The sequence below is a fragment of the Corythoichthys intestinalis genome, chromosome 20, assembly GCF_030265065.1.
Source record: "Corythoichthys intestinalis isolate RoL2023-P3 chromosome 20, ASM3026506v1, whole genome shotgun sequence".
Lineage (NCBI taxonomy): Eukaryota > Metazoa > Chordata > Actinopteri > Syngnathiformes > Syngnathidae > Corythoichthys > Corythoichthys intestinalis.
In genome coordinates, this window is record NC_080414.1 from 36,696,658 (window position 1) to 37,204,754 (window position 508,097).

Sequence of the window (508,097 nt, forward strand, 5' to 3'; positions counted from 1 at the left end):
GAAAAACAGCCCCAAAGCATGATGTTTCCACCCTCATGCTTCACAGTCTGTATGGTGTTCTTCGGATGCAATTCAGTATTCTTTTTCCTCCTAACACGAGAACCTGTGTTTCTACCAAAAAGTTCTATTTTGGTTTCATCTGACCATAACACATTCTCCCAGTCCTCTTCTGGATCATCCAAATGCTCTCTAGCGAACCACAGACGGGCCTGGACGTGTACCTTCTTCAGCAGGGGGCCACGTCTGGCAGCGCAGGATTTGAGTCCCTGGCGGCGCATTGTGTTACTGAAGGTACCCTTTGTTACTGTGGTCCCAGCTCTCTGTAGGTCATTCACTAGGTCCCCCCGTGTGGTTCTGGGACTTTTGCTCACCGTTCTTGTTATATCAACGCCACAGGGTGAGATCTTGCATGGAGCCCCAGATCGAGGGAGATTATCAGTGGTCTTGTATGTCTTCCATTTTCTAATAATTGCTCCCACAGTTGATTTCTTTACAACAAGCGTTTTACCTATTGCAGATTCAGTCTTCCCAGCGTGGTGCAGGTCTACAATTTTGTCTCTGGTATCCTCCGACAGCTCTTTGGTCTTGGCCATAGTGGAGTTTGGAGTGTGACTGACTGAGGTTGTGGACAGGTGTCTTTTATACCGATAATGAGTTAATACAGCTAACGAGTGGAGCCTCGTTAGACCTCGTTAGAAGAAGTTCGACCTCTTTGACAGCCAGAAATTTAACTTATTGTAGGTGATCAAATACTTATTTTCCACTCTAATTTGTAAATAAATTCTTTAAAAATCAAACAATGTGATTTTCTGTTTTTTTTCCCCCACATTGTCTCTCATGGTTGAGGTTTACCCGTGTTGACAATTACAGGCCTCTCTAATCTTTTCAAGTAGGAGAACTTGCACAATTGGTAGTTGACTAAATACTTATTTGCCCCACCGTATAAGGCACATCGGATTATAAAGCCCACTGTCGGCTTTTGAGAAAATTGACGGATTTCAGGTGAATTTTGTAGTGCGGAAAATACAGTTATCATGAAGGCTTATTATGTATATGTATGTGTAGCCAGCTTAGTCATTTTGATAGTAGGCTAATATATTGTAGGTACATACAGCATGTGTTGCCTTCATTTAAGGGCTTATATAAGTTTTTTTTTTGTGGTGGCTCCAGTTTTGTTGCCCCAATATAGCTCTTTCAACATTTTGGGTTGCCGACCCCTGCCTTCGTGTTGGCATCATATCGATGTTTTCGCCGCTGTCTAACGGCTGTCGACACAAACGCATCATGGACCGAGATAAACAAACCGTGCTGCTTTCGAGATTTGCCCTTTTGACAATGGGCAACCAGCAACTACTAAAATGGCCGTTTATCTTCTCTGTTACTGCAAACCAACCGCCACACATCCCTTCACCATTTTGATTAATCAATGTGAACGATTGTCAGGAAGGTTTTTGGGTTCTTTTACGAGGCGGTGATTCCTTAGACAAGCAGAAAAACACGCAGTAATAGGAGGACTATACGTAGCGGTAATATGTAAACACGATGAGCTGACGGACAATATGGCGACACCAGTCAGGGGGGCGGAGTTGTGACGTCACGTGATTGGGGTCTTGCCAAGAGTAGCGCTACTAATTTCACCAATGAGACGTCGCCACAATAATCGCATGACTTCATTACACCAATCAGACGCATGCTTGCCGTTCTATGATGACGCAAGCCTGTTCAATCACGCGTCTTTAAAGCACCGTAACAAACTTAGCCAAATTCCACCCTCAACTTCTTATGTCATGGTCAATGATAAACACAATTTTTCACCACATAGATATTACATTTGGAACAACCAAGATATACAGTATCGAAATAGATCTTTGTATATTGAAAGATGGGTCAAAAATAACATATTCTTAGTTCGTCAATTATTGAACGAAGATGGTCAACTTTTCACTTATCAAGAATTTTGTTTTATCTTATAGTATGGTTGTTACGCCTCGTGAATATTCTGTTGTGTTTGATGCAATACCAGAGGGCTCTCGAAAATTATTACAAAATTCTCCTAAAGGTAGAAATTGTAACGTGCCAGTCTTTGATCCAAAGTCTCTTGTTTATTGGTTATAAATGTGCACTATTAAGCTCTGAAGCCTCCAACCATTGTTTAGAGGACTAATTCAAAAGGAGATAATTTCCAAACCTGCAGCAATTTCTTATTGGAATAATTTGTACGAAAATTTTGAATGGAAACATACTTGGCTTTTGGCTAGAAAATATTTATTAAGAAATAAAGTAAAAGAAATCACACTCAAATTACTTCACAGGTGTTATCCTGTAAAAACGACAATGGTTAAATTTAAAATTGATATTGAGACATTATGTTCTTTTTGTGCAAATGCAGAGGAAACTATTTCCCATTTGTTTTGGGAATGTATTTACTCCCACATGTTTTGGGTTGACCTGAACAATTATATTAATTCCAAAGTTGTGCCATCATTGAAAATTGTTTTTAGACATATTTTCTTTGGCCTATCCAACATTGAAGAACCAGAAATAGATAAAAGATTTGTTGTAAATCTTATTTTAATAATGGCAAGATTTCACATTCACTGTGTAAAATATGTTAATCAAAGACCAAATTTTCATGTTTTTGGGAAAATGTTTTCTTTATATTTGGACGATTTAAGTTCCTCTTTGAATCCCAAAGGACTTTGCAAACAGTACGGCTTGTGTTAAAAAAGACCCCGACCATTATATATATCATTTTGTTGTTGTTGTAAATCTGTTGTTTGTGAATTGTTCGTCCATTATGTGTATTTGCTTTTGTGTAAGTAAAGTTTGTTTAAAAAAAAAAAAAGCACCGTAACAAATGAAGTATTTGACATAGCGCGCTGCCCTCAATATGGATCGAAGGCGCGGATTTAAAACTCCCAGTTTTCATTTGGCCCCGATCAGGGCCGGCCCAGGCCATTTGGGGGCCCTAAGCAAAATAATGCAAAGGGGCCCATATTTTTGGCCCACCATTTCGTCACAGTGTACTGTGAAACCCATACATGCAATCCAACCCATACGTCCATATTTTGTATATTAATCAGATTTTGTTGCACTGCATACTTCAAACTTCTCACCCCAAATGATTGTCAGTACTTACAGTAGATAGTGCCAAACCTTTTTCTAAAAGAGGAAAGAAAGAAGTTAAGGAAGAACTTTTATTTTTTTAAGCTTGTAATCAAGTCTCAAAATTCACATAAGTCAAATAAAGCAAACTGTAGTAAACAAAATAGAACACAAATTAAACAATTGCCAGATTGGGGCCTCCCTGGTGGTCAGGGGCCCTCAGCAGCTGCATAGTCTGCGTATAGGCTGGGCCGGCCCTGGCCCCGATTAACCACGGAAAACCGGAGATATGATCCTTTAAATTTCATAATAGAGAAACTATTTTCTCCACTAGAGGGCAGGGCACTCATGCTCTTTGGACGAGTAATGCTTCATTAGTTTTCCCCCTTAATGTAGTTATATAATGGGTTATTGTACAGTTTCATTATAACAAGTTCATATAGATAAGTTTGTGCTGAGAGGGAAAAAAATACCATTGATTTAAAAAAAAAAGTATCAAACAAAAATAAGCAGCTACACAAAATTTTACTCATTACTTGAGTATTCTTTTCAGTGGATACTTTTTTTTTTTTTTACTTGAGTGCATTTTTGGATGACTACTTTTAATCTTGAGTAATAGTTTGAAGTAACGCTACTCTGGAGTAAAATTAGTAAAATAAATAAATAAACATCTGGATATTGACCAATAAAAACCGCCTAAAAACCGCCACACTCGTTCTGTTCTTTGAATGTGGACTCACGATCTCTGTACGTGTGTATACCGTTTTTGTATATGGCGGAAAACACAGACAAGACTGAAAAAGCAGTTTCTGCTCTTGCACTCCTCTTTAGAATAAACTGCTGTATTTTAAGCCAAAAGACCTGTTGTGTTTGATAGAACAATATGTCTATATGCTGCCATAGGAGATTCAAGGCGCATTAAGCCCCCGAACTATTTTTAATTTGTCCCTCTTACCCTGGAAACCCCCATTTACAGACTTCGCGCAACCGCTTGTTTCAACCCAGCCATAAAAAGGTAATTTATTAATCAAAATGTCATTTTTAACATAGAAACATTAATTGAAGTCTAATATTTTGTTTAAAAAAAAAAAAAGGACTTAAAAAAATGATTCACTCGCATATTTTAAACTTTAAACAAATTACGTCACAATGAAAAAAATGGCGTTTGTAAAACAGTCACTGATGTCAACCTCATAACTATCGATTATATTTTTTTGTTAGTCGCATTTTCCCCAATGTTAGATGATAATTGATCCAAACAAAGACAAATGGGGGGGTTTGAATATATGAAAAAGAACACCTCGACCACTCCTTGATGTCTGCGATTTCTGCATCATGACCCTTGTTATATTACCACATCTCACCCATAAAATCCTCCAAAAATCTGGCTGTGGCCATTCACATCTGTGTCTTGACACTCGATGATACATGCTACACGGAGTTTTTGGATTGAAACGAGGTAAGTACGCGATGTCTTGTTAAAATCGTGGCGTCTTTAATTCTGCTCTCGCTTGTTGTCGCCTCCAGTTAGGGTTTTACTGTTTAAATTTTGTTTTAAACGCCCTCCTGTTCAATGTTTATCTTCCCCCAGAAAATAGATTTTAAGCTTTCTAATGATGTATCACACATGCATATAGGACAATTTTGAAATTTGGGGGGGTCTCAGAGCAGAACTTCAAGTCACCTGAGTGTTTTCCGCCATATATTAGTACAGGCCAAAAGTTTGGACACCCCTCATTCAATACGACACAAATGAAGGTCCCAACTACATTGATAAAGCAATAAATTCCACTAAGCCTGAAAAGGCATACCTGTGAAGTCAAAAAATATTTATGTGACTCCCTCTGGAAGCTCATCAAGAGAATGGCAGGAGTGCAAAAAAGTAATCAGAGCAAAGGGTGGCTACTTTGAAGATATTAGAATATTACACATACTTTTACACTACTGGCCAAAAGTATTGGCAACCCCGCAATTCTGTCAGATAATGCTCAATTTCTCCTAGAAAATGAATTACAAATGCTTTGGTAGTAATATCTTCACTTATTTTGCTTGCAATGAAAAAAGACAAAATGAACAAAAAAAAAACCAAAAAAAAATCATTTTACACAATACTCCAATAATGGGCCAGACCAAAGTATTGGCACCCTCAGCCTAACACTTGGTAGCACAACCTTTAGACAAAATAAACATTTTTCTTTTTTAAAAAGACAACGTATAACATTTTTCCAAAATGTTTTTGGCTTTCTCAGGCAAGTTTTTCACAAAGTCCAGCCTGGCTTTTTTTATCTGGGTTCTTCCTGAGTATCCTACCATTGTCCCTTTTCATTCAGACGCCGATGGATAGTACGGGTTGACACTGTTGTACCCTCGGACGGCAGGACAGCTTGAACTAGTTCGGATGTTAGTCAAGGTTCTTTATCCACCATCCGCAGTCTTTCGTTAACATCTCTCATCAATTTTCCTTTCCGTTCACATATATGGAGTTAAACCACAGTGCCATGGGCTTTACACTTATTGATAATACTGCGCACGGTAGACACAGGAACATTCAGGTCTTTGGAGATGGACTTGTAGCCTTGAGATTGCGCATGCTTCCTCACAATTTTGCTTCTCAAGTCCTCATACAGTTCTTTGGTCTTTCTTTCCTCCATGCTCAATGTGGCACATACAAGGACACAGGTTGAGTCAACTTTAATCCATTTTAACTGGCTGCAAGTGTGATTTAGTGATTGCCACCACCTGTTATGTGCCACAGGTAAGTAACAGGTTCTGTTAATTACACAAATTAGAGAGGAATCACATGATTTTTCAAAGGGTTCCAATACTTTTGTCCGGAATATGACAATGATTCAATTTTTCATTATTTTTGTGTTTTTTTTTTCATTGCAAGCAAAATAAATGAAGATATTACTACAAAGCATTTCTAATTGCAATCATTTTCTGATAGAAACTGAGCATTATCTAACCGAATTGCAGGGGCACCAACACTTTTGGCCAGCAGTTATTTCACCTTTTTTTGTTAAGTACATAATTCCACACATGTTCAGTTTTATTACCTTCAGTGAAAATGTACGCTGTAAATAGTCATGAAAATAAAGAAAACAAATGTAAAGGTGTGTCCACACATTTGGCCTGTACTGTGTGTATACTGCATTTTATGATTTTGAGAGAACTTTTCCTTGAATATTTTTTCTTGTTATAAAAAAAAAAAAAGTACTTCATCTACCACTAATATGCAAAGAGGAAAAATGTAACAACTAGTGTAGCCCAAAGTAGCAGACTACAAGTAGCATTTCTTCTTCATATCTTATAAGTATTTTTCCTCAGAAAGTTACTCAAGTCAATGTAACAGAGTAAATGTAACGTGTTATTACCCACTTCTTCTGGAACTGAAACACTTAAAAAAAAAAAAAAAACATTTTTAGTTTGCCATTGTGATAGTTTCAAAGTAATTCAATTCACTGACACATCAACTTTTTACACAACATCTTTATTTTTTTTGTAATTACAGAACCATGGGTTAAAAAAAAGCTAAAAAAAATAATAATTTTTTTCCAACCCCCATATCCCTCTTTTTTGTTTTCCTCCCCAAGAAAAAAAAAAGTTGCAAACAAGCTCCTTCGCCCACTCCATTTGTTAAATCAAACAACGCCACGAGCTGGTCAGCCTCCCTCTGACGAGCCGTGACTGCACTGCGCATCATCAGAATGTGACGGGGGGCAAACTATAACACTACCCCCGCACGTGCGCACTCACACAAAAAACACCTTGCTGAGGTCTTCCTCGCTCCTGGAAAAAAAAAAAAACTGCCTGCCTCTCAACTAGGTTGGCGATGTGTAAAAAAAAAAAAAAAATCACGTGTAGGGCTGGCGGCATGTTTAGTGGCATCTGTACTGCGAATGTGCTGTCGTGCGAATTAAATGTGTGAATGTAAGTTTTGAAGTTGTGAAAGGAAAAAAAAAAAAAAGGACTAAAAGCATCATCAGCGTTTGCTGTTATAGTAAATTCCCCCCGTGGCCGGCCTGTGGTCACCCTGGCCCCCTCCCCCCCACACGGATAGAATGGGGTGAGTGTGCATAGCGGGAGCAGAGAGAGAAAGAGATGCTGCAGAGACAGTGGGGGGCGGCGGCGCCACCTGGGGAGGGGTCGTCAGCCTCCACTGGTCCTGAAACCTGAAACGACAAGAAGTGGTCTAATATACAGAGAGAGGAGGGGGCGAGAGGAAGGAAGAAAGAAGACACGGATATGGACATGGAGGAGGTCGCGTCAAATCAAAACGTGGATGTCTGCCAGCGGAATAAAACGATGCTCGTCTTACAGGAGAACGGGCAGATGGCCTTCCGCAACAATGAACACAAATACGCATGTCTCGTTTTCCATTGCGATCGGGTTAGTGGCTGTCCAGATAGTAGTGTAATGAAGAAAAAAAATGAAAAGAAACGGAAAGAGGGAAAGGGGGGTGGGGGTGATACAGCAAACAGACTTAAAACACATCAAGAACCTGGCTACTTTTAACATTTGAACAACACAGAATAGATATAAAATAAAAAAAAAACAGTATCTTTTCATGTCACTCAGCCCCTGCCCGCCCCTTTTTTTATGGTGGTGGTGGTGGTGGGTGAATGGGTGGGCTGTGGATGGTGTGGAAGCAGGATGTCACAGCCAGACCAAAGGAGACACCTGCAGCCTGAGATACCATCATCATCACCCAAAGCAACAACAATACCAAAATAAAAACTTGCCACCATACTTCTTGCACCAAAAGCCCAGCGCATACCTTACCAGGGGGGGCCGCACCAACGTCCGCACACGCACGCTCACATACAAATGCACACTGCAGCCAGTCAGTCTCTCTGTCCAGAAGTTTTTTTTTTTTTCCTTTTTTTTTGGCTTTTTTTTTTCTCTTTTTTCTTCTGGAACTCTTCTTTTTTGTTGGGGGAAAAGGAAGGGCTTTTTTGACGTGTATGTGTGTATGTTGGTGCGCATATGTTTGTGTTTGGGAACAGAGAAGGGAGAGGGTTGATAGTAAAAAGGAGGGGAGGTGTTGGAGTGTTTAGTAAGGGCAATACCACGATGTTCGCCCTCGGCCCCTGGAAGAGAGAGAGAAAAAGAGGGTGAGTTTCTTTCTGGTTGGCTCGAGAAGATGGACACCAATTGCCTGGTGTGATATTCAAATTAGTGTATGTGTATGTGGTGCTTTAGGGGGAAAAAATGTGTGTTGGAGACAGCTGGGACAGTGTTCAAAACGATTAAGTTTGGCGAAATCAACTAGAATCAAGTATTAAGGACCAGTGTTTCATTTCAACAGCTAAGTGAGTGTGTGGAAGAGGGCACACTCTCCCTCTTTTTCTCTCTCTAGCTTTTTTTTTAATATTCAAGAGAAAAGACCTTTGGGATAAAGTTTTTTTTTTTTTTTTTTACCTAAAAAGAAAAACAAGCAGACCTGACACAGCTCACACACATTCACTTACTCAAGAACAAATTCAAGCCAAACACAATGACAGCTCTACACACATAAGCTCCTCAAACAAGACAACATTGGACTGATGCTGAGATCAGGCTGCAGTAATGAATCTTGGTCTCTGGGAGTGCGCACATTAACAGGACATACGAAAACGGTGTGGAGGTTACAGATTCGGAAAACTTAAGGCATGAAGTGGCTCCAGTTAACAGTTTACAGCAATTTTAAAACCATGGCAAATTTCCTGAATTCGGATTTACTGAAGGGGAAGATGTCAAACAACGAGGGCTGCAGCTATTGATTATTTTTGTAGTCGATTAATCGATTAACTAGTTAGTTCAAATAATCGGATAAGGAGCATAAAAAATTTAAAATACCTGAGCTGAGCCTCAAACGGTATAAAAACAAAACTGAATGACGAGCTAAGTACAACAACAGAACAATTGGCTAACTTGCATAGCAAATGTCCGCTAGCTTAAATGATATAAAATGCTTTTTTTTTGTTTTTGTTTAAACACATATTCCCACAAAAAAACGACTAAATAAACCTATAAAGTAAATTATGAATGCATTCTAAAACATTAGCTCAAACTTAGCCTATGTTGATCTTAACAGGGAGCAGATGGAATCATCCATGTGAAATGAGTTAAGTCATATTCACTATTGCCACTAGAAGGCAGTGTATCCACCAAAATCAATAAAATTAAATGCAAACACTTTCAAAACAGTTACGCCATTTTAATTAAACACTTGATGCAGCAAAATTTAATTCAAATGTTTTTTCCCATCAAATTACTCGAGTAATCGTTGCAGCACTACAAAGAACATCAAGTGGTTGACAATGAATCCCGCAGGAGTTCAACGCAGTATACGCCCAACAGATTTATTACTATGCTGAAAACTCTAGAAGGCAGTACAAATGACAGAAGCTGAAGACTTGACAGAAGCAAACCCCCAAGTGGACATGTGCCGATTACCGGTTTTTAAGGTATGCCGTGGTATGAAAACGTCAAGGTTTCAAAACCTCAAAAAATTTCCGTCATACCGTCCAAGGTATTAGCTATTTTTTATGTCCCAAATATCCATCCTTCGCTTTCACCTGTAAGGCTCAACCCTCCCCCACTAGTTGTTGCTCAGCGTCAGTAAGTCAGCTGTGCTACAGGATGGCTGGAAGAGGTGAAAATCCTGAACTTTTCCCCCATCGAAGAAAACAAAATAGCTGGTATGGGAATACTTTGGCTAGAAAAAAGTTACAGACAGCTGCAGCTCAGAGGAGGGCCAACCGACATGTAAAACACGTTTCCGGAGGGTGGCTGCCGAGGAGGCAATACCTCCAACATGATTTTGCATTTATACAAAATTAAAGGTTGATAAAGACCGTCATGAACATTTCCCACCAGCTATGAGAGGTACCTCTAGATTACGATTCAGAGGTTACGATTATTATAAATCGATTATTGTTTTTTATCTTGTACTTTAGTTCCGCTTTACCTGGTATAATAATCGGAATTTGGATGTTTGTGAATCTTCGATCGCGAATAATCTAAGAATTGGAAATTTCGGACGCCTCTAGTGTTTTGTTTTTTTTTTCTCTCTGGCAACTGTGTTTGGAAAGAGTTTATAATGTAAACATGATACGAGTCATACAAACATGCTTTTTATGGAAAATAATTCAATTATTTTTGTTCTGATTCTAATAATGTTGAGCTGTGGCTGTGTATTTAGTCCCACCTAAAGGACTGCATTTATTGTATTTAGAATATTGTTATTTTTTTATGTTCCAATTTGCTAATATACTTTGAAAAATAAAAATTCTGTTCAATACAGAATTTTTTTTTTTAAAACCCAGATGCCTCAAAGTAACACTTTTTAGAGCTGTAATTGCAATACCGTGATACTGTGCAACCGTAATATTTTGGCTTAAGGTTATACCGGCACATACCTACCCCCAAGCATTGTCCTTTTCGTCAACAATGGCAATAGTAAAAATATTTCGTTGACTAACAATTTTTTTCATGATGATGATGTGACGAGCTAAAAAGGAACTAAAACTAGAGAGAAGACCGATAATCAGTGCCGATATTTGTACATTTGATCAGTATCTGCCTCTCTTTTTTAATCCTACCGGCCAATATGAAAAATCAATTCAAAACTTATTATTTCGGCTCAGACACAGCCCCGCACTTCTCTCCTGCCTGCTGTCACCCTTTCCTCTGATTGGTTAAATGGTAATGGTAAATTAAGGTTGTTGTTTTTTTCTTTTCATTTTTTACACTTTTACTGCAAATGAATATTGGCTACAAAAATCAGCGGCCCCTCTAAATACTAATAATCGGTATCGGTCCTGAAAAACCCATATCAGTAGATCACTAAAACTAATCAAAGTAACTAAAACAAAATGAGACAAATGACAGTTTTCATCGAACGGTGAGACGACAAGACCAAAAAGGTTTCTGTCATATTGTAATACAGCCTGTATTGTATCAGTTTTTTGCATTGTGTCACTCATATGACATGTGCTGCCCTTCTACCACACTTCCCTCACTACTGTTGAGAGGATGTCCTTCAAGCTAGGCTGCTCTCCAGGCTTGTTTTGAAGGCCACTGTAAGATTTGTTTTCTTATCTTGGCAAGAGAGAATATGCAATGTTGCTTTAGCATTTAAAAGGTCTGCGCTTAGTGATCATCACACACTAAATGCAACTTGAAATGTTAGCATAGCATTCGCGTTAACATTAGCATTAACAGTGTAGCGAGCGTCCTCTTAAACGCTTATTGTGTTGTTTCAGTTGTGGCGGCATTGGCTACGATTTACAGTAGTAGTGTTTCTTGCTTCCAGTTGCAAACACAATGGTACCTCTACTTATGAACATCTCTACATATAGAATTTTCTGGTTAAGAAACGCCTCAACAAGAAAATATTGCTTCTTGTCAAGAAAGAAATTTCAGGATACGAAAGGCAAAAATACAATATGGCTGGTACTCGCAGCTAACTAACCCTAACCCTAACCGTAACCCTAACCCCCTCGTGTTTTAACAGCTTTACATGCGTATTAACCCTTATTCTTTACTCTATTTTTGTTTTTATACATACACAACTATGATTTTATGTTTATTGTCCAATAATCAAATTGTAACATTTATTTGTTACATGTTTTGATGCATTATTATGCATTATAAAACATTTATGTTTGAATTTTGGGGGGCTTGGAACAGATTAGGGCATTTACATGGAAAACAAGTCTACTTACAGAACTCCTACACTGGCGACGTAACCCAAATTTCCTCCTAAGTCAGAATTAAACCTTTAAGCACCACTACAAAAGAACTATCTAAAAAGTCCAAATGTATAGCATTTTGTTTAATGATGGAAGATACACTGCCCTCTGGTGGCAGCGATGGGTCTGGCCGGACTGTCGCCTTGTATGACAGACGTCTGACATTGACAAAAGATAGCTGCACTCTGGTTTGGCCCATATCAGGCTGTAAGTTGTTTCAGCTAATATACGTTTGTGTATGCATTTGTAATTAAGTTTAGAGCTACAGTTTATGGTGTTGCGTGTGAGTGATTTTCTATGGGAATAGTAAATACGTTAGTATTCGTAGCATTTAAGCTAGCGGACTTTTGTTAGGCAAATTAGGCTAATTTAATCTACTACATCTTCATATTGATCGAACTAGATGGATGTTTGAACATCAATTGTTTTGTGTAAAGGGTTTTATCGTTAAAATGCGTGTCATTCTGAACATAAGTGTATATATAAGTGTTACAGCTTTACAAATTGTCAAAAGTGAAAAGTAGAAAGCTTCAAAAACCACAATTGCCTTGTTTGCCGTCTGTAAAGCTGAACAACTTCACGTTTAGTTAAGCCAGAATAATATTAATGAATTAAGGTAAAAAATACAATACTGTGAGGTACAATAAGGTACTGTTTATGATACTCTGGCGTCGTAAAGTTGAAATCGCCTAAGTCGAGTACGCCGTAACCCGAGGACTACTTGTATTCACGCTTTTAAAAAAAAGACTGCACAAATGACATTTCCATACGCAAACTAAAACAAAATTCTTTTAATGTCAACTTATCTTGTGTTGCACCAAAATTTAAACGTAAAAGATCAATCCCTCAATGTTATATTTGTGGCTTGCAGAGTCCTAAAATTGAACATGACCTTTGAGCAGAGCTACCAGTAACAACTAGATAAAATACGAGGACGACTTTAATGTGTGAAGACTGATCAAGGTTAGCCTGTACAGACTACGTACAACTAAGTTGTTGTACCACTTCCAATCTAGATGTCACAAATCTAACGTGATTAGGTACGAGTTGTTCTGAAGCATTTATCTGACAAAGAGTTCTGATAAGAGTCTCATCAAGACTCCAGAGTCACCTACTTGGCAACAGCGACCCTTTCGCTATGTTGGAGTATAGAAATGCTCGTGTTTCTGTCAAAATTCCACAAGTAAGCAATAGCCATTTACAAAAAGTTAACTGATGAACTAGAGTCATCAACACATGGCTACTGGCGGGCATGAACATGCTGACTGGTTCCAAACTGTTCAAAGAATTACTATTCAGTAGCTCATCGCAAGTACCCATGGCTTTGACCCAAATATAGTAATTTAAGCCGATAGGAAGACAGTAGTGCGCAAAAGTTCTTTACATGCCATGCAATGAATTTCACAGATGAGACATGGCATTTCCAAAATGTGACAATGAGTAGACATGTTGCCCCGCTGGTGATTAAGTAGGCAAGTAAATTAAGGCTGCAACTATCGATCATTTTGGTAATCGAATAATCTATCAATAAATTCTTTCAAATAATCGGATTAAGAACATTTAAATCGGTGCAGAATACATTTTAGGAGATGAAAAACAAAGGCTTGCTAAGCTTGCATTTTCAAAAGAGCATTAAATGTGAATACAATATAAAATTCCAGTATTTTCAGACTATGCAGGATTGCACTTTCATTTCACGAGAGCTATAAATGCATTTAAAAACAAAACACCTGGTTTAGCCTCAAACTCAAACAAAACAATAGGCTAACTTGCATAGTAAAAGTCCGCTAGCTTAAATTCTATAAAATGCCAGCTTTTTCCTTTCACAATGCACTTAACTCTTCAAACACACATTCCCACAAAAATTATATACATTTTAAATTTCAAATGGATAAACAATCAAATTAGCTCAAACAAAAACTTACCACTTCATGTTTATATGTAAAATTAAATGCAAACGCTTTCAAAACAAACCATTATCTTAAATGCAGTAAACTAGCTTCCGTCCATTTTTTATTAAATTTAAACTTCACTCTCTCTGCATATTCACACTTACCTCTACAACCTCGAAGATTATTATCATATTGAAAAACAAAACAAAAACTAATAGAAAAAAAATAGGATTGGAAAGACATTTTCAAATGTTCCCCAAAAGTATTTGCGTGCTAAGCCACTAACCGTAAGCTTTACACTCTAACAAAAAAAAAAAAAAAAAAAAAAAAAAAAAAAAAAAAAAAAGTACTTTATTTTGCACACGCATATGGTGTTTGTTGTATCCTTTTAACTTTTTTTTGCATGGTTTGCAAATGCTGTAAACCAGTGAGTGTTTATGTTTGACGTGCCACCTTTTAAATGCGAAGATTGCATTTTGGAGAAGACAGACATTGATTAAAAGCAGGCTAAAGTGACATTGTCTTTTTCCATTAGCCTGTACGTGTATGTACGTTTTCTCATTTTGTATATCAGAACTTCATTTTACGGTGTGTTGATGACTAATAAAAATCTGAAAGGAACTGAAATCTCATTTGCAATCAATAGGCAAAGTTAACGCACACGCACGCGGCGACTCATTGCAGCCGAGAAAATTACAGACCCAATTTTATTTACCGTGCAAATCATTGACTTATTGTACATCACGACTGGCCTACCCCCGTGCGCGCTTTGTGCTCATCTTAAGGGAGAATGGAATAAGCCATCATTAAAAAACAAGGACTAAATATTCATGAGGTTCCTGAAAAGTTAAATGCTCTACGTATCCTTGAGTTGAGTGGATTAAAGCCAATCTTCAAACTTGATTTCATTAGCCATCTCAACAATCTTTCAACTTGATTTACTGATCTTAAGAAAAGCCACAGAGGTGTTGTGATGCATGATTAAAATTTAACGCCATGCGGGATGTGAGAAAATGTATGGCTGCTCACAGAGGGGATAGCTCAACCGTTTTATGAGTGTAACAGGTGAAGATGATATTCATGCAGATAAAGTGTCCTCCCATAGCGTCCACTGACCTGAAGGCCCGTCCTCTACCTCTGGTTGGTGTATAGCCGCTGTAGTAGCGAGCGCGCGATGAGAAGTTTCCCCCCCGTGATCGGAATCGGGCCCGGGAAAAGCCGCGATCTGTGGTGCTGATGCCAGGTCTGTTTGTTCTCTTGGCTCCAACCTAAAAATCCACAAGAATTATCAATCAATACCAACCTTTAGTGGCAGAGTCAATTCCTACCTTTATCTGTCTTCCTCTAAAAAGGGACTCATCCAAAGCCATTGCCGTCCTTACAGACTCTTTATCTGCAAACTCAATATAAGCAAACCTATGACATAAAAGCATAATCAAGTTGTAGCAAGAATTCCACCGTAAAAGACGTAGAACAACAGTGTTAAAGGTGCTGTGAAATACAACAGCAAGTGACTAAAATGATAGACTATATTTTAGACAGTAATCCATCCAAAACTTTGACAGAAAGAGCTCAATGAAATGAGATCCTAATCACTTTTTTCGCTTCGAAAGGCGAGAAAAAGATTTGGAAAGGCCGCTCAGTTCGGGTTAGCATGTCAGCTAGCTGTCACGCCTCCTGGTTTACGCTGTCCGAAGCCGGGGGCAGGGAAATGACAAAAGCCGGACTAACTCCGGTGGCATATAGTATCGTTTAGGAGGTGCAAGAAGTCGACAGTTTTGACCATTATGGAGTAATTTTGCCATGTCGTACTGGATAAATGCATTTTTAATATTTCATATTCCATTTAGCCTAAACTGTTATTCGAAATGACTATACCATTTATTTAGCAATTGGGGAAAATACTTAGATAAAAAGAATATACTGTAAAAATATTGGCATAGAGAGATTGAAACAATGACATTTTGCTGCTCTCTTCATCGCATTCTCGTTCTGAATAATTCCGCCTCAATGGGGTGCATTCTAAATCTGATGAAATCGTGACCCCACCGACGTTATCCCCCAGCTGGGGACGCTAGAGCGCTATAATGACAGGCAGGGGGTAAACGGCAGATTAAAAGACTAATTTTTCGTCATCTGCGCTTTGCCAAATTATTGCATATAGTCGTATCGTCTCAAAATATGATTCCAATTCACATAACAATGCCATTTAAGATTTTTTTTTATGCTGTCACAGTAACTTTAAGCTAGCGGACTTTTGCTATGTTAGCCAATTGTTCTTTTGCGTCTGTGTGGTTGGAAAAGCGCTCTAGAAATAAAATGTATTATTATTATTATTTTGCTGTACTTAGAACCGCATGTTATTTCTTCATACCGTTTGAGGCTAAGATCAGTTATTTTAAATCATTTTTAGATGAAAGTGCAATCTTGCAGTTTTAAGAAACACTTAGGAGTCTAATTTTGTATTCACTTTATGTGCCCTTCTGAAAGTGCAATCTTAGCAAGCCTTTAAGATCTCCTGAAATTTATTCTGCAACACATTCAATTTTCCTAATCTGATTACTCGATTATTTGAACTAACTAGTTGCTAGATTAATCAATTACTAAAATAATCGAGAGCTGCAGCCCTAGTTCTGTCATTGTTTCAACACATACTGGCTAGCGCAGCGCTAAAAAGCTGGACATGATCAATTCTGGTTGCTGGGAGGGAAATCGGGGGCGTTCCCTGAAACATCATTTTTGGGGTGGAATATCCATAAAAAGCTTTTCAGGAAGCCCAGATTTGAGTGCCAAATTTGTTTTCATAGCACCTTTAATGTAAATCTAATCTTTAATTTATACGTTACCCTTTGGGATGCCCTGTGTATTTGTCACAGAGAATGGTGACTCTATTTACAGAACCACAGCCATGGAAGTGCGCCTCAAGTTCCTCCGCAGTCGCGCCATAATCCACCTTAAATCAAAATGAATGGAGTCATTTTCCAATTAAAATGCAAGCAAATTTCCTCACATATAATGAAACGATACATCAGAATTTTCATACTAAGCGTTGCGATACTACAGTCTGTTGTAATCAAACTGTCTGACGGAAGCAGCCTGCTATGAGATAGTTGAACGTATCTTTATGACCAACGATAGTCACAACTAGCTATGTACGATCTGACTATATATATCCTCAAATCGATGTAAAATCACATCGTTATGCTGATCTTATATCGCCAATATCTTTATACGTCGGGCAGAAAGTAAAAGCTTGCAGTCCTTGTGAACTTCCGGGTCACTGTTCAGCACATCAGCTATTCTTAAAGTGACTTCTAGTTGTCTCTAACCAAGGATGCTTTGTAGAGGTGCAATAATAAAGCACTTTGAATCAGTCGTCGTTCTGTGTTGTATAAGATCCAAGTACATCATACTGTGACGACATTGGCTGTTCATAACAAATTGCAGTTACATTGTGCATGCAAATGCATACGCTTCTATCTCAACATGAACTTTTACCATTACATTTGTAGCACCGTAATGCATGCTGGGAGGCATGAAGCACAAAGCTACAATGCATTGGCCTAAAACACGGGGGAAATCAACAACATTCTTCACCCAAAATATTATTTAAAAGCCTTGAAGTATTGATGGCCAAGTAAAACTTCTTGAAGCAATTTGGAGCCAATTAATTTGCACATGGCTCAAACCTTCATGGTGCTTCGTTGGCTCTATTACACCATGAAGTGGTCTTGAAGGAGGAGGATGATTTTTATTTAGAAATATTACTCTTCTCAAAGTGTTTGGCTTTAAACTTCTTGGGAGGGGTGTGATATTTCACTAGCTTTAGATAATGTTTATCGTGACACAAAATAGCCCATAGTAACAGAGGATTTTCCCTCTTTCACACAATACACACAACGCACAAAAAAACTTACATTTCCAACATATATAGATCTGCCATCTGCCTCCATTTTTTCTTCAAACGACATGATGACTGGGCCGACTGCAAAAGACCATGTGCATACCAACAAATTATGAGCCAGCAATGAAAATGTTCAAATATTTCTAAATGAAGCACTGTAGTTCCATTTTCAATCTGTTGAAAATTTGGGAAATGATCAAAATCTTTGTGATCATTTCCACCCTTTTTTAGTAAAATTTTGGCCCATACACTGCTGGCCAAAAGTATGGACACCCCTGCAATTCTGTCAGAGAAAGCTCAATTTCTCCCAGAAAATGGTTGCAATTACAAATGCATTGGTAGTAATATCTTCATTTATTTTGCTCGCGATGAAAAAACACAAAAGAGGACGGGAAAAAAAATAAATCATTATCATTTGACACAAAACTCCAAAATTGGGCCCAACAAAAGTATTGGCACCCTTAGAAAAATCATGTGATGCTTCTGTAATTTGTATAAATAAGAGCACCTGTTACTTACCTGTTACACATAACAGGTGGTGGCAATCACAAAATCACACCTGTAGCCAGTTAAAATTGCTTAAAGTTGACTCAGCCTCTGTTCTGTGTCCGTGTGTGCATCACATTGAGCATGGAGAAAAGAAAGACCAAAGAACTGTCTGAGGACTTCAGAAGCAAAATTGTGAGGAAGCATGGGCAATCTCAAGGCTACAAGTCCATTTCCAAAGATCTGAATGTTCCTGTGTCTACCGTGTGCAGTGTCATCAATAAGTGTAAAGCCCATGGCACTGTGGCAAACCTCCCTAAATGTGGACGGAAAAGAAAAATTGACAAGAGATTTCAACGAAAGATTGTGCGGATGGTGGATAAAGAACCTTGATTAACATCCAAACAAGTTCAAGCTGTCCTACAGTCTGAGGGTACAACAGTGTCAACCCGTACTATCAGTCGGCATCGGAATGAAAAGGGACTCTATGGTAGGATAGCCAGGAAGACCCCACTTCTGACCCACAGACAAAAAAAAAAGCCAGGCTGGAGTTTGCCAAAACTTACCTGAGAAAGGCAAAAACGTTTTGAAACAATGTTCTCTGGTCAGATGAGTCAAACGCAGAGCTTTTTGGGAAAAAGTATCAACATAGTTTACAGGGAAAAAAAACGAGGCCTTCAAAGTAAAGAACACTGTCCCCACAGGCAAACGTGGCAAAGGTTCCGTGATGTTTTGGGGTTTCTTTGCTGCCTCTGGCACTGGACTGTTTGACCGTGTCCATGGCATTATGAAGTCTGAAGACAACCAACAAACTTTGCAGCATAATGTAGGGCCCGGTGTGAAAAAGCTGGGTCTCCCTCAGAGGTCATGGGTCTTCCAGCAGGACCCAAAACACACTTCCAAAAGCACTAGTAGGAAATGGTTTGAGAGAAAGCAATGGAGACTTCTAAAGTGGCCAGCAATGAGTCCAGACCTGAATCCCAAGAACACCTGTGGAGAGATCTGAGAATGGCACCCTTCAAATCTCAGAGACCTGGAGCGGTTGGCCAAAGAAGAATGGTCTAAAATTCCAGCAGAGCATTGTAAGAATCTCATTGATGGATACCGGAAGCGCTTGTTCGCAGCTATTTTTTCGGAAGGTAGTGCTACCAAGTATTAGACTGAGGGTGCCAATACTTTCGTCCGGCCCATTTTTTGAGTTTTGTATGAAATGATAATTTATTGCTAGCAAAATAAATGAAGATATTTTTACCAAAGCATTTGTAATTGCAATCCTCTTATGAGAGAAATTGAGCATTATCTGACAGAATTGTAGGGGTGCTAATACTTTTGGCCAGCAGTGTATGTGTATGTGTGTATCCCGGCGTCCACTTAATTCGCTCCTAGTGTCACAACAACTTTACACGACTATATCAACTTTGATCCTTTACTCAAATTCTTAGTTGGTTTTTACATGAAGCAGATCAGATTAGGGCATTTACATGAAAAACGCATGTCTACTTACAGAATTGTCAAGTTACGAAACTACTTCCAGAACCAATTAATTTCGCAAGTAGAGTTACACTACCACTGTAGATTATTTCACTGAGAATAAATGGAAAATATACCTGGCGGGGGGCTTAGATTCATTTGTTTCTCCACTTCATTCTGCAGTTCCTTCAGTTTCTCTGCCTCTTCCTCCATCTCTCTCACCCGGGCTTTGATAGCTTCCAGCTCCTGAAGCACATACACAAATGTTAGCATAGCCTATTCATGTACATAGTAATAACAATTAAGAAAAGGTCACCAACGGTTGTTCTCCAAGACGTGTTGAAATCCAATTACGGCTGGAAAAAATATGTCAAACTGCGTGCTCTGTATTTGCAACTCAACTAACCCATTTGATCCAAGTTTGCCCTCTCGAAACTCATTTAGAAACCAATTTACTTGCCTATAAACGCAATGAGCCTAAAATGGCATAACCTCTAATAAATATCTAAATTAGTGCTGCAATGATTAAACTCGAATAATTCACAAAGAAAAAACTTGAATCAAATTTTGCTGCGTCGAGGATTCGTTCATTAGAGTGGCGTTGCAATGATTTGTTTTTAAAGTGCATTTAGTTTTATTCATTTGGACGGATGCTCTGCCCTCTCGTGGCAACACTGAATATGACATTACTCATCTAACACGGTTGGATCCAGCTGCACCCTGTAAAGACCAACAAAAGATTCTAAGTTTTGTTTGAGCTAATATGATTGTTTATGCATTTCTAATTTAGTTTGAATTTTATAGTATATAAGTTCGCGGACGTGTGCTTGGCAAGCTAGCCAATTGTTCTTTTGTTGTACTTTGATCCTCATTTATTAATTTTCTAATACCGTTTGACGCTTACGTTCAAGTATTTTAATTTAATAACATGAAAGTGAAATTCTGCAGTTTGAAAAAAACACTAGGGAATTTTATTTTGCGTTTGCATTTAATGCTCATTTCAAAGTGCAATCTTAGTGAACCTTTGTTTTACATCTCCTAAAATTCATTCCGCAACGCACTAAATGTTCCAAATCTGATTATTCGATTATTCGAACTGATAGATTAATCGATTAAATAAATCTATACCTGCAGCCCAAATCTAAATCTTAGTATGACTTGTTACTTCCAAATATAAGCTTTTCTACTGAGCATGCTAACATTTCTTTATTGTAATTATTAGGTCTAAGTTGCACAAAAATGATTCCAGCCTAAAATACAGTAGTCACTCGTCTCATTGCTGCAACCAGTCTGTCTTTCCACCATGTTAAGTGACATATTTGTCACAAATGAGGCCTCTCTTTTAAACAAGGAAACTTTTGTAGGTCTTTAATTATTTTTGGGTAAAAGATTAAAGAAAAAATTATCAACTTAAAGCCAGGCACTACAACTCCCGGTCAACAGTGGTAAAAATGAAAGTGGTGGTGGTGGGGTCATTAGATGGAATAATCAATAGGAATATCGATCCAAAAAAGATTTGTTAGTGACAGCCCTATATCCATTTGCCTCTTTACAAACTGTAGTACCACATACCTACTAAAACATTGAAAGGGTTGGGAACGTATGGCCTGTGAAAACATTTGACCCGACCCTCCATGTAGTTTTAGAAACAAAACCATCTGCAAAAAATTTAACATCTTTGGGGTCAACCGTCTTAATCATCATTTGACTATAGTCCCTAAATAACAGCTATGTATTTGATTTTTTTTTCTGTTCACTAAATACAGTAGTCACAGGATGCATTTCTGTGACATTTACATGTTGAGATCACACTGACAATGAAAAGACTTGACTGTGAAAGAAACTAAATATCAACAATGGTCATCGTTTTTTTGCTCCTTGAACACTGTTGTGTTGGGGAACTAGTGGCCCATGAACAAAGGTGGGCAGAGTAGCCAAAAAATTACTAAGATTAATCAAAAATTTACTCAAGTAAAAAGTAGAACAATCCCTACTAGTTGACACTGTCAATGACGTAAATTCGTCGATGAGCAAAATATCTCGTCGACAGTTAAAGGCGAATTAACAGGAAAGTTGAGAATGGCGGACACTCGGGATGCAAGCGGGCAGAGCGACACAAAGCCCAAAAAGCAGACCAGAGTGGTCAAAGCATGGACGGATTTTAACAAAAAGGAGTGTGTCATTGGTGTGTGCAGTCTCTGCAATGCCGAGCTTGCATACCACAGCAGCACGTCGGCCATGAATGAATGAATACCTGAAGCGCCGTCACCCAGGTATAATTTTGGAAGATGACAGGAGACAACAAGCTGCCGGATCGTATCGACATTTGTTGAAGATGCCTTTATGTGTGTCGTACAACGAAGTATTAGGGGCTAGAGTAGCTGAAAAGGCTGCTACATACTTCACGTAGCGTGTTGCCGCCGCCGTTATAATCAGCGATATTGAAAGCATCTTGCATCTTGTTTTGGAATCTGTTTTAAGGAAATCCTTATTTTGCTTCATGTGCATCAAATTATTATCAACAGAAGACTTTATACTAATGCTTTGTCGTAGCTCCCAGCTTAAATACATGTATGTAAAGTGCGTACCCTAGTAGCAATACTAGGACTTTAATCTTGCAGTCCTTTTTTTTTATTTATTTATTCGGCCCTAATGACATTTATGTATCTACTCTGCTGATGCTCACTCTAATGGTGAGAACAATACAGACATACCACAAAAAGAGAATTGTTTCAAATCCTGTTAAAAAAGTTACGTCACAATGTTCTGAATCTGTTTACGTTCCATTCTTTTGCACTAGTTAGTGCCATCAGCATTTGATCTCATTGTTCATTTCTGATTTATTATTGTTAGTTATATGTCTATTTGTACTTAAAGAATTTAAGTGTTCCAAAATGTTTTTGTGAATTAATAATAGTCAACAAAATTAGGTAAAAAAAAAAAAAAAAAATTCGACCAGTCGACTAATCGTTAAGTCTGCAGACTAATCGGGAGAAAAATAATCATTTGGGACATCCCTAAAAAAGTATTTGGTAAAAAGAATACTCAAGGCATGGGTAACATTGTGAATAACTGCTCACAATGCCTGATAATTTTTTAAATAATTGTATTTTTTTCCTCAGTCTGTAAATTTAGAGGTGCACGATAATTATTGGTCCGATAATAGGAATTCTGACGTCATCCCATAATATATTTTTGGCACGGTGCCGGTGGATTGGGATGTGTGCGTTTGAGTTGTTTCATGGACCAAGACCACAAAAGTCTCCTCTCTTGCACCAAATGTTTTATCTGCAGACAAAGCACAATACCTGTTAGGTTTATGTTTGTTTTAGTTCAGTGCTTATTGTTCAGGGGAACACATCGTCAATGATATTGACTGATTGTGATTGGCTCAAATTTTTTCTAAAAAATACTTATGGGCCCTTTATTGGAAGTCAAAACTGTTGTCTTTGTTTTGTTTATTAAATAATCTTCATGCCATCATGAAAATTCTGGTTAGGTCAAAGGCAAGTCTATGCTGAATCCACTACTAGTATTTTTGGCCTACACATGTTCAAAAACCCATGTGAATATACATTTTAAAATTATGTATATATTATCGGTTATCATATCGGTGTCGGCCTTGAGGACCAGGAAGTTATCGATGTCGGGTTTAAAAAAATGGATATTGTGCACTCCTACCTGTCATCTATATCAGAGATCCCCAACCGTCAGGTCGGAGACCAGCACCGGTTTGTGGCGCATTGGCTACAGGGTCGCAGAAAAATAATTCAAATAATTTGTTAACAACCGCAATCTGACCTGTGCCTCTTGACATATGACCAACCAGAGAAGAGATTTGTGTACGCCGCTCTTTAGTAGCTGGTTGCCATTACTGGGGTGTTTGCACACCTATAGCAGCCCAGCATCAATGTAAAGAGTAACATTAGCTGCTGCAGGCTGTGTGACGCACACCTAAGCAATGGCGGAAGGAGTACTTCCGGTCGTTTTGCACGGATTAGTCAATATACTCATTGGAAGCAAGCCAATCAAAATGAATTGCACTGTTGTTATATTCACTAGAGGCCAACCACTTCTTAAATAAACCATCTTCCATCCATTTTGATTAACTTAACACTTCCCGATCTCTGCATATTCCCGCTACTCTACAAATGCGAATAACCAGGAAATGGTGTCATGTCGACAACTCAAGTCGCTAAGGGGGTAGGTTTGGTCTCAACAGTGGTAAGGACCATATAACAGCATAACCTGCATGTACAAATTTTGTTGGGGACGGGACATTGATAAGACCAAACAGATTGGGTGAACGGGGGGTTAGGGCTACATTTCTCATGAATATTAACCTAATTAATTGATGGGCTAAAAGATCAATGCAAAAATAAATCTGTATTGACTTAAACTTTCACATGTATGCTTGTGTATATGATGGCACTGTTATTTTTGCTTATTAGCAACAACAAAAAAAATAATAATAATAATCAGTTGTATTTTCTGTTTCAGAGCATTAAATGTATTGAATTGCATTGAAAATCGTACCGAACCGTGACTTAACTGTAGCGTTGCATCTGTTATACGCACACACATATGTATATATATATGTTTTTTTTTGTGGTTTTTTTTTTTTGCAAACAGAGTGGTATCGGAATGGTATCGGTATCGGCAGATACTGCACAGCCAGGTATCTGTATCGGTATCGGGCCCAAAAAATGGTATCGGTGCAACACTAATTAAAACCTTTGTTTTCAAAAACTAATAAACATTTTGAAAACTTCCAGAATAAATATCTGGATTTTATTAGCAAATTTCAATAGCAATATTTGAACATGACTTAAATTATATAAAACACTTTTTTATAATCTCTTAACTATCTAGAAATGCTAAAAAAAAAATATTCGCCACTCAACATTGTCTGTCTAAATAAAAAAAATATATAAATGAAAAAATGTCTTAGTCAGGGAATAACAAAAATGTTAAAAATGGAGCCTTCCTTCAGGTAAAACACTACTGCTTTTGTCCACCAGCACAGCCAAACCCATCAAAAATAATGAAAGCTACAGTGGTTGCTGCTGGCCGAAAAAAAAAAAAACTTCTAATATTCCTCCACTTTGAAGGGGATGGAGGTTGCGGCATGTTATCGACATGTCGTATTTCTGTCGGGACTGTGAGTCAATGTGTGAGCATGTGGAGGGGGAGGGGGGGCAGGTCATCAGCCAATCAAACGTGTGGTTGAGGGGAGAAAATGGGACTGTCACATTCAGCAAGTGAAAAGGGATAAATGTAAGTCCGAACATAATGAAAATAATTCACTTAATAATCTATCCTTACAACATACGGGAAGACTATCTCCTATATAACAGAAGTCATATAATGTAAATAAGGTTGCTTAAGAGTTTGGTTTTCCCAAAAAGTTACTTGTGTTATTTCCCTACCATCCCTATGCAAACCTACGCCCCTGCCGCTGATGTACGCACAGGTTGCGGACAACATACTGTAAAATATATACCAATTCCAAACTCTCGTATTTAGCACAAAGCCATTAGTTTACCAGCGTACTACAGTGATTTCCCTGGCATAAACGCATTGTCTGGAAATTTTCCATGAAGTTCAAGACAATTTAAGACCTTGATTATCCAGATTTTGAATTGAACACTCTTTTAGAGCGCCGTGGGAACCCTGCACCACCACCACAGCTTCAAAAAAAATCCTCGGGGAAACCCTGTTATGGGTGTGTATCAAGCCCTGACATCTGTATAATCGTAAATATACAGTTCACGCTGCGAAGACACAGATGGTGAAGTCCCCCGCGTGAGCGTGGACCATCCTGAATGGTGCAATGCAGTGGGAGTCATTCCAATTCCATTCATGGCAATTCTTCCACAGACACTGAAACCAACACATTAACCAGATGCAATAACACACAACAAATAGTAATGGAAAACGCGTGTGTAAACAACTTGTGGTATGTTATCGCTCGTCTTACTAGAAATTCTAGTAATGGCAGGTGAATTGAACCATCCTCAACCTCTGACTGTAACGAGTGCATTGAGAGGGTGCAGACAGACACGCCTTAAAGACCGACGCGGCGCTCGTATCGGGATCCACGTGATTAAAACAAAAAAAGAAGAAAATGTACATTTTTGTAGCCCAAACGAAACCCGACGAGTCGCTAGAAGACATCCGCCACGCCGCTCGTCTTCCATTTCCAATCAAGCCATCTCGTAGAGTCGATGCGTGGCCAGAAACAATGTAGTTTATGATATATCAATCCGTGTCCTACGTTTAGTCTCAACAAGGCGCGTTTTATCTAGTCAGCGACGCCCGAGACCGGTTCTGATTCTAGCACGAGTACTGTAATGTAAGCTAGCTTTAGCCGCTTCTCAATAGGTCATTTTCACGTCCCGACACGGGTGCTTGACATGCCGCAGCGAGAAAGCTTTGGAGTGGAAAGGGAGCACAAAACGTGCCATTACCGTCAAATAAGGCGGTTCAGCAAGCAAGATGACTGGCGCGGCGGTGTACAGAGGCTGCCGTGTCCTAACCCTCGCCCCCGACTAGCTCATAAAGCCCCGAGTTGCATCTTTGCGGCGATTTGTATTCAGAGGTTCGGTGTCGCTGGCTGGCGCAGAAACTAGCGCCCCTCTTGCGCCAAGATGGCTGCCGATATCGCGCATGTCACCACCCAATTCTACTGCACTGCGCGAACCGTAATGGCGGTTAATACCAAGCTGGCTGGCTGTGATAGCTGTGCGCAGGGACATGTGACACAAACCTTTGTGAGGAGTAGATAGAATTTACTTGTCGACTTAAACGTAATCATAGAGCGCTCCACAATGGCTAGGATATCGCCATTCGTGGTCACGTTGATATACGCCACTGAAACAATGCCCTTCACTTACGGGGTCTTCAATTGCAGCTTCCCCCTCTTCTAAGCCCGGCTCCTCGTCGCCCACGCCCGTGTCTTCCAGCTCTGCGTGCCCAGGGTCGGAATCTAGTAGCGATTCGTCCGCCAGCCCGTTGCCGAACTCCGCCATCGCCTCGTAGCAAATATAACGATGAGCCTCGTGGCCAAACCAAACTAGCAGGCCCCTACTCACACACAAGGGGGGAGTGAGTGGGGCGGCCAAGAGTGGGAGAAAAAAGGCGGAAAACACCGCTTAATAAAGTTAAAAGGTGAAATAAAAATGGTTATGGCTCGATTCCCGTTTCAGTAGCGTAGAGCAAGCAACGGCGTTTGAACCCCGACCTCCAGATTATCACCCAAATTCCAGTCAGAGAGTCGAGTTCAATGAATTAACTCAGTTTAAAAAAACGGTCGAAGACTTGAGATCGGCGGCGTCCCCTCTGTTCAGAAATGGAGGCCGGAGGCGGAGCAAATGCCACTGCAGACGTATGAAACAACCCCATTTGCTATTGGACGAATCGGGTCGGCCTCTTTATTTCTAAACATATTTCTATTGGATGCTTGAGAAGCTTTTTCCGGGTGCCAAATCAAATGCTTGATTTTAATTGGATCAAAGATATGCATGTCAAATTACAAGACAGTCGTAAACGCCAACGTACAATAAAAATGGGGGTGGGGATTGCCTTATACGTATACTTTCATACGTATGTATATATATATATATATATATATATATATATATATATATATATATATATATATATATATATATATATATATATATATATACACCCCTCTTTAAAATAAACTGCTGTATTTTAAGCCAAAACAACTGTTGTGTTTGATAGAGCAATATGTCTATATGCTGCCGCAGCAGACTCTTGACACAATAAGCCCCCAAACTATTTTTAATTTGTCCGTTTTACCCTGGAAACCCCCGTTTACAGACATCACGCAACCGCTTTTGTTTCAACCTAGCCATAAGAAGGTAATTAATTATATTTATGATTCAAAATGTCTGTCACTTTTAGCTTATGATCATTAATTGATGTCTAATATTTTTTTTTTTTTTTTTTTTTAAATAATGGGTCAAAATTATTTTTCGAACAGATGGTGTGACTAGCACCTTAGATGGTCATTTTTTTTTTTTTTTGCCCCCCATATTTTTATTATTTTTCAAAAAAAAAAAAAAGGACAAGAACTGAGAATTCAAAACAAGATGACCACGAGTAGGTCATATATTACAACCCAATTAAATAAATAAAAATAAAATAAAGAGAAAAATAATACACATTCACACACACATTCACACAGCTTGCAAAGACAAAATGAAAAATATATCTGTATATAGAAGACGTAATTACATTCTAAGATCTCAGACTGTTAATACAATGTACATGTATATGTCCCATAGTTTTTCAAATTCTTTTTGTTTTCCTTGAGCGATGTAGGTCAGTCTTTCCATTCCTATGTTTTCCGAAAGTTCCTTAATCCATTGTTTTAGCGAGGGAGGTTCCATGTTCTTCCAGTTTAGGGCAACCACTCTTCGTGCATGCAGTAACCCAAAGTCTAACAATTTTCTCAGGTTTTGGGTTATTAATACATCCGTTGGATAAATCCCCAAAACACAAAGTTTGGCCGAAGTAGGTACATTACATTTAAATACAACTGATAAACACTTAGTGATATCTTTCCAAAAGTTCTGAATTTTAGAACATTCCCACACACAGTGTAAGAGCGTACCTTTACAGTCGTTACATTTAGAGCATGTATCGGGAATGTTACCAGACATGTGGTGTAGTATTACAGGAGTTATGTACATTCTTGTTAACCATTTGTATTGAATCAGTTTTAACCTAGTATTTATTGTATTTTTTTGAGCTCTCAAACAGGCTTCATTCCAATCACTCTCAGCAATATTTTCTTTCAGGTCATTTCTCCAAGCATTCAATTTGTCAACTGATGACTCTTTACAGTTAATAATAAGTAAATTATAGATCTTTGACAATAGACCATTTTTTGGTTGCTTGTGTGTTATTTCCTCGATCGGTGATAGATTGGGAGAATGTGTGGCATCTCCGAAGTTTGTGTAAATGAAATTTCTTACTTGCAAATATTTGAAAAAATGTCTTGAGGGGATTTGATATTTTTCACATAGAGAACTAAATGTAAGCAATATTCCATTTTCATATAAGTCTCCAACTGTTTCAATACCCTTAATTTTCCATAATTTAAAGCCTCCATCCATTCTCCCGGGTGGAAAATTATCATTATTCTGCAAAGGAGAGAAACAAGATATTGTTATAGGGCTATCAACGAGATTGTGCGCCTTGTGCCAGTTAACTATCGTATTATTTAGAAAGGGATTTTTTGTGTCTTTTTTTAGTTTTTTCAGGTTTGCAGAATAAAGATAACTGTGGATTGGTATGTTTGTTGATATTGATTGCTGTTCAATCTTTACCCATGAGGGGGGAGAGTCTGTGTTAAAGTAGTGGGTAGCTGATGTTAATTGAGCAGCCATATAGTACCATCTAAGGTTTGGGAGTTGCAGGCCTCCTCTTTCATAAGGTAAGTAAAGTAATTTGAGTCGAAGTCTTGCTTTTCTCTTATCCCAGATAAAATTTCTAAATATCTTATTCATATTGTCGAAGAAGCTCTGTGGTAATGACAAAGGAATTGTTTGGAAATAATATAAAAATTTGGGTAGTATTGACATCTTTATTGTATTAATCCGTCCCACCATAGAGATGGGTAAAGTTGACCAGCGATTTAACATTTCGGTAGTTTCATCCACCAGAGGGTGATAATTTGACTCGATAAGTTTGTTCAAGTTTGGAGTAATCCTAATACCCAGATATTTAAAGCCATTTGTTGCAATTGTAAATTGGGTATTTATTGGGGGGTTTCTTTGGTCTTCTTCGTTCAGGAACATGAGCATTGATTTATTATTATTGATTCTGTATCCTGTAAAGGTACCAAAGTCCTCCAATAAATTAACCAGGGTTGGGATAGTATTTTTCAATTCAGACAGAAAAAATATTATGTCATCTGCGAATAGAGATATTACATGATTTATTCCTCCTAGAGCGATACCTGATATTCCAGGATGTGTTCTTACTGCCATAGCCAATGGTTCCATCGCCAGAATAAACAAAATAGGGGACAGAGGGCAGCCTTGTCTAGTTGAACGTTGCAAAATGAATGGTTTCGATATATTGGTGTTAGTTAGGACTTGAGCAGCAGGGTTTGTATATAGTAACTTGATCCATTTTACGATTTTTCCCCCTAGTCCGTATCTTGGAAGAAGTTTTAGAAGATAATTCCACTCTATCCTATCAAATGCTTGACATGCATCCACTGCTAACATTGCTGTATCCTTAGCGTTTTGTTTCTCATGCATTATGTTCAGCACTCGCCTAATATTATGATAGCTTTGTCGTTTTTGAACAAAGCCTTGTTGGTCATCCAATATCAATTTTGGAATATATTTTTTTAATCTTCTAGCAAATACTTTACATAATATCTTCATATCACATCCCATTAAACTAATTCCTCTATATGAGGCACATTCCATTTGTGGCTTGTTTGGTTTTAAAATCAATGTAATTGTGGCTAATCTCAATGTATCTGGAAGAGTCCCTGTTCTGAATGATTCGTTGTACATGTCCAGCAGTGGCTGGGTCAACTTATTTTTAAATGTTTTATAGAACTCTATCGGTATTCCGTCTGGCCCTGGTGTTCTCCCACTGTTCAGATTACCAATAGCTTCCAAAATTTCATTTCTTGACAGTGGGCTGTCAAGTATTTTTTTGTCATCCTCCGATAATGGTTGAAATTTTAATTTATCAAGGAATGTATTTTGAAGACCATCATTTGCCATGCATTCTGATGTATATAGTTTCTTGAGGAATTCTCTAAATTTTTCGTTTATTTCAAGGGGATCATTTGTAATGTGGTTGTTTTCTGATTTTATACTTAGTATGGCTCTATCAGCTTGTTGTTTTTTAATTCTCCAGGCTAACAGTTTGCCTGCTTTTTCACCTTGATCATAAAATGCTTGTTTTGTCCACATTAGTTGTTTTGCCACTTTATCTGTTGAGATTTTGTCATATTTGGCTCTTAAAATAGTTAAACTGTGTAATTTAGTGCGGTCATTACTTTTGTATAGTTCAGTTTCCAATGTCTTTATTTCGTTTTCTAAAGATCTCATCTGTTGGTTTATTTTTTTATTAAGAGAGCTCGTATAGCTAATGATCTCCCCTCTAATGTATGCTTTAAAAGCTTCCCATCTAATATTAGCAGAAGTTTCTTCTTTATTATGTTCAAAGTAGGTTTCAATGGATTTTTCAATATTCTTGATAAACGATTTATCTTTTAATAAATAGGTTTGAAATCTCCACCTATTTGACTTTGTGTCGGTATTGCCCAGTTGTATTTTTATTGATACAGGTGCATGATCACTTATCACAATACTATTATACCAACATTCTTCCACATTTTTTTGTAGTGTATTAGATATTAAAAAATAATCGATACGCGAATGACTTTTAAAGCTACTTGAAAAACATGAATATTGTCTGATAGTTGTGTTTTTAGCCCTCCATATGTCTTGTAATGCAAGGTCATGCATATAATTTTGTAATAACTTTCTAGATTTTATATGTGTGTGATCATTTTCAGTGGACCGGTCTAGTACTGGGTTGAGAGTGCAGTTAAAATCTCCCCCCACAATATATTTTCCATCAAGAGCAGAAACTGTCAGAAAAAGCTTATCAAAGAAAGATGGGGAATCTTCATTAGGGCCATATAGATTGACAAGATTTATTTTTTGTGAATTGATTGTCCCTTGAACAATAATGTATCTTCCCCCTGGATCAACAATAAGTTTAGATTTTTGAAATGGTATTGATTTATGAATCAAGGTGATTACCCCTCTAGCTTGACTAGTAAAGGGAGCATGAAACACCTGACCTGGCCATCTTTTTGTTAACATTTGAATATCTGATGTTGTTAAATGAGACTCTTGTATAAAAACCATTTTTGATTTAATGTCTTTTATTCTGTTCAATATTTTCTTTAATTTTGTTAATTTTCTTATGCCCCTGACATTCCAACTAGTTATTATTACATTGAAATTATTTTCTTGGCTTATTCTGTCCATAAAATGTTTAATTTACATAGAAGAAGAAATAATATAGGGATTTTTTTTTTTTTTTTTTTTTGCAAGTTTACACATTCATCCACACTCTCACACCAACTTAACATATAACAAAAAAGAAACAATCCCTTGCCCAACCCCTGCATTCCATCCAGTGGAATACAAAGCCCACCCAAAGTGAGATAATAAAGTATAGGGATGCTGATCCACAAAACTGGGGAGCAGCTAATCAACGTGGCCCTCTCCAGGTTACAACAAAATGGCTTCCGTACAGCCTCCTAATTTTTATGCATTTCAACCCTTGTTGGTAAAGAAAATAGAAAAATCTCTCAAACATAACTGCTTAGAAGAAGAAAAGAGAAAGGTGTATACAGAGCAAGTCTATACTGCCAAATTTAGAGTCACCTGTTATGTGCATTCATTTGAATGCGTTGGTTTTGTTTTGTTTTTTTAAAAAAAAACAACTTTAGAAAATTATTCACTCGCATATTTTAAACTTAAACAAATGACGTCACAATGAAAAAAATGGTGTCTGTAAAAAGTCACAGATATCTACCTCATAACAATTGCTTAACTGTATTTTTTTGTTACTGTCGCATTTTCTCCGATATCTTAGATGATAAATGATTGATCCGAACAAAGAAAAATAAAATAATAAATAAAAAGTTAAAAGGGTAAATATATGAAAAAGAAAATCTTGACAACTCCTTTATGTTTGTGATTTCTGCATCACGACCCTTGTTATATTACAGTGTTTCACCCATAAAATCCCCCAAAAATCCAGCTGTCGCCATTCACAGCTGTGTCTTGACGCTGTGATACATGCTACGTGGAGTTTTTGAATCGAAACAAGGTAAGTCCGCAATAATATCTCATTAAAGTCATGGCGTCTGTAATTCTGCTCTCGCGTGCTCTCACCTTCAGATAGGGTTTTGCTGTTTAAAAAACATTCTTTTTTAAAATAAAAAAAAAACCCTCCTGTTCAAAAATTTTCTTCCCCCAGAATTGATTGAGATTTTAAGCTTTCCAATGATGTATATATTATACATATTATACATACATGCATTATACATATATATATGTATAATGCATATTGGACAATTTTGAAATTTGGCCAAATTAGGGGTCTCAGAGCGGAACTTGAAGTCACCTGAGTGTTTTCCGCCATACATATATATACATATATATATATAGTACAGGCCAAAGGTTTGGACACACCTTCTCAGTCGTGCTTTTTCTTCATTTTCATGACTATTTACATTGTAAATTCTCACTGAAGGTAATTGAATGAACAAGTGTGGGATTACGTACTCTGCAACAAAAAAAAAAAGGTGAAATAACTAAAAACATGTTTAATATTCTAGTATCTTCAAAGTAGCCAGCCTTTGCTCTGATTACTTTTTTGCACACTCTTGCCATTCTCTTGATGAGCTTCAAGAGGGAAAATGGGTTTTGACTTCACAGGTCTGCCTTTTCAGGGTTAATTAGTGAAATTTATTGCTTTATCAGTGGGGTTGGGACCTTAATTTGTGTTGCATTAAATGAGGTGTGTCCAAACTTTTGGTCTTTACTGTTATATGGAGATATACACTCACCGGCCACTTTATTAGGTAAACCATGCTAGTAACAGGTTGGACCCCCTTTTGCCTTCAGAACTGCCTTAATTCTTTGTGGCATAGATTCAACAAGGTGCTGGAAGCACTCCTCAGAGAGTTTGGTCCATATTGGCATGTTCCATCAGAAATGGGTACATTGTGGTCATAAAGGGATGGACATGGTCAGCAACAATACTCAGGTAGGCATTGGCATTCCAACGACATTTGGTACCAAGGGGTCCAAAGAGTGCCAAGAAAATATTCCCTACACCATTACCACCACCACCACCACCAGCCTGAACCGTTGATACAAGGCAGGATGGATCCATGGTTTCATGTTGTTGACGCCAAATTCTGACCCTACCATCCGAATGTCGCAGCAGAAATCGAGACTCATCAGACCAGGCAACGTTTTTTCAATCTTCTATTGTCCAATTTCAATGAGCTTGTGCAAATTGTTGCCTCAGTTTCCTGTTCGTAGCTGAAAGGAGTGGCACCCGGTGTGGTCTTCTGCTGCTGTAGCCCATCTGCCTCAAAGTTCGACGTACTGTGCGTTCAGAGATACTCTTCTGCCTACCTTGGTTGTAACGGGTGGTTATTTGAGTCTCGGTTGCCTTTCTATCAGCTCGAACCAGTCTGGCCATTCTCCTCTGACCTCTGGCATCAACAAGGCATTTCCGCCCACATAACTGCCGCTCACTGGATATTTTTTTCTTTTTCGGACCATTCTCTGTAAACCCTAGAGATGGTTGTGCGTGAAAATCCCAGTAGATCAGCAGTTTCTGAAATACTCAGACCAGCCCTTCTGGCACCAACAACCATGCCACGTTCAAAAAAAGTCACTCAAATCACCTTTCTTCCCCATACTGATGCTCGGTTTGAACTGCAGGAGATTGTCTTGAACAATGTCTACATGCCTAAATGCACTGAGTTGCTGCAATGTGATTGGCTGATTAGAAATTAAGTGTTAATGAGCAGTTGGACAGGTGTACCTAATAAAGTGGCCGGTGAATGTATATACACAGCGGTATGAAAAATTATCTAAACCTTTTGGAATTTCTCACATTTCTGCATAGAAAAACAATCAAATGTGATCTGATCTTCTGATCTGACAAAATCACACAGATGAAAACAAAACTGTCTGCTTGAACTAAAACCACCCAAACATGTATAAGTCAGGTGTGTACCCAATCACTGACAAGTTGTTTAAAGCTGCCATACCCACTATAAAACACACACCTGGTATGAATTGTCTTGATGAGAAGCATTGTCTGATGTGCATCATGGCTCAGTCAAAAGAGATGTCTGAAGACCTGTGATCAAAGATTGTTCGTTTGTATAAAGCTGGGAAAAAATACAAAACCATCTCTAAAAGTATGGATGTTCATCAATCGACAGTCAGAGAAGAAGTCTACTTGTACAAATGGAGAGAGTTTGGAACTTTTGCTTCTCTCCCAAGGAGTGGCCATCCACCAGAGATGACACCAAGAGTTCAGCGCAGAATACTCAGAGAGGTCAAAAAGAACCCTAGAGTGTCTGCTAAAGACTTACAGAAATCACTGGCACACTCCATTATCTCTTTGCACACATCAACTATATGTAAAACTATGGCCAAGAATGCTGTTCATGGGAGGACTCCATGGAGAAAGCCACTGCTGTCTAAAAAAAACATTGTTGCTCGTTTAATGTTCACAAAAAGGCACTTGGACACTCCCCAGATGTTTTTGCATAATATTTTGTGAACTGATGAAACCCAAAGTTGAATTGTTTGGGAGTAACACACAACATCGTGTGTGGAGGATAAATGGAACAGCTCAACATCAACACCTCATCCCACCGTGAAGCATGGTGGAGGGGGCATCATGATTTGGGGCTGATTGCTGCCTCAGGGCCTGGACAACTTGCAATCATTGATGAAAAAATGAATTCAAAAGTTTATCAGGATGTTTTGCAGGAAAACATGAGGCCGTCTGTCGGACATTTGAAGCTAATGCTGCAACAAGACAATGATCCAAAACAAATCAACTTCATAATGGTTTCAGAAGAACAAAATACACGTTCTGGAGTGGCCAAGTCAAAGTCCAGACTTGAACCCCATTGAGATGCTGTCGCTTGACTTAAAGACAGCGATTCATGCCAGACATCACAGGAATCTGACTGAACTCCAGCAGTTTTGTAGAGGAGAATTGGCCAAGATTAGTCCTGATCGATGTGCCAGACTGATCTGCAGCGACAGGAAGCGTCTGGTTGAAGTTATTGCTGCCAAAGGGGGGGGGGGCAAAAATTAAATTGAATGTGATGGTTTACTTACCTGTACTTATCTTTCCCCTTTCTGTCATTGTTTGCATGCTATTCTCATCAAAATATGTTAACCTACAAATGTTTGGGTGGTTTTAGTTAAAGCAGTTTATTTCATTTGTGTGATTTTTACAAAGATCAGATCACATCCAATGGTGATTTTAAGCAGAAATGTGAGAAATTCCAAAAGGTTCAGATACTTTTTCATACCACTGTTTATACTGTATACCATATAGATCCAGCTGAAATTTTGCATGGGGCATTAGTTCCCAACTAGTAACCAAAATAAGACGTGAGAGTGACGTAACTATCTACTTTTTATTTTTTTGGACCACACTAATATATATATTATGGCTGGGACAGTCCGCTTTTGTCACGATCCGATCCGTATCCCAATACCTGCATGGAAATCCAATACGTATTGCAATACTTCAACTATGGCAAAGTATTACCTTTTAAAATTTATAAAAACACAGAGACATTTATCTCAGTTTAAACCAGATGCCACTTTCTTATTTTTACATTACAAAGTGCATTAACTGTTGCAGCAACTGTTCCTGTGCAAAATAGGACAAAAACTATTTAAAACACTTCACATTTTACACCGAGTCCCGATCTGATGCCAGAAAAAAAATTGTAAAAAAAAAAAAAAAAAAAAAAAAAAAAAAAAAAGTTTTAACCATGTTACTGTCCCGTTGAATTATTTTTAATCAGGAATAATGAAGAAAACGTAGAAAAATACTTGTCTTTATTAAATGCTTCATTGAGTCAGTCAACTCAAATCCGCTCACGCTGCTGAGAACACTTTCTAGTACACACACACAATCAGTTGCCACAGTACACTACCGCTGTTGTTTAACAAGCGCAACGATTATTAATACATGCGGCGTCTTTCAAGGTAACGCTCCCAGGCTTCTCAGGCAAGATCAAAACTCGCAGCCCTTGTGATTTTGCAAGTTCACCAACTTAGAAAATAGGTGGAAGTCCGAAATTTCAATCATAGATACATTTCCACTTATAGAGACATATTTTAGAAAAAAAATCCGGAACTCACATTGTATAATTTTTCAATCATTTATTTGTAATTTACTGGGGTTCATAAGTACCGTATTGGCCCGAATATAAGACGGCCCTGATTATAAGACGACCCCCTCTTTTTCAAGACTCAAGTTTGAAAAAGGACTTTTTGAACACCAAATTAATTTTTATACAGAAAATAATTACAGTACATCTGAAACAAATGATTATAACAATATATTTGAGAGAAAAAGCATGTTATTTTGCCTCATTCAAATCTTAATATCTGAACATTTAAATATGTAAACTAAAGTGCAATCACATTCGTGAATGAATAGCTGCTGGTTTTTTAAATGTAAATAAACCAATCTATTGTGATAAAACAACAAAATTGCAATAACTGCATTAACCATCAAAGTGAAGTCTAAATGTAACTGTAGTCTTGAAACAAATCTGAATTTTTTTATTTAATTATTTTGCTTGCGATGAAAAAACACAAACGAGAATGGAAAACAAATTAAATCATGATCATTCTACACGAAACTCGGCCGGACAAAAGTATTGGCACCCTTAGCCTAATACTTGGTAGTACAAGCTTGAGACAAAATAACTGCGAACAACCGCTTCCGATATCCATCAATGAGTTTCTTAAAATGCTCTGCTGGAATTTTAGAGCATTCTTCTTTGGCCAACTGCTCCAGGTCTCTGAGATTTGAAGGGTGACTTCTCCAAACTGCCATTTTCAGATCTCTCCACAGTTGTTCTATGGGATTCAGTTCTGGACTCATTTTTGGCCACTTTAGAAGTCTACAGTGCTTTCTCTAAAACCATTTTTTCGTGCTTTTTGAAGTGTGTTTTGGGTCATTATCCTGCTGGAAGACCTCTGAGGGAAACCCAGATTTCTCACACTGGGCCCTACATTATGCTGCAAAATTTGTTGGTAGTCGTCAGACTTCATAATGCCATGCATATGGTCCAGTGCCAGAGGCAGCAAAGCAATCCCAAAACATCAGAGAACCTCCGCCGTGTTTGACTGTGGGGACCGTGTTCTGTTCTTTAAAGGCCTCGTTTTAATTCCTGTAAAATTAATGTTGATGCCTTTTCCCAAAAAGCTCTACTTTTCTCTCATCTGACCAGAGAACATTCTTCCAAAAACATTTTTGGCTTTCTCAGGTAAGTTTTGGCAAACTCCAGCCTGGCTTTTTTTTTTTAATGTCTCTGAGTCAGAAGTAGGGTCTTCCTGGGTATTCCTCCATAGAGTCCCTTTTCATTCAGACGCTGACGGATAGTACGGGTTGACACTGTTGTACCCTTGGATTGTAGGACAGCTTGAACTTGTTTGGATGTTAGTCAAGGTTCTTTATCCACCGTCCGCACAATCTTTCGTTGAATCTCGTCAATTTTTTTTTTCCGTCCACATCTAGGGCGGTTAGTCACAGTGCCATGGGCTTTACACTTATTGATGACCCTGCGCACGGTTGACACAGGAACATTCAGGTCTTTGGAGATGGACTTGTAGCCTTGAGATTGCCCGTGCTTCCTCACAATTTTGCTTCTCAAGTCATCAGACAGTTCTTTGGTCTTCTTTCTTTACTCCATGCTCAATGTGGTACACACAAAGACACAGGACAGAGGTTGAATAGACTTTAATCCGTTTTAACTGGCTGCAAGTGTGATTTAGTTATTGCCACCACCTGCTTTGTGCCACAGGTATGTAACAGGTGCTGTTAATTACACAAATTAGAGAAGCATCACATGATTTTTCAAAGGGTGTCAATACTTTTGTCTGGCCCATTTTTGGAGTTTTGTGTAAAATGATAATGATTTAGGTTTTTTTTCATTTTCTTTTGTGTTTTTTCATTGGAGGCAAAATAAATGAAGATATTACTACCAAAGCATTTGTAATTGCAATCATTTTCTGGGAGAAATTGAGCATTATCTGACAGAATTGCAGGGGTGCCAATACTTTTGGCCAGCATTGTGAACCCCGGTAAATTATAAATGAATTATTGAAAAATCATACAATGCCAGCGAATACTTCCGCTCCCACCTGTATATCTTAATACTTCATCTCCACATGTTCCTTGTTACCATCATCTTAAACTGATGACCCCCCCTGTAATTTTACCAGCAAATGAAAAGTATACGTGTCTGGGAGAGGAGACAAAAATACGCATTGGCCAACCGTACATATGATATATATTTATTTACATTAGCAAAATGCAAGTTTATACCACATTAAATCATGTTTGCAAAAGCCAGTCAATACTAAAGTATCTTTTCAGCACTGAAAATAGTGATTTTGGCGTTGGTTTAGAAATGACAGAAATTAACCGCTAACCATGCCAGGCAGAAAAGTAGCACCAGAAAAGACAAAAGAGCAGACAGAATGAGCCACTTATATGAACATGGTGCCCTCAAGGTTTGTTCTTCATCTGTCCTTCTCATCAACTTAAAGTCTGTTCTCCCCTTTGACCTTTTTGACTGGGGTAGCAGTGATTGTCAGGATGATGATTCTTTTCTGGACAACCTCAATTTCTTGAGCTTTTCCTGCTTCGCTGTCTCGCCCTCCAAGCTCGACAACTCCGATATCCGATGAAGAAAGGAGCGGGAAGCCCCCATCAACGGGTCTGGGTAAGACTGGCCTACGCAAGGAGGCCCAATAGGAGAATGTAGAGGGGAAAATGTGTTAAAGTGACCTCCATTCTGGCAATCTATAATGAAGATACAGTATATGTGTTACATGTGCTTCAAGTACCTTCAAGTACATTTTATATTAGGATAGGATATTCAATTCATTTTTCTAAATAGTGGCACAGTAAAAATGCATAGTTGTGAGTTTGTAGTAGTCAGAGAAGTCCACTACTAATATTTACCAACCTTGGCCAGAATATATTCAGATTTTTGGATTTACAGTGCCACAAAAATGAGAACTGTAACCTACCATCAACTAAAACGACCCGTTGCTCAGTGGAATCACATCATATTGTATTGACGTGACAGCGCACATAACGCATATGTAGATAGAGCGGATTTAAGATCAGCCGACTTTATTTCCTTTATTAAATGATGACAATGGTAGCGTTATATATTTTCACACTGACGTCAGCTGCCTTGCCGCTCGGTCGGAATGCATTGACCGCAAGGGCGTAGGTTTGCATTGAGACGGTAGGGACATAACACTACCAACTTTTCAGGATGCTCAGATTGTCCCCATCAACTTTTAAGCAACCTTATTTGCATTAGAGTACAAAAATAATTTAAGTTATATTGGTTATTTTGTCTTCCCATATGTTACCCTACCATTATTAAGTGAATTATTTTCATTATATTCAGACTTACATTTATCCTTTTTCACTTGCTGAATTTGCCGGTTCATTTTTCTCCTCACTCTTGACACACACACATACTCACACAGCCCCAACAAATTCATGTCGACAACATGCCGCCTCCTTTGCCCCCTTTGGAGAGGAGGGATATTAGAAGTTTTTTTTTCGGCCAGCAGCAGCCACTGTAAGTCATGTCAAAAGACGTCAATGTTGTGGAAGTGGGGGAAAACTCCACTAATTTGGCAACTGAAAGCACAGGCGGAGTTTGACGTTTGGGGAAGGAATGGCACAAAATGTTGATGACCCCGAAATGCAGAGTAAAGAATAAATTTAACTTACAAGAATATTTATAATAATAAGTTGAAAATGAGCGTTTTTTTTTTGTTTCCCATCATTCTTGAGGGGAATTCCAAATCAGGCTGCTTAGGCTATACTTTTCCCCAAGATCGTCATACATTGAATATGGTACGCCCGCCGGTGTCGTGCCAATGCAGTTACTCCTGTCAAAAATTGTATCCCATGGGTGGAGTTACTGCGCTGCACTGATTTGCTTGATTTCCGTGTTTTGGTGATGTAGTTATCTACGAGGTTTTAAAACATGGCACATCCATGAAAAAAAAAAAAAAAAAAAAAAAAAAAAAAAAAACATTTTTTTCCTGTTGTATAACAGAACATACATAGTGAACATAAAAAAGGCCATGTTTCACAGTTTTACCCATAGGATGACCTATAACTGTTATTCCTGTAATTCAAGTCCTGTATGAAGTTTCTCCAGTTTAATAAATGTCGATTTCCAAAATATATCACTGTGGTTCTTTTCTGGCTTCAATTAATTGTTTAAGTCAACATAACTCATAATTAATGTGTGTGTGTGTGTGTGTGTGTGTGTGTGTGTGTGTGTGTGTGTGTGTGTGTGTGTGTGTGTGTGTGTGCGCTCCCGCGGGCAGTGGACACAATTTTTGATGGGGGTAACTACATTGGCAAGACACCGACAAATTGAAACTCCGCTCACCATTTTGTCGGTGGTCTCTAGCGTTTCATGGTCTACATTTTCAATCCTTGGTTCTTGCTCAGTAGTTGTTGTCACTTTTTAAAGCTTAGGTTTGAAAAAAATTACGTAAATCCATCTTGCCTCTTCGGTCCTTGGGTGGTTTTGGTTAAGCAAAGCAAATGACCGTCTAAGGTGCTAGTCACATGATCTGTTCGAAAAATAATTTTGACCCATTATAAAAAGGGTTAGGGTAAGGGTTATCTTTTTTTGTTCATTTCATTCATTTTTCAATATTTTACGTGGAAATTTTTAATTTTAAAATCATATACTGTATTGCGAAGTCAATTACATGCAATGACACTTGTTGGCTACCAAGGGGGGCCTGGCCCCCCTGAAAATCCACATATGACTGCAAGTACAACCTGCATCAGAGTTAACATACCATTAAACTTGCTAACCTGCAAAACTACTGCGCTCAGGTCAGCCTCCAAAAGGAAAAATGAAGTCAAGCTAGCCATCCCTTATTTGGATCATTGTTTGCAGTGGCGCCTCCAGAAATTTTTCATAGGGGTGGCCAGATGGGGCCACTTAAAATCTTGGGGTGGCCAAAACTAAAAGCCATAATTTCAGGTTTTCATTATATTATTGCAGTAAAAAGGTCAGGGGAAAACTATCAGAAAGACTTAAGGACATGGCTACTGATATACTTTGGTGTATTGTCTAATATTTGATGTTACTAATGATTTAATGTGCATAGTCCGTAACTGTTCAGTCAACATTTTGAGTTCCACAACAATTCTGTTTTATTGTTTTATGTATTTATTAGGCATAAGGTGTACATTTAACTAGGGCTGTCAAACGATTAAATTGTTTAATCGAGTTAATCACAGTTTAAAAATTAATTAACCGTAATTAATCGCAATTCAAACCATCTCTAAAATATGCCATATTTTTCTGTAAATTATTGTTGGAATGGAAAGATAAGACACAAGACAGATATATACATTCAACATACGTTGCATAAGTACTGTATTTGTTTATTATAGCAATAAATCCACAAGATGGCATTAACATTTACATTCTTTCTGTGAAAGGGATCCAAGGATAGAAAGACTTGTAATTCTTAAAGGATAAATGTGAGTTTGTATATTGTGACTAAATATTGCCATCTAGTGTATTTGTTGAGCTTTCAGTAAATGATACTGTCACGACTTAACTGTTCTGCCCAAATGCATGATGGGAAGTGGTGCAACCATGACTGTGTGTGGTGGCTGCAAATGCTATATCTTCTTTGCGTTGGATACACTACAGGGTGTTAAGAAAAAGATCAACTCCTGTCATTCTTCCCCACGTCGCTTCCCACAATATTTATAGTTGCTGTGGGAGAGATGACAAAGCTTTTGCCAATTAAAAGCACGGTCCCAATGAATGCTTTTATCTACTCCACTCACTTGACACTGCCTCTTATCTCTGTATAGAAGTAAAAAGGCGCCATTGTAGGCTGTTTGCGGCAATGCGTGAATGAGTCGTACTGCAAATGCGTTAATTGTGATAAATATTTTCACGTAATTAAAAAAAAAAAAAAAAAGTCCCCCCTTTAATGCGATAAATTTGACAGCCCTACATTTAACAAAACAAAATAAATGCATTCATTTGGGATGAAATGCATAACTGATGCTACAACAATCTAACAATATACTGGCATGCGGGGTGGCCAGTGGGGTGGCCAACCAATTTATAGGGGTGGCGCCACTGATTGTTTGCACTATGTGCATTACGGTAGTATGAGACCAAACCTACGCCCTAAATTGGCTATAATGCTTGGATTACGCGGGTGCGCTAAATGTAGGGTCCGCTCATTTGACCACGGGAACACGAAGTCCGCTGGCTTGACCGGAGTCACCAATTCCAACTTATTTTTCACCCACGTGTAATATTTGTAGGGTTGCATTTCATGCATGTACAGTGACAACCCTACTTATTTTAGGAATTACGACCCTACTTATATCCCCCGACATCAGCCCACTGGGGAAATGGTATCCCCATTTGCCAGTCCGCCCCTGATGCACGCACTCGATCACACAAAGCACAAATCTACTGTTTTACGGCGCCAACATCAAAATAAAAGCATGTGATTTTTTATGTACAGTATGAATGAACTACAGAATAACCCCTGGCAGGCCACTTCCTGCCCACGGGCCATGCATTTGACACCCCAGCTCTACATAATCTTCATTTCTCAATTCATTTAGGTGTTCTAATACCTTTGAGTCCCAATCGGACATGCTTACTCACTGTTCAGATTGTCTTTAAGAGTCAGTAGATTGTAGGCTGCATAAGTCACGTTGGCCCTGCAGATGTAGAACAGAGTGTCACGAGAGTACTGAATGTACAGAAAACTATTAATTAGTCTAATGAGTTTTAAAACACAACCAGGACCCCCAAATACCCGCTGGTCTTGCAGTTCTGCACCGGGAAAGTGCTCAAGCCTCGAAGAAATAATGTGGAAGGTAACGAGGTGGTTGAACTTAGTTTGGGTTTGTACCTCCCAGAGTAGCTGTGGGGAATACCCAAACAAGTGGGAGAATGTGATAAGATCTGTGGAGATTTATTATTGCAAAAAAGACAAATAATGATAGGAATACATGGTTTAAGTATTTTCTCAGCTGGAAAAAAAGGATGTGAATAAGTTAAAAGTAAGGTTAAAGCCACAGTAATAATCACAGTCAACATATTCTTTTAAAAATGAATATTTTTACACTGTCAAATGTAAACAAATTCCAAGTGAGAGGATTGTTTACCTATGCAATATACGAACATATATTAAGCTGAGATATTCTTACCTCAAGGTGAAGGGCCTTCTCCACACATGGCCGGCTGAAAGCATGCTGGATAAGCCATCCCTATGTTGGTGCACGTGGCCATATCTCAGTTGAGGGATGGCATCTTTCTTCTCTACTGCGCCACCTAAAAAAAAACGTTCTTTAAAATAGTGCCCTGCACATCAGTTTTTCCTCCTTTACCACAGTACTCATTTATATCTCCCGCTCCGTCCTGTGCACGTGCATGCTGGGCAGGCCCGGAGTGGCTAATCGGGAGGACCGGGACAAATCCCGGTGGGCCGGCCGGATGTGTGGGCCATCAGGGCCGGTTGTAATATACATTTTTAATGAAGCTGTCAGTTAAACTCTTCAACGCAACCCCCATTATGTTTAAGTCTGTCTGGCAGAGCCACGTTGCTCCTAGACTGTCCAGGAGCTCACTGATGCCCTGGTCCAGATCTGGGAGGAAATCCCTATAGGACAACCTCCATCGTCACATTAGGAGCATGCCCAGGCGTTGTAAGGAGGTCATACAGGCATGCGGACGCCACAAACACTACTGAGCTGCATTTGGACTTGTTTAAAGGATATTACATCAAAGTTTGATCAGCCTGTAGTGTTTTTCCACTTTGCATTTTGAGCATAATTCCAAATTGAGACCGCCATGTGTTGATACATTTGATTTTCAATCATTTTTGGGGGATTTGTCAGCACATTCGACTATGGAAAGAACAATTTAATACTTATATTTCATTCATATCTACAAAGTTTTGAGTATTCCCTTCACTTTTTTGAGCAGTGTATATATAACATATACGTATTACATTTTTACTTGTAAATGTTAAAAGCAAGGACTTTTGTGTAAATGTGTTCTTAGTACTTAAGTAATTTCGGCACCTGTATCTGTACTTTTACTTAAGTGAAAAATAAAAAGTATTTCATTCACCACTGCTGAAATGTATGTTTCTTGTGCGGGCCAAATTCAATATTTTCATCATTGGATGTGCTGGATGAGGTGTGGATTGGATGATTGGTACATTTGATTTTCAATGACAATTTTTGTGTGATTTGTCAGCACATTAAACTATGGAAAGAAAGTATATATTTCATTCATTCATATCAACAATGTGTTACTTTAGTGTTCTTTACTTTTTTTTAGCAGTGTACATGGCGGAAAACACTCGAGTGACTTGAATTTCCACTCTGTGACCGCCAATTTGGCCACATTTCAAAACTGTCCGACATGCATGTATGATACATCATTGGAAAAGCTTAACATCTCAATTTCCTGGGGAAAAAAAAATTTTGATCGGGAGGGCATTTAGAAAAAAAAATAAACCCCCTAAACCCTAACTCGTGGTGAGAGCATGAGAGAGCAGAATTAAAGACGCCATGAATTTAACGAGATATTATCGCGTACTTACTTTGCTTCTATCCAAAAACTTCATGTAGCATGTATCACTGAGTTTAAAGACAAAGCTGTGAATGGCCACAGCTGGATTTTTGGGGGATTTTATGGGTGAAACATGGTAATATAACAAGGGTCCCGATGCAGAAATTGCAGACATCAAGAGATTTTCTTTTTCAAATATTTACCCTTTATATGTATGTTTTTTTTTTTCAATTTTTCTGTTTGGATGGATTATTTATCATCTAAAATATCAGGGAAAATGTGACAGTAACAAAAAAATACAATTAAAGGGGAAATGTGAACTAAGGTTGGCCAACCATGTTTTTGAATAATATCAATGGCTAAACAATTATAAGCATATTTTCATTATTTTTTTAACGCAACCCTTCCAGATTCTTTGTTTAAACCATAGCAACGCCCTTGACAACGAAAATGCTTTTCTTCGGCAATCTTCGGAAATTATGTCACACCGGGAAGTGCGAGGGAAGTCCGCCGTAGAACAGTATTGTTTGTTGCATTGCTTCTCGGTAAGATGCCACGGCAGTGTGTGGCGATGTTTTGTTCCCACTCAAACGAAAAGTTGTATGAGTGGCCAAAGGATATTAGGGCACGTAAATGGATATCTTTCGTTCGCACGAAGCGAATGAATTTCACGCCATCATCGAGTAGTGTTCTCTGCTGCAAACACTTCGAAGATGCCTGCTTCCTTAACCGGTCTGCTTATGATCAAGGATTTGCCAAAAAGTAAGTGTGATTTTTGGATAGATGACTGATGACTTTGTCAAAGCAGAGCTGCCAACTGTTGTGGAATGAACAGTATAAGCTAGCGATGTTAGCCTAAAGTTAACTCGTGGCAATCCCCGATAATAGTTGTTGTTGCGTTTTCTAGGTTAAGCGTGTTTAAATTGTGCATCTTCTACGATCTTGTCCGAAAGGGTTTATCCACTGTCAATCGGGAAAGGGGTGTGGTAATTCACGGTCACGTTGCAGTAAGAGACACACTCCGCCGGTGAGTTTGTGCACATTTATTTGTATTTGTATTATGTAGTTCCACCTTCATGCTTCAAGCATTGCATTGCATTTGTACGGTTCGGCATTTCTTTCACGGTGATCGCTTGATAGCCTTCTAGTTTGTTGTTTCTAGTTCGAGAGCCGCTGACAGGGGACAATTAAGGCATTGAGTCAATCTCGCAGCGAATCAGGGAGCGCGCAGGTCACGCAGTGAATCATGGGAAATGTAGTCTCAGGACAACACTGAAGTGGTGCTTTGTAATCTGTTCGCTTGTGTGAAAAAACTACATTTCCTCATGCCATTAGATGCCACTTCCTGCTGAGAGCTGTGCCGAGCTGTGTTCTAACTTTTCCATAAGAACTGCTCCATGTGTTAATAAAGAGACAAGGTTGTCAGCACGCTGCGTGTTCGATACATTTGTAAACAAAAAGCTCATAACAAGACACTATGCACGATCCGTTTAAGAGACGCTGGAGTAGGAGGCGAGGAGGAGATCGGCGAGAAACAAAACTTCGCGGTCGAATGTGGCGGCAGTCTGCTATTATTTTGTTTTCTTATTGTTGCCACAATAAAGTGGAGAAAGCCATCGACGACTCATCTCCTTCTTTCCCCCCAACGTTTTTATATTATTATTTTATATGCACGAGAGCTGCCGGATCTGCCAAAAATGAACATGAAGTCTGATTTTTTTTTTAACAATGTCATCAGATAGACAAAAACATAAAATTATGTGCAAATGCCTGCATCTTCAAATCATGAAAATAATAACAGCCTATATCTTACCAATGTTGTAATCTCGATGGGTCTTGTATCCATTCCATGTCAGGTAGTCTAGGCACATTGTTTGCATCCTGATTAGCATCTGGCTTATACATGTTAGGTCCAACATAAAATTCCAAGCTCCTCTTATTCCTCCACCTCTTCAAAAACTTGGATCTCCTCCCTTGCGCTCTATCTATCGTTTATATCGCTGTTTGAATCATTGTTTGAAGGACTTTGTATGGCGGCTATATGTATGGAGCTGCCAACGCTGTTCCCGGTGTGACGTATCACTTCTGGGTTCGTCCCCTTTCAGGCTCGAACTTCGGAAACGCGATTATTTTGTCAAATATACAACATATAAATTATTTTTTCATGCTTTATTTGTTAGACAATGTTTAATTACTTTACTTGTGACCCTATTTGGCATGTGAAGAAATTAGTTCACATTACTGCTTTAAGTGATAGATATAAGGTAGCTATCTGTGACTTATTTACAGACACTATTTTTTTTATTGTGACATAATTTTATAAGTTTAAAATATGCAAGTGAATATTTTTATAAAGTCGTTTTTTAAACTTTTTTTTTAAACTAAATATTCTAAGCTAAAAATGATATTTCGAATAATATAATTACCTTCATTTATGGCTGGGTTGAAACAAAAGCAGTTGCGCTGTGACTGTAAACAGGGGACTCCAGGGTAAAACAGACAAATGAAAAATAGTTTGGGGGCTTACTGAGCCATGAAACTGGTATGGCAGCATACAGACATTGTTCTAGAGCTGAAACGAGTACTCGAGCAACTCGAGTAACTCGAGTTTAAAAACTGATCCGAGTAATTTTATTCACCTCGGGTAATCGTTTATTTTGACAGCTCTAAGCATCACGTTTTGCTAGGACTACTTTTAATGCGGGACAGCGCGCTGTCACGTGCGGAGAGGAAGAGGAAGGAAAAAAAAAAAAAACTTACCGCAGCCGACCGCCGCCACAAACGACGCCGACGTTGCTAAATACTAGCCCGCACAATGCTACATTGGTAACAGGCAGCATCTGGTGCGTCTCATAGAGATCACATGTATGTTGAACTAGATGCGCATTGACAGACTCGGTCGTGTCTGGGCAGCGTTTGTAAACAGCCGCCATCTTAAAGCAGTACAGCGCTAAGCGCTAATAAATAAGATTAACGTTACTGTCGCTACTAGCTCACGGAACGTTAGCCCTGCGGAGGGCTAGGTTTCAATTAATTAAGACCACTGTCGATGCGTGGCTAACGTGTCTTACATACAGGCTTTAACATAACATAGCATTGTGGAGTGATGAGGGTGTAAAATAAAAACTTAATCATGCTAACTATCAATTTTAGCTCAGTAGTCATTGCTGGATAAAACACCAAGTAGCACTGGTCCTTAATGTGCTCCAATACAGCCTGTATCATACATTTATTTTGAACACAGCAAAAACTCAAAATCATATCAGGACTTACAGTTTAGACTAACTTAAAACTTAACTAGAACTTAAAAATGGCTTGACACAAAGAGAAATTCAATTGAAACACGTGGGAAACAAATCCTAACTTTTAAGTGATGTGTGTTATCAAGCGTAATGGCATTTTTAGGTAAGATATATATATATATATTAATAAGATCTAAAAGTTTTTTGAGTGAAAGCAGTGAATTAGTCTTTTTTTTTTAATTCTAGTTACATCTGAGATGCAATTGTTGGCTGTTTTCAACAATATACATCGAAAATAAAGACATTGATTGACTGAAAATGGTTCAAGATTACATGAAATGTCTTGTTTTCTCATGTATATGTATAATTGCTCTTCACCCAAAAATATATTTGTTTTATCCGATTACTCGATTAATCGATAGAATTTTCAGTTGATTACTCGATTACTAAAATATTCGATAGCTGCAGCCCTACATTGTTCTATGAAACAAGAGTTCTTTTGGCTTAAAATAAAGAAGTTTATTCTAAAGAGCGGTGCAAGAGCAGAGACTGCTTTTTCAGCCTTGTCTGCGTTTTCTTCCATATCGAAACAGTGGTTCCCAAACCGGTCCTCAAGGACCCCCATGGGTCCTGGTTTTTGTTCCTACCGATCGAGCACAGACAGTTGAACCAATGAGGTTTCTGCTAAAACAAGCAGCACCTGACTACAAGCAACTGATTACACTTGTAAAACACCAGATTGGTACACGTGTCCTCTTTTGTTGGAAAGAAATCCAGCACCCACAGCGGCCCGATGTGGAATAGTTTGGGAACCCCTCATATAGAACATATAAGTATTACATTTTTGCATCGGGAGAAAATACCTTTAACATGTAAATGTAAAAATCAAGTATTTTTGAGTAAATTTGTTCTTAGTACTTTTTTTGCACCTGTATCTGCACTTTGACTGCAGTAAAAAGTACTTCCTCCATCACTGCTGAAATCTATTTGTGTGGGCCATATTATAGGGAATGGGACGTACTACGTCACTGTTTGGACGCGCCTCCATGCTGGTAATATGATTCACTTCCGGTCCGGCAGACTCAATGCGGATTGTAACGTGTGGTAGTGCTAAGCTAATTCCTTCGGTGTATTAGAAAGAAATTATGAGTGTGTATTGTTGTGTTACCGGGTGCAACAGCTTCTCCTACGACAAAAAAAAAAAAGGGCGAGGAAAACTGGACTCACTTTTCACCGTTTTCCTGCATAGAGGACCAAATATCAGATCACGAAGGCACGACGGATGGCTGGGGCGCAGCGGTTCATCGGAAAAGCATTTCTCTTGATCATATTTCTGCTGGAATGAGAGTGTGTTCCCGTCATCTCTACTCTTGTAAGTTGAACGATTTATCCGTTTTTTTTTTTTTTACCATTGTGTAAATCTGCCTCGGTAGCAATGCTAACCTACTCCTCCTCCTTACCTACCTGTTGTGTTCCTAGGAAAACCTACATATGAAATGCTGACAACACATCCCGATTGGTCACCATATCTCTTCTTGGGTTATTCTGAGGTCAAGCGCACCACATCGGAGTGTTATGAGAGGTTGGAAAGGCGACGAGTGCACGCTGAAACTTCTGTTTGCTGTGCTCTTACAAACACGAGCCCAAGTGTTGTTGTGAAAAGTCAATAAAATATGAATACCAAAACATGCCTCGAACAACTTCTTGACAAACTGTAACTGCTTGTTGTTTACTTCAGGTCTTCATAATAAACAGGTGTAATAATTACAAAGTCAGGTGACTTAATTTTGTTATTCTATTTGGAATATGCATTGACAATTTTGTACAGTGTTGTAGACAAGAATTGGGATTGATAAATTGCAATAGATTTATTTCAAGTAATGCAATTTCTCCAATACGATATTTGAATTGACAGTTTAAAATCTTTAAATTAGTGCAAACAAGGCCCACCCTCTGACGGGGGCAGCAAATATTATATAATAAATTATAAGTAATACACAAATACAAGATTACAATAAACGTGTCTTTGTCAAAGCAGTTTAAAACACTATTTACTGGCCTTGGGTAAATTGCCAGACAGAATAAATATGTCCTTTAAAGTTCTTGCATTTCTATTTTAAGTATTGCAAGTACTAGTCTCCAACACAGTATTTGAACTGACAATTTAAAATCCTTTTAGTACAAAATGGCCCACACTCTGGCAGGGGGCAGCAAATATTATAATACATTAATACATTATAAAAAGCTATATACTATATAAATACAAGATCACAACAAAACCTGTATTTTTCAAAGCAGTTAAAAAACATCCAGTGGCCTTAGGTAAATAATGGTGTATAAATATGTACTTTACAGTTCTTGCATTTCTATTTTAGATATTGCAACTTTTCCAACACTATTTGAATTGACAGTCTAAAGTCTACATTTGTGCAAATAAGAATATTATAAATTAAAAATAATAATATAATATATAAATTCAACATAACAATGAAACGTGTATTTGTCAAAGTGGTTAAAAAAACAAAACAAAACAAAAAAAAAAACACTTCACTGGCCTTAGTTAAATAGCCAGGCAGAATATGTGCATTAAAGTTCTTGCATTTTCACAAGTTAAAAGCCCGCAGATTTTCGACAAGAAGGGCAGACCCAGATGGCGTCTGCTGCAAGGGCTTGTTTGAGTCCGACACAGGACAAATGGAACCACTCCATTGAACAAATTTTCTTTGTCAAATGATCCAAGAAGAGATATGGTGACCAATAGGGATGTGTTGTCAGCAGGTTTACCTAGGAACACAACAGGTAGGTGAGTCGTAGTAGGCCAGCATCGAGGCAGGTTTACACAACGGTGTAAAAAAACAAAAACGTATTGAAACCAAAAGTGGATAAATCGTTCAATTTACAAGAGTAGAGATGACAGGAACACACTCTCATTCCAGCAGAAATATGATCATAAGAAATGCTTTTCCGACGAACCGCTGCAATCCAGCTATCCGTCATACCTTCGTGAGCTGATATTTGGTCTTCCATCCAGGAAAACGGTGAAAAGTGAGTCCATTTTTCCTAACCCCTTTTTTTGTCGTAGGAGACGCTGTTGCACCCGGTAACGCAACAATAAGCACCCATATTTTCTTTCTAAAACACCGAAGGAGTTAGCTTAGCACTACCACACGTTACAATCCGCAGTCTGCCGGACCGGAAGTGAATCATTACCAGCATGGAGGCGCGTCCAAACAATGACGTAGTACGTCCCATTCCCTATATTTTCATCATTTTCTGTGTCAATAAAAACCAAGCCGCAGTTTCGACACCCCTACTTTACGCGGAATAGACCCTACCCACGTGACGTCACAACTCCGCTCTCCTGAATGGTGCCGCCCACTTGTCCGTCAAAACATAGTGTTAACCTGTTACGGCTAGTACATTTCTCCTATTTACGGCGTGTTTTTCTGCTCCTTAACATTAATAATCAAAATGGTGAAGGCGTGTGTGGCTGTTGGTTGCACTAACAGAGAAGATGGAAGGAGAGACTTGAAGTTTTACCGTATTCCGAGGGATCCAAAGAGAGCGAAATGGACGGCTGCAATTCGACGTGAAAACTGGGCACCAAAAAATCACCACAGACTATGTAGTAGTCATTTTATATCCGGTAAGATGCATTTAAGATATACTTAGAGGGTTTTGGGCTGACAAATAACCACAATTAAGATCATTGCTAGGCTAATCGCCGACAACATACACGTATGTATGTAGTGAGAGTGCTATCGCTAAACCATATAAACATTAAAAGCCTTAACTCCATTGACAAACAACATGAAATACATTAGACTTGACAGTGGATGTTAGCAATAACACAAGATTTTGAATTGAAAATTTCGTAACTCACCTTTCCAAGCACAAGATAAGATTCCTGCTGAATTTTCGTGAACGAGGACCTGTTTCACCCAACCAGCAACGAAGTATTTATAAGCCTCCAAGCTCTTGAAGTTTTTCAAATTTTCGTGAGAATAGGCTGATTTTGTGTGGACAAGATAATTGTAAATATCAGCGTAGCAGATGTCAGGCAGACAGGGCGAAGACAGTGGGTCGAAAAACCGATTTGGGCATCAAATATGGATCTGGCGACTGTATAGAACGAAGCTCTTCCACATAACGCCTTTTATGCAACACATCCTGTGAGTTTACGGCATCAGAAAGCACCGGGTCTTCCATGAAATGCATTTTAAATTCCTCGATCAATTGAAAACAATGCTAATAGAGACAAAATGACGGACAAGTGGGCGGAACCACACAGCGAGCACGTGGTTTTGTGACGTCGGTGGTTAGGGTATATACATCCAGCGCATTCTGTAACAATGAGCGCCACTGCCATCGTCTGTATTGAATGAGCAATTGCATGTTTTAATTCTGCTACGGCAAAAATCTAAACGGCATGGTAAATACAAAAGCCTACCGTATCATTTGACAAGGGTGCTCTACACGGATACAGTATGACCCAATTCAATATAAACACAGCACTAGTGGTGCAGGTAGCCCTCGTCAATTTGTTATGAGTGCAGTTTGTACTCGAAAGTGGAAAATTAAGTCATTTTTAAACAAGTCGGGCTGCTTAAGAGACCATAGATGATTGGCTGTCATTGAGCCACTGGACGCGACCTACGAGTTCAAGTACACGTTTGTTCTAGTTTGGTGCCCAAGACGTCATGTTACGTCGACAACGACGTAGGCAAAACCGCCACTCGCTTCTTCAACAAACGATGCCATCTTCAAATACACCGTACGCAGCGCAGCTGTTCACTTACCGTTCAAATACTGAATCGATGCTAACGTCCGTGCTGGTCTAAAAGGTGCTCCCCTCGAAGGGGCTCCCATTTGTAAACGTCCGCAAGTCTGAGAAGGACGACCGCCTATTCCGGTGTCACGATGGTCGCAATTTGTGAGTCCTTTCACGAGGAAAGTTTCCGGGGTCGGCAGCGTAAGTGACTCTTTAAAGTGCAATGTCATATTGTACACAGAGTACTGAATAGCAAGCAAAGGAACTTGTGGACACGCGGTTGCGTATACTGTGACAACGCAACGCACTACACTACGTTACTATGGCAGCATAACCTGTTAAATGTTGAAGCCTGTCTTCGTTGCTCAATTTGAATTTACATGGCAACACGCGGCAACAATGGCTCATTAACAATAAAAAAACCCGACTTGACAACATAATTTTACAGTACTTCTTAATTATCTTGAAGAGTTTTAAAATTTCTGGTTGGCTACCGACATTTACAACCAAGTGAGGAATAAAACAGTCAAACAGTATTTTTTCCCAACTTTTTATTGTATATTTTGAATTCTTGTACAAACCTGTAAAGGGGAAAAAAACAATTATTTAGCAAGTAGTGTACATAAACAAATTCAGTGTCTTCAGATGTTTGTGGTTTCAGACAAAGTTGGCTTATATTTTAGCTAGTGGTCACCACAGTCGATAAGACGGGGAAAAAAATAGTGCATCCTTAACCACAAGAGACACCTTGAAGTAACCCTGGGCAATAAAATGCTAAAAATGATCGTTATATAATTTTTGTCAACAGAAAAACTTTCGATAAATTACACACCCGGAACGGGGGTGGGGGGGTTCCGGTGCACTGTGAATGCTAGCTCTAAGTGGGTATTCAGTACAGGACTGAAGGTGACCTGTCACAGAGCAGCATTAAAGCTTGATGCTGTGGCTAATTAATTTTCTGGCCTGTAACCTTTACAGCAATGGCTGTCTTGTTAATTTGTCACATTTTGGAAGCTGAACATTTTCTTTTGTCTATTTTGTTGACATTGTCAGACATCTTAAGACCATGCACAAGATGCACAGGCTTTAACATATTGCCGAGTGTAATTATGTTGTCCATTTATGGTTATTAAATTTTTGGTATGGCATATCTACCTCAGATTTTGTGCATTTTGATGACCTCATGTGCAATGATCTGCATATTAGAGAAATGCTGTGTAGTTGTTTGTCACCATGCATGCATCTTTGTTCTGACATTAAAGATTGGATCAAGCAGTATCTGGTTTTGTCAGCTTCCAATGGCAAAAATCAGACTTCAAATTTGAAAGAAAATAAGTGTGATAATTATCGATATCGACTGATGAAAATTTTTTTTATCGGGATAATTTTTGTCATACCGCCCAGGGTTACCTTGAAGCTCACCGGGCATAACTTACGATTGAACTAGTTCATCCTTCGGATCATTCTGTTGATCTGATCCTCCCTGTTGCCAGCGTCACCTCCCTCCACAAAGTGAGTAGTCTTCTTGTTCATGCCACCCCGAGGTGACGAGAGCTTGAAGGGCCAGAGGAAGTTGTTGGCGGCCTTGAAGTTCTTGCCGACGGTGTAAACCTCATGGATGAGGTCCTCCATGCAGATAATACCGTATTTGCCTGCAGGTGAACATTTAACCGTGTCAAACCACACAAGACTTGCTAGTTTGAAATGTACAAAAATGACAAAGTTGTGGCTTGAAAAATAACATTTTGCAAGGGCACGCTTGATGTGGTTTCAGACACAACTGGCTTAGTTATAATGTTCTCTCACCATTGTCGATAAGACGGGGAAAAAAGTGTACATCATTAACCACCATTGTTGGACCCCAGACAAAATGAACTTTTCTAGTAGTTGTAAATGTATTTGAGCAGGCAAGTGTGAGCATTACCGAGGGTTCGCTTCACCAAAGCGTTGTCTGTGAGGGCAATACGCTGCTTCCTGATCTTGCCATGACCACGCTTGTAGATGAGCTCACGCACAGATTTCAGGTTGGGATATCTGTCAGATTTCAATATGTAAAGTTAGGAAGTGAGGGAAAAAACTGCTAAGCATTTCACCGTTAAGCTTTGTACATGTTAATGTGGGTTCAGACAAAACTGGCTTTGTTTCTGTTAGTTTTCACCACGGTCGATAAGACGGGGAAAAAAGTTCTGCATCATGACCACATTTTAATAGTGTTATTATACTTGAGATGACTTTAACCCTCTGATGCATGAATTATAAAATCCCTCATCAAGATTTTTTTCTGATCTGGTTTTAGGACATGAAAATACTCAGTGTACCCTTATCCCCATCCACCAGCATTGATGGGAAGTACAGTATTTTTTATTTTATTAAAATGATGTATAATACAGTGGTACCTCGACATACGATCGTTTTGACAATATTTTCGACATTGATGTAAAATTTGTCTCGACATTTGTTTCTAAATCCGACGACATACTTTAATACGACGATCTATGACAGCACGGCAGTTTCTTTGCTTTCCCACAAGACGGAAGCATGGCAGATTTTCTTGTGAGAGAAAAACATGGGAAAAGGTATATGAACAAAGTCCTGCTGAAGCTAACCTATACTTAAAGCTCAAGTGTGGTGTCTAAATGGTACTTGTATACCTGCGTGTATTGTGCAGTTGTGTTGAATGCATGCATGTTTCCTTACTAGTTTCACAAACAAATTCATCTAAAAACAAAAGACACAGCCTTGTGTTTTATTGGAGGGCAGACAATGTTAGCTGGCTGTCCGGCAATGCACAAGGAAACAGTTTTGGTCAGTACACTTATACATTTCATTTTTTATTTGATAAGAGTTAAAAAGTATTACCCAGAAATACAATAGCATTGCCAAAAGAAAAATATATACGTTTTATGGTCCGCAACACTCTCGGAAAGAGGAAGGACTGTAAACAGTACTGTAATAGGTTTGAAACTTTTGTTTCAAATTTTTAAAAATACCGGTATCTGATCGGGACTAGCAGCAGAGCCTTAAAATCAGGTTACTGACTAGGGTGCATAAAATATGTGATCAGGACATCCCTAATCATCACCACTGAAATTGGATTTCCTGGGCTCAAATGCCTTATTTGCTGCTTTTGAAGTCTACAAAATAAGATGAAATGAATACAGTAATGCAAACTACAGCTAATCTACACAAAATTTTATATTATCAATGAACTGTTTATGAAAATAGTAACTACACACCAACTCATAACAAAAAAAAAAAAGTGATAAAAATGGACAATTATGAAACGTGTTCAAAAAATACTTCGTTGGACATGTGGTTAATTGTAATTTCTATATCTTACACACAAATATTTCATATTCCAATCAAATATCTTTCCCTCGATCTTCCTGTATTTCTTTTTTTTTTTTTTTTTTTTTTTTTTTACCACTGTAGCTCTTCGGGCATAGAAATATTGACAGGATAGGCCAGTTGTAGTCGACACGGGTGGCAGGTTGGCGGCTATATTGGATTATGAGGATATTTACTTGGTTACATCAACTGACCACTGAATTGACCTCAAAAGAGTACGGCAGCTGAGAGCACTCGAGGTTGCTATGCGTTAAACCAGGGGTCAGCAACCCAAAATGTTGAATCATATTAGACTAAAAAAAAAACAAATGTCTGGAGCCACAAAAAATTAAAAGCCTTTTAATGAAGGCAACACATGTTGTATGTAACAATATCAGCCTACTATCAAAAAGACTAAATTGGCTACAAAATTTACAAATACATAATAAGGCCTCATGATTACCGTATTTTCCACTCTATAAGACTCACCTAAAAGCCTTCAATTTTCTCAAAGGCCAAATGTGCGCCTCATAATCCAACGCGCCCTAAAGTATATGGATCAATCATGGCATGACATTCTCCTAAGTGTAGCTCCATCAAGTGGATGCGTAACGCAACCCCAACCACTAGTATTACTAATAATACTGCGCCTTATACAGCTCTGTGCCCTATATACAGTATGCAGTAGTTTTAGAATGGGCCATTCATTGAAGATACACCTTATTCTCTGATGCGCCTTATTGTGTGGAAAATACAGTAAATGTTTATTTTCCTTGCAGTGCATCAATGGAGAATGGCGCATTACGTGACTACTCTGTTGTACAGTGCCGCTTCGAGCTTAACTTCATTAAAATATCAATGAATTAGAAGAATTGTATGTTTGTCCTCCTACAGAAAACATTTTAAACACTATATATTTTCCCCTGCCCCATTTTTTCCCACTTGCAAATATTTTTGAAAAAAGCTCCAGGGAGCCACTAGTGCAGCGCAAAAGCGCCGCATGGGGCTTTAGAGCCACGGGTTGCTGACCCCCGCATTAAACCATAGGAACAAATGCATTACAGAGAAAGGTAGGTTTCAGTAGCTGTCCATTGTAGTGACCAATATGCACCAGAGGGTTAAGAGTACTTATACCACAAGTACATGTATATTGGTGGTAAAAAAAAAAAAAAAAAATACTACTAAAGGGTAGCCAATTAACACCAATTTCAATTCTGTTGAACTCTACTCACCCCCATGCAATGTAGGGTTCTGCAATCCTGAGCATGTTAATGGAAGCCTTGTTAAGCTTCACGAACACTCCGTTGAAGATCTGACGAAGACGCATCAGCTGCAGAACTTTGCGGACTTTTGGGCTGACTCCATTGATACTGCAAGGAATGATACATTTCTTTAGCAAATACACCAGTAAGGCAAAACAAGATTCATATTGTTGTTTTGTGTGGTTTCAGAACAATTTGGCTTATATACAAAATGTATCGGCATAGTCGATAAGTCGGGGAAAGAGCTTGCATCATTAACCACAAAGGACCAGTATCATAACATCTGTGTCAAAATAGCAACTAATACAGTTTACATGATGCTCATACTTAACCTACCCTCTGATCCGGATAACAAACGCCAATTTGGGCTCAGCTGGCACGTAGTAGTTTCCCACTTTGCGAGCCATTCGTGAAAGGCGGATCTCACGCCGGTACATCTGTCTGTACTCCTTGTGGTACTGTTCAGCCCTCTTGTAGATGAGCTTCCTCTCCGCTTTGCGGGCCTACGGACAGAAAATGATGTGTTTAGCATTATTATTAAATCAAATTGATAGTTTAACACTTCCATTAGAAATAACTGGTGGAATTATGTGCCATTTACCTTTTTAATTGCAACCAATCGCTTAACGCGACGGGCCTTCCTGGCGGCGAAGGCCTTTCGCTTTTTCAGAAGGCTCTCTGGGATCGACGGAAGCTTTTTTTCCGCATCTTTTTTTGCCGGACCTTTTTTCTTCTCCGGCGTCTTTTTCTCCGGAGCTTTTTCCGGAACCTTTTTGTTCCTATAAATAATTGACATTTTAGAATTGGTACGCATGTTAACGAAGACGTGTGCACTTGAAGAAACAACGTCGACTCGCGTACATGCCAACATGCTAGCCGGCTTCATTACGGAAAAAAAACTAAGTTACTACGACTACAAGTTGGCTAACATAATTTTTAACAACTTGAAGTGGTTACGGGAGGAACCTTTAGATGAAATACGTCAATAATTTGACCCTGGCATAGGTGAGGACTTTAGCCACATTTCATATTATATAGGAACGACAGCCATGTTGTACTATGCTACACGGCTAATCAAAGCTTGACCAAATAGCAAAGTAATAAATCTATCATCAACAATACAAACAAGGCAACATTCCACATAGACTAAAATGTACATTCAAAGATTAAAATATGTTACTAAACGTATTTTAACAAAGGATGCATTCAGATTTGACTCGGATGTGGACACTCACTCTGCGTCCGCCATTGCGTCCACGGGGAAAGAGAATTTTCAAGGTGCGCATGCGCAGCTTGTAGAGTCGTGGACCTCACCAAGCTGTCCTCCGAGTTGCCTTATCATATTCCAATACTAGTAATAAGTGCTTGAACAGCACCATTAAAGTTTAAAGGTAACACGTTTTAAAAGTGATGTTTGTAAACCAAATTATCATCTTAGGAGACACAACTAGTTAATATGGGACTTAACTCATTTTTCTTCAGGCTTTCAATCATATACCTACTAGAAAACATGCACATAATGCTTTATTAATATTCTAGTACATTGTATGAAATTTAATAATAATGACATGAATAAAGATATTCGTTTTTCAAAATAGTCGGTGAGAAACCGAGCGCTGTGGCAGCTTCCATTAGTTTACCGGTAGAGGACGCGCTTTCTATATTTTAAATTCGTATACTGTACTGGAAAGAGTGTTTTAGAAGCGTATTCAATGTTATCGTATATTGCAAAGTGAAAAAACAGTTATAGAGTTTTTGTTTTAATTTGCACAATTGACCAACATTTGAGTTGATTATTTTCATATGAATTGAATCAATTCGTATACAGTACGACGTATCAAGCCCTTGAATCATTGCATTTGGTTTACAAATGACTGTTTTAAGGAATAAAACTGTTGTTTGACAAGCCTAACATACGCACAAGACAAGCACGTGCTGGATTACGTTACACAATTTAAAGAGGTATTCGCACTTTGAACACACTTCAGGTAGGCTATTTATCTAGTGGTACAGGTGACTTTGTTTAGCCCAGTGTTGAAATAATAATGATCTAAATGACACAACACAAACAGTTGGGATAATAAATGCATATGAGGTACCAACGACATCCTATCAGTAAAAATGATGGATGAAAATGTTTACATTACTGTAAACTCTAAATTTAACATTTTAGGCCTCCTATGAAACGAATGAAAATGAGCGAGGGAGACAGACAGATAAATTGACGGATAGTCATTCTTCAGCAAATCAGCCAGATGAATAGAATAGAATAGAATAGAATAGAATAAGTACCAGTAGTGGATGAAGTATTCACTATTTCTTTACTTATGTAAAAGTATATGTATGTGAAAGTCCAAGTATCTAAGAAAAAAATTACGTAAAAGTACAAAAGTACTTGCTTTAAAATGCACTTTACAAGTAAAAAGTAAAATTAAAAGTAAAATTATTTTCTCCCACTGCAAATATGTAATTTACGTATATGGTGGTGTACATAATTTACCCATGGAACTAATGTAGGGTATGTAGTGTTCCGGAGGGGAACTCTTGGTCGCGCACGTTTCTGGCAGAGAGACAAGAAACACGAGCGGCCGAACACGAGACACGAACTTAACTCAACGAGTGACGGACGGATGAGTGGTTAGCCCCACCTGCCTCGCTAGGTCTCCGAGGCATTTTAGTAACATTAAATGACATGGCGGACCCTAGCTTTCTCGAGCTAGCGATGTTTAGTGAGTCTTCTGCAGCCGCATGGTTTGCATGCACTGAGGCGCAGTTCGCCCGCTGTGGTATTTCAGATGATACCATGCGCTTCTACCACGTGGTAGCTGCGCTCGGGTACTCGACGGCGGTCAAAGCTCAGTGCTTCATGATCTTTCCACCGAAGGAGGACAAGTGTACGGGGCTCAATGCACAACTTCGCCGGCTCTTTGAACCATGGTGCGAATTAACGACTTCAAAGGTGCCTGAGGTGCCCGTCACGAGAGCCCTACTGCCTCGGTGCTTCCGCCCCGGTTCCTCGCAGTTGTACTTCTGTCGCAGCGCCCACGCAGCCACAACTCCTTCCTGCTCTGGCATTTCCCGATGCCGACGTTCCCGTCTTGCCTCCAGCGCCACTCTCGCTCGCCTCCGGCACTGCTCTACGTTGCCGCGCCCTTCTCTTGGCTTCTCGATGACGCCCCGTCCATTCCTGGCCTTCTCAACGGCATCCCGTCCATTCTTGGCTTTCTCGTCGACGCAGTGTCTGCTCTTGGTCTTCCTGCTGATGGTCAATCCTGTGCCTGCATCTTTGGCCAATGCTGACATTGCTCCATCACCTGCGCCTCCGGAAGTCCCCGAGGTTGCTCCTCTGCCAGCGCAGCTGGGCGCCGCCGCTGGCCTCACTGCTGTGCCAGCGCCTCTGAAGGTCTCCGAGGTCACTCCTCTGCCAGCACCACTGGACGTCGCCGCTAACCTTGCTGCTGTCCCAGCACCTCCGGAAGTCTCCGAGGTCGCTCCTCTGCCAGCACCTGCGAACGCCACTGCCGCCGTCTCTCATGTATCGCCGATTCTAGACGACAAGGACATTGCTTCGACTCCAGTTTCGGTGCTTCCCTCGCTCCTGCTACGGCCAATCAGCTTGGTTTCTTTCGCCAGTTGCACTTGTCCACGGCCATTGCTAGGCAACCCCGACTGCCGCGTGCCCTTGTCTCCGGACTCGACTGGGTGGCACTGCACGTCGCGCATCTCACCCTCGTCCCCGGCCTAGGTTGGGCAACATGTACCGCCTCTCTGGTCACCCGCTTCACGACATGCTCCTCATCCCGGATGTCCTCCCGATCGTTCCATTCGGTCGTCCAACACCTGGCATCCTGGACGTCCTCCTGATTGTCCCATTTGGCCATCTTCCACCTTGCGCCCTGGGCGTTCGCCCGATCCTTCCGTTCACTCGGGTTACACCTGGCCTCCTGTGTGTGTGAATTCTGGGGGGGCCTGTGTTGTGACCCTACATTCTATGTACAAAATTAACCCATGGAACGAATGTGGGGTATTTCGTGTTCCTGAGGGGAACTATTTGTCACTCACGTTTCCGGCAGAGAGGCAAGAGACACGAGCGGCCGAACACAAGACATGAACTTAACTCAACGAGCGATGAGACTCACACCAACATCATCCGTAACTATATATATATATATATATATATATATATATATATATATATATATATATATATATTATGGCTGTCAAAATTTGCACGTTAACGGGCAGTAATTAATTTTTAAAATTAATCACGTTAAAACATTTGACGCAATTAAAGCATATGCCCCGCTCAAACAGATTAAAATGACAGCAAAGTGTCATTTCCACTTGTTACTTGTGTTTTTTGGTGTTTTGTCGCCCTCTGCTGGCGCTTGGGTGCGACTGATTTTAAGGGTTTCAGCACCATGAGCATTGTGTAATTATTAACATCAACAATGGCGAGCTACTAGTTTATTTTTTGATTGGAAATTTTGCAAACTTTATTAAAACGAAAACATTAAGAGGGGTTTTAATATAAAATGTCTATAACTTGTACTAACATTTATCTTTTAAGAACTACAAGTCTTTCTATCCATGGATCGCTTTAACAGAATGTTAATAATGTTAATGTCATCTTGTTGATTTATTGTTATAAAAAACAAATACAGTACTTATGTACAGTATGTTGAATGCATATCTCCATCTTGTGTCTTATCTTTCCATTCCAACAATAATTTACAGAAAAATATGGCATATTTTATAGATGGTTTGAATTGCGATTAATTACGATTAATTAATTTTTAAGCTGTGACTAACTCGATTAAAAATTTTAATTGTTTTACAGCCCTAGTATATATATATATATCTATATCTGTCCGTCCGTCCGTCCGTCCGTCCGTCCGTCTATCTATCTATCTATCTATCTATCTATCTATCTATCTATCTATCTATCTATCTATCTTGTATACACAGAGATCTGAGTCAATATACAAGAACCGGAAAATTCATTGACTGCTGTTTTATTTAAAACTGCAGAATGGGAAAAACAAGCAATAAAATTGACTGCACTGTAAACAGAAGCTTAAAACACCCAAAACTTAGCTTGATGGCGGATTGCAAGCATCTATCAGGTGCATACTGCCACCTTCTGTACAAAAGTGTGGTGGTTTTTATTGTTCAGTATCTTCACCTGCCTAATCTTGCTTGTACTTGTGTGCTCAGTTGTGGTATAGATGCACGGGGCTTATCGATTGCGCCGGAGGCATGAAACAAATCGATTAACAATGAGAAGAAGAAGAAAAAAACAAAAGTAACATGTAACGCTGGTGAAATTTGAAAAGTAGTGGAGTAAAAAGTATAGATACCTGTCGTAAAATCTAATGAAGTAAATTAAAAAGTACCACCTCATATTTGTACAGATACACAAAAATGTACTTAAGTACTGTAACAAAGTATTTACTTCGTTAAATTCCACCACTGCAGAGTCCAACAAAATACATACATGGATGGAGGATAGCTGAACTGATTTTCAGACGGATTGATAAAGAGATGAACGGTTTCATGGACACAGTCCGAGATATATAGATGAACTAATTTACTGTCAGACAGACAGATCGGGCAATCGATAGGAAAATGAACAGATTGATGGGAAGACAGCCAGAGAGAGAGATGAACTGATTGACAATCACCTAGACAGACGTATAGTTTAAAAAAAAAAAAAAAAAAGGAAAAGTAAAAGTGATTCATGATTCCTCAATTTCTTATCGAAATTGAAGATAGGAAAAAGTCATGTTATGAGTTGAGTCAAAGCTTTGCGTTTGCACCCCTAGTGAGTGAGTGCATTGTGTAAACCTGACGCTTCATTGTGACTGGCGCTAAAAGGCTCAGTCCGATTGGGTCCGGTGTTGATGGGAGGACTGAATAAATATCGAGCCCAGATGCGCTTCGGGATGAGACAGAGCCGATAAGTCGAGCGGGAAGCCACGAAGTGTGCCGCTTGTACACACAACGTGTGCTCTCACCGTAACTTTTAACTCAACTTGTAGGCTGCTCTCCGCTTGTTGGCACTTTCCACGGCTGGCGATTGTGGTTTCCTATCCTCGCCGAGGTCCGTGAAGTAGCCGCAGTCTTCTCGGCTCCAGGTTGCGTAAAGAGTGGTCAACCTCGCGCCCGCTTCCTCGTTTATTTTTTTGTTTTGTTTTCTTTTATTAACTTCATTGTCCAACATGATGATCATCATCGCGGAGTTCTTCGTGGTCATCCTGAAGGTGCTGTGGGCTTTCGTAACAGCCGGTGCTAAGTGGGTGGTGCAGCCCAAGGAGAAGAGCGTGGCCGGACAGGTGTGCGTGATCACCGGGGCTGGAAGTGGCCTCGGGCGGCTCTTCGCCAAAGAGTTCGCCCGGCGGAGAGCCATCCTCGTGCTGTGGGACATTAACAGCCAAAGCAACGAGGAGACGGCAGAGATGGTGCGGCAGATTTATCACGAAGTGGACACGCCGACCTCCAAAGATGGTGTGTAGTGTTATATCATTATTTCAAACATAACACACCTTTTATTTTTCTTTATGCACGAGCAAGCGTTTAGACCCCTTCTTGCGTTCTCCCTGGGAAACGTGTATTTCATTCATCGCTCACAGAAATGTACACTCGTTATGTAATCTAACCCTGCTGATATTTATGTATACTTTGATGCTACAGTCTGTGACTTGCAAGCGTTATTTACGTTTCAACCAGCGGATTCAAGTTCAATGCAAACTGTGCCCAGGCCAAGCAATCTTGAATTCTTCACTTTCACACTAGATGGCATGCCCCCCTCTTGTGTCGATTAGTCATTAAGGGGACATCATCCCCCCCCCCAGCTCATTAAACACTATAAATTTGGTCACATAAAGGCTGTACTGTGTTCCACAATTAAACTGTTGTGTGTCACATGAGTTTAAAAATTGGTAATAGTTTGTGTTTATTCACTGGGAAATTAAAAGTGGTAGGGCTGCAGCTATCAAATATTTAGGTATTCCATGATCTATTGCTTGGTTCGCTCGAATAATCGAGTCATCAGATGACAAACATTTTAATGCTTTGTGCAATGGCATAGGTTTGGTCTCAACATTGGTAGGGACGTTATAACAGCATAACCTGCATGTACACTTTTTGTTGGGTACGGGACATTAATAAGACAAAATATATTGTTGAACGGGGGTCAGAGCTAAAATTTTTATGAATATGAACATAATTGACAGGCTAAATAATCAATGCAAAATAATCATGTGTATTGATTTAGGCGATATAACATTCAAATACTACTAAAGAAACATTTTTAAAGTGCAATTAATGAAAAAAAAATCTGAGATATCCAAGGACCGTTCTATATCTGAGGCATGCTAGACTACCCCAAGACCGAAACAAAGTAGTCTCATGAAATTCACAGATTTTTTTCATGTCAGAATCCCCCTGAAGTAGACTCATTCTAGGATAGCTCCCCGTTTTTTTGTTTTTGTTTTGTTTTTTTAATAATGAGACTTGCTCGCAGAAGCCATTGCATTGCATTACCGTAATGCACATAATGCAAACAATGATTCAAATGAGGGACGGCTAGCTCGACTTTGTAGTTCGTTGTAGAGGGTGGCCCAACTGCAGTAGTTTTGCAAGTTAGCAAGTTCACACAGTTTAATGTCATGCTCTTATGCAGGTCGGACTTTCAGGACCAAAATTAGTGGTGTTTCCCCCCACCTTCACAACATTAACGTCTTTTTACATCACTTATGGTGGCTGCTGCTGGCGAAAATACTTCTAATATCCCTACTCTTCGAAGGGGACTGAAAAGTTAGCATGTTTACATGGTTGTGTAAGTGTGTGTGTGTGTGTGTGGGGGGGGGGGGTCTAGTCATCAGCCAATCAAGCGTGCGTTTAAGGGGAAAATGACATTCGTCAAGTGAAAAAGGATATTTGTAAGTAATGAATATCACTTAATAATGGTAGCGTGTATTTTATCCTTACAACATATGGGAAGATAGTCTAAATTACCTATATAACTGAAGTCCTTATATAATGCAAATAAAGTTGGTAGGGACAATTTGAACATCCTGAAAAGTTAGTAGTGTAATGTCCCCACCATCCCTATGCAAACCTACGGCCTTGGCTTCGTAGAATACATTTTAGGAGATGTAAAACAAAGGGAACGTGTTTGTGCTTGCAATAACGTTTATTTTGACATGCCGAGATTGCACTTTCAAACAGCATTAAATATAAATACAAAATAAAATACCTGAGTCTTTCTTCAAATAATGTAGAATTGCACTTTCATTTCACAAGAGCAATACATGCATTTGAAAATAAATTAAAATGCCCGAGCCAGCTCATATAACGTTATAAAAACAATAATTAAATGCGGTTCTAAGTACAACAAAAGAAGAATTGGCTGACTTGCACAGCAAAAGTCCCCTAGCTTAAATGCTATAAAATGCTAACTTGTTGTTTCTTCAAACTATGAAAAATGTCACTGTCATTTTACAATAGCAATAAATGCATTTAAAAAATAACTAAAAATACCTGAGATTAGCCTCAAACGATATAAAAAATAAATAAATGAGGACCTAAGTAAAACAAAAGAACAATTGGCTAGCTTGCAAAGCAAAAGTCCGCTAGTTTGAATGCTATAAAATGATAACTTTTTTTTTTTTTACATACTCTTAACAAATCGTTCAAAACATTCCCACAAAAAAACTGCTAAATATACTTCTAAACTAAATAAGAAATGCATGAACAAACATATTACCTCGGAAAAAAACTTATCTTATGTTGGTTTTAACAGGGAGCAGCTGGATTCAGCCGTGTTCGAGAATTATGTCATATTCACTGTTGCCACAATAGGGCAGTATATCCGCCCAAATCAATAAAACTAAATGTGAACACTATCAAAACAAACCATTACAACGCCACTGTAATTAAACAAATCCTCGAAGCACCAACATTTGATTTGCTTTTTTCTAATCAAATTACTGGAGTTAATCGATTAATCGTTGCAGTGCTAAGGAGAGTACAATTAAACAATTGTGGATCTACACCAACAGGGAAATGTTTTTTCATTAGCCCTGACAAAGACTTGTGGAAATACTTTTGTTCAGTACCAATGAACAACCACACTGAGCAAAACTCCTCACGAGAAGAAACCAATTAAAACCATCTCGTCTAGTCACTATTTAATCGATCCATTTTGACTCCCCCAGGTGGCGTTGAAGAGGTCTCCCCATTCCAGCCCCAGGTGTACACGTATGTGTGCGACGTAGGCAAACGCGAGAGCGTGTACTCCACAGCTGAAAAGGTGCGTCGAGAGGTGGGCGAGGTGGACATACTCATCAATAACGCTGGCGTGGTGTCGGGCCACCACCTCCTGGAGTGCCCCGATGAGCTGATTGAGCGTACCATGGTGGTCAACTGCCATGCACATTTCTGGGTAAGATGATACACCAAGTTGACAGAACAGAAAACACACACAAACAACGATTCTATCAAAATACTCAAGATTCCAAGCGGGCTTCTCAGTATTGTTTCCACATGACATGCATGCCTACAATTAATCTCATCCCAACCTGGAAAATCAGATTTGTGTTGGTGCTTGTATTATCCAGCTGGAAGTGTGTGTGTGGAGGATAAGAATCTATCTCAAATGGTTTTTCTCACATTTTTAGAATGCCACGAGAGGAAAATCACTGGCCTGTTCTAGTTTCTGGCCGTTGTAGTCAGAGATGTTGTCTGGCTACTTTCACCATGTGTGTCCTGTGCAGTGCCATGACAGATCCTTACTTGAAGTGTGGGAAAATTTTTTATTTCACCGAATTGAATTTGAATTTAAAATTATGTACGGTATTTATGAAGTCTTAGTTCTGTAAACGTTATTTTGTCCAATTAGACTTTGGAACAAGACACAAAATTAGAGGTCGATATATGGCACGATATACTGACTTTTTTCCAACATCGGCCATCAGGGGCGCTGGAAGTCACTCACCGCAGGAGGTGCTGAGGATCTTATTTTGATTTCCCATCCAAAAAACAGCCGGTCCAAATTTGCCATGCTCGTGCTTTTTCTCCATACCAGGCATGCACAATGGCAGGACACACGCATGCTGGATAGTTTACGTCCTACTACTGGGCTACTACAAAGACAGCGTTCTATTTCCCCTACAATGTGTACAGCGCCCGTGTATTATATAGCAAATCCCCGCCGGAAGACGGTGCAATGACACACAAACACATTTGAAAACTAACAGGTCCAATAAGCCTCTGTTTGGCAACCACTTTTAACAACATTCAAATAAATTGCACAAGAATATCCAGCGGTGCTCTGCACGGTGACAGCTCAACAGCAACAACAAACAATAATAAGGCTACAATGCAAACTATTTGAAGTTGTCCACCGTCTAAATCTACAACTGACTTTCCTAACTGGGCACTATTATAAACTGTCATAATCATCTTCATTTTCGACCTCGGATTTTAGAAAATTTCGCTGTTTTTGTCAATGCAAAATCGCTAATTCATTTTTGTGCCATGTTAACGCCTCCGCTGTCTACAGTGACTTGGTAGCAAGCAAGGTGTCAAAAAAAAAAAAAAAAAAAAATTCATATAGTATATATTTAATCCCCAAAGATAAATATGCTATTGTTTCAATGTTTTATTTGTTGATTTATTTTTAACAACAAAAAAAAAAAAAATCTACCAAACACCAGGGGGTGCTGCAGCACCCTCAGCACCCCACTTCCCGCGCCACTGTCGGCCATTGGCTGATTAACAAAAAAAATAGAAGATAAAAAAAGGAGTTAGATCAGGCATCTGTGTGGGCAACTTTGGCCGCCACTGACTGACGGTAGGACCCCGGAAGGACCCTGCCATAGGAAGCTTCAGGCTTGCCTATTTTGTAAATATTGTCAGCTTTTTAAAAAAATATTGCATGAGCAAATATGCAATGTTACTTTAGCCTTTTAAGGTGTTTACTGAGTCATTCTTACACTCTAAATGTAACTCGTAGCATTAGCGTAGCATTCGCTTTAGCATAGAAGGCATTCTCTCAGGCCACGTCTACCCGTAGCAGGGTATTTGGCAAAAAAAAAAGAACTTTTTCTATGGTTTGTCCTATCATCCACACACACACACACACACACATACACACACGCCCCCCCCCCCCACGCACATTTTGGACATTGAAAACAACGGTTTTCAAAAAACACCGTCCAACGTGAAGATGTACGAATTTTAAAACAAGGGTTTTTAAAAACACCATCCAAAGTGAAGATGTACAAATTCGAGTTTGTAGCGCCATCATGTGGACACTGATAACCGAAGATTTAGTTGTGAAAACGTTACTGACTGCAATAAACTTTGTTCCTTCGTCACACGAGACCAATGTTTACATTTGGAATAAACATAGTTACTTTGCAGTGGGTTTAGATCTAATAATTACACAGGTGCTTTTTGTTTCCTTTTATTTGCAAACTCTTGCAGTGCTTCATACCGAAGAACACATGCGAAGGATGGGGGTATTCTGGACAATTATTTTTCGTGTATTATTATGAATGCCATTGGCTGTGGAAGCTTTTAGGCTTTTAGCTTTGTGGAAGCTATTAGGGCAGAATACTTGGTTTAGGAAAAACCCTGCTATGTGTAGACATGGCCTTAAACTCTTACTTGTTTACATCTTGTCGTGACGTCCTGGTGGGTCTAATTATTTAAAAATCATGTACTGTTCTTGCTGAGTGTGTATAATCATAAATAGAAGTTCTGTTTTCGTCGATTTGGTAGCAGTAGACCGGATTAATCCTTTAAGTCTCAGGTCATCATTTTAAATTTGAAGCTGTTGAAGCATTTTTAAAAAAATGCCTTTTATAATCTATCGGCTTTGGATATTGGCAGTCGGCTGAAAATTGTTTTAGATATCGGTATCAGCATTTGAAAATCCCATATCGGTCAACCTCTACACAAAATCCACCCTGGATTGCTCACCAGTCAATCACGAGGCTCTAATGAGCATTTTTCTTGAATGACATGAATCTGTGAGCAATGTGATCTCGAGTACGATTACAATTACACAAAAGAGGGTGTGTGTTTTGCTTTGTTTCGAAAGAAAGTCTTAATGAATGGAGGCTGCCAGAAGTAGGGGATGTGGTTCATTAAAACACAAGCTGGAGCTCTGAGTAACCACAATTCTTTCATATATCAACACACTATGGCAACCTGCTGCATGCAAATGTATTTTGAATAGCTTATATTAAACATGACTCCCGTCCCCAGTAGGAATTCATTATGGGTAGCGGAGCCTTCTTTAAATTGCCAAAACTCCAAGGTTAGAGTGCACACAATCCATTTGGCATGTGTGCAAAGCCCCATTCGTCTCTAAATGCATGGCAAGGGGTCCCACAAAAACATGACAGCAGGTTTACAACTTGGTCGTCACCTAAAAGGCACCCCTGGGTGAAAGAGTAGCCAACCGGGTCCTGATTTAGGACACAGGAAATTTCATTTTACGAGCAAAGTCGTCATGCAAAGATGCTGATATTAACCCTTTTTGTCCCTCGGGGCAGAACTAAGATTTGTATCTATACATGTCAGGGAAGAAGGATTTGGAAATGGATGTTTATAGAGTGTATTTGTAGAGGGCAAGGGTTGGGGGCTCCAGTTCAGACCATTACCTATCCATGTGTTGCAATGGCTGCTCGCAGCCTGAAAGAGGCAGTGAGTCCAGCTGCAAGGGAATCATGGAGGCAAGCTTTGAATTCGTCTGAGGCATTGTTGTCTACGTGAACTGTGACTATAGAATTCATAACCTATTGACATGACACTGGAAACAGGGCCGATTCGTAGGGGGCCTATTTTCAAAAACTTCAAATTCAAATATTTACAAAACCAAAGCTGCTATCGACCTAAAACCAAAACAGGCACCTACCTTAGCCATATATGAGTCTCCATGAGCAGCGGCATCAAAACATTCAAAGTCGTTCCTTTATAAAATCCCGATTAATTATTCTATATATAAGTATAACATAACTTAAAATGGCTATAAAAGTCTCAGATTTTAAACTAAATGCACAAAAATCACCAAATGCAGAGATAATCACTTATATTTTCAGGATCAATACCAATATTTAACATATATAAGTTTTTGACCACAATAGCAACTTTTTTTTTTTTTTTTTTAACTCCAAGTTTTCAACAGCGAATAAATCACTCAATTTAACATCATAAACTTAATACTTGAGGAAAACATGCAGAGTCAATTATAAATAATATGTAAATAGATTATTAATAAATTCTATACACTATCACAATTTATTATAGAGTAGAATAGCCCTTTATTATCCTTATACACTATATACTATATACGAATGAGGCTAGCGGCCGCCTGGCATAAAAGGAGCTTTTCTGGCGAAAGTTTTTGTGAATAAACGCTTAAATCCTCAAATTCTTCATAGATATGGACGTAAAACTGTCTCGATTCTTGGTTAAAAACGAAGAAACCGTGCAGTTAGCGTTTATTTCACGTTTATTGACGAAGTACAATGCTACTATGGTGGCGACTGAGTTTAGCGGCCGCCTGGCGTAAACAGAGCTTTTGTTGCGAAAATTCTTGCGAATAAATGCTTAAATCCCTGAATTCTTTATAGATATGGACGTAAAACTGTCTCGATTCTTGGTTAAAAGCAAAGAAACCGTGCAGTTAGCGTTTATTTTACGTTTATTGACGAAGCACAATGCTACTATGGTAGCGACTGAACCCAGCAGCCACCTGGCGTAAACAGAGCTTTTGTGGCGAAAATTCTTGCGAACAAATGCTTAAATCCCTGAATTCTTTATAGATATGGACGTAAAACAGTCACGATTCTTGGTTAAAAGTAAACTATGAGGCTAGTCAGTTAGGGAAATTAGCTGCCTCCATGTGTAAACAAAGAAAAAAATTCCTATGAATAAATGCTTCAATCACGTATGCATGGTACGAAAAAATTTAATATTTACCTTGAATCCTTGAACAAATCACTCCTGAGACAATCCTTCCTGTTTGTATGCGGTACAGCTTTCGTACTTCTTCAAAAATCCAAGCTTTAATCAGACATGAGCGTGTCCCGGCTATTACTAAATGAAGCTCGGCCCCCTCGGATAAGGCGTCGCGCAAAGAATGACGAAGTGACTCGTCAATAGTAATGATGTCTATGCTGTGACTATGACGAAGGCATTTCGTTGATGAACATATTTTTCGTGATGATAAAAATGTATTTGGATACTACAACCAGGAGCGGACTCGGAGGTGGATTGGCCCGGGAGTCATTGAAAAACTCCCGGGCCCACTTCATGGACTGTGTTGGAAGCTATCCAGCCGCCAACACAAGTACCTGTACCGTGATGGAAAAAACCAGCATTTTATTTTGTTTGGCAAAAAAATCATATACAGTGATCCCTCATTCATTGCAGCTAATGGGGACCAGATGTGATAAATGAAAAACCGTGAAGTAGCAAAAAATTGTTTTGTTTTGTTCAATATATTTATTCAGATCTATCATTGGACAGGGATACATATGACATATTTTTGGTACCATTTTACCCAAAGTATAATTAAAAAAAAAAAAAAACTTTAACGTATATATATATATATATATATATATATATATATATATATTTTTTTTTAGGAAATATTTTTTAAGCACTTTAAGTTTTAAACATGTTGCGTCCCACAGAATTATTTTTAAACAAGAAAAAAAGTAGACGCCCAATCCATTTAAAAAAAACTAAAAAAAAAATGTTTGTCTTTATTAAATGCTTCATTGCGTGTCCACTCAAATCCGCTCCAGCTGCTCAGTTACACACGATGACACAGCAACTGTTTAACAAGTGAAACGATGATTGACCCATGAGGTGCTTTGAAGGTCGAGTCTCTGCCAAGATCAAAGCTTAACTGTCTGTCAATCATCATTTACTTTAACCCTTTAAGGTCTGGGCCCATTTTGTCTGATTTTGCATGCCTTTGAAGTTGCCTTTATATTTCAAAGAAAGAATTGTTTACGATGGCCTGGTTTGGTCCCTTTTTTTGTGACACCTTGAACTTCATGTCCAAACTGTTGTTTCCTTCACTGACCCATTATAAATCATCATTTTGGGCCCAAAAAGACCAAAAATTCCAAAATCGTTTTGTCAAAATTTTTAATATTGATGTCCAATAGACAACCAAACATGCGTAACGAACCGTTTTGAAACTTTGTAATATTTATTCAACATGTTAGGATGAACATTCAACAAAATTTTTTTAGAATAAATTGTCTTATATTTGACAATTCAACATAAACAACAAGTATAGCCATAGGCGTTTTTTGCCTTTATACATGCTCTAGTCAAAACAGGTTATATATAGCAGACCGAACAGTGAAAAAATATATACCATCTAACACAAAAAGTGTTTGGAGGCCATCTCCTTATGAGTTTAGGTATTGCGGCCCATCACCTGATGAAAACTATGTACACACAATCAAGCTTCTTGAACACACATTTATATACACAAATTGAGAAGACTGATTGTGGGGAAAAATATATATATATAACATTGGGAAAAAAAAGTATTTTCAAAAATATTTACAATAAACAAGTTAAAAAAAAAAATTCAGGCATGCCACTCCGAAAAGCAGTTTCGTCCTGGAATTAGACACAGGGCGACATCACACAGCCCACACTTCCATGGGGTGTCGGTCCTCTTTCCACCCTTCCACCCTTCCATTTTCATTTCACTTTACTTTCATTGTCACTATAAATGTACATGAAAAAAAGTCAGTATTTATGAAAATAATAAAGTGTAAAATAAAAATATATACAGCAATCAGTAATAATGGAAATCTATATGTATGACAATAGAAAGAATACTTAGCTGAATATGTGCTACATCCCTAATCTTCATATAGAAAGAAGAACACCACAAATGATAAATTCCTGCCTTGGATACACACAGTGCACGTACGACTTTGATCTGATATGCACATTTTATTATTATATACACAAACACACACTTATATTGCATCAAAATTAACTTTGTCTTGCAATATCAAAAGAAACTTTCAAAAGAAACTGTTTCAGCATAAAAAAAAAAAAAAGTGAGTTTGCTTACCTCTGCTCGTCGATGGCGTCACCCACGTGTTCAAATACGTCACTATCTTCACTCGAGGACTCTTCCGAAGAAGACGATGATGACGAATTTGGACCATCCTCTTCCTCAAGTTGATCAAAAAGCACTATTGCTTGCGCTAAATTTAGTTTTCCGTTCATTCTCAAAGTCACACAAAGTCGCTGCACGATCCAAACGGCCGTCGCTCGCCACCTCGCTGCTTCAGAACACTCCTCCCTCTCGTTCGGTGGAACCTCGCACGGCAATTATATTTATTTTAAAAAACGCATTTTGTGCTTCCACTGTGACTTCGAAAGGGTTCGTTTGAGTTGTGTTTTTTTCATGGAGCTTCCGTTTTGAAAAAGGACAAGAAATGATGGAAATATAGACATAAACAAATGATCCATGCAGCGTTTTAATGTTTTTTTGAGAGGACAATAAAACTATAAAACTTAAATGACAATATCTCACGTTTTAGTTGGTCGATTGACTTCAAATAATAACGAGAGTAAACCGCAACTTCCGCACTTTAAAACGAGACCAACCAACGGCATGTGGGTGACGTAATTAAAACGTGAGGACGCTTCAAAGACGACGTGCGCTGAGGACGCGCCGGCGCGTCCTTCGACTCTCAAGGGTAATAAGCAACTCCAGTTCACTTTCTGACAAAGAGCAGGGAGAGGAATTGAGGGATGGAGGGTGCGAGCGTGCGACAGCGCAATCGGCTCAGGACAGCTCATCTGTATTTATTTATTTATGTTTATTTGGAAAAATAGGACTGAGGGCACGAAGTTTGAAGCGCGAAATAGCGAGGGATCGCTGTAGTAAAGAATAACCTGAGCCCTTAATTAGCTTAGAATAAAATAATTACAACTAAAAGCATGTAGTGATTTTAATGCAAACAGGTAATTGATACAATAAACTATCACATGAGTAAACCATTAGAGAACTGTAACCTACACATATACATGAAGGACATTTAATTCATTTTTCTAAATATTGGTCCAGTAAAAATGCAGTTTTGAGTATGTGAGCGGTCAGAAAGGTCCACTACTAAAATTCACCAACCTTGGCCAGAACATATTCAAAATTGTGGCTTTACAGTACCACAAAAATGAGAACTGTAACTTACCATTTACTAAAACGACCCGTTGCTAAGTTGAATCACATCAAGTAGATGGAGTGGCTTTAGGCAACTTTTATCCTTATTTAAATGATGACAATGGTGGCGTTATATATCTTGGAGTGTTTTTAAGAGTTGGGAACAGCACGAACCCACGGGAGTCGGATTGCATTTACTGTAATGCTTGGATTAAGCGGGTGCGCTATATTTAGGGTCCGCTCATTTGACTACGGGAACACTAACGCCTGCTGGCTTGACCACAGTCACCAATTCCCATTTATTTTTCACCAAATACTTTTTCCCGTGTTCGTGTAAAATATGTTGGCTCGCAGTTCACGCATGTGTACTGACACCAAACATGACTTATTTTAGGAATTAAGACACAACTTTTTTCTCCCGACAGCAGCCCACTGGCCCCCGGTATCCAACTTCGGCCCTCGAGAGCGCCTATCCAGCTTGCTTTCCATGTCTCCCTCCTCCAACACACCGGACTCGAATAATTCGGATCGTTATCAGGCTCTGCAAAGCTTGCTGATGAGCTGATCAATTGATTCAGGTGTGTGCAGGAGGGAGACATGGAAAACAAGCTGGATAGGGGCTTTCGAGGACCGGAGTTGGATACCTCTGCAGTATGCCATTCCGCCCTTGACTGCAACATGACGAGAAGATTGCCAGTTTTTTTCTGATGAGAACGAGACATAGTTACTGTCATATTCATTCACAATGCTTGCTTATTGTATGTGTACTCACTACACACACGACCCTACTCACCGGTGTCCGTCAAGCTAGGCTTCACTCCAGGCTTGCTTGTTTTGAAACACAGTGTAAGATATGCTTTCTCATCTTGGTAAGAGAGATTATGCAATTTTGCTTTAGCCTTTATAATGTATGTTTGTGCTGAGTGATTATCACACACTAAATGTAACCCGGAGTGTTGGCATAGCATTCATGATCGCATTAGCTCTAAACAGTCTGTGGTGTCCACGTTGGAATAGTTAATTGAAAATAATGTACTGTTTTCCTGCTCAGTGTGTATTATCATAGGAAGTGCTGCATACAGTGGTTTGGACATAACTAACAGTAGGCCAATATTAATCCTAAATCAAATTTTTAATAATTGTAGCAGTTTAAACAGACACGCTCCTCATTTTGTGCTAGTATGAACCTGGTTTTGATTATAGTAGTTTGCATACATTTTTCAAAACGAATGCTGTGCAATAGCGGTGTGCCAATACATTGATTAATAGATTCAAAGAGATTAAACACATGACAATTCGATTATGATTCATAAATGTTCAAAAACGATGATTTTCCCTAATAACTCAATGACAGCCGTTGCTAGCAGAACAAATTTCAAGACCCGTCTCCCGCTCGGACACCTTAAGGCAGGGGTCCCCAGCCTTTTTTGCACCACGGACCGGTGTGATTTTGGTCTTTTTTTTTTTTTTTTTTTGTACACGGACCGGCAATGTGCAACAGAAAAATACAGCAAATATAGAATAACACGACGGGGCTAAAAACAAATATTAAGTGCAGGGAAAATACAACTCGCCCGCTGAAACAGTGGGAGGCCTGAGCTTGTTTCGTTGAGACGATGGTCCCATCTAGGTGTGATGGGAGACATTGAGACACGTAGTGTGTTCCTTATGTCCAGCTGCTCTGTAACTTTGTCTTGGTTGCCGTCATTGCAGAGAAGCCCGCTTCACAAAGATATGATGTTGGAAATTGTTGCGAGGTGTCCGGTGTTCTGGTAGCAATGTCTGGATATTTCGGAATGTCTTTAATGCAGAACCTCGGTAGAGTTGTTGCCTCAAATGTACGTTTAAGGTTGCCGTCATTTGCGATCTCTACAAGCTGATCCTCTTGTTGCACAGACATGCACGAATCGCTCGGTTTATTCACAAACAGGTCACAAATCCACTCCTTCGCTTGCCTGGTACACCAGACTCACCGCTGTTCCAGCTATTGAGTCTGGCCACCATTCACGCGAATACAATTTCCAGGGCGGAACATGCCACAGCAAACAGACAGCGGAGTGGACCAATCAGCGACGGGCAGACGTGACGTTAGTAAAATGACGAGGGAAGGACGAGGGACTTGCGCGTGGAAGTAAACATACGAAGAGAGCGGAGTTTATTCAACATGGCTAGCGCGAGACACTGTTGTCAATGACTCGTGTCGATGTGTTTTTGGTAATTTAAAACTGATTTTACCGTGGATTGGAACATATTCTCGGCTCTCCTGTTCACCATCTGTGTTGCTGTGGAGACGACTTTCGACGCGCAAGAGTGACGTTGCTTGTTAAGAACATGTCATGCAAATAAACGAATCTGATTTGTCGATTGATTTTGTACCTGCTCGAGAGGCCGTTAATGGGCTGGTTCAAGGGCTAAACTCTCAGTGTTTGAAAAATACAGGGAGAACAGTCTGGCAGAGCCAGGCAACTCCTTCGCAGTTGGTGGGCCTCATATTATGCAGAGCGGACTTGCCGCCTGACGGTCACCTGTTGCAACAATCCCATATTTTAGGTAGGATTCTTGGTATTGTCTATTAATAGAAGATTTTGTTTTCTTCAAGGTTGTAGGCTCATCTTCTGGCTCGTCATGTGCCCTTTTCCCCGTCTGTTTTTCAGTCATCTTCGCTAGTGTGGGAGCTAATTATTTCTGGGAACAAATGTGATGCGCCCGCACTATGTCATATGTTATTATCGAGGACAAGTACACATAGATGTACAAAACAAAATGTACTGCTATCAGTCCAATCAATGGATTTCTATGACGACACGCTTTCCTGTGGTATTATATCTAGAGTAGACATGGATATTGGTTTGTTAAGGGGCACAGGCCAAAGTTAATTCGGCCAGAATGCAGTCGTTAATAAATTATTTATTATTTCTGTGCGGCCTGGTACCAAATGTGCCAAGTACCGGTCCGCAGCCCGGCGGTTGGGGACCCGTGCCTTAAGGGACACACAAAGTGAGGATGGCTGCAGCGGAAGTTACTGAGCAAGAGTTTTACTCCTGTACAAAAGACTCTATAATAAATTTGTGAATGAGACAGGCAAGTACCGGGCGGTCGCGCTTTAGGTCCTCTTCTGTGCGCAAGTCATTTCTTAGAGCGAGAGGGGAAGAGAGATAGTTCGCTGCTCCTTGCCTTTCAGTTGTCCAGCAGTAGGTTCAAGTGTTAATTGGAAAATGTCCCTAGTGTGTTGCTAAGTTCTGTGTATGTCTATCAGAGGTGAGTACATGACCCCTCATGTACTGTTTAACCTTTATTGTTGTTGTTTTTGAGAAGATCGTGAAGATCGTTCGATAATCGAATCGTAGCACCCTGACTGCAATATTACTAATAAACAGTGTTGATTTTTTTTGCAGACGAAACACCTTGAATATTAGTCGACGGAAACTAGACCTGACTTCCCCATTTTGAAATGACTAAAATAAAACTAAGTATTTTCATCCAATGAAGGAAATTTAGACAAAGACTTAAAGACGGAAATGAAAAGAGCTGCCAAAAACGACGCCAGTCTGTCGATGCTTTCATCATTTGTGAGGATCTACCGATTCGCTAACTTTCTGACAAGACCTCAACGTCAGCCGAGTTCTCAGTTGCGCACTGTGGACCAACTTGGACGTCAGCATCTCGAAGATGTTTTTTTCGAACGATATGCAGCAAGTGTGGCGGGAAAAGAACAGGGCAAAGGAGGCGACACCGAGCCGCGGGGCGGGTGAGATGAGAGGGTAATGGTAAGCTGCTATTGACCCACTTTATCTGACAATTGGTTTCTTGTCTGCGGATCCGCTTGACGAGATGCCAGGCGACAGGAGCCAAGTTCCGCAGGCTGCATTCCTGCTGTAGCCAGAGAATGGAGGCAGCCAGGCAGAAGGGTCCTACTTGACCGGTTTTATATGGGCCCCCCTTCCTCGGGCCCCGTGCACCTGTACGCCTCTGTAAAGCCAGACGTGACAACTCTACTGGATACCTGCTGATGTCCAATGGATTGAAAAGAGCAAAGTTGTTTGAAAGAGAATAACTTTCCACAAAAAATGTTTTTATTACTACTGGGGGGGGGGGGTACTCAGTTTATGAGAAGGTTCCGTTCCGGAACGCGGCAATTGTAACGTCTGTATGAAAAACAGTCGTTGGCAATGAATACAAAACCGATCAAATGCCAAAGAGGAAATGCGGCGGTAACAGACGGTGCCTTCTGATGCTGTGTAAAGACAAAGATTCCGTCCCTTCAACACGTACTTTGTTTTATGCCATTTGTGACCTCAAAATGTGTTATGATGGCGCTGTTGTAAAAACTGAGCCCCCCCACTTCACGTCTAGTGGTTTTCTACCAAGCGGTACTGTTTGTTACATTTTTGGGCATTTAAGGTGGTTAAGGGTCCAACACAATTGATCTGTGAAACATGGGCCTCACCAGACATATTTCACAGGAGCAGGTGCCCCTGTAGTGATCTGCAGTGTCCTAGTATAAATTTCAACGGTAAAAAAAAAAATACTTTAAAGTGCCTGTGACACGAAAAAGCATGTTTATTTCATAATACACGCGGTATTTTATGCCCCTGAATGATATGGGCCGCTTGGATGTGTGTGGAAGCGATCGCTATTTTTATTTAGTTTTTTGAATCCCGCGCCATGAAAATGAGTGACTTCCGGCTTCGGTCTTGCATTGAGGAGGAGGGCGCTGTGACGTGTACGGTAGAAGACGTCCTCTTCACGCTACAGTGTACTGTTGTGTATGAGGACGAAGGATTCAGCTGATTTTGCGGATTAATACGTTTATTTTTCGCATCACGCCAGCCAAACGGCTGCAGAAAAATCATTCTGTATGAGGGAGAGGCGTATGCGCCTTTTTGGAGTTTCAAAAGGTTCCCATTCACCGTGGATATTTACTGTGGGACCATTGGACTTATGAGGAAGTGAGTAAACATCTTGTTTTGTATTATGTCAAAAACGAATACAGCGATTACAAAGTAAACACTACAAACTTCCTTTAAATGAAGGACTACTTACGTTTGATCATTGATAGGCATGTAAAAAGCTCTCCTAATGGTCATTAGCAGCACCACGTTAGCTGCACAACAAATCCAGCCACCCTCCTCCGGGGAACGAACTGTAAATTGCTCTCCGCCGGGCGGTTTGCCGATCCACTAAGACAATTGACAACCGGGTCGTCATGTCAAATAATCCAGGATAGTTATGTGTGATTTTCCACTTCGAAGACTTTGAAACATCACTCGGTTTGGGTTACCATGTCGGCTAGCTGTCACGGCTTCTGGTTTGTTTACATTCTCCGAAGCCGGGGAAGGGAAATGACATATGTCCGATTTAGGTGTCATAAAATATCGTTCGGGAGGTGCGACAGTAAAGGTGAAGTCGACATTTTTGACCATTATGGAGTAATTTTGCCATGTCGTCCTGAATAAATGCATTTTTATTATTTCATATTCCATTCAGCACAATACTGTTATTTGTCATGAACATGTTATTTATTTAGCAATTGGGGAAAATACTTGGATAAAAAGAATATCCTGTAAAAATATTGAAGTAAAGAGACAGAAACAATGACATTTTGCCGCTCTCTTCGTCGCGTTTTCCTCGTTGTGAATAGTTCTCCCTCGACGGGCTGACTGGTCCTTCTCAAGCCATTTATATAGTTATTGGGGAAAAATACTTGGATAAAAAGAATATCCTGTAAAAATATTGGAGTAGAGAGACTGAAACAATGATATTTTGCGGCTCTCTTCGTCGCGTTTTCCTCGTTCTGAATAATTCCCCCTCAATGGGCTGAATAGTAAAACCGATGAGCCCAGTCTACCGCTGACGTCATCCACCTGTTGGGGACGCTAAAGCCCTATAATGGTAGGCGTGGCTAACCGGCAGATTAAAAGACTAATTTCTCGTCATCTGTGCTTTTCTAAATTGTTGTATATAGTCGAATCGTCTCAAAATACGATTCTAATTCACATAATAATGCCATTTAAGACTTTTTTTCTCGTGTCATATGCTCTTTAAAGTTTTAAGTCTACATAGCACAGGCTACAGAATGCGCCTATTTAATAGGGTCGTATTACTCTATTTACTCAATATACAGGTAGTCCCCAGGTTATGATGTACTTGCGCGATTTCGACTTTATGACACAGGAGTCTCCAGTGTTGTTGTTTTTTTTTTAAAGTATCTTATTTATATTGCTTTATTAATATGACATGTTCTGTCCTCACTAAACGCAAAAATGTTCAGTTTCACAGACGGCAAACAAGGCAATTGTGCTTTTTGAAGCTGTTTAGTTCCTTCACTTTTGACAATTTGTAAAGCTTTAACACATATTTGTACACTTATGCTCAAAACGACACGCATTTTAACAATAAAACGCTTGACACAATTGGAGTTGAAATGTCCATCTAGTCTCATCAGTATGTCAATTTAGTATTTTAAATTAGCCTAATTTGCCTAACAATAGTCCACTAGCTTCAATGTTACGAATGCTAATACATTTACAATTGTCATAGCAAATGGCTCACACGTAACTCCACAAGCTGTAGCTCTAAACTTCATTACAAATGCATATACAAACATATATTAGCTGAAACAACTTACTGCCTGATGTGGGCTGTCTTTTATCCATGTCAGACGTCTGAGTCTGCTCTTCAGTCATACAAGGCGATAGTCCGGTCAGACCTCAACGCTGCCACCAGAGGGCAGTGTATCCTGCATCATTAAACGAGATACTTTTGGACTTTTTGGACAGTTATTTTGAGATTTCGGGGTAATAAAGGGTTAATTAAGACTTACGCGAAAATTTGGGTTACGTCGCCAGCGTAGGAACAGAACTCGTTCGTAACCCGGGGACTGCCTGTACACAATTTGCACATGGCTCCTTAATATGGTAATTAATGCGCGTAATTTTGGCTGTGATAGGCATATGAGTTGGGAGATCAGAGTTCCCAAGTTGGAAAATCGGTCTCATGTGTTGTAAAGTCGTAATGTGGGATAAAAACATGGTTGCTACAAAAAAGAGTAGCCTATTTTAATGCTCCAACGATACATCACAAGTTGAGTGAATGTTTGGGACTTTTAATAAATGTAGTAGAGAATCATATTTCGATTTCTCCAACAACACGTTGGGTATTAGGTCTAGTGACGCCCTTGCTGTGAAGATGAAAAATTTAATTGGCACAGTTTGAGTCACTTACTTTATTTGTAATCCTGTAATCCTACGACAGCGGCCTACATTTGATTGGAAAACATCAGATTCCGTGTGAGTTGTTCTGTTCTGACTGTGAAAATAACTTATTCGAGCCATATAAAGCGGAAAAAATCAATTTTTTTGCCGCATTAAGCTGTGGGATGAATATAACTTACTAAACTACTAACTAACTAAAGGCTAATGTGACCCAAACTGGTTCCAAACTGGTTCTTTTTGGCTCCAACTTACATTAAGTAAGATTCTTTGAAGACTAACAGAACACGACAATTTGCGTGGAATCTGATATTATTCATTCTGTGTATGGCTGAATGATTAAAAAAAAAAAAATGACACTGACTTTTGGGGGGTTTGTGATTATATAGTTGAAAAACTGGCCCCATTATCACGTGAGCAACACTTCAAAGTAAGGATGTCCCAATGGCATGTTTTTGCATCCGAATCAGTCACCTGATATTGAGAATCTCCCGATAGCGAATCCCAATCCGATAGCAAAAAAAAGTTTTTTGCCATGTATATATGTGTGTGTGTGTGTGTGTGTGGGGGGGGGGGGGGGTCTACCCCCCCCTTATTTTCCACGCTATTAGGCGCACCTGAATGGCCTATTTTAAAAGTATTTTCATATACAGGGCGAACCGCATTATAAGGCGCAATAGTACTTGTACTCTCTGCCGCCACTGTAAATAGGCTATATATACTGTATATACAGTATATACAAATTTATCTAAAAAATTGTAAGCACACCTCTGCATAACATTGTCCTTGTTAACATAGTTAATTGTTAATATAGATCAAATTACAATAAAGTATAACTTTATTAAAAAAAAGTTTTGTAACAGAAATTACTTAAAGCACATTTAGTCACATCCAAATAAAACATTCACTCAAGGTACATTTTTTTGACCATCTTACACTGAAAAATAAAAGTTAATCAAATCAATGAATGATAATAAATTCAAATTGATTAGCAACAACAACTTGGAGCACAAGATGCCAAACAATTTGGCTGAAAAAAACAAAAAACAAACATTAATAGAACAAAGGTGACAGTATCCTTGGACAGAGGGAGTTTTTATTTTTGCCGCAGGCAGTATCAGCTCCTTTGCTATGGTGTGGGGTTATTTTGCACTGAGCAACTTGGTATGCTAACAGTGCTAGCTGGTTCACTGATTTAACACTCACAAAGCGGGTTGATTGTTAGCAATATTCGGCACGTTTTCGCTGAAAAAAAAAAAATCAATCGGCTTATTAATGTGATTGGGGTCTAATATCAGGGACGTCTTAATTGATTTGGCTGCATGCTATCCGCTGCCAACATTTTTAGAGACAGTAGACATATAGGTCTTTCCTCGTCTCCCACTGTATGAAAAGTGAAGCGAAACGCTACATACGCTTAATCATATTTCCTCGTCTTAGCTCTTCATATCTCCAGTGGTCTTTGCTGTGTAGTCTTGTCTAGTTAAAAAATACTGTGCACACTCTAAAAATGAGAGCGCCACTGCCACCCACTGAGTGGATGTGCAATTACACCAGTGCTTCTCAATTATTTTCTGTTACGCCCCCGCCAGGAAGACATAAACCTTTGCGCCCCCCCCCCCCCACCTCTCTGCCGCCACTGTGAATAGTATCATTTGTCTATAAAATTATTGTAAGTACACCTCTGCATAACGTTGTCCTTTTTAATATAAAAGAAAAACGTAATATCTCCATCTTTATATCTCCAGTTATCTTTGCTGTGTGCTCTTGTTTGGTTCAAAAATGCACACACTCCGGGAAACGAGAGCGCCACAGTCGCCCACTGAGTGGATGGGCAATTACACTTTATTCAAGCACGGCAAAAAAGTACGTTCCCTGAGGTCACATGCGCCACACCATGTCATGCGGCATCACTCTGCGCCACCCTGGTGGGGCCCGCCCCACTATTTGAGAAGTACTGAATTGCACTTTATTCTAGTGCCGCAATAATGTATGCCCCACTATTTGAGAAGGACTGCACTTGATGAAGCTGCGTTAAAGGGATTGTCACCCTATGATTAAGTAATATTGATCCATATTGAAGGATTATCAGGTGTACTATCAGCTTTTGAGAAAATTGAAGGCTTTCAGATGCTCCTTATGTGCGGAAAATATGGTATGTTTATATACATATTAGGGCTGTCAAACGATTAAAATTTTTAATCGAGTTAATTACAGCTTAAAAATTAATTAATCGTAATTAATCGCAATTAATCGCAGTTCAAACCATCTCTAAAATATGCCATATTTTTCTGTAAATTATTGTTGGAATGGAAAGATAAGACACACGACGGATCTATACATACAATATACTGTACATAAGTACTGTATTTGTTTATTGTAACAATAAATCCACAAATGGCATTAACATTCTTTCTGTTAAGTGATCCACGGGTAGAAAGACTTGTAGTTCTTAAACGATAAATGTTATAGTTACAAGTTATAGTAATTTTATATTAAAACCCCTCTTCATGTTTTCGTTTTAATAAAATTTGTAAAATTTTCAATCAAAAGTAGAGCTAATATAATAAGAAGAATAAAAATAATAAAAATAGAGTGACCAAAGTCTAAGTTTTACGTGTATTCTGCATAGCTATTTTGATATGGAATGCCAGTTCATTTTGCATTATTGTTTAACTGTGTGTCAGAATAGGGCCTCATTACTATAGACTGAAGTGCTTTTCTTTTTGTGAACATTATTTTTTTTGGGAGAGATAGGAATATTATTTTTGCTGTGCTTTCACTAAACGATACTTACAGTATCTGTACATATCTTACCCAAAATACAACAAGAGACACATAATTGCCACTAAAAGAAAGAAAACTTACCGAAATATGTGTGGAGCACAAATAGCAATTTGCATTGCATTGTGAATACAGCATAAACGTCTCACAACTACTAATTCTCCCACGTTTAGAAGAAATAACATGAGTATGGAACGGCGCTGCCCCCAAGCGGCCGGTGGCATTCTCTTCACTCTTAATGTCCATAAACGGCCTCATTGTAATAATCTGTTTGAGGCAATATGCGAGATGGTCATTCACCCAAGCGCCAGCAGAGGGCGGCAAAACTCCATAACAACAAGTGAGCGTTTCAGTGTACTGTCATTTAAATCTGTCTGAGCGGGATTATCTGCGTTAATTGCGTCAAATATTTTAACGTGATTAATTTAGAAAATTAATTAACGCCCGTTAACGCGATAATTTTGACAGCCCTAATACATATATCTTAATACATATACACACTGTCCTCATCGAATTTCTATGCTTTCCACAAAGCAAAATGCCCACTTTGCTCTTTGTCAGATGGTAAAATATTTCCACACAGCAGACACTACCACTCTAGCAGCTACCCATTAAGTTCCCGCATTAGCTTCCAGAACGTTCTCCTATTTGGGCTTTTTACAGTACTTTCCCTTCCACTCTTTAGTGTTGCAGAGTATAAAACGTATATATTTTTGTTTCTTTCGGCAATGCCATTGTATCTCTGAATTATATTGTTACTTTTTATATACAGTGGTAAAGAAAAACCTGATCCTCTGAAAAATGGCCAGATTTCCGATCACGTAATCAGATTTGGGGACATCCCTACTTCAAAGTATTGACTTAATTTTATGTTTAAAGTCATTCATTCCTTCCTTTTCCGAGCCGCTTATCTTCCCAAAGGTCGCGGGAGTCCTGGAGCCAAACCCAGATAACTATGGGCAGTAGGTGGGGTACACCCTGAATCCGTTGCCAGCCAATCACAGGCCACAAGGAGACGAACAACCGTTCGCACACAGACTCATACCTAGGGACAATTTAGTGTTTGATCAACCTACCAATACCATGCATGTTTTTGGGATGTGGGAGGAAACCAGAGTACCCGGAGAAAACCTACGCAAGCACGGCGATACATGCAAACTCCACACAGGAAGGCCAGAGCCCATGATTGAACTATTGATCTCAAAACTGTGAGGCGGACGTGCTAACCAGTCTGCCACAGTGGCGCCTATTTTTGAATTTTGAATTTTTTTATTTTTAAAGTCAATCCGATATATTACTCTGCAGCTAGATAGAACTTCCGCTCTTGCTGTGGTGTGGAGAGTTGATATGTTTTGCTTGCGACGTCATGCTCAAGTAGAAGTCCCGCGTGAGACTTGAGTCTGCTGCAACTACACATGTTGATTATAATGGTTACAAATTTAATCCATATGACGTTGGACGGGGGATCGGAGCCGTTTTGCAATTGAACCTTTAGTGTCTTCAATGAACCAAACAATGAGGTGAGTTTCTGTTAAAAAATCTTAAGCTGCTGCTTTGAATTCACCCGCAGATGAATTATCAAAAAGCAAAACCGGTGCAGAACTTTGATGTCGTGCTCAAGTCTCTGGTGATTCATGTCGGCGGTTCAAATTCCAAAGGTTTTAACAATTTTACAGGCTTTTATGTGGAATTGAGCAGTTGGCGATGGATGTTCCGTTTTCACAAAGTAGTATGTTTGAGACACAATTCGTTCTGAATTTCATGGAGATAGTAGCGGATCCGTACGAGTTGTAACTGCCTGCAGTTCAGTCAAATCCCCATGTCTGCCGTCAGATCATCAGTCTCCTGCTTCCTCTTGTTGTCCCAGGAGAAGTCAGCCTAATTAAGAGGCCATCTGGCCCGACACTGGTGGGGCCAATATTTTGTTCATATTCGTATCAGTGAGGCGCTAATGCAACCTGACATCCCAGGTGCAAGAAGCTTTTGTGCGGACCCCCAGCGCTTCCTCTGCTGCAATTAGGTGGAGCGGCGGGGTAGAGGCCACCCCACGTAGGCCTGTGTCAGCGGGTAATTTAGCGGAACAAGGGAACGCCGAGGCCCAATTACGGCCGACTCTGATGTAAGACACGAGCCCCCCGGTTGCCTTCACACATTTTGTGTCCGATAGGTCAGCAGGGGTCACGGCCGCACGCCGGGAGCTGCCATGAGAGGTGGGACGGCCGATATTTAGCGAGTGGAAGCGCCTCACTGCTATCATGTCAATTATGGTTCATCTGTTTGTCTATATGCTTGCAGATTTTAAAGATAGGGGGTTAAACAGCATAAAGGCAAGACAGATTTCATAGCTTCGTAAACGAGACTGTTAAACTAAGCTAAATCTCCACTGAGCAGAGAAAATACACTATAGGTCAGAGATGTAAAATGTAAGGCTTGTGGGCCAGAAGCAGCCCACCAGGGGGTCCGGTCCGGCCCGCGGGGTTGTTCTGCCTGACGGGCACGTTGTAGCTCATTCATATTGCACATACAAAATGGCATGTATTTTATTTTGATGTTGGCGCTGTGAAACTAGATTTGTGTGAACGATTGTGTGCACCATTGATGTTTGTGGCAGGCCTTTTAATTTTAATCTTGGTCTTTTGGACGAAAATACGTATTAGTCATAGTCATATTTTAGTAATTTCAAAATGTTTTCATCTTGGTCTAGTTTTAGTCGACAGAATCTCATACGATTTACGTCTAGTTTTAGTCGACAATGACTCAAAATGTTTATGTCTCAAAGTTTCAAATTCAAAGTTTTAGTCCAAGAATAATGGTTTCCAACAATTTCAAATGAACATAGCTGAGCACATATTGTAGCGTCGACAAGGACAATGCCAACTTGATGATGATAATACACACTCAGCAGGCAAAGCACTACATTCTTTTCAATTACACCTACCTAGAAGCCACGAACTGTTGTCCCCCCCCCCCCCCAAAAAAAAGGTAACACTTTACAATAAGGGTCCCTTGATTAACATTAGTTAATGCATTTTTAGACAATAACTAATGTTTAAGTTACATTACAATAATTATTATAATTTCTTATCTAACATTTATTAATATATTAATTAACATGAGTCAAAGCATTAGTTAATGCATTGGTTAATGTATTAGTTAATGCATAACCAGACTGTAACTAATGGTTTGGTAAAATTAAAAATATACAGTATACCGTATAAGCCTATATACTAGGGTTAGGGTTTGTTTACTTAAGCATTCATAATTTCTTGGTTAAGGGACACATGTGCTATACTTCACAATAAGGGTCCAAAAACATTCAGTAAAGGCTAATTAAGGTTAAGTAATACTTATGAGGTACGTTCACGTGAAATAATACCATACTTTAGGTTAGCAGCACCCAAGGACTCACAGAGCAATGTTGTTAAGTAATGTATTATATATATTATAACCTAATGTGAGGTGTTGATGTTGGTGAGCTGATTCATTTTTCCGCCACACATGATGTTGTGTGTTACTCTCAAACAATTCATTTTGGTTTCATCGGTCCACAAAATATTTTGCCAAAACTTCTGTGGAGTGTCCAAGTGCCTTTTTGCAAACATTAAATAAGCAACAATTTATTTTATTTTATTTTTTTAAAGATAGCAGTGGCTTTCTCCGTGTAGTCCTCCCATGAACACCATTCTTGGCCATAGTTTTACATATAGTTGATGTGTGCACAGATATTGGACTGTGCTAGTGATTTCTGTAAGTTTTTAGCAGGCACTCTAGGGTTCTTTTTTTTAACCTCTCTCAGTATTCTGCGCTGAGCTCTTGGCATCATCTTTGGTGGCTGGCCACAACTTGGGAGAAAAGCAACATTGCCAAACTCTCACCATTTGTAGACAACTTCTCTGACTGTCGATTGATGAACATCCAGACTTTTAGAGATGGTTTTGTATTCTTTCCCAGCTTTATACGAATCAACAATCCTTGGTCGCAGGTCTTCAGACAGCTATTTTGACAGAGCCATGAAACATATCAGACAGTGCTTCTCATCAAGACAATTCTTACCAGATGTGTGTTTTATAGTGGGCGGGACAGCTTTAAACCACTCATCAGTGATTGGGCACACACCTGACTTAAATTGTTTGGTAAAAATTATTTTCAGTTGCTCTTTGTCTCCTTAGACAGAGGGTTTGCTTACTTATTTTCCCCCTTCTTTCAATGTTTGCATGCTATCCTCATTCAAATATGAAAACCTATAAATGTTTGGGTGGTTTTAGTTAAATCAAACTGTTTTTTTCATCTGTGTGATTTTGACAAAGATCAGATCACATTTGTTGGTGATTTTATGCAGGAGTGGGAGAAACATCAAAAGGTTCAGCTACCTTTTCATACCACTGTACAATATGAAAATGTCACGCATTGTCGACATATGAGAGAAACGATGTCTAATTTTCGTCTTGTCAGACGAAAACTGGCATTCATCCCCTTATGTTCTAGTCTCCCAAGCCACCTTTTTAGCTCATCATCGTCATGAAAAATTGTTGATTGACGAAATATTTTTGTTATCATCGTTGACGAAAACAACACTGGTGTGCACTAATGCACTTGGCACTCTTTGGTTTCTGCAGTTACATTCGCTCATTTGCCCCCTCCTAGTCAAAATGGATTAGACGTCTAACACCATCAATGGAGCCAGTGATGTAACGCAAAACCGACAGGAAGCAACACCACACCAAATCAACACGAAGTACCCTGGAAATTCTCCAAAATCAGCAGGAAGCAGCCGGGAAATGCCTGAAAAATAATTATTTCACAGGATGTGGACCATGATTATCATAAAATTACAGGATGTGACGCAAAATGTACTCATTTTCTGCCATTTACAAAGAAGACGTCTAATCTTTGGTGATTGAACATACAATGTTAAATTCTCTTTTTAATGTAACAGTTTCACAGTAAACCGACAGTGAATAAAAGCCATGAGTAGCTACTTTAAAAATGTGTATTTGTCAGAGTGATAAAAGTCTACACCAAAGTATACTACATTTAAAATAAAAGTAAAACTATATTGCAGATTTCGACCATCTCTGGAACATATCATCTATGATAAAAGGGAGGTGCATTTGCAGAAAGTGTTCCGAGCATTGGCCAGAATCAGGCAACATCTTGCCAGAGCAATCCATTCTCTGCTTTCTAAACGTTTACAGTGGGAGTGGATAAGTTTGGCTCTATTCGCATCAGGACATATCTCAAGTTAATGCTTCATTTGCACGCAACATCCGCCACTTTTCTGCCTCGCTCGCACCACCGCCCCCTCAGTTTTTTGATAAGCATCTTATAATTTATAGCTTGGAGAAGTGCACTTGTCTGGAAGCGAGGCCAAAGCGGTACTACCTGAACCGTGCGTGCGCCATCCAAAACGGTGAAGTCTTCCTTTTTATCGCTTCCAAGTTTCATTACCTGGCAAAACGAGCCAAGACGTAAGCAGACGTGGCGTCTGGTCTGACGGGGCTTTAACAAGGCCTTCCCTCCCCCGCGCACGGATTCGCAAATGCGCTATCTGGTACCGTGCTCCCTCTGGTTCTGTTTAAAGAGAAGGTGCATTTCTCTGGCAAGACTCCCCTGCTGCTCCGTGCCATTAAACTGTAACCTTTTTTATATGAAGACAGACTTACTGGAACAGAAGTGGAATGCATTGAGATGAGAGGACTTACTTTTCAAAGTCCCACTGTCACAACAGGGGGTGCTTTACTGAATTTGATAGATTAGACTTCACTGAGCCACAACCGCTTGTCCATTTGTTGGTAAAATAAACTAAAAAAGCGTAAAACACAATTTTAATCTCATTTTGCTGTTGGCCAGGAAGCCAGCGTCAGTAACCAGAAGAGAGGTCATCAAAGGCAGGCTCGTTCGTTCGTTTCATTGTTGTGGCGGCCAGCATTTTGTTTTTCCAAGAAATGTAATCGTTTTTTTTTTTTTTTTTTTAAATCGGAAAAATGGTTCACATGTTGTGTACGGAATGCTCCAACATTAACACTGCCATTATAAGGGGCTGTTTACATTGTGACACTCTAAGAGTACGACAAATGTCATGTTTGCATTTACATGGTTCCATCTTGGTTCCATCTCTATTTCAACGATTGTCGCAATTGTAATATTCATGCCAGGCCCTCGGGGGCAGTGCAGTTTAACTAAGCGACAGACAATGATGCACTTCCTTGACAACAACCTCCTCAGCCAGGAAGACAAAATACTTAGAGCAATGGCGTTGATACAGGTTTTTCTTTTGCTTCAAAAGGCACAGAAACACTAACATAAAATATATTTAAATTAAAAACATCATAAAAACGGTAAGTTAAGGCCGACATTCCACTATGTTTATGAGAGGAGACCGCGCATGCCCAAAGTAGGGGTGTGACAAAATATCAAAATGATGATATACCGTGATACTTTCCATCCCAAAAGGCTATCGATACGCTCATGCTAAGAATCGAGATAGCATTTTAAAAAGTGGTCAATATTTAAAAAAAAGAATCAAATAAATAACTAAAGGAACCAACACGTTGCTACCAAAATTTCCCATCATAATAGTGTCTCAGTTAACTTTATGACTGCCATTGACTGTGCTCGACACCCAATCCATTAAGACCGGAAAGGGCGAATGAACGTACGTTCGTTTGTTCGAAACCAGAGCATTCACAGTCGCTCTTTCTGATTTTCGTGGCATTTACAGGTCACTTCCTGTTGAGTTTGAGTCACTGCCTATTTATTCCTGGGTCACTTCCTGTTTTGTTACACAATATCAACAGGAAGTGACCCATAAAATACCCCCAAATCAACAGGAAGTGACTGAAAATCAAGCGGTTATGACCTGAAATGGCCCAAAATTACGTCATTAGCTGGCATTGGCTGTCACTGATGGCCATAGAAGTGGGAGGGGTCCATTCGCTCCTAGTTCAAATTGATTGGACGTTTACTAGTGATAAATTTATACCATAAGGATGAGAGGTGTGCGAAATTCCCGATTCTGAGATTATTTGCGATTCGGCCGTGGAAGATTGGAGACTGATTCACAAACATCCAAATTCCGATTATTGGAATATGCCAAATAAAGCGGAACTGAAACACTATCTGCGCGATCTTCGGGACGTAATAAGACTCGCCAGCATTGGTAAACAGCCGCCAACTCAAAGCAGTAGACTTCCCTGGAAGGCCATTATAGCCAACCGTCTGAGCGAACTACCTACCGTATTTTTCGGACTAGAAGTCGCACCTGAGTATAAGTCGCACCAGCCGTAAAATGCTCAACAGAGAGGAAAAAATATGTATGTCGCATTGGAGTATAAGTCGCATTTTTGGGAGAAATTTACTTAATAAAATCAAACACATAGAACAAATATGTCATCTTAAAAGGCAATTTAAAATAAAAATACAATAGAAAACAACATGCTGAATAGGTGTACAGTATGATAATGTTACATGATGCATAAACAACGAAATTCGAACGTGGCCGGTTTGTTAACGTAACATAGCTATTAAGAGTTATTCAGGTAACTATAGCATAATGAAGATGCTAACAAGTTTACCAAACCATCAGTGTCACCCCAAAACACCAAAATAACATGTGAAATGATATAATAATGTGTTAGTAATTTCACACATAAGTCGCTTCTGAGTATAAGTCGCACCCACAGCCAAACTATGAAAAAAAACAAAAAAAAAAACAAACAAAAAACTGCGACTTATAGTCCGAAAAATACGGTAATTAACTTTTTACCTAAAATGCCCCTAAATCGACAAAATCTTGATTCAGATAATCTTTAAATGATAAAAGGGTTTTAAAACTTTCACATGTCAAAAGCAGACGGAAGGGAAATTATGGAATAATGGGAGCAATTTTAAATACTTTAACGGTTGATTCACAAGATTAAATGAATTGAAGGTAGTTTAAAGCTGCTGATACAAATGGGGACTTCAGTATTTTATTTACTGTTTTGAATTGTTAACTTGATAGTGAAATGCTAGTTTATATAAGCCTGAGAGGATTTTTGTACATTTTATGTAACTGATGTATGGAACATTAAGAGCAGCTAATAGGTGGGGCGTAGGGGGTGGGGGCGGTGTGCATCAATAATCGAATCGTAGCCTCTGAATCTAATCGAATCGTTAGGTGCCCCAAGATTCCCTCCTCTAATGAGGATGAAGATGGCTTGTTTTTCTGTTGTTTATGTTCCCTGCCAATCAAAAAATGTTTATTTGATCCAAAATGACTGTCATCTTGTCCAGCAAAATTCGCATGTTAGCAAACTTGAAGCCAAATTATTTATTGCCAATCAACATTTTCATAATGGATGTAATTTTAAAGCTATTATTAGTGGAGAATCTGGAGTATGTGAGATTAACTCCAGAAAAGCATTATTTAAATGTTGAACATGACGTGCTATTATTTTTTAAATGTTCACCCGAAGTACGTTCGATAAGCCGCTAACTGTAAGCTTTACGCTCAGTTAAAAAAAGTTTTTCCCGTATTGTTTGCAAATACTGTAAACCAGCGAGTTTTCATGTTTGAAGTGTTACCTTTTAAACGCGAGTGTGCGTTTTAGAGAAGACTGCCACTGTTTTATAGCAGGTTCAAATGGTTAGTACATTGTTTTTTTCCCCATTAGCATAAATTTAGCAATGTTAACATTTTACAATGTTTAATACAGATGTGTTTTCTTTATTTTGTATGTCTGAACTTTAATTCTATGGTCTTTTGATGACCAAAAAACATCTGTGACAGAAACTCATATGCAATCAACACGCACGTGTGCCGAGTGCATGCAGCATACGCGAACACACGCGGTAATAAATTGCAGCCAGAAAAATGACCGACCTCATTAATATATATAGTATAATACAATTAATATATAAATTTTATTAATCCATACATTGACTTATTGCTTATCACGACAGGCTTAGTTGTTTTATTCTTAGTTCATTTTACTGAAGACAGCTTTGACCAATTGACAAATGATGTGTTGCCAAGCTTCAGTCGTCATTGGTCCCGGCGTCTTCAGAAGTGCACCGGTAAAAAAGTGGTAGAAAGACTTTAAGAGTTAATTCTCTGCTTGCTAAGTGGTAAAGAGAAACTCATTCTATCACCATAAGAACTTTTGGTGATGTTTTTAGTCAGGAGAAACACAGGCAGGTTAGCTCACTTCTATTTGGGCACCCAGCAAAAGGCTTGCTGGTTGTTTTTTGGACCCCCTGCCAGGGGATTGATTGGTGAGTTCCTGTGATGGCCGTCACATGTCACACCTGCTGATTGGCTCCCGCTGGGGATCTCGGATTTAAGTCGGCCCGAGCCTTTGCCTAATCAAGCGCGTTGCAACAATGGTTACCATAGTATAGCACAGACATGGTCATTTGCATGCCAAAATATGGAAGATTGCACGAACATGTTTGGAAATGATTGGAGCACGTTCATTACAATGTTGGATTAGAAGATTGGAATCTGGTGAAAAAGATCGGGTTTTAAAAGTGTATTGATTTTAAACCATTAACTGAATGGCTGCAATTTACGGCATTGTTCAATCGCTGCCAGTTCAAATAGATTTAATGTCTATTGCTGTCTATAGCAGGAAATGAGTCAGAGGCATCACGATTTGGCATGTCCCCGATCCGATTACGTGGTCATTTTTAGAAGAGTGGAATTTACATAGCTATTTTTGTGTAGCGATCGCAAATGCTACTCACTGACAGCCAACGAACACTTTTAATTTTTTCCTTAATAACAAATCTTGATTCGATAATTTACACTTCCCCCTTGCTGGTGTTAAACTGGTCTTTTGGACATCCGCACAATTTGATCCATTGTTCACATTTTTTCACCTTTTCTGGCTTCTGGAAATGTATGAAGAAAACATCCTTCATATGTCGTAATGTCTAGTCATTCCTGGACCTCTTCTTGTTCCTTTACTCCAATGCATCTTTACAGACTGTAACTTCGCCTGCTAATTCCCGTTAGCAGTCCTGGTGCTTCCTGTCTATCCTTCCTGGGAGTCGATCTCCCAGGATCTCTCCTGACTGTGGTACTCCCCAAGGTTTCTCATTTTCTCCCAAAGACTCTGGAGTTTTTGGAGTTTTTCCTTGCTGACATGGATGGTCTAAGGATGGGGGATACCCAGGACTCGAACTTTATTTATTCATCTTTGTTTGCTTCATTTGCTGTTTCTGATTGTGTATCATATTGCCTCTGCAAAGCCCTTTGAGACAACCTTGTTGTGATTGAGGGCTATACAAATAAAATTGAATTGAATTTCTACAAGTTCCATAGCAGCAGTGTTTACTCGGCATGTTCTTTTTTGAAAGATTACCGGCAGAAAACAAGTAGTAATAACATGAGTTGTGTGCGAGGGCTAGACATGTGCCGGTTACCGGTTTCACGGTTTACCGTGGTGTGAAAACGTCACGGTTTCAAAACCACTAAAATTTTCCGTCATACCTTAGTACGGTATTCGCTATTTTTCATGTGCCAAAATGCAGCCGAAGTGGCTTGGTGCGGCACCGCTCACCCCTTCCCGTTTGTTGCCGTGAATGTCACTAAACAGCCAGCAAACCCAAAAACAAATCCTCCAAACACAAGGCGTACTTTTCTTCAATTTATTGAGCTCTCAAATCGTGGTGAAATATACAAATAAATACATTTAAAACGCTGTACAATTGTATTTTTCCACGTGTGATTAGGTTCAACAGGATAGCAGTAGCTCCATTAAAAAGTTTGCCAAAAACAAAACACACATTTTCCTTTCAAATTCAATATACAAACTAACTAAAATTTACAAAGACGAATGTTAGCCTAGGCTAAACTGGAAGAGCAGCTTCTTTTATGTCTCACAGCCGCTGAGTGAGAGAAAAGCTTGAATGCAGGGGGGAAAGGAAAAGAATCGCGTCAAAGATCGCTAATTGAGAGAGGGGGTCTCACTCCTCACTTTTTTTTAATTTTTTATTTTTAGATGAAACCTTTCCTCAACAATATTTACATTTTAACTAATTTATAAAACTAACTTATACATTTTTAACTAACTTATTAACTTATGAATTCTTTGTTCTTTTTAACACAAAGGCATGCCATCATGTAGACTAGAGTTGACACAGTGGCTGAAAATGGCGAAACTTCACTTGAGCTTCCCCCCTCAAAAAAAAGTCATACAGTATATATTTTTAATTTCATTTAGAAGTGTTTTTACTTTTTATAGCAATTATTTTGTTCTTACTCTAATATTGAGCAACTTGAGCTGTGGCTGTGGGTATAGTCTAGGTTCTATTTATTTTAATTTTATATAATATTTGTTATTTTTTGTTAATATATTTATTTTCACATTATATTCATGTTCCGATTTGCAAATATGCTTTGAAAAAATCCTGTTCAATGGATTTTTATTTTATTATTATTTTTTAAACCCATACATCTCAAAATTTGGAGCTATAATTGCAATACCGTGAAACCGCGGTATTTTTGCTCACGGTTATCGTACCGTGAAAATCTCATACCGACACATGCCTAGCGAGAGCGTGTCTATGTTGACCTACTTCCGGGTTACGATGGCGACATCATGGTCTAAAAATAGAATTTGTGCGGGACACTATAAAAGTTTAACTCCATTTACCATTTACCCAGTCAGAGGACTGGTGAATACTGATCTGATCACGTGATCAGAAATCGGGCCGATTACGCCATTTTTCATAGGCTCGGGATCGGGTTTTTAATTTAAAAGATACATTTGTGTGTTTCTGCTTCATGCTCGTACAGCGCCAGAGCCTCTCACCCACCCTCCTGCTCAGCAGTGCGGCCAAACTGTTATTCATGGTCACCAGTGCAGCTGGCGTTTGGTACTTAAAGTGCCTGTCACAGCATAAAAAATCTTAAATGACATTATCATGTGACTTATAATCATATTTTAAGACGATTCGACTATGTACAACAATTTGGCAAAGCTGAGATGACGAGAAATTAGTCTTTAAATCTGCCGTTTAGACCCGCCTGTCATTGTAGGCGCCCTGTTAAATTTCTCTACTCCAATATTTTTACAGGATATTCTTTTTATTCAAGTATTTTACCCTATTTGCTAAATAAATGGTATGGTCATGACATATCAGTCTTGTGCTAAATGGAATATGAAATATTAAAAATGCATTTATTCAGTAGGATAGGGCAAAATTACTGCATAATGGTCAAAACTGTTGACTTCTTCCTCTCCCGAATGGTATTTTATGCTGCCGTAGTTAGTCCGGCTTTTGTAATTTTCCTGTCCCGGCTTCGGAGACTGAGGAAAGAACGTAAACACGCGAATATGACCGAGCGGGCTGGATCGGCAAGCCAAACCGGCCGACGTCGGAGCAGGGGGCTGCTCGTGGCCAAGCTGAGGAAAGCACATTCTCGGCGGGCATGCGAATAGGACCGAGGGGGTGGAAGTGACCGTGGTGTACAAGCCGCCGGTCGTCGGCCGAGTGGCCTTCTCTGTGGACGAGGAGCATTTCCACCCACAAAATGCAAGCCACCTCCTTATTAAAACGCGTGCCAGTATTTGACATAATATAAAATGCATAGCTTACTCACCTCAAAATGTTCCCACAGTTCTCAGACTTGGTTTGGCCATTATCCGCGGTGAATGGGAACTTTTTGAAACTCAAAAAGGCTCACACGCCTCTCCCATGTGCAGCAACAAAAGCCTGCAGCACATTGGGCTGGCCTGATACGAAAAATAAAAAAAATAATCTGCAAAATCAGATGAATCTGCAGTCGTTCTGCATACTGTAGTATTGGCTGTATACTGAAGATTATTATTCCGCTGATGTCACATTCGCATTCTTTGTCAATCCAGGAAGTCACTCATTTTCATGGTGCGGGATTCAAAAATTGAATGAATGTATCGATCACTTCCACACACATCCAAGTGGTCCATTCCATTCAGGAGCATAAAATACCACGTGAAATATTAATTAAACATGCTTTTTGCTGTCATAGACACTTTAAAGTTAACGATGATTGACAGCTATGGTTGACATGTTTGTGGCTTTGATCTTTCCAGAGTAGCTTAGTAGCTCTACGATCAAAGGCAAAAATCTGTCAATCATCGTTAAACATGAATAAGTGTGCTGTGGCAACTCTGTGTGTAAGTGAGAGGCTGTTTTCAGCAGCATGAGCGTCAACGCGTGAGTGGACTTGAGTGGACTCACTCAATGAAGCATTTCATATGGACAAAAGCATTTTTCTATAATTCTTGTTTAAAAATAATTCACATTACAAAGGTGGGACAGTATTATGTTTGGAACTTTTGTACAAAAAACACTTTTCCGTATCGGATCGGGACTTGGCAGATTCTCAAAATCGGTTAACTCGGACTCGTGTGCAAAAATATGCGATCGGGAGTCGGGACATCCCTAGTTGTAAAAAAATATGGATACTTGCAGTCAGTCTATCAATTATTTATTGTGACAGAGAGCGCAACAATTTATTGCAATATCGACCGTCCCACCTCTTCTATTTAGTACAATATTTGTTCTGCCCAAAATTCCCCTCTGAAAATGCGAGTCACTCTTGTACAACTTGGTCCCAAAAATACTGTAACAAGAGTTGCAGAACTAAAAAAAGAGATTTATTTTTACTCTCTAGTGTTATTTGTCATCATCCATTGGTGAATGAGTGGATTGTGGCTACAGCATTTTGCCTGACGGCCACCGGGAGGCAGGAAAATTTTTACCCTGTTATCTTGGCACATATTTTTAAATTTTAAAATACATTTTTTTCCCCACCATCCTCCAGGGATTCAAGTTATGTAGGCGTGTATGGTGTGAGGTGTTGAGTTTTGTGATTGGCGTTATCACCAGCTCTTTAGTGCTCGCTTCAACAATGGCCATCAGATCCGTGTGGGAAAATAACACGTTGCTTTGGAACACACACATCACATCACATCAAATACCTGCTTGCCCAGTGAATACCTGAAGGGCGGAGGGGGTGGGCTGACACCTCACACTCTTTTCTTTTCACACCTGCCACAAAGAAACGGTCAACTTTTCCACATTCCACAGTTAATTTTCAATTCATTTTTATGCTTTTTATGAATTTAGACGCCTCTTTGTGCGTCGCCATGGAGAAGAAGGGGGTTGGGGGCGGGGGGCTGATCAAAGGGCTTTGGCACATATGAACTAACTTCATTTTCCACTGTCCTCTCAGACCACCAAGGCGTTTCTCCCCAAGATGTTGGAGCTGAACCATGGCCACATTGTGACAGTTGCCAGCTCCTTGGGTTTGTTCAGCACAGCTGGAGTGGAGGTTAGTATCACAACATGGCACATGAACATTCACGGTTCCCACCATCCCAAAAAAAAGCGAAACAAAACGCGGTGCCTTTTACATCAAATCCGAGAAGACATCGGGGCCCCCCGGCTCCTGCCACTCAGCACCCGTTAAATTAAGGGACACAGATGAGCATTAGGGAGCCTCTTATAGATTCTTCTATGTGCAGCCGTGGGGGTTTACGGGGGGGCTGAGGAGAGTTCCAGAATGAGCTGACAGCTCCACAAGCGACGGAGACATCTTCATCTCAGCTCACTCTGTATTCATGTCATTGCGGATTTTCACAGAAAAACTTTCATTCATTACTGAGCTTTTTTTCTCCCAGTATGATTTTAAAATACTTTGCTATTGAGTCAATGTGTGTGTATGTTAAAGGGATCCACCGATAGAAAGACTTGTAGTTCTTAAAAGATAAATGTTAGTCAGTACAGGTTATTACAATTTGATATTGAAACCCCTCTTGATGATTTCGTTTTTATACAATTTGTAAAATTTAATTTTAACTAGTAGGTCACCATTGTTGTTGACGTCACAGGGGCACGCTGCCAGAAGTCCACCTCTCACTCTTTTTTTTTTTTTTTTTTTAAAGTGTCACTCTTTGATTGTGTAAGGTAGTGATTTAAATATGCACAAGGTGTCAGTGGCGAGTTTTACATTAATTAGGGATCAAGCTAATGAGTGTGTTTTTTCTTTTGACTGACGCTGTAGTTTCTTTAATCCACAGCAGGAGAGAGAAAGGAGAGTGGACACAGGAATTCAGATTCGTAGCTCGGACCGCGCCGTTTATTGGCATAAGCTTCAGCAAATCTTTCACAACACACATCAGTATCATATAGTGAAAATACTACAAAACTAATACTCATATCTCTCAAAAATGTCACCAAGAAGAAAAGTGCTTCAATCCATATTACTGAGGCCCTATTTTCACACAGTTAACACAACAATGCAAAGAGAACTGGCATTAACAATCAAAATAGATGCGCAAAATACACATATACAAAAGTCTGCTAGCTTAAATGCTATAAAAATGCCAGTTTTCTTTTTTTTTTTTTTTTACAATGCTCTTAACAAATAGCTCAAACACACATTCCCACAAAATACGGCTAAATATACCTTTAAACTAAATTACAAATGCAATAAACAAACATTAGCTCGAACAAAAACTTAGCTTATGTTGGTCTTAACTGGGAGCAGCTGGATTCAGCCATGTGAAATGAGGCGGACTAGAGGGCAGTGTATCCACCCAAAAAAATAAAACTAAATGCACACTTACAAAACAAACCATTACAACGCCGCTTTAATGAAAGAAATACTCGAAGCAGCAAAATTTAATTTGAATTTATTTTTCCTAATCGAATACACGACTTAATCGATTAATCGTTGGAGCGCTAATCACAATAGACCCGGTCTAAAAAAAAACAAAAACAAAAAAAACAGGCAAGCTAAGACACCAGTAGAGGGACCAAACACACTCATTGGCTTGATGTCTTATTAATGTAAAACTTGCCATTGACACCTTGGTGTATTTAAATCACTACTTTACATAGTTAGAGTGACGGTGAAGTACGGCAGTGTGGCCCTGCGACGTCAACAACAATGGCGAGCTACTAGTTTATTTTTTTATTTCAAAATCTTACGAAATCTATTAAAATGAAAACATTAAGAGGGGTCTTAATATCAAATTATTATTACTCGTACTAACATTTATCTTTTAAGAACTACACGTCTTTCTATTCGTGGTTCCCTTTAAGGGTGCCATAAAATAATTATTTTGATAGTCAACTAATAACCAATTATTTTTGCGATTAGTGGACTCATCGGCTCATCTACAAGTCACAGTATTTACGGTTATATTAATGTGATATTTCAGTTTTTTGGTGCACTACAACCAAGGATGTAGGTTTGCATAGGGATGGTCGGGACATAACACGACCAACTTTTCAGAATGCTCAAATTGTCCCCACCAGCTTTTAAGCAACCATATTTGCCTAATATATTGACTTCACTTCTATCGGTAATTTAGATGGTCTTTCCATATATTGTAAGGACAGAACTGACCCTGCCATTATTAAGTGAATTGTTTTCATGATGTTCAGACTTACATTTACCCCTTTTCACTTACTGAATGTGCCAGTCCATTATTATCTCCTCAAATGCTCGTTTGATTGACTGATGACTAGACCGCCCCCCCCCCCCACCCCCACCCACACTCTCACAACCATGACAGAAATACATGTTAACATGCCACCTCCTCCGCCCCCTTCGAAGAAGAGTGATATTTTTTCTGAGCCAGAAGTCAATGTTGTGGAGGTGGGGAACACTCAGTTTTGCTACTGAAAGTCCGACTTGCATCAGAGTTAGCATAACATTAAACTGTGTGAATTTGCTAACCTGCAAAACTCCAGTCGGAAGCTGCTGAGAGAAGTGTCCTCCTGTATGTGTTTTCTGCTGTTAACTTTAATAAAACTGTGAGAAATGTAGTGAACCGAGTAGTGCTGCAACGACTTATCGATTAAATTGAGTAATTCGATTAGAAAAAATGATTCGAATTACATTTTGTTGCTTGGAGTACTCGTTTGATTAAAGTAGCGTTGTAATGGTTTGTTTTGAAATTGTTAGCATTTAGTTTTATTGTTTTGGGTGGATACACTGTCCTCTAGTGGCAACAGTGAATATTACATAACTCATTTCACATGGCTGAATCCACCTGCTCACTGTTCAGGCCAACATAAGCTAAGTTTTGGTTTGAGCTAATGTTTTTTTAATGCATTCGTAATTCAGTTAATAGGTATAATTAGCCGTTTTGGGAATATGTGTTTGAACCATTTAAGTTTGTTGTAAAAAAAACAAAACAAACAAAAACCTTAGCATTTAAGCTAGTGGACTTTTGCTATGTAAGTTAGCCAATTGTACTTACATCCTTATTTATTTTTTATACCATTTAAGGCTCAGTCAAGGTTTTTTTAAAATTTTTATGTTCCTTATCCGATTACTCGATTATTCAAACTAACTAGTTCATTGATTAATCGATTACTAAAATAATCGGTAGCTGCAGCCTTAGAACTGAGGTTTTACTTCCTTTTCCCCAATTTTCATTTTCATTTTATTTATGTGGTCTTAGAGCAGCTTTCATTTTGTTGTTGTTTGTCTGTGCTTGCAGACAAAAGCAGGAGTGTTTTAACTGAGGGAAGGCTCCCTTTTTATTTATTTTTGTTATTTGTTTTTTCAGTTTTATTGAATTCCTTCATTTACAGACAATGTTGAGTGGTCTAAAGACAAATGTATAATTTTTGTATTCCTGGATAGTTGAGAGATTATATAGAATATATATTGTATATATTATACAAGTTTGTATTCATTGTGAATGTTAATGTAATTTAGATTATGTTCAAATATTGCAATTTAAATCTGCTAATAAAATCAAAACATTTATTTTGAAAGTTTTCAAAATGATTCTTTAGTAGTTTTTGAAAACAAAGTTTGAATCAATGGTGAACCAATACATGCAGTTTTATGAAAAAGTACCTGAACCTTTTGGAATTTGTCACATTTCTGCATAAAATCACCATCAAATGTGATCTGATCGCTGTTAAAATCACACAGATGAAAAAAATGGTCTAACTAAAACCACCCAAACATTTATAGGCTTTCATATTTTAATGAGGATAGTATGCAAACAAAGACAGAAGGGTGGAAAAATAAGTAAGTGAACCAGCACATTTAATATTTTGTGGCCCCCTTTTTGGCAGCAATAACTTCAACCAGACTCTTCCTGTAGTCTTTAGTTCATGCCACAGCATCTCAATAGGGTTCAAGTCTGGACTTCGACTTGGCCACTCCAGAACATGTATTTTGTTCTTCTGAAACCATTCTGAAGTTGATTACATCTGTGTTTTGGATCATTGTCTTGTTGCAGCATCCATCCTCTTTTTAGCTTCAACTGTCAGACAGATGTCCTCAGGTTTTCCTGCAAAACATCCTGATAAACCTTTGAATTCATTCTTCCATTAATCATTGCAAGTTGTCCAGGCCCCGAGGCAGCACAACAGCCCCAAATCATGATGCTCCCACCATGCTTCACGGTGGGGATGAACTGTTGATGTTGGTGAGCTATTCCCATTTTTCCTCCACACATGACGTTGTGTGTTACTTCCCAAACAATTCAACTTTGGTTTCATCAGTCCACAAAATATTTTTCCATAACTTCTGTGGAGTGTCCAAGTGCCTTTCTGCGAACATTAAACAAGCAACAATGTTTTTTTTTTAGTCAGCAGTGGCTTCCTCCATGGAGTCCTCCCATTAACACCATTCTTGGCCATAGTTTTACATATTGTTGATGTGTGTGCAGAGATATTGGACTGCGCCAGTGATTTCTGTAAGTCTTTAGTAGACACTCTAGGGTTCTTTTTTTACCTCTCAGAGTATTCTGCGCTGAACTATTGGCATCATCTTTGGTGGGTGGCCACTTCTTGGGACAGAAGCAACAGTGCCAAACTCTCCATTTGTGAACAACTTCTCTTACCGTCGATTGATGAACATCTTTAATTTTAGAGATGGGTTTTGTATTCTTTCCCAGCTTTATACAAATCAACAGTCCTTGATTGCAGGTCTTCAGACAGCTCTTTTGACCGAGCCATGATGCACATCAGACAATGCTTCTCATCAAGACAATTCTTACCAGCTGTGTGTTTTATAGTGGGCAGCTTTAAATTAGTCGGTGATTAATCGGGCAGCCTTACATTAATCGGTGATTGGGCACACACCTGACTTAAAATGTTTGGTAAAAACTGGTTTCAATTGCTCTTTAAGTCTTTCTGTCATTGTTTGCATGCTATCCTCATTAAAATATGAAAACATATAAATGTTTGGGTGGTTTGAGTTAAAGCAGACACTGTTTCTACATCTGTGGGCTTTTGACAATGATCAGATCACATTTGGTGATTTTATGCAGAAATGTGAGAAATTCCAAAAGGTTCAGATACTTTTCCATACCACTGAATGAAAGTTAGATAAGTCAATACAGATTTATTTTGCATTGATCATTTAGCCTATCAATTAATTAGATCCATATTCATGAGTAATGTAGCCCAGACCCTCGTTTAATAATTTGTTTGGTCTTATTAATGTCCTGTCCCCCAGCAAAAAGTGTTTATCGCTCATGCTGAACCTCAGCAATCACTGCCATGCTGCCATGTTGGGAAGGAAGGAAGGTATAGCTTGACTCCAGAGCCATGTAGCTTGACTCGCTCAACTCAAACCCCACCTAGTTTACGAGTTTGATGAGCCATAACGGATAAATTAAATAATTAATATAAATCAAATAAACGGAGATGAATAAATACACATTAAAATTAAAATAGAAGCATTTTAATGATATATTTAATTAATTTTTGCCCCCCTGGTCCTCTACACTTTGTTTTTCGATTAATCGTCACTGTCGTAACGTTTGAAAAACGACTATCATATGGTGACAGGTCAACATTCACTAAATAACCTATTTAAAAAAACCACATTCTCTCCCACATCAAACTGTCTGATGCTCTGGCAGAGGCATGCTAATGAACCCCCCTGCTGGGTTAGTCTGTGCCTCTTCTCCGGGGTTAATTGACAGATTTTTTTGTTTTCTTCCCCCATTTACAGGATTACTGTGCCAGTAAATTTGGCGCTATCGGCTTCCACGAGTCCCTGAGCCACGAGCTGAAGGCTTCGGAGAAGGACGGCATCAACATGACCCTGGTGTGTCCTTACCTGGTGGACACGGGCATGTTCAAAGGCTGCAGGATAAGGCCAGTCTTTTTGTGTTTGTGGGGCTTTTGGGATCACCTGGCAAGAGTTTGAGCTCTCTGATTTTCACCCTATAAAAGCGTCTGACGAATAGCGTTTGATCTTCAAAGTAGCGGTCGGAGTCGCCTCTTTTGTTGGCAAAAAAGACGGCGACACTTTCCCAGGAGGGCCTTGCCAATAGGTGCACCTGGTCCGAGAAGCTCCTCCCGCCTTCTAGCCATCCACTTCCCCCCTCTCAATTCAGTGAGGCTTTGAAAAGACGTTTTGAATTTGATTCGATCTGTTCATGGTTTCATACCTTAAATTCATAACTTAAAAATTCCGTGGTAGAATTCTCAGGTTAAGACACACCTCTATGTGAAAATATTGCCTCTTGTTATGAAAAAAATTTCAGGATACGAAAGGCAAAAATACAGTATAGCTGGTACTCTCAGCTCCCGGAGTGTACTTAACGCAACATACTTATAGCTGCTCTGCCATTGGGTGTTCGTCTTCAAATGTTTTATCAGGTTCGAGGTATTGAAACTGGCCGATTTAACTCTCTCTCGAAACTTTCAGGCCGCAATCTTGCATGCAGCCATTGTACTCGATGAGTTTCTATGCTGAAATATTTCAAGACCGTCGATTTGGTTTGTTTTTCCTCCATTTGGAAAAAGCTGCCCTGGCATTGGTTAAGAGCGGCTATTGGCCCGCTCTCATTGGTCTGGATCAGGTGATAGCTGCTCGGCATGCAAAGTGATCACGTGTCAATCAGGAGAAAGAAGGCTGCGTTGTAGAAATACCTGTAAATGGTATCGGCGCCCTATTTGTTTGAACTCGCCAATACCGATACCACCATTTTAGTGCCATATGCAGAATTGCACTTTCATTTCACAAGAGCAATAAATGCTTTTAAAAATAAATTAAAATACTGTATCTTAGCTTTAAACAGGATAATAAAAAATGTAGTATCTAAGTACAACAAAAGAGTAATTGGCTAACATGCAACGCAAGTCTGCTAGCTTAAATGCTATAAAATGTTTTTTTGTTAAACAATGTTCTTGCTCTACAAATCGTTCAAAAACATATTCCCACAAAACTGCTAAATATACCTATATTTCCCTAAACCCTAAATTACAAATGCGTAACAAAAACATTAGTTCAAACAAAAACTTATGTTGGTCTTAACAGGGAGCAACTGGATTCAGCCATGTAAGTTGAGTTATGTCATATTCACAGTTCCCACTAGAGGGCAGTGTAACCATCCGAATCAATTGAAATAAATGTAACGCTTTCAAAACAAATCATGACAAAGCCGCTTCTAATTAAACGAATCATCGAAGCAGCAAAATTTAAGTCGAAGCTTTTTTCTAATCAAAATACTCAATTTAATCGATTAATCGTTGCAGCGCTATTCTGGATAACAACTTATAAGCACTATAACAAAAATATGCAACCAGTCTTGCTTTTTTACTGCGCTTTTTTATATTAACTTTGATACTAGAAGAGTTTAGTATTTTCTAAGTGTGTGTTTGAATACATTTCTTGTACTCTTTAGAATAACTGGTACTTTTTGTGTACAGTGACCACGCCCAAAAAGTCGTGTTTTTTTGTGTATGTGTTTTAGTTTTAACTACAGACAAGGATAATCATTTATAAGATGGCCTCAAGTGTGCCAAACGACTAATGACATTCAAAGCTTTCCAATGTTATCCCATTGACAATCATTGTTATGTAACGAGCTATGTTATTTCTGAGAGGAAATTAGGTGATTTAAAGGTGACAACATGCGTGTGGGGCGAGGGGTGCATTTACATAAATTTGTAAGTACAGTAGAGACGAGTTTTCCATGTAAATGCCCTTATCCGTTCCAAGCCCCCCAAAATTCAGACATGAATCTTTCACATTGCATAAAAATGCGTCAAAACATGTCACAAATACATTGTACAATTTGATTTTGTGTTTATTGTGCAGTAATCTGAGTTGTACATAATGTAAAAAACCAAGAAGAGAATTAAAAATCGAAGTTGATACTCATGTAAAGCTGTCGGAACACAAGGGGCAAATGAAGAGGACCCTGGGTTACACACATACACATACAGTAGAGGTCCCTTTTAGCCAATTGGATGTCAGGAATGCTAGGTAACACCCAATGGCAGGGCAGCAATGTTCAATCGCGCACTGCTTGCATATCAGCGCACGAAATAAAATTAAACAGAAACGTATTGTACCGTCAATAGGACTACCGTCTGTCTGCCGCAATGATGTCAGCGTGACGCTCCTATTAGTGCATTCGATGTGGCAATGCGATGCTCCTATTTGTGCGTTCAATACGATACAGCAATGCGATGCTCCCATTGGTGGATCCCGAGTGCTGATTTACTGAAGCAACATTCCTCTGCCAATTTTTGCAAGTGCTACAGTATTAACTATTATCTGTTATGTATAATTATCTCTTTACACTGAAAACAAGGGAATTTAACTAGTTTTAAGGGGGTGTTTTTGCAGTGTAGCTGCTTAGACACAGAGAATAGGAATCTTGAGTGTCTTCAATGTCTGAACAGTTTTAATGTAGGAGTTTGATATACTGTACTCCCATTGTGGTCGTTCATTGTTTTATTTATTAACTTAACAATGCTTTCCCTCATCCTGGCCAAAGCAGGACTCTTCCTATGGTTAAAGCAGGACTCTCACAGACAACATAGTACACATGTCATTAACAACGAGATTTTGGTCTTTTTCATTTTAAGTGGGCCAAATCAATTAAATCGATCAAAAGTAAACTAATGAAAAATGCTGCTGTAATGTCATTCTTTAAATAAGCAATATAATTTGCTCTGATCCAAGGTTTTGAACAGGTGTGTGGCCACCCTGTACACATCTGATGTTGCTCACCGTGGTCCGTAGTGTGCTCGAGGAGCTTGTGTTTCTGCTCATACTCATGAAAAATTAGAGGGAACATTGCAGGGCAGCTATAGTAACATATTTATAGCTTCAGTAAACTTTCGGAGCTGCGAGTACCAGCCATACTGTATTTTTGCCTTTCGTATCCTGAAATTTCTTTCGTAAGAAGAGGCAATATTTTAGTGCTGCAACGATTAATCGATAAACTTGAGTAATCAATTAGAAAAAAAGATTCAAATTAAATTTTGCTGCTTCGAGTATTCGTTTCATTAAAGTGGCGTTGTAATGGTTTATTTTGAAAGTGTTTGCATTTCGTTTTATTGATTTGAATGGATACACTGCCCTCTCGTCTGCCTGATTTCACATGGGTGAATGCAGCTGCTCCCTGTTAACTCATTCACTCCCAGCCATTTTCACCAGAGCAAGGCCCTTCGCTCCCGGCCGTTTTACTGGATTTTGACTGATTTTGCAAGGCCCACAGAAAATTCTGTTCTATTGCTATATAAACATGGAACCCACCAAAAGAAAGATCTGTTTCCATTCTTTAGAAATCAGCATTAGAAAATCATTTGGTTTGAGCAATTTACCAATTTCTGATGAAAAAACAGAGAAATTGAACTTTTTGTGAAATATAGTCAAAGTTATGTTTGAAAGGTATTAACACAGCTATTTTTTGCTTTACTTACATCTCAAACATCTGAATGTTTTCCTTTTACAAAATATAACGAACAAGACAAATAGAGCTTTTGATAGCAATGTAACAATTTATTTACACATAACTAACTGAGAGATGACGCTGTTGTCGCAGTGACAGCCGGGTAAATTTTCCCTCATCGCTGCCTGTCTCCTAAAGATGGATTTTTTTTAGTCTCTGCGGGGTCTGCTCGGCGAGCAGCACGGACTCAACGGCATCTTCCGCTGCACTGGTGGTCCCGGTCGTTCTACTCTGTCGTCCAGCGCCTTGCATCCCGGGCGTCCTCTTGGTTGTTCTGCTCGGTCGTCCGCCGCCTGGCATCCTTCCGCCGGCGCTCCGACCGTGCGGCCCGGTCGTTCGTTGACGTTGAGTCGGGTTGCACCAAATCCATTACTGCCCTCCAGTGGCTAGTTTTATTGCTTCAAAATGGATTTTCAGCTTTGTGCTTTGGAGCTCAGTTGAATCAGAACCCAGAAATGTCTTTTATGACAAAAAAAAAAATGTAAAAGACGTATAAATAGGTATTTGGGACACTGAAGCAATTAAAAATAGAACGTATTTATACGTTTTTGAGAGCAAATGAGTTAAGACCAACATTAGCTTTTGTTTGAGCTAATGTTTTTTTTTAATGCATTCGTAATTTAGTTCATAGGGATATTTAGCTGTTTTATGTGGGAATATGTGTCTGAACCATTGGTTAAGAGCATTGTTAAAAAAAAAAAAGTTAGCATTTAATAGCATTTAAGCTAGTAGACTTCTGCTATGCAAGTTAGCCAATTGTTCTTTTGTTGTACATAGATCCTCATTTCTTTACTTTTTTATAATGTTTGCGTCTGAGCTCAGGTATTTTAATTTTTCATTTTCCTTATCCGATTACTCGATTGTTCGAACTAATTGACTACTAAAATAATCGATAGCTGCAGCCCTACAATATATTCCCGATGAGGTGTGTATTTACCTGAAAATTATGTATGTAGAGACGTTCTTAAGTAGAGGTACCACTGTATTTTTAAGGTATGTTTGAAACCATGAACACATCAGATCCAATTCAAAATGTCTTCTCAAAGCCTGACTGAATTGAGAGGGGGAAGGTGGATGGATAGAAGGAAGTTACATTGCTGAGTAACTAATGACAATGAGGTAACTGAATTACTAACGGTTACCTGTGTTGTTATCCAGAAATGACAATCATTTTAGTATTTTGTGTTCAAATACTTTACAGTGCATTTCAATAAAGTGTGTGGTAGGGGTACAAATATTTAAAAAAAAAAAAAAAAGTTTTTAAAGTACCATAATTTTCGCACTATCAGGCGCACCTGACTATAAGTCGCCACCCACCAAATTTGACACAAAACCACATTTGTTCATAGATAACCCGCACTGGACTATAAGCCACAGCTGTCCTCACTGTATTATGGGATATTTACACCAAAAGATATCAACGGTACCACTTTATAAAGGTCATAAGATCAAATAAACCACCATGAAGCTTTGAACCAATTGGCTGAAAACCTTCATTGCTTTATTTGGTCATCAATGTTCATTTGGGGGAGACCGTAAACCTCTGCTGTCAACACTGTTGTCATTCAACATGCCTCCTAGCATGCATTGCAGCGCTACAGATGTAAATAACAAATCAAAATACATGTTCTGTGCTAATAATTTATTTGGTTACTGTTCTATTTGTTTAATTAATTGCTAGTTTTGGAATTCGGTAACACTTTATTTGACAGTGGCGCCATAAGACATCATAATTATGACATGACACTGCCATGAGCATTAATGAATGCTAATGATAGATGTCACTTGCTGTCATCTGGCAAATTATGTCCCTTTTGAATGAATGTAAAAGATCCGATCCGGATGACACTTAATGACATCTGTCTTAAGCATTCATTAATGGCCATGATAATGTCATATAGCAGTCTTAAGACGCCCCTGTCAAATAATGTGTTACCTATTAACCCAAATAAATCAACAAATAAGCCGCACTGGACTATAAACCAAAGAGTCAGAAAATTACGGTATACGGAAATGATTATGGGTAAACATTCTTCAAAAATGCTGAGAGTAACATTTGCACACAGGAAGGAGATCGAACCATTTCTGCCACCCTTGAAGCCCGAATTCTGCGTCAAGCAGGCCATGCGTGCCATTCTCACAGACCAACCCATGATCTGCACGCCTCGCATCGTCTATATGGTCAACTTCATGAAAAGGTAATGCACGGTCGGAGGCGCGCGGTGGTTACGAACGTCACCGCTAACTGAACGAACTCTCCTCGCAGCATCCTCCCCTTCGAGGCCATCGTGTGCATGTACCGCTTCCTTGGCGCCGACAAGTGCATGTACCCATTCCTGGCGCAGCGGAAGGAAGCCATGAACAACAACGAGGCCAAGAACGGGATCTAGGAGGATTCGACCACAACACGAACAGGGGAAAGGGGGGGGGGGGGCACATAATCCTACGAGCACGAGGAGATGACCACTGATGGGGTGTTGGGGGAAATGGCGGAAAGACTGAACCTGGGCTGGTGCACTTGCATTGAGCAAATGCAAAGGTTTACCATATTGTTCCTCTGGGACAAAGAAAGCTGTGTACTACACAATGGATTTATTTGTCGTTATTGTGTGTGTTTGTTTTTTAAAGAGACATCTATATACTGTATCACTAGTTTTGAAGCAGTATCCAATAATTAACTATTTAGTCAGCAGCCTTATGTAGTGTCATTGTGGAAATATACAGTATGTTACTGTACAGACAGTAAAACAACAAACCTTTCTTCACTTTATTTTGTAGACCTGCACTGTAATTTCTTAAGCTTTCTATACACTGCCAACTCTGAAATACACATTAAGTTACATATATTTTGAGGAAAAAAAAAAAGTTGCATCACCTCTCAAATGGAGAATGTATCTCTTCAAGATGGCGTCATCATATCTGTTACCAGTCGTAGGGAAATTGATTTTCTTTGTTCGCCCCCACCTCTAAAAATGAAGTAACACTGTGCCGTCAGTTTGTCCAGTTGAAAGTGTGTTGTAAATGTTGTGAGTAGCCCAATATCCCAAATGACTGTCTCCCTATACTGTGTATGGATATTTGCAATATGGGGAGGACACCGTTTTAAAAAGACATTCCAGTAGGTGTCAGTCACAGTGATGAGCCTCAATTCTCTACCTCTTTGTTATTTTGCCTTTTTATTTTTTGGAATTTTCTGAAGATTGCTCCACGGCAAAGCAAAGTGTGATTCTGATGTTTAGTGTCTCTACCTAACTTAAATTAATAAAGTGATTTAGATTATTATGACCTGGTGTTTCGCTACTTCTTTCACTTTATAAAATGTGTGCTTTGATTCACCCACATGGAAAATGTCTTCTCAGTTTCACTTTGTTGAGGTGTTCTCCAACAGTGTTGTTTTCGTCAACGAACGATATTTTTGTGACAATGAAGAGCTAAAAATATGTCTTGGGAGTCTAAAACATAAATCTGGACAAACAAGATGAACATTCACCATACTTTCTGTCATAAAATCAAGTTTCACAAACATATTCCCGTGTAAGGTAACACGGGATTTACTCGCGTCATTGCTTTCTTGCATGTAGAGCTGCAGTGCGAGCCAAAAATATTGGCACCCCTGCAATTCTGTCAGATAATGCTCAATTTCTCCCATAAAATGATTGCAATTACAAACGCTTCGGTAGTAATATTTCTTTTGCTTGCAATGGAAAAAAAAAACAAAACACAGAATGGGGGGGGGGGGGGGGGCTCCAAAAATGGGCTGGACAAAAGTATCGGCACCCTTAGAAAAATCATGTGATGCTTCTCTAATTTGTGTAATTAACAGCACCTGTTAGACATAAGTGGTGGCAATAACTAAATCACACTTGCAGCCAGTTAAAATGGATTAAAGTTGACTTACACACAAGGACACAGGACAGGTTATCACATAATATTATTTACTATATTGGAAACAGAAATGTCGTTCAGTCCAACTGCGGGCGACCAGGAGATCGGGATTTTACGACAGTGATGATTTCCTCATGGGAAATAAGTGTTCCTTAAGGGAAAACACTACCGCTATTTTCCACCTGTGTCGCTAAAATCGACCAAAACTGAAAGTTAGTACAGTGATACCTCAGCTCACGAACATAATTGGTTCCCAGAAAGTGTGTGTAAGGCGAAAAGTTCGTCTTCCGAACATTTATTTCCCATAAGAAACCATTAAAATGAGAATAATCCGTTCCCAGGTCCCTATAAAACATAATTTTCTACTAAATAAGCCTTAAAACTACACAAAAATATACCTTATTTTATGTATAATAAATGTGCTATTGTATTATAATTAAAGAAATAAACTGTACTGTATAATAAAGTTGTTTTATTTACCTTTGTGATGGTAGTTGATGGCTTGATGGAATGGAGTGGGAGGAGGAGGGAGGGAGGGAGTTACTGTTTGGAAGGAGAGTGTTACCGGCAAAGTGCGCAGTTAGCGTAGACTCCAGTGCTGTGCCCCCCACATGCTTTTGGTTGTTCATAAAAGTGCCCACAAAAAGCCATCCGACGCCTCTGGGTGTTTGTATGCACGCCGCCACCTTTCTGGAGAGGAAATCGGGCGAACCGAAGACAACCGACGACAACGAGCCAACGTGACTCGCCGGTCCACTTCTCACTACGGTGGGAAGCTGAAAGCACCGCCAATTACCAGTCGAGGGCGAATTGGTAACACGAGTCACCTTCCATAAGGACTGTAGGTAACTCTTTTTCGGTCCCATAATAGCAAAAGTACACTCAATATGGTCCAAAATGTCTATCAAACACAAACCACGTCCGCACTCAACGAAAGTGAGGGGACGAACTGGGACGCCGTGAGCGTGCGTCAGCTTCTCGTGGCGCTTTTCGACCGCGTGAATTGGTTCGTCCGCCGAAAACTAGTTCGTCAGCAGAGACTATATGCTCGCGACTTTAATGTTCTTGAGGCGAAAAGTTCGTGAGCTTAAGCGTTCGTGAGCTGAGGTATCACTGTATTACTATTCAACTCTTCGGCTAGGTGTCAGACTTTTGTGATTGCGTGGTTTTGCGATAGGTCCATTGCACATTGTGTATATCATACATGCTGGGTCATTGTTTTTTTTTTTTTTTTTTGAGAATCTAATGCAATTAGTAATTCCATACACCCACTGGTAACTTTTTGCTATGTAGCAATGACAAAATATACCAAAAAAATTCATCAGGTTAGTCACATTGGACTGCTATTATTTTGAACACTACTCTAGGTAAGCTAAACATTGCCCTGCGTGGAAGTAATGAATGAAAATGTCAAGACATATGCTTGACATATTATGGCAACATGTTCAGGCATTCTGCATGTAAAGATTTATGCAATGAACTAAAGCCTAAATGTCGTGGGGGTGAGACTATATTCAATACAGACCCATTATAATACATTTTAAGCAATTTGACATATGGCGGAAAACACTCAGGTGACTTGAAGTTCCGCTCTGAGACCCCCAATTTGGCCAAATTTCAAAATTGTCCTATATGCATGTGTGATACATCACTGGAAAGCTTAAAATCTCAATTCTCTGGGGGAAGAAAATTTTTGAACAAAGGGCATTTAGAAAAATTTTTTTAGCCAGCAAAACCCTATCTGGAGGTGAGCACGCGAGAGCAGAATTACAGACGCCACTACTTTAACGAGATATCATTGCATACTTATCTTGTTTCGATCCAAAAACTCCATGTAGCATGTATCAATAAGTGTCAAGACACAGCTGTGAATGGCCCCAGCTGGATTTTTTTATTTTATTTTATGGGTGAAACATGGTAAAATAACAAGGGTCGCGATGCATAAATCGCAGACATCAAGGAGTGGTCGAGATTTTAATTTTCATATATTTACCCTTTTAAACGTTTTTTTTCAATTATTTTTTGTTTGGATCGGTTATTTATCATCTAACATATCGGAGAAAATGCGACAGTAACAAAAAAATACAATTAAGGGATATTTATGAGGTATATATATATGTGACGTTTTTACAGACGCCATTTTTTTTATTGTCACATAATTTGTTTAAAATATGTGAGTGAATAATTTTTTTAAGTAGTTTTTTTTTTTTTAAAGGAAATATGAGACATCAGTTAATGATTCTAAGCTAAAAACGACAGACATTTTGAATGAATAATATAATTAATTACCTTCGTTTTATGGCTGGGTTGAAACAAAAGCGGTTGCGTGACGTCTGTAAACGGGGGTTTTCAGGGTAAAATGGCCAAATTCAAAATAGTTTGAGGGCTTAATGCACTATGAATCTGCTATGGCAGCATATAGACATGTTCTATCAAACACAACAGTTGTTTTGGCTTAAAATACAGCAGTTTTTAAAAAAAAATAGAAGTGCAATAGCAGAAACTGCTTTTTTAGTCTTGTCTGTTTTCCGCTTGCCTGGCACGGCCAGACTGTTCTCCCCGTATTTTTCAAACACTGTAAGAATAGTCTGGGACCCAAGCCATTACCGGCCTCTCAAGCAAGCACAAAAACAACCGTCCAATCAGATTCGTTTATTTGCGTGACATGTCCTTAACGAGTCACTCTTCCGCGTCGGAAGTCGTCTCCACAACAACACAGATGGCGAACAGCAGAGCCGAGAATATGTTCCAATCCATGGTGAAATCAGTTTTAAATTACCAAAAACACATCAACACAAATCATTGACAACAGTCTGTCGCGTGCTAGCCATGTTGAATAAACTCCGCTCTCCTCATATGTCTACTTCCGCGCGCAAGTCCCTCGTCGCTTTACTAACGTCACTTCCGCCTGTCGCTGATTGGTCCACACCGCTGTCTGTTTGCTGTGGCTTGCTCCACCCTGGAAATTTTATCCGCTGAATGATGGCCAGACTCAATAGCTGAAACAGCGTTGAGTCTGGTATAGACCCCACTCACCAACGTCACACAATGACGTGTCGCTGTGTCCGGCCACCATATTATCCGTCATCCGTTTTCTTAATGGTTTCAATTTGTCGTGCAATGTATAGGGCAATTCATGGAAGCCGCTGTAAACTCATCGGATGCGTTGCATAAAAGGCGTTATGTGGAAAAGCTTCAGTTTATCCATTCGCCAGATCCATATTTGATGCCTAAATCGATATTTTTCGACCCGCTGTCTTCGCCGTCTCTGCTTGACATCTGCTACCCTGATATCTAGTACTATCTTGTCCACAGAAACGCAGCCTATTCTCACGAAACTTTGAAAAACTTTAAGAGCAGCACTCTAAGCAACATTACCCCGTGTGACCCTTTACTTTCAATTTTCTAAAATGGCGACAATCAATAAAAAAAAAAAGTTGACTGCGATGGCCGACGCTTCAAGGATAGGTGGATATTGGACTATTTCTTCAATACAATACGCAACAACTGTGTCTGCCTCATTTGCAAAGAGACAGTCGCTGTTTTCAAAGACACGTTGACATGTACGACAACATCACAAGGAAGATACGCAGCGAGAAATTATAGCAACTTGAAGCTAGTTTAATTTCACAGCAGCAGTATTTCGCAAGAGCCCGAGTATCGAAAGAGAACGCCACAAAGGCGAGATTGTTGAAATTATGAATTAATGAAAAAATAATAATAAAGTAAATGTGACACACAGAAGGGCTTGCTAAAAATTGTTCAAATATATTGTTTTACGTAACTCAGCCAAAGTAGCCCCCCACATTTTTACCACACCAAATCTGGCCCCCTTTGCAAAAAGTTTGGACATCCCTGTTTAACTGATGATCCGTAGACGAGGCCAGCTTATTTCACTTGGTACCAACTAAATATTATTCAAAAAATAATGACGGCGGAAGAAATAAACATCTTGAATTTGAAACTGTATGTTGTCGGCGATTAGCCTCGCAATGATCTTAATTGTGGTTGTCAGCCCAAAACCCTCTAAATATATATTAAATGCATCTTAAAAGGTATAAAATGACTACTACATAGTCTGTGGTGATCGTTTGGTGCCCAGTTTTCTCGTCGAATTGCAGCAGTCCATCTCGCTCTCCTCTCCGGGTCTCTCGGAATACGGTAGAACTTCAAGTCTCTCTGTCTATCTTCTCTGTTACTGCAACCAACCGCCACACACGCCTTCACCATTTTGATTATTAATGTTAACGAGCAGAAAAACACACCATAATAGGAGGAATTTACGTTGCGGTAATGCATAAACACGACGAGCTGACGGACAATATGGCGTGGAGGCTTGGTTGTGACGTCATGTGAGTAGGGTCTATACCCAGCTAGTTTTCCGCCATATAATGTAGAACACATCAGAGAGCCTTTTTGCATGGATGTACCAATGCATCTGTAACTTGTTAAAATCAGAAACTGCTTTTTCATTGTGCACAAGTGACACAATGTCAAGAACATTGAACGAGTAGTTTTGAAAATATCAATTCTGATCTGAGAAATATACCAAAGCGACTGAGAAATACTAGTGCTAAGGGTGTTCTCGCCTTTTGTCCATAGTCAGCGAGCTCCCCAAAACCCAAAAGCGAGAGAGAAAATGGAAACATAAATTATTAATTAGCTATCACTTTTTCCATCCATGGACAATCTCCCAAATTACATAAGAGTAATCCATGCTGCAGGTTCTCTGAGCTCTGCATTGGAGATGAGGAAAGCATAGCTCCTTCATTATGACCAATCACCACGGCTCAAGAAGTTGCCTGGGTTCCAATAAGAAATCGGGACGATTATGAACAGCGGTTTATCACAGCTGTGATTGTTTCTTACAATAAATAAAGTTAAGAAATGAGTATTCCCCAAACGTGTTTGTGCGTTAAGTCGACAAACCTTGGAAGGATTCCTTCATCCTCCTGTTAAGGCCGGCACTAATTAAGAGGACTTCAAGAGGGTTAACGGCACATAATTCAGTCGGAAAAATCGATGCCTGGACCGGCTCTGCTGCCGCATTGATTTTCTTCTATTCCGGGCGTCGAGGTTCACTTCCCATATTGGCCGCTCCGAGCCGAGCAATTCATCCGAGGCCTTAACGTGGCCCCGAGCGGCTCTGCCGGTGCACGAACAAGCTTCTGGAATAGAGATGTGCCACTAATGTGTGTGAACAGCCTTGGCGCTACTCAATGGCGAGCAGATGTAGCTGCCAGCTGAGTCCATTAGTCAGTGCGGCAGAATTAAGAGTGCCCGCTCGCGAATTCATTTGGCTGATTAGGAGAGGCGGAGGTCGTGGCACGCTCCAAAACATAGGCGAGGGAACCGATGCTGCACGTGTCTAGGGATCGATAGAAAAAACACAAAGGAAACAGAAAACATCAGGTCTTGTATCAGCAGAACAGTCCACGAGTGGTTAGCTGCATACCCAACAATGGATGGGGATACTTTGAAATTGTTGGATTTGTCTATAGTTTTTCACTTCACGTTGTCGGCTATGGTCCCCATTAACAGCCATAAGTGAGGGATATTTGGTGTTATTTGTAATATTTGGTATTTTATATACACAGCTCAAAAATAAAGGTAACAATAAAGCAACACATTGTAGATATGAATGAATAAAATCTTTTTATTAAATACTTTGTTCTTTCCATAGTTGAATGTGCTGACAACAAAATAACACAACAATGATCAATGGAAATCGAATGTATCAACCCATGGAGGTCTGGATTTGGGGTAAAACTCAAAATGAAAGTGGAAAAACACTACAGGCTGATCCAAGTTTGATGTAATGTCCTTTAAACAAGTCAAAATGATTCTCAGTATTGTGTGTGGCCTCCGCGTGCCTGTATGACCTCCCTACAACGCCTGGGCATGCTGCTCCTAATGCAGGGTTACCCCAGGATTTTTCCATTGAAATTTAGGACTCTTTTAACCCTCCTGTTGTCCTCGGGTCAAAATGACCCGCTGCTGTGCTAAAAACAAACAAAAAATCCCCTAAACAATTTTTTTTAAACTTGAAATTTTATGACTTTTCCTAGATTGGCCCCAACAGCAGAAAAAGTAAAATGTTGCTTTTGTTCACATTTCCAACTAAGCTGTACAAAAAAATTTGCAAAGATGGTCTTCGGGTCAAAATGACCCGTGAGGCAAATAGAGTTGAAATCAAGGTCACAGAGTCATTTACACACCACAGAATGTTACAACTTTTTGTTGTGTCTCAGATCAATCAATAGCAGAAGTAAACAAGACATATCAGGTGGTGTTTTCGCAGACTTCTGTGCCTTTGGTCAGTCTCAGATCAATTAGTTGTAAATGTGAACAAGACAATATCACACGTAAACAACACAAGATAGGTGCCATTCTCGCAGACTGCAAATCTTTTTTTCTGTGGATTTCCAAAGGATATAAAGGTGCTGCAGATGGCAGGACCCCACATTCTCTCTGTGCTGAAGCCATGAGTGTGCATTATAATGTTGAGGATGCTCTAGAGCTGATTTTTTCAGATGTCCAGCAAGACAACTGTGATTCAGAAGAGGAAGTGGAGGATGTATCAGAAGAAGATGGGGAAGAATACAACCCAGAGCATGATAATTCATCTTCAGAAGAAGAAAAAAACCCTGAAGCTGAAAGACTTTCTTTTCAAAAAATGGCAAAATAATATGGGATCAAGTCATGGGTGGCTTGCGATGCCAAATCAAGCTATGCTTGGAAAATGCAAGTCTATACCGGGAAGCTGACCGGTGGATGCCCAGAGAAGAACCAGGGGATGCGAGTTGTGCTTGATGTGACAGAGGGACTGAGGGGTCACAATGTGACATGTGACAATTTCTTCACCTCTTATGAACTCGGACAGCAGCTCCTAAAGAGGAAGATCACCATGGTTGGTACGGTTCGAAAAAACAAGCCCGAGCTCCCACCTGCACTGCTTGCGTCAAAAGAGAGAGAGGTCTTCTCATCAAAGTTTGCCTTCACGCCCACAACCACTCTTGTTTCTTACCTCCCAAAGAAAAACAAGAATGTGGTTCTTCTGAGCACACTGCACACAGATGGTGACATGAGCGATCGTGAGGACAGGAAGCCAGTCATCATTCTAGACTACAACCGCAACAAAGGAGGTGTGGACAACCTAGATATGGTGATTGGAACGTACAGCTGTAGAAGGATGACTGCCCGCTGGCCCCTCGTCATCTTCCACAACATCATTGATGTTTCCTCCTACAATACCTTTGTAATTTGGAGAGAGATCAACCCAACCTGGATGTCTGGTAAGCACAACAAGAGGAGGGTGTTCCTGGAGCAGCTAGGAAAGGGCCTTGTAACTCCACTCATTGAAAGAAAGAAGCATGTTCCCCGCACAGAAGCCTCAGCAGCAGTTGTGAAAGCTGTTCAGAGTGCAGGAGCTCCTGATCAACCTGAGGCTCCAACTACCACAGCCACTTCCTCAGCTAAGGCAAGTAAGAGGAAGAGATGTCAGTTCTGCCCTCAAAAGAAGGACTTTAAAACACATACTGTGTGCTGCAGGTGTAAAAAATATTTCTGCAAAGGCTGTGCACTTGCATACTGCCCGATGTGTGTTAATTAGTTCAATGGGTTAATGTTATTTTTCGTATTTTGAAATGTTAATTAGTTGAATGGGTTAATGTTATTTTTCATATTTTTGTATTGTATATTGTCTAAAATTGTTCACTGGATAGGAAAAAAAAAAAGAAAAAACAGTCATTGGGTTGAATAAAAAATTATTCAAAACTCATTGTTGCCTATTTTCTTTTTCTTTTCTTAAGATATTGAGATACAAGTGAAGAGAGAAAACTCAGGTATTCACATATTTTGTGGTGATGACAAGTTGTTTCTTCAAGAAAAATAAAATTTGGTGTTTAAAATTCAATTAAGCTGCTTATATTGGGGGTTCAGTGAAGACGGGTCATTTTGACCCGGAGGACACGGGGTGTATACAGAAAATGAGGACAACAGGAGGGTTAAGACCTTTTCAAGACCACATCCAATGAAATTTAAGACCAATCTCACATCTGTTCTGGCATATATTTATGAAATAATGCAAAAGAATCTATCAGAATAACTAAGAATAACGGCATAAGACAGGGACAAGTAACAATCACTTCTTTAATAAAACAATACAGTGTGTACATGCGCATATCTGGTGCAAATGTATTACAAATACAGCCCTATAAAACTCTGCTGCAATCTCTCAACACTGTAAGAAACAAAACAACTGTGTGAGGATTGTGTGTGTCCAGCTACAGTGGGGCAAATAAATATTTAGTCAACCACCAATTGTGCAAGTTCTCCTACTTGAAAAGATTAGAGGCCTGTAATTGTCAACATAGGTAAACCTCAACCATGAGAGACAGAATGTGGAAAAACCCCCCCCATAAAATTACATTGCTTGATTTTTAAAGAATTTATTTCCAAATTAGAGTGGAAAATAAGTATTTGGTCACCTACAAACAAGCAAGATTTCTGGCTGTCAAAGAGGTCTAACTTCTTCTAACGAGGCCTAATGAGGCTCCACTCGTTAACTGTATTAATGGCACCTGTTTTAACTCATTATGGGTATAAAAGACACCTGTCCATAACCTCGGTCAGTCACACGCCAAACTCCACTATGGCCAAGACCAAAGAGCTGTCGAAGGACACCAGAGACAAAATTGTAGACCTGCACCAGGCTGGGAAGACTGAATCTGCAATAGGTAAAATGCTTGGTGTAAAGAAATCAACTGTGGGAGCAATTATCAGAAAATGTAAGACATACAAGACCACTGATAATCTCCCTCGATCTGGGGCTCCATGCAAGATCTCACCCCGTGGCGTCAAAATGATAAAAACGGTGAGCAAAAATCCCAGAACCACACTGGGGCCCCTAGTGAATGACCTACAGAGAGCTGGGACCACAGTAACAAAGGCTACTATCAGTAACACAATGCGCCGCCAGGGACTCAAATCCTGCACTGCCAGACGTGTCCCCCTGCTGAAGAATGTACACGTCCAGGCCCGTCTGCGGTTCCCTAGAGAGCATTTGGATGATCCAGAAGAGGACTGGGAAAATGTATTACGGTCAGATAAAACCAAAATAGAACTTTTTGGTAGAAACACAGGTTCTCGTGTTTGGAGGAGAAAGAATACTGAATTGCATTCGAAGAACACCATACCTACTGTGAAGCATTGGGGTGGAAACATCATGCTTTGGGGCTGTTTTTCTGCAAAGGGACCAGGAAGACTGATCTGTGTAAAGGAAAGAATGAATGGGGCCATGTATCGAGAGATTGAGTGAAAATGTTCTTCTATCAGCAAGGGCATTGAAGATGAGACGTGGCTGGGTCTTTCAGCAATGATCTCAAACCAGGGCAGGGCAACAAAGGAGTGGCTTCATAAGAAGCATTTCAAGGTCCTTGGGTGGCCTAGCCAGTCTCCAGATCTCAACCCCATAGAAAATCTGTGGAGAGAGTTGAAAGTCCGTGTTGCCCAACGACAGCCCCAAAACATCACTGCTCTAGAGGAGATCTGCATGGAGGAATGGGCCAAAATACTAGCAACAGTGTGTGAAAAGCTTGTGAAGAGTTACAGAAAACGTTTGGCCTCCGTTATTGCCAACAAAGGGTACATAACAAAGTATTGAGATGAACTTTTGGTATTGACCAAATACTTATTTTCCACCATGATTTGCAAATAAATTCTTTAAAAATCCAACAATATGATTTTCTATTTTTTTCCCCCACATTCTGTCTTTCATGGTTGAGGTTTACCCATGTTGAGAATTACAGGCCTCTCTAATATTTTCAAGTGGGAGAACTTGCACAATTAGTGGTTGACTAAATACTTATTTGCCCCACGCTACACAAAATAGCGTCTTAACATATTAGACAAAATCATATACAAAACAGAGTAACTGCAAGAAGTGTGTGCGTGTGAGTGAATGTCTGACAGAATGTCTATGTGCGTCCAATAGGCAGGAACAGTGTCAACACTGTATTAACAAGACATGCACATGCACCTATGTGTGGATGCATTACACAAAGTACCATGTTAGTTCAGTCAGTTAGTAGTTAGTTCTAATTGTTTCAACTCATTATCAATCACACATTGTAGAGTTGTTTTTGTTTGTGCTTAGAGGGATAAAAATAAAATACACATGATTATATGGAAGCTTGAATATATGACCGCAACACTGTTTTGCCCACTAATAGATTATTCATGAGATTACGACATTTTAGGTGATGAAGATCGGACAAACTGAAATGTTGTGATCCCAAAAGTAATTTTTTTCTGATCCCTTTTTTTCATTTATCTTTATTTCAGCCCTACGTAGAGTCGTAGACCCTCTGAGAACACATTAGGTAGTTGAGCAATATATTTTCTTAGGTTGTACCGATTTAATGAATATATAGCATTTTAAAATGATCGATGACAAGATATCACAATTAGCAGAAATACAAATCTATGCACTCTGGAGATCATGATCATATCTGAATAAGTAAACAATGTACATAAATCAAAACAGTTGTTAGGTATTAAGAAATGTTTTGTGAACTTCTATACATTTCAAAATCTTTTGGATCAATGGTTTGTGTTTTTGTTAATATAATGAAAAATCCTTTCGATATTTGTATTTTTTGCGGTCCCACTGCCCCAAACCGAGCTCCCCTATTTTGATGCAGCCAGAGTCCTCACAAATACAAGGAAACTGGACCACATTACACCGGTTTTAAAAATGGTTACACTGGCTTCCAATAAGTCAAAGGATAGACTATAGAATAATACTGCTCGTCTACAAAACACTTAATGGCCTTGGACCAAAATACATGCTTGATTTGTTGGATCCCGATGAAACATCTAGACCCCTAAGGTCGTCTGGAACCGGTCTCCTGTATATTCCAAGAACAAGAACTAAGCAGGGGGAGGTTGCATTTAGTTATTATGCTCCTCAACTCTGGAACAAGTTACCTGAAGTATGCTCAAACTGTTAGCTCCTTCAAATCAGGGCTAAAAACGCTTTTGTTTAGCACTGCATATCCATAACTGTCTACAGTATATATTTCAATCTATTTGCTTTCTCTTCCTCTGGTGCTTTATCTCCATTGCTGATCTCATTTATTATTATTAAATTCGTGATTAAATGCGATTTTTATGTATAAGAGTATTTCCTATTTCAATGGTCTTTGTTTTTACGTTCTATTGATTTTAATGTGATTTTTATGATCTTCATGTCATGTAAAGCACTTTGAATTGCCTCGTGTTGAATTGTGCTATATAAATAAATTTGCCTTGCCTTGCCTTACCCTCTCCACACAATCCCATCACAGTGCTGGGTAATGGCTGCCATTCAGAGTAATAGGGTGGTAGGTGGGTCCCACACTTTTTCTCTACGGCTTGGCTCCCGGGGCGTGGCCTCCCCTCTGCCTGGGCTTCCGGCCGCGGGAGTGTGGGGAGGTTGGCGCTCTGGTCTGGCGTCGCCCTGCAGCGGGTCCTCGGCGTTCTCCTGCTTAAGCCTTCCCCTCTCTTCTCTGCCTGGGTACCCGCACTGCGCTCCGGCGCAGGTCGTGTGCTGGATGCTGGTGTGTCGTCTGGGTGTCACTTGCTCCGGTAGGGGGGCCCTGCCCTGGGCTGGTCTTGGTGGGTCACTGGGGTCCCGCGATGTGCCGTGCCGGTTGGGAGGATGCGGCTGTGGCTCATGGGCCGGGCGGGCGGACGGGGGTGGGCGTTGGTGGTTTGTCCCCTCTTCCCATCCCTGAAAGCTGGTTGATGGGGGCGCAGGTGGCCCAGGGGATCGCCCTGGATCCTTGGGGGGTGACGATGGCCACTTTGCTGGGATGCGGGAGGAGGGATGGGCTGCGCTGGCTCGCCCTCCCGCCCTCTGGGTTGGCTGGGGGGGGGGGGGGGGGGGCGTGGCCCTGGGGTGCCCACGTGGAGTCTCCGCTCGTCTGCGTGGCTATCGCATTTTTGATGGAGAGCTGAGCTGGATGTGATTGAGCGCGCTCGGGTGGGGGACCTCGGTGCCGGGATTGGCGATGCAGCGGCGTAGGGTCGGTTGCCAATGACAATCACACTCACCGGCAATCGACACTCACAAGGGATTCACACGATTACTGGGTTCTAGATCACAGGGCTGATTTGTGTATACTCCACCCCTCCCAATCACTTATCTTTTAGACTCCCACCCCCTCTCTTTGCCTGGTTAACAGGCCCCCCACATGGTGTCAACCGGAAATACATCTAGCTGACGATAGCACCAACATATTCATAGTTAGTGTAGGCGTTCAATGTATTTCTTGTTGTTGTGTTTCTTCTGTCTCTCTCTCTCCTTCTTGTCTATATATTTCAATCTACCTGCTTTCTATTCCTCTTGTTTTTATCTCCATTGCTGATTTCAATTATTATTATTAGTAGTAGTTTTTGTTTTATTTTTATTTTATTTATTTATTTTTATTCTGTGATTAAATGCGATCTTTTGTCTTCGTTTCTACGTTGTGTTGATTTAAATGTGATTTTTATGATCTTCGTGTGATGTAAAGCACTTTGAATTGCCTTGTGTTGAATTGTGCTATATAAATAAATTTGCCTTGCCTTGCCTTGCCTTGCGTTCCCTACACTGGTTGACTCTTTCCAATAATCAAAATGCAGAAGGGGGAAAAAAAAAGACCATGAGACATCTTTTTCCACATGAACTGAGGTGTTTTTACTGCATTTCAACAACATAACGAATCAGCCTTTTACACAAACAGAACTCACGTCGTCCTGGACAAACGCAGGCAATAAAAGCACTCAGTTGATGCCGCGACGGGTCAAAACGACACACACAATGGGCGTAGATGTGATCGACGATACGGTGTGGCGGCTGGCAGAGAATCACTGCGGGTACTTCTATCCACATGACAATTATACTGGCACACATAAACGGCCTGTTCTGCCACTGTCAGGCATGTGATGCCGTGATGCCGCGCCAGGGCGGGGAAAAGTTACAACGGGACAGATGTACCGCCTCGGTAGGACAAAAGTCCAAACCATCTCGGTGGTCTCCCTTCGACTGCCTACGCCGCTTTTGTCCACGTGAAAAAAAAACTATTGTGTTAATCTTCGAAATATGATACTCTTTGCAAGTCATACACATCCATATAGATAGATGAACTCTTTTTTTTCTGCTCTTTTTTTTTTTTTTTTTTTTTTTTAAGTCAGCATACAAGGTAAGCTAGGTGACTATATATGAAGACAACGACTAGAACTTTCACAGCACTGGCATTGGTTAATTTTAAATACAGTACTCAAGCATTGTTAGATTAAGAAAAGAACAGAATAAATGAAATAGAAACATAATACCCCGAAACAAATAAGCTACAAGTTGGTTCCGCTCATCTAAAATGTTTCTTTTGTATTTCAATGGCAAGATGTACATATTTGCTTTAACCATACCAACAAACAGGAATCTTGTGGGAATTGTCAGTGTTGGATTCACCTTACCATGCATATCGCTTGAAATTGATTTTTTTTTCCTACCCAAACCAAGACTGAACTCATCATTCATGTGTGGAGATAGTGTTGTCTTCACATAGACTCAGGTAATGGGGCTCGCTTCTTGCTGCACCTCCACTCTATTGCATGTTGACAGGTGATGCAGGATACACTGGCTATCGTGGGGTAAAGCGGTAAAGGAAAAGGTAAGGTTGGATGGGTTTGTATGTGCGCGGTGCTTGATTAGTTACATTTCGGGCTCAGGCAGAGGGGTGGTTAGGGGCTGTGTGCCCGACAGAAAGGGGGGTGGGGTTGGGTGTCAGCTCCTGGACGACAGCCTTTGAATCCGTGCAGACCTGAGTGGTGGTGCCTGAGTTAGTCTGTTTAATGTCCGTCGTCCCTCCCGCAGGCTTCGGTGCTCTGAAACACAAAGCGAATGGTGTTCATGTCTGGCAGGCTCAAGACCCTAAAAAGTCCTTGAGCTTCAAAGGGAAATGACAACCAAAATGTCACATGTGGGTGCGGGGAATGACGCATGAAAAGGAGAAAAAGGTGGTAAGTAAAAGTAGAAAATAGAGTTGTTCCGATCATGTTTTTTTGCTCCCGATCCGATCGTTTTAGTTTGAGTATCTGCCGATCCCGATATTTCCCGATCCGATTGCTTTTTTTTTTTGCTCCCGATTCAATTCCAATCATTCCCGATAATTTTTCCCAATCATATACATTTTGGCAATGCATTAAGAAAAAAATGAATAAAACTCGGACGAATATATATGTATTCAACATACAGTACATAAGTACCGTATTTGTTTATTATGACAATAAATCCTCAAGATGGCATTTACATTATTAACATTCTTTCTGTGAGAGGGATCCATGGATAGAAAGACTTGTCATTCTTAAAGGCCAGACATGACTTTGTATATTGTGACTAAATATTGCCATCTAGTGGATTTTTATGAGCTTTCAGTAAATGATAATTAAGGCATTTAACTTCTGCCCAAATACATGATGGAAAGTGCACCCATGACTGTGCGTAGTGCTACCAATTGATACATCTTCTCTGCGTTGGGGACTTACTTAAGATGTTAAGACAAAAATCAAGTGCTATCTTGCTTCCCCACATTGCTTCGCATGATATTTCTAATCGTAGGGAGAGGGATGGTAAGGCTTTAGCCAATTAAAAAAAGGCTCCAAAGGCTGCCAAAATTCTCGTTATACGCTGCCTATTATCTCTTTACATAGGTAAAACAGCGCCATTACAAATTGAGCGCGACAATGCGAGAGTGGGTCGTGCAGCGCGTGCATTAATTGCATTAAATATATTAACGTGACACATTTTTTAAAAAATTAATTACCGCCGCTATCGGGATAAATTTGATAACCCTACCTTAAGCCTAAACTAATCGTTCAGATTTTGTCACCGTTTCGGCAACGAGACAATGTGCGTTGCTATGCGTTATTACGGTGGTTGAATGACGTGAGAAAGGTCAAACACGGAGAGAGAAGAGCAGGAGTCGGAAGGAGGAAAGTATTGTAACGCTGTTGTAAACACGATGCTAGGCTAGGTGGCTCCAATATTTCCTGACTGTAGCCGACAGCCTCCTACAATCTACGCCCACTTGAAGCTACACTAGATATCACATGCATATAGAAGTACACGTGAAATGAGACTCAGCAGTGTTAGTAAACAGCCACCATTTTAAAGCAGACTTCTCAGAAAGGCTCTGTTATAGTGCACCTTCTTAGCGAACCTAAATTTTTATCTAAAATACTCCTAAATCTGCAAAATCCTGACTTGAATCTAGCTTTAAATGATGAAACAGTTTTAAAACTTACACATGGCGAAAGTAGACAGAAGGGAACTAATGCAAAAACGGGAGCAATTTTAACAACATTTTATTCACAACATTAAATGACTTCCAAACATAGCAAAGGTTACGATGTTTTTTTTTTTTTTTTTTTTAATGAAAAAAAAAACATGAAAGGTAACACGTTACTTCGCCAAGTAACTAATTACTCTTACATTCAGGTAACTAACTTACTAACTCAATTACTTTTTGGGAGAAGTCATTTGTAATTGTAATTAATTACTTTTTGAAAGTAAGATTAACAACACATTGGTCATAAAGACGAAGTCTGCAGAATAAAAAGTGACGAAAGCGGAGATTTTATCCTGCCAATTTGTTGCCTAACTCAATTTGCCCGCAACTATTGCTGATCACTTCTCAGAATTAGCAAAAGAAATGTTCCCTGACTCAAAGATTGCAACGGTCAGTTTGTTTTATCAATTGACCTTTTTAATTTATAATTGAACACACTAACGAACTACCTTCAAGTCGAACTGAATTGCTAGCTGAAGTGCAGCCATCAAAAGACGTGATAGAAATTGCCAAAAGTGCTACATACAATTATAACAAAAGTCACTGTTAAATATGAGTAATCATGATGTAGCTGAAGACATTGTTCTTTGATTGCACCAGGTAATATGTGACAGTATTACCAATAAATACCTATTATTTTAAAAAATTGAGTTTTATTTTTGTTTCATAATGCACGCTATATACAACGTTGTAAGATTAGTCACCAATTTGTAAGGGCATACGTCACTATTTGTAAGATTGCCAACGGCCTCAGGTTGACGAGTATGTACAGTACATGCTCTCCAAATTTTCTCTTCAATTGTCTTACAACTATTTAAAAAGGTCACGGTTTTCTTGGACATTTTAGGCCAGTTTGGGCGTTGCTCTTTACGCAGTCATTTCTGTTCAGAATTGACCTTTATAATTTTTACAGTGGGGCAAATAAGTATTTAGTCAACCACTAATTGTGCAAGTTCTCCCACTTGAAAATATTAGAGAGGCCTGTAATTGTCAACATGGGTAAACCTCAACAATGAGAGACATAATGTGGAAAAAAACAGAAAATCACATTGTTTGATTTTTAAGAATTTATTTATAAAATCATGATGTAAAATAAGTATTTGGTCAATACCAAAAGTTCATCTCAATCAGTGTTGTTAATAACGGCGTTACAATATAACGGCGTTACTAACAGCGTTATTTTTTTCAGTAATGAGTAATCTAATTAATTACTTTTCTCATCTTGGCAACGCCGTTACCGTTACTGAGGCGGGAAAGGCGTGCGTTACTATGCGTTACTAAGTTGGTTGAATAAAAAAAAGTCTGAGAGAAACGGACTCACGGGGACGAGAGCAGAGCAGGAGTGGGGAAGACGCCGTTGCAACCGCGATGCTAGATGGCTCCAATAATACCTGACTGCAGCCATAGCCGACAAACTACGCCCACATGACACGGTAGATATCATATTATAGAACTAGATGCAGAAGTCAGACACTGCTGCATTGCCAACATGTTTTAAGGACTACATGCGTTTGTAAACAGCCGCCATCTTAAAGCAGTAGACCTCTCAGGAAGGCCCGGATGTAGAGATCCTTCCTAGCGAACCTAAGTAATTTTTTAAAATCTAAAATGCTCCTAAATCGGCAAAATCTTAACTTAAATCTATCTTTAAATGATGAAACAGTTTTAAAACTTACACATGTTTAAAGTAGACAGAAGGGAACTAATGCAATAACGGGAGAAATTTTAACAACTTTAACGATTGATTCACAACTTTAAATGACTTCCACACATAGCAAAGGTTACTAGCTAGTTATCGCAATACCCTTGTGTCTAGTTAAGTGGAGGGTAAAGAATTGGGCTTGGGCCAACTGTCCCCCAAACCCTTTAAGCTTCACATTGTGTGACCTGTTTTTTTTTTTTTTTTTTTTTTTTTTTTTGAGAAAAAAAAAAAAATCACTAGTTACTTTGCCAAGTAACTAATTACTCTTACATTCAGGTAACTGGGTTACTAACGCAATTACTTTTTGGGAGAAGTAATTTGTAACTGTAATTAATTACTTTTAAAAGTAAAATTAACAACACTGCATGGCACTAAATGCGTTAGTAGACAGCCGCCATCTTAAAGCAGTAGACTTTTTAGGACGGCTCTGTTGTAGAGAACCTTCCTAGCGAACCTAAGTAACTTTTTATCTAAAATACTTCTAAATGGGCAAAATCTTGACTTGAATCTATCTTTAAATGATGAAACAGTTTTAAAACTTTCATATGTCGAAAGTAGAGAGAAGGGAACAAATGCAATAATGGGAGCAATTTTAACAACTTTTAACAGTTGATTCAGGGTAAAGGGTAAATTAGGGTAAAGAATTGGGCTCGGGCCAATTGTACCAAAAACTTTCACAAAAAACTTCACATAGTGTGGCCAATGTTTTTTTTTTTTTTTAGGGAAAAAAAAAAAGTAATTATCACCAATTACTTTGCCAAGTAACTAATTACTCTTACATTCAGGTAATTGAGTTACTAACTCAATTACTTTTTGGGAGAAGTAATTTGTAACTATAATTAATTACTTTTTTTCAGTAAGATTAACAACACTGATCTCAATACTTTGTTATGTACCATTTGTTGGCAATAACGGAGACCAAACGTTTTCTGTAACTCTTCACAAGCTTTTCACATGCTGTTGCTGGTATTTTGGCTCATTCCTCCATGCAGATCTCCTCTACAGCAGTGATGTTTTGGGGCTGTCGTTAAGCAACATGGACTTTCAACTCCCTCCACAGATTTTCCATGGGGTTGAGATCTGGAGACTGGCTAGGCCACTCCAGGACCTTGAAATGCTTCTTACGAAGCCACTCCTTTGTTGCCCTGGCTGTGTGTTTGGGATCATTGTCATGCCGATATACACAGCCACGTCTCATCTTCAATGCCCTTGCTGATGGAAGGAGATTTTCACTCAAAATCGATACATGGCCCCATTCATTCTTTCCTTTACACCAGACGTGTCCAAAGTGCGGCCCGGGGGCCAAATGCGGCCTGTGGTGAAATTTCATCCGGCCCCCAGCCTCTGTCATACGATCAATAATGTCTGGCCCGCACACAGACTTAATAAATTGGTCAGCAGTACTGCTACCAGCATATGAAGTAGCTTACACACTAAATGCTGCCCTCATTTACCCACTAAAAGGCAGCAGCACTCTAAGCAACATGACCCCGTGTGACCCTTGACTTCAAATTTTCTAAAATGGCGACAATCAACAAAAAAAAAGTTGACTGCAACAGCTGACGCTTCAAGGATAGGTGGAAATTTGACTATTTCTTCACTAAAATACGCAACAACTGTGTCTGCCTCATTTGCAAAGCGACAGTAGCTGTTTTTAAAGAGTTCAATGTGAGGTGATATTACCAAACAAGATATGCTGACATGTACGACAAGATTACAGGGAAGATACGCAGCGAGAAATTTGAAGCAACTTGAAGCAAGTTTAATTTCACAGCAGCAGTATTTTGTAAGAGCCTGAGAGTCAAAAGAGAACGCCACAAAGGCTAGTTGCAAGATTGTTGAAATTATCAATTAAAAAAAAAAAATGAAGCAAATGTGACACACAGAATGGCTTGCTAAAATTTGCTTATATTGTTCTACGTAAAGGACGTCAGCCAAGGTTGGCCCCCCACATTTTTACCACACAAAATCTGGCCCCCTTTGCAAAAAGTTCGGACACCCCTGCTTTACACAATCGTCCTGGTCGCTTTGCAGAAAAACAGCCCCAAAACATGATGTTTCCACCCCCATGCTTCACAGTGGGTATGGTGTTCTTCGGATGCAATTCAGTATTCTTCGTCCTCCAAACACGAGAATCTGTGTTTCTACCAAAAAGTGCTATTTTGGTTTCATCTGACCATAACACATTCTCCCAGTCCTCTTCTGGATCCTCCAAATGCTCTCTAGCGAACCACAGACGGGCTTGGACGTGTACTTTCTTCAGCAGGGGGACACGTCTGGCAGTGCAGGATTTCAGTCCCTGGCGGCGCATTGTGTTACTGATAGTAGCCTTTGTTATTGCTGGTCGCAGCTCTCTGTAGGTCATTCACTAGGCCCCCCGTGTGGTTCTGGAATTTTTGCTCACCGTTCTTGTTATCGTTTTGACGCCACGGGGTGAGATCTTGCATGGCACCCTAGATCGAGGGAGATTATCAGTGGTCTAGTCAGAGGTTGCGCTAGACTTATTCGTTGTCTGTCATTTTGACTGACAGGGTCATAAAAATCCGGTCATAATCTATTTTTACCCGTCACTTAAATTTTTAAAATGATGATAATGACATTGTGGTGACCCTTTGTTTGGCATAATTCACCTTCCGTACTTGTGTGTCCATTTGGCCGAGCGCGTTAGCGGCTACGACACAGTCACGTGACAGAGACACTTAAGAGCCGCGCGCGTTCCGGCTTCAATAGAGAGTTCACAGAGAGCAGCAGAGCTACAGCGGCTGGACAAAACAATTCGAGCTAACAATACTCTTAACATTGCATACCGCTTCAACATATTTAATAGTATTTAGTTTTCATTCATTTTAAATTAATATTCTGTCCGAACAAGCTTAACAGAGAATCCACACCGTGCCATCACACATCAAGCAGATGAATATGTAACTTTTTCTCCGCAGTGACTAAAACAGCTGACTGTGGCCCCAGTAGTTAGGCTACGTATGGAACAATGAAATTAACAGTTCACCTGCTGTGGCCTGAACGGAGTCTTACACCTTCCTCCTGGTGCGCATGGACTTGAATTGCGTGCCCGCTTGTGCAGTCCCTGTTTTTTCACCTCTTTTATCAACACCATCGTCGTTTTGGGGCTTTTTGAAGAAACTTCGGACACTCAGTTGCCTTGACATTTTTCAGAGTAAGGCCAACGACATCATGCATCAAGAGAGACAATAGCTAATTAATATGCTCACTCGCCACCCTGTGGTCTGGGGTGTGAATTGCAACCTGTCAAAATGACAGATGGACTTCAGTTTTTTCCGTCACCGTTTTAAAAAATCGGTCAACGACGGAAAATATTCGGTTAACGCGACCCCTGGGTCTAGTATGTCTTCCATTTTTGAATAATTGCAGTTGAATTCTTTACGAGAAGTGTTTTACCTATTGCAGATTCAGTCTTTCCAGCCTGGTGCAGGTCTACAATTTTGTCTCTGGTGTCTTTCGACAGCTCTTTGGCAGTCAATAATGGAGTTTGGAGTGTGACTGACTGATGTTGTGGACATGTGTCTTTTATACCGATAATGAGTTAAAACAGGTGCCATTAATACAGGTAATGAGTGGAGCCTCGTTAGACCTTTGTTAGAAGACGTTAGACCTCTTTGACAGCCAGAAATCTTGCTTGCTTGTAGGTGACCAAATACTTATTTTCCACTCGAATTTGAAAATAAATTGTTTAAAAATCCAACAATGTGATTTTCGTTTTTTTCCCCCACATTCTGTCGCTCATGGTTGAGGTTTACACATGTTGACAATTACAGGCCGCTCTAATCTTTTCAAGTCTGAGAACTTGCACGATTGGTGGTTGACTAAATACTTATTTGCCCCACTGTATTTCAGAGATGGGAACATTTGCCTGACTACTTGTTTTTACCTTGAGAAGGTCCACTTCAGTTTTGTGACCATGAATGTGAACTAGGTCAGAACGACTTTCCAAAACGGTGAGAATTTGACGAGTCATCATGGCCGAATTTTAATATTTTTTTTCTACCGTGATTGCTGACGTAAATGAAGTCGTCTTTCCTCGCTTTCTCTTTGTTTCGGTCTTCTGCTGTTCGGTAGGAATAGCTAGGAAACAGCCCTGCCCAAACCTTTCTTTTTTTCCCAGGGCACACCTCAAAGGAAAACATCCCAGACATGATGGACAGGGATTTCCTCATCCTCTTTCCCTTCCTAACGAGCTCATCGCGGAGGGGTTTTGGGAGCGAGTTAAACGGAGAAAGCTTCTGGACTTGTGAGATGCCATTGTATAAAACAATAAATATGCGGCCCGCGGGCCAGAAGTGGCCAGAGGTGGGTAGTAACACGTTACATGTACTCCGTTACATTTACTTGGGTAACTTTTTGAGAAAAATGTACTTCTACACTGTTGGCCAAAAGTATTGGCACCCCTGCAATTCTGTCAGATAATGATTAATTTCTCCCAGAAAATGATTGCAATTACAAATGCTTTGGTAGTAATATCTTCATTTATTTTGCTTGCAATAAAAAACACACAATAGATTTTTTTTACAACCGCTTCCCGTATCCATCAATGAGTTTCTTACAATGCTCTGCTGGAATTTTAGACCATTCTTCTTTGGCCAACTGCTCCAGGTCTCTGACATTTGAAGGGTGCCTTCTCCAAACTGCCATTTCAGATCTCTCCACAGGTGTTCTATGGGATTCAAGTCTGGACTCATTGCTGGCCACTTTAGAAGTCTCCAGTGCTTTCTCTCAAACCATTTTCTAGTGCTTTTTAAAGTGTGTTTTGGGTCATTGTCCTGCTGGAAGACCCATGACCTATGAGGGAGACCCAGCTTTCTCACACTGGGCCCTACATTATGCTGCAAAATTTGTTGGTTGTCTTCAGACTTCATAATGCCATATACACGGTCAAGCAGTCCAGTGCCTGAGGCAGCAAAGCAACCCCAAAACATCAGGGAACCTCCACCATGTTTGACTGTTTCTGGGTCAGAAGTGGCATCTTCCTGGGTATCCTACCATAGAGTCCCTGTTCATTCAGACGCCAACGGATAGTACGGGTTGACACTGTTGTACCCTCGGACTGCAGGACAGCTTGAACTTGTTTGGATGTTAATCGAGGTTCTTTATTCAGCATCCGCACAATTTTTCATTGAAATCTCTCAGCAATTTTTTCTTTCTGTCCACATCTAGGGAGGTTAGCCACAGTGCTATGGGCTTTACAAATTTTTGATGACACTGCGCACGGTAGACACAGAAACATTCAGGTCTTGGCGATGGACTTGTAGGCTGGAGGTTGCCCATGTTTCCTCACAATTTTGCTTCTCAAGTTCTCAGACAGTTCTTTGGGTCTTCTTTCTTTTCTCCATGCTCAATGTGGTACACACATGACAGAGGCTGAATCAACTTTAATCCATATTAACTGGCTGCAAGTATGATTTAGTTATTGCCACCACCTGTTATGTGCCACAGGTAAGTAACAGGTGCTGTTAATGACACAAATTAAAGAAGCATCACATGATTTTTCAAAGGGTGCCAATACTTTTGTCCGGCCCATTTTTGGAGTTTTGTGTAAAATGATAATGATTACATTTTTTTTTCCCATTCTCTTTTGTGTTTTTTCATTGCAAGTAAAATCAATGAACATATTAGGCAATTGTAATTGCAATCATTTTCTGGGAGAAATTGAGCATTATCTGACAGAATTGCAGGAGTGCCAATACTTTTGGCCAGCAGTGTAGGTGATTATCTCCGCATCTGGTGATTTTTGTGTATCAAATAGTCAGGATTTTATTAGGGAACGACTTTGAATTTTTTGATGCCGCTGCTCATGGAGACTCATATACAGTATGCTTAAGATAGGTGCCTGTTTTGGTTTTGAAAATATTAAAATTTTAAGTTTTTGAAAATGGGCCCCCTACGGAGCAGCCCCGCTCCCCGTTTCCCGTCAACTGATAGTTAAGTCTAGTGCTGCAACGATTAATCGATTAACTCGAGTATTCGATTAGCAAAAAAGATTCTCATTAAGTTTTGCTGCTTCGAGTATTCGTTTAATTAAAGTGGCGCAATGGTTTATTTTGAAAGTGTTTGCATTTAGTTTTATTGATTTGGGTGGATACAGTGCCCTCTAGAGTCTGCCTCATTTCACATGGCTGCTCCATGTTCAGACCAACATAAGTCAAGTTTTTGTTTGAGCTTTTTTTTTCTTCTTTTTTTTTAATGCATTTGTAATTTATTCTATTTGTATATTGCGCCGTTTTTTTGTGGGAATATGTGTCTAAACCATTTGTTAAGAGCATTGTAAAAAAAAAAAAAAATTGTGTTAGAGTTTTATAGCATTTAAGCTAGAGGACTTTTGCTATGTAAGTTAGCCCTTGTTCTTTTGTTGTACATAGATCCTTTTTTATGTTTTAATACCGTTTGAGGCTCAACTCAGGTATTTTAGTTTTCCATGTTCCTTATTCGATTACTCGATTATTCAAACTAACTAGTTCATCGATTAATCAACTAAAAATAATAATCGATAGCTGCAGCCCTAGTGAAGTCTATGACGGAGGTTTGCCTGACAGGCACGTTGTAGCTCATTCATACCGTACATACAGAATCAAATGTTTTTATTTCGACTCTGGTATAAAGTATAGACGGAACATTCCTAAGTCTATATAGCCCCTTTCCTAAACCTAATCAACCATTAGTAATTATAGGCCAATATCAAATCTGACATTCCTGTGGAAAATTATCGAAAGGGTTGTTCTCGAACAGATCCAGGTTTTTATGATGCAAAACAATCTTTTTAACTCATTTCTGTCTGGATTTCAGCCACAACACAGCATTGAGACCGTGCTAATCAAAGTCCTAAATGATATTCGTCGGAATACCGATACAGAGAAATCATCTGTTCTGCTACTATTGGATCTCAGCGCCGCATTCGACACGGTTGATCACAACATACTACTCAGCAGATTGGAACAGTGGGTAGGGCTTACTGACACTGCTCTTCAGTGGTTCACATCTTTCTTATATGATAGGGATTTCTTTGTGTCAATCGGAAACCATCAGTCAGAACGAACCAAATTCACGCGTGGAGTCCCCCGAGGGTCAATTCTTGGACCACTGTTATTTAACATCTATATGCGTCCCCTAGCTCAGATTATGGAACAGTATGACATCTCCTATCACACCTATGCAGATGACACACAACTCTACATTTCTGTGTCCCCACATGATTATAGTCACTAGTCTCCCTGAGTTAATGCTTTCATCAAATCAATGAATGGATGTGCCAGAATTTTCATCAGTTAAATGTGGAGAAGACAGACGTGATCATTTTTGGGCCAAAAAAAGGAAAGGTCAAAGATAAAGCAGGTACCTTAAAGCTACAAATCAAGCCAGAAATATTGGCTTAATTATTGATTCAGACCTAAAATTTGATAGCATCTTAAGTCAGTCTCTAAATCTGCTTATTACGACCTAAAAAAATATAGCCAGAATTAAGAGGCTTCTGACACAACAAGACATGGAAAAACTTATGCATGCATTCATTTTTAGTAGATTGGACTACTGCAATAGTATATTTACAGGTCTTGATAAAAAAATCAGTGAGGAAGCTGCAGCTAGTACAGAATGCTGCAGCCAGAGTCCTCACAAATACAAGGAAACTGGACCACATTACACCGGTTTTAAAAATGGTTACACTGGCTTCCAGTGAGTCAAAAGATAGACTATAAAATACTACATAACACTTAATGGCCTTGGACCAAAATACATGCTTGATTTGTTAGATTCCTATGAAACATCTAGATCCCTAAGGTCGTCTGGAACCGATCTCCTGTATGTTCCAAGAACAAGAACCAAGCATATCCATAACTGTCTATACATTTCAAGCTATTTGCTTTCTATTCCTCTTGTGCTTCATCTCCATTGCTGATTTCAACTACTATTATTATTAGTAGTAGGATATATATATTTTAATTTATTAATTTTTTTATTCTTTTCGTGATTAAATGCGATTTTTACGAATGATTTTATTTCTTGTTTCGATCGTCTTTGTTTTTACCTTCTATGGGTTTATTGTGATTTTTATGATCTTCAAGTGATGTAAAGCACTTTGAAATGCCTTGTGTTGAATTGTGCTATATAAATAAATTTGAATGAATGATGACAGTAGGACAGGACAGACACCTTACAAGAGCAGCTTGAAAGTAAGGCGCCTTACCTTGACAGGGCCTTCCACCGGGTCCAGTCCCTGCTCAGACAGCTGTTTCAAGGCACTTAGAGCAGCCTGAGGAGAGAGGAAAGAACAGATGGTCGAGTGAATACACAGGGAGGAAGAGCGCCATTGAGTGGGAGGAGAGAGAGAGAGTGAGTGTCACCCTTCAGCTGCTTTTCAAATAACACTTAACTCTGGGAAAGACAATGCCAGCAGGACACTTTCCCTTCACTCACAGTTGTCTTTGGCTCCTCTGTTCCCCCTGTTTGTCTAGCGTTATGGGCTTAACATTTCCACTTTATGTTGTTGCTGCCAAGTCAGTATGAGCGAGTGACATCTGTATTCCTGACACTCACGCCTAGGTAAACAGCAGCAGCTCTAATGAGTGAGGTTGGATAGAATAATTAGTGATGAAATTAAAAAAGATATTAATTCAAATACTGCCACTTCATTTCAATGATCATCAACTTTGTCACTGTAAGCCAAACCAGAGTTTAACCAACCTGAATAGAATAAAAAGAGACATTGTTGTTGTTTTCGTCAATGATGATGATAATGAAAATATTTCCTCGATGAACGAAACGACGTGAACAGCTAAATACGTTGCTCGAGAGTTTTTGTCTGACGAGACAACGAGTCGAAAGTGCGCCATAGTTCCTGTCATATGTTCACAATGCATTACTTTTTGGTCTGTTAACAGCTAACATCATACAAAAATATTTACTGGATGACCATGTCTGAGTAAAAATGGTCACAAAAGGTCATACAGTGTCATTGTTTGCATGCTATCCTCATTAAAATATGAAAAACTATGAATATTTGGGCAGTATTAGTTAAAGGGGACACTGTTTTTTCATCTGTGTCATTTTGACAAAGATCAGATCACATTTGATGGTGATTTTATGCAGAACTGTGAGAAATTCCAAAAGGTTCAGATACTTTTTCATACAACTTTAACTAAGCTAGCAAGCTAATATTTAAGTGAATTCTCGGCGTAAAATGTGACAATTAAAAAAAAAAAAAAAAAAAATCATATGCACCGTGTACGCTGCCTGTGCGTCTGCAATACTTCTTCATATCAAGTGCAAGTCAACCTTCCGCTGAGCAAATCAGTTTCTCCTCCCATTGGACAGAGGGCTAGCAGTTAAAAGAACTGGAATAAAGCCTATAAATTGGGGGCAAAACCTTTAGGGAGCAAATGTAAATAGGGTCAATAATTTAATTTAAATTTTGCCGAAGCCCTATATGTTATTCTTTTTTTTTTTTTTTCCTCAATGGCGTTTCTTTGGCGCATCGCATAGCCCAAACCGTTCATTCCATCCCATCGACACCATTCAGGTACCGAAATGACCGGAATTCTCGTGTGACGCAGGGAATCCATTTTAAAAGACCCCCCCCCCCCCCCCAAAAAAAAAAAAAAACATTTGTGCCAAAACGCGGGTTTAAAAAAAAAAAAAAAAAAAAAATGTATATATTAATAAATTTAAAAATATATATACTTTTTTCCAAAATGTATCAAGTCCTACTATTTTTATCATCCAAAAGGTACGGGGGAATAAAAGTTGTATACACAATTTGCCCAAAAACTACGGGTCGCCCAAAATTTGCCCAAAACTGCCCCATTCGTTTCTAATGTGATGTCATTGCTATGTACGTCGTTCCATTCATTTCTAACGGCCAAAATTTCCCCCTCATTTTCAATGGCAGAAAAACATGGTTGGTTGAGATTTTTTACCAAAAATTGCATTACATTACAGCCAATTGACATTCAACTGGCGCCCAAGTAAGCCATGCACGTCGATGCTATTGACAGCCATGTACGCCAAATATCAGCAGGAAGTGACCATGAAATGTCCCCATATCAACAGCAAGTGACTTGATATCAACAGGGAGTGACCCGAAATCAGCAGGAAGTGACCCCAAGAGGTTTAACCTGCAAAAGCAAAGCTACCATAGCAATTTCTCCAGAAATTGCATTTTTTTAGTTGATAAAAAGATCCTTAACTCATTTCCTCCCAAAAATGTATAAATACATTCTGTTTTGTTTTAGTGTCCCAAAAATGTATTAAGACATCTTTTACGTTTTTTTTTCCCAAGAGACATCTCTAGGTTCTGATGCGAGTTTGCTCAACGCGAACGCTCAAATTCCATTTTAAAGCAATAAAACTGGCCACTGGAGGGCAGTAGTGCACTTGGTAAGAACTCATATCGGACCGTGAAAGGAAATGAATGAAGAGAAATAGGAAACGGAAGTTGGAATAAGTAAGAAGCGTGAGAAAAATGTGGAGAACGATGTAAACACAAGGCACATGCTCCACACAAGTTCCTTAGGTGAATTCTGTTATGAGGTAGTGGTCACTACAAAAGAAAGATTGAAAAAAATCTTGATGAGACAGACAGGTGGTGATGAGGGAAAAATTTACCCCGTCTGCCGATACAGTCGCGGCCACAACAGCGTCATCTCTCAGTTCAGTCGTTTAGTTATGTGTAAATAAATTGTTACTTTGCCATCAAAAGCTCTATTTGTCTTGTTGTTTATGTTATTTTGTAGAAGGAAACATTCAGATGTTTGGGATGTTACAAAAGCAAAAAAAAATTCTCTGTTTATTCATCAGAAATTGGAAAATTGCTCAATCTAAGCCATTTTCTAATGCTGATAGCTAAAGAATGGAAAAGATAAAAACTTACTTTTTATGCTGAAAGAAGAGAGTCTAATCTTTCTTTTGGTGGGTACCATGTTTAAATAGCAATGGAACAGAATTTTCTGTGGACCTTGCAAAATCAGTCAAAATCCAGTAAAACGGCCGGGAGCGAAAGGCCTTGCTCCGGTGAAAATGGCTGGGAGTGAATGAGTTAAAAGGTTAATTTAGCCAACTGTAGATGGAGCCTCTTAAATAATGCCATCTCAAATTAATTTTGAAATTATACTCCAGGCTGCACTTTGTTACAAATAACACTAAGCCTGACGGAAAACCTTGTTTTGATTGAATCTTGTTTGTTAACATCTCAATATCAAATAAAACTGCCAGCTGCAAAGTGAAACAATATCAACCTAATGAAGCTTAAAAAGTTGATGATTTGATTGATGTCCAGTTGTGTGCAGCCAGCAATCTTATCTGCGTTTCTATGATTTCACACTATGCAGCAGATAGTTGATTTCTTTATCAGGTTCTTGTCAGAAACTGCCATGACACCACTGACTTAATCTCTAACACCTCTAACACGTGCTGATGGATTCATTCATGATTTACAACATAATAATTTGGTGTGAACCAACTGTTGTCGTTCTTCAATGACAATCGTTTTGAAATTTTATTTTAAGTGTGTTTGAAAGCGTAGCTATTTGTTTATGATTCTGCCTGGGATTGTATGAGTACATCAGAGTCTAACACATTAGATCACAGTATTTCATAAGGTCCTTATTTATGTACTGTATATCCAAAAGAAAGGTATTAAAAAGACATTGTCTGTGTTATCACAAAACTAATTTTAAAAGGCTGTTGGGCACAAGGGGCGTCACTAGACGCAATACAATTCTGGGGCAGTGGCGATCAGGCAAAGTTTTTTTAGCACTTATTTTTTATAAAAGTCAGTAATAGCGCTTTGAACTGTATATATATTCAGACCAGAGTACAACTTTCTGTAAAAAAAAAAAAAAAAAAAAAAACGGATGGGTTTTTTTGCTTTATGAAAAAAATTGTCGTTGTTGATGAAAAACTCCTGCGGAATACGTAGCGAGGGGGGAAATATCTATATATTACCAGTTGTTTTCATCCCGGTCACAAGATGATAAAGTAGTGCCCAATATTGGCTCTGCTTGTTACAGTAAGAGGAGAAGACAGCTCTTTATAAGCGCTGTTGTCTCACGGTGGTTGGGATGTGAAGGGAATAGTATCTTTTCTCGTATTTACTGTTTGACTGTTTGTATTACTCCAACAGACCCAATACAAAATAAATAGCATTTATATCATTGTTTAAGAAAAACAAGCAGAATATATTTGATATTATGAACAGCTGGACTTGAAATGATTAGAATTTGAAGCGCCAGGACAATGGGCAGATAAGGGCAGAACAGATACAGGACACCTTCTGACCACGGAAGCCCAACACGTGTCATGCAGGTGACTGAGCTAGATTGAAACTCACAAGCAGGTGATAGGCAAGACATCTACAAGCCCACCTCTGCGCCACCAAATCCCGGAATCAACTCTTCTGGAGAGTCCAGAACAAATAGTGGGACATCTTGTCTTGCCACAAGGAACATCTGATACGGAGCAACCCGCGTTCGAGAAGTGAACATTCAGCACTTACGTAGCTTTGAGGATGGAAAAATCCGTAACTCTTGTTGCCCTGACAACAGTAAAGCCCGAATTCTCCCGTCCAACAGACAATAATCCTAAACAACGCCTAAACACACCCTTCTTCCATACCACAGCCCGCCTGACCAGAGCCTTTAAAAGACTGAATGTTTAATTAATCATTGTCATTTTTCTCGAGAATCTTTTGTTGACTTGTGATATGGTGACCCTGGATCCAGTTTGCCTCCTTGACTGGGTCTCTCTGTGCTGTATGAGTGCTGCCGATTTAAAATAAATTGCCAACTGATGCTGGAAAATGGCTTCGAAACTTTTAAAATTGAGTTAGTACAAGGGGTTAAGACTAAGGGGCAGTTTACATGGCGACTCTGCGACACCAAGACGCGATGACTGTGTTGCAGAATGGCCTCGCCTTTATATGGTGTCAGCGAAAATGGAAGGCGAAGGCACAAACCTTTGAATCCTGCCTTCAAAGTGGAAGGATTCGATTGCGGGGGCTTGCTCCGCATGCATATATCAATGGAAAGCTCCAGCGCCGATTACGTCAGCACTCGTACACGTGATATTGAGCGTTCACAGTGGTGCTATAAACATTAAAAACAGCAAATATGGCGGATCGTCGGATATGTTGAATGTTTCCATTTTTGTGCCATTTGGAGCAAAAAGTGAAGCCATTGCTTGGAGTGAGCGGGTATGTTGTCTTGCGGGCTGAGGAGGATGTTTTGGTCAAAGCGCATCATTGGCTGTCGCCTTGTAAATCTGCACTGCCCCCTAGGGCCTGGCATCAATACTACAACGCTTTCACGTGGGATTGCAACATTGTTCGAATTGAGACGGAACCATATAAACGCAAATTTGACATTTTTCGTATTCTCGGAGACTCACCATGTAAACGGCCTCCAAGGAGGACGCGTGGAGTTTGGCTTTTTGGCTGGGTCGTCGGTTTCCGCTGGCCCGTTTAAAAAAAAAATAAATTAAAAAAATTTTTTTTTTTTTTTATTAATGCCGTGGAAAGGTAACTTTCACACTGTGGAATCAACACGTTGATTCCTGGGGGGGGGACTAATTGAAAGTGCTCCTCACCGAGTTGAGCCACAAATGAAAACCACTTGAGGGCCACTTCTTGAAACAGGATCTTTAAGTGCCAAGATAAACGGGCCCATCTGATGTTATCCCTGTTCTGTCATGACACACATCCTTTCTCTATTCCAATGAAGAGGTCCAGATGAGCTCGTATATTCCCAGTTACCAGCTGAGGTGGTCCAGTTAGGGAATATATCTCCCTATTGATCTCAAACCACACGGATTGGGCATGGTGGAGCACATTTAGCATCTGTCCTTCTTGTACTTGCATACGGCACACATCAGTTGAGAAGAAGATGAAATGTACATTAACAGCATGCATTTCAGCACTCTTCATGTTTTCTGTGGATCACATTAAATAAGGCGTATTAAGCGGCTCTCGGGTATTTAAGTCCACAAAAAGTAGTAGTAAAGACACAGCTTGGAATCGCTTCTTACTGTAAGATCCGTATAGATAAAAGAATTTAGCAGCTCTGTTCAACAGATGGGTAACAAATGGATGAGCCAACAGTACAGACCACCTACAATAGTTGAAATATGATCAACTACTGTATGTAAGTTACTGTATGGTCCAAATCCAGAAAAAAATGGGTTTCTCCACATCCATGCCAACATTAACCAGTGGTGGTTGAAGTACACTTTTTTAAATTTTTTAAATTTTTTAAACTTAAGTACAGATACAGGTGCAAAAATTACTTTAAAAGCACAAGTATTTAAGAAAATAATTATTCAAGTACTAAAGTACTTGCGTTAAAATTTAAAAGTCAAAGTATTTTCTCCCAATGCAAAAATGTAATATACATAAACAGTGTGTATATTCAAAGAAAGAACCAGAAAAATTCTTTGACTGCTCATTTTATATAAAACTGCAGCATGGAACTGTAAAAGGACAATTAACAAGCTAAAAAATTTCAAAACGTAACTTAGCTTAAAGCGGAAGTTCGGAATTTTTGACATTTGACACTTAATCTTCGAGTTAGTGGAGGTTAAATTAGTCGGTGGACTTGATTTCAACAAATTTTTTCACAGTTTGTTGGTTATTTATTTATTTCAGAGGTCCAGAGTGGCTAAGCTAGCACAAGTCAATTGCCCTTACTAACAGATCTAACACAGTCAAATAAATTAAAAATGCAGATCGTTGTTCAAAATACCCAGGTGGCCAAAGCAATGTCACACCAAACTGTCGTAATTCATTTATTTCTGCGGGACTATTTTTTTTGGGATGCGTAATGCGACCACAATAGATAGGAGTGCTTCGGGCATTCGTGCTCATGCGCCATTCGAGGAAGGTGGAAAGTCGGACTTATCCCACTCGGGTGGTACCAGTTGCGACCTCAAAGCGTTCCAAGCGTTTTTTGCATTCTGGCTATCAAAAGACACGGTGACCTCCAGCAAACATGGCTTCTCGTGAGCGATCAAATAGTGGAGGAAAAATGACTGCTAAGGTAAATAGACCACAGTGTAAACTGCAGTCTTTAGTTTTACTATGATGGTTTGCTTTTCGACGGACAACGCATTTTGCCGAGTGACGACTGATTGAAGCAACTCCTGAAGTCGGGGTACTTATTTTTCCTGACTTGGCACCTAGGGCCCCCCAGTTCGAGTGGCGTTTCAATTATATTCATCCCGGTCGGAGGTTGGAAAACTCTGATTTCCCACCATCCAGCGGCAGTGTCAGTCTAAAGAGTCTTGACTGAAGAACGGCAACATAGGGAAACGTGGATTTAAATGCTTTGGAAACAGAAGAAATGGGCAAATGAGAGTTTCCACAAATTCCCTATGAAGAACAAGGAATGGTAAATGGTGTTATACTTGTATAGCGCTTTTCCACCTTTCAAGGTGCTCAAAGCGCTTTACACTACATTGCTATCTACCTACTGGTGACGCAGCACCAGGAGCAATGTGGGGTTCAGTATCTTGCTCAAGGCGAACCATACTTAGGCGAGTTCATCAGGGCAGAGAATCGAACCCACAACCTCTGGTTTGGTGGACAACTACTCTACCACTGAGCCACGCCATCCGCCAAGGAACAATACAAGCTGTGGATACTTGCTGCTGGCTACGACAAACACACCGGTGGAAAAAATATCACTCAGCTCTGCAGCCAAGGAAAACAAATGTTGCAGTTCATACTTCAGTTATTGACAAGCTTTAATAACTTCATCCTGAAAACAGAGCCAAAACTATTGATTGCATTGGTCATCGGTGATTTTCATGCGTGCATGTGTTGCTTTTTATTGGCATGCTAGGACGGGCTCATTGACTCGCTCTAGCTTAGCCACTCCGCAGCCCTAAAACTAATACCTGCAATAACAGATACCTGCTGTAAAATGTAGTGCTGTCAAATTTATCGCGTTAACGCGCGGTAATTCTTTTTTAAAATTAATCACGTTGAAATATTTGACGCATTTAACGCATGCGCGGAATGACCCGCTCATATATTGCCTCAAACAGATTACAATGACGCCGTTTTTTTGCATATTGAGAGAGGTAGAGAAAGGCAGTGGACACAGGCGTTCATTGGACCGAGCCGTTTATTGGCATAAGCTTCGGCAACTCCTTCACAACAAACATAAGTATCATTTAGTGAAAGCAAAACAAAAATAATCCCTCCAAAAAAATAATCTTCACAAAAAGAAAAGCTGGCATTCCCAATCAAAATAGCTATTTAAAATACACATTAAACTTACTCAGACTTTGGTCAAACTCTATTCAAAAATGTCGTTTGGCTCAACAAATACACTGGATGGCAATATTTACTCACAATATACAAACTATTAGTGCTTTCGTACATTGTGAGGCCAGCACTCAAATGAACGTGAATCACAATAGAACCAGTCTATTAATAAAAAAAATAAAATAAAAAAAAGCTATGGCGTCAGTCGAGGGACAAAACACACTCATTGGCTTGATTTTTAAGTAATTTAAAACTCGCCACTGACACCTTGTGGTGTATTTCAATCACTATCTTACGTAGTTAAAGACACTGTGGAAGAACGGCTGTCGGCAACGTCAACAATTGCAAGCTACTAGTTTATTTTTTGATTGAAAATTTTCCACATTTTATTAAGACGAAAACATTAAGAGGGGTTTTAATATAAAATTACTATAACTTTTACTAACATTTATTTTTTAAGAACTACAAGTCTTTCTATCCGTGGATCCCTTTAACAGAAAGAATGTTAATAATGTCAATGCCATCTCGGGATTTATTGTTATAATAAACAAATACAGTACTTATGTACAGTATGTTGAATGTATATATCTGTCTTGTGTCTTATCTTTCCATTCCATCAATAATTTACAGAAAAATATGGCATATTTTAGAGATGGTTTTAATTGTAATTAATTACGATTAATTAATTTTTAAGCTGTGATTAACTCGATAAAAATTTTAATCGTTTGACAGCCCTAGTAACATGTAAATGTAGTGAAGTAAAAAGTACCACTTCATATTTGTACTCAGGTAAAGTACAGATACACAAAAATGTACTTACGTATAGTAACGAAGTACTTTTACTTTTTTACATTCCATCACTGACATTATCACATACTCCTTTACTGAAAGACAATAATACTCTTATACATTCACATTTCACATGCAGTTCATTTGTATACGAGTGTAACTCCATGGAATGCAATGCAAGTAGGGAGTACAACACCAAATATCATCTATAAAGCCTGAGTTTAAAAAAAAAAGTGTTTAGCTACAGATTATGAGAAAGCTAAAGCAGGAAACATAATTTATGGCTGAATGGGGCAAAGGTCAAAATCTGGCTTTTATCCATCAAACTGACAAAACAAAATCTGTCATGCTCGCAAGATCTTTAACAACATCGTAAAACAGGTTTGAGGGATTGTATTTTTTGGAATTATTTTTTATTCGATGAAAATAAAATACTTTCAAAACATTTAGTTGGGAAACACAAGGATAGTCTCACGATTTTTAGTAGCTTGGGGATTCAATCATGTTCATGGATAATTGTGATATTCAATTAGCATTACCACAAGAAACGTACCGATTCATTATCGGCTCAGCAATAAACTGTCATAAAAACTAACGAGTTAACTTGTATTTATTTAATCGGGTTTTGGAGCCTTTTCTCCTTGTGTAAATAGTTGAAGCCCATCTGTTTTGCGGGTGGGTGGGTAGGTGGGGGTGTGAGGAGATAAACAACCATAAATCAGAGGCTTGACGGTGGCAGAGCTGCTGATATACGACAGGCAGGCATAAGGGCCAGGGAAGTCAGTCTACAGCCCAGAAGCACCACAGACACCACTACAAATACTGAGCCTATCTGTGGGAATGGAAGACAATAATTGTTCTGATGAGAGAAAGTGACCATCATCAGAAGCAGCCATTGGACTTCAGGTATTCAAATCAAGTCCAAAGTCTGTGGCTCAGATATATACACTACCAAGACCAAAATCAATACCTTATGATATAAAAATGACAGCAAACTATTGCTATTTTCGTCAACTATGACAGATTTTTTTTTCATGATGATGATAAGACAATAACTAGCTCAATACGTGTCTTGGGAGACCAAAATATAACAAGACGAATGCCAGTTTTCGTCTGATGAGATGAAAATGTGACATTTGCTTAATGTTGCGGTGTTGGAAAACCTTTACGAAGTTGGCGTTGTACTTGTAGACACTATAATTTGTGCTCGTCTGTCAATGTTCATTCAAAATTGTTGGAAAACTTCATTTATTTTTTTGACTAAAACGTTTGAATTTTTACAGACGAAAACTTATTGAGTACCATAATATTCGGACTATAAGCCACTACTTTTCCCCTTCATTTTGAATCCTGCGGCTTATAGTCCAGTGCGGCTTATTTGTTGATTTATTTGGGTTAATCGGTAACACTTTATTTACAGCAGCGTCATAAAACTGTCATAATTATGACGTGACGCTATCATGGGCATTAATGAATGCTTATGACAGATGTCATGAACTGTCATCTGGTAAATTATCACTCACTAACTATGTCACTAACTCCATTTATATAATAAGCACATAACATAAATTTTTGATTTTCTGTAGTGCTGCAATGCATGCTAGGAGGCATGTTGGACAACAACAGTGTTGACAACAGGTGGCAGCAGAGGTTGACTGTCTCCCCCAAGGGAGCAGCGATGGCCAAATGAAGCTTCTTGAAGCAATGGTGGGTTATTTGGTTTTATGACAGTCGTATGATGCCACTGTCAAATAAAGTGTTAGCGGTTAATATCTTTTGGTGTATATGTCCCATAATACAGTGAGGGCCGCTGCGGCTTATAGTCCAGTGCGGCTTATCTAGGAACAAATGCAGTTTTCGTGCTAAATTTGGTGGTGGCGCCATACAGTGCATAAATTACGGTATTTGTCAACGAAAACCAGAAAAAGACTTGCCCATTTAAAAATGACTAAAATATGACGAATAGGTATTTCATCCGAAAGATTAAGACGAAAATTAGAAGGCTGCCATAAATAACACTGCAACAAACACTGAAGGTATTTTTCAGGGTAAAGGTAGATAATGGAAGGTCATTTACAACAATAAATATCATAATAAAAAAAACCTTTGAGAAGAAATACTGTGCATGTCTACTAAGCAATTCATTAGCCCACAGGGTTTTTACCTTAAAATAGGAAAACTCAATCAAAATGTTTGCTCATCAAACCAAATTTGAGTCTACGCTGACTGAAATTTATGTTAATTTGTTGACTGCAGGTGTGACCACAATGCGACCACCGTCTCCAATCTTATATTAAGTTTTCTACAGGTCCCTCCCAGTCATTTGGGGAAAAAAATGTTTATAGTTCGTCTTTCCGTGATTTCAATGACATCTCCCGCTACGAGTCACCTGAGAAATGCTGTAATGCTCACTGACCCTGAGCAGTATAATGGTGATGAGAAATGAGTAGAACCATTTTTGCATTCAACTTAATTAACTGAACAAATAAAGTGGTACGTCTACATACCAATTTAATTCATTCCAGGACCTAGTTAGTGAGTCAAAGTGGTCGTATGTTGAGAGAGATTTTTTCCATAAGAATACATTATAATTCGATCAATTCATTCCAAAGCCAAAATACCTACGCTAAATCCTTCATAAATCCTGTGGTTTAATCACATATAGCAACTAGCCTTGCAAGCAGGACAGAGCGGGTCCTCGCAGTTTGGCGTAATTGGGATGGCACGCAGCTCAGTGTGGTGGCAGATCGTCTACCTCTCATTATCTCATGAGAAACTAACTCGAACCTTGCCCATTAGTTGTATGGACCCTCTTTTGTGTTGTGGGCATGGCTGACAGAGATGTTTTTGTATATCCCGAGATGAGAAATACATTAAAACACTAAGGTGAAAAAAACCCAATTGAAGAGGGTAGTACAAAAAAGGAAGCGCTACCGAGCTGTGCAGTTATGCCCTTAATCAAACTGATATGAATCTTCCAATTCGACCATGTGGCAAATTTCATGGCTCTGTAAGCTGGCGGTTATGTTTTGCATGCTGTTCCTGAATGCACCGTGTGACTGATGACAGAGTGAGAGAGTTGTGGAAGAGTTAATGGTTGTTGTTGGTGTCAGCTTTGGCGGACAATGGCCGTGTTGTGTTGCACAAGTTCCGAAAAAAATGATTAAAAACCTGACGAAGCTGGCAACTTTCTTGGTGATGTTAAGACAAAAATAATTGTCACCTTAACTTATAAAGACTGGCGAACGGAGGTCGGAGGAGGACCGTCGAGATCGTAGACATATTCCGGCCGAGTTGTCGAGCAAGTTCTCGGACACGCAAACCACGCTCATATTTTTCTATCATTTCTATGTTCATTTAGATGAACAGTTCTCCCGACAACGAACAAGGACAAAGACCAGCGCGCTTTGTTCTAAAATAAGTAGCGCCAGCCCGGATAACAAAGTTGATAGCAGGCGCTTGGGACGTCAAGACCAGCGTCGGTCGTTGTGGCAACCACGTCCCATCCATGCACGAACCTAAACCGCCCAAAGCCGGCCACAGAGGGAAGGTCCCAAAAGCAAGGCCCGGACACACCTTCGGCCCGGCCTCCTACACCACGGACTTAAAAAACACTGGACACTGAGATAGGACAGATTTTTGCTGCTCAGACACATTTTCTATGTAGCCTTGCTTTGGATTCAGCATTGGTCCCTCCGTCGTCTGTTTTTGCTTTGTTTTTGACCATTGTTGACGAATAAATTGTCAACCTGTTTTCGGTGAGTCTTCTTCAAACTTTTGAAACATGGAGTCAGTACAAAGGGTTAAAATAAGAAGAGAACGCGCTGAGTTTTGCTTTCTCCCGGTTTGGCACGCGGGGGCGGTAAACAGCGGAGCACCACTTACGTTCGGCTGCCGCCGTTCCATGCAGCTTTGGCCGGGGGGACTAAATTCCAACACTTTTTTCACAACCTGCACTAACCTTCTTGGGACACATGTTGATTTCTCCTACACGAAAATCCAGCGTGCGGGAAAACAATGAATGTCATAAATCGTCGTACTTCGAGCATATCATCATATGTCAAGACAAATGACAATTCAAATCTTACGTCGGATGTCAAAAGGATCGTATGTCGAGGTGCCACTATACAAAACGTTGCTCGATTACTGTGTGCTTTCAAATTAAACAGCACAGCAGCAAACTGAGGTTGAATTAGTTGGGCTAACTGGTGAACTAAAAAATGACCGCTCTGCTTCAAATCATTTGAATGACCATCCTTATTAAGCAAATATCACATTCTCAATGCTATTCCTCCTCCTTTTCTATGACCTGTGACATGAACACAATATTTTGAAACAAAAATAGCAGCCCACTCAGTTGGATGTCGTCGATTTGTCAACTTGCGCTCAAACCCCTTAAGCACTGAAGTCAGCCTCATTAGTCCCTCTTCACCTAGTCTCCTTCCACACCCCAACTTAGATAACAAACCGGCGCTCACCCTGTGCCCACCTCACACATTGGCTCATTCATCCATCTATTTAGCTTCTCCTAGTTCAAAGGCTCGGCCGACCAGCGGTCAAATGGGCCATTGCCGTCTGAGGACGGGCTGCAACCGTAGCGGAGTTCCTGACGCGGAGTGACAAGAGCGGCTCATTTTTCTGGGCCTGCTGCTCTGTTAATGGCTTCCCCAACAGAGGCTTTGATTCCATCAACGGCTTAACCAAACAAAAGGCCAGTCTCCCAGGAGTCCGATGCATCGGCCTGATGGATCTAATGGATTGTTAGATCACATTGACCCAGACAAATCGGACTCCTGTGTCAGTTCTCACTGCAGGGCTGCTGGGTTCTAGTGAAGCATACAGGACAGGCGAAGTTAGGTGACGGGAAGAACATGAGGAATATAAGGTAGGTACAGAAGTGAAACATTGTTTGCAAAGAGTTTTGAGAATAAAGAGAATGTTCAGTTTACAGAAAGAGTTACGAATCACTTTGGTTGGAAATGTAAGCCATTGGTATAGAAAAGTATCTGATTTTAATGAGGATAGCATGCAAGCAATGACAAAAGGGGGGGAAATAAGTGAATCCTCTGCATAAGGAGACTTAAAGAGCAAATGAAACTAATTTTTATCAAACAATTTAAGTCAGCTGTGTGCCCAATGACTGATGAGTGGTTTAAAGCTGCCCTGCCCACTATAAAACACACACCTGGTAACAATTGTCTTGTTGAGAAACATTGTTTGATGAAAATCATGGCTCGGTCAAAAGAGCTGTTCTGAAGACCTGCGATCAAGGATTGTTGATTTGTATAAAGCTGGGAAAGGATACAAAACAATCCCTAAAAGTCTGGATGTTCATCAATCGACAGTCAGAGAAGTTGTCTACAAATTGTTTGGGAGTAACACACAACATCACGTGTGGAGGAATGGAACAGCTCTCCAACATCAACACCTCATCTGCACCATGAAGCACGGTGGAGGGAGCAGCATTATTTGGGGCTGTTTTGCTTCCTCAGGGCCTGGACAACTTGCAATCATTAATGTAAGAATGATTTCAATGGTTCATCAGGATGCAAAATTAGAATTAACGAAGATCATCACCCAAACAGTGAACAAAATAGTTATTCTATTATATTAGCTCTATATAAGCTGATATCGGCCAATTTAAAAAAAAACGTCCAAATATCGCCTGAACGATATATCGGTCGACCAAAATCAAGTAAACAAGTTAAACTTTGTCTTCTGTTGACGGCCGAGTGACGGAGTAGACCCTATTGAGCATTCGATGTTCCGCATCAATGGAACGTGTTGCCCTGTAATTCATCGCCAAGCCACGAGAAGCAATAGTAATGGAAATGGAACGTGTGTATTTGCAGCCGTAGCTAATCAATATTGAACAACAAACGTTATTCATACAAATGTTGAAGCGTAGCCGACACAAGATGTTTGCAAATGTTTGAAAACGGTGGTGTTATTGTGCTGAGCGTTCTGAGCGGACCAATCACGATCGTTTGACGTCCACGTCATGACGCGTTGACATGACGCGTAGTCGGATTTTGTAGAGGCGCACGTCAGGCTATGGCGTACGGTCGTAAATTGGGTCTGCGTTAATGGCGTAGCGCTGCCATCACCGTAATAAAGAAGCATAAATCAGCCTTAAAGCTCGTGCATGGCGCGCATGCTTGTACGAGCATGAACATAAAGCGACAAGCGTCTGGCCCATCGAATCAACACCAGAAATTTAAAAACAGTAGCAAGTCTAAAGTGGGTCAGAAAAGTGTATATGGCAAGCGGAGATGATAAGGAGGCTCGGTGAGACAGTGCAGCCCCTCAGTCACGGCTGAGGGGTCCATTTCGCTGTAGTTGTTGGGACACTCCTCTGTTATCGAGAGAGCTGGTATTCTCCGTCAGCCGTGAGAGTTGGATACAGAGAAGCTGCGAGTGACATCGTGACTCAAAATTAATATCTCAATAGCTATACAACGACAGCGGCACAAACATTTTTTTACAGCACAAACAAAGCATAAATGAATGGCACCATTTTGGGTCCATTTTGCAATTAATAGAGGGCTAAGTCATCATTCGTTATTAGTTTTTCAATATCTCTAAAATGATTGCAGTAGAAACGAAAATTTTTACAGCACAAACGTAGCACGAACGTTTGACACAATTTTTAGCCATCTGTAATCAAAATGTGGGGCTGGTTGAACTAAGACTGACCATACACTTCATAATAATTGACGGGTCAGATTCCACCTTCATGGTGCAACGCTTTTAAGTTGAGGGCCGCCCTACAGTCTGCTTCAGTTATTCGCAGTCTGTCCAACACCAACGCCATCCAACGCCTAATTTGGGATTGAAAAAGTATGAAAGCTGTACCACATACAAACAAGAAGAATTGTCTCGGGAGTGATTTGTTTGAGGATTCAAGGTAATTATTATATTTTTAGTACCATGTGTGCATTTTGAAACGTTGTGAAAAAAATCAATGGTAGAAATTAACCGCTATGGACTAGCATCATTCCTCAACATATTTACGTAAAGTAAATGCAAACTGCCCTTTTTTTTTTTTTCTTTTAACCACAAATCGAGACTGTTTTACGTCCATATCTATAAAGAATTCAGGGATTTAAGCATTTTTTCACAAGAACTTTCACCGGAAAAGCTCTGTTTACATAAGGAGGCCACTAGCTACATTCACTAACAGACTAGCATTGTACTTCAACATATTTACGTGAAATAAATGCTAATTGCAGGGTTTTCGCTTTTAACCAAGAATCGTGACTGTTTTACGTCCATATCGAAAAAGAATTCAGGGATTTAAGCATTTTTTCACAAGAATTTTCACCGGAAGAGCTCTGTTTACATATGGAGGCCGCTAGCTACATTTACTAACAGACTAGCATTGTACCTCGACATATTTACGTAAAGTAAATGCAAACTGCCCTTTTTTTTTTTCTTTTTTTTTTCTCTTTTAACCAAGAATCGAGACCGTTTTACGTCCATATCTATAATGAATTTAAGGATTTAAGCATTTATTCACAAGAATTTTCACCAGAAAAGCTGTTTACATAAGGCGACCGCTAGCTACATTCACTAACAGACTAGCATTGTAATTTGACATAATTACGTCAAATAAATGCAAATTGCACGTTTTTTTTGCTTTTAACCAAGAATCCAGACTGTTTTACGTCCATATCGATAAAGAATTCAGGGATTTAAACATTTACCGTATTGGCCCGAATATAAGACGATGTTTTTTGCACTGAAATAAGATTGAAAAAGAGGAGGTCGTCTTATAACTGCGGCCTAAAAAAAAAAAAAAAAAAAAAAAAAAAACTGCGGCCTAGACATATACCCATTCACGACGCTTGATGGCGCCAGTCATCAATGAATCGAATGCTGAACGCGACTCGGGCGGCCAAAGCGAACCCCTGACACGAAGAAGAAAGTGGTAAGAAGGAAAAGAGAAGAAAATACCGGTAATAGAAGAGATAACCGAAAATGGAGAAACTTCGCGACAATTTGGAGAAAAGTGGGTCGAAGATTGGCCAGGTTAACCGGTGTTTGGCCATTCCTTACTACGCGGCGAAACGTCCTACACAATGCTCAGGGCGCTTGCATATGCATTCACACGCATGCGCACATCGGTTGGAAGCGGCGAGTACTCACTATTTTTGTTTTTATTTAGTTATTTAGAACCTTTTCACAGCCTCAAAGATACTTTTTGCATGTATTACCCTCTCATACTTTTAACCATTGTGTTTTTTTGTGTTAGCTTTGAAGCAGTTGACCACATTAGTCACGTAGCGTATTTAAACCGTCCTTATTTGACATAACTACATTTAAGTATTTTCTGCAGGCATTTCTTTAGTACGTTATTCCTGTATGCATCTAAACAAAACAAGTTTAGAGCACACGGTAGTAATTTAGGTGTCAAATTCGACTAATGTAGGACGTTTCGCCGATGTAGGACATTTTGGCAGAACACCGGCAGCTGAGGAGAAGTTATGACGCAAACTTCAAGTTGATGGTGATAAATGAGGCGGTGTCTTCAAACAACTGCAAAGCGGCTGTGAAATATGGTGTCACAGAGTGTAATGTACGGAGATGTAGAGCTCAAAAAGATCGCCTAAAAAATGCTCACAGTCAGAGAAAAGCTTTCCGTGGTCGTTTCTGTATAAAAATTAATTTGGTGTTCAAAAAGTCTTTTTTCAAACTTGAGTCTTGAAAAAGAGGGGGTCGTCTTATAATCGGGGTCGTCTTATATTCGGGCCAATACGGTATTCACAAGAATTTTCAACAAAAAAAGCTCTTTCACTGTGATTCCACTCGGTCAGCTTTGACTGCCTCGCAAACAATGCAGGCCCCCTATTTTTTGGCCCCGTGCCCTCTGTGTTCCGTCAATACATTATGAAGTCTATGGACTGACCTGTAAAAGAATTGTTAATATCTCAAAAACAATAGCAGCACAAACAAAAACCTTTTTTTCAGCAGAAACGAGCACAAACCTAGCACAAACAAATGACATCACTTTTCCATAACTTTGCCTCTGATGGGGGGCCAACTTCATCAACGTCATGCAGTGAGGTGTGTAAAGTTTAATAGTGTTATTTCCTACATCAACATGTAGAGATCATTCACTGCAGACTTTATTTGCAATGTTTAGCACAACACCACACTAGACTTGAAAAATGGGATAGCACAGTTACAATGGAAAGGAAAAACTGCAAAGCATCTAACTGGCCAGCACTGATTGGTGGAAACTTAGCTTACCATGATAGCATATTTTCTGTGCTATTCTGATTCTTCGGAGCAAGAAGGATAACAGTCGTGTCTGTAGTTCCCTTGTCTTCGAAGATCCAGTAAAATACTTTGCTATCTCCACTTTAATATAGTTGCAGACACTAATCTGAGGTTTAACCCAAAGACCCCGTCTTTGATAAAGGGCTATATTTCTAGCTTTACTAAAAAGCTCCAGATCCGCAAGAATTTGCTTTCATAAAACCAATACCTGAACTTAGATCCAGACCAAGATTGTCAGACAGGTTCTCATGTGAAAATTTCAGGCATTTTTAAAGGAAACAACTGAGGCTAAACAATGTGCAGCACATATAAAGTAAATCACTAAAAATGAAAACTAAAGCAGTTTAGAAAATCGATGTTTACAAATAATACTTTTACTGGCAAATACAACGAGATACAAATAATTATATTGAAGCTAAAACAATTTGATGACCAGCAGCTCCCTACCCCTCCCGTGTCTTTCACTCAAACTGTCACAATCCTTATGTTGGACACCTGCTGTTCCACCAGCGACTTGTTGGTGGTCTCTAGGTGTTATTAAGTTGTGGTCAGATGCTCCAGAGGAGGGTGAGATTACAGTGTTTTTATCCTCTCTACATGACACATTTGCAGACAGAAGCTCCATAGTAGGGATGTCCCGATCCAGATGATCAGATATAAGGCCGATCGCGCCATTTTTCAGAGGATCAGAATCGGGTGAAAAGGATCAGGTTTTTAATAAAAAAATAAACAGTTAGTCCCCAGTTTACGAACGAATTCCGTTCCTAAGATGGTGACGTAAGCCGAATTTCCAAGCAAGTCATAATTTACCCTTTAAGTACCCTTAATCTCAAAGAAACTATTGAAAAACATGTTATACGTCATATTATTAAAATAAAGTAAAAAATAATATATTTAATCACTCCCTTAACATTGATCACACCATAGTTCTTTTTACAACTGACATGTATTTGTTACCGTCAAACTATGAACACACATTTAGATACATGCATAAAATAATGTTATAAAGCACAGTGGTATGATAAAAGTGTCTGAACCTTTTGAAATTTCTCAAATTTCTGCATAAAAGCACCCTCAAATGTGATCTGATCTTTGCCAAATCACACAGATGTAAAAACACTGTCTGCTTTAACTAAAACCACCCAAACATTTAATAGGTTTTTATATTTTAATGAGGATAGCATGCAAAAAATGACAGAAGGGGGAAAAATAAGTAAGTCAACCCTCTGCCTAAGGAGACAAAGAGCAATTGAAACCAATTTTTACCAAACAATTTAAGTCAAGTGTGTGAATCACCGATGAGTGGTTGAAAGCCGCCCTGCCCACTATAAAACACGCACCGGGTAAGAATTGTCTTGATGATAAGCATTGTCTCATGTGCATCATGGCTCGGTCAAAAGATCTGCTTAAAGAACTGACTGATTGATTTGTATAATACTGGGAAAGGATACAAAACCATCTCCAAAAGTCTGGATGTTCATCAATCGACAATCAGAGAGGTTGTCTACAAATGGAGAGAGTTTGGCACTGTTGCTTCTCTCCCAAGGAGTGGCCGTCTACCAAAGATGACGCATAGAGTTCAGCGCAGAATACTCAAAGAGGTAAAAAAAATAGAACCCTAGAGTGTCTGCTAAAGACTTACAGAAATCACTGGTACAGTCCAATATCTCTGTGCACACATCCACTTTATGTAAAACTATGGCTAAGAATGGTGTTCTTGGGAGGACTCCACAGAAAAAAAACTTTGTTGCTCGTTTAATGATCGCAAAATGGCACTTGGACACTGCACAGAAGTTTTGGCAAAATATTTTGTGGACTGATGAGACCAAAATTGTTTGGGAGTAACACACAACGTCATGTGTGGAGGAAAAATGGAACCGCTCACCAACATCAAGACCTCATCCCCACCGTGAAGCATGGTGGAGGGAGCATCATGATTTGGGGCTATTTGCTGCCTCAGGGCCTGGACAACTTGCAATCATTAATGGAAGAAGGAATTCAAAAGTTTATCAGGATGTTTTGCTGGAAAAGCTTAAAAGTGGCAGACAATTAGATATAGAAGGAAAAAAAATGGCTGGTAACTCTTGACTGGCAGATAATAACGCGGATATTTAAAGAATGACTAAACCGATGCACATAATTTCAAGTAGATGCATTTATAATGTAAGCATGAATACACCTGTTAAGTAAAGGAAGTAGGCCTGAGCAGTGAAGTTCCATTTAATGACAGATGAGCATTTGTTATTGTTCATCTTAGATAGAAAAGTGATGATCATAAAAGACAAATTGTTGTCTTTTGCCACTCCAATTTAACGCAAATCTTCATGAGCTTCTAATCTCCGGAGTCCATAATATTACAGTTGTTGTTTAAGAGCCTTGCGGCAAAGTGGGAGGATCCTTCCACATAGAAAAAGCATCTAGTGAAGCTTCTGATGAGGAAGATCTAAGGGATGTCCGCTAGACTAAACAATGACCAGAGTGTCTTACAGACGGAAGACATGAGCTGGAAAGTTGTCAAATGCGGGGCTTTTTTTGTCAGATCATTCTAAAGACGGATATATTGTGATGTTTCCAAAATGGATACCTGGGAGGAGGGACAACTGCTGCCTTCACAAAACATTTTAATGCAGTGCTTGTCAGTTATTTTTTGTTTCGCCCCCGCAAGAAGACGAAAACGTTTCGCGCGCCCCCAACTCTCTCCCACCACTGTAAATAGTATCATTTATCTATAAAATTAGTATTAAAAGTACACCTCTGCATAACATTGTGTCCTTTTCAATATTAAAGGAATAAAAGTTATATACTTTATTAACATTGTTTTTGTTTGAAACGGAAAAGATCGCGCAAGTGCTTCTCGAATTAAAAAAATAAAAAAATAAAAAATATGAAAAAAATACACGCAAGGTACATTTTTTTGACCATTTGATACTGAAAAATAAAATTAAATAAAATCAACAAATTATAATAAATTGAAATTGATTTGCAACATTAAGTCATGAGGACAATATGCCAAACAATTTAACCCTAATAGCAAAAATTAATAGAACAAAAATGACAATGTCTTTGGACAGAGGGACAGTTTTTATTTTTGCTGCAGGTAGTATCAGCTCATTTGCTATGGTGTGGGGTTATTTTGCACTGAGCAACTTGGTATGCCACCTTACACTGCTGGCCAAAAGTACTGGCACCCCTGTAATTATGTCAGAAAATGATCAATTTCTCCCACGAAATAATTGCAATTACATATGCTTTGGTAGAAAATGTGTTTTGGTTTGATTATATATAGGGCGGAAAACACTCAGGTGACTTGAAGTTCCGCTCTGAGACCCCCAATTTGGCCAAATCTCAAAATTGTCCGATATGCATGTCTGATACATCGTTGGAAAGCTTAAAATCTCAATTTTCTGGGGGAAGAAAAATTTTGAACAGGAGGGCATTTTTAAAAAGAAAAAAAAATCAAACAGCAAAAACCCTATTTGGAGGCGAGAGCATAAAAGAGCAGAATTAAAGATGCCATGACTTTAACGAGATATTATTGCGTACTTACCTTGTTTCGATCCAAACACTGCATGTAGCATGTATCACTGAGTGTCAAACCACAGCTGTGAATGGCCACAGCCAAATTTCTGGGAGATTTTATGGGTGAAAATGGTAATATAACAAGGGTCGCGATGCAGAAATCGCAGACATCAAGGAGTGGTTGAGATTGTGTTTTTCATATATTTACCCTTTTAAACGTTTTTAATTTTTCTTTGTTTGGATCGATTATTTATCATCTAACATATCAGAGAAAATGCGACAGTAACAAAAAAACAACAACTAAACAATTAAGCAATAGTTATGAGGTAGATATCCGTGACTTTTTTACAGACACCATTTTTTTCATTGTGACGAAATTTGTTTGAAAGTTTAAAATGTGCAAAAAAATATTTTTTTAAAGTATTAGACATCAATTAATAATTCTAAGCTAAAAATGACAAACATTTAGAATAATGAATATAATTACCTTCGTTTTATGGCAGGGTTGCAACAAAAGCGGTTGCGCAAAGTCTAAACGGGGGTAAAACAGACAAATTAAAAATAGTTCAGGGACTTAATGCGCCACGAATCTGCTATGGCAGCATATAGGGCGGAAAACACAGACAAGAGTGAAAAAGCGGTTTCTGCTCTTGCACTCCGCTTTAAAAGAAACTGCTGTATTTTAAGCCAAAAGAACTGTTGTGTTTGATAGAACAATATGTCTTTTTTCTGCCATAGCAGATTCATGGCGCATTAAGCCCCTGAACTATTTTTAATTTGTCTGTTTTACCCAGAAAACCCCCGTTTACAGACGTAGCACAATCGCTTTTGCCATAAAATGAAGGTAATTATTTATATTTATTATTCAAAATGTCTGTCATTTTTAGCTTCGAATCATTAATTGATGTCTACTATTTCGTTTAGAAAGAAACAACTTTAAAAAATTATTCACTCGCATATTTTAACTTTTAAACAAATGACGTCACAATGAAAAAAATTAAGTCTGTAAAAAAGTCACGGATATCTACCTCATAACTATCACTTAACTGTATTTTTTTTGTTACTGTCGCATTTTCTCCGATATGTTAGATGATAAATAATTGATCCAAACAAAGAAAAATTGACAAAAAAGTTTAAAAGGGTAAATATATGAAAAAGAACATCTCGGCCACTCCTTGATGTCTGTGATTTCTGCATTGCGACCCTTGTTATATTACCATGTTTCACCCATACAATCCCCCAAAAATCCGGCTGTGGCCATTCAAATCTGTGTCTTGACGATGATACATGCTACATGGAGATTTTAGATCGAAACGAGGTAAGTACGCGATAATATCTCGTTAAAATTGTGGCGTCTTCAATTCTGCTCTCGCGTGCTCTCACCTCCAGTTAGGGTTTTGCTGTTTAAATTTTTTTTTTTTTTTTTAAAATTAAAAAAGCCCTCCAGTTCAAAATTTTTCTTCCCCCAGACAATTGAGATTTTAAGCTTTCCAATGATGTATCACACGTGCATGTTCGGCAATTTTGAAATTTGGCTTAATTGGGGGTCTCAGAGTGGAACTTTAAGTAACATGAGTGTTTTCCGCCATAGACATATTGTTCTATCAAACACAACAGTTCTTTTGGCTTAAAATACAGCAGTTTATTTTAAAGAGGAGTGTAAGAACAGAAACTGCTTTTTCAGTCGTCTGTGTTTTCCGCCATAGTTTAAAGCATTATTTCTTACTTTTTATGATAAATAATTGCTAATGTAACCCGAGTCTGTTCTGTGCCGCCCCGCGTTCCGCTCCCACCTCGGACTAGGCTGGGACGCGAACCCGTGCGCCGCGACAATTCTAGTCGGCAGGCAAGTTCGGTAACCACTGCACCAATAAACTCGAGCCAACGGCGCAGCCGTTAGCGTCCTTACATGAAGGAATCGGCGGGGAAGTTTCCACGTGCTACAACGGATACACTGTGGGTGTACCCGTTACACTCTCCCCCCGAAACCTTCGCTGCCGATCCCGGACGAGCCCCCATTTGTAACCCGAGTCTGTTCTGTGCCGCCCCGCGTTCCGCTCCCACCTCTGAGCAGGCTGGGACGCGAACCCGCGCGGCGATTCTCGTCGGCAGGCAAGTTTGGTAACCACTGCGCCAATAAACTCGAGCCAACGGCGCAGCCGTTAGCGTCCTTACATGAAGGAATCGGCGGGGAGGTTTCCACGTGCTACAACGGATACACTTTCTGTGTACCCATTACACTCTCCCCCCGAAACCTTCGCTGCCGATCCCGGACGAGCCCCCATTTGTAACCCGAGTCTGTTCTGTGCCGCCCCGCGTTCCGCTCCCACCTCGGACTAGGCTGGGACGCGAACCCGCGCGCCGCGACAATTCTAGTCGGCAGGCAAGTTCGGTAACCACTGCGCCAATAAGCTCGAGCCAACGGCACAGCCGTTAGCGTCCTTACATGAAGGAATCGGCGGGGAAGTTTCCACGTGCTACAACGGATACACTGTGGGTGTACCCGTTACACTAAAAGCTCATGAAATTTTTCACACACAAAATGCTGTTATCAAATCAACCTGGTCACATGGAACAGAATTGTATGTTTTTATTTGAATTTTTCTCACCACTAAGACAACTCTCTTATCACGAAGGCCGTCTTGGGATGTATCTGCGTATCATCTCAGATGCGCGGCTGACAAGGCTCAAGTGTGGTATGCGTTTCTGCCCTCGGCCTTCGCCCATATGTTCTGAATTACGCCCTAGGAGGTGCCATGCTCAGCGGCTCAATGATGGGAGGGGATAGAGCAGGCCTCTCCGGGCCAAATGACGCATGACACGGCGCTTCGCCCCAGGCCCTTATTTATGGCTTCCCATGTCAGTGAAGGCTCGCTCCCCCGGGGAGCCTCAAGGACCCACTGGCCAAGCGGGCCAGAAGCCCGCACGGAATTTGGGATTTCCTATCACTGTAATGTGGCGGCGTCCGCACATAACTGCAATGTATGCCGGAATCAAATACATTTCCTCAATGAGAAGTTTGCTCAGCTGTAGGAAAGCCGCGGGTAATCCTCGGCAGTACAAAAAAAAAAAAAGTGCGGCGGCACATGAGAAGGGCTTCAGAGGAATTAACGTCATGTCAGGCAGTGGCGCACACTGCCTCTTTTATCAATGCCTCTCATGTGGGAGAGGATGTGAAATCTGGAGCGAGAGTGAGGAAGCGATTTTGGTGAGAAGCTCTGAATACATTTTCTCTGTAGTTACTCAAGAGTCCATGTACATATTGCACCAAATTAACAAATGGATGCATACTCTGGCAGCACTTATGCACACACAGGTGTTCTCCATGAGTTGTCATGGACGTTCTCTGTGATCCTGGTCCAGAGACTAAATGTGGGTTGAAGCAAAGCAAAGGAATTTGGAGGAAATGAAAGCCAAGAGAAGAGAAGAAGCTGGACATTTATGACAAAAGGAAAATTCACTGAAGGTTTGTTAAGGAAATAATGAAGATTAGACCAGTACTTCTCAAATAGTGCGCAGAGCGATGCCGGGGGTGGCGCATGTGAACTCTCGGAACATACTTTTTGCTGTACTACAATAAAGTGTAATGGCACATCCACACAGTGGGTGGCAGTGGTGCTCTCATTTTCAGAGTGCGCAGTATTTTAGAACAAAACATAAGCACAAAGCAGAGCGCACCGGAGATATGAAGAGCTAAAACGAGGAAATATGACAAATCGTATGTAGCGTTTGGCTTCTGCCTTTGACTTTTAATACACTGAGAGACAAGGAATGATTGATCTGTTTACTGTGTCTAAAAATGTTTGCAGCGGACATCAGGAAGCCAAATCAATTAAGACATCAAGACATTAGACCCCAATCACATTAATAAGCCACTTGATTTTTTTTTTTTTTTTTTTTTTTGCGAACATTGCCAACAATCTTCCTGCTTTGTCAGTATATATTCTGTATAAAAGTGACAATCTATTTTCTTAGCCATCAATATTCAAAATCAAAGTGGGGACAACCCTTGTTGTCAATCCACCTCTAGACATGCTCATCAACTTCCATCTCACCTCTTTCTGCACTCTGGTGCTTTACTTTGACTGGATCGAAATGGGGAAAAATACATCACTGTATATGTTATGCAATTTAACAGTGTTTCTCAAGTGGTAGGTTGTGACCTAAGAGCGGTTTATGTTGCATCGGTGGGTTACCTATCTTACCTCTCTCATTCCTCCATGCTGATTTACTCTTGCTGTGAGCACATAACTTTCTAATATCCATTTGCAAGAGTAATGTTGTTTGAGTCAAATAGAAAACGAAAAAGAAAAAAAAAAAAAAAAAAAAAAAAAAAAAAAGATACATCTTGTTACAGATAAAATGTAACAAATAAAATGCTTGTTACCAGTGTAGAAACAAATGGGTAGTCAAATTTTACATCGGATGTCGAAAAGATCATGTTTCGAAGGGATTGTATGTCGAGGTAACACTGTATATCTTTTTCCATATGGCGGAAGACACTGACAAGACTGAAAAAGCAGTTTCTGCTCTTGCACTCGTCTTTAAAAGAAACTGCTGTATTTTAAGCCAAAAGAACTCTTGTGTTTGATAGAACAATATGTCTACATGCTTCCATAGCAGTTCCCTGGTGCATTAAGCCCCCGAACTATTTTTAATTTGTCCGTTTTACCCTGGAAACCCCCATTTACAGACGTCACGCAACCGCTTTTGTTTCAACCCAGCCATGAAACGAAGGTAATTAATTATATTTATTATTCAAAATGTCTGTCGTTTTTAGCTTAGAATCATTAATTGATGTCTAATGTTTCGTTTAAAACACTTTAAAAAATTATTCACTGGCATATTTTGAACTTTTAAACAAATTACGTCATAATGAAAAAAGTGGTGTGTAAAAAAGTCACGGATATCTACCGCATAACCATTGCTTAATTTTATTTTTTGGGTTCTGTCGCATTTTTGCCGATATGTTAGATCAGTGTTTTTCAACCGGTGTAGTGTGCTGCGAGAGATCGTCAGGTGTGCCGCGAGAAATTATCTAATGTCGCATTTATATATATAAAATATATAAATTTGTAATGTCCGTAACTGCTACGGGCCCTTGAAGGGGCCATCAGACTGCAGAGTGGTGACGTAGCGGGAAGCAAGCAAGGAGGGAGGGAGGGAGTCTCAGGGAGAACGGCGTGAGAGCTAAGTTTGCGGTCGCATGTTGCGGATGCCACTGTTATTTTGTTTATTATTTTCCATTGTTGCCACAATAAAGTTGGAAAGTCATCACTGACTCCTCTCCTTTCTATTTCCCCATTTGGGGCTATTACAATATTGTTTTTTTAGGTCGTCGGGCGGAGTTGGAGAAGGAAGGAAGGAAGGAGTTGGTAGAGAGTTCGAGAGTTCTCGGTCGTGTGCAGATGAGCGGAGTATCGCTTGTGTCACGTTCAAAAACTACTCTGATTTCTAGCCATCAACAACCTTGCTGTCCACGACAGTGAGGACCCCAGCACATCTACTGCACATCATTTGGTTAGACTCGTCATGTGTCTATGTATTCCAAAGTGTCCTTTCTATTATATCTATATGTGACGACCGTCAATCCTCCCCGTGTTTTATTCCAACACATTGTTGAGAACAGCAAGGTGGCTAATGGCTAAAAATCCGAGCAGTTCTTGAACGCGACACGAGCAGCAATCCGAAAACAGCACCATGGTGCCAAACAAGTTTAAACGTCATCTCCAAATGAAACCTGTCGATTCAAAACAAGTCCATGGACTATTTTGTTTGCCTTCGTAAAACACAGAGAAACAGGCAACTTTTTGATAAAAAATACAAAGGTAAATCAAAAATCCCTCAAAGCCATTTACCTTGTTGCTAAATCCAAAACGTCCCACACCGTGACAGAGACTTAATACTACCTGCCTGCAATGCCATTGTCTGCGAGATGCTCGGCCCTGATGTGGTTAAAAACATTGCTCAAGTCCCCCTTTCTGATAATTCTGAGCTTTTTCAAGCCTAACTGCTATAAAAAAATAAAAAAAAAATAAAAACAGACTGAGAGCAGTTGAAGAATAAGGATATCGACTCTGTGTTCATCTACAGTGCCTTGCAAAAGTATTCGGCCCCCTTGAATCTTGCAACCTTTCGCCACATTTCAGGCTTCAAACATAAAGATATGAAATTTAATTTTTTTGTCAAGAATCAACAACAAGTGGGACACAATCATGAAGTGGAACAACATTTATTACATTTATTGGATTATTTAAACTTTTTTAACAAATAAAAAACTGAAAAGTGGGGCGTGCAATATTATTTGGCCCCTTTACTTTCAGTGCAGCAAACTCACTCCAGAAGTTCAGTGAGGATCTCTGAATGATCCAATGTAGTTCTAAATGACCGATGATGATAAATAGAATCCACCTGTGTGTAATCAAGTCTCCGTATAAATGCACCTCCTCTGTGATAGTCTCAGGGTTCTGTTTAAAGTGCAGAGAGCATTATGAAAACCAAGGAACACACCAGGCAGGTCCGAGATACTGTTGTGGAGAAGTTTAAAGCCGGATTTGGATACAAAAAGATTTCCCAAGCTTTAAACATCTCAAGGAGCACTGTGCAAGCCATCATATTGAAATGGAAGGAGCATCAGACAACTGCAAATCTACCAAAACCCGGCCGTCCTTCAAACTTTCTTCTCAAACAAGGAGAAAACCGATCAGAGATGCAGCCAAGAGGCCCATGATCACTCTGGATGAACTGCAGAGATCTACAGCTGAGGTGGGAGAGTCTGTCCATAGGACAACAATCAGTCGTACACTGCACAAATCTGGCCTTTATGGAAGAGTGGCAAGAAGAAAGCCATTTCTCAATCCATAAAAAGTCTCGTTTAAAGTTTGCCACAAGCCACCTGGGAGACACACCAAACATGTGGAAGAAGGTGCTCTGGTCAGATGAAACCAAAATTGAACTTTTTGGCCACAATGCAAAACGATATGTTTGGCGTAAAAGCAACACAGCTCATCACCCTGAACACATCATCCCCACTGTCAAACATGGTGCTGGCAGCATCATGGTTTGGGCCTGCTTTTCTTCAGCAGGGACAGGGAAGATGGTTAAAATTAACGGGAAGATGGATGCAGCCAAATACAGGAACATTCTGGAAGAAAACCTGTTGGTATCTGCACAAGACCTGAGACTGGGACGGAGATTTATCTTCCAACAGGACAATGATCCAAAACATAAAGCCAAATCTACAATGGAATGGTTCAAAAATAAACGTATCCAGGTGTTAGAATGGCCAAGTCAAAGTCCAGACCTGAATCCAATCGAGAATCTGTGGAAAGAGCTGAAGACTGCTGTTCACAAACACTCTCGATCCAACCTCACTGAGCTCGAGCTGTTTTGCAAGGAAGAATGGGCAAGAATGTCAGTCTCTCGATGTGCAAAACTGATAGAAACATACCCCAAGCGACTTGCAGCTGTAATTGGAGCAAAAGGTGGCGCTACAAAGTATTAACGCAAGGGGATCCAATAAATTTTGTTCCACTTCACGATTGTGTCCCACTTGTTGTTGATTCTTGACAAAAAATTAAAATTTTATATCTTTATGTTTGAAGCCTGAAATGTGGCGAAAGTTTGCAAGGTTCAAGGGGGCCGAATACTTTTGCAAGGCACTGTAAACAGGCTCAAGTTTCACACTGAGTAAGTATACATATTGAGAAATTATTTCATAATTAAATATACTGTGCAAAAAATAATTTTGGAACATTTTTAGTTTGTGGTGTGCCGCAAGATTTTTTTTCCAACGTAAAAATGTGCCTTGAGTCAAAAAAGGTTGAAAAACACTGTGTTAGATGATAAATAATCGATCCAAACAAAGAAAAATTGAAAAAAAAACAAAAACAAAAAAAACAACAACGTTATATTACCATGTTTCATCCATAAAATCTCCAAAAAATCCAGCTGTGGCCATTCACAGCTGTGTCTTGACACCCAGTGATACATTCTATATGGAGTTTTTGGATCGAAACAAGGTTAGTACGCGATAAGATCTCGTTGAAGTTATGGCGTCTGTCATTCTGCTCTCTCGTGCTCTCACACCCAAATATGGTTTTTGCTGTTAGATTTTTTTCTTTTCTTTTTAAAAATGCCCTCCTGTTCAAATTTTTTCTTTCCCCAGAAAATTGAGATTTTAAGCTTTCCAATGATGTATCACACATGCATATTGGACAGTTTTGAAATTTGGCCAAATTGGGGTCTCAGAGCGGAACTTCAAGTCACCTGAGTGTTTTCCGCCATATATGTATGCCAGCAATGTGAAACAACAGACGGAACAATTAAATGCTTGTGAAAGAAGGCACAGTGAAACTCTCTCACCACCTGTTGCCATTCAGACAACACCAATAGTTATGGCGAGTTTATCAGCTATGAATTCAATTAAAACAGGCCCAGATGATACGCCAAGTAAACTTGTTAGGGGAGACTATCATTATCTCTTGTAAAATTGGTGCATTGGCTCAGTAAAATTTGGGAAACACTGATGTAATGCATTATTGAGAGGACATTTCGACTATCACGGGAGATTCAGCTTTATGACTGTGCTCTCTTTTTATTAAGTTTCCTTGGTGACTCAAAAGTAGTGTTAGATCACATCACATCCACCTGCAGAGATCCATGTGTGACGCATGCCAAAGGGAGAAGTTTCTATGTATAATCCTAGCCTATTAAGACTGAAATTGCCCTTGGGGAAAAACAAATCTGTGGGAAGAACGGCTGGCGTTCAGACACATTCTTTTATCAGCGGAGTGATACTGATCGGTCCCAAAGGGCGTCCTACTCCTCTATTGTCAGGCTGTTTTTGCCTCGACTCTCCTGCTTGTCCTTTGTTACACAGTCAGAAATGGTGTTGTGTTAGTTCACATGACAACGACAAGTTTGGGGAGGCTGAAAATAGAAACAGGTATCCAAAAGAAAATTTTTTGACGGATACACTTTCGCTACATTAAAACTCTAAAACCCATTGTTTGTCAAAAGTGTTCAGGTTGGTTACACATTATGTGTGATAGTCCAACTCAGAAGTGCAGAATAGCTTTTATACTAGTAATAGTTCTGCACCAAAATATATATATTTACATTATCATCACTACTGCTCAGTGCTTCTCAATTATTTTCTGTTACGCACCCCCCTCAGGAAGAAGTAAATGTTTCGTGCCCCCCCCCCCCAACTCTCTGCCGCCACTGTATATCGTATCTTTTGTCTATAAAATTATGATAAGTACACCTTTGCTTGAAGAAAAAAGTAATATAGATCAACTTACAATAAAGTATAACTTTATTAACATTGTTTTGTCAATTACCAATTTGCCTGAATTAAATAAAAGTCACATCCAAAGTGTAAATATACACTTGAGTCGAGGTACATTTTTTGGATCAACAAAATAATAAATTCAAATTGATTAGCAACATTATCTCAGAGTACAATATGCCAGACAATTTGACCGAAAAAACAAAATTTAATAGAGCAAAAATGACCGTCATTGGAAAGAGGGACTGTTTTATTTTTGCTGCAGGCAGGATCAGCTCCTTTGCTATGGCATGGGGTTATTTTGCTCTGATCAACTTGATATGCCACCTTTTATGATTCTAAAAGTGCTCACTGGTTTACTGATGTAACACTCACAAAGCGGGACGATTGCTGGCAATATTTGGCACGTTTACGCTGGGGAAAAAAAAAAAAAAAAATCAAGCGGCTTATCAATGTGATTGGGGTCTATTGTCTCTAAGTGACATCTTAATTGATTTGGCTTCCTGCTGTCCGCTGCAAACATTACACAGTAAACAGATTATTCTTTCCTCGTCTCCCACTGTATTTGAAGTCAAAGCCAAACGCTACATAGGCTTTGCCATATTTCCTCGTCTTAGCTCTTCATAACTCCAATGCCCTTTGCTGTGTGCTCCTGTTTGGTTCAAAAATGCTGCGCACACTCCGAAAATGACAGCACCACTGCCACCTACTGAGTGGACTTGCAATAGCGTACCACGCAATAGGTATTTTTACACCGTGAGGTCGCCATCGTAACACGGAAGTGGGTCATTGTAGACATGCCCTTGCATACAATCCATGTTATTTCTGCTTGTTTTTTCCGGTAATCTTTCAGAAAAGAACATGCCGAGTAAACACCGCTGCTATGGAACTTGTAGAAACGACTCTAGACATTACAACATATGAAGGATGTTTTCTTCATATGTTTCCCAAAATCAAAAACTCGGAGGAATGGATCAACTTGCGCGGACGTCCAGAAGACCAGTTTAATGCCAGCCAGGTGAAGCCATTCACATTTCATATGCAGTAAACATTTTGTCGGGGTTCATGGTCCTACAGAGGATGAAGAGGCAAGCCATTTTTATATTTTTACTTATTTATTAGCGTGGCATTTTGCCATGCGAATTCTGTCTGACAACGAATGACCTGAAAAAAATTAAAATGGTATCTGACTGCCACCGGTTACCTTTTCTGTTGTATAAAAAAACAACTTTAGTAAGGGGGAAGTGTAAATAAATTATAGAATCAAGATTTGTTATTAATGAAAAAAATGTTCATTGGCTGTCACCATGTAGCATTTGCGATCGCTACACAAAAATAGCAATGTAAATTGTTCCCAAGAACGGTCAGAGATGTAAGACAACCAGAGGATATGATATATAGGAAAGACAGGGCATACGGTGGTAAAGGATAGATTGTTGAAATACGAGAATGTCATTGTCAGTGGCGTAAGGCAATGCACACAATAAAAAGGTGTCGCTAAAAAAGCTACCGCTGGATCAGGTCAGCCCTTTTTCCCCGTCTTTTTCAGCCCTAGACACTCAAGCCATTGCTTTAACTGAACATTTTTATTTTCTTCCACATCTTCACCAGTGAATTTGGAACCAGGGACATCATTTCGGACAGAATTGGTAGGTTTAGCTCAGTAAACATCTCGTTCGTATACTATTTACATGCATCTAGCATGATGGACAAACGGGAGGTTGACCCGCCCAGAAACAATTGCTAACGTCATGAATATTAATGAGCAAAGGTTACGTGTTTCTTGCGGTACACAATTACACTATATTCTAGTACGGCAAAAAAGTATCTTCCCTGAGGTGAAGTATTGAGCTACAAGCAACCACCCACCAATTTCACACAAAAACAGCATTTGTTCATAGATAAGCCGTAACGGACTATAAGCCGCGACTGTCCTCACTGTATTATGGCATATTTACACCAACAGAAATTAAGTGGTAACACTTTATGTGACAGCGGCGTCATAAGACGGTCATATGACCGTCATAATTATGACATGGCACTGTCAAGAGCATTAATGAATGCTTATGACAGAGGCTTTTAAGTGTCATGTGGCAAATTATCTCACTTTGAATGTACGTAAAAGATCCAAGCTGGACGTAAATGGAGTTAGTGACAAAACTGACACTCAATGACATCTGTCATATGCATTCTTTAATGCCCATGACAGTGTCATGTCATAATTGTGACTGTCTTATGACAGTCTTAAGACGCCGCTGTAAAATAAAGTTTTACCTATTAACCCAAGTAAATGAACAAATAAGCCACACTGGACTAAAAGCCACAGGATGCAAAATGAGGGGGGAAAAGTGGCTAATAGTCCGAAAATTACGACTAAATATGCAAGAGGCAGAGTGGAACATTTTCAACTAAATTTGAAAATCAGCAGCAAAAACTGCTATCTCTTCAAAAATGACATTTATTTGATTATTGCTGGCTGAAAATTCTACTTCTAATTGGCTGAACCAAGTCATGAGATGCAGACTTCCATTTGTTTGGTGCAGGTCTTCAAAATCTTGAAGGGATTTAAACAAACAATACTCCATTTGCGTGAAATCCTCAGAGACTATTAAGACTGACAAAAATGGGTGATAGGATTTAATGGGAGGTGTGGAAAAAGAGCAACTTGGGAATGCTGTCTATGGAAGGTTAAGATAAAGGGTAAGGTGAGAGGAGTTAAGTGTTTTACTGCCATCTGCATGCAATAATCCCCAAACTCCCCATCAGAAATGCTGTATTTCCCATGTCAGGGACATCAGTGAGAGTGGATGTCTGCTAGACAAGGACATCCGGTAACAAGAGAGGACGAACAGCCAGTCAGCGTTTTACACTCTCTTCCTCTCATAGCTCCCTCCTTTCGGTGTTGACGTTTAATCGCCTCGTACACACAAGGGACACGCCTGTAAAACCTGTTGTGGTGTTTTATCATTTCCTATGGATTGTCAACAGACCCGAGAGCCATTTCTCATTACTGTGTGTGCTCAACGTATGCTTTACCTTGTATTGAATCTCTGTGAAATGCTTAGTAGGCCTGCTTATGTGTGACAGAGGTCAGTTGAGACCCCCATGAAATGTTCTGACAACCCTTGTATGTTTCTATAGCAACTAGCACTGTGCACTGTAGACACAGATTATAGATCAACCCTGTTTACTGAAAACAATAAATTCCATATCCCTTAAACCAAAGAGAATGCATTTCCAGGAATAACTAACTAAACTTTCTGGCAAATAGCTAAAAAATAAACTATGAAGAGGAGAGGAGAATAGGTAGGTACAGTTTAGTTATACTATATGTCAGTGTTTTACTCTTACTAAACTGTAGGTACAGTTCAGTAATCTGTGGGTACAGATGAGTAAACTCCATCCATCCATTTTCTCACGCTTGTCCGAGATCGTGTCGTAGGGGCAGCAGCTTCAGCAGGGAAGCCCAGACTTCCCTATCCTCAGCCATTTCATCCAGCTCTTCTTGGGGGATCTCAAGTCGTTCCTTGGCCAGCCGGGAGACAGTCTCCCTAGCGTGTCCTGTGTTGGCCCTGCAGCCTTCTCCCAGTGGGATGTGCCCAGAACACTTCACCAGGGAGGCGCTCTGGAGGCATCCTAATCAGATGCCTGAGCCACCTCATCGGCTCCTGTCACTGCGGATGAGCAGCGGCTCCACTCCGCGCCACACCCGAATGACCGAGCTTCTCACCTTATCTCTAAGGGACAGCCCCGGCACTCTAATGAGGAAACTTAATTTGGCTGCTTGTATCCGGGATCATGTTGTTTCGGTAACGACCCACAGCTCGTGACCATATGTGAGGGTAAGTAATGATAGGTAACGTAAATCGACGGACCAATGCATCACTGCGGCACTACGGCACCGATCCGCCTGTTGATCTCCCGTTCTATTTTTCCGTCACTTGTGAACAAGTCCCTGAGATACTTCTCCAAATGGGGAAAGACGTTATCCCTGCCCCGGAGAGGGCATTCCACCTTTTCCCGACTGAGGACCACGGTCTCAGATTGGGATTTGCTGATTCTCATCCCGACTTCTTCACACTCTGCTGCAAACTGTTCCAGTAAGAGTTGACGGTCACAGCACTACATATCATCTGCAAAAAGCAGAGATGCATCCATCCAAGCAAAGATGCACCCATCCATCCATGCAGAGATGCATCCATCCATCCATCCATGCAGAGATGCATCCATTTATCATCTTCCGCTTGCTCCGGGAACAGGTCACGGGGGCAGCAGCTTTAACAGGGAAGCCCAGACTTCCCTCTCCCCAGCCACTTCAGCCAGCTCCTCCGGCGGGATGCCAAGGCATTCCCAGGCCAGCCGAGAGACATAGTCTCTCCAGCGTGTACTGGTTCGTCCCTGGGGCCTCCCGCCGGTGGGACATGCCCGGTACATCTCTCTAGGGAGGTGTCCAGGAGGCATCCGAACCAGATGCCCGAGCCACCTCAGCTGGCTCCTCTCAACACGAAGGAGTAGCGGCTCGACACAGAGTCCCTCCCGGATGACCAAGCTGCTTAATCTCTAAGGGAGAGCCCGGACAGCCTGCGGAGGAAAATATTTTTGGCCACCTGTATCCAGGATCTTGTTCTTTTGGTCACAACCCACAGATCGTGACCATAGGTGAGGGTAGGAACGCAGATTGACTGGTAAATTGAGCTCCTTCTTCACCACTATGGACCGGTGCAGAGTCAGCATTACTGCAGACGCCGCACCGATCTGCCAGTTGATCTCCCGCTCCCTCCTAGCCTCTCTCATGGACAAGACCCCAAGATATTTGAACTCTTCCACTTGGGGCAGAATCTCATCCCCGACCCGGAGAGGGCACTCCAACCTTTTCCGACTGAGGACCATGGTCTCGGATTTGGAGGTGCTGATCTTCATTCCAACTGCAGAGATATAATACCACCAAAACGGACCCCCTCTACAACTTGGCTGCGCCTAGACATTCTGTCCATAAAAGTTATGAACAGAACCGGTGACATCGGGCAGCCTTGGCGGAGTCCGGCCCTCACTGGAAATGGATCCGACTTACAACTAGCTACACGGGCCAAACTCTGACACCGGTCAGACCCGCACGAAATGGTGGTATCGGTATTGGCGAGTACCAACAAACAGGGCACCGATACCATTAACCGGTCCAGTATTATAATACTTGACCGCAGCATTTTTTTTCTCCTAACGCTCACTACACTCTGTCTCTGTGTTGTGTAATGACATGTGATCACTTTGCATGCCAAGCAGCCATCGCTATTGGCCTGCTCCAGACCAATGAGAGCGGGCCAATAGCCGCTCTTAACCGACGCCGGGGCAGCTTTTTCATGAGAGGAAAAACAAACCAGGAGAAATGGCGGCAGTCTGGAAATATTTCAGCACAGAAATTCCATCCAGTACAATCAATGGCTGCATGCAAGATTTGCAGTCTGAACGTTTCAAGAGTGGAGTTAAATGGGCCAGTTTTAATACCTCAAACCTCATAAAACATTTGAAGATGAAGACGTGAACACAAAGACTGAGACCAACAATTTGGTCAAATTTCAAAATTGTCCTATATGCATGTGTGATACATCATCGGAAAGCTTAAAATTTAAATTTTCTGGGGGAAGAAAAATTTTGAACAGGAGGGGCATTAAAAAAAACACACAAAAAAACAGCAAAACCGTTACTGGAGGTGAGAGCACGCGAGAGCTTAATTAAAGATGCCATGATTTTAACGAGATATTATCGCGTACTTACCTCTTTTCGATCCAAAAACTCCATGTAGCATGTATCACCGAGTGTCAAGACACAGCTGTGAATGGCCACAGCCGGATTTTTGGGGGATTTTATGGGTGAAACATGGTAAAATAACAAGGGTCGCGATACAGAAATCGCAGACATCAAGGAGTGGTCGAGATTTTCCATTTTCATATATTTACTATTTTTAACGTTTTTTTTTTTTTCTTTTTTCAATTCTTCTTTGTTTGGATCGATTATTTATCATCTAAAATATTGAGGAAAATGCGAGAGTACTGAAAAAAATTAAATTAAGCGATAGTTATCAGGTGGATGTCTGTGACCTTTACAGACGCTCATTTTTTCATTGTGACGTAATTTGTTTTAAAAGTTTATAATATGCGAGTGAACAACTTTTTAAAGTTGTTTTTTATTTAAACAAAATATTAGACATCTATTAATGATTCTAAGCTAAAAATGACAGACATTTCAAATAATAAATCCGATTACTTCTTTTTAAAGCTAGGTTGAAACAAAAGCGGTTGCGCGACGTCTGTAAATGGGATTTTCCAGGGTAAAACGGACAAATTAAAAATAGTTTAGGAGCTTAATGCTCCATGAATCTGCTATGGCAGCATATAGACACATTGTTCTATCAAACAACAGTATTTTTGGTTTAAAATACAGCAGTTTATTTTAAAGAGGGGTGCAAGAGCAGAAACTGTTTTTTCCGCCTTATCTGTGTTTTCCGCCATATATTAGTATATATATTTATTAATTCATTTATTGTTCCAGCCGCTTGTCCTCACGAGGGTCACGGGGCAACTGGAGCCAATCCCAGCTAACTATGGGCAGTAGGCGGAGTACACCCTGAATTGGTTGCAAGCCAGTTATATACGTATCTGTATATATATAAATTTAAAACGAAGTGGTATCAGTATGGTATCAGTATCAGCCGATACTCCACAGCCAGGTATCAGGACCAAAAAAATGGTATTGGTGCAACACTAGTTTGAACTAGTATACCGAAAATTTACCGTTACCGAAATTCTTCACGATGACCGACGTAATTTTGACCGTGTTGTTTGGCTATGTTAATTCCCAATTAAGAAAGCAGTCAATGTGCTTACATATGAAGTCACGTGGTTATCAGGAACTCAAACAAACAGAAGCCCAGTAGGCTAACGCTACATGCAAACGTGATGGAGTCGGGCTTAAGGGAGCTACGCCAAACTTCCACCCGACATTAAGTAGACTCTTGGCGGCCTCCAGGGGGCTTTCACCCGCTTTCCTCCCTGGTTCTCACCATTTCAGGAGCGTGTGTTTTCAGTGCTTTCTACTGGTAGCCAGGCCACAGGCTAACACTAGCGGCTAACAGCAGCTACAAATGAACGTGACGGAGTCGGATAGCGGCTCTAATCTTGACGAAACGGCTGAACTTAATGAGTGGACTGTGCACGGACTGCATCTAGAATTTGTATGTCGAGTTATTTTGTATCTGTGCGTGTGTGTGATTTCTTTAATATCTTTTATGATGGTAAAGCATTCAGCATAAATTATAATCGAACAGTGACCGTTTAATGGCCACAGGTATTTTTCTGTATGCGCTTGTTTAATTCTGTGTCATTACTGCCATCATAAAATTTTGAATGTTTCATTGGCACAAGAGCGATATAGCTTTAATATGTGTGTGTCTGTGTGTGTGTGTGTGTGTGGGGGGGGTGCATGTATTAAAAAATGTTCTGTTAAAAAAAAACCTGAAACCTTGGAGTAAACACTTGTGTTGAGTAATTATGTCACACAAGCCATGAACAATAAGTTGTTTGAAGTGCACTGTTCAAGCTGTAAGGCATTTGTGTTAAGATGATATGTTTGCACAGTCGTCGTATTGATTTTTATAATGTTGTATATTGTTCAAGTCATACAAGCTGTTATAAAATGTTCATACTTGAATTTTTATTGTTTACGATAATTTTTTTATATACTTAATGTTTAGACTGTATGTACAATTGTTAATTATGTTAACTTGAAAGCTGGTAAAAAAATCAACGAGAAACAGTTCATTTGTATTTCATGCATTGATTCAGATTTTCAAATTATGTAACAGTCCGCTTGGGTGAATTTATGGTCATTTATCGTTATCGAGGTAAATCTGCTCAATTTACCATGATACGTACTTAAGGCCATATCGCCCAGCCCTAGTATGAACATGGTTTTGAGGATAATAGTTTAAAAAAAAAAAAAAAAAAACACATTGAATTTTTGGAGACGAAAATAAGTTGAGTATTCGTCGACTAACACTAGACGAAAATTGCTTCAGTATTCAGCGACGAAAACTAGATGAAGATTAACTCATTCTGAAATGATTAAAATATAAATATTAAGGATTTTTGTCCAAAGGACAGACGAAAATTAAGAGGGCTGACAAAAAAAACACCGGGTCCTACTTTAAAAACCAATAATATTCACGCATTAGATGGTCTGCAGAAGCAAGCACTCTTCTGTTTTTTTTTTCTTTGGGGGTGACTAAGTCTCCTAGAGGTAGGGAGTATTTAATCCTTTGTGGGCATGTTTTTATGAGACACCTCACACCTTTTTACAGCATTGCAAACAGACAGTAAACACCAGGAAGGTGCTGCACTTTAACACGTGATTAAGAGCCAACTAATTGGATTGCAGATGGTAAAACTGTAAGGAGGACCGTAAAAGAGAGAGGCCTGAGAGCGGGATCGGGACACCCCAGGGCTGCTGACAAATGATCGAGCTTGGGTTTCTCATTTCTTGAAAATGCAAATAGCAGACTTTCTACACTCCCCAAAAAAAGGAAAGAGTCTCCCCCCTAAGTCTACCATCCATCCCTCCATTCTTCTCCTCTCATGCGGTGGTTGGTCGCATGAAACAGAGGTCAGGGTACTAATGGAAGACCTCATAGCCTTGTGTGCTTCTAGAAACAACCCCCCCAGCCCAGTCTCTCTTATAAATCAAGGCAGCTTCATTGAGAATGTCAGAATCCTCTGATGTTCCAGCCATGTCTCATTTCAAAGTCCTCCTGAAGGCTCACACGGTTCCACATTTACTCTGTGGGCACAGGGGAGAAACGTGTGTTTTGTGTGCCTGCGTGAGAGGGTGAAAGAGAATCAAAGAGATTTAAATTGAGGATTTTTTTTTTGTTTTTTTGAAGAAAATGTCCCAAAGGAAAGGCAGACTCAAAGTTTATTAAGGAACTATGCCACAATAGGTATCACCTAGCTTTAACCATCACATCATTTCAGCAAGCCATTACAAAATCATCGTACAATAGCGATTGTACAGATTAAGTGCCATCTTATAAAGTGCACATTTCCCCAAGTTTGCGGTATAAAGGGGAAGGGAGTGTCAAGATAATGACGTTCTGTGGCTTCCCCTTGAATGTGCACTGAAAACAAAGCCAGATGATATTACATACACTGGGATGCATTCTTCACCAGCGGTTTGGCTTTTTTTACCAGCACCAAACAATCATGTGAATGACTTTGAGAGCACCTTATAAAGACCGACGTCACGGAAAATGAAAACAAAAGATTTGGGAAAAAGACAAATACCAGAAGGCTATGTACAGAGCCTTGAATACGGGCTGTTCCTAGAAAATTGACATTTCTTTGTCTATTGCAGTACTTCTCTCAAATAGTAGGGCGCACCGCCCCAGGGGGGTGCAAGGCGATGTCGGGGGTGGTGCATGTGACCTCAGGGAACATACTTATTTGCCGTACTAGAATAAAGTGAACCAAATTTTCTGCACTATAAGGTGCATCGGAGTATGAGGCACACCTTCAATGGATGGCCTATTTTAAAACTGTTTTCATATTGAGTGCTGGCCAAAAGTATTGGCACCCCTGCAATTCTGTCAGATAATGATAAATGATTGCAATTACAAATGCTTTGGTTGTATTATCTTCATTTATTTTGCTTGCAATGAAAAAACACAAAAGAGAATGGAAAAAGAAATTAAATCATTGTCATTTTACACTAAAATGGGCCGGACAAAAGTATTTGCACCCTTAGCCTAATACTTGGTAGCAAAACCTTAAGACAAAATAACTGCAAACAACCGCTTCCGGTATCCATCAATGAGTTTCTTACAATGGAATTTTAGACCATTCTTCTTTGGCCAACTGCTCCAGGTCTCTGAGATTTTGAGAAGGGTGGCTTCTCCAAACTGCCATTTCCAGATCTCTCCACAGGTGTTCTATTGGGCTCAGGTCTGGGCTCATTGCTGGCCACTTACTCCAGTGCTTTTCTCAAACCATTTTCTATTGCTTTTTTAATTGTGTTTTGGGTCATTGTCCTGCTGGAAGACCCATGACCTCTGAGGATGATCCAGCTTTCTCTCACTGGGTCCTTCATTATGCTGCAAAATTTGTTGCTAGTCTTCAGACTTCATAATGCCATGCACATGGTCAAGCAGTCCAGTGCCAGAGGCAGCAAAGCAACCCCAAAATATCAGGGACACGCCGCCATGTTTGACTGTGGGGACCGTGTTCTTTTCTTTGAGGGCCTTGTTTTTCCCCCATAAAGTCTATGTTCATGCCTTTTCCCAAAAAGCTCTACTTTTGTCTCATCTGACCAGAGAACATTCTTCCAAAACATTTTTGGCTTTCTCAGATAAGATTTGGCAAACTCCATCCTGTTGTTGTTGTTGTTTTTTTATGTCTCTGGGTCAGACGTCGGTATGACATCTTGAACTTGTTTGGATGTTAGTCGAGGTTCTTTAGCCACCATCCGCACAATCTTTTGTCGAACTCTCTCGTCAATTTTTCTTTTCCGTCCACATCGAGGGAGGTTAGCCACAGTGCCATGGGCAGTTATTGATGAAGCTGCAGATGGTAGACACTAGTGTTGCAACAATTACTCGATTAACTGGAGTATTCGATTAGAAAAAAAAGATTCAAATTAAATTTTACTGCTTCGAGTATTTGTTTAGTTAAAGTGGCGTTGTAATGGTTTGCTTTGAAAGTGTTTGCATTTAGTTTTATTGATTTGGGTGTATAGAATGCCCTCTAATCTCCTTCATTTCACGTGGCTGAATCTGGCTGCTCCCTGTTAAGACCAATATAAGCTAATTAAATTTTTGTTTGAGATAATGTTTGTTTTTTATGCATTCGTGATTCAGTTTATAGGTATATTTGATTTTTTTTTTGTTTTTTTGTGGGAATACGAGTCTGGACAATTTGTTAAGAGCATTGTTAAAAAAAAAACAAAAAAAAATTAGCATATTATAGCATTTAAGCTATCGGACTTTTGCCAACTGTTCCTTTTGTTGTACAACATAGTTCCTGATTTATTTATTTTTTTAAAACTGTTTGAGGCTGAGCTCAGGTATTTTAATTTTCTATGTTCTTTATCCGATTACTTGATTATTCGAACTACTTCATCGATTAATCGATTACTAAAATAATCGATAGCTGCAGCCCTAGTCACTGCGCACTGTAGACACAGATACATTCAGGTCTTTGGAGATGGACTTGTAGCCTTGAGATTTCCCATACTTCCTTACAGTTTTGCTTCTCAAGTCCTCAGACAGTTATTTGGTCTTCTTTCTTTTCTCCACACTCAATGTGGTACAAACAAGGACACGGGACAGAGGGTGAGTCAACTTTGATCCATTTTAACTGGCTGCAAGTGTGATTTACTTATTGCCACCACCTGTTATGTGCCACAGGTAAGTAACAGGTGCTGTTAATTACACAAATTAGAGAAGCATCACATGATTTTTCAAAGGGTGCCGATACTTTTGTCTGGCCCATTTTTGGAGTTTTGTGTAATATGATAATGATTGAATTAAAAAAAAATTTTTTTTTTTACATTCTCTTTTGTGTTTTTTCATTGCAAGCAAAATAAATGAAGATATTACGACCAAAGCATTCGTAACTGCAATCATTTTCTGGGAATAATTGAGCATTATCTGACAGAATTGGAGGGGTGCTAATACTTTTGGCCAGCAAATTAATTTGGGCTAGTTGTTAATGCACGCTATGGCACTGTGGATAAATACACACGTAAAATTATAAAAACAGCCAGGATTATACTGTCGTGGACAAAAGATTTGTGATAAGAGTGCTGTTATCATGTCATTTAGGTTGCGGAGTGGTGAAAAAGAAAAAAGTGTTTCAGCGAAATTTTCAATGCGTTTTTCCTAGCATCAACACATTAGCTGTGCTTGTAATAGGAATAATGGTGTTGACTATATTCGAGTCCAATATATATTCATTTTTTTATTTAACAAGCCCATTACTGGTCTGTGTATTGTATTTTTTTGCACTTTGAGTAACAACCCTGCACGTTACGTGCAGGCTGTTTGTTGGGGGGGATTGATTCACTCGAGGATCTGTGCGGCCTGGACTGAACCCCACCAACAAGATGCCACTAAAAAAATACATAGGAGAACACTAATGTTCCACAACTACCTATGTTCCTTGAGGGCGGTAGGACAAAAGCATTCATCAGCAGTTCCTTTTTTTCTCTCACTCTGAGATCTCAGATTTTCTTTTCTTTTTTTTTTGGGTCAGGCCTGACACCAGACTACGAAAGAAGCGATCACACTCTTATTTTGTTGTTGTTGTTGATTTTTCTTTTTTTTAATCAATGACTGTGTCACTATTTAGGTAAAAAAAAAAAAAAATCATTGCATTCACAGTTTATGCTTTATGTTTCAAAAATTTAAAATACAGTTGTGTTCCACAAATTTTTTTTTTGTCTGTCTGTCTTATTGGAATTGTTAAGTGCCGTTGCAAATCTCCTACAGAATCTAGATTAGTTGAACCCTAAAATTATATAATTTACAAACCAGTCACACTGGGAGAAGGATTACAGTAGCATTTGTGTTTGTGTTAGCGTTAGCTTCAGAATGGGGGGCTTCCTCTTAAAACACTGGCCAGTCTAAATCAAAGCCACTTGGCTTTTCTGGTCAGTAAGTCTAGAGCAGGGGTGTCCAAACTTTTTGCAAATGGGGCAAGATTTCATGTAGTAAAAATGTGAGTGTGTGTGTGTGTGTGGGGGGGGGGGTCACCTTGGCTGATGTCCTTTAAATTTTAGCAAGCCATTCTGTGTGTCACATTTGCTTTATTCTTTTTTTAAATTAATAATTTTAACAATCTCGCAATTAGCCGATAACACATTTTAGTGTGCGATAATTTATCTCATAAATTATTGCGATATGCGATATTATTGCGCCCCCCCATTTAAAAAAAAAACAATTTACAATAACACAGTGAGAATACTGTATATATTAATAGATCAAGTACAGCCATTTAAATGCGATAAATATTTACTCTTAAATTCAAAAATACTTTTTAAGAAATCACAACTAAAAACAATACATCATGCCTCTTAAGTAAAAGACAGCAATATTGATACGGCACAGAAACACAGAATAAATACAATGTGTTTAAAAAAAAAAAAAAAAAAAAAAGCACTTAATAACTTAAGCATATAGGCAAATGAAAACTTTTCCCGTCATAGCTTCTGCAATGGTGTTCCATAGGGATGCAACGATCCAGTTAAGTCACGGTTCGGTACGATTTTCGATACGGGGGACACGATTTTCGATCCGATTCAATACATTTAATGCTCTGGAAAAAAAAAAAAAAAAAAAAAATATATATATATATATATATATTTTGTTTCGGGTTGTTTTTTTTTGTTGTTGTTTTTTTTGCTACCGAGCACAAATTAAATTGCCATCAAATAAACATGCATTTTCGTGCTTAATATTTATGTGCTTACTTCTTACTGATCTGAAAAAAATTTGCATAAAAGTGCTGAGAACAATCTTTACCGTTTGTAAAGTGAGGCGGGGCACACTGTTGATTGCTACAGCTCTCTTAGCAGCTAGGTTTACTACATGAGCAAAACATCCTATTTGTGGTCCGAATCCATCTGTGTCACGTACTGAATTAACAATATTTGCAACATTATCTATAGTCACTGGTATGGATTGATTTGGCTTTCTTAATTTCCATTCAGTCATGACGGTTTAGAATTCATCGATGTAGTATATGGACTACGTGTCCCATAATCACTCTGGGCTCACGTAGCCAATGGCATGGGACGTAGCACATCTAGTTTGCTATTTCATGATATCTAGTGTGTGCGCGCATTATAAACGCCGCTGAAGTCACGTCTGCTCATTACTACACAACACCAGCATATGATAATCGACTTTCATAAACAGGACGAGTTTGAAGCACAGCGCTCTTAATTTGCCACTCAATGTTCATTCAGTTGTTCGTTCTCAAAGCGAGGTTGTTCGTAGCAGCCAAGTCTGTAACAATGTTTTGGTGGACTTCGTTGTAAATATCCGGCGTTGTGCCAAAAAATAGCCGCCCCGTGTGAAATGTCACTCCTGACGGGAGCGCCCACACGTCAACAACACCGGCGCGCCGGAGATGGTCCGCAGTCACTCCGGAGCACTGACGCAACCGGTATACGGTGAACAATAGGATATAATGGGAACGATTAGCTCCGGCGCTAGTTTTTGCCAGACCTGGAACGAAGATGCATTTTGCGCAGTTGGTAACAAGGAATCCGAACTTTTAACAGCACGTCTGCCGCACGCGCGCAGGCACGTGCACGCGAGGCGATAAGTCGCAGCGGAAAAATTACCGCCTTCATTTTTATTTATCCTGCAATAAATGGAATTATTGCATATTGCGACAGGCTTATTTGTGGCGTTCTCTTTCGACTCTCAGGCTCTTGCGAAATACTGCTGCTGTGAAATAAAACTAGCTTCAAGTTGCTTCAATTTCTCGCTGCGTATCTTTCCTCTAATCTTGTCGTACACGTCAGCGTGTCTTGTTTGGCAATAACGCCTCACAATAAACTCTTTAAAAACAGCGGCTGTCTCTTTGCAAATGAGGCAGACACAGTTGTGTATTTTAGTGAAGAAATCGTCCAATTACCACCTATCCTTGAAGTGTCGGCCGTCGCAGTCAACTTTTTATGTTGAATGTCGCCATTTTAGAAAATTGGAAGTAAAGGGTCACACGGGGTAATGTTGCTTAGATTGCTGCTGCCTTTTAGTGAGTAAATGAGGAGCAGCATTTAGTGTGTAAGCTACTTCATATGCTGGTAGCAGTACTGCTGACCAATTTATTAAGTCTGTGTGCGGGCCAAATGTTATTGATTTTATGACAGAGGCTGGGGGCCGGATGAAATTTGACCACTGGTTGCATTTGGCCCCCGGGCCGGACTTTGGACATGTCTGGTCTAGAGGATGTTAAACACTCAGACAACTTTTTTTTTTTTTTTTTTTTAAACATACATTTTGTAGCTTCTAGGCAAGTTTAATAGTAAATAATGTACGGATTTCCTGATGAGTGTGTATTATCATCAGAAAGTTGGCGTTTCCCTGGATACATCAATATGTGCTCATCTGTCCATGTTCTTTCAAAATTGTTGGAGACCTTTACCTATTTTTGGCCTAAAACGTTTGAATTTTACAAATGAAAACATTTCGAGTAACGGTCAACTAAAACTAGACGAAATTTGTTTGAGATTTCGTCGACTAAAACTAGAGATGACGAAAACATTTTGAAATGACTAAAATATGACTTAGGCTAGGTTCATGCACGAATCAGATTTTTTCGTGTTTTTCCGACTCGAGTGAGGCATTAACTTGACAGTCTGAACGGGACAAGTTGCATAGAAGTGGACCATTTCAAATCCGATCTGGGTCTCTTTCGTATGTGGTTTGAATCTGATATGGGCCACATTTTCCAGAATGTCGCAGCGTCTGAACTGTCAAGTCTCCCAAATCGGAACTCATGCAGCAATTACATCATCAAAGACCGAGAGAGACAGGGCGCTATGGTAGCGGTGCAGCAGCTTTTGGAGAAGTGTCGGGCTTGACAAAAGTCATAAAAAAATAAAATGGGTTGAGGATAAGCCTGAGAATGCTCGGTTTTGTCTCTGCTCCATATGAGAAATATTTCAAGATTGCTTACACGGCCAAGAGTTGGGGCAAACTGTCCGTATGTGTGTGTGTGTGTCATGCACTGACAGTGTGTGCATGCTATCGGTCCATATAAACTTTGAATATAACACTAAACGGGGATTATTTATGTCTGTTATTTGTGTCCTCTTTTTGGAAACCAAAATATGATCACCTTTGAATGACGCTGAGCCAGCATGTGTGGTCATTTGTTTTGATGCTCCTGTGCATGCAGGTCAGTTTCATCAGCGCATCTTGGACTGCGATACTTGAATGGACTCAATGGACAAAGGCAGTCTGAACGCGTAGGCCCAAAAAAAAAGATGACAAAAAAATCGGATTTGTGCATTAAGACCTGCGGTAGGAACCTAGCCTAAGAGTAATAAGTATTTTCGTCCAAAAGACTAAGCCAAAATTTAAAAGAGCTGCAAAAAAACAACACCGTTTGGACGTGAATATTTGCACAAAACGAATGAATACTATGCTTAAGTAATTTTCAGTAAAATCTGTTGAAAGAATAAGATAATTGTATCATTGCTAGTTTAGTGATGTTTTCAGTGTGTGGGGGGGGTGTTTGTTAAAAAATATGTTTGGACCCTTAACCACACTACATCTCCCTCGTCTGCTTACATTTGTTAGTGAATGAAGACAGAATAAAGGTTTAAATGACCCATTGCTATTAACACATTGCTTCGTTGTGATGCAATTGCACACGTCCAGACTCAAACCTCAACAAAGAAATTAAAAGCTAAAATGTAAAATGTCTTCAAAAAATCTCCCATCCCCACCTATCGAGAGATTTGCCAGACGATGTAGACGCTATTATGAGGCGGGCGGGCAGACACGCACGCACGCAGTGTTTACACAAATCGCAGGAGTGTGTGACACCTCCGTCGTAACTAGCGTTAACCCCCGATGTGGCTGTTGTTTTTGAGTGTTTCAAAATGTCTGCCGTTTGAGGCCTGAGAATGCGTTAACATCCAGATGAGAGGAAGGCGGCGGCGGCGGGGGAGCCGGGGAGGAAGAGGGGTGTCTCAGACAGACAGAAAAACATTCCCCAGTCGTTACGCTCATCTCCATAACTCAGTATGCTGCCACAAAGCAGCGCGGGACTGCCCCGCTATAAGGGCAGTTACCTGCTGCTGAACAGTGAGAGTCACTTTGGGCCTGATTCATGGCTCCAAATAGCATCCTTTAACTTATATTGAGTGGAAAGAATAAGATTTACACCTTTCTGGGTGGGAGGCAACTTACAAGGTTGTAAAATTTGAGGGATAGCCTTCAAATTCTCAGCTAAACCACAAAAAAAGGACACTACGAGGCCAGCGACCTCACTAGAATCCACATTTGTCCATAAAAAAAGACAGCCTGATAGTCACATGTCGGCTACTTCTACTCCCGCTGAAGGACAGGCAGACCGCAGGGAAAACAATGTCCTTGTGCTAGGAATAATGACAACCACCAAGAGTGTGTGACTGTTGTTCTAGCAGTTTTACATGCCTCTTTGCATTCATGTCTGTCATGTAAACTTGTAGAGCTGCAATTACTGTCGATGTTTGATTTAAATATGGAACGTGATGAATCCTTTGAACTATGAACGATAAGGAATGTGTTTAAATTCAGAAATTTCTCTTCACAGAGTCCATGACATTGAAGGCATTTGATGTCAGCACTGATTTGTGGTCCTCTGTTATATTCATGTTCTGGATGGGGACTCGAGTGCTGACACAGTTCATAGTATACTGCTCTCCAGCATCTTGGTTTTCGTCAGCGATGCCGATCACCAAAATATTATGTAAACGAACATTTTTTTCTTGACGATGACGAGCTAAAAGTGTGTCCTGGACGACTAAAATAATGAGACCGTTTCCAGTTTTTTTGTCTGATGAGACGACAACAAGATGAAAATGCGACCTAAGCTCCTTTCAGGCATACGCAGAAGTCTGGTTAGTAGCCTGTATGTCTGAAAGCAATTTCCCGGGTTGACTGACACGAAGATGACAGGGACATCAACCGGGTCGCGTCCGAGTATAATGTCCGGGATTTACCCGGGACGCGGCACATGTGAAAGCAGCTATTTTTTTCCCAGGTCACAGTGCTGATGACGTAATTATCATGGCGGACCAATTGTCATTTCCTTTTTTTTCGCAGTAAGACGAAAAGCGGTAAACAAACATTGCACTTGTCAACATTAGAGGTGGGAATCTTGGTGGCACCTTACGTTTCGATTAAGATTACGATTCAGAGGCTACAATTCGGTTATGAATCAATTATTGATGAACAACCCTCCCCCCTTTATACTAAAGCTTTAAATTACATTCAATTAATTTAATGTTGTGAATCAACCGTTAAACTTGTTAAAATTGCTACCGTTGTTCCATAATTTCCCTTCTGTCTACTTGACATGTTAAAAGTTTTAAAACGGTTTCATTATTTAAAGATAGATTCCAGTCAAGATTTAGCAAATTAAGGAGTATTTTACATAAAAAGATAATTAGGTTCGCTAGGAAGGTTTGCTACAACAGGAGCCTTTCTGAAACGTCTACTGCTTTAAGATGGCGGCTGTGACTAACGTCGGGAGGTCTTTTTGCATCCAGTTTTCTATACATGTGTTGCTAACGCTGCACAGAGTAAATTTGCGTCTAGTTCTTTATAAATGTGATATCTACCATAGCATTATGTGGACTAGTTTGTAGCGGCTGTCAACAGCAATCAGGCATGATTGTTTTATTATTATTATTATTTTTTAATCTAGCGGCATGAGTAGAGCCAGAGCCATGAGTTGAGCATAGTCATTACCCGGGTAATGACAAGCATGATGTTTACTCTCGGTCCGTTCCTCATTGCGTCCTGAAGACCCACACACACCTGACTTAAAATGTTTGGTAAAAATTGGTTTCAATTGCTCTTGAAGTCTCCTTAGGCAGAGGGTTCGCTTACTTATTTTTCCCCCTTCTGTCATTGTTTGCATACTATCCTCATTAAAATATGAAAACCTATAAATATCAGGTGGTTTTAGTTAAAGCAGACAGTTTTTTCATCTGTGTGATTTTGACAAAGATTAGATCACATTTGATGGTGATTTTATACAGAAATGTGAGAAATTCCAAAAGTTTCAGATACTTTTTCATACCACCGTAAAACTATTGGAAAAACGTCACGAAGTTGGCGGTGGCCTTGTAGATGCTGCAATGTGTGCTCGTCTGTCAATGTTAATTCCAAATTGTTGGAAATCTTTGAATTTTTACTGACAAAAACTGAGTATTCGTCAGCTAAAACTAGACGAAGACGAACACCTTTTGAAATGACTAAAATATGACCAAGACTAACAAGTATTGTCATCCAAAATACTAAGACGAAAATTAAAAGGGCTGCCAAAAACAAGACTGCTCTCCAGGTAGATTCTGTTCCAGTTTGTTTGTCTGCCACCTGACTTTTCAATCGAGGCTTTGCATGAGACTTTTACAGTGTTCCATGAGGTGCATCATAGACTTGATAATGGTATCGATGGGTTAGATCAGTCATGCACTGTGCCTCGCATTCTAGTAAGGGGCCACCCACATCAAGAGGTGCTATTGACAAACACACGCATGCAGCGGTCTAAGGCCGGATTTCTGTTGAAAAAGTACGAAAGCTGTACCGCATACAAACAGGAAGGATTGTCTCAGGAGTGATTTGTTCGAGGAAGTAATTATTATATTTTTCGTACCATGCATGCATTTTCAAACGTTGTGAAAAAAAAATCAATGGGAGAAATTAGCCGCTACTGTATTGACATCATAGTTTACAATATTTACATAAAATAAATGCTAACGGCATGGATTTTTGCTTATAACCAAGAAAGTTTTATGTCCATACCTATAAAGAATTCAGGGATTTAAGCATTTATTCACAAGAATTTTCACCGGAAAAAGCTCTGTATACATAAGGCGGCCACTAGCTACATTCAATAACAGACTAGCATTGTACTTCAACATATTTATGTAAAATAAATGCTAACTGAATTTTTTTTTTTTTTTTGCTTTGAACCAAGAATCAAGACTGTTTCATGTCCATATTATAAAGAATTCAGGGATTCAAGCATTTATTCACAAGAATTTTCACCAGTAAAGCTCTGTTTACATATGGCAGCTATCACATTGACTGACAGACTAGCATCATACTTCAACATATTTACGTAAAATAAATGCTAACTGCACTGTTTTTTGCTGTTAACCAAGAATCAAGACTGTTTTACGTTCATATCTATAAAGAATTTGGGGATTTAAGCATTTATTCACAAGAATTTTCACCGGAAAAAGCTCTGTTTACATAAGGCGGCCGCTAGCTACATTCACTAACAGACTAGCATTGTACTTCGACGTATTTACGTAAAATAAATACTAACTGCACGTTTTTATTTTATTTTATTTTTTTACTTTAAACCAAGAATCGAGACTGTTTTGCGTCGTTATCCATAAAGAATTTGAGATTTAAGCCATTATTCACAAGAATTTTCACCGGAAAAGCTCCGTTAACATATGGCGGCCGCTGGCTACATTCACTAACAGACTAGCATTGTACTTCGACGTATTTACGTAAAATAAATGCTAACTGCACGTTTTTATTTTGTTTTTACTTTTAACCAAGAATACAGACTGTTTTAAATCCATATCTATAAAGAATTCGGTGATTCAAGCATTTATTCATAAGAATTTTCACTGGAAAAGCTCTGTTTACATCAGGCGTCCGCGAGCTACATTTACTAACAGACTAGCATTGTACTTCGACGTATTTACATAAAATAAATGCTAAATGGACTGTTTTTTCTGTTTTTGCTTCTAACCAAGAATCAAGACTGTTTTACGTTCATATCGATAAAGAATTCAGGGATTTAAGCATTTATTCACAATAATTTTCAACGTTAAAAGCTCTTTGTGATTCCACTCTGTCAGCTTTGACAGCCTCGACAACAATGCAGCCCCCCTATTTATCGGCCCCACGCCCCATGTCCCTTCAATACATTATGAAGTCTATGTGCAAATATTCCCTTGTTCCTTTCAGAAGGGATCCCTTTACATTCCTGCTGCAATCACAGCACAGCTGCCGTCTTTCAATTACGTATGTCATTTTGTAGCACAACGTCATGGTTAGACAAATCTTTTAAGAAGTGCAGGTGGGCAAGTTGAAATTAACTATTAAACACATCCATTTTTTCACTAAGTGTATGGATTGAGACTTTAGGGAGCTACTCATTTTCAAATAGAGGACTGGTAAAACCATGTTGTTGAAAATAAAAATAGACCTGACGTGGTAAATTAAATGGAGAAATTACTAACAGAAAAAAAGACCCAGAAAAACTTACAAAGTTCTTGATCAATATACCAAACAAGCTAACACAACCAAATGCCCCGATCATGCTCAGCCATCGTCTTCATGTGGTAACGTCATCATGGCAAGAGAGTTTGCGTCGTTGTCCGATTACATACCGTAATTTACTGAATATAAGGCGCACCCGTGTATAACGTGCACCCCAAATTTACTTGTAAAATCTAGTGAAAATTATTGTACCCATGTATAACGTGCACCCTAATTTTAGTACCAATAAATAGAAGAATACAAGAAAACAGAGCTCATTTACAGATACAGAAATGTCATTTTACTGACTGGTGAAACACAGCACAAGCATAGCACATTGGTAGTTTAAAACATTACCGCAAACTGACAATATGTACGGTAATAATATGATCTGATAACTTCTTGAACTTACTAGAATCCAGGAGAAAAACAAAACAGATGTGACTTTTCTTTTAAAGGCTGCTGTATAACTTGCTCGTTTCATCATGATGAATAAATGTTTCCTCCATGGATTGATACGATCTCACTTTCATTTTACCGTAAGTCGGAAATCCAAGAGAGCTCATCGCTGTGTCGACACGACAGTAACAATAGGAACTATTGTTATTTGGGTTTGAGTTACCTGAGGGACAGATATAGTTGACGGACGGGAAGTCTGTGTTGTTACGTTTGTTATGGTCCGAGTTGCGGAGCTGCAATAAACGTTGACTCAAATGAGTTCAAGAAACTAAATTCTGTGCTTTATGAAGAGTGAAAAAAGCAGAATTTAACACAGATGAAATCATTCGGCCGATCAGAGTGAAGTACTACTGAAACAAAATGGTGACGTCACATACCGTAATGGTCGGCAACGGATCGCCGCATACGTTTCTTCAACACAACATGGCCGTGTCAATTAAAAAAAAAAAAAAAAAAAAAAAAAACCAAAAACGTTTTTTATATATCTATAATATATAATATATTTCTGTCTCTATCCATGTATCCGTTTATAATGCGCACCCTGATTTTACAAGTTGATTTTGGGGGAAAAAAATGCGCGTTATATTCGGGAAATTACGGTCATTGAATCGTTCCACTTTGGAGGCTGCCATCGAAAATTTGCGTTTTTGCTCTCCGGCTTCACCATCGGCGTCAAAACGCGAGGCTAATCCGCAACACAATTGTTGCGGATTGCTGTCGCAGCGTCTCCAGAGACACAATTCAGTTCACGTAATGTTGAATCAAAGCAGATAGGTTAACATTTGCCGAGAAAAAGCTTAATGTGTCGGTGGTATAAAAGGTGTTCTCTCCACAGGTGACATACATCACACATTGCAGAGCAGGCAAGATTAGAAAGCTGGCCCTTATCTCGGGGACCTTTTTCCGCGAGTCTCACTATCACTCAGTGTCAAATAACATTAGGCTAATGAGGCAAAGATGCTACAAAGAGCGATAGCTAAATTGGCAGTTAAATGGCTGGCTGACTTTAGCCTCTCATCTGGGTGATGATTAAAGGGAGGTGTGACGGGTTTAGCCTTATCTATGCTAAATTTGTGTGTGTGAGAAAAATCACACGCTGAGTAAAACACGGCTGATGCTTGCACGGCTGCTGCCCAAACATCTTGATCCTCGTGGCGCAGAGGTGATAATGAATGTAACACTTTGGTTAGCCATCACAGAGGTGTAGCTGCTACAATGACAACAAGGAGGCAGAACAATTCATTTGTATACTTACATATGCTAAATAGCAGTGTTGTTTTTGGCAGCCTTTTTAATTTTCGTCTTAGTCTTTTGGGCAAAAAATACTTAATAGTCTCATTTATATTTTAGTCATTTTGGAATTTGGGGTGTGACAAAATATCAAAATGGTGATATATCGTGATCAGTGTTGTTAATCTTACAAAAAGTAATTAGTTAGTTACAAATGACTTCTCAAAAGTAACTGACCTAGTAACTCAGTAAATCTTGCCCAAGATACGACCATTTCGACTTCCAAGCAAGGTCCTGGAACGAATTAACTTCGTATGTAGAGCTACCACTGTATTATTATACTGTACCATCTACAAGGACAAAGCCCACTTGATGATGATAATGCATGAACTCTGTTTTTTGATCAATGTTTTTTTTCATGAACGCAATTGAACGCATAACAAGGGAGCTAGAGTGAAGGTAGCGCACACTCGGCTTTCACGAGCAGTCGCCGAGTTGTGATTAAAATAAATCTGTAGAAAACAACGAAAGCCTCCCATCGTTACGTGGGATGTTACAATCGATGCTCAGTTGCACTCTCACGACTTGGAAAATAACAAATAGTGCATACAAACATATGATGTGGCACGGCGTATATTTCCTGGAAGCTGCAACCAGGAGTGCTTGTGCATAACAGTGGTGATCCTGGAAGCGGCGACAGTTTTGACAGGCGGAAATGTCATGAAAAAAACTGATCATGCGCCTCTTTGACTGGGGGTACCAGGCAGGTCACTTTTTGGGGTTTGATTTTCCTCTACGCAATTTTATTTACTCATGTTTGGTCGGCATTGAGTTGGGAGGGGCCAGCCCTACAGCTCGCTGATTGGAGACTTAGCGTGGGAGACGAGTTCTGTAAGAAAAAGCTCATGTCCACTTCATCCACGATGGGAGGACCACCAATGGGCACTGAATTGAAGCATATTATTGCTACATAGTTTGAAGGTACAAGAAAAAAGTGTGGAAAAGAAAAAAGCAGGTATGTCACGGCGTGATCGTCTGCCTCCATTGTTTACGATACCGTCATGCCGTACAAAAATGGCGACGTCATGACATCACTTTAGTATACCTTAGTATAGGATTGTTGTACAGACACACTAGTCTATGTTATGCGCGGGTAATATTAGCCGGCTAACTTAAACGTGTAACTTCTTGCACGGATAAAAGAGGCAGATTAGTGTAGCCAACATGCCATATATTCTAACTAATTACACGTTTAAGGCCATTATCTGTCCTAGCGTAGACGTAGCCTGATTGCCTCGCATTGGCTGCCACTGACGGCCGTAGACGTCCAATCCGTTTGAAGTGGGAGGGATGGCAGCGAATGAACGGATTCCAATTCACAACAAAAGGATGAAAAAAGCTTGTTTTTCTATTTATTACCTGTATCGTAGAATAGTTTGCTGAACAACGTATTGATAATTGTTGTATCGCCATCTCGTGAGATCGTTATCATGAGCCTTATATGGCAAATTGTATTGTATCATGAGGTACCCGTACTCAGACGTTCTCACCCCTAGTCCCAATACACCCTTCAATAATCTATATAATGTATGTGTATAAGACATAAGAAAATGGTTCAGAAAAAAAATGTTTGACAAACCATCTGTCAACGCAAATTTTGAATGGGATTTTGACTACCATATTTTTCAGACTAATGCGCACTTAAAATTCTTTTTTCCCCCAAATTGACAGTGCGTTTTATAATCCAGCGTGCCTTATGGATGAATTCTGGTTGTGATTAATGACCTTGAATGTATTTTGTTCGGGCATATGTATTATACAGCTCCAATATGGTGCCTCAAGACACACATTCATCGTCAACATCAAACCCATGCATACAACTAATAATAGAATGAATAAAAGAAAAATTACAATGCTAAAAGATAAAGAACAACCAACTTATAATTCGTTGTGGGGAAACTTATTGACGATTCTGTTTTACAGAGATGGGAAAATGTTTACAGAGATGGGAAAATGTCTTTCTCGATGTTATGAACTCCTCTTATGATTCAGGTGTTTGGTTGAGCAAGCCAGGAGAGTGTCAAAACAAGTCTTCTACGATGTAATGTAGCTCACGTTCCCATAGCTGATGTTACGTTGTTATTTTAGTTAGTTGAGACTTGATTTTCAGTGTCTTGGCTAAGTACACGCTCTATTTTACTTCAACTGGTTCAACAACACACAATGTCTCACAATTAACACAATGCACACACAATGGTGTGTGGCCACCATTTTCACTGGACGAAAGACCAGCAGTTTCTAAAATTAGACTGCAAACTTTCCGGTGTAAAAAAGCAACAACAACAAAAAATCCTGTGAGGGGATCCTTAAACGTTAGGTTAGTGTAGACATCACGGGGGTATTGGCTAAACAATTATATGTTTTAGCACTTATCCACCGAATGGTGCATGTAGCCTTAGACAAACAACTATTCAGAGACACAGAAAATTCACGGCGAGTTCAATTAACCTAACTTGCTTATTTTAGGGCTTTGGAAGGAAACTATTGACAATTGCGAATGCGCAAATTGCCATGTTCAAACAAAGTATTGTGCAGGCCGAGACGGTACTGTATGAAGAATTATGCATCATGCTTGCAAGGCTAGGACAGCAGAGTACCTGAAGAAAAGCACTCCACTTATGGGGAGAACATGCAAACCCTACACAGAAAAGCCAGAGGCTGTCAGAGCTATGAGGCAACGTGCTAAGCAGTCAGCTACTAGATCAATGATTTTATAATACTGGATTTTTTCCCCCCAGTAATGTAAATCATGTCCATCTTACATTTAATTGAAACCAAGCTTTGTGGCAAAATCTACCCTAATTACAGTATAATAACTAGTTTTCATTTAAAGCTACTGTTCATTTTAAGCGAAACATGATAACCAGTACCAAGTAGAGCCCAAATGCAACTGCTTAGCGCAGTACAACAACATTTGGAGGTGGGTAATCATCTGTCATCTTGCCATTGTTGATTTTGAATAGCGTCCACGCTGTACTTCCGCTTCCAAGCATGCCCTGCGTGTACCGTCACAGCCAAGAGCATAAAGTAGCAAAGCCCACACTGCTCCTGTTGCATTCACAACCGAAGCAGGGTGCGCTTAAAGTGGACCAAGACTAGAGATGTCCCGATCCGATATTTGGATCGGAATGGACGCTGATATGGGCAAAAAAAATGCGCATCGGTATCGGATCGGAACACGGAAAAATTCCGATCCAGACTTCCGATCCAGTTTTTTGTTTTTTAAAGTCCGGTCCGGGTTTTCCAGCGCACCGATTTACATAATCCATTCCAGTTTTTGCTTTGGTTTCCCTAAAATCCGGTCCGCATTTTACGGCACATATTTTACATTCCCGTCTCCCAATCTACCGAGAGACTTTATCGGTAAAAATGTTAGCTGTGTGGGATCATTTCACCTTAAAGGACGACAAAGACGAAGAGACAGAGTGCAACATATGCCACAATAAAGTCAAGCGTAGTGGTCAAGCGGTAAGAAGTTTTAATACAACCAACCTAATCAAGCATTTAGCGAAATACCACCACCAACAATATGAGGACTATGTTAAGAAAACCGAAGACAAAAAGAAAGGTCCTACGCAACTAACATTGGCAGAAACTTTTGCTATGCGTGACAAACTGGCACCCGACAGTCCCAAAGCCCAGGGAATAACAAGATTCATTGCCGAAGAATTCATTCTGGATGACGAGCCATCATCTCTCGTGAGTAAAGACGCACCATCCAACACTTAGAACCACGGTACAACATGCCCAGCCATCATTACATCCTTGAGCGATTCGGCCGTGGAAGATTCGAGAACGATTCACAAACATCCAAATTCCGATTATTGAAATATGACAAGTAAAGCGGAACTAATACACAGCGCGGTCTTCGGGACGCAATGAGAAACTGACCGCATTGCGTCCCGAAAGTAAACCTAATGCTTGTCATAGACCTGGGTAATGCCAATGCTCAACTCACGGCTTTAGCTCAACTCATGCCGCTGGATAAAAAACACAAGAATACCTGACTGCTGCTGACAGCCGCTACAAATGTCAACGTCGTTTTACTGGAGATAATAGATATCATATGTATATAGAACTAGATGCTCCACGACAGACTCGACTGCGTTAGCAACATTGAAGTATTGAAAACCAGATGCGTTAGTAAACAGCCACCATCTTAAAGCAGAAGACTTCCCTAGTAGGCTGTTGTGAACCTTCCAAGCGAACCTAATTAACTTTTTATCTAAAATACTCCTAAATCGGCAACATCTTAACTTGAATCGATCTTCAAAACAGTTTTAAAACTTTCACATGTCGAAAGTAGACAGAAGGGAAATTATGGAATAACGGGAGCAATATTAACAACTTTAACAGTTGATTCACAAAATTAAATGAATTGAATGTAGTTTAAAGCTGCTGATACAGAATGGTGACTTGAGTATTTTATTTACTGTTTTAAAATGTTAACTTGATACTGAAATAGTTGTTTATTTATACCTGAGAGGCTTTCTATACAATTTTTGTAACTAATGCACGAAACATTAAAAGCATCTAATTGTTTTATTCTTTAAGACAGTTTACAATATTATTTGCACGTTTTACTGACTGACTATGCCATTTCTGTTTGTTATTTACAATGTTTTGTGTTTGTCACTGAATAAACAGGTCCGTTTCTTGTTACCAACCGTTGTGTGTTATTCAAACTCACCTAATTCAGCTGGCTAGTTGTTATCAAGAGTACTAAAACCTTTTTCAACATGAGTCTGACAACTAAGTAAGGAGGCTAAATAACTTTTAAACTTTAACACATGCTCAGATAGGTCGGTATCGGTATCGGATCGGAAGTGCAAAACAATATAGGTATCGGATCGGAAGTGCAAAAACCTGGTTCGGGACATCCCTAACCAAGACCCACGATTTTTGAGTGGACCAGAGTTCGTTTGTTTTGTCCGCACTAGAGTTCGGATGCGCGTTCACATTAGCGGACTATCTGAAGAAAAAGCACTAGTACTGTTTGGTCTGTTTAAAATGGACCAAACAGTGCTAGTGTGAAAGTGTCCTTCATCATTCACAGATAAACCTTAGTCTGGATTAAATGTTTTGGTTGGCAATATATATCGCAAACTTCCAAAAAGTCACAATGTCAGTTTTTTCCAATATCGTTCAGCGGTAGCCAAGTGAGGTAAGATTTCTAAATCCTAAAGCTCATCTTCCATTTTAGTTTGTCCAGTTCAATTTAACTCAAGTGTTTAACGTGTGTTTATTCACTTCCCCACGATGTCAACGCTTAATAGACATGCTAATGCATCCAAGGAGCCACTGGGAGCTATCAACAAGTCTCCTAATGGGCAAGTTCATGTTTATTCTCTTCTCCCACTGGGAAAAAAGGACTCACTTGTATCTCCCGTTTTATCATCCGCTGTCTCAGTCAATCTCTCGAATTCCCACTCCATCAATTTCGCTCCGGTTTTATTTTAGTTCCCCCTCTCCCTTTTTGCTCCCCTTTCTGGATCGGTAACCCATCTCCTTCCTCCTCCATCATTCTTTCACTGCCCTATCCACTCCCTAATCTTCTAGTCTGAAGGGTGTTTCCTGAGGAGGGTATGTGTGCAGACACATGTGAGTGATGGATGGTCCGGTGCGTGCTTGAGTCCTTCAGAGGGTCTGACAGCGGAGGTCCTAGGTGAGGCAGGGCTTAAAAGGGAGGAGAGGTAACTAGCTTCTTTGGGGGAGTACATGGGAGGTGTAACTCTCACTCAGGGCTTATGTGATGGAAGCTAATTACAATGAAGGATGGGAGCCGCCACCTCCTACAATCAACCAACACCGTCATTTCATTTGAACTCGACCATGCATCACGGCAAGGAAATTGAAAAATAACAAGAAGCAGGTTCGCCAAAAACGTTCAGAAAAGAGTTTATGTCCTGCAGGACTGGTAGTAGGTGTGGACAGGGTTGAAGTGATTTGCCCACAGATGAAATCTACTATTAACTCTTGCATGTGCTGTCAAACACGTTCTGGTTCGCGGGTCACATTTGTGGCAATTAGATCTCATGTGGCGCGGATCAGTTTATTTTTGGCTCAATAATAAAATTGGCTAAATAATAACTCACTGGCTGCCATTGACGGTGCGAAATGTCCAATACATTTTGGCTGGGAGGGGGCAAATAAACCAATGCAATAGCAAGTGCAATCACACAAATTGTAATGTAGCATAAGCGCACCCTGCTCCGCTTGCATTCACAAGAGAAGCAGGGTGCGCTTAAAGTGGACCAGAGTATCTTTGTTTGGTCCGAAGTAGAGTTTGGATGCACGTTCACATTTACAAAACAAACCAGACTATCTGAGAAAATGAACTCTGGTCCGTTTAAAAAGGACCAAACACTGCTAGAGTGAACGCGCCCTAAGGAAAACCCGGACACTCTGTGGAGGAATTATTTTTCTTCCGCTTGGACGAACGTGATGAGCAATAAATGCAGTTTACAACATTTTACTCTGACGATTCCAGAAATAAACTGTTTGGGTCTTGATCTCAACTTCAGTAATTCAAATTTCTAGGAACTGTCAATGCAGATAGGGACCACTATTCACCACATCTAACGAATGATTTAAGATCCATCCAGGTGCCGCGCTTGGGTATATAAAGTGTAGACGGAAAAGATATATAAGCAGGGAGGAGAGACTGTTCAACAGCTGCCTGCCTGGTTGGGTAACACTTCAGCGAGACCCCCTGAGAAGAGCCCAGCCTGGGGTAGCGTCTGCGCTCCAGTCAGGAAGGAGAACATCAAACACAAGCTCACCTGCTGTTCCCCTGCTCTCCACAGGGGATCTGAGAAGACTGCCTTAGCAGAGAAGACCAACGCAACAGTCGTCACACCAAGACAATATTCGATAATCTAGCTGTTCTACAGAACACATCTCTACGTCATCACTTGACACATCTCAGCAGGTAAGGCAATTAACAAAGATATCAAGAGAACTTGCCATTTTAGTGGAAAATTCTAGTCTCGTCTTGTCACTTTAAGGATCCAGTAACATGCAAAATATTCTCAAGAGAACAAGAGTAGAGCAAGATATAAAGATATATATATGTTATGTCATAGTTGGGCTACTTTTCAACAACAAAAGGCAAAAAAAACTTTGGAGAGATGCACTTCAACAATCTGGAACGCATTCCAAAAAAAGCAATGACAAACATGGTCATCTTTTATGATGACAACACTCTCTGGACTAGCATGGCAGACCTTCACGAAGCACTTCATAAAAAATGCATCTAGTCATTAAACAAGGGATATGAGAAAGTGACCAGTCATTCAGAAGAATTGTTTCATGTGTGTGTTTTACCTGTCGTAATACGCAATAAGTCAATGAATCGCACGGTAAATAATAAATAAATGTAAAAATGAGGTTGGTAATTTTCCCGGCTGCGATTAATAGCCGCATGCGTGCGGTTGCGTGCACACGGCACATGTGCCTGTTAAAACTTCACCCATGGATTGCATGTGAGATTACAGTTCCTTTCAAATATGATGGGCCACAGATTTATTGTATGGCCGTCCCGATCGCATTTTGCACCCGAGTCAGATTCTGAGTTCCCAGATTTTGAGAATCTGCTGATACAGAATCCTGATCAAAAAGTTTTTTTTTCTTTTTTTTTTATTTTAAATAAATTTGAACAAAAGTTCCTTACATGTTACTGTACACAGAACTTGCTGTTATGCTTTTTCCGAGAGTGTTGCAGAGTATAAAACATATATATTTTTGTTTCTTTTGGCAATGTCATTGTAGCTCTGGATTATTTTGTTACTTTAAAAAAATTAAATATATTTTTAAAAATTAAAAACACGTTCCTTTTCACCCGCTTCTGATCCTCTGAAAAATGGCCCAATATGCCCGATTTCCAATCGGATCGGGGACACCCCTAGTTTATTGGTCATCAACACACCGCAGAACTAAAGTTTAGACATACAAAAGGAGAAAACACATCTATATTACACATTGTAAAGACTTAGCATTGCTACATTGAGGCTAATGGAGGAAGACAATGTATGTATATTAAACACTGTAGCCTCCTATGAAACAATTGCACAGTCTCCCTGAAACGCAATCTCTGCGCCTTTTTTTTGTTTGTTTTACAGAGTGTAAAGCTTACATTTAGCATCTTAGCGCGCACACTTCCGATGCGCATCTCAAAATAAAAATACATCATGTTCAACGTGTGAATACAGATGTCTGCAGTCTTCTTCTTCTCGAGTCACCTCACATATTTCAGATTCTACACAAAGATAGCTGACCAATGACACCCATGATGAAAAATCTGATTGGCAATAAATACTTACATTCGCTGCTCGGCCTTCGCCGCGTACACACGCACTCTGAAGCACTCTCATATCTTAACCGATAAGCGCTCAGGGCCAGAAAGCTCGACTCCCAGTATGGCTCCAAAGAATTTGAAACCTGGAGACTTGGATGAAATAAAATCCTTCATACAGAAGTTGGAGGTCTCCTTGACTGACTTGATTCAAAACCAGAATCAAGAAATCGTCAGAGAGCTCCATTTAATTCGCACTGAAAACGAGAAACTCAAGCAGGCGGTCAATGAGAGAGATGTTTGCATCAAGAAGCTGGAAATTTTGGGTGACGATCTCGACCAGTGCCGACGCGCGAATGAGCTCATCATTTCTGGATTACAACTGATGCCTGGCCCAGGGGACACAGTGGCGCAACTGGCAATTGCTATGCTGAAAGAGTATGGAATAAACATGGAACCGCTGGACATCAGTCGCGGCCTTCTGCTCCCATCTGGGGGGGAGAGGACCGGCGACAGTGCTCATGAAGCTGGCAGACCACAAGACCCAGACTGCCCTGCTAAACCAGCGCCGCCACCTGAAAGGGTCGAAGATTTTTTGAATGACAACTTGACTCGCCGAAATGCCAAAATTGCAAGAAAAGCATGTCAACTCAAGAAAGCTGGGAAAAAATCCAACACCTGGGTCTCGGATTGCAGGATCCTTGTCAAGACGCAAGATATGAAGATTAAAACTATTACGAGTCTTGACCAATTGACTACAATAGCTAGATAACTGTAAATATACACAGCCGACCAGTATAACAACTCGTGGATGTGGACGGTAAGCTGAAACTTATCAACGGCAGGAGTTACAAGAATCTTGAACACATTGAGGATTATCTACTAAAGACAACAAAGGCTCTGACTTTAATTTGCACGGATATAACATGACACAAAAGTATCGGGCATCTAAGGGGGGAGGGGGTGTTGCAATTATGATTGAAAATCTCCTAGAATGTATTACAATTGAACTCCTAATCCCCAATTGTAAAAACATAATTACCTGCTGTGTCTACCGAGCTCCTGATTCAAATGTCTAGTTTACTGAGTATATGGAAAAGATACTGTATAAAACGAATAATAAGCATGTTTTCGTTGTGGAGACAATCTTGGGATAAAATATGTACAACATGTTGTTTGATTTTCTCATACATTCATGTCTGATGAAACTGTCACAGAGACCTTGTGTGCGCCAATTGTTGCCACCATGTACACCTCAGCAATGTATCTTAAGAGACTTATGAGAAAAGCATTTTGAGTCGCTACTCACACCAGCTGTGATAACATGTCACACACATAGCCACAACAAAATGTTCCACAGCAAACATGCAAAAATGTCAAGGACATGACAAAGTCATAACCTTGTACGCCCTAAAATTAATCGAGCAGCTTGACTGGACGCTTAGTTACTAAACCCAGATTGTTGACTGTGTTATTTTACAGTTTTGATGTATGTTTCATGCCTGAATGTGCGTCTTTAGTTGTATGGGGGACGGGAAACTGATAAGCATATGCTTCATCTCGTCCGCCTTTGTCGTCTTCTTCGGTTCCTTCGGGCAAATCATATCACATTTTGTAATTGTCAATGATTGTCAATGATACCGATGATGATGACAATAAATAAAATAAATAAATACTTTTGCTTCAAATTTGCCAACATGTGCACTTTTGACTTTGTCTTTTGGATTAAGTCAACACTTTTGTTGGGCGGGGAAGAAAAACGGTGTTGCACTTCTTACCTATTTCATATTCTATTCAGTATTAGTCTTAGTCATATCAAAATGTGTTTTTCTTCTTTTTGTTCATTAAAACTAACTTAATCTAGTTTTAGTCGACGTTTACTAAAAATGTTTTAGTCCGTACAATTTAAAAAAAGAACTTTACTCCAATAACAAATACTATAACCTAACCCTAAAAACTATTTTGAATGAATATTGACAGACGAGCACATACTGTAGCCTCTACAAGGACAACGCTTACTTGGTGACAATACACACTCATCAGGAAAACAGTACACAATTTTCAATTAATTATATCCACCTAGACGCCACAAACTGTATGTAAAAAATGTCAGAGTTTAAGAGGACGCTTTTAAGCATTAGCCTAACGCTAACATGAACGTGAATGCTATGCTAACGCTAGGAGTTACATTTAGTGTGGGATGATGACTCAGCACAGACCTTTGAGACCAAAGCAACATTGCGTATTCTCTCTGGCGAAGATAAGAAAATAAATCTTACCGTGTGTGCAAGCCTTGAGACTGGAGAGGACACTGTACTGGTGAGTGGAGGGGGGAGGCACAGCACGTCACATGAGTGACACAATCATACGATGCAGCCTAACTACACATACACATGTGACAGAAACTATTGTGCGTTTTCATTTCGTCAGATGAAAAGGGGCATTAGGCTCGTTATGTTTTAGTCGCCCAAAACACGTTTTTATCTAGTTATCGTCTTGTCATGAAAAAAAGTGTTTGTTGACAAAATATTTTTGTTATCATCATTGTTGAAAACAAAAACACTGACTATGATGTACTGTCACTACTGGTGGTTAAATTGGTTTAAAAATGACAATAAAATCGCATATCTGAAATAATCTATGAAATGATGTATCACTAAAATTTGTTATTGCAACATGCCTAGTTGGCCTATGTGCTTGGTTCTTTCCTGAGTTTTCAGAGAATTGTGAGACGCACAACAATGGAAATGTGTTGCTTTGCTGTTAGTGTTTTTAACACCTGCATGCCAGGTCCAGATGGTGGAATTGGTATTTTCTTCATGACTCGTTTTTATAGTTGAAAACAGCATAACACTTTGTTAAGTTGTACAGTTGTATTTTTAAAGTGTTGCTGAAATTCAGATGAGTTGCTTTTACAACACATGCTAACAACACCTAAAGAAATGAAGACTTGTTTGGTCAATGTGAATAGTGTCAAGTAATGTCTGTTGGGCAGTGCAATTGTTAGCCTTGATTTCACAGTTATAATTCATACAAAGTGAGTTGGAATTTTTGAAATAACACTTTTTTATGCCAAGCTTTGACAGGATTTAATTTCATTTGGCATAGGTTAGCCTTTAAGGCCATTTTAAACTAGCTGTAGCGCTGTTTGAAGGATTCAGCGGCAACCCATTCATTGTGTATGTGGGAGCCGACGTCTCGAAAGTGAGCGGTGGACGGCTGTTTTGGGCGGGACTGTTTCAATGAATGAAGTTTTAATGAATTTGAGAGGCGGGGCCCAAAATAGAACCTTGCTCTATTTTCAAAGCGCCGCCATGCTTACGTAACAACCCATCCAATAGCAGAGGGCCAGGCGTACTTATATTCCCTGTCTTTAAAAATTCAAAGGTTTTAGTTTAAAAATAAAGGTTTCCAACCATTTGAAATGAACATTGACACGCGAGCATATATAGCGTCTACATTGCCCACGCCAACTTCGTGACGTTTTCCAATGGTTTTATTTACAATCGGAAGTACACAACCAAGCCTGAGCAGATGCCAAAATCAACAAAAATATAATTGAAAATCAAATTTATTAACCCATGGAGGTCTGGATTTGGATTTTTACTCAAAATTAAAGTGGAAAAACATACTACGGGCTGATCCAACTTTGATGTGAAATCCTTTAAACAAGTCAAAATGAGGCTAAGTACTGTGTGTGGCCTTGGCGTGCCTGTACGGCTTCCCTACAACGCCTGGGCATGCTCCTAATGAGACGACGGAGGGTGTCCTGGGGATCTCCTCCCAGATCTGGACCAGGGCATCACTGAGCTCCTGGGCAGTGAGAGAAGAAAACCAGATGGACCTAAACATAAGTTCCCAGCGTTGTTCTATCGAATTTAGGTCAGGTGAACATGGGGGCCAGTCAATGTTATCAATTCCTTCAGGAACTGCTTGCATATACCAACCACATGAGGTTGGGCATTGTTGTGGACCAGGAGGAACCCAGGTCGCAATGCGCACGCGTAAATTGTGACAATGGGTCTAAGGATTTCATCCCGATACCTAGTAGCAGTCAAGGTGCCATTATCTAACCTGTAGAGGTCTGGGTGTCCTTCCAGGGATATGATTCCCCCCACCATCTCTGACTCACCATCACACTGGACATGCTGAATGATGTTGCAGCCAGCATGGCATCTCCGGACGCTTTCAAGTCTGTCGCATGTGCTCGGATTGAACTCGCTTTCATCGGTGAACAGTACAGAGCCAGTGGCGTATTGCACATTCTAGTATCTATGGCAAATGCCAATCGAGCTCTACGGTGCTGGGCAGTGAGCATGGGGCTCACTACAGGACGTCACGCCCTCAGGCCATCCTCATGGAGTCCGTTTCTGAATGTTTGGTCAGAAACATTCACACCAGTGGCCTGCTGGAGGTCATTTTGTAGGGTTCTAGCAGTGCTATTCCTGTTCCTCCTTGAACAAATGAGCAGATACTGATCCTGCTGAGGGTTTAAGGACCTTCTACAGCCCTGTCCAACTCTCCTGGAGTAACTACCTCTCTCCTAGAGTCTCCAACCAGGTTGCTCCTCAGACTGTCCAGAAGCTCAATGATGCCCTGGTCCAGATATGGGAGGTTATCCCTCAGGAGAACATCCGCCGCCTCATCAGGAGCATGCCCAGGTATTGTAAGGGAGCTCATACAGGCACGCGGACACCACACACACTACTGAGCCTAATTCAAATCTGCAACATGTTACTTTAGTGCTTCGTTTATTTTTTGAGCCGTTTATGTAGTTTGCAGTTCCAAGAATCAGGCCCCTTGACTAGTTAAAAGTGCTCTTCAAATACCAGGGTTCCCCTTTAACCTAATGAATTCGGAATTTTTGTAAGGCAACTGTTCCCACAGTCCAAACATGCAACGGGCCTCCGAAAAGTTAATTATTGCAGTCATGCACTGAGCGAGCTATCTGATGCACTTTTGGACATGGAATATGCCAGTGGATATAATTGGGTAAACCAAGAAAGTACTCCCCCATTACATGGCAGCCAGATAATCTACATTTAACGTGTCAAATGTAATCAGCTAAATTTGCTTGTGGTGCATAAAATTTGATCAGCCACAGCTGACAAATTGGGAGACAGGACCCCGGGGATGGCGGTGGCTCAGCTGAGGACATTACTGCACGCAACGAAAGACCCGTACACACAGATACGTAGAGAGAGAGAGTCTGGTGGGAGACAACAGGCACCCCTGTCATTTTCGATTGCAGGCCACTCATGTTGCATCAGCGACACCTCACATACAGCCCAGTGGGCCTCAGCCCCCCTGGTGTCCCACTGCCGCCACAGACTGACTGCCAGAGACTTATTTCAGCTCCGGAGAACAAACAGAAATCAGCCTTGCCAGAAAAAAAATATTGAATTTACATCAAAATGGAACTGGCTCTTACCTGTCTTGATCTCACAGATAAAATACCAGACAAAGCAGAAGAAAATAAAGGAAAATGAGATCAAGCGACAGCATGTGACTTAAAAAAAATCGGTGCCCTAGTAAGTCAAGATTCCACTGTAATTGAAATTTAAAGGCTGTGTGAGTACAAAATGCCATACTTTTTGACAGCGTGGCTTCACGCAAGCCTCCGCAAGTGTAGATTACTTACAGACTCGCATGTGTTTGGCAGATGGTACTGAGTGGATGGCACACAAGGTCACAAAGACTCTTTGCAACTCTCTCCAACACACCCAAACAAATACTTTCCCTTCAGGAATGTTTTCAAAAAGGCTAGGAATCGTGGCCACCAAGCGCATTGTTGTCTTTGGCTTTAGCTGTGTCTCAGTGGTAGATAAATTACTGCATTGTTGAAATGACATATCTGCTATTAATCAATAGCCATGGCCACAGTTTCCACAATAATGGACAAATGTCTTGTACAAGTGTTATTTGTCATCTCAAATAACTCTAAAACCATGACAGATGCTGTCAATAACTATACTCAGCATCCAATTGTGCATGTTTTACATAGAGACATAGTACACAAACATTCCATATGGTTTTCTCCATTTGCTGAGGATAGCGCTCGCTGGAGTTCTAAAGCTCAAGAAATTGCATTGTAACCGTCTCTATACTGATAGATGTCAATTGGATTATTTCTTTGTACTGTGGCATTTTGTCAAAGCCTTTTTAGATTTTCTGGCTGACTTCCTCTTGACTGGTTCAATTTAAGGGGTATGGAGGAGTGCAGTCTGCTTTCCAAAAAATCTGATTGTCCACACATACAGTGTATCACAAAATTGTGTACACCCTTGCATTTCTGCAGATATTTAAGTATATCTTTTCATGGGACAACACTGACAAAATGACACTTTGACACAATGAAAAGTAGTCTGTGTGCAGCTTATATATTAGAGTTCATTTATTTTCCCCTCAAAATATAGCCATTAATATCTAAACCCCTGGAAACAAAAGTGAGTACACCGCATGGGAACTACGTACATCCCTAAATGTCCAAATTGAGTACTGCTTGTCATTTTCCCTCCAAAATGTCATGTGACTCGTTACAGGAGTGCTGTCAGCATTGCTGCAAAGATTGAAGAGGTAGGGGGGGTCATTCCCATCACCATGCTTGACTGTAGGCATGACACACTCTTCACCTGGTCGCCGCCACACATGCTTGAGACCATCGGAACCAAACAAATTAATCTTCGTCTCATCAGACCATAGGACATGGTTCCAGTAATCCATGTGCTTTGTTGACATGCCTTCAGCAAACTGTTTGCGGGCTTTCTAAGTGCACCGTCTTCAGAAGAGGCTTCCTCCTGGGGTGACAGCCATGCACACCAATGTGATGTAGAGTACGGCATATGGTCTGAGCACTAACAGGCTGATCCCCCCACCTCTTTAATCCTTATTTGGTCCTTGTTTGTGTGTAATGCGAGGCTGTGCGCGCCAGTGATTACAGTATAAGAGAGAGAGTTCACGGCTACACTCAGGTTGAGTTGCTGTATCAATATTACAAAGTGTTGAGAGTCGTCAGTGTGCATCCATCAGAGGTGAGTAAATGAAGCCAATTGTATTGTTTGTATTCTTTGTTGATGAGACGTTCAGTTACTACTTGGCACGGAGCGCTTACTGTAGCTAATTAGCGATTAGCTAATCAGGGTCTTAAGTGTCCGTTTGTATTGTATTTGGAGAAGCAAATTACCAGTTGAGTTATTGTTAGATAGTAAACTTGTATCTCTTTTTATAAAGAAACCACATACCGTATTTTTCGGACTATGAGTCGCATTTTTTTTTTTCATAGTTTGGCTGGGGGTGCGACATATACTCTGGAGCGACTTATGTGTGAAATCATTAACACATTATTATATCATTTCACATGTTATTTTGGTGTTTTGGAGTGACACTGATGGTTTGGTAACTTGTTAGCATATCCTTTATGCTGTAGTTATATGAATAACTTAATAGCTATGTTACGTAAACACACCGGCCACGTTCGCATTTCATGTTCAGTTCAAGTTCATGCATCATGTAACATTATCATAATGTACACTTATTCAGCATGTTGTTCTCTATTGTATTTTTATATCAAATTGCCTTTCAAGATGACATATCTGTTCTATGTGTCGAATTTGATCAAGTAGATTTCCTCCAAAAATGCAACTTATACTCCGGTGCGACTTATATATGTTTTTTTCCTCTTCGTTGGGCATTTTATGGCTGGTGCGACTTATACTCAGGTGCGACATATAGACCGAAAAATACGTTACATAAACCCATTCATATAACAGCTTTCAACACAAACTCCCATTCAAACTGTAAATTGTCATCCAAGAGCGAGTGCTTTGAAATTGGATTTGGATTGTATTTATGAACAACTGTTTGATAAAGAAAACTGATTCGTTACAATCTGCCTCCTCATTCGATTATGTTTTTTTAGTTTCAAGAAAATAAATCAGGCGTTGACACATTTTATATCAGTGCTTTGCCCACAAGATAAAAAAAATGTCAATCAGTAGCACTTTTTTTAATTTGAAAGAACAGGAGTTTTGTCTTAATTGTGTACTGAGAAATCCATTTTGTTTTATACTCTGAACCTTTATCTTAAAACTTTAATAAGTTTTATGTGCTTAAATTAGTATAGTTGTTGACTACAATTAAGTCAGGGAGCTTTAATAACATTACTTTTGAAGGTAACAACCTGCCTAAAACAACTTCAAGTTACATTGTGAACATAATTAAAAATATGACATTTATACGATTGATCAATTAATCATTTAATTAACTGTCTGATTAATTGTTTATAAAAAGAATCGTTAGTTGCAGGCCTACCCCGTATCCATTTGTGCATGTTTTACATAGAGACACAAGACACAAACATATTCGACTTGGTTTTCTCCATTTGTTGAGGATGGCTCTCACTGCAGTTTGCTGGAGCTCTAAAGCTTAAGAAATTGCTTGGTAACCTTCTTTATATTGATGGATGTCAATTTGATGATTTCACAGCTGCAATTTCCTTGGTTTTGGCATTTTGTCGAAGCGTTTTTAGATTTTCTGGCTGACGTTCTTTTGACTGGTTCTATTTAAGGGGTCTGGAGGAAATCGGGTATGCTTTCCCAAAAATGTGATCGTACACACATAAGCCATGATTTAGCAACTACTTTTTCACAAAGGGTCAGGTAGCTTTGATCATATCTCATATGCCGTAATTTCCCGAATATAAGGCGCACCTGTGTATAATGCACATCCCAAATTTACTTGTAAAACCTAGGGAACATTATTGTACCCGTTTATAACGCGCACCCTAATTTTAGCACTAATAAATAGAAGAATACAAGAAAACAGAGCTCGTGTACAGATACAGAAATGTCATTTTACTGACTGGTGAAACAGCACAAGCATAGCATATTGGTAGTTCAAAACATTACCATAAACTGACAATATTTACGGTAATAATATGATTTGACAACTTCTCCAACTTACCAGAATCTAGGAGAAAACAAAACAGATGTGACTTTTCTTTTAAAGGCTGCTGTATAACTTGCTCGTTTCATCATGATGAATAAATGTTTCTTCCATGGATTGATACGGTAAAATGAAAGTGAGAACGGAAATCCGAGAGCGCTTATCGCTGTCGACACGACAGTAACAATAGGAACTATTGTTATTTGGGTTTGACTTTCCCGGGGACAGATATAGTTGACGGACACACACAGGAAGTCTGTGTTGTTACGTTTGTTATGGTCCGAGTTGTGGAGCTGCAATAAACGTTGACTCAAATGAGTTCAAAAAACTAAATTCTGTGCTTTATGAAGAGTGAAAAAAGCAGAATTTAACACAGACGAAATCATTCGACTGATCAGAGTGAAGTTTTACCGAAACAAAATGGCGACGTCACGTACCGTAATGGTCGGCCACGGATCGCCGCATACGTTTCTTTAACACAACATGGCCGTGTCAATTTAAAAAAAAAAAAAAATCTGTTTATATATATTTAAAAAATTATATATATATATATATATATATTATATATATTAGGGCTGTCAAAATATCAAAAATATATGTCAAAAAAATATATATATATACTGTATATATATATGTATATATATATATATATATTAGGGCTGTCAAAATTATCGCGTTAACGCGCGGTAATTAATTTTTTAAATTAATCACGTTAAAATATTTGACGCAATTAACGCACATGTCCCGCTCAGAAAGTATTCTGCCTTTTGGTAAGTTTTACAGCAAGACTTTTTGTGCTGTCCAACAGCGAACTCTTGTGGTCGCTTTGCGACATGGTTTATTGTTTTCTTTCCATTTCATTATGGCTGCACGACGTCTCGGGCTGATAATGTTGTGCTTATATGATCCTTGGACAAGATTTGTCCGTAAGTATGGTTGTTGTAAAGAATGTACATATTATGTTAGTAAGCGAAATGTTATATTTTTTGTATGAGACGCTTTTTGTTTATGTTTCGTGAACCTGTATAGCGTGCTAAGCTAACGTTGTTGCTAATGCAATGCTTGTGTACTTTTTTTTGTAGTTTTACGACGGTCTAAAGAGGACAATGGTTTGAGGCCATTTTATTAATAAATCAGATGAAAAAGGAATAAGTCTAATTATTAAGGCGTCGTTCACTAGCTGTCTAGCTTTGGAAAAAGTAGACGCTTCGGAGTGAGGACAGCATAGACAGATTTAAATGACAGTAGAGTGAAATGCCCACTACAGTCCTTTTGTACCGTATGTTGAATGTATATATCCATCTTGTGTCTTATCTTTCCATTCCAACAATTTATTTTACAGAATATATATATAATTTACAGAAAAATATAGCATATTTTATAGATGGTTTGAATTGCGATTAATTGCGATTAATTACGATTAATTAATTATTAAGCTGTAATTAACTCGATTAAAAATTTTAATCGTTTGACAGCCCTAATACATATATATATATATATATATATATATATTTCTTTCCCCATCCATGTAGCCGTTCATAATGCGCACCATGATTTTACAAGTTGATTTTGGGGGGGAAAAGTGCGCGTTATATTCGGGAAATTACGGTACCTTATATATACATATTTATGTATTAGTGTGTACTGGAAGCAAAATTGTAGGCCAAAACCGAACAGTGGAAACACTAGGCCAGACATGTCCAAAGTCAGGCCCGGGGGCCAAATGCGGCCCGTGGTCAAATTTCATCCGGCCCCCAGCCTCTGTCATAAAATCAATAACGTCTAGCCTGAACACAGACATAATGAATTGGCCAGCAGTACTGCAAACAGCATATGAAGTAGCTTACACACAAAATGCTGCCCCTCATTTACCCACTAAAAGGCAGCAGCACTTTAACCCTGTATTGCCAAATGTATCACATTTGATACAACTAAAATTTCATGATTTTGAGACTAATTTAGAATTTTGACATTTCTTTTTGAAAAAAAAAGTGATGGATGCAAGTCAACACATGCATCTCCAGGTTTCATGAGAAAAAGACACATGATTTAGCATGGGTTATAGATATAGAGCGCTTATTACACATATTCATTTTGACTTTTCTTTTTACAAATTTGAAAAAAAGGTTTCATTAGGACCTTATTTTTCAAATTTAGGGATTCTCTGATAATTGCTTCATGTTGGAAGTATTTAAGGGCTAAGCAACATTACTCTGTGTGACCCATTACTTCCATTTTCTAAAATGGTGACAATCAAAAAAAAAAAAAAAAAAATGAAAGCTGATTGTGACGGCCGATGCGTCAAGGATAGGTGGAAATTAGACTATTTCTTCACTAAAATACGCAAAAACTGTGTCTGCCTCATTTGAAAAGAGACGTCGCTGTTTTTAAAGATTTCAATGTGAGGTGATATTACCAAACTGGACACGCTGACATGTATGACAAGATTACAGGGAAGATACGCAGCGAGAAATTGAAGCAACTAGAAGCTAGTTTAATGTCACAGCAGCAGTATGTCGCAAAAGCCCGAGAGTCGAAAGAGAAAAAAATAATTAAGCAAATGTGACACACTGAATGGCTTGCTAAAATTTGCTTAGATATACTGTTCTACGTAAAGGACGTCAGCCAAGGTCGGCCCCCCACATTTTTACCACACCAAATCTGGCCCCCTTTGCAAAAAGTTTGGACACCCCTGCACTAGGCCGAAAAAACAAAGAAAATGAAAGGGCAAAAAATACACATGAAATAAAAATAAAATAAAAAAAATTAAATAAAAATAATATGACAATATTGACATGATAATACAGGTACATGTTTTTGGATAGTTATTTTTGAGATTCCGATTTCCGTGGAAATTCCGGTTATGTCGCCAGCGTGAGAACTGAACTCGTTCCTAACACGGGGACTACCTGTATTACAAACTTGAATGGTTTTTACCAGTAATAGTTCTAACCAGATGATAATCTGCGTATTGCCTTGTTGACCAAAACAAACACTGAACAAAGATGGCAGCGACACTTGGCCCCTGAGGGTTACACAGGGCCCCTTCTTGGCCCGTTTCAGAATGATCCTAGAACTTCTGCAGAATCGCAGAATCAAAATCAACACCTTTCAAACTCAATTTCCCGAGCCTCCGATCGGAAAATATTGAAATAAAATGTTTTTTTAAATTAAATCAAAAACGAATTATATGCATATCTATTTTTCGGCCTTTCGGTTTTAGGTTTTTCGGTACATCCCTAGTATACATACGTACAGACATAGCATATGTATACATATATACACACACACTCCCCGCACACATACACGTTCCACTTGCATTCTGGTCAAATGGCTTCTACTTGTTTAATATACTGGGAATTATTCGTAATAACACCAATGCAATTCATCAGTGAAAGGCTTTGATGAATGTGACATTTGTTGATGTTTTTTCAAGCCATTGTTATGAGATTTGCAGTATGTCAAAATCATTACAGCAAGCCATTATTATATGAACATGTTCTAAGGCAACCCTATTCAATCTGACAACAGTTGTATTTCTGAACCTCTCCCTTACGTTAGATGTACATATAGCCAATGACCCATCCTGGCAGCGGCATACATAAATATCTTGGTAAACCGACCAAATCTATGACGCTTTTTCAGCCCACTTTGTTAAAGTGTCAATTTTGGGGGGCTGCTGATGCTGACCCCTCATTGTTGGGCACTCCTTTTGTGGTCCCACTTCTCACTGTACCGAGATGAGGAAAAGAAAAGGCCCTGCCTAACAGTCGGTCATGCCCCAGTGCTCCTGGCAACAACAGGTCCTGAGGACATAGACCTGCCTGGCCTCTATTGGCTTGGCTCTCCGTTAGCGGCGGCACAAGCCCCCTGTCAGCTGTCCTATTCAGAACAGGGCCAGCCATTTATTAAAGCTTTGAAGACTGCCGAACAAAGGGGCATCCCATGTTTAGATGATCGAATGTAAGCAAGTGGTTTTCTGCTTGGGCAACACAAGACAAAGAGTCATTTTTGAATACAAGGAGTAGGCAAGAGAGTGTTGCAGTGAGAAAAGCACAAAAAGGAGGGAAAACGACAAGGGCATGCGACCGCTGAATGTGATCTATCTACCCACTTTTTATCATACAATAAACGGCCGCAAATTTAGGAACACTGGCATCAAATCAAATCAAATAGGACGGGATAAAAAGAACAAGATTAAAAATTCAAAATGAAAATGTCATTTAAAAAAAAAAATTGAAGTATTACTGCTTATTTTACTTATTGTGTGTCAGTTTAATGGAAAATGAATACCTGTACATTCTTTAGTACATATTTTAAGTGAACAGCCAGAAATCAGACTAACGGATAAAAAAAACAATGACTTTACGATGTTGCAACCACCATCATATAAAGCATGTCGATCTAAAATATATATATATTTTTTACTACTATTTGCTTAAATTTAAAAGAGCAAGTGTTACTTGCTTGCGTATGGTTAACATACCTGGTCATGGCTAGCTTGGAGGGTGCTCCCGGTGCCGTGGAAAGTCATTTGCACAGGAGAGAGGGTCAGATAGGTCACAAAATCCTTGCCGCTCTGCGCATCACTGTACTGCACCTGGAAAAGTTCAAAGGCAAAGAGTTAAGAAGTGGCACTGTTTACATCTTTGACTTCGAAATTGTTGCCACGACAACCGAGGAAGACTTCCAGAGGGCGGGAGAAAAACAGGTAGGCTTCGCCCAGGCATGGGGCTCTCCCGCGGGCCCGCCTCCCCAAGGACATCCCAACAAAAAATGTTGGCTATACTCAGTGCTTAATTTGTAAATCATAATGTGTCGGAACGCAAAGTACATATGACAGCGCAGAGATGACGAGACAGGCACAGGTCCCTGAACATACGCAGAAAATGGTGCTGAAAACAACACGCAAATGCCCACTTGCCATGCTGTGTGATTTACAAGCCTCAATTACAGATAATATCCATGGTATAAATGTTATGACAACGATTTACAATTATTTAGGCCAGTGTTTTTCAACAGGTGTGCCATGAGAGATCGTCAGGTGTTCCACGAGAAGTTATCCAATACCGCATTTTTTTTTAACGTCGTCAGGCTGAGTTTGTAACAGTCAACCCGTTAAATGGTGGTTCCTCCCGACATCCACCACGCGGTGGCGCTGCTTTACTTACATTGAATATGTTCTTCTTCTGTTGCTGCTTACTTTTATGTTGGAGTTCATCTGCGAACGGGTGTGTGTAAACCGCTGAGCTCCCGAGTGACGAGTGGTCAAGGTGGATTTATTATTATTTTTTGTGAATAAATGTGCATAAGTTGAAGCTTCTTCCCTTTTTGTTACTTTTATGCACGCATCCTACCTCCCACGCGTTACAAGTTGCAGTAGGAAAGAAGGAGTAGGTAGAAGGTAGCGGTCGTGTGCAAATGAGCAACGTTTTGCTCGTGTCACGTTAAACTGCTCAGATTTTTAGCCATCAACCACCTTGCTGGCCGTGAAAATGTGGACCCCAGCACGTCTACTGTACATCATTTGATGAGAGTCGTCAAGTGTCATTATACACGAAAGTGTCCTTTCCATTTCATCCATATGTGAGACCGTCAATCCTCCCCGTGTTTTATTCCAACACATCGTTGAGGACAGCAAGGTAGCTTAGCTGATGGCTAGAAATCCGAGCAGTTCTTGAACGTGGCGCAAGCAGTTGCATTTGCTCTCGTTTCAAAGCAAGTCGATTGACAATTTTGTTTGCCTCCATGAAAACATGGAGTGAAAAAAAGTGTGAAAAAAGCGAGTACCAACAAATAGGGCACCGATACCATTTACTGGTATCGCTTGGACGCAGCCTTCTTTCTCCTGACACTCACTACACTATGTGTTGTGTGATGACACATGATCACTTTGCATGCCAAGCAGCTATCGCTATTGGCCTGCTCCAGACCTATCAGTGCGGGCCAATAGGCGCTCTTAAAAAACTATGCCAGGGCAGCTTTTTCATATGGAGGAAAAACAAACAAAGAAATGTCTGTGGTCTCGGAATATTTCAGCATAGAAACTCCGTCGAGTACAATAGCTGCATGCAAGATTTGCAGGCCTGAAAGTTTCGAGAGGTCGAGTTAAATCCTTTCAGAAACAGAAATAAGGGACCCCCCCCCCCCACCCAAAGCCGTACGGTGACGGAAACCCCCCCCCCCCCCCCCCCCCCAAAACTGCTAAAGTGCATAGAAATGTATCTATTAAATATATTCCATATTGGTTCAATACAGAACGCAACTTTTAATTCTGTATTATGTAAATTCTGTAGCCAATAAAAATATGAAGAAAAATGCTAATGCTGCATTTTTTTTGCGCCTCTGATATTAATGTACTGTAGGATTATTTTAGTAGTACAACCCCAAGCAAGTAGTATGGAATCACCAGTCTCGGACGAGCACTCAGTCAGACATTTTATTATGGAGAACAAACTCAGATAAAAAGCTTGAAAGAATAATGAATGAGTTTAAAAGTCCTGCCAAACTTCTTGGCATTCAGAAACACTAAAAGAAATGAATAAAAAACATTTTGCAATGCAGGGAAATATAGAATCACTCCATTCTGAAGAAAAAATATGGAATCACTCTATTTTGAGTAGAAAATACAGACACACCCAGTCAATTTCCTTTCCTTAATTGGGCCCCTGCCTCAGATTAGATCTGCTCGTTAGTCAGTGTTGTTATCACACCTTGGAGTGCTGCTGGACCAAGTGGATTCACAAGAATCATGGCTCCAACAAGAGAGATGTCTCTTGAGACCAAGGAGAGGATTATCAAACTTCTTGAAGAAGGTAACGCTACACATATGGTTGCCAAAGATGTGGGCTATATCACAAATCTGGACCAAGTACAAACAGCATGGCAAGGTTGTTAAAGTTAAGCGTGCTGGTAGACCGAGGAAGACATCCAAACGTCATGACAAACGACTAAAGGCCATATGTCTTGAAAACAGAAGATGTACAACAAGACGAATGAAGAAGAAATGGGAGGAAGCTGGAGTCAAGGTATGTGACAGAACTGTGCAAAATCGCCTAAAGGAAATGGGATTGTCATACAGGAAAGCTTAAAAGAAACCATCATTGACACTTAAACAGAAAACAAGAAGACTACAATGGGCTAAGGAGAGGCAATCATGGACTGTGAATTACTGGATGAAGGTTATTTCAATGAGGAGTCAAGAATCTGCATTGGACAAGGTGATGATGCTGGATCTTTTGTTCGGTGCCGTTCCAGTGAGATTTAAAAAGATGACTGCCTGAAGAAAACATCGAAATTCCCACAGTCCCTGATGATATGGGGCTGCATGTCAGGCAAAAGCACTGGGGAGATGGCTGTGGTTAAATCTTCAATAAATGCACACATTTACATTGAAATTTTAGACAGCTTTCTTATCCCTTCAATTGAAAATGTTTGGGGATGATAAAATCATTTTCCAAGATGACAATGCATCATGCCACAGAGCTAAAACTGTTTAGGGATTCCTTGGAGAAACACTCATCCAGTCAATGTCATAGCCTGCAAATAGCCCAGATCTCAACCCCATTGAGAACCTGTGGTGGAAATTGAAAAAAAAATGGTCCACAGCAAGGCTCCAACCTGCAAGGATGATCTGGCAACTGCAATCAAAGAGAGCTGGCACCAAATTGATGAAGAATACTCATCAAGTCCATGCCTCAGAAACTGCAAGCTGTCATAAAAGCCAGAGGTGGTGCAACTAAATACTAGAGATGTGTTTTTATTGTTATTTGTTTCTCATGAATCCATATATTTTTCTTGAGAATGGAGTGACTTGCTCAATAAAAGTAGCATTAACTGACCACCACAATGTTTTTTGTTCATTTCTTTTAGTGTTTCTGAATGCTAAAGAGTTGCACTTTTGAACTAATTCATTATTTTTTCAAGCTTTTTATCGGAGTTTGTTCTACAGTCTCGTCCGAGACTGGTGATTCCGTACTTTTTGCTTGGGGTTGTACTACTAAAATAATCCTAAAGTACATTAATATCAGAGGCGCAAAAAAAAATGCAGCATTAGCATTCTTCTTTATATTTTTATTGGCTACAGAATTCAGATTTACGACTGCCGTCAACCATGACACGACCCTCATTTTCTTCCTCCATACCAGCCCCTGTAATATACTGTATGTACTGTATATAATCTGTGTCTGAAGGTTTCCAGAGGAATTTGTGCGCGATTGAGGTGAGTGATCGTACTTGGAAAAGTGTGCGCACCGAAAGAAATATAGTCTTTTACACAAGATGTGGGCTCATTAGAACATGGAGGAATACTTGAGTTGTGAAATGGGAACCAATTCAATGTACAAAACTTGAGACAGGCCATAGCAGCTACACCTGCATGCATGAGTGCGCAGACAAGTACAGCTGAGACGGCAATGGGCCAAGAGTGCTCAATTGTGGAATGCTATCTGTTGAGCGCACAAATCAAGAATATTGTAAAATGAGCCACAGAAAAGAGAAAGGGGATTTAGCGATAAGGAACTGAAAAATATAAATCCTACCTCGGCTTGCATGGTTAAAGCCATTTGGGGCTAGAAAACATTAGAAACAGCATAGAAATGAACCTTATTTTGCTTGAAAGGAATGGAGTATAGTTGAGGTTCACCTCCATATTTATTTTACTACATTTGTCAACTTTACGATTACATTGTAAGCATCTGTTTTTGCTTCTGCTTCCCTTTCACAATTCCTGAAGCATTCAAGTCTCCATTTCCAATGCTTTTTGTCAGCACTATTTGGCTCATTAAGTGATTTTAATCTGGGAACATTGTTGTTGTGGGTCTGTAGTGCCAACTGACACACTATGTGATGTTCAACTGTATAAATAAACATCACATGGCTTATACTGCCGGCCAAATTCTGGATTAGAAAACAGCTACATTTGGCAGGTCACCAATCAACACCTTGAGGTTTTTCTTTCATGGTGGCTTGATGACGACGCAAAAGTGGGAGTGACCGAATGCTTCAAGGTGCACATCGGATATGTCAAAGTGAGAGCTAAAGTACAGCTCGCGGGCAGGGAGCGGCCCATCAGGAGGTGCTATCTGGCCCGCGGGGTTGTTCTGTCTGGTAGGTACATTGTAGCTCAATCACTTATATTTTGACGTGGACGCTGCAAAACTGTAGATTTGTGTGACGAGTGCGTGCACTATTGCACTTGGCTCACTTTCGTGTCTACAATTATGTTCGTTCATTCGCACCCTCCCGGTCAAAATGGACGTCTAGCACCGTCAATCGCAGCAAATGAATGAACAAGCGACCCAAAAATGCCCCAAAACCATCAGGAAGTTTTACCAAATCAACAAGAAGTAACCTGGAAGTACCTCAAAATCAACAGGAAGCAACCCATAAATGCCCCCCAAAATAATCAGTAAACGAGTGTAAAGTAAGTACAGTGGTAAGTAAGCACTTCTTACGACATGAATTGGTTCTGGAAGTAGTCTCGAACCCAAAAAATTTGTAAATAGAGATGCGTTTTACATGTAAATGCCTTAATCCGTTCTAAGCATGACTGACACGCCACATTAAATTTTAGAATTGGGGTAAAACTGGAATAAAACAACAGCCATACTGATTTGAATCATTCCATATACCTAACCTAACTGTTAATACCTGTAATGAAGTAGATAATAGAACAAAATGCAAAGAAAAAAATAGATCTTACCTTTCGAGTTGGGCAATGTCCTCTTTCACGAGATCTATGGCGCCTATCGCCTATCTCACTCTTCGTGACACAAAAATGTGAGGAGACCTATGCTCTAACGTGCTACTTATGTAATGAATCGTCTGTGGGCTTAAAAACACCCTTCCTGAGAGAAAAACACAGGGACCCTTGTGCTCATTTGTCGACCCACTCCATCAACAATAACTACAAGTGTACGAAATTTCCGATTCTTGGATTATTCGCGATTAGGCCATGGAAGATTCGAGAATGATTTATGAACATCCAAATTCCAATGATTGAATTATGTTAGGCAAAGCGGAACTAATACAGAGTCAGTGCAATCTTCTGTGTAGAACTAGATGCAAAATGACAGAGGACAGTGGCGTTACAACATGTATAGAGAGCTAGATGCTAAATGACAGACTTGTCAGCGTTAGTAAACAGCCGCCATCTTAAAGCAGTAGACTTCGCTGGAAGGCTCTGTTGTAGTGAACCTAATCAACTTTTTATCTAAAATACTCCTAAATCGGCAAAATCTTGACTTGAATCTACCTTTAAATGATCAAACAGTTTTTCAACTTTAACATGTCGAAAGTAGAAAGAAGGGAAATTATGGAACAACGGGAGCAATTTTAACAACTTTAATGGTTGATTCACAACCTTAAATTACCGTATTGGCCCGAATATGAGAGAAGGTTTTTTGCATTGAAATAAGACTGAAAAAGTGGGAGTGGTCTTATATTCGGGTTCTAGACATTATACCCATTCATGACGCTAGATGGTGCCAGATATCATTGAAGCGAATGCTGAACTTGAGGAGTAATGTTCTGTCATGACAGATCTCAGCTACTCTCAAGTTTAACCAGTTTGCATTTTTTTATTGCAATGTTTTTCCTTATTCAGATTTGTTTCAAGACTGCAGTTACAGTTAGACCTCACTTTGATGGTTAATGCAGTTATTGCAAATTTTGTTTTTTTATCACAATAGATTGGTTTATTTACATTTCAAAAGCCAGAAGCCATTCATTTGTGAATGTGATTGCGCTTCAGTTTACATATTTAAATGTTCAGATATTAAGATTTGAATGAGGCAAAATAACATGCTTTTTCTCTCAAATATATCGCTATAATAATTTTTTTCAGATGTACTGTAATTATTTTCTGTCTAAAAATGAATTTGGTGTTCAAAAAGTCTTTTTTCAAACTTCAGTCTTGAAAAAAATGGGGGTCATCTTATAATCAGGGCAGTCTTATATTCGGGCCAATATGGTAATTGAATGTAGTTTAAAGCTGCTAATACAGAATGGGGACTTGAGTATTTTATTTAGTGTTTTGAACTGTTAACATGATACTGAAATAGTAGTTTGGGTTAGCTTGAGAGGATTTTGAACTATTTTGGAACTAACGTATGAAATATTAAAAGTGGGGGTGGGGCATCAATAATCGATTTATAATCGAATCATAGCCTCTGAATCGTAATCGTTAGATGCCCAAAGATTCCCACCTCTAACAATAGGGTTGGGCATCGAGCAGTGAGCATTGATGGGACCTGGACCAGATTGGCTGTCGAGTGCTGTCAATGGCACCAGGGTAGGGCTGCAGCTATCGATTATTTTAGTAGTCGATAAATCTATCAACTAGTTAGTTTGAATAATAGAGTAATTGGATTAGGAACATTCAATGTGTTACAGAATAGATTTTAGGAGAACAACAAACCCTTGCTCGGATTGCACTTTCAAAAGAGCACAAAATGCACAAACACAAAATAAAAATCCCTGAGTGTTTCTTCAAACTATACAGAATTGCACTTTCATTTCAAAAGAGCAATAAATGCATTTAAAAATGAATGAAAATACCTGAGCTTTGCCCCAAACGGTATTAAAAAAAAAATAAATAAATGAGGATCCAAGAACAAGTGGCTAAATTGCATAGCAAAAGCTCGCTTGCTTAAATACTGTGGATTGCTCACTTTTTTATTTTTTTTTATTTTTTTTTTTAAATACAGTGGTATGAAAAAGTATCTGAACCTTTTGGAATTTCACACTTTTCTTCATAAAATCACCATCAAATGTGATCTGAGCTTTGTCAAAATCATACAGATGTAAAAACAGTATCTGCTTTAACTAAAACCACCCAAACATTTTCATAGTGAGGATAGCATGCAAACAATGACAGAATGGGGAAAAAGAAGTACCGGTAAGTGCAACGTCTACCTAAGGAGACTTAAAGAGCAATTGAAACCAATTTTACTAAACAGTTTAAGTCAGGTGTTTGCCCAATCACTGATGATTGGTTTAAAGCAGCTCTGCCCACTATAAAACACACATGGTAAGAATTGTCTTGATGAGAACATTGTCTGATGTGCATTATGACTCGGTCAAAAGAGCTGTCTGAAGACCTGCGACCATGGATTGAATACAGCTGGGAACGGATACAAAACCATCTCTAAAAGTCTGGATGTTCATCAATTGACAGTCTACAAATGGACAGAGTTTGCCACTGTTACTTCTCTCCCAAGGAGTGGCCGTCCACCAAAGATGACACCAAGAGTTCAGCGCAGAATACTCAGAGAGGTAAAAAAAACCTAGAGTATCTGCTAAAGACTTACAGAAATCACTGGCACAGTCCAATATATGTGTGCACAACTATATGTAAAACTATGGCCAAGAGTGGTGTTCATGGGAGGACTCCACAGAGGAAGCCACTGCTGTCTAAAAAAATATTGTTGCTCGTTTAATGTTCACAAAAAGGCACTTGGAAAGTCCACAGAAGTTTTGGCAAAATATTTTGTGAAATGATGAAACCAAAGTTGAATTGTTTGAGAAAAACACACAACGTCATGTGTGGAGGAAAAATGGAACGGCTCAGCAACATCAACACATCATCCCCACCGAGAAGCATGGCGGAGGGAGCATCATGATTTGGGGCCAATTTGCTCCTTCAGGGCCTGGACAACTTGCAATCATTAATGGAAGAATGAATTCAAAAGTTTATCAGGATGTTTTGCAGGAAAACCTGAGGCCATCTGTCAGACAGTTGAAGCTTGAAAAAGGATGGATGCTGCTAAAAGACAATGAACCAAAACACAGAAGTAAATCAACTTCAGAATGGTTTCAGAAGAACAAAATACACGTTCTGGAGTGGCCAAGTCAAAGTCCAGACTTGAACCCTATTGAGATGCTGTGGCATGACCTAAAGACAGCGATTCATGCCAGACATCCCAGGAATCTGACTGAACTCCAGCAGTTTTGTAGAGAAACTGCTGTGCCAGAGTTATCTGCATCTACAGGAAGCGTCTGGTTGAAGTTATTGCTGCCATTGGGGGGGGCACAAAATATTAAATGTGAATGTTCACTTACGTATTTTTCCCCCCTTCAGTAATTGTCTGCATACCATCTCATTAAAATATTAAAACCTATAAATGTTTGGGTGCTTTTAAAGCAGACACTGTTTTTTCATCTGTGTGATTTTAAAAAAGATCAGATCACATTTATCTTATACAGAAATGTGTGAAATTCCAAAAGGTTCAGATAATTTTTCACACCACTGTACAATACTTGTAATAAATCGTTCAAACACATGTTCCCACAAAAACAGCTAAATATACCTACAAACTAAATTACGAATACATAAAAAAATACATACTACTTTATGTTGGCCTTACCAGGGAGCAACTGGATTCAGCCATGGTAAATTAGTTATGTCATATTCTTTCTTGCCACTAATGGGCTGTGTATCCACCCAAATGAACAAAATTTGCTTCGAAGCTTTTTCTTAATCGCGTTAATCGATTAATCGTTGCAGCCCTACACCAGTGAGTTTTATTTAGCGAAAAATAATTTAGTCTGGTCCACATGAGATCTAATTGCCATAAATGTGGCCTGCGAACCAAAATGAGTTCGACACCCCTGGCCTCATCTATGATGATTTAAAGTTAACGAGCATCAAAAGCAAACTAGTCTATTCTGTGTTGGAGTGCATGTTGGGAGGCATCTGTGAGTGCAGGCATTCTAAACAGGCCTAACTAATCATTCCAGGTTCCAGCTTCTAATCCACTTCCTTTATGGACAAAAGGAGGAGAAGAGTTACGCAAGGCCTGCGATTGATCGGCCGCACTAATGTGGAACGACCTCTGACATTTGGCCTCGAAAGTGGGCTCCACCTCAAACGCTCCTCTTCCTCTGAAGAGCATGCCGGAAATGTAATGCAATGGCAGTGCCCGTTCAGCATGCCAAATTGTACAATGTATTAACGGCAGCGATAAGCGTATAGAGACCCAGGTCCATTCATCATATGCATACGAGAGTAACGTCTAGAAGAAGCAGCGGGGGCAAGACAAGGGAAATTGTGATACAAAGAAATATCTTTGACCACGGGATAATAAACGAGCACCCTTGCTGGAGGAATGCTGTCATTGTTGGTGAAAAGCAATTAGAGGTCCTTGCTGAACCACTTCAGAGGAGACCCCAGGGGTCAATCATGTTTAAAGCACACTGTTAATATACCTTTTAATAAGGCCTAATGGTAGCAGTTTGAGAGTAAACACAGCTGGTACTTGAGGGGAAAAAAATTGAACAAAAGTGTCTCGATTAAACGAGACAAAGTGCAGAGAAATATAGTAACTTAAAAGGGAAGTTCAGAATTTTTAACATTAGGCTTAGGGGGGTTCGTGTGAATAGGGGGTTTAGCCACACGGTTGCAAACAGTCATATGCTAATGTTTACCAACAACTGGATTCATTATCTTATTACTTTTCATCCTTCACATAGCTGCTGGAAACACAAATGTTGTTTAATCCATCTGCAGGCGACCATCATGATTTTACAACACTGTGCGGGTGTGCGCTTGTCCTCATGGGTAACGCAGTCTTCCTTAAGGCAAAACACTTCCGCTTTTGTCCACCGGCGTCGCCAAAAATGACCAAAACTGAAAAGTTACCTGTTGCTTTGTCTTTAAAAAAAAAAAAAAAAAAAAAAAAAAAAGCTAATTAAATATCATAAACAACATTGTTTGTAAGTAATATTAGACAGCATATGTTTTGAAAAGTGTATGCAAACTATTATCATCAAAACCATGTTCATACCAACACTAAATCAGGAGCAGGTTTGTCTAAACTACTACCATTATTGTTGTGTTGAGTTCATTTTGTGTACACTAATAGATTTGTTGAATTTTTCTTTTCTGACAGACAAATGTTTTGGGTTGTTTTAGTTACCTGACATGTTTCGGAGAGGACTTCCACCTTCATCAGAGTGTCACTGATGTTGGTCTGACACATCTTTATCAGCTGACGAATGAAGGCGTGACACACAAGTCAGATTGACAGGTGAGTCATGCCCTCTGCTGACCCTCGATGAAAGCGGAAGTACATGTCAGGTCAATAAAATAACCTAAAACGTTTGTCTGTGATAGAAAAATTCAACTAACTACACTAACAAGATTAAAAACGACATTATGTCCAAAAACTGAACGCAGCACTTCTTCCTATGATAAAAGGAAGAAACACAACATTACTTTAATTAATTATACCGACCAGGATGCCACAGACTGTAAGCTATAAAGGACACTCGCCACGCTGAAGCGAATGCTGATGCTAACATGACTGCGAATGCTATGCTAATACTGCGAGTTAAATTTCAGCACGGGCCTTTGCATCGTAATACATAGCATATTCTCTCTTGCCAAGATAAGAAAGCAACTCTTACCATGTGTTTTAAAACAAGCACACCTGGACCGCACGTCACATGAGTGATAAAACCAAACACGGTGAGGATGTAGGGTGGTTAACTACACGTACAAAAAGCGAGTGCTGCAATGATTAATCGACTAACTCGAGTAATTTGATTACAAAAAACACATCAAATCAAATTTTGCTGCTTCAAATATTCGTTTAATTAGAGTGATGCTGTCAATGTGTTTGCGTTTTATTGATTAGGGTGGATACACTGCCCTCTAGTGGCAACAGTGAATATGACATACAGTGGGGCAAATAAGTATTTAGTCCACCACTACTAACTGTGCAAGTTCTCCCACTTGAAAATATTAGAGAGGCCTGTCAACATGTGTAAACCTCAACCATGAGAGACAGAATGTGGCAAAGAAAAAACAAACAGAAAATCACATTGTTTGATTTTTAAAGAATTTATTTGCAAATCATGGTGGAAAATAAGTATTTGGTCAATACCAAAAGTTCATCTCAGTACTTTGTTATGTACCCTTTGTTGGCAATAACGGAGGCCAAACGTTTTCTGTTACTCCTCACAAGCTTTTCACACACTGTTGCTGGTATTTTGGCCCATTCCTCCATGCAGATCTCTAGAGCACTGATGTTTTGGGGCTGTCATTGGGCAACACGGACTTTCAACTTCCTCCACAGATTTTCTATGGGATTGAGATCTGGAGACTGGCTAGGCCACTCCATGACCTTGAAATGCTTCTTACGAAGCCACTCCTTTGATGCCCTGGCTGTGTGTTTGGGATCATTGTCATTCTGAAAGACCCAGCCACGTCTCATCTTCAACACCCTTGCTGATGGAAGGAGATTTTCACTCAAAATCTCTCGATACATGGCCTCATTCATTTTTTCCTTGACACAGATCAGTCGTCCTGGTCCCTTTGCAGAAAAACAGCCCCAAAGCATGATGTTTCCACCCCCATGCTTCACAGTGGCTATGGTGTTCTTCGGATGCAATTCAGTATTCTTTCTCCTCCAAACACGTGAACCTGTGTTTCTACCAAAAAGTTCTATTTTGGTTTCATCTGACTATAACACATTCTCCCAGTCCTCTTCTGGATCATCCAAATATTCTCTAGCAAACCGCAGACAGGCCTGGACTTGTACTGGTTTCAGCAGGGGGACACGTCTGGCAGTGCAGGCATTGTGTTACTGATAGTAGTCTTTGTTACTCTGGTCCCAGCTCTCTGTATGTCATTCACTAGGTCCCCCCGTGTGGTTCTGGGATTTTTTTCTCACTGTTCTTGTTCTTGTTATCATTTTGACGCCACGGGGTGAGATCTTGCATGGAGCCCCAGATCGAGGGAGATTATCAGCGGTCTTGTATGTCTTCCATTTTCTAATAATTGCTCCCAGAGTTGATTTCTTTACATCAAGCGTTTTACCTATTGCAGATTTAATCTTCCCAGCCTGGTGCAGTTCTACAATTTTGTCTCTGGTGTCCTTTGACAGCTCTTTGGTCTTGGCCAGAGTGGAGTTTGGAGTGTGACTGACTGAGCTTGTGGACAGGTGTCTTTTATACTGATAATGAGTTAAAACAGGTGCCGTCTATTCAGGTAACGAGTGGAGCCTCGTTAGACCTCATTAGAAGAAGTTAGACCACTTTGACAGCCAGAAATCTTGCTTGTTTGTAGGTGACCAAATACTTATTTTCCACTCTAATTTGGAAAGAAATTCTTTAAAAATCAAACAATGTGATTTCCTGTTTTTTTTCCCCACAAATTTGTCTCTCATGGTTGAGGTTTACCCATGTTGACAATTACAGGCCTCTCTAATCTTTTCAAGTAGGAGAACTTGCACAATTGGAGGTTGACTAAATACTTATTTGCCCCACCCACTGTAACTCGCCGAACATGGCGAATCCATTAAGCTAATGTTTATGTATTCGTACTTTAGTTTAGAAGTGTAATTAGTAGTTATTGGGTGAAAATATGTGTTTGAACAATTTGTACAGAACATTGTTTAAAGTAAAAAAAAAAAAAGTTAGCTTTTTATAGCACTTAACCTAGCGGACTTTAGCTAGGCAAGTTAGGCAATAGTTCTTTTGTTGTACTTAGATCCCCATTTACTTATTTTTTTTTAGGCTGATGTATTTTAATTTATTTTTAAAAGCATGTATTGCCCTTGTGAAATGTAAGTGCAATTCTACATAGTTTGCAGATAACACTCAGGTATTTTATTTTGTATTCGCATTTAATTCTCTTTTGAAAATGCAATCTTGGCAAGCCAAAAATAAATATTATTCCAAGCATAAACACGTGTTTGTTTTACATCTCCTAAAATTCAGCAACATTAAATGTTCGTAATTCGATTACTCGATTATTCAAACTAAATGATAGATTAATCGATTACTAAAATAATCGATAGCTGTCACACTGTCTTAATGTCACACATTGGGAACATATGAAAAACTGACGGATTTTTGTCTCGTTCTCGTCTCGTCAGACGAAAAGTGGCAGTCGTCTCATTGTTTACAGTTGTCCAGGACACGTTTTTACCTCATCGTCGTCGTGAAAAAAATTGTTCACTGATGAAATATTTTCGTCATTGCCATCACTGACAAAAACAAAAGTGCTTAAAATTATAATCAGTTGATTACAGTGAGGCGCTGCTTGTTTTAGCACAAACCTCATTGATTAAATTGACTGAGCTCGATCGGTAGGAAAAACAGGACTCACAGCGGCCCTTGATGACCGGTTTTGAGACAACTGGATTACATTGAAAAGCAATGCAATTGTTGATATCGGTAGAAAAGAAAAAGAAAAACTAAGTATTATGGTTAATATTTTGAAAATCAAGCACAAACTCGTAGGTTAGTCCAACGGTCTTACAGAAATTATTGGTTAGCGTATGCACTGGTTACGGTATTATGACATGATAAAGTCACTCTTGATATGTTTGAGGACAAGCACTGTAAATATGAATGGGCAGAAGATTAAAAGCCATATTTGTTGAATATATCGTTAAGTGTCAGAGGGTATATTCTGCTGACTGGAAACACTAAAAGTTACTTGGGTGGTGGTTGGCTGTGCCAAACCAAACCATGGTGTGAAACGTCATTAAGAGTTTTAACACGCAGAGCGGTCCCCAATGATGGCAGACAGGGCAGCGCTCCAAGATGGACTCAGACCAGCCTCCCAATGAGTTGCACTGACGTCTGCCTGATGTCACAAAGCCTGTGAATAGCGACCAGTTTGTTTGATCTGGATGAAAGCGAGAAGTGTGGATAACCTCAAATGTAATTGTAATGCTAATGAAAAAAAAAAGTACCACTAAATATGAGGCAAGTACGGTACATCAGAGGTGGCAATGCCGTGTTCTTCATACTGTAAGTGTTATCACATGGAGTGGTGGAAAAGTTATATTGCATTCAAATCTCTTATGACATTACTTGTAATACTAAAACACTGCAAAACATAGGTTATAATTGATAAACAACAATAAAAACAATCTTAGGGGTTGCTTATTAAAGGTAACGATGATTGACAGACGTTTAATGTTTGATCTTGGCAAAGCTTCAAAGCGCCACATGTGTCAGTCATCGTTTAACGTGTTAAACAGTTGCTGTGGCAACTCACTGTGTGTAAGTGAGCAGCTTGAGTGGATTTGAGTATACTCCCTCAATGAAGCATTTAATAAAGACAAGCATTTTTTCTATTTTATTCTTGTTTAAGAATAATTAGGTGGGACTGGAAAATGTTTAAAACGTATCATAATTATTACATTTGAAGTGCTTAAAAACCAAATATATGTGCATATATATATATATTTATATATATATATATAAAACACATTTTTTAATTATCCTTTGGGAAAAAAGTGACCCCCCCCCCCCCCACACACACACACACACAAAAAAGATTTTTGGTTGCTACGGTTTTTCACTTATCGTGGGTGGTTCTGGTCAATTTATTGCAAAAAACGAGGGATGACCGTAATAACTTATAAGAAACAGATAGGGTAGAGTAGCCAGAAATTTTACTCACGAAAGAGTAGCGTTACGTCTGAATAATATGACAAGTTAAAGTAGTCATCAAAAAATTTCCTCAAGTACAAGCAAAAAAGTATTCATTGAACTCCAGGTCGCTCAGATTTGAAGGGTGCCTTCTTGCATATGCAATTTTGAGATCTCTCCATAGGTGTTCAATGGGATTTGGATCCGGACACATCATTAGCCACCTCAGAATTCTCCAGCGCTTTGTCTCCAACCATTTCTTGGTGCTATTTGAGAATGTTTTGGGTCATTGTCCTGTTGGATCACTCATGACCTCTGACACAAACCCAGTTTTCTGAAACAACATCCTACATTGCGGCCCAAAACATTTTGATGGTCTACAGATTTCATGACTCCTTGTACACTGTCAAGTCATCCAGTGCCAAAAGCAGCAAAACTCCCCCAAAACATCATTGGACCTCCACCATGTTTGACTATAGGCACTGTGTTAATTTCTTTGTGGGCCTCATTCTTTTTTTGGCACTTTTTTCCTTGACAGTGTGCTGGGAGTCATGAAATATGGAGACTATCAAAATGTTTTGGGCCGGAATGTAGGGTGTTGTGTCAGAAAATTGGATCTGCGTCAGAGGTCATCGGTGTTCCAACAGGACAGTGACCCAAAACATACCTCAGATAGCACCAAAAAAATGGTTGGAGACCATTGCCAGAAAAAAAGAATGAGGCCTACAACGAAAAGAACACAGTGCTTATAGTCAAACATGGTGGAGGTCCAATGATGTTTTGGGGTTGTTTTGCTACCTCTGGCACTGGGTGCCTTGACCGTGTGCAAGGAGTCATGAAATATGGAGACTATAAAAATATTTTGGGCCAGAATGTAGGGTTTGGTGTCAGAAAACTGGGTCATGGGTGTTCCAACAGGACATTGACCCAAATCATACCTCAAATAGCACCAAGAAATGGTTGGAGACAAAGCGCTGGAGAATTCTGAGGTGGCCATCGATGAGTCCGGATCTGAATCATATTGAACACTAAGGAGGGATCTCAAAATTGCTGTTGCAAGAAGGAACACTTCAAATCTGAGAGACCCGGAACAGTTCACAAAAGAAGAGTGGTCCATCATCTGAGAGGTGTACGCAACTTGTTGATGGTTATAGAAAGCCATTGTTTTCCAAATGATGTGCAAGCAAGTATTGAGGTGAGGGTGCCAACAATTGTGTCCAGCCTAATTTTTGACTTTTGTCTTTTTTCATCAGCTGTTTAGTGTTTTTCCAATGCACATCGAAGAAATAAACACATTCATACTGAAAACATTTGTAATAGTTTCTGTGAGAAATGCTGTATTTTGTGGAAAAATTCCATGGGTGCCAATAATTTCATCTATGACTATCACATGAGTGACACGGCCCAAACACTACTACGATGCTGTGAATGCCAGATACTTGGACCAACTCAAGAAAAAACTCTCTAAGCTTGCACTTGATGACCAGCTGAACTGAGGCACCGTATAAGGACGAAGGCGGGGTAAGACAAATTAGATCTTTCAAGAAAAAAGCAAAACCATTCTGTGACAAGGCAAAAAAACTGAAAGGTTCATTAGAAATAACACTATCTATTCTTTACAGAATTTGCACTGAATTTTAAAGGTTCTTAGGGGAAATAAAGATTGTCGGGTTGTTTTGTTTCATTTAAAAACACAAACCAAATAAAAGTCTAATGAAAACAATACCGCCATTGTGATTTCATGCCAGTGCTTGATGGCGGAAACTAAAAAGCAATTCCATTACTCTCTCAGGCCATTTTTAAGAGTCCATTGAATCTCCCTAATTCACAATTTAGATCTTTTATCTGCTGGAGTTTCTGCTGGTTGCCTAGTAACGGCATGATGGTTACAGCAGAGGAATTTATAGTGAGCTTGGAACACAAAGTCATGCATGACACTGCACTAATCAGTTCCTGGTAGAACATTAAAATTTGTTAGGAGGAAAAGAAAACACACTAGATGAAGGCCGTTAATCATAACTTTTTCTTCTTTTACGGCTGGTCTTGCTTTATGTGGCAAAGACAACAGTTAGTTTTCGTCCAATCATTCAATTATCATGAAAGCTGTTGAGGAAATGTTTGCTGAAAGAAAGAAAGAAAAAAAAATTGTGGAAGAATGCAAGCGAGAAAAAAGCACACGGTGTGAGTGTGCAGATCATGAAAAATAGAGAAAACGATGACTCCCTTGTAGTCTGAAGTCACAAAGCAAAGAAATCTGATTTTTTTGTGAGAGGGATTGAAACCAAATACGAGAGGTAGTTTCATATCAGATATGGACAAGATGCTTCTTAGTCTGAACAGCACAGATGGGTTTTGACTAGGGCTGCAACTAAAAATCATTTTTATAATTGATTAATCGGACGATTAATTACATGAATTAAATGTCACTTTTTTCGAATTACATTCACAATTTAACTTGAAGTTGTTTTAGGCATGTTGTAAGTAACAATGACGACAAAATGGATGACTGTTTCCTTCAAAAATAGTGTTTTATTACAGTTTCCTGACTCAACTGTAGTCTACAACTGTACAGTTTTATATAAAGAGTATAAAACGTAAAAACAATTTCTCAGTACACAAATCAGACAAAAGTTCTGTTAATTCAAATTTTTAAAAGTGCTGCTGATTGGCATTTTTTTCTTGTGGGCAAATGGCCAATTATTAATCATGTCAATTACATTCATTTTTTCAAAGTGCCTAAAACAGCAAAAAGCATGTTTATTTCATAATTTACGCGGTATTTTGTGCTCCTGAATGAAATGGACCACTTGGATGTGTGCGGAAGCGATCGATTTATATATTCAAATTTTTTTTTTATCTTGTGCCATGAAAATGAGTGACTTCCTGGATTGAGAAGGAATGCTATTGTGACGTCACCCGAGTCAGCATATCACAATACAGCAATGCCTTTATAGCATGCAGATGCGGATTCAGCTGAATTTGCGGATTAATTCGTTTATTTTTCACATCACGCCAGCCAAATGTGCTGCAGGGTTTTGTTGCTGCACCAGGGAGAGGGACGTGAGCCTTTTTGGGTTCAAAAAAATCGATCACTGTAAAGATTGGCCAAAACAAGTCCGACAACTGGGACCATTGAACTTACAAGGAAGTGAGTAAAAAATCATGTTTTTTACTATGTCAAATACTGGGATCACGTTTTAATAAGGAGGTGGCTTGCATTTTGTGGGTCACAATGCTTCCTGTCCACACGCTTGTCACACACCCCCATCGGTCTTCTTCACGTGCCCGCCGGGAGAGCGCTTACTCGGCTTATACTCGTGCGGTTCTCCATATTGTCCAGACTTCCAGCCCCCTCTACCCTCTTCGTGTGCCCGGCAATTGACCGCTATCCTCGGGTTGGGCTCGGGCAGTTACGCGCTCCTCCGACGTCGGCCGGTTTGTCTGGCGGTCATTCTCCAGCTGCCTCCCCGGCAAACGAACTCTCCTGCCCGCAGCAGGGGAACGACGAAATTACGAAATTAAAAGACTAATTTCTCGTCATCTACGCTTTGCCAAATTGTTGTATAGAGTCGAATCATCTCAAAATAAGATTCTAATTCACATAATAATGCTATCCAAGATTTTATTATGCTGTCACAGGCACTTAAAAAAAGAAAACTGAACAACAAAATCGAAGAAGGCGGAGGCAGACTGTAATGAATCAGTTTACTTTATCAAACAGTTGTTCATTAATACAATCCAAATCAAAATTCAAAGAACACTCTCTTGTATGACAATTTACAGTTTGAATGGGAGTTTGTGTTGAAAGGAGACTAAGCTGTTATGTGACTAAGTTTATGTGTGTGGTTCCTTTATAAAAAGAAATGAAACAACTTTACTAACAATAACTCAAGTGCTAATATGTGTCTACAAAACACAACATAAACGAGCAATTAAGACACTGATTAGCACAATCGCTAACTAGCTTAGCGCTCTATGCTAAATAGTAGCGTCTCCTCAACAAAGAATACAAACAATACATTTGGCTTCATTTAATCACCTCGGATGGAGGCACACTGGATCTCACAACACAAAAGACAATCTAACTGACACTGCCATTAACCACGTTGTGTCCTAGTAAAATGTCCAGGATTTATTCGGGACTTGGCATGCGTGAAAGCAGCAGTTTAATTCCAGAGTCACACCGCGAAGGCTGATGATGTAAATATGTCGGGGCAATTGTCATTTCCTCTTTCTTCGCAGTAAGACGAAAAGTGGTAAACTATCAACATTGTAAACTGGAAAGATAGCAAAATTAGACTGGAAACATAACAAAATTGAATTGCTACTGGATCCGAGAGCCGAGGAAGAAAGAGTTCACCGTCCATCTTTGGAAATGTGTGGTTTATATTGTTGCCGATGGCGACCAAAAATGACGTAATGTCCGGGTTACAAAATCCCGGCCCACGCTTCCCTGCACAGAGAGGGGCCAACACCGGACAAGTCTGAAAGTGTCCAACCTGGGTAATTCCCAGTACATCTCGCCATGTCTGACAGACATGACGCAGGTAAATCCCGCGTCATCTCAGACGAGAATTTAGCAGGATATAAGTCGGAAAAGGGCTTATGCTTACCTGACGCCTTTGTTGCTATGACAACTTGTCAAGTGTGGTCCAGTCTGAACTGGCCCAAATCTGATTTGGACACTTGTAAAAAATAGTGTGAACAGTCAGCCCTAAAATTTAGATTTGAGGAGGAATCAGATATGTCTGCAGTCTGAACGCAGCCTTAGTACTGAGTTAAGACACAAAATTTTGCTCCAAATCTGCGAAATGCTGCTGTCGTGATTGTTTTTTTTCCTTATTTATATGTTTGCAAATGGGCTTGATTGTGGCGTTAAAATTCGCACACACACAAACACAAGGCCACCATGTAGGCAGCACGACGGCACACTCAGCCAACATTGCATTAACGGTCTGATTCCTATCACAGGCAAAAATTGTTTTCGAAGATTGCGCTTCACAGTAATATGCTCCACTGCGCAGCTGGAAGCCATCACCTACTAATGGGGTAGGATAAGACTTCTTCCCAAAATGTATTTTCTAAAACAATTTCCAAAGTAAACAGAGAGACGAGGAGTGAGGAGATGACAAGAAGGGTGTTGTTCTTCAGCCTTTGTATAAGATCAGTCTTTTGATGTTATAGAAAAATGTGATGCAGCCTTGAAGATCAGAAAGAGGATGATTGAAAGCGGGTTCTGCCAGGCAGGCGGGCAGAAGAGGCGGTCGACACCATTTGAAGTGGTTTCACAACACGGCCAAAGAAGGAGCGGAGGGACAGAAGAACAAACAAGGCAGGAGTGTGAGAAATCCTGGAAATGTACTGAATGACTATGACACAAGCCACCCGCCAAGGATGTTTTCATTAATATGTGCTTTCCTGTCAGAATTTAGCACCGCAAAAAGCACGATCCTCCCACTATTTCAGCCTTTTTCGCAATCTGGCCTCTGATGGCTGAATACCAGAACTGATCGCTATCAGAGCTACATTATTTCTGATGGCTCTCGCAGGTGGAAGGATTAGCTGGGAGTGTCACTGAACAATATGATAATCTATTGTGGATTACGGGAAGGATGTTATCCACAATATAAAAAAGTTAATACTCTGTTCCCCTAAGATCCTGCAGTATGTCTGGTTTTAAGATTTAAGTAAAGATATTAAAACCATAGTGTAATGAAGAATAAGAATAAAAAAAAATCTAAAATATGAACGAATGTTTGTGTGGGAAGGTCCCCCCCCCCCCCCCCCAGTATGCAGGAAATCAGTGACTTTAAGTGATGAGAACAGGCCAGTATGCTGACAGCTGACGAATAACGTCACATGCTCGCCATAGATAACTGATGGACATAACAGTGTGCGCTGATATTGTGCGCCCAGTCAGCCAGTCCATCCACTGTGCTGAGAGAAGATAATCAGTGTTGCCCTGATCACAGACACACATGAACTCATTTGCCCAATCCAAGAATGATGCCACCCTTGGACGACGCCACGCAACGGAACTGAACAATTTCTCTGGACATCGTCACTTCTTTGGATGCCAAGGGGTTTGCTGATAGAATGGACCCTCGTCCCAGTTTTCTCCCTCTGTTTGCCAGCCAGTTTCCATTGCTCTTTTCTTGTTATTTTTGACTGTTCTTGAATAAATTGTCCACGTTTTGGAAAATCATTGTTAGAGCTTTTCGGCAGATTATACAGTTAAATGTTCTTGGAGTCAGATGGTAAGATCGTCAATGGCGTTTGGCTAAGCGGTCAATCGCCAACAGGACCCTGAACAATTGCTATTGCATTATGATGTCCGTCCGTTCATCCGTCCATCGACCGCCTAATCAGGGGTTGGGTCGTCGGGGCAGGAGCATTAACAGAAAAGGCCAGACTTCCCTCTCCCCAGTGACTTTAACCAACTCCTCTGCTGGGATCCCAAGGCGTTCTCAGGCCAGCCAAGATAGCCGACATAGTCTCTAAGAGAGAACCCGAACACGCTCCTCCTGACCATAGGTCAGGGTAGGAACGTAGATCAACTGGTAAATCGAGAGCTTCGCCTTTTGGTTCAGCTTCTGCACCACAACGAACCGGTGGACAGTCCGCATCACTGCAGACGCTGCACCAATCTGCCTGTCGATCTCCCACTCCACTCATGAACAAGACCCCAAGATACTTGAACGCCTCTACTTGGGGCAGGATCTCATCCCGGACCCGGAGAGGGCAGGCCACCCTTTTCCTACTGAGGACCACGGTCTCTGTTTTGGAGGTGCTGACCTTCATCTCAACCACTTCGTACTCGGCTGCGAACCGCTCCAGAGAGAGTTGGAGATCACGGCTTGATGAAGCCAAAAGCACCACATAATCTGCAAAAGGCAGAGAAGCAATGCTGATGCCGCCAAACCGGACCAACTCAACGCTTCAGCTGCACATAGAAATTACGTCCATAAAAGTTATGAACAGATTCGGTGGCAAAGGGTAACCTTGGCGGAGTCCAACCCTCACTGGAACAAATTCGACTTACTGGCGGCAATGCGGGCCAAACTGACACAGGTCGCACAGGGAACGAACAGCCCTTACCAAGGGACTCAGTACCCAACAGCAAGCACCCCCCATAAGGCTCCCTGAGGGACATGGTCAAACACCTTTTCCAAATCCACAAAACACACATAGACCGGTTGGAAGAACTCTCATGCACCCTTGAGGACCCCTCGAGGGTGTAGAGCTGGTCCACTCTTCTACGGCCAGGGCGAAAACCACACTGCTCCTCCTGAATCCGAGATTTGACATCCCGACGGACCATCCTCTCCTGCACCCCTGAATAGACTTTACAGGGGAGGCTGAAGAGTGTGATCCATCTATAGTTGGAATGCACACTCTGGTCCAGCTCCTTAGAAAGGGGAACCACCACCCCGGTCTGCCAATCCAGAGGTACTGTCCCCGATGTCCACGCAACGTTGTAGAAGCGTGTCAGCCACGACAGCCTCACAGGATCCAGAGCCTTTAGGAACTTCGGGCGGATTTCATCCACCCCTGGCTCCTTGCTGCTGAGGAGCTTTCCAACTACCTCAGTGACTTGGACCCCAGATTTAGGAGAGCAGACAAAATAATAATGTAATTTGGAATTTTTTTTTACACCATTATCAGTAGGGATGGGAATTGAAATCAGATTCCAATTCGGAACCGGTTCCTAGTGTTTCGAGGCCTCGACATCACAATAAAAAAGCCTTAACGATCCCTTTAACGAGTCCTGAAGACGCATATTGCGTCGTGACTGTCTTGTTGTCCAAACACATCAAACTAGCATGGCGTCAAGAACCACCCGCTCCAAAGTTTGGCTACACTTCACCAGGAAAGAGGGTGAAAATGAAAGGTTACGATGGTTTAGCACGAGCATTGCAGCCGTAAACATAACAATGACAGCACGTAGGTTCAAACGCTCAATAGTGTGTCTTCACTTCACGAGGAAAAATTACAACAAAACGACTTGCAATCATTGCAAGGTGGAGATAACTGCATCGGGAGGGAATAGACTGCACTGTCCTCACCGAGACAGCTATACAGCTAGCTAAACTCTGAAATGACGATACGGAAGACGTTGGTATAATTTGCTGACTTTATTCAACCATCACTTGAAGAGTGAAACTAAAAATAGAAATGAAACAAATCAATTTCGTCCCCAATAACAAACAGGTTAGCATCAACGTAAATCAGCGATGATTAGCTGCTAATTCAGTAATAACAAAACAGTTAGCATGTGTTCGCTAGCATTAGCACGTTGTTCAAACCACTACACAACTGGATTTAAGAGTCCGATCGCGAGTGGAAACACACAACTACAACACAAAAGATGATACATACAGGCGTTGCCTCTGTAGATATTTTACAAGCATTAACAAAGAACGTAGGGTTGTAGCAGTGCTTCCCTCTCTCACTAACTCGCTCACTCGCTTGGATGCGGCATTTCTTCTCCTTCGCGTGTAAGAGCGCTCTTCTTCACGTGAGCGCGGTCTTCTTCGCGTTAGGAAGCGCAAGGGCGCCCCCACTTGAGCGTGAAAGCATCATAAAAACTAAAAGGCATGCATTAAAAGGCAAAAACAATAATTTTTTACATTTAGGCACTCCTGCAATCGTCATACTTTTTCTGTTACAAACTGACCCCGGCCCCTCATCAGAGAAGGGAAAAGTTATGCGGCCCTCACTGGAAAAAGTTTGGGGACCTCTGGAAGTTTAACACATATTGCTAACGGCAGACCAACGACTTATATGCCAATATATACCAATATTTTTTATTTCAATTAGAAAAATGTTTCAGTAAAATGTTACACATTCTTGTGCATTTGCCACTTATTGCCACAGTTAATATTGAGGCTTGGGGCCTCTTTTGACCTTGTTGTGAGTTTTTAAGGTTGGGTTGGGTTGACTTCTGATTAAACAAACTCAAAGCCAATCAAAACGTTTGTTCTTCTTTTTCCCCAAATTAGAATCAATAAGAGAATCGATAAAGAATCGAATCGTTAAGCAATATCGATAATGGAATCGGAATCGTAAAAATCCTATCAATTCCCATCCCTAATTTTCAGTCCGTCTAATTTTGCTGCAGTGGTTAAAATCACAAAAAAAAAAAAAAAAAAAAAAAAAAAAAAAAAAAAAAAAAAAAAACATCCCTTTTAAAAACTTTTAGCATATTTTAAAATGATAGGTTTAGATAACCATATTTGTTTGGATATCGGAATTTGCCAGAATAAATAATATATTGCACATGTCCGATGATCAGACTAAGACAAGATAGTGGTTTAATAGCAATTTAACAGCTAAAATACTCACTACATCAGGGGTCCCCAAACTACGGCCCGCAGGCCGGATACGGCCCGCCTCCACATTTGGTCCAGCCCCCTGAACTTATAGTGTTATTTATTTCCTGGCTTTTTTCTGTGAAGAACCCAGAGAAGGTAATTTGGTTATTATCTATTTAATTAATAGTGTTATTATTATATTATATTATATCATATTATATTTATTTTTATTTTATTTACTTTGGATCCGTGAAGAATCAAGAAAGGGTTATTTGAGTGTGGCTTTCAATAAATAAACAATAAATTTTTACATTTAGGCACTCCTGCAATCGTCACACTTTTTCTGTTACAAACTGACCCGGCCCCTAATCAGAGAAGGGAAAAGTTATTTGGCCCTCACAGGAAAAAGTTTGGGGACCCCTGCACTACATGAATATCAACAATAGATTTTCTACAGATAAAAATAATTTATTTAAAAGCGAGGCACAGGTTCATAAAACGAAGTACCGTATTTTCTTCCCCAATGTGGCATCTTCAATTTTCTAAACAGTAGACAGTGGCAGCAGCCTTATATATGGATCAATATTTGTTTATCATGGTATGACATTCCCTTTAGCGCAGCACCATCTAGTGCACGGGTCAGGAACCTATGGCCCGCGAGCCAGATATGGCTCTTTTGACGGCTGCATCTGGCTCGCAGACAAATCTTCAATTATTAAAAAAAAAAAAAAATTCGTCATGTAATAGAAAGGGCGCTAGGACCTCGGGGGAAACCTGGCGGGTGTAAGAGCCACAGGGCAACCATCAAAAAGAGCAACCAGTAGGAGCGCTCACATTTTTTTTATTGGCAAGCCAGTGATCCGGCGCATTCGGGTCGGGACACTACAGACACTCAAGGTGTGGCTGTGGAGGACGTTCGAAGTCTGATGATGCGTGTGGCAGTCAGTTGAAATAGTAGCGATGGATCTGCAGCGTGGTGCAGACAGGGATTAAATGCTTCAGTCTGTTGTTACACATTTAATTTTGCTTTATTTTCATTTTATTTTTATATTACTTGTATTTTTAGATTTAAACATATTGTATGGCTCTCACAGAATTACATTTAAAAATATGTGGTGTTCATGGCTCTCTCAGCCAAAAAGGTTCCCGACCCCTGATCTAGTGGATGTATAACGCAAACCCAACTACTACTACCACTGCACCTTACAATGCGGTGTGCCTTACATATGAAAAGAGTTTTGAAATAGGCCATTCATTGAAGGTGCGTCTTATACTCCAATGCGCTTTATAGTAAGGAAAATATGGTAGTTCCAATGCATGATGGCACTACTAAGCCATATTATGGCAGCGTAAATGTTCAGCTAGTGACGAAGTGGTCAAAGATTTCGACATATTCAGATGATGCAATTAGTAGCGATATATGACAATTAAACGGTCATTGCAACAGATACAAGCAAAAAAATATAGCAATGAGAAGTAGTTTTTAGTACTTCTTCCTGCGTCCATGTGTTGTCTATTATCTCTTGGGTCTATATTTCTGTCCTACTTACAGCATACATATCCACGGTGCCAACAACACGCCAACATAATTAATAGGTAATTCACACACACGCACAAAAACACTCACTAAGTGCCAGCATTCTTGCTCCAAGATGGCACAACTTCAACAACACACTGTTGCTCATCCAGTTCTAAGCTTCAATCAGAGACACAAAATTAAAAGTAGGGCTCAGCAGGTACACAAGCTTGGCTTTGTCTCTGGAGTTAGATGAGTGGAACACAGACGCTTTAAAAAAGTGTTGTTTTCAGCAGCCCTTTTAATTTTTGTATTTCCGATGAAAATACAAAAAAGTATTCGTCATATTTTAGTCATTTCAAAATGTATTCATCTGTTTCTAGTTTCGTCGATGAAAAAGGTTTTCATTAGTAGAAATCAATCAAAAAGTTTAGTCTGAAAATAAAGGTTTCCAAAATTTAAGAATGAAAATTGGCAGACGAACACCAATGTTCCCTCTAAGTTGCTCGAGTGCGCACTCCCGCACTGTTTACATACTTCTTTTCCTTACACCCAGCACACCCCAAAAAATCTATGCAGCCACAAAATAAAATTCAACAAAAATGTATTGTAGAGGCACTAGGACTACTGTCGCGCCGCAGTGATGTGTTAGCACGACACTCCTATTGGTGCGTTTGATACAGCAACGCGATGCTCCTATTGGTGGGTTACTACACCAGGATTGTATATACCGTAATTTCCTGAATATAACGCGCACTTTTTTCCCCCAAAATCAACTTGTAAAATCATGGTGCTCATTCTTAACGGGTACATGGATGGAGACAGAAATATATACAGTATATATATATATATATATATATATTAGAGCAGGGCGGTAAACCGAAAATTTACCGGTGCCGAAATTCTTTACGATGACGGACATCATTTTGACCATGACGGTAAATTCGGTAATTTAATAAAACAAGAAAATATAGTCTTTTCATCCCGCTTTGACTCTGTGTTGTTCGGCTATGTTCATTCCCCTTTAAGAAGTCACGTGGTTATCAGGAAGCCAAACAAACGAGCCCGGTAGGCTAACGCTAGCAGCTAACGCTACAAGCAAACGTGATGGAGTGTTGCTTAACGGAGGTTCGCCAAACTTTCACCCGACATTTAATAGACTCTTGGCGGCACCCAGACGGCACCCATCCTTGTTCTCACGATTTCCAAAGAGGATGCTTTCAATGCTTTCTACTGCTACTAACCCTAACGCTAGTGGCTAACGCTAGCAGTTAACGCTACAAATGAACGTGATGGAGTCGGATAGCGGCTGTAACCTTGTCGAAACAGCTGAACTTAATGAGTGGATTGGTCTCGGACTGCATCTAGCAATTAGTATATCACGTTATTGTGTATCTCTGTCTGTGTGTGATTTCTCTGATAGCTTTTGTGATGGTAAAGCATTCAGCATAAAGTACAATCTAACAGTGAAAATTATAATACAACTGTTTAATGGCCCCAGCTATTTTTCTGTATGTGCTTAATTCTGTGTCATTAGATCAATGCAGCTTTAATGTGTGTGGATTAGGCCTGAACGATATTGGGAAAAACTATTGCTGCGATTTTTTTTGGGTTTGCGATATATTGCGATATTATATTGCGATATTAAAAAAAATTATATATATTTTTTTCAAGATATTTTCACAAGATGACTTAAATAGCTGTTTGGAAAGACTTTAGATCACCACAGTGTACAGTCATCCCTTGTTTTTCGCGGTTAATGGGGACCAGAACCCGCCGCGATAAGTGAAAAACCGCGAAGTAGCCCACCCCCCATTTAAAATTTTTTTTTTTTTTTTTTGTGTGTGTTTTTTGTGCCCAATGTATTTATTCAGATTTGGCATTGGAAAGAGATACATACAGGTTGACCCCAAAAAAAGTTTACACTCAGTTGACTGCTTGTTTAAAAGCCATTGAAACATATCTAAATAGGTTGTCATGCTTAAGTGATTCATTAAGGTCACTCAATGCAGCTGGTAATCTCTCGTCTCTACAATTCCTGTGCTTCTGCTGAAAATGAAGAAAACTTTAGCTGTACCTGAATTGCTGCGTGCCGGTCTGACACCTACTGAGATTGCAGCAAATCTGAGAATATCCAGATGTGCAGTCTACAAAGTTAAAAAGAAGCTGAAAGATATTGGAACAGCCTCACGAAAACCTGGGTGTGGAAGTGCCGATCTGTGCGGACCAAAAAGTTGATTGACAAGGTGATATGTGGCCACCCCAGAGTCCAGATCTCAATCCCCTGGATTATAGCATATGGGCAACTGTGGAGGACAGTGCCTGTAAGAAGCCACAAACTTCTGTGGCAGCCTAGGAGAGGTCCATTGTTAGATCTTGGGAAAAGATGACAGCATCCTACATAAAGAAGCGTTCCACAGGCGCCTGGAGGCTGTTGTGACACTTAAGGGAGGACACGTTGAAAAAGAGTGTACTGTACATGTTCTTTACAATAATGTATCATTTGTGATTCAATTCTAATTCTAAGCTGAATAAACATGGCATTTAAGTTGTATTATGGCAGTGTAAACTTTTTTTTGGGTCACCGTGTATAAGACATGTTTTTTTCTCACTCTCCCCACCCCCCAAAGTGATTTTAAAAATGTATATAAATAAATGGTTTTTAAGCACTTCAAATTTCATAATTATGATAAGTTTTAAACATAACTGTCCAACCAAATCATTTTTGAACAAGAATAAAGTACTGTAGCAGATAAATGCTTGGCTTTATTAAATGCTTCTGTTTATCTACTTTAGCTGTGACCGTTGAAGTGACATGTAGAAATTTCAAACTCCTCATGATCACTTCTGGCATTTAAATGTCTCCAACGTCCCCACAGTACACACATTCATTCCAGCGCGGCTTCCTTGCAATTGTTTAACAAGTTAAACGATGATTGACAGATGCCCGTGTGAAGTCTGCTACTTTGGCCAGATCAAAGCCATTGTTGTGCCGCAGTGACTGAGAGGATCAAAAGGCTGGGAGAGGGAGGGTAGGTATGGGGGGCCGTTAGGGACATAATTCAGGATTACCTTTCACACACACTTATCAAACGTTCTCACACACTCTATTGAAACATTTTCTGCGCACGTATAGATGTGAGATTCTCGCACGCATACATGTGATATTCACGCACACATACATACGAGACGCGTGCACGAATACATGTGAAATATTTTTTGCGCACGCATATATATGAAATCCTTGCACGCTTACATGTGAGACCCGCGCGCGCATATATATGAAATCCTTTCACGCTTACATGTGAGACCTGCGCGCGCATGTATATGAAATCCTTTCACGCTTACATGTGAGACCAGCGCGCGCGCATATATATGAAATCCTTTCACGCTTACATGTGAGACCAGCGCGCGCGCATATATATGAAATCCTTTCACGCTTACATGTGAGACCAGCGCGCACGCATATATATGAAATCCTTTCACGCTTACATGTGAGACCTGCGCGCGCATGTATATGAAATCCTTTCACGCTTACATGTGAGACCAGCGCGCGCGCATATATATGAAATCCTTTCACGCTTACATGTGAGATCAGCGCGCGCGCATATATATGAAATCCTTGCACGCTTACATGTGAGACCAGCGCGCGCGCATATATATGAAATCCTTTCACGCTTACATGTGAGACACTCACGCGCATGAATGTGAAATCTTTGCGCTTATACATGTGAGACACTTACGCGCATACATGTGGAATACTTTTTGCGCACGCACACATGTGAAACAATATTTTGGGTGCCATGTTTGTACTACATGTCGAATCCATTTTGACTGGGAGTGGATGGAAAGGAAGATCGGATGTCTAACACTGTCATTACCAGCCGTGAAGTTAAAGCTGGCAGTATTTTTATGCTCCTAAATGTTTCCCATTCAGAAACAGCTCTAACTGTCAACACGTTGCAAAAATGAAACCTGGGTGGCTCAGGGTGCGTCATTGAGATTCGGCGTCTGTTGTTGTACGGCTGGCGCTGCATTAACTTACCATCACTTCCAGCGAATGTCGACGGAACGTGGGTCCAGAGCATAGCTGCAATCAGCACGAAGTACCGCAAAATATTTGCATAAATATATAGAAATAATGTATATATATATACACATACATACACACATACACTATACAGGGTGATGAAAAAAAGAATGGGCCAAAACCATTGCGGTAAATTGGGGGGGCAATAACTACATTGACACAAGTATTGTATATTTTTGTTTTTATTTCATGCTTTACAAGTGCTCAATGTGACCACCAGCAGCATCACAGACAATCAAGCCGATATGACTTAATTCGTTAAGATTACTTACTTGTTAAAGTAAAAAAAAAAAAAAAAAAAAAAGTAAGTACTTTATTTAATTAAAAATGTAATAATTTCAGTCTATTTCAATAATTTTGAAATGAATAAATGCGTGATGATTTTTATGGGGGGCCGTTAGGGACATAATTCAGGATTACCTTTCACACACACTTATCAAACGTTCTCACACACTCTATTGAAACATTTTCTGCGCACGTATAGATGTGAGATTCTCGCACGCATACATGTGATATTCACGCACACATACATACGAGACGCGTGCACGAATACATGTGAAATATTTTTTGCGCACGCATATATATGAAATCCTTGCACGCTTACATGTGAGACCCGCGCGCGCATATATATGAAATCCTTTCACGCTTACATGTGAGACCTGCGCGCGCATGTATATGAAATCCTTTCACGCTTACATGTGAGACCAGCGCGCGCGCATATATATGAAATCCTTTCACGCTTACATGTGAGACCAGCGCGCGCGCATATATATGAAATCCTTTCACGCTTACATGTGAGACCAGCGCGCACGCATATATATGAAATCCTTTCACGCTTACATGTGAGACCTGCGCGCGCATGTATATGAAATCCTTTCACGCTTACATGTGAGACCAGCGCGCGCGCATATATATGAAATCCTTTCACGCTTACATGTGAGATCAGCGCGCGCGCATATATATGAAATCCTTGCACGCTTACATGTGAGACCAGCGCGCGCGCATATATATGAAATCCTTTCACGCTTACATGTGAGACACTCACGCGCATGAATGTGAAATCTTTGCGCTTATACATGTGAGACACTTACGCGCATACATGTGGAATACTTTTTGCGCACGCACACATGTGAAACAATATTTTGGGTGCCATGTTTGTACTACATGTCGAATCCATTTTGACTGGGAGTGGATGGAAAGGAAGATCGGATGTCTAACACTGTCATTACCAGCCGTGAAGTTAAAGCTGGCAGTATTTTTATGCTCCTAAATGTTTCCCATTCAGAAACAGCTCTAACTGTCAACACGTTGCAAAAATGAAACCTGGGTGGCTCAGGGTGCGTCATTGAGATTCGGCGTCTGTTGTTGTACGGCTGGCGCTGCATTAACTTACCATCACTTCCAGCGAATGTCGACGGAACGTGGGTCCAGAGCATAGCTGCAATCAGCACGAAGTACCGCAAAATATTTGCATAAATATATAGAAATAATGTATATATATATACACATACATACACACATACACTATACAGGGTGATGAAAAAAAGAATGGGCCAAAACCATTGCGGTAAATTGGGGGGGCAATAACTACATTGACACAAGTATTGTATATTTTTGTTTTTATTTCATGCTTTACAAGTGCTCAATGTGACCACCAGCAGCATCACAGACAATCAAGCCGATATGACTTAATTCGTTAAGATTACTTACTTGTTAAAGTAAAAAAAAAAAAAAAAAAAAAGTAAGTACTTTATTTAATTAAAAATGTAATAATTTCAGTCTATTTCAATAATTTTGAAATGAATAAATGCGTGATGATTTTGGCACATTGATTTTTAATCACCCTGCACATACATCATATATATATAAACATATTATATACATACATTCACTATATAAAATTATGTACACATAATATGCGGTCAATAAACTATACTGCGACATTTTATTCATAAACTGTAATACTGTCTTGCATCTGTGAATAAACACACAATTTGCACTTCAGCCTCCAAGGCATATTTATTTGGCAATTGGAAACGAGGTGGGGGGTGCAACACTTTTATTTTTTTTAATATTTCAAAATACAGTTCCAATGGACTTCTTCAAATTTGAAATTTTACCTTTTTCATTAATCATATGCAAACTGATATTGACTATCAAACCATACTCGGTGTAGTAGTTAAAGTTAAAGATACATTTTTATATACATACTCATTAACTTAAGTACTGGGGATGGGGCAAGTTAGTAGCTCACATGTCGTTTACTGAATTCTCATCTCAGAAGCGAAACAAACATTATTTCTTTTACACATTTTAAACAACAAACCAACGAAAACAATACTGCGCTCAAACCAGTGTGGTATAAATAAATATAATAAAAATTATTTGTTGTTGTGTGGGACATTTCCAACACCGTATATCCAGGTCTGCTCGCGTTGTCGTTGAAGAACTGGTTCCACGATGCTAGGCTAGCTGCAAAGGCTACCCCACGATACATCGGCGTGCCCGGGCATCTGTCTCGGAGTGCCCGCGCGGCGTGCGAAAACTATACCACCGAGCCACCAATACTTGCAATGGAAGACGGGCGGCACGCTGAAATGAATAATCAAAGGGAACACAAAGAAACAGACGAGCATTGGCACCCACATCGTATTCATACCGTCATTGAGTGACAATTCATCCCGCGCTTCCTTGGTCGAAATCGATAAGAAACCTGGATTCGTCCACAATAGCGTCCCGAGGCCTCCATTTCAATGGGCCAAACACCGGAGGAACAGTCGACGCCCACGTCAATTGCGTCAGAAGCTACAATGTAGCTTATTGGTCAAACTAACGTCACCCCCTCACGATTTTACAAAATAAAAGCAGGCACATTATGTTAAATAGGAAAAGGGTGATTTTACACACCAAAAAAAAGGTCCACGACACATATTTAGATGACATATATGTATTTATTCTATTAAGAATGTTGCCAAGCTTGAATGATGCTTTATACAAGTAAAAATATATCGCTTCCGCCGTAAATACTTTTATTTTGAAAAGGACCAGTACAGCTTCCTACTATAAAATGCCTCGTATACTATCTACTGAAATGCCGTGCACTGTCATTTGTGAGATGCTCTTCTACACACAAGTGAGATTCTGTGCAGTCTCATTACTGAGAGCCTCTTATACACACAAGTGAATAACCTCTCACACATAAGACTGAAAAATATCTCACATTCCTTGGTCAAACGTTCGTATAAATGCATGTGAAAACATCTGTACAGATACGTATGACTTAAAAAGCTATCAGACATAAGTCTCGGTAATTATAAGTATCCACATTGATGCATGCCATTGAATTATAATAAATTGAATGGTTGAATAATCTAGAAAGCAAGATATTTTCATTAGCACATAAATTTTAAGCTTGATAAAGATAGATCTAAATAAAGTTTAAGATTTTTTTAGCATTATTGAATAAATTATATTGTGTGTTTTAAACGTGGCATTAAAAAACAACAACAATAATATTACATTTTATTTTTAGGTGTCTTTCAGGACACTCAAGATTGCCGTACAAGGTAAAAGGTAAAAAATAAGTTAAAATACACACATACAGATAAAACCCACAACAATGTTAAATTAAAAAGAATAATGGAATTATGAGGAAGAAAGCCTGTCTGAATAAATATGTTTCAAGATGTTACTTGGCTGAGATTGTAAGGAAGTCCAAAGTATTGTGCGGCCTCATCAACATCAAATTATAATCGATATAAGGGTCAGCAGGGATGAAATCGAACTACATATTCACACACATTCAGTACTAGCCTACATTCTATAATGAAGTGGAACACTGATAAAGGTATAGTTTATGGTTTTTATTTAAAACTTTATTTTTGATGACTGCTGTTAGTTAAAACGTCCACTAGATGGCATTATATGATCTTGCATTGCACTAAAACCAGGTATATGAGCGTTGCATTTTGGGAAATGAAGATGCTATGAACGCTAATGGAGAAAACGCTAACGCTAGCGCGACCTCTTTCAAACCAAAGAAAAACTGGTAATGGTTTCGAAAAAACGTATTTCAATTTCATGTACGCGAAACCATAAAAGGTTGATTTTGTTGCAGACGAGTTCCAGACTGCTCTAATCAGCGAATTACATCTGAGTTCTGTGTGATACAAGTGTCTGGTGAGTTGCTATGCTTTATGCTACTATGCAAGAGGATATGTCATAGACACGTTTTCCTGTAGAGTTGAGTTACAAGATATTGTGTCTTTTCTTTGTCTAAAAAACAATTGGAGGAAATTGGAAATATAGTAAGATGTTATTTTTTCAAATACAAATAAGTTAATGTTGTATGTTGATGCATTTTTGGAAAGTATTATCGATAGGTGGGCTAGTATCAGTCACTGTACAATTCATGAACAAATAGTTAAATGTGGGAAACGACCAATTTTGACCAGTATTGTAGGTTATACTTGCCATGCTGTACATTCTATGGTTGGTTGAAAATTAAGTTCTTGATATGCAGATTGTTTGTTTTTAATTGCTGGATCTACATCTGACAGACAGAATTGATGTCAAGGAGGATTCGGCCTGATTCAATGAGGGATTGAGGACCAATTTTTTTCAACTTCAGCCAACTGTTGGAGCATCACCCAAAGCAGATAAGGTCACCTTCACTACAAAATTCTTCACACAATATACAGTCACACTATCCCGATAGTACACACATACACTGAATAGTACAACAGACATTGAGGCACAGCAGCAAAAGACTTTGAAGGGACTGTTCAAATTCAATATTTTTTATTTAGATAGTTTGTGTATATTTTGGGGATTATATGATTTTGTGAGTTCTGTAGTACTTTGAATAAATGTTGTTGTTGTATTTTCTTACTAGCTGCCCTTGCTCCTTGAGTTGAACCTGTGTATATTACTATTCCATACTTAGTAACATCAAAACAAAATTCTTGTTCACATAAGCAAAAGAAATTACTAGTGGGATGAGCAAATTATTGCTTGGATAAAATATTCTATCACATGCATTAATAACGATAGCAATTTATCTGAAAACTACCAGACTTGCTTTTTTTTTTTTTTATTACATTGTAACAAAGCTATCTGTGACAAGTCTCTGTCTTTGGTTTTAAAAAATTAAACGTTAAAAATATCCTTTCCAACCCTTAAAAAAAAAAAAAAAAAAAAAAAATCATGTTATGTCTTTACAAGTTTTTGTTTTTTTCACCAACATATCAATACCTCTGGGGTTCTAAGTGGCCTTACCTTTTTGAAAATGTTTCTGAATATTCATAGGAAATGTATTATCTTTTAAAAAGTGTGCAGCAATGTATAACACCAAATCTTTCCAATCATTTTTTTCCTGGATAAAACTGTTAAATGAATCTAGAAATAATAGTGTGTATTTCTCTATCATTTTTTATACCGAAATGTAATTTTTGGAAAATTCTATTATTTTTAGCATTACTTTCGGGAAAAAAAAAAAGACTTGTGTAGTTGTGTGAGGTTCTCAGTTATGAGTGTGCACGGTATTTTAGTAGACAGTGTAAAAGGGCTGCATATTACGATTCATTATTGGGCCTTTTCCAAATAATACGTTAGTGCGACAGAAGGGATATATACAGTGGGGAGAACAAGTATTTGATACACTGCCAATGGGTTTTCCCATTGGCAGTGTATTTACTTGTATGAAGGATCAGTCAAGTTTGGCAATATTCTTAAAAGTATAAATACATATATAATATAAATATGGGTCATGGACCTGTTTATTTTTGTATAATCACCTTTTTTCCTCTTTAACCTAATTTGCCTGCTTTTATTTTCTAAGGTCGTGGAGGAAAAGGCGTTAGTTTGACCAATAAGCTACATTGTAGCTTATGACACAATTGAAGTGGGCGTCAACTGTTCCTCCGGCTTTTGGCACATTTAAATGGAGGCCAGTATCCGGACGAGTCCAGGTTACCTGCTGATATCGACAAAGAGAAGCACAGGATAAATTGCCACTCAGTGACGGTATGAATGTGGGTGCCAATGGTCGTCTGTCTCTTTGTGTACCCTGTGATTAATCATTTCAGCGTGCTGCCCGTCTTCCATTGCAAGTATTGGTGGCTCGGTGGTAGAGTTTTCGCACGCTGCGCGGGAACCCCGAGACTGATGCCCGGGCACGCCGATGCATCTTGGGGTAGCCTTTGCAGCTAGCCTCGCATCGGGGCAACAGTTCCGCTATGACAACGCGAGCAGACCAGGATATACGGTGTTGGAAATGTCCCACACTACAACAAATCATTATTTTATCCACACTGGTTTGAGTGCAATATTGTTGTGGTTGGTTCGTTGTTTAAAATGTATAAAAGAAATAATGTTTGTTTTGCATGTGGGATGAGAATTCAGTAAAACGGCATGTGAGGGACTAACTTGTCCCCCCCCTCCACAGTACTTAAGTTACTGAATATGTATATAAAAATGGATCTTAAGCTACTATACCGAGTGTGGTTTGATTGTCAATATCAGTTTGCATATGACTGATGAAAAAGGTAAAATTTCAGATTTGAAGAAGTCCATTGGAACTGTTTTGAAATAATAAAAAAAACCATCCCACCTTGTTTCCAATTGCCAAATATATATGCCTTGTAGACTGAAGTGCAAATTGTGTTTATTCACAGATGCAAGACAGTGTTAAAGTATAAGAATAAAATGTCACAGTAAGGTTTATTGACCACATATTATATGTACATAATATAATTATATATAAGGAATGTTTGTATATATAATTTATGTTTGTACATATGATGTATGTGTGTATGTGCAGGGTGATTCAAAAACAATGTGCCAAAATCACACATTTATTCCTTTCAAAATCATTGACATAGACTGAAATGATTAATTAAATTGTTAATTTGATAAGAAAGTCTCTTTATCAAGTAAGTTAACAAATTTAGTCATATCAGCTTGATTGTCCGTGATGCTGCTGGTGGTCACATTGAGCACTTGTAAAGCATGAAATAAAAACAAAAATATACAATACTTGTGTCAATGTAGTTATTGCCCCCCCAATTTACCGCAATGGTTTTGGCCCATTCTTTTTTTCATCACCCTGTATAGTGTATGTGTGTATATATGTATGTGTATATATATACATTATTTCTATATATTTATGCAAATATTTTGCGGTACTTCGTGCTGATTGCAGCTATGCTCTGGACCCACGTTCCGTCGACATTCGCTGGAAGTGATGGTAAGTTAATGCAGCGCCAGCCGTACAACAACAGACGCCGAATCTCAATGACGCACCCTGAGCCACCCAGGTTTCATTTTTGCAACGTGTTGACAGTTAGAGCTGTTCCTGAATGGGAAACATTTAGGAGCATAAAAATACTGCCAGCTTTAACTTCACGGCTGGTAATGACAGTGTTAGACATCCGATCTTCCTTTCCATCCACTCCCAGTCAAAATGGATTCGACATGTAGTACAAACATGGCACCCAAAATATTGTTTCACATGTGTGCGTGCGCAAAAAGTATTCCACATGTATGCGCGTAAGTGTCTCACATGTATAAGCGCAAAGATTTCACATTCATGCGCGTGAGTGTCTCACATGTAAGCGTGCAAGGATTTCATATATATGCGCGCGCGCTGGTCTCACATGTAAGCGTGAAAGGATTTCATATATATGCGCGCGCGCTGGTCTCACATGTAAGCGTGAAAGGATTTCATATACATGCGCGCGCAGGTCTCACATGTAAGCGTGAAAGGATTTCATATATATGCGCGCGCGCTGGTCTCACACGTAAGCGTGAAAGGATTTCATATATATGCGCGCGCGCTGGTCTCACACGTAAGCGTGAAAGGATTTCATATATATGCGCGCGCGCTGGTCTCACATGTAAGCGTGAAAGGATTTCATATATATGCGCGCGTGCTGGTCTCACATGTAAGCGTGAAAGGATTTCATATACATGCGCGCGCAGGTCTCACATGTAAGCGTGAAAGGATTTCATATATATGCGCGCGCGGGTCTCACATGTAAGCGTGAAAGGATTTCATATATATGCGCGCGCGGGTCTCACATGTAAGCGTGCAAGGATTTCATATATATGCGTGCGCAAAAAATATTTCACATGTATTCGTGCACGCGTCTCGTATGTATGTGTGCGTGAATATCACATGTATGCGTGCGAGAATCTCACATCTATACGTGCGCAGAAAATGTTTCAATAGAGTGTGTGAGAACGTTTGATAAGTGTGTGTGAAAGGTAATCCTGAATTATGTCCCTAACGGCCCCCCATAGGTAGGAGGCTGTGCGCAGACCAGAACGTGAGGCGTATGTGGATAAAAAAAAAAGAAAAACTATCGCACGTGCTTGCGATGGGACTATTGCGCACACGCACATCGCGATGGCGATGTTTAAACGATATATCGTTCAGGCTTAGTGTGGATGTATTAAAAAATGCACTGGGAAAAAAAAAAACCTGAAACCTTGCAGTAAACACTTGTGTTGAGTAATTATGTCACAGCAACCATTAACAATAAGTTGTCGTTTTGAAGTGTACTGTTCAAGCTGTAAGTAATTTGTGTTACAATGACATGTTTGCACAGGCATATTGATTTTGACAATGTACATTGTTCAAGCCATACAAGCTGTTTTAAATGTTCATACTTGAATTCTTATTGTTTACAATACATTTTTGTATACTTAATTTTAGACTGCATGTACAATTGTTAAATATATTAAATTGAAAGCTGGTAAATAAATCAACAAGAAACGGTTAATCTATTTCATGCATTGATTCAGATTTTCAAATTATATAACAGTCTGCTTGGGCGAATTTATCGTCATTTATCGTTATCGAGGTAAATCTGCTCAATTTACCGTGATACGTGCTTAAGGCCATATCGCCCAGCCCTAATATATATATATATGTTTTTTTTTTTTTTTTTTTTTAATTGACACGGCCACGTTGTGTTGAAGAAACGTATGCGGCGATCCGTTGCCGACCATTACAGTACGTGACAACACCATTTTGTATCGGTAATACTTCACTCTGATCGGCCGAATGATTTAATCTGTGTTAAATTCTGCTTTATTCACTCTTCATAAAGCACAGAATTTAGTTTCTTGAACTCATTTGAGTCGACGTTTATTGCAGCTCCGCAACTCAGACCGTAACACAACACAGGCTTTCTGTGTCCGTCAACTATATCTGTCCCTCAGGAAACTCAAATCCAAATAACAATAGTTCCTACTGTTACGTTCTAGTGTACGGCGATGTGCTTCCGACGTAAACCCTCACTTTTATTTTACCGTATCAATCCATGGAGGAAACATTTATCCATCATGATGAAACGAGCAAGTTATACAGCAGCCTTTAAAAGAAAAGTCACATCTGTTTTGTTTTCTCCTGGATTCTGGTAAGTTGAAGAAGTTATCAGATCATATTATTACCGTACATATGGTCAGTTTACGGTAATGTTTTGAACTACCAATGTGCTATGCTTGTGCTGTGTTTCACCAGTCAGTAAAAAGACATTTCTGTATCTGTGCACGAGCTCTGTTTTCTTGTATTCTTCTATTTATTGGTGCTAAAATTAGGGTGCGCGTTATACACGGGTACAATAATTTTCGCTAGATTTTACAAGTAAATTTGGGGTGCGCGTTATACACAGGTGCGCCTTGTATTCGGGAAATTACGGTGAGCTACTCCTGACATTTTTTCTTTTTAACCTGTCCTGTATAGCTGTTGAGAAACTGAGAATAGGAATCTTTTGTGTCTTTATTGTCTGAACACTTTTAATGTACGAGTTTGCTCTACCCATTTTTCATTATGCTTTATCTATTAAGTCACCCATGCCACAACTGGACCTTACCCAGACCAAAGCAGGACTGTTTCTATGGATAAAGTAGGACTCTCAAATATAACATAGTAAAACATCTCATGAACAACAAGATTTTTTGTCCGGTTCATTTTAAGTGGGCCAAATTAATTATATTAAAAGTAAACTAATGAAATTGCTGCTGTAATTTAATTATTTTAATAAGCCATGTAACTTGCCATGATCCAAGGTTTTGAACAGGCATGATACTGGTGTACGGCTACAGCGTACACATCTGATGTTGCTCACAGTAGTGACGGGAAGAGTCGTTCACCTGAGGAAACGAATCAATTCCGGTTCGTTCAGTAAAAAGATTCGTTCAAACAAATCGTTCAACGAATCGTTCGCCCTCCTCATCCCCCCCACCCACAACCGCCCAAATGAATCGTTCGGTCAGTGAACGGGAAGTGACGTTGCCAAACGAATCACCAAAAGGCCGCTTAGCATATATAACTGAACAGGAAGGCTTGGTCCCGCCCCCTCTTGCACAGTACACAGGCTTTTCATTGGCCGCTCTCTTTGTAGATTCAGAAGTGAGTGACAGACTGTGTCTTTTTTTTCCCACTGCCTCGTCTCTGCAGCCCAGCCGCTGCAGCAATGAGAATTTCCGCGTCTATCATATTTCTATGGGATCAAAGCCATGGCTTGTGCTTGCTTCACTTTGATATAGGAAACGGTTAAACATTTCCCCCTTTTTTAAGCACAAACTTTTTCAATCACGCTAAATTACGTGCACGCTCCCTTCCGTATTCGTAGTTTAAATGCGTGTTTACGTGAGCTGGCTGCTCGTGAAAGCCATTTGAAAAACCACCAAATCATTTCGGCTGAAGAACAAGTAAATGTGGAATTTAAATAAACTGTCTTCGGCTATTTTTTCCGGTTGAGTGAGATTTATTGCACACAAATAAGAAAATATAAAAAATATTAATAAATAATCAATTTATTATGTATATTAATAAATATTAAATCAGCGTTATAAATAAAATGTATTATTATTATTATTATTTGGCTTCTCTGACACAAAAATAAATAAATAAAACAACACTCGAAAAAATATTACCTAAAAATCGTGTTGAAATGTCATTTTTGCACTGGTATTAATATATAAATAATCCCATCAACTCCACGCAGTCATCTCCTCCCGATCTCAGATCACCAAATGCTGACGAAAAGAGAATCGTTTGCTCTTTACAATGTAACCATTCCACTCTCATTGGTATGTTAAGAAAATGGAGACATACATATATATATATACATCCTACGTCCCCGCGTTTAATTTTTGGACGCTTTAGTCGCACAGGATGGACTGATGGACTCAACGTTAATTAATTTGCGCCCCAACCCGACAAGCTGTGACACGGAGGGGAAAAAAAAAAAAAAAAAACTCGGAAAAATATGTCATGAAACTACCGTTTCATAGCAAATCAGTATTATGGTGATCATACTAAATAGTCATTTTCCATGGGCACAGATTAGATAAATTTCGCTGCCATGAAGTCCAGCTAGTCTCTTGACAGCTTTCTCGCCCGCCCCCACGACGTATCCATAGCTCAGCCTTATCGCCTTGTAGCTACTGGCGAAAGTTTTAACGTACTGTAAAGTGGATACAATGTCGTCATATGTAGTCTCGAGTCTGTTGAGAAAAGCACAGTAAACTTTGCTCACTGTGTTTATGTGGTGATTTTGTGCATTTGAGTAGCATATGATAGGCTCAACATGAAAGAATATGTGATAAAGCCCTTTCCTTTCAGTACTTAGCTCGTTCACTGCTGCAGCGCTGCTGCGTGACTGCTGGTGTAGGCTAACTATAAATTAGCGTAGCAGTCTAGCAGAACGAATCATCTAAGCATTCTCGGTAGGACGGAGAGTCAGTGAACGGGAAGTGACATAACTCAGTCTTGCCCCCTGCCTGCATGCCGGCTGCTTATTGGCCACACGTGGAAGTGAGTGACAGACGCCCTGATTCTGTTTCCGCTCCCTACCCTGCCCGCGATGAGGCTGGCGTCTGATTGGTCATGTGCTATGTCAGTAGACGCTGCCGCTTGCTCAACGCCCTCCCACGCAGATAACAAGGCAAGCCCCAACTTCATAAAACGAATCAGTGCAGAAGATGATTAGTTCGGTGTCGTTCACCCAAACAATTCGTTCAAAAAGAACGAATCGTTCACGACCGATACAACACTAGCTCACAGTGGTCCTCAGTGTACTCAGGAAGCTAGTGTGTCAGCTCAGACACACGAAAAATTAGAGGGAAGCTAATATTGTAGCATCTACAAGGACAACACCAATTTTGTGATAATAATACACACTCAGCAGGAAAACATTACCGGTACATTGTTTTCAATTAATTAAGCTACACCTGGACTCCACGAACTGTATGTAAAAACCGTTGTCTGAGAGAATAAGAGGACACTCGCTACACTAAATTAAATGCTAACACGAACGTTATGCTAATGCTACCAGTTATACTTAGTGCGTGATGACCACTCAGCACAGACATTTCAAGGCTAAAGCAACATTGCATATTCTCTCTTGCCAAGTTAAGAAAACAAATCTTACCATATGTTTCAAAATAGCAAGTGTGGAGAACAGCATGTCACATGAGTGACACGACCCAAACACTGCTGAGATGCAGCTTAATGGACTACTTGTACAATAAGAAATTGTCACACAATGTGAACACATATATCGTTGACAAAAACTGGGGTTCGTCTCTTTATGTTTTAGTCACCCTAGATAGGTTTTTAGCTCGTCATTGTCACGAAAAAAAAATTATTGCAGGGATGCTAATACTTTTGGCCAGCACTGTAAAATTTGAGTGTTGCTTGACATCATCGAGTGACACAAAGTGACATCTGTATTATGGAAAAGCGAGAACAGTATTTTTTTAGTCTCTGTTGTGTGTTTCGACCACAGAAACAAATTAATATATGGCAAATGCCACAAGCCTGAGATTTTCCATTCAGACTCATCATGTCCATGATACAAAACATCCGCTCAATTAAACACATGTTGCCTGCATGTCTCAATTACAGCCTGGCTCAGAAATATACTCAAATTCTGATGTGTTTATTACCACACGTTAATGCAGGGAGGGATTCACAAAAAAAAGATTAAAGTCAATAATGCAGATTAGAGTCGGGACTTTCAGTAAACAAGACAGGCTCAAACTGAATACATGCACACTTATCCTGACTCTTCAATTCCACTAAACAGAACCTGCTGCGTGTGTGTGTTTAGGTTTTGCTGGGCAGCAGAGCTCTCTCTCAGTTTACACACACACAGGAAGGCTCTGAAAAATAACATTAGTCTTTCAAAAAAAATAATTTAGCAAGTTATGAGAAAAATGTTTCTTGTACTTTTTTCAACTGATAAAAAGCATTTGCAGCTCAAGTTTGCAACCCTCAACATGTAAATGCATGATTTGTGTGCCTAAGTGTCCTTTCCAGTTATGAAGCACCAATGAGGTTCACTACTCACTCTAAAACTATTGCTTGCCAATAATGTCCACAGTGAGAAACAGCAATAAGATAAGGTGATGCTGAGTGATTTGACTCAAAGAATGTTTGTCTGAGCCCCTGCATGAGTGACTAATGGATAAGAACAGGCCAGTATGCTGACAGTCGAGGAACCACTTCACACCCTCGCCATATGATAACCGATGGACATAGTGAATACATAAAAGGCTACAAGCAACAAAATAATCCAGAGGTATAACAATTAGGGATGTCTCCAATCCAATCAGTTGATCAGAAATCGTGCCTCTGCGTGTCATTTTTGAAAGATCGGACTAGGGTGAAAAAGATTAGTTTAAAAAAAAAAAAAAAAAAAAAAAATTATGGCTACAAAGCAGAAATCATCAGGATGGACAACAATATTGTCAAAGGAAACCAAAGAATGTATGTATAATTCTTAGATAGATAAATAAATTACCAAGGTATCGGATCGCTACTCAAAATCAGGTGGCTTGGACACACAGGTGATCGGGACAACTCTAGTTCCCACTTAAGCCATGACTGCAATTCAAAATAAAGACCGACTCTTGCTGAAATGACCACCACCACAAGACCAATAACCTCTGGCAAATATAACATCCACTGTATAAAAGAGTAAAGATTAAAGTTCAGTTTGGTACTGCTTTAGTGACGCGTTTCCACTACGACTGTTAGAAAAACATAGTTTGGACATCAAAGAACGAAACCTTTTGAAGCTTACCTGGAAACCCTGGATGCGAGCCAAGTACTCCAGCTGTTGTGCGGGTTGCACGGAGACACCACAGGTCTTCCCCTTTCCTTGCAGCGTGGCATCGGCCATGGGCGACTGCCCGTTTAGCAGCAACTCTCTGGCCATGGTGGCTGTCGTGTTAGGAGTGGGGGGTGAACTGCTGAAATATGGAGTGTGTCCTGGGGGTAGCGGGGTGGTGCAAGGGCCCATGTCTTTCGGGGCCATGTAGTTGCTGCTGTTGGGGCCTGGGGAGCCACTTCCCTGTTTCCGGCTAGCCTCCATCTCCTGGTAGACATCAGGGCTGAGGTGGAGAAGACCTTTCTGGGCTGAGAGGGTGCAGAGGAACGATACGTTAGCAGCCGTTGAGTGTACCTACATTACAATAAATCACAGAAATCCCCATATGTTTTATGAATATGCTACCAAGGGGATGTCAGCAGGATACAGGTGATGACACTCCCAAATTGATCACAACAGTGGCGTCTTGCAAACCTCAACTGTGCAACTACTTCGTCTGATGCCCGAGTCAATCAGGAGAAAGATGCGAGAGCTACAGATGTGACAAGAAAACATCTATCTGCATGAATAGAATGTTGGAGTGCAAAGCGCTTCTTGTAGATAGGTCTTTTTCAAGTTTTTCCGGACATAGACTTCATTTCCTCATTAACAGGTGTAGCTGCCATTAAAGGGATCCTCTATTTTTAAGACAAGTAATTCTTAAAAGACAAATGTTAGTTTGAGTTATAATAATTTGATATTAAAACCCCTCTTAATGTTTTTGTTTTAAGAAAGTTTGTAAAATTATTTTAAGTGATAGGTCGCCATTCATGTTACGTCGCAGTGCATGACGTCACTGCTACCGTTGCCGAAATTCCAGCGCGTCACTCGTTAGCTTTCCCAACATGTCGTCAGTTCTACCCCTTCCTGTTTGAACCAGATCCGAAAAGTGAAGAACAGGACAGCACTGTCGGTCGTTCACAAGACGAGCTTCAGCGAAAAATGCGTGCAGCAAATACCTGATAAGACAAAAGTTGGGCAAAACTGGTGATGCGAGAGAGTCCTGTTGGGAACTCCGGTTGGAAGGGAGAGTGCATGCTGTTGGGATTCGGGAACTCCGGTTTTATTAGCAGATATTCAAGGTAAGCATATTGCGTTTTCAAACTTATCCCAATATAATTATGTAGATTGTTAGCATCCAGAGCTGTCGTGTGCTTTACATACAGTACAGGCCTAAGAGCACACCTTGTGTAATCCAGGTCTTGTACATCGTAACGCGTGGTAGCTAGGATACGTGTATAAAAGTACCTGAAAGAGGAGAAGCTTCCACTTATGCACATTTATTCTAGAGCTGTCCCAACTAGTCGACATAGTCGACGTCATCGATGACATAAATCCGTCGACGAGCACAACATCCCATCGACGGTTAATGAAGGGTTAAAAAAAATATCTGCGTGGAAAGTTCAGAATGTCGGACACTCTGTATCCAAGCGGGGAAAGCGGCACAAAGCCAAAAAAGCGCACCAGTGTCCAAAACATTGACTTATTTCAAAGAAACAAAGGAGGGTACACTCTTGTGTCCTGTCCCTTCAATTCCAAGCTTGGCTGCACGTCGGCCGTGAATAAACAGCTAAAGCCCCGTCATCCAGTTTGTACGTCCATCTAACTAACTAACGACATGTTTTATTGAAGTTGCTAAGCCTGTCACGATATGCAATGAGGGCGGTAATTTTCACGGCTGCCTTTTATCGCTGCGCGCGTGCGTGCATCCATTGGTGCGTGTGTGCTGATGGCATATGAGACTCCAGTTCCTTTCTCTTATCAAAACGCTGTAGAATTAAAGTTCAGACATACAAAATAAGAAAACACATCTATATTAAACACTGTAACGTAAGCACTGCTCCACTGAGATGAATGGGGGAAAAAGGCACTTACTTTTGCCTGCTATAAAACATTGGCAGTCGTGTCGTGAAAGCAAACTTGCGGTTAAAAGGTGACACTTCAAACATGAAAAATCGCTGGTTAACAGCATTTGCAAACGAAAAAAAATGACCGAAAAAAAATCGATTACTGACACTACACGCAGTGACAAAAAGTGCTTTTTTTGCGGAGTGTAAAGCTGAAGTTAGCTGTTTAGCGAACGTACTTCCGGTGAACATTTCAAAATAAAAGCATGTCATGTTCGTCATAAAAATAACGATTTCTGGACTTAATCCCACATACTTCAGAATTCAGATTCTACTCTAAGAATACCTTTAAAATGACACCCTTTATGAAAAATCTGATTGGCAATGAATAATTATTATAATACTATTATATATAGTACTATACTATAATATTAATGCCAGGTGTTTTTTTAAGAATTGTTTTGAATCATGTTTGAAAGGCGAAGTCAGTGTTCTGAATCTGTTTACATTCCATTCTTTTGCACTAGTTAATTCTATCAGCATTTGAACTCATTGTTTATTTGTGATTTATTATTGTTATTTACATGTTTATTTGTACTTTAATAAATAATTTAAGTGTTCCAAAATACTTTTGTGAATTGATAAGCGTCAACAGAAATTTCATTGCTAAATTAGTAAAAACAAAAAAAAAATTTTTAATTATTAGATTAGTCGACTAATCGTAAAAATAGTCGGCTGACTAATCGGGAGAAAATTTGTCATTTGGGACAGCCCTAATTTATTCACAAAAAATAATATTTCCACCTTGACCACTCTTCACGCGGGAGCTCAGCAGTACACAAACACGCATTCCCTGACGAACTCCAACATTGTTGTTAGGTCCACGTCAGAGTCACTGTCGTCACTGTAGCGTGCCATAGTGCTTTAATTATTTAGTATGATTTGGGGAAAACTCCCACGAAGAATAGTCAACAAAAAAGATAGCAATACTAATCCAAATCCGCGTTTTTTACACACTCGAAGATCTAGGATTTAGACCGATCCCATGGCAATATCGCAGCCGCGGTCAGGCCGTCGATTCCACAAAATAGACTGATCCGAAAAGCTGCTGTGGGACCGACGGATAAAAAAAATTGACAGATCCAAAACAATTATTGCAGACGCGATGGGACCGTCAGATCCAGAAAATAGACGGATCCCATACTTGACCGAAGATCCAGGAAAAATGTTCGGGCGCCAGTTGTAACGCGTGGTGGGTAGGATACGTGCATAAAGGGACCAAAAAGGGGGAGAAGCTTCCATTTATGCACATTTATTCACTAAAAATAATAATTCCATCTTGACCACCCCGTTGTTTCCATTTGACTGGAAATTGCACCCAAAAGCAGCACATCGTGGCATTTTACTTCGCGGGTTTAGGCAGCAATAAGCGATTGTTGAACACGCTACACATTTGGAAAGATACCAATTACGTCATCACTGCGAGCCCGCAAACCATGGCGCCAACTAACGGTCAAAATATGGACCAAATACTATAAAATATTGCCATTGATTTAACATTTTATGTGTTTCTAACAACATACTTTAGTACAAGAGAACAATTGTGGTTTATTAGAGCCTACATGTATTTAAGTTAGAGGATCACTTTAAGGCAGAATAAAAAATGGCCTTAAACGTGTAATTAGTTGGCCTATGCGGCATGTCGGCTACTATAGTATGCCTATTATCCGGATTAGTCAAACTGTCAAAACTGTCGCCACTTCCAGGATCGCCACTGTTATGCACAAGCACTCATGGTTTCCATGAAATATACGCAGCGCTACACCATATGCTTCTATTTGTTGTTTTCCAAGTGTTGAGAGCCCAACCGAGCAACGATTGTAAAATCCCAAGTAACGATGTCAGGCTTATTTCAATCACAACTCGGCGACTGCTCGTAAAAGCCGAGCGAGCTCTCCCTTAACTCCCGCTCCTGCGTGATGCGTTCACAAAAAAAATAAAAAATAACAAAAATAATGACAATCTAGAAGGTGTAGTAATTTTGAAATTTGCCACCGGGGCAAGTATCGAGTTTTCAGTTTAGAGGTAAACCGCAGGGGCGATGACGTAACATGAGGCTGCCCCTTTCTACGCAGTTTGCGCAAATGCTGGCGTACCTTGCAGAAGCAGGGGGCCTTAAACGCACCTGGAACGTAGGTGTGGACAGGTATGAAAATAGTCGGCAAAATAGCCTGAAGAAAACTACCTGTCGTAATGTAGACGTAGCCGTATAGAGTAGGAGGGCAGGGAAGGAAAGAAGACATCTGATGGGCGTAAATGGAACAGCAGCCTTAACAGCAGCCTTAAAAAATGGCTGGGTGCTTATTTTATTAGGGTAAGGCGGAAACGATGTTCAAATGAAATTTTCTTTAGGTGATTTCAAAATTTAAAAAAGTGAATGAGATAAAACGAGCTGTTTTAGGAAAAGTCATGAAAGCATGACACTGTAAGTTGAAAAGGAACAGGGATTTTTTTCATGGATGTTGGGTCACTTGACACAATCCCAAGGTCTTAATAGTGTAAAAAGAAGAGTAAAGAATCACCCAAAAATCTGTTTTGACAAGAAACATCGTTTTTTTCTCCTCTGTGAAACAATAGATCATGCTATGGCCTAATTTGTATTGGTCGCCTTTTGGTGGCGAGCCAATCAAAGGAAAGAGGCAGGAGCTTCAGATGTCACCAGTAAGCCATGATTTGCTTGAATACTACAGTGGAATGCCAAGCGGTTCTCATAGATAGGTCAATTTCACGTTGTGAGAGAGAAGCAAAGAACATCACTAAAAGCTTTTTGGACGAGAAACGATGTTTTTGCCAGACGATATGAGCCATCGTCCAATCACCAGCTGTATCTTTTTTTGAAGGTTCTTCACATGAAACAGTGCAATATATTCATAGCGGCTATAAGGAACAATCAATCTGGCGTGCCAGATTAGCTCTGTAGTATCCAAACAAAATACAGTACAGTAGAACCTCTACATACGAAGTTAATTCGTTCGAGGACCTTGTTTGTAAGTCAAAATGGTCGTATGTCGAGCAGGATTTTCCCATCGGAATACATTATATTTCCATTAATTCGTTCCACAGCCCAATAACCTACACTAAATCCTTAATAAATACTGCTGGTACTATTACAAATGGCAATTACACATAGCAAAACAAATAAATAATAAATACAAATCGGGATACTAATAATAATTCCTGTAATAATGTAACAAATCGGGTTCTAATGTGGCGGACGTTTTTTGCTAAGCTGAACGCACCGCGCCCGAGAGCGGTGAGCTTGAGAGTTTAACATTCACAGTTTTAGTCAGGACACCATCAACTTTGGCGGTCAGAAGGCGTTTTGTGTTAAATAAGTTGTGAAATAAATGATACAAATGTGTGGAAGCTGGCGATTTCATTGGCGATGTAACCACAATAATAACTGGCGGTTTAACTTATAAAGCCTGGTGAACGGTGGTCGGAGGAGGACCGTGGAGATGTATTGTTGAGCCAGTTCACGGGTGCGCACCCAACGCTCATATTTTTCTATAATTTGCATCTTCATTTAGAAGGTAAGCGTCACCTTTTTCCTTGTTTCACCACCTGTAACAAACCTTTTTGAAACCTGTGTTGATTTCTTACACAAGAAAATCCGCCGTGCGTTCGTCTGCGGCGCTGTCATGTCATCGTATTTCGAGCATGTCGTCGGATGTAGCAAACAAATGGAGAGTCAAATTTTACGCCGGATGTCGAAAAGATCGTGTGTGGAAGCGATCGTATGTCGAGGTACCACTGAATATGCCAAGAGAAAGTTCTCAGTACCAGAATGTATATATTGTTTACTGATTAAGTATTAGAAACTGAATGAAATTTTAAAACTTGCAAATTGTAATATACTTTTTTATCTTGATTCTTTGGGCATTCACAAAGTTAAATTCCATACATTCACCACTGAAATGACATCCATACAAATTCATTTGCCCATATGCGTGCATCATTGTGTGCCTGTGAATCTTGGCTCCTAAAGTGCCATTCCATCACTTTGTGTGGTTTGGCAGTTCTTAGCTCAACCAATGTATCCGCTGGGATAGAAGCGCAGCTTCTTTCTCACTAGGAAACACAAACACAGACACATCAACCAACATCAACACAACATCTAGAGTTGCATCGGTAATGAGAAACAGCACAGTTGGCTGCCTGACGTCTATCGCTTTGAACGCACAACTGCGACAGGATTCGGATAGTTCATGAGCCTTCACTCGGATTGGAACTGTGCTCTAGTACTTTGTCACAAAATTATACCGAACATGCACCCACCGACTCTGGACCAATGACTGCAAATATGTTATCCCTTTATTAGGAATCTTTGCACTCGGATGAGTAAACTTAATCAACCGCAAAGGATGTCACAATGTCTGTCCAAATGCTAACCGCCCAATTACTATGCAGGTTCTGCGTCTCGCCTACTGCAACTACTTTTCGGTGGCCAAAAGAAATGGCCCGTGTGATTTGCGTTCAACAGTCCAAGGCATCTGTTTTGTCTGACCTTAAGACAGTACTTCTCAAATATCTCAAAAAAATCTAGTGCTACCAAACCAACAAATGTAGCACTTCCCTTTATGATTTTACACAGTCAGCAAGAACAGTATTCTTTTCAGATAATTAAACCCACAAGGACGTCACGACGAGTTGTAAACAAGTGAGAGGTTAAGAGGATGCTCACCATGCTAAAGTTAATGCTAACGCGAATGCTACGCTAATGCTATGAGTTACATTTAGAGTGTAAGGATCACTCAGTAAACACCTTAAGAGTAAAGCAACACTGCATATTCTATCACGCAAGATAAAAAAATCTTACAATATTTACAAAAGAGGCAAGCCTGAAGCTTCCTGGAGCAGCCTGCCTTCAAGCTGCTACAGGGTCCTTCCGGGTCTTACCATCAGCGTTTGTAGGCTTTGACTTTTAATATAGTAGGAAATGAGGAAAGACCAGTCTGTTTAGTGTGTCTAAAAATGTTTACAGCTGACAGCAAGAAGCAGAATCAATTAAGACGTCACTTAAAGATGTTAGACCCCAATAACATTGATAGCTACTTGATTTTTTTCAGCGAAAACGTGCCCAATATTACCAACAACCGTCCTGCTTTGTCAGTGTTACGTCAGTAAACCAGCGAACACTGTTATCATAATATAAGGTGGCATACCAAGTTGCTCAGTGGAAAAAGACCCCACACCATAGCAAAGGAGCTGATACCGCCTGCAGCAAAAATAAAAACTGTCCCTCTGTCCAATGGCACGGTCCTTTTTGTTCTTTTAATTTTCGTTTTTTTTGGGCAAATTGTTAGGCCCATTGTCCTTAGGTGTTGTACAGTGGTATGAAAAAGTATCTGAACATTTTGGAATTTCTCACATTTCTGCACAAACACACCATCAAATATGATCTGATCTTTGTCAAAATCACACAGATGTAAAAACAGTGTCTGCTTTTACTAAAACCACCCAAAGATTTATAGGTTTTCATACTTTGATGAGGAAAGCATGCAAACAATGACAGAAGGTGGAAAATGAGTAAGTGAACCTGTTGCCTAAGGAGACTTAAAGAGCCATTGAAACCAATTTTTACCAAACAATTTAAGTCAAGTGTGTGCTCAATCACTGATGAGTGGTTCAAAGCTGCCCTGCCCACGATAAAACACACACCTGGTAAGAATAGTCTCCATGAGAAGCATTATCTGATGTGCATCATAGCTCGATTAAAAGAGCTGTCTGAAGACCTGCGATAAAGGATTGTTGTTTTGTATAAAGCTGGGAAAGGATAAAAAAAAACATCTCTATAAGTCTGGATGTTCATCAATTGACAGTCAGAGATGTTGTCCACCTAATATGACACCAAGTTCAGTGCATAATACTCAGATGGGTAAGTAAAAAAAAAAAGAACCCTGGAGTGTCCGCCAAGAATGGTGTTCATGGGAGGACTCCATGGAGGAAATCGTCACTATTTATAAAAATGCATTGTTGCTCGTTTAATGATCGCAAAAAGGCCCTTGGACACTCCCCAGAAGTTTTGGCAAAATATTTTGTGGACTGACGAAACCAAAGATGAATTCTTTGGGAGTAGCACTCAACCTCATGTGTGGAGGGAAAAAATGGAACAGCTCACAAACATCAACACCTCATCCCCTCCGTTAAGCATGGTGGAGGGAGCATCATGATTTGGGTTGTTTTGCTATCTCAGGGCCTGGACAACTTGCTATCATAACTTGCTATTATTAATGGAAGAATGAATTCAAAGGTTTATCAGGATGTTTTGCAGGAAAACCTGAGGCTGTTTGTCAGACACGAAGCTAAAAGAAGGATGGATGCTGCAACAAGACATTGATCCAAAACACAGAAGTAAATCAACTTCAGAATGGTTTCAGAAGAACAAAATACACGTTCTGGAGTGGCCAAGTCAAAGTCCAGACTTGAACCCCATTGAGATGCTGTGGCATGACCTAAAGACAGCGATTCATTCCAGACATCCCAGGAATCTGACTAAACTACAGCAGTTTTGTAGGGAAGAAGATGGCTACGTTCATACTACAGGTCTTAATGCACGAATCCGATTTTTTGTCATATCCGTTTTTTTGGCGTGCCCGTTCAGACTGCCTTTATCCATTGAGACCGTTCAAGCATTACGCATGCGCACTAATTCGCAGTCCGACACCCGCTAAGCAAGAAGACCCGCATGCGCAGAACCATCAAAACAAATGACAGACGTCATCCGTCATTCCAGGGATATCATATTTTGCTTTTCAAAAGGTGGACACAAATAACAGACATAAATAATCCCCGTTTAGGCAAATATTCAAAGTTTATATGGATCGATAGCATGGACGCACTGTCCGTGCACGTCACACACACATACGGGCAGTTTGTCCCGACTCTCGGCCGTGGAGGCAATGTTGAAATATTGCTCACTTGGAACAGAGAGAAAACTGAGCATTCTCAGGCTTATCCTCAACCCATTTTTATTTTTTATGACTGTTGTCAAGCTCAGCTCTTCCTCAAAAGCCGTGTTCACTGCAAGCTAGGCGCTAATTACGCACAGGTGCATCGCTACGGTAACGACTCTCTCGCTATTTGATGACGTAATTGCTGCATTAAATCCGATTTGCGGGACTGGACAGTACAGACCGCCGCGACAGTCTGGAAAAATGTGGCCCAGATTGGATTTAGACCACATACGAAAGTGACCCAGATCGGATTTGAAATGGTCCCGTTCTATGCGACTTGTCACGTTCAGACCGTCAAGTTAATGCCCCACTCGAGTCGGAAAAACACGAAAAAATCGGATTCGTGCATTAAGACCTGTAGTATGAACGTAGCCGATTAGTCCTGATCGATTTACCAGACTGATCTGCAGCTACAAGAAGCATCCGGTTTAAATTATTGCTGCCAATTGGGGTCCACAAAATATTAAATGTGATGGTTTACTTACTTATTTTCCCTCTTCTGTCATTGATTGCATACTATCCTTATTAAAATATGAAAACCTATAAATGTTAGGGTGGTTTCAGTCAAAGCAGACACTGTTTTTCCATCTGTGTGTTTTTGACAAAGATCAGATCAGATCAGATTTGATGGTGATTTTATGCAGAAATGTGAGAAATTCCAAAAGGTTCAGATACTTTTTCATACCACTGTGTATACATATATATATGTGTGTGTGTGTGTTGCTAACGATTTAAATTTATTATTATTTATTGATTTTATTTTTCAGTAAAAAATGGTCAAAAAATGTACCTTGATTGTATTTTTACAGTGTGGACATGACTTTTTTTAATTCAGGCAAATTAAAGGGGTTTAGGTCTTTTCTGTTACAAACAAAACACTATTAATAAAGTTATACTTTATAGTGAATTTATCTATATTACTTTTTTTCTTCTTTCATTTTAAAAAGGACATAATATTATGCAGAGGTGTACTTATAAAAATAGTAATTTTATAGACAAATGACATTGTACAATGGCAGCAGAGAGCTGGGGGGGGGGGGGGGGGGGGGGTAACAGAACAAGGCTCCATTTAGATGAAAAAGACAGAACTTTGAGACTCTTCTGATCCAGATCACTTAGCTGTATCTCATTTGTTTATCTTGGCATCTGCGCTGCTCTGACATCATTATCCTGAAATGGCTGTGACAGGTGGACTGAAGAAATCGCCAATGGGCTGGGTTACTTTCGTCACTTGGCGGCTCAGATTAAAAGCGAGATTGAGGCGTGAAAGACCAATAGGGGGAGATGTGAATTGGGGTAGTGACATTAAAAGTGTTGGAGCCAGTTTTTTTGTATGGGAGAGGAGCTGGGTGTGGAGGAGTGAATGTGAAAACCATGCAGAGCCTCCTAAATCCTGCCAAGGTCATCAGAGACAGGAAGACCAGCTGTGTGCGTGTGTGTCTTTGTGCTTGTTTGTGTGTGTACGGACCAACAGCTGGGAAGAAAGTGTTGGAGTGAGCGCATGACTGACAGCATACTTCCTGTTTGAGTTACTATGGTCATCTCGCATACACAGACAAGAGAGAGATTTGTGCACTTGCACTTAAATCGGAGCTTTCTGGGAATCTAGACACTATTGCCCAATGTTAACAAATGAAGTGGGCACTGAAGGCCGCGATGAAACCCAGGCGCTATTACTCATACCCTAACAATCTCCAACACGTCAGCAATGACATAAACCTCTACGGCTTTACCCTTCTTTCCAGTCAGGAGGGCAATTTTTATTTGGATTTATACAAACTTTCCTGAGAATTCTGCATGCAACATCGTAAAAATTAAAGATATGACATCACCAAAGAGTATTATGTGGGGGCTCAAGCCACGTGAGTGCTGGTCTGCTGTAGCTTGTGTGCGTGTCAGTGTTGTTTTGGCAGCCCTTTTTAATCTTCGTCTTTTGGGACGAAAACACATTATTCGGTCACATTTTTGTTATTTCAGAATGTGATTAAAAAAAAAAAAAAAAAAGTCGTCTAGTTTTAGTCAAAGCTCACTCAAAATGTTTTTGTAAGTAAAAACGTTTTTGTCCAAAAATAAAGGTTTCCAATAATTTCGAATGAACATTGTCAGACGAGCAATGTTCCCTCTAAACTGCATGAGTGCGCAATCACGCATTGCACGCAAAAAAAATAAATAAAAGCAGCGCACAAAATAAAATTCAACAGAAACGTATTGTAGCGTCACTAGCACTACTGGCGACGCCACAGGGATGTGTTAGCGCGACACTCCTATTAGTGCGTTCCATACGGCAACTCAACGCTCCTATTGGTGCGTTCCATACGGCAACATGAGGCTTCCATTGGTGAGTACCTACACTACAATTGTATATACTTGTGAGGTGCATGACCTGGGTGGTTGTGGAGAAAAAATAAGAGTGAAAAGTGAGCTAGGCTCCAGTGCTGATTTACTGAAGTAAATTTCGCTGCCAATTTTTGCAAGCGCTACAGTATTTATTAACATATCATTTAAGAACTAATACAGTGGGGCAAATAAGTATTTAGTCAACCACTAATTGTGCAAGTTCTCCCACTTGAAAATATTAGAGAGGCCTGTAATTGTCAACATGGGTAAACCTCAACCATGAGAGACAGAATGCGGAGAGAAAAAAAACGGAAAATCACATTGTTCGATTTTTAAAGAATTTATTAGCAAATCATGGTGGAAAATAAGTATTTGGTCAATACCAAAAGTTCATCTCAATACTTTGTTATGTACCCTTTGTTGGCAATAACATAGGCCAAACGTTTTCTGTAACTCTTCACAAGCTTTTCATACACTGTTGCTGGTATTTTGGCCCATTCCTCCATGCAGATCTCCTCTAGAGCAGTGATGTTTTGGGGCTGTCGTTGGGCAGCACGGACTTTCAACTCCCTCCACAGATTTTCTATGGGGTTGAGATCCGGAGACTGGCTAGGCCACTCCAGGACCTTGAAATGCTTCTTAAGAAGCCACTCCTTTGTTGCCCTGGCTGTGTGTTTGGGATTATGTCATGCTGAAAGACCCAGCCACGTCTCAACTTCAATGCCCTTGCTGATGGAAGGAGATTTTCACTCAAAATCTCTCGATACATGGCCCGATCCATTCTTTCCTTTACACAGATCAGTTGTCCTGGCCCTTTTGCAGAAAACAGCCCCAAAGCATGATGTTTCGACCCCCATGCTTCAAGAGTGGGTATGGTGTTCTTCGGATGCAATTCAGTATTCTTTCTCCTTCAAACACGAGAACCTGTGTTTCTACAAAAAGTTCTATTTTGGTTTCATCTGACCATAACACATTCTCCCAGTCCACTTCTGGATCATCCAAATGCTCTCTAGGGAACCGCAGACGGGCCTGGACGTGTACATTCTTCAGCAGGGGGACACGTCTGGCAGTGCAGGATTTGAGTCCCTGGCGGCGCATTGTGATACTGGTAGTAGCCTTTGTTACTGTGGTCCCAGCTCTCTGTAGGTCATTCACTAGGTCCCCCTGTGCGGTTCTGGAATTTTTGCTCACCGTTCTTGCTATCATTTTGACCCCACGGGGTGAGATCTTGCATGGAGACCCAGATCGAGGGAGATTATCAGTGGTCTTGTATGTCTTGCATTTTCTAATAATTGCTCCCACAGTTGATTTCTTTACACCAAGCGTTTTACCTATTGCAGATTCAGTCTTCCCAGCCTGGTGCAGGTCTACAATTTTGTCTTTGGTGTCCTTCGACAGCTCTTTGGTCTTGGCCATAGTGGAGTTTGGAGTGTGACTGACTGAGAGTGTGGACAGGTGTCTTTTATACCGATAATGAGTTAAAACAGGTGACATTAATACAGGTAACGAGTGGAGCCTCGTTAGACCTCGTTAGAAGAAGTTAGACCTCGTTAGAAGAAGTTAGACCTCTTTGACAGCCAGAAATCTTGCTTGTTTGTAGGTGACCAAATACTTATTTTCCACTCTAATTTGGAAATAAATTCTTTAAAAATCAAACAATGTGATTTTCTGTTTTTTCCCATATTCTGTCTCTCATGGTTGAGGTTTACCCATGTTGACAATTACAGGCCTCTTTAATCTTTTCAAGTAGGAGAACTTGCACAATTGGTGGTTGACAAATACTTATTTGCCCTACTCTATAATCTAGTTAATTAGACCAACAAAATTGTTTTCTGTAACCATTTTGCAACGTAACTCAATGAGCAACAGGGGTATAGCCAACAACATAATACAGTTCACTTCCCTTACGCTACGCAGCCAATCGTAGCATTGACAGTGTGTGCCCTGCCCATACGCGACGTGCAGGTTAGCTAACTAACAACAGTGCAGCTGACAAGAGACGCAAATGCTAACCCCTTATCATGGCGAAAGGAACGGGCAGCAATACTGCACTTGTCAAGCCAAAGTAAAAAAGGAATGTAGTTCTTTTAAGATGGAGGGCGGTTGGAGTATGTGCAAATAGAAGGACAAGTAGTGAAACTGAGGGACATTTTTTCTTTTGTTTTAACCTCTCTGTATAGCTGCTTCGACACGGCGTATAGAAATCTTGAGTGTCCTTATTGTCTGAACACTTTTAATGTGGGAGTTTGATCTACTCCCATTGTGGTTGCTTCATGTTTTATTTATCAACTCACCCATGCCACAACTGGACCTTACCCAGGCAAAAACAGTATGTTTGTATGGTTTAAGCAGAACTCTCACATATAGTAAAGTACACATCTCATGAACAACGAGATTTTTTGTCTTTTTCATTTTAAATGGGCTAAATCAATTATCCATCCAGCCATCATCTGCCGCTTGATCTGAGGTCGGGTCGTGCGGGCAACAGCTTTAGCAGGGAAGCCCAGACTTCCCTCTTCCCAGCCACTTCAACCAGCTCCTCCGGCAAGATCCCAAGGCGTTCCCAGGCCAGCCAAGAGACATGGACTCTCCAGCGTGTCCTGTGTCGTCCCCGGGGCCTCCCGGCAGTGGGACATGCCCGGAACACCTCTCCGGGGAGGCGTCCAGGAGGCATCCGAACCAGATGCCCAAGCCACCTCAACTGGACCCTCTCAACGCGGAGGAGGAGTGGCTCGATACTGAGTCCCTCCCGGATGACCGAGCTTCTCACCCTATCTCTAAGGGAGAGGCTGGACACCCTGTGGAGGAAACTCATTTCGGCCGCTTGGATCCGGGATCCAGTTCTTTCGGTCACGACCCACAGCTCGTGACCATAAGCGAGGGTGAGAATGTAGATCAAGCGCTAAATCAAGAGCTTTGCCTTTCGGCTCAGCTCCTACTTCATTACGGACCGGTGCATAGTCCGGATCACTGCAGACGCTGCACCAATCCGCCTGTCGATCTCCTGCTCCCTCCTACCCTCACTTGTGAACAAGACCCGAAGATTCTTGATTTCCTCCACTTGGGGTAGGATCTCATCCACGACCCGGAGAGGACACGCCACCCTTTCGGGTTTGGAGGTGCTGATTTTCATCCCGACCGCTTCACACTCTGCTGCAGTGAGAGTTTGAGGTCACGGCTTGATGAATCCAACAGCACCACATCATCTGCAAAAAGCAGAGATTCAATGCTGAGGCCACCAAACCAGACCCCTCAACGCTTCGGCTGCGCCTAGAAATTCTGTCCATAAAAATTGTGAACAGAATCGGTGAGAGGGCAGCCTTGGCGGAGTCCAAACCTAACTCGAAACGAATTCGACTTAGTGCCGGCAATGCGGACCAAACTCTGACACCAGTCAGTACAAGGACCGAACAGCCTTTACCAAGGGGCTTCTAGGTGAAGGGCCAGACAAGGCATGGCTCAAAATGACCCCTTATGATGAATAATATTAATGGACTCAAGTTTCCCTTGCCTGGACGCGGGTTACCGGGGCCCCCCTCTGGAGCCAGGCCTGGGGGTGGGGCTCAAAGGCGAGTGTCTGGTGCTCATGGGGCCTGGCTGGGCACAGCCCGAAAAGGCAACGTGGGTCCGCTTTCCCATGCCCTGTGGGAAGGGCCAAAGGGTTCGGGTGCATAGTGATTTGGGCGGCACCCAAAGGCGGGGCCCTTGGCGGTCCGACCCCTGGCTACAGAAGCTAAATCAATTATATTAAAAGTAAACTAATTAAAATTGCTGCTGAAATTTCATTCTTTTAATAAGACATGTAACTTGCTATAATCCAAGGTTTTGAACAGGCTTGATAATGGTGTGGGGGCACAGTGGTCCTTAGTGTACTATTACCCCTTTCCACTGGCCAAAAAAAACGTGTCAACCCACTAACAATCGGCTTTTGGTGGCAGTGGGAAAGGTGCAGCGACCCGCCTCGACCCGTGTCAATCAACCCGCCAAGCGACCCGCGTTAAAATCACCTCGGCTCTGATCGTCATGCAGTGTGAAAGCAAAACCCCGGGTCAACAGTCAACACCCTAATCTACGTGGTGACGTAGGCTAGTACGTGATGCGTCATAACAAAAAAAAAAAACAAAAAAAACATGTGCTCTAGCCTGGATCCACACACGGCGAACAGTCGGTGTAGCAGCGTTAGCAATAGCCATTACAGATGAAACAAAGGCTCTTCTCCTCCTTCTTTGACGTACACGACTCCTTTCAATTTCAAAGCAAAATTCACGTCGCCTACGTTGCCTCAGCACAAGCAAAGTGTCGATCCTTTGCTGCATTTCAACCATTTTGCGACAGTAAAAAGCATGAAAACAGAGAACACAAACGGAAAGAAGGCTTCCATGTTGCTTTGCATTGATAACTTCCTTGAACTGAATGAATTCGATCACACTTGTCGAAGCGCATCTTAGCGTGGTGACGTCACGAACCTTACGCACGGCTGAGGAGGGGTGGGGGGTTAGAAGGGTGAAAAAAAAAAGACACGGCTTTTTTTGTCAATGGGAAAGGTGCCAAATGACAATTGCTAGTGGGATGCATCGGCTTGGAAAAACGTGCGTTGACCCACTAGTTTCAGTGGGAAAGGGGCATATGTGGCTTATTAGTCTTAGTAATATTGTAGTCATCTCAAAATGTGTTTATCTACGCCTAGTTTATGTTGATGAAAACTCGAGTAATTTCATCAGTCAGGTTAGGTCAATGTTTACTAAAAACGTGTTCATCTGTAAAATAAAAAAAAAATTACTCCAAAAATAAATAAAGGTTTTCAACGATTTCAAATGAATATTGACAGACGAGCACATGTTGTAGCGTCAACTTGGTGATAATACACAGTACATTATTTTCACTTCATTATACCCACCTGGACGCCACGAACTAAGTAAAAAAAGTTGTCAAAGAGTTTAAGAGGACGCTCGCCGTGAGCTTTAGCCTGTTGCTGACGCCAATGCTATGTTAACGAGTTACATTTAGTGTGTAATGTGATAGTGTGTGATGATCACACAGCACAGAACTTTAAAAGGCTAAAGCAACATTGCATATTCACGGGTGACACAACCAGACACTGCTACGATGCAGGCTTACTACACATAAAATGTCCCACATTTTGAACATGTGACTAAAGGTATTGCGCATTTCCATCTTGTTCTCATAAGACGAAAACTGGCATTAGTCTCGTTACGTTTTAGTCTCCCAAAACAGGTTTTTAGAGGTTATAGCTTCGTCGTTGTCTATAAAAAAAAAGTGTACATTGACAAAAATATTTTAGTTGTAGTCATCGTTGACGAACAAAACACTGGTCTGAAAGGACTACACCAACTTGGTGATGATAATACACACTCAGCAGAAAAATAGTGCATCATGTTAAAATTAGGGCTGTCAAATGATTAAAATTTTTAATCGAGTTAATCACAGCTTAAAAATTAATTGTAATTAATCGCAATTCAAACCAGCTATAAACTATACCATATTTTTCTGTAAATTATTGTTGGAATGGAAAGACACAAGACGCATATATACAGTGGGGAGAACAAGTATTTGATACACTGCCAATGGGAAAACCCATTGGCAGTGCATCAAATACTTGTTCTCCCCACTGTACATTCAACATACTGTACATAAGTACTGTATTTGTTTATTATAACAATAAATCAACAAGATGGCATTAACATTAACATTCTGTTAAAGCGATCCATGGATAGAAAGACTTATTCCTTAAAAGAAGTAGTAGTTCTTAGTAGTAGTTAAGTAGTAGTAGTCAAGTAGTTCTTAAAAGATAAATGTTAGTACAAGTTATAGAAATTTAATATTAAAACCCCTCTCAATGTTTTTGTTTTAATAAAATTTGTAAAATTTTCAATCAAAAAATAAACTAGTAGCTCACCATTGTTGATGGCAATAATTACACAAAGCTCATGGTGCTGAAACCCATAAAATCAGTCGCACCCAAGCGCCAGCAGAGGGCGACCAAACTCCAAAAAACACAAGTAACAAGTGGACAAGACACTGTGCTGTCATTTTAATCTGTTTGAGCGGGGCATGTGCGTTGATTGCGTCAAATATTTTAACGTGATTAATTTAAAAAATTAATTGCCGCCCGTTAACGCGATAATTTTGACAGCCCTAGTTCAAATTAAGCATACCCACGTAGACCTCACGAACCTGTATGTAAAACAAAATTTCAGTGTCAGAAGACGTTTACCACCTTAAAGAAAATGCTAGAGCTAACAAACGCTATCCAGTATATGATGATCACTCAGCACAGCTCTTTAAAGGTTAAAGCAACACTAAAAATTCTCTCTTGCCAAGATACCAAAACAACTATGTTTTTCAAAACAAGCATGCCTGGAGCACAGGGAGGAAGACGCGCAGCGCATGTCATATGAGTGACATGACCCAAACACTGTTACGATGCAGGCTGACATACTTCACATACACTATGAAAATATCATGCATTGTGAACATATGACAAACGATGTTGCATTTTCGTCTCGTCACACAAAAACTGGCATTTGTCTTGTTATGTTTACGTCTCTCAAGATACGTTATTAGCTCGTCGTCATCACATTTTGTTCGTTGACCAAATATCGTTATCGTCATCCTTGACGAAAACATCAATTGTGGGTGTGATCTTTGCAATGGGGGAAAAGACTTGGACTAAGCACTTTGAAATTGTGTGCGTGAAGCGGGCCAAGCGAGAGAAAGCAGAGGATGGGCAGAAGAAGAGAAGGAAAGGAGAGCAGTGCAAGTTTCCAGGCAGTTTTGGAGATGTCCCGCCCATGTTCGTCGTCCGTCCAGCCGGCCGGCCGGGGGAGCGCTGGAGGGAAGCCAGAGCCACGCATGAGACTGATCGAAAACAGATAGGGCCGTAGCCCGCTGCTATAAATCACCGCGGCTGAGCAAGACCTTCGCATAGTTCACACATGCACACAATGCGCAGACACACAGACGCACACACATATGCACAGCAGGAAATGAAATGTGGCAACTCGAGTGAAAAGCCTGGCTGCAGGACCCATGGGAATAGGAGAGAAAAATTGCTCCTTTTACTTCTCTTTAAGGTTCCCTTCCAGTCTCTAAGCCACGGTGTTCTTTGGGCGCAGCATCCAACTAACCATAGGACGCACCCAAACACAATACACTTCCTTCAGATTTACCTTAGTTCCTAAAATAATTGTTGTGAGACTTTATCCAACAAGAATGAGGCAATTATTTGAAGGAAGGTATTAATTTTAGAGAAAGCTTGTGTCTGGGTGGTGCCAGAGAATAGGGATGCTCCCGAATAAAAAATCTTGGACAAAACGGAAAATCTTTGGCTAGATCATTTTGTGCACTTTCCCAAATTGTACGATTGAAAACTCCCTAGATGCTCCTCACTAATGTGTTATGTTACAAGCGCTCAACTGATCAAACCTTTATCTATGTAACTCTTTTCGTGCTTAGAAAATGCAGCACTAAGTGGCTTAAACAATAAAACTGAGAAATTACCATGTGTGCACATATTCCAAACACATACACACACACTACTATGTAAGAATAAAATTTGAAGAAAATACATTGGAAAAATATTTGAAGTCCACATTACAAACGTTGTTTTTGTCAATGATAACGGACAACGAGACGATAACGAGCGAAAAATGTGTCATGGAGACGAGCATAACGAGACGAATGCCAGTTTTTTGTCTGACGAAACGACAAGGGGACGAAAATGAGACTTTTCTATTATACAGTGAGGAAAATAAGTATTTGAACACCCTCTGATTTTGCAAGCTCTCCCACTTAGAAATGATGGGCAGGTTTGAATTTTTCATGGTAGGTGCTTGTCCGATGTATGACAATCTAAAGAAGAAAAAAAAATCAGGAAATCAAAGTGTATGGCTTTTTAAACAATTTATTTGGATTATACTGCTGCAAATTAGTATTTGAGCACATGTCTATTAGCTAGAATTTTGAGCCTCAAAGACATGTCACCTTTAAAAAGTCCAACAAATAAGTGGGGTGGATGTAGACTTTTTGAATCTTACTTTTTGAACAATTTGAGTCGTTTAGCTGCATATAAACACCTGTCCACCCTATAATATTAGGAAGACTCCAGTAACTAATATGGTCAAGACCAAAGAGCTGTCAAAAGACACCAGAGACAGAATTGTAGACCTCTACAAGGCTGGAAAGGGTTACGGGGCACTTGCCAAGCAGCTTGGTGATACAAGATCCACAGTTGGAGCAATTATTAGAAAATGGAAGAAGCTAAACATGACTGTCAATCTCCCTCGGACTGGGGCTCCTTGCAAGATCTACCTCGTAGGGTCTCAATGATCCTAAGAATGATGAGGAATCAGCCAAAAACTACACTGGAAGAGCTGGTCAATGACCTGAAAGGAGCTGGGACCACCATTTCCAGGGTTACTGTTGGCAATACAATAAGACATCATGGTTTAACATCATGCATGGCACGGAAGGTTCTTCTGCTTAAACCAGCACATGTCCAGGCCTGTTTTTCATTTGCTAATGACTATTCGGATGATCCAGACACCATTGCAAACATTGCAAAGGAGGTGATACTGCGAGCAGCAAAAATAAAAACTGTCCTTCTGTTCAATGACACTGTTGTTTTTCTTCTATTCAGTTTTGTTTTTTCGGTAACATTTTTTGGTATATTGTCCTCATGAGTTAATGTTTCTAATGAGTTTGAATTTGTTATCATTTATCGATTTTATTACATTTTATTTTTCAGCGTCAAAAGGTCAAAAAGGTACCTTGATTGTATTTTTACAGTTTGGATGTGACTTTTTTTTTTTTTTTTTTTTTTAATTCAGGCAAATTGATGCGCTTTAAGTCTTTTCAGTTACAAACTAAACAATGTTCATAAAGTTATACTTTATAAAAGTTGATCTATGTTACTTTTTTTTCTTTAATAGAAAAAAAGGACACAATGTTAGGCAGAGATGTACTTATAATAGTAATTTTATAGACAAATTATCAGGCATGAAAATGGGTCATTGGTTAAAAAGGTGAGAAGGGTGTGGAAGAAATATGTTCCCGGTACACTACGGCTGTCCCAAACGACTAAATTTGTCCTGATTAGTCAGCCGACGATTTTTACAATTAGTCGACTAATCTAAATTGCCCCCATCCCCCCCCCCCTCCCCCGACTAATTTAGCAATGAGTTTTGTTGATGCTTATTAGTTCACAAAAAAATTTGGAACACTTAAATTTTTTATTAAAGTATAAAGTACAAATAAACATGTAAATAACAATAATTAATAACACATAAACAATGAGGTCAAATGGTGATAGCATTTACTAGTGCAAAAGAACTGAATGTAAACAGATTCAGAACACTGACTTCGCCTTTCCAACATTATTCAAAACAATTCTTAAAAAAAAAAAAGCATTATTATTATAGTAGTTATGCTACTATATATCATAGTATTATAATAATTATAATAATTATTCATTGCCAATAGCATAAATAGCATTATTATTATTGTAGTTATGCTACTATATACCATATTATAATAATTATAATAATTATTCATTGCCAATATTATTTTTCATAAAGGGTGTCAGTTTAAAGCTATTCTTAGTGTAGAATCTGAATTAGTATCATAGTATTTATTATAGTATTAATTCTGAAATATGTGGGATTAACTCTGGAAAACGTTCTTTATGTGACGAACATGACGTGCTTTTATTTTGAAATGTTCACCGGAAGAACGTTCGCTAAACCATAAGCTTTACCATTCCGCAAAAAAAAGCACTTTTCGTCATTGCGTGTGGTGTCACTAATAAGTACTAATAAGATTTTTTTTTGTATTAATTTTTGTTTTTTTTTTTTTTTTGCAAATGTTGTTAACTGGCGATTTTTCATGTTTTAAGTGTCACCTTTTAACAGCAAGCTTGCATTTTGGAGGAGACTGCCAATGTTTTATAGCAGGCTAAAGTAGGTTGTCTTATCCCCCATTAGCCTCATTGTAGCAATGCTAATGTTTACAGTGTGTTATATAGATGTGTTTCCTTATTTTGTATGTCTGAACTTTAATTCTACGGCGTGTTGATGACCAATAAACATCTGTGAATGGAACTGGATATGCCCTCAGCACGCACGACGAAGCCGTGAAAATTACCCCCCTCATTTTTATTTACATTGCGATAAATGGACTCCTTGCATAGCCTGGTACACCAGACTCAACGCTGTTCCAGCTATTGAGTCTGGCCACCCTTCCCACGGAAACAATTTCCAGGGCGGAGCAAGCCACAGCATACAGACAGCGGAGTGAACCAATCAGCGATGGGCAGACGTGACGTTAGTAAAATGGCGACTTCAGGATGACGGACTTGCGCGCGGAAGTAAACATATGAAGAGAGCGGAGTTTATTCGACATGGCTAGCGCGAGACAGATTGTTGTCAGTGACTCGTGTCGATGTGTTTTTGGTCATTTAAAACTGATTTTACCGTGGATTGGAACATATTCTCGGCTCTGCCGTTCACCGTCTGTGTTGCTGAAGGGACGACTTTCGACGCACAAGAGTGACGTTGCTCGTGAAGAACACGTCACGCAAATAAACGAATCTGATTTGTCGATTGATTTTGTATCTGCTCGAAAAGGCCATCAATGGGATGGGTCCCAGACTATTTCTCTCTGTTTGAAAAATACAGGGAGAATAGTCTGGCAGAGCCAGGCTACTCCTTGCATATCGCGACAGGCTTAGTTCAATAAAACATGTCGTCAGTTAGTTAGATGGACTTACGATCTGCGAGTTTGTCCTGTCGACTTCCAAAATTAAAACTAGGTGACGGCGGTTCAGGTGTTCATTCACGACCGCTGTGCTGCCGTGCTATGCAAGCTTGGCATTGGAGAGACCGCACACGACAGTATACCCTCCTTTGTTTTGTTGAAATAAGTCAATGTTTTGGCCACTCTGATGCACTTTTTTTGCTTTGTGCCGCATTCCCTGCTTGCATACCAAGCATTCGACATAAAAAATAAAAAAAAAACTCCCGAGAGTTTGGGAGGGCGCGAAACATTTAAAGTGGGGCAAATAAGTATTTAGTCAACCACTAATTGTGCAAGTTCTCCCACTTGAAAATATTAGAGAGGTCTGTAATTCTCAACATGGGTAAACCCCAACTATGAGGGACAGAATGTGGAAAAAAAAAACCAGAAAATCACATTGTTTGATTTTTAAAGATTTGCAAATCATGGTGGAAACTAAGTATTTGGTCAATACCAAAAGTTCATTTCAATACTTTGTTATGTACCCTTTATTGGCAATAAGGGTGGCCAAACGTTTTCTGTAACTCTTCACAAGCTTTTCACTCACTGTCGCTGGGCAACACGGACTTTCAACTCCCCCCAAAGATTTTCTACGGGGTTGAGATCTGGAGACTGGCTAGGCTACTCCAGGACCTTAAAATGCTTCTTACGAAGCCACTCCTTTGTTGCCCTGGCTGTGTGTTTGGGATCATTGTCATGCTGAAAGACCCAGCCACGTCTCATCTTCAATGCCCTTGCTGATGGAAGGAGATTTTCACTCAAAATCTCTCGATACATGGCCCCATTCATCCTTTCCTATACACAGATCAGTCGTCCTTGTCCCTTTGCAGAAAAACAGCCCCAAAGCATGATGTTTCCACCCCCATGCTTCACAGTGGGTATGGTGTTCTTCGGATGCAATTCAGTATTCTTTCTCTTCCAAACACGAGAACCTGTGTTTCTACCAAAGTTTTATTTTGGTTTCATCTGACCATAACACATTATTCCAGTCCTCTTCTGGATCATCCAAATGCTCTCTGGCGAACTGCAGACGGGCCTGGACGTGTACTGGCTTCAGCAGGGGACACGTCTGGCAGTGCAGGCTTTGAGTCCCTGGCGGCACATTGTGTTACTAATAGTAGCCTTTGTTACTGTGGTGCCAGCTCTCTGTAGGTCATTCACTAGGTCCCCCCTGTGTGGTTCTGGGATTTTTGCTCACTGTTCTTGTTATCATTTTGACGCCACGGGGTGAGGACTTGCATGGAGCCCCAGATCGAGGGAGATTATCAGTGGTCTTGTATGTCTTCCATTTTCTAATAATTGCTCCCACAGTTGATTTCTTTACACCAAGCGTTTTACCTATTGCAGATTCAATCTTCCCAGCCTGGTGCAGGTGTACAATTTTGTCTCTGGTGTCCTTCGACAGCTCTTTGCCCTAGTCAGGTCTTGGCCCTAGTGGAGTTTGGAGTATGACTGACTGATTGATTGTGGACAGGTGTCTTTTATACTGATAATGAGTTAAAACAGGTGCCATTAATACAGGAAACAAGTGGAGCCTCGTTAGACCTCGTTAGAAGAAGTTAGACCTTTTTGACAGCCAGAAGTCTTGCTTGTTTGAAGGTGACCAAATACTTATTTTCCAATCTAATGTGGAAATAAATTATTTAAAAATCAAACAATGTGATTTTCTGTTTTTTTTCCCCACATTCTGTCTCTCATGGTGAGTTTTACCCATGTTGACAATTACAGGCCTCTCTAATCGTTTCAAGTAGGAGAACTTGCACAGTTGGTGGGTGACTAAATACTTATTTGCCCCACTATACATCTTCTTTGGGGGGGGTGGGGGGGCGTAACAAAAAATAGTTGAGAAGCACTGCACTAAATGTAACTCGTAGGATTAAAACAGAATTCGTGTTAGCATTATCAAGGTGTTTTGAGTGCCTTTAAAGGTGGATAGGCATTATACAAGCGTAACTCCACTCTGTTAGCGTTAACTAATAGTGTAACTAGAGTGTCCTCTGAATTTGTTGTGTTGTTTTCGTTTGGTTGGCGTCGGCTTGCAGTAAGCCTGAACGATATATCGTTTAGACATCGCCATCGCGATGTGTGTGTGCGCGATAGTCCCATCGCAAGCACGTGCGATAGTTTTTCTTTTTTTTTATCCACATACGCCTCACTTTCTGGTCTGCGCACAGCCTCTTACCCTCCTTCTACCAGCCTTTTGATCCTCTCAGTCACTGCGCACAACGATGGCTTTGATCTGGCCAAAGAAGCAGACTTCACACGGGCATCTGTCAATCATCGTTTAACTTCTTAAACAGTTGGAAGGAAGCCGCGCTGGAATGAATGTGTGTACTGTGGGGACGTTGGAGACATTTAAATGCCAGAAGTGATCATGAGGAGTTTGAAATTTCTACATGTCACTTCAACGGTCACAGCTAAAGTAGATAAACAGAAGCATTTAATAAAGCCAAGCATTTATCTGCTACAGTACTTTATTCTTGTTCAAAAATGATTTGGTTGGACAGTTATGTTTAAAACTTATCATAATTATGACATTTGAAGTGCTTAAAAACCATTTATTTATATACATTTTTTAAATCACTTTGGGGTGGGGAGTGAGAAAAAAACATGTCTTTTATGTATTTCTTTCCAATGCTAAATCTGAATAAATACATTGGGCACAAAAAACACACACACACACAAAAAAAAAAAAAAAAAAATGGGGGGGTGCGCTACTTCGCAGTTTTTCACTTATCACGGCAGGTTCTGGTCCTCATTAACCGCGAAAAACAAGGGATGACTGTACACTGTGGTGATGGTGAGTCATCTAAAGTCTTTCCAAAAAGCTATTTAAGTCATCTTCAGAAAATTTCTTGAAAAAAAATATATATACATTTTTTTTTAATATTGCAATATAATATCGCAATATAATATCGCAAATCCCAAAAAAATCGCAGCAATAGTTTTTTCCAATATCGTTCAGGCCTAGCTTGCAGTAGTAGTGCTCCATGCTTCCGATTGCAAATAAAACCATTGGAAAACCTATACGAAGTTGGCGTCGTCCTTGCAGTGGCTACAATATAAGTTCGTCTGTCAATGTTCATCTGAAATTGTTGGAATCCTTTATTATTTGTATTTTTGGACTAAAACCTTTGAATTTTTTACAGACAAAAAGATGGAGTATTTGTCGACTAAAACCAGACGAAAACTGGCGACGTGTTCGTCGACGAAAACTAGAAACATATTTTGAAATGACTAAAATATGACTAAGAAGATGACTAAGTATTCAGTCCAAAAGACTACAACGAAAATTAAAAGGGCTGCCAAAACCAACACTGGTCACATCCATGATTCAAATATTTGAACTCTACAATATTCCAATCTTTTTAAAACATTTCTTTTAAGGAGGACAACATGGGGGGGGGGGGGGGGGGGGGGGGGGGGGCTTGTTGCTTCCATTCTGAATTGACAGTCATAACAACTGACAACAACAAACACATATTTTAGTGGGTTGTATGTAATGTTTGTGCAGCAAATATTTCAGATTTACAAAATGTGCTGTGCGTGGTTTGAGAATTAAGCTTGCTATTGAGTAAGGAGAATACTGTGAATGGGAAAGGCTACAGATATCATTACAAAACGAGTGAAATTTCCCAGGAGGCTCTGCTGTGAGTTATGAGACAGGCAAAGCCTCGTACAAAGGCTACAATACAAACCACAACCGCAATACATAATTTATACAAAAGAACAAACATCTGACAATGAATTTATATAACTTATATCTTGACAAATTGGGCCAAATCACAAATGCAAATGTCATTAACCATTTTCTATTCCATTCTAGATATTCAATTGACAACATTGAGTCCTGTGTCAATATTACAGTTTGTGGTCAAGTTCAAACATCCGGTTCGTTCCCTTTTCCAGACTGTGGTTGCGTATTCGTGTCGGGGCATGGCAGCACTGCCAAAGCCCTCAATTGAATCTGGGTGAAATTTAAAATACGGATCGCTTTGTTGTATTAGCCACACCGCATGGACCACTTTGTTATTTCTCCAGCTGGTGGCATTTCAGTCACTTGTGTCTTGAGTTTTGTTGTTCTCAATATATTCACATACAGTACAGTAGGTGTGGAAAAAAAGTGGAAGCTGTAGGTAAAAAACTAAATAGTGATCGATAACAAGATGTGTATTTAATTTTCATTTCAATTCCAGATAAACTGGTCATGATCACAGATTGCATCCTCACGATGTACTGTTCCCGTGAACTAGGGCTGCAGCTATTGAATTGATTCCTCTATCAGTTGGTTCGAATAATCGAGTCACCGGATTGAGAACATTTATTACGTTGCAGAATAAATTTTAGGACATGTAAAACAAATGCTTGCTAAGATTGCACTTTCAAAATAGCAGTAAACGCAAACACAAAATAAAATTCCCGAGTGTTTCTTCAAACTATACAGAATTGCACTTTCATTTCACAAGAGCAATAAATGCATTTAAAAATAAATGAAAATACCTGAGCTTTGCCTCAGTGGTTTCAAATGGTATCTGCTCTTTCTTCTTTCATTTTCGCTTTAATTAGGAACAGAGCTGGAGTCAGACGTATAAATAAAATGCTCTTAATTGCAAGGGATTGTTCTGTGTTGTTCTGCGTGTATTAACAGAGTTAAATTCACTGGCACTTTCAGTTCTAATAAAGAAAAAAAAAAAGTTAAAGTAGAAGAGACTAATAAAGAGCTAAAACTGTTAAAAGCATTTCTTGGGGAAAGACTCATCCAGTCAATGTCATGGCCTGCAAATAGCCCAGATCTCAACCCTATTGAAAACCTGTGGTGGAAATTGAAAAAAAAACAAAAAACGCAAGGATGATTTGGCTACTGCAATCAAAGAGAGCTGGCACCAAATTGATGAGGAATACTCATCAAGTCCATGCCTGAGAGACTGCAAGCTGTCATAAAAGCCAGAGGTGCTGCTACTATATCCTAGAGATGTGTTTTGATTGTTATTTCTTTGTTTCTCATGATTCCATATTTTTTTCCTCAGAATGGAGTGATTCCATATATATTTCCCCGAACTTGCTCTATAAAAGTAACATTTACTGATCACCAATTTTTTTTTTTTTTTTAATTTCTTTTAGTGTTTCTGAATGCTAAAGAGTTGCAATTTTGAACTAATTCATTATTTTTTCAAGCTTTTCATTTGAGTTTCTTCTACATGATAAAATGTCTGAGTGAGTGCTCGTCCGAGACTGGTGATTCCATACTTTTTGCTAGGAGTTCTATTGGGGATTTAGTGTATGTTTTCGGGCTGTGGAACGAATTAATGGAATTGCAGTGGGGCAAATAAGTATTTAGTTAACCACTAATTGTGCAAGTTCTCCCACTTGAAAAGATTAGAGAGGCCTGTAATTGTCAACATGGGTAAACCTCAATCATGAGAGACAGAAAAAACAAACAAAATCACATTATTTTATTTTTAAAGAATTTATTTGCAAATCATGGTGGAAAATAAGTATTTGGTCACTACCAAAAGTTAATCTCAATACTTTGTTATGTACCCTTTGTTGGCAATAACGGGGGCCAAACGTTTTCTGTAACTCTTCACAAGCTTTTCATACACTGTTGCTGGTATTTTGGCCCATTCCTCCATGCAGATCTCCTCTAGAGCAGTGATGTTTTGGGGCAGTCGTTGGGCAGCCAGGACTTTCAACTCCCTCCGCAGATTTTCTATGGGGTTAAGATCTGGAGACTGGCTAGGCCACTCCAGAACCTTGAAATTTTTCTCCTTTGTTGTCCTAGCTGTGTGTTTGGGATCATTGTCATGCTGAAAGACCCAGCCACGTCTCACCTTCAATGCCCTTGCTGATGGAAGGAGATTTTCACTCAAAATCTCTCGATACATGGTCCGATCCATTCTTTCCTTTACACAGATCAGTCGTCCGGGTCCCTTTGCAGAAAAACAGCCCCAAAGCATGATGCTTCTACCCCCATGCTTCACAGTGGGTATGGTGTTGTTCGGATGCAATTCAGTATTCTTTCTCCTCCAAACACGGGAACATGTGTTTCTACAAAAAGTTCTATTTTGGTTTCATCTGAACATAACACATTCTCCCAGTCCTCTTCTGGATCATCCAAATGCTCTCTAGCGAACCGCAGACGGGCCTGGACGTGTACTGGCTTCAGCAGGGGGACACGTCTGGCAGTGCAGGATGTGAGTCCCTGGCGGCGCATTGTGTTACTGATAGTAGCCTTTGTAACTGTGGTCCCAGGTCTCTGTAGGTCATCTACTAGGCCCCCCTGTGTGGTTCTGGGATTTTTGCTCACCGTTCTTGTTATCATTTTGATGCCACGGGGTGAGATCTTGCATGGAGCCCCTGATCGAGGGAGATTATCAGTGGTCTTGTATGTCTTCCTTTTTCTAATAATTGCTCCCACAGTTGATTTCTTTACACCAAGCGTTTCACCTATTGCAGATTCAGTCTTCCCAGCCTAGTGCAGGTCTACAGTTTTGTCTCTGGTGTCCTCCGACAGCTCTTTGGTCTTGGCTATAGCGGAGTTTGGAGTGTGACTGACTGATTGTGGACAGGTGTCTTTTATACCGATAATGACAGGTGCCATTAATACAGGTAACGAGTGGAGCCTCTTTAGAAGCAGTTAGACCTCTTTGACAGCCAGAAATCTTGCTTGTTTGTAGTTGACCAAATACTTATTGTCCACTCTAATTTGGAAATAAATTCTTTAAAAATCAAACAATATGATTTTCTGCTTTTTTCTATATTCTGTTTCTCATGGTTGAGATTTACCCATGTTGACAATTACAGGCCTCACTAATCTTTTCAAGTAGGAGAACCTGCGCAATTGGTGGTTGAATAAATACTTATTTACCCCACTGTATAATGTATTCTAATGGGAAAATCCTGCTTGACATACGACCATTTCGACTTACAAACAAGGTCCTGGAACAAATGAACTTCGAATGTAGAGGTACACCACTGTATTGCATTTCATCTTAAGTTATTTTTTAGATGTCCTCTTTGGTAACTTCTTGATCATATTTTCATATATGTTCTGCGTCATCTTGCGGTATTTAGGATTATGTGAATGTGCGCTTGTGCGTTAATCCTGAGTGAAATGTGATGTTTTGTGCACAGGAAGGCGGCTCCCCAGAGGGCCTCCGTGTGTAGGCCCTGTAAGCCTGAGTGAATGGGCCTGAATTCGCAGGCTCCCCACGAGGACGCGCGGCCGATTAAGCTGACAGTCAGATGCCCATTGACCAGTCACAGAGATTAAACGCCGGGCCATCTCGGCGGTTAAAACCACCTGGGGATAGGGGCGGCGATGGAGACACGGGGAAAGAGGAGGAGAAGGAAATGGAAAGAGAGACGTGCCGATACTCACTGTTATTCGTCGCTTCGGTAAAAGACGCCTTTTGTCCATTCCAGCCTTTGTTGTCCATCTGCGGTGATGCGGAGGGGAAGGGGAGCGGGTAAGTAAGAGAGATGTATTCTTGAACAGACAGCTTTTTCCACGCATGTCAGACAAGTTCCTTCCTACTGTTTGGACCACAAAGAGACGAGCGCTCACATGCAAGAACGCTTAAGGAGCCTAGTGTCTGTCTAGGCCAGCTATTTAATCAAGAGGGCTGTCAATGTTTAGCACCCTCAAAAGCAAAGCTCCTATTCAGTGTTCTGGTATGCATGTCTCTCTACGCAAACGACACGGTCACAAAAACACGTGTGTGAGCCCAAGCATTCTGAATATGTGTGACAATTGAGCTGAGGGAGGAGGTAAAACGATCTTTAGATGGAAAACGGGACTGATTTGGAGGAGTTAGCGCAAATCATATTTCTGCATAAAATCAGCACCATATGTGTTTGGCTCTTTGTCAAAATCACACAGATGAAAATACAGCAACTGCTTTAACTAAAACCACCAAAACATTTATAGGTTTTCATATTTTAATGAGGACAGCACACAAGCAATAACAGAAGGGGGGAAAATAAGTAAGTGAACCCTCTGCCAAAGGAGACTTAAAGAGCAATTGAAACCAATTTTTACCATTTTACATTTTTTACAAACATTTTAAGTCAGGTGTGTGCCCAATCACTAATGAGTGGTTTAACGCTTCCCAGCCCACAATAAAACACACACCTGGTAAGAAATGTCTTGATGATACGCATTGTCAGATGTGCATCATGGCTCGGTCAAATGAACTGTCTGAAAACCTGCGATCAATGATTGTTGTTTTGTACTAAGCTGGGAAAGGTTTAAAAAAACATCTCTAAAAGTCTGGATGTTCATCAATCGAAAGTCAGAGAGGTTGTCTACAAATGGAGAGAGTTTGGCACTGTTGCTTCTCTTCCAAGGAGTGGCCGTCCACGAAATTTTAAATGTGATGGTTCACTCAGGCTACGTTCATACTACAGATCTTAATGCATGAATCAGATTTTTTCATGTTTTTCCGACTTGAGTGAGGCATTAACTTGACGGTCTGAACGTGACAAGTCGTATAGAACTGGCCCATTTCAAATCCGATCTGGGTCACTTTCGTATGTGGTTCAAATCCAATCTGGGCCACATTTTCCAGAATGTCTCGGCAGTCTGTAATGTCAAGTCTCCCAAATTGGAATTCATGCATGATGCAGCAATTAAGTCATTGCGTCGACCTATCGATCCACAGAAACTTTGAATTTAGCCTAAACGGGGATTATTTACTGTATGTCTGTGATTTGTGTCCTCTTTTTGAAAAGCAAAATATGATATCCCTGGAATGATGGATGACAGCCAGCATGTGTGGTCATTTGTTTTGATGCTTCTGCGCATGCAGGTCTTCTTGCTCAGCGCGTGTCGGACTACGAATTAGTGCGCATGCGTAGTACTTGAATGGTCTCAATGGACAAAAGCAGTCTGAACGGGCACGCCCAAAAAACGGATATGACCAAAAAAAACGTATTTGTGCATTAAGACCTGTAGTATGAACCTAGCCTTATTTTTTCTCCTTCTGTCATTGTTTGCATGCAATCCTCATTAAAATATGAAAACCTGTAAATGTTTGGGTGGTTTTAGTTTAAGCAGACACTTTTTTTTCATCTGTGTGATTTTGACAAAGATCCGATTACATTTGAAATGTAAGAAATTTCAAAAGGTTCAGATATTTTTTCATACCACTGTAGATGGATATTCGGCCTGTGGGGTTTCTCGTTTTTATGTTGTGAGTTGTAGAATTTCGCCTAGATTATAATAATGGTCTGCGCTCTGTAAAGTTTAAAACCATGGACATACTCTGTCTGCTTCTAGATGAAAAAAAAAAAGTCTATTGCCAGCAGGGTAGGTGCAAATTCAGAAATTTCAACTCCCGGCATCATCCATAAATTGTTCATTTATTCAATCAATGAATTTTACAAGGGGGCCGGGCTTTGCAATAGGTCTACTGAAGGGAAGAAAAAAAAGCCATTTGGGGCAGCCTTAGATAAAATGACAGCATTCTATGTACCAGGGCATTGATAGAGTGTGCATGCATGCCTAAGCACATAAGTATTTTAAATTACGTATCGTACCTTTAATGAAATCACTGACCCATAACATTGTTAAAAATGTCAATTGGTGTCGCAGTATCCAATGTTTTGGAGGTTTCATTGTGTGTTGGCTCGCAAAATTTGTAAACTAACCTTAATTAAGGTTAATTAACCTTAAACTTAACCAAACCGTGTGAATAATAATAATGAAGTACCTCTGTGGGATTTTGAGAGATTGTGGAGGCTTTGTATCCCAGCTGCAGCAGCATTGCCTCAGCAGCGTTCCGTTTAGCCACCTTTTTGTTCGGCCCTGTTCCCGTGGCAACCTCGCTGTTCACCTTCACCTGCATGAAATACACCAATGATAAAGTCTGGCCAATTCTTAATAAAAAATGCTGCCTGAAAAGGCAGCATTATAGCAGATTTAAAAATCCTTGGAGACATTCCTCACGCTGCAGCCACTTTCATTCACTTGTAACCAGGAAACTCTGGTTTCTTTCACCAGACCGAGGCAGCCACTTATTTCACATTTTGCAGAAAAAAGGAAAAGTTAAATATTTGTTTTTCAATGATCCTCAAACACGAAATCTGTCAACTTGTAACGTAAACAGATTATTTCCAACAGAATATCAGACGTCGTTATGTTATGCAAACAGACAATTACGCTGTACAAATAACATTAGGGCAGCCCGAGCCTGTGAACGGCCAAGCTTCAAAGTGCTCTGACATGCTTATTAAGTGCTCTTTTGAATGCATCATCTGGTCTACAAGGAAGCCATAAAGAGAAGTCCAATAATGTGGAAAAACACATTAATTCTTAAAATAATAAATACATTCAGTACATTAAAAGCACTTGAACAGACAAAAGAGCAGTGTTGGAACGAACGCACTTACATTTGTTAACGTTTCTCTTTACATTTTCTTATTATATAACAGCTCTATAGTTACTTTACAAGCTTGATTTATGTTACGTGATCCAAAAAAATTGTCCTCCTGCAGCACAGTCAAACTGTCATTTTACAGATGTCTCTGCTGCTCTATGTGAGAGAGTGCGCTATCAATCTGTGGTGTTCTCTGTTGACAGCTCATACTAACCTCGGAGACCACATGCCTCTTCTTACTCTAACTTAAACACAGCGTGTCCCAGAAGAGGTTATTGATTGGCTGACATAGGGCAAGATGTCAGCGTAAGCCAATCAGAGAAAGTCTGACACAGTAGGTCAGGTCGCATTGAAGTTTTCTTCTGTTGATTGTTATTATTATCAGTATACAGTGCAAGTGTTTTGCTCGCATTTGCGCCTAAAAATAATTTGTTGCTAGGAGAGAAGAAAAGAATGGGAGAATGAGCGCAAGCAGATTTAACCCCTTTAATTCGCATTTTGCTCCTGTATCTAGTCCGAAGAGTTGCCGACAGCCTGCGTTAGCAGCGACACTGCTAGCTAGATTTATAACAGGGTTTCCCCTACATGTTCAAGATTGTGGCGCACCGCCACACCAAAATAAAAGCTGCCTTGCCTTGCAAATGAGATGTGTTTTTTTTTTTTTTTTTTAAAGGGATCCACGGATAGAAAGACTTGTAGTTCTTAAAAGATAAATGTTAGTACAAGTTATTATAATTTGATATTGAAACCCCTCTTGATGTTTTCGTTTTTATACAATTTGTAAAATTATTTTAACTAGTAGGTCGCCACTGTTGTTGACGTCGCAGGGCGGTGACATCACAGGGCCTCGCTGCCAGAATTCCACCTGTCAGTCTTAAAAAAAAAAAAAAAAAAAAAAAAAAAATTCATTCAAAATTCGTAGCTCGTAACACGCCGTTTATTGGCATAAGTTTCGGCAACTCTTTCACAACACACATAAGTATTATATAGTGGAAATACTACAAAACAAATACTCATACCTCTCAAAAAATGTCACCAAGAAGAAAAGTGCTTAATTTTGTATTACTGAGGCCCTATTCTCACACAGTTAACACAACAATGCAAAGAGAACTGGCATTCACAATCAAAATAGATGCGCAAAATACACATAAAACTTCAAACTATATTTAACTGGTCAAATTATATTTAAACATTTTAGCAATTCCTTTAGCTCAACAAATACACTGGATGGCAATATTTAGTCACAATACACAAACTATGATGCTGGGAGCCCTTTTTCAGGAGTCTTGTGAAGACAACACTCAAATGAAAGTGAATCACAGTAGACTCAGTCTAAAAAAATTCAGGGAGCTACGGCATCAGTCGAGGGACAAAACACACTCATTTGCTTGATGTCCTATTAATGTAAAACTCATTGACACCTTTTGGTGTATTTAAATCACTACCTTACATAGTTAGAGTGACAGTGAAGTACGGCAGCGTGGCCCTGTGACGTCACCACCCGTCAGCAACAATGGCGAGCTACTAGTTTATTTTTTTATTTAAAATTTTACCAAATTTATTCAAAAGAAAACATTAGGAGGCGTTTTAACATCAAATTATTATTACTCGTACTAACATTTATATTTTAAGAACTACAAGAATTAAAACTAGAAGCTAGAACTAGAAACTAGAAGAATTTTTATCCGTGGTTCCATTTGAATTTTAGGGCTGTTTCAAACTAGCGGCAGCCTAGTGTGAAGGGTTCAGCGGCAACCTATTCATTGTGTATTGTAATGCTTGTAACTATGCACGGCCCCCTTAAGAGACAATCGTACTGGGGAGCTGATACGTAGGCGGGAAGCGAGTAGGAGGATGGGAAAAAAGGTGAAATAGTGAGAGATAGCGGTCGCATGTCGCGGCAGCCCGCTGTTATTTTGTTATTGTTTTTCTTTTTTTTTTATTATTGTTGCTACAATAAAGTGTGTAAGCCAATACCGACTCCTCTCCTTCCTCCCCATATCTGGGGAATTGCAGTAGTTTGGATCAGACTGTTCGCCAAAAGTGAGCGGTGGATGGCCGTTTTGGGAAGGCCAAGTTTGAATGAATTTGCGCCGAGAGGCGGGGCCCGAAATAGAGCCCTGCTCTATTCTCAGAGCGCCGCCGCACTAACGTCAACAATGCATCCAATAGCAGAGGGGCAGGCGTACTTATATCGGTGCCATCAGGCTGTTTCAGCGGACGGATATACACAATCACGGTTGACAAAACATTTGATAAAGTTGCTTATTTTCACTGAAAATAGTAAAATTCTTTACAAGGCTATTAGAATTTCCCCCGACTCCATGAAATGCGCCCGTTAACAGAAGGACTATTATTGTTGTAGTAATGTACCACTTATTAGGGCCAAATAAAAGGAAAAAGGACTGTCACTATGAGATGTAAGTCGTACTATTGCTACGAAAAAAAAGTCGTATTATTACGTAGGGTAACGTAGCTGGCATCAGCTACGCATTTTACGTACATGTACCGTAGCTGAAAGCTACATTAGCAAGGCTTTAAAAAAATCGTTTGTCATGAGATGACGTAATTTCGCCTTGGCACGACATGGTGAGGTTGTCCCACTCCGGTGCAGCCTACCACCATAGCTTAAAAATATCCTAAGGGAAACCCTGTATAAATTTGACCAGAAAAAGAATGGGTCTCACGCCTCCAGTTGCTAAGCTAAATGAGATCTCGATGTACGTTTGTGTGGAACTGTAGTTCACAACAACAACAAAAAACTATTCAGTTCTCACCGAAACTAGTAACGCTCTACAAGGCTATTACAATCTCTCGTTGTTATGTACTTCCTTAATCTAAGTACATGTAAGGCCGAGACTTGAATGGAACCACACTTCTTTATTCAGTGTGTTTCTCAGCATATATGTCACAAAGACATCACAGAGATTCCTTTTATACTGTAATACCACGCCCACAGGAAGTGCACACTATGGCAACAGCAGTGTGACATAAATATGTCACAACTCGTACTCCTTGAAATAAAATTTGCTGTTTCCCTGTGCAACAAGCGGAATTTATCGAGAGCCAGGTGAGTTGGCCAAGTCCTAGCGGCTTCGAAACCAAGCGAAGTCGCCGTCTTGTGTCTTATATTTCCATTCCAACAATAATTTACAGAACAATATGGCATATTTGATAGATGGTTTGAATTGCGATTAATTACGATTAATTAATTTTTAAGCTGTAATTAACTCGATTAAAAATTTTAATCATTTGGCAGCCCTAATGTAAACTTTTTTTGTGCAGTGACTTGGCCTCCTGGATCCCATTGATATACACCAATCTTCATCATTCATAGATGAACCCCCTTAGCTTGAATCGGTAGTATATAATACCATAGGGATGGCCCGATTTCATATTTTTGCATCCGAGTCCAAGTCACCTGATTTTGACAGTCTGCGGATACCGAATCCCGATCCGACAGATTTTTTTTTTTTTAAATTATTGAGAACAGCCTCTCACTTAAGCAATGAATGAGTTGCCACGGTACACTTCAAACTGTACCAGGTTAATGATGATTAACGCATTTGTGCCTTCGATCATAGAACTACTGAGGCATCTCTGGCTAGATCAAAGCTACAAACCTGTCAACAATCGTTAACTTTAAGTACCAAACGCAAGGTACACTGGTGACCAAGAAAAACAGTTTGGTCGCACTGCTTTTCAGGAGGGAGGGTGAGAGGCTGTACGATCATGAAGCAGAAAAAGATAAATACATTTTTTTTAAATTAAAAACCCTATCCTTTTCACCATGGCTCGATCGGCCCAATTTCCGATTATGTGATCGAATCAGGACATCTCTCATGAATACAATGGGGTCATAGTGAGTCAACCAAAGTCTTCCCAAACAGAGCTATTGAAGTCTGGTGAAAATTCTTGTAGTTTATTATCGCTGTATACTGTATATCACCCCCCCCCCCCAAAAAAAATTAAAATGTCAGTTTTTTCCAATATCATTCAGCCCAAGTACTAAACCACAGCAAATGCAGATTGTATGCATTTAAATACCATTTTATTTGTCCTCACACACAGACTCAAGTGCACTGTACTCTATGTGATGCGGGACATTAATGGAAAGCAACTTCAGAACGAGCGTGTAGCAGCGATGAAACAAATTTATTTTCCTTCTTTTAATAATTGATTTACTGTAAGTCTTCGATACCTCAAAACACTTCCAAACCGTGGACATGTTGGCGTTTAGCCAGTAATGTTGCTTCTCGCCATGTTTTGATTACGTCATCACAAGAAGACTACGGTTCTTCACACTTTTCAGTGGTAAACTTTCAGTCTTTTAACCGAAAACCAAAAATGCTATTTTAAAAGTCTTCAGCGCCGAATTTTCGGTCACATCTGTAGTAAACATATATGTCTTTTGACTTGTCCATTAGAGGGAAAAAAAACCAGCAGGCAGGTACAGTTGTGGTCAAAAGTTTACATACACTTGTGAAGAACATAATGTCATGGCTCTCTTGAGTTTCCAGTTATTTTTACAACTCTGATTTTTCTCTGATAGAGTGATTGGAACAGATACTTCTTTGTCACAAAAAACATTCATGAAGTTTGGTTCTTTTATGACTTTATAATGGTTGAACAGAAAAAAGTGATCAAATCTGCTGGGTCAAAAAATATACATACAGCAGCGCTAATATTAGGTAACATGTCCCTTGGCCATTTTCACTTCAATTAGGCGCTTTTGGTAGCTATCCACAAGCTTCTGGCAAGCTTCTGGTTGAATCTTTGACCACTCCTCTTGACAGAATTGGTGCAGTTCAGTAAAATTTGATGGCTTTCTGACATGGACTTGTTTCTTCAGCATTGTCCACAAGTTCTCAATGGGGTTTAAGTCGGGACTTTGGGAAGGCCATTCGAAAACCTTAATTCTAGCCTGATTTAGCCATTCCATTACCACATTAGCCATTCCATTACCACTTTTGATGTGTGTTTGGGGTCATTGTCCTGTTGGAACACCCAACTGCGCCCAAGACCCAATCTTCGGGCTGATGACGTTAGGTTATCTTGAAGAATTTGAAGGTAATCCTCCTCCTTCATTATCCCATTTACTCTCTGTAAAGCACCAGATCCATTGGCAGCAAAACAGCCCCACAGCATAATACTACCACCACCATGCTTGACGGTAGGCATGGTGTACTTGGGGTTAAAGGCCTCACCTTTTCTCCTCCAAACATATTGTTGGGCATTGTGGCCAAACGGCTCGATTTTTGTTTCGTCTGACCACAGAACTTTCCTCCAGAAGGTCTTATCTTTGTCCATGTGATCAGCAGCAAACTTCAGTCGAGCCTTAAGGTGCCGCTTTTGGAGCAAGGGCTTCCTTCTTGCACAGCAGCCTCTCAGTCCATGGAGATACAAAACGCGCTTGACTGTGGACACTGACACCTGTGTTCCAGCAGCTTCTAATTCTTGGCAGATCTGCTTTTTGGTGATTCTCGGTTGAATCTTCACCCTCCTGACCAATTTTCTCTCAGCAGAAGGTGATAGCTTGCGTTTTCTTCCTGATCGTGGCAGTGACAAAACAGTGCCATGCACTTTATACTTACAAACAATTGTTTGCACTGTTGCTCTTGGGACCTGCAGCTGCTTTGAAATGGCTCCAAGTGACTTTCCTGACTTGTTCAAGTCAATGATTTGCTTTTTCAGATCCATGTATGTATATTTTTGACCCAGCAGATTTGATCACTTTTTTCTGTTCAACCATTATAAAGTCATAAAAGAACCAAACTTCATGAATGTTTTTTGTGACAAAGAAGTATCTGTTCCAATCACTCTATCAGAGAAAAATCAGAGTTGCAGAAATAACTGGAAACTCAAGAGAGCCATGACATTATGTTCTTCACAAGTGTATGTAAACCTTTGACCACAACTGTATTTGTCCTTATAACAACATTACTGGGAATCTTGGAATGCCAGGCCGGGCGTACCTGCATGATAAACTCCCTGCGTCGGGGCATCCCTCTCTCTGAAAGCAGCAAATACTCAGGCTCTTTCTCCTTCTTGGCCTGTTGGATCTGGGCCAGGCGGCTGATCGGGTTCATGCCCTGGCCATAGTCTGGTCCTGTCTAGAGGACATAATGACAAGAGAATGGGTAACATGATCACTTCCAATGACAATATGTCTGAATATTTTTTATTCATCCAGGAGGTCATTTTATCCAAAGAGGCAGTCAATCAATTGCAACAGGACTTTTTTGGTGGTCTTTGAAGTAGGGATGTTCCAATCACATATTTTTGCACACGAGTCAGTCACCTGATATTAAGAATCTGCCGATGGAGTCCCAATCAGATACCAAAAAAAAAAAAAAAATCTGTCATAAGCATTCCCTTTCCCAGCTTTATACAAATCAACAATCCTTTATCGCAGGTCTTCAGACAGCTCTTTTGACCGAGCCATGATGCACATTAGACAATGCTTCTCATCAAGACATTTGGTACCAGGTGTGCGTTTTATAGAGGGCAGGGCAGCTTTAAACCACTCATCAGTGATTGGGGACACACCTGACTTAAAATGTTTGGGAAATTTTGTTAAAATTGCTCTTTAAGTCTCATTAGGGCAGTGCTTCTCAATTATTTTGTGTTACGCTTCCCCATAGGAAGACGTAAACGTTCCGCGCCCCCCCAACTCTCTGCCGCCACTGTAAATATACCGTAGTATCATTTGTCTACAAAATTCTTATTATTATAATAATATAAGTCCACCTCTGGATAACATTGTGTCCTTTTCCTTGACACTGAAAAAAATAATAAAATCAAAAAATCATAAAGTCGAATTGATTAGCAACTCAAGAGGACAATATGCCAAACCATTAGACTGAAAAAAACAAAAATTAATAGAACAAAAACGACAGTGTCATTGGACAGAGAGACAGTTTTTATTTTTGCTGCAGACAGTATCAGCTCCTTTGCTGTGGTGTTGGGTTATTTTGCATTGAGCAACCTGGTATGCCACCTTATGTGATGCTGACAGTGCTCGCTGGTTTGCTGATGTAACACGGACAAAGTGGGACGATTGTTGGCAAAATTCGGCACCTTTTCACTGAAAAAAAAAATTCCTGCTCTCCGCTGCAAACATTTTTAGACAAATTAACAAACTGGTCTTTCCTTGTCTCCCACTGTACTAAAAATCAAAAGCCAAATGTTACATACGCTTTGTCATATTTCTTTATCTAAGCTTTTCATATCTCCAGTGCTCTTTGCTGTGTGCTCGTTTGGTTCAAAAATACTGCGCAAATGCTGAAAATGAGAGCGCCACTTCCACCCACTCAGCAGATGTGCAATTACAATTTATTCTAGTTCTGCAAAAAAGCATGTTCCCCCAGGTCACATGCGGCACCCTGGGGGGCCCGCCCCACTATTTGAGAAGTACTGCATTAGGGAGAGGGTTCACTTACTTATTTGTTCCCCTTCTGTCATTGTTTGCATGCTATCCTCATTAAAATATGAAAACCTATAAATGTCTGGGTGGTTTTAGTTAAAGCAGGCACTTTATTTTCATCTGTGCGATTCTGACAAAAATCAGATCACATTTGATGGTGATTTTATGAAGAAATATGAGAAATTCCAACTGGTTCAGATACTTTTTCATACCACTGTATATAGTTTATCAGAATGACACAACAGCATTGCGTATACCTTGAGGATGGTCTTGGTGCGCTTTTTGTAGTGCGTTTTGGGTTTCTCCACAACCGGAATGAAGGGTAGTTTCTTCAAGTCCTGCAGGATGGAAATAGCGGCACGCTTCTTGGACAGCTTTTTGCTGTTGCCCTCACCCTCGGCTGAAAATTCCCCAACGGTGACACGGGTCAGGAAGCTTTTCATGTGTGGGGGTCCGCTCTCCTTCAACACCTGTCAAGTAGAAAAGGCGTTTCGTCTTGATTTCGTTTCAGATTTTCTCGGTCAGACACTGTACATGAAACAGGACCGAGGCGTGTTTGCCCGAATGTGCGCAGGGAAATCTTGTGAATGCACGTTTTCGTCTTTTTGTTCATGGTGTGTGTTAGGAAGCGTGTGCAGCACACTCTGCAAGCATCTTAACCAGGTGGTCTAAAACATCTGCTCTCAATGGTCACAGTACTACCCACCCATATACTCATGTTATTCATATACAAGACACACACAGGCACTGACGTACAAGAACACATTAAAAGAAACATGCTCCTAGATGACAGTCTCTAGTGATGAGGGCTCAGTTTCCTTCCTCTAGCCTCTGGTCACCTGGGAGACCTAAAACAAACACCGGCTGGCGTTAGGTCATGCTTCTGCAATCACATCTACTTCCTGTGAAGTACGAGAGCAGGGTCTGCGAGTACAGTGTGTGTATGAGGGGAAAAGAGACAGAGTAGCAGGTGTGGCTCTCTAAAACATTATTTATATAAACACAAAAAGAAGGAATTGTGTTTCACGCTCAAACCACAGTACGTGTTGCTCGAAACAAAATATTTTATTTTTGTTTGACATTTTAAAGCTGTGTTCATTAACTGGTCCTTAATCAGAGCAGAGCAATTCGTGGTGCTCGCAGCGCAAATTGTTGCAATCAAACAAAACTCCAAATGGCTAATTTCAACTCGCTGAACTGATTAAAACTGATAAGTGGAACCATGAGCGTTCCTGAGATAGTTGACACAACAACAGCAGAGGCCAATTCTACACCATTACAGGAACTGAGGGATAATGTCCCTGTTATTGCCCATTCAATAATAACTGCATGCAGATTTCAGTTCACAAAATAACATTACGCTAATTGTGGCAATCACATCAAAGTAGTGTATGAACAAAACATGAATCCTTAAGTGTACTTAAAACCACCTATTTTTCTAATGATGTGACTGCCAAGCACTCATGCGTGGCCAACACTTACACTACGGTTTTTAGCTTTTTCTGTTGACATTCCTCTACAATGACTACGCTCAACTGGACGTAAAGCAGGATGTTCTTGAAGCACAAATGACAATGCTGACAAGTTGATCACTGACATTGTCACATTTAAAATGACTGTAATATAAAATGACATTTTTTAGCTTAACAGTCACTATTGAATTTCTCATCAGCAAAACAATTTAGGAAGCATACGCTCCTCATCCGTCACTGTACTTCTACCTTCACACTCGGGATTCAATCGATTGCAACTGGACTTCTTTTTGTTTGTCTTAGAAGCAGTATTGTTTTTGTCAACGACAACGAAAAAATTTCGTTAACGAACATTTTCTTCATTAAGATGTCATGATGACGCACCAAAAACGCGTTTTGGATGACTCTAACGTGACGAAAAGATTGCCAATTTACGTCTGACGACAACGAGATGAAAATGCGCCATCATACCCAGCCATGTGTTCACAATGCGGGACATTTGATAGTTGTGCCCGTAATTTTTTTTGGGTGCTGTAGTCAGTCAGCCTGATTCTGAGTGGTCAATTCACGTGACTTGCGCACGTCCCCACCCTCCCCTGAGGCAGTGCAGATGAGCAGTAATCTATCAACAACAATGGCGGCTGCAAGCGCGAGGATTCAAGGTCGCATTTTAACTGTAATCCAGGCAGTGCACTGTCCCCGTGGGAGACAAGTGGCGGTTGTGGCCACACACTTGGTGGAGAAAATAACTACTACGAATCTCAAGCCGCGCATCAAAGTTGGACACGCTCATATTTATGCGAACGTAAGTTGTTACAAGTCATTTTAAGCCATAGTTTTGTTCAGCAAACGGTCCATTATCATTATAATTTATGGCGGAAAACACAGACAAGACTGAAAAAGCAGTTTCTGCTCTTGCACTCCTGTTTAAAAAGAAACTGCTGTATTTTAAGCCAAAACAAGCATTGTGTTTGATAGAGCAATATTTCTATATGCTGCCATAGCAGATTCATAGCGCATTAAGCCCCCAAACTATTTTTAATTTGTCCGTTTTACCCTGGAAACCCCCATTTACAGATGTCGCGCAACCGCTTTTGTTTCAACCCAGCCATAAAACGAAGGTAATTGATTATATTTATTATTCAAAATGTTTGTCATTTTTAGCTTAGAATCATTAATTGATGTCTAATATTCCGTTTAAAAAAAAACTACTTAAAAAAATTATTGACTCGCATATTTTAAACTTTTAAACAAATGACCTCACAATGAAAAAAAATGGCGTCTGTAAAAAAGTCACTGATATCTACCTCATAACTATAGCTTAAATGTATTTTTTTTGTTACTGTTGCATTTTCTCCGATATGTTAGATGATAATCGATCCAAAGAAAAATGAAAAAAAAAAAAAAAAGTTTAAAAGGGTAAATATATGAAAAAGAAAATCTCGACCACTCCTTGATGTCTGCGACTTCTGCATCGCGACCTTTGTTATATTACCATGTTTCACCCATAAAATCCCCAAAAAACCCAGCTGTCGCCATTCACAGCTGTGTCTTGAAACTCAGTGATACATGCTACATGGAGTTTTTGGATCGAAACAAGGAAAGTATGTGATAATAACTCGTTAAAGTCATGGCATCTGTAATTCTGTTCTCGCGTGCTCTCACCTCCAGATAGGGTTTTGCTGTTTGAAAAACATTTTCAAAAAAAAGCCCTCCAGTTCAAAATTTTTCTTCCCCCCGAAAATTTAAGATTTTACGTTTTCCAATGATGTATCACACATGCATACCAGACAATTCTGACATTTGGCCAAATTGGGGGTCTCAGAGCAGAACTTGAAGTCACCTGAGTGTTTTCCGCCATGTATTTTCCACATTTTTTGGTGTAAATGGAGTGAAGAGTTTCAGCTATGCACGACATTTGGTGTAAAAAAAAAAAAAAAAAAAAACTTCCAGAAGCTTCCAAGTAAGTTGTCTAAGAAAAATAACAGCTCGAAGGTGTTGGAGACGAGTCCAGTGGCTATTGAGCCAAGGATAGGAAAGTTTGTCGAACTAAACCTATCCTGGTGAGTTTCCTATATGTGCTAAATTGAGTTAGTGTTTGATGTGCGCTAAACAATGTGGAAAAATTCACACATAAAGTAATTATAAAACCAGCCAGGACAATACTGTTATGGACAAAGATTTGTGATAAGAGTTCTATTGTTATGTCAGTTATGTTGAAGAGTGGTGAAAAAGAAAAAAACGTGTTTTAGCGAACTTTTCAAATTGACATTAGCACATGAGTTGTGCTTGTAATAGGAATAACTGTGTTGACTCCAATATATATTCAAAGTTACACAGTGCAATTCAATTTGGACTTGGTCAGAGTGGGCCAGGAGTTGTTTATTAGTTTTGTGTTGTTTTCAGGGCTTGACCAATTTTAATTTCCAAACATGTTACTTATGTTTCCTTAAGTTCTTTATAAATTGTAAGCTACATATGTCTTGTACCTCCCTGCACAGCAGGAATATTATTTTACTGCATTCATTGTGTAAATCTCACCAAAATAAAGCTAGTGTTGTGAAAATAAGTGTTAACTTGACTGTCAATGTTCATTCGAAATTGTTGTTTTTTTCCCTAAAACTTTGTGTATCTGTCAACCAATACTAGTCCAAAATGTTTTGAGTTTTCGTCAACTAAAACTAGACTAAAACTGTTGAATTTTTTTGCCAACTAAGGCCAGTGCTTAATTTGTAAATCATAAGGTGCCGGAACGCAAAGTACACATGACAGTGCAGGGATGACGGCACGGGGACAGGTCCTGGAACATATGCAGAAAATGGTGCTGAAAACAAAACGCAAATGCCCACTTGCCATGCTGTGGGAATTTTTTTCCTTCTTTTCTACGGGCTTTTCCGACTCGTTTTGAACCATCTTCTTTCTTTTTGAAAAAAGACAGTAAATGCAACTGTCTTTTTAGCATGTTGAAATACCATTTGATCCTGGCTGCTTGCTCCCCAGATGCTGCAAATTTCAAGGTTATTTTTTTTCTTTTTAATGTCAGGCGTGTGATTTCTTGGTCCAGCTTTTCAGTGCATCAACAGACCTCCGACTTTTTCAAATGAAGTTAAATTTTTATAAACAACATGCAATTCTAGGTATTTGTTGTGTAAATGAATTTATGCATATTATTATTGTATCACATACTGTAATGTCCGTTTCTACTGTATGTGTAATATTCTGATGTAATGTTTTCCGAGGCACCCTGAAGTGCACGCAACATTACTGTTGTTTTGGTCACGTGATGCGGGACTGCGATAGAGAAGCTCAGCCTGCCAAGAACCCCAAGCTGTGTTCGTACTGTTAGCTCCATGTGATAATAAAAAAAAAATAAATAAAAATAAAAAAAAAGTTGTCAGCACGTCGTGTGTTCGATACCTTTGTCAAGAAAAAGCTGAAAAGAAGAGACTATGCATGATCCGTTTAAGAGACGCTCGGACTGGAGAGCTGTGAGTAGTAGGAAGCGAGCGGGGGACGAGCAAGAAGCAAAAGTTTGCGGTCAAATGTTGCGGCAGTCGCTATTATTTCATTGTTTTCTTATTGTTGCCACAATAAAGTGGAGAAAGCCATCAACGTCTCCTCTCCTTCTTTCCCCCCAATGTTTTTATATTATTATTTTATATGCACGAGAGATGCCGGATCTGCCCAAACAAGTCCGGGAACACAGGGAGGGCAAAATCAAGAGGTGCCGGATCTTGTTCCGGGAAGATCTGGCTCAAACTAACACCTGACTAAGACTAAAACTTGTTTGAATATTTGTCGACTAAAACTAGACTAAAACTAACACATTTTGAAATGACTAAAATATGACTAAGACTAAAATTAAAATGGCTGCCAAAATCAACACTGCTTAAAAGACGTTCTGACGCCTCATAATCAGAACAGGATTAATCATTCGAAAAATGGAGAGAGCCACTAAAACTAAGCCTGCAAGCAGGACTGAATGGGCCCTCGCAGTATAGCCTAACTCGGACGGCACGTGGTTTCAGATCGTCCCTCTCTCATCATCTCATGAGAAACTAACATGTGCTGGAAAATTACATCTTTTTTATGTGGAACCTCTTTTGTGTTGTGGGCATGGCTGCCAGAGATGTTTTTGTGCAGCCACACCCTTATTCAAAACCAAAATGAACCTTCTAAATTGTCCAATTCTACCAAGTGCGCCAAATTTTGTGGCTTTATAAGCTTCCGAAGTCCATGAAGAGACCTACTTCCTTTGAATGGCGAACAAAGGGTGTCATGGCAACAGAGACATGTGGAAATGGGCCTTAAAATGTTGTATTACAAAAGGTCTTGTAACAACAGTAACAAACCTGGAAAGAACTGGATAAGTACAAGTAAAATAAATTACTTTCTGCTGCCACTAGTTGATGCTGTAGGGTTGATACAAATGACCCAACAGAACCCTATAAGGACTCTCATCAAGCAAGGTTAGTTTGGTGCAGATATGTGGTATATTTGCCAAGTTATGATTGTTCAAAGTTTGAAGTGAAACAAAATTGCGATGGTCATTTTCACATTCCTGTTTGGACCCCTCTGCTTCAACCACACGTCAATATTTTCCACCAGGCACCTGAACACATGTCTTAAAGCGGACGTTCAGAATTTTTGACATTAGGCTTAATGTTCGAGTCGGCGGGGGTTTAATTAGTCGCTGGAGTTGATTTTTTTAAAAAAAATCTGTGCAGTTAATAAGTTATTTACTAGTTTCAGGGCTCCTGAATGGCTAAGCTAGCTCGAGGTAATGACCCCGTCCTAGCATGCCACTATCAAACAACATATTCACACATGAAAATCACTGATGGCCCAGGCAATAATTAGTTTTGGCCATGTTTTCAGGATGAAATCATTCAAAGTTACCATTGCATGTCAATCATAGGTGGAGTTTGACTTTTGGGGCGAGGGGGGGGCACAACATGTTGATGACCCAGAAATACAGTGTCAGCAATAAAATTAACTTACAACAATATTTATAATGAGTTGACAATGAGCGTTTTTTTGTTTCCCATCATTCTTGAGGGGAATTCTCAATCAGGCTGCTTAGGCAATACTTTTCGCCAAGATCGTCATCCATTGAATATGGTACGGCCGTCGGTGTCGTGCCAATGTAGTTATCCCATTCAAAAATTGTATCCCCTGGGCGGAGCCATATGGAGGTAGATTTGTGTCTTTGTTATTCAATCAAAAAAAAAAAAAGTTGATTCAATAATAAATTAAAAAAAAAAAAAAAAAAAAAAAAGTTGCTTCAATCAAAATATATATTTTCAATAAAAAAAAAGTCGCTTCAAAAAAAAAAAAAAAATTGAATGCAAAAATACATTTGAAAGTGCACATGAAAGCTATTTTTCTTTGAATTTGTTTTTTTGATTGGAGTCTTTTTTTTTTTGGTCGAAGCAACGTTTTTTATTGAAGTAATGTTGATTTGTGTTTGGGCCACATTTTGGCTAGGACGTTTTTGTCTAAATAATTCAATCATAGAAAACGTTTTTGAATGCGAAAAAATATTTGAGATTGAAAAATTGGCATTTGAACACGAAAATATTTTCAAATTAAAAAATCATTTGAAAAATAAAATTGCCCTCTAATTTCTTTCTTTTTTTTTTTTTTTTAAATTATATGCAAAGCAAATGGCCGTCTAAGGTGTAGTCACATGATCTGTTCGAAAAATAATTTTGACCGATTATAAAAATATATTTTTTTGTTCATTTCATTCATATTTGTTGCAGTTTTATTGCTTTACAACTTTTATATATATAGGAAAGTCAATTTCATGCAATGACACTTTTCGGCCACCAGGCGCCCCCCCCCCCCTTAAAATCCGCTTATGATGTCAATAACTGTACTATGAACAGCAACATTTGTAATCCAGTAACTCTGTAGGCTGCAGGGTGGTGTGATATTTTTTCCACCGGTGTGTTTATGTCGTAGCCAGAAACAAGTATCCACGGTATGTATTTTTCAATGTTTTTCATCGGGAATTTGTGGGAAAAACTCATTTGCCCATTTCTTGTGTCTGTTTCCACTACCTCTAAATGCACGTTTCACTATGTTGCCGCTCTTCAGTCAAGACTCTGTAGGACAGATGCTGCATTCGAGGAAGGTGGAAAATCACAGTTTTCCAACCTCCGAGCAGGATACATATCATTGAAACGCCACTCGAACTGGGGGGCCCTCGTCGCGAAGTCAGAAAAAACGTATCCCGACTTCACGAGTTGCTTCACTCAGACGTCATTCGACAAAATGTGCTGCCCGTCGAAAAGCAAACCGTCAATAGTAAAACTAAAGAAGGCAGTTTACATTGTGGTCTATTTACCTTAGCAGTCGTTTTTCCTCCACTATTTGATCGCTTACTACAAGGCAGGTTTGCTGGAGGTCAACATGTCTTTTGATGGCTAAAATAAAAAGCCCTTGGAATGTTTTGAGATCGCAACTGGTACCATCCAAGTGGGAAAAGCCCGACTTGCCACCTTCCTCGAATTCAGCATGAGCACGGGTGGCCGAAGCAATCCTCTCTATTGTGGTCGTATTACGCATCGTAAAAAATAGTCCCACAGAAAAAGGTGAATTACTGCAGTTTAGTCTGGCATTGTTTTATCCGCATGGGTATTTTGAATAACGATCTGCATTTTGAATTAATTTGACTATGTTAGAGCTGTTAATATCGTTTTTTTAATGGCATGCTAGGAAGGGACCGGTGTTGATTCGTCAATGATGACGATAGTGAAAATATTTCATCAACGAACAATTTTTTCCTGAGAATGACATCACAATGATGCGCTGAAAACGTGTCTTGGGAGACTAAAACATAACGAGATGGATGCCATTTGTCGTCTGACGACAGGAGAACCAGATGAAAATTCGCCATAGTTTCTGTCATAGATTCACAATGTGTGATATTTTCTTATTGTATGTGTTGTTAGAACGCATTGAGCAGTGTTTGGTTGTGTCACTCATGTGACGTGCCCCCCACACACACAGACTCACCGGGCGGTGAGCACAGGCTAATATGCCATGTTGCTTTAGCCTTTAAAGGTCTGTTCAGAGTGATCATCACACACGAAACTAACTTGTTGTGTTAGCATTAGCATTTACCGCAGTGACTCGGTGTCTTCTTATACTCTTGGAAAACAATTTACATACAGTTTGTGGCATCCAGGTGAGTTTAATTAATTGCAAATAATGTGCTATTTTCCTGCTGAGCATGTAATATCATCATGAATATGGTGATGTCCTTATAGACCCTACTGTTATGTGCTCATTCGAACTTGTTGGAAACCTTTTATCTATTTATTTATTCATGGACTAAAACTTTTGAAGGTTATAGATGAAAACATTTTAAGAATTGTCGACTTAAACTAGACAAAATTTGTCTGGGTTTTCGTTGACTAAAACTAGACGCAGACGAAAAAAAATTGAAATGACTAAAATATGACTAAGACTAATGAGTATTTTGTCCAAAATACTAAAACTAAGACAAAAATTAAAATGGTTGCCAAAAACAACACTGGAAGGGACCATTGACCCGTGCTAGCTTAGCCACTGAGAAGCCCTGAAACTATTAAATGACTAACAAACTGAACGAAATTTGTTGAAATCAACTCCACCGACTAATTAAACCCCCGCTAACTCAAAGATTAAGCCTAATGTTAAAAATTCTGAACTTTCACTTTAAGTGTATCATCTTGAAGAAACGCTACCCTTACATGAGTAAAATCTTTGGCTACACATCCCAACACTGCCCGTTGGTCTGTTCTACTTCCTCATATCCAGTGCCAGGCAACTTTCCACTGAGCAAACCAGTTCCTCCTCCTTTCAGATAGAGGAATAGCCGTTGAAACAAATGGAATAAAATCTGTAGACTGGGGACAAACCAGTCTAAAACACCACTTTGCCTAGATTTAGTCAGCGTAGGAAAATAGTGTATGAACCTTCCCAAACCCCTTAGACATACTCACCGAACCCAGGTCGAGAACCACTGTTCTAGATAAATGGGCGCATGCATCCGACTTCAATCTCATGCCTCGTCTTTTTCTATTCGAGGTTGCTTTCAATCATACATAGCCACTCTGCTTTTGACACTAATCAAGACGGGAAGCTGCATAAGCAAATAAGTATACAAGAGCTTAGATTTGTAATTTAAGGGGAAAAAGTCACCAGTCCAAGATCCCCCAGGTACACTACTAGAGAACTACGACAAGGACGAAAGTAGGGGTCCATCAGAAGGAAGAAAGGCTCTTTTTATATGATCAATTTTGAATGGACAAGCTCTTGGATGAGGGGGGATGGGTAAGTAGCTTCTTGTAAGAAGGGTGGTTCTTGGCTCAGACCCACTACTCTTGTGTCCCTCCTTTGAAAAGGAGCCTCCAATCCAACAAACAAGCTGTGATTTATAGATCAGTTCCTCTTTGATGCCGACATCTGCTTGATATTGCCTGACAGGAGGATTAAATGAGCCAAATGGCTCGGAGGGTGGTGGCGACCCTCATCATCGCGGAGGGATGGGAAACCAGGCGCTCGCTAGCAGTGACTCATGGGTAATTTCATGCCGCAGAGAGAGGAGGAATGAGATGTGAAAACACGGGCTCTGCTGACAGAGGTGCTCACCTGAGACATGTTGGTGAATATATGAAAGAGGAATTGTGATGTGTCGAGTTAAGCCCAATTCCAAATACAGTACTACGGTGAAAACTGCAAAACAAGTCCCATGTTGAGCATTTTCATTAGGGAGTGATGCAAAAACAAGTATTGTGCAGGAAAAACGAGCAGAAAAACGCATTACGAAAATGAAACAATAAGACGTCGACATCAGACATAAAATTTGACTCGTCATTTGTCTCGACATATGACAACATGCTCAAAATACGATTTATAATATCATCGAAATTGCGTTTTCTGGTAAGACTGAAGCACAGCGGATTTTCTTGTGAGGAAAATCAACATGGGTCCCAAAAAGGTTAGTGCAGGTGGTGAAAAAAGAAAAAATGTGACGCTTACCATTGAAATTAAGAAGGCAATCACAGAGAAATATGAGCGTGATGTGTGCACGTCGGTGAACCTGCTCGACAATACGGACGGAAAATGTCTACGATCTCGAGGACGACTCATTATCATTATTATTATTATTGTAACATCGGCAAGGAAGTCGCCAGCTTCAACAGGTTTGCAATCTTTAATTTCATAACTTGTACAACACAACATGGCTACTGTCCGCCCTAGCCGATGCCAACAAAAGAGCACGAAAAGTAAATCTTCCCACTCTTTTGCATCTTTCGCTCTCTTGCCAGTCACACGGTACGTTGAGGAACAGCATGCAAAACACGACCGCCACATTAGAACCTGATTCGTCACGATCTTGACGGTCCTCCTCCAACCTCAGTTAGCCCATCTTTATAGCTTAAGGGGACAATTATTATAATTGTAAAATTGGCAAGGAAGCTTCATCAGGTTTTTGATCATTATTTCAGAAATTGTGCAACACAACACGGCTACTGTCCACCATAGCCGACACCAACAAAAAAGTAAAAGCTCTTCTTCACCTCTCTCCCTCTGTCGTCAGTAGCACGGTGCGTTCGGGAACAGAATGCAAAACACAACTGCCATATTAAAACCCGATTCATTACAGAATTATTAGGGATGTCCCAATCGCATATTTATACAGTCCGAGTCGCCTGATTTTGAGAATCTGCTGAAACAGTGCCCATCCAATGAAGAAAAAAAAGGTTCTTGTTTAAAAAAAAAAAAAAAAAAAAAAGTTCCAAACATGTTACTGTCCCACTGTGCCACCTTTATAATGTGTATTATTTTCAAACAAGAATAACGTAGAAAAAAGCTTGTCTTTATCAAATGCTTATTGAGTGAGTCCGCTCAAATTGACTCACGCTGCTGAGAACAGCCTCTCACTTACACAATCAGTTGCCACAGCACATTAACTCTAGTGTTTAACAAGCTAAACGATGATTGACACATTTGGGTCTTTGATCAAGATCAAAGCTACAAACCTGTCGATCATCGTTAACTTAGAGTACCAAACAAGCGGCTGCACTGCTTAGCAGGTGGGAGGGTGATAGGCTGGGGCGCTGTACGAGCATGACACAGATAAAAATATTTTCTTAAATCAAATACCCGATCCTATTCACCCGATTACGATCCTCTGAAAAATGTCTTGATGGGCCCGATCATGTGATGAGATTGGGACATCCCTAATAATAATAATTATTATACAGGATCATAGACCTCATAATGATATAGACGGATCCCATTCGACCTTCACTGCGCCACGCCTTCAAGTAGGGGGCCATCCCACAATCCGCTTCAGTTATTCATAGTTGGTCGCAGCGACACATGCAGCGATTCAAAGCCGGATTTCTGTTGTAAAACTATGAAAGCTGTACTGCATACAAACAGGAAGGATTGTCTCAGGAGTGATTTGTTCGAGGATTCAAGGTAATTTTTAGAGGCGGGAATCTTTGGGCACCTAAAGATTTGATTACGATTACGATTCAGAGGCTCCGATTCGATTATAAATTGATTATTGATGCACCACAAACCCCCACCCCCCCGCTTTTCGTTTTTGGTACACTATTTCCAAAATTGTTCAAAAATCCTCTCAGGCTAAACAAACTACTATTTCTGTATCAAGTTAACCGTTAAAAACAGTGAGTAAAATACTCAAGTCCCCATTCTGTATCGGCAGCTTTAAACTACAATTAATTTAATGTTGTGAATCAACCGTTAAAATTGCTCCCGTTATTCCATAATTTCCCTTCTGTCTACTTTCAACATGAAAGTTTTAAAACTGTTTCATCATTTAAAGATAGATTCAAGTCAAGATTTTGCCAATTTGGTTTTTTTTTGTTTTGTTTTTTTTTTAGATAAAAAGTAATTAGGTTCGCTACAACAGAGCCTTCTAGAGAAGCCTACTGCTTTAAGATGGCGCCTGTTTACTAGTGCGGGAAAGTCTGTCATTTTGCATCTAGTTCTTGGTATATGATCTAACATGGCCGTCGGATCTCATTTCAAATCTAGTTCTAGCAGTGACGTGCGGTCAGGGGAGGCAGGTGAGGCAGAGCCTCACCTGTCATCATGACAAAAAAATAATTATAGCATCAAATTTATATTAATATTTGTCGTTTGCTCTTTATGTATGACTCATTTCAAACATTTTTTATAGTCAAAATCGCTGAATTTGCCTATTTCCTGTTCAAATAACGAAATGAAACGAGAGGTGCGGCAGCAACGAGTAAAGCCTCACCTCTGAATGCGCAATCCATAACAAACTGGCTTGATACATGGAATTGGAGCGTGCTGGTTGCCGTACATCTGCATGTCGCCATTATAATGTTTCCAGATACATTTATTTGACCTGATTTTCCACAGTCTGGCCAATGTCTTTAACCCTTAAAGTTTAATGTTTGTTAGCGACATATTTAGTTTTGCCGATGGGAAATAAAACCGCAGTGAAAAGGCACAGGTTGCGGAAGATAGTACTCTGCCGCACTGAAAGGGGGCGTACGTGAAACTGGACTTTCCGTCAAAAGTGGACGCGATTAACAACACCGGAGCTAAAAGGTTTGCTTCAAACTATGGGACAGAAGATAACTCGCGCTTTTCAAACGTACTGGTAAACCCGAAAAGACTGCCTATGTGGCTGTCCTTCGAAAAATCGCCTTTGCTGCTTTCCCTGTATTTCTTTCTATTTCTTCTCAACTTGTGCCAATGTCTGGACTAACACGAGATATTGTGACATTAAAAAACTACCACGAAGCCTCAGCAAACATGAGAGCTCGACCACTCACATTTAAAGCCTGATTGCTTTAAAAACTTTTGGAAGCTCAAGGATCGATTTGGCTTTGACGAACAGAGGAAGCTCAACGGTAACATCCACAATGCCAAGGTAAAGGAAAACCGAAAGAGTTTGAAAGACCTCATTAATGCAACCTGCATCCTAGTTAAACAGGAGTTAACTTTTCGTGGTAATGATGAGCGTGTAAGCTCTTCTAAACGTGGCATATATGTAGAACAATTACATGGTTTTGCTGAGAAAGATGAAAGGTTAGCTAGACATCTGGACACACCCACTGTGTTTTCTGGCTTGTCAAATAGAACACAGAACGATCTAATTGAAGCAATCCTCTCCATTGAGGCGGAGAGATTTTTTAAAGTAAAGGAAAATAAGGAGGACTTTTACAAAAAGGGCGTAGGTTTGCATAGGGACGGTAGGGACATAACACTACCAACTTTTCAGGATGCTAAAATTGTCTCCACCAACTTTTAAGCAACCTTACCTTTTTTGCATGATATAATGTTTAGTTACATAGAGAATTTAGATCTTTCAATAGTTCCATATGTTGTAAGGATAGAATTGACCCTACCATTATTAAGTGAATTATTTTCATTATGTTTATGTTTGCTAATAAAAACCAGACATTTATTCAGGAAGTTTTCAAAATGTTTCTTTAGTATTTTTTTTAAAACAAAGGTTTGAATGGAACAGTGTATCATCAGAACCAATGCACGTAAAAGTTATTATCAGTAGATAAGGATTTATTTTGCATTGATCATTTTTGCCAATTAATTAATTAGGTTCATATACATGAGAAATGTGGCCCTTTGCCCCCTTCATCCAATCTGTTTGGTCTTATCAATGTCCCGTCCCCAGCAAAAAGTGTACCTACATGCAGGTTATGCTGTTATATCGTCCCTACGAATGTTGAGACCAAACCTATGCCTTTCGAAAGTAACGGCATTTTTTGTGGTGAAGGACAGGCGCAAGACCACAGTTTTCATTTCAATCTTATAAAAAAAAATTTTTTTTAAAGAGCTTAGACTAAGAAAAATACAATAGAATATTTAAAAACTAAATTTTGGACTTAAATAAAATTAAAATAAAATAAAATAAATAAAATAGTTTTTCTTTTCACACTTTTTGTTCAGCAATCTGTAATAAATTGATTAAAGTATCAGAATTAAAAGTTTTAAAAACAACTGAATATTTCACTAAAGGTCAGAATTGAATTCTGTGGTTTTGTACACCACTCTTTACTCTCATTTATGTTGCATGAATTATAGAATTGCGACGGCCAACACATTGAGGGTGGAGAGCAAATGCATGTTATTTTCTTACTTTTACGTACATCGATAATATGTACCGTGTGTGCGTGTTTTGTGAAGAATGCTGATGAGATATGAAATAACCAGTAGCCAATTGAATAAGCTACCCTTTTTGGTTTATATATTTGGAAATCTGACACTAAAGGAGTCAGTGCCTCACCAACCATGAACCTCACTGCACGTCACTGAGTTCTAGATATATGTGATATCTACCATAGCCGTATGTTTGTAGCAACTAGCAACTGGGCGCTGTTTGTAGTGGCTGATGGCCGCAGTCAGGTATTATTGTTTTTTTTTTATCTAGCGGCATGAGTTGAACATGATATTTACTCTCGGTCCGTTCCTCATTGCGTCCTGAAGACCGCGCTGACTGTGTTTTATTTCCGCTTTACCTAGTATAATTCAATAATCGGAATTTGGATGTTTGTGAATCGTTTTCCAATCTTCCACGGCCGAATCGCGAATAATCTAAGAATCGGAAATTTCGCACGCCTCTAGTAATTATTATATATTTAGTTTTTTCACAAGAATTTTCAACGTAAAAAGCTCTTTGTTGTAAGGCTGCCGCCACTTTGTCTAACAGACTAGCATCATTCTTCGACATATTTACATACAATAAATGCTAACTGCACGGTTTTTTAACTTTCAACCAGGAATCAAGACTGTTCTACGTCCATATCTATAATGAATTCAGGGATTTAAGCATTTATTCACACGAAGTTTCACTGGAAAAGCTGTTTTCATAAGGCGGCTACCACATTGACTAACAGACTAGCATCGTACTTCGACATATTTACGTAAAATAAATGCTAACTGCACTTTTTTATTTTTTGCTTTTAACCAAGAATCGAGACTGTCTTAGGTCCATATGTATGAAGAATTCAGGGGATTCAAGCATTTATTCACAAGAATTTTCACCGGAAAAGCTCTGTTTACATATGGTGGCCGCCACAATGACTAACAGACTAGCATCATACTTCGACATATTTACGTAAAATAAATCCTAAATGCACATTTTTGGTTTTTTTTTTTTGCTATTAACCGAAAATCAAAACTTTTTTGCATCCATATCTAGTCGGAATTCAGGGATTTAAGCATTTATTCACAAGAATTTTAACCGGAAAAGCTCTGTTTACATATGGCAGCCGCCACATTGACTATGAGACTAGCATCGTACTTCGACATATGTAAAATAAATGCTAACTGCACGTTTTCTTTTTCTTTTTCTGCTTTTTAAACAAGAATCGAGACTTTTACATCTATATCTATTAAGAATTCAGGGATTTAAGCATTTATTCACAAAAATTTTCAACGAAAAAAAGCTCTTTGTAACTCCACCTGGTCAGCTTTGACGGCCACGCCAACAATGCAGGCGCCATATTAAACGGTCCCACGCCCTGTGTCCCGTCAATATCATTACGAAATCTATGACAGTATTTTCATTAGAGATCGCAAGGGATTCTATGCTTTTAAAATAGCTTAGTTGTTTATTTACAAGAAAATAAAAAAAATAAATGTAGATGCACCAAGGAAGATGCCAAAATGCTTCCAAATTCCACTGCACATTTAAATTGCTTTTGAGAAGTGAGGTGACTCAGTTTGCGAGCAACACGAAAAATCTGAAGTCTGGGCTTCCCTGCTGAAAATGCTCCTCCCGCTACCCGACCTCAGCTAAGCGGGAGAAGATAGACGCATGCTCAGGCAACAGTCATGCGTAAGAGTCATCAAGGGAGCGACTGGAACAATCTGAAAACTGCTACTCGAGCCTAAAAATGGGAGGGGATGAAAATGAAAGTAGCCTAATTTCTCAAATTGACAGATAATGAATCACAATAACACAGATTTAACCATCCTTGTGTATTAATAGTTAGTTCTAGGAAAACGGCCGTGTCATGGTCTGATGAGCAAAGTGTTTCCGACCGAAAAGGAGGGCGTCAAAAAGGAGGACTGGACAGCTTTCAGCGGAACTGTGTAAACTTGTTAGCGCATCATGCCAACAGATAATTCTATTCACCCCTTACTTGCATCCTTGTATCAATTTCCTTTAAACGGCTTACTTTCACAATAATCGTTCTACTGTGTTTTTGGGAGTAGTGGTCTGAGAAGTGGAAAGGAAGGATTCAATGGCGGAAGGGAGGGGGTACACAATAAACTGAGCCTCCCTTGTTTTTGGCAACTTGAAGTGTTGAGAAGGAGACAGGGCGATGGAGGAAAGATTATTTGATACGTCAGCTAAGATATGGTGAAAGCCAAAGACAACAGGAAAGGGAGGCCAGTTAAAGACAGATTCTTTAGAAAACAGGAACTTTAAACAGAGATGCGTGCCATTCAGAGCTACTTCCTAGCAGTTCACATTCAAATTTCGCCCCACTAATAACAAACTGCTACTTGATCTGAACCACCTCAAACTTTGGATGTTGTTTAGTCTGCTACTGGGTTTCCATGAATCAAACCACACTCTATGGTAGGCAGTTGTGACTCATGTTGGTTTTGTTGGGATGGCAGAGATCAAGTCAAATTTAGACACATCATGAATACAATACGGAAGCACAGATCTGCCAGTGTTAGTGAAACTTTTCTACTAGGGCTTTCTTGTTTTACCGTCTTGCCAGCTCGTTTTAACGTATTGACAACTCGTTTCAACCAATTGCTAACCTCGTTTAAACGTATTTACATCGTTTAAACGTATTGGCAACGTCATTTCAACGACTAGTTAGTAGCGAAGGCTAAACACTAAAAACCTTACTTTTTCCCATAGTTTCTCAGGGTTTGACCATGTGTAGTTGTACTCTGCAACGGAAGCGAATCATAATCATGTTGTCATAGGCATGCTGCTTTCGAGGAAGGTGGCAAGTCAGAATTTTCCAACCTCCGACCAGGAAAAATATCATTGGAACGCCACTGGAACTGGGAAATCCTAGTTGTGAAGTAGGGGGAAAAAAATGTACCCTGACTTCTCGTGTTCAATCTGACGTCAGTCGACAAAACGGCGCTCAAGACAACGTATTGATGACACAATCATGAAGTTACTAAAGGTGCATGATAATTATCAGTCCGATAATTATCGGTCCGATGATAAGAATTATGACGTCATCCCAATAAATCCGATAACAATATGTTATCGGGCCTATTGATAATATTTTTGGCACGGTGTCAGATTGGGATGTGTGCGTTTGTTTCTACTCCTGTTTTGCCAGTATGCAAAGTTTTGTTACTGTTCTAGAGGCGGTATTTTTCCTTCACTGAAAACCTTACTATGGGAATTAGTAAATGTTTGCATTTTACAGTGTTATGTTCACAAGTTCTTGAAAGGCCTTTTGGTTGTTGATAGGCTTGCTGTTCTATAATTGCCAGGTTAAGAAAGTTGTTTCATGGACCAAGACAACTAAAGTCTCATGTTGCACCAATGTTTTATCTGCTGACAGAGCACAATACCTGTTGGGTTTATGTTTAAGATCAGTGCTCATTGTTTAGAGGGACACATCGTCAGTGATATTGACTGATTGATTGTGATTGACACAAATTATATTTATTTGAAAAATAATAATATGGGCACTTTATTTGAAGGCAAAACTGTTCTTGTCTTTGTTTTGTTCAATATAATAATGTTCATGTCATCATGAAAATTCTGGTTCGGTCAAAGGCAAATCTATGTTGAATCAACCACTAGTATTTTTGACCTACAGGTGTTCAAAAACTCAGGTGAATATACATTGAAAAATTATATATATATTATCGGTTATCGTATCGGTATCGGGCTTGAGAAGCAGGAAGTTATCGATATCGGTATTGGTTTCAAAAAATGGATACCGTGCACCCCTAGAAGTTACATTACGTTTCTTTTAGATTCCACATATTTTTCTCATACGGCGACAAGAATTTATAGATATTTTTTCATATTGACTTTCAGCAAGGGTGTAACTAAAGAAGGCAGTTTACAGTGTGTGCTATTTATCTCAGCCGTCATTTTCCCCCCACTACTTGATCGCGTACTTGAAAGCAGGTTTGCTGGAGGTCAAAATGTCTTTTAATGGCCAAAATAAAAATAAAAAAACTTATCGCAATCAACCTTTCATTTACATTCACTTGGAACGCTTTGAGGCCGCAACTGGTACCATCCGAGTGGGATAGGTCAGACTTCCCACCTTCCTCGAATGCAGCATGAATTGGCAAAAAAATTGACATAGCAATGAACTCGGTAAACTGCGTTGAAACCATTTCTGGCCAAAGTGTTCTGTCAGGCCGAGGTGACAAGGCGTACTCGGTACCTGAGTTCAGGCAAAGACTTTATTGTCAAAAACAAAGGTTCTTCCACAGGAATGCAGGAATGAGGAAAACCCAAACACAAAGCGCTCCAAATTGAGGAAAAAAACAAAATGACTGAATTCTAAGAAACAAGACTGACGCGAGCGACACATGTTGGCACAAGACAAGGGAGATGCAGACTATTTATACACTAGAGCTAATAGGGAACAGGTGGAAACAATAGTTGACAAGAGGAAGGGCAAGTGTACAGACACAAGCAGGGTGAAGCTAATAATAATAATAATACCTGTAATAATGTAACGAATCAGGTTCTAATACAGCGGATGTGTTTCGTGTGCTGTACCTGAACGCACCGCGTGGCTGAGTCGACAGAGTGAGAGAGGACATTTTACTTTCACTTTGTTTCTGCTGCGGTGATCAGTAGGCATGTTGTTTAGCACAACATCTGAAATAAATGATAAAAAACCTGACTAAGCTGGCGATTATTTGGCGATGTTACAATCATAATAATTGTCACCTTTACTTATAAAGACTGGCGAACAGAGGTCGTCGGAGGTCGCGATCGTAGACATTCTACGGCCGTATTGTCGAGGCCAATTCACAGACGGCACAGAACACTCATGTTTTTCTATCATTTGCAGATTCATTTCAATGGTAAGCCTCACCTTTTTCCCCACCTGCACTAACATTCTTGGAATCCATGTTGATTTCTCGCACAAGAAAATCCTCTGTGTGTCAATCTAGCGGGAAAACAAAGTAACTGCGGCGCTGTTATAAATCGTCGAGCCTGTCGTCGGCTGTAGAAACGAATGGCGAGTCAAATTTTAAGTCGGATGTCGAAAAGATCGTGTGTCAAAGTGATCGTATGTGAAGGTACCACTGTATGTATCTTAAAAGATGAACAGTTGCTAAAGAATTTCACATATGCAAACTGGATTTTTAACATCTGAATCTTGTTTCCTTTCATTGGTTAGAGTATTTATATATGACTAAAGCACAAGCTCCCCAAAATTCAGACATAAATCTTTTATAATCAATAAAAATGTATCAAAACATGTGACAAATACATGTTACCATTTGATTATTGCAAAACAAACATAAAATCAGAGTTGTACATCATGTAAAAAATCAAGAATAAAGAATAAAAATTAATACACTGATCTAAAGCTGTCGGAACATAAGGGGCGAATGAAGAGGACGCTAGGATACACACATACATGTACAGTAGAGGTCCCTCTTAGTCAATTGGATGCCAGAAATGCTAGGCAATAGCCAATGGGAAAGCAGCTATAAGTATGTCACGTTCAGTAAACTCTGGGAGCTGTGAGTACCAGCCATACTGGATTTTTGCCAATATTTACATGTTGAGGCGTGTCTTAACCTGAAAATGTTGTATGTAGAGATGTTTGTAAGTTGTAGTACCACTGTATATCAAACCTCAAATTATCACATTTGAAACCCAATTTGCCAAAAATGTCACTGAAATACAATCTGTGCAATCTTCTTACCTCGAAATTGACGGTCAAGTTCCTCTTCAGAGCAATCTCGTAGACCAGGCTGATCTCGGATTTGCTGGCATCGGCGCCTTCCTCGCTCTCCACATTTTCTTTTGGGTCCTAGCAAAAGGATCGGAATAAGACACAGTTTTGTTTAGGCAAACTGCAGGTTAATTGGGAATTTGGAAAATATGTAAGTTAATTCCACGAGAAAATACCACTGAAGTGCATGGACTGAAGGCGGTTTAATGCTTGAGAGTGTCAGTAAAGTTTGTAAAGATTCCAAGCTGGAACAAGCAGCTTATTTTCTTTTAACTGATAAGCATACCTCAGAAGAGGGGTGGGGGTGATTAATGATTTACGGTGGGGGTGATTAATGATTTACGGTACATACTGAGAATTTTCAAAAATAATTGTCCATGACATTCATGAACTGTATCCACTCACGTCATAAAATTAAAAATTTTGAGGTACATGTCAGCCAAGCTGTTGGAAAGTGCATGTTCGCCGCTTATGATTCTGAACGGCTCACCAAACTAGAGAAACATATATAAACAGTCTATTCTCAACAGAAAATAAATCTCTGAACAACATGAACAAAATTCTCCTAAAGCAGTAATTATTTTTATTATTATTATTTTTTTTTTTTTTAAACCTGTCCTGTTCAGCTGTTTGACACTGAGAATGGAAGTCTAAGTGCCCAGTTGCTCTGAACAGTTTTACATTGAGAGTATGACATACTCCCATTGTGATCATTCAACATATCTCGTTTATTATGACAAAGCAGCAAACAGGAAGGGGTTATGGGGTAACAGAAGAAAAGGAACACAAGAAAGAAAAGAAACAAACAACAACAAGAAATACAATGAACGTCTACACTAACTACTAACATGTTGGTGTTATCGTCAGCTAGATGTATTTCCGGTTGACACCAGGTGGAGGGCCTGTTGACCAGGGAAAGAGGGGGACTGGGGCGGGGGAGTCTATAAGCTAAGTGATTGAAAGGGGTAGAGTGTACACAAATCAGCTCTGTGATCTAGAACCCAGTAATCGTGTGAATCCCCTGTGTGTAAGCTCATTGGCGACCGACCCTACACCTCCCCATCGCCAATCCTGGCACCAGTACCCCCAACCCGAGCGCGTCCTATCACATCCAGTCGCAAGCGAGCCCCACCAAGCGTGCGACAGCCACGCAGACGAGCGGAGACGCCATGCAGGCGCCAGCCAGCCCAGGGAGGTTGGGCGGGCTGGGTGGATTCAGCGCAGCCCATCCCTCCTCCCGCAGCCAAGCAAAGGAGCCATCGCCCCCCCCCCCCGAGATCCAGGGTGGTGCCGCTGGCCACCCACGCACCCATCAACCGGCCTTCAGGGATGGCAAGAGGGGACGCACCACCGGCCCCACGCCCACCCGGCCCACGAGCCACAGCCCTCCAACCGGCAAGGCACGCCACGGGACCCCCAACGGTCCACCAAGCCCAGGGCATGGCAGGGTCCCATGCCGGCGCGGGCAACATCCCGCCAATACACCGGCGCCCAGCACAGGGCGGATACCCAGTCAGAGAAGAGAGGGGAAGGCGGAGTCAGGAGGACGCCAAGGAGCCGCCGCGGGGCAACGCGAGATCGGAGCCCCGACCTCCCTCCACTCCCATGGCCGGCAGCCCAGGCAGAGGGGAGGCCACGCCCTGGAAGCCATGCCATAGAGAAAAGTGTGGGACCCACCTACCACCCTACGACTGTGGCTGCCAGGTTCCCGGCTGGCAGCCATTACCCAACACCGTGATGGGATTGTGAGGGGAGGGTAAAGCAGAAATCAGATAACAAGAACAGGATTGCCAACTCTCTGTTGATTGGGGTTGTTTTAATAGGAATGCAACAAGGACAGGACATTTCATTAGAGTGTCATTGGAAAACAACAAAATTAGAGACGTGCCAAAAGTTCGATGGCGAAAACTTTCGCCCGAAAATAGCTAAAATTGCAATTTCGGTTAAAGGAGCGGAAGTTATAGTGTAAAGAACTGTAGTCGAGCCATGATTCCGCGGTTTGGAAGTATTTTGAGGTATCAAAGAAATCTATCAATTATTAAATGTTAATTAATATTTAATCAAGTGAACAGTATACAAATACTATTTAAATGCATACATGTCAATTTACTGTGGCTTAGTACAATGTGTTTATAGCACGACCACTTCCTCCTTTTGTCCTTTTCTCCATTTTTTTCCCCCAAGACTTCCAAACCCCATCAGCCAGTCGCCGTTTCATTCGGCTGGGAGCGACTTCACACGGCTTTGTCGCCGCTAGATCTCGGCCCACTCGCCTAATTCTTGATCGATTCCACTTGTTGCACAAGCAAAAAGCGAATCTTATTTTAAGGAGTAGGAAAGATTGTAATAGCCTTGTAAAGAGCTTTACTAGTTTCCAGGAAAGCGCATTTATCAAGATTTCATCTACAGTGACGTGTGTGAACAGAATGCTATTACGACAGCAACATCTCTGATACAGGACGCGTTTGCCACAAAACGCTCACTACCACCGGGAACACACCCTCCCATAGGGTTTTAGAATCGTAATTTCTCAAGCCTCCGACGCTGTAGAACCAATGCAAAGGCAAAGGGTATCAATAGGAAAATAATTATTTATTTTCAATAAATAAATAATGAATTATATGCATGTATATTTTCGGCCTTTCAGCCAAGAATTTTGCTTTTAGTACATTCCTACAAAAAAATGCATCTTTTTTATTTGCACCAACAAAACCTAAGGTGTTTATGAGAGGTGGGTATTAATGTGTTACATGTACTCCGTTACATTTACGCCAAGTAACTTTGGAGAAGAATGTACTTCTAAGAGTCATACTGTTGACTTCTACTCAGGAGTGAAAGTGGGTCAAAACGCTTTTCAGGCATGAGATTTGTAGGCGGAATGCCATTCTGGAATACGGTGCTTTGATCCCGAAAATATGACGGCAACTGTTAATACCGTATGTTTAAAAAAAAAAAAACTGCCACACAAGCATCTCCAAAAAGAACAATCTACTAACGTTAGATTTACATACACGAGTGTTAACAACATGACTATTAAAGGAGTTGTGTAGCATAATCCGTTTCCACTGATATCTATTATTTATTCTACGTAGTTCTTCCCAGTGTCTCTTTGTATCTGACAAATTGCGTCGCCCTGCACATGCAGGCAGCAAAAAAAAAAAAAAAAAAAAAAAAAAAAAAAAAAAAAATTCTGGACCATGCTGTTCGCTCAATTGGCTGACATACTGACATGTGATCAACATGGATAGTTAGCTCCGATTGGTTCAAATGCACGTTTTCTCATCCCAAGAGAGTCGGCTGCAAAACAGGGGACTGAGACGAGCGGAGGAGGGGCATGAGAGGTGGGGTCTGCAGCCAGACCCCTCAACGTGTTTTTTGGAACAACAAATAGAGAAGTTTGTTGAATTAAAGTGTCTGTGACACGAAAAAGCATGTTTATTTCATAATACACGTGGTATTTTATGCTCCTGAATGAAATGGATCCCTTGGATGTGTGAAGAAGCGATTGATATATTTATTCAATTTTTTTTAATCCCACGCTACGAAAATGACAGACTTCGGGCTTCGGTCTTGCATTGAGGAAGAGGCCGCTGTGTGTGACGTGTACGGGAGAAGGAGTCCTCTTCACTATACAGCCGAACTGTTGTATGAGAAGGACTAAGGATTCAGCTGATTTTGCGGATTAATTCGTTTATTTATCGCATCACGCCAGCCAAAGGGCTTCAGAAAAATCTTGCTGTACGAGGGAGAGGCGGGTGCGCCTTTTTGGGGTTTCAAAAGGTTCCCATTCACCGGTGGATGTTGGTCAAAACAAGCCCTACGACTGTGGGACCATGGGACTTACGAGAAAAAGAGATAAACATTGTGTTTTGTATTATGTCAAATACTGGGATCATTTAAATATGTAGGTGGCTTTCATTTTGTGGCTGACATGCTCCATGACCCCTCGGCCGACGACCGGCGGCTTGTTGCACATCCGCCCGCCGAGAGAGCACTATACTCGGCTTATTGCTCTTTTCTTTTGCCTGGTGTTCTGTCAAATTTTCCGACCGATTAGAAATTGCAACTTTGTGTTAAAAATAGCGCGAATACAGCGATTACAAAGTTAACACTACAATCTTTCTTTAAATAAAGGACTACTTACGTTTGATCATGGATAGCTGTATAACAACTGCAGCTGCCCTCCTATGAGTCTCTCGCTGTGTAGTAAAGCATTTTGCCATATTCGTGTTAGTCACGGGGTCACGGGGGTGCTGGAGCCAATCCCAGCTAGCTATGTACAGTGTGCGGGGTACACTCTGAATTGGTTGCAAGTCAATCGCAGGGCGCGAAGAGACGAACAACCATTTGCAAACACACTCATACCTAGGGACAATTTAGAGTGTTCGATCAACATACCATGCATGTTTTGGGGATGTGGGGTAAACCGGAGTACCCACAGAAAACCCACCCAGGCACGGGGATAACATGCAAACTCCACACAGGAAGGCTGGAGCCCAGGATTGAACCCTTGATCTCAGAACTGTGAGGGGAACGTGCTAATCACTGTGTGGGTGAAACCTGTTGTGTTTTATTGTGCGTTATATTTATAACTACCAAAAAGCATTTTTGCACTTTGGTTGTTTTAGGAGGGTATAGTACAGTATCATAATAACAGTTCATATAGATGACGTGCTGAGGGAAAAAAAAAATAGCATTGTAAGCATTTTTTCACAATGTTACTCATTACTAGAGTATTCTTTTCACTGAACGTTTTTATTTACAGTACTTGAGTAAATGTAGTATAGTTACTTTCACTTTGATTTGATTAATATTATTTTGAAGTAGCAAATCTCTTGAGTAAAATTTTTGGCCACTCTTCCCACCTCTGGTCTTTATGCTGTGGATACATTTTGGAGTTCAGAAGCCCAGACATTTTCAGGGCAACAATATTTAAATTCTAAGTACTATAATGCAAAATAATCTCTTACATTCAAAAGGTTACATTTACTCCTGGGAAGCCCTGTCACACTTGGCAGATCATGAGACATGAACATAAAATATTTATGAACCGCTCAGTGATCAGTAGGGGAAAATAACAGTGAGTGGTGTCCTATAATAGGATTCATGCTTGAATCTCATAAATTGCGACAGTTGTATTACGTATAATGATGGATAGATGTGTAAGTACAGTATAAGTAGACTAGAATGATCAAGCAGAACAGCAAGCTTGCTATGACAGAGATGAATGGATCTGACTTTAGTGCTTGTTCTTCACGATCAGCAAGTCCTGGGAAAAGGACAAAGTGAAAGGCCCCACGAAAAGGGCTTTAATGGATTAAAAGTCTTGAAGATGTTTGACATTACTGAGGATTGAATATTTCACAGATATAGATTTTGAAAATAAGAGTAAAAACAAAGTTTCAGAGAATTTACTTGTTTCTCAGGATGCACGGAAATGATAAATCTTGTCCAAAACTGAAAACACCAAAACAAATTAAAATACCTTATTATTGTTCATTCATCTTGTTTGCCAATTTGTATACAAGTCTAAGCAGTTTTGTTGAGTCATTCTTGCTGACGCGTCCTGCGTACATACATATCATCTAGGGGTGCAACGGTTCAGTTAGCCCACGGTTCGGTTTCGGTTTGCTTTTTGCATTTTTTTTTTTTTAAACTGCCTTTATTTTGCTTTTAGGAAAATGAAATAAACACTTAAAATGTAAAAATGTTCGACTGCTAAAATTAAAGATGCACCGATACCGATACTAGTATCGGCAGGGGGCGCCATTCCGGCCCGAAATGGTGGTATCGGTATCGGCGAGTACCAACAAAGACGGCGCCGATACCATTTACCCGTCCATTATTATAACATTTGACCACAGCCTTTTTCTCCTCCTGGCGCTCACTACACTCTGTCTCTGTGTTGTGTGATGACACGTGAACACCAAGCAGCTATCGCTATTGGCCTGCTCCAAACCAATGAGAGCGGGCCAATAGCCACTCCTGACCAATCAAAAGGGGGCTTTTTCATATGGACGAAAAACAAACCAGGAAATATGGCGGCGCCGCGGCGGTCAGGAAATATTTCCAAATAGAAATCCCGTCGATTAAAATCAATGGCTGCATGCAAGATTTGCGGCCTGAAAGTTTGGAGATGTGGAGTTAAATCGGCCAGTTTCAATACCTCGAACTTGATAAAACATTTGAAGACGAAACGTGAACGAACACAACGAGTTTGAGCCTGCAAGAGCAGGACTGCTATCCAGAGGAAGAAGGCCGCTGGACCGGAGCAACAATCTCTGGTCAGTTCACTTCGTCTACTTTACTTTTATTGTCTTTTACTGAAAGAAATGCCGCAGTAATTTGGGAAGTGTTTCCAAAGTATTGTTGCCACCTTTCAGAAATAGAAATAAGGGACTCCCACCTCCCGAAAAAAAGGAGAGACGGGATGCTGTGGTCAATTATTATTACTTATAATTGTTAGCGTCCGCAAATGCGGAAACAAGGTTGAACCTCGAAGCAGACAACAAGCGGGGGATACATAAAAGGGTTTAATGATTGCAAACAAAAAATAACGCGCGATCGCAGGACAGTAGAAATAACAAAAGGAGTCCGTGACAGCAGGTCGACGGACAAACTAAGACGATAGACAGCGGTTACAAACGAGAGCAGCACACCAACAGGAAACCCAATGCAGGGGCATAACAAGCAAATGTAGGGAGATTATTGTGCCAGATGTCAAATAGCGATCAGCAAGGCAAATATATCAGCAGCCTTCTCTGAGATCACCCGTGCTTAAATGCTGCGTTGATGAGCCTGCATTGGATTCAAGTGCCACGCCCCCATGCCCAGCAACAAAACACAATCTAACCAGCAGCAGAATGTGACAATAATTTCATGAAAGTTGCACTGTTTGGACTTTGAGAGATTTAAAAAAGTTTATTCAGTTCATTCAGAGTTTATTATTATGAATTTATTTTTACTTTCTTACTGTTGGGCTAGTATTATACATGTTTTATTAATTTCACAAATTTAGCACTATTTTGGCCTTTGAGAGCGGAAGGTTTATTCAACTATTGTCTACTAGGGTTTAGTGTACTTTTTCCTATTTTGCAAAGGTAAGCAAGCAGCCTGACAAAGCCTTGATAGCAATGATTTCACATCCAATTATGTAGCTCTTTGGAAAAAAAAAAAAAAAAAATACATATATATATAATCGGGTGGTATCGGTATGGTATCGGTATCGGCTGATACTGCACAGCCAGGTATCGGTATCGGGGCCAAAAAATGGTATCGGTGCAAAACTAGCTAAAATGCCTCTTAGCTCTTTGGCTAGTTTAGTGACTGATTACTGCAATACACACACAGTAGTAAAAAAAAGTTACTTGGCAAAGTAACTGGTGTTACCTTTCATGTTTTAAAAAAAAAAAAAATTAAAAAAAAAAAACAAAAAAAAAACCCATAGTAACCTTTTGATATGTTTGGAGGTCATTTAATGTTCTGAATCAACCGTTAAAGTTGAGAAAATTGCTCCCGTTTTTGCATTAGTTCCCTTCTATTTTTGACGTGAAAATTTTAAAACTGTTTCATCATTTAAAGATACTCAAGTCAAGATTTTGCCGATTTAGGAGTATTTTAGATAAAAAGTTACTGAGGTTCACAATGAAGGTTCACTACAACAGAGTCTTTCTGAGAAGTTTACTGCTCTAAAATGACGGCTGTTTACCAACGCTACCGAGTGTCATTTCACACGTAGTTCTATATATTTATGAGATATCTAGGCGTAGGTTGTAGGCTGTCGGCTACAGTCAGGAATTATTGGAGCCAACTAGCCTAGCATCGCGTTTGCTACAGCGTCACAACAAACTCTTCCCTTTCCGTGCGTCTGACTTTTCTCGCGTCATTCAACCAACATATTAACTAACGAAGGGAAAAAAACGTAATGCACGAAAAACGTACAGAATTTGAACGTAACGTACGGCGTACACATTTAAAAATCAGTGCTCACTAGCGGTGCATTGGTTTGCGGTTCAAAGCCGAACCGTCCGGTTCGCCCTGTACGGTTCAATACGCTTTTATAAACTGCGCCTTTTCGGTTTTGCAGTTAATGTATTCCGAACGCTTGTGGAATGAATTGATCGAGCTCTGTGTGCCTGTGTGTGACGTGACGCACCGCTGTGGAGAAATTCCCGCCCCGCAAGTAAATGTCGGATAGCTGTCAAGCACCTGTGTAATAGAAGCCGAGTAACGCCCTCTCTCGCTTACGAGCGAAGTGAAAGTGAAACAAGAAAGAAAACAAATAGCTATGGCAAGCGGAGGAGTTGAGAGACCGAATTTTGAGGAAGCACCGGCTTCTTTCAAATCTGCGGTGTGGCAACATTTTGGTTTCCCTGTGGACTACAATGCGGAGGGAGAGAAAATATTAAAAAATAATAATTGCAAGCATTGCTCAGCGCTTGTTCCCCATGCTAATGGCAACACTTTTATAACATGACTCCGGCACCTCAGCCAGCATGCCACACAGATATCACTGTCTCAGGGTAGGACAGCCCCGAAGATGACACCAGTGAAAACACACGGCGGGCTTCGTTAATTTATTTGCAAGGCTTGACCCGCGTTACATTGTTCCCTCGCGGACATATTTCTCCAACAACGTAATCCCCAACATTTATGAAATGGCACGCAAAGCCATCGAAGATTATTTCGCTAAAGCACATAGTTTCGCCCTGACCACTGATAGTTGGACGTCCCGTGCTACAGAGTGCCACTACCTAACTGTGACGGTCCACTATAATTCATACCTGTCAAGTTGTACGGTCTCGTCGTAATTTGTACAAGTGAGCACTCATTTTTAAATGTGTACGCCGGTGCGTTACATTCAAATCTGCACGTTTTTCGTGCATTACGGTTTTTTTTTTTTTTCATCCGTTCGGATTTAGTCACCGTTTCTGCAACGAAACAATGTTCGTTAATACGTTGGTTGAATGACGCGAGAAAAGTCAGGAGACACGGACAGGGAAGAGTGTTTGTTTTGTTGAGACGCTGTAGCAAACGCGATGCTAGGCTAGGTGGCTCCAATATTTCCTGATTTAGCCGACAGCATACAATCTACACCTAGATATCTCATGCATATAGAACTACATGCGAAATGACAGACTCAGTAGCGTTAGTAAACAGCCGGCATTTTAGAGCAGTAAACTTCTCAGAAAGGCTCTGTTGTAGTAAACCTTACGAGCGAACCCAAGCAACTTTTGATCTAAAATACTCCTAAATCGGCAAAATCTTGACTTGAGTCTATTTTTAAAGGATGAAACAGTTTTAAAATTTTCACATGTCAAAAGTAGAAAGAAGGGAACTAATGCAAAAACTGGAGCAATTTTATCAACTTTAACGGTTGTTTCACAACATTAAATGACCTCCAAACATAGCAAAGGTTACTATGTTTTTGGGTTTGTTTGGTTTTTTTTTAATTAAAAAAAAAAAAAAAATACATGAAAGGTATCACCAGTTACTTTGCCAAGTAACTTTTTTACTACTGTGTGTGTATTTCAGTAGTCAGTCACTACACTAGCCAAAGAGCTAAGAGGCATTTTAACAGTCGAAAATGTTTACATTTTAAGTGTTTATTTCATTTTTTTAAAAGCAAAATTAAGGCAGTTAAAAAAAAAAAAAAGCAAAACGCAAACCGAAACCGAGATCCCAAAACAGAGGTTCAAACCGAACCGTGGGGTAACTGAACCGTTGCACCCCTAGTGCTCACTTGTAAAAATTACGCCAAGACCGTACAACTTGACAGGTATGAATTATAGTGGACCGTCACAGTTAGGTAGTAGCACTCTGTAGCACGGGACGTCCAACTTCCAGCTATCAGTGGTCAGGGCGAAACTATGTGCTTTAGCGAAGCCGTCTTTGATGGCTTTGCGTGCCATTTCATAAATGTCGGGGAATACGTTGTTGGAGAAATATGTCCGCGAGGGAACAATGTAACGCGGGTCAAGCGTTGCAAATAAATTAACGAAGCCCGCCATGTGTTTTCACTGGTGTCATCTCCGGGGTTGTTCTGCTCTGAAAAAGTGATATCTGTGGGTGATGCCGGCTGAGGTGCCGGAGTCATGTTATAAAAGTGTTGCCTATAGACCCTACTCACCTACGTCACAAAATGGGTGTGTCGCTGTTTCCGGCCGCCATATTGTACCTCTTTTTCAGACCTATTCTCATTGTTTTCAATTAGTCGAGCAAGTTATAGAGCAATTCATGGAAGCCCCGGTGTTATCTGACGCTGTAAACTCATTGGATCCGTTGCATAAAAGGCGTTACGTGGAAAAGCTTCAGTTTATCCATTCGCCAGATCCGTATTTGATGCCTAAATCGATGTTTTTCGACCCGCTGGCTTCGCCTGACATCTGATATCCTGATATTTACAACTATCTTGTCCACACAAAATCAGCCTATTCTCACGAAAGTTTGAAAAACTTTAAGAGCTTGGAGGCTTATAAATGCTACGTTGCTGGTTGGGTGAAACAGGTCCTCGTACACGAAAATTCGGCAGGAATCTTGTGCTCGGAAGGTGAGTTACGAAATTTTCAATTCAAAATCTTTTGTTCTTGCAAACATCCACTGTCAAGTCTAATGTATTTCATATCATTTGTCAATGGAGCTAGGGCTTTTAATGTTTATATGGTTTAGCGATAGCACTCTCACTGTATACATATATAATACGTAATAAATATGAAGTGCGATAGCACTACTCCAGATTGTCCCTAGTTGAATTTATTTTTTGGCTTTTGACCTCAATAGTGAAATTGTAAATTAATTGTATGACAACTGTCTGATTATCCCCTTATAATTATATATTTTCAGGTAGTTCATTCACAACGTCTGAGTGTATGTTGTCGGCGATTAGCCTAGCAATGATCTTAATTGTGGTTCTCAGCCCAAAACCCTCTAAATATATATTAAATGCATCTTACCAGATATAAAATGACTACTACGTAATCTGTGGTAGTCGTTTGGAGCCCAGTTTTCTCGTCGAATTGCAGCAGTCAATCTCGGTCTCCTCTTCGGGTCTCTCGGAATACGGTAAAAATTCAAGTCTCTCCGTCTATCTTCTCTGTTTTTGCAACCGACCGCCACACACGACTTCACCATTTTGATTATTAATGTTAACGAGCAGAAAAACACGCCATAATAGGAGGAATTTACGAAGCGCTAATGCATTAACATGACTAGTATCCGGACAACATGGCGCGGGGGCGTGGCTGTGACGTCACGTGAGTAGGGTCTATAGCATAGGGAACAAGCGCTGAGCAATGCTTGCAAATTGTTTTGGTTTTTTTTTTTTCAATATTTTCTCTTCTTCCTATTTTCTCTCCCACCGCATTGTAGTCCAAGGGGAAACCGAAATGTTGCCACACCGCAGATTTGAAAGAAGCCAGTGCTTCCTCAAAATTTGGTCTCTCCACTACACCGCTCGCCATAGCTTTTTGTTTTCTTTCTTGTTTCACTTTCACTTCGGTCGTAAGCGAGAGAGAGCGTTACTCGACTTCTATAACACAGGTGCTTGACAGCAATCGGACATTTACTTGTAGCGGGGCGGGAATTTCTCCACAGCTGTGCTTCACGTCGCACACAGAGCTCGACCAATTCATTCCACAAGCGTTCGGAATAAATTAATTGCAAAACCGAAAAGGCGCGGTTCATAAAGGCGTATTGAACCGTACAGGGCGAACCGTACGGTTCGGCTTTGAACCGCAAACCGTTGCACTCCTAATATCATCGTCACACTGTATATATGTTATCCACGTGCCGCTGGTTAATCTCAATTGAAAGTGCAGAAGGTCAGGTCCACGCTCGTTTTCACTTTCGGTCAATTGACCAAGTAAAATGGAAGGTGACATCATTTGAGTTTCATATTTTTATTGCCCACATGAATAAACATTAAAACATTGCATGGGCCATGCGTTTATGTCCATATTTCCATCATTTGTCCTTTTCTAAAACACTCGTCATCAGTTTATTGTAAATATTTTTTTTTTTTAAATACTTTTTTTTCAATGTTATATTCTTTTCACAATCAATCTTTTCAGTTTGTATATAGATATGTGTGTTTGAGAAACTTGGTTGTATGCATAATGCTTTGAAAAGGTGATGGGTGCAACACTTAACCTCACAAAGAGATATTCTCCAAACTCATTTTGTGTTAGATGGTGTATATTCACTACTTTGCACTGTTGGCCTACTGTAAATGACCTGTTTTGACCATACACTGCTGGCCAAAAGTATTGCCCCCCCCCCGCAATTCTGTCAGCCTAATACTTGGTAGCACAAGCTTTAGATGAAATAATTGCAAACAACCACTTCTGGTATCCAACAATGAGTTTTTTACAATGCTCTGCTGGAATTTTAGACCATTCTTCTTTGGCCAACCGCTCCAGGTCTCTGAGATTTGAAGGGTGCCATTTTCAGATCTTTCCACAGGTGTTCTATGGGATATAGGTCTGGACTCATTGCTGGCCACTTTAGAAGTCTCCAGTGATTTCTCTCCAACAATTTTCTAGTGCTTTTTGAAGTGTGTGTTTGTCCTGCTGGATAACCCATGACCGTTGAGGGAGACCCAGCTTTCTCACACTGGGCCCTAAATTATGCTGCAAAATTTGTTGGTAGTCTTCAGACTTCATAATACCATGCACACGGTCAAGCAGTCAAGCGCCAGAGGCAGCAAAGCAACCCCAAAACATCACGGAACCTCCGCCATGTTTGACTGTGGGGACGGTGTTCTTTCCTTTGAAGGCCTCATTTTTTTCCTGTAAATTCTATGTTGATGCCTTTTCCCAAAAAGCTCTACTTTTGTCTCATCTGACCAGAGAACATTCTTTCAAACCGTTTTGGCTTTTCAGGTAAGTTTTGGCAAATTCCAGCCTGGCTTTTTTGAGTCTCTGGGTCAGAAGTGGGCTCCTCCTGGGTATCCTACCATAGAATCCCTTTTCATTCAGATGCCGACGGATAGTAAGGGTGGACACTGTTGTACCCTCGGACTGCAGAAGAACCGAACCAGGCCATTGTGAACAATTTTCCCCTTGGAATATAAAGGCAACATCGAAGGCATGAAAAATTGGGAAAAGATAGGCAGAGGACCTTAAAGGGTTAAAAATATATCACTATTACTGCATAGAAAGTGCAACACAAAGTACTGTTTTCGCAATGAAATAAAAACAGAACAGATGCCAAATATGCACATAACCACGCACACATTTAACATTTTGTTTTTGTTTTGAAACAAATGCATACATATTTAAGAAAAATACAGGGTGACTCAAAAACAATGTACCCAAAACCTCAAGCAATCCGTCAACAAGGGAAAACATTACAAAAAACAATCCTGGACATACAGTGTATGTTGAAGGTGAAGTTTGATTTCATGTTTTAATAGTACAGTACTCCAATGTGGCTATCGCCAGCAGCACTGACATTATCAAGCTTATATGAGAATTCCTCCCAAATCAACAAGGTGGACTGCAACATGTTAAGGTGTGTTAGTGTGGAATCCCATGTAAAACATGAAGTTTATGTTCAACACTAGGGGTGTGACAAAATATCAAAATGGTGATATATCGTCAAGGTTATCGATAAGCTCCAGCCAAGAATCATTATATCATTTTAAAAAGGTGTCACTGAACCGACAAGGTGCTACCAAAATTTTCCACTAAAATAGTGTCTCTGTGAACTCAATAGCTGCTGAAAAAAATGGAGATAAATGAAGAGGCTAATGGCTACTAATACTAATGAATGACTCATTCGTTACATTATATTGGTTTGAGGGTTGCCTGAAGACATTTCATAATGTATCATTTGGAGTCATAATTAAAGACAATTCCAAAACAACCACCATGTACGACAACAAACTGCAAAACAAGCCTCGGAAAGAGCTGAAAACAAAGGAGCTCATTTAGGAATGCAAAAACAAAGCGGGTCAGGGAAGTTACAGAGGCAAATTACTGGCAATAGCAGGTTGTGAGCATTCTGGGGTAATTTGATTGCTGTCCAAGACAATAACAAATGACTAATACGCTTTGAGGGCAAAGGTACAGTCACACTGAGAGACAAAAAGAAGATCAAAACCAATACTGACAAGTGCAAACTAAACACAGATTAATTATACATTAGAGTAATTGGAGTTGAGGTGGATTTGGATCCAATCTGGTGAAAGCTGGTTACGTGTTCAAAAACCAAGCAGAACACAGACCTTATATCCAGGAACAATTGATTTTTCAAGGTGGCGGTGAAAGACACTGGAATGATTGAGGGCCATGTCAACATCCTAAACTCAAAACAGAGTGTTTGTCAAACGTGAACCCGTGGCTTGCAAGCTACATGAAGCACTTTGTTCAGTTTCAGGTGGCTTTTACCTTCATGACTTAACTAGTCATACTGCAGCTACAAACAAATACTTTTTGTAAAATATTAAATTGACTACAGGTAATCACCCTGGTTACGAATGAGTTCTGAATGAATCTGACCTTTGAGCCAGATTGACGAAATCACACCAGCCGAACCGCCGGACCCGCGTTGGTGCAGCTCCAACGACTAGGGCAGGCGGAAATCCGACAACCCGGCCAGAAGGCCAGACGCCGCGCGTTCACCTTAGTCTTAACCCCTTGCACTGACTCCATTTTGAAAGCTGGAAAAAGGCTTCGAAACACAAGTTGACAATTTCTTCAGTGGCCTGTACTACGAAGCTAGTTCTCTGGCTTATCAGGGATCAACTTAGTAACTTCATCACGTGCAGCCTAACTTCCCGGTTAACCGGAAGTACGAAAGGTGGATATGCTGAAACCGGGGAATGTTGCCATGGCAACATTTGCCACACGTCAAACCTGGTCGTCTCAAGAGTTAGGTCATGCTTAACCCCAGGTTTCCGATTAACCACGCTCTATTTAAACAACACTCCTCCGCGGACGTGTCCTCTTGACAATGACAGTGTACCTGGACGACCAGTACAACATTGGCGCGCGGATTGTGAGGCGCTCTCTTCGAAGGGCACAAGTATTTAGAGACTGCCAGTATCCGCTGGCATACCCGGACGATGTTCTCCATGAAAGACACAGATTTTCAGCTGAAGGACTTTGTTACCTGTGCCAGCTGATCGAGGCGGCCGTCTCAAATGTAACACGCCAAAGTCAGGCCCTCACAATCGAGCAGAATGTGTGCCTGTCCTTGCGCCATTTCGCCAGTGGACAATATATGTATTCCATCGGTGATGCTGAATATCTGAGTAAGAACACTATATGCCATGTGATTTGGAAAGTGGTTGGAGTGGGACATGGAAAGGCTTCAAATTGATTGTTGAATATGCTATACAGAAACATGTGTCAGCTTCGCTGAATGTAAACGAATGTGGCACTTTGCTCTCATACAAGAAAAATATTTAACGAACTTTTCCAGCATTGTTGTGTAAAAACATTTATAATGATCATAAAAATATGTGGACTATTTAAACATTGAAAAAACGTTTTTTTCTGCCAACTCGAAGAGATTAAAAAAAATGTCAAATCCACTGATAGCACACACAAAAATGACACAAATATAAAAGATATAAATGTTTATTGAATATGCATTTTACAGTCTTGTTTAACTGTGAGAATTTGTTACAAAAGACGGGCTTTAATTTGTTGTCATTATGCATAGGCATCGTCACAATGTGATCTCACAAAACACAGCCACGCATCTCATCCGCGCATTTCCTTCTTCTCGCGAATCCTCACAAATACAGTGGGGCAAATAAGTATTTAGTCAACCACTAATTGTGCAAGTTCTCCCACTTGAAAATATTAGAGAGGCCTGTAATTGTCAACATGGGTAAACCTCAACCATGAGAGACAGAATGTGCAAAAAAGCAAAACAAAAAAAAAAAACAACAAAAAAAACAGAAAATCACATTGTTTGAATTTTAAAGAATTTATTTGCAAATCATTTTGGAAAATAAGTATTTGGTCTATACCCAAAGTTCATCTCAATACTTTGTTATGTACCCTTTGTTGGCAATAACGGAGGCCATACATTTTCTGTAACTCTTCACAAGCTTTTCACACACTGTTGCTGATATTTTGGCCCATTCCACCATGCAGATCTCCTCTAGAGCAGTGATGTTTTGGGGCTGTCGCTGGGCAACACGGACTTTCAACTCCCTCCTCACCCCGTGGCGTCAAATGAAAACAAGAACGGTGAGCAAAAATCCCAGAACCACACGGGCGGACCTAGTGAATGACCTACAGAGAGCTGGGACCACAGTAACAAAGGCTACTATCAGTAACACAATGTGCCGCCATCGGACTCAAATCCTGCACTGCCAGACGCGTCCCCCTGCTGAAGAAAGTACACGTCCAGGCCCGTCTGCGGTTCGCTAAAGAGCATTTGGATGATCCAGAAGAGGACTGAGAGAATGTGTTATGGTCAGATGAAACCAAAATAGAACTTTTTGGTAGAAACACAGGTTCTCGTGTTTGGAGGAGAAAGAATACTGAATTGCATTTGAAGAACACCACACTCACTGTGAAGCATTGGGGTGGAAACATCATGCTTTGGGGCTTTTTTTTCTGCAAAGAGACCAGGAAGACTGATCTGTGTAAAGGAAAGAATGAATGGGGCCATGTATCAAGAGATTTTGAGTGAAAATCTCCTTCCATCAGCAAGGGCATTGAAGATGAGACCTGGCTGGGTCTTTCAGCAGGACAATGATCCCAAACACACAGCCAGGGCAACAAAGGAGTGGCTTCGTAAGAAGCATTTCAACGTCCTGGAGTGGCCTAGCCAGTCTCCAGGTCTCAACCCCATAGAAAATCTGCGGAGGGAGTTGAAAGTCCGTGTTGCCCAACGACAGCCCCAAAACATCACGCTCTGGAGGATATCTGCATGGAGGAATGGGCCAAAATACCAGCAACAGTGTGTGAAAAGCTTGTGAAGAGTTACAGAAAACATTTGTTCTCTGTTATTGCCAACAAAGGGTACATAACAAAGTATTAAGAACTTTTGGTAATGACCAAATACTTATTTTCCACCATGATTTGCAAATAAATTCTTTAAAAATCAAACAATGTGATTTTCTGGGTTTTTTTTCCACATTCTGTCTCTACTTGCTGAAGCGGTGGATTTCGCAGTGAGGGTGGATTTAAAGTCTTCATAACTCCGCATAATTATCGCGCATTCTTCGTCTGTGAAATAAGGTGTCCGTACCTTCGTCAAAAGTTGTGTTTGACTCTGGTATTCGCCCCGTTTTATGTGAAAGCACAGTAACTCTGGGTTACCACAGGTTCAAAAATCAACCTCATAATCAGCGTTGTAGCACCGATTGACCCTAAACTAGGTAACCAGGTTTTGTCAACCCCGATTTCCCGCTGGTACCCTGGGTTACTTTTGGGCAGGTGGAACTCCGTTTGTAGTACAGGCCACAGATCAACAGCAACCAAACGGCAAGGCAAAACAGCAACAGATCCAGGCGAGGAGGCAGACTGGTTCCAGGGTCACCATATCACAATCAACAAAAGATACCCGAGAAAAATGACGACGATTAGTTGAATCATTTAGTCTTTTTGAAGGCTGTCGCGGAGCAGGCTGTGGGCAGGAAGAAGGGTGTGTTTGGGCGTTGTTTAGGACTATTGCATGTTTGTGGATTGGACAGGAGGATTCAGGGGGTTACTGTTGTCAGGGCAACGAGGGTTGTGGATTTTGCCACCTCAGCGCCACGTGAGTGCTGAGTGTTCACTTCTCGGTCGCGTACTCCTCTTTATCAGATGTTCCTTGTTAAGACAAGATGTCCTGCCATTTGTTCTGGACTTTCCTGATGAACTGATTGCGGGAGTTGGTGGTGCAGACGTAGGCTTGTAGATGTCTTGCCTCGTCAGTTTCAATCTTGCTCAGCCAGCTGCATGACCCACACATTGGGATTCGGTGATCAGAAGGCCTCATGTATATCTTATGCCTTATGTCAAATATAGTCTGCTTGTTTTCCTTAACCCTTTAACACCTAAGCCTATTTTGGCCGAATTTGCATGCATTTGATGTTGCCTTTATATTTCAAAGAAAAAATTGTTTACAATGGCCAAGTTGGGTCCCTTTTTTTAGGCCACCTTGAACTTCATGTCCAAACTGTTGTTTTCTTCACTGACCAGTTATAATCCACATTTTGGACCCAAAAAGACAAAAAAATCCCAAAATCTTTTTTCAAAATTTGTAATGTTGATGTCCCATTGACCACCAAACATGCTCAACCAACCATTTTGAAGCTTGATAATATTTATTCAACTTGTTAGGATAAACATTCAATAGAAAAACATAAGATTGAATAGTTTTATGTTTGACAATTCAACACAAACAGCAGGTTTGGTCATAGGTGTTTCTGGCCTTCACACATACTATGGTCAAAACAGGTTATATACAGTGAAAAAAAGTGAGAAAAAAGAATTATATATATCATCTAACACAAAAAGGGTTTGTAGGATATCTCTTTGTGAAGTTAGGTGTTGTACCCATTACCTTATCAAAAGTACATACGTACATGCAATCAAGTTTCTCGAACACGCATCTACATAAAAATTGAAAAGATTATAGTGAAGAAAAAAAATATATAACATTGAAAAAAAATATTTAAAAAAAATATTGACAGGTAGTTCAGTTCAATTCAATTTTTCAGGCATGCGACCCAATAGTTTTTTTTTTTTTTTTTCCGCAGTCAATAAAGCTTCTTGAACAGGTCACGGAGCTGCGTCACACACAACGTCTCACAGCCTACTCTTTCGCCATTTGCGCGCTGCTGTCACTTCTACTCGCCGAGACGCGACTCATCCAAAGAAAACAACGACAAACGACAACGACGGCTCATATTCTTCCTTGAGTTGATGAAATAATGCATTAGCTTGCGCTAAATGTAGTTCGAGATTCATTCTGCACGTTTCAAAGTCGCTCGCTCAAACCAACTGGCCGTTGCTTGCTTCGCATGCCTCCCTTTCATTAGTCGGCGCCTCGCTCGGAAATTTATTAAAAAATGATAACATTCGGTTCGTCCTTCTTCTCATCACAACGGCTCTTGGGATATGTAGTCTTTTGTGCTGCTTTCGGTTTTGAAAAAGGAAAAGGAAATATGGAGATAGATACATGGTCCATGCAGCGTTTTAATGCATATTTATGAGTGCAATAAAACTATAAAACTCAAATGACATTATCTCCTGTTTTTCTTGGTCGATTGACTTCAAATAAAAACTGGTGTGGACATCAACTTCCGCACTTTCAAATGAGACCAACCAGCGGCACGTGGGTGACGTAATTACATCGTGACGAAGCTTCAAAGACGATATGCGTAAAAGCGTCGCTGCCGACACGTTCGGTGTTAAAGAGTTAAACTATGATATAACTGCGTTGCTCTGTGATTCAGCGCCAAGCCACTAGAGGGGTGCTGCGTTGTGTTTGTGCGGTTTTGGGGGACTCTTGTCAAATTCCTTGAGTTTTCTTCTGGTTAGACAAAAATAGAAACGGAGCTGGAACGCTTGAATGTGAATCTTCAGCTCATCAACATTAAACAACAAATGTTGATCATACAAATGTGGCGGAGGCAACGCAGAGACGGTTGCGGAGGTGGTCTGTGGGCGGCTAGCTACAAACTGGCGTCGAGCAATGTGTCCAGCGTTTTGTCTGATTCTATGCCGTGTCTACAACCAGCCAGTGGGAAGCCAAAGCAGATTTCTGGCGGCTACGGAACTTCCCAAACTGCATTGGAAACCTTGATGGTAAACACGTTATCATAAACCCACCGAGGCACTCTCAATCAGGGATGATGTAGAGCAAGTGTGCAAACAGCAAACATATGTTCAAAATAAATGATAAAGTGCACCAACAAACGCTCTGGAAGTTGTTGGGCTGTCGTGGCTGACACTCCTCTGCAACATCGCATGGACATCGGGGACAGTGCCTCTAGTTTGGCAGACCAGGGTGTTGGTCCACACTCTTACGAAGGGGGACCGGAGGGTGTGTTCCAATTATAGATGGATCAAACACCTCAGCCTCCCCGGTAAAGTCTATTCAGGGGTGCTGGAGAGGAGGGTCCATCGGGAAGTCGAATCTCACGTTCAGGAGGAGCAGTGTGCTTTTTGTCCCGGCCGTCGAATAGTGGATCAGCTCTACATCCTCGGCAGGGCCCTCAAGGGAGCTTGGGAGTTCGCCCAACCAGTCTGCATGCGTTTTGTAGATCTGGTGAAGGTGTTCGTCCGTGTGCCTCAGGAAGTCCTGTGGGGAGTGCTCCGGGAGTACGGAGTACCGAGCCCCTTGGTAAGGGCCGTTCGGTCCCTGTACGACCGGTGTCAGAGTTTGGTCCGCATTGCAAAGTCGAATTTGTTCCCAGTGAGGGTCGTACTCCACCAAGGCTGCCCTTTGTCACCGATTATGTTCATAACTTTTATGGAAAGAATTTCTAGGTGCAGCCGAAGCGTTGAGGGCGTTCGGTTTGGTGACCTCAGCGTTGCAGCTCTACTTTTTGCAGATGAAGTGGTGCTGTTGGCTTCATCAAGCAGGGCTCTTCAACTGTCACTGGAGCGGTTCGCAGTCGAGTGTGAAGCGGTTGAGATGAAGAACAGCACCTCCAAATCGGAGACCATGGCCCTCGGTCGGAAAAGGGTGGAGTGCCCTCTCTGGGTCTGGGATGAGATCCTGCACCAAGTGGAGGAGTTGTATCGTGTGGTCTTGTTCACGCGTAAGGGTAGGAGGGAGCGGGAGATCGACAGGCAGATTGGTGCAGCGTCTGCAGTAATGCGGACTCTGCAAAGGTCCGTAGTGGTGAAGAAGGAGCAAACCAAAAGGCGATTTATCATTCGATCTACGTTCCCATCTTGCCTATGGTCACGGGCTGTGGGTCGTGACAGAAATAACAAGATCCCGGATACAAGCGGCCGAAATGAGTTTCTTCCGCAGGGTGTCCGGGCTCTCCCTTAGAGATAGGGTGAGAAGCTCGGTCATCCGGTAGGTCAACTGGGAGGGACTTGGTGTCGAGTCGCTTCTCCTCCACGTTGAGAGGAGCCAGCTGAGGTTGCTCGGGCATTTGATCCTGATGCCTCCTGGACGCCTACCTGGAGAGTTGTTCTGTGCATGTCCGGGCAGACGGATGGACAGATGGATGTTCCCAACTTGATGTCTTTTCAATATAGTTTGCATTGCACTTCATATTCCGACGTTTTAACAAACAGTTGTATTTCGGCACCTCAAGCCACTTATCACTAAACCTGCACTTCCCAATCTCTGTTCATGTTCAAGTATGCATAGACAGTAAAAGAAATTAGGGATGCCCCCATCCAGGTTTTTGCACTTCCTATCCGATACTGATACCGGCCTATCTGAGCATGTGTTAAAGTTTAAAGTTATTTAGCCTCCTTACTTAGTTGTCAGACTCATGTTGAAAAAGGTTTTAATACTCTTGATAACAACTAACCAGCTGAATTAGGTGAGTTTGAATAACACACAACGGTTGGTAACAAGAAACGGACCTGTTTATTCAGTGACAAACACAAAACATTATAAATAACAAACAGAAATGGCATAGTCAGTCAGTAAAACGTGCAAATAATATTGTAAACTGTCTTAAAAAAGCAAAACACACCAACAACCTCAGTGGAAAATCCCACAAATCCCCCAAGCTATTAGATGCTTTTAATGTTTCGTGCATTAGTTACAAAAATTGTATAAAAGGCCTCTCAGGTTTAAATAAACGACTATTTCAGTATCAAGTTAACATTTTAAAACAGTAAATAAAATACTCAAGTCCCCATTCTGTATCAGCAGCTTTAAACTACATTAAATTTATTTAATTTTGCGAATCAACTGTTAAAGTTGTTAAAATTGCTCCCGTTATTCCATAATTTCCCTTCTGTCTACTTTCGACATGTGAAAGTTTAAAAACTGTTTTGAAGATAGATTCAAGTCATGATTTTGCCGATTTAGGAGTATTTTAGATAAAAAGTTAATTAGGTTCGCTTGGAAGGTTCACAACAGCCTACTAGGGAAGTCTCCTGCTTAAAGATGGCGGCTGTTTACTAACGCAACTAGTTTTCAATACTTCAATGTTGCTAACGCCGTCGAGTCTGTCATTTTGCATCTAGTTCTATATACAGTGGAGAGAACAAGTATTTGATACACAAATACTTGTTCTCCCCACTGTACATACGATATCTATTATCTACAGTAAAACGATGTTGACATAGTTTGTAGCGGCTGTCAGCAGCAGTCAGGTATTCTTGTGTTTTTTATCCAGCGGCATAGTCGAGCTAAAGCCGTGAGTTGAGCATTGGCATTACCCGGGTCTATGACAAGCATGATGTTTACTCTCGGGACGCAATGCGGTCCGTTTCTCATTGCGTCCCGAAGTACGCGCTGGGTATTAGTTCCGCTTTACTTGACATATTTCAATAATCGGAATTTGGATGTTTATGAATCGTTCTCGAATCTTCCACGGCCAAATCGCTCAAGGATGTAATGACGGCCGGGCATGTTGTACCGTGGTTCTAAGTGTTGGATGGTGCGTCTTTACTCACGCGAGATAATGGCTCGTCATCCAGAATGAATTCTTTGGCAAATGACTCTTGTTATTCCCTGGCTTTGGGACTGTTGAGTGCCAGTTTGTCATGCATAGCAAAAGTTTCTTCCAGCGTAAGTTGCGTAGGACTTTTCTTTTTGTCTTCGGTTTTCTTAACATACTCCCCATATTGTTTGTGGTGGTATTTCGCGAAATGCTTGATTAGGTTGGTTGTATTAAAACTTCTTACAGCTTTACCACCACGCTTGACTTTGTGGCGGCATATGTCGCACTCTGCCTCTTCGTCTTTGTCGTCCTTTAAGGTGAAATGATCCCACACAGCTGACATTTTTACCGATAAAGTCTCTCGGTAAATTGGGAGACGGTAATGTAAATGTAGTGGTTGAAGGTGTGCTGTAAAATGCGGACTGGATTTTAGGGAAACCGAAGCAAAAACTGGAATGGATTATGTAAATCGGTGCGCTGGAAAACCTGGACCGGACTTTAAAAAAGCTGGATCGGAATTTTTCCGTGTTGGCCGATCCGATACCGATGCGCATTTTTTTGCCCATATCAGCGTCCGATCCAATCCAAATATCGGATCGGGAAATCTCTAAAAGAAATGCACATATGCCTGTTGCAACCACTTCATCTGTTCTCTACTTTGGGTTGTACTACATGGCTAAAAGGACACACTGCCCCCTGCAGCGTGATTCCTGCGCTACTAGACACAGCTGATGGAGCCGCTCTATTTTTACAGAATCTTGATGAGGCTGACTAGATAAATAACGTCAGAGCGAAAAAAAATCCAGACAAATGTTGGGCTACGCGGATGAAATTTAATACCTCCCATGTGAAATTTAATGCCATAACTTTAAAAAAAAAAAAAAAAAAAAAAAAAAGCGAAATATGCTTATTAAGACCTTAAAAACCATATATTGTAAATAAAACCTTTTAAGACTTTTTAAGGATCTGCGAAGACCCTGTTGTGGTGGTTATACTATTCATTCCTGAAAGCAATTTACAAATGTTTGAGTGAGGTCACCTGCGGTGGTCTTTCTGGAATGGGTTCATTGCGGAGGGCTTGCAGGGCCTTCATGGCAGCGTTGTGTCTGGCAGCCTGGCGAGTGCGCCCCTCCCCAATGAACTCGTGACTCCCGACAGAGAGCTGTACATGGAAGATCTTGAGAATAGGGTAATGGTACCTGGAAAGAGCGAAACAAAAGGCAGATTTTCATCAGAGCTAAGAAAACCAACTTAGGAGTTATTTGCCACTTTGTCCAACTCAAATACACATGACGGGCGCAAAACAAGCTTTTTATACAGAAAGACCGTCTAAACCGTTTACGACACCTGTGAAAATAGAAGGTCATGCAGTACATTAGGGTCAATTACTTCACAATACCCTTTTACCCATACACTTAATTAATGTCTAGCTTTTATTTCTCAGTTTGGGCTTGCCAACAAAGCACAGGGACACATATATCCTTTTCTCTTTCTTCTAGCCCTCATCATAGATTTTGTTCTCTTTCATTGGGTACTGACAGAGTGGGACTGAGCTGTCACCAAATTGATAGAGCTGTCTGCAAGTCCATGTGGTGATACCCCCTCCTGGGTCAGGGGGGAGAGTGTCTGTAGAACGGAGGACAAGAAAAGAGAAATAGTGGGAAAGCTAACAAGAGGTGGGAAGAATCCCAAGTTTTTAATATCCGTTTTCTTCTCTGCCAGTATCTACATTTCCAATTCATGAGAACATACAGCCCCTATATGGGGCCCACATACAGTACACGACCACAAAGATTTGAAGAATTACAGTCACATTAAAGGAATTCTGAGTTAACTGAAACAAGCATTCCAGGTGTTGTTAGTATGGTGTCTTTTTACACCATATACATGGCTCTATTTTCCAAACAAACATTTATACCCATTAACAGCAACTTAAGAACATTCAATGTATCACTGCAGCATTTTAAAGATGTGATATTGAATTAGTGCTGCAACGATTAACTCGGGGAATTCGATTAGAAAAAAGCTTCAACGATTCGTTTAGAGTGGTGTTGTAATTGTTTGTTTTGAAAGTGGTTGCAATGGCGTACCGCACGCATGCTATTTTTAGACCGTGACGTCGCATCGTAAAGCGGAAGTAAAGCAGAAGTGGGACATTATAGACCCACCCTCGCATAGAAACAAGGTTTGTGCTACTTTTCTCCGGTAAACCAAAAACTCGGGAGGAAAAAATGTGAAGACTGAATCAACTTGCGCGGACTTCAACACCAGCTCAGTGAATCAATTCACATTTCATATGCAGTAAACATTTTGTTGGGTTGGCATGGTCTTTCAGAGGACAATGAGGTAAGCCATTTTTATATTTTTAACTTATTTTTTAGCATGACGTTGTGCCGTACTGCTTCTGTCTGACAATGAATGACCTGAAAAGAACTACAATGGTATCTGACTGCCACTGTTACCGTTTCTGTTGTAAACAATTAAAAAAAAAAAAAAAAATTCAACTTTAGTAAGGGGGAAGTGTAAATAAATTATAGAATTAAGATGTGTTAATAATGAAAAAACTAAAAGTGTTCGTGGGCTGTCACTGAGTAGCATTTGCGATCGTTACACAAAATATAAATTCCCCCCAAGAACGGTCAGAGACGTAGGACAACCAGAGGATATAATACATAGGAAAGACGGGGGGTTTGTGGTAAAGGATAGCTTGTTGAAACAGGAGAATGTCATTGTCAGTCGCGTAAGAAAAAGGTGTCGATAAAAAAAGCTAAGGCTAGGCTAAGGTCGGCTCGGTTTTTTTTCGTCTTTTTCAGCCCTCGACACTCAAGCCATCTCTTTAAGTGAACATTTTTACGTACTTCCACATCTTTGCAAGTGAATTTGGCACCGGGGACATCATTTTCGGTGAGAATTGGTAGGTTTAGCTTTGTAAACATCTGCTTCGTACACGATTTCCATTCATTTCCTATTGGAGACAAACAGTGGTGTGTCCTCCCTTAGCAACAGTAGCTAAAATCATGAATATTAATGAGCGGAAGTGACGTGTTGCTTGCGGTACACCATTAGTTTTATTAATTTGGGTGGATGCACTGCCCTCTCGTGGCAACAGTGAATATGACATAACTCATCTAACGTGGCTGGATCCAGCTGCTCTCTATTTAGAGCAACACAAGGTTGTATTTATTTGAGCTAATATAATTGTTTTTCCATTCGTAATTTAGTTTAGAGGTATTTTAAGCAGTTTTTGTGGCAATATGTATATGAACAATTTGTTAAGAACATTGTTCCAAAAAAAGTTAGCATTTTATAGTTGTCCCTTTGTTGTACTTCGATTTTCTTTTTTTTAATATATTGTTTGAGGCCAAGCTCAGGTATTTCAAATTTTTAAATGCATTTGTCATTCTCGTGAAATGAAAGTGCAATTCTGAAAAAACTCGGGAACTTTATTTTGTATTCACTTTTAATGCTCTATTGACCCTACCCACCGACATCACAAAATCACGTGCTCGCTGTATGGTTCCGCCCCCTTGTCCGTCATTTTGTGTCTGTATTATCAATGGTCTCAATTGATCGAGCAATTTATAATGCATTTCATGGAAGACCCGGTGCTTTCGGATGCCGTAAACTCACTTGATGCGTTGCATAAAAGGCGTTATGTGGAAAAGCTTCAGTTTATCCATTCGCCAGATCCATATTTGATGCCTAAATCGATGTTTTTCGACCCGCTGTCTCCGCCGTATTTGCCTGACATCTGCTAGCTACCCTGATATGTACAACTATCTTGTCCGCACAAAATCAGCCTATTCTCACGAAAGTTTGAAAAACTTTAAGAGCTTGGAGGCTTATAAATACTTCGTTGCTGGTTGGGTGAAACAGGTCCTCGTCCACGAAAATTCGGCAGGAATCTATCTTGTGCTTGGAAAGGTGAGTTACGAAATTTTCAATTCAAAATCTTTTGTTATTGCTAACATCCACTGTCAAGTCTAATGTATTTCATGTCGTTTGTCAATGTTAGGGCTTTTATATGGTTTAGCGATAGCACTCTCACTACATACATACGTGTATGTTGTCCGCGATTAGCCTAGCAATGATCTTAATTGTGGTTGTCAGCCCAAAACCCTCTAAATATATATTAAATGCATCTTACCAGATATAAAATGACTACTACATAATCTGTGGTAATCGTTTGGAGCCCAGTTTTCTCGTCGAATTGCAGCAGCCCATCTCGCTCTCTTCTCTCCGGGTCTCTCGGAATCCGGTAGAACTTCAAGTCTCTCCGTCTATCTTCTCTGTTATTGCAACCAACCGGCACACACGCCTTCACCATTTTGATTATTAATGTTAACGAGCAGAAAAACACGTCGTAAATAGGAGGAATGTACGTAGCCGTAACAGGTAAACATGATGTGTTGACAGACAATTGGGCGGCACCAGTCAGGAGGAAGGAGTTGTGACGTCACGTGGGTAGGGTCTATAGAAAGTGCCATCTTAGCAAGTCTTTGTTTTACATCCGTTAAAATTTATTCCGTAAGGCCGTAAATGTTCCTAATCCAATTTCCACAATTTCTTCACCATAAGGCGCACCGCACTATAAATTGTACCTATTTTAAAACTTTTTCATATACTGTATAAGGCACACCGCATTATAAGGCGCATAGAATAGATGCTACAATAGAGGCTGGGGTTACATTATGAATCCATTAGATGTGAGACCTGTTGCGGCTCAATATTGATGCATATACAGTATAAGGCGCACCGGATTATAAGGCGCGCTGCCAATTTTTGAGAAAATGTAAGTCTTCTAGGGGGGAAAATAGGGCACTGGATTATTCGAACAAACTAACTGATAGAATAATCGATTACTTAAATAATCGATAGCTGCAGACCTATATTGAATTATTTTACTGTGGGAAAAGCTTGTAAATGAATGAATTCAATGGGGATAAAATTCAGCATGAACTCAACTTTTAAACATTTTAGATTTCGTATTTGGTTTGTATTCATACATACTTTTGGGTTAAATTAACTGACCGAATTAAATAAATTGTGTTGTTTCATCGTAATATAATATATAATTTAAAGCCACCAAATGCATTATAAACTTTGAAGTGGGAAAAATATACAGTTTGGGAATGATGATTACATTTAATCAAAAACCACTAAGCAGGGGCATCAAATAGTACCGTTTGATCGAGGCTAAGGGGATTTATCTGTGAAAGATGACGATTGGTGTTTATAAAAGGGATCCAGAAAGCCATGTGTCCGCACAATTGCTGCTTTCATGAAGCAAAACAAAAGTTTGTATTGAAGAAAAAAAAAATGCAAGTCCTGTGCTGGGACTATTGCTCATGTGCACATAGGCGATGGCGATGTTCCAACGATATACTGTATAGTGCAGACCTACACTGCTGGCCAAAAGTAACGGCACCCCTGCATTTCTGTCAGATAATGCTCAATGTCTCCCAGAAAATGATTGCAATTACAAAGTATTGGCACCCCAGCAATTCTGTTAGATAATGCTCAATTTCTCCCAGAAAAATGACTGCAATTACAAATGCTTTGGTAGTAAGAGCTTAATTTATTTTGGTTACAATGAAAAAACACAAAAGAGTGAAATTTTTTTTAAATCATTATCATTTTACACAAAACTCCAAAATTGGGCCAGACAAAAGTATTGGCACCCTTTGAAAAATCATCTGATGCTTCTCTTATTTGTGTCATTAACAGCACCTGTTACTTACCTGTGGCACATAAAAGGTGGTGGCAATAACTAAATCACACTTGGAGCCAGTTAAATGGATTAAAATTGACTCAACCTCTGTCCTGTGTGTAACACATTGAGCATGGAGAAAAGGAAGAACACCAAAGAACTGATTGAGGACTTGAGAAGCAAAATTGTGAGGAAGCACAGGCAATCTCAAGGCTACAACTCCATCTCCAAATACCTGAATATTCCTGTATCTACCGTGCGCAGTGTCATCAATAAGTGTAAAGACCATGGCATTGTGGTTAACCTCCCTAGATGTGGACGGAAAAGAAAAACTGACGAGAGATTTCAACGAAAGATTGTGCGGATGGTGGATAAAGAACCTCGTCGAACATCCAAACAACGTCAAGCTGTCCCGCAGTCTGGGGGTAAAACAGTGTCAACCCATACTATCCGTCTGCGTCTGAATGAAAAGGGACTCTATGGTAAGCAGTGTTGGGCACGTTACTTTAAAAAAGTAATTAGTTATAGTTACTCACTACTTCTTCCAAAAAGTGAGTTATTAACTGAATTACTCTATAGTAAAAGTAACTAGTTACCAGGGAAAGTAACTATTTCCGTTACTTTAAAAAGAAGTTGTTGTATGTCAAAGAATTTGAAATTTTCTGAGCAGCATTCGAGTCAGTTGAGTAGAGAAGAACAAACAGGTAGTTGTGTTATAGAACCTTGTAATATTTATTGCACCTCACCAGCAACAGATTTATCCTACACTTGAAGTGCAACAAAAATAAACAGATTTGAATTGCTTACCACAGATGTCGACAAAAGCTTTGCCCTGGGACATAAATTACACTTTACATGCACGTTCTTTCCTTTAATTTCCACCAACTTGAAATAGTGTTTATATCTCCACCTCGTAAAGGACAAATTTTCCTCTGAATGCTCTGCCATCATATCCCTATGCATCTGTTTGGCGTGTGTGTTTGCCGCACGCGCTGTTCCGGTTTGTGTGTGAAAACACCGGCTCTAAAGTTTATTTAAAAAAAAAAAAAAAAAAAAAAAAAAAAAACTTAACAAATACACGTGCGCTATTAGGCTCGAGCGTTTACCTCACAGAATGGGGGATCACGTGAGATCTGACAACAACGCAGCCATATTGGAAGCAGGTCTGGCTCACGGGACATTAAACTTTAACTTGCCAGTTCGATAAAGAGACAAACTCGTTACTAAGGCGAAGACCGGATATGTGATCAAACTTAAGAATGTGAACAATGTTGACCCTTACAAGCAAGCTGAAGACAAATGGCGTAAAGATGTCGACGGGCTTCCACAATTACGCGAAATGGACATCCTGTTGTATTTATTGTTTGGTGTATGTTACTAAACTCATCAGCGATTCCTACAAAGCTACGAACAGTTTTGCTGCGGATGGGTGCAGGACCTGCACATTATGAACGTATCAAACGGCAACTCCGTCGTTCTTACAAAGGTAGGCTATGTGTTTACCATTTTCATTGCCATGAACCTGAACGCACTCCAAGTCTTGGATGACAAATAAACAGAGCAGAGTAGACTCGCTACGGCTGTTAGTTTCTTCAATTTATTCAAAGTAAGTAACGCACCGCTTTTGACCGTCAGTAACGGTAACAGCGTTGTAAAGGCGGAAAAATAATTAGTTAGATTACCCCGTTACTGAAAAAATAACGCCGTTATGTAATGGCGTTACTTATAACGGCGTTATTCCCAACACTGATGGTAAGATTCCAAAGAAGACCCCACTTCTGACCCAGAGACATAAAAAAGCAAGGCTGGAGTTTGCCAAAGCTTACCCGAGAAAGCTAAAAACGTTTTGGAAGAATGTTCTCAAAGAAAAGAACACGGTCCCACAGTGAAACATGGTGGAGGTTCCCTGATGTTTTGGGGTTGCTTTTCTGCCTCTGGCACTGGACTGCTTGACCGTGTGCATGGCATTATGAAGTCTGAAGACTACCAACAAATTTTGCAGGATAATGTAGGGCCCAGTGTAAGAAAACTGGGTGTCCCTCAGAGGTCATGGGTCTTCCAGTAGGACAATGATGCAAAACGCACGTCAAAAAGCACTAGAAACTGGTTTGAGAGACAGCACTGAAGACTTCTAAAGTGGCCAGTAAATAGGCCAGAAAAATGGTCTAAAATTCGAGCAGATCATTGTAAAAAAACGCATTGATGGATACCGGAAGCGGTTGTTCGCATTTATTTTGTCTAAAGGTTGTGCTACCAAGTATTAGGCTCAGGATGCCAATACTTTTGGAGTTTTGTTTAAAATTATCATTATTTTTTTTCCCCATTTTTTGTGTTTTTTCATAGCAAGCAAAATAAATGAAGCTGCTACTACTACTAAGGCTGTCCCAAACGACTAATTTTGTCCCGATTAGTCAGCCGACTATTTTTACGATTAGTCGACTAATATTTTTCTTTTTTTACTCATTTAATAATGATTTTTTTTAGCTTATTAATTCACAAAAACATTTGGAACACTTAAATTCTTTATTAATGTATAAATAATAAATATAAATATTAATAATAAATCACAAACAATCAGGTAAAATGCTGCTGGCATTAACTAGTGAAAAAAAAAAAAAAAAAAAAAAAAAAGGGAAACGCTTTGACTTCACCTTTTTAACAGGAGTCTAAACAATTCTTACTCTTTTTATGGTATGTCTATATTGTTCTAAATGTTAAAATGAATTGCAATCGGCCTCATGCTCCGGACAATCAATTTCAGAATACTTTGTGTGAGTTCAGATGCTCTTTCTTGTTAGGTTTTGTGTTGGTTTCTCCTAGTGTGACTTGTCCCTGTGATTACCCATTGCTCTCACCTGTGTGTGTTTTCCCAGTGTATCCTGCAATCTGCATCCACCTGTGTTACCCAGCTGTTCCTCGTCTCGTTACCCCTTGTCTGCGTATATAATGACCCAGTTTCTTGTCACTCCTTGTTGCATCATTGTCTATGTCAATGTCCGTGTCTACATCAACGTTCAAGTCAAGCCCCGTCCAAGTCCTCGTGTACCCGTCCCTTCGCTTAAGTAAGTTTTGTTTGAACATTGCCTTTTGAGCCCTAGCCCTTTTGTTTGTACTTTGTGATTTTGTTAGTTATCATTAAAATGTTTTTTTGAGTTCACTGCCACCTGCCTCGCTGCATTTTTTGTTTCCCTGCATTTGGGTCCATACAACCTGCCTGCCCGCGTTCCCTGACAGAATGACGCAACCAATCCTGGACCCAGCGGGAAAGATTCATTTTCGGCCAGCGCGCCGACACCCTCAACCCACCCACAGACCACAGCACATTTTTTTGGATTCTGATTTTTCAGACTTTGAGGAGGATCACAATTTATATGACCTCCTCTATTCTGATTCTGACTCCGACCCAGACTTTTTTTCCATGCCCTTTTCTTCACCCTCTCGGTTTTTTTTAGGCCTCCCTCATTCCATACCACCCAGTCTGACCATGAACCCTGTCCAAAAGCCTCGGCGATCTCGTCCACGCCGACGTCGTGGGCACGTCTTGACGGCTCGGCTTCCCGAGGCTCCCCGCAGTCAAGTTCCTCCCGCGCCGGCTCCCCGCAGTCAAGTTCCTCCCGCGCCGGCTCCCCGCAGTCATGTGCCTCCCGCGCCGGCTCCCCGCAGTCATGTGCCTCCCGCGCCGGCTCCCCGCAGTCATGTGCCTCCCGCGCCGGCTCCCCGCAGTCAAGTGCCTCCCGCGCCGGCTCCCCCTGTTTACTCCTGCGACCCCGCTGCTGTTCCGCCAGCAGACTCCTGCGACCCCGCTGCTGTCCCGCCAGCAGACTCCTGCGACCCCGCTGCTGTCCCGCCAGCAGACTCCTGCGACCCCGCTGCTGTCCCGCCAGCAGACTCCTGCGACCCCGCTGCTGTCCCGCCAGCAGACTCCTGCGACCGCGCTGCTGTCCCGCCAACAGACGACCGCGCTGCTGTCCCGCCAGCAGACGACCGCGCTGCTGTCCCGCCAGCAGACGACCGCGCTGCTGTCCCGCCAGCAGACTCCTGCGACCCCGCTGCTGTCCCGCCAGCAGACGACCGCGCTGCTGTCCCGCCAGCAGACGACCGCGCTGCTGTCCCGCCAGCAGACGACCGCGCTGCTGTCCCGCCAGCAGACGACCGCGCTGCTGTCCCGCCAGCAGACGACCGCGCTGCTGTCCCGCCAGCAGACGACCGCGCTGCTGTCCCGCCAGCAGACGACCGCGCTGCTGTCCCGCCAGCAGACGACACCGCTGCTGTCCCGCCAGCAGACGACACCGCTGCTGTCCCGCCAGCAGACGACACCGCTGCTGTCCCGCCAGCAGACGACACCGCTGCTGTCCCGCCAGCAGACGACACCGCTGCTGTCCCGCCAGCAGACGACACCGCTGCTGTCCCGCCAGCAGACGACACCGCTGCTGTCCCGCCAGCAGACGACACCGCTGCTGTCCCGCCAGCAGACTCCGAAGTTCCTGACCCTCGTCCCGACGATGCTGCTCCCCGCTTCTTGCCACGGCTTGGCGGCATGAAGGACCGAGCACTGCCTCGTCTTGGACACCCGCCTGATCGACCCGTGCGGTTGCCCAACGTGTGGCGCCCTGGACGCCCTCCAGATTGACCCGTGCGGTCAGCCCATGTCTGGCGTCCTGGACGCCCGCCTGACTGGCCCTGACTGGCTGGTGTTGCTCCCTCCTCCAACCTTCTGACTTTTCGTTTCTTTGGGACGTCTGGGATCCGTCCTTTGAGGGGGGGGTACTGTTAGGTTTTGTGTTGGTTTCTCCTAGTGTGACTTGTCCCTGTGATTACCTGCAATCTGCATCCACCTGTGTTACCCAGCTGTTCCTCGTCTCGTTACCCCTTGTCTGCGTATATAATGACCCAGTTTCTTGTCACTCCTTGTTGCGTCATTGTCTATGTCAATGTCCGTGTCTACATCAACGTTCAAGTCAAGCCCCGTCCAAGTCCTCGTGTACCCGTCCCTTCGCTTAAGTAAGTTTTGTTTGAACATTGCCTTTTGAGCCCTAGCCCTTTTGTTTGTACTTTGTGATTTTGTTAGTTATCATTAAAATGTTTTTTTGAGTTCACTGCCACCTGCCTCGCTGCATTTTTTGTTTCCCTGCATTTGGGTCCATACAACCTGCCTGCCCGCGTTCCCTGACACTTTCTGGTGTCCATTCCGCATTTTTTGGGGAGGGAAAAAATTGTTCAACTTTTTGTTTTAACCTGAAAATAGATAAAGCAGAAGGCATACTAAAATATTACCACAATTATTTTGAAACAAAGCCACACATAGTCATAGTAACAAAAATTAAATATATAGTATTAATTTTAGAGTATACTCCTATATGTATATACAAAATAATAATTTATAATAATATAAAGTAATTAACATTAGTGCAGTCATCTCTTATAGTAAGCAGGCCAGTGCTGTATTTTTATTATATTACGTATATATATATATATATATATATATATATATATATATGTTTTTTTTTTTTTTTTTTCCTTAAGTGGGAGCTTCCATGATCCTAATAATACAATCTGCATGCTGTGCAAGATGTCGAGATCTACAGCTTTCGGGAGCAGAAGCAGAGTAGATTAAAAACTAAGTACGTGGTGGGGGGGGGTGATGTATGTTGATACGGTGCACAAAAAAGCAACTTCAATTTAAAAATATCGTTAGAAAATTGTATGGACTTACGATCCGCTAGCTTGTGGTTTCTTCTCGTCTTCCAAAATTACATCAGCGTGACGGCATTTCAAGTGTTCGTTCATAGCCGACGTGCTACCGTGGTATGCGAGCTCAGCTTGGCAAAGAGACACACAGTAGCACCCTCCATATTTTCCTTAAAATAATTCCAGGCTCTGGCCATTCTGGTCCGCTTTTTTAGCTTTATGCCGCTTTCACCGCTTGCATGGCGAGTGACCGCCATATTTTTTTTTTTAACCCGTCATTACCCGTCGACGGTATGTTGTGCCCGTGGACGGATTTACGTCATCGATGACGTCAACTAGTCGGGACAGCTCTAATTACTACCAAAGCATTTGTAATTGCAATCATTTTCTGGGAGAAATTTAGCCTTATCTGACAGAATTGCAGGGGTGCCAATTCTTTTGGCCAGCACTGTAATGTTGTTCTTTACACCACAAACTAGCTAGGCATGAATCTGCAGCATTTCTGGCGGTTGCAGTCCAATCAGTGTTAACAAAAGAGACGTAGTTGGATTATTTTTCCAGCTATTAAAAAAATGGCTCCTTGAGGAACAAGTTACTCTAAAACCCACAAATGTCATATGTTCATGTCCTGACTTTTCACGTATTACGCTAATCTCCTGCACAGCAGGCCACAGAAAAAACATTTTACTCTTGGAATGGCAGGAGGTCATTCCTCAGCCCGCAGCCCTCTTTCTCATCCATCTGCTCTCAGCTTCTCCGGGCCACTGGAACCCTCTCTGGGCGGGGGCTTGCCTGGCCCTTGCACGTCAAGATCAGCCCCGGGGTCTCAGAGGATATGCCAAGTGCAACATGGGCTGTGGCCAACAGCGCCGAGCAGAGATGAGAGCAGCTGGGGCTGGAACGCGGAGTACAGGTGCAGAGAGGAAGCGATCGAGGGATAACACCGAGAACGAAAAAGGAGACTGAAGGAGGAGGAAAACAGAGAAAGTGAGAGAAAAGGATCGGGAGGAGGGGGCTTAGAAAGGGTGGCTGGTGGGAGACCCTAATCTACAACGTGGGAAAGCAGTGGTTTAAAACGCAAGCAAGCCAAGAACATAGGAGAGCACACGTACACAGAGCAAAATCCTACACGCAAGAAAGGCAAGCAAATCACATCAGTGCCTGCTGGCTGGCTCTGCGTGTATGTGTTATCAATTATTATTTTTCTTATTATTATTACGACAAAGCGGGAATCTGGCCAGGACACCTGTAGGGAGGGTGTGGAAACTGCTCCAAGGGAGAGGGGAAAAAATGTAATAACAATTTTTAAAAAACAGTATTTTTATAATGACGACTGTGTGCGTGCATGTCTGAATATATTTGCAAGGTATGACTCATCAGTTCTCCCCACACACACACACACACACACACACACACACACACACACACACACACACACACACACACACACACACACACAGATGTAAACTGGCGCACATACACGACAAACATTCAGCTTTGTTTGATCTATCAAACAGTCATAAATTGGAAATCAGACATATGGCCTTTCAATTACTCCTGCAAATGGCAAGCTGACATTTAGTCTGGAAGCCATTTTTGTTGTGACAAGCACAACTTTCTTTTGAACCTTCTCAATGGATAGAAAACCTTTGAAAACCAACACACTTCTATAACCAACCGATATGTGAGATTATAACAGTAGCAGTCTTGTTATTAGCAGCTCTTTTAAATTTTGTTTTAGCCTTAGTCTTTTGGATGAAAATACTTTTTAGTCTTAGACATATTTTAGTCATTTCAAAATGCGTTGCCTTTGTCTTTCTCCCGACTCATGCACAACAAGGCACAGCGCAACGTAAATGGGACGAAGCTGCTTTCAGAGCAAAAGGGTGACAAAGCCTTTGCAGAAGGAAAAAAATTGGATGGGCTTGTTCTTCCTTCAGCTACACTGCACTCGGCTCCTGCCAAATACGTACATGTTTTACCCCCCTTCATACTTCATTCCCTCTATCTATCCATCCGTTTTCTACCGCAAATACGAGGTCCGGTCGCTGGGGCAGCAGCTTCAGTATGGAAGCCCAGACTTCCCTTTCCCCAGCCACTTCATCCGGCTCTTCTTGGGGGATCCCAAGGATTTGCCAGGCCAGCCCGGAGACAGTCTCCTCAGCGTGTCCTGAATCGGACCCACGGCCTCTTCCCAGTGGGACATGCCCGGAACACCTATCAAGGGAGTCACACCTGAGTCATCCTAATCAAATGCCCGAGCCACCTCATCTGGCTCCTTTGACGCAGAGGAGTAGCAAGTCAAGCCTCTCCCGGATGGCCGAGCTTCTCCCCTTCTTTCTATGGGAGGGCCCGGACACCCTACGGAGGAAACCCATTTTGGCCACTTGAATCTGGGATCTTGTTCTTTCGGTCACGACCCACAGCTCGAGACCATAGATGAGTGTAGGAACGTAGATCGACCGATAAATAGAGAGTTTCACCTTTCGGCTCAGCTCCTTTTTCTCAACAATGGACCAGTACAGAGTGCGCATCACTTCAGACGCTGCAACGATCCGTGTGTCGATCTCCCGCTCCATCCTATCGTCACTCGTAAACAAAATCCCATGATACTTAAACTCCTCCACTTGGGGCAGGATCTCATCCCCGACCCAGAGAGGTCACACTACCCTTTTCCGACTGAGGACCATAGTCTCAAAATTGGAGATGCTGATCCTCATCCCGACCGCTTCACACTCAGCTGCGAACCACTCCAGTGAGAGTTGAAGGTGACGGCTTGATGAAGCCACCAACACTACATCCTTTGCAAAAAGCAGAAAAGCAATACTGAGGCTACTAAACCGGACACCCTCAACGCCTCAGCTGCGCCTAGATATTCTGTCCAAGTTATGAACAGAACCAGTAGATAGGGCAGCCTTGGTGGAGTCAAACCCTCAATGGAAACAGATCTGACTTACGACCGGGTACACGGACCAAACTCTTGACACCGGTCATACAGCGACCGGACCCCCAGTATTAGGGATTCTGACACCCCATACTCCCAGAGCCCCCCCCCCCCGCCACAGGACTCTCCGGGGGACAGGGTCAAATGCTTTCTCCAACTCCACAAAACACATGTAGACGGGTTGGGCAAACTCCCATGACCCCCGAGAACCCTACTGAAGATTTAGAGCTTGTCCACTGCTCCACGGCCCGGACAAAAAAACCACACTGCTTGAGATTCGACTTTTCGACGGGCCCTCCTTTGCAGCACCCCTGAGTAGACCTTCCCAGGGAGGCTGAGGAGTGTGAGCCCCCTAGAATTCTTTTTAAAAAGAGGGACCACCACCCCGGTCTGCCAATCCAGAGCTGATGTCCATGCGATGTTGCAGTGCCGTGTCAACAAAGACAACCCCAAAACATCCAGGACATTTACAAACTCCGGGCGGATCTCATTCACCCCCGGCGCCTTGCCACCGAGGAGCTTTTTGACCACCTCCCTGACTTCAAACCCAGAGATAGGAGGACCCGCCTCGGAGTCCCCAGGCTCTGCTTCCTCATGGGAAGGCGTGCTGGTGGAGTTGAGGAGGTCTTCAAAGTATTCGGCCCACCGACTCACAACATCTCAGGTCAATGCCAGCCCCATTCGCACTATTTACAGTGTTGGTGGTGCACTGCTTTCCCCTCCTGAGAAGTCGGATGGCACACCGGAATTTCTTTGAAGCCATCCGAAAGTCGTTCTCCATGGCCTCACCGAACTACTCCAATGACCGAATTTTTGCCTCAGTGACCACGAGAGCGATAATCAGAGAGACTCCAATCAATTTAATTGTTTTACTACCTTGATTCCTCTCGCAATTGCTAATGGACACAAAACATGCTGATATGACAACAACAACAACAACAAAAAATGTCAAGGGCTGTGGCCCGTGGATTTACAACTTTTAAGGACGAGGTCCCCCGTACCAGAGTAAGGCAGATACATACACATTAGGGCAGCAGTTTCTCATGACATTGGTTCTAAATCAGTCATGCTCATCCAACACGACTGTTGTGGTAATTAAAATGACATGACAAAAATAAATACAGTAATTGAACACTATCATCTGTGTGAGGTCCACTGCATTCCCATGGGACTGTGTTCTCACTGGCTACGGTCATAATGTGATGATGTACTCAACATTTGTGTGTGCTAAGATGTGCAGGAATGCATTTGCTAAACGCAAAACTGCTGTACAGACAGCTCAATTTTGCGTGTTCTGGGAGGAGTAGATTGCCAAACTGTGATTCATCAAACCTAAAATGACTTTTCAGTATATACTCTATTCAGCATTGCAAATTTGCAGCATGCATTTGATATGCTGTTTGGGTTTACTTGGAGCCAGTTGCAATAGGAAGTAAGGCCAAAAAAAACTTGTTTCAAGTCCGCATTATGTTGTGTCATTTGAGTGCACGACAGTTAGTGCTGGTCTCTGCCAAAGCCGATTTCCGACACGGCTTCCCTAATTTCCGTAATGCATCGCCACACACATACTCCCTACGAATAATAGCAATCAATCAATCAATCCATTTCCTACTTTTATATTTCTATTTACATGTGATATATTGCAAAGAGTAATGAAATAGTAGATCCCAATTTTACTTTACTGATGCAGAGCTTGACAAAAGTGAAGTAGAGATTGACCAATATGGGTTTTTCAGAAGTGATAAGATTCCGATTATTAGTAGACAAAGGGACCGATAACCGTTTTTTGGGCCGATATTCATTTGCAGTAAAAGTTTAAAAAATGGCGTAAAAAAATTGAATATTGCAAACACTGAACTTCATTGAAATGCATTAAGCATGTTTATTGAAATCACACAAATAGAAAATAATAGCTTCAGAAGTGCCTGAATTTCCTAGACTCAGAAACATATTTTATAAAGTTAAATAAAAGGTTGTGGGTTTTATTCTCTGCCCTGATGATCTGATCTAAGTATTCTTGATCAAGATACTAGACTCCATATTGCTTCTGGTGCTGCGTCACCAGTAGATGGATGAGGATATAGTGTGAAGCGCTTTGACGGCCTAAAAAAGGTGGAAAGGTGCAACACAGGTGTCACTCCATTTACCATTACTATTTAACCAATCAGAAGACGGGATGAATACTATTACAGGAGACAGCAGGCAGGGGAGAGAGGCGCAGCTGCAGCTGAGCCGAAATAACCCAGTTTTAACTTGATTTTTTCATATTGGCCAGTCTGATTTAATAAAAGGCCCATGACAATATCCATCAAATTTCCAAATATAGGCACACAAAATTAGGACACCCCATAAAATATTCAGTTCTTTATTAAGAAATGGTCACATATCAATGTCTGATTTTGTTTTTCTATATCTCTGGATGAGAAAGTAATTTAATTGCAAGCAAACAACAGAAATTAAGAAACAAATTGTTTTACTCATTAACCCAAATATATCACCCAAAATGCATATTCTAAATGAGGAAAAAGTTAGGACACCCTACCACCTAATAGCTAGTGTTACCCCCTTAACTTCAGTCAGACGCTTTTTGTGGCCATCTATCAGTCTTTGACATCAGTCTGAAGAAAGTTTGCCCCACTCCTTAACGTAGAATACTTCCAACAGTGACTGAATGTTGAAGTGAGAGAAAACAACAAGACGATTGGAGACGAATAGGAGTCTGCTAAGGGATTTCAAAAGATCTTAAAATAATATAAAATCAGCCATTCCACTGTCCGGAAAAAAGTCTACAATTGGAGGACTTTCAAAACAACTGCCAACATGCCCAGGTCTGGCCGTCCAAGCAAGTTCACACGGAGAGCAGCCCACGAGATGTTAAAAGAGGTCTCCAAAAACCCTAAAATGTCATCTTGGGACCTACAGCAGGCTCTTGCTACTGTTGATGTGAAAGTGCACGCCTCTACAATCAGAAAGAGACTACACAAATTTAACATTCTTGGGAGGTGTGCAAGGAGGAAACCTTTGTTCTCCAATAAGAACATGAAGGGAGGACTGAAGTTTGCCAGAGTGAATGTAGACAAAAACCAGGACTTCTAGAATAATGTTCTTTGGACAGATGAATCTAAAATGGAATTATTTGGGCACCAGAACAAAGGACATGTTTGGCGTAAACCCAATACAGGATTCCAGGAAAAGAACCTCATACCAACTGTGAAGCATGGAGGTGGATGTGTTGCTACAGCAGGACCTGGCCAGCTTACCATCATAGAATCCACCATGAATTCTATAGTGTATCAGAGGGTGCATGAAAAACAAGTGAGATCATCTGTGAAAAAAATTTAAGCTGAAGCGAAACTGGACCCAGCAACATGAAATTATGACCCAAAAATACCAGTAAATCCACCAAGGACTGGCTTTTTCTTCTTCTCGAGTCACTACGTATTATCAGATGATTCCAGTCCATTGTTGGATGCATTGTCTGGAATTCTGGGTTAGGTCAGCTAGGTCCTCTTTGGTGCAAGATGTCTGGAAGAGTGGGCAGACAAGGAGATGTTGCATGGTCTCATCCTCTCCAAACATACAACACATGACGCCATTCTGATCAAACCCCCACTTTGTCAGGTTTGTTTTGCATCGGCCGACAGCAGTTCTCAATCGGTTACGGCAAGACCAGATAGTCCATGCCTCACTAGCACCGGATGGAAGAGATTCGCATGGCCTGATAGAAGACGCTGTGTGTGGGGTTTGGGTAAGATGTTCTGTCCACAGAGCAATACGCTGCTTGTCTGGATTTCTGATCAGAGCCTTTACACAGCGCAGGAAGCTACGCCTTGACTTTAGCCTTTTTACTGTTGGCTCATGATTGTAGAGTTGGTGGCGGGTGTCAGTTTCTTGTCTCAGCTTTTCCTTCTGGGACGCACTGTCATCCGGATGCTTGGTGGAGCAATCCCACTCAGTAGGTATAGGTCATCAACCTTTGTAGGCTTCAAGCAGCCAATGACAGCACGGCAGGCAGAGTTTAGTGCTGCATCAATCTTGGTACCAAGAACTGGCTGAAAGGGTAGAAATGGAGTCCTGGAATGGCCGAGTCAAAGCCCAGATCTTAATCCCACTGAGATTCTGTGGGGTGACTTGAAACGGGTTGCACATGCAAGAAACCCCTCAAACATCTCACAGCTGAAAGTATTCTGCGTTGAGAAGTGGGGGAAAATTTCTTCAGACCGATGTTAAAGACTGGTAGATGGCTACAAAAAGCGTCTCACTGAAGTTAAGGGGGTTAAAGCAGGTAACACTAGCTATTAGGGGGTAGGGTGTCCTTAACTTTCCGCAGTTAGAATATGCATTTTTGTTGATATATTTGGTTTAATGAGTAAAACCATTTTAATTTTTGTTGTTTACCTGCAATTAAATCACTTTCTTTCCCATAAATAAAGTAAAACAAGGTCAGGCATTGATATGTGAACATTTCTTAAAGAACTGAATATTTAATAGGGTGTCCTCATTTTTTCATATGACTGTACAAGTATATTCAATTTTTGTATTGGGAGAAAATACTTTTAATTTTTACTTGTAAATTTTAAAGCACATGCTTTTCTACTTTCACAATTTTTTTTCTTACTTATACTTTTACCAAGTTATTTTTGCACTTGTATCTGTACTTTCACTTAAGTAAAAAAAGTGAGTACTTCATCCACCACTGTAAAGCATCGCTTGTAAGTTACATATACATACTGTACATGAGCATTGTCGTGTGTTTATTTCGTGTGTTTACATTTACAGTCAAACCGAGTTACATTATATCATTGCCGCGAGCGGAAATTAGCTATGACTGTGTATACCATCTTTTATATTATTAATAATTTTTTCGTAACATGACGCAAAGCGCTTCGAAAAACATTTTGTAAAATGAGGATCTTGAGGTATCACTGTATATTAAAATTTTCAACTCAACTTGCATTAACAGTGTTGCAACTCGTATGTGAACACTAATATCAGTGACGGAAAGCCAAATTACGTGCTCAAACGGTCCTACAGACAGCTGCGTCATCAAGCTTCACTAATCCATCGCTATTGAAAAATAATATTTTAGATCCAAAACAGCGCACATGAGGGATGCTCTGTTGCTCATTTCAATTTGTGCATCAGAACTGAGAGCATCCATTGTTTCCACTGGCTTGTTGTGGTTTCAATTTTGAACATGAGATTAAAGTGCCCTTGTGTAAGTACTGTAATCAGTCCCGGGGCCCCTCCTTCCATGCTTGGCTGTTGGTTCAGGAGAAATCAGACCCCCCTCCAATAAAATGACCCCAGGGCTCTCGTAATAGCTGAGTAATGGTGACAAACAGTGTATCACATCCAAATAAGAAAAATTTACAATAGTATTACTCAGAGGGAAGAGGCCAAAAGCAAAAATGCCTTGGTTACTATGTTGAAAAAAAGATATACTAAATAATTCACCATGGAAGTAAGAGCAGCTGCCTTAAAATGAAATATTTTGATGAGCTCACTAAAAGCAGGCATTCCGTAAAAAGCAGAATATGATTTCCCCCCCATTACATGTGAAAAACAATTACGCCATTTGTATATTCATGCCACATAGCACAACAAGAAAATCTGAACCTTTGTGCCCTTTTAGTGCCAACTTGGCTAGATGAGAAGAATGGCTGGCTGAAAATTACTCTAAAACCAGACCCCGCTGTCCTCGTTAAAATTATTACACTGCGACCTGCTGTTTTATGTTCATTGTCATTTAAGAAGGAGAATGATTTCCATTGTTCAAAAGGAAAAAAAAAAAACAGACAACATAATCTGGTGCCATTATAAGATTAACTCCTCTGATTTGTTTTCCATTTTCAATGACATTTAGATCTGAATACCGGTAGCATTTTTGTTGTGAATGGGCATCTGAAAGGAGTGGACATCTTTGTGTGGAGTTTGCACATGCAGGGTTTTCCCTACATATAAAAGATTGTGGCACCCTGCCACACCAAAATAAAAGCCGCCACGCCTTGCAAATCAGATGTTTTTTATTCATTTATTCATTTAAACATACATTATAACTAAACAATACGTCTGAATGTTTTTATATACTCTATATAAAACTCATTATTTACGCACTATTTGCCAGAAGTCGTCTGAAATAGCACTTCAAATACTAGTACAAATTGTTCGTTTACACGCTTTATTGTGAAAATAACATCGGTTCTCCTGTTGCAAGCTTGTGCCTTACTACGTTGGTGCGGAGTTCGTAACCGTGAGAAAAATCCACAGAAAGGTATTTCAAGTTAATGAATGTAATTCTGGTTTAAGCCTGTGAAAACAACCTTAATATTGACATAACACTTGTGTTCTTTATGGCATGTGTTTGACTTGAATTGCCGCGTCCTAGCATAGCATTTGTTTGTTGCTTATATCACTGGTAGCAAATTCAGATGAGTATTCTGAAGTATTTAGAACAGATATAAGTTGTCAGTGGACGAGGGTCCATTAGCAGAGGGACTATCATTGTTGTGGTAATGTAGTACGTATTAGGGCTCAATAAAAATAAAGAAAAAAAGGACTACTAGATATTAGTCATATTAATGCTACGAGAAAAAAGTATTATTACATAGGGGTAATATAGCTGCAATCAGCTACGCATTTTACGTACATGTACGACGAAGCATTAGTATAAATTCTTCTGTTGATTTAATCTGATGCAGATGAGATGAGGCAAAATATTAAGTTATTTGTTAAACCGATTTCAAAACACAAGAGGCTTTCAATATTGTTGATTTTAATGTAAAGTAGGTAGCTGCTCATTCAGCTACAATAACCCAATGCAATAATACGATTTTTATTTTCGGACTATTAATTCGACATAAATTCTCGTGGAAATAGTTTGACTTTTTTTCTTGTATTACCACGAGAATAAAAGTCGTCCCGGTCGTTAATTTGTCTATTTCTAGAGTATGCCGCGCTTCAGTGTTGTTTTTGGCAGCCCTTTCAATTTTCATCTTAGTCTTTTGGACGATAATACTTATTAGTCTTACATATGTATGTTAGTCATCTCAAAATGTGTCTTCGTCTAGTTTCTGTTGACGAAAACTCAAGACAAATTTTGTGTCGTTTTATTCGACGTTTACTACAAATGTTTTCGTAAGCAAAATTTTTAAAATTACTCCAAAAATAAATAGAGCTTCCCAACTATTTCAATTGAACACTGACAGATGTGCACATATTGTAACATCTACAGCACCAACTTGGTGATAATACACACTCAGCAGGGAAACAGTACATTATTTTCAATAAATTATACTTACCTAACGCCACAAACTGTATGTAAAAAAAAAAAAAATTCCCGAGAGTTTAGAAGGATGCTCGCCGTTAGCATAAACCTACTGCTAACGCGAACGTGAATGCCACGCTAATGCTACGAGTTACATTTAGTGTGTGATGATCACTCAGCACAGACCTTGAAAGGCTAAAGCAACATTGTCTATTCTCTCTGGCCAAGATAAGAAAACAAATCTCACCATGTGTGCAAGTTGGACTGACTAGACGGGTAAGTGGGTCGGGGAGATGGGGGGGGGGGGGCGCAGCAAGTGACGAGTGACACAACCAGACACTGCTACGATGCATGCTAACTACACGCAAAATGTCACACATTCTGAACATGACGGAAACTATTGAGCATTTTCATCTCGTTCTTGTCTCGTCAGACAAAAACTGGCATTCGTCACCTAAAAACGGTTTCAGCCCGTTATCATCTTGTCATCCTCATGAAAAAAGTTCATTGACGAAATATTTTCGTTATCGTCATCGTTGACAAAAACAACACTGCCCCGCTTAAAGCACAAATGCCAGTAGGATAATTTCCAGATCATCCTAGACCCCATTCAGTGCAATTTCATGTTTAAGTTGGTGAAACAAATGTATACAGCATATCAGAAAAAGATAACCCAAATGGAGACATAATCCATTTTAAGTAGTGATTGTAATTATAAAACGAACACAGAAAGTGTTCACAGTTACCTGGCCCTGCATTAGAATGCCTCCCCTTTGCATGATTGAACAATTCATTTCACTGACCGTGCCCAAACTGTTATTACCTACAGACCGATTCAATCAAGACGTCACTTATTAATTACACGAGGACTCCAGCACACCGCAGTGACAGCCATTTTTCGCAAACAGAGAAAATATAGAGCAGTGGTAAACTTTCCGAGGAGTGGCTGACGTTGAGAAATGACTTGTCCAGGAGGTAACCCAAAGAATTGCAGGCCTTCAGCACTTTACACGAGTGACACAACCAAACACGGCGAGGATGTAGGCTGACTAACTACATCTACAATAAGCAAATATAATGCATTGTGAACATATGAGAAAAAACTCGCATATTTGTCTCATTCTTGTCTCGTCAGACAAAAACTGGCAATTGTCTTGTCATGTTGTAGTCACCCAAGACAAGTTTTTCGCTCATCATCGTCAAAAAAAAAGATGTTAATCAACAAAATGTTTTTGTTATCGTCACCGTTGAGGAAAACAAAAATGCTGTGAAGGATGGAAGCATGACTTCTAAAAACAACGGGAAGGCCACCAACGTATTGGTGCGCTTGACATGACAGTCCCAGTTCACTTTGTCACACACCATGATGTTGCTCTCAAATTTTCCACAACTCATTCTAAGTTCAAATGGCAACATTTGTTTGACTTGGGAAGAGATTCAAGCTCACTGAAGCTATAATAGAGCAGAACGATGTCCTGGGAACGGACTTAGTTTCATCGTGGAGGTCGGCCTCAGCATTTGTCTGCTGTCAAAAATACAGTAACACACCATTACGAAAGAAAATTCAGCTGACGTAAACTTACTCTCACTCTCTGCGAGTTGTCATCATCACATGAGTTTCACACTGAAAACCCTGAGTCATAGGTGGAGTTCTGGACATGACGACTTACACAAACACGAACTTGAAACATTAGTCAGCTTAACTCGAAAGACATGAAAGGAGAGACATACACAAGTGATAACGTGCAAAAATCTTTCCAAATAATTGTTTAGTTTGGACGTGTATTCCGATCCCTAAACATTTGAGTCTCCTTGAATATTGTTTGAGTATATACCCTTCTGTACGTTTTGAACACATGGTTCTTTATTCAGGTACATATCCCGTGGTAATTGATTTCATATGTGATGGCATGACTTTGATTTAGTAATCATCATACACGTGTTGTGACATAAACCTCACAAAAATGAAAAAATAGCATTTACTCCAGCTTTTGGCAACTCCCTTGAAATTCTGATCACTTTAAAGTTTAGACAACAATGAAAGAGACAACTCTATGAACAGCCTCAGTAGACCAAACAAAATGTCCGATTTGGCAATAGAAGATTGCAAGAATAATAAAATAATACCTTCCAATTATACAGCATTTCTCAAGGGACCAATGCTTAATGCTCTGCTAAGCTAATTAAATGCAGTAAAAATAAAGAGGAAGATAGCGTGTGACAAGGAAGAAGCGCCGAAGATATAGCATGGAAAAGGAAAAGATAGGAAACATAAAATGAAAGAAAGTACTTGTCGTGATATAGAATAGATGGCAAAGAAGGTCTGCCAACATATGTCTTGTGAGCCGGTCGTTGTCAGAGTCCTGCAGGCATGACAGGGAGATTTTTTTCAAGGATAAATATATCTTCCAACAGCAATGCTCTTTGTGTTACTTACATAAGAATCGAACACAAACACACTCAAGCAAGCAGTGTTATTTTCGTTAACGATGACGAAAACTAAACTATTTTGTCTACGAACACTTATTTCATAACGACAGCGGGACTATAACGAGCTAAAAACGTGTTTGGGAGACTGAAAGAGCCGAATGCCAGTTTTAGTCCAATGAGACGAGAACAAGACGAAAATGCGCAATAGCTTCCATCATGTTCACAATATGTGACATTTAATGTGTAGTTAGCCTGCATCTTAGCACACATAGTAATATTTGTTTCCCTATCTTGGTCAGAGAGAATATATAATGTTGCTCTAGCCTTTAAAGGTCTGTGCTAAGTGATTGTCACACACCAACTGTAACTCTTAGCCTTAGCATAGCATTTGCCAGTTCAGCTTGTTAGACATCGCAGGGGCTGCAGCTAAAACAACCTGATGCCATACTCCTAACAATTATTTTCACAAGTATTCATCCACTGTTCACATGCTGGACTAGGAGTGGGAACCTCTTGGTACCAAACGATACGATACGCGATGCAAAGCTCACGATAATGATCTGGCGATACAACGATTATCGATACATTGGTCAGGAAATCATTCTAGGATACTCTACAAGCAACTAATAAACAGAAAAACACAATTTTCATCCTTCGGCTCTGTGTTTATCACTAGTAGACGTCCAATTGATTGAACGTCTAACGCCGTCAGTGGCAGCCAATGCCAGGCAATGAGGTAATTTTGGGCCATTTAAGGTCATTTACCTATTGATTTTCAGTTACTTCCTGTTAATTTTGGGGTGTTTTATGGGTCACGTTGCGGGCAGGATATCAGCGTGTGACGTCACCGTATGGGGTGGATTTTTAACCCACGTAATTTTTTTTTTTCTTTTCAAATGTTATTTAGGTGCAGTAGTACCAGTATTCTCTTTTTTTTGTTTTTTGTTATTTTACAATGAAGCTAATGTTGCACAAACTGGAGTTGTTGAACAAATAACCAGACTTCTTTAGTTAATTGGTTTGAGGGGAGGGGCCAGGAAAACTATAAAGAGGGACCTACCTTGCCTCCCTAAGTAATTTGCAGTCGTGGATTGGTGCAGAAATGGTAACAGACCTTCCTGTGTTATTTGTCATTGTTATGTTTTTGTAAATATGGTGAATTTTGGTTTAACTTTTATATATACTCACTTTTGCACTTTGTCACAGAATACTGTCTATATTCTTGTTGGGAACGTCGTTATTAAAAACACCTGAAAACTCTCATATATTTCGGTTGCCATTCATTGTGTGCAAGAGCCCCGCCACAGTGGGCATTAGGCTAATACTAGCGTCCTCTTAAGCTTTTTTTTTTTTTTTTTTTTTTTTTTTTTTTAACACATACAGTTCGTGGCGTCCAGGTGGTTATAACTAATTGAAAATAATGTACTGTTTAATTGCTAAGTGTGTTTATCACCAAGTTGCTGTTGTCCTTGTAGAGGCTACAATATCTTCTCGCCTGTCAATGTTAATTCGAAATAGTTGGAAACCTATATTTATTTATGAATTTTTTTTTTTTTTTTTTTTTTTTTAATTTTACAGACAAAAACATTTTGAGTAAACGTCGACAAAATCTAGATTTAAATTAGTCTTTGGGTTTTCGTCAACAAAAACTAGACAAAGACAAACACATTTTGAGATATTAAAATATGACTAAGCCTAATCAGTATTGTCATCCAAAAGACTAAGACTGACACCAAAATTTAAAGGGCTACCAAAAACAACACTGCAAGCAAGCAAAAGAGCGCGCATTTCCCATCAACCTTTGAGGCATCACTGATTTGACAAGAACGACTTAAGTATGTGGCAAATTCAACAATCAGCACCACACGGGAAACCTATATAACGTTATTAAGATGCTATGAAATGGTGAATTAACCGAATTAATGTCATTTTGCATGAAGAAAACGAATTTGGCAGTGAAACCTGGCTATGATTTTTTTTTTTTTTTTTTTTTTTACCCGTTCATTATTATTCCACCCAAAACAATACAGCTAGTACATGTTGACTCAAGAGAGACTCAAGACATACTCAAATCAAATCAAATCAAATCAAATTTATTTATATAGCCCTTTACAAAACCCGAAAGGTCCCCAAAGTGCTTTACAACAAAGAGAAACATGGCACATAGTAAATAAAAGGCAGGAAAGTGTTATAAAATGACATTAGGAAGAAAAGAAAAGAAAAAAAACGAACCATCGCATCACGATTAGTCAGACACCAAACAAAACAATAAAACAGATAAAATCCGAAAACATTAAAAACCCTAAAGAAATAAAACCAGGCTAAACTAATCTTGGGGAAAGGCGAGTCTAAAAAGGTGTGTCTTTAAACGAGATTTAAAAAGGCCCAAATTTGTAGTGGTGCGGATTTCCCGGGGAAGACTATTCCATAACCTGGGTGCAGCAACCACAAAAGATCGGTCTCCCCACTGTTTGAGTTTGGACCTTGGGAAGACTCCTGCCAGAGTTACGGATGGTTAAAATTTCTGATAAGTAAGAAGGAGCCTGGCCATTAATAGAATTAAAAACAAACAGTAAAAGTTTAAAATCAATTCTAAAATGGACTGGAAGCCAGTGGAGCGATGATAGCACGGGGGTAATATGTTCACGTCTAGGTGTATCTGTTAAAAATCGAGCAGCAGCATTTTGAACAAGTTGGAGACGAGAAACTGAGGATTTGGGAAGACCAACATAAAGAGCGTTGCAGTAATCCAGCCTTGAGCTTATAAAAGCGTGAATTGCTTTTACCAAGTCGTGGCGAGTAAGAAAAGGCTTCACTTTGGCCAGGAGACGGAGCTGGAAAAAACTTGCTCTTACAACAGAACTAATCTGTTTTTCAAAGTTGAGCCTGCAATCGAAGATCACTCCGAGATTTTTAACATGTGTTTTAAAAAAGGGAGCCAGAGTGCCAGGGTTGGGCTCAAGGGCATTTAACATAGAAGGTGTGCCAAAAGTAATATATTCAGTTTTGCTTTCGTTAAGATGTAAAAAGTTTTGCGCTAGCCACTGCTTCACATCGGATATGCACTCCATTAATTTAGTGAGAGCAGTTTGTTCGTTGGGTCTCAGGGGGAGATACAGCTGCAGGTCATCAGCATAAAAATGAAAAGAGATATTATGTTTTTTTATAACTGATCCTAAAGGTAGGAGATAAAGTGCAAAGAGAACAGGCCCTAAAATGGAGCCTTGTGGCACCCCACAAGACAGAGAGGTTTGTGAGGAGGAAAATTCCCCAATCATTACTGAGAAGGTCCTATGTTCCAGGTACGATTTAAACCACTGTAGAGCTTTACCACGGATACCTATAAAGTGTTCTAGACGAGATACAAGGACTGTGTGGTCGACTGTATCAAATGCTGCTGTGAGATCTAGTAAAACAAGGATTGCTGGGTTTCCATTATCTACAGAAAGGGCAATGTCGTTGTGCACTTTTAACAGTGCTGACTCAGTGCTATGTCTGGACCTGAAGCCTGATTGAAACTTGTCAAGGGTGGAGTTTGTCTCTAGAAATGTTTGCAATTGAATAAAAACAACTTTTTCTAAAACTTTAGAAAGGAAAGACAAGTGGGAGACGGGTCTAAAATTGGACAGCACGGAGGAGTCGAGATGGGGTTTTTTAAGAAGGGGTCTGACTACAGCCTGTTTGAAGGCAGCTGGGACAGAACCGGTACTGAGAGAGTTATTTAGAAGAGCCAGCAGACTTGGTCCGAGGCAACTAAAGACTTCCTTTAGAAGCCCAGCTGGAATTATATCTAACGGACAGTTAGTGGGTTTCATGCCACTAACTATTTCAGACAGAGATGACAATGAAAGGAGATCAAATTGTTCAAAAACAGTGAGCAGTTCTGGAGGATGTAGATTATCTGATGAGATACCCGAATTGCAGACATTTTGCCTGACCGAAGAGACTTTGTTTTGAAAGAAAGCGAGAAACTCCTCACAAGTGGCATCTGACACATCAGTTAAGACAGTGGGGTGCGGGTCAAGAGAATAGAAAGCCGACGGATAGCATGCTAACAGGCTGCAAAAATCTGCCTCTTATTCTCGGTCATCATCTTCTGTTTGGAGAGGTTTTTTGTGGGCGGTGCCAAGGCAGCTGAGAAAGGAAGACTAATTTACGATCCAATTTCATTATTATGCTTTTTCTGTCACTTTTTCAGATGGAATTGTGTCCAATATATGGTCTTCTATCTTTTTAACAGTCGTTGTAGTGTTTCATAGCAAGATTAAATTTTCTATTTTTCTACTTTTATTAATTTTCTTATTTTTAAGATGATTAACAACGTATTTTAAACTGTTGATTGGATAAAACTAGTAATAACCATAGGTCTATTTTAATGCTTGGAATTTAAATGAAAATACTATACAATTATTGTTCCATTCAATCATAATTCAGGATATGACCATATATCTAAGTAAAAAAATAAGCCTTGTAAAGGCATTGAACTGATATAATGCATTTTGTCCAGAAATGCTAGCACAATTTAAGGTTTGGGGAATTTAAAATGTCAGCAGAGAAAACTGGCTTTACCTACATTTCTGCATTCAAAAAAAAAACTTTTTTTTCCTCCGCCACCCCACCCCAGTACTTCAGGAAATATCACCAGACAGAGAACCCCTAGACATTCATTCCTCCAGCTGACAAAATGTTACTGACATAACCAAATTAGGTGCGGGAGAGGGTGGGTGGTCAGCATCGCTCCTATGGGGGATTGGAGGTCCTGTCCCAAGTCCAAATTCTGACAGAACACCTATTGGGGAAAAGTGCAAAAGATGTAAAATTGGGGTGGGGTCACTCACCAAGGACGGAGTATGGACTTCCAGGGGACCGAACTTGTTGGGGCCATTTTTGCATTTCAGGGTAAAATCAGTGCTCTTTTGGGCAGCCCTTTTAATTTTCCCCTTAGTCTTTTGGACAGAAATACTAATTATTCCTAATCATAATACAGTGATTTCAAAATTGGTTAGTCTTTGTCGACGAAAACTCACAATGTTTTTGTCCGTAAAAACGCATTGGTTTTAGTGCAATTTTTTTTAAAAAATTAAATAAAGCTTTTCAAATGCACATTAACAATCAATAACATATTGTATCATTACTGTACAAGGACAATGCCAACTTTGTGAGGGTTTTCCAATGGTTTGAATTGCAACCGGAAGAACGGAGCACAACTACTGTAAGTCGTAGCAGAACCAAAACAACAGTTTAAGAAGACGTTCGATACGCTAAAGTTAATGCTAATGCTATGAGTTACATTTAGTGCGTGATGATCACTTCACAGACCTTTAAAGGCTAAAGCAACATTGCATATTCTCTCTTGCCAAGATAAGAGAACAAACCTTACCATGCGTTTTAAAAAAAAGCAAGCCTAGAACGCAGCCTAGCTTGAACATCCAAAACACCAGTAAGGATGGGAGGAGGCCATAGAACCAGTGTAGTTTTTGGAAGCCCTTTTACTTTTCATCTTAGTCTTTTGAATGAAAATACTTAGTCATATTTTAGCAATTTGAAAATGTGTCTCCATTCTAGTTTTAGTCAACAATTACTCAAAATGTTTTCAACTGTACACTCAAACAAAAGTTTGAGGCCATAAATAAATAAAAGGTTTCCAACAATTTCGAATGAACACTGACAGATGAGCACATAACTGTAAGTGTACAAGGAGATGACCATCTTCAATGGAAAAAAAGTGTTCATTGACGAAACATTTTGGTTATAATCACCGTTGACAAAAACAACACTGCACAGCACATGTCACATGAGTTTCATGACCAGTGGTGGAATGTAAGGAAGTACTTTGTTACTTTACTTTAAACATGTGCCGATTACTGGTTTCAAGGTATAGCATGGTTTTGAAAACATCACGGTTTAAAAACCGCAAAAAAATTCTGTCATACCGTCCCTATTTTTTATGTCTCATAAATGCAGCTGCAAGTCTCAACCCTCCCCCACCGGTTGTTGCTCAGTGTCAGTGAGCCAGCTGTGCTACACGATGGCTGGAGGGGGTGAAACTCCTGAACTTTTTCCCCCATCGGAGAAAACTAAATCGATGGTATGGGAATACTTCGGCTACAGAAAAGTGACAGACCACCGCGGCTTAGAGGAGGAGGGCCAACCGACATGTAAAACACGTTTGCGGAAGGTGGCTGTCGAAGAGTCAATACCTCCAATATGATTTTGCATTCATATAAAATGAAAGGTTAGTAAACACTGTCATGAATGTTTCCCACCAACTACGAGAGTTAAATCCAGCGTGTTTAGTGTGTCTAGCGGTGTTTTTTTCCCTCTCTCTGGCAACTCTGTGTTGCGAAAGAGTGTGTATAACAGGGGTCGCGTTAACCGAATATTTTCCGTCGTTGACCGATTTTTTTAAAACGGTGACGGAAAAAACTGAAGTCCATCTGTCATTTTGACAGGTTGCAATTCACACCCTAGACCACAGGGTGGCGAGTGAGCATATTAATTAGCGATTGTCTCTCTTGATGTATGACGTCGTTGGCCTTACTCTGAAAAATGTCAAGGCAACTGAGTGTCCGAAGTTTCTCCAAAAAGCCCCAAAACAACGATGGTGTTGATAAAAGAGGTGAAAAAACAGGGACTGCACAAGCGGGCACGCAATTCAAGTCCATGCGCACCAGGAGGAAGACTCCCTTCAGGCCACAGCAGGTGAACTGTTAATTTCATTGTTCCATATGTAACCTCATCTGCTTGATGTGTGATGATGGCACGGTGTGGATTTTCTGTTAACTCATTCACTCCCAGCCATTTTCACTGGAGCAAGGCCCTTCGCTCCCGGCCAATTCACTGGATTTTGACTGATTTTGCAAGGCCCACAGAAAATTCTGTTCTATTGCTATATAAACATGGAACCCACCAAAAGAAAGATTGGACTCTCTTCTTTCAGCAGAAAAAAAAGTAAGTTCCTATCTTTTTCCATTCTTTAGAAATCAGCATTAGAAAATAGCTTAGTTTGGGCAATTTTCCAATTTCTGATGAAAAACCCGAGAAAATTAGCTTTTTGTAAACGCAAAAATTTCAAACATAACTTTGACTTTAACACGGCTATTTTTTGCTTCAGTGACATCCCAAACTTCTGAATAATGTTTTCTTTTTACAAAATAACATGAACAACCAGCCAAATAGAGTTTTTGATAGCAAAGTAACAATTTATTCACACTTACCTAACTGAGAGATGTTTGGTGGCTGCGACAGCGGTTAAACTTTTCCTTCATTGCCGACTGTCTCGTAAAGATGGATTTTTTTTTTAGTCTTTTTTTTTGTGGTGACCACTTTCTCGTTCGTCTGGGGAACTTATGTTCCTGGGGGGGAACTGGTTTGGCCGTGCGCGTTTCCGTGCAGGACACTCGAGCGTGCGGTGAACCTGAGCAGCAAGCTGCGGAGGGGCTCTGCTAACTTCCCTAATAAAGTTGTACTGTTTGAATTGGGTTGTGGGGTCTTAACAAATGTGTTACTGCCCTCCAGTGGCCAGTTTTATTGCTTTAAAATTGGTTTTGAGGCTTGTTTTTTGTTTCGGAGATAGATCGGAAGCTCTTGATGCTTCTTGTACAAAAAAACGCAAAAGACGTATAAATACGTTTTTGGGACAGTGAAGCATTTAAAATAAACGTATTTATATGTTTCTGGGAGCAAATGAGTTAAGCTTGTTCGGACAGAATATTAATTTAAAATGAATGAAAACTAAATACTATTGAATATGTTGAAGCGGTATGCAATGTTAAGAGTCTTGTTAGCTCGAATTGCTGTGTCCAGCCGCTGTAGCTCTGCTGCTCTCTGTGAACTCTCTATTCAAGCCGGAACGCGCGCGGCTCTTAAGTGTCTCTGTCACGTGACTGTGTCGTAGCCGCTAACGCGCTTGGCCAAATGGACACACAAGTACGGAAGGTGAACTATGCCAAACAAAGGGTCACCACAATGTCATTATCATCATTTAAAAAATTTAAGTGACGGGTAAAAATAGATTATGACCGGATTTTTATGACCCTGTCAGTCAAAATGACAGACAACGAAAAAGTCTAGCGCAACCTCTGATATATACATATATATATATATATATATATATATATATATATATACATATATATATATATATATATATATATATATATATATATATATATATATATATATATGAATATATATGTATATGTATTAGGGTGGTCAAACGATTAAAATTTTTAATCGAGTTAATTACAGCTTAAAAATTAATTAATCGTAATTAATCGCAATTCAAACCATCCATAAAATATGCCATATTTTTCTGTAAATTATTGTTGGAATGAAAAGATAAGACACAAGACTGATATATACATTCAACATACCGTACATAAGTACTGTATTTGTTTATTATAACCATAAATCAACAAGATGGCATTAACATTATTAACATTCTCTTAAAGCGATCCATGAATGACTTGTAGTTCTTAAAGGATAAATGTTAGTACAAGTTATAGAAATTTTATATTAAAACCCCTCTTAATGTTTTCGTTTTATTAAAATTTGTAAAATTTTCAATCAAAAAATAAACTAGGAGCTCGCCATTGTTCATGTCATTACACCATGCTCACTCCCCAAACCCATAAAATCATTTGGACCCAAGCGCCAGCAGAGGGCGCCAAATAACAAAAAACAAGTAACAAGCGGACATTACACTTCTGTCATTTTATTCTGAGCGGGCCATGTGGGTTAATTGCGTCAAATATTTTAACGTGATTAATTTAAAAAATTAATTACCGCCCGTTAACGCGATAATTTTGACAGCCATAATATATATATCAGGGGTCGCGTTAACCGAATATTTTCCGTCGTTGACCGGTTTTTTAAAACGGTGACGGAAAAAACTGAAGTCCATCTGTCATTTTGACAGATTGCAATTCACACCCCAGACCACAGGGTGGCAAGTGAGCATATTAATTAGCTATTGTCTCTCTTGATGCATGACGTCGTTGGCATTGCTCGGAAAAATGTCAAGGCAACTGAGTGTCCGAAGTTTCTTCAAAAAGCCCCAAAACGACGATGGTGTTGATAAAAGAGGTGAAAAAAGAGGGACTGGTGAAGTGGAAGATTAAGGATGACAACGAATCAAATGAATCGCCGGTGTTCTGACAAATTTTGCAACCCATCAAAAATTGCTACCTTGCGGGAGCAAAATTTTACAAGGGAGCAAATTTTGACAGAACACCGGTTCACTCCTCACTGCGGCGAGCGGTTGAAAACACCGCCAATTACTAAGAAGGGCAGAATTGGTAACACGGTGAAAGCAGCATAAAGCCAAAAAAGCAGACCAGACTAGCCAGAGCCTGAAATTATTTCAAGGAAAATATGGAGGGTGCCACCACTGTGTGTACTCTTTTTGCTAAGATGAGCTCGCATACCACGGTAGCACGTCGGCTATGAACGAACAATTGACGCGCCGTCACCCAGGTGTATTTCGGAAGACAACAGGAAACAACAAGCTAGCGGATTGTAAGTCCATACAACTTTCTAACGATTTTTTTTAAAAATTGAAGTTGCCTTTATGTGCGTCGTATCAACGTGCATTTTTATTTAGTAATCATAATTTTATTATTATTAAATGTATTAGGATCATGGAAGGTCCCACTTGGGGGGAAAAATATATATATATCCTGTATATACATAATATAATAAAAATATATATGGAAACACAGCACTGGCCTGCTTACTGTAATCCATGAGTGCACTAATGTTAGTTACTTTATATTATGCATCAAGATATAGTCATTTTAAAAATGTAAGTGACTGGTAAAAATAGATTATGACCGGATTTTTATGACCCTGTCAGTCAAAATGACAGACAACGAAAAAGTCTAGCGCAACCTCTGGTGTATAATGTAAACATGATACGAGTCATACACACATGCTTTTTATGGCAAATAATTCAATTATTTTGTTCTGATGGTAATAATGTTGAGCTGTTGCTGTGGATTTAGGCTCCTCTAAAGGGTTGCATTTATTTTAATTTTATTTAGAATATTTCACTTTTTTTTAACTTACCATTATATTTATGTTCCAATTTGCTGATGTCTTGAAAAATAAGTCTTTTTTAAACCCAGATATCTCGAAGTAACACATTTTAAAGCTGTAATTGCAATACAGTACTATGATACCGTGAAACTGATATTTTGGCTCAAGGTTATCATACAGTCAAAATCTCATACAGGCACATGCCTATTAATACTGTACTTAAATACATTTTTGTGTATCTGTACTAAGTTGAGTACAAATATGAAGTGGTACTTTTTACTATTATTTCACTACATTTTACAAACAGTATCTGTACTTTTTACTCCACTACACGTCAAATTGTCGCCCGCCCTAAACGTTACTTTAGTTTGTTTTCATATTGTGAATTAATAGTTTTGTTTTCATGCCTGCGGCGCAATCCATAAGCCCCATGTCATTTTTTGCACCTGTATCTGTACTTTTACTTAAGTGAGTACTTCATCCACCACTGGTCATGACGCAAACACTTCTACAACGCAAGCTGACTAACTACACCTACAGTAAGAAAATGTCAAACATTGTGAACATATGACAGAAAGGTCGCATTTCAGTCCAGTTGTCATCTCGTCACACAAAAGCTGGCATTGGTCTCGTCATGTTTTAGTCTCCCAAGGGCCGTTTTTAGCTCGTTATGGTCTCGCCATCGGGATGAAAAAAAAAATTGTCGAACAAAAATTAATCATTAATAATGGTTAAAATGTTAAATTTTCATTTGGGAAACAATTACTCTGGCCTTGGTTGACTCAGAAGAATTAGGTGTAAAAAAAAAAAAAAAAAAAAAAAAAAAGATAAGATGAGTTTCCTAAATGATTCATAAGAAAATGTTGGCGTAACGCATTTTTAGATAGATCTCTCATGATTAATTTAGACCGAATTCTTACACTGGTTGACTCACTTGAAAGCGTCAACACTTTCTCCAATGGCGTATTTGAGAATGAACAATGGGACGGTTACGACACCGCAAAAGAGCAATTGTCCACTGAAAAATGGACTCGGACGGTCAGAAATGATTCACAGGCCCTTCGCCATAAACAAGATTCATGAAGACGCTGATAAATGCTCATTACATATTATCGCCATATTTTCTCATTAAAGCACTTTCTGAATGAATCAATATGGGTCCTAGCGGTGATTAAAGCACTGATGGATCAGAGCCAGACTGCCCTTTTAATGGGAAGATTTTCCATCAACATGATTCCAGATCACTCTTATTCATCATAATAGGTAAGGACATGGGCGTACGGAAACCTTCGTTTCACCGTGGCATCATTACGATGACCGATTGCCGCTATGGCCTGTCACTCTGCCACAAGTCTGTCATCGGAAGAAGAGAATTCATATTCACGAGGTCTCGCTTTCATTAATCCTTGTGAAAGAAAGAGACCTCGTGAAAACATGAATGACCTTGTGGTAATGGATGTTCATCTTTTCAAGCCTGCGCGTGTCTCCTCAGAAGCACTCGGCCTCACTTAAAAAGTGGCAAGAGGGAAGCAAACAGACCAGGAGGCACGCCGCATTGAAACTCATCACTGTGACACTGACAGGCAAAACACTGGCAAACACATTTTCACCACAACCTCATTTGTCTTTCGCTTTGTTTGTTACTCTACTGTAGTGGATGAATTAGAAGATGTCAGGCATGCAGGCAGATGCCAGACCGCCTGCCGGCTAGACTAACTGAACTAACAATGCCACTCAATCTCTCTTTATTCTTGGGACATTTTAAAAATAAATTCCAAAGTACCAACCACAGGAGTTTTGTTTTCAAACTTCTTGTTCAACAACAAATAACATGACAACACCCATCTTTGCTCCACTCAGTAATTATAAAACTAGGAAACTTTAAGATTCCTCTGTTGCTGACATCTTTGTGTCTACCTAAATTACATTTCAGGATTGGATGTTATAAAACGGGTGGTCAGCTCACCAACGGTCAAGAAGCTTTTAAAAGTGAGGAAACACTGCCATCTGGAGGAGGAGAAGTCACTTAATTGCAGACAGTCTTTGGGTGGTAGGTAATATTCTGTTTAAACTAGGATTATATAGAATTAGTGTTAATTCAAAATAATTTTCTACTCTGGTATGCATGCCTCATCAATGCCCTGATGAGTAGACAGAGCCCTGACATTTAACTAAATATTCCACAAAAAAAGCCCTTTTTCTTACCTTCAATAGAGAAAGTTCGGGTTGATCACTCAGGGCAAACACACGCCATGTGCGTCCCCGCTAGGCCTGCACAATATGTAATTTAAACATCGCCATCACGAATAGTCCCATCCCAGGACGATGGGCAAGTGTCCGAGGTACATCCGTTTTACTTCCGCATGTCTGCATGCAACTTCTGTTTTTAGAATTTCTCCATCCAAAATAACAGTGGAGCTGGAGTAGCATTACTCATTAAAATTCCTTAAAAAAGACCATTTGGAAATACCAAATTCATCTGCTATCATCACGCCAGGGGAAGACAACATGTTCTTGAAGGCAGATGTGGAACCAAGCTCGTGCCACCACAAAGACCGGGTGTTTTGATAGCCAAGTTGTCGCTGTGTTATGGAAGGTATGTTCTTCCTATCCCTGCATTTTCATGTGTCCGGTGCTCAAAAAATACTAAAGCTATAATCTTGCGCATGAAACGACTTGTTGGCTTTTATATTGATATTACAATGATGATTGTAATTATGAGGATCTTTAATATATTTACTACAACTACTCTACTGCTGTGGCTGTTAGCCTGTTGCTAATCAGTACGTGTAGATGGCACAATTATGTCAACACATAAATGCAAGTGTCACAGGTTGTTTGTTTGTTTGTAGGTGGAAAACGCTGTTAGGCAAGGGAATATACCGTATTAGCCCGAATATAAGACGGCCATGATTATAAGAGGACCCCCTCTTTTTCAAGACTCAAGTTTGAAAAAAAAGACTTTTTGAACACCAAATTAATTTTTGCACAGAAAATAATTACAGTACATCTGAAACAAATGATTATAACAATATGTTTGAGAGAAAAAGCATGTTATTTTGCCTCATTCAAATCTTAATATCTGAACATTCAAATATGTAAACTAAAGTGCAATCACATTCGTAAACGAATGGCTTCTGGTTTTTGAAATGTAAATAAAGCAATCTATTGTGATAAAACACCAAAATTGCAATAACTGCATTAACCATCAAAATGAGGTCTAACTGTAACTGTAGTCTTGAAACAAATCTGAATAAGGGAAAACATTGCAATAAAATAATGCAAACTGGTTAACCCTGAGAGTAGCATTAAATTAACGGTTAAATTAAACGGTATTACGTATATGAATACAATCAGTGGCACTCCTAGCATACATAGTGCCCTGGGCGACAAGAGCCTTTGCCCCCCCCCACCCCACCCCACCCCCAAAAAAAACAAAAAAAAATCGCAAAAAAACAACAATGGTTGACCTGCAAAATACAGCCATGAAGTACACTCAGCACAACCCAACAAGCAAAACACAGTATTTGCTAAATGTTACATTTATTAACGCTATCAAACCAGTTGAAAGTGCACAACAATAAATTTGTGCAAGATAATATTAATTTAACATCACAAACATGAATAAAATATTGGAGAAATAATAAAGTGTGGAAGTGCTACTTGTGACAAGGTGGCTCAGATGTGTTGACCACTAGAGGGGCTCCGGTTAGAGAGCAAAGGTGATGAAATCAAATACCGTATTTTCCGTAAAATGATGCAAATTAGCTCACCTTTGGTTAAATATGCCTCTGAAGTTGTAGCAAGCTCTGTAGTTGGGCATGGGCTTGGGATCCAAAGGCCTATAGATGGCCGGCTCACCTCTCTTCATTGCCAAACCGTTGAGCTCCACCGTTGGTGTTATACTGCCTGTTTGAGTACGTAAATGTAAAACAATATGAACAAATTTTGTATGATGAATAATGAATGATTCAACCCAACCAACGACAACAAAAAGGAATATTACCAGCTGTAATTTTACAATATCAGGAATTCAATCATTTTTAAGATATATTTGACCAATTATAAATACTGGTGTCAAATTGTAAATTTAAATACAAGCCGCACCTGATTATAAACTGCATCCACCAAATTTGACCAGAAAACTGTATTTTTCATGCATAAACTGGACTATAAACTGCAGGCTTCCACATTGTATTATGGAAGAGATACACCAAATGACATGTTGCTCATCACCTAGCAAAAATCCATAAATAGGGCGCACTGGACTATAAACTACAAATTTCAAAGCAGGGGGGAGTAGTAGCATCTTATAGTCTGAAAATTACAATAAATTAACCCAGTAAAATACACACATATATATATTCTTGTATTGTTCTATAATTACTAATTCAACAATTTGACTTAATTTTGTTCATGTTACATTTATTATACATAAATGCATTAGTGTTAGATATCGACGGATATAACGGCCGAACGATAAATTGACTTTTTTCCAATATCAGCCGAATAACAAAAAAAAATTGGCCGATAAAAAATGATTTTGATCAGGCATCTGTGCGGGCAACTGTGGCCGCCGCTGACTGAAGGTAGAACCCCGGAAGGACCCTGCAGCAGCTTGAAGGCAGGCTGCCACAGAAAGCTTCAGACTTTTTTTTATCTTGCATGAGAAAATATGCAATGTTTGTTTAGCCTTTTAAAGGTGTTCATTGAGTGATCCTTACACTCTAATCGTAACTCGTAGCTTTAGTGTAGCATTTGCGTTAGCATTAGCATCCGCCATCTTTACCATCCTCTTAAACGCTCACTTGTTTACATCTTTTCGTGATGTCCTGGTGCTTTTAATTATTTGAAAATAATGTACTGGTAGTCCCCGGGTTACGACGTACTCACACAATTTCGACTTTACGATGCCGGAGTCTCGGCCGCCATTTTGTCTCCAGTCTTTTTTTTTTTTATTATACCTCAGAGTTCTTTATCTTTTACTTTATTAATATGACATGCTCTGTCCTCACTAAACGTGAAGTTGTTCAGCTTGACAGACAGCAAACACTGAAATTGTGCTTTTTGAAGCTTTTTACTTCCTTTTGACAATTTGTAAAGCTGCAACGCACATATGTAAACTTATGTTCAAAACAACACGTATTTTAACAATAAAACACGACACAAAACAATTGGTTTTCAAACGCCCATCTAGACTGATCAATATGTAAATTTAAGATATAAAATTAGCCTAATTTCCAAACAAAAGACTGCTAGATTAAATGCTACGAATGCTAACGTATTTACAATTCTGATAGCCAATTGCTCACATGTAACTCCACAAACTGTAGCTGTAAACTTAAGTGCAAATTCATTAGGGGTGCAACAGATCACAAAACTCACGGATCGGATCGTTCCTCGGATCAAGAGTCACGGATCGGATGATTTTTCGGATCAGCGAAAAGCAAAAAAAAAAAAAAAAAAAAGAATAATTTTGTGTATTGAAAACTGAAATTATTAAATTAGAATATATAAAAGTAGTGCACAAGGCATAATATCTTTTTTTTAACAAAAAACACCCTCTTAGATGGTACTGACACAACTCTCCGTTCCCTTGGACGTCCACCCGTCCGTCGTGAGCGCAACACTTGACGCCCGGTATAGTTAATTCACAACGTTTTTCTTTTCTCCCTCGTAGAGATTTGGCACAATCTTTTCACTAAAGTGTGTGCGCGATGGGATGTCGTAGCGTGGCTCAAGCACTTTTAACATGTATATAAAGCCCTCGTTTTGCTCAACTGAATATGGTCTCATGTGTGCAGCTATAAACACACCGATAGCTTTAGTGATGGCTTTAGCCTGGTCGGATTGTGCAGGAAGGTGATGAGCGGTTGTTTGACAGTTTTTGTTTTATCTTCGGTCAGTAAAACACCCGGGAGATGTCGCTTCAAATATGTGAACATACTGGATGTGTTTCTGCTTTCATATGCTGTCACAATGCGTACACACTGTCGCGATCTTGTCCACTGAACTTTTTCCTTTGTCATCATACTTGACAGGGAAACCAAAATGCACCCATACAGGGGATTTAAGTGTAGCGGGGCGTTCAAGCTCCTCCTTTCCTCCGCTTGCCATGTCTGCGCTGTGCATTCTGCTCCCCTCTTTCTCCGCTCTACACAAGTGTGTGCTGCCAGAGCACTTTTTTTTTTTTCTCAGAAAACAATCCGCCGGTCACATGTGTGCCGAATCGGACCAGTCATGATCCGTTGCACCACTAAAATTCATACAGAAACATATTAGCTGAAACAACTTACAGCCTTATGTGGGCTAAACCAGAGCGCAGCGATCCTTTATCAATGTCAGACGTCTGAGTCTGTTTCTCAGTCATACAAGGTGACAGTCCAGCCAGACCCAACGCTGCCACCACCCAGAGGGCAGTGTATCCTCCATCATTAAACAAAACACGATACTTTTGGAGTTTTTGGATACTTATTTTGAGATTAAAGGGTATTTAAAGGGCTATTTTCCGAATTAACGCGGAAATTCGGGTTACGTCCCAAGCATAGGAACGGAACTCGTTCGTAAGCCGGGGACTACCTGTACTGTACTTGCTGAATGTGTAAAATCATAAAAAGAAGTGCTATGTTCGTTGGTTTGGTAGCACTAGACCAAATTAATCCTTTAAGTCGCAGGTAATTATTGTTTTTTTTTTTCTAATTTATAATTTATAATATCAGTTTTATCAATCACACCTATTTATATACTGTATATCTGTGGCTTGCAACCAGTTCATTTGATACCCAGCCTTCTGCTCATAGCTAGCTGGAATAGTCTCGAGCACCCTTGTGATGGTAAGCCATATCCAAGATGAATAGAGTATATACACTGCAGATTGTATCCATCTTAAAATTTTTGTTACAAAGTGATTGATTTATGTAGCCCTTCAAAAACACACAAATTCGGCTTACAGTACCTGGATTGCTGTTAATGTCCACTTTAGGTGAACGGGCAATTGGCCTGGGAAGGGAACTCTCCTCCAGAGCTTTGGAGGCTGTGGAATGCTGGGCCTTTTTAATGCTGGAACCCTCTGCCTCCCAGACTTGCTCCCCAAGAGTTAACTGCACCGTGAAGAGCTGCAACAGCGACACCCGGAAGCAAGGTTATTCATTTACCGTGAACTTCGCAAAGAAAAATGTCATTGATTGTGTTGAAGAAATATAGCTCAGAAAGCTGTTAAATTAGCATTGTTAGCTCGTGAGAATAAATAAACCAATTGATGATAACGAAAATATTCATCATGCCAAGACGATAACGAGCTTAATACACGTGTTGGGATACAAAGAAAACATACAGAGACATATGCTAATTTTCGTCTGAAGAGACAACAGTGCGCCATAGTGTCGGTTATACAGTGGTATGGAGGCGTATCTGAACATTTTGAAATTTCTCACATTTCTGCACAAAATCACCATCAAATGTGATCTGATCTTTGTCAAAATCATACAGATGAAAAAATTGTCTGCTTTAACTAAAACCACCCAAACATCTAGAGGTTTTCATATTTTAATGAGGATAGTATGCAAAAATGACAGAAGGGGGGAAAATAAGTAAGTGAACAATCACATTTAATATTATGAGCCCCCCCCCTCTCCTTTGGCAGGAGTAACTTTAACCAGGCGCTTCCTATAGCTGCAGATCAGTCTGGCACATTGATCAGGGCTAATCTTGGCCCATTCTTCTATACAAAACTGCTGTTGTTCAGTCAAATTCCTGGGATGTCTGGCATGAAGCGCTGTCTTTAGGTCATGCCACAGCATCTCCACGGGGTTCAAGTCAGGACTTTGACTTGGCCACTCCGGAATGTGTATCCTGTTCTTCTGAAACCATTCTGAAGTTGATTTACCTCTGTATTTTGGATCATTATCTTGTTGCAGCATCCATCCTCTTTTTAGCTGCAACTGTCTGACAGACTGCCTCAGCTTTTCCTGCAAAACATCCTGATAAACTTCTGAATTCATTCTTCCATGAATGATTGCAAGTTGTCCAGGCCCTGAGGCAGCAAAACACCCCCAAATCATGATGCTCCCTCCACCATGCTTCACGGTGGGGATGAGGTGTTGATGTTGGTGAGCTGTTCCATTTTTCCTCCACACATGACGTTGTGTGTTACTTCCAAATAATTCAACTTTGGTTTCATCAGTCCACAAAATATTTTGCCAAAACTTCTCTGGAGTGTCCAAGTGCCTTTTTGCGAACATTAAAAGAGCAACAATGTTTTTTTTAGACAGCAGTGGCTTCCTCCATGGAGTCCTCCCATTAACACCATTCTTGACCATAGTTTTACATATAGCTGATGTGTGCACAGAGATATTGGACTGTGCCAGTAATTTCTGTAAGTCTTTAGCAGACACTGTCGGGTTCTTTTTTTACCTCTCTGAGTATTCTGCGCTGAACTCTTGGCGTCATCTTTGGTGGACGGCCACTCCTTGGGAGAGAAGCAACAGTGCCAAACTCTCACCATTTCTAGCCAACTTCTCTGAGTGTCAATTGATGAACATCCAGACTTGTAGAGATGGTTTTGTATCCTTTCCCAGCTTTATACAAATCAATAACCCTTGATCGCAGGTCTTCAGACTTCTCTTTTGACCGAGCCATGATGCACATCAGACAATGCTTCTCATCAAGACAATTCTTACCAGGTGTGTGTTTTATAGTGGGCAGGGCAGCTTTAAACCACTCATCAGTGATTGGGCACGCAACTGACTTAAATTGTTAGGTAAAAATTGGTTTCAATTGCTCATTAAGACTCCTTAGGCAGAGGGTTCACTTATTTTCCCCCCCTTCTGTCATTGTTTGCATGCTATCCTGTTTAAAACATGAAAACCTATAAATGTTTTGGTTGTTTTGGTTAAAGCAGACAGTTTTTCATCTGTGTGATTTTGATCAGATCAGATTTGATGGTGATTTTACGCAGAAATGTGACAAATTCCAAAACGTTCAGATCCTTTTTCATATCACTATAGCAATATAGACCCTATTCACATGACGTCACAACCACGCCTCCGCGCCATATTGTCCGTCTACTCGTCGTGTTGACGCATTACCGCTACGTAAATTCCTCCTATTATGGCGTGTTTTTCTGCTCGTTAACATTAATAATCAAAATGGTGAAGGCGTGTGTGGCAGTTGGTTGCAATAACAGAGAAGATAGACGGAGAGAATTGAAGTTCTACCGTATTCCGAGAGACCCGGAGAGGAGAGCGAGATGGACTGCTGCAATATGACGAGAAAACTGGGCTCCAAACGATTACCACAGATTATGTAGTAGTCATTTTATATCTGGTAAGATGCATTTAATATATATTTAGAGGGTTTTGGGCTGACAACCACAATTAAGATCATTGCGAGGCTAATCGCCGACAACATACAGTTTCAAATTCAAGATGCTTATTTCTTCCACCATCATTACATTTTGAATAATATTTAGCTGGCACCAAGTGAAAGAAGCTGGCCTCGTCTACCGATCATCAGTTAAACAGGTGTGTCCAAACCTTTTGCAAAGGGGGCCAGATTTGGTGTGGTAAAAATGCGGGGGACTACCTTGGCTGGTTTACATAGAACAATATATTTAAACAAATTTTAGCAAGTCCTTCTGTGTGTCACATTTGCTTTATTATTTTTTTTAATTCATAATTTCAACAGTCTCGTCTTTCTGGCGTTCTCTTTCGACACTCGGGCTCTTGCGAAATACTGCTGCTATGAAATTAAACTAGCTTCAAGTTGCTATAATTTCTCGCCGCGTATCTTCCCTGTAATGTTGTCGTACATGTCAGCGTGTCTTGTTCGGTAATATCATTATCGCGTCACATCGAACTCTTTGAAAACAGCGACTGTCTCTTTGCAAATGAGGCAGACACAGTTGTTGCGTGTTCCACCTATCCTTGAAGGGTCGGCCATCGCAGTCAACTTTTTTTTTTTAATTGATTGTCGCCATTTTAGAAAATTGGAAGTAAAGGGTCACACAGGGTAATGTTGCTTAGAGTGCTGCTCTTAAAGTTTTTCAAACTTTCGTGAGAATAGGCTGATTTTGTGTGGACAAGATAGTTGTAGATATCAGGGTAGCAGATGTCAGGCAGAGAGGGCGAAGACAGCGGGTCGAAAAATATCGATTTAGGCATCAAATATGGATCTGGCAAATGGATAGACTGAAGCTTTTCCACATAACGCCTTTTATGCAACGCATTCAATGAGTTTACAGCGTCTGAAAGCACCGGGGCTTCCATGAATTGCACTATAAATTGCACGACAAATTTAAACCATTGAGAATACGGATAAACAAAGACGGACAATATGGCGGCCGGATACAGCGACACGTCATTCTGTGACGTTGGTGAGTAGGGTCTATTGAGAAAAGATTATCAAAGTGAAAAAGCTGAACAAACATACCGTTTCCGCTTACACTGATCATTAATTTGTGTATTGATTTCTGCTCATTGATTAACAATAACACTGTCGTGAGCCATCCTGTCCGTAACGGGAATTCCAATGCATTTCTTTTAGCCACTGGAAAGAGTCAGACCGATTTTTTTTCCACAATTCACACAGATCCTTGGGGTCTATACAATGAGTCCAACAGTTTGTTACCTTTACTGCCAATGCAAAGTTAGCTAGCTAGACAAAAGGCCCAGAATTATTCAAATACCATGATATACTGTACTCACCTTAGCATGTGCAGGTCCTCTCTCATTGAGGAGCTTGTACTGCGGCTGGATGCGGTTGAAACGGGCTAACTCATTCACCAAACACATTGGAGTTTTCTCTTTAGGGTTTGCCATGTTCTCCTCGGGCGAACCTGACAACAGTACATAGTGAAAGACAACAATAAAAACAGGCTCACAAGGGGATCTGCTTTGTTGGGGCTCGAAGATGGGTGTCTGGTGGCACAGCCGGGCACAACCTGAAAGGGCAACATGGGCTCACCACCTGTGGGAGGGGCCGAAGGGGTCGGGTGCGGACGGAGTTTGGAAGCAGCCAAAGGCGGGGACCTTGGCGGTCTGATCCCCAGCTATGGAAGCTAACTCTTGGGACATGGAATGTCACCTCTCTGGCTGGGAAGGAGGCAGAGCTGGTTTGTGAGGCAGAGAAGTTCCGACTAGAAAAGTAGGACTCGCCTCAACACATAGTTTAGGTAGTGGTACCGATCCTCTTGAGAGGGGTTGGACCCTCTTCCACTCTGGAGTCGCCCAAGGTGAGAGTCACAGAGCACGTGTGGGCATACTTATTGCCCCCCGGCTTGGCGCCTGTACATTTGGGTTTCCTCAAGGGTGCGAAGGGCTGGGCGATATGGCCTAAAGTACGTATCACTGTAAATTGAGCAGATTTACCTCGATAACAATAAATGACGATAAATTCGCCCAAGTGCACTGTTATAAACAGTAATTTGAAATTATGAATCAATGCATGAAATACAAATTAACTGTTTCTCGTTGATTTATTTACCAGATTTCAATTTAACATATCTTAAACAATTGTACATGCAGTCTAAACATTAAGTATATAAAAAATTATTGTGAACCATAATAATTCAAGTATGAACATTTATAACAGCTTGTATGACTTGAACAATGTACAACATTATAAAATCAATACGACGACTGTGCAAACATGGCATTGCAACACAAATGACTTACAGTTTGACCAAATCCCTACAAACAGACAACTTATTGTTTATGGCTGCTGTGACATAATTACTCAACAAGTGTTTACTTCAGGGTTTCTGGTTTTTCCCACAGAGCATTATTGAATACATGCACCCCCCCCACCCACCCCCCCCACACACACACACACATTAAAGTTATATTGCTCATTTGCCAATGAAACATTTAATATTTTATCATGACGCAGTATTAATGACACAGAATGAAGCAAGCACATACAGAAAAATAGCTGTGGCCATTTAAACGGTCATATTATATAGGCTTCACTGTTGCATTATAATTTTGCTGAATGCTTTACCCTCATAAAAGTTATCAAAAAAAAAAAAAAAAAAAACACACGGATACAAAATAACGCGACATACTAATTTTTAGATGCAGTCCGTGCCTAATCCACGCATTAAGTTCTGCCATTTTGACAAGGTTAGAGCCGCAATTCAACTCCATCATGTTCATTTTATAGTGTTAGCCGCTAGTGTTAGCCTGTGGCCTGGCTACCAGTAGAAGGCACCTTCTCCTGAAATCGTCGCGAACCAGGGAGGAAAGGGGGTGAAAGCCCATTTGGAGGCCGCCAAGAGTCTGTTTATTTTCGAGTGTAAGTTTGGCGAAGCTCCTTTAAGCCCAACTCCATCTCGTTTGCTTGTAGCGATAGCCGCTAGTGTTAGCTGCTAGCATTAGCCTACCGGGCTTGCGTTTGTTTGAGTTCCTGATAACCACGTGACTTCATATGTAAGCACACTGACTGCTTTCTTAAAGGGGAATTAACATAGCCGAACAACACAGAGTCAAAGCGGAATGAAGAGACTATATTTTCTTGTTTTATAAAATTACCGAATTTACCGACGTGGTCAAAATTACGTCGGTCATCGTGAAGAATTTCAGTAACGGTAAATTTTTGGTATACCGCCCGGCTCTAAGGGTGCGTGGGCGTTTGCCCAACTGGTCTACATGTGTTTTGTGGATTTGGAGATGGTGTTTGACTATCTCCCTCGGGGAGTCCTGTGGGGGGTGATTTGGGAGTACGGGGTACCGAGGCCCTTGGTAAGAGCTGTTCAGTCCCTGTACGACCCGTGTCAGAGTTTGGTCGGCACTGCTGGCAGTAAGTCAAATTCGTTCCCAGAGAGGGGTGGACTCTTTCAAGGTTGGCCTTGCCCAATACGTTGTGGGGGTTTGGTGGCCTCAGCATTGCAGCTCTGCTTTTTGCAGATGATGAGGTGCTGTTGGTTTCATCAAGCCAAGCTCTCCAACTCTTACTGGAGCGGTTCGCAGTTCGAGTGTGAAGCAGTTGGGATGAAGATGAGCACCTCAAACTCCAAGACCATAGTCCTCAGTCGGAAAAGGGTGGCGTGCCTTCTCTGGGACAGGGATGAGATCCTGCCCCAAGTGGAGGAGTTCATGTATCTGAGGGGTTTTGTTCACGAGTGAGGGCGGGAAGGAGCAGGAGATCGACAGGCAGATCGGTGCAGCGTCTGCAGTGATGCACCAGTCTGTAGTGGTGAAGAAGTAGCCGGACCAAGAGGCAAAGCTCTCGATTTACCAGTCGATCTGCGTTCCTACCCTCACCTATGGTCACGAGCTGTCAGTTGTGATTAAAAGAACAAGATCCTGGATATAAGCGGCCGAAATAAGTTTCCTCCACAGGGTGTCCAGGCTGTCCCTTAAAGATAGGGTGAGAAGCTCGGTCATCCTGAAGGGACTAGGGGTTGAACCGCTACTCCTCCACGTTGAGAGCCGCTGAGGTGGGTCGGGCATCTGGTTCGGACGCCTCCTGGATATATACCTGGAGAAGTGTTCCGGGTATGTCCCAGACTCTCACTGGTGGGAGGCCCCGGGGATGACCGAGGACACGCTGCAGAGACTACATCTCTTGGCTGGTTTGTGAAAGCTTTGGGATCCCTCCGGAGGAGCTGGTTGAAGTGGCATGCTGCTGCCCCCGCGACCCAGCCCTGGATTTAAGGCCGAGTTATGCTTCCGCGTCAGACCTGCGCCGCCAAGGAAGACCTGATTTACGATCCTGCGCCATAGCCCGACGTGCTCCTACTGAATTTTCTCACCCTAGCGTCACGTCGACGCAAATGATGTGGCGGAAATGGACTGTGATTGGTCCGCTCGGACTGTTGTTTCCAGTTCAGCGTGAAATCACCGCCATTATGAAACATGATTTTCATACACGCAAAAATGGACCTAGCCACCGAGAGTATCAACGGAGAACAAGTACGACAACTTGTACAATGTCTCGTCAAGACATTATGAAGATTGTCGAATGGCAAGCAATTCGTGGGAGGCGATTGCTGAAAATACCGGGGTGGAGGTCAGCCAGCGATTGAATAAAAAAATAGAAGGACCACCGGGACAAGTGTGTGTGTGTTAAGAATCGAATGGCCACACAAAGCGGAGACCCAGTCGGCCGAAAACTGCCAGCTTTTTATCACTTTATGTCGTATTTTTGGTTGGTGCACTTAATCATTTATTGTGTACATAGGTTTTCTGTGAGTCTGACTTATTTACGTGTCACACCTCAATTATATGCAGAATAAAGCACAAGTTTGGTGTCAAAAGAGTACTTTTGATGTTTAATTTTCCACAACAGACAGTTCACACTCGGATACATCATCACTGATTGAGAGTGCCTCGGTGCTTATGATAACGTCTCATACGTACCCCCCGTCTCATCTGGCTAGATGGACCTCTTCTTGTTCCTTTACTCCACTGCATCTTTACGGACTGTAACTTCGCCTGCTAATTCACATTAGCAGTTCTGGGGCTTCCTGTCTATCCGTCCTGGGAGTGGATCTCTCTTGACTGTGGTACTCCCCACGGTTTCTCATTTTCTCCCAAAGACTCTGGAGTTTTGGGGAGTTTTTCCTTGCCGACATGGAGGGTCTAAGGATGGGGGATACCCAGGACTTGAACTTTATTTATTCATCTTTGCTGCTTCATTTGCTGTTTCTGATTGTGTATCATATTGCCTCTGCAAAACCCTTTGAGACAACCTTGTTGTGATCCAGGGCTATACGAATAAAATTGAATTGAACTGAACGTTGACATCAAGGCTTCAAACGCAGTTTGGGAAGTTCTATAGCTGGCAGAAATCTGCTATGGCTTCCCACTGGCTTGTTGTAGGACACGGCAAACAAATCGGGCGGGAGGAGGGCTTTGAAGACCTCGGACAAAACGCTGGACGCAGTGCTCGACGCCAGTTTGAAGCTAGCCGCCACAGCTTGCTGGTTTCCACCCGAGGCTAGAACTCTCTGTGCAGCATCAAAAGTCAGCCAGGCCGCCTCGAAACAGTCTTCTGCGTCGCCTGCGCCTCAACATTTGTATGATCAACATTTATTCAATGTTGATGAGCTGAAAATTTACATTCAAGCATTCCATCTTGCATTGTTCATTTATTTTTTCTCCGTTAAACTAGACCAAGGGAAGTCAACAAGCATATCCCAAAACCGTACAAACATAACGCCACCGCCCTCTAGCGGCTTGGCAGTGAATTACAGAGCAACGCGTTCCCTCACCGCAGAACTATCGAATGCTCATTGACGCCGTAGTCACTTCGCCGTCATCGCAACGCAGGAGCATAACTCAGGCTTAAGTGTGTGTGTGTGTGGGGGGGGGGGGGGGGGCATATGAATGGATCTTTGCATCATGGCTGTCTCAAACGGCTGGAAATGGGACTGTCTCTCAAGCTCTCTGGTTTACCTTTCTTTTAGAGTTAACACTGGGAGGTCTTGAATTTTTTTTTTCATATGCTGAGAGTGTCTGAGAAAAGCCGAGTGGCTCTCCTTTAGACTGGCTAGTTAAGCTATTCCTTATGAAGCATGTCATCCCTTGGAAGTGTAGTGTAGCAAATATCAGAGCAGAGTAGGAGGCAGGGAAAAGAGGCTGAGGTCGGTAACACAGAGCATTTCAGCAGCCCCCGATGGCCTACAGGAGACATGCGACGATTTCTCAAACATAGTTGAATGGTTCAGAAAACCACTCTGACTGCATTTTTCGTTTTTAATCAGGGAATGACCATATAGCATGATTAAAAGCTTATTAAAGTGAAATTTACATGTGACACACTCACCCTAAAAACTATATATTAGTAAAGAAATTAAACAACTTGGCTCTAGGGATGGAAGGGATTGATTTAATTTTTTAAAGTCAGCATGCTGAAGTTTCAGTTCACAAACAGTGACATTAACTCTGACAATACACAAATTACAGTATATTTAAGAGGACCAGAGTGTATTAAAGACTGGAGGCAGTGGGTATGTACCTGGTGGTGTGGCAGACACAGGAGCGTCCCCATATCCAGCTGCAGGAGCGGGGCAGGCGGGTGTGGGGGACGGGCCTGTACCGTTGACAGAGGGCTGCAGACCCAGTGATCCTGGGCTGGCCATGGGTGCCAAAGGACCTCCAGAGGAGAGGCCAGGGCCAGCCTGGGGTGCTGAGGTCTGTACTTTTACTTGAGCCATGCTCTATTCCTGAAACGAGAGCATAATTATTATTATTAATTAGGGCTGTCAAAATTAACGCGTTAACGCGCGGTAATTAATTTTTTAAATTAATTACGTTAAAATATTTGACGCAATTAACGCACATGTCCCGCTCAGACAGTATTCTGCCTTTTGGTAAGTTTTACAGCAAGGCTTTCTGTGCTGTCTAACAGCGAACTCTTGTGGTCGCTTTGCGTCATGGTTTATTGTTTTCTTGCCAGTTCAATATGGCTGCACGACGTCTCTGTTGTGCTTATATGATCCTTGGACAAGATTTGTCCGCAAGTATGGTTGTTGTAAAGAATGTACATATTATGTTAATAACCGAAATGTTATATTTTTTGTATGAGACGCTTTTTGCTTATGTTTAGTTAACCTGTATAGCGTGCTAAGCTAACGTTGTAGCTAATGCAATGCATGTGTACTTTTTTTTTTTGTAGTTTTACGACGGTCTAAAGAGGACAATGGTTTGAGGCCATTTTATTAATAAATAAGATGAAAAAGGAAGAAGTCTGATTATTAAGGCGTCGTTCACTAGCTGTCTATCTTTGGAAAAAGTAGACGCTTCGGAGTGAGGACAGCATAGACAGATTTAAATGACAGTAGAGTGAAATGCCCACTACAGTCCTTATGTACCGTATGTTGAATGTATATATCCATCTTGTGTCTTATCTTTCCATTCCAACAATTTATTTTACAGAATATATATATAATTCACAGAAAAATATGGCATATTTTATAGATGGTTTGAATTGCGATTAATTGCGATTAATTACGATCAATTAATTTTTAAGCTGTAATTAACTCGATTAAAAATTTTAATCGTTTGACAGCCCTAATATATATATATATATATATATATATATATATATATATATATATAAACCGTATTAATGAGCCTTTTACATTACAGAGATAGGTATTAATGAGTTACTTATTGAGAAAAATGTACTTCTTAGGGTAGTTATACCACACAATATTTTTTACTTGAGTAGATTTGTGAAAAAGAGACACTACTCTTACTCCGGGCTGCACTAGAGTCGTTACATTTCCCTTTTCATTCTACATATTGATTATTTTTGCCAGAGATTCCGACAGTAGCGCTACCTGCTTCACCAATGAGATGTCGCTACAATATACACATGACTCCAGAGTGGTTGGCTCCCATTACTGGGTTGTTTGCACACCTATAGCAGCTCAGCGTCAGTCAATGTAAACAGTAACATTAGCCGCTGTCAGTTGTGTGCTGTGGGCGGCGATGTCTTTGGACAGCTTTTCTATGGGGAGAAGGCCACCCGCTGAGCCACAAGAGGAGCCTACAACCAAGTTCATTCAGCATAATATGTACCAAAAAGCTAGCAGACAACGCAACTAAACCGAATGCACTGAGAGCATCATACCTCGGGTGAACTGTATTGCTAAAGCCAAAAACCTTTCACGATTGGAGAAGAACTCGTTATGCCTGCAGCCGAGGATATTTGCCGTCAGGTTTTTAGGAGAGGCCCATGTTTCAAAAGGTTGATTCAGCATATGATGAGTTACATCTTCCATGCCCTTAATGTTCGTTTTCAGCCCAGCCGTGTTATTTTAAATTTACTGTCATTTTCTGCCCCACATTTCCAGTCCGTGAAAAAAAAGCCCATATCACACCGGTCTGTGGTGCAAAAAAGGTTGGGGACCACTGGGCTATAGTACAGCATCATAATAACAGTTTATATAGATGATGAGAAAAAAATGCCATTATTTAAAAAAAAAAAAAAAAAATCAGACATTGTAAGCTGCTACTCACAATGTTACTCATCACTCGAGTATTCTTTTCAATAAATACTTTTTTACTTGTACGTGAGTAAATTTTGGATGACTACTTCTACTTATAGAGGTGGGTAGAGTATCCAAAAATTTCACTCAAGTAAGAATAGCATAACTTCTAAATAAAACGTGTAAAAGTCTAAGTAATCCAAGAATTGACTCAAGTAAAAAAAGTATTCGTTGAGTGAGAAACATTTTACTGCTTACAATGTCAGTTTTATAAAATAATTGTTTTTTTCTAAGCACATCATCATCTTCTATGAACTGTTATTATTATACTGTAACTGTACTATAACCTATAACATGACCATATTAGCCCAAAAAGATGACATGAAAAAAAGAATTAAACTCAGACCAGAACAACACTTATAACCCGTCCGAAGAGCATGAGCACCCTCTAGTGGGGAAAAACAGTGTTACCTCCGATTGGTATAATAGCGTAGCGCACGAATTCTATTTTTAGACCGTGACGTTGCCATCGTAACGCGGAAGTGGGTCATTCTAGACACACCAATCCATGTTATTTCTGCTTGTTTTCTCCGGTAATCTTTCAACAAAAAAAAAACAAAAAAATGCCGATTGAACACTGCTGCTATGGAACTTGTACAAACGACTCTAGACATTACAACATATGAAGGATGTTTTCTTCATACGTTTCTCGAAACCAAAAACTCGGAGGAAAAAATTTAAAGAATGGATCAACTTGCGCGGACGTTCAAAAGACAGTTTACCGTCAGCAAGGTGGGGCCATTCACATTTTATATACAGTAAACATTCTGTTGGGGGCCATGGTCCTACAGAGGACAAAGAGGTAAGCCATTTTGGTATTTTTACTTAGTTTTTAGGGTGGCGTTTTGCCTTGCTGCTTCCGTCTGACAATGAATGACATGAAAAAAAATTAAAATGGTATCTGACTGCCACTGCTACCTTTTCTGTTGTAAAAAAAAAAAAAAACTTTAGTAAGGGGGAAGTGTAAATAAATTATAGAATTAAGATTTGTTATTGATGAAAAAATTAAAAGTGTTTGTTGACTGTCACCGAGTAGCACTTGCGATTGCTACACAAAAATAGCAATGTAAATTGCCCCCAAGAACGGTCAGAGACATAAGACCAGAGGATATAACATTTAAGAAAGACAGGGCATATGGTGGTAAAGGATAGATTGTTGAAACATGAGAATGTCATTGTCAGTGGCGTAAGGCAATGCGCACAAGAAAAAGGTGTCGATAAAAAAGCTAACTCTGGATCAGATTGGCTCTTTTTTCCGTCTTTTTCAGCTCTCGACACTCAAGCCATCTCTTTAACTGAAAATTTGTATGTTGTTCCACATCTTTACCAGTAAATTTGGCACCAGGGTCATCATTTTCAGAGAGAATTGGTAGGTTTAGCTCAGTAAACATCTCGTTCGTACATTATTTCCTAGGGGTGTGGCATCTTAGGCACCCCACGATTCAATTCGATTACGATTCAGGGAGCTACGATTCGATTATTGAATGATGATCACAGTACTGACGATGATCGCGGTTATCACGATTATCGATGGATCGTACATTACTAATTAATACAGTAGCCAAACAAATTTATGTTCATTATTTATTTAAAATATCCTAATGATTCAACAGGAATGATGGAAACATGGCCATACAACAAAAAGCTGCCCTCATGCTGCTTTTTATTTATTAATTTTTTAGAAAGTGCAAAAAACATTAACCATTTTAAAGGGAGTACTTATTTCTCTCAACGATACAATAAAATTTACACAGGTGGAATGAATTCCACATTTTCTGGAAACAAAGTGTCTTTAGAAATAAGACTTCTTTTAACCAATGTAACTGTACTATTTTGCGTGTTTGTAGTGTTACCGCTGTACTTAATCATGGTTTTACACGTTCTGCATATGAAATACACGTTAGCGAATCAGCTAATTAGCTTAGCGCTCGGCGCTAACTATTAACATCTCAAAGACTAAAACAATAAAGGCTAAACAGTACAAGAGGGTTCGTGTACTCACCTCTTATAGATGCACATGGGTCTTAGCAACACACTCAGGACATTTTTCAATTTAAATGCCTTAAAACTACTGCTGGACATCTAAAAGACAAGGAGTAACGAACTATCTCTCTTCCCCGCTTGCTCTAAAAAATAACTTGCGCACAAAAGCGCGACCGTCGAGTTGCGCTCTGTCCCTGCCTGTCTCATACACAAATTCATTTTCCAGTCTTTTAAAAAGGAGTAAATCTCTCTCTCCCTCAGTAACCGGCAGCATCCATCATAACGTGCGTATGCCCGTTAACGGTGCCCGGGCGGCAGACGTGTCTTGAATTTCGTTCTGCTACGAGCGGCTGCCATAAAGTTATGAGAGAAAAATCATCGTTTTTTAACCTTAATGAATCGTAATCGAATCGTCAAGTGTCGAAACACGATGCATGTAATAATCGATTTTTTTGGAACTCCTCTACTATTTCCATGCATTTACTATTAGGGACAAACGGGAGGTTGACCATCCTAGCAACAATTGCTAACATCATGAATATTAATGAGCAAAGGTGACATGTTGCTTGCGGCACGCCATTGCCACTCACACTACCACAAGTTTTTAAACAAGCTCAACGAGGCAGCATCTTTCAAGTATAGCGCTCCCAGGCTTCTATGGCAACATCAAAGCCTCAACAGCTATCACTCATCATTAACTTTAATAAGCAATCTCAAGCTCACTGCGGACCAAGAAAAGCAGCAGGACGGAGCGTGATCGGATCGGGACATCTCTACTTTGTTGGCTTGTGGACAGCATTGCGTTGGCGCAGCACATTTTAAGTATTTAAAGTATCGATACTCATAAAAAAAGCATCAATACTCGGATCGTGACATAAAGGAACGCAATATATTGCCGGATACTTTTTCCCAGCTCTAGTGTTTTATTAGAGCTTGGAATGGATTAGATGATTTACATTTAAAACGTGATTCATTATACAAAGCAAAAAAAAACATGATACGAAAGCCACTCCAAACTGAATTAATTTCGTATTTTGAGATACCACTGTACTCTATATGGACTAAGGTGACCAAAGGTGCTGAAATTCGTACCATTCTTTGGGGGGGTGCCTATAATAATCCACACAAATTAGCACCCTGAAAAAGATATCATGGACGTTTCACTGTACGATATTACATATTAGTATTATCTAGAAAGAATTCACATCACTTTACCAGTGAACGTGTGGAGTAACTCGCACAGACTTTATAGCTAGAGGCGCTCAGCATAGCACACATTCTGATGCGGCAGTAGCCAGTTCACATAGACAATGAAGCTTTATTTTAAAGAGCTTTGCTCATATTACTGCTGCTAAGCCTCACCGGAAAAGAGTGGGAATCTGGAATGCCACAATGGCCTGGTATTTACATTTAAAATCAGTTCTAATGGAAAAGAAACAAGACATTCAACAAAAGTATCAGTTCAATACGCACATTTTAGTAACCATGCTAACTAGGGGTGTTCTAAAATATTAAAATGGTGTTATATCGTGATACTTTGCAAACCAAAGTGTTATCGATACGCTCATGCCAAGAATCGAGACATCATTTTAAAAGGTGTGAATGTTTAAAAAAAAAAGAATAAATAGGGAACCAACAAGCTGCTACCGAAATCTTCCACCATAATAGTGTCTAGATTAACTCTATAGCTGTCAATGATGGCACTTGACGCCCAATAAATTAAGACTGGGAAGGGCGAATTAATGTTTGTTTATTCGAAACCAGAGCATTCACAGTCACGCTTTCTGATTTTCGAGGCATTTACAGGTTTTCTGTTCATTTTAGGGCATTTACAGGTCACTTCCTGTTGAGTTTGAGTTACTGCCTATTCATTCATTCCTGTTCTGTAACCCAAAATCAACATGAAATAACCCCAAAATGCCCCAAAATCAACATGAAGTGACTGAAAATCAACAGGTAATGACCTGAAATGGCCCAAAACGACCTCATTTCAGCTGGGTGTCGGGGAGAAAAAAGGGTTTGGTTGATTCTTTTTTTTTGTTGTTGTTAAAAATAAATCAATTAATAAAACATTTTGAAAGAGTACTGTAATTTTGGCTCAATAAGGCGCACCTGACTAGATGCCGCCACCCACCAAATATGACACGAAAACGGCATTTGTTCATAGACAGACTATAATCTGCAGCTGTCCTCACTGTATTATGGGATATTTACACCAAAAGATATTAACCGGTAATGCTTTATTTGACAGCGGTAACATACGACTTTCATAAGACCAAATGAACCACCATGAACTTTAAAACAATTGGCTCCAAATCTTTATTGCTTAAAGAAGCTTCATTTGGCCATCACTGCTCCCTTGGGGGAGACAGTCAACCTCTGCTGCCATTGCTGCCAACGCTGTTGATGTCCAAAATACCTCCTAGCATGCATTGCAGCGGTTAATAACAATCTTAATTCATGTTCTGTGCTAATTATTTTTTCAGTTACTGTTCCAGTTGTTTCATTAATTGCTAGTTATGGTATTTGGTAACACTTTATTTGACAGTGGCACCATAAGACTGTCATCAGACAATCATAACTTTGACATGACACTGTCATGAGCATTGATAATATTATACAATATTATATACATATATATATATGTGTATATACACTGTATATACACACTCACCGACCACTTTATTAGGTACACCATGCTAGTAACTGGCTGGACCCCCTTTTGCCTTCAGAACTGCCTCAATTCTTTGTGGCATGGATTCAACAAGGTGCTGGAAGCATTCCTCAGAGAGTTTGGTCCATATTGACATGATGGCATCACACAGTTGGTGCAGATTTGTCGGCTGCACATCCATGATGCGAATCTCCCGTTCCACCACATCCCAAAGATGCTGTATTGGATTGAGATCTGGTGATTGTGGAGGCGATTTGAGTACAGTGAACTCATTGTCATGTTCAAGAAACTAGTCTGAGATGATTCCAGCTTTAAGACATGGTGCATTATCCTGCTGAAAGTAGCCATCAGAAGTTGGGTACATTGTGGTCATAAAGGGAAGGACATGGTCAGCAATAATACTCAGGTAGGCTGTGGCGTTCCAACGATGCTCAATTGGTACCAAGGGGCCCAAAGAGTGCCAAGAAAATATTCCCCACACCATTACACCACCACCACCAGCCTGAACTGTTGATACAAGGCAGGATGGATCCATGCTTTCATGTTGTTGACGCCAAATTCTGACCCAACCATCCGAATGTCGCAACAGAAATCGAGACTCATCAGACCAGGCAATGTTTTTCCAATCTTCTATTGTCCAATTTTGATGAGCTTGTGCAAATTGTAGCCTCAGTTTCCTGTTCTTAGCTGAAAGGAGCGGCACCCAGCGTGGTCTTCTGCTGCTGTATCCCATCTGCCTCAAAGTTCGACGTACTGTGCGTACAGAGATGCTCTTCTGCCTACCTTGGTTGTAACGGGTGGTTATTTGAGTCACGGTTGCCTTTCTATCAGCTCGAACCAGTCTGGCCATTCTCCTCTGACCTCTGGCATCAACAAGGTATTTCCGCCCACAGAACTGCCGTTCACTGGATATTTTTTCTTTTTCGAACCATCCTCTGTAAACCCTAGAGATGGTTGTGTGTGAAAATCCCAGTAGATCAGCAGTTTCTGAAATACTCAGACCAGCCCTTCTGGTACCAACAACCATGCCACGTTCAAAGTCACTCAAATCACCTTTCTTCCCTATACTGATGCTCGGTTTGAACTGCAGGAGAATGTCTTAAACCGTGTCTACATGCCTAAATGCACTGAGTTGCCGCCATGTGATTGGCTGATTAGAAATTAAGTGTTAACGAGCAGTTGGACAGGTGTACCTAATAAAGTGGCCGGTGAGTGTGTATGTATGTATGTATGTATGTATATATATATATATATATATATATATATATATATATATATATATATATACAGTGGTACCTCTACATACGAAGTTAATCCGTTCCAGGACCTTGTTTGTAAGTCGAAATGGTCGTATGTCGAGCAGGATTTTCCCATAGGAATACATTATAATTCCATTAATTCGTTCCACAGCCCAAAAACCTTCACTAAATCCTTAAAAAATACTGCTGGTACTATTACAAATGGCAACTACACATAGCAAAACAAATAAATTATAAATCAAAATCGGAATAATAATAATAATAATAATAATTCCTGTATTAATGTAACGAATCGGGTTCTAATGTGGCGGACGTTTTTTGCTGACCCTGAACGCACCGCGGGGCTGACGTGCCAGAGACAGACCGGTGAGCTTGAGTTTCACTTTCACTTTGAATGTTTTCTTGAGAACACCGTCAATTGCGGCAGACAGAAGGTGTTTTTGTTTTGAATAAGTTGTGAAATAAATGATAAAAACGTGGAGAAGTTGGCGATTTCTCTGGAGATGTTACCACAATAAGAATTGTCAGCTTAACTTATGAATACTGGCGAACGATGGTCGGAGGAGGACCGTGGAGATGTATTGTTGAGCCATTTCACGGATGCCCACCCTACGCTCATATTTTTCTGTCATTTGCATCTTCATTTAGAAGGTAAGCGTAAACTTTTTCCTTGTTTCACCACCTGTACCAACCTTTTCTGAAACCAGTGTTGATTTGTCACACAAGAAAATCCGCCGTGCATTCGTCTGCGGTGCTGCCATTGTCGTCGTATTTCGAGCATGTCGTCGGATGTAGAAACAAATGGCGAGTCAAATTTTACGTCGGATGTCGAAAAGTTCGTGTGTCGAAGCGATCGTTTGTAGAGGTACCACTGTATATATATATATATATATATTTATATATATATATATATATATATATATATATATATATATATTAGGGCTGTCAAAATTATCGCGTAAATGCGCGGTAATTAAATTTTTAAATTAATCACGTTAAAATATTTGACGCAATTAACGCACATGTCCCGCTCAGAAAGTATTCTGCCTTTTGGTACGTTTTACAGCAAGGCTTTTTGTGCTGTCTAACAGCGAACTCTTGTGGTCGCTTTGCGACATGGTTTATTGTTTTCTTGCCAGTTCAATATGGCTGCACGACGTCTCTGTTGTGCTTATATGATCCTTGGACAAGATTTGTCCGTAAGTATGGTTGTTGTAAAGAATGTACATATTATGTTAGTAAGCGAAATGTTATACTTTTTGTATGAGACGCTTTTTGTTTATGTTTAATGAACCTGTATAGCGTGCTAAGCTAACGTTGCTGCTAATGCAATGCTTGTGTACTTTTTTTTTGTAGTTTTACGACGGTCTAAAGAGGACAATGGTTTGAGCCCATTTTATTAATAAACCAGATGAAAAAGGAAGAAGTCTAATTAGTAAGGCGTCGTTCACTAGCTGTCTAGCTTTGGAAAAAGTCGACGCTTCGGAGTGAGGACAGCATAGACAGATTTAAATGACAGTAGAGTGAAATGCCCACTACAGTCCTTATGTACCGTATGTTGAATGTATATATCCATCTTGTGTCTTATCTTTCCATTCCAACATTTTACAGAATATATATATAATTTACAGAAAAATATGGCATATTTTATAGATGGTTTGAATTGCGATTAATTGCCATTAATTACGATTAATTAATTTTTAAGATGTAATTAACTCGATTAAAAATTTTAATCGTTTGACAGCCCTAATATATATATATATATATATATATATATATATATAGACCGTATTGGCCAGAACATAAGACGGTGTTTTTTGCATTGAAATAACACTGAAAAAGAGGGGTCGTCTTATATTCGCGGTCTAGACATTATACCCATTCACGACGCAAGATGGCGCCAGATATTATTGAAGCGATGTTCTGTCATGACAGATCTCAGCTACTCTTTTTAGTTTAACCAGTTTGCATTATTTTATTGCAATGTTTTTCGTTAGATTTCTTTCAAGACTACAGTTACAGTTAGACTTCACTTTGATGGTTAATGCAGTTATTGCAATTTTGTTGTTTTATCACAATAGATTGGTGTATTTACATTTCAAAAACCAAAAGCCATTCATTTACGAATGTGATTGCACTTTAGTTTACATCAAATGTTCAGATATCAAGATTTGAATGAGGTAAAATAACATGCTTTTTCTCTCAAACATATTGTTATAATCATTTGTTTCGGATGTACTGTAATTATTTCCTGTATAAAAATTAATTCGGTGTTCAAAAAGTATTTTTTCAAACTTGAGTTTTGAAAAAGAGGGGGTCGTCTTATAATCAGGGCCCTCATATTCGGGCCAATACGGTATATATTATATATAATGCATATAACAGATGTCATTTAGTGCTATCCAGCAAATTATCTCACTTTTGAATGGATGTAAAAGATGGACAGAAATGGAGTTAGTAACATAATTTGTCAGATGATACTTAAATATGTCATAAACATTCAGTAATGCCCATGATAGTGTCATTTCATAAATATAATCATGTATACTATACAATGTCATAAAATATAGCACAAAACAGGAATTTTGATTGTAATTTACATCCGTCGTACTGCAACGCATGCTAGGAGGCATGTGTTGCCTATTAACCCAAATAAATCAACAAATAAGCCGCACTATACGATAAACTGCAGGGTTCAAAATGAAGGAAAAAAGCGGCTTATAGTCCGAAATTTACGGGGGGGGGGGGGGGGGGTTGTTAATAATATGGTCCCCACCTGATACCTTGATTGCTACCAGGTTATGGTGAATGAGGTGCTATTGGAATGGAAAAGTTAACTGTTTCCAGAAGATGTGTTAACATGGCGCAAAAACGAATTAGCGATTTTTTTCTTTGCGAAAACAGCAAAATTTTCTAAAATTTGAGGTCGAAAATGAAGATTGTTTAGTGCTGCAACGATTAATCAATTAACTCAAGTAATTCGATTACAGATTCGAATGAAATTTTGCTGATGAGTATTCGTTTAGAGTGACATTGTAATGGTTTGTTCTGAAAGTGTTTGCATTTAGTTTTATTGATTTGGAGGGATACACTGCCCTCTTGTGGCAAAAGTGAATATGATATAACTAATTTCACATGGCTAAATCCAGTTGCTCCCTGTTAAGACCACTAAGTTAAGCTTAGTTTTTGTTTGAGCTTATGTTTTTTTAATTCATTTATAATTTAGTTTATAGATACAGTACATTTAGCCCATAGACTTTATAATGATATTGACGGGTCAGATTCGGTTCTTTTGTTTTTTTTAGTTCCTCATTTATTTTTTCATGCCGTTTTAGGCTCAGCTCCGGTATTTTAATTTTTTATGTTCCTTATCCGATTACTCCATTATTCGAACTAACTAGTTCATCGATTAATCGACTGATAAAATAATCGATAGCTGCAGCTCTGATTATGGTAGTTTATAACAGTGCCCAGGTAGGAAAAGTAGGATGCAGGTTTCGACCGTGGAGGACGTAAAATAACTAAGACACGCCTGCAATGTAGCCATATTATTTTTTGCTGTTGCTGTTGAGATACCACCGTGCAGAGCGCTGTTGGATATTCGTGTGCAATTTTATATTTCAGTGTTGTGAAAAGTGGGAGTTAAACTCAGGCTTATTGGACAATTTGTTTTCACGTGTGTCCTTGAGCCTTCTATTTGCGGGCTTTTTGCGTTATTATACACGGGCACTTTTATTTCCAATACAAAAATTCCAACACACACTGTTAGTGAAATAGAACGCTGTCTTTGTAGTAGCCTCATAGTAGTACGTAAACTATCCCGCATATGTGAGTACTGTCAATGTGCACACATTGTATGGGGAATAAAGCGTGGACATGACTAATTTGGACCGAAATGGCCGTTTTTAGATGGGGAAAAACAAACTAAGATGCTCAGCATCCCTTGCTGTGAGTGATTTCCAGCGCCCTTGCTCGTACATTCCCTTGTACTGAATTGTTTCAATCCCGAGGGTCAACCATTAATTTAATATGTTTGTCCTGCAACGAATACTGCATCATGTGGGTATGCCTGTAGGCTTTCGAGGATCTGGGTATTACACAGTACACAAATGCAATCATTTCTAACCCAAGTTCAAAAGGATTGTCAGTATGCATTTGAATGGAAAAAGTACCATCGAATAACATGACATTTGGAGTTCCTGTTTGATTTTAATTCTCGACCATTCCGTTAATTTACGCAGAGTTAAAATGATCAAATAACCACTTAGTATCTTGCCTCATATCGAGGATGGCTGTTAGGTTGCAGGATGTAAGATCCCCAAAGCATACATGACTGTGTCCACTTTAGCAGGATGCTAACGTTGCCAAGCAGAAAACTAGCATTTTCTCTATGTGGCCGCCCGCCCTCCGAAATAAACCGACATGATGTGCAAGGATTCCGGGACGACTACGGAACAAGAGAAGCGCTCCTGTTGGGCAAAAGCGTGTCAGGGTAACGTTCCATCTGCTGATTTTCAGCTCATCGTAGCAGGTCGGCCAAGGACCCCTCTTGTTAGCATCACCATAGCGCTCCATCTACCGAAAGTCTCGGCTCTTTCAGGGCACATCGGCAACTCTAAGCGGCGTGACAATCGCATGGCGAATACACCAGAGACAAGCTTAACACGAACTGACGAACATTTTTGGTCATTATTACCTTTGTTCAGGGCCAGACCCCAGTTACACCTCCAACATTGGCAAACACTAAAGAGAACTGGAGGCTGTCGAAACGTACCATTTAATAAGTATAGGTACAAAATGAAAATACGCAGAACAACTTGTACATTCAGATTATTCACATTTAATTGCATGTAGAACGTCTATTTTGGTGTCCTGATATCATGAAACGTTTTGTGTTGCTTTTAAAACACCGCTGTAGATTGAGGCAAAACTGCATTGGGTTGACCACACCCCTCCGGTGTAAGAATGGTTCATTCCTAGCTTTCGACTTCAGCGGCGTCCATTGCGACTCGCATGAATGGAAGCCAACTTACTTCAATTTAAATGAATGTCTCTCATCAAGATATAACTATTCTCTACCACTTTCAAGGAATGGCCTAGGTTTGGTCTTATTATTGGTAGGGACGATATAACAGCATAACCTGCATGTACACTTTTTGCTGGGGACGGGACATTAACAGAGACCAAACATATTTGGTGAATGGGGGTTGGGTTCATTTCTCACCAATATGAACCTAATTAATTGATAGGCTAAATGATTAATGCAAAATAAATCTATTGACCTATACTAACCTTCACACTGCAAATGTATAACCTCTTAATCTGAGAATTTTTGTTAAATCTAGTCAATAAATTTTCTCCATCTTTTTTTGAGTGTTATAGGCTAGTTAACAGATTAATGTGTCAGATTCTTCCACTTTTACTTTTAAGTAAATATTACTATTTGTTCGTATTGAGCATCTAAAAGTTGGTCATTTTTCACCTAAATCAAGAAAAAAAATTCTTTTAAATAATGTTTTGAACAATATTCTTGAATTAAGAACATTTATAACAAACAAGTTTTTCTTTTAATATTAAATATACAAACGTTTTGCTTAAAATAAGGTTGTTAACCTTATTTTCATCTAGCTGTTTTTATTTCAAGAAATCTCAGTGAGTAAAATCGACTTGAAGCTCTCTAGCAGTAGCAAAATTAGTGGAGTGTTCCCCACCTCCACAACATTGACGTCTTTTTACAGTACATACAGTGGCTGCTGCTGGCAGAAAAAAACTTATAATATTCCTCGTCTTTGAAGGGGCCGGGGTTGGTGGTATGGTGTATTTTTGTCGGGCTGTGAATGGGTGTGTGTGTGGGAGGGGGTCAAGTCATCAGCCAATCAAACGTGTGTTTGGGGGGGGGGGGAATGGACTGGCACATTCAGCGAGTGAAAGGGGGTCAGTGTAAGTCTGAACATAATGAAAGTATTGTATTCGTCAATCCTTTTCTTTTATCCCAGGCAATAGTAGCTCGTTTTATTTACCTGACATGTTTTGGCGAGCACTTCCGCCTTCATCAGAGGGTCACTGATGTTGGTGTGACGCGTCTGTATCAGCTGATGGATGAAAGCGTCACGCCCTCTGCTGCCCATTCACTCTTCCAAGATGCTCTTCCAGGTCGTAGAGAGCATCTATGCCCCCTCGTCCCTCTTGATGGTCCTTGAGCCCCGCTTGTGGATCTCAATGGCCTCCCTGATCCAGCGCTGATGTTTGTTTTCTTCGGTGCGGATGACTCTGGCCTTTTACCAGTCCATGATGTGTTTTTCTCTTTTGCGGTGATCGGTAATGGCTGATTTGTGATGTTCTTGTTGTGATTTTTCTTTTATTGCCCTTGTTTGTCTCATTGTTGTCTCCTTGTCACATTCCTTCTTGTGTCCTGTTTTTCTTGTAATGAAGCTCCTCCCTGTCTCCCTGATTTTTTGCATGGAATTTCATATATTGACTTGCATTTGTTTTCTGGATGGATTTTGTCCTTTGGGTGGACCAATATCTGGCGGAGTGTTGTGCGTGGTTTGACCGGTGTGTTTATGTTGTATTTTTCATGACCCTTTGGATACGTTCCGTGACTCCCCTCACGTACATATGTCCCCATATCTCTGTGTTCTTGTTTGGTTTGTTTTTTTGTTCTTGTTTTTGACCTGTCCTGCACCTTTTTCTATTGCCCACTGTGGATACTGACACCTTTTTAATGCCTGTTGTATATGTTTTTCTTCCTGTATTCTGTCTTCCGGGTCTGATTTTATTGTTGAAAAAATACTGGCTGTGCAGTATCGGCCCCCTTGAATCTTGCAACCTTTCGCCACATTTCAGGCTTCAAACATAAAGATAATATATTTAATTTTTTTGTCAAGAATCAACAACAAGTGGGACACAATCGTGAAGTGGAACAACATTTATTGGATAATTTCAACTTTTTTAACAAATAAAAAACTGAAAAGTGGGGCGTGCAATATTATTCGGCCCCTTTACTTTCAGTGCAGCAAACTCACTCCAGAAGTTCAGTGAGGATCTCTGAATGATCCAATGTTGTCCTAAATGACCGATGGTGATAAATAGAATCCACCTGTGTGTAATCAAGTCTCCGTATAAATGCACCTGCTCTGTGATAGTCTCAGGGTTCTGTTTAAAGTGCAGAGAGCATTATGAAAACCAAGGAACACACCAGGCAGGTCCGAGATACTGTTGTGGAGAAGTTTAAAGCCGGATTTGGATACAAAAAGATTTCCCAAGCTTTAAACATCTCAAGGAGCACTGTGCAAGCCATCATATTGAAATGGAAGGAGCATCAGACCACTGCAAATCTACCAAGACCCGGCCGTCCTTCCAAACTTTCTTCTCAAACAAGGAGAAAACTGATCAGAGATGCAGCCAAGAGGCCCATGATCACTCTGGATGAACTGCAGAGATCTACAGCTGAGGTGGGAGAGTCTGTCCATAGGACAACAATCAGTCGTACACTGCACAAATCTGGCCTTTATGGGAGAGTGGCAAGAAGAAAGCCATTTCTCAAAGATATCCATAAAAAGTCTCGTTTAAAGTTTGCCACAAGCCACCTGGGAGACACACCAAACATGTGGAAGAAGGTGCTCTGGTCAGATGAAACCAAAATTGAACTTTTTGGCCACAATGCAAAACGATATGTTTGGCGTAAAAGTAACACAGTTCATCACACTGAACACACCATCCCCACTGTCAAACATGGTGGTGGCAGCATCATGCTTTTCTTCACCAGGGACAGAGAAGATGGTTAAAATTGACGGGAAGATGGATGCAGCCAAATACAGGAACATTCTGGAAGAAAACCTGTTGGTATCTGCACAAGACCTCAGACTGGGACGGAGATTTATCTTCCAACAGGACAATGATCCAAAACATAAAGCCAAATCTACAATGGAATGGTTCAAAAATAAACGTATCCAGGTGTTAGAATGGCCAAGTCAAAGTCCAGACCTGAATCCAATCGAGAATCTGTGGAAAGAGCTGAAGATTGCTGTTCACAAACACTCTCCATCCAACCTCACTGAGCTCGAGCTGTTTTGCAAGGAAGAATGGGCAAGAATGTCAGTCTCTCGATGTGCAAAACTGATAGAAACATACCCCAAGCGACTTGCAGCTGTAATTGGAGCAAAAGGTGGCACTACAAAGTATTAACGCAAGGGGGCCGAATAATATTGCACGCCCCACTTTTCAGTTTTTTATTTGTTAAAAAAGTTTAAATTATCCAATAAATGTTGTTCCACTTCACGATTGTGTCCCACTTGTTGTTGATTCTTGACAAAAAAAATAAATTTCATATCTTTATGTTTGAAGCCTGAAATGTGGCGAAAGGTTGCAAGATTCAAGGGGGCCGAATACTCTTGCAAGGCACTGTATATATATATATATATATTTTTTTAATTTTATTTTATTTATTTATTTATTTTTCCCGAAGAGCTACATAATTGGATGTGAAATCATTGCTATCAAGGCTTTGTCAGGCTGTTGCTTACCTTTGCAAAATAGGAACAAGACTAGTACAAAGTGAATAGTCTACTAACCCTAGTAGACAATAGTAGTAGTAGTAGCTCTCAAAGGCCAAAATAGTGCTACATTTATGAAATTAATAAAACATGTATAATGCTAGACCAACAGTAAGAAAGTAAAAATAAATTCATAATAATAAACTCAGAATGAACTGAATAAACCTTTTTAAACCTCTCAAAGGCCAAACAGTGCAACTTTCATGATATTATCGTCACATTCTGCTGCTGGTTAGATTGTGTCTTGTTGCTGGGCTGGTCATGGGGGCTTTCCTGACATCGCACCTGAATCCAATGCAGGCTCATCAGCGCAGCATTTAAGCACGGGTGATCTCAAAGGTATTTTGCCTTGCTGATCGCCATTTGACATCTCGCACTATAGTCTCGCTACATTTGCTTGTTACGCCCCTGCATTGGGTTTTTTTGTGTAGTGTGCTGCTCTCGTTTGTAACCCTATACCCTTTGCAGGTATTTGAGTGTTTTTATTTTGGCCTTTTGGCTCGCTGCCTATAGTCTTAGTTAACCTTCGAGTTTGTAGTATTGAGCTCCGTCGACCTGCTGTCACCGACTCCTTTTGTTATTTCTTCTATCCCGCGATCGCGTGTTATTTTTTGTTTGCAATCATTAAGCCCTTGTACATATCCCCCGCTTGTTGTCTGCTTCGAGTTCCAACCTTGTTTCCGCATTTGCGGACGCTAACAATTATAAGTAATTATAATTGACCACAGCATCCCGTCTCTCTATTAGCCTCCTTTTTTCGGGAGGGGGAGTCCCTTATTTCTATTTCTGAAAGGTGGCAACCCTACTTTGGAAACAGTTCCCAAATTACTGCAGCATTTCTTTAAGTAAAAGACAAAGTAAAGTTGACGTAGTGAACTGACCAGAGATTGTTGCTCCGGTCCAACGCCCTTCTTCTGGATACCACTCCTGCTCTTGCAGGCTCAAACTCGTTGTGTTCGTTCACATTTCATCTTCAAATGTTTTATCAGGTTCGAGGAATTGAAATTGGCCAATTTAACTCCACATCTCGAAACTTTCAGGCCGCAAATCTTGCATGCAGTCATTGATTTTAATCGACGGGATTTCTATTTTGAAATACTTCCCGACCGCCGCCATTACTCCTGGTTTGTGTTTCCTCCATATGAAAAAGCGGCCTTGCCATTGGTTAGGAGTGGCTATTGGCCCGCTCTCATTGGTCTGGAGCAGGCCAATAGCGATAGCTGCTTGATGTTCACGTGTCATCACACAACACAGAGACAGAGTGTAGTGAGCGCCAGGAGGAAAAAAAAAAGGCTGCGGTCAAATGTTATAATATTGGACCGGTAAATGGTATCGGCGCCGTCTTTGTTGGTACTCGCCGATACCGATACCACCATTTCGGGCTGGATCGGCGCCCCCTACCGATACCAGTATCGGTATCGGTGCATCTTTAATTATAATATTATATAATATTTGCTTCCCCCGTCAGAGGGTGGGTCTTGTTTGCACTAATTTAAAGATTTTAAACTATCAGTTCAAATATTGTATTGGAGAAGTTGCATTACTTGAAATAAAAATATTGCAATTTACCAGTCCCAGTTCTTGTTTACAACACTGTCCAAACATTGTCAATGCATATTCCAAATAGAATAACATAATATTAAATCACCTGACTTTGTAATCATTACACCTGTTTATTATGAAGAGCTTAAGTAAACAACAAGCAGTTACAGTTTGTCAAGAACTTGTTAAAGTCATGTTTTGGTATTCACATTTTATTGACTTTTCACAACAACACTTGGGCTCATGTTTGTAAGAGCACAGCAAACAAAGTTTCAGCGTGCACTCTTCGCCTTTCCAACCTCTCATAAGGCTCCGATGTGGTGCGCTTGACCTCAGAACAACCCAAGAAGAGAGATGGTGACCAATCGGGATGTGTTGTATTTCATATGCAAGGAACACAACAAATGTAGGTGAGCATTGCTACCGAAGCAGATTTACACAGCGGTAAACAAACAAACAAAAAAAAAACGTATTGAAACCAAAACAGTGGATAAATTGTTCAATTTACCAGAGTAGAAATGACGGGAACACACTCTCATTCCAGCAGAAATATGATCAAAAGAAATGCTTTTCCGACGAACCGCCGCCACCCAAGCCATCCGTCGTGCCTTCGTGATCTCTGATATTTGGTCCCCTCCATGCAGGAAAACGGTGAAAAGTCAGTCCAGTTTTCCTTGCCCTTTTTTTGTCGTGGGTGGGAGACGCTGTTGCACCCTGTAACACAACAATACACACCCATATTTTCTTTCGAATACACTGAAGGAATTCGTTTAGCACTACCACACGTTACAATCCGCGTTGAGTCTGCCGGACCGGAAGTAAAGTATATTATCAGCATGGAGGCGTATCCAAATAATGACGTAGTACGACTCCCATTCCCTATTTTGAAGCCTCACCCTCCTGTTTCCACTAGTGATGTTATGCTCGAAGCAGACGCTCGAGACAAGTGTCGACCGCTCGCGGCAGAAGTATCACAAATCAGTCGTCCCGATGTCTCGCTGGATTCGGTGGAACAGCTCGTGGCGTCACGCTCGAAGCAGACGCCCGACAAGTGTCAAGCGCTCGCGGCAATAAGTATCCCGATACGTTGTACCGATGTCTCGCTTCATTCAATGGAAAAACACCTGGCCGCGAAGCGAAGCGTTGTGAAATCACACGCGTGTCGGCCGTGACCGTGGAGGTGTCACTCAGGTAGCGAGGGGTCGAGTCAGTCAACTTGGTTCAAACTCACAATGCTTATAAAAAGGGGAAATATCGCTCAAAATGTTGTGGGTTGTGAGGAGAGCTTTTGCGCGCATTACGTCATAATGAGAACGAGGGAGAGAAAAGTGAAATTAGATCAGATTACACATTAGATTAATTTGCAAATGCACATAGTATAGGCATCAGGGCCAGCCCAGCCTATACGCAGACTATGCAGCTGCTTAGGGCCCCTGACCACTAGGGGGCCCCAATCTGGCAATTGTTTAAGTTATATTCTATTTTGTTTACTACTGTTTGCTTTATTTGACTTTTGTGAGTTTTGATACTTGATTACGAGCTTAAAAAATAAAAGTTCTTCCTTAACTTCTTTCTTTCCTCTTTTAGAAAAAGGTTTGGCGCTGTCTACTGTAAGTACTGACAATCATTTGGGGTGAGAAGTTTGAAGTATGCAGTGCAACAAAATCTGATTAATATACAAAATATGGTCGTATGGGTTTGATTGCATGTATGGGTTTCACAGTGCACTGTGACGAAATGGTGGGCCAAAAATATGGGCCTCTTAGCATTATTTTGCTTAGGGCCCCCAAATGGCCTGGGCTGGCCCTGATAGGCATTCATTGACACACTATACACTGATTTATACAATACGCACACACACACGCACCCCCCCAAACACACACGTTAGTTTTTGTGTCTGTCAGTTTGTCAGTTTTTGTGTTTGTTTTTGTGTCTGTCAGTTTTTATGTTTGTTTGTCTATATGCCAGTTTGTATATTTCTTCGTGCCATGTGAGAGAATATTCTCAAAAGCTGGAGAGGTCATTAGCAAAAAGAGGAACCGGCTGAAACCAAATGCTGCTGAGATGATTTTGTTTTTAAATAAAAATTTGTGAAACACCCAAATCCCCATCCCAGTGTCACTAGCATTCTATACACCTACCATCAAGAGGTCCTTATTGCACAAGCATTTCCGTATTTCATTTAAAAGTAACACAACAGCTTTTTTGGGGGGGTTTTCGTTATTATTACTATTTTTTTTTAATTAATCTGGGGGAAGAATAAATTTCAGGCTAGGGGCCGAACCCACTACTGCTTGCACATCAGACAAAGTATATAACCACCATATCACCCGTGCACAGGTTTATTGTTCAGATGACACTTGGTCATTTGGTTATATGAAAATTCAATATATTTTTGTCCAGAAGATGTCACCACACTGAATTGTGTGAAATGCCTCGTAGCACTGAACCATTTCAATACATTTGCTTCAGCGGCACAGAAAGCAGTGGTGAAGCAGTGTCGTGACTCACCACACTGATTCGTGACAAATGCTTCATAACACTGAACCATTTCGACACATTGCTTGATTTTGATTTACTGCTTCAGAAAGCTTCGGTTTCTCCATCACTAGTTTCCACCACTCACCTTTCCTGCTGTCTCACCTGTCTCTGATTATGATTACCTATTGTTCCCACCTGTGCCCTATTCCTCATGTGCTTAAATTGTTTGTCACTCCCTAGTCTCGTGCCAAAGTGTCGCTCTTTGTTGTCACTACAGCAAGTACCCGTAGTCTAAGACAGTCTACGTTTTAAGTATTCTACCACAGTTTGTTGTTATTTTATAACTAGGGCCAAGTCCTTTGTTATTGTGACCTATTCCAGTGCATTTTGCCCGGCTCTCTTGTTTCCCGTTCGAATCATTTTATTTCATAGCTCGTTATTTCCTGATTTTCCTCCTGGAGCGCCCTCAGTTTCTGCTCCTGATTGTTTATATTTAACAAAGACTGAATTCTGCATGTGAGTCCACTCCGTTCTATGCAAGTGTGACACCTTTGCTTTTGGTAAATGGTCAGAATATCAGTGATTCTAAACTGCCCAATGTCAAAATTGTGACAAATTTGTGAAAATGAAATGTACCCATTTTCTTCAAATAGAACTTCAATTACGCATTTTTTCAATTTGAAATCATGAGATTCAAATTCTTTACGTTTCCCATTTCACCAAAGGCAAAATAAGTTCATTATAAAATTGTTGATAGTGTACCCCTCTTCAGAATTCTTAAGGCTGCACCAGAGGTTGCGCTAGACATTTTCGTTGTCTGTCATTTTGACTGACAGGGTCATAAAAATCCGGTCATAATCTATTTTTACCCTTCACTTAAATTTTTAAAATGATAATGATGACATATTCAATAGTATTTAGTTTTCATTCATTTTTAATTAATATTGTACCGCTTGCTTGGCGGCGAAAAATTAGACACGGAAGTCGTGGTATTTTTCTCCCTCTTTTTACTCTGCTTACTATCCACTCGCTCTCACTATATGATTGGCCGAAGAGTCGAAATGCTCTCCCGTGATTGGCCGAAGAGTCGAAATGCTCTCCCGTGAAATGCCTGTTTAAAAATGTTCCCGTTGTTACTTCTTGCGTTCGCTTAAAAGTGCTCATTTAAAAAGGAAAATCGATGGATGATACTACACACAGAGCATATTATTAACAAATGCTAAAGTTGTATATTCATATAGCGAGAATAAGGAACGTCAATGACAAGCGCAGGCCCCCGCGAGTGGATAGTGAGGGGAATAGGATAGTGCGCCTACGCCCCCAAAGAAAAAGAGGCAACTATATAGACCCTAATCACCAACGTCACACAATGATCTTAATTGTGGTTGTCAGCCCCAAATCCTCTAAATATATATTAAATGCATCTTACCTGGCACACCGGGTGCACCAATAAGAACCGCGTTGATGTGTCAATCACGGTCCCGCCGCCAGACCCCGGTGACGCTACAATATTCTGACAGAATAGCCAACTACGTCATGCATTAAGAGAGACAATAGCTAATTAATATGCTCACTCGCCACCCTGTGGTCTGGGGTGTGAATTGCAACCTGTCAAAATGATGGACGGACTTCAGTTTTTTCCATCACCGTTTTAAAAAACCGGTCAACGACGGAAAATATTCGGTTAACGCGACCCCTGGGCTGCACTTTAATTTGGAACATGACAACTTTTGGGGTGGCCAATAAAGACATTGAAACGACTGACCATTTATTTTTTTGAATGTATATTTGTTAATACTTCCTGGGAAGATTTGTGTGACTGGTTATTAAATTATTTTTTAATTCAAATTATTGTCCAATTTCTCTAGCCTGAGGGTCAGCAACCCGCAGCTCTCAAGCTGCATGTGGCTCTTTAGCTTTGTCCTGGTGGCTCCCTAGAATTTTTTTCAAAAATGTTTTATGTATTATCGCGTACTTGCCTTGTTTTGATCCCAAAACTCCATGTAGCATGTATCATCAAAGGTCAAGACAGATGTGAATGGCCACAGCTGGATTTCTTGGGGATTTTATGGGTGAAACATGGTAATATAACAAGGGTCGTGATGCAGAAATCGCAGACATCAAGGAGTGGTTGAAATGTTCATTTTCATGTATTTAACCTAGTAAACTTTTTTTTCCCAATTTTTCTTTGTTTGGATCAATTATTTAACATATCGGAGAAAACGGTAACACGACAGTAACACAAAAAATACAATTAAGCGATAGTTATGAGGTAGATATCCCTGTCCTTTTAACAGACGCCATTTTTTTCATTGTGACGTAATTTGTTTAAAATAAAATATGCAAATGAATAACGAATATATACTAACGAAATATTAGACATCAATTAATAATTCTATGCTAAAAATGAGACCTTTTGAATAAAAAATATAATTACCTTTGTTTTATGGCTGGGTTGAAACAAAAACGGTCGCGTGATGTCTGTAAACCGGGGTTTCCAGGGTAAAACGGACATATTAAAAATAGTTCGGGGGCTTAATGCGGCATGAATCGGCTATGGCAGCATACAGACGTATTGTTCTTTCAAACACAACAGTTCATTTGGCTTAAAATAGTTTCTTTTAAAGAGTGCAAGAGCAGAAACTGCTTTTTCAGTCTTCTGTTTTCTGCCATATATGTGTGTATGTCTATGGCGGAAAACACTCGGGTGACTTGAAGTTCCACTCTGAGACCCCCAATTTGGCCAAATTTCAAAATTGTCCTTGATTGTCCAAAATTGTGCATGTGTGATACATCATTAGAAAGTATAAAATCTCAATTTTCTGTGGGAAGAGAAATTTTGAACAGGAGGGCATTTAAATTTTTTTTTTTAATGAAACCGCAAAACCCTATCTGGAGGTGAGAACACGCGAGAGTAGAATTAGACACCATTTTAACGCGATATTATTGCGTACTTACCTTGTTTCAATCTAAAAACTCCATGTAGCATATATCACAGAGTGTCAAGTGACACAGCTGTGAATGGCCACAGCTGGATTTTTGGGGCATTTTACGGGTGAAACATGGTAATACTAGTATAACAAGGGTCTCGATGCAGAAATCGCAGACATCATGGAGTGGTCGAGATTTTAAATTTCATATATTTACAGTTTTAAAATGTTTTTTTTTTTTTTTTTTTAAACTGTTAGACATCAATTAATGATTCTAAGCTAAAAATGAGACATTTCGAATAATAAATATGATTGCTTACCTTCTTATGGGTAGGTTTAAACAAAAGAGGTTGCGTGACGTCTGTAAATGGGGGTTTCCAGGGTAAAACGGACAAATTAAAAATAGTTCAGGGGCTTAATGCGCCATGAGACTGCTCTATACATATTTTTCTATCAAACACAACAGTTCTTTTGGCTTAAAATACAGCAGTTTATTTGAAAGAGGGGTGCAAGAGCAGAAACTGCTTTTTCAGCCTTTTCTGTGTTTTCCGCCATATATAGATATTAGAGGTGTGCATCGGCACTGCCCTCACGATTCGATTCGATTACCATTTGGAGAGCCACGATTCGATTCAGAGGGTCACGGTTCGATTCGGCAATGCATCGCAATGCATTAAAGCCGGGGATGCATTAACCCTTGAGAGTCGAAGGACGCGCCGGCGCGTCCTCAGCGCACGTCGTCTTTGAAGCGCCCTCACGTTTTAATTACGTCACCCACATGCCGTTGGTTGGTCTCGTTTTAAAGTGCGGAAGTTGCGGTTTACTCTCGTTATTATTTGAAGTCAATCGACCAACTAGAACGTGAGATATTGTCATTTAAGTTTTATAGTTTTATTGTCCTCTCAAAAAAACATTAAAACGCTGCATGGATCATTTGTTTATGTCTATATTTCCATCATTTCTAGTCCTTTTTCAAAACGGAAGCTCCATGAAAAAAACACAAATCAAACGAACCCTTTCGAAGTCACAGTGGAAGCACAAAATGCGTTTTTTTTTTTTTATTTATAAATAAAACTGCGGTGCGAGGTTCAACCGAACGAGAGGGAGGAGGAGTGTTCTGAAGCAGCGAGGTGGCGAGCGACGGCCAGTTGGATACTGCTGGATCGAGCAGCGACTTTGTGTGACTTTGACAATGAACGGAAAACTAAATTTAGCGCAAGCAATTGTGCTTCTGATCAACTTGAGGAAGAGGATGGTCCAAATTCGTCATCATCGTCTTCTTCGGAAGAGTCCTCGAGTGAAGATAGTGACGGATTTGAACACGTGGGTGACGCCATCGACGAGCAGAGGTAAACCAACTCACTCTTTTTTTTCATGCTGAAAACGTTTCTTTTGAAAGTTTCTTTTGATATTGCAAGACAAAGTTAATTTTGATGCAATATAAGTGTGTGTTTGTGTATATAATAATAAAATGTGCATATCAGATCAAAGTCGTACGTGCACTGTGTGTATCCAAGGCAGGAATTTATAATTGTGATGATCTTTCTATATGAAGATTAGGGATGTAGCACATATTCAGCTATGGTATTCTTTCTATTGTCATACATATAGATTTCCATTATTATTTATTGCTGTATATATTTTTATTTTATACTTTATTATTTTCATAAATACTGACTTATTTTCATGTACATTTATAGTGACAATGAAAGCAAAGTGAAATGAAAATGGAAGGGTGGAAAGAGGACCGACACCCCATGGAAGTGTGAGCTGTGTGATGTAGCCGTGTCTAATTCCAGGACGAAACTGCTTTTCGGAGTGGCATGACTGAAAAAAATTTAACTTGTTTATTGTAAATATTTTTTAAAATGCTTTTTTCCCCCCAATGTTATATATATATTTTTTTCCCACATCAATCTTCTCAATTTGTGTATATAAATGTGTGTTCAAGAAGCTTGATTGTGTGTACATAGTTTTCATCAGGCGATTGGCCGCAATACCTAAACTCATAAAGAGATGGCCTCTAAACACTTTTTGTGTTAGATGGTATATATTTTTTCACTGTTCTTCACTGTTAGGTCTGCTGTATATAACCTGTTTTGACTGGAGCATGTATAAAGGCAAAAAACGCCTATGGCTATACCTGTTGTTTATGTTGAATTGTCAAATATAAGACTATTTATTCTAAATTTTTTTGGTTGAATGTTCATCCTAACATGTTGAATAAATATTACAAAGTTTCAAAACGGTTCGTTACGCATGTTTGGTTGTCAATTGGACATCAATATTAAAAATTTTGACAAAACGATTTTGGAATTTTTGGTCTTTTTGGGCCCAAAATGATGATTTATAATTGATCAGTGAAGGAAACAACAATTTGGACATGAAGTTCAAGGTGTCACAAAAAAGGGACCAAACCAGGCCATCGTAAACAATTCTTTCTTTAAAATATAAAGGCAACTTCAAAGGCATGCAAAATCAGACAAAATAGGCCCAGACCTTAAAGGGTTAAAATTCTAAAGCAAAGCATATTTTTCGGGAATCATGAGGCAACACAAGTAGTCCGACATTAAACAAATTTTTATTGGCTCTTGTGTCACTCCTGGTTGAAGTCAAATGAAAATAGTATACTTTCAGATATATATATATATTAAAAAAAAAAAAAAAAAAAAAAAAGATCACAGCATTTAATTAGTGCTTTGAATGAGACCAGGGCTTTCTCTTTTTTTTTTTTTTTTTTAAACACAGTAGCAGCCTTTCACACAGTGCAACATCTGAACTCCTGTGCAAAATCAGTAATACCAGTCACTTTATTCTAGTCACAACGACCTATCAATAAAAATATTAAAAAATATATATATTTGTATACTAAAAACGACGTATGGATGTTAAACTAAGGAATACTTGTTATAAAATAAATAAATTGGATAAACCAGAGAAGGCGCTTTTGTAATCACAAACATGAGGCAGTGCATTATTTGCGCACATGAATGCCGTGGCCTCGCCCTCTTTTTAATTTTCCCCACCCGCTCTTGGTGCTCTCCGCGACTCTGCAACGCTGCATCCTGGTATTTCCTTTTTGAATTTCGATATAGAGCCGCAAGAGGTGAAAAGCAAACTAAAGACGGTGGGATTGAAAAGGCAAGAATCCAGGAGTAGTGTGTGGAAAGGATTTAAATGGATAGTGGAAGATGCTACAGAAAACTGTCGGCCTTGCCGAATGCAACAAATGAGGCGCTTTGCTCTCGTACGAGAGCAGAAAGACTGTCACATTGACGCTGAGTGGGCATTTTAAAAACTACTGGCCTAAAAGATATTAGTCAAACATCGTTATTATCATTTGTTTCGAGGGCTGCACCTCTTCGTGCTAAGCAGGACATCGTGGAGTTTGTGGTGTTCTTTAAAACGTAATTATTTATTTTGTTTCAGTGCTCCTTAAGGCAGGTTGTTCTTTTGTGTTCTGATGTGAGTCAATAAAATAATGTTATTTAAAAGTATTTGTTTAGTTTTGAATATGCTGCTGTTCCTCTCCTTGTCAAAGTGAACACAGTATCCCACACAGAAATATATTTAACAAACCTTTCCAGCGTTGTTTCGTTGTGCAAATGCATTTATAATGATCATAAAAGTATGTAGACTATTTAAACATTAAGAAAAAACATTTTTTTCTGCCAACTCGAAGAAATTAAAATAAATGTCTATTGCATTTTGCCGAGGAAATGGCGCATCAACTATCCACCTGATAGAACAGACAGACAAATATAAAAGATATAAATTTTTATTGAATATGCATCTTAGTCTTGTCTAACGGAGATTTTGTCACAAAAGACAAGCTTTAATTTGTTATCATTATGCACATAGGCATCGTCACAAATGTGATCACACAAAACGCAACCATGCATCGCATCCGGCATTTCCTCCTCCGCCTGAGTCCCCACAAATAAAACTGGCTCAAGCCTATATAAATAAAATGTAAATTTTTTGGGGGGGGCGGGGGTTAGGTTCGGGCTCGGGCCTATAAATAAAACGTACAATTTCGGGCTTTTTGGGGGCTTGGGCATACAAATAAAAATAAAAATTTCGTTTTTTTTTTTTTTTCGGCTCGGTGCTACAAGTTGAGTTAATTGCTCGGGCCGGGTCGGGTTTTAATACACGCGGGCCGGTCGGGTTGGGCTGGATTTTTTTAGGCCCTACTCTACAGGTAAACATTGGAATAATAATACAACTGGGGAAACCAAATCCGTTGCATCACCGGAATTGCGCAGGAAAGATTTTTGAACGTACTTATATATTTTAAAATGCGCTGAATCGATTCGGCTTGTTGCCCGCATCGAATCAAATCGTCCATGCCCCGCATCGGGATGCATCACCGCATCAATTATTTTATTGTTGACACCACTAATAGATATGGTATCTGTAGGAGAAACATGACACATTCTTCTAATTCATTAATAATAATAATAATAATACCTCAAACTTGTATAGCGCTTTTTTGGACACTCAAAGACGCTTCACATAACATAACACATAGAAAGAATTAAGAGGTGGGAAAAGCTAGTTTGAACAGGTGGGTTTTTAGGAGTGATTTGAAGTTTTGTAATGAGTCCGAGTTCCTGATGGGTTATGGGAGTGAGTTCCAGAGTGAGGGAGCAGCAGCGGCGAAGGCTCGGTCTTCGAGGGAGGGACGGATGCGGGTGATGTTGCGGAGATGAAAGAAGGAGATTTTAGTGAGGTGGCTGATGTGTGATTGGTATGACAGTGTTGAGTCCATTATGATGCCAAGATTGCGTACGGAGGTGGAGGGGGTGACAGGGTGACCATCAATAAAGAGAGTGAGGTTCTGTACAGAGGGGAGGAGCGCTTTGGGTCCGGTGATGAGAAGTTCTGTTTTGTTACTGTCGAGTTTGAGAAAGTTATTGTCCATCCAGGTTTTTATGTCAGACAGGCAGTTTGAGATTTTAGAGAGAATGACAGAGGTGATGGATTTAGCTGAAATGTACAGTTGAGTGTCGTCTGCATAAGAGTGGAAATTGAGTCCATGGTGGCGAATGATTTGACCGAGGGGAAGCATATAGATTATGAAGAGGAGGGGGCTGAGGACCGAACCTTGGGGGACACCATGGGTGACTGGAGAGGTGTGGGATTTATGGTTATTGATGGAGACAAAGTGGTGACGATCGGAGAGATAGGAGGTGAACCAGAGGAGTGCAGTGCCAGATATGCCTAATGACTGAAGACGGTGGAGGAGGATGTTGTGGTCAATGGTGTCAAATGCGGCAGAAAGGTCGAGGAGGAGGATGGAGATGGAACCAGAGTCAGCGGCAAGGAGAAGATCATTGGTTACTTTGATGAGAGCTGTTTCAGTACTATGGTGTGCACGGAATCCAGATATGGCTCTCTCAACATTTTGGGTTGCTGACCCCTGCTCTAGCATCACAAAAGAAAATGTTTTATACAGCATTTTTAAAATTGGATTCATCGCACGACCTAGCCATTCACACAATTATCATTCTAGCTACATTTTTCATATTTAAGAATATTTCTAATATATTCCTAATTTCAATATTTTTCATATACAATTGTCATTCTGAAAATGGTTTGAAACTGTGTAGAATTGTTGAACAGCTTGAATAATTTTATTTTTATCCCTGAGATTGTAATTTCAGATGTATGAGTCATGGTTATTCCTTAGGTTTGTTGTTTAAATTTAGACAAATTACCATGCCACCTATGTTGTATATGAGAATGTATACTTTAAAATAGAAATTAAAAAAAAACAAACTAATTGAGTTTAAATATTGCTTACATTTGTGAAAGCTAAAATACTGAATTTGAAATGCCTCTTTAAAAAGCTTTTTCCTGCCATGCCGTAAATGCAGTCTCAAAGTGTATTCACTATGTCCAATTAATGTTTGTAAGTTATTTTGAATCTAAGTTTAGTTGCATTTGAAACGTTACTATGACAACTAAGGGCATAGGTTTGCATAGAACCGGTACGGACATTAAACTAGCAAGTTTTCAAGATGCTCAAAGGATCCCCACCAACTTTTAAGCAACTTCATGTGCATTATATGTATAATGACTTCAGTCATACAGTATAGATAATTCAGATTGTCTTCCCATACAGTGAGGAAAATAAGTATTTGAACACCCAGCGAATTATTTATTTATTTTTTGTAAGCTCTTCTACTGAGATATGATGGGCATGTTTGTAACTTTTGTGGTAGGTGCTTGTCCACTGTGAGAGACAATCTAAAACAAAAATCCAGTAGTCAGTGTATTTTTTTTTTTTTTTTAGCAATTTATTTGTATTATCCTGCTGGAAATAAGTATTACAAAAACAAAGACAAATACTGACATTGATTTTCTCAGGTGTTCAAAGATTTTGTATTGGGTTTAGGTCCGGAGACCGGTTAGGCCCCTCCAGAACCTTGATATGCTTTATACGAGGCCACTCCTTGGTTATTCTGGCTGTCTGCTTCGAGGCATTGTCATTTTGGAAGACCCAGTCACGACCCATTTTCAATGCTCTGAGGGATTCAATGCAGTCGTCCAGTACCATGTGCAGGAAAACACCCCCAAAGCATGATGCTAACACCACTCTGCTTCAAGGGAGGGTTGGCGTTCTTGGGATGGTACGCATAAAGGCTGAGTTATGCTTCTGCAGCAGACCTACGCCGCCAAGCCAGACCCGATTTACGACCCTTCGCCGTAGCCCAGTACTTCTCAAATAGTGGGGCGGGCCCCCCAGGAGGGGCGCAGAGCGATGCCGGGGGTGGCGCATGGGACCTTGGGGAACATGCTTTTTTTGCCATACTAGAATAAAGTGTTAATGCACATCCACTCAGTGGGTGGCAGTGGCGCTCTCATTTTCAGTGTGCACAGTATTTTTTAATAAAACGAGCACACAGCAAAGAGAATTGGAGATATGAAGAGCTCAGACGAGGAAATATGACTAAGCAAATGTAGCTTTTGGCTTTGACTTTTAATACAGTGGGCGACGAGGAAAGACCACTCTGTCCAATGATACTGTTTTTGTTCTATTTTGTTTTTTTTCAGGTCAAATGGTTTGGCATATTGTCCTCATGAGTAAATGCTTATCACTTAGAATTTGTTTAGATTTTTATTTCATTTTTCAGTATTAAATGGTCAAAAGATATACCTTGAGTGTATTTTTAAAGTTTGGATGTGACTTTTTTTTTTTTTTTCTTAATTTAGGCAAAGTGATGCGCTTCAAGTTTTTAACAATTTTTTTTTTTTTAAACAGACTTAAAAAATACTATATTGTAAGTTGAGCATTATATTTTTGTCATTAATATTAAAAAGGACACAATGTTATGCAGAGGTGTACTCATAAGAATAATTTATAGACAAATGCTACTATTTACAGTGGCGGCAGAGAGTTGGGGCGGGGGGTGCGTGAAACGTTTACGTCTTCCTGGTGGGTGGGGGGGGGGGGTCACAGAAAAGAATTGAGAAGCACTGCTGTAGCCTGACGTGAATCTCCATAATTTACTGACTGGTCGACGCGTCAACGCATGGTGACGTGGCGTAAATGAATTGTGTGACTGGTTCGCTCACACTGGCGTTTACAGTTCAGGGCGAAATCCCCGCCATTTTCATTGTTTTGCTACACGCAAAAATGGAACAAGCCGACGAGACTATCATCGAAGAGCAAGTACGACAACTTGTACAATGTCTTGTCAAGACATTAGAAAGATTGCCAAATGGCAAGGTCAGTTATTGCATAAAAAAACATAACCACCAAGAGAAGTGTGTGTGTCCGGAAATGAATGGCCACCCAAAGCGGTGACAGTCAGCCAAAAACTGCTAGCTTTTCATCACTTTGTCGTATTTTTGGTTGGTTCACTTCATCATTTATTGTGTACATATGTTTGCTGTGAGTCTGTGACTTATTCACGTTTCACACTTCAAGTATATGAAGAATAAAGCACAGGTTTGGTGTCAACAGTTGTTTTGATCACACACTTGATACATTATCACTGACTGAGAGTGCCTCAGTGCTTTTATGATCATTGATGGGGAAGGAGAGGAGTGACTGATGGCTTCCCCCACTTTTTTGTGGCAACAACAAAATGGCAGGATGCAGCAACTTGCGAACGCTAACTTTCGCGTTCTTTCCACTCGCTTCCCGTTACGTCACCGCTCCCCAGTCTGATCGCCTCTTAAAGGACCCGCGCTATACTTACGGACATTGCAGTATGATCAACATTTGTTGTTCAATGTTGATGAGCTGAAGATCCACATTCAAGCGTTCCATCTCCGTTGGCATTATTGTTTAACCGGAAGAGGAAGTTGACAAGTCCCCCCCCCAAACCGTACGAACACAAGGCCACACCCCTCTAGTTGCTTGGCGGTGACTTACAGAGCAAAGTGTTCCCTTGCCGCAGAACTATTGAATGCTCATTGACACCGTAGTATCTTCGACGTCACCGCAACACAGAAGCATAAATCAGGCTTAATTCATCCTCCAAACACAATGAGTGGAATTAAGACAAAAAAGTTCCATTTTGATCTCATATGACCAAATTATTTTCTCCCATGACTCTGGATCATCCAAATGGTCATTGGCAAACTTAAAACAGGCATGGACATGTGATGATTGAAACAGGGGAAGCTTTCATGTCATGCATGATTTTAAACTATGACGTTTTAGTGTATTACCAACAGTAACCTTGGAAATGATGGTCCAAGCTCCTTTCATGTCATTGACCAGCTCTGCAGCCGAGAGATTGACAGTCATGTTTAGCTACTTCCCTTTTGTAATAATTGCTCCAACGGTGGATCTTAATTTCACCAAGCTGCTTGGCAATTGTCCCGTAACTCTTTCCAGACTTGTAGAGCTCTACAATTCTGTCTTTGGATAGCTCTTTGGGGTGTATGGGACGGACAGGTGTTTATACAACCCCTAGCAAAAAGTATGGACTCACAAGTCTTGGACGAGCACTCATTCAGACATTTTATCATGTAGAACTTGCTTGTCAAGAATCTGTATTGGACAAGGAGTCAAGAATCTGCATTAAACAACGTGACTATGCTGGAACTTTTGTTTGGTGCCGTTCCAGTGAGATTTACATAGATGACTGCCTGAAGAAAACATCAAAATTCCCTCAGTCCTTGATGATATTGGGGTGCATGTCAGGCAAAGGCACTGGGGAGATGGCTGTGGTGAAATCTTCAATAAATGCACAAGTTTACATTGAAATTTTAGATAGCTTTCTTATCCCTTCAATTGAAAATATTTGTCATTTTCCAAGATGACAATGCATCTTGCCACAAAGCTAAAACTGTTAAAGCATTCCTTGGAGAAAGACTCATCCAGTCAATGCCATGGCCTGCAAATGGCCCAGATATCAACCCTAGTGAAAACCTGTGATGGAAATGGGGGGGAAAAATGGTCCACAGCAAGGGTCCTGCAAGGATGATCTGGCAACTGCAATCAAAGAGTTGGCACCAAATTGATGAAGAATACTCATCAAGTTATCAAGTTCATGCTTCAGAGACTGCAAGCTGTCATAAAAGCCAAAGGTGGTGCTACTAAATATTAGAGATGTCTTTCGATTGTTTTTTTTTTCCCCTCAGAATGGAGTGATTCCATATATATTTCCCTGCACTTACTCTATAGAGTACCATTTACTGACCACCACAATGTTTTTTTTTTTTTTTTTTTTTCTTTTAGTGTTCTGAATGCTAAAGAGTTGCACTTTTGAACTAATTCATTATTTTTTCAAGCTTTTTATCCGAGTTTGTTCTACATGATAAAATGTCTGAGTGAGTGCTCGTCCTAGACTGGTGATTCCATACTTTTAGCTAGGGGTTGTATGCAGCTAACTCTCCAATCAGGTCAAAAAGTCCACCTCCACTTATTTAGGTGAATAGGTGGAGTGGCTGCAGTTTGCAGCAGTATAATACAAATAAATTGTTAAAAAATATCATACATTGTGATTTCTGGATTTTTTTTCTAGGTTGTCTCTCATACTGGACAAGCACCTACCATGAAAATGTCTAACCGGACCATCATTTCTAAGTGGGAAAACTTGCAATGTTGGAGGGTGTTCAACTACTTAGTGTATTTTCCTCACTGTATGTTGTAAGGATAGAATAGACTCTAACATTATTAAATGAATTATTTTCAGTATTTTTACTTACATTTATCTCTTGCTGAGCCAGAGATTGCGAGCCAGCGCAGCCCATCCCTCCTCCCACAGTGCTAGCAAGAGGCCAGCCATCATTCCCCCGGGGTCCTGGGTGGTCCCCCAGACCATCCGTGCCCCTATCAACCATCCTCCTGGGATGGGATGAATGGACGCGCAACCACCCCCACACCACCACCTGCCCACCCGGGAGCCATCGCCGAGCCCCCCAACCGACATGGCACACCATGGGACCCCCCCTGGCCCATTAAGCCCAGGGCAGGACTGGATCTCCACTTGGAGCAGGTGATACCTAGCTGACCCACTGGTACACAGCCAGTGACTCGTGCTAGAGTGCAGGGAAGATACCCAGGCAGAAAAGAGAGGGGAAAACGGATGCAGGAGAGCGCCGAGAATCTGCCGCGGGATCTGAGCCCCGACCCCCACCCCTGACAGCCCAGGCAGGGAGGAGGCCACGCCATAGAGGAAAAGTGTGCGACCCAGCTACCGTCACGCAAAATCTTACTTGAATACTGGTGCAGTGTTGAATACTTAACTCTTGGTGTCACTAATTAGTGAATGTTGAACACTAGTGTTCTTGTCATTGTGGTGTTAATATTTCACACTTGAAGAATTTGTTAGGTAACACTGTCACAGTGTTAATAATTTTAACACTTTACTGAGGGTGTGAATTATGTGTTTTCAAATTTCCAGTGTGCAAGTCCCTTTATTTAAAAAAAAAAACAACAACAAAAAACTGGGAGCTATCCAAGAATAGGTCCACTTCAGGGGGACACTGACTTTAACATGGACACACTGACATGAAGAACAAAAATCTGTGAAATAATCTCACATCAGAATTTTTTGAGTACTTTGGTTCGGGTCTTGGGGTAGTCCAGTGTAGATCGGTACTTGGATATGATTTTTCCCCATTTAAATTTTTTTCCCAAATCACTTTTAAATTACAATACTTTGAGTGTAGGAGGGCTCCAGTGTCCCTAGAAGTAGACCCATTCTTGAATAGCTCCATTTTTTAAAATAAACGGACTTGCAATTCAAAATGTTTCTTTAATAGTTTTTTTAAAACAAAGGTTTGAATCGAACCTTGTATCACCTGAACACATGAAAGTACTAGTCAATACAGATTTATTATTGCATTGATCATTTAGCGCAGGGGTCCCCAAACTATATGGGTACGGATACGCCTCCACATTTGGTCCCATCCCCTGAACATTTTTTTTTTTTTTTTTTAACTTGTGTTTATTTCCTGGCTTTTTCTGTGAAGAACCCAGAGAGGGTTATTTGGTTATCTATTTAATTAATAGTGTTATGATATCATTTTTAAAAATTATTTATTTTTGTTGCGTGAAGAATCCAGAAAGGGTTATTTGATTGTGGCTTTCTGAAAAACAAATTTTTACATTTAGGCACTCCTGCAATCGTCACAATTTTTCCGTTACAAACTGACCCCGGCCCCTCATCAGAGAAGGGAAAAGTTATGTGGCCCTCACAGGAAAAAGTTTGGGGATCCCTGATTTAGCCTATCAATTAATTAGGTTCATATTTGGAAGAAATGTAGCCCTGACCCGTGTGTTTGATCTTATTAATGTCTCGTCCCCAGCAAAAAGTGTACATGCAGGTTATGCTGTTATATCGTCCCTACCAATGTAGAGACCAAACCTACGCCTTTGATGGCAACCTTAATTTGAGTTGCTAGTACAGTGGTATGGAAAAAGTATACCTTTTGAAATTTCTCAAACTTCTGCATAAAATCACCATCAAATGTGATCTGTCAAACTCACACAGATGAAAACAGTGTCTGCTTTAATTAAAACCAGCCAAACATTTATAGGTTTTCATATTTTAATGAGGATAGCATGCAAACGATGACAAAAGGGGAAAATAAGCGAACCCTGTACCTAAGGAAACTAAGGAAAGAGCAATTGAAACCAATTTTTATCAAACATTTTAAGTCTGGTTGGTGCCCAATCAATGATGAGTGGTTTAAAATTGCCCTCCCCACTATAAAACACACCGGGTAAGAATTGTCTTGATGAGAAGCATTGTCTAATGTGCATCATGGCTCTGTCAAAAGAGCTCTATGAAGACCTGAGAACAAGGATTGTTGATTTGTATAAAGCTGGGAAAGGATACAAAACCATCTCTAAAAGTCTGGATGTTCGTCAGTTGACAGAGAAGTTGTCTACAAATGAAGAGAGTTTGGGACTGTTGCTTCTCTCCCAAGGAGTGGCCGTCCACCAAAGATGATGTCAAGAGTTCGGCGCAGAATACTCGGAGGTAAAAATAGAACCCTAGAGTTTCCGCTAAAGACTTACAGAAATTGCTGGCACAGTCCAATATCGATCAACTATGTGTAAAACAATGGCCAAGAATGGTGTTCATGGGAGGACTCCACGGAGGAAGCCACTGCTGTCTAAAAAAAACATTGTTGCTTGTTTAATGTTCGCAAAATGGCACTTGGACACTCCAAAGAAGTTTAGGAAAAATATTTAGTGGACTGATGAAACCAAAGTTGAATTGTTTGGGAGTAACACACAAAGTTGTGTGGAGGAAAAATGGAGCAGCTCGCCAACATCAACACCTCATCCCCACTGTAAAGAATGGTGGAGGGAGCATCATGATATGGTGTTATATATTGGGGTGTTTTGCTGCCTCTGGGCCTTGACAACTTCCATCCATCCATTATCTTCCGCTTAGTCCGGGGTCTGGTCGCGGGGGGTGGCAGCTTCACTTCAGCCAGCTCCACCGGCGGGATTCCAAGGCATTCCCAAGCCAGCCGAGCGACATAGTCTCTCCAGTGTGTCCTGGGTCGTCCCTGGGGCCTCCCGCCGTTGAGACCTGGAACACCTCTCCAGGGAGGCATCTGAACCCGATGCCCGAGCCACCTCAATTGGCCCCTCTCAACGCGGAGGAGTAGCGGCTCGACACCAAGCCCCTCACGGATGACCGGGCTTCTCACCCTATCTCTAAGGGAGAGCCCAGACACCCTGCAGAGGAAACTCATTTCGGCCGCTTGTATCCTGGATCTTGTTCTTTCGGTCATGACCCACAGCTAGTGACCATAGGTGAGATAAGGAACCATGGTCCTCAGCCAGAAAATGGTGGCATGCCCTCTCCGGGTTGGGGATGAGATCTTGCCCCAAGTGGAAGAGTTCAAGTATCTTGGGGTCTTGTTCACGAGTGAGGGTAGAAGGGAGCGGGAGATTGACAGGCGGATCGGTGCAGCGTCTGCAGTGATGCAGACTCTGCACCGGTCCGTTGTGGTGAAGGAGCTGCTGAGCCAAAAGGCGAAGCTCTCGATTTACCGGTCGATCTACTTTCCTACCCTCACCTGGACAACTTGCAATCATTAATGTAAGAATGAGTGTTTATCAGGATGTTTTGCAGGAAAACATGAGGCCATCTGTCAGACAGTTGAAGCTAAAAAAAAAAAAAGGATGGATGCTGCAACAAGACAATGAACCAAAGCACAGAAGTAAATCAACTTCAGAATGGTTTGAGAAGAACAAAATACACGTTCTGGAGTGGCCAAGTCAAAGTCCAGACTTGAACTCCATTGAGATGCTGTGACATGACCTAAAGACAGCGATTCATCCCAGGAATCTGACTGAACTACAGCAGTATTGTCGAGAAGAATGGGCCAAGATGAGTCCTTATCAATGTGCCAGACTGATCTGCAGCTACAGGAAGCATCTGGTTGACGATATTGCTGCCACGGGTGGACAAATTTTTTTTGATTTTGAGCAGAAATTTGAGAAATTCCAAAAAGTTCAGATACTTTTCATGCCACGGTACAGCTAAAGATGACATGGGTAGAAAAGTGAGGGCACCATGCAATATCAGATTGTAGACACCAGTTAAACAAACGTGAATATTCTTTTATTATTGATTATGAAAATGAACAGGCACCTATTACAGAGAGCTTGAACATCCCAAAACAATTTTTCATTGCAAATAAATATCATACCCTCATATGTCTTGCTCACTCAATAATAATAATAAAAAAAAAAACTAGGGAGTTCAAACCACTTTGAAAAGGAATAACTGATGACCTACGTTACTTATTCATCTGCAGGTTAAAAGGCAGAAAAAAAAATTGTGAGGGCTTCTGTTTCAACACAAATCATGTTATGGCTGCTTTGTGAACACAATCGTTTCATTACTTCGGAGCTTTTGACGGCGAACGAGAACATGTCAGAGGTCCTAAATAAACCAACCCATACAGTTAAATAGGTGTCAATAAAGTTATACGTAAGAGTATTGTGCTGTGATTTCTACAGTAGAATAGTACCATATTTACATCATTCAAACCTGGGGAAAGAGAAAATGTAACACAAATCAGGATGGAAGACTCGAGTCTCATTGGTTTCTTGAAAACTTACGCTTTAAGTCTGGGGTGTCAAACTCATTTTGGTTCGCTGGCCACATGAGGGGCAATTAGATCTCGTGGGCCAGACCAAATAAATTCACCGGCTTCCATTGACATCACTTGACGTCCTATCCATTTTGACTGGGTGGGGGCAAATGAATGAACCCTTTCCCAGTCAAAATGGACTGCACGTCTAGCGCAATTCAGTGGCACTGAAAGATGAGCATTCACAGCCAGGCCCTCCAGTCTAAGTGAATCCGATGTGTATTGTAGTCATTGGCAGGTAATTAGTTATTTTGCATCACTTCCTGTAAATTTTAGATTGGTTTCTGCGGCTTTCCTCAAAATTCTGGGCTTCTTCCTGATTTGGGGGCATTTTCAGGTTACTTCTTGATGGTTTTGGGTCACTTTCTTGCAACTCATTGGCTGCCATTGAAAGTGCTAGGCATTTAATCCATTTGACCTGGAAGGGGGGAAAGAACGGCTGTAACTGCAGACAAGAGAGACAGAACCAAAAGTGGTATGTGCCATGTGACATTTTTTTTGGTATGTGGGGAAAATTGATTTTGGTATGTGGCTTTTTTTTTTTTTTTTTTGCATGTGGCATTTCTTATTTTTGTATATGGCGTTTTTGCAAGCCATGCACGTCCATGCCAATTACTGTTATGCACGTCCAAATTTTCTATTCATTTTAAATGGCAGAAAAACGTGTGGCTGTGATTTTTGACTATACACTTACCATTACAGCGCATTGACATTCAACTGGCACCTAAGTAAGTTTGCAACATGGCAAAAAAATGCCACATGCCAAAATACATTTTCCCACTGGCAGAATCAATTTTACCACATGGCAAAAAAATGCCATATGGCAAAATACATTTTTCCACATGGCAAAAAAAATGCTATATGGACAAAAAAATGGCACATGGCAAAATCCATTTTGCCACATGGCAAGAAAATCCCACATGGCAAAATCCATTTTGCCACATGGCAAAAAAATGTTACATGTCAAAATCCATTTTGCCACATGCCAAAAAAATGACACATGGCAGAATCAATTTTGCCACATGGCAAAAAAATGCCATATGGCAAAATCCATTTTTCCACATGGCAAAAAAAATTGCTATATGGACAAAAAAAATGGCACATGGCAAAAAAAATGACACATGGCAAAATCCATTTTGCCACATGGCAAGAAAATGCTATATGGACAAAAAAATGGCACATGGCAAAAAAAGAAAATGACACATGGCAAAATCCATTATGCCACATGGCAAGAAAATCCCACATGGCAAAATCCATTTTGCCACATGGCAAGAAAATGCCACATGTCAGAATCAGTTTTGCCACATGGCAAAAAAATGTCACATGGCAAAAATGCCACATGGCAATATCCATTTTGACACATAGCAAAAAAAAATTGCCACATGGCAAGAAAAATGCCACATAGCAAAAAAAAAAAAAAAAAAAAAAAGCCCCATGGGAAAATCCATTTTGCCACATGGCAAAATAAATTTTGCCACATACCAAATACCACTTTTCGTTCTTAGCCCTGTTTCACAAAAGAGAGCCACGTGCAGTAGTTCACGCACTCAATCACACAAATCACAAATCTACTGTCAGGTAGAACATGGATTGGATCCCCATTGGGCACCCCAGCTTTAAATGACAAGTCCCTCTGCAGGTTACCTTCATATGATCTATTACCCCCAATATCATGGGAAAAGACATGGCTGTCACAATGTTTGATGCCATTAATGCAAATAACTTGATTTTTAAAGCTTGCTCAATAAAAAAATAAAGAGTGTTTTGCTCCAGACCACACGTTCTGACTTGGCAGAAACCAATACTCTCTAAAACCAAAGTATGACCAACATTTTGGGGAGTCAAGACCAAAACTGTGACAAGATAAAAAAAATCATACAAATGCTGGTTGCAGTCATTAATTGGGGCAATGGTAGTTTGGTAACACAAGAATTTCTAGTAATTGTTATTTCCATATACTGCAGCATGCTCAAACTACTGTAAAGGGAACCCCAATAGATACCTTGTGGTCACATACTAGTATATGAAGATCAGGTAGATAAGGAAGAAAATTAAAGCAACTTTTAGAATTAAACATTTGTAACTGAATCTAGTCTTCTGATTGGTCCTTGTCAGTATTGCAAGTATTAGAAATTGAGAAACCAAGGCCACGATCTTTAATCCAGAGTCAGTCTTGTCAACCAGTCCGAGACATTTGGGAATCGAGACAGACAAAACAAGTGCTTGAAAATGTTTCGAGACCAAGACCAGTCATGGTGTACCGTATTTTCACAACCATAATGTGCACCTAACAGTAAAAAAAAAAAATTCTCCAAAATGGACGGTGCGCCTAATAATGCGGTGTGCATATTGTGTGGGCTGAGTACCATAACGTGTGTCTTACTGAGCAATATTTGAAAAGGTGGACATAAGTGAGAGCTGCATGAGAACCTTAAAGGGAGAAGGTTGTGTGTGATATGGGGCGTGCCCCCAGTAGCTGTAACGTTCGAGTGTGTGCGTTAGGCTAAAGAACATTGGTTTGGCGGCGGACCCTCCGAAATGGCATCTACTGGGAAGAGACACGCTTCCGAAGCCCAGTTCAAACTCAAGGCTCTCACCTACGGAAAACAAAAATAAACTGCCACATATGGTGTGTTAAGAGGAAGTTGAGCTGCTGTGTTGGATGGAGAACTAGCCCAGCTGTTCAATTCAGATACAGAAGATGAGGACTTTGATGGATTTGTGGATTAAGATGTATGCGAGTTCTTAGTTTTGCTCCCGCTGCCTTTAAAAAAAAAAAAAAAAATGCTAGCGCACATGTTGGGGTGTTTTTCATGCACCCATTAATGTGGTGCGCCCTGTGTTAGAGATTGACCGATATGAAAAAATATTTTCATCTGATTTTGTAGGCAGGTATATGAGGCTGATAAACATTTTTAAAGCGTGTAGATTATGAAAAGCAAATTTTTAAAAATTGCTTCAACAGCTTCAAATTTACAATGATGACCTGAGACTTAAATAATTCGTTCAAGTTTTATAATAATACACACTCAGCGAGAAAAGTACATTATTTTCAAATAAGACGTATGACTAGATGTAAACAAGTGAGTTTAAGATGATACTCGCCATACAAAAGCTAAGGCGAATACTACGCTAATGCTATGAGTTCCATTTGGAGTGCAAGAATCACTCGGTAGACACCTTGAAAGGCTAAAGAAACTAAAGCATATTCTCTCATGAAACATCTTACAATATTTACAAAACAGGCAAGCTTGAAGCTTCCTGCAGCAGCAGCAGCTTGAAGTCCTTCCGGGGTCCTACCGTCAGTTAGCGGTTGCCCAAAGAGATGTCTGATCAAAATCCTTTTTTATTAGCTTATTTTTTGTTGTTGCCGATGGCCGATGTTGGAAAAAAGTCCATCTATTGGCACAATACAGTGGGATGAAAAAGTATCTGACCCTTTAGGAATTTCTCACATTTCTGCAAAAAATCATCAAATGTGATGTCATCTTTATCAAAATCACACAGGTGACAAAACGGTCTGCTTTAACTAAAACCACCCAGACATTTATAGGTTTACATATTTTGATGAACATAGTACGCAAACAATGACAGAAGGGGGTAAAAATAAGTGAATCATCACATTTAATATTTTGTGCCCCCCCAACCCCCCCTTCAGCAGCAAAAGCTTCAACCAGACGCCTTCTGTAGCTGCAGATCAGTCTGGCACATCGATCAGGACTAATCTTAGCCCATTCTCCTCTACAAAACTGCTGTAGTTCAGTCAGATTCCTGGGACGTCTGGCATGAATTGCTGTATTTAGGTCATGCCACAGCATCTCAATGGGGTTCAAATCTGGAATTTGGCTACCCCAGAACGCGTATTTTGTTCTTCTGAAACCATTCTAAAGTTGATTTACTTCTGTATTTTGGACCATTGTCTTGTTGCAGTGTCCATCCTCTTTTTAGCTTCGTCTGACAGACGGCTTCAGGTTTTCCTACAAAACATCCTGATAAACATTTTGATTGCAAGTTGTCCAGGCCCTGAAGCACCAAAACAGCCCCAAATCATGAGGCACCTTCCACCATGCTTCACGGCTGGATGAGGTGTTGATGTTGGTGAGCTGTTCCGTTTTTCCTCCACACATGCCGTTGTTACTCCCAAACAATTCTAGTTTAATCATTCCACAAAATATTTAGCCAAAACTTCTGTGGAGTGTCCAAGTACCTTTTTGCGAACATTAAACAAGCAACAATGTTTTTTTTTTTTTTTTTTTTTTTTGTGGAGTCCTCCATTGAACACTATTCTTGGACATAGTGTTACATATAGTTAATGTGTGCAGAGATATTGGACTGTGCCAGTGACTGTTTCAGTGAAGTCTTTAGCAGACACTAGTTTGTTTTTTTTACCTCTCTGGAGTATTCTGCATGTCATTGCATTCTTGGCGTCATCTTTGGTGGACAGCCACTCCTCAAGAAAGAATCAATCAACAACGCCAAACTCTCTCCATTTGTAGACAACTTCTGTGACTGTTGATTGTTTAACATCCAGACTTTTAGAGATGGCAATCCATGATTGCAAGTCTTCAGACAGCTTTTGACCGAGCCATGATGCACATCAGGCAATGCTTCTTGTGCGTTTTATAGTGGGCAGGGCAGATTTAAACCACTTATTAGTGATTGGTCACACACCTGACTTAAAATGTTTGGTAAATATTGGTTTCAATTGCTCAAGTCTTAGGCAGAGGGTTCATATACAGTACTTTCATCTATGTGATTTTGACCAAGATCAGATCAGATGATTTTATGCAGAAATGTGGGAAATTTCAAAAGGTTCCGATACCTTTTCATACCACTGTATATCGGTCGGCCTCTAAATATAAAAATATCACCCAAAGATGAGCCTGCGCCTGAAATTACAGTGCGCCAAATGGTTGCGAAAATACGGTACCAATGAGCCAAAAGTTATAGGCCAACTATTATTACTAGTAAATGAATTAAATACGTAACTAAGAACATCCCTCCCTCCAAAATTAAAGCCTTATATACAATAGCCCCAGACATGTTATACTTGTATAACAGTCTCTTTTGGTGAAAATATAGTTAAAACATCTGATAGGTATCTTTATTGGAAAAAAATTACCTGAGCCATAACGCTGACCAGGCAGAATCACAAAGCCATGTTGTCATCATTCCTGTATACTTTTCCTCCCTCTCTCTATCATCGAGGACATTTTTAAATTAAATACAATGAAAATATATATATCACATAAAAAATATATATAGTCAGCCATTCAAACAGCCCAGCCCCGAAACAGTACAAAAAACAATGACATTTGAGAAGCATTAAAAAGTCTTAAAAGAAAAATGCAACATTCTTTAAATGAAAGCCCCTGCTCATTTTTTAGGCTGGACACACATACATGTTTGCTTACAATTTGACCTAATGCCACATGGAGCAGCCCGACCAGCCTAGCGGACTGATGAATGTCGTGTTTACGCTTGGAAAAACTAAAACCTTTGAGCGCTTACAGTGTTGGGAATTATGTACTGGCAGTGCCACTTAACTACAAACTCTCACAGTGCATATAATGTCATTTAAAAAAAAAAAAAGGAAGCATTTTCTTGGGTGGTGTATGATGGTCAGGTCCCTTCCAAAAATCCACTCAGATTGATTTGTAGGCCCAAGCATGCGTCCGTCCATCCGTTGGTTATTATTGCACGACACAGTGACTTTCAAGTCAGCACGCACACACACACGCGTACATATGTAACAATAATTTTAAAAACAGGAAATACACAAAAATACACCTTGCATACTGCATTACTATTGCCCTCCCCCCACCTCGAAAAAAAAATCCATCTCGAGTGCATCTAAAAAGTTCCACGGTTTTCCATTCTTTGTTATTACCGACTAAAACATGCATTGTACTGCCCAGCGGGTTTGGGAATGCAGTCAGGAGCCTCCAGCGCCTTGGTGTCTGTCCATTGTTCCAGTCAAAGGTCAGAGTTCAAAGACTGAATGATTAAAAAGTGCTTTACGTAGGTCAGTAGGACTTTTCTTCTGTGATTACAAACTTTGAACATTAGCAAGTATCATCTGTGAAGTCAATGACAAACATTAAGGATTAGTAAAACATCAGTGGTTGGTTTCAGTTAAACAGCCATGGTAAAGTACTTACCGTGATACCACCATTTTGTCTTCTTTGGATTTTTGTTACACGTTCTTACATAAAAGGAATTGTCCGGCGGTCGTCTCTGAGGAAAAATAAAAACACACGGTCATATGCTAGAATTGAACTTCAAAAGTACATCATTGTCAATGAACATAATAAATCAATCTCTTAGAACGTTCTCAATTTGCACTGAGTTCCCTCATTATTTGCGACGATTTAATTCGTTTGCCAGCTGTATACATGAGTCGATCAATAATTCACACTAGAGCAGCAGTGCCCAAGTCCGGTTCTTGAGAGGCCTGATCCAGCTTGTTTTACCTACATGAAATTGCCCCCTCATTAGATGCTAATTTATAAATTAAAAATTATGTCATTCATTTGTGCTAGGTTTGTGCTGAATTTTTTGTTTGTTTGTGCTGCTATCATATCTGAGATATTAACAATTCCTTTATTGTTCAATCTGAGGTCAACCAGCCCCCAATTTTGATTAAAAATGGCTAAAAATTGTGTCAGTCGTTTGTGCTATTGTTTTTGAGATATTAATTTCAAGTGATGATGTCATGCAGCCCTCCACTTATAGCACTAGAAACTGCAATTTCTCCAGAAATTACTCTGAGGCTTTGCTGTGTGGAGATACAGATCTCAGCCCCACCCAGGTTGGTTTGGGGACATTTCAGGGACAATATCAGGTCACTTCCTGTTGATTTGGGGACATTTGGGCGGGGGGCATGTCCTGGTCATATCAGGACATTTGGGGACACTTCCTGGTCATATCAGGTCATTTGCAGACATTTGGGGGGCATGTCCTGGTCATATCAGGTCATTTGGGGACATTTTGGGGGCGTGCCCTGGTCATATCAGGTCATTTGGGGACATTTGGGGGGCGTGTTCTGGTCATATCAGGTCATTTGGGGACATTTGGGGGGCGTAATCTGGTCATATCAGGTCATTTGGGGGCGTATCCTGGTCATATCAGGTCATTTGGGGGGCGTGTCCTTGTCATATCAGGTCATTTGGGGACATTTGGGGGCGTGTCCTGGTCATATCAGGTCATTTGGGGGCGTATCCTGGTCATATCAGGTCATTTGGGGACATTTGGGGAACGTGTCCTGGTCATATCAGATCAATTGCTGTTGATTTGGGGACAATGTTTTTTTTCCCCATTGGAAAGTAATGGGAAATTTGGACATCCATGGCCGTCAATGGCATCGACTTCCATATGCGTCAAAGGAATCCGAGTACATTGGCATCAATGGATTCGACATACATGGCCATCAATGGCATCAATGCAAAGTAAATTCCATTGGAAGTGAATGGCAAATTTGGACGTGGTCATTAAAAATGAATGGGAAAGTTTTTGGCAAATTTCCAGGGAACCGTAATTTTTTTCTACGTTTGTGCTGTAAAAATGTTCGTTTGTGCCGTTATCATTTTTGAACAATTCTTTTATCCCTTGTATTGTTTTGGGGTCAAAATTTTTCGGAAGCAAAAAACATCAATGGTACTTTCGACATACCCTAAGTTGAAAACGGGTCAATCTTGACCCGAAAACAAAATAGTGCCAAAATTTTGTATTTTCAGGCCAAGTTAATTTACAGATCAAATTTAATTCAGTAGCAGAAATATGGGCCGATTTCTAAAGCAAGACAAGAGTTAAAGGTCAATCTGAGGTCAACCAGTACTCTTCATTTATCCATTTTAAATGAAAATGACTAAAACTGGTGTCAATCATTTGTGAAGCATTAGTACTGGTTTGTGTTGTAAAAAGTTTCGTTTGTGCTGCTATTGTTTTTGAGATATAGATATTAATTTGGAGTGATGACGGAACGCAGCCCCCCATGTATTGCAAAACTGACCCAAAATAGTGACATTCTTTTATGCTACGTATGTGCTACTATCGTTTTTGAGATATTAACAATTCTTTCATAGGTCAATCAGTACTCTTCATTGACCATTTTGATTAAAAATGGCTAAAATTGGTGTCACTCATTTGTGCAACGTTTGTGCTGTAAAAATGTAAACTTTTCACTTCATGTCCGTATCATCAGGCCGAGTTTTATAAATTCATGAAAATGTCTGGTTATCATGATTTTTAATGGGACCAATTTGAAGAGAATTCCTCCTCCATGTGTTATATACACTTCGTCATCCACTCGAAGGAAGAACAGGATCTCCTAATAAGGTCGATCATGTGTCTTCTGATGTATATTGGGTTATATGCGTACAGAGATACAATATATTGTATTACTCTTGTAGTAATTGTTCTGCGTTCGTGTATTTGGTTGAATGTTAGCATTATCTTATAAGTAGCTGTGTTTCTTGTGCCTCAGGGTTCTGTCATCTATGTTAATAAAAGGAATATTGACATGGAGTATTTCTTCACAATTAGCATGTGTTGAAATTGACTGACTTTGCACAGAATACTATGATACTGTGCTGCCTGTGACGTGTTCCCAGAGAGCCTGCCCAGTTGTTAAGAGCTTCAAACGATCAATACATATATAATCACATGCTCATGTACCCAAAAGAGTTTTAAAAATTGCTAAAAAAAAATGGTGTCAATCGTTTGTATTGTAAACATTTTTGTTTGAGCGGTTATTGTTTTTGAGATATTAATTTCTAGTGATGACGTCACAGAGCTCCCTACTTCCTGTTAATTAGTCGCTTCCTATTCAATTTGGAGTATTTCCAGATCTCGTTACCTTATAAGCTGCCATTGATAGCGCCATTTTGACTGGGAGAAGGCAAAAGAACGAATATTACTGTCAACACGACTGAGCCAAATCCAGTAGTGCACGCACTTGATCAAACAAGTCACAAATTTCTGGTTTTACGGCGGTAATGTCAAAATAAAAGCATGTGGATTTGTATGTACAGTACGAATATGAATGAGCTGTAACGGTGCCTGTTAGGCAGAACAACCCCACAGGTCGGGTGGGACTCCCTGGTGGATTCACACCCCTGCACTTGAGCAATGCTGTGCGATGACGTATTATTTGTACAAGGTTTGTCGCACTTCATGACTTCAAATTGTCTTTTAGTAAATAGTTGCATTAAAAACCAATTGTAGATCATAAACATAAGAATTAAATGGGGAAAAAAACTATCAAGTTCAACAGTTTCTGCGCATGCCATGTGCCATTTTGCACTGGTGGCAGCTTTTTATAATCTTCAGCAATTTTATGCCGACACAGTCTAAAATGGAGGATGTCATCATTTGTGCGTGATGCCTGTTTGGCAACAACCACCAGAGGGAGACAAATTTAGGCTCAATTTGTTTCACAGAAATACAATTTTGTGTCAGAAGATATAATAGGTTCATATTTCACACCAACTCAAATTTGTGAATTATTTCTACCATAAATCAATGCAAATGAAATTGGCATTCAGAAAGTAAAGAGTTATGAGGCAAGTGGCAACTTCTCACCATAACATTTTACCCATAATTTCCAACTCCAAGCTATATAAACTTCAATACTTATTGGAGGTAAAGCATTATCAGATGATGTGTATTTGTGTAATGGTATGCATTGTTATCAGGCATAAAAAAATGATATTTTTGAAGTCTTTCTGAAGGATGCAGAACACTTGAAATAGCTAAAATACTGTGGAGTGCTGACAGAACTAGAGCCGAAACAATTACCTGAATAATTCTGGAAATAGATTTAAAAAATTCATTGAGGAATTTTCACCGCCTCGAGGAATCGTTTATATTGCCAGCTCTAAGCATGACATTTTGCCCGGACTACTTTTAATGCAGCACCACGCGCCGACGTCACATGCGTACAGGAAGAAGACAAGAGGCGGCGGATATATTTGATTTCAACCGTGCATGAATATAGAGGTAACGACGTAATGCACTATTAGCACCTCTGCTACTATTTGTAACTGGGTTCTCCTGCTACTGCTATTGTCTGGCTGGTGTGTTTTATCTCTATTATTTCTTTTACTGCACTTCTAACAGCATATTGTACTGAATTGTATTTATTCCTTTTTAAATTTCATTTTATTTTTTAAAAAATCCTTTTTATTCTAGCACTTCTTTTACTATCTTGCACTTTATATTTTATTATCTTAGCTGCTGTGGTATTATGGGCGCTGGAAAACTAATTTCCCTGAGGGAACCTTTCCAAGGCATTAATAAAGGTTATTGAATTAAAGAAGCCGACAAAAGCGAAGAGAAAGGCACCAGGAAAAAGCAGAACAAGTGTGAGAGCATTACAAGCTGGAGACCAAGGCGAACACTGTTTCATGTATTCACTGTAAGACAGCGCTATGCCATACTCAATGCTGCAGCTCCGCCGAAGGCATCCCATTCACTCGGAGAGCGGAGGAGCAATACTCGGCACAAGGTAAAATTAAGTTAAAGTAGTGCTAATAAAGTAAGATTAACGTTACTGTACCTTGCTAACGTAACATTAGCCCTGCGGCCGGCTGGGGTTCTATTAATTCTGACTACTGTCGATGTGTGGCTAACGTGTCTTTCATACAAGCTTTATTTAATCTTTAAAAAAACAGCGCTGTAGAGTGATGAGGATGTAAAATAAAAACATGATAAAGCTAACTGTCAATTTTAGCTCAGTAGTCATTGGTGGATAAAACACCAAGTAGCACTAGTGCCTAATGTGCTCCAATACAGCAGGTATCATACATTCATTTTGAACACTGCAAAAACTCAAAATCAGGACTCAGAATTTAGAATTAAAATTAAAACTTAAGTTAGGGTGACCATATTTTGATTTCCAAAAACGAGGACACTCAGCCCGGTCCCAAGATACTTGAATTTTATTCGAAGTTCACTCCAAGATGCCTATATCACTTTTATATACTTAAAGTGTGCCCCCTCACTCTGGATGGAAAAATGCAGTCTGAAAATAAATAAATAAATAATGACTTAAAAAAAAAATATATATATATATATACAGTATATATGTATACGTATAATATATAATGCTGACCCATAGAAATGTAGTCCAGTCAATACACATACACAGAGTAGGCTATGTGCCAAGTAAACATTTTTATAAATTACTATCGTGACAATTGTCCTTGACAAATTGTTATTCCCATTCAATTGATATTCTCATTCAATGTTCTAGATTGCACACAAACAAAAAGCGAAATAAACTGACAAACTATTCAACCAGCATGTTTCCAAAAGTAGCAGTTAAAAACTACGTTTCCCATAATGCCTAGCGCGGTTTAGCTTACTGATAGCTAGCTGAGGCTAGACAGTCAAAGCTCCGACAGAAGTCAACAGTTGCCATCATATATGTATATATCGTAAAAAACTTAATAACTGGGCAGGCGTTGTGGCCAAATCGTCAACCCAGTAGATGGCGGTAATGCCTCATGATAGGGGTAAACTGCCAACAAAACAAGAAGAACTACTCCTTCCCTCCCTTCTAGTAGGAGCCATGTGAACTGCTGCCACCCAGCGGCCGGCGGGATTCTCTTCAAATTGGTCCCGTGAAAAATCATAAAAACCGGACATTTTTATGAATTTATAAAACCCGCCCGGACCACGAGGATAGTAGGTGAAAGTAGGACTTGTCCGGGCAAAAGAGGACGTTTGGTCACCCTAACTTAAGTAGAACTTCAAAATAGCTCAATACAAATGGAAAATTTTCATTGAAACACGAGGGGGGAAAACACCTAAATTTTAAGTGATGTGTGTTATCAACCGTAATGACATTTTTAGGTAAGATTTTTTTTTTTTTTTTAACAAGGTCTTTCGTTTTTTGAGTGAAAGCAGTGAATTTGTTTTTTTTCTTGTCACATCTGAGATGCAATTGTTGGCTCTTTTCAACAATGTACATCTAAAGACATTGTCTAAAAATGGCTCAATATTAGGGGAAATGTTTTGTTTTCTTGCTCTTTACCTGTACAAAAAAAAAAAAATACCTGATCACTCGATTAATCGATGGAATTTTTAGGAGAATACTCGATTACAAAAGTATTTAATAGCTGCAGCCCCAGACAGAACCTTACAATATTTTTTTGCAAATCATCAAGCTAGCAAGAAACGTTTGAAGAAGCTCATGAAATGTCAAAGATTTGGGGAGAATGAAACCTGAAGTTACGAGGAACCCCTTACCTTTTCTTTGCAGCTGGACAACATGCTAATAATGCTAAGACAAACGGATTGCACTGAGAGGGCTGGTGACCAATCTTCCGTCAGGATGGATAGACAGATGTGACCGTTACTATACACATGAGGGTGGACAGGTACATTTTCCCCTGTGAACATTACCTGCAAAGTGACAGAATGAAAAATCTGACTTCATTTCAAAGGTGCAATGCAGAAAGAAACTTACTAGAGGAGATAGACTAGGGTTGCAACAACAAATATTAAAAGAAAAAAAAGTGATACAAAGCCATAACTAAGTGTTGGCAACAAATGTAAAGGTGCATTTCCAATATTTTCTTTTAGTTGGACCGGCTCCAGGGAGGTTTCAAAATCTCACTTTGTTGTTTTTGGTGAGGACCCCAACTAAAATGACTTCTCCTTCATTATTTGTGCACAGATTAAAATGAAATTTTGTAGGGCATGTTTTATGTACAGATACCCATCAATCCTCTCCTTTTTTGTCTCAGGGCTAATTTATTACATTCATTCATTGCAGAATTAAAATACCTTAAGTTATTCTTGGACAGATCAGAACGACATTTGGTAAGTATATTCAAGGTATGGGTGCCGCAAGACATATTTCACTGGGGCACGTGCCCCAGTATTGAGCTGCAGTGCCCCAGTATAAATTTCACCGGTAAAAAAAATACTTTGGAGTTTTATATCGACATAACATAATCGACAGAATGCCCTTATTTCATATATTTTCATACACTATTCACCTCCACATACACAATCTGCACATGGCTCAACACTAGAAGACCCGGGTTTTTTTGGCTATAAAGAAATACCAGAAAGGCGCCAAATGACCCCGATACCAAATTGACTACTGGGCTTTGTCAAACAATAGACCACATAATAAGCAATCAAGCAGGCCACCCCCCTACACACTCCTGTGGAGTCGCTGCCTAGGTTTGAAGTGGGGGGTTCACTCTGGATAGCTGCAGTTACCAACTTGAATATAAAAGAGATGGGTGGACTTCTTGGTGGGTCTTGCAAAGGAATTGGCTCACTCTCATGTGGGCACAAAGAAGGCGCAGAAGGAAAAATTGCTTCGGCAACAACCTTCAACGCCTAGCCCTAGAAAAAGGGCGAAGTGTCATATGTCACCGCCTATTTTTTTTTTTTTATTACACCATCCCTTGTACTGTAGGCAAACTCCAGCTTTTGGAAGATGTAAAAAGGTTGTCGGCCCGATTGCCTGCCTGAGCGGTCCACTGTCCGACAAGCAACAACTGTTTAGTCCAACTGGACTATTCGGAGGGGGGAGAGAAATTTACCTCGAAAGGTGTTCATTGCCTCAGACAACCATCCAATGGCACCTTTCTGTCTCCATACAGTTTACACACACATACAGTATATGTGAGACATACTGTAAGTCTGACCACAGTATAGTTTAATGCATGAAGTTTAAAAATAATTAAAAGAAAACCTGACTAGTATGTTCCATTTGGTTTACACCGAGGATAAAACGGGAAGAGTTGAAGGGACATCCTGTCAGAGTTTGGTCTATTTTATGATGGCTTTTTCACCACAACCTGTCTTCTGGTCTTGAAAGTGACAACAGGCCAGCTAGAATAACACCAGTTTACCCTTCCCCCATCAGCCAAGGCACCCCTGCCCTGCAAACACTCAAGATGCTAATTGGAGCAATCCAACCCTGTGGTTTTGCGAGTGTGAATGGGAATGCCTAATGAGGACCATAGTGCTCATAAAATATATGCTGATTGGGGTGAGATGATCCTTCGCTGGTTACAAAAGTGATTTATATTAGAGGTGCACGATAATTATCGGTCCGATAATTATCGATCCGATATTAGGAATTATGTCATCCCAATAAATCCAATAACAATATATATTATCGGGCCTATTAATATTAATTTTGGCACGTGTCGGTGGATTGGGATGTGTGCGTTTGTTTCCACTCCTGTTTTGCCAGTATGCAAAGTTTTGTTACTGTTCTAGAGGCCATATTTTTCCATCATTAAGTGATAAACTTTACTATGGAAATTAGCAAATGTTTGCATTTTACAGTGTTATGTTTACAAGTTCTTGAGAGGCCTCATGGTTATTGATAGCTTTGCTGTCCTATAATTGCCAGGTTAAGAAAGTTTCATGGACCAAGACCACAAGTCTTCTTTCCTGTTGCACCGAATGTTTTATCTGCTGACAAAGTACAATATTCAAATCCACCACTAGTATTTTTGACCTACAGGTGTTCAAAAATTCAGATGAATATTCATTTAAAAATTATATATATAATTATCGGTTACTGTCTCGGTATCGGCTTTGAGGAACAGGAATTTATTGATATCGGTATCGGTTTTAAAAAATGGATATCGTGCACCCCTAATTTGTATCAACTGATCCAGCCTTGGTAGTTCTAGTGTTAATATGGTAATTTATGCATGTAACTTTGGCTGTGATAGGCGTATGAGTTGATACTCCCGCAAAGCACTTTGGGGACATATGCTGCGTTCATGTGTTTCAGGAGATCTGAGTTACCAAGTTGTAAAATTGTTCTGATGTGTTGTGAAGTCGTAATGTAGGGATAAAAACATGGTTGCTACAAAGAAGAGTAGCCCATTTTAATGCTCCAATGATGCATCACAAGTTGAGTGACTGTTTGGCGCTTTTTATACACACCATGTAATGGAGAATCATTGTTTCGATTAGTCCAACAAGTGAATGCAGCATCAATATTATGGTGCTTGTGCAAAATAGCCAATCATACAGTCGACTGTGCAAATGACATCTTCCCACCTGCTTTACAGGTTAGTGCATACAGTGATGTTTTTGGCAGCATTTTAACTTTTGTCTTTGGAATGTGTTCGTCTAGTTTTAGTTGAAAACTCAAATTTCGTCAAAAGTTTCCAACAATTTTGACTGGTAATTAATTTTTAATTAATCACATTAAAATATTTGACGCATTTAACGCATGTGCGGAATGACCTGCTCATGGATTGCCTCAAACAGATTACAATGACGCCGTTTTTTGCACATTGAGAGCTAAGAGGCTGAAAAAGGTGAGTGGACACAGGCGTTCATTGGACCGCGCTGTTTATTGGCATGAGCTAAGGCAACTCTTTCACAACAAACATAATTATCATTTAGTGAAAGCACAACAAAAATAATATTACTATTACTATAATAACATTACTCAAAAAAATATATATTCACAAAAGAAAAGCGCTCAATTCAAAGAGAACTGGCATTCCCAATCAAAATAGCTATGCAAAATACACATAAAACTTACTCAGACTTTGGTCAAACTATTCAAACATTTCGTTTAGCTCAACAAATACACTGGATGGCAATATTTAGTCACAATATACAAACTATCAGAGGTCTCATAAGTTGTGAAGCCAGCACTCAAATGACCATGGATGGACCAGTAAACAGGGAACTACGGCGTGAGTCGAGGGACAAAACACACTCATTGGCTGGATTTCTAAGTAATTTAAAACTCGCCATTGACACCTTGTGGTGTATTTCAATCACTACCTTACGTAGTTAAAGACACTGTGGAAGAACGGGAGGGAGCCCGTGTGACATCACCGCTCGGCGACGTCAACAATGGCGAGCTACTAGTATTTTTTTTGATTGAAAATTTTACAAATTTTATTAAAACAAAGAGGGGTTTTAATATGAAATTACCGTAACTTGTACTAACATTTATCTATTAAGAACTACAAGTCTTTCTATCTGTGGATCCCTTTAACAGAAAGAATGTTAATAATGTTAATGCCATCTTCTGGATTTATTGTTATAATAAACAAACACAATATTTATGAACAGTATTTAGAAAGTATATATCCGTCTTGTATCTTATCTTTCCATTCCAACAATAATTTACAGAAAAATATGGCATATTTTAGATATGGTTTGAATTGCAATTATTTCCGATAAATTTTTAAGCTGTGATTAACTATTAAAAATTTTAATCGTTTGACAACCCTATCATATGTGGTATTTGAACTGTATCAATATTGATGCCATTTATTGCTATTCGGTTATATGACCAAAACGAATAGAATCAATCTGCAGTGGTACCTCTACATACGAAGTTAATTTGTTCCAGGACCTTGTTTGTAAGTGGAAAAGGTTGTATTTCGAGCAGGATTTTCCCATGAGAATATATTGTAATCCCATTTATTCATTTCACAACCTGAAAACCTACACTAAATCCTTAATAAGTGCTGCTGGTACGATTGCAAATATCAATTATACAGAGCAAAGCAGATAAATTATGAACAAAAATCGGAATAATAGTAATATTAATAATAACTGTAATAATGTAACGAATGGGGTTCTAATGTGGCTGATGTGTTTTGAACCTGAACGCACAGCACGGCTGACCTGACAGAGTGAGGGAGGGATGACTTTTTACTTTCACTTTGTTCAGATGGGGCGGACAATAGGCATGTTGTGCAAGTTCTGAAATAAATGGTTGAAAATCTGACGAAGCTGGCGATTTTTTGGCGATGTTACCACAATAAAAATTGTCCCCTTAACTTTTAAAGACTGGCGAACGGAGGTCGGAGGAGGACAGTCGAGATTCTAGACACTCTCCGGCCATATTGTCAAATCAGTTCATGGACGCGCCCAGCATGTTCATATTTTTGGATCATTCCCAGCCTCACCTTTTCCCTTTTTTCGCCACCTGCACTGACGTTCTTGGACCCATGTTGATTTCTCGCACAAGAAAATCCTGTGCGTCAGTCTAGCGGGGAAAAAGTAACCGGGGCGTTGTCATAAATCGTCATATTTCGAGCATGTCGTCGGATGAAGAAATAAATGAGTCAAATTTTACATCGGATGTCGAAAAGATCGTGTGTGGAAGCGATCGTATGTCGAGGTACCACTGTATATGAATTCATTGCTTATCTTAGATATATAACAACTATTGATTTTGTATGTGTACTCAACATAATTGCTAGCTGTTTTAAAAGCATTTTATTTGTTACTGTAGTCCCTGTAATCTATAACATGATGTCTTTTTTTTATTTCAATTTGACTCAAACATCGTTACTCATGCAAATGGATATGAACATAACCCAGTTTTAGGCCAACCTAACAAGTGAGAAACACTGATTATTTTGCATAACAGTTACAGTGATATATCCCATCGCTGTCAAGGGAAAGTACAGCAGCAGAGTGTAGGAATAGGTGAAGGAGAGATGATGGGCTGAGGTCAAATGACTATCAACAAGGGGAGGACCCAATTTTGATGTCAAATACTGATGGCTGAAGAAAAAAACAAAACAAAACCCTCACTTTTTTACAGAAACTTGTATTTTGGTTAGAGTATATACAATTCAAAGCACTTTTTCTGAGTTTTTATGATAGATAAGGACTAAAAAAAGTTTCGCTCGCTCGCCAGTGCCCCAGTATTAGGTCTAAAAATGCTCCTAGGTATGTAAATGCATCGTTCCTTGGAGCCCATTTCTAAGTTTTTGCCTCAGGGCTGATTTATTGCATTATTAATTGTATTATTGTTGCCTATAGGTTGCGAGTTAGGCAGTACAGAGGGACAGGAGGTCGTCGTTCATTTTGAACTTCACTTTTTAAAACTTTTTTTCATTTAATCAGATTAGAAAGACAATTTGCATTGAAAATGCTCATAATGTCCTCTTTCAAATTTTACAGGCTGGGGGCCTGTCAAGTTGCCACTCAGGTTGTTATTTTTCTTGTGGACACCACCTTAGAAGTCCTACTCCTCAGTCATTCGTGAACCTATCGTCTTGAAACTTGGTCACTGTATAATCTGGGCAAGTATCTATCGATCCTCAGAGCCTCATTTTTAATTAACTAAATGCGGAATTGCAGACAGGAGTTAGTCAGTTCAATGTGGTTTGACTAGGTTAGGAATTAGCCAGTAGAGGGTATGCGCGCACACACATCAAATTGACTTATTGGTGCCTGTGTTGCTTGTAGGTTACAAGTTAGCCAGCCTTCAGCCTGTAGTGTGCTGTGTAGCACATTTGTGCTTCTTTTATTAAAATATTCACACAGTACTTACCTGAGGTGAATCAAAAGGATATCTACTACTAAATTTGAAGAGCAGCTGAAACTTTTCTCCTTCGTACAGTGTGCCAGGGGCCCCCTCCATATCTACGATCCACCTGCAAAAAAAAAAAAAAAATATCACGGTGTAAAATATAACTAGCGACAAAAAGCAAGCAATTGACGTTCCTATAAAATGTATTTAATTGCCCCTTAGAACAAACTATGATGCAAAAAAAGTTTCATATTCTAACTCATTTGACATTACCCTTGAAAAGGCTCTAAAGTGAACTGAAATGGTTGCATCTTGTCCCTAAAACTACATTTTTTCTCAACTCATGCATGTACAACAATTTGGAAATGGTTAAAATTCAAATTAATCATTTTTTGTAGGCCGTAGGTAACAATGATGACATGGCAGCATTCCGAGAAGTGCTTCCTTACTGACACCGATGTGTTTTGTCAGTCATTGGGAACTCTTTTGGTCAATGAGCAACAAACAGTCTCAAACAAAGTAAGTTTCAAGGTTGTTCAAACCAAAGCCAGTGGCACAACTGAACTATCAGCGTTTAAAACTGACAGGCTTGTGGCAGAAAATTTTACTCTACGCTAGACATGGGAGGAAAAACCCCCGAAATAGACAAAAGCGGAAGTATTTCATATTATTTTAGATATAAAAAGGAGTATTGTCAAAGCAGCTTATCCACAAGAATTACATATCCAACAGTGTTCTGTATATCAGTACGCATGTTACATTTCGTGAAGTGACCGTATTAACATTGTATTTGAATTCGTGCCGTACCGACATCGGCATCAATGTTCAGTTCACACAGCCAGACGGCAAATACGCTCGTCCGTATGGCTGTCGCGTGTTTGATGGGGCTTGCGTACGGCTGGATGTGATTGGGCGCGCTCGGGTGCGGGGTCCTGGTGCCAGGACTGGCGGTGGTGCGGCATAGGGTCGGTTGCCAATAGGCTTACACTCACAAGGGATTCACACGATTACTGGGTTTTACATCACAGAGCTTATTTGTGTACACTCTACCCCTCCCAATCACTTAGCTTATAGACTTCTCCACCCCCTCCCCTTCTTTCAACAAGCCCCCCACATGGTGTCAACCTGAAATACATCTAGCTGACGATAGCACCAACACATTAATAGTGTAAGCGTTCAATGTATTTCTTGTTGTGTTTTTCTTTCTTTTCTTGTGTTTCTTTTCTTCTGTCCCCCCAAAACCCCTTCCTGTTCGCTGTTTTGTCATAATAAACGAGATATGTTGAATGATCACAATGGGAGTAAGTCAGTGGTTCTTAAATTGGGTTCCATCGAACCCCAGGGGTCCGGTGAGTAAGTCTAAGGGGTTCGGCAAAGGATCCGCAGGGCCCTATTTTTGTACGCTGACCAAATCTTAGCAAAGTGGCGTGTTAGATAAAGTTTTTGACTGGCTCGCCCCCAATTTACAGGCTTTATTTCAACTTTTCTGTCCTCTATCGGATGGGAGGAGAAACTGTTTTGCTTAATGGAAGGTTGACTCACACTTGTTATGAAGAAGTATAACAGACTGATTGGCAGCATGGACTCAAATTTTGATCTGTTTAAAAACATTCTATCAAAATGAGACAAACGTTGAACGGGAATCCGCTTTGATATTAGGTGAGCGAAATTGGTTTTGAATTTTTTTTTTTTTAATTATCCAATTCAGAAGGGTTCCATGAATGCATATGTGAAACTCGTGGGGTTTGGTACCTTTAATAAGGTTAAGAAACACTGGAGTAAGTCATATTCTCAATGTGAAACATTAAAACTGTTCAGACCAACCAGACACTTTCTTACTCCGTGTCAAACAGCTGAACAGAACAGGTTAAAAAAAAAATAAAAAAAATAAAAATACGATAGAGTAAAATAAATAAATCCATGTTGGCGTTAGTCCTCCTTTACTCCAGGGGGCGGTAGATGTAATGCGTCTAAACCAACAAATGGCGTAATAAGGAGAGTTATGGCAAATATACATGTGGGAACTGTCAAAATGCAATAGACTCCCAACAACAAGCGCAAACGTAGGACAAGCTTGCGGTAAATGGGGGGCTACGAGTCACGTCATCTGAGAGATATTGAGAGAGTTGGTACGCTCCGTAGTTATCTCAATATCTAAAACGACTGAAGCACGAACGCAAATTTTTAAAGCACAAAGGAATGACACCATTGCAGTTCTGTTTCGCTATATGTGGGGGGGAGGGGAGGGCTGCGTGACGTCACCACTCGACATTAATACCTCAATATCTCAAAAACAATAGCAGCACAAACGAAAATGTTTACAGCAGAAACCAGCACAAACGAAGCATTAACCACTGACATCTACAAATACTGAGTGCCACCTTCATAATGTGAATTTTTAAACAAGTATAACGTAGAGAAATGCTCCTCTTTATTAAACACTTCATTGAGTGAGTCCACTCACGCTTTAACGCTCATGCTGCAGAGAACAGCCTCTCACTTACTCAACGAGTTGTTGCCACAGCACACTTATGCAAGTTAAACGATGATTGACAAATTTGTGCCTTTGGTTGTAGAGCTAACAAGCTTCTCTGGCAAGATCAAAGCTACAAACATGTCAATCACTGTTAAGTTTAAGTACCAAATGCAAGCTGGACAGTTTGGCCCAGGAGAGAGGCTGTGGCAGTGCACGAGCATGAAGCAGAAAAACATTTTTTTTTTAATTAAAAACCCGATCCTTTACATCGAATCCAATCCTCAGAAAAATGGCGCGATCAACCCGTTTTCCGATCACGTGATCGGATCGGGACATCCCTAGTAAATGCGTCGTAAACGAGCATGTAAATGTCCATTTTGTTTTCTTAATACAAAGAGTCTTGAGTTTAGAATGGCCAACACACAAGGTTTTAATAAACTACTTTGTGACGCGTGCTGCAACAATTAATCGATTACATCAAGTAATTTGATTAGAAAAAAACTTTGAATCAAAATTTGCTGCTTTTAGGATTCGTTTAGAGTGACGTTGTAATAGTTTGTTTTGCAAATGTTAAATGTTGTGTTTAATAAAGAAAGTGCATTTACTTTTATTGATTTGGGTGGATACACTGCCTTTTAGTAGCAACAATAAATATGATAAAACTCGTCTAAAATGGCTGAATCCAGCTGCTCAACATAAGGTATGCTTTTACTTGTTTGTTTATGCATTTGTTATTTAGTTTAGAAGTATATTTAGCAGTTTTTTGTGGGAAGGTGTGTTTGTCTAGAGCTTTGTTGTAAAAAAAATAAATTAAATTAAAAAAGAGGATTTTATAGCATTTAAGCTAGTGGACTTTTGCTATGCAGGTTAGCTAATTGTTCTTTTGTTGTACTTAGATCCCCATTTATTAATTTTTTTATACCACTTGAGGCTAAGCTCAGATATTTCAATTTAGTATAAAAATGCATTTATTGCTCTTGTGAAATGAAAGTGCAAGAAGTAGCACTTAGGAATTTTATTTTTGTATTCGCATTTAATGCTGTTTTGAAAGTGCAGTGTTAGAAGCCAAAACACATGTTATTGCAGGTATAAACACTTGTTTGTTTTACATCTCCTAAAATGTATTCTGCAACGCATTAAATGTTCGTAATCAGATTAATTGATTATTCGAAGCAACTAATCAATACCCTAATCGATTACCTAAATAATCGATAGCAGCAGCCCTATCTGTGACAGTGAAAGCAAACGTCACACATGCTCAGTTATTGTTGGACTTACTTTTCTTTACATTTTTATATGTTCATAAATGTTGTCAATGATCATAAATTCACACAAATTTCTGTCACACCACAATCTGACTAGTAGAATTACACGTTAACTGAGGATTTGTGTCATGCAGTTTTTTTTCCTATTAGTTCCTGTAAGAATATTTCTGTCAAGCAGCCGACCAATTGTCCAATAGCCACCAATGAACAGTGACACTACATTCAAAGAATGTAGAGATTCCATTGACCTTAAAGTTATGTGTGCCTGTCCAGTGAACCGTAGAAAAAAAGACAAAGATCAGTAATCTTTCTGGTCTGTACAATGTAAACAGATAAAACAAATGGGCAACTTATCTGTCAGACACACACACAAAGCCTACTCTTCCGCATTCATCTTTGCAAAGGAGTCATCATAACCTTCTAGCGCCCAAAATATTTTCTTGTGACTTCCTAAGGACTTCCTTAACCCTTAAAAGTCGTGGGATGCGAAACAGACATAAAAACTCTGTGGTTTACAGCATTTGCAAACAAAGCCAAAAATAGAAAAATCTAAAACTGACACCACATGCATGACGAAAATAGAAGTGCAATTTTTTTACTCCATGTAAGGCTTACTTAAGGTTAGCGGCTTAGCGAACTTACTTCCGGTGAACATTTCAAAATAAAAGCACGTCATAAAGATTTCTGGAATAACTCTCACATACTTCCATTTCAACAATAAGATACCTTTAAAATGACACCCAGTATGAAAAATCAGATTGGCAATGAATAATTTGGCTTCAAATTTGCTAACGTGCACTGTGCCATTTTGGATCATATCAACACTTTCGATCGGCTCTAACTGGCAGAAAACAAACATGGCGTCGAGTTTCAAGCTTATTTCATATTTTACATACACTTAACTAGCTTTCAAATAGCAAGTTATGCATTGTGTGTGTTTTGATATTTTTAATATAGTTTGCGTTTTTAGAACAACAATTTATTGCATTTAAATGGGCGAATCACTCGGGTGGATTGTCACTACATTAGTGGTTGTTTTTAAAAAAAAAAAAAAAAAAAAAAGGACAATAATATCGCATATCGGCAATAATTTTTGAGACAATGTATCGCCGACTAAAATTTGTTATCGCAACAGACCTAGACTTCACGTTGTAATGACATCACCCACGTGCAGCTGGTTGGTCTGTTTGAAGGCGCGGAAGTTGAGGTTCACTCTCGTTTTTACTTAAAGTCAATCGGACAACAAAACACTGTCATTTGAGTTTTATTGCCCTCATGAACATTAAAACGCTGCATGGACCATGTGTTTATGTCCATATTTCCATCATTTCTTGTCCTATTTCAAAATGGAAACAGACGACAAATAATGTATTGACATGACACAGCCCCCATTCACTGCGTCACGTCTTCCTGAAGGGGGTCGTCCAACACTCCGCTTCATTTATTAGCAGTCGGTCAAATGCAGCGATCTAACGCCGGATTTAGGTTGAAAAAGTACAAAAGCTGTACTGCATACAAATAGGAAGGATCGTCTCAGGAGTAATTTGTTCGAGGCTTAAAGGTAATTATTATATTTTTCGTACCATGCATGCATTTTGAAAGGTGAAAAAAATCAAAGGGAGAAATTAGTCACTACAGCATTGGCATTATACTTCGCAATATTTACGTAAAATAAATGCTACCTGCAAGGTTTTTTTTTGCTTTTAACCAAGAATTGAGACTCTTACGTCCATATCTATAAAAAATTCAGGGATTCAAGCGTTTATTCACAAGAATTTTCAACGGAAAAAGCTCTTTGTTTACATATAGCAGCCACTAATTTCCTTACTGAATAGCCTCACAGTTCGCAGTATTTATGTAAAACAAATGCTACCTGAACGTTTTTTTTGCTTTTAACCAAAAATCGAGACCGTTTTGTGCCCATATCTAGAAGAAATTCAGGGATTTAAGCATTTATTAACAATAATTTTCAACGGAAAAAGCTATTTGTCTGTGTTTCTACTCGATCAGCTTTGACAGAGATCTGCCCCCTATGAATCGGCCCTGCGTCCGTGTCCCGTCAATACATTATGATGTCTATGACAGAAAGCACCATGAAAAACTACATATCCCAGGAGCCATTGTGATGTCATGAAGTACATATGTAATGTGAAAAGTTTTAAGACAGGTATTCCCGAAAACCCGAATTTCCACATAAGTCTGAATTAATGCTTTAAGTTATGAGCTTAACTCGCTGTCTAGCTAGGACTTAGATCCAGCATCATGGCGAGGACGGTACTATGACGTATAATACATGTTTTTGGATAGTTATTTTGAGATTTGGGGGATATTTAGGGGAAATTCTGACTTCGGGTTACATCGCCAGCGTAGGAACAGAACTCGTTCATAACCTTTATGTGTAAAGGCCAAAAACGGCTATGAACATACTTACTGTTTCTGTTGAATCATCAAATATAAAACTATTCAGTCTAATTTTTTTCTGTTGAATGTTTATCCTAACAAGTTAAGGTACAGCTACAACAACTAATCGATAAAATCGAATTATAAATTGCCAACTAATTCGATAACCGATTTTTGCCGGCAGCTATAAGTAGTCCAGTTTGGGTCCTTGTAATGTAAGGCTGCGCGTGCCAGTGATTAGCGTGAGCGAGTTCAGTGTTACACTCAGGTTGGATTGCGCGAATCAATAATTTTACAAAGTGTCGAGATTGTCTTTTGTGTTGTTAGATGCAGTGTGCCTCCATCAGATGTGAGTAAATGAAGCCAATAGCATACCGCACGAATGCTATTTTTAGACCGCAAAGCTGCGTGACATCACCATCATAAACCGGAAGGGGGTCAATATAGAAGCGTGCTCAAATACAACCCATGCTCAAATACAACCCATGCTAGTACTGTTTGTTTTCTGCCGATATTCTTTCAAAAATGAACATGCCGAGTAAGCAATGCTGCTATGGAACTTGTAGAAACGACTCAAGACATTACGACATATGAAGGATGTTTTCTTCATACGTTTCCCGAAGCCAAAAACTTGTGGACAAAAAAATGTGAATAACAGACCAACTTGGCGGACGTCCAAAACACCAGTTTATCGCTAACAAGGTGAATTTATTCACCTTCATATGCAAAAAAAACATTTTGTTGGGGGCCATGGTCCTACAGATGACAATGCTGATCCATTGCCAGCCACAGCCTGCTTCGAAGAGGTAAGCCATTTTGATATTTTTTACAGATTTTTTAGCGTGGTGTTTAGCTTTGCTTCTTCTGTCCGACAGTGAATGACCTGAAAAAAACTAAAATGGTATCTGATTGCCACTGTTGTTACCTTTTCTGTTGTAAAGAAACAGCTTTAGTAAGGGGGAAGTGTAAATAAATAAATTGAATTAAGTTTTGTTATCAGTGAAAAAAAGTGTTCGTTGGCTGTCAGAGAAGCATTTGCCATCGCTACACAAAAATAGCAATATAAATTACCCCCAAGAACGGTCAGACATAAGACAACCAGAGGATATAATATACTGGACTGTCTCAGGAAATTAGAATACACAATATTCTAATTTTTTGAGACAGTCCTGTGTATATATACAGGACTGTCTCAGGAAATTAGAATACACGATATTCTAATTTCCTGACTGTCTCAGGAAATTAGAATATTGTGTATTCTAATTTCCTGAGACAGTCCTGTATATATACACAGGACTGTCTCAAAAAATTAGAATATTGTGTATTCTAATTTTCTGAGACAGTCCAGTATAAGACCGGGCATATGGTGGTAAAGAATAGCTTGCTGAAACAGGACAATGTCATTGTCGGCGGCGTAAGCGAATGCACACAAGTAAAAGGTGTCGATAAAAAAGCTACTTCTGGATCAGGTCGGCCCTTTTCAGCACTCGACACTCAAGCCATCTCCTTAATTGAACAGTTGTATGTTCTTCCACATCTTTACCGGTGAATTTTGCACCAGGGACATCATTTTCGGACAGAATTGGTAGGTTTAGCTCAGTAAACATCTCGCTCGTACACTATTTTCATGCACCTAGCATAAGGGACAAACGAATCCCCCCCCCCCCCCCCCAGCAACAGTTGCTAACGTCATGAATTTCAATGAGCAAAGGTGACGTGTTACGCGCGGTACGCTATTGTTTTTGTTTGTACTCTTTGTTGAAGAGATCTTAATAAGCACCGAGGGCTAAGCTAGTGAACGATTATGCAAATCTGTGTCTTAAGTGTCTGTCTGTATTGTGTTTTGGAGAAGCATATTACCACTTGAGTTATTGTTGGATAGTAAACTTGAATCAATTTTTTTGCATAAAGAAATCCCACACATAAACCCATTAATATAACAGCTTTCAACATAAACTCCCATTCAAACTGTAAATCGCGATATAAGAGATTGTGCTTTGAAATTGGATTTGGACTGTACTGATGAACAACTGTTTGACAAAGACAACAGATACACTCCGCCTCCTCCTTATTTGAATTTTTTGTTTACTTTGATAATGAACATGACCTTTCGTCTGATTTGATTATTGAGAAATTCCATTTATGTTTTATACCCAGAGCATTAAAAAAACCAAACTTTTATGTACTTACACAGTACAGTTGTAGACAAGTCAGGAAGCAGTAATAAAACATTTTTGACGGAAATAGTCATTTTGTCGTCATTGTAACTTTACAACGTGCCTAAAATAACCAAGTTAAATTGAGAAGGTAACTGGAAAAAAAGTGAAATTCATCCATCTAATTAATCGACCGATTAATCGATTACAAAAAAAAAAAAAAATCATTAGTTGCAGCTTTAGCTGAATAAATATTACCAAGCTTCAAAACTGTTCGTTGACCATGTTTGGTTGTCAATAAGACATCAATATTACAAATTTTGACAAAAACATTGGGGGATTTTTTTGGTCTTTTTGGCTTCAAAATATTTATTATAAATGGTCAGTGAAAACAACAGTTTGGACATTAAGGTTATGGTGTCCTGAAAAAAATCTAACCCAAACAGGCCATTGTGAAGTTTTTCTTTGAAAAATAAAGGCAACACGAAAGGCATCCAACATCGGACAGCATGGGCCGGACCAAAAAGGGTTCAATTTGCTCAACGGTCAACCGGTGTCACCAGAAAAGGGCTAATTACAATGCTTGTAATTAAAAGGCACACCCGAACAAACCATCTCACATTTTGATGTGTTAAATGCAGGAGCCAGCTGAACCGGTTGGAATACTTGTCAGTCAGGCAAAACACGGAACACCATTTTAGTCTAAACCATTGTCATGGGAAAAAAAACTTTCAATATACACCACTGGCCAAAAGTATTGGCACCCTTGCAATTCTGTCAGATAATGCTCAATTTCTCCCAGAAAATGACTGCAATTACAAATGATTTGACAGTAATATCTTCATTTATTTTATTTGCAATGAAAAAACACAAAACAGAATGGAAAAAAAAATCATTGTCCTTTTACTAGGGCTGTCAAACGGTTAAAATTTTTAATCGAGTTAATCACAGCTTAAAAATTAATTAATCATAATTAATCGCAATTCAAACCATCGATAAAATATGCCATATTTTTCTGTAAATTATTGTTGGAATGGAAAAATAAGACAAGACTGTACAGTGGGGAGAACAAGTATTTGATACACTGCCAATGGGAAAACCCATTGGCAATGTATCAAATACTTGTTCTCCCCACTGTATATACATTCACCATACCGTACATAAGTACTGTATTTGTTTATTATAACAATAAATCAACAAGACGGCATTAACATTATTAACATTCTGTTAAAACGATCCATGGATAGAAAGACTTGTAGTTCTTAAAAGATAAATGTTAGTACAAGTTATAAAAAATTTATATTAAAACCCCTCTTAAATTTTCGTTTTAATGAAGTTTGTAAAATTTTCCAATCAAGAAAATAAAACTAGTAGCTCGCCATTGTTGATGTCAATAATTACACAATGCTCATGGTCGCACCCAAGCGCCAGCAGAGGGTGACAAAACACCAAAAAACACAAGTTACAAGTGGAAATGACACAATGCTGTCATTTTCATCTGTTTAAGTGGGGCATGTGCGTTAAATGCGTCAAATATTTTAACGTGATTAACTAAAAAAATTAATTACCGCCCGTAGAACATCAGTAGAGATCTGAAAATGGCAGTTTGGAGAAGGCACCCTTCAAATCTCAGCGACGTGGAGCAGCTGGCCAAAGAAGAATGGTCTAAAATTCCAGCGGAGCATTGTAAGAACCTCAGTGATGGATACCGGAAGCGGTTGTTCGCAGTTCTTTTGTCTAAAGGTTGTGCTACCAAGTATGAGGCTGAGGGTGCCAATACGTTTGTCCGGCTCATTTTTGGAGTTTCGTGTAAAATTTTTTTTTTTTCCCATTTCTGTTTTTTCATTGCAAGCAAAATAAATGAAGGTATTCCAACCAAAGCATTTGTAATTGCAATCATTTTCTGGAAGAAATTGAGCATTATCTGACAGAATTGCTGGGGGGGGGGGATACTTTTGGCCAGTGATGTACCTACAGATTTTTTTCCTTCAAATTTAAGACTTTTTATCCAGATTTTAAATGTAAGATATTTTGAGACTTTTTGACAACCCGCGCAAACCCTGTAGAAGGCAACCAGCATGAATTAGTTGAGATTAATTCGTTGAATAACACTGCTGATCACAGACTGTTGCTTGCAGAGATTAGAAAAGAATCCACATTCCTCTTCATATTTTAATTATTTGGATTCAATTGACCCATTTGCTATGATCCCAAACAAACAAAAACAACAACAAAAAAGCAAGATACTCACTGTGTTATGGTGTTTTGTACACTTTTTTCATTCAGCGTCATCCCTGGTGGTGGATCATTTTGCAGGGCTAATAACTCCTTTTGTAGCCGCTTCTGTTTAAATAAAAAATATATATATGATTTATAAAACAAAGCCAACCTAACCAACCTTCACTCATTTTAAATTGAATTCAAGAAATTGAAATGCCATTATGGCAAATTCCAGTCTTATGGGAGATTAAAATATAGCTTCATGGTTCACGTTTACAATCAATGATATTGAAATGTTTATTTGCTGACATTCTGACTATGTATTAATTGCTAAGACCACAGAAGTTAACAAACAGACATGTTCAAGTGGATGATAGCGAACATACAAGCATTGTGATTCGGTGTGTCCTGGTGCTTATTCGGTTGTTTCCTCGTGTTGTTTCCCTGTGGCAGCTATGCACCTGTTCAGCTCAAGATGAAACTAGAACAGGTCAACCTGCGCACCGCCTCACAAGCTAACTCGGCCGAACAGCAAATGTTTGGCCGTCGTTTAATTGAATAAAGCCTCAATTTCAACTTGTTACATCATATCAGTTTTGGTAACGGAGTATTTAGCCTGAACCTCATGGTATGGCATGAATAATGTCGCCCTGGCTACTGCTTTCTGCGGTAGCCTTGACTCGTTGCTCTTGATGATGTGCTAACGTAGTTGTATTGCTAGCAAAATCCAAGCTTCGGACCTCTACAGTTTTAACTTAACGCAGACGTCATCGTCACCTCGAATAAAAGCCGTGAAACGCTGATGACGCGGTGAAGCGTAAGGCCTAAATAGTGTGCACTAAAGAAGGTACAGGGTCAACTTAGGGCCGCTGTCATTTGTGCTCTTACCTGCATCGACGCCATGATGGAACCCCCTACCGCCCCCGCGTACAAGCGCACAGTGCGGGGCTGATGACGTCAGTTGAGCACGTGACAGCACAAAGTTGTTTTGACAGGAGACAAGCTAGCAACATTAGGCGGAACTAGATTCAAGAGAAATGTTAAGGCATGCTTCAATTACATGCGACTTCAGTGACGGATGGAATAATGAAGAGCGTCTAAAGTTGTCTTCCTCACCGACAGCAGTTAACCCTTTATAGCCTGGGCCTTTTTTGTATTTTGCATGCCTCTGATGTTGCCTTGATCTTTCAATGAAGAAATTGTTCACAAATGGCCTGGTTGGATCCCTTTTTTCAGGACTCCATAACCTTCATGTCCAAACTATTGTTATCTTCACAGACAATTATAATCAACATTTTGGACCCCAAAAGACAATATTTCTGTCAAAATTTGTAATATTGATGTCCCATTCACTTCCAATGCTCAACGAAACGTTTTGAAGCTTGATAAAATTTATTGATCTTGTTAGGATAAACATTCATATATACACATGAATATGTGAATGAATACAGATGAACACATACATATACAGTATATATATATAATGGTTGACCCCATTCTAAATGCCCATATCTCGTAAACTACTTGATGGATCTTAATGAAACTAAATACACTTTATGTTGAAGGTCATAAGTTTAATTGGTTAAATTTACAAAGAAAAGTACGAATATTTATTGGTTCTATGACAGATTTTCATTAATGTTCAATATGACCGCCGCCTGTGACATTTCTTGACATTTTTGTTCCCGAGTCCTAATTTGTTTTGTAGTTGGTGCCTTCTTTGCAAAATTTGTGAAGGCACGCTGCACTGTCTTCCGTAACTGAGTCCGAGCATACTCTAACACGCAAAATACCTTTTCTTTTGAAGTGAACGGCATTTCTTAACCTGTAAAGATAGAAATGCCAAACGTTACATACAAAAACTTGAAACGTTTCTACACAAGCTATGAAAATTTGAGGTCATTCCAACGAAAAATGTCAAAATTATTGGCCTACGAAATGGGGTCAAACATTTTGGAACACCCTGTATGTACATATATATGTATATATACACTCCCCGGCCACTTTATTAGGTACACCTGTCCAACTGCTCGTTAACACCTAATTTCTATTCAGCCAATCACATGGCGGCAACTCGGTGCATTTAGGCATGTAGACATGGTTTAAGACAATCTCCTGCAGTTCAAACCGAGCATCATTCGAGCTGATAGAAAGGCAACTGTGATGCAAATAACCACCCGTTACAACCAAGGTAGGCAGAAGAGCATCTCTGAACGCACAGTACGTCGAACTTTGAGGCAGATGGGCTACAGCAGCAGAAGACCATGCCGGGTGCCACTCCTTTCAGCTAAGAACAGGAAACTGAGGCTACAATTTGCACAAGCTCATTGAAATTGGACAATAGAAGATTGGAAAAACGTTGCCTGGTCTGATGAGTCTCGATTTCTGCTGCAACATTCGGATGGTAGGGTCAGAATTTGGCGTCAACAACATGAAAGCATGGATCCATCCTGCCTTGTATCAACGGCTCAGGGTGGTGGTGTAATGGTGTGGGGAATATTTTCTTGGCACTCTTTGGGCCCCTTGGTACCAGTTGAGCATCGTTGGAATGCCACAGCCTACCTAAGTATTGTTGCTGACCATGTCCACACCTTTATGACCACAATGTATCCAACTTCTGATGGCTACTTTCAGCAGGATAATGTGCCATGTCATAAAGCTGGAATCATCTCAGACTGGTTTCTTGAACATGACAATGAGTTCACTGTACTCAAATGGCCTCCACAGTCACCAGATCTCAATCCAATAGAGCATCTTTGGGATGTGGTGGAAGGGTAGATTCGCATCATGGATGTGCAGTCGACAAATCTGCACCGTGTGATGCCATCATGTCAATATGGACCAAACTCTCTGAGGAATGCTTCCAGCACCTTGTTGAATCTATGCTACGAAGAATTGAGGCAGTTCTGAAGGCAAAAGGGGGTCCAACCCGTTACTTGCATGGTGTACCTAATAAAGTGGCCGGTGAGTGTATGTATATAGTGAGGAGCAGAAGTACTTGCACCCCATGTGATTTTGCAAGTTCATCCAAGTAGAAAAGAGGTAGAGGTCTGAAATTTCAATCATATAGATGCATTTACACTTATCAAAGCATTACACATACAATCAAAAGTTTCTTGAACACACACATTCATTTTCCATCTATATTCGAATTGAAAAGATTGTATAATGCTTTGATGAGGTAGTGGGTGCAATACCTAATCTCACAACGAGATGTCCTTCAAACCATTTTTGTGTTAGATGGCTATATAGCTATACAGTGTATCACAAAAGTCAGTACATCCCTCATATTTAAGTAACTCTTTACAGACAAAATGACACTTTGACACTGTGAAAAGTAGTCAGTGTGCAGCTTATATAATAGAGTTCATTTATTTTCTGCTCAAAATAACTCAAAATATAGCCAAAAACCCCTGGCAACAAAAGTGAGTACACCCCTACGAAAAAACGTACATCCCTAAATGCAAAATTGAGTACTGCTTGTCATTTTCCCTCCAAAATGTCATGTGACTCATTACAGGAGTGCTGTCAGCATTGCTGCAGAGATTGAAGGGGTGGGGGGTCAGCCTGTTAGTGCTCAGACCATATGCTGCACTCTACATCAAATTGGTGTGCATGGCTGTCACCCCAGGAGGAAGCCTCTTCTTTCTTGTGTGAGAGGCTTGCTATGAAGAGGCTGACCCCCACCTCTTCAATCTCTGCAGCAATGCTGACAGCACTCCTGTAATGAGTCACATGACATTTTTGAGGGAAAATGACAAGCAGTACTCAATTTGGACATTTAGGGATGTACGTAGTTCTCATGCAGTGTACGGACTTTTGTTGCCAGGAGTTTAGATATTAATGGCTAATATTTGAGGGGAAATAAATTAACTCTGACTATATAAGCTGCACACAGACTAGCTTTCAAAGTGTAATTTGGTCAGTGTTGTCCATTGAAAAGATATACTTAAATATCTGCAGAAATGTGAGGGGTGTACTCGCTTTTATGATGCACTGTATATTTGCACTATTTTGCACTGTTGGTTTGCTGTAGGTAACCTGTTTTGACCATAGTATGTAGAAAGGACAAAGACGCCTATAGCCATACCTGCTGTTTCTGATGAATTATCAAATACTATTGTCTCATTTTTTTCAATTGAATTTAAAGCTAACAAGTTGAATAAATATCAAGCTTCAAAACACTTCGTTGATCATGTTTGGCTGTCAATAGAACATCAATATTACCAATTTTGACAAAATTTTTTGGAAAATTTTCATGGCTTTTTGGGTCCAAAATGTTGATTATAATTGGTCAGTGAAGAAAACAACAGTTTGGACATGAAGGTTATGGCGTCCTGAGAGAAAAAAAAAAAAAAAAAAAAAAAAATACAGACCCAACCAGGCCATCATGAACAATTCCTCCTTTGAAAGGCAATATCAAAGGCATACAAAATCAGGTCTTAAAGGGTCTAGTCCAGGGGTGGTCAAGTCCAGTCCTCGAGAGCCCCTATCCAGCTTGTTTTCCCATTTCTCCCTCCTCCAACACACCTGACTCAAATAATCAGGATTATCAGGCTCCTGCAGAGTTTGCTGATGAGCTGATCATTTGATTCAGGTGTGTTCAAGGAGGGAGACATAGGAAAACAAGCTGGATAGGGGCTCTCGAGGACCGGACTTGGGCACCCCTGGTCTAGTCTATACACTTCATATCACTTATCACCCAGTTTCAACCCTTCGTACAAAACAACTATGCCAAACATTTAACTCATTGGCTGCCACTGACGGTTATAGATGTCTTCTCTATGTTAACTGGACTACCGTTGTTCAAACATTTTAAGATACTCATGGCAGAACACCGCTACCCCTGTTCTTAATTTGAAGAAGTTTCGATCATATTGGTTTTTCCCTTCCTGTTTTTGTTTTAAAATGTACAAAATATTTTAAAATTGGGGGGAAATATTTACCATGAACTCAATGATGGAGCATGACACCAATCCAATCGGATCACTGTCAGTCCTTTCAAAATTGATTGGACAAATTCCCACGGCCCAGTCTTGCATTACATTTGTTTGCCTTTTAGTTTCAATTTTCCCTCACCTTGTTAAAGAGCACCAGAACACTTTAACTCAATGTATCCTATGTGGATTTGACAAACTCTTAACACTTGTTCAATGAGGTTCACTTTCACAGCCAAATCATTGCATGAATGGTTCCCATTTAGAGTAATCAGATCATCAGTCTCTATGAAATTTAATTTCATGCCAACGAGTTCAGGCTTCAAACGCCAAAAATAAAATCAGCTCAGGGGCGGCATATTTTTTCTTTCGAATGAGTATGAAAAGACACCATTTTGACACGCAATTCAAACAGGTCTTTACTAACACATGGGATAATGGGGAAAATGGGGGTTAGCAGAGACAGGTTTGTCACATTCTTGGAATAAACACAATCTGCCTTATTCATACATCATATTAAAATGAAATCCTTTAATACTCAAAACAATGACTTGATATTCTGATGCAAAAACAAAATGTTTTCCATGGTTTTATGGCAAAACAAGTTAAATATTCAAAACCATCTAAAAGTGTTATAGGCTACTGCATAAACTCAGTAACTTTAGCAATCGAGGAAGTTAGCCGCCATGAGCAGTTCCAGTGCAATCTCGGGGGCGATGGGGAATTCGGGGATTTCCGTGGAGCTGTTGGTATAGCGGACCTTGTAAGTGAAGTACATGCAGACCTTGGAGAGAACATGTGAGGGAATCTCCCTGAAGTTGACTTCGTTGGTTTCGTTTTCGGCAAACTGACCTGAATGGAAGGGGGAGACGGACATAAATGAAGGTTGTCAAAAATGTAAACAAAGCCCCTTTCAGCCTCATTGACAAGTTGCCTAAGTGAAACATGGGCGGCTCCATCGTTTTTTTTTTTTTTAAACTGTAATGTTCAGCTGATTGACAGAGAATGGAAATCTGAGTGTCCGATTGGTCTAAACAGTTTTAATGTATCACATGGGAGTATGACATCACATATTCCCATTGTGATCCCATTGAGAAAGCAGCGAACAGGAAGGGGTTATGGATGGACAGAAGAGAAAAGGAGTTAAAGAAGAAACAAAAATTACATTGAAGGCCTATATTAACTATGAATATGATAATGCTATCGGCAGCTAGTTGTATTTCCAGTTGACAGCATGTGAGGACCTGATGATCAAGCCTTTTATTGTTTTAATATTGATGCTTTTGGCAAAAGAGTAAAGAAAAACAAAATCCCTATCTCAAAAAATAGCATATTTAATCTGACCAATAACTAAAAAAAACTTTTTAATACAAAAACAGTCAACCTTCAAATAATTATGTTTATTTACCCAGACCTAATGGAGGCAATAGCATACCACAGGAATGCTAATTTTTAGACCGTACGTCGCCATCTTAACCCGGAAGTGAGTCAACACAGACACGCCCTTGCATACAAACTATCTTATTATTGCTTGTTTTCTGCTGGTAATGTTTCAAAAAAGAACATGCCAATCAAACACTGCTGCTATGGAACTTGTAGAAACGACTCCAGACATTACGACATATGAAGGATGTTTTCCTCATACGTTTCCCAAAACTAAAAACTCGGAGGGAAAAATGTGAAGAATGGATCAACTCGCGTGACGTCCAAAAGACCCGTTTAACGCCAGCAAGGTGAAAGCTGAATACTTGATTATACTTGATTAACTCATCTGGTTTTGCACTGACTTATAACTCTTCTTATCAGGTATATTTTTGCTCTGCACTTTAGCACTGACATGACTTTATGCTACTGTGGAATCTTTTTTGTACTTATGTCTAATACTGTGTCAATGTTTACACTTGGTACTTAAGGGTATTTATTATATGGGTTTTGCACTTTACCAACTTAGTTGTATGGATGCTCCAAACAAAGTTTCGTTGTGCTTTTTGCAACAATGACAATAAATATTCTGAATCTGAATCTCAGCCATTCACATTTCATATGCTTTAAATATTTTGTTGGGCGCCATGGTCCTACAGAGGACGAAGAGGTAAGCCATTTTGATATTTTTACTTATTTTTTAGCGTGGCGTTTTGCCGTGCTGCTTCTGTCTGACAATGAATCACATGAAAAAAATTAAAATGGTATCTGACTGCCACTGTTACGTCTTTTGTTAAAAAAAAAAAAATAATAAGGTTGGAAGTGTAAATAAATTATAGAATTAAAACTTGTTATTAATAGAAAAATTTAAAGTGGTTGTCACGGAGTAGCATTTGCGATTGCTGAACAAAAATAGCAATGTAAATTGCCCCCAAGAACGGTCAGAGACACAAGACAACCAGAGGATATAATATATAAGAAAGACGGGGCATATGGTGGTAAAGGATAGATTGTTGAAACAGGAGAATGTCATTGTCAGTGGCGTTAGGCAATGCCCACAAGAAGAAAGTGGGGATAAAAAAGCTAACTCTGAATCAGGTCGCCTCTTTTCAGCCCTCGACACTCAAGCCATCTCTTGAATTTAACATTTGCATGTCCAGTTCTTTACCAGTGAATTTGGCACCAGGGACATCATTTTCGGACAGAATTGGTAGGTTTAGCTCAGTTAACGTTTGTAAATGCACTATTTCCATTCATTTACTATTGGGGACAAACGGGAGGTTGACCCGCCTAGCAACAATCGCTAATGTCATGAATATTAATGAGCAAAAGTGACGTGTTGCTTGCGGTACGCCATTAGCCCGTGGCAGTGCAGAGTCGATATGGAAACCCAGGATTAGGGCTCCACTGCAAAAACATCTCCTTAAAACTAGTTAAATTCCCATGTAATTCACTGTAAATCGACTAGAATTAAGTGAAATGATCTGTAATATGTGAAAGTGTAGAAATTGGCGTATAAAAATGGAATAATGCAAACACTGAACTCATTGAAACGCCTTCAAGAGCACACGACATGAGAAAAAAAAAAGTCTTAAATAGCATTATTATGTGAATTAGAATCATATTTTGAGACGATTCGACTATATACAACAATGTAGCAAAGCGCAGATGACGAGAAGTCTTTTAATCTGCCGGTTAGCCACGCCTACCATTATAGGGCTCGAGCGTCCCCAACAGGTGGATGACGTCAGCGGGAGAATGGACTCATGGGTAGGCCTGTCGCGATAATAAATTTTAGTGGGCGATAAATTATCTCATAAATTATTGCGATATGCGATATTATTAAGGTGCCCCCCCCAAAAAAAAATTGGGGGGGGGGGGGGGCGTTTATTTATTTATTGTCATCATCATCGGTATCATTGACAGTTGCAAGATGTGATATGAGTAACCCGAAAAAACCAAAGAAAAGACAAGGGCTGACGAGAGAAGCATACGTATGCTTATCAAGTGCCGTCCCGTCAAGTCTGTTTACAATAACAGAATATAGAATACAGAGGATACAGTATATATGAATAGATCAATTACACCCATTTATATACATAATAAATGTTTACTTTTAAATTAAAAAATACCTTTTAAGAAATCACAACTAAAACAATAGACCATGCCTCTTTCAAGTAAAAGACAACAATATTAATACCGCACAGAAACACATAATGAATAAAATGTCTTTTTTCAAGAAAAGATAAAATTGCGCTTAATAACAAGCATTTAGGCACATAGGTATAAAGTTGCAGTCACTGTAATTGCACTTCAACAACAGAGAAAAATAGACTAAGTAGCAGTAACCAAAAATTTGTCTCCCAAAGGTATCAAATATCATTAAACAGAGGTAAAACGGTCTCACTTCTTCAGCAATGTAGCTTTCACTTTCCTTGAGGGAACGCTATTTTGCGCGGTGTCGTCTGTATTTCTCACATCAAGCGAATACCTCTAATTGTCAATTAACGCGAGGAGGGGGCTCTGCTTGTTACGATGCAGTTTTCATACTAAGCAGTGAAAACTGGAGAGGATGATAGTGTTTCAAATGATCATGTAGATTTATTCTGTTGGTCATCTTTGTTTAAACAACCTCCAAAACAACATTTTGCAGACTGGTTCGTCCTCTTCCTCATTCGGCTCGCTCATTGCTGTGCGCCGACAGTGCACTCGGCCCTGCCTCCATCCATTAAATGACGGTCACTCAAACTCAAATGTATAAAACGAACATACCCAGAAGTTAATAAAACAGTGGCACAAGGAAGCTGAACTTTAAACAACGCTGTCAAGCACGTCTGCCACACATCAGCGGTAACCGCGTGCTTCACGAGCGCACGCACGCACGTGACAAACGCACGTGAGCGCGCACGTGCACGCGAGGCGATTAATCGCAGCAGGAAAATTACAGTCTTCATTTTTATATACCGCGCGATAAATGGAATTATTGCATATTGCGACAGGCTTACTCATGGGTTTTACTATTCAGCTCATTGAGTGCGACAAGGAGCATGTCAGCCACAAAAAGCCACCTCCGTATTAAAATGATCCCAGTATTTGACATAATACAAAACAAGATGTTTACTCACTTCCTCGTAAGTCCTATGGTCCTACAGTAGTAAGGCTTGTTTTGGCCAATATCCACGGTGAATGGGAACCTTTTGAAACTCCAAAAAGGCGCACACGCCTCTCCCTCATACAGCAAGATTTTTCTGCAGCCGTTTGGCAGGCGTGATGCGAAAAATAAATGTATTAATCCGCAAAATCAGCTGGATCCTTAGTTCTTATCATACAACAGTACGGCTGTATAGTGAAGAGGACTCCTTCTACCACACACGTCACAGCGCCCTCTTTCGCAACTCGAGACTGTTGCCGGAAGTCACTCATTTTCATGGCGCGGGATTCAAAAAACTAAATCAATATAGCGATCGCTTCCACACGTCCAAGCGGTCCATACTATTCAGGAGCATATAATACCGCGTCTATTTTGAACTTTTGAACTTTTCTAGGAATGGAAGCTACACTGTAAAAAACCCAAAGAATTTACTTGATAACAACTTGAATAATTTACTTTGAGGTAACAATTTACATTCGGTGTAAAATTTAACCAATTTTACGGAGTAAATATTACCTAAATGCGTAAATAATAATGTACTCAAATAATTTGGGTAAGGTTTACTTAACCTTTTGAAAAGATTATATCACTTAAAACAGGGGCAGGTATGGTCATAGGAGTTTTAAACACGGTAAATTTTTTCGAACACACACACATCGATATTGAGTTCCAACACTTTTGTCAGGGACTGTACAAATTGAAGATAGATTGTATGTTTGGATGTTGTATGATTGGATGGGTGCAATACCTAACCTCACAAAGAAGAAAATGGGTTATTTTGGCTCAGATGCAACCATGCCTCTCTCTTGCCTGCTGTCTTCTGCTCTGGTTTTCACCCCGTCCTCTGATTGGTTAAGTAATAAATGGAGTTATACTTGTATTACACCTTTTCCACCTTTTTAAGGCCCTCAAAGCGCTTCACACTTTACCCTCATCTATCTACTGGTGACGCAGCACCAGGAGCAATGTGGGGTTTATTATCTTGCTCAAGGATACTTAGCTGAGGTCATTAGGGCTTTCTTTCCTGTGGAAAATTTTCAAAGAGCTATTTATTTAACCTTTACTCAACTTTTATAAGATGTTTCTGAGTCTAGGAAATAAGTAATTTTGTAATTTTGCCATGTCGTCCTGAATAAGTGCATTTTTATTATTTCATATTCCATCTAGCCAGTGGTGCCTCTAGAAATTTTTCATAGGGGTGGCCAGATGGGGCCACTTAAAATTTTGGGGTGGGCAAAACTAAAAGCCATAATTTCAGGTTTTCATTACATTATTGCAGTAAAAAGGCCAGGGGAAAACTATAAGAAAGACTTAAGGACACGGCTACTGATTTCCTTTGATGTATTGTGTAATATTTGATGTTACTAATGATTTAATGTGCATAGACCATAACTGTCCAGTCAACATTTTGAGTTCCACAACAATTCTCTTTTATTGTGTTATGTATATATTAGGCATAAGGTGTACATTTAAGTTAACAAAACAAAATAAATGCATTCATTTGGGATGAAATGCATAACTGATGCTGCAACAATCTAAGTAGAGCTGTCCCGACTAGTCGACATAGTCGACGTCATTGATGACGTAAATCCGTCGTCGGTTAATGGTTAAAAAAAAATGCGCGGAAAGTTCAGAATGTCGGACGCTTGGTATGCAAGCGGGGAAAGCGGCACAAAGCCAAAAAAATTGCACCAGAGAGTCCAAAACATTAACTTATTTCAACGAAACAAAGGAGGGTACACTGTTGTGTCCTCTCTTCAATGCCAAGCTTGGCTGCACGTCGGCCGTGAATGATAACGACAGGAGATTGTAAGTCCATCTAACTAACTAATGACATGTTTCATTGAAGTTGCTAAGCCTGTCGCGATATGCAATGAGTCAATTTATCGCATGGTAAATAAAAATGAGGGCGGTCATTTTCACGGCTGCGTTTTATCACTGCACGCGCGTGCGTGCATACATTTGTGCAGGGCCGGCCCAGCCTATACGCAGACTATGCAGCTGCTTAGGGCCCCTGACCACTAGGGGGTTCCTAATCTGGCAATTGTTTAATTTATATTTTATTTTGTTTACTACAGTTTGCTTTAGTTGACTTTTGTGAGTTTTGATACTTAATTTCAAGCTTAAGAAATAAGTTCTTCCTTCTTTCTTTTCCTCTTTTAGAAAAAGGTTTGCCGATATCTACTGTAAGTACTGACAATCATTTGGGGTGAGAAGTTTGAAGTATGCAGTGCAACAAAATCTGATTAATATACAAAATATGGACGTATGGGTTAGATTGCATGTATGGGTTTCACAGTACATTGTGACGAAATGGTGGGCCAAAAATATGGGCCCCTTGGCATTATTTTGCTTAAGGTCCCCAAATGGCCTGGGCCGGCCCTGCATTTGTGTGTGCGTGCGTGCTGATGGCATATGAGACGCCAGTTCTTTTCTCTCATCAACACGCTGTAGAATTCAAGTTCAGACATACAAAATAAGAAAACACATCTATATTAAACACTATATACGTTAGCATTGCTACATTGAGGTAAATGGGCAAAAAAGATGACCTACTTTAGCCGGCTATAAAACAGGCAGCCTTCTCCAAAACTTGCAGTTAAAAACTGACACTTCAAACATGAAAAATCGCTGATTACAGCATTTGCAAAAGGAAAAAAATTCTATTACTGACACCAAATGCAATGACAAAAAGTGCTTTTTTGCGGAGTGTAAAGCTTAAATTAGCGGTTTAGCGAACGCACTTCCGGTGAACATTTCAAAAATAAAAGCATGTCATGTTCGTCATATAAATAACAGTTTCTGGAGTTAATCCCACATACTTCAGATTCTACACTAAGAATACCTTTAAAATTACACCCTTTATGAAGAGTCTGATTGGCAATGAATAATTATTATAATACTATAATATATATATATAATATATTATAATATATTTAGTACTACAGTATACTATAATATTAATGCTAGGTATTTTTTTAAGAATTGTTTTGAATCATGCTGGAAAGGTGAAGTCAGTGTTCTGAATCTGTTTACATTCCATTCTTTTGCACAAGTTAATTCTATCAGCATTTGAAGTCATTGTTTATTTGTGATTTATTATTGTTATTATCTATTTAGTTGTACTTTAATAAAAGAATTTAAGTGTTCCAAAATGTTTTTGTGAATTGATAAGCGTCCACAAAAATTTCATTGCTACAAATTAAAATTATAAGATTAGTCGACTAATCGTAAAAATAGTCGGCTGATTAATCGGGAAAAAATTAGTCGTTTGGGACAGCCCTAAATCAAACGATATACTGGCAAGCGGGGTGGCCAACCAATTTATAGGCCACCCCCTGGTGGCACCACTGCATTTAGCACAAGACTGTTATGTGTCATGACCATGCCATTTATTTAGCAATTGGGGAAAAATACTTGGATAAAAATAATATCCTGTAAAAATATTGAAGTAGAGAGACAGAAACAATGACATTTTGCAGCTCTCTTCGTCGTGTTTTCCTCGTTGTGAATAATTCCCCCTCGACGGGCTGACTGGTCTTTCTCAAGCCATTTATTTAGCTATTGGGGAAAAATACTTGGATAAAAAGAATATCCTGTGAAAATATTGGAGTAGAGAGACTGAAACAATGACATTTTGCGGCTCTCTTCGTTGCGTTTTCCTCGTTCTGAATAATTCCCCCTCAATGGGCTGAATAGTAAAACGGATGAGCCCATTCTCCCGCTGACGTCATCCACCTGTTGGGGACGCTAGAGCCCTATAATGGTAGGCGTGGCTAACCGGCAGATTAAAAGACTAATTTCTCGTCATCTGCGCTTTGCTACATTGTTGTATAGAGTCAAATCGTCTCAAAATATGATTCAAATTCACATAATAATGCTATTTAAGACTTTTTTTCTCATGTCGTATGCTCTTTAATCTTCTCTTACCCCAGGAAATTACAATTGGGGATGTCCCGATTGCATATTTTGCACCAGAGTCAGAGTCACCCAATTTTGAGAATCTGCAGATACCGGAAAAATAAAGTTTTTTTCCCCGGGGAGGGACATAAGTTCCAAACATGTTACAGTACTGTGTACCGCCCACAGTACTTCCGCATCTTCTGGGAGTGTTGCGGAATATAAAACGTATATATTTTTGTTTCTTTTGGCATGCCATTGTATTTTTGGATTACAGTGGTACCTCTACATACGAATTTAATTTGTTCCTGGACCTGGTTTGCCAGTCGAAATGGTCGTACGTCGAGCGGAATTTTCTTATCATAATATATGACGGTTCGATCGGCGATGCATCCCGATGCGGGGCATGGGCGATTCGATTCGATGCAGGCAACAAGCCAAATCGATTCAGCGCATTTTAAAATATATAAGACTAATAGCCTAGATATTGAGCCCAAACCAGACCCGAATTTCGGACAGAGTCGGGCCCAAAATGTCAATGATTTACGTTCGGGTCGGGTCTGGCAGGACTTCTCGCTTGCTTTTTAAAAAAAAAAATTTAAATAATTTTAAAAATAATTTAAAATATATATTTGTATACTAAAACGATGTATGGATGTTAAACTAAGGAATATTTGTTATAAAAATGAATAAATTGGATAAAATAGAAGGCGCTTTGGTAATCCCAAACATGAGCCGCAGCAGAGCCAGTGCATTGTTTGCGCACATGAACGCCGTGGCCCCGCCCTCCTTTTAATCTTCCCCTCGCGCTTTGGCCTCTCCGCGACTCTGCAACTGCATCCTTGTATTTCCTTTTCAAATTTCGATATAGAGCAGCAAGAGGTGAAAAGCAAACTAAAGACGGGGGGATTGAAAAGGCAAGAATCCACGAGTGGTGTGTGGAAAGGATTTAAATCGATAGTGGAAGATGCTACAGAAAACCGTGTCGGCCTTGCCGAATGCAACAAATGTGGCACTTTGCTCTCGTACTAGAGCAGAAAGACTAGCACATTGACGCTGAGCAGGCATTTTAAAAACTGTACTGGCCTAAAAGATTATATTAGTCAAACACCGGTATTATCATTTGTTTCGAGGGCTGCACCTCTTCGTGCTAAGCAGGACATCGTGGTGTTCCTTTAAATCACAGGTGTCAAACAGATTCCAGAAATGGCCTAGTGGGTGCTGGATTTTGTTCCAACCGATAACGCGCAGAGTTTGACCAATGAACTTCCTGCTGAAACAAGTAGCACCTGACAACGTTTAACTGATTACACATGTAAAAGATCTAATTGGTGAAAAGGTGTCCTCTTCATTGGTTGGAAAGCAAATCTGCACCCACTAGGCCCTTTCTGGAATCGGTTTGACACCTGTGCTTTAAATGTTATTATTTATTTTGTTTCAGTGCTCCTTCAGGCTGGTTGTTCGTTTGTGTGTTCTAATGAGAGTCATTAAAATAAAGAATGTTGTTTAAAAGTATTTTAGTTTATTTTTGTATATGCTGCTGTTCCTCTTATTGTCATAGAGGCGAGTAGTGAGCAAAACATCCCACACAGAAATATTTAACCTTTCCAGCGTTATTTCGTTGTGTAAATGCATTTATAATGATCAGAAAAAAAGGTAGACTATTTAAACATTAAGAAATCTTTTTTCTACCAACTCGAAGAAATTAAAATAAATGTCTATTGCATTTTGCCGAGGAAATGACACATGAACTATCCACCTGATAGAACAGAAACAAAAATATAAAATATAAATGTTTATTGAATATGCATCTTAGTCTTGTTTAACTGGGAGAATTTGTTACAAAAGACGGCCTTAAATTTGTTATCACTATGCACATGGCATCGTCACAAAAAACGCAACCGCGCATCACATCCCCGCATTTCCTCCTCTACCTGAGTCCTCACAAATGAAACGGGCTCAGGCCTACGAATAAAACGTACATTTTCGGGGGTTGGGGGGTGTTCTGGGCGCGGGCCTACAAATAAAAAATAAAATTTTGGGGGGGTTTCGGGCACGGGCATACAAATAAAAAATGAAATTTCGGGTTTTTTTGGGCTAGGGCTTGCAAGGTAAGTTAATTGCTCGGGCCGGGTCGGGCTTTAATACGCGCGGGCCGGGCCGGATTTTTTAGGCCCGGACTAGGCTCTAATAAAGGTACGTTAAAAAATCTCTCCTGCGCAATTCTGGTGATGCAACGGATTTGGTTTCCCCATTTGTATGATTATTCTCATGTTTACCTGTAGAGGAAGCTACTTTACATTCAAAGCAATGCAGGGGGGACGAGGAACCCAAATCCGCTTCCTCACCGGAGTAACGTCACAGACATGCGCAGTTGCAATTGAGAGAGCAGAGAGATGGGACAAAACATAACAATGGCTGAAACGGTGAAAGAGGGAGTCCTACTGTGTGTAAAAAAATTTTTTTTTAAAAAAGAAGAAAGCCCTGGTCTCACTCAAAGCACAAATTTAATGCTGTGATCTCTTTTTTTTTTTCTTTTTAATATTTGAAAGTATACCATTTTCATTTGACTTCAACCAGGAGTGACACAAGAGCCAACAAAAAGTTGTTTAATGTCTGACCGCTTGTGTTGCCTCATGATTCACGAAAAATATGCTTTGCTTTAGAATTTTAATGCATCCCAGGCTTTAATGCATCGTGATGCATTGCCGAACCGAATCGAATCGTGACCCTCTGAATCGTAATCGAATCGAATCGTGAGGGCAGTGCCGATGCACACCTCTAGCAATTACACATAGAAAAAGAAATAAATTATAAATATGAATCGGAATAATAAGTAGAGGTCCGCGAAATTTCCGATTCTTAGATTATTCGCGATTCTGCAGTGGAAGATTCCAGAACGATTCACAAACATCCAAATTCCGATTATTGAATTATACCAGGTAAAGCGGAAATAAAACACAGTCAGCGCGGTCTTCAGGGCGCAATGAGGAACGGACCAAGAGTAAATATCATGTTCAACTCATGCTGCTAGATTACAAAAAAAAAAAAAAAAAAAACAATTATACCTGACTGCGGACGTCAGCCGCTACAAACAGCGCCCAGTTGCTAGTTGCTACAAACACACGGCTATGGTAGATATCACATATGTCTAGAACTAGATGTGAAATGACAGATGACGGCCGTGTTAGATCATATACCAAGAACTAGATGCGAAATGACAGACTTTCCCATCAGTAAACAGGTGCCATCTTAAAGCAGTAGACTTCTCTAGAAGGCTGTGTTGTAGCGAACCTAATTAGTTTTTATCGAGAAAAAAAAAAAGGACAAATCGGCAAAATCTTGACTTGAATCTATCTTTAAATGATGAAACATTTTTAAAACTTTCACGTCGAAAGTAGACAGAAGGGAAATTATGGAATTACGGGAGCAATTTAAACAACTTTAACGGTTGATTCACAACATTAAATTAATTGAATGTAGTTTAAAGCTGCCGATACAGAATGGGGACTTGAGTATTTTATTTACTGTTTTTAACAGTTAACTTGATACTGAAATAGTAGTTTGTTTAGCATGAGAGGATTTTTGAACAATTTTGGAACTAGTGTACATAAAATTAAAAGTGGTGGGGTTGGAGGGGGGTGAGGGGAGTTTGGGGGGTTTGTGGTGCATCAATAATCCATTTATAATCGAATCGGAGCCTCTGAATCGTAATCGAATCGTTAGGAGCCCAAATATTCCCACCTCTAATAATAAGAATATAATAATTTAACGAAAGAATCAGGTTCTAAAGTAGCAGTTGTGTTTTGCCTGCTGTTCCTGTATGCAAAGTGTGCCTGACAATAGAGAGATCTGCGGAAGAGTGAGAAGTTTTTAACTCTTTTCACGTTCTGCTTTTGAAGTCAGTTACGGTGGACAGAAGCCATGTTGTGTTGCACAAGCTCTGAAATAACATTAAAAACCTGACGACCTTCTTGCCGATGTTACAATAACAACAACTGTCACCGTAACTTATAAAGACTAGTGAATGGAAGTCGTCGGAGAACAGTCGAGATCGTAGACATATTCTGGGCTAAGGCTGCAACAATTAATCGACTAAAAAATAAATTAGCTGCAAACTAATTTGGTAAATCCTTTTTTTGCCCTGCTTGGGTCCTTGTTTGTGTGTAACGTGAAGCTGTGTGTGCCAGTGATTACAACAAGAGAGAGATCACTCCTTCAACTGCAGCTGCAACTGCTGCTATGTTGCTGAATCAATATTACTAAATGCCGAGCTAGGGGCAGTTTACTTGGTGACTCTCTGAAAAGACGAAAAATTTCAAATTTGCAATTATATGGTTCCGTCTCCATTCGAACAATGTCGCAACTCCGCATGAAAACGATGTAGTATTCATGCCAGGCCCAAGGGGGCAGTGCAGATTTAAAAGGCGACAGCAAATGATGCACTTTGACCTCTTCAGCCCGGAAGACAACATGCCCGCCCACTCCAAGCAATGGCCTTTTCTTTTGTTCAAAAAGGCACAAAAATGGAATCATTCAACAAATTCAAATTTAAAAATATTATTAAAACAGTAAATTAAAGCCAACGCTCTGCCATTCGCTGTTTTTAATGTTTAATAGCACCGCTGCGCACGCCCAATGATAAGTGTACGAGTGCTGACGTTATTGGCGCAGGTCCCACGCAGCAGGCGCTTTTGATTTGCATGTAGAGCCAGCCCCTCAAGCCCCCGCAATCGAATTATTCCACTTTGGAGGCAGGATTCAGAATTTTTCAACTTCGCCTTCCGTTTTTGCCGACACCATACGCACGCGAGGCAATTCCGCTACTCAGTCATTGCGTCTTCGTGTCGCAGAGTTGCCATGTTAACTGCCCCTTAGATTGTCTTTTGTGTTGTAGGATTCAGTGTGCCTCCGTTGGAGGCGAGTATATGAAGCCAAACGTATTGTTCGTGTTCTTTGTTGATAAGAAGTTACTACTCAATAATCGATTTATAATCGAATTGGAGCCTCTGAATCATAATCGAATCGTTAGGTACCCAAAGATTCCCACCTCTAGTTATAAATGACTGCTGAAAAAATCTAGGCGCATCACTGTTTGAGGGCTTGATAACCCCAGGGATGTGAAGGGGGCAGGCACAGGATGTTGAGTTATACTGTTTTGTTGCTTAGCAGGCAGACATAGAACTCTCAGTTGTATTGAATTGTAGCCTACATGGTACAATATATAGAAATTGTTTGTTTATATTGTGTCGCATCACATTACGGTCTGTTAATTTAACTGTGCATCTCAAATTAAATAATTTGAAAATTTACAGTCATTGCTTGCAACGCGTTAAAAGTACTGCGCATGTTGTCATGACAAGCTGGCAGCAGGGGTGGGGTGCGGGGGCCCTATAATGGTCTCTTGTCCCCAGGCCCCCTGCAAGTCTGTTGACAGCCCTAGGTAAAGTTGTTTCTGTCAAATAAACACTTCATACAACAGCTTAAGCCCTTTTCTCACACATATCCCAGGAAATTCCCGTGAAAGGTGAGGTGGGATCTACTCACATGATTGCTCACACACATTTAGAGATGTCCTGAGAATGACGCGGGTTGGACACTTTCACACTCTTGTCCCGTGTTGCCCACTAGCGCTCTCTGTGCGGGGAAGGCTGCAGGCGCGTTTTTAGAACCCGGACATTACGTTATTTTTGGTCGGTATTGGCTGTCACAATGTTGGTCAAATGGTGTTTTGTTCCAGAGGGAGCATTCCCGACGCAGTAACTGCAGCCAATTCAAGCTTATCAAGACTGTATTTAACACAGGGGATCCAGGAGAAGGGGGTCGAGATATTAACTTGCTGGGCAGCATTCGACACCTCTGTCGCCCTTGTTTTGAAATCCCCTACGTTGTGCTGGTATTTGATACAGTTGGCTTCTAACCGCTGAAGAGCCAGCCCGAAAGCCGCTGGGGGAAGGAAGAAGCCCATTGGCTTCTATTTGGTTTGTCGTCTTATCGGCTCTCTGCCGACCACTTAGGTTAGTATTATTGATCCCCGTCGACCTACTGTGACAGACCCATTGTGTTATTCCCCCTTTTCCGCGATTGCATGTATTTTTGTTTGTATTTAATAAACCCTTGAACACTTCCCTCCGGTGTTTTCTGATTTGAGGTACAAACTGGTTTCCGTGATAGCGGACCCTAACATCGGCAACAAAATAAACCACACATTTCCAAAGATTGACGATGTACTCTCTTCCTTGGCTCTACGACCCAGTAGCAATTTAATTTTGTTATGGTTTCAGGTTAATTCACCTATTTCCAGCTCGCTATGTTGATAATTGTGATGTTTATTTACTGCTTTCGTCTTACTGCGAAGAAAGAGGAAGTGACGATCGGCCCACCATGATATTTACGTCACCAGCCATCCTGCAGTGATCCTGGAATTTTAATGCTTGCTTCCACATAAGCCTTGCCCCAGGACATTCCGGGGAATCATACCAAGACGCGACCCATGAAATGTCCGCAAATTTTTTTTTGTCATACCGTCCCTACGGTATTCGCTATTTTTTATGTCCCAAAAATGCAGGGAGAAATCCCTTGATTGCTGCTGCAAGGCTCAACCCTCCCCTACCGGTTGTTGCTCAGTGTCAGTGAGTCAGCTGTGCTACACGATGGCTGGAGCAGGTGAAACGCCAGAACTTTTTCCCCCTTCGAAGAAAACGAAATCGCCAGTACGGAAGTACTTCGGCCACAGTAAAGTTACAGACGGCCGCGGCTTAGAGGGCCAATGACACGTAAAACATGTTTGCGGAGGGTGGCTGCCGAGAATGCAAAAACCCTCAATATGATTTTGCATTTATACAAGATGAAAGGTTAGTAAACACTGTCATGAAAGTTTCCCACCAGCTACGAGTGTAAATTCAAGTGTGTTTAGTGTGTCTAGTGGTGGTAAAATGTGTTTTTTTTTTCTCTCTGCAACTGTGTGTTGAGAAAACGAGTTTGTGTATAATGTAAACATGACGAGTCATACACACATGCTTTAAATGGAAAATAATTAAATTAATTTTCTTTGGATGGTAAAAATGTTGAGCTGTGGCTGTCGGTTTAGGCTCACATAAAGGACTGCATTTATTTTAATTTTATTTAGAATATTTCAGTTATTTTTTTAAATTTATTGTAACAACATACTTATGTTCCAATTTGCTAAGGTTTTGAAAACTAAAAATCTTGTTCAATGGAAAAAACTTTTTGTTGTTTTTTTTTTTTTTTTTTTAAATCTCAAAGTAACACATTTTACAGCGTAAACTGCAATACTGTGATACCTTCAAACAGTGATATTTTGGCTTCAGGTTATCTTACCGTCGGAATCTCATACTGGCACATGCCTAGTTCACATACTAGGGCATCACATTTAAATCCCGCGAGTCTCACAGTGTTTCGGCGTGTGTAAAAGGTCTTTAGTCTCCTTTCAACACAAACTCAAACTAAATTGTCATAGAAGAGTGTGCCTTGAAATTGGATTTGGATAATATTTCAGAGCAACTGTCTGATAAGGAAAACATTCATTACACTCTGCCTCCTCCACATTCGATTTTGTTGTTTAGTTTGTATAAAGAAATGACTCATTGACACAATGACGTGCATCTTAATTTCAATGCTAAGCGTCCCATTTTTTCACCATCTGCGCTAACCTTTTTGGGACCCATTTTTACTTCTCTCAAGAAAATCCGGTGTGCTGCCATCCCGTGGGAAAGCAATGAAAATTCAATGCTCCTGTAAATCGTGGTATTTCGAGCATGTGGTCATATGGCGAGAGAAACGGAGAGTCAAATTTTACATCGGATGTCGAAAGAATCGTATGTCTAGATACTATATTGTGTTGCTTTTTTAGCCCTTAAAAATTTTGAAAAAAATATTATATATATATACTTTTAGTAATTTGCCATTAAATATTCAATGAACCGATAGTAGAGATAGTATTCGGCTATTGCGAGCACAAAAATCAGCTTCTAATGCCTAGTTCAATCCATTGCTTAATATGATAATAATTTAGCTTTTATCTCACATGCTGCGCTTGTGTCATTCACCACACAGCGCACTTAGATCGTGACCGCCGTCGTGGTTGCCTCAACTTCCCATTCATTTCGGCAGAACCGCTAGTAGTTGCCGTCATTACCCGATCGTCACGGGTGTGTCATAACAACGCGAGAGCTAACAAAACCACTGTAACGCACGCTCGGTAGCGTTTTCTTCACAGTCCAAAACGAAACTAGTAGTGGTAACGAAGCCACATGCTAAAACAATGGACAGTTTGCGCACCACACCAGCGACGTGCAGCGATTGATTTTCAAACGCACCCAGGAAAACAAAAGTCGGACTTTGAAGAGATGAAGGCAGCCAGATCTGTTCGCATGGGACAGAGTTAATGTGAAATGTGAAGCAGTACAGAGATCGTGAGTTTGTAACCCTGAAGAATAACCCACTACAATGGTGGAAAGGGCAGCACCATCTGCTGGAGATATTGTTTCCACGAAACGCAGTCTACTTAAACATGAACATGTTGAACAGTTGATCTTCCTCAAGAAAAATCTGCCCTTCAAAAGAGATTTAGACCACGATGAGGAATAAAAAAATGTGGAAGCACAGGCATAAGTGAATAACTTTGCTGTGTATAAGGTTAAAGTAATGATTATAGACCTGTCTGTCTAAAATGCCATGTTTTTATTCCCCCAGTTATACCTGTGGTAAAGCATAATTTATTATTTATTTTTGACAACACTAACAGGTTTAATGATTTTTTTCAAGAGCTGCCGCATATAATTAGTATTTTTTGCTTGTAAGATGTTTACGTTGAAAGTTTGCACTTAAATTTCATACCTATTGTGTTCAAAACACCAGGAAATACAGTAATTAAATTACTGCACTTTATTGTTGTCTGTCACTGGAGTTTTATTGTATTATCAATAGTGATGCACGATAATACATTTTTCAACCGATATCGATAACCGATAATTTCCTGCCCCTTCCACCCGATAACCGATAATGTCACGCCGATAATTCTATTCAAATATGTATGTAAAATTTTAAAGTATACAAAGATCAAATGTTACTGTACAAAAATGTAATTTGGTGCTATTTATTTCCACATCAAATGTGAACAAGTAGTAAATTCCAACATCTAAACAATGGCAATGACATTGTGTAATGGTAAGCTTTTGGCAACAATTACTTAGAGAGTAAACACCCAAGTGGCACAAAAATGCCTTTAAAAGTAAGCCATTCCTAACATATATCACATTACTACACTGCAAAAACACCTCCTTAAAACTAACAGAATTGGACAAAACTTGATTGCGCACATTTGAAGGCTAAATCAAGTATATAATTATCGAATTGCATTATCGGTTGAATTTCGTTTTATCTGGATTATCTGTGTGACGTCATAATTGCCATTATTGGCCGATAATTAACGGTGACCGATATTATCGTGCATCTCTAATTATCAATCCCATCCAACAAAATGACGGTCATATAGTAAGCCATATTTTTTTTCTCATAAAAAAATAAAACATAACATTGGTATGAAATTTTGTTGTTTAATTTTGCTATTAATAAATGAGGTCTTTTTTATATTTTTAAAATACTGTACAAACACACAAAACAAATGTTTTCTATCGTATCGTTTTCACTCTATATCGAACCGTATCGTTCTTAAACTGTATCGAATCGTATGGAATCGCTCGGCCTAAAAAACGTATCGTTTTTTTAATCGAATCGTAACCTCTGTATACAGATACATATCGAATCGGCTTCATGCCAGAGATTCCCAACCCTAATATTTAGGAGAGGTTATAAGGATAGAGGTGAGTTAAACTGGTTAACAGTAAAGCAAGGACCCATTTTAAAATATCGTACATATCATCCGAATCCTCACCTGGACCACTCAGCATTGCCTTGATAGTACCCGATGTCAATGCATGTTCTCTTTTCACAATGAACTCATGGCCATCTGAAGAAATCAACTTCACATACATGGCTTCCGGTCCTTCACAACCGCCATAGGTCCTTTCTTCACTATCTGTGAGACACAGACACAGAGGCACAGTTTCTTACAAGTGGAACTCAATTAATGATGTACCAAGACTAGAGATTGTTAAAAACTGAGCGATCCCCATGTGCTGACTAACAACCTATGATAACTTACCCATTCTGATGCGGGCCGGGGGTCGTTCCTAATGAAACCAAAATAAAACAGAATAAACGTCTGTAAATATTCATGCACAATTAGAGCGAGTAATGAAATCTATCTGTCAACGGGAGTGGTGAAGTCTGCCGAAACGCCGACTTCAGCCTTTAAATGAACGTTTGACAAACGTAGTTACAAGTACACACCACCGGATATGAAACGACATGACACAATGACGTGTCTTTCGTTCGGATTGAAGACATGAGTTATATCGGCCAAAATCTGTCTCTAGCCGAGTACGCCGCAGTTGGTGCGAGTTGGCGCATGCTAAACTGCTAGCACGCTAAGGCCGTCAACACTCGCGTTTTATTCTATTTATACATTTTGAAAAAAAAAGACTCAAAGCTCAAACGGTCAACATAACCTAACACAGCAACACGAAGCAATCAAGTAATTGATATCAATAAGTCTTACCACTTGTCGACTGACTGTGGAGTGGCAATAGCCTAGAGTGCTTTAGCTAACTTCAACAACCGGGATGTTGACTGTCGGAAGTAGTTAGAGTGTACGTGAATTAAACCATTCCGCGGTGCTGCCGCCACTGTGAATGTGTTCCGTCTCAACAATTTATCACTTTTTTTGAATGTTTTCAATGCATATTTATTCTTTTTTTTTTTTTTTTTGCTTTCCGTGAAAATATTCTGGAGTCACAATTCCACCTTTCACACGACAAGAATCCTACTTGTTGCTGTAAAAGGAAACTGGGGGTAAAAACATCTTGTGACGCTAATATTTCCAGCAATTACGTACCTGGAAATGCTAACCGAAAGTCGTAAACCAGGGGAGAACATGAAATAAATCCCTTTTAGTTTATCGAATTGCTCCCGCGAGTTCCTGGGCGAATACAGCCATGATTAATCTGAATAAAACCGTACCCTTTTAACGCGTGACGTCCCGACAGGCGTAGTCTTTGAATAGCTCTCTTTGTAATCGTCAGTGGAGCATTTACAATACATTTATTGAACACAGAAAATCACATTCGATCCTTGGATGTTAAATGTCAAATATCCAACGGTTCTTTTTTTGTTTTTATTCAAGGCAGTCAGGCAAGTGACTATTTTTGGTAATTAAAACAAAAAAGTTAACTAAGGATTTTTATTTTAAATTATTAACTCATTAGCTGCTATTGACCGCGATAGACGTCCAATCCATATGAATTACGAGGGTTCACAGATAGCAGACAGACATTGAAATGATGTTGAATCAACATTCCGCTCATATCGTTGAATCAACGTTGACACCAGATGTTGATTTGTCATCACTTTTGCACTCTCGATTAATGTTGTTCCAACGTTCAAATCGTTACACGACCTAAACGTCATTTCGATTATAAATAATATTGGACCAATGCTGAATCGATGTTATGTTCATTTTCAACCATGAATGCTTTCAAATATGCTCATATTCTTTTACATTTATTTTTATTTTTAAATAATGCTCATATTTAGAGTTCCTGTTTTATTCACAGACATAGGGAAACAGCTAGGCTGACTAATAAAATATTGTACATGAACGATTAAAAAAATCAAATAATTTAACAATTAATAAATAATAAAATAAAAACTTGACTAAAGTGCAAAATTAGTTTTAATTGAATCACAACAATAGAAAACTTCATTACCTCTCTGTAAAGTTTTATTTTTTTCCCCAACTTAAGCCTCTTCCACAGTCTGACGAGCTTTGCTGCGAAGTTACTTATGTTGTGTTGTGATTTGGACATAGAGTAAATGAATCTGTCCCAATCGCTCTCTGCCTCTTCAGTCAGTCTGGAAATTACAAACAAAACGGCATTCACAGTTAATTCATATCAAGGAATTCAAGCAGGTGTCATGGGTTACTTTAACATACATCAGCATTTTGTGGTGAAGTGAGTTTTTCCAACCAATCCCAAACCAAATTAGGGCTACATATGGGAACGGAGCTAGCTAGGTAACAAGCTACGATGGAAAAATGACCGCACTGTATTTGTGTTCAATAAATTAATTTAGACAAGGCTCGATTGTGTCATATCTAGTGATTTTAGCACTTTAATTTGAAAAAGAATCACGTTTGCCTGAACTAAGTTCTGCTTAGCTAACATCCTAGCCTGGATGTAGGTCTTCGCTTTTATGCATATCACAGCTAATGCGCCGTTTCTTACAATTTCGGCAGCTTTGTCACGTTGTGTCAGGCAAACAGTTTTATTTACAACTATGATGACAACCGCGGTTTTTTAAACAGTAAGACGTCATTGCTGATAAAGGCTCTGAAGAAAAGCTTACCTATAAATACGGCTATTCTTAAATGAGGCGTTTCCATTTCCACTGGAGTTGGTTTACTGAAATGATACGCTGTCTTCCCGCTCAACCACGAACACAACTATTTTCTGACCATAACTCCCGCTCATCGATAATTCGATGACTTTTCAATCATATTTCCCAGTGAATCAAAAATCAGCTATTTGTCAACATTATTTCATCAACTACAGTGTAGCCATAAACGGAGTTTAAGGGGGGGGGGCGAAAAGTGTCATTGCATGGAATTGACTCTCTCTCTCTCTCTCTCTCTCTCTCTCTCTCTCTCTCTCTCTCTCTCTCTCTCTCTCTCTCTCTCTCTCTCTCTCTCTCTCTCTCTCTCTCTCTCTCTCTCTCTCTAACCTTAAACCCTAACCCCAAAAAATTGTAATTTTTTTGATTGAAGCAACTTTTTGGGGGATTTCATGATTTAGATACAAATGTCACACAAAAAGGATGACTAAAATCAAAGAAAAAAATTTAAATGGAAAATTATGTGTTTAAATGCAAATATTTGACGCTCAAATATTTTTTCGCATTTAACAACTTTCTATGATTGAATTTTTTTTTTTTTGATTGAAGTGATTTTTCTTTTGAAAATATATGTATATTTTTTGTTTGATGCAACTTATTTTTTGATTGAATAATAAAGACACAAATGTCCTACCCAAAATGTGGCCCAATCGCAAAACAACATTACTTCATCCAATAAGTTGCTTCAACCCAAAAAAATTGACAAAAAAAAATTTCCAAAGAAAAATAGCTTTCAAATGCATTTTTTTTTAGTTTCATATTTATTTTTTCATTCGAACACAATTTTTGATTGATGTGACTTTTTTTTTCATTGAAAATATATGTTTTGATTGAACTTTTTTTTTTTTTTTTGGATTGACGCAACTTCTTTTGGACCGAATAATGAAGACAGAAATCTATGACAATCTTGGCGAAAAGTATAGCTGTCCTAAGCAGCCTGATTTAGAATTCCCCTCAAGAATGATGGGAAACAAAAAAACGCTAATTTTCAACTCATTATTATGAATATTCTTGTAAGTTAATTTTATTGCTGACACTGCATTTTGGACATGTTGTGCCCCCCCCGCTCCAAAAGTCAATCTCCGCCTATGACTATAACTCAATGTTAACCCAACCATCGCCTGACACAACATAGAACAATGTTGTTCACTTTCAACTTCACTTTCAGGCGTCAACTGTATTTGCTAATGATGCACGGTAATACATTTTTCAACCGATACCGATAACCGATAATTTCCTCCTCATTCCAACCGATAACCGATAATGTCAAGCTGATAATTCTATTAAAAGATTTATGGAAAATTTTGAAGTATACACAAGAGAAGATATTACTATGCAAAAATAGAATTTATTGCTCTTTTATTTTCAACATCAAATGTGAACAAGTAGTAAATTCCAACATCTAAATAATGACAGATTGTCTGACATTGTGTTATGGTAAAATTTGGCAACAATTACTTACAGAGTCAATACCTAAATTGCACAAAAGTGCCTTTAAAAGTAAGCCATTCCTAACATATCTAACATTACCACACTGCAAAAACACACCTCTTTAAAACTAGTCAGTTTTAAGTGTAAAACTATTGGAAATAAGTGAATTTATCTGCCAGCGCTTCAAGTGTATTTTACTCAGATTTCTTGATGAAAAATAGCTAGCTGAAAATAAGTTTAACAGCCAAATTTTAAGCAATAAATTATGATGCTTAATCCTAAAAAAAAAAATTGTCAAAATGTTCTTTATTCAAGAAAAGGTATGTTTCAAAACATTATTTGAAAGCATTTTTTTTTCTTGATTTAGGTGAAAAATGACCAATATTTTTTTTTAGATTTATGGACTTAATAAGAACAAATGGCAAATATTTACGTACTTCAAGTAAGCGGAATAATCTGGCACATTCATCTGTTAACTAGTCTTTACCACTCAAAACAAGATGGGGAAAATTATTTGACTAGATTTAAGAAGAATGATGTGATTAAGACGTCATAAATTTACAGCGTACTGAATGCTTTACTGACTGGCTGACTTGTGTGATTTTGAGCATGTTGAAATTATCATCTGACCACTGTGCCGTCATAAGAAGCATGCTTACTTGATATCACTTGTCCAAATGTCCGTGGTGAAACTGATGTGATCGGTATGTTTTTCACGAAGAGTAGTGGTCGTATAAACTGCGTTTTTTATCCGGGGCTTTGGCTCTCGGGTCATTTCGGTAAAAAAAAAAAACGTCTCTCGTCCGGCATCTCCTCCCGCCTGTGCCCTTCGGTCCGTCCGGCCGCCAAATTAGCACCCGCGCCAGGCCTCTGTCTGGCCGTGGTGCTCGATGAGTTGAACCGGAGCAGCGGCTGCAGCTACGTTCGTACCGGATATCCGCTCGCCCCGGCCGTCTCGCTGCGGCGTATTAGGGGCATGGCTCTGCTGAGGACTGAGGCGCACGCGCTAGCTTCCCGCACGCCGTGGGGGAAAGCTCGAGAAACCGGGGTGTTTGCCGGAGGTCCAGCCGCCGGGCAACCGGGCTCGGCTCTCCCCGCCTAGTGTGAGGCGACGGCCTGCCGGACCGGCCAGAGCGGCGGGCTCCGTCGGAAGACGGCTACTTGTTGACTATCGGTCTCGTGCCGGTGTTTAGTAAAGATGCACGATAATATCGGTTACCGATAATTATCGGCCGATAATGGCAATTACGCTGTCAAACAGATAATCCAGATAAAAAAAAACAACAAAACAACCGATAATGCAGTCCGATAATTATATACTTGATTTAGCCTCCAAATATGCGCAAACGAAGCAGTTTTGTCCACTCCTCCACTGCTGCCTCCTCAACCCCTCCTCTCTCTGAAGCCCCTGAGAGAGGAGGGGTTGAGGAGTATGGCATCATAGACAGGGCTGAAAGTGGCTAGAATTTCTTGCCGGAACTCCCCCGACGTGAAGGTCGCCACGGAGTCAGAAATTTTATGTATTTATTTTTCATTCAAAATTGTATTTTTTCAATGATTTACAAAATAAAAGTTAACAAAAACAGCAATAACCCCAACCTCCATCTCACAATTTTTATTTTCCTCATTTCCTCACATACTAAATGCCAAATCTCAATTTTAACTATTTAAGAACATAGGATACATATTAAAATTAAAGTTATTGTAAACATTTTTTTTTTAATAATAAACATTTAAGTAACATACATTCAGAAAAATAAGTACAAATGAATTATATTATGCAGAGTGAAATGGAATATATTTTGAAGATCGCGCAAACATTGACTTTTATTTTGATTTTGATTTTTACATTGATTTTTAAATCATAAGGAAATGAATAAGTAGCCTATCATAAAAAGTCCAAAGTGCACATTGACAGTTAAGATGTTCTGAACCTCCCCATCACAGCAAATTAAAATAAATATGATAAATAAGCCTCCTCAACTCTTTCGTTGATCGATCCATTTTATGTTGAATTGCCCTTTTTTTTTTTGTCGCATCAATTCAACAAGTTTTTTTTTTTCTGTACCAGAAAACATGCACATTTGAACCAATCAGAGCTAACCATGTCTGCTGATCACATGTCAGTATGTCAACCAATTGAACGGATGAATGAGTCCAGGCGTTTTGCTTTGCTGCGTGCATTTGTACATTGACGTGACTCATCATCGTCAGACTCAGATTACTGCAGCAGCTGGGGAAACCTCCATGCCGCCCGTGGAAAACAATCAATAATAAATATTGGTGGAAATGGATTACACGACAAAAGCACTTTATTATGCTTCTTGTTAACACTTGTGTATGTAAATCTGATGCTGATAGATTGTTTTTTTCTTGGATTTGAAATGCATGGGTGGCAGTTTAGCATTTTTTTTTTTTTGCATAGCGTTTTGACAGTTGCTGTCATATTTTCGGAATCAAAGCACCGTGTACCGGGACAGCATTCCGGCCCTGAATCTTATACCAGGACAGCATTCCGGCCCTGAACCTTATACCGGAACTGCATTCTGGCCCTGAATCTTATACCGGAACTGCGTTCCTGACCGTTCTGGCCCACTTTCACCGCTGGTCATAGAGGAGGCGGAGTTACACAACAGAGTTGAGGCAATATTATGGCGGATCTCTCGAACTGCAGTGCATGTTTTGCAGATGGCGAGAGCGTCGTTTTTTCTCACACACGGATAAATCCAGCCATGCTGGGGACAGAGACCCCATGATCTCCCAGACTCCAACTGCTTCTTTTGTGTAACCCCGCCTCCTCAACCCCTCTTCCCTCAAGGGCTTCAGAGAGGGGAGGGGTTGAGGAGGTGGCGGTGCGTAATTTTTCGGTTGCGCACATTTGGAGGCTAAAGTATATAACTATTGGATTGCATTATCGGTTGAATTTTTAAAAAATCTGGGTTATCTGTGTAAATGGTGTTATACTTGTATAGCGCTTTTCTACCTCTCAAGGTACTCAAAGCGCTTTACACTACATTGCCACCTACCTACTGGTTACACAGCACCAAGAGCAATGCGGGGTTCAGTATCTTGCTCAAGGATACTTAGGCGAGTTCATCAGGGTGGAGAACCGAACCCACAGCCTCTGGGTTGGGGGACAACTTCTCCACCACTGAGCCACACCATCCCCCAACTATCTGTGTGACGTCATTATTGCCATTATCGGATGAAAATTATCGGTAACCGATATTATCTTGCATCTTTAGTATTTGCAATGTTGATTCAACATTTTTTAATGTCGAAAATATCAAAGTCAACCATACTGATGATTTTGATGGAAAATCAACGTTTATTCAATGTTGGTCTGCTATCTGGGTTGGCACTAAGCCTGAATGATATTGGGAAAAAAAAACTATCATTGCAATTTTGGGTGGGGGGGGTTGCGATATATTGTGATAATAAAACAAGAACAATTTTCACCAGATAACTTGAATAGTTCTGTTTGGGATAGGCATGAACAATAATGGAAAAAATGCATTGGTTGCACTGGTGCACCTAACATTTTTCTTAGGGTACACCAGCACAAATTGTAGGCACATTTATCATTGAATCACCTTTAACGCCATACTTTTAATCAGTCTCCATAACATTCATATAATTCCTTCATTCATTAATCTTCTGAACTGCATATCCTCACGAGGGTCATAAGGGTGCTGGAGCTTATCACAGCTAACTCCCGGTAGAAGGCGGAGTACACCCTGAACAGGCAATGGCGCCACCAGGGGACGGCCAATGCCCCCCCTATAAATTTGTTGGCCACCCCACTGGCCAGTACAGTATATTGTTAGATTGTAGTAGCATTATTTATGGATTTCATCCCAAATGGGATGGAAATACACTTCATGCTTAATACATAACACAATAAAACAGAATTGTTGTGGAACTCAAAATGTTGACTGGACTGTTAAGGACTTTGCACATAAATCATTAGGAACATTAAAAATAACAATACACCAAAGTATATCAGTATTCGTGTCCTTAAATCTTTCTGATAGTTTTCTTCTGGCCTTTTTACTGCAGCAACATAATACAAACCAGAAATTATAGCTCTTACTTTTGGTATGCCACCCCAAGATTTTAAGTGGCTCCATCTGGCCATCGGTTAAAAGCAGTGAGTACTTACTATTTTTACTATTTATTTACTGATCCGATCATCAGAATGGAGTGACTCTATATCTATTTCCCTGCACTTGCTCTATAATAGTAACATTTACTGACCACCACAATTTTTTATTCATTTCTTTTATTGTTTCTGAATGCTAAAGAGTTGCGCTTTTGAACTAATTCATTATATTTTCAAGCTTTTTATCGGAGATTGTTCTACATAATAAAATGTCTGAGTGAGTGCTCGTCCGAGACTGGTGATTCCATACTTTTTGCTAGGGGTTGTATTATTACGTCTAAGTATTTTCTTAAGGCATCTTTAGTATGTTCTGTCTGTATGGATCTAAACTAGGGCTGTCGAACATTACAATTTTTAATCGAGTTAATTACAGCTTAAAAATTAATTAATCGTAATTAATCGCAATTAATCGCAATTCAAACCATCTATAAAATATGCCATATTTTTCTGTAAATTATACATATATTCTGTAAAATAAATTGTTGGAATGGAAAGATAAGACAAGATGGATATATACATTCAACATATGGTACATAAAGACAGTAGTGGGCATTTCACTCTACTGTCATTTAAATCTGTCTATGCTGTCCTCACTCCGAAGCGTCTACTTTTTCCAAAGCTAGACAGCTACTGAACAACGCCTTAATAATCAGACTTCTTCCTTTTTCATCTGATTTATTAATAAAATGGCCTTAAACCATTGTCCTCTTTAGACCGTCGTAAAACTACAAAAAAAAAAGTACACAAGCATTGCATTAGCAACAACGTTAGCTTAGCACGCTATACAGGTTCACTAAACATAAACAAAAAGCGTCTCATACAAAAAATCTAACATTTCGCTTACTAACATAATATGCACATTCTTTACAACAACCATACTTATGGACAAATCTTGTCCAAGGATCATATAAGCAAAACATTACAACGTGGGCGTCAGCCCGAGACGTCGTGAGCCATATTGAACTGTCAGTGTCAAGAAAACAATAAACCATGTCGCAAAGCGACCACAAGAGTTCGCTGTTGGACAGCAAAAAAGCCTTGCTGTAAAATTTACCAAAAGGCAGAATAATGTCTGAGCGGGACATGTGCGTTAATTGCGTCAAATATTTTAACGTGATTAATTTAAAAAATTAATTACCGCGCGTTAACGCGATAATTTTGACAGCCCTAATCTAGACAAAACAAGCTGAAAGCGCACGGTAGTACTTTGGGTGTCAAAATTAGCTGGTGTAGCACGTTTTAGTAGAACATGTTACGGCTCACTCATCTTCACCTTCACATTCTCCTCACTGACTCTGCTCTGCACACCTGTCACCTATCTCCACACCTGCCTCCCCTCCACAGTCAACTGCCTTCCACTACAAGAGACTGGTCTGCACATCATTCGACGCCAGAACTTCACCTCACCATGTATGGTAAAAGAACAGGCCAATCTATTTACAAACTTTGCGGCTCATTTGTACTTACTTTCTTTACAGCAATCCCGAGCCAGCTCAGCCTTCCAACTAGTGATGGGTCTGTGAGGCCTCATGAAGCGTGTCTACACAATGACACACTGTGTTGCCACTGTATCATTGAAAAGTGAAACGTGCTGGACATTAAAATTACCTTCAGGCAACCTACCTGGGAGACTGACACTGAATTGATGACCTGGCATGTAAAATAAAATCATTTAAGTCTTTGCATTCATATTGCATTATTCCATATCTTTAAATTATGTGAACATATATTATAATGTGAAAATCTAAGTAATAATGAATGACCCTAACCCTAACAAGACCAAACAAATTGGGTGAACAGGGGTCAGGGATACATTTCTCACGAAGATGAACCCTAATTAATTGATAGGCTAAATGATTAATGCAAAAAAAATCTGTATTGACTTACACTAACTTTCATATGTATTAGTTCAAGTGATACATTGTTTGATTCAAACCTTTGTTTTCAAAAACTACTAAAGACTTATTTTGAAAACTTCCAGAATAAATGCCTGGATTTTTTTGTTTTGTTTAGCAAGTTTAAATTGCAACATTTGAACAGAATTTACATATAGTTCACAATAATCTCTTAACTATCCAGGAATGCAAAAAACAAACAATTCTTTTAAGACCACTCAACATTTTCTGTCTAAATAAAGAAATTAAATACAACTGAAAAAACATCTTAGTTAGGAATACCAAAAATTAATGAAAATGGAACCTTCCCTCAAGTAAAACACTACTGCTTTTGTCCACAAACACAACCAAACGAAACAAAAAATGAAAGCTCCTTTGGGCTGCTTTAAGACCACATAAATAAAATAAAAATGAAAATTGGGGAGAGGGGGTTAAACCTCGGTTCACTACATTTCACACAATTAACGTTAACAGGAGAAAACCAACGGAAGGACACTTCTCTCTAGGCAGCTTCCTACTCGAGTTTTGTTGGTTAGCATATTCATACAGTTTAATGTTATGCTAACAATGCTAAATGTTATGTAGGTCGGACTTCCAGTAGAAAAATTAGTGATGTATTCCCCACCTCCACAACATTCTTGTCTTTTTATCTTACCTACATGACTGCTGCTGCTGCTGCAAATAAAATTTTAATACCCATCGTCTTCTGAGGGGTCGGAGGAGGTGGCATGTTGTATTTCTGTCTAGGCTGTGAGTGCGTGTGTGTGTGTGGGGGGGGTCATGTCATCAGCCAAACAAACGTGTGTTTGAGGGGAAAAAATGGACTAGCACATTCAGCAAGTGAAAAGGGGTAAATGTCAGCCTGAACATAATGAAAGTAATTCACTTAATAATTAAGGTCAATTCTATCCATACAACATATGGAAAGACAATCTAAATTATCTATATAACTGAACTCATGATATAATGCCAATAAAGTTGCTTCAAAGTTGGTAGGGACAATTTGAGCATCCTAATAAGTTGGTAGTGTCATGTCCCTACCGTCCCTATGCAAATCTAGGCCCTTGTGGATAAGATGTCTGTTGGCTCCTCCATTACTGAAGAAGATCTGCATTGCGTGCCATGTTCGGCTCAGCCATGTATTGTTGCACTTCTGCAATCGCATCTACAGTTGCATTACCTCCTTGACTCCCCACTTTGTCATTTAAGTTCAACCATAGGCCATCAGAAAACGCACGACGTTCTATGATCACGCAACCCTGTTCACTCATGTGTCTTTAAAGCACTGTAACAAATGAAGTATTTGACATAGAGCGCTTCCCTCAACATGAATCGAAATCGCGGATTTAAAACTCCCTCCCATGTTTTATTTGGCACCGATTGACCACGGAAAACCGTAGATATGATCCTTTTAATTTCATAATAGTAACTATGAAGGAACTACAGTATTCACTCGTCAAAGTAGGAACTATTTTCTCCACTATAGGGCAGGGCACTCATGCTGTTTGGACAAATAATACTTCAGTTGTTACGGCTCGCTCACCTTCACCTCCTCCCACTCCTCACTGACTCTGCTGTGCACACCTGTCATCAATCTCCACACCTGCCTCCAATTCACAATCAACAGCCTGCCACTGCAAAAGACCGGTCTGCACGTCATTCAACGCCAGAGCTTCACCTAACCTCACATGGTAACGTACAGGCCACTAAATCCACCAAACTTTGACTCATTGAAACTCTTTTTCTTCACAGTAACTCCAAGCCATCCCAGCCTTTCCAGCACTGCCAGAAAATCTACAGAGCCACAGCTTCTCACCGGTTTTTCCTCTTTTTTTGTGTTCAATAAATACGCCCCCGGGCTGCTTCTGTCTACTGACTTCTCACTGCTGACCTTTTGGGTCACATCCTCCAGCCAACATAACATCAGTACTGTTTTTTTCCCTGTATTTAATTATCATTATTTATTCTATTTCTTTGGGTTAATGTAGTTATGGGTTATTGTACAGGATCATTATAACAAGTGTGTAGGTTTGCATAGGGACGGTAGGGACATAACACTACCAACTTTTCAGGATGCTCAAATTGTCCCCACCAACTTTTAAGCAACCTTATTTGCATTTTATAATAAGTTCAATTATATAGGTAATTTAGATTGCCTTCCCATATGTTGTAAGGATACAATTGACCCTACCATTATTAAGTGAATTTTTTTCATTATCTTCAGACTTATATTTATCCTTTTTTCACTTGCTGAATGTGCTAGTCCATTTTCCCCCCTTAAACTCATGTACTGACCTGACGAAAATACAACATGTCACCAACATGGCGCCTCATCCGCCCCCTTGAAAGAGGAGTGATATTAGAAGTTTTTTTTCAGCCAGCAGCAGCCACTGTTAGTAATGTAAAAAGACGTCAATATTATGGAGGTGGGGAACACACCACTAATTTTGCTACAACCTGCATCCGAGTTTGCTTAACATTAAACTGTGTGAATTTGGTAACCTGCAAAACTCGAGTAGGAAGCCGCTTAGAGAGAAGCGTCCTCCACTTTTGTATGTATTTTCCGCTGTTAACGTTAATTAAACTGTGAGAAATGTAGTGAACCGATGTTTACTCCCTTCTACCCAATTTTCATTTTTGTTTTGTTTATGTGGTTTTAAAGCAACACTTGCTAACTTTTCAGTTTTGGTCGATTTTAGCGACGCTGGTGGACAAAAGCTTTTTGAAGACTGCGTTTCCCATGAGGACCAGCGAATGACTGCATAGTGTCTTCCTATGAGGGACGTAACAGAAAATGAGAAGCACTGTTATAACTCAATCCAAATTTATTATGTAATGATCAGTTAGCATAACATAATTAGGCTCATATTCGTGAGAAATGTACCCCTGACACCCGTTTACCCAATCTGTTTGGTCTTATTAATTTCCCGTCCCCAGCTAAAGTACATGCATGTTATGCTGTTATATCGTCCCTACCAATGTTGAGCCCAAAGCTACACCCTTGCAACAACAGTTCATATAGATAAGTTTGTGTTGAGAGAAAAAAAATACTATTGTTTAAAAAATAAAAAAATAAAAAAAATAAAAAAAGCAGTTACCCAAAATGTTACTCACTACTTGAGTATTCTTTTCACCGGATACTTTTTTACTTGTACTTGAGAACATTTTTTGGATGACAGCTTTTACTCTAACTTGAGTAATATTATTTTGAAGTAACGCAACTCTTAATCGAGTAAAATTTTTGGCTACTCTACCCACCTCTGTTTGCATGCAATCCAAAAGACTTTTGCATTCAAGGACGTAGGTTTGGTCTCAACATTGGTAGGGACGATATAATAGCATTACCTGCACTTTTTGCTCAGGATGGGACATTAATAATACCAAACAGATTGGGTGAACGGAGGTCAGGGCAATTTTTTTTTTTTTTACAAATATTAACCTAATGAATTGGTGTGCTAAATCAGGGGTGCTCATTACATCGGTCATGACCGACTAGTGTGGGTAGCTCGCGGCATTCCCTCACCCAAATCCCCCCCCCCCCCTTTTTAGTACATCGTTAATTATGATTGTTGTGTTGTGTGAGCAACATTTGAGGTTATGCAGCACCAGTCTCTCTCTTAGCAGCTTCTTGCTCACCTTTTGCTGGTTCTATAGTTTTCAGCAGCGCTCACTAAATTTCTCACAGTTTAATTAACGTTAAGAGTAGAAAACACAAACAGAAGGACACTTCTCTCTAAGCAGCTTCCTACTCGAGTTTTGCAGGTTAGCAAGTTCACACAGTTTAATGTTATGCTAACTCGGATGCAGGTCGGACTTTCAGTACCAAAATTAGTGGCGTGCTTCCCACCTCCACAACACTGACACCTTTTTACGTTACTTACAGTGGCTGCTGCCGGCCAAAAAAAACTTCTAATATCCCTCGTCTTTGAAGGGGGCGGATGAGGCGCCATGTTGGCGACATGTTGTATTTTCGTCGGGTCAGTACGTGTTTGGGGGGTCCATCAGCCAACGTGAGTTTGAGGGGTAAAAATGGACTAGCACATTCAGCAAGTGAAAAAGGGGTAAATATAAGTCTGAAGATAATGAAAATAATTCACTTAAAGGGTATGACAACACCTGGGGAAATGCTAATATTCCATCATTTATCCATCAACGCATGCCTTTTGAATTCATATCATGCCACTTCGTGTAATTACACACATCGCAACACCAAGAAAATGATAGAAATTAGGTCGATTGTCAAGCTAAAAGGACCCGCCCCCGAGATGCCGGAAATCTAGCATATTGTGTGCATGACGGTAGGGTATAGGGAAACAACCGGCTCAGTGCTTAGTACTGAATGGCGGCAATGATGGCAGACAATTTTGTTTCTATTTGCAGCGACGAATCCGACGTAACGAACATTCTTCTAATGGTGACGAGGAGAGTTATGAATCTTTCTTTGGTGTTTTGGGTTATCAATTTGAGCCCAAACGAAAGCCAATGCAGCCTATTGAAAGGATCATTGAGGGGAGCAATCACACTGATGAAACACCGGCGGCAACAGAATCACCGAATGGTTTGTTTTGCATTTCTTTTTGTGAAGCTGATACACTGTGACCGCAAAAAAATGTAATGTATAGATTAATTATCATTTATAGTGCTATCATAGGTTTTCGCTCTGCCAACAGACACAAATATGAATGGGATTCGATTTGTTCTATATATTTTACGAGCGATAATTTATACGTGTGTCCAGTCCTATATCCAATGCGTGATATGTTTTTATTATAAAATGAGTACTCACTCTGGCCATTTCGAGCTTGGCTGCTCTGCTCCTTTGGTTAGCCAGGGGTGGTCTCATCAGAGCCAGTCGTCCTCTTTCACCGGGCACCGCATCTGCTTTCAGCAGCAATTTCTTAGCAAAACCTGATTTCATTTGCCCATAGTTCGTATAGCTTTCAGGTGTAAAATGCGCACCACACAAAACCGTGCCGGAGGCTGGGTCTGCAAAATTAGCCCTCTTAGCACTGACGAACTTTACTCATTGTCTGCGTAGTCCAGCTCTTTTTCTCGCGTTCGGGAACTCATGGGTACTACATTGCGACAAATGGCTATTTGTAAACCACATAGCATGACAGGTTTGAACCATTTTAGCGATTTTTTGATAAAACACAAATGCAACTCTCTCGTCGATAAACAACGATGGCACCTGCCTCGACCTTTTGTTTCCTTGTTATGACGTCTTCCCCATTCGGCTGTTTCCGGACCACTTTCGGAAATGTTCGTCATTTTCGATCTATTTTCGATAATTGCTCATTAATGTGATTGATTTTTTTGTTAACTTTATCAATATTTGTTATCTTGGCACATGACGGTTCTATTGATGTCTCACACCCCCTTTGCGTTTTCATACCCTTTAATAATGGTAGGGTCAATTGTATCCTTACAACATATGGGAAGGCAATCTAAATTACCTATATAATTGAACTTATTATAAAATGCAAATAAGGTTGCTTAAAAGTTGGTGTGGACAATTTGAGCATCCTGAAAAGTTGGTAGTGTTATGTCCCTACCGTCCCTATGCAAACCTACACCCTTGTTATAATGATCCTGTACAACAACCCATAACTACATTAACCGAAAGAAATAAAATAAATAATAATAATTAAATAGAGAAAAAAAACAGTACTGAAGCATTATTTGTCCAAACAGCATGAGTGCCCTGCCCTATAGTGGAGAAAATAGTTCATAGTTTGACTAGTGAATACTGTAGTTCCTTCATAGTTACTATTATGAAATTAAAAGGATCATATCTACGGTTTTCCGTGGTCAATCGGTGCCAAATAAAAACCGGGAGGGAGTTTTAAATCCGCGATTTCGATTCATGTTGAGGGCAGCGCTCTATGTCAAATACTTCATCTGTTACAGTGCTTTAGACACATGATTGGACAGGGTTGCGTGATCATAGAACGGCGTGCGTTTTCTGATGGCCTATGGTAACACTTAAATGACAAAGTGGGGAGTCAAGGAGGTAATGCAACTGTAGATGCGATTGCAGAAGTGCAACAATACATGGCTGAGCCGAACATGGCACGCAATGCAGATCTTCTTCAGTAATGGAGGAGCCAACAGACATCATATCCACAAGGGTGTAGATTTGCATAGGGACGGTAGGGACATGACACACCAACTTATTAGGATGCTCAAATTGTCCCTACCAACTTTGAAGCAACCTTATTGGCATTTTATTATGAGTTCAGTTATATAGATAATTTAGATTGTCTTTCCATATGTTGTATGGATAGAATTGACCTTAATTATTAAGTGAATTACTTTCATTATGTTCAGGCTGACATTTACCCCTTTTCACTTGCTGAATGTGCTAGTCCATTTTTTCCCCTCAAACACACGTTTGTTTGGCTGATGACATGACCCCCCCCCCCCACACACACACACACGCACTCACAGCCCAGACAGAAATACAACATGTCGACAACATGCCACCTCCTCCGACCCCTTAGAAGACGATGGGTGTTAAAATTTTATTTGCAGCAGCAGCCATGTCAGTAATATAAAAAGACAAGAATGTTGTGGAGGTGGGGAATACATCACTAATTTTTCTACTGAAAGTCTGACCTACATAACATTTAGCATTGTTAGCATAACATTAACTGTATGAATTGCCTTGTGTTGAATTGTGCTATATAAATAAATAAAAATAAATAAATTTGCCTATGAATATGCTAACCTGCAAAACTCGAGTAGGAACCTGCCTAGAGAGAAGTGTCCTTCCGTTTGTTTACTCCTGTTAACGTTAATTGTGTGAAATGTAGTGAACCGAGGTTTAACCCCCTCTCCTCAATTTTCATTTTTATTTACTATTTTATTTTACTATTTTTTATTTTACTAATATCCCTCGTCTTTGAAGGGGGTGGAGGAGGCGGCATGTTTTCAACATGTATTCCTGTCGGGGCTGTGTGTGTGTCGGGGGCGGGTCAAGTCATCAGCCAATGAAACGTGCATTTGGGGGTGGACCGGCGCATTCAGCAAGTGAAAATGGTTGCTCCTGGTGCTGCATCACCAGTAGGTGAATGGCGAAATAGTGTAAAGCGCTTTGAGCGCCTTGAAAGGTGGAAAAGTGCTATATAAGTATAACACCAACCAGCCAAATGTAAGTTTGAACATAAGGAAAATTATTCACTTTATTATAATAGTAGGGTCAATTCTTTCCTTACAACTTATGGGAAGACAATCCCACCTGAATAACTGAACTCATTATATAATGCATATAAGGTTGCTTAAAGGTTGGTGGGGACAATTTGAGCGTCCTGAAAAGTTGCTAGTGTTATGTTCCTACCGTCCCTATGCAAGCCTACGCCCTTGTTTGCATTACATGCGAAGCTACTATCAATAATTCTAAACAGACAAATAATACTGATACACTTCTCCTCCTGTAGGGGTCATGTGTGCTGCAGATTCGCCCACGCTGATGGTCTCCTCCGGCTGTGATAGGAACGAGCAGGTGCTCATTGAATGTGACAGTGACATTTTGCCGGCCCATAAATCTACATTCAAGCTGGAATGTGTGAGTTAAGAAGCATGCGCGATGCACCGTCATCCGATTTTATCTCCGCTGGCATTCCAAAAATGAATCACTTCTGCCGATGAAGCTAAACTTTAAGCCGAAACGTGGAAAAACCATATGCTTACCAGTGCAAAGACACGCATTTGTGGTGTTTGGTGCTCACGGACCTATATATCAGACAGTTGAGAAGAGGGCCAATAGACAGAATGTGATATATATTAGTGTCGTTGTGAGCACAAAAAGCGATGAGTGGTGAAATGCGAGGCAACGCGGGGCTATAACGTTTAAGATAGTCCAAAAATAGACCATCGTTCGTCTTTGTGGAGTAAAAATAAAGCAATGAAACACACAGATGCTGCACATGTGACGCCGCTGACCTGGTATTTGTTTTATAGTAAGGCCTGGCTTACATTGAGTGTTCCAGAAAGTTCTATTGACGCACACACAACGCAGAGTAAAAGCAATCAGTGACCTTCCAGTACCCCCCGCCCCATTACACCATTAGTGCTTCTGATCAGAGCAGTCGAGTAGCGGTGACCACTTTCATCTCTCTGATATGACGCCGCCCCACTGCAGCTGCTCCATGCTCTATTTTAGAGAAGCTTCCTCCTTGACACACACAAACTCACACAAGTAAAATATAAAAGTTCTTTTGTCATGCCAACTGGTTCTTTCCGTCTTTGACATCATTAAGACAAATTCTCCTTAACATTCCTCAAGAGACTGAATGTCAGGATTTTGCTTAAATTGTCCGGACTACATTATGATCCGATCCCTCCCCACCAGTGTTGTGAATCCTACACACACACACACACACAAAAAAAAAGTTTCAAATTACTTCGCCCAAAAAGTAATTGCGTTAGTACCAGGGGTGAAATTGGTCAGATTTTTTTGCTGGAAATTCCCCTATATGAAGGTCGCCACGGAGCCAGAAATTGTATTTATTTTTTTAATTTGGGGTGAAGGGGTGGGGGTCAAAACGACTGAAATGCAAAGAAAACTGTTTGGGTCAGTTATTTCTATAACACATACAAAAACGGATTTTCATTCAAAATTGTATTTTTTCAATGATTTGTTAAATAAAAGTTTACAAAAACAGCAATAACCCCAACCTCCATCTCCTTATTTTTTTTTTATTTTCCCTCATTTCCTCACATACTAAATGCCAAATTCTAACTACTTAAGAACATAAAATGTATATTAAAATTGAAGTTAATGTAAACATTTACTTGTTGTTGTGTTTTTTTTTTTAATAATAAAGATGTAAGTAACATAAATTGAGAAAAATAAGTACAAATGACTCATATTATGCAAAGTGAAATGGAATATATTTTGAAGATCATGCAAAAATTGACTTTTTTAAATCATAAGGAAATGAATAAGTAGCCTAACATAAATGAACAAATATAACTCCAAAGTGCACATTGACAGCTATGATGTTCTGAACCTCCCCTTTCAGAGCTAATACCGTATTGGCCCGAATATAAGATGGCCCTGAATATAAGACGACCCCCTCTTTTTCAAGACTGAAGTTTGAAATAAGACTTTTTGAGCACCAAATTAATTTTTATACAGAAAATAATTACAGTAAATCTGAAACAAATGATTCTAACAATATATTTGAGAGAAAAAGCATGTTATTTTGCCTCATTCAAATATTAATATCTGAACATTTAAATATGTAAACTAAAGTGCAATCACATTCGTAAATGAATGGCTTCTGGTTTTTGAAATGCAAATAAACCAATCTATTGTGATAAAACAACAAAATTGCAATAACTGCATTTACCATCAAAGTGAAGTCTAACTAACTGTAGTCTAGAAACAAATCTGAATAAGGAAAAACATTGCAATAAAGTAATGCAAACTGGTTAAACTTGATAGTAGCTGAGATCTGTCATGACAGAACATCGCTTCAATGATATATGGCGTCATCTAGCGTCGTGAATGGGGAGAGTAGCTGAGATCTGTCATGACAGAACATCGCTTCAATGATATTTGGCGCCATCTCGCGTCGTGAATGGGTATATTGTCTAGACCGCGAATATAAGACGACCCCCTCTTTTTTAGTCTTATTTCAATGCAAAAAAACTTAAAAAACTCTTATATTCGGGCCAATACAGTAAAACTAAATATGATAAATAAGCCTCAATTGCCTTGCTCTTAAAGATTTTATCCATTTTCTGTTGCATTGCCCTTTTTTGTTGCATCTTTTCAACATTTTTTTTAATTTTGCTCTTTCAGAAAACATGCACATTTGAACCAATCAGAGCTAACTATCTCTGGTGATCACATTTCAATATGTCAGCCAATTGAACGGATAAATGAGTTTTGCTTTGCTGCGTGCATTCGCAAATTGACGTGACTCGTCATCGTCAGACTCAGATAACTGCAGCAGCTGGGGAAACCTCCATGCTGTCCGTGGAATACAATAAATAATAATAATACATAAATAATACATAATGCTGGTTATAGGGTTTATACTAATATATTATTTTCAAAATCCAGAACATTAAAACTCGCGGACTTGGTTCATTTTCAAACAGCTCAGCTCTTGTATAAGGTTATCCACATGTCACTTCCTGGCAATATACAGAAGTTGTTTTTTAACAATTTGAGGGGGGAGCTTAACTTACAGCATCAGAGGGTACGAACTACACTAAAAAGTTTTTGCGTTTCTGTTCGTGGAGTAAGACTGTAGAATAAGTTAGATGAGGGGCTCAAGCAATGTCCAAGCATGACCCAGTTTAGGAAGTGGTACAAACACATGGTTTTCACATGGTACAGGGAAAAGGAAGGGTTTTCAATATAGGGGGTAGTAGTATTTAATATGGGGGGTTTTCACTTATTTGTTATAGGTTGGTTATTTTTATTTTATCTATTTTTGTCTTGCATCTTATGTATATAATTACATTATTTTTTTGTTGATATGAGGACTAATTAAATAGCGCGGACTGATATTATTGAGAAATAGAAAAGGGGGGTAGGTTTTAATAAGCAAATGCTTCATCCTACTCCTTTGGACACAATGAATTAGGGCTGCAGCTATCGAATATTTTATATTATATTTCTAAAGAATGGAAAAAGATGTGCACTAACTTTTTTCCTGCTGAAAGAAGAGAGTCTAATCTTTCTTTTGGTGGGTTCCATCATGTTTATATAGCAATAGAACAGAATTTTCTGTGGGCCTTGCAAAATCAGTCAAAATCCAGTAAAAAGGCCGTGAGTGAAGGGGGTTGCACCGGTGAAAATGGCTGGGAGTGAATGAATTAAAGATAGATTCAAGTCAAGATTTTGCCAATTTAGGAGTATTTTATATAAAAAAAAGTTACTTAGGTTCGCCAGGAAGGTTCACTACAACAGAGCCTTTCTCAGAAGTCTACTGCGATGGCGGCTGTTTACCAACGCCGGCAAGTCATTTTGCATCTAGTTCATATACATGTGATATCTAGCGTAGCATCATGTGGGTGTAGTTTGTAGGCTGTCGGCTACAGTCAGGTATTACTGGAGCCACCTAGCCTAGCATCGCATTTGCAACGATGTCACAACTCCCTCTTTCCCACTCTCGCTCTTCTCTCTCCGTGTCTGACTTTTCTTGCGTCATTCAACCAACGTAGTAACGCACATTGTCTCGTTGCCGAAACGGGGATAAAATCCGAACAGAGGAAAAAAAACGTAACGAACGAAAAACTTACAGATTTTGAACGTACGGCATACACATTAAAAAATCAGTGCTTACTTGTACAAATTACGCGGAAACTGTACAACTTGACAGGTATGAATTTAAAACTGGGTTATTTCGACTCAGATGCAGTCGCACCTCTCTCTTCTTCATGCTGTCTCCTGCACTTGTATTCACCTCTGATTGGTTAAATGGTAATCGTACAGTGGTACCTCTACTTATGAATGTCTCCACATACAGAATTTTCAGGTTAAGACATGCCTCAACGGGAAAATATTACCTCTTGTTACGAAAGAAATTTCAGAATATGAGCGGCAAAAATACAGTATGGCTGGTACTTGCGACTCCCAGAGTTTACGGAACGTAACACAATTATAGCTGCTCTGCTATTGGCTATTGCCTAGCATTCCTGGCATCCAGTCGGCTAAAAGGGGCCTCTACTGTATGTGTATGTGTATCCCAGAGTCCTCTTCATTCACCCATCGTGTTTCGACAGCTTTACATGAGTGTATTACCGGTACATTTCATTCTTGACTTTATTCTTGTTTTTTACATTATTCACAACTCAAATTTATGTTTATTGTGCAATGATCTAATTATAATATGAATTTGTTACACGTTTGGATGTATTATGATAGATTTATGTCTGAATTTAGGGGGGGGCTTGGAACAGATTAGGGCATTTACATGGAATGCGTGTCTCTAGTTACAGAATTTTGAAGTTACAAAACTACTTCCAGAACCAATTAATTTTGCAAGTAGAGGTACTGCTGTATAAGGAGTTACACTGCTGGCCAAAAGTATTGGCACCCTTGCAATTCTGTCAAATAATGCTAAATTTCGCCCAGGAAATGATTGCACTTACAAATGCTTTGGTAGTAATATCTTCATTTATTTTGCTTGCAATGAAAAAACACAAAAGAAAATGGAGATTTTTTAATCATTATCATTTTACACATAACTCCAAAAATGGGCCAGACAAAAGTATTGGCACCCTTTGAAAAATCATGTGATGCTTCTCTATTTGTGTAATTAACAGCACCTGTTACTTACCATTGGCACGTAACAGGTGGTGGCAATAACTAAATCACACTTGCAGCCAGTTAAAATGGATTAAAGTTGACTCAACCTCTGCCCTGTGTCCTTCTGTGTACCACATTGAGCATGGAGAAAAGAAAGAAGACCAAAGAATTGTCTGAGGACTTGAGAAGCAAAATTGTGAGGAAGCATTGGCAATCTCAAGGCTACAAGTCCATCTCCAAAGACCTGAACGTTCCTGTGTCTACCATGCAGTGTCATCAATAATTGTAAAGCCCATGGCATTGTGGCTAACCTCCCTAGATGTGGACATAAAAGAAAAATTGATCAGAGATTTCAATGAAAGATTGTGAGGATGGTGGATAAAGAACTTTGACTACAATCCAACCAAGTTCAAGCAGTCCCCCAGTCCGAGGGTACAACAGAACTGTACTGTACTGTACTATCCATCGGCGTCTGAATGAAAAGGGGCTCTATGGTAGGATACCCAGGAAAACCTCACTTCTGATCCAGAGACATAATAAAGCCAGGCTGGAGTTTGCCAAAACTTAGCTGAGAAAATCAACAACATTTTGGAAGAATGTTCTCTGGTCATATGCGACAAAAGTAGAGCTTTTTGGGAAAAGGCATCAACATAGAGTTTAGAGGAAAAAAAAGAGGCCTTCAAAGAAAAGAACAAGGTCCCCACAATCAAACATGGCGGAGGTTTCCTGATGTTTTGGGGTTGCTTTGCTGCCTCTGGCACTGGACTGCTTGACCGTGTTCATGGCATTATAAAGTCTGAAGACTACCAACAAATTTTCCAGCATAATGTAGGGCCCAGTGTGAGAAAGCTGGGTCTCCCTCAGAGGTCATGGGTCTTCCAGCAGGAAAATGACCCAAAACACACTTCAAGAAGCACTAGAAACAGGTTTGAGAGAAAGCACTGGAGACTTCTAAAGTGGCCAGCAAAGAGTCCAGACCTGAATCCCGTAGAACACCTGCGGAGGGATCTGAAAATAGCAGTTTGGAGAAGTCACCCTTCAAATCTCAGTGACCCGGAGCAGTTGGCCAAAGAACAATGGAACAATTCCAGCAGAGCATTGTAAGAAACTCATTCATGGATACTGGAAGTGGTTGTTCGCAACACTTATTTTGTCGAAAGCAGTGGTTCTTAATCTGTGTTTCAACAAACCCTAGGGGTTCGTTGAGTCGGTCTAAGGGGTTCGGTGAAGGTTAAGACACGCAGGGCCCTATTTTTGGACACTGAAATTTAGGCAAAGTGGCATTTTAGACCAGGTTTAGACTGGTTAGTCCCCTATATACAGGCTTTATTCCAATTTTTAAACTGCTGGTCCTCTATGTGATGAGAGAAGAAACTAGTTTGCTCAGTGGAAGGTTGACTCTCAAGAAGTACAACAGACCTATGGGTAACATGCACTGTTTTTACATGAAAAAACATTTGCGTCACATGAAAATGAGACAAGGATGTGATAGAATGAGAATGTCAACATGAAAACAAAAATAGAAACAGTGCGAAATGAATCTAATTTAATTTCATTTTCACATGTGAAAAGCAAATAAAAAGGCTAAATTATTTGTTGTAAATTTACACAGTTTATTGGATTTGTTAGAAGATTTTTTTTTTTTTTTAAACAAAATGACTGTACAAATTTGGCAATCATTTTGTGAGTTTCTCATTAAATTTGATTTCATTTGAGATGTAAACATGACAGAAACTGCACGGTCAAGGTTAATGCAACCAAGCAGGTTTAATGTTGAACAATATAAGATATAGTCCTCTAAATCTGAATGAAAAATTTTAACATATGCGCATTGGGCCAGTCTTGGTTAGTGGTCTGATGATGCTGCAGGCATAAAGATAACATACATTTTGGCCTGTTTGAAAACATGCTGTCGAAATGAAAAGAAATATGAATGGAAATTCACTTGGGTTTTACTTTGCTAGCTTAGATATATCAATTTTGAATTCGAAAAAAACAAAACAAAAAACGATCATTTTCTGTTGTGTTTTGTCATTGCAAGCAAAATAAATGAAGGTAATACTATCAAAGCATTTGTAATTGCAATCATTTTCTGAGAGAAATTGAGCGTTATCTGACAGAATTGCCAATCCAATAATCAATCCAATAATTTTGGCCAGCAGTGTATAAGGGTAACATATACCCATGTGTAAGGACATCACTGAAACATCATCATCACGTTACTATAAATGTAATGCTGTTTTCACGTGTAATTGGTGTTTTCTATATATTACTGTCCAAAAGAATGAATCCAATGCCAGCACATACTACATTGTCTGTTCAGACATGTACACCAAAGGGACTTCGTTATCAGTCCCTGTGCATTAAAATCCAGGTCAGGGTCTTAGTGGTCGTATTGGGGGAGGGATGTCCGTGGGCATTTCTTTAGTTGAAAAAGGCAAAGGCCTGTCACAATGAATTGGAGGGCACTAGCCCCTTCACTTTCTTTGCCTGCGGCCATTTAGAGCAGTGTGCTATTTGAACATTCACCATGAAACCTGGCTGCAGACAGGGATTGACAACTCTTGAATGATTTAATGGTACATATCCATCCATCCATACTTGTGAACATTTTTACTATCATATTTCACATGGCATCAGGCTTCAAATGGCATATATGAAATGCAAGCAGATGTGACAACCACTTAGCATCGATAGTTTGAGGCCTGTTTGCAGCATAATTTATGACAAGGAATCGCTGTGGTAAAATTATTGCCACTAAAAATAACAGAAGGTAAATAGTAAATACATAACACCATGTCATCAAATTTGTATATTTTTAAAACATAATTTGAACTGCCCCCAGGTCAGGTGCAGTAACAAGATACCTTTGGTGGGCAGAGGGCTTTTATAACTTAGCTTCGCCTCTGTAAATTTAACAGGTGAGGCATGCTAAGCTAAGCTGTTCTATGCAAGGCATGGAAAGTAGACCCTAAGCACACAGCCAAGATATCAAAGGAGTAAGGACAGCTCTCTGAATGTCCGTGGGGACCTCATGTAGCTCAAGACGAGAGACTTGATCAGTGGGATTCAGCAAAACTAGCATTCCTGGCAACCAATCGGCTAAGATGGACCTCTACTGTATGTGTGTATCCTAACGTCCTCTTCATTCGCCCCTCGTGTTCCAACAGCTTTACATGAGTGTATTAGGTTTTATTCTTGACTCTATTCTTGGTTTTTTACATTATGCACAACTCTGATACTCATAGCTGCTCTGCCATTGGCTATTGCCTACCCCAATAGACCCCAATCACGTGATGTCACAACTCCGCCCCCCTGACTGGTGCCGCCATATTGTCAGTCAGCTCATTGTGTTTACATATTACCGCTACGTACATTCCTCCCATTACTGCGTGTTTTTCTGCTTGTCTAAGGAATCACCGCCTAGTAAATGAACCCAAAAACCTTCCTGACAATCGTTGCATTGATTAATCAAAATGGTGAAGGCCTGTGTGGTGGTTGGTTGCAGTAACAGAGAAGATAAACGGTCATTTTAGTAGTTGCTGTGTGCCCATTGTTAAAAGGGCAAATCTCTAAAGCAGCACGGTTTGTTTATCTCGGTCCATGATGCGTTTGTGTCGACAGCCGTCAGACAGCGGCGAAAACATCAATATGATGCCAACACCATCGCAGACATCATCAGACGGAGACTACTAAGCTCGTCGCAACGGTCGTGCAGCAAGAAGGTGAGCGCAGGGCCGGCCCAGGCCATTTGGGGGCCCTAAGCAAAATAATACCTAGGGGCCCATATTTTTGTAAAAATGTATTAAAATTGTAAGCTTATGTGCATCTTTCTTGATTCTTGATTTCTTAACTATGTACACGACATTTCCCAGCATTACCTTGAATTGTACATTTGGGGAAATCATCATCTTGTGAAGAGGACGGCACTCCACCTCCAAATCTATACTGAGATACTTCTCAATAGCTCCTTTGAATCATCCAAAGTACAACATATGATTACGTGGAACAAAATTCAGCCCAGGAAAATATTCATCAACAAAAACGTGTACTGTGGGGAATGCTCAACTAATTAAGTAGATTCCCCGTAGGCTGATACATGGCATACTACTTGATAATAATGTGCGATATAAATGCAATGAGACAGATAATTTTCTCCAGGGTATTTTGCCGACTATTTTTTTACCTTTCCACACTTCGTTTTAAGGTGCGTTTAAGCAGCTGCATATTCTGCGTATTGGCTGGGCCGGCCTTGGGTGAGCGCAACAACAGGTGTTGTGCCGAAAAATAGCCGCCCTGCGTTAAATGTCCCCCCTGACGGGAGCGCCCCCACGCAAATGACTTTCTTGTACCGTGAATATGTATTATTTTACTCTGCTTGAACTAATAAATGTCATACCTGTGTGATTGTCATTGGGATATGGTCGTGAAAACCTGTAGACAAATACATTTATGTTCAAAGATGGTTATGTGGCCCAGTCCACGATTTGTTACTAAAATACAGTACTGTACTAATATTTTGTGTAATTTGATTATTTAAAACTGATCTTACAGTCGTAAATCTATTACTATAATGCGTCCATGAAAACATTAACCAGTTGAACGGTAAATACGAGAAAAGATACTATTCCCTACAATATGAAAGAAGAATATCACTAAAAAGCAATGCTTATTTTAGGCACAAACAGCTAGATGAAATAGCAAGCAGTAGTTGTCGAAATTAGCTGGTCTTTTAGGTCTCCGTGTTTACTGTGAGCTAGAGTAGTCATGTAATAACATCTGTGGAATGAGCTGGAACTTAACGATACTTAACGATAAAGCATTACAAATAAAGACAACCAATTGGAGGACAGGACAGCAAATTTAATGTGGTGTTTTATTAGTGCTTGGACTGAATTAGGCAATTTACATGTAAAACACCATTTATCATAGACTTCATAACCTATTGACATGACACGGGAAACGGGGCCGATTCGTAGGGGGCCTATTTTCAAAAACTTCAAATATTTTCAAAACCAAAGCTGCTACCGACCTAAAACCAAAACAGGCACCTACCTGAGCCATATACTATGAGTCTCCATGAACAGCGACATCAAAAAATTCAAAGTCGTTTCCTTATAAAATCCAGATTATTTTTATATAAGTATAACACACCTTAAAATAGCTATAAAAGTGTCAGATTTTACACTGGATGCACAAAAATCACTCAATGCAGAGAAAATCACCTATATTTTCAGGATCAATAGCAATATTTAACATACAGTGCCTTGCGAAAGTATTCGGCCCCCTTGAACCTTGCAACCTTTCGCCACAATTTAGGCTTCAAACATAAAGATATAAAATTTGAATTTTTTGTCAAGAATCAACAACAAGTGGGACACAATCGTGAAGTGGAACAAAATTTATTGGATAATTTAAACTTTTTTAACAAATAAAAAACTGAAAAGTGGGGCG

General features: G+C 39.9%; 7 protein-coding genes, 1 long non-coding RNA gene and 4 other non-coding genes across 23 annotated transcripts; 2 read left to right on the forward strand and 10 right to left on the reverse strand.

The window, feature by feature from the left end:
• Positions 1-6,899: 6,899 nt before the first annotated feature.
• Positions 6,900-26,964, reverse strand: pabpn1 (poly(A) binding protein, nuclear 1). 4 transcript variants are annotated; one of them, XM_057824541.1, is made up of 7 exons: positions 26,492-26,964; positions 19,733-19,841; positions 17,653-17,720; positions 16,582-16,688; positions 15,064-15,151; positions 14,852-15,003; positions 6,900-7,277 (listed from the first exon to the last, which is right to left on the reverse strand). In XM_057824541.1, exons 1-7 carry the CDS (start codon positions 26,624-26,626, stop codon positions 7,088-7,090), a joined length of 849 nt encoding a protein of 282 aa, XP_057680524.1. In that variant the 5' UTR covers positions 26,627-26,964; the 3' UTR covers positions 6,900-7,087. The 4 variants fall into 4 exon arrangements, with proteins under 4 accessions (XP_057680524.1, XP_057680526.1, XP_057680527.1 ...); XM_057824543.1 differs by lacking the exon at positions 26,492-26,964 and adding an exon at positions 26,066-26,440; XM_057824544.1 differs by lacking the exon at positions 26,492-26,964 and adding an exon at positions 19,916-22,041.
• Positions 26,965-37,788: 10,824 nt separating this feature from the next.
• si:ch211-171b20.3 (uncharacterized) lies at positions 37,789-53,483 on the reverse strand. 3 transcript variants are annotated; one of them, XM_057824944.1, is made up of 6 exons: positions 53,141-53,483; positions 46,913-46,960; positions 43,728-43,851; positions 43,334-43,441; positions 43,180-43,235; positions 37,789-39,209 (listed from the first exon to the last, which is right to left on the reverse strand). In XM_057824944.1, the coding sequence occupies exons 1-6, from the start codon at positions 53,340-53,342 to the stop codon at positions 39,067-39,069; spliced, it is 681 nt and encodes a 226-aa protein (XP_057680927.1). In that variant the 5' UTR covers positions 53,343-53,483; the 3' UTR covers positions 37,789-39,066. The 3 variants fall into 3 exon arrangements, with proteins under 3 accessions (XP_057680927.1, XP_057680925.1, XP_057680926.1); XM_057824942.1 differs by having other exon boundaries at positions 37,789-39,278; positions 53,141-53,398; XM_057824943.1 differs by lacking the exon at positions 46,913-46,960 and having other exon boundaries at positions 37,792-39,278; positions 53,141-53,390.
• A 119-nt stretch (positions 53,484-53,602) lies between these two features.
• Positions 53,603-59,029, reverse strand: rpl7 (ribosomal protein L7). The gene is made up of 7 exons (XM_057824941.1): positions 58,937-59,029; positions 58,303-58,480; positions 58,038-58,204; positions 57,672-57,809; positions 55,037-55,146; positions 54,549-54,764; positions 53,603-53,693 (listed from the first exon to the last, which is right to left on the reverse strand). Exons 1-6 carry the CDS (start codon positions 58,948-58,950, stop codon positions 54,556-54,558), a joined length of 816 nt encoding a protein of 271 aa, XP_057680924.1. The 5' UTR covers positions 58,951-59,029; the 3' UTR covers positions 53,603-53,693; positions 54,549-54,555.
• Positions 53,761-53,853, reverse strand: LOC130909078 (small nucleolar SNORD12/SNORD106). The gene has a single exon (XR_009061689.1). It is a non-coding gene; the product is annotated as a small nucleolar SNORD12/SNORD106 (small nucleolar RNA).
• Positions 54,875-54,964, reverse strand: LOC130909077 (small nucleolar SNORD12/SNORD106). Its single transcript, XR_009061688.1, has one exon. It is a non-coding gene; the product is annotated as a small nucleolar SNORD12/SNORD106 (small nucleolar RNA).
• Positions 55,226-55,316, reverse strand: LOC130909075 (small nucleolar SNORD12/SNORD106). Its single transcript, XR_009061686.1, has one exon. It is a non-coding gene; the product is annotated as a small nucleolar SNORD12/SNORD106 (small nucleolar RNA).
• Positions 57,878-57,966, reverse strand: LOC130909079 (small nucleolar SNORD12/SNORD106). The gene has a single exon (XR_009061690.1). It is a non-coding gene; the product is annotated as a small nucleolar SNORD12/SNORD106 (small nucleolar RNA).
• A 4,550-nt stretch (positions 59,030-63,579) lies between the features above and the next one.
• Positions 63,580-111,916, forward strand: LOC130908782 (retinol dehydrogenase 10-A). The gene is made up of 6 exons (XM_057824576.1): positions 63,580-64,208; positions 66,923-67,149; positions 99,130-99,228; positions 104,893-105,042; positions 110,705-110,832; positions 110,901-111,916. Exons 1-6 carry the CDS (start codon positions 63,923-63,925, stop codon positions 111,022-111,024), a joined length of 1,014 nt encoding a protein of 337 aa, XP_057680559.1. The 5' UTR covers positions 63,580-63,922; the 3' UTR covers positions 111,025-111,916.
• Positions 111,917-125,685: 13,769 nt separating this feature from the next.
• Positions 125,686-402,814, reverse strand: stau2 (staufen double-stranded RNA binding protein 2). Its single transcript, XM_057824591.1, has 15 exons — positions 402,737-402,814; positions 390,087-390,294; positions 384,833-384,963; positions 381,085-381,244; positions 377,903-378,038; positions 341,092-341,251; positions 317,489-317,596; positions 297,351-297,563; positions 295,643-295,780; positions 289,002-289,130; positions 286,670-286,727; positions 257,211-257,545; positions 213,286-213,399; positions 137,808-137,873; positions 125,686-126,430 (listed from the first exon to the last, which is right to left on the reverse strand). Exons 2-15 carry the CDS (start codon positions 390,283-390,285, stop codon positions 126,395-126,397), a joined length of 1,983 nt encoding a protein of 660 aa, XP_057680574.1. The 5' UTR covers positions 390,286-390,294; positions 402,737-402,814; the 3' UTR covers positions 125,686-126,394.
• Positions 246,522-250,723, forward strand: LOC130908793 (uncharacterized). Of its 3 annotated transcripts, XR_009061652.1 has the most exons (5): positions 246,522-247,159; positions 247,229-247,290; positions 247,671-247,774; positions 248,951-249,135; positions 249,198-250,723. It is a non-coding gene; the product is annotated as an uncharacterized LOC130908793 (long non-coding RNA). The 3 variants fall into 3 exon arrangements; XR_009061650.1 differs by having other exon boundaries at positions 248,951-250,723; XR_009061651.1 differs by lacking the exons at positions 248,951-249,135; positions 249,198-250,723 and having other exon boundaries at positions 247,671-248,944.
• Positions 402,815-433,227: 30,413 nt separating the features above from the next.
• ube2wb (ubiquitin conjugating enzyme E2 Wb) lies at positions 433,228-458,019 on the reverse strand. Of its 2 annotated transcripts, none has more exons than XM_057824888.1 (6): positions 457,829-458,019; positions 456,972-457,063; positions 446,445-446,547; positions 440,390-440,545; positions 434,299-434,374; positions 433,228-434,216 (listed from the first exon to the last, which is right to left on the reverse strand). In XM_057824888.1, the coding sequence occupies exons 1-6, from the start codon at positions 457,841-457,843 to the stop codon at positions 434,203-434,205; spliced, it is 456 nt and encodes a 151-aa protein (XP_057680871.1). In that variant the 5' UTR covers positions 457,844-458,019; the 3' UTR covers positions 433,228-434,202. The 2 variants fall into 2 exon arrangements, with proteins under 2 accessions (XP_057680871.1, XP_057680872.1); XM_057824889.1 differs by lacking the exon at positions 457,829-458,019 and adding an exon at positions 457,327-457,794.
• Positions 458,020-462,243: 4,224 nt separating this feature from the next.
• LOC130908934 (elongin-C) lies at positions 462,244-482,981 on the reverse strand. 4 transcript variants are annotated; one of them, XM_057824884.1, is made up of 5 exons: positions 482,840-482,981; positions 482,200-482,344; positions 480,537-480,564; positions 480,267-480,410; positions 462,244-462,729 (listed from the first exon to the last, which is right to left on the reverse strand). In XM_057824884.1, exons 2-5 carry the CDS (start codon positions 482,296-482,298, stop codon positions 462,539-462,541), a joined length of 462 nt encoding a protein of 153 aa, XP_057680867.1. In that variant the 5' UTR covers positions 482,299-482,344; positions 482,840-482,981; the 3' UTR covers positions 462,244-462,538. The 4 variants fall into 4 exon arrangements, with proteins under 4 accessions (XP_057680867.1, XP_057680868.1, XP_057680870.1 ...); XM_057824885.1 differs by lacking the exons at positions 482,200-482,344; positions 482,840-482,981 and adding an exon at positions 481,454-481,550; XM_057824887.1 differs by lacking the exons at positions 482,200-482,344; positions 482,840-482,981 and adding an exon at positions 481,329-481,451.
• Positions 482,982-508,097: the final 25,116 nt, after the last annotated feature.

What these genes read in the sequence shown, in the direction of transcription:
- si:ch211-171b20.3 (XM_057824942.1), bottom strand. Translation starts at nt 53,342, where the DNA reads ATGACATTGCACTTTAAAGAGTCACTTACGCTGCCGACCCCGGAAACT. An exon ending in AGAAGGCCCTTCACCTTGAG is followed by an intron (nt 43,442 to 43,727) that starts GTAAGAATATCT and finishes TATTCCCCACAG; the next exon opens with CTACTCTGGGAGGTACAAAC. An exon ending in TCTTAAAGACAATCTGAACA is followed by an intron (nt 39,279 to 43,179) that starts GTGAGTAAGCAT and finishes TCTTCATTATAG; the next exon opens with ATTGCCAGAATGGAGGTCAC.
- LOC130908934 (XM_057824884.1), bottom strand. Translation starts at nt 482,298, where the DNA reads ATGTCCAAATCACAACACAACATAAGTAACTTCGCAGCAAAGCTCGTC. An exon ending in AAATAAAACTTTACAGAGAG is followed by an intron (nt 480,565 to 482,199) that starts GTAATGAAGTTT and finishes TGGTTTCATTAG; the next exon opens with GAACGACCCCCGGCCCGCAT. An exon ending in GGCAATGCTGAGTGGTCCAG is followed by an intron (nt 462,730 to 480,266) that starts GTGAGGATTCGG and finishes CCTTCCATTCAG; the next exon opens with GTCAGTTTGCCGAAAACGAA.
- ube2wb (XM_057824888.1), bottom strand. An exon ending in GTACAAAACACCATAACACA is followed by an intron (nt 446,548 to 456,971) that starts GTGAGTATCTTG and finishes TTTTTTTTGCAG; the next exon opens with GTGGATCGTAGATATGGAGG. An exon ending in TGTCCAGCTGCAAAGAAAAG is followed by an intron (nt 434,375 to 440,389) that starts GTAAGGGGTTCC and finishes ATTTTTCCTCAG; the next exon opens with AGACGACCGCCGGACAATTC.
- stau2 (XM_057824591.1), bottom strand. Translation starts at nt 390,285, where the DNA reads ATGGCTCAAGTAAAAGTACAGACCTCAGCACCCCAGGCTGGCCCTGGC. An exon ending in GAGGACCTGCACATGCTAAG is followed by an intron (nt 381,245 to 384,832) that starts GTGAGTACAGTA and finishes TCGCTGTTGCAG; the next exon opens with CTCTTCACGGTGCAGTTAAC. An exon ending in ACTTGACCGTCAATTTCGAG is followed by an intron (nt 297,564 to 317,488) that starts GTAAGAAGATTG and finishes TCTACTTGACAG; the next exon opens with GTGTTGAAGGAGAGCGGACC.
- pabpn1 (XM_057824541.1), bottom strand. Translation starts at nt 26,626, where the DNA reads ATGGCGGAGTTCGGCAACGGGCTGGCGGACGAATCGCTACTAGATTCC. An exon ending in GATCTATATATGTTGGAAAT is followed by an intron (nt 16,689 to 17,652) that starts GTAAGTTTTTTT and finishes TTTTGATTTAAG; the next exon opens with GTGGATTATGGCGCGACTGC. An exon ending in TTAGAGGAAGACAGATAAAG is followed by an intron (nt 15,004 to 15,063) that starts GTAGGAATTGAC and finishes GTGGATTTTTAG; the next exon opens with GTTGGAGCCAAGAGAACAAA.
- LOC130908782 (XM_057824576.1), top strand. Translation starts at nt 63,923, where the DNA reads ATGATGATCATCATCGCGGAGTTCTTCGTGGTCATCCTGAAGGTGCTG. An exon ending in CACGCCGACCTCCAAAGATG is followed by an intron (nt 64,209 to 66,922) that starts GTGTGTAGTGTT and finishes TGACTCCCCCAG; the next exon opens with GTGGCGTTGAAGAGGTCTCC. An exon ending in ACTGCCATGCACATTTCTGG is followed by an intron (nt 67,150 to 99,129) that starts GTAAGATGATAC and finishes CTGTCCTCTCAG; the next exon opens with ACCACCAAGGCGTTTCTCCC.
- rpl7 (XM_057824941.1), bottom strand. An exon ending in GATTGGTTGCAATTAAAAAG is followed by an intron (nt 58,205 to 58,302) that starts GTAAATGGCACA and finishes TTCTGTCCGTAG; the next exon opens with GCCCGCAAAGCGGAGAGGAA. An exon ending in TTTGGTGAAGCGAACCCTCG is followed by an intron (nt 54,765 to 55,036) that starts GTAATGCTCACA and finishes GTTCACCTGCAG; the next exon opens with GCAAATACGGTATTATCTGC.